At 48.0% G+C, this 576,716-nt stretch overlaps 1 protein-coding gene across 1 annotated transcript; it reads left to right on the top strand.

Annotated features, from left to right (window-relative positions):
• Positions 1–175,548: 175,548 nt before the first annotated feature.
• LOC144820048 (long-chain-fatty-acid--CoA ligase ACSBG2-like) lies at positions 175,549–566,921 on the top strand. The gene is made up of 13 exons (XM_078677703.1): positions 175,549–175,603; positions 175,709–175,995; positions 190,523–190,611; positions 211,023–211,143; positions 283,524–283,604; positions 287,552–287,701; positions 352,969–353,133; positions 372,550–372,731; positions 504,019–504,252; positions 513,456–513,673; positions 534,351–534,490; positions 551,791–552,037; positions 565,670–566,921. The coding sequence occupies exons 1-13, from the start codon at positions 175,549–175,551 to the stop codon at positions 565,744–565,746; spliced, it is 2,046 nt and encodes a 681-aa protein (XP_078533829.1). The 3' UTR covers positions 565,747–566,921.
• Positions 566,922–576,716: the final 9,795 nt, after the last annotated feature.

Raw genomic sequence — 576,716 nt, 5'->3', positions numbered from 1 at the left:
CGCCGGACACACACTCAACGCCGTCTTCTCATCCAGCAAAGACATCACCTTCAGCCACACCACCGGACTCCACTGGACGGACCACAGCTGCGTCCACTTCACCTTCAGAAGAACGACGATCCACCACCACCAGCAACAGGTTGCTCGAAGAAGCTGGAACAAGATCACAGCCGACCAGCTCGCCGCTTCCCTGAGCCAGCACCCTCTCGCCAGCTCAGCGAACCCCAGCCAGGCCGCCGACAACCTCACGAAGTGGATCAGCAACTGCGCGGACGAACTCGCCCCACTGAGGACCCCGCCCAACAGACCCGGCAGCAAGAAGGCCCCATGGTTCACCGACGAACTCATGAGTTCCAAGAAGAACTGCCGAACCCTCAAGAAAGACTGGAGAAGGGATCCAACTCCGGACAACATGACCACCCTCAAGCTTGCCACCCGGAAGCACCACCAACTGATCCGCGCCACCAAGAAAACTGCATTCAAGGACCGGCTGGACAGCAACGCACACAACTGCAAGGAACTCTTCAACATCGTGAAAGAGCTCTCCAACCCCAACGCCGGAAACAACGACATCACCCCTTCGCAAGACCTCTGCAATTCCCTCGCCTCTTACTTCCACAACAAGATCGCGGACATACACAACAGCTTCAGCACTCAACCGACGCACGCCACGACCGAGCCACCGCCCCCCACCACCACCCTCCGCGCCTGGACCCCGATCAGCACCGAAGACACCGTCCGCATGATGAACTCCATCCACTCCGGATCTCCAACCGACCCCTGCCCTTACCACGTCTTCAACAAGGCCGACGCTGTCATCGCACCCCACCTGCGGGACATCATCAACACCTCCTTCGACACCGCCACCTTCCCGGAGAGCTGGAAGCACGCCGAACTCAGCGCCCTACTCAAGAAACCTACAGCGGACCCCACCGAACTCAAGAATTACCGCCCCATCTCGCTCCTCCCGTTTCCAGCCAAAGTCATCGAGAAGATCGTCAACAAACAGCTGGCCACCTTCCTCGAGACGAATGGATCCCTCGACCCCTCACAGTCTGGCTTCCGAGCCAACCACAGCACCGAGACCGCCCTCATCGCTGCCACTGATGACATCCGAGCCCTGATGGACAACGGAGAAACAGCGGCCCTCATCCTCCTAGACCTCTCCGCGGCTTTCGACACTGTCTGCCACCGCACCCTAGTGCAGCGCCTCAGCAACGTCGGAATCCATGAGAAGGCACTGGAATGGATCATCTCCTTCCTCGACGGAAGAACACAGAGAGTCCGTCTACCACCGTACAAGTCAGAGGCCACCGGAGTCATCTGCGGCGTCCCTCAAGGATCCTCGCTGAGCCCCACCCTCTTCAACGTCTACATGAGCCCCCTCGCGGCCATCGCACGCCAACACAACCTCAACATCATCTCCTACGCCGACGACACCCAGCTGATTCTCTCCCTCACCAACGACCCCGCCACCGCCAGAGCCAACCTTCACGAAGGGATGAAAGACGTAGCCGAGTGGATGACAACCAGCTGCCTGAAACTGAACTCAGACAAGACGGAAGTCCTCATCCTGGGCTCCTCGCCCTCCGCCTGGGACGACTCCTGGTGGCCCCCCGCCCTGGGCACCGCACCCAAACCGACAGACCACGCACGCAACCTGGGCTTCATCCTGGACTCCTCCCTCTCCATGACCAGACAAGTCAACGCCGTCTCCTCGTCCTGTTTCAACATCCTGCGCATGCTACGTAAGATCTTCCGGTGGATCCCCACCGAGACCAGGAAGACGGTCACCCAGGCCCTCGTCACCAGCCGTCTGGACTACGGCAACGCCCTCTACGCCGGAACCACCGCCAAGCTCCAGAAGAGACTCCAGCGTATCCAGAAGGCCTCGGCGAGACTCATCCTCGACGTCCCCAGAAGAAGCCACATCTCCAGACACCTGAGAGACCTGCACTGGCTCCCGATCAACAAAAGAATCACCTTCCGGCTCCTCACCCACGCACACAAAGCCCTACACAACCAAGGCCCAGGATACCTCAACAGCCGCCTCAACTTCTACGCTCCCAAACGCCACCTCCGATCGACCAACCACGCCCTCGCCGCCGTCCCCCGCATCCGAAGAGCGACAACAGGAGGAAGGTCCTTCTCCTACCTGGCCGCCAAGACCTGGAACTCCCTTCCGACCCACCTCCGCCTGACCCAGGACCACCTCTCCTTCAGGAAGAAGCTCAAGACCTGGCTGTTCGAGCAGTAGCAGCACCCCCCCCCCCCCTAGCGCCTTGAGACCCTCCGGGTGAGTAGTGCGCTCTATAAATGTCTTTGATTGATTGATTGACTAGCAAGACCCCCCCTTCACTGTAGTAATCATTGGACTGAATTGCAAGGATTTCTGTTATGTGTCTAAGACCACAGTGTGAGTCAGTATTCATTTTAGAAGATTCTGGCAGAATAATTTACTTTTCTCTTTCTGCCTGTAGCTTTTCACCCTCTTTCTGTACCATTTTCTCTCTGTATATATTATCTCCCTCTCTGTGTGTTTCATCTCCCCTCTGCATGTAACATTTCTTTCTCTGTTTGCCGCATTTCTTTCTTGCTGTACCATGTTATTCCTTTGTGTGCATTATCTCTGTCTCTGTGTGCACCATGTGGCTCTCTGTGTGAACCATATTACCCTGTCTCTGTTTTATCTGCCCTCTGTCTGCAGCAACTCTCCTCTGCCTGCAGCCCTGCATCATGAATTGTTTTTGGTTGTAATGTATGGTTTTACATTTTTGCTCCAGTATCACACTAGTGTCTGTCTATATGAAAGAATTACATTTTGATCTTTTTCTACAATTTCACCCTGTCTGTCCTCACAGTCTGCCTCTCTCTGCTTATACTGTCCTTTGTTTTCTGAGATTTCCACTCTTTCCTTATTTTTTCTTGTCTTTCTTGAGAGTGCTATTTTTTTAACTGTTTCTTGTGTTCTCTCTGTTGTGGTTGTCTTTACTGTGCCCTAATGTTTCCCTTTCTTTTTGTACTCCCTCCTCTGCTTTCTTCATAATACTCTCTGTTTTATTAGACCTCCTCTTAGCAATGACCCACTTAATATAGATAGAGTGCTGTATACACTCTTGGGCAGATTAACAAGCATATTGGGCCTCTTTCTTCTTGCATTGTGTCTCATGTTTGGATTTAATGCTGGCAAAAAACTAATGGTGCATATTGGAAATGTATTTTGGAAATGAGTCACGTTACTGCACTGTAATGTAGTGCTCATTTACATGGGCTGTGTTCTGTCTCTTAAACGATTTACTGTGGTATATGTGTTTTGGTAAAATGTATGGTTTTAACATTCTTGACTAGGATCACACTGAATGTCTTTGTAAATTAAAGAATTATATTTGCACCTTTTTCTATAATGTCACCTGTGTCTCCTCACAGTTTGCATCTCTCTGCTTATAGGGTACTCTTTATTTTGATATTGTGTCTCATGTTTTGATTAAATGCTGGAATAGAGATAGTGATGTAAATTATAAATGTATTTTCTGTCTGCACTATCCCTCCCTCTGCCTGCACCCTCTGCCTGCACCCTCTGATGTGCATCTGCAGAGGCCTATTATGATATGGCTGCTGGTGTGTATTAGACAGCGCTACCATGTTAAATCTTTTCCTTCTCTGCCTGTAGTCTCGCACCCTCTGCGTGTACGATTTTATCTCTGTCTTCACTATCTCCCCCTCTGTGTGCTCCAATTAGCCTCTGCATGTAACATTTCTCTCACTGTTTTCAGCATTTCTTCTTTGTTGTACCATTTTATCCTCTGTGTGTACCATGTCTGTGTCTGCTTGCACTATCTGTGTCTCTGCTTGCACCATCTCACCCTCTCTCTGCACCATCTTTTCTCTGACTGCACCATCTGTCCCTCTGCCTGCAACCCTGCACCCTCTATCCTCTGCCTGTACCAGTTTAGTCTCTGCCTGCATTATCTCATTTTCTGTCTGCACCAACCCTCTCCCTCTGCCTGCACCCTCTGCCTGCACTCTCTCATGTGCATCTGCAGAGGCCTATTATGATATGGCTGCTGGTGTGTATTAGACAGCGGTACCATGTTAAATCTTTTCTTTCTCTGACTTTAGTTTCGCACCCTCTGCTTGTACCATTTTATCTCTGTCTTCACTATCTCCCCTTCTGTGTGCTCCAATTTGCCTCTGCATGTAGCATTTGTCTCACTGTTTCCAGCATTTCTTCTCTGTTGTACCATTTTATCCTCTGTGTGTACCATCTCTGTGTCTGCTTGCACTATCTGTGTCTCTGCTTGAACCATCTCACCCTCTCTCTGCATCCTCTTTTCTATGACTGCACCATCTGCTTTCTACCTGCAGCCCTGCACATCTATCCTCTGCCTGTACCAGTTTAGTATCTGCCTGCATTTTCTTATTTTCTGTCTGCACCAACCCTCTCCCTCTGCCTGCACCCTCTTTCTGCACTCTCTCATGTACATCTGCAGAGGCCTATTATGATATGGCTGCTGGTGTGTATTAGACAGCACTACCATGTTAAATCTTTTCCTTCTCCGACTGTAGTCTCGCACCCTCTGCGTGTATCATTTTATCTCTGTTTTCACTCTCTCCCCCTCTGTGTGCTCCAATTTGCCTCTGCATGTAGCATTTGTCTCACTGTTTCCAGCATTTCTTCTCTGTTGTACCATTTTATCCTCTGTGTGTACCATGTCTGTGTCTGCTTGCACTATCTGTGTCTCTGCTTGAACCATCTCACTCTCTGTGTGCACCATCTTTTCTCTGACTGCATCATCTGTCCCTCTGCCTGCAACCCTGCACCATCTATCCTCTGCCTGTACCAGTTTAGTATCTGCCTGCATTTTCTTATTTTCTGTCTGCCCCAACCCTCTCCCTCTGGCTGCACCCTCTGTCTGCACTCTCTCATGTACATCTGCAGAGGCCTATTATGATATGGCTGCTGGTGTGTATTAGACAGCACTACCATGTTAAATCTTTTCCTTCTCCGACTGTAGTCTCGCACCCTCTGCGTGTATCATTTTATCTCTGTTTTCACTATCTCCCCCTCTGTGTGCTCCAATTTGCCTCTGCATGTAGCATTTGTCTCACTGTTTCCAGCATTTCTTCTCTGTTGTACCATTTTATCCTCTGTGTGTACCATGTCTGTGTCTGCTTGCACTATCTGTGTCCCTGCTTGAACCATCTCACTCTCTGTGTGCACCATCTTTTCTCTGACTGCACCATCTGTCCCTCTGCCTGCAGCCCTGCACCATCTATCCTCTGTCTGTACCAGTTTAGTCTTTGCCTGCATTATCTCATTTTCTGTCTGCCCCAACCCTCTCCCTCTGGCTGCACCCTCTGTCTGCACTCTCTCATGTGCATCTGCAGAGGCCTATTATGATATGGCTGCTGGTGTGTATTAGACAGCGGTACCATGTTAAATCTTTTCTTTCTCTGACTGTAGTTTCGCACCCTCTGCTTGTACCATTTTATCTCTGTCTTCACTATCTCCCCTTCTGTGTGCTCCAATTTGCCTCTGCATGTAGCATTTGTCTCACTGTTTCCAGCATTTCTTCTCTGTTGTACCATTTTATCCTCTGTGTGTACCATGTCTGTGTCTGCTTGCACTATTTGTGTCTCAGCTTGAACCATGTCACCCTCTCTCTGCATCATCTTTTCTCTGACTGCACCATCTGTACCTCTGTCTGCAGCCCTGCACCATCTATCCTCTGCCTGTACCAGTTTAGTCTCAGCCTGCATTATCTTATTTTGTGTCTGCACCAACCCTCTCCCTCTGCCTGCACCCACTGCCTGCACTCTCTCATGTGCATCTACAGAGACCTATTATGATATGGCTGCTGGTGTGTATTACACAGCCGACCATGTTAAATCTTTTCCTTCTCTGGCTGTAGTCTTGCACCCTCTGCGTGTACCATGTTATCTGTCTTCACTATGTCCCCCTCTGTGTGCTCCAATTTGCCTCTGCATGTAGCATTCGTCTCACTGTTTCCAGCATTTCTTCTCTGTTGTACCATTGTATCCTCTAAGTGCACCATGTCTGTGTCTGCTTGCAGTATCTGTGTCTCTGCTTGAAACACCTCACTCTCTGTGTGCACCATCTTTTCTCTGACTGCACCATCTGTCCCTCTACCTGCAGCCCTGTGCCATCTATCCTCTGCCTGTACCAGTTTAGTCTCTACTTGCATTTTCCCATTTTCTGTCAGCATCAACCCTCTCCCTTTGCCTGCACCCTCTGCCTGCACTCTCTCATGTACATCTGCAGAGGCCTATTATGATATGGCTGCAGGTTTCTATTAGACTGCGCTACCATGTTAAATCTTTTCTTTGTCTGACTGTAGTTTTGCACCCTCTGCTTGTACCATTTTATCTCTGTCTTCACTATCTCTCCCTCTGTGTGCTCCAATTTGCCTCTGCATGTAGCATTTGTCTCACTGTTTCCAGCATTTCTTCTCTGTTGTACCATTTTATCCTCTGTGTGTACCATCTCTGTATCTGCTTGCACTATCTGTGTCTCTGCTTGAACCATCTCACTCTCTGTGTGCACCATCTTTTCTCTGACTGCATCATCTGTCCCTCTGCCTGCAGCCCTGAACCATCTATCCTCTGCCTGTACCAGTTTAGTGTCTGCCTGCATTATCTCATTTTCTGTGTGCACCAACCCTCTCCCTCGGCCTGTACCCTCTCATATGCATCTGCAGAGGCCTATTATGATATGGCTGCTGGTGTGTATTAGACAGCGGTACTATGTTAAATCTTTTCCTTCTCTGCTTGTAGTCTCGCACCCTCTGCGTTTACCATTTTATCGCTGTCTTCACTATATACCCCTCTGTGTGCTCCAATTTGCCTCTGCATGTAGCATTTGTCTCACTGTTTCCAGCATTTCTTCTCTGTTGTACCATTTTATCCTCTGAGTGTACCATGTCTGTGTCTGCTTGCACTATCTGTGTCTCTGCTTGAACCATCTCACTCTCTGTGTGCACCATCTTTTCTCTGACTGCATCATCTGTCCCTCTGCCTGCAGCCCTGCACCATCTATCCCCTGCCTCTACCAGTTTAGTCTATGCCTGCATTATCTCATTTTCTGTCTGTACCATCCCTCTCCCTCTACCTTCTGCCTGCACCCTGTCATGTACATCTGCAGAGGCCTATTATGATATGGCTGGTGGTGTGTATTAGACAGCGCTATCATGTTAAATCTTTCCTCTCTCTGCCTGTAGTGTTGCACCCTCTGCCTGTATCATTTTGTCTCTGTTACTACTTTCTCTCTCTCTCTGTGCTAAATCACCTAAATCATGAAGTGAGTCATGAATTAGGAGATGTAGTTGTAGAAAGTCCTATGCAGTATGTGTCTCAGGCCTCTTAATTCCCAAATTGTGTTTATGCTGTGCAATTTAGATACTGGGTGTGCTGTTGAAATGCAAAAGGAACTGTCTCTGTAGCATGTAGTAATCATTTCAGTGAATTTTCATTAGTACATTCTCAGTCCCACCTTGACTCTCTACACTGCTTGAACACCACTTCCTTGTCCTAAACCCTGAAACTCCATCCCTAGAAAAATATTCTAAACTCTTTCAACACTACTGCAGTGCTGTAAACTCTGAAAGTATACTCCCAGCAAGACCCCCTTTTACTGTAGTAATCATTTTACCGAATTTGAGGGGATAGTGTTATGTGTCTAACATCACAGTGTGAGTCAGTTTTCATTTCAGAAGAATGTGGCAGAATAATTTGCTTAGTTGATGTGTTTAAAAATATAGGAATACATGTACTTATGAAGTTGATAAAGCTAGTTTTGTATTATCTATTAGTGAAAATGATATAATTTAGTGTTTATATTTTTTGCAAGGTCCAGCAACATTGTATTAAATATAATGGATCAAAATCAGGACAACATTCAAGTCAATTTTGAAATTTCCATCGGTGTCATAGAAGACTTAAATGTACCTTTTGAGGATAACATTGATAAACAAGATAATGGAGAAGGAGATTTAAGCAGTTTTTTTTAATCAAAGTTTGGACATTGACTTGATGGATGCAGTAGAAGAGATTGAGTTTCAAGTTGCGAATTTTGAAGTTGAGGACAATGCAAACGAAATTCCAGATGAAATCATGCTGGATGTTTTGTTACAGTATGAAATGTTTGAAGAATAATTTATGATTTTGATATAAAAATGATTCGAGAGAGTCTGTTTGTACAATTGTAATAATTTGCTTAGTTGATGTGTTTAAAAATATGGGAATACATATTCTGATGAAGTGAGTCAGGCTTTAGGATATGTAGTGCTAGAAAATGATATGCAGTACGTCTGTCAGGCTTCTTAATTTGCAAATAGTCTCCATGCTGTGTACTGAAGATCCTGGCGGTGCTTAGAAATGCCATACTAACTCTCTCTGTAACATGTAGTAATCATTTCAGTGAATTGCAAGGCATATTTCTGTCTGTTTTCATTCACAATGCGAGTCAGTGTCTTTTTTTAAATATTGTGACAGAATCACTTGCTCTGTGTATCTGTTTTAAGACATGGGAATACATGTACTCATGGAGTGAGTTAGGCTTTAGGACATCCAGTGCTTTTTACTCGTAGCCCTTGCATGATACCATACACTGCCTACACACAACTGTATTGCTCTAAACTCAGAAATATCAATCTCACCATGACCCCCTACACTGCCTGAACACCACTGCACTGTTCTGAACCCTGAAACACCATTCTCAGCAAATTTCCCTATAATGTTGAAACACCACTGCACTGCCATAAACTCAGAAACAGCACTCACTGCATGATTTCCTACTCTGCTCAGACACAGTTGCTGTGCCTTAAACTTACTTATGAAGTAAGCCAGTGCTTATATTATTTAGTGGTTCTAATTGCTATGTAGTATGTTAGTCGTGGTCTATAACATGTTCTTTTTTCTGCACAACAGATTGTAATTATCTACAGAAAGAAAAACCAACATGCCTACTAAGAATGCGAAAAGAAAAAATATAAACAGGCTTACTTTTCCAAGAAAACACAATTACAAGATTTATCTAAACAACAATGTACGGAGAAAAAGAAGAATGCTCCTGGTAAGACAACAAAGGATTTTATAAGGAAATTAACGGAATGTAAAAAAAGTGTGGCTAATGTGCAAAAGATTTTCTTTTATCTGTAACTACAAAGAAAAAGCAGAACCCCCCAAAAAAATGTTGGAAAAGTATGTGGCGATCAAATTGTCTATAGTAATAGACGAAAAAACCAGTTTGTTCAAATTCGCAAGAGAATGTTTTATAACAGAGTAGTTTTAAATTTATTGAAAAATGTAAAGAATGGTAAAAGGAAAACAGCTTTTTATAATAAAAATAAAAATATTGAGAGTATAGTTGATCAGGCTTTTAAAATGAAAAAGAAGTTGTATATTTTAGTAATCAATAGAATTCGTACACTAGACAAGGCAATCAATCTTTTGAAAGCAAAAAGTAAGTGGAAAAGACTAATTAATAGAACTAATTTTTGTAAAGTTTTTTCTGGAGAATGGAAGCAGAGTTCAAGTTGTGAGCCATTTTTTAATGAAGAGACTTACTTTCAGACTAATGATTAGTTGCATGCAGTTGACACCAGTGGTCGAGCATATGAGGTGAAAGACGGTTGTCCGATTGAAAAAGAGAAAATTGTGCCTAGAAATGCAGAAGAGGTGTTAGCTGATGAAGTTTTAAGGCTCCAGTGTACACTTGGAATTGTAGTAGTATTTGTAGTATACAACAGGATTCAATTGATTTGTTTTGCAATTTCTTATGTAAGTATACTATGAAAAGTCTTAAACAAAAGATTAAGATATTGCAAGAATTAGATCCTTGCATACTGAGAGAAAAAACGGGTTTGCAAGGGCATTCTCTGGCTTGTCTTTCTAGAAAAGTATGCCAGAGTGTTTTTCACCATTTTAGGATGTTAGCAGTGCATCATACTGAAGTGAGGAAATTAGTGAGAAGGTTGTATTATGCAAAAAGTCCAGCACTTAAGCTAAAACAGTTAAATAGTGCTCTTTTGCATGGATCTGTATTAGATGTAAAGAACATTTGTGAAGAAATTGAGGTTAGTTACTTTGGTGAAAAAGAGGATAGTGCAGAAACTGATACAGTAATAGAAAGAAATGTGGTAGAAAATGTACAGAATTTTAGTACAGAAAATTTTGACCAAGAAATTACAAGGTTTAAGGTCATTTCAGGTGAAAGGCCAAACTTTTCTTGTGTTTGTTGTCAACGAACTCATTATAAGAATCAGACTAGGTTAGTTGATTTATATGTAAAAAGTGAAAAGGAAAATAATAATGAGTTGAAGGATTTTGCAATTTATTTGTTGGTAGAGAATTGTTTTGATTTGGGTTCTGATCAACGTATTTGTAAATATTGTTATAATAAATTAAATGATAACAAAATACCTGCTAGAGCTGTACATAAAAATCTTGAGTTGGTAAATTTTCCTTCTGAACTGATGGATTTAAATACCTATGAGTCTATTCTGATTCAATGTGGGCATCCATTTCAGGCTATTGTTCACATAATAATCTTGAGTTGGTAAATATTCCTTCAGAACTGAAGGATTTAAATACCTATGAGTCTATTCTGATTCAATGTGTGCATCCATTTCAGGCTATTGTTCCAAAGGAGTTTCAAGCAAGAGGTGCTCCTCACATACATATGCTGCTATGGATCAAAGATGCCCCCAAATTCGGAACAGATTCGGATGACACAGTGATGAGTTTTATTGAACAGTATTCTACATGTGCTGTTCCTAAAAGTTCAGAACAAAAGAATTGAAAACATCAAGTCTTATGGTTTCAAACCCATCGTTGTGGAAAATACTGTCGTCAATAGTACAAATCAAAGGACAAGTTCTGCACAAAATGTCGTTTTGGATTTCCACGACCAATAATATCAAAAGGAAGAGTGAACAATTTTATGTCATCTTTGCGACATACTGTCACAAGAAAATCACTGAAAAATACCTACAACTTAAGAAGAAATGAAGAGTCAAAATACATAAATGACTATAACCCAGTCATTTTGTCCATGTGGAATACAAACATGGATATTCAATATGTTGCAGTCAACTCCTTTGCTGTGGCTCGATATGTAACATCTTACATTACGAAATCTGAAAAGACAGAACTAAAGGAAATGTGGGAGGAAATTTCTTATGAAAAGAGCCCAAGTAAGAAATTGTACAGCTACAGTTTGAAGATGTTGTCTCATCGAGAAATTGGAGCATATGAACACAGGGAAATTGCCTCCTTCAGATTTACAGAGAGGATTAAAGGGAAGAGTTGTCTATTTGCCTCTAGATTTAAAGAAAAATATTGAAACAATTGGTGTAGAAAAAGTGGAAGAGGAACCTCTAGTTATTCTAGTTAATGGCGTTCCTACAAAGAGTAAGAAAATCTGGAAAGAATTAGTGGATGTTAGGAAAGTAAAAAAGGCAACGTTGTATTTGGTAAAAAACAATCAATACTACAAAATTGTATATGTAGGAGAAGAGGAAAAAACTGTAGAAGAGGACAGTGATTTGTCAGCTCGGCAAATTGAAAAAGTGGATGTGTCCAGGAGTGAACAAATTTATGAACATTATAGTGTTCATCCTCTGCATTCCAAAGTAGTAATGGGGAATGCTATTGAGTTATTCCAAATGAAAGAAGCAAAAGGAAGTCCCATTAGTGTATGGGAAGAAAGCTTGGAAGCTCGTTGTTTTCCTCAGTTATTTCCAACAGGTCAAGGTGGACGATATGATGGCCGACCTGTGCAGATTCCTGCATCTGAATACCGGATATCAAGATTATATGCAGAAGATCCAAGGTTTCGCCAATGTATTCCATATTTGTTTCATCTTCTGTTTGAGAGTGACTTGTCTGGACTTTCTTATGCAGTGAACCATATACTAAAAAGTGAAGTACATCTGCAAAATGTTTCGGCAAGGGACTTTATGGATAAAGTCCAACAGAAAGACACTGTTTTGGAATCTCAGCTAATTAATCTCATGGCATGTCAGCGTGGTACTAAAGAGTATTGGTACCGTCGTCATGGGGAATTGAAAGGTATGCTAAGAAACTTAGGAACTCCTACATGGTTCCTTACTCCTAGCTGTGCTGAGTATGCTTGGGAAGACTTACTTCAATTTCTTCGAGAGTCAAATGCAAACATAAAAAATATAGAATATAAGACACCTGGAGAACTGTGCTCTTTGGATCCCGTTAATGTATGCAGGTATTTCAATCATAGATTTGAAGCTATGATGTCTTTTATCACAAACAAACGAGATTTTTGCTGTATAACAAATTATATTATATTTTAAGTGAGACCTTATAGTGTCTCCATATACAGCTACCTGACATTATCAACAGGAGCCCCTCAAATAAGAATTTGATCTAACGACAATTATACCAAGGTAAAATCTTTGGAATTTAGCTCTTACCTTTATGCTTCATCTAGGGTGAATTGTGTACTGATACTACCATAAATTATTTGTAGGTATTAATCTGCCATGATGCATACATGAGGTATTGTGCCCTCTCAACATAAGTGAGGAGAGAATCCTATATTAAGGTAAACAATTTCTTCTTTAACACTGATAATGGTTAGAGAATTGCCAACTATCAGACCTAGACAAATTCTAGGTATCATTTGTTTTACAGGAGACTTGATGGGAAGTTATAACTATGGACCACCTCCTATTTCTCTCTCATTTTTGAAGGGTAAGAAACGAGACCCTACCCATTTATGGGTTATGGTTTTAATTAATCTCATTCACCACGGTTAGTAATCTCCAACTCTATTTTTCATAGGGTTATTATTATCCCTTGGTTGCCCCATCTGTTTTTCCAGTCCTGATGAAGACTCGCAATCCCCAGGTCCAAATCACCGGTTGGGCATAAGACGAGTCGAAACGTCGACGCTACCTTTATATAACCTTGGACCAACTATTTAAAAACTTTGTATATAGTGCAAAAACCCTAGGACTTATATGTCTGGATGTAATAATGTTTTGATTGCAAAAAGTTAAAAAGGTTTGGCCAGGTACTCAATACGGCAAATCATATGTCCGGTATTGCTTGTCAAATAATGTGAATATTTTCTGACCACTATTGTGAATTTTCCTTTCTGCTTCATCTGTTTCACACTCCTGATCACGCTTTCCTTGCACGCTCTTGTTGGGCAACCACTCTGTTTTTATCTATTCTGAAATGATATATTGTGTATAAAATGAACTGCCAAAAAAATGAAAAACAAAAATTTTAAGTATTTTCTTTAACCGTGGTGTAGGTTTATCTCGTGGTACTAAGCAACTTGAGTACAATAGAGCAGACTGGTTGTGGTTGCTCTACATATAAAAAAAACTGTGGGCATTATAATTGATTAAGTCAATCATCATAATCAATAGGTTTAGGACCATTGTTTTTTCTATACCAACTGGGTTGGCAGCACATAACATTAAAGGGATTACTTTACATCGTTTATTGATGCTGCCAGTAGAGCACGAAAATAAATTAGAATACCACAATCTATCTGGAGAAGCTTGTTGTGAAGTTTCCAGAGTCCTGAAAAAAATTAAACTTCTCATTATTGATGAGGTAAGCATGGTATCAAATTTAATGCTTGCCTTTGTGCATTTAAGAATGCAACAAATCCTTAAAACAGAGTATGGTGTGTTATTTGGAGGCGAACATGTCATCGTTTTTGGAGATCTACTACAGCTAACTCCTGTGAAAGGACAACCAGTGTTTAAAAACGTTACACATGAAGATACCAGAAAGTGCCTGGGAAGCATTGGAAATGTTAATATTTGGTCATATTTCGAATATTCTGAACTCATTCAAAATATGCGGCAGGCAAAGGATGCTGATTATAAAAGTATTCTTCAAGATATAAGAATTGGAAAAGTGAGTGAACATGGCAAAGAAGCTTTACAGGCACGATTACTTTCAAATTTGTTTCCAAATGCAAATGTTGGTGCAGAGAATATATATAGAAAAATTGCAGAAAATAAATCAGTGATATGCTTGATGCCAACTCTGCAAGAATGTTCAATCTTCAATGAAAAAATGTTAAAGTTAGAAAATCAAGAAATTATAAAACTGGAAGCTATTGATAGAATAGAGCATGAAGGAGCTACTATTATTTTGTCAAAAAAGTTTAAGTCAAAATTAGATTCTTTAGACAAATCGATATCTAAAACGGCTGTTTAGAAAAGAATCTATATGCATGTTTAAATTGTCGGATAATTTTACGACGTAATTTACATGTGGAAAGAGGTTTAGTAAATGGAGCAATGGGTCATGTTGTTGATTTTGTGAATTACCCAAATAGAGATGACATTGAATTTTTGAAAATCAAATTTGATGAAATAGAAGAAGTACAACAATTGAGTCGTTGTTCGACTCGATTTTTGCTTGTAAAAGATTTATATGTCCACCGAAAACCGTTTCCTGTTTGTTTGGCATATGCGGTGACTATTCATAAATCTCAAGGTTTAAGTGTAGATAGTGCTTTGGTGAATATTGGAAGTACTGTGTTCAAGGAGGGTATGGCATATTTATAAGCATTACACCTGAGCACACATAATCATTATTTCTATAATCCAATGTGTTTGTATTGCTCTTCAAACAATATCGCAGTGTCTCTCCACCCTATAATCCAAAGTCCATATTTTTCCGAGAGAGATGCAATAGTCTTCTGTTGAATATATGTATTTAATTTTCAGTTTGACAGTACGTAGCACCGCCGCAGCCGACGCGTGTTTCGCCCACAGGGCTTTTTCAATGCTGCAACAAGATTTTTATGATTGTCTGTTAGACAATGTGCTTACATAAATCCCATTCACAGAATTGTAAATACAATTTCTACAGAAGGTTAACCTAATCATTTAAAAAACAACCTTGTTCAATTCACATATACATATTTGCATATCGCCCGTTGGCCTATATGCATTGAAATAGACAGTGCCTCCTAGAGACATTCTATTTATGTTGGTGGAAATAGAACAGTTATGTGATTTCAAGCCACCCTAGGTACCTAAAATATCCGTGCGCAGAGTGAATAGTATGTAGTCTCTCCCATACTATGATGTGACTGTGCGTGTCACCTAATGTGCACAACCACTATCATTCTGGAGTGGAGAAGTGTGGCTCAATGGTTGGAGCGGCAGACCCTGATGCAGAGGTCTGGCCCGGGACCAGGGTTCAATTCCCGCCTCGGCGGCTCTTGGACTCAATTTCCCCGGACCTGATAATTCTCGCCTCGGTGCTAAGTCTAATCATGGGTCCCACTCTGTGATTCTGGGCAATAGCTTGCTTAATCTCCACAACGGCCCCAGCAGTGCTTGGATGCCTGGCTTCACCTTGGGGGTGCCCAGGAGTGGACATTTCACAGGAAAGCCAGGATGGGTTCCACAGCGGTATGAATACAGCGCTAAGAGGCCTCCGGGTAGAAGTGCGCTGTATAAATACAATACATTTACATTCTCATCACCGGTGCGTAAATCATGCACACATTTGTGCACTCGTCTCACCTTAGTTTCTGATCCCGAAACGCAAATTTGATACATCTCAGGGAGACGTCTTTCTTTAAGCTTGTTATTGACCCGGACGTCTACGAATATGCTCTCAGTACAGTAGAAACTGGTTTCACTTTGTAACAATCTGATAGAAAAATAATGTCATGTATATTAACATTCGCCACTTTTTATTATTCTACAGTCATTTAGTTTTTTAGGTCCCAATTTCCTGTACTCATCTGAGCGAAACATTTCTGCACTACAGTAGTCCATATTCTGACATTATTTTAACAATGGGTCACAGCATAAGTTTATTACGACATGTATGGAGGGAGACCTCAGCACACGATTATCCAGGATTTTTATACATTTGAACACGATATAATATATCATTAAAACAACTAAATAAAAACACCGGACACGCCTCGAGTGTTTGAGGCAGTCGATCATCTCCAATATTATCAATAAAACGTTAATATTCGTCCAATATGTGGACCTTACCCTCAATATGTACTTGGGTCCCCCAGTATTGCGATCCTTGTCGTCTTTGTCTCGTTTCCCTCCAGGCAATAGCAACCATAAGCTTCGTCCTTTGTTTATTCAAGCCGTCTTAAGGTCGGATCTTGATAAATCCAATAAGCCTTGAGACTGTCACTGGATATATAAACGACGTGATTCGTCACCGGCGAAAAGGAAAAATACAAATCGCCGTGTCAAAACAAACTGGTGCAGACACAATTCTTGTCCCACCCACTCATATCGCACGCTGTCTCTCATGTTAGCTGCTCTAATGTAAACCAAAATTCATCGTATAAGCCGAGGGAGGTCAAGTAACATTACTAAACCCACCCACTTTTAACGAGTCTGTATTTAATATAAGCTGCTCTATTGTTCACATTATTACGCATTCTCGTTCTTACCTCAAGGCTAAAAACTGCAGCTCCTCATTTTCAGGCTTCTATATCGTGTTCCTTGTGGACACTAAGCCGCATTTGCCGTTCGCCTTTAAACAGGTCAGATTGACTACTTCCTGATTAGACAGGGAAAGCGGACTTATTCGCCAGAACGTTGCTTTGTTATGGTGACACATGGTCGCCATTTCTTAAAGGGGTAAACAAATCCCCAGTCATTGTCCAAATTTATGGAAGAAAAAAAAAGGGGTTTTCATTTTTGTGCAATGCGATACGCTCTACCAAGGGTTATATTTCCTATAATAACCTTAGCGTTAAGATTTCACATTAACTAGAACCTATCGCGTTTCTGCGCATTTAAGCATGAGTGGGTCGAATTGCGGGCACTTATTGTTACATCATAAGGGTATTGACCGTCACTTTACTAAACGGAAAAGCACATTTTACTCGTATTAAAAAGTATACTTGACCATGCAGAGCCTATCCAGGCCTGCATGCTAACTCGCGTCTCTAATTTACCAACATAAAAGACGGACTCTAGTATTCTGTCCACAGATTCCAGATAAGTAGAAAAGCATTTCTACCGAAAAGGAGAGGGAACCCATCATTTGGCATTATTGTTTACACTTTCATGGTCGACTACATCCACCACATTTCATATCAATTTCTACAACCTAAGGTTACAAAAATCATTTCCCACTTTGTACTCTATTCGTATCAATCCCCAATTTCATAATCCTTTGTCCCACATAGGTCTATAGCATATCCAGTTCTTATTTCGGTGCATTTGCTATCTTCACTATTTAAGGTAACATCATAGACACATATTACCAAAAACCAGAAAATCCAATCAGTCTCGAAACATTCTCTTGTTGATCAATGTATCATACTCATAAAAATTCATGCAGATCCTTTTCAATATTAATTCCACATTCCACAGCACGTACTTTGATAATCCATATGCTTTCTGTTTTGCGTAGGCATTAAAGTCTATCTATGTAGATCATTCGGATTGTGTGTATTATTAAAATGTACTGCTAATGGATACTGTGCATTGTTGTTTTTGATGGCACGATGTGACTGTGCGTGTCACCTAATGTGCACAACCACTATCATTCCCATCACCCGGTGCGTAAATCATGCACACGTGTCTGCACTCGTCTCACTTTAGTTTCTGATCTCGAAACGCAAATTTGATACATCTCAGGGAGACGTCTTTCTTTAAGCTTGTTATTGACCCGGACGTCTACGAATATGCTCTCAGTACAGTAGAAACTGGGCAGGTATATTGATGATGTCCTGCTCTTTTGGGCAGGACCAAAAGAGGAACTAGAGGAATTCTGTGCATTTGTTAATAACAATGATTACAACTTATCCTTCACCAAAGAATACAGTACTAAACAAGTAAATTTCTTGGATTTAACAATCATAACGGACAATGGTAGATTGAAAACATTACCATATAGAAAAAAGACGGCGTGCAATTCCACACTGCACGCAACGAGTGCACATCCATCTTCACAAATTAATGCTATCCCTTTTGGAGAGATGCTACGCATCAAACGAAACTGCAGCGATGACACTGTGTTAAATCAAGAACTTGACACTGTAGAACATAGATTTGTGCAGAGACGGTACTCTCAAAAAATCATCAAACAGGCTAGGAGTAAAGTGAACAAAATCAAGAGACTGGATCTATTGAGAAATAAGAAGAACAGAAAGGGTGTGAAATTCAAAAAGTTTAATTTCATTACTCCTTACTCTAGTGCTAGTGCTGATGTTTTTAAAATACTCAGGAAACATTGGCACCTTTTAACTCATGACACAGATCTACAAGCCGTAGTAGGCAAGAATCCCATTGTCACACATGCCAGAGGCAAAACACTTAGACAACATTTGTGTCCAAGTTTTATACCACCACTGAAAAACACAACCTGGTTACCAAATGCCCCCAAAGGATACTATCGATGTGGTAGCTGTAATATATGTTGTTTTGATCTACACAAAATAGTGAAGTTTAAATACAACACAGAAAAGACCTATTTCATTAACAGCTTCATTAACTGCAACACCAAATTTGGGGTATATTGTATCATATGTATTTGTGGCAAAATATACATAGGGAGCACCATTAGGGCATTGAAGGACAGAATTCAAGAGCACATTCGTGCCATTAAAAACAACAATGCACAGTATCCATTAGCAGTACATTTTAATAATACACACAATCCGAATGATCTACATAGATTAGGCTTTCATGGCATTGAGAGTGTGGAGATGGGGCCAAGAGGTGGCAATAGACTTTCATTCCTACGCAAAACAGAAAGCATATGGATTATCAAACTAAGTGCTGTGGAATGTGGAATTAATATTGAAAAGGATCTGCATGAGTTTTTATGAGTATGATACATTGATCAACAAGAAAATGTTTCGAGACTGATCGGATTTTCTGGTTTTTGGTAATATGTGTCTATGATGTTACCTTAAATAGTGAAGATAGCAAATGCACCGAAATAAGAACTGGATATGCTATAGACCTATGTGGGACAAAGGATTATGAAATTGGGGATTGATACGAATAGAGTACAAAGTGGGAAATGATTTTTGTGACCTTAGGTTGTAGAAATTAATATGACATGTGGTGGATGTAGTCGACCATGAAAGTGTAAACGATAATGAGAAATGCTGGTTTCTCTCTCCTTTTCACTAGAAATGCTTTTCTACTTATCTGGAATCTGTGGACAGAATACTAGAGTCCGTCTTTTATGTTCGTGGATTAGAGACGCGAGTTAGCATGCAGGCCTGGATAGGCTCTGCATGGTCAAGTATACTTTTTAATACGAGTAAAATGCGTTTTTCCGTTTAGTAAAGTGACGGTAAATACCCTTATGATGTAACAATAAGTGCCCGCAATACGACCCACTCATGCTTAAATGCTCAGAAACGCGATAGGTTCTAGTTAATGTGAAATCTTAACGCTAAGGTTATTATGGGAAATATAACCCTTGTTAGAGCATATCGCATTGCACAAAAATGAAAACCCCTTTTTTTCCCATAAATTTGGACAATGACTGGGGATTTGTTTACCCCTTTAAGAAATGGCGACCATGTGTCACCGTAACAAAGCAACGTTCTGGCGAATAAGTCCGCCTTCCCTGTCTAATCAGGAAGTAGTCAATCTGACCGGTTTAAAGGCGAGCGGCAAACGCGGCTTAGTGTCCACAAGGAATACGATATAGAAGCCAGAAAATGAGGAGCTGCAGTTTTTAGCCTTGAGGTAAGAACGAGAATGCGTAATAATGTGAACAATAGAGTGGCTTATATTAAATACAGACTCGTTAAAAGTGGGTGGGTTTAGTAATGTTACTTGACCTCCCTCGGCTTATACGATGAATTTTGGTTTACATTAGAGCAGCTAACATGAGAGACAGCGTGCGATATGAGTGGGTGGGACAAGAATTGTGTCTGCACCAGTTTGTTTTGACACGGCGATTTGTATTTTTCCTTTTCGCCGGTGACGAATCACGTCGTTTATATATCCAGTGACAGTCTCAAGGCTTATTGGATTTATCAAGATCCGACCTTAAGACGGCTTGAATAAACAAAGGACGAAGCTTATGGTTGCTATTGCCTGGAGGGAAACGAGACAAAGACGACAAGGATCGCAATACTGGAGGACCCAAGTACATATTGAGGGTAAGGTCCACATATTGGACGAATATTAACGTTTTATTGATAATATTGGAGATGATCGACTGCCTCAAACACTCGAGGCGTGTCCGGTGTTTTTATATAGTTGTTTTAATGATATATTATATCGGGTTCAAATGTATAAAGAATCCTGGGTAATCGTGTGCTGAGGTCTTCCTCCATACATGTCGTAATAAACTTATGCTATGACCCATTGTTAAAATAATGTCAGAATATGGACTATTGTAGTGCAGAAATGTTTCGCTCAGATGAGTACAGGAAATAGGGACCTAAAAAACGAAATGACGGTAGAATAATAAAAAGTGGCGAATGTTAATATACATGACATTATTTTTCTATCAGATTGTTACAAAGTGAAACCAGTTTCTACTGTACTGAGAGCATATTCGTAGACGTCCGGGTCAATAACAAGCTTAAAGAAAGACGTCTCCCTGAGATGTATCAAATTTGCGTTTCGAGATCAGAAACTAAGGTGAGATGAGTGCACAAATGTGTGCATGATTTACGCACGGGGGATGGGAATGATAGTGGTTGTGCACATTAGGTGACACGCACAGTCACATCATAGTATGGGAGAGACTACATACAATTCACTCTGCGTACGGATATTTTAGGTACCTAGGGTGGCTTGAAATCACATAACTGTTCTATTTCCACCAACATAAATAGAATGTCTCTAGGAGGCACTGTCTATTGCAATGCATATAGGTCAACGGGCAATATGCAAATATGTATATGTGAATTGAACAGGGTTGTTTTTTAAATGATTAGGTTAACCTTCTGTAGAAATTGTATTTACAATTCTGTGAATGGAATTTATGTAAGCACATTGTCTAACAGACAATCATAAAAATCTTGTTGCAGCCTTGAAAAAGCCCTGTGGGCAAAACGCTCGTCGGGTGCTGCGGTGCTACGTACTGTCAAACTGAAAATTAAAATATGTGAAAACAAACAAGGACCCCCTGATTTGGATCAATTTCCTGGGTCAGGGCAAGACAATTTATGTGAGTAAAATACCCAGGCAAATCCTCAGTAGAACACTAGCACATGAACAGTGACATTAGCCCAAACTTGGTTTGGAAAAAATAATCAAAAAAAGTTTTTGCAAATTTGGTGTATTTTAATTTCTGTTGTGAAACATGATTAAATGATAAAAAAGTTTTAAGTACATTTGTATCGATACATGATAAAATATTCCAGCATTATAGCATATGCATGGATCTAAGCATACAACAGGTACATATATATTACAATAAAAAGATGGTTTCCTGTCTACGCGTTTCGACACAACTGTGTCTTCCTCAGGACTGTACCATCATATTTCTGTAAAAAAATATATATAAAAGATATTTTACAAGTCTGTATTTACAGTGCAAAGAACGTTTATAGTGTAAATTTTGACATTTCATAAACAGGGATAGTGTTCTAAATATCATAAATCTGATAATACCGCTAGGCATTCATACAACGAGAGGCATAATTTATATACATATATACAAATCTATATACATATCTATAGAAACCTATTTACATCACTGCTACAAAAATTTACCATACATCCACATCTATGGTAGAGAATAGAAGACCATATGTGTGATTCCACAAGAAAGATAAAAGTAGTAGAAAACTTGTAAGAGTCTACGTATTTAAGTTATCCTCAAGGCTTTATTGGTCCTGGAATACCCCTATTGATATTGCATGGTAATTGCTTATAGGCTAATACCATAATGCTTACAGCATCTTACAAGTGACCCTATATGGCCACGTTGACTGGCTATACATTTTCTTATATCATATTGTCTGCTTACCTATAGATACCAACACGTGGTACCGGAATTAGAGCCAGTATGGGGGCAGATACACACAGTAGAAGGTCCCAGGGTAATGTGAGAAATGATAGGTTCTGCAGAAAAAAGGGGGGTTGGGATCAGAGTACATATCTACGAACCAAACGCACAATTAGCATTTCTAAGTTAATTCTAGACTGTCCTGCATAACTTTTATATTGTGGGTGTCTGCAGATATGACTGACAAATAACCTAATATGACGTACTCTTATTGCGCTAATAGTTTGCTAATCTCATATACTACAGCACATGGTAAGTGTAATCTTATTTAATATCGCTAGTGGGAAATGATGAGAACAGGCGATATGGTTTTCATGCTTAGTTAACCGATTAGTGACATGTCTGATTCAAAGTTTAAACCTTAAAAAAGAAGACTTTTTTGTTTTTGAGGATTTCGCCATTTAAAAAATGGGCTATAGACTAGCCTTGCCGATAGTATCAGGTCATGATTATTAGTTTTTACCTCCAAAGTTGGTGTTCTGGGAACATCAGCTTTATAACGTTTAACAGCAAGTTTTCCCTCCTGCATGAAAAGAGAGTGTGGAGCAGAAACAAGAATACCGTCATGGTGAGGACGGATCTACCATACTACTAGTTCACCTCTTCATATACAGCAACAATGTTTACCTGTTTTGATGGCAATTATTGTGAACCGGCTGCGTGTGGTTCCCGGCGTCTTTATTTCTATGGGGGAAGCATGGACACGGCTACTGTTATTTTAACTACGGGATAGAAATAAATACCCGCAAGCTACCGCATTACCAATGTTTTACAAAAAACGCTTTAGCGGAGGCCGGCAGAAACGAGAATAACGTCAAGGTGAGGACGGATATGCCACACTCCTCAATCACCTCTTCATATACAACAACAATGTTTACCTGTTTTGATGACAGTTTATGTGAACCGGCTGCGTATGGTTCCCGGCGTCTTTATTTCTATGGGGGAAGCATGGACACGGCTACTGTTATTTTAACTACAGGATAGAATTGAATACCAGCAAAATACCGCATTACCAATGTTTTACAGACAACGCTATAGCGGAGGTCGGCAAAGGCAAGACTCGTGTTATTTTAACTAAAGAGTGAAGATAGCTACTAGCAGGCTACCGCATACACAGTTGATTCAAAAACGCTATAACGGAGGGCGGCTTACCGTGATCTGCACCCTCTCACTCAGTCGACTAGTGTGGGCCGGCTTTAGGAGTTAATTGACGTAGCCTGGCTGCACGCGATTCCCAGCGTCTCTGATACTACAAATGGAACACGCACAGTTTTAATAGTTTGCTAACTGATATTTAAAACTTCCAGCTAATAGCTATTAGCGCATTTCCCTGCAGCTTACCGTGAGTTAAAGAGCTGAACGCGGACCGGTAGCAAATGGATCCCGGCGGTTTCTGGTATTTCGGCAAGAATCTAAATTGGGCATATGCATTGGCTATATATACCGGCTACGTTTATTGGTTAGATTACAGTCATGTGTTTCTTAAAGGGAAAGACTAGCATTTTTCGCACTTTATTTTTAAGATCTAACTAAACAGTATTATGAGACCCTTTACAAGGAAATTATTCATGAAACCTATATTTGCATGCATAGGGGATAAAGTGATTAGTAGTTTTCATATGAAACCATTTGCAGAATAACACTTATATCCCATTTGATTTTTATATTATTGCATTAATCCATGGTAAATCATTATTTAACCCATGGGAGAAGGTATTCAAAGAAAAAATCCAGTATACCTCTCTCTTCTTTCTAATTTTGTCTCCACCATTGCTATTGGGTGTATGGATCTTTTCTAAAATCCTCCATCGGATCTGTGAAGGTGCATGGTGAAACTCAGAGAAATGTAGGGCCAAAGGAGCTGCCATTTTGCGTGTTTTTATGGCAGATCTATGTTCAGTGAGACGAAGTTTCATGGTTCTTGACGTCTCACCGACATAGCCTAAATTACACGGGCACAGTAAAAGATAAACGACATTGCTGGTATTGCATGTCCATAATTCCTGGGCTTGAATTTTAATCTGATTGAATGTGAAGATCTCACCAGAAATGATACCCTCACATGACTGGCATGAACCACATCGCGAAGTACCCTTGATAGCGTTTCCGCCTTCAAAGGATTTCTGGATGTATGGGGTCTTCATACCTGAGCCCTCGAAACGTGATCTTACCACTAGATCTTTCAAGTTTTTGTTTCGACGGTGCGCAAACAAGGGCTTTGGTAATTTAGGTTGAGTTGATTCTACATTTAGCAGATGCCAATTCGAATTTATAATTTGTTTGACTGTGGCATTAAGTGGGGAGTGTTTAGTAATACACACTAACTTCTGTTCTTTTTGTTGTCTGTTGGAATTAAGTAACACATCTCGATCAAAGTAACGTGCTCGCTTATATGCCTCACGTACTAATCTGTGAGGGTAGCCATGTGCAATAAATTTCTTTTTCATCTGTTCTGACTGGACGTCATAGTCCCTAATGTTAGTACAGTTTCTATGCACCCTAAGGAATTGGGAGAAGGGTATCCCATCCTTTTGGTTCCTTGGGTGGTAGCTACTGAAGTGAAGCACCGTGTTTCTTGCCGTTGGCTTCACATGTAGGTCAACTTCCAGTTGGTTTGACACATTTTTGATGTGAATATCAAGGAACTCCACTTTAGTTGAATTAACATGTGCAGTGAAATGGAGATTTCCATCTGCTAGGTTCAGCCACTCCAGGAACTCTAGAAGAGTCTGTTCCCCATTGGTCCAAATGAAAAAAATATCATCTATAAATCGGTACCAATGGGAAACAGACTCGTAAAACGGTGCCATCTCATTATATATATTTTGAGATTCAAATTTCGCCATATATATATTGGCTATCGATGGAGCCATTGCTGCCCCCATACTGACGCCTTTCGTCTGTTGGTACATGTGTTCGCCAAATTGAAACACATTCTCTTTGAGTACCACTGATAAACATTGTAGAATAAATGGCTTATTGCATGGTATCTGGTGTAAATCGATAAACCAACTGGTGGCCTCCATAGCTTGATTCTGAGGGATGTTGCTATAGAGAGCTTCAACATCCAATGTTACTAAAAGATCTTTGTTCTCATTGAAAGGTAAATGTTCCAACATGTACCAACAGACGAAAGGCGTCAGTATGGGGGCAGCAATGGCTCCATCGATAGCCAATATATATATGGCGAAATTTGAATCTCAAAATATATATAATGAGATGGCACCGTTTCACGAGACTGTTTCCCATTGGTACCGATTTATAGATGATATTTTTTTCATTTGGACAAATGGGGAACAGACTCTTCTAGAGTTCCTGGAGTGGCTGAACCTAGCAGATGGAAATCTCCATTTCACTGCACATGTTAATTCAACTAAAGTGGATTTCCTTGATATTCACATCAAAAATGTGTCAAACCAACTGGAAGTTGACCTACATGTGAAGCCAACGGCAAGAAACACGTTGCTTCACTTCAGTAGCTACCACCCAAGGAACCAAAAGGATGGGATACCCTTCTCCCAATTCCTTAGGGTGCTTAGAAACTGTACTAACATTAGGGACTATGACGTCCAGTCAGAACAGATGAAAAAGAAATTTATTGCACGTGGCTACCCTCACAGATTAGTACGTGAGGCATATAAGCGAGCACGTTACTTTGATCGAGATGTGTTACTTAATTCCAACAGACAACAAAAAGAACAGAAGTTAGTGTGTATTACTAAACACTCCCCACTTAATGCCACAGTCAAACAAATTATAAATTCGAATTGGCATCTGCGAAATGTAGAATCAACTCAACCTAAATTACCAAAGCCCTTGTTTGCGCACCGTCGAAACAAAAACTTGAAAGATCTAGTGGTAAGATCACGTTTCGAGGGCTCAGGTATGAAGACCCCATACATCCAGAAATCCTTTGAAGGCGGAAACGCTATCAAGGGTACTTCGCGATGTGGTTCATGCCAGTCATGTGAGGGTATCATTTCTGGTGAGATCTTCACATTCAATCAGATTAAAATTCAAGCCCAGGAATTATGGACATGCAATACCAGCAATGTCGTTTATCTTTTACTGTGCCCGTGTAATTTAGGCTATGTCGGTGAGACGTCAAGAACCATGAAACTTCGTCTCACTGAACATAGATCTGCCATAAAAACACGCAAAATGGCAGCTCCTTTGGCCCTACATTTCTCTGAGTTTCACCATTCACCTTCACAGATCCGATGGAGGATTTTAGAAAAGATCCATACACCCAATAGCAATGGTGGAGACAAAATTAGAAAGAAGAGAGAGGTATACTGGATTTTTTCTTTGAATACCTTCTCCCATGGGTTAAATAATGATTCACCATGGATTAATGCAATAATATAAAAATCAAATGGGATATAAGTGTTATTCTGCAAATGGTTTCATATGAAAACTACTAATCACTTTATCCCCTATGCATGCAAATATAGGTTTCATGAATAATTTCCTTGTAAAGGGTCTCATAATACTGTTTAGTTAGATCTTAAAAATAAAGTGCGAAAAATGCTAGTCTTTCCCTTTAAGAAACACATGACTGTAATCTAACCAATAAACGTAGCCGGTATATATAGCCAATGCATATGCCCAATTTAGATTCTTGCCGAAATACCAGAAACCGCCGGGATCCATTTGCTACCGGTCCGCGTTCAGCTCTTTAACTCACGGTAAGCTGCAGGGAAATGCGCTAATAGCTATTAGCTGGAAGTTTTAAATATCAGTTAGCAAACTATTAAAACTGTGCGTGTTCCATTTGTAGTATCAGAGACGCTGGGAATCGCGTGCAGCCAGGCTACGTCAATTAACTCCTAAAGCCGGCCCACACTAGTCGACTGAGTGAGAGGGTGCAGATCACGGTAAGCCGCCCTCCGTTATAGCGTTTTTGAATCAACTGTGTATGCGGTAGCCTGCTAGTAGCTATCTTCACTCTTTAGTTAAAATAACACGAGTCTTGCCTTTGCCGACCTCCGCTATAGCGTTGTATGTAAAACATTGGTAATGCGGTAATTTGCTGGTATTCAATTCTATCCTGTAGTTAAAATAACAGTAGCCGTGTCCATGCTTCCCCCATAGAAATAAAGACGCCGGGAACCATACGCAGCCGGTTCACATAAACTGTCATCAAAACAGGTAAACATTGTTGTTGTATATGAAGAGGTGATTGAGGAGTGTGGCATATCCGTCCTCACCTTGACGTTATTCTCGTTTCTGCCGGCCTCCGCTAAAGCGTTTTTTGTAAAACATTGGTAATGCGGTAGCTTGCGGGTATTTATTTCTATCCCGTAGTTAAAATAACAGTAGCCGTGTCCATGCTTCCCCCATAGAAATAAAGACGCCGGGAACCACATGCAGCCGGTTCACAATAATTGCCATCAAAACAGGTAAACATTGTTGCTGTATATGAAGAGGTGAACTAGTAGTATGGTAGATCCGTCCTCACCATGACGGTATTCTCGTTTCTGCTCCACACTCTCTTTTCATGCAGGAGGGAAAACTTGCTGTTAAACGTTATAAAGCTGATGTTCCCAGAACACCAACTTTGGAGGTAAAAACTAATAATCATGACCTGATACTATCGGCAAGGCTAGTCTATAGCCCATTTTTTAAATGGCGAAATCCTCAAAAACAAAAAAGTCTTCTTTTTTAAGGTTTAAACTTTGAATCAGACATGTCACTAATCGGTTAACTAAGCATGAAAACCATATCGCCTGTTCTCATCATTTCCCACTAGCGATATTAAATAAGATTACACTTACCATGTGCTGTAGTATATGAGATTAGCAAACTATTAGCGCAATAAGAGTACGTCATATTAGGTTATTTGTCAGTCATATCTGCAGACACCCACAATATAAAAGTTATGCAGGACAGTCTAGAATTAACTTAGAAATGCTAATTGTGCGTTTGGTTCGTAGATATGTACTCTGATCCCAACCCCCCTTTTTTCTGCAGAACCTATCATTTCTCACTTTACCCTGGGACCTTCTACTGTGTGTATCTGCCCCCATACTGGCTCTAATTCCGGTACCACGTGTTGGTATCTATAGGTAAGCAGACAATATGATATAAGAAAATGTATAGCCAGTCAACGTGGCCAACGGGGTCACTTGTAAGATGCTGTAAGCATTATGGTATTAGCCTATAAGCAATTACCATGCAATATCAATAGGGGTATTCCAGGACCAATAAAGCCTTGAGGATAACTTAAATACGTAGACTTCTTACAAGTTTTCTACTACTTTTATCTTTCTTGTGGAATCACACATATGGTCTTCTATTCTCTACCATAGATGTGGATGTATGGTAAATTTTTGTAGCAGTGATGTAAATAGGTTTCTATAGATATGTATATAGATTTGTATATATGTATATAAATGATGCCTCTCGTTGTATGAATGCCTAGCGGTATTATCAGATTTATGATATTTAGAACACTAGCCCTGTTTATGAAATGTCAAAATTTACACTATAAACGTTTTTTGCACTGTAAATACAGACTTGTAAAATATCTTTTATATATATTTTTTTACAGAAATATGATGGTACAGTCCTGAGGAAGACACAGTTGTGTCGAAACGCGTAGACAGGAAACCATCTTTTTATTGTAATATATATGTACCTGATGTATGCTTAGATCCATGCATATGCTATAATGCTGGAATATTTTATCATGTATCGATACAAATGTACTTAAAACTTTTTTATCATTTAATCATGCTTCACAACAGAAATTAAAATACACCAAATGTGCAAAAACGTTTTTTGATTATTTTTTCCAAACCAAGTTTGGGCTAATGTCACTGTTCATGTGCTAGTGTTCTACTGAGGATTTGCCTGGGTATTTTACTCACATAAACTGAAAATTAAATACATATATTCAACAGAAGACTATTGCATCTCTCTCGGAAAAATATGGACTTTGGATTATAGGGTGGAGAGACACTGCAATATTGTTTGAAGAGCAGTACAAACACATTGGATTATAGAAATAATCATTATGTGTGCTCAGGTGTAATGCTTATAATTTTGTGACCAGGGTTCTTTTGAATCCGTGGACAGACTGATACCTTGGTGGGTAGGTGTCACACACCTTAATAGAGCACCTCGACCTGAGTTGTGTTCAATATTGATTGGTTCTTTTTTTAATTAAGGACAGTAATCGGATGTCCGGATCGAAATAGGCAAACCCATAACCTTGTGTTGATAAAGGGTATGGCATATGTTGCTTTATCTTGAGTGAGAACTTTATATGGATTATACTTGATTGATTTTGATGAGACAAAGATTAGTGCAGATCTAAATTGTGTGAAAGAGTATAATAGGTTAGAATATGCTCCAAATTTACCTCAATATCCTTTATTTGAAAAGCGTGTGGTAGGTCGAAAAAGAAGATATGAGAAAAATTGTAGCGAGGTTGTAGAGAAAAGAAAAGAACTAGATGAACCAGTAATTGTAAGCAAAAAGAAAAAGGATAGTATTGAAGAGGTTGTTGGATTTCAGTTTGAAAACAGTTCTGGTGTCAACTGCTATGCTAATGTAGTGGTTAATGTTGTTTTTTTCCTTCAAACTTTACAACAACAGATTGTTGAACATCGGGATCAAAGATTTTGTTGTTTATTGAATTCTGTCTTTGAGAAATGTAGCAGTGATAAAACATAAATAGAAAGTGTTTCTGATATTCGAAATGTTTTAGACATATGTTCTGGTCTAAATCAATTTTCCCAGAATATTCAGCAAGATTGTCAGGAATTTCTAATGTATATGCTTGTTGTATTGCAAGATGAAGGTATAGATATTGAAAATCTTTTGGGCCTTTCTTATATATGGCAACATGACTGTTACAATTGTTCGTTTTCTAGTAGTACTGAAATAGACAGTGAAAGATTTATATATTTGAAGTTACCAGACTGCAAATCAGTGTCTTTTAATAATCTAGTTAGAGAAGCAAATCAAAACATGGTCTGTACCCAATGTAACTCTCAAATGTTATCAACATTATTTATACAAAGATATGGACAGTATGTAATTTTAATGCTCCAACGATGTAGACCTGATGGAACAAAATTGACAACTTTAATTAAAAATTGTGTTGCTTCTCAATTATCAATTTCAGGAAGAACTTTTGTAACTGTAGCAATTATTTTCCATGATGGTCCTTCTACAACATCAGGACATTACACAGCTTATTTAAAATGTCCAAAAGGCTGGACTCATTTTAATGATACTCAATTGACTTTTAAACAACGTTTGCCTTTTGACTTACCAAATTCTTACCTAGTGTTTTTACAACCCAAATTTTAGGAAAAATAATTGGCCTAGGAAGATTAGTGCTGTTAAAAAAGGTTAGTCTGCTGTTGAGAATTACTTAGTGAGTGAAGGTGATCAAGATAAAAAAAAACTTGTACTTGTCATAGAGGTAGTGTAAGTGTATCACATAGTGAGCGATATGAGTATTACAGGAAATGTTGATCATGAGTGAGGCAGAGGTGTTTTAGACTAGTTATAGTTGTTGTAGATGTTGTTGACATTTTTGATTCTCTTAAATAAGTTTCTTTTAATGATATACAGCTCCTTGCTAGGATAAAGGATAAGCAGAGTGTCATCAGCATACCACATGACTTCCAAACAAAGGACTTTCCATATACTATTTGGCCATGTCGAAAAGTATATCAATCAAAAATAAGTATTTCGGGTAAATGTGGTGTATATATGTTTGTACATAAGTTTACTTAGAGAGTATAAAAAGAAGTAATAATGTTTTATTACTTTGTGATTGTTGATATTTACGTAAGAAATTGGTGTTTGGAAGAAAACATTTAATATATTTTTTTTTACTTTTTACATTATTTATTGAAACGTTGTATGGGTTTTTTAAACACAATCTTTTTTATTGTGTTTTTTGTCTGCCCGCTGTCATATGATGAGTAGTATTGAACTCACTGTTTTTAGTGAAATTCAATATATTCTGAGAACAGCAAAATAAAACATATAACATATTGTACAAATTATTTTGTATTTTGTATTGTAAAATATATATTATAACTCAATTGTTTATTCTCCTCCACAGATATTATATTTATAAGGTAAGTACAGCAAAAAAAAAATACTTTTTCATCACTTTCTTACTTCTCTTTCTCTCTATCCTTTCTTCACTCTCTCTCTTACTTCTTTACCTTTCCTCATCTTACTCTTCTTCCCTCATTCTACTTACTCCCCTGCATTCACCTTTACACTCCTTCTCTCACCATCAGTACTCTTCCTTCACCCTCACTCATCTTGTCCAACTCCCTCTTTCCCTTGTCTGTCCCTCACTTGTCTTTCTTATCTTCCTCCATCACTATCCTTGTCTTGCTGTATCGATCAGTCTCTTCTCACTGCCCCTTACTCTCTTTCCTTCACATCATCCCTCAGTGACCTTCACTCACTACACTTCTTTCACTTCCTCAGTCCCTTTCGCTCACTACCCTTTCCTCCATCCGTCTCTAAGTCTGTTCCTCTGTGTCAGTCACTATAACTGATTTACTCCCTCACAGTCTGTCACTCTCCCTCTGTTTCTCTCTTTTACTGTCTCCCTCTCTCTCCACCAGTCTTCCTTTTCTTTTCTCTCTCTTTCCTTAAATCCTTCTCTCTCACTTACTTCTTTTTCCTTTCTCTTAATATCTCTCTCTCTTTCTCTCTCACTCTCTCCCTCTGTGTTTCTCCCTCACCCTTTCTTTCTTTCCTTTCTGTTTTTTCAATTCTACTTTCTTTTGTATTATGAAATACATATTATAACTCAATTTTTTCTTGTCTTCCACAGATACTATATCTATATAAAAATATTCTATTAAGTTGTTATTATTTAAAAGGTAAGTATGACAAACAGAAAATACTTTTACTTCTCTCTCTTACTTCTCTTTCTCTCTTTCCCATTCTTTAATCTCTCTCTTACTCCCCTTCCTCTACTCATCTTAGTCTCCTTTTCTCATTCGCATTACTGTCCTTCATTCACTTTTACAGTCTTTCTGTCACTATCAGTACTCTCTCTTCACCCTCACTCACCTTGTCCAACTCCCTCTTTCCCCTGTATGTCTCTCACTTCTCTTTCCTATCTTCCTCCATCACTACGCTTGTGTCGCTTAGTCTCTTCTCACTCCCCCCTTACTCTCTTTCCATAACTTCATCTCTCATTCACCTTCACTCACTCTACTTCTCTCACTCCCTCACTCTGTTTCGCTCCGTTCCCTTCCTTTATTCCCTCCCTCACTCTCCTTTCCTCCATCTGTCTCTAAATATCTTCCTCTGTCTCAGTCACTATAACTGATTTATTCCTTCACACTCCCTCACTCTCCTTTTGTTTGTCTCTTTCACTGTCTCCCTCTCTCTTCACTACTCTTCCTTTTATTTTCTCTCTCTTTCTATAAAGATGCTTCTTTTTCAATCACTCCCTTTCCCTAAATCTTATATCCCTTCCCTCACTGTCACTGCCCTTCATTCAAGTCCTCTTCCCCCACTTCATGTTCTCCTCACTGTGCATCAGTCCTATTCCCTTTCTCTTGCTTGTATTCCCTCACTCACTTTCACTTACTCCATCCGACAATACCCTTCCCTTATTCCCCTTTCCTCATTCCCTTTTGCTAACTCTCATTCCTTTAGTCTCTCACTCCCCTTCACTCCTTTTCTCTCTCCCTCTGTCTCACTCAGTCTAACCACTTCACTCTCTGTCACTCACTTGCTCTCCCTCTCTTTCTGTCTCACTCTTTCCCTTTCTCTCTCTCCCTCACCCTTCCTTTCTTTCCCTTTCTGTTTCTTTCACTTCTACTTTCTTTTGTATTGTGAATTATATATTATAACTCAATTTTTTTCTTCTTTTCCACAGATACTATATTTATAATAAAAAGTACTAATAACTTGTCATTATTTATAAGGTAAGTATGACAAACAAAAAATACCTTTTCATCACTCTGTTATTTCTCTATCTCTCATTCCCTTTCTTCACTCTCTCTTTTACTCACCTTCCTTTTCTTCATCTTACTCTCCTTTCCTCATTATCCTTACTCCTCTTCATGCACCTTTACACTCCTTTTCTCACTATCAGTACTCTTCCTTCATCCTCACTCACCATGTCCAACTTTGTCTTTTCCCTCTCTGTCCCTCACTTCTCTTTCCTATCTTCCGATCATCACTACCCTTGTCTTGCTGTATTGCTCAGTCTCTTCTCACTTTCCCCTTACTCTTTTTAGGTCGAGCCTGTCAATGCGCTTGCGCATTGAGCTTGCGAGAATATAGGGGCTTAATGAGATCTTAACCATCGGGCGATTTCATGCTGTGCCCGTGAAAAGCAAGCTCAATGCGCAAGCGCATTGACCTAAAAAGCGCGTGCACATCCAAGCCACCAGCCTCCCTCCCACAGGCATCCCCCAGCGTGCGCTCTGCCTCTCTTGCGTTTCTCCTCCCCCCTCCCAGTGTACTTTTATTTTTTTTAACCGGCCGGCCGTACTTTCACTTTGACGGCCGCCAGGCCGTCTCTCGCGTTTCTCCTCCCCCCCTCCCAGTGTACTTTTTTTTTTAACTTGTCATTGCTCGGCGTGGTTGTGATGCGGTTTAATGATTGCTGCTCTCGCCCTGTGTTCAGCTGCCTTTCTGCGTGCTTGTTTTGTTAAGTCTCTGGTCAATTTTTGTCAAGGACTCTCCTGCCAGTCTTTCGTAGGTGTCTAAACCTAGCCACAAGCGTCTTGGGTCCCACCTTGATGCAACATTGCCAACGCATCCCGCTGTCCGAACGCGGACCAAAAACTCCTATTAAAATTACTGCATGAAATCAGGTTGATTACACATTACAGTGCCCGGTTACCCAACTTATCTAAGTAAGATCCTGAATGAGAAATCTTACGCCACAATTCTCAGTGAGACTTCCGGAACTCTCTCCCTATCGGTGCTTTGTCAAGGACTTTTGATAAAAATATTACTACTTTTCCAAAAGTCTTTCTCCATGAGATTAATAGAGCAGCTGCCTGGCAGGATGCCCGGGCAGCAATCTGGTGTCAGCACGTGGCCTATCATGCATCAAAGGCGGGAGTCTGCCAAGTGCACGAGCCAGTAGCAGACAGGAACAGCCGGGACATCCCCCGCGTCACACAGCGCCCACACGAGGAACAGGCACACCTGCTGCCAAAAACCTCAGACCAACCATATGCATGCACGTGTTAATTAAAATGTTGTTTTATTTGTTACGTTTCAGACCTCTTCGGCTCTCCCGATGGGCAGGAAACAAGGTGCATCCGTGTAAAACGGATGCCTACATCCCATGCACTGCTGACTAAGCAACTGCACGTTCCAGGATAGTCTAGAATCCGGATTCATGATGAGGAGCTGATGCAGAAAAACGTGTGCTTTGGAGACAATTTGTAGAGTGTTGGGATTAGAGTAACTCCCGTTTTGTCGTGATGGAGTGAAATTTAGTATTCACAAGTATGGCATTGGGTATGGGCAAGTGTGAAAGTGTAAAAGGGATAATATTTTTCAGCGTAGGGGCTGGAATAGATTGCACAGTCGGGGGATTTTTGCACAGCTGCAAAAAACGGTTTGGACCCTGCAAAAACCAGGTTCCACCCATGACAGATGAGCTGCATTCTTCAGCGGTCTGAAATGGAGGCAAAAGGTTCTGGCCTCACAAAAAAGGGAAAAGCTGTGACAGCAAGCACTCCTCATAAATACATTAGAGGTCGAGTTGCAGTAACATCCACTATTATTGAGATAAGTAATAGTACCACAAAGTGACAGTGGGGAAAGGAAGCACTCGGGCCTGTATAGAACGCAACCCAGGTGGGCAGCTGTCCCTGTATTACACTACCATCTGTTTAAATTCAGATGAGGTCTTCTACTACCTGAAAGCCAGTAACTGGCAGCAAACCTCGACATGTCCACGCCCGACATTCTAGCGGCCCTTACAGGCACTTACTACTTGATGCAGGCCAATAGACCCCCGGGGAAAAGAGGAGGAGGGGTGGCCGCTGTCATTAAACAAGCATTTGCAATGCAATAGGTCTCTCAGTAACGCAAGTTTAAGCTATTGGCATTGTAAATGACAATGCCTTTTATTTATGTTTTTAAAACGAAAACAAAAATAAAAGGCATTGTTATTTGCAAAGTCAATAGCTGACACTTGCGTAACTGCGAGACCTATTGCATTGCAAATGCTTGTTCCTTCATATCATCCTTCACTCTCTTTCACTCACTCTACTTCTCTCACTCCCTCTCACTTTCTTTCCCTCACTCCATCCGTCAGTCCCTTTCCCTTACTCCTCTTTCCTCATTCACTTTTGCTAACTCCCATTCCTTTAGTCCCACACTCCCCTTCACTCCATTTCTCTCTCCCTCTCTCCCTCTATCTCACTCAGTCTAACCGCCTTACTCTCTGTCACTTGCTCTCCCTCTCTTTCTCACTCTCTTTCTCTCCCTCACCTTTCCTGTCTTTCTCTTTCTGTTTCCTTCACTCCTACTTTATCCATCAGTCCCCTTTCCTTTCTCTTAATCTCCTTCCTTCTCTCTCATTCCCTTCCCTCACCCTCATACACCTTCCCTAAGTGTCACTGCCCTTCACTCACCGTCACTACCCTTCCCCACTCCACTTTCTCCTGTCTGTATTCTTCACCCTTTCACTTTCCCGTTCCCTTTTCCTCACTCCCCCTCACTCTCCTTCTCTCACTCCATTCTTTACTCCCCTTCTCTTACTCCCCTTTTCTAAGTTCCTCCATCCCCTCACTCCATTTCTCTCTCCCTCACTTCCCATCTCTCACTTTCCATTACCCCCCTTCCCTCACCCTCATACCCCTCCCCTCATCATCAGTCCACTTCTCTTACCTTCACTCCCTTCACTCTACTCTACTTCTCCCTTTTCATCTCTTACTCCCCTTCTCTGTCTCTGTTCCATGCTCCCCATTTCTCACTCCTTCTCTCTCACTTTTCTTTTCTTACTGCCCTTCCCTTACTCTTTCTCTCCACTTACCTCACTCCCCTACCCTTAGTCCCCTTGTTTCAGTCACTCTTTGACTCCCCTTTCCTCACTCACCATACTACCCTTTCCTCACTCATTCCATCAATCCTTTCCTCCTTTTCACTCAGTCATTTCAGTCATTCATTTATACACCACACATTCATTCCAAAAAAGTATGACACAGTATATAAAAGATATAGCTCTTCTTTGAAAAGTGAGGTTAGTTCTGACAAGACCTTTTTGTTTGTTTTTTTAGTTTTTAAACAATTTTATATATTGTTTTGGTTTAAACAAAAAAAAGTAAACAGGTAACAAAAAATTGTTCAACTGGAACAAAAATAATAAATGAAAAAAAATTAACTGCGGCGGCATACGTACTGTGAGATCCTAATATCTATAAAATCTACACTCTGCTCCCCGTAACATAAAATTTCTTTGCAAACATTGCAAGAAATATGAACCTTTGAAAAATTAGGACGGATATCCAGCACTCTTGAAGTTGGTGATTGTGCTGCCGAAGAGGTGGAGGGCACAGCAGGTGGAAGATCCCTGGCCAGGGCTCTAGTGCTCGCACGTGCATAATTATGTGGATGCACGTTCTTCACGTGCCGTATCATTGTATAAATACTGAAGGAGTACTTCTTGTTGGGGTCTCTCCTTGACAATACACTCCCACAGATGGTACACATTACCTTTGGAGCATTTACTTTCTTTTCACCCTCCAGAAAAGTAAAAAACTGCCAAATGAAGGAGTCCTTCTGCTTCCTGGAACGTTGGTCCTCTTCCACCACGACAGTGTCTGAGTCAGATGAGCTCTCAGGGTGCTGTGCTGCCATTTTTAAGTAGCTGTTCCAAAGCAAAGATCCTTCTCTCTGGAAACCAAAAGAGATAGTGAGGGAAGTGGGTGGAGTTTTTGAAGATTCTGGAACAGAAACTACTATAAACCAATCAAAAGTGTTGTTTTCATGTCACATGACTTTACGTGCGCGCAACTTGCGCGCACGCATGTGCGCACGTTGCGCGACCGACGCAAATATGACATTTTACCAGATTTTCGACAGGGAAGAGACTCCCTAACCCCATTTTTAAAAAAAAATTTTAAATCGCGAGGTGCGCGCACGTTGCGCGCACCCTCGAGGCAGAAGTCACTCAAAAACAATAGCAGAGAACGTGAAAAGGAGGCAGAGTAGAGACTCTCTGACCCCCAAGGCCTACTCATGGTGCCCCTGAAGGACCCCAAAGGCCAAAAAAAGCCATTTAAAAAAAGAAAATAAATTGCGAGGTGCGCGCACATTGCGCGCACCCTCGAGGCTGAAGTGAGTCAAAAATAAAAGTGGAGAACGTGAAAAGGGGGCAGGGTAGAGACTCCCTGACCCCCTATGCCTTCTCAGTGGGTCCCTGAAGGACCCCGAGGGGCAAAAAAACCATTTTGTTGTAAAAAAGAAAATCGCGAGGTGCGCGCACGTTGCGCGCACCCTCGAGGCAGAGGTCACTCAAAAACAATAGTGGAGAACGTGAAAAGGAGGCAGGATAGAGACACCCTGACCCCCTAGGCCTTCTCATGGGGTCCCTGAAAGACCACAAAGGCCCAAAAAACATTAAAAAAAAACAATTGTGAGGTGCGCGCACGTTAAAAAAAAAAAGGAAAATAACAAATTTGAGAGTTTACTGTTGATTAAAGATTTAGACTATACTGTTCAACTTTAACCAAATCTTAAAAATTAGCTGTGCCATTGCATATTACTGGATACAGTCAATCTATTATAATATACAAAGGCAGTTTGTGAAAAATAAATATATAAAAAATATATAAAATGATACAGAAATTAGCGTGTTAAAAACTTTGCAAATTCACTGAAAAAACCATATGTTTCAGACCTGATATAGTTAGAAATTAGTATTTAAAAAACCTTGCAAATTCACTGAAAAAACAATAGATTTGACACATGTTTTAGTTAGAAATTAGCATTTAAAAAACCTTAGAAATTCACTGAAAAAAACAAGTTTGACACACGTTAAAGTTAGGAATTAGCATTTAAAAAACCTTAGAAATTCACTGAAAAACCATAGGTTTTACACCAGTTATAGTTAGCTGGTCATTTTACTCATTAAAAAACATTGAAATTCCCCCGTTATAGTTAGTTGTACTCACTATAACTCGCGCGCCCGCAATCCACTGCTGATGATGTCACATATTACATCATTCATGACATGGTCAGTGACATCACTGATGACATCTCAAATGACATCACTGATGACATCACTGATGACATCATCCATGTGACAATGAAATACACCTCATCACACACTAGTATAATATTTCATCACTCTCTGTAAAATAGAAAGTGCCATATTTCAAACCATAGCCATACCAATAGTAATTTCTAAACACCCACTCAGTGATTCATAGATCTATACACACATCTAATCACTTACCTATAGATTCAGAGTTATATGCAGTGAATATTTAACGGAAGAATATCAAATATACTTATACACCTATTTCAACATTACACACCAGCACACATTGTATTCACTTACAAAGACATCCTTCTGACTTATGCAAACAATTGATTATACTTACACTTCATCTATTTATATAGATAGTAACTCACACTTAGTGTGTTATAAAATAACTATTACAAGTATACAGTTATCCATATAGTGACTCATACAATCACTAAGTCGTAGGCATACTTAGTTAGATATAACTGTCACATACACTGCCATTTTTATTCAAGTTTAATGGAGATGTACCATTGAGAGAAATATTTCATCACCACCACACCCATAAACATATACACTCACTGAAACAACTGTTATAACATGTAGTCTTAACCTCATATACCTACTGAATGAATATTCACACATTTGTTGGCAATCACACCCCCACCCACCAAACCACATAGACATTCATTTACCCATACAAATACTCAGTTAAGAAACCAATAACAAATATAGTCTTTAACATAGCAATTAGGACAAAGCAATAAAGACTTTCACACAGTTTAGTAACTACACATTATATATAGTGAGACTTTACAAATTCGTCAAGGAAACAATCAATGACACTGTTACTAAATCCACCATCCACACATTTATATTTATATATCCACTCATTCTTCAATGCAAAGTAGTGTATTTATAATACATATTAAGATATCAAAGCAAACCACATTCACTGGATGATGTCATCAGTGATGTCATCAGTGATGTCATGTGAGATGTCATCAGTGATGTCATCATTGATGTCACTGACCATGTCATGAATGATGTAATATGTGACATCATCAGCAGTGGATTGTAGGGGCGCGAGTTATAGTGAGTACAACTGACTATAACGGGGGAATTTCAATGGTTTTGTATGAGTAAAATGACCAGCTAACTATAACTGGTGTAAAACCTATGTTTTTTTTCAGGGAATTTCTAAGGTTTTTTAAATGCTAATTCCTAACTATAACGTGTGTGAAACCTATTGTTTTTTCAGTGAATATATATATATATATATATATATATATATATATATATATATATATATATATATATATATATTCACTGAAAAAACCATAGGTTATAGATCATATATAGTTAGGAGTTAGCATTTACAAAACCTTGAAAATTCACTGAAAAAACCATAGGTTATAGACCATATATAGTTAGGAATTAGCATTTAAAAAACCTTATTTTACTCACACAAAACCATTGAAATTCCATATATAGTTAGTTGCACTAACTATATATCGCGCACCCGCAATCCACTGCTGATGATGTCACATATTACATCATTCATGACATGGTCAGTGACATCACTGATGACATCACTGATGACATCTCAAATGACATCACTGATGACATCACTGATAACAACATCCAGTGATTTTATGTTTCTGTAAAGTTTAAATATGTCTTACATATTGAAGAATGAGTGGATGTATAAGTGTCTGGACGAAGGATTTAGTAGGTGCATGACTGACTGTATGAGTGAGTGATTAAATGTGTCTCACTGAGTGCATGGGTTAGTGACTAAACTGTCTTAATTTGTGCATCATTATGTCTGTTGTTCTGTAAACTGTTGCATGTGTTGATCAATAGCTATATGAGTAACTATATGGGTTATTGATTGATTGTCCAAGTATTTGTATGGGAAACTGAGTGTGTGTGTGGCTGGCTGGGAGGTGTGTGACTCTGTGCAGATCAATGTGTACTTATATCAATGATTGTATAACAAGGTAAGTATGTGTTAGTATATGTTTGAAAATATAAGGTGCTCTATGTTTAACTGTATAGACAAGAAAATGGAAGTGTGATTGATTCTTTACAGGACTGACTAGGTGTGTGAGTAACTCCATGGATGAGTGGCAGAGTGTGAGTGTCTGTATAGGTGTATGAGTGCATATGATAGTGTTGTAAAGATGAGTGATTGTATGTATGAATGATTGTATGGGTGAATGAGTGAATGTGTGTGTAGACGTAGGAATCAGTGAGTACATATGTAGTAACTAGTATTGGTGTGTCAATGGTTTCAAAAATTATACTCTGTATTTAACACTGGGTGAAACAGAGGTTATATTAAAATATGAGGAGATGCATTGTATTGTCACATGAATGATATCATCAGTGATGTGGTCATTGATGTCAAATGAGATGTCATCAGTGATGTCATCAGTGATGTCATTTGAGATGTCATCAGTGATGTCATCAGTGATGTCACTGACCATGTCATGAATGATGTAATATGTGACATCATCAGCAGTGGATTGCGGGTGCGCGATATATAGTCAAGTCAAGTCAAAAAATTTGTATAGCGCACTACATACCCAGAGGGTTTCAAGGCGCTTAGGAAGGGGAGGAGGATTATTTGTCAAATATCCACGTTTTAAGCTGCTTTCTGAACGCTAGGTGGTTCTGGGTGAGGCGAAGGTAAGCGGGAAGTGAGTTCCATGTTTTAGCAGCCAGGTATGAAAAGGATCTGCCTCCCATGGTGGTCTTGTTGATGCGAGGTACAGTGGCGAGGGCTTGGCTGGAAGAACGTAGATGGCGGGAGGGGGTGTAGAAGGACAGTCGAGAGTTGAGGCAATCTGGTCCGATGTCGTAGAGTGATTTGTGTGCGTGGGTAAGCAGTCGGAAAGTGATTCTCTTATTGACGGGTAGCCAGTGGAGGTCTTTAAGGTGACCAGAGATGTGTTCGTTGCGTGGGATGTCTAATATGAGCCTGGCTGAGGCGTTTTGGATTCGTTGGAGTTTCTTTTGGAGTTTAGCGGTGGTACCTGCGTAGAGGGTGTTTCCGTAGTCCAGTCGGCTCGTGACCAGAGCGTGGGTGACTGTTTTCCTTGTTTCGGTGGGGATCCAGCGAAATGTTTTTCTGAGCATGCGAAGAATGTTGAAGCAGGAAGAGGATACGGCGCTGACTTGTCTGTTCATTGAGAGTGAAGAATCCAGGATGACGCCAAGGTTCCGTGCGTGGTCTGTCGGGATGGGTGCTTTTCCGAGGGCTTCCGGCCACCAGGAGTCGTCCCAAGCAGAGGGGGATGTACCTAAGATGAGGACTTCTGTTTTGTCTGAGTTCAGTTTCAGACGGCTTTGTTTCATCCATTCGGCAACTTCTTTCATTCCTTCGTGTAGGTTAGTTTTGGCGGTGCTGGGGTCATTGGTGAGAGAAAGGATCAGTTGAGTGTCGTCCGCGTAAGAGATGATGTTGAGGTTGTGTTGGCGTGCGATGGCCGCGAGGGGGCTCATGTATACGTTGAATAGGGTGGGACTGAGTGAGGATCCTTGAGGTACGCCGCAGATGACTTCAGAGGCCTCGGACTTGAATGGAGGAAGGCGGACTCTCTGGGTTCTTCCGGTGAGGAACGAGGTGATCCATTCAAGTGCTTTTCCTTGAATTCCGATGTTATTGAGGCGTTGTAGAAGGGTGCTGTGGCAGACTGTATCGAATGCTGCAGAGAGGTCGAGGAGGATGAGGGCGACTGTGTCTCCATTGTCCAGTAGAGTTCGAATGTCGTCTGTTGCTGCGATGAGGGCGGTCTCAGTGCTGTGTTTTGCTCGGAAGCCAGATTGTGAGGGGTCGAGGGATTTGTTGGCTTCGAGGAAGGCGGCGAGCTGGTTGTTGACGGCTTTCTCGATGACTTTGGCCGGGAATGGAAGAAGCGAGATGGGGCGGTAATTTTTGAGTTCGGTGGGGTCCGCTGTTGGTTTTTTCAGAAGGGCGGTGAGTTCAGCGTGTTTCCAGTCTTCTGGGAAGGTGGCGGAGTTGAAGGAGCAGTTGATGACGTCTCGGAGGTGCGGTGCTATGACGGAGTCTGCTTTGTTGAAGATGTGGTGAGGACATGGGTCTGTGGGGGATCCTGAGTGGATGGAATTCATCAGGCGGATGGTGTCCTCAGTGGAGATAGGGTTCCAGGCGTTAAGGGTGTTCACGGGGGGAAGATGGTCAGCAGATGGTAGGGTGGGTTGGTATCCGGGTTGGTTGTCAAAGCTGTTGTGGATGTCTGCAATCTTGTTGTGGAAAAAAGAGGCTAGGGAGTCGCAGAGGGTTTGAGAGGGGGTGATGTCGTTGGAGTTGGCCGAGGGATTGGAAAATTCCTTGACGATGTTGAAAAGTTCCTTGCTGTTGTGGGCGTTGTTGTCAAGTCGATCCTTGAATGCTGTTTTCTTGGCTTTTCGGATCAGTTGGTGGTGAGTGCGGGTGGCGCTTTTGAAGGCGTCCTTGGTGCTGGTGGTTGGGTCTTTTTTCCAGACCTTTTCAAGGGAACGGCAGAGTTTCTTGGACTTCTTGAGATCATCGTTGAACCATGAGGCCTTCTTGCTGCCAGGTTTACTTTGACGTTTTTTCAGTGGAGCTAAGGTGTCGGCGGTGTTGGATAACCATAGGGTGAGGTTGGCGGCGGCTTCGTTAGCGTTAGAAGAGAGGGCTGGGGAGTTTCGAAGGAGCGATGCGGAGATTTGGTCCGTGGTGATTTTGTTCCAGTTTCTTTGCAGGGTAGGTTGGAGGTGGATGTTGGGTTTTGGTTTGTTGTAGGTGAAGTGAACGCAGCTGTGGTCAGTCCAGAGGAGATCCGTAGTGTGGCTGAAAGAGACATGATTGCTGGAGGTGAAGATGGGGTCGAGTGTGTGACCTGCGATGTGGGTGGGGGAAGTGACTAGTTGTTTAAGTCCGAGGTAGGCGAGGTTGTCCAAGAGGGTGCTGGTGTTGCGGTCGTTGATCTTTTCAAGGTGAAAGTTGAGGTCTCCCAGAAGGATGTAGTCTTTGGAGGGGAGCGCGTGTGGGGTGATGAAGTCCGTGATGTCTTCACTGAATTTTGCGCGGGGTCCTGGTGGTCTGTAGAGGAGGGTGCCTCTGAGTGTGGTTTTGGGGTCGATGTGGATCTGGAAGTGGAGGTGTTCGGAGTTTGCGAGGTTGGCGTCAGAGCTGGTTGAGATGCGGATTGATTTCTTGTGGACGATAGCGATTCCTCCTCCTGTGTGGCTGGTACGGTCTTTGCGAGTGATCTTATAGTCTTCAGGGATGGCAATGGTGATGTCAGGTGCGGAGGAAGCATTCATCCATGTTTCCGTCAGGAAGGCGATGTCCGGAGAAATGGTGTCTAGTAGATTCCAAAGGTCAATGGCATGTCTGTGGACGGATCGGGTGTTGAGAAGGATGCATTGAAGGTGATTGGGGTCGGGGATCTGTGCTGTGGGCGTAGCGGAGATGTTGACAGTGCCGATGAATTTGCAGGAGTAGCAAGAGAAAGGTCCATGGGTGTGACCAGGAGCGGCTTGGACGCAGTTGGGGGCGCGACCGGGGTTAAGGGCTAGGAGAGTGGCGGCATCGTAAGTAATGCGGGAGGGGTGGGCAATGCGAGGACCAGGGGGTATGGCGCTGGGCGCGGTCCAGGCGCGGACGGGTGTAGACGGGCTTACCTTTGGCGCACCTTCGGCGAGGCCGTAGCGCATGGACGCTGCGCGTGGGGGCATCAGGCATAAATGAAGTGTGGAGGGGCGGAGCGTGGGAGGGGCAGCAGGGAGGCGGTAGTGTGGCTGAGGGGCGGGTCAAGGGTCCAGGGGAGAACAACAACAACAAAATGGAGGGTCCGAGGGAGGGCAGGCAGGGGCAACACAGACAATGAAAATGCAGCGAGTTAACAGCAAGCGCTATCAGAGCACAAGCGCTGGTGAAACAAACCCAAACACTGATGGTAAATGGAGCAGTAGTCAGGATAAAGCATGCACAGACAAGCCAACAGTGAAACCAAAAGCCTGAGCGAGGTCGCGCTGCGAGAGGCAGGTAATTAATTAATTAAAGCGCTATGCGAGTGAGGCGCTAGAATAATAGGCAGCGGCAGAACGATACCAGGGAGGCACAGAAAACGATATCAGCTGAGGCACAGGAGGAGCTTGGTGGAGCGACCGTCCGGAAGCAGGTCCAGGTGGTAGTTAGTGCAACTAACTATATATGGAATTTCAATGGTTTTGTGTGAGTAAAATAAGGTTTTTTAAATGCTAATTCCTAACTCTATATGGTCTATAACCTATGGTTTTTTCAGTGAATTTTCAAGGTTTTGTAAATGCTAATTCCTAACTATATATGATCTATAACCTATGGTTTTTTCAGTGAATTTCAATGTTTTTTTAATAGCAAATATCATAAGCTGTCGAATGTCAAGTACGTGGTAAGTGAAAACATTTTCGTGTTTATGCACACTGATCTGCTTTGAATGGTGCCCCCCCCCTCATTTCTATTAGGAGTACTCTCTCTTTGCACATAGTTAAGGGTAGTTAACGCAAGCCTTTGCCCCCGTTGTAATACGTCGTGCCAGCTTCTCTCTCCATTTGATTGATTGTTATCCAAGTATTTACTGTTTTAGAATTGGTTCTCTTTGGTTCATTCTCTATTTACAAACAAACACAGAGTCGCAATACTCTGTTTAGTCTTTGCAGATAACGAAAAATCGTGTAAAAAAAAAAGAAAAGGAATCGAGCAAAATCAGTAGGCCACTAACGGGATCTCTTTTTGACCTCGCTAAAATAGAAACATTAGGAACAACCCCTCATGACAAATACAAAACTAGTGAAATGAACTGAACTCCACACAATGATGGCTGCAAAACAGCTCGGCTCTGCCACCCACCCCGCCCAAAATAACGATAAAGAGCGGCTGCCATGATTGGTTGCGGAATGGCCACGACGGAGCTACGAAATGGTACTGCTCTCATGCTAACCCCAGCTTCAGTCTGAAACATCCAGAAGCACTGTAGACTACCAATTCGATCAGTTCCGGTAGCGCCCCAATGTAACCCGGTAGAGAAGAACTAGCCCTCCCCTCTTTGACTGATGGTTCTTGTTGCCTGTCCCTTCTGTTGTCATTTAACAGAACTATTTAGCCTGCTGAAAGGGGTTGTGTTCCGACCGCTGGTTGGTGGAGACATTTTGACTATATTCTGGACATGCGTTGTCGCGTAATGCGTCATATGACGCGCTGCGTTAGCGCATCCGGAAGTCATCCGGGGCGCGCAGCGCGTAACGTAAGCATAACAAGTCATGTGACTTGTTAATAAAACTTTTCATTGGTTCATTTTACTTTTCTTATTCTAATGATGAAAGGCTTGGTCATATGACCTAAAAATTACGCTTTTTATTACTTCCGAACATTATTTTTTCTTAAATATATGTTATAATGTTCCAGGCTAATGTACTTTCCCGGAAAATTTACAACTGTCCTGCAAGTAAAATATATTCTTTTTTCGAGAAAAAGAGCGTTTCTTCGTCCCATGACGGAGCCGTTGAGCAAAAGAGGGTCGACCTGCTGTCTTAGTCGCCGATACGCCTGAATATGAGATTCTTATCGATCACTTTATGTTGCAGGAATAGAAAACACAACAGCCCTTGACCATTTATCTTTACTGCGTTCCTTCGTATTATACCTTTTACCCTTCATGTAATTGGTCTGCTTTATTTCACTTGCCTTTTAATGATTCTAAAACAGTGACTATTATTAAAAACTTTACCAATGTATATACTACTACCATGTTTTCTTTTAAAAACCTTTATTGTGAAAATTTCATTATACAAATACGAGCCTATAACCACGTGGGCCGGCCACGGAGCAAACTGTAATCGTATATGATGAGTAGACATTTACACTGTAGAGGAACGTAACGGGCGGGCCATTAGGTTGCAAGAACTAAGGTGTCTAACAGTTACGGAATCGGTGGACGTACATTTTATAATTAAAATACGACAGGGCCAGTTACAATAAAATTATCTAGATATACATTTGCGGGCAAGTACCATGGGTGACGTTAATTCGAACTTTCAATAGTACAGTAATCAATAACACATCAGAACTTAATATCAATAGGGATGTCGAAATATTCAATCAATTCTCGTCCCCGCCCGCCATGTGCTTCAAAACTGCATACGTATCTCGTGATTTCAAGGTTCTGCAACCAGTACACAACAAGGAGTTACGAGTCCCATTTATTCCGGCGCCATTTTGGGCGAGGACGGGCAGGTCCAGGATATAGTCAAAATGTCTCTACCAACCATCGACTATGATGATGTTCATATGCTGTATTTATTAGAGTAACACTCATCTGTCCACATGAAATTAATTTGCCACAATCTAAACATGTCATTTTAATCTTTCCAAAGTTCTTCTAAATATTTGGGACCGTTTCCCTTGCCTCTGATGCTGTCAGTGCCACTTCTTTGATGAATGTACTAGCAGGTCAGGGGTTCTCCTCCAAATCTCTCTTTTATGCAGCACTATAATTAATTGGTGCCACCTCTCCATATGACGATGCATGGTATAGTTACCATAACTATATTTTTTTTCGGTTCCTCTGGAGAGTTCATCGTGGCAGATGAAGCGTGTAACGTACCGGGCATTTACCTTTTTTTGCATGTACAGGAAAGGAAAAAAAATCGAGCGTCCGAGTTCTAAGGTGTCCCAGGGCCATTTTAGTGGACCAGGCCCAAATCCAAAGAACAGGCCGCCATTTTGAGAGTCCTGTTGCAGCCGCCTGTCGCTGTAGCATCAAGAGCAGCCGAAACTCAGCTGAATGGCAACTGAAACGGTAAAGGGGCGCCCCACTACAGCAGACGAGCCTCCACCTAGGAAGGCCCGTTCACGCCGCCTCCCCCCCCCCCCTTCGGGCGCCCCACGCCGTTATTCGGAGCAGTATTGTAGGATGGCCACACCAGTGCGGCAACTTGCTAGACATCACCTCGGTGGTAACCGAATCTCAACGCCTTGTGGTGTCTTCTATTCAGAAAACATTGTTATGCTGCCTTCGACCTATTCGCCGCAAGTGCGCACACAACTCAACTGCATAGCTTGCTAGACACCACCTCGGTGCCATCCGGATCTTGGAATCTCAGCGCCTTTTGGTGTCTTCTCTTCAGAAAATATTGTTGCGCTGCCTTTGGCCCCATTCGCACATCGGTCCGCTACTGACGCCATCTCACAGGCTAATGGGGCGCCCCACGCCGACTTTCAGCATTGTAGGATGACCACACCAGTACAGCAACTTGCTAGACATCACCTCGGTGCCATCCGGATCTCGGCACCCCACTGCAGATGAAGTGCCACTCAACTATGAAACCACCACGGTGACATCCGGATCTTGGCGCGTTGTGCTGCCTTCGGCCTATTCGCACATCGGTCCGCTACTGACGCCATCTCACAGGCTAATGGGGCGCCCCACGCCGACTTTCAGCATTGTAGGATGACCACACCAGTACAGCAACTTGCTAGACATCACCTCGGTGCCATCCGGATCTTGGCATCTCAACGCCTAGTGGTATCTTCCATACAGAAAATATTGTTGCGCTGCCTTTGACCCCATTCGCACATCGGTCCGCAACTTAGACATCACCTCGGTGCCATCCGGATCTTGGCATCTCAGCGCCTTGTGGTGTCAGTCAGAAAATATTGTTGCGCTGCCTTTGGCCCCATTCGCACATCAGTCCGCTACTGACACCATCTCACAGGCCAACAGGGCGCCCCACGCCGACTTTTACCATTGTAGGATGGCCACACCAGTGCCACAACTTGCTAGACACCACCTCGGTGCCATCCGGATCTTGGCATCTCAGCGCCTTGTGGTGTCTTCTATTCCGAAAATATTGTTGCGCTGCCTTTGGCCCCATTCGCACATCGGTCCGCTACTGCCGCCATCTCACAGGCCAACGGGGCGCCCCACGCCGACTTTCAACATTGTAGGATGGCCACACCAGTGCGGCAACTTACTAGACACCACCTCGGTGCCATCCGGATCTTGGCGCGTTGTGCTGCCTTCGGCCTATTCGCACATCGGTCCGCTACTGATGCAAACTCACAGGCCAACGGGGCGCCCCACGCCGACTTTCAGCATTGTAGGATGGCCACACCAGTGCTGCAACTTGCTGGACACCACCTCGGTGCCATCCGGATCTTGGCGCGTTGTGCTGCCTTCGGCCTATTCGCACATCGGTCCGCTACTGACACAAACTCACAGGCCAACGGGGCGCCCCACGCCGACTTTCAGCATTGTAGGATGGCCACACCAGTGCTGCAACTTGCTGGACACCACCTCGGTGCCATCCGGATCTTGGCGCGTTGTATTGCCTTCGGCCTATTCGCACATCGGTCCGCTACTGACGCCGCCTCACGTGCCAACGTATTTTCTCCGCATTTTATACCCTATGCCGCATAACAGGTCATGTGACTTGTTTATAAAACTTTTCATTGGTTCATTTTACTTTTGGTTTCCTAATGATGGAAGGCTTGATCATATGACCTAAAAACAACACTTTTCATTGGATGAAAACTTTTTTTTTTCCCAAACGATGAAAGCCCCACCTTGTTTCTGGATGTTTCAGACTGAAGCTGGCTTCAGCATGAGAGCACCACCATCTCGTAGCTCCGTCGTGGTCATTCCGCGAGCAATCATGGCAACCGCTCCCCACCAGAAGCCTACAGGAGTCGGGGGCCCCCAAAACTTTTGATAAATTCTCAAGGCGGAGGGGACGCTTTCGAGAATGGGGTCCAAGACCTAGCAGACAAGCGTCCGATTTCCAAGGTGTCCCAGGGCCATTTCAGTGGACCAGGCACAAAAAGGAAAGAGCCTGCCGCCATTTTGAGAGTCCTGTGACAGCCGCCTATCGCTGCACCGCAAGAGTGGGCGCAACTCAGCTGAATTGCGGCTTTTGACACAGTGGACCAAAAACGGACGGAATGGCAACTGAAACGGTAAAGGGGCGCCCCACTACAACAGATGACACTCCACCTGGAGCGGCCCGTTCACGCCGCCTCCCCCGGGGCGCCCCACGCCGTTATTCGGAGCAGCATTGTAGGATACCAAAACCAGTGCGGCAACTTACTGGACATCACCTTGGTGCCATCGTTCTGCTGCCTTGGAACTATTCGCACAACAGTTTGCTACTGATGACCCACGCCCCACGCCAGAAATCTGGACGTTGTGCTGCGTTGGGACTATTCGCACAGCCGACCGCTACTTCGTTGTTTTTCCCTAAAAATGTTTATATGTTATTACTGTTTTTGTTTTCTTGTATATATTTATAAGTTATTAAAGTTTTATAATCTTACTACTTTGTTGGAGTGCTATATATTTTTAATGTGACACATAATTGTAAAAACTTTGATGTACAAAGAGTCATCCCTGGAATCTTCCGCTTCAGGCTCGGTCCCCTCCCCAATCACAATACAGGATGGTTTTCAGATAATAGGAACGCGTCTGCTGTGACGGATCTCATCGAGTGTGGGCCTTGATCTACTATAACTCCTTTGAAGAGGGGTGATTCTTTACAGCTGGGGCCATAAACTACATCTGCAGGGCTAGCTGATACCCTAGGACCGGCCTGGACAATCGGACACAGAGGAAAAGGAGTGTCAGAGGGTGCGGTAGTGAATAGGGCGAAAGGGAGGTGTCGGGCGGGCACAGGGTGTGATTCTCAGGGAAGAGCAGCGCAGATGGGGGGTGGTTTATTACCCATGCATAAGACAGAGAGCGGGGGTGACCACTGCCTGGGGGAGATGCTTGCGAGGGTGGGGAGTCATGCTAAGGATCGACAGCGTGCACAGAGTGGGTCTGGTCAAGGCATCTAAAATGACTGCCGTGCACGACAAAAGTGTGGCATTTGAAAAAAGGCAAGATGGCGCAGACAATGTTTTTCAACACTTCCTGATTTCCTTCGAATCGAACGTTAACAGACGTTGGGGCATATTACCAAAGTTAAGCGATATTTATCCCTAACGATGCTTAGCAACGATTTTTTTACCGCTAAGCATCGTCAGAAATTATCGCAGATAAACCTTGCTATTATCAAGGTTTATCGCAAATACGATAAAAAACGACCGCAATGCATTAATATCGCTGAAAACTCAGCGATATTCATGCATTACCGAGCTAATGCTCTTAGCCATGTTATCCACCTCCCATTGGATAACATGCCTTAGAACTGCTCAGGGCAGGTGCTAGCTTTTGGAGATATTCGCGCTTATCGCGAATATTTCCAAAAGTTGATAATAGGAGATAGCGATGTTAGCGACTGTTTCCAGTCGCTAACATCTTGGCATGCCCACTTTGCATGTCATTAGTGATAAATATCACTCACATGCAAAGTGGGGCCCAAGATGGTCGCTATCTCCTACTAGCCGTCGCTAACTGGTGTTAGCAACAGCTAGGTAATACAGATATAATTTTATCTCCGCGAAGCGGAGCGCTGTTACAGATATATATCTTTTTTTGAACGTTAATTTCTCAAAATCCACTGGAGCACATATATTGAGACCTAGCAAAGGCACATCGGACTACCAGTCCCTACAATTTTGCCAAGTTTCGTGCAAATCCATTCAGCCGTTCGATTATTATTATTATTTTTTTTTTTGCCTCGCGGGGCCCTTTTAAAACCTCCACATCAAACCTAAGAGGTCAAGGAGGATCTACTATGCCCCCTTATGGTCATTTGCCCCTTCGCTTTGGCCTCCTCTTGTCTCTCGATCCTACCGAGAGACAAGATGGCGGCCGCTACGGACTGTTTGCAATGTTTACAGACGCCGGAGAACCAATCAGCTTCGCAAACCTCCGTTACGCGAAGCGGAGCGCTGTTACAGATATATATCTTTTTTTGAACGTTAATTTCTCAAAATCCACTGGAGCACATATATTGAGACCTAGCAAAGGCACATCGGGCTGCCAGTCCCTAATATTTTACCAAGTTTCGTGCAAATCCATTCAGCCGTTCGATTATTAATATAATTATTTTTTTTTGCCCCGCGGGGCCCTTTTAAAACCTCCACATCAAACCTAGGGGGTCAGCGAGGATCTACTATGCCCCCTTATGGTCATTTGCCCCTTCGCTTTGGCCTCCTCTTGTCTCTCGATCCTACCGAGAGACAAGATGGCGGCCGCTACGGACTGTTTGGAATGTTTACAGACGCCGGAGAACCAATCAGCTTCGCTTCACAAAGCTCCGTTGCGCGAAAAGTACGCGAACTGGAGCGCTGCCCGGTCCGCTGTTACAGATATATATCTTTTTTTGAACGTTAATTTCTCAAAATCCACTGAAGCACATATATTGAGACCTACAAAAGGCACATCGGGCTACCAGTCCCTACAATTTTGCCAAGTTTCGTGCAAATCCATTCAGCCGTTCGGGCTAAAAGTGAGGCCAACCGCCCTATGGAAAACTCAATGTTAAAAACACGTTTTGGGACCCCCCTTTTTTCTCGGCCCCCCCTTGACGAACCCCCCCAAATTTTCAAGGGCTGCTCAGAAACAAAATGTGCCATTTTCCTGAAAATTTCAGCCAATTCCGTCCACAAACGCCAAAGTTATTAGACATAGAATTTTCAAAAATCCCATAGAGAAAAAATCCTAACTATATATACCTACTGGCGACCGCCAGTAGGTAATATATATATATATATATATATATATATATATATATACACACATTGCAGCCTTCCATAATAATGCTGAGCAATGAAGCAGGGAGAAAGAAAGCCTTTGACAACTGTTTTATTATACAGCAGAAATCACAATCCTGTAAGGAAGAATGCAAAAAACATTGTCAGCAAACATCAGTGTAGAAAGCTGATAGCTAACCCACAGAAACACTCAGAAGAAACTGGCACCGTCCCCTAAAGGCAGCCATGACCCCTAGCCTCCCATCATGGATCAGGAGAGACTGTTAGGTCAGTTGTTCTTTGCGGAGAACAGCAGACCATTTTAAAAAAAGATGATATGTAACATGTTCACTTGCCCGGGGAGGCGGGTGGGTTGCTTATGACATTGGTGAGGATACCCCTGGAAGAGAACTAAGATTACAGGTAAGTAACTTATCCTTCTCTTCCTGGGGATCCTCATCATTAGTCATAAGCACATGAATAGAATAGCAAGCACATCCCCTCATCCTGCGGGCAAGTAAACAGAGCACAATCAAGATACATAACAGCCATAAGGCATATACCGACTCCAAGAGGTTAGCATTGGAACAGATTCCTCAAGGAGGCCTGGCCCACTTGGGTCCCCCGTCCTGGAGTCTAAATCCAGACAGTAATGCCTTGCAAATCTCGGCCATTGGTACATTGTGTAAGAATGCAACCGTAGCAGCCTTGCCCCTAGTAGAGTAAGCTTTAGGGGAGGCAAACAGAGGCTTGTTCTCTATTTGGTAGGCCTACTTTATACAAGACACTATCCATCGTGAAATGGATCTTTTAGAAGCTGGGAAGCCAGTTCTAACCGAGCTGTATCTTACAAACAATTGATCAGCCTTTATAATGGACTTTGTTACCTCCAAATAGAATTTGCGAACCCTCTTGAGGTCTAGCGAATGAAGAGACCTTTCCGCTAGAGTAGCAGGATTGGGAAAGAAAGAGGGTAGAGAAATTGACTGATTTACATGGAAATCAGACACAACCTTGGGCAGGAAGGAAGGGTGAGTTCGCATAACCACCCTATTGTGGTGGAAAACCCTACACGGTTCCTTAGAACAGAGTGCTTGTTTTTCACTCACCCTGCGTGCTGATGTAATCGCCACTAGAAAAGCTACTTTCCTAGTATGGTGTTGTAATGTGGCCTTATGAATGGGTTCAAAAGGGGGACCCATCAATTTGGACAAGACTAGGTTCAACTACCAAGGAGGAGAAGGAGGTCGAACAGGTGGATAAACCTTCTTCAACCGGTCGAACAGGAGGATAAACCTTCTTCAACCCCTGTAGGAAGTCCTTGGCCACCTGCTTGCAGGTCAGGCTACTCCCTAAGCCGCACAGCACCACCGATGTGCTCCTGCCTTTACCCCCTGCTGACTGAGTTCGCTGCCGCTGTAAGTCAGCTGCCCCCTTCCAGCGCTTTTGTGCTCTGTGCCCCTTGTATTTGTATTTTGCCCTTTGTGATTTTACTGTTTCCGTCTGTATTTTGTCCTGTATTTTCCCTTGTATTTGTATTTAGCCCTTTTTTTATTTAAATGTTTACAGCTGTATCTTGTCCTGCTTGTCCTGTACTGCTCGTTTTACTGTCCCCTAGCCTGTGTTACTGCCCGCTAAAGCTCCGGCTCGTCTCCTGCCGCTGCCTCCCCTGTGGCCCCGCCACCCTTGCGCACCCATTCGCCACCCCTCTCCCGTCGCCCAGCGCTAGAACCCTTGTCCCCCCGCAACTGCCGCGATACCTGACACTGCTACCACGCCGGCACCCTCCACGCACTCAACGCCAGACAATCACGGACCTGCTGCCTGGCCGCCCCGAAGCGCACCCAAGGACCCTTCTCCTGCCGGAACTGCAGCTTCATCTGCACCCGGCCCGCCAACCCACCGACCAAAGAACCCAACTACCTCAGATGCATCCTTCTCAACACCCACTCCGCCCGCAAACACGCCGTCGAACTTTGGGACCTACTCGACTCAATTTCCCCAGGCGTCGCCTTCCTGACGGAGACCTGGCTGAACTCTTCCTTGGCACCCGACATCTCCATAGCCATACCAGAAGGCTACAAGATCACCCGCAAGGACCGCACCAACGGAGTAGGAGGAAGTATCGCTATCGTCCACAGGAACACTCTCAAAGTCTCGACAAACACCGACGACACCCTCAGCACCACCGAACACCTGTACTTCCAGATCCACACTGACCCCAATACCACCCTGCAGAGGAACCCTCGTCTACAGACCCCCGGACCCTGACCACAGTTTAGCGACTCCATCGCCGAGTTCGTCAGCACACACGCCCTCGCCTCCACGGACTACATCCTCCTAGGGGACCTGAACTTCCACCTCGAGAACAACAACAACTCCAACTCTTCCACTCTGATCTACAACCTTACCAACCTCGGACTCAAACAACTCATCACAATACCCACCCACTCTACCGTCCACATGCTCAAGCCCCCATATCTCCTTCAACCACACTACTGAACTCCACTTGACCGACCACCGTTGCATCCGCTTCACCTTTCAGAAACCCACCACGCACCACCGTACCCAACAGATGCCCCGCCGCTGCTGGAGCAAAGTCACCGAAGACCAACTATCCACCACCCTCGCCAGGAGCCCACCTGTAGACCCGACCGACCCCGCCGCCCAAAACCTCAGACAGTGGATAGACCCTTGCCTGCTCAAGAAACACCCCAACAGCCACACCAGCAAGAAAGCCAGCTGGTTCACTAAAGATCTCCAGGCCTCCAAGCTAACCTGCCGAAAGCTGAAGAACTGGCTCCGTGAATTAACACAGGAAAGCTAAGCAGCCCACAAGAGTTCCACCCGCGGACACAACAACCCATCAGATCCGCCAAAAGGGCCTCCTAGACAACAACGCACACAATAGTAAGAAGCTCTTCAACATAGTGAAGGAGCTCTCCAACCCCAGCTCCAACACCGACATCCCACCTTCGCAAGACCTGTGCGACATCCACAACAGCTTCAACGCCACGACCACCCCAGCAACCACGGAAACGTTCGCCCCCAAGACCACCATCCGCACCAACCGCCTGCTCTCCTGGACCAACATAAACAATGAAGACACCATCAAAATCATGAACACCATCCACTCCAGAACCCTGTCAGACCCATGCCCACACCACATCTTCAACATAGTCAGCACCACCATCGCATCCCATCTCCGGAAAACCATCAACGCCTCCTTCGGGACACCAACCTTCCCAGAGAGCTGGAAGCACACCAAGATCAACGCCTTACTCAAGAAACTCACAGCAGACCCCAAGGTCCTCAAGAACTTCCGACCCATCTCCCTGCTCCCGTTCCCAGCAAAGGTCATCGAGAAGGCAGTCAACAAACAACTGACCAGCTACCTTGAGGAGAACAGCATCCTGGACCCTTCCCAGTCTGGGTTCTGCAGCAACCACAGCACCGAAACTGCCGTTATCGCCGCCACCGACGACATCAGGACCCTGCTAGACAACGGAGAAACAGCGACCCTCATCCTCCTGGACCTGTCAGCCACCTTCGACACGGTCTGCCACAGCACACTATGAACACGCCTCCACGACGCCGGGATCCAAGAGAAGGTCCTGGATTGGACCACCTCTTTTCTCTCCGACACAACACAGAGCGTCTGCCTCCCCCCCTTCCGTTCCAAAGCTACCAAATTCATCTGCGGCGTACCTAAGGGCTCATCCCTCAGCCCAACGCTGTTCAACATCTACATTGCACCGCTTGCCCACGTCGTCCAGCTGCATGACCTCAACATCATCTCATAAGCCGATGACACCCAACTGATCCTCTCCCTCACCAAGGACCCCCACACCGCCAAAACCAACCTCCACGAAGGAATGAAGGCAGTCGCCGAATGGATGAGAAACAGCCGACTGAGGCTGAACTCGGACAATACGGAGGTCCTCATCCTCGGATGCACCCTCTCGGCCTGGGACGACTCCTGGCGGCCGACCGCGCTAGGAACAGCTCCAATACCCACCGACCACGCACGCAACTTAGGGGTCATCCTCGACTCCACCCTCTCCATGACGAAGCAGGTCAAGGCCGTCTCTTCCTCCTGCTTCAACACCCTTCGCATGCTCCGCAGGATCTACAAGTGGATTCCCACCGAAACAAGAAGGGGGGTCACCCAGGCCCTCGTCAGCAGCAGACTGGACTACTGAAACACCCTCTACGCAGGAGCCTCAGCCAAACTCCTGAAACAGCTCCAACGCATCCAGAAAGGCCTCCGCACACCTGATCCTCGACATCCCCCGCCGCAGCCACATCACACCCTACCTGAGAGACCTGCAGTGGCTCCCCATTAACAATAGGATAACCTTCAAGCTTTGGTCTTGTCCAGATAAAACTTCAACACCCTCTGAAGGTCTAACGAGTGTAGGGCCCTTTCAGGAGGGGTAGAGGGATTAGCGAAGAAAGGAGGTAAGGTGATCCCCTGATTAATGTTGAAATCTGAGACCACTATCGGTAGAAAACTAGGATGAGTTCTGAGAACTACCCTACTTGAATGAAAAACAGTGTAGGGTTCCTTACAACACAATGCTTGTAACTCGCTGACTCTATGAGCTGACGTAATAGCCACCAAAAAAACAACTTTTCAGGACAAGTGCTGCAGGGAGGACTTATATATAGGTTCAAAAGGTGCGCCCATCAGTTTGGTAAGGACCACGTTGAGCTCCCACGGAGGAGAAGGGGCTCGTACTGGTGGATACACCTTTTTTTAAACCTTCAAGAAAATCTTTTACCACTGCCATCTGGAAAAAAGAACCCTGCGTAGGTGACGTCCTATATGCCGTAATTGCTGCTAAGTGTACCTTAATAGATGTAAACTGCAGGCCCGTCTTAGCCAGGTGTAAGAGATACTGCAAAATGACCTGTTCTTGCCCCCTAACCGGGTCATGACCATTATTCAAGCACCATATGTAAAATGCTTCCAATTGAAAGCGTAGGAAGCCCTGGTAGAACGTCTCTTTGCTTCCTTAAAGATGTTCATACAGTCCGCTGGCAAGTCTAAGTGTCCATACTGTAAGACTCTAGAAGCCATGGTGTCAGCCTGAGTGAGGAGAGGTTGGGGTGAAAGACTCTCCTCTGGCTCTTGGACAGCAGGTCAGAACGACAAGGCAACCCCCGGTGTGGGACCTCGGAGAGTTGTAGAAGGTTCGGATACCACCACTGGCACGGCCACTCCGGAGCGATCAGAATCATCCTGGAGTTGGTCAATAAGAACTTGGTGATCACAGCCGGAATGAGATGCAGCGGAGGAAAAGCGTAGAGTAAGCTCTGAGACCATCTTATCAACAGAGCATTCCCGTTTGAACCTGGTTGGTGAAACCTGGACACGTAGATGGGGCATTTGGCATTTGTTGCGTCTGCAAACAAGCCTATGTCTGATACGCCCCATCTTCGAAAGATATCCTGAGCGACTTCGTTGTTTAGCACCCAGTCATGCGCTTCTACGAATTCTCTGCTTAGGAAGTCTGCTTGGACATTTAGAACGCCTGGTACATGGACCGCCGTGATGGTGAGGCATCTTGCCAGTAACCATTTCCAAATGGCTTGTGCCTCCTGGGACAGAATTCTGGACCTGGTGCCTCCCTGCTTGTTCAGATAAAACATCATCGTGGTGTTGTCGGTCTGAATCAAGAGAGAGCTCGACGGAAGAGACGGGAAGAAAGACTGGAGGGCTATCTGGACGGCCCTCAACTCAGCAAGTTGATGTGATATCCCCTCTCTGTGTCCGATCATAGTCCTTGTACCCAAAGGTGATCCATATGAGCACCCCAACCTTGTAGAGAGGCGTCTGTAACTATGGTCTGAGTCTGGGTCTCTTGATAGAAGGGAACACCTTTCATTAGATGTGACCGCTTTGTCCACCACATGATGGAGTCCCTGGAAGATTGGGGAAGAGTAATCCGATCCTCCCAACTGCCTGACGCTTGCACCCACTGGTCTTCCAGAGCCCGCTGCAGGGGACGCATGTGCAATCTGGCATTGGGGATGATGAAGATGGAGTACTGCAGGAGATCTCGGCATTTCATCCTGATCGATGAAAATCTCTCCGCTGAAGGACACACGCTTGCCTCCACGGTGTCCAGCGACGACCCTAGGTAGTGAATTTTCTGGTTCGGATTGAGAATCGATTTTTTGAAATTTACTCGCAGACCCAACTTGTTCAGTAATTGGAGACTCTAGGAGAGATGCGACTGAAGTAGGGATGGAGTGGAACTCTTCAGGAGCCAGTTGTCTAGGTACGGATAAATTAATATTTTTTGTCTGCGGAGAAAAGCCGCCACCACTGCCATGCACTTTGATAATGTCCGTCGGGCTGACTTGAGACCAAATGGTAGGACTCTGAACTGAAAATGGCGTAGAGCAATTTGAAAACGGAGAATTTTTCGATGTTTCCTGGACACCAGGAATGTGGAAATAGGTGTCATGCAGATCTATGGAGCACATCCAGTCTCCTTGATGTAAATGGGGGAAGATCTGGTGCAGGGTAAGCATCTGAAACGTTTCTTTGCGGATATATTTGTTCACGATGCACAGGTCCAGAATTGTCTGTACTCCACTGACGGACCTCTTTTTTCGACCAGGAAATATTGAGAGTATATCCCCTGGTGCCTCTGATAAACAGGAACATATTTTATGGCTTTTTTCTGCATAAGACTGTCTACTTCCTCGTGTAAAATGTGATGACACAAGCGGAATCCTCCGCTCGGAGGAATCGATGGTGGTGGGGCCTTGAACCGTAGAAAATATCTATTCTCGACAATATTCAGAACCTATTTGTCGTTGGGGATATTTCCCCACTCCTCCAGATGATATGTGATACGTCCTCCTACCGGAGTGGCCAACGTGTTCGGAAGACGTACTCTCTCATTGCTTCTGTGGCTGCTTTGAGGTAGAGGTCTGCTGCTTATTGTTCCCTCTTCCTCTTCCTGGTCTCCGTTGATGAAAGTGAGACCTCTGCAACGACCACTGAGGGGTTTGACCCCTCTGCTGGAATGAACGTTTATCGTAGGAGCGAAAGCGCATGCAAAATTCCTTCCGTTTCTCAAGCCCCACAGTTTTCACCGTGTCCAATTCTGCTTTCATCTTCGCTATTTCTTCGTCTGCATGCGGACCGAAGCGAGAAAACCCATTGAAAGGTAGATTGGTGGTCTTCCGTTGTACCTCGGGTTTAAGGCTAGTCAAACGTAACCAAGCAGAACGCCTCGAACAGATACCATGGGAGTACCCGTGGGCAGCCAGATCAGCCGAATCAGCGGAAGCACTAATAACCTGATTCGCCACTAGACCTCCCTCTTGCAGTATGTCTCGAAAATCCTGCTGATCCCCTTTTGGGAGTTTATAAGCAAAACGTGCCAGAGAATCCCACAAGGGTCCATCATATCTCCCCAGCAGAGCAGAGGCACTGGCGACCTTCATGAAAGATGCTGAAGAAGCCATCAATTTGCTATCTTTATCCGGAGGTGCTGAGGAGGAAGACATAGATGAGTGCATCTTCCTAGCCGCGGCCACAATGATGGAATCCGGGGGAGGATCAGATCGAAGAAATAACGTATCCTGGTCAGGAGCCTTGTATTTCTTCGCTATCCGGGAGGGCACAGAACCCACCATTGCTGGTGTCAAAAAGTCTGTGTAGCAAGTTCAATAATGCCAGGGATAAGAGGAAGCAAAGGTCGGACTGAAGAGCGGTGATAGAGAGTCTCGAAAATTACTGAGGAGGAAACGGTCGGGACCGACATAGACTATGATGTTCAACTTATTTGCTCCTCTACAGAGAACCTCATTGAAAGTGCTAAGGTCTTCAATTGGCGACACTCCGGATGGAGGTGTAGTCGTAAACATTGGAGAATAATCTCTGATTGAGGACCTGGTGAAAGAAGACCAGGTGGGAGACCTCTGTTGCCTTCTCTTTGGAGAAGAATGATAGGAGTGAGATCTGTCCCTTGATCGAACATGGCGGGTATGTTGTGAGTGTGATCTGCGTGGACACCTCCTTCTGGAAGAAACCACAAATGGTGATCTTGATCTTCGTGGTGTTCTTCTTGGAGTCTCATTATGTGATGGAGAATCTCTTGACAGCCGTGAAGGAGAATAGGTACGGGAAAAATCTGACCCCGGGCTACTGAGGGCCTTAGACTTCCTACGCCTCGTCTCCTCACCAACCACCGGAGAGCCCTCCGGGGAGACCTGGACAATATGTAGTCCTGGAAATGATCCAGACCTTGAGGGCAAATGAGATGCTGCTCTAACCTCCTCTGAGGCAATAGCAGGCTCTTTATTTCTCGACGTTGAGGGCCTTTCTCTCGACGTAGACCTGTGCTTCTCCCTTGACAAGGGATGATGCATGGAAGGAGTCAGGGACCTTGCTGGGAGTGTTGAATGAATCACAGACTGAAAGGACTATGAGCGATAATGATAATTTGGCCATATACGTTGGATAAACAGATATGTGTTTAGCAGTTAGTAAACGGTACTGTGATTTGTGTACTCTACGTAGCCGGGGTCATATGGTCTTAACAGGGAGATGGTGTTTTTTAGCCAAATACTTGTTGGTTTGGATGTTTAACTGATAGTTCTGTGAAGTGTAATTTGCTGAGTACCTGGACTGAGGTCGTGTGTTGTACTCTCGGCCACCCTACCAAAAGAGTGGGGGAGGTTTGCCAGCAACCTCACACTACCCCAATGGGATGTTTCCCTTAAGTTCAATATTGTGGATTGAATGTTTTTGTTTATGGTTGCAAGGGAGGGGTATTCACAACCTAATCTGGGGGTTGGTGTGGGTGGAGGGAGGGAGTTCTGTTCTCTTTAACTAACCTGCCATGTCCTATATCGGAACCAAAGAGTCGGTTTTGCCTGGATCGTATTAATATAAGTCAGTTGCTTGACGTGGCCTCACCGCACCGCCAGCAGTCGTTAGAACACAGCCTGATGCATTCACACTGGACACAAGGGAGCGACAGAGCGTTTATTTATTTAACACTCAATTGCAGCAACTATGACGGCCATCACATGTCTCTCCTCGAATGTTAGGGGCTTAAATGACCGTAGGAAGGTTAGTGATTCACTCTTACTTAATTCGGCATGAGGTAGATATATGTTTACTACAAGAGACACATTTAAGATCCGCAACCACGAGCACGCTCAGACATAACAGATGGGGGGAGGTGGTGGAAGCTAATTACTCGAATTATTCAAGGGGTGTCGCCATATTAATACGCAGAGGTCTACAATGGAAGACACATGCCTCATTAATAGATAACAAAGGTAGATAAGGTAGATATGTACTACTTCAAGGGACACTTTGCAACACTCAGGTTGTAATAGTAAACACATATGGTCCTAACGTGGATAGTCCAACATTCTTCCAGCACATCTGGCAGAAAATCCAGACACTGGGGAAGGTAGCGATACTGTGTGGGGGATTTTAACGTTGTTATGTAATTCGCGAGCATCACCCTAAGGCAGCGGCAGTGCTGTTAGACATTGTAGAAGACCTACAGTTGGTGGACACATGGAGGACTCTTCACCCGACAGTTAGGGAGGGGACATGCGTGACATTACATAGGAACGCTTGGTCTAGACTGGATTATTGGCTGTTCTCAAGGGACCTACACACTTGGGTAGCGGAGGCTACACACCATCCTCGCACCTTCTCTGACCATGCACCCACTCAGATAAAACTGCGAATTCCACCGCAATATATGCAACCATTTAGCTGGAAATTCCCGTCAAGAGCATTGTTGGACCAAGTTTTTCATGAAGAACTTAGAGAGAAACTAGTCGAATATTTCGAGTTAAATGAGGGATCAGTGAAATCGCCTGGGACACTGTGGGAGGCTTTCAAGGTACTCGCTAGGGGACATTGCATGGCGCTAAAGACAGGAGTACTAAGGGCTATACGTAACACCTTACAAAACCAGGAGCGAGACTGTGGGGTTTTGGGAGGTGATGGGAGGGAAGAAGGGGCCACACGATGGTGCAATGTAGATTACAAGCTTTCTTTTTATTTGATATTGGGGCTCTTTATATCTTTCAACTAAGGAGGTATAACAAAACAAAACAAAAAATGTATATATATATATATATCTCAGCAAAACAAATAAATGTACAGTCCGGGACTTTGTCCAAAGGGAGATGAAGGAAAAATAAAGGTAAGTGAGGTAACTCCTCTTCTTGGATACTGTTCCAGAGTATCAGGAGAAATTCTGTGGTCTTATGGTCTTCTTTTCTTTTGATTCTCTTTCAGCGGATGTGAGGGAAAATAACATAATAGCTGGGTCAAGATTAAGAGACTTGGTATTGTTTAAACATACGTGCCACCATCACCAGGGTTCTTGTAGTGAGGGGGAGAAAAAGGAAGGGTGTGAAGGACTCTGGATTCAAACCAGTGTGCTTTATTACCCCACACCACCCCACCACCCCCACCAGAAGACTCCTTTTAAAAGTACTCGCCTTGAACTGCGGTCCGTCTCCTGGACCGCGGCGTTAGGACCCGGGGCATCTTCTCTCTCTCGCAGTCAACCGGGATTGATCGCAGTTACCGCTAGACTCTGTAGGGCTTGCTTCTCCTCCTCACCTTCCTGCCGCGTCCCGTTCTCCTTGTTCCTTCCTGCAGTTCGTGCCTTCTCCTCTTTGTTCTCTCCGTTCAGTCGCCGTCACGCTCCTTCTCTTCCTAGGTCCGCTTTATTCCCCTCCCTTTCCATTGACGTCAGACCTGCCGCGGCACCCGCTCCTTGAAAGACTAGACCACCGCCCTCTTCCGGTTTCACGAGGGAGTCCATCTCGTCTCCTCCCGTCTTGTAACAATGCCGTTACCGTCCTCCTCACAGGGACATTACAGATTTAGAAAGGGAAAACCGAGTGCATCCATCTACTGCCGTTCAGGCTCATTTTAGGTCAAAATTGACTGAATTTTAGGAGGAAGGAGAGAGGGAAACGGCATACTTGCACAAATACGCTCAGCCCAGGCGATATGGCGAAGGAGACCGAGCTGGGAAAACGCTAGCTAACCTCCTCCGTGCTCTGAGGGGATCTGAGTATATAACCGGGCTGCATGCGGGCACTGAGGAGGTGGTCAGGACTCCGTAGAGCATTCTCCAGACTATGGGCCATATCTATCAAATAGTCATTTTGCGATTATCAAATAGCGATTTTTTGGGAACCGCTATTTGAGAATCGCAAACTGCTATGCATGTAGGATTTGCAATAAATTTTGCGAATCCTACATATTCCTTAATTGCGAATCGCAAATTGCGATTCGCAATTAAGGAATACCTCCCCATTCATTCCATTGGGCCTAGAGACACAGAGGAATGAATGGGGAGATATTCTCTATTTGCGATTAGCAATTTGCGAATCGCAAATTGAGAATGCTATTTCAATGGTGCAGGGATTTCCTGCACCCCTGAAATAAGCATGGGGGGAAATGTGGCGCACATACATGCCCTAAGGGCGGGGGGCGCTTGGTGGCGCTAGACCTTGATGGCCACTCTAGCGTAGAGCTCTCGCCCTGCTGGGAGTAAATAACAGCATAATCCTCATCCTGCCTTTCAGTAAATGCTAAAAAACACCACCGATGCAAAGAATAAGCTGCGCTGCTGACTCGGTGCAACTCTCGGCTCAGTAGCTGTCCTAACGAGCCCGATATCGGCAGAAGGAGTTCCCGCGGAACGGAGATGGAGCGGGAGCTGGTCCGCTGAACGGCCTGGTGACTCACACGAGAACGGGGTGGCGCAGGCCGGCTGGTCGCCACACGGTGTGGGCCCGGCGCTGATCATCAAAAAACAGCTGTGTATGCACCATTCCTGTGCGAGGTACGGTGGCCCCCTAAATTTCTGATGCGGTGTGCGCCCGGAGGTGAGACGTGACTGCCCCACCCCCTTCCCCCCCGCCGATAGCCGTTGCCCTCATCGGACGTTGCGGAGGCGACTGGAGGGCTGAGACGGGTTCCAGAAGGACACCTGGACACGGCGGGGGGCTCGTGAGGCTGGTGACATCGCCGAGGGCGGGGGTGCATAGAGGAACCGGCTGTGGGCAATAGCGAGCGGCGCTACGGCGGAGGCTGGTGGGACCGCCATTTTGTCAACTCCGGTCCGCCCAGACCCCCGGGACATCTTGCACGGCGCCTGCTTTAGGCCGCCCTGGGCCCCTTCATCCTAGCCGGAACATCGGCGTGGAAATCTGCCGGTGGTGGCGGAACAAGCATGTGGAATGGGAGAGAATTGAACTGCTGAGGGTTATACCATTACTCGCCGCCATCTTGCAGCGGGCCGCGTTGCTACCACTGAATCTTTGACCCTACAGCCCGTCACACAGCCCGGGTGGAGGCCCCTGGACCCCTGAGAGGAGTTGGCTCCATGTGGTGGAGGAGCTGGCATCGACCCTTGCCGTGGCATACATTCTGGACTGGTTGCGCGTTGCTGGACCTCGTGCCCTCATACTCTCCCTACAGAGCGTAAGCCTCGCACAGACACTGACGCTTTCGGATGCTGTGGTGACGAGTGAGTTACCAGCGGCGCTTGGGGCGCCCCCGCTGGCTGGGTTTGAGCGAACTGGCTTGTAAGACACGTCTTCCCCCCTCACCCCCACAGAGACTGGGAGGTGGTGGGGCCACGTGTGCCCAAGTGACTTGGCTTGGAGAATCACCTCTCCAGTGCTTTCCTAAACTGGACCTGCGAAAACAGCTAGGCGGTCGCGGCGGGGCCTCCCGCCTCTCTCCTTCGCCGCAGTCAAATACCACGCGGCCCGCCACGATGGGTAAAATGGAACCACGACAGTCAAAATTGTTATTTGACGCGCGCAAGACATCAGGTGCAAACTCTAAGAACCAGGGTGAGGACGACCCGCAGGAGACGCGAGATGAGGGCTGGAAGGCCCTCCTGGTAAGCATGCAACAAACCCTCACCTCTATAGATTCCAAAATTGACTCCATGAATCACAGGCTGGATAGTGTAGTGGCGAAACCAGATGGGCACGAAGAACGCCCTAAGGAAGCTGAACAAAGGGTGTCCGATCTAGAGGACGGGGCTACCACTAGTCGGCAGCAAGTGGCGCAAATGGACAAACTATTAAAAGTAATAGCAGACAAAAATGAGGAGTTGGAAGCTCGCTCTCGGAGGAACAATGTCCGCATGCTTGGCCTGGCGGAAACAACCAACACGGGCCGATTGGAAGATTACATGGAACGTTTGCTGAGTGATCTTTTTGGACGTGACTCTTTTTCAGCGCAGTTGGTCATCGAACGGGCACACCGCTCCCTGGCACCCAGGCCCCCTCCGGGAGCGACGCGGCGCCCTATCATCATGAAGTTCCTCAATTATCGTGACAGGGACACATTACTGCGACTGGCGAGGGAGAAGGGGGAAGTGAAGTTGGCGAATACCACCTTGTCCTTCTATCCTGATTTCACCCAGGCAGTACAGGAGGCCCGATGAAAGTTCCTAGCGGTGAAGAAACAACTTCAATCCCGCAGTACCCAGTATGCGATGCTCTACCCAGCGAGACTGCAGATTCACCATCGAGGCCGACAGCACATTTTCCTGACACCACCCCAGCAGGCTGAAGATTAGGAGATCGTCCTCTCGAGAAGCAGCTGCACGGCGCCGTTCGCGCTCTCACTCTCCCCTGTCGGAGCCTTCCTGAGGCGTAGACTCTGCATGGCATCAAACGAGAGCTGGAGGTCTCCCTGGTGGCGTGTTGATGATCAGCTGATTGGTGATGTATAACACTCCTATTGACTTGAAGGCATTTATTGATTCCTGGCCGCTCCCCTCCGTCCCGTCAGATCGACCCCTGTGACCCAGGTGGTTGTAGATGGGTGAAATAGGGAGGTGGAGTGGAACGGGCATGAGCCCCTAGTGGCCCCAATTGAGGGCATTACCCATTGTTACCTAATGGTTGTTAAAGTTTGGGACTTTTTAGTCTGGGCGCAACGACTCAGTGAACTGTTTAGGGGGGAGGGCAATCCTTTCCTGGCAAGTTGGGGCAGCCGGTATGGGTGAGGGGGGGTTAATTGTAATGTTCACTCCGAAGTACCATTGATATTTGCATTGTACCTGAAAGGTGGAAAAGGTGGAGCTATTTCCTCAACGCTTTCCTTAATCAAATCTCCGACATGTGCCTGTCCACCGCTTTATGTCATATACACCGATGTTCTCTATGAACAGTACTAAGGCAAGCCAAATTATCAGATTAACTTCCTGGAATGTTCAAGTCCTCAATGACCCCAGAAAGCGTAGACAGATTTTGGTATATTTAGACAGGCACGGGATAAATGTAGCTCTCCTACAGGAGACGCACCTTGCTCCGGGACACACTACGCAATTCTCTGCCAGATGGGCCAGAAATCGCACCATCTCGTCCTACTCTAATTATGCTAGAGGCATTACAATTCTGATAAAAAGAGGGGTGGCCTTTACACCCACAGGGTTTGACAATGATAGAGAGGGCAGATTTTGTCTGGTGTGGGGACGCTTGTACACACATGATGTTTTATTTGCTAATTTTTACGGCCCCAATGTAGACAATCCTTCCAGTTTGCTTACATTACGGAGTAGGATCCAAACACTGGGTATCACGCACGTAGTTTGGGGTGGGGACTTTAACACGGCGCTGCGACCAAGCTTGGATAGATCACGACCACTCCCTTCACACTACACTAACACGCAACGCACGCTCTGCGACATAATTGAGGGTAATCACTTGACAGATGCTTGGCGATACGTACATCCCGTACTACGGAAAGGCACACACTATTCTACCTTACACTACACCTGGGCGCGTTTGGACTATGTCTTCATCTCTGCGGGGGTGGCTCCCTGGCTACGGCACGCATCCCACCTGGCCCGCACATTCTCCGATCATTCCCCAGTCCTCTTGGAATTACAGATTCCTCTAGATAGTTCCCCATACCTGTCCTGGCGTCTCAACCCGGCACACCTCTGAGGCGCGGTCTTCAAGGTCGAATTGGAACAAGATATTCGGAAATTTTTCGAACGCAACATTTCCTCTGTGGATAGCATTGTCACCGTCTGGGAAGCCTTTAAGGTAACCGTTAGGGGCTGGTGTATTGCCAAAAGGGGCGGTATTTTAAAATCCCTACGCACTGATCTGCATAATTTAGAAACCGAACTGAGAGATTTGGAGCGCTCCATTGATCGCTGGCCTCGAGATTCATGCATGTATGCGTGATAAACTTTCCGAGTACACACAGGTAGCTGACAAGGAGAGTAAATTCCTGGGACGTCCACACATGGCCCGTGTGTACGGGGAGGGTGACAGACCCGGGAAAGCATTAGCAAATGCGGTTAAGCCCCCTAGATTTGCTAATTATGTCACTGAAATGCATGATGAGGCTGGCAATATCCATAGGAACCTCCCTGACCTGATTCGCGTATTCCGGGACCACTACCAGGCGCTATACTCCTCGCACAGAATAGAGCCTCTCGACCTCCCCACATACTTTGAGGATGTTGCACTAGCATGGTTGGGGGATGCTCAGCAGAAGTTTCTTCATATAGAAATAGAATTGGATGAAATTAATGAAGCCATTATGGGCATGCGGTCAGGCAAGGCTCCAGGATCGGATGGACTCCCTATTGATTTTTATAAACTCTTTGCCCCCATTTTGGCCCCTATTCTGAAACAGGTGTATTATACCACACTGGAGGAAGGCAGTCTGCCCCGTACTATGTGCGAAGCTCTTATCACCTCAATGCTCAAGCCTGGTAAGCCCCCTTCCCACTGTGACTCCTATCGCCCGCTATCCCTTTTAAACTGCGACACCAAGATCCTCGCCAAGGTGTTGGCTACACGACTCAACCTCCTCATGGAGCGCTTGGTACTGCCGGACCAGGCCGGGTTTGTGCCCAATCGTTCTACCTCCCATAATCTTCGCATCCTCCATGCCATACTTCAGGACCTCAACCCTAAATGCGATGCCGTGGCAGTGTTCCTAGACGCCACCAAGGCCTTTGACTCACTAGAATGGGACTACCTGCTTGGCACATTACAATATATGGGGATGCCCTTCAGCTTCCTGGATTGAGTGAAGCTGCTATATCACCAGCCCACAGCTACTGTGTTGCTCAATGGTTCTAGGTCCACCCTGTTTATTGTTCAAAGGGGCACCCGCCAAGGTTGCCCTCTATCCCCCATCCTCTTTGCTATTGCAATCGAACCCTTAGCCGCAACACTTCGTCAAAAATATAACCATCGCTCCCTCATTTATCGTACCCGGCCACTCCTCGTCTCGCTTTACGCGGACGATATGACGCTCTATATAGAAAAGCCCTGTGATCATTTAAATTCGGTCCTACGCAAAATTACAAAATTTGGAGGTATTGCCGGGTGCAAATTAACTGGGCCAAATCTGCAATTTTCCCGCTTACAGATAATACACACTCCTTCCAACTTGACTACCCACTAGTGTGGGAGCAGGATGACTTGAAATACTTGGGCATCCGCATCAACAGGGACAGGGAGGCATTGATGCGAGCCAACTATGGCACTGCACTGGATAAAATCACGGACAATGTTACTAAGTGGCTGCACCTCCCACTTTCTATGGCGGGCCGCATTGCACTAATTAAGATGACAGTGCTGCCAAAATGATTATACCTTTTTGTAAACATCCTGTATAATCCCGGCAGTTTTTTTGTTCGCTCCCTCAGGTCCCAGATCACGAGATTGATTTGAGGTGGAAAACAAGCACGCCTTAGTCTCGACACCCTTATGCTTCCTTTCCACCAAGGTGGGTTTGAAGTACCCAACTTTGAAAGGTACTATGATTGTGCCCAGGCGCCCTTCGCCGTATACTGGTTTCATCCACCACCATACATGGCGCACCTGGCCGTTGAAGATGGTTATATGGCTCCCATAGTCCCAACTGGCTACATTCACACCTCGGTGAGCCAAAGAAGCCGGGATCCCTCCACGGTAGATTGTACGGTGCAGGCCTGGAATCGGCTGGTGCGAGCCCTGGATAGTCCATTTGTCTATTCACCCAACCTACCCTTGATAAATGATCCGATACTACAAGTCACCTGCGAAGTAATATGTCATAAACTGCTTCGGACACTGGGAATTTGCTGCTGGGGGGACTTATACGTCCAGGGTACTTTCCGAACAACGAAGCAATTTTTTGGGGAGTTGCCCCCGTCTGGCATGGATACCTTTCTATTTACTAGACTAAGGCAAAATGTCCAAGCCATTACCCCGTCATTCCCCACTGAGCCAGACACGTTTGCTCCACTTCACGCCATAGTACAACCCGAAATCCCACGACATGTAGTATCCATGCTCTACAAACATGCACAGACCATACCTGGTGTCACTTCCATTACGGCCAGAGCGGAGTGGGATGGGGACCTCGATGTGCCACTGACAGATGAACAATGGGAAACCAGTTGCACTCAAACACGTGCGATTACAGGCAATAATAGACTGCGGCTATTACATTATAAATTCCTTCATCTGATATATCATATACCTGCCAGACTGAAAAGGCTTTGTTTGCGCGAATCAGATTGCTGCCTACGCTGTGGCGCGGCTGGTGCAGATTTTATACACCCGGCATGGTCCTGCCCCCAGATTGCCAGCTTTTGGGAACAAGTTTTCGCTGGTCTTGCGAGCATGCTTGGCGTAGAACTGACCCCATGCCCACTCCAGGCGCTATTGGGTTTGACGCAGTCCGTTGTCACTATACACAAAAGATTCCTGGCCCTCAGTCTCTTACTGGCCAAGCGCTTAATTGCCTGCCGCTGGGGCAGAGGCCGAGCCCCTAAGTTTAAGTGTTGGATTCGTTCTCTGTCCACCTTGCAGGAGAGTTTACATGATTACGCAGAACTCCAGCCCCCGAGGTCACAACCTAAAGACATATGGGCACCTTTCAAGGCGTATCTCCTTAAGCAACGGGCAGAAGAGGGAGATGAACGGGTGGGGGCGGATATAACCACTGAAAGCGTATCACAATCACCGATTATGTAATACTTGACTCTACATGTACTTCTCAACTGCTCATTGTCTAGCCACAGGATATTTGTATGGTCCTTGGAACACCTGACTACATAATCAAGGCCCTCTAGTGAACCCCTACCTGTATCATTATTTGATTGTTGTGCCTACTTGACTGTCTTGCTGAATTGCTCTATTTGGGTCGTGAGGGTTTTTCCCTCCAAGTTGAGGCTTCAGGACTTGCCTATGCTTTTATCTTTTTACTTCGAACACTTGACCACTGTTTTATGATAGGGTATTCGGGGTGGAGGGGAGTTGGGGGACATTTATTGAACACTCTTTCATGTATCCGATTATTGCTCAACACTGCCACTATTTTGCTCAGCTATACTTTGTATACCTGCTTGACTTTGTTGCATTGATGTACCGTGCTTTCAAGACACAATAAAGGTTTTTGAAACTTAAAAAAAAAAAAAATACATGCCCTAAGGGCTTGTATGTGCTTCACATAGCACTTTGAAAAATGCAAAAAAGTGAATTTTTCAAAGAAATCGCAAATTACCACCAACTTGAAGTTGGTGGTAATTTGCGTTTACTTAAGGCCAATTTGCACTTTTTTGAAGTTTCTTACATTCCATTTAAGGAATCGTAAAATTTGCGGTTCCTTAAATGCAATCGCAAAATAAGGAATTGCAAATTTTGCGATTCCTTATTTTACACGCAGATTTGTTTAATACATACGATTTTGCAAAATTGCATTCACAAACGCCGAAATTCTGGGATTGATACATATGGACCTTAGTCCCAATTTTATCAGTCATTTTATACCTCTCACACCAACCCATCACAATCAGACATCACTGACTATTTGGATACCATAGCCTTCGTGTGGTTCAATAATGGCGCTAGAGAATACCTGGAACTTCCTATCACAGTAGATGATGTCAGCCAGGTAATATCTGGAATGCCAGCTGACAAAGCCCCGGGGGCAGACGGACTTACAGCGGCCTTTTATAAGGAATATGTAGATATTGTTGCCCCCCGTTTACTTCAGGTATATTTGGAAGCGATGGAAACAGGCACGCTCCCCCCTAACCTTAGGGAGGCCACAATAATAACCCTTTTGAAACCTGATAAAGACCACACTAAACCAGACTCCTATCGACCATTATCATTGATTAATTTGGACGCCAAAATATATGCTAAACTCCTAGCTAATAGACCACAATGGTTCCACAGATGGCACTGCCAGATCAATCCGGGTTTATACCGGGTAGATCAACATCACACAATCTTAAAGTAATATTCGGGCTGCTGTATTACTTAGCCCCGCATGTTCAGGCGGCAGCAGCTTTGTTGGACGCTACAAAAGCGTTTGACTCTCTTGAGTGGAAATTTCTATTTGCCCTACTGACCAGGATGGGATTTAGGGCAAGATGTAGGTAGCTAAATACTGGTCGGTAATACCGAAAATTGTTAGATTTTAGCGTTACCGACCGGTGTTTAGCAATCTCCAATGTAGGAAAGGAATCAGTAGTAAGGAATCGGTAAATACAGATTCCTTATTACCGATTCCTAATTTACCGATTCGGATTTACCAAACACTAAAATACCAAATTGGTAAATAAAAAACAGTAAAAACGAGAAAAGAGAGGTCGAAAAATTCGGTAATACCGAATTTCCACAAATTCGGTATTTAAGAGTAGGTAATTACCACTGACTCAAAGCAGGTGGTAATCAGGTGCACTGTATTTAAACAGCCCTAAAATGCAACAGTGTGATCACTATGGCGGCCCTCTACGTTATTGCAAGGCGGCTACAGGCAGCAGGAGTGAGGATCTGGAGACGGGAGGAGCGCATTTACAGACAGTGCATCACACTCTTTAAACTGACTGGGACAGAGATCCAGGAAAGGTACAGGCTATACCCCCCAAAGCATCCTGGATCTGATAAGGGACCTGCTCCCACTCCTAGAGCATCCAACACCAAGGGCGCACGATATACCACCACATGTGCTGGTGCTCTGTAGCCTACACATACTTGCATCTGGCAGTTACCGGGGGGTAATAGCTTCGGTAGGTGGTGGTGTCACAGAGTTGCCTGTCCCGTTTCTTTAACAAGTTCCTGGATGCCATGGTGCAGAGAATGCATCAGTACATAAGCTTCCCAACCACACAGGCGGAACTACAGAAAACCAAGACAGACTTTTACGAAAAAAGGCACAGTTCCCGCATGTTATAGGGTGCATTGATGGGACACACATTCCAATCTGCCCACCTGCAGCCACTGAGTACATCTACCGAAACAGAAAATCAACCCACTCCATTAATGTGCAGGTTTTCTGCGATGCAGGCAACTTAATCACTGACATTGTGGTCTAATTTCCAGGGAGCACCCACAACTCATACCTTTTCCAGAACAGTGGGAGCTACACACACCTGGCTGCGGGAGAATTTGGAGAAGGATACCTGCTAGGTAAATGCCTGTGACACACCCTGATGTATAGTGCAGATGAATGTGTTGGTGACTGTTATTAATGGCACTGTTTTCCCCAACTAGGTGATAGCGCTTATGCTGTGCGCTCATTCATCCTCACTCCTTACCTAAACCCATCATCACCTAGTGAGAGACGATACAATGTGGCGCACAAATCAATACGCAACGTTGTGGAGCGCACTTTGGACTATTGAAAAGCATGATCCGCTTCCGCCACAAAAGCGGAGGCGCACGTCAGTACACACCCATCAAGATCATCGCAACTTGTGCTATGCTGCATAACCTTGCCACTAAGAAAGGTACAGCAGTTGAATTAACTGACTCTGAGGACGATGATGATGAATTTGCACAGCCAGAGCCCAAAGCAGCAGGAGTGGCGCCAGCACCAGATGGGAGACAAAGACGGGCTGAGATCACACGCAACTACTTTTGAGTAAGTAAGGAGACACAGCCAGTTGTTGTATTTAAATAACGTAGTTTAATATATTGGCACTACGCCACCACATGAAGGGCTCAACATGGCAGTCCTATTTGTAAACATCCTACAAAGCTGTCATGGGTTAAGTCACCCAGTCAGCTAGACTATGTGTGGCTTGCATTACCGCTTGCGGCCACGTGGAACATTGCTGCATTCTCTTTGCAGACTGTCATCACTGGCAATCGATCCAGTGCCAGCAGCTTGACGTCTGCTGCTCCTCCTGGACTCAGTTGCAGGGGGCGTTATGCTGCTGCAACTTGTTGTCTCCTCACTATCCCTCACATCACCTACACCAGTATTGGCAGCCTGAGTATTTAGGAGCACTTCAAGTGCAGTGGCACTTTCACAAGCCCCCTTGACACATCACGGCTGTATTGTGCCATCCCTTCCTGCATAGCCACGGAGCGCCTGCAGAGCAGAGAAGTGGCACTGGAGAGGCAGTTCACCGCCTTGGTATGATTCTCCATTTTCTGCCTCTCCCTGCGCCCTGCCATCCTGTCTTAATCAAGCTTGCTGCACAGCAGCCTCACTGACTGGGACATGTCCCTCATGCCCTTAGCCATGTCCCTCATGCCCTCGGCCAGTGTTGTGTTTATTGAGCAGATGCCCTTCTCTATAGTCTGCATGTTTGCTGGCACATGTCTCACCGGCCGCTATACTGATTGGATGGCTTTCCCTTGCAGGCGCTAGACCTTTAACATGTTTGCCTCCAGACCTGCAAACACACCATGCAAAGGTGGACTGGGTTCCCTAGCCCTGCGGCGTATGGCACCTGTGTGTGATCGCTCTGTGGGGGACTGTGATCCTGCATTATTGCCATCCACTGGCACCGTTGACTGTTCTCCACCCCGCAGTCTTCCACGGAGAACTCCATCTCTTGGAATATGGCAACTGCTTGCCTCCTGGGTCTTGATGATGCCGGTGGTGATGCTGCTGGTGATGCAGGTGGTGGTGTTGACGCCTGTAGTGTTGTTGTTGCAGGTGGTGGTGGTGATGCCGGTGGTGGTGGCGATGCCGGTGGTGGTGGTGATGCCGGTGGTGGTGGTGTGGTGTGACCTGCAGTTGTAATTGCCTCCTCCGTTCTCTCCCTCTGGGGTGCCTTTCCTTCCTTGACATGTGCAAACCTGGCAATGTCTCGCCTGTGGACACAAATTGTATATTAGCAAACTTGTCTGGCAGCATTTCGAAACAAATAAATGTTCATGTCTGCCAATCTATCTGACTGTCCTCTGCTTGCTTATCACTGATGTGTGGCACATGCCTTTGTGTTCAGTGGGATGACTGTTATGATAGGTGTTACACCGACTACATCTCCCATTATGCATTTCTGGATTTTACCAAAACGTACTGGAGTGGGATTCACAGTGCCTCATTGGGGAATGGGGTCAGGGAGTGGGGGTGCAGCTTGGTGTGCATGCATCTTACCTTGTTTCTTGCCAGTTATGGCTGAGTTGTCTGTATCGCCGATCCCGCTGACGCTCTCAGGCTCAATGGTAGACTCCACCAGCAATTCCAATGTAGTCAGTGCAAGGGCTCTTTCTTCCTCCACCTGTCAGGCTGGCTTGTTTTTTCCTTTCGGCCATCTTCTTCTTTGTCAGGCTCCTGATGTTGTACAACCTTTTCTTCAGTACGTCAATTTCACAGTGGGTCACTCCAATGGCATTTATATGTTCCTGTATTCCAGTCCATATTTTTCTTTTCTGGGATTCTGGCACTTGCAGTGACTGTTTCTCAAACAGCTTTGTGTGCTCTTTTGCCACCTCTTCAATCAGGACCTTCAGCTCACTTTCACTAAATTTTAGTTTTCTTTTCTTTTAAAAATGTTAACAACACAGGATTGAAAAATATGTTGACCAATACAAAACAAATTTATTCTGCAACCTTTTATGCTCAATTGTCTACACTAGGTTTCGACTTTTGGAAAGACAAAATTGACACGAAAACTGTCTGAGGCACAAAAGATTGGCAGGTACTGGGGATAGAAGCTATGTTTAGAGCCTGTCTCATCCCTGAGCAAATTATGTTTTTGAACGACACTGTCCAACAGACATCTTGTCTTGGGTTAGCCAAGATAAAGGACCTGAACAATCCGTCCATACCTACACATGCTAGTGATGACACTTCAGAGGGGGAGGTCAACGTACATACTATTGTGCATCACAACAGAACAGATCCAGATTGGAAAAAATGGTTAATCTGGCCCCCAGCCACAAACATCTGTCAAGATAGATTCTTAAATAAGACACAGGGTTTCACAATCACTAGGCCAGACCCAAGATATGTTCAGAGACAGCATCCTGGAATAGTAACAACATACACTGTAGGGAAACTGTGCCTTGACTGCCTACATAAATGTACACTTAAGGATGTTAAACAACACTTATCTTTACTTAAAGATGGAGCTGATCTGATGGAATTCTGGCTAGGACCAAGAACACTGCATCATAAACATTTTATATATGCCGGTATCTATGCTCCTTATAATGAAGCATGGAAGATTAAACAAGCAGAGACTCTAGAAAGAATACGAGAAATTGATCGTATTAATTTAGAGAAAACTCTTTCTGTGGTTGACAATGGGTTAACGACTCTGTCGTCCAGGATAAATTCTTTGGACTGCATAGTATCCTCTGCAATAGACATCATGGAACAGGACTTGGTCATGTTGCAACATGGTCAGTCGCAATTACGTTCTATCATGCTATTAGGCTGGACGTTACAAAACCTACGTTCAGGCTATGTGCCTTGGCGTTTAATCAATACTACGTCATTGTTTTCAGAGGGCCGACCAAACATTCAGAGCCCTTAGCTGTCTCCTCCCTTGCCCTAGAGCAGAACCCCCTGCCCCAACGAAACACTTCTCCTTTCTCGCAGAGCGAGAAACAGAAACATAAAGTTTTAGTTTTAGCATTTTATGTTTCTGCTTCTCACTCTGCAGAAAGCAGTGTGCGACGCTCCTCTGCCCTAGTGGAGGAGCCATCCTTGGTAACATCACAAGAAGTGAAATCACAGAAAGTGACATCGCAGGACTATTGATCTTATTTTGCATCAATTTTAAAACTGTATTAAATGGATTACATTTGTCTCATTGGATGGAAAAGCTAGGTGCAGGTCTTATTTTTTACTCATGTTAACTGATTGTTTTTAGATGAGTGCATGATAAACATTCCAGTTCTGTCTCATAAAGGGGGGAGATCCTGTTGAGGTAATGAAGGCCGGGATCATTCAAAATATAAAATTACACAAGAGAAAACCCCTCACTTCATGGATATAATCGCAAATTTCAAAAGGCTCCCTTGTCTTTCTGAACTACCAGCCTCATGTCGGCTAGAGATCTTGTCACCCTTCGTGGCCCGATATGCGACTAAACCGCACCTTTGCCTGACATGTGACCAGCCTAATCAGAACTAGCCAGGTGCAGGTACTACCCCTTGTGATGTCATATGACACCATAGCATGCTAATAACTGTGCTGTTCGTCATACTTGTCAGCACTGTATGCGCCTGCCTGAGCTGCAGCTGGGACTCTTGCTGTTCAGCCCACTCAAACTCCTGAGGCAGACCCGTCTCTAAACGTGATACACTTGGCTGAGCAGTGCCCAGACCGCCTTACAAATGTGCAGCTTGTCTCAAATGGCCACCTGCCACTTATGCAAGTGTGCAGCGCTCACCACTCAAAACCATATCTGATGTTGAGCCAAGAGGCGCCGCGAGTTTCACGCGTCCATGTATGCCGGCCAACTCGCTCAGGCAAATGGCTCTCGAATTTAAGTGTCTCACTTTTTACTGCCATAAACACTCCAGGAAACACTGCTAGAGTCCCAGCGCATCCTGGGGGGAAGCTGAGTGCATGCAGCTTGGATTCCTGATGGACCAGAGGCAGAGATACTGTGGTTGACCTTTGGAGTGATGACACATTCCTCAACCTTCATTCATTGATTCCTATAGCTACTGAGAAGTTGAATTAAACCCCTCCAGTCTAACTCCCCAAGGCAGAACAGATTCCCAGAGCTCAAAGGAAGCCACATCAGGGATTTTCAGCGGGTCAGGGTAATCCAGGCAGTGACATTTGCCACCAAGAAATTGAAAATTTAGTACCCTTGATCTCGCGTTTCCTTGCTTCCAGTTAAGAGCGTGCTAACGTTACCCTAACAAACGCCACAAGTCAACTTTGACTGTGATCCATGATCAGCAATCAAAGGCTGCCTCCAATCTTGCACACAACGCCCTTGCCAAGCCCTAAAGTGTTTGAGGTGCAACTCTCAGTAGATATCATGTAATCTTCTCTATACCAGGGGTCTGTAGCCTTTTTAAGTCTCGCCTAAGCCATCCCGTTAGGGATGCTTGGCGAGATTAAAGTAAGGGCTCTGATAAAAAATGCACTCAAAGGCGGATTGCCTACAGTGCATGTGAGCCGTGCGCATGCACATCGCACACCATTTGGCAGCCTGTGAGCCTTGGCATCAGACTTGAAAAGAATCCGCTCCCCCGCCACACAATGCAGAGATATTGTTCCGTTTTACTCTCTGCTACTCGTACTACCCTGCTTTCCCTGCTTCTATTCCCTCTGTATCTCTGCTCTCTGACTTTCTTCCCATTGCGTCTCTCTCTCTTCTCCTCTACCATCCTCTCCCTTCTTTCGATTTCTGTCCCTCTCGTAACCCCTTCTCTCTCTACCCCCACCTTTTCTTCTGTTTTCAACATGCGTCCGTTCCCGTTTTCTCTACTTCTGTATCTCCTCCCGCCCCTCGCTCTTTATTGCGCTGTATTTTTTTTTTTTTTTTTAAACAAATATTATACGTCTGCACATGCAAGGAATGCATAGCTCCGAAAACCCTGGAGTCTGGTGCACACAGTATTCAAACAATATAGGCATCGTCAGACGTTTTTCTTAATATACGAACAACCCCCCCACCCAACCCCCCCCAAAGTGCGCTGCTGCCGTCTACTAAAGAACAAAGAAAGTCAGTATATGCTATGATCACAAGCCAATCCCATCCGAGCGCCACCCGAGCCCACTCAACAACACCCATCTGCTAAATTGTCGGGAGGGCATCGCACTTAGGTGAAGGATCCAAGTCCAGACCCCCGTAATCTGCCCACCTCTTCCAGATCCTAAAGTGCTTGCGGGGACACCCTCTGGCCAGAAATATGGGCTGCTCCAGCCCCATGCAAGAGTCCATACCGTTCTTCCAGGCAGCCAGGGGTGTGGCCCGGGGTGCCTTCCAGGCCTTAGCAATGTCCCTTTTGGTCAATGTCAGTCCCAGCAACAATAGATGACGTTTGTACCGATTACCCCCAACCCCCTCCATAACATATAACAAGGCCAATTTCGGGTCCCTAGGAAGCTCCCAGGCCAGTACCTCCGATAAGCACCTGAAAACTCCGGTCCAGAACCAATGCAGAGTCGTGCACCCCCAGGTAGTATGAAACAGTGTGCCCACCTCTGACTCACATCGTAAACAGTTGGGGGAATCGATCATGCCCGCCCTCCACAAGCGCTCCCTGGTGAAGTAGGTGCGGTGCGGTGCAAGTATTTGAATTGTATTAGTCTCAGTCGTGTGGAGATTGCCGACCCCTAGGACTCGCCAGGGCCTCTACCCAATCTTCCTCCTCCAGCTCCCCCACGTCTTGGACCCATGCAGTCCGGAATCTCTGTAAGTCAGGGGAACAGTGTCGGACCAGAGTCTGGTAAATACGGGATAATTTTTTGTCTGGCAATTCCCCCATAAACAGCTTGGCCTCAAGCGGGCTAAATTCAGGGAGCTGGTCCATGTCGGTCAGATGCGGCGTCAATGCGTGCCGGAACTGAAGGTAGCGAAAAAACTGAGAACGTGGCATCTCGAATTCGTCTTGTAGGTTTTGAAAGGACTTCAGGGTGCAGCCCGACAACACGTCTCCCAGCGAGGAGATGCCTATTGCATCCCACCCACCAAAGCCCCGAAGGGCCACTAAGTGGGGCAGGCGGCCATTGCGCCAGAGGGGGGTCTCCCGAGTAAGTACGTTCCACCAGCCCATTCTGCGCAGTACCTGCCGCCAGACTGAAAAGACTACTTGTGTGGCCAATAGAAGATCCCGCCGAAGCGGCGCCGAATACAGAAGCATATGGACGGACTGCGAGCCCATAAACTGGCGCTCCACCGCATAGGCTGGATCGCCCCGGTCCCCATACCACCAATCATTCAGGACCAAGAGGTGCGAGAGAGTACATCGGACGTGGCGAGGCCACCGGTGTATGTCCAAAGGAAGCACGTCCGCAATGCCACCCGGACAGCACCCCCCCTCCCAGAGGAACCCGCCCAATGCGGGGTTAACCTGCTGGAACCAGCGGGGCGGAATCGGGTATGGATGATTCTGCAAGTGGTATACGAGCCGTGGGAGCGCCACCATTTTGAATATAGCTGACCTCCTGTATATGGTCAGTGGCATGCGAGACCAAGCCTTCATGTCCTCGCGTGTGCGATCCCAAACCGGGGTGAGGTTACGATCCAGGGAGATGCCAGCATCTTCCGACAAGTATACCCCTAGGTATTTCAACCCCTCAGTCGCCAGCTGCAAGTCCGCCGCCCAATCTCAGGCCGGCCGCCGTCCACCCAGAACCCACAAGGTGGATTTACCTGGATTCACATAAAGGTCAGAGGATTCACCAAAAATCTGTAAGATGCGCAACAGCCGCGGCCTGGAGCGCTCCAGGTCTGTAAGAAAGAACAACACATCGTCGGCGTAGAGTGCGATTTTATCGGTGAAGCCCGGGGCCCACCGAAAGCTCTTGAGCGTGGCATCCATGCACACCGATGCAGCCAAGGGCTCCATAACCAGCGCAAACAGGTACGGGGAGAAAGGACACCCCTGCCGCGTACCCCGACGGACCAAAAAAGACTGTGAAATCGCACCCCCCACACGCACAGACACTGTGAGGTCAGTGTAGAGCAGCTGAATGTATGCTAGAAAACGTGGGCCCAGGTTAAGGCGCCGCAGCAGGGCGAACAAGTAAGTCCAGCTCAAGGAGTCGAAGGCACGATCCATATCTGCCAGAAATAGTGCGGCCGGCTCTCCCAGCCTCTTCCAGGGAGAGATCGCCACCTGGGCGCGCCGGATATTATGCCGGGTTGCCCTCTGTGGCATAAAGCCTGCCTGGTCGGGATGAACCAGGTCTGCGATGTATGGCTTAAGTCTGTTGGCGAGAGCCTTAGCCAGAACCTTGGCCTCAGTGTTGAGTAGCGAGATCGGGTGGTATGACGCATGGTACTCCGGGGGTCTACCCGGCTTCAGACAGACTACCACCTCGGCGTGTCTCCAGTCAGGAGGGAGCACTCCACCTTCCTGTGACTCCTCAATCACCGGGCGCATACGGGGACCTAACTGTACATGGAATCTCTTTAAGAACTCACACGGGAACCCATTGGGGCCGGGCTCCTTACGCGGATTCGGCTCACCCAAGGCCGTACCCAACTCCTCCTCCGTGAGAGGCTTGTCTAAAAGGTCCCGCACCTCGTCAGGGACTGACCGTGGGGGGAGATCATCTATGAACCGCTGGACGGTCTCAGCCGTCAAGCATTCCTAGGGCGCATACAGCCCCTCGTAATACGTCGCAAAGCTCTCTGCAATAGCAGGAGGCCCCAAGATAGGCAAATCCGCCGAGTCCAACAACTAGGGCAAGGGCTAGGCATGGAGAGCGCCCTGACACAAGTGGTGCAGCATCTTACTAGGCTTGTCTCCCCAATGGTACACCCGACTACGGGTAGCCAGCCAGGCCTGTCGCGCCTCCTCGAGTAATACCGCGGCATACTGCTGCTGAGCCAGGACTAATTTCCGCCCAATCAATGTACTGCTCTCCTCCCTGCTCCTACGCTCCAAAACTTCCTACTCCGCCTCACGTCGCACCAGATCCCGCCGCCGCTGCGCACGCGCCGCCGCACACCAGGAGATATCTACCCTACGCAGGGTAGGCTTGAGGGCCTCCCAAAGGACCGCCGGGGAGTCAACAGAGTGATCGTTAGTAGCGAAGTAGGAGTCAATCTCCCTAGCCATGCGTTCCCTGTAGTCCGTCTGCAGCAGGTGCCATCCCGACATGCGCCACCGGAACGGCTGTCTGGCCGGGCCCACGCTAAAGGTGAGGGCAACCGGCGAGTGGTCGGACAGAGCCCTTGGCATGATATTGGCGGAGACTATCCTCCGGGCCAGTCCCCTGGGTACAAAAATATAGTCCAGCCCGGAGAATGAGCCGTGCACCGAGGAGAAGTAGGTGTATTCACGGCGTGCGCTGTGCTTGTAGTGCCAAGTGTCTGTCCAGTCAAGTTCCGTGGTGAGGGCATGTAGTTTGGTATTGGGCCCCTCCACACCACCACCCACATTAGTCGCTCCCTTCCGCCACCTATCTACACTTGCATCCATCACATCATTCCAGTCCCACCCAACCACTGCGAGGGTGTCCGGCATTGCACTCCAGAGGGACATCACCTTCTCCACCAGGGGCCACTGCAGCGGTGGTGTGGCGTATACACTCCCGAGGATCACCCTATCCCCCCCAATCCTACCCTGAACAAAAATGTACCTGCCCTGAGGATCAGACCAGCTCTTCTCGTGTATAAAGGGTACCCTACGATGTATAAGAATTGCAACCCCCCTAGAGCCCCTCGTAAACCCAGCATGGTAGGCGTGTGTAAACCCAAAGCGTTGTAGGCATAGCACTTTAGTACCAAGTAAATGAGTCTCTTGTAACAACAGAGCGTCTGCCCCGGCCCTCTTAGCAGATCGAAGGACCGCCCCCCACTTCACTTTATCCAACACCCCCCGCACATTCCAGCTCAGAATACGTAAGGTGCCTGGATCTACCCGCCCTCCCTGTTCAATGGCTGACATGTGAAAGTTGTAGTGTAAGGGCAGCATACAGCTCGATGGCCTGACCAACAGTGATCAAGGAGCAAATATAACAGCATTAAAGGCGCACTCAAAACCCCCAACCCCAAACTGAACCCCCAACCCCCCCCACTTCTCCCCACCCCGCACCTCCCAAACATGGAAGCACCTGTCGCGGACGGATTGCGGACTAGACCCCAACGGGGGACCAAGTACCACTCCCTCCAATGGATCCCTGAGAACACCCCATAACAAGAAATCTTCACCCCTACCCTCCCACTCCTATGGGGCAGGTACCCAGCCCAATACATTGCACCTGAGCATCATGAATAGAAACACACAGTTCAGGGGAAAAGCTCCAGCCTTCATTTCACCACACGTGGCTGTTCCTGCTCCGTGCCAGGCCGCGGAGACGTCGATCCCGCACGGAAGCTGCGCACCGGACCTCGATCGTCTACGGTGCTGCCGCTGACTCCGCAGCCCCTCACGGGCCACTGCACTCGAGGAAGAATCGGATTCGCCACCCGGGGGGCCATTAACTCTGATTTTCACCGTCTTGTCTGTCCATTGGAACACCTCCTCCGGGGAGTCAAAGAACAGCATGAGGGACTTGTATATGACTCGCAGCCGCGCTGGGTTGAGCAAAGCGTATTGAAGCTTGAGGCCTCGGAGATGGGCCTTGGCTGGCAGAAATGATTGTCTCTGCTGTTGAACCATCTTTGTATAATCCGGAAAGATGAGGATGGTGGCGTTGCCGAACATGAGGGGACCCTTCACTCTCGCCTGCCTCAGTATGACGTCCCGGTCCGCGTAATTCAAGAATTTGGCGATGAGCGGCCTCGGGCGCGATCCAACAGGGGGCTTCTGCATAAGGGTCCGGTGGGCCCGCTCCACCACGAAACAGTGGGAAAGGGCGTCCGCGGGGAGCCAGCCCTCCAGCCACTGGGCCAGGAAGCGTTCCACGTTGTCCCCCTCGCATCTCTCCGGAAATCCCACGAAGCGTAGGTTGTTACGCCGTGCCCGTCCTTCAGCATCCTCCACCCGCATGTCAAGGCCCTTCTGAACTTTCTCAATCGCCGCCACCTTCTTCTTCAATACAGACCCGTCATCTTCCACCTCGGAGATGCGGGCCTCCGCACCGGTGATCCTCTCCACAGCGTTCCGCAGGTCCTGGTGGAGCAGCGTGACATCGGCGCCCACCGCCCCGATTTTAGCGTCCAGCATATCCCTAGACTGCGTAATCGCGGCCAGCAAGGCTGCGTTGTCCGGAGCTTGAGGCTGTGGGCTCGTGGCGCTAGCCGCTGGATTTGCTTCGGTGAATTTGTCCAATGTCTCCTGTTTAGAATGGCCACCTCCCGTGCGGTCGCGCGTCATGGCGCCCGGCCCGGCCGGGGTCGCTCCAGAGACTGTTACTGTCCGAGGCTAGCGGATCAGCAGGGCCCCAGGTATGCCAACCGACTCACCTCCACCGCCTATAGGCCAGCCGGACAGGGCTCCGCAGGATGGAGAGGCCGGAGAAGAGACACAGGGTGAGGCACTAGATCGCCGCCGCGCTAGGGCCGCAAGAGGAGCCCTCAGCCATGTCGCCGCGACCCCCAGACCGGGGATCCATGGATATCGACCCCAAGGGATACAGCAGGCGAGCCTCCGCCCAGATCCAGCCCATTGGGCACCGCAGTCTCCCACCGGGGCCCGACTTGACCCCCGAGCCACACCACCAGGGAGCAACACCAGGCCCGAGCAACAAGATGGAGGAGGAGGAGAGGGGGCCCGCGCCCCAATAGCACCCCCCGAGCACTGGGCTCACCTCAGGCAGGGGGTCGCCTCCAGGCCCGCCACCAGCCACCACCAGCACGACCAGACAGCCAAGCCCAAGTCCGGAGGGGGGGCACCGAGGGAAACGTCTCGGGCACGGTCTCCTCACCCGGCCACGACGGGACCAGATCCTCGCCACAAGATGGCGGCCACAGCTCCGGGCCGTCGCAGAAAAGGGCCTCGTCCGCCCTGTCCAGGCACCTCCACTCTCCGTCCGCGACCCCCAGCTCGTCACGCTGCCACTCCAGGAAGGGTCCCGGGCGCGCTCGGCTCCGCAGGCAGGGAGCGAGCAACCGCCCACCAGCGTCTGCCCCATGGCCTCACCACAGCCGCCGGCCGCAGCAGGTCCAGCCGGTCGCAGGAGAAATTTAGGCCCCGGCCTCAGCGGCCCCGCAGGCCCATCCGCCTCTCGGGTTCACGCCACAAGATGGCGGCCACAGCTCCGGGCCGTCGCAGAAAAGGGCCTCGTCCGCCCTGTCCAGGCACCTCCACTCTCCGTCCGCGACCCCCAGCACGTCACGCTGCCACTCCAGGAAGGGTCCCGGGCGCGCTCGGCTCCGCAGGCAGGGAGCGAGCAACCGCCCACCAGCGTCTGCCCCATGGCCTCACCACAGCCGCCGGCTGCAGCAGGTCCAGCCGGTCGCAGGAGAAATTTAGGCCCCGGCCTCAGCGGCCCCGCAGGCCCATCCGCCTCTCGGGTTCACGCCCGCCTCCGGGGGTCCACAGCACCACAGCCACAGGGCCGAAGCACGCCCACACGGTCCGCCACTCTGAACACGGCAGCTGCGCCCACATAAAATGTTCAGGGCCAGGATAGTTTAATAGGATAATCGGTGGCTGGTCGGAGCTCCGGCTCTATACGACCGCCATCTTAGCCAGCTAGACCACGCCCCCTATTGCGATGTTTTTTATTCCATCCCCTGTTTATCTTTCCATGTTCGTTTGTTTTTTCTCTTCTGTCCTTCGTCCCCAACGCACCCCCTTTTATCTTCTCTTTTGCGCCATTTCTTCTTTTTTCACGTCACTTACCACTTTTCCTCCCTGTTTCTTTCTTTCTTTTGCCCACCCCTGATCGTTCTTTCTTCCCACTCTATCACTTTCTGCCCGTGTCTCCGGACCTTGTGTGCCCTTGTCTCGACTCATTAAGGCGCTGGAATGCGCCGGTCACCGAACGGAACATTAAGAGGCTCTTAAAATGTAATGAACTATTAACTTCTAATACACTCCATTTAAAGGGCAGAACAGTGCCCCGTGACCCGCGAGCAGGCGGTGTGTGCCCAGTCACTCTGGCACGGGCTCTGTGGCACTCCTAGGGCTGGTCTCTGAGGATCTCGCTTCTCAAAGTAGGGGAAGATTTGCAATCCGAGTCTAGTTCACCTCGGTTTGTTCCTGTGATCTTCGTGGTGCACAGTGCACACCTGTGTGCCCGGAAGCCGGCTCCTTGCAGCTTTCTTCCAGTGTTGGGGCCTAGCTTCCATTTGGCTCAGCAAGTGCACTGGCGACTTGACCCGAGGGCCCACTGAACCCTAATTATTGCCCCAGTTCACTAATTTCCTTCCTTGCGCACAGATCACCTCGGCTGTGTGCCCGCTGCCCGGAAATTGAAGCTGTGAGTAAGGGCACACCGTCACCACCATGTCCACAACCACCATGTCCACTACGTCCACCACCGTGAGTAAGCGCACACCATCACCACCATGTCCACAACCACCACATCCACAACCACCACGTCCACCACCACATGGTCCACCACCACATCCACCACCACCACATCCACCACGTCCACCACCACCACGTTCACCACCACTAGGTCCACCACCACCATGTCCACCACCACCACATCCACCACCACCACACCCACCTCCACCACACCCACCTCCACCACCTCCACCACCTCCACCACCACTACCACCACCACCACATCCACCACCACCACCACGTCCACCACCACCACCACGTCCACAACCACCACGTCCAACACCACCACCACGTCCAACACCACCACCACGTCCAACACCACCACCACGTCCAACACCAACACCACGTCCACCACCACTACCACGTCCACCACTACTACCACCACCATGTCCACCGCATCCACCACCACCACATCCACCACCACCATTTCCACCACCAACAACACCACATCCACCACTACCTCATCCACCATCACCACAATGTCCACCACCAATGCGTCCACCACCACCACCATGACCACCACCACCACCACATCCACCACCACCGCATCCACCACCACCACACCCACCACCACCATGTCCACCACCACATCCACCACCACATTCACCACCACCACATCCACCACCACCATATCCACCACCACCACATCCACCACCACATCCACCACCACCACATCCACCACCACATCCACCACCACCACGTCCACCACCATCACACCCACCTCCACCACCACGTCCACCACCATCACCACGTCTACCACCACCACGTCCATCACCACCATGTCCACCACGTCCATCACCACCATGTCCACCACCACCATGTCCACCATCACGGCCACCACCACAACCACCACGAGGCCACTAGCACGTCCACCACCACCAACACGTCTACCTCCACCCCCACCACATCCACTACCACCACCAAGTCCACCACCACCAAGTCCACCACCACCACGTCCACAACCACCACATCCACCACCATGTTCACCACCAACACAACCACATCCACCACAACACCCTCCACCACCACGTCCACAACTACCACATCCACCACCACTAGGTCCACCACCACCATGTCCACCACCACCGCGTCCACCACCAACACAACCACATCCACCACCAGACCCTCCACCACCACGTCCACAACCACCACCTCCACCACCACGTCCACCACCACCACATCCACCACCACTACGTCCACCCCCACCACCACTACGTCCACCCCCACCACCACCATGTCCACCACCACCACGTCCACCACCACGTCCACCACGAGGCCACGACAATCTATCTATCGCCCTCACTCTATCTATCGCCCTCACTCTATCTATCGCCCTCACTCTATCTATCGCCCTCACTTTATCTATCGCCCTCACCCTATCTATCGCCCTCACTCTATCTATCGCCCTCACTCTATCTATCACCCTCACTCTATCTATCACCCTCACTCTATCTATCTGTTGCCCTCACTCTATCTATCGCCCTCACCCTATCTATCGCCCTCACTCTATCTATATGTCTATCTAGCGCCCTCTCTATCTATCTGTCACACTCACTCTATCTATCGCCATCACTCTATCTATCGATCGCCCTCACTCTATCTGTCTATCTATATATCGCCCTCACTTTATCACCCTCACTCTATCGCCCTCCCTCTATCTATCTATCGCCCTCCCTCTACCTATCTATCTCCCTCCTTCTATCTATCGCCCTCACTCTATCTATCGCATCACCACAGCATCACTCAGCACCACCACAGCATCACTCAGGGGCACCACAACATCACTATGCGCTACCACAGCATCACTGAACGCTACAGCATCACTCGTCGCCACCACAACATCACTCGGCGCCACCACAACATCACTCAGCGCCACCACAGCATCAATCTGTGCAACCATTCAACAACAACTGGTTCAAATATGTTCTCTGAATGTTTCAAGCTTTATTACAAATGTCACAAAAAGATGTTCATATTTCACTTCTGTTCTTGGATTTTCACCGCAATAAAATACACTGAACATAATCTTCACAAAAGTTATTTACAAAAGTTTAAGCTATTGCCATTATAAATTACAATAGCTTTTATTTAAGTATTAATTATTTAATATCAACAGCTAAGTCACGTAAATACAACACATATTACATTACAAATGCTATAGGTGTCACATTTGTGAAAGTTAAAACTATTGGCATTGTAAATGACAAAGCTATTAATTTCGCTATTTTCAAAACCAACACATAAATAAAAAATGTGTCTTTTACAATACCAGTAGCTCAAACTTTCCTAATGCAAGACCTTTTGCATTGCAAATGCTTGTATTTAATAAGATCTCCCAGGAAATTATCCTCAGCCACTATAATTCTTTTTTAGGTCGAGCGTCCGCGCGCATGTGCTGTCTGCAAGACCTTTGTATGCAATACAGGACTGTAATCCCGCCTGCTGATACCATAGGTTGATTGCAGCATCACTCTTCTTTACAGTGTGCTAATTGGTTCCTAACCCGAAACATCACTTTTGTTTTCTTGGGCAGGAGCACCACTCAACTACATTCATTTCCATTTATTAGTGGGCGTTTACTTTTATAAGGTACTATTTCTTCACCTCTCCCATTCCCCCTCCCTTCATTCTCATTATTTGATTTTGTTTCATTATCGAGGCACACACTTCAGGCTTGGCACACCGTTTTGGGGCCACTTTCATGTTTACAACTCTGGCACCACGCTTTATTTGAGTGCGACACCCACTTTAATGTTTTTTTTATATACCATGGCGGCCGCTTCACTGGCCGCCATGCACATAATTTTTATGTGCATGGTATATGGACGGGGCTGTGCTTTGTGTGCAAAAAGAAAAATTATGGACAGAATGCAGAACAACGTCATACATTTACCCCAGTACACAGATCTGGGCCTAAATCCATCGTTTTTTTGCTCACCATGCCATTCCAGTTTGAACCTAGCCATATGCAAATCAGTCTTGACCCTGGGCCCCATTGGAACATTCCAGCCCGAACTGACAAGCCAGGTCCTCCCTGGACTGGAAACAAGCATCCTAGGACAGGTTTCGGACTTTCCTCATCAGCCAGGATAGCTTGATTCCAGTGGCATGGAGAGCACGGGACTTCTGAGCATACCCGTCCCACTCGGGTTGACAAATGCAAAAACAACAGTTGATGGACAGAATGCAGAACAATGTCATACATTCACCCCAGTACAGAGATCTGGGCCTAAATCCATTGTTTTTTGCTCACCATGCCATTCCAGTTTGAACCCAGCCATATGCAAATCAGTCTTGACCCTGTGCCCCCTGGGAGGAGTCCAACCCGAACTGACAAGCCAGGTCCTCCCTGGACTGGAAAAAGGAATCCTAGGCCCGGTTCAGACTTTCAGCCCTCATCAGCCTGGATAGCTTGATTCCAGTGGCATGGAGAGCACGGGACACACGTCTGAGCATACCCGTCCCACTTGGGGTGACAAATGCAAAAAGAACAATTGATGGACAGAATGCAGAATAATGTCATACATTCACCCCTGTACGGAGATCTCGGCCTAAATCTTAGAGCTCTATGCACCCATCTATTCCCAAGCATTTCATTTCACAGAGCACTCTTTTCCGCCTTTGTCCTTCTGCCCTCCTTCCACGCCTAGCCCAGAGCTCGTATTTAGTACCCTCTCGGAGCAGGTGGCAAATGTGCGCATAGATCCTGCCAAAACAAGCAATACTGTGCAGAATTCCGCTAGGTAAAACTAGGTCTGCACACTTATGCCCCAATGTATGCGAATTAAGTCATAACGTTCATTTTGATTTCTGAGTTTGCACCCTGAAACTGTGCAACTTGATTAAAGGCTAAACGATGGAAGCAAATAGTTTTTAAACTCGAAAATCTAACTTTTTTGTTTATATAAAGGAAGGAAAGTTGTTAATCTGACATACAGACAGCAGAGTTCCTGGTATTCACTGCTTGCCATGGACATTGGAAAGCCTCGGGAGAGCAGGAGGTGTCTAGGACACAGCGGTTGAATCTTGAGCAGATGCGAAGGAGACACCGGTAGACTCGTTCCAATGCCCTTCCGTGGGAACAGAACTGTATCGTGGAGCTACAATATTGGATGTATGACGTTACAACGCAGGCGATTACAACGCCTGACTTTACAACGCGGTTTTTACATCGCAAACCTTTACAACGCATAGCGCTTAGAGGTGCTGGATAGTGGTAAGTTTAATTTTCTATTCCAACTCCAGTCCCCGTGGACACTAGGGAAGGTGTTGGATAGAAAATTTAACTTATTCCCTATCCTAGAGCGCCCCGCAGCGCAATGCGTTGTAATGGTTTGCGTTGTAGTGACCGCGTTGTAATGGTAGTGCGTTGTAAAAGTTTCGTTGTAAAGGTTGTTCACCTACAATATTGCATGGATAGGGAACGGAAGCATTTGAATACAATGTAAATCAGGGTAAAGATGTGATCCATTCTGTGCAGCGAGGGCTTTGCCAGTGTGGCGTTGCAGGGGTGGCTGGGCTGCCTTAACTGCTGACGCTGCCCTGTAAACAGCTTCTAGCTGATTCAAGAGCGTGCACAACAGGCACTGTAGTATCCAGGGAGGCTGGATTGATGCGATTCTGGGGCCGCAGCATGGTTCGCATATTAATGGATTTACTGCATTTACCACATAATCCATCATCTGCTGCATAATTTGCTTCACAGCCTTTCCAGTTTTAAAATCATCCATCAATTGCACAACAACAAATACCCGATTGATGATCCAAGTTGTAGACATGCACACCACCCTTCGAGTGCTGGATGTAATTTTAATTTCAGATCCTTGCCGCCTTGGCCATAGGTCTCAACCACATGAACAGCTCAGGAGCGAGCCTTCGGTGCAGTACCTTTGGAGGCGGGAGTTCTCTATTTACCCTGAAATGTGTTTCCATGCAGCTGGTCCGATGCCTTGAACTATGTGTGTTTATGCTCCTGTTAGAGCGCAGTCAGCTGGAGCTCTTAGGTCACATCAGCCCAACGAGTCTTTACCAACTTTGCAAAACCAAAGGTGCTTTGTCAACAACTGTATCACCCTCCCCCCTCCCCCCCCAGCGCCTCGAGACCCTCACGGATATGTAGTGCGCTTTAGAAATGCAATGATTGATTGATTGATTGATTTCACTTTATGCAAATTTGACTTTTTAGACAAGCCACAATTTATGTTATTCACTGACCTGCTTGGAGTGGAAACACTTTACAAAAGGACACGATTTCATATGTTGGCAGATATGCCTCAAAATGTGAACTCCCTCCCAGCAGTGCTGGTATTTTGTAGTTGGTAGTAATCCTTTACTTTTTATGTTTGTAATCTATGATTATGCTGGTAGCATATTGTAATCACTTTTTTCACAACATTTTTAACTACAAAAAGTCATTATGTAAGTTTTTAATTATCCATAAAGACAGCCCTTAGCAAGGCCCGAGTTTTTTCTGCTATGTTTGCCAGAAGTGGATTGTTTAGTGGTTCAGAACTCCAATCTCATCTTTTGTTTTTGTAGTGTTATCTGACGATATTGCTATGGAACCAATGGAAATATACCCGCCTGTTGCCAATCCTAAAATGGCAGGCTTACAGATAATACAATTGGTGGCTTTAACTGGTGTTGAAAATGGGTCTGTGATTCAAGGACGCCCTCTACGATGCATTTTTTAGGTCGAGCTTAGGCAGCACTTGCGCTGTTAGGCGACCTGTTGTAGGTACTTTGTGTGGCTCTGACTCCTCTCTGGCATTGTATTGGTGTTTGCGTGTGTCTTTTAAGAACCCTAGCCTCCTAATGGTGGTAGCATGTCACACCTCTTCTGAAAAGGTCACTCCCATGGAGTGTTGCCGCGGGAGCGAGCAGCGGCGCGCACCCTGACCCTACGTGCCCTGCTTACCTGGGAGTACAGCTGAGCGATGAGCGCTTGTTGTTACTGCATTTCGTTGCTGCATCAAATTGTTACCTCTTGATTAGTTCAGCACACCCACTTTATCTTTAGCATTAAGTATGGCAGCCAAGGCTCTGCGTTTTGTTAGGCAGGGCACGGCCCTGCTGCCTCTTCTGAAGGAGGGAGTGAGGTCGGGGAAGGAGGCAGTCAGTGTGGTAAGATCCCTCCATGCAACTCCCAAGCTAGAACAAAGGCCAGTTATCGAAACTGCCACCATCGCGCTCGATTTGCAGCACAGAGAAGGGATAGAAATTCTTTGACTAATTTTTGTTTTTATTATGCCTCGTGTTCCTTGTTTTAGTGATTCTGTTTTTGACTTCTAATTCTGAAACGTATTACGTAAAATATCCTTTTCTAGCATCAACTCAGTGTTGATTGATTTGCTTAGCACACGCCTGCAATCTAGTGGTTTTATCCAATATAGTTTCAAATTTTTTTAATTACACAAAACACCCTCGGTATATTGACGGAGGATTGTTAGACTTGCCAGGAATTCACCATTAGCTCTCATTGGACTCATTTTCTGAGGATCAGTGGCAATTATCAGTGTTCATCAAGGCGGCCTACCTCCCGCGTGTCTCCATGTCCTGAAACGAACACTACTCCTACAGTGATCGACTCTTTGTCCCGGGAAGTAAGTTCTGCAACACCCATCTTGCTCCATCCCTAAACCGTCTACAATAACCTAGAATAACTGTCCTGCCGAATCCTAGTAGAACAAATCCAATCGGTTCACACTGTCCGAGTTCAGATCTGAGCCTACTATGTGTGCAGGAAGTTAGTTCTGACTGTTGCAGGGGTAGTGGCTCGACAACTTCTGCTTTGCCCAGAGCCATCATGAGAATTAACAAATGCCTCACAGGCTCCAGTCTGAACGAACAAGAGCGTAGCATGGCCCGAGAGTCCGGTTAGGGGAGAGTCCGGAACCGGCCCATCATTCAAAGGAATGGGGCCCTGACACATCCATTTGTACCACAGATGCACCAAGACACCTCATTGGTGATAATCCATTCACTAATAAAAAACAAAACCCGACCATATCACCTACATGACTCAGTCTACCCACACTTTACCTAATTTACAATTGACACAAAAGTAACTCACAGCCTCACGTACCGATGGGACTCGCCTTTCAAGTCACGCCTAGAAATAATCACAAACCATATCCAAATAGAATTGTCGCTTACTATCAAATAAAGATGTACTCACCCTACCCCTACCCCATTTGGTCAGAATTGGTCATGGGCAGCACACATGTGTAATGATTGTTGCGTAAGCTTTCAACACATTTGAGTAGAGATTTCCTGGCATTTAGGAAGGGAGACCGTTTTCAAATGTGAATTTGTCACAATATAACAGCTACCAAACAGGAATGGGCTCAATGGATGGCAAAGTGCACGTTTCCTTGTTTACAGCTAGCTAACTGGGGAATTGTATTTCTAAAAAAAGAATGAAATAAATATGAAAACTATTGCGGGCAGGAAGCGTTCCATGTTTAACATTTAAATTACGGTGTTGGCTTTTTAACCAGCACTTTTATCAGAAGATTACACTGCCAAATAGCTTACACAGACTTGTCTGAGATCATGTCTGTTAATTTCATCGAGGATAAATCAGTTAAGGGTTTATAAAGCGCCCTACTCACCCGTGAGGGTCTCAAGGCGCGGGGGGGGGCAGCTCCGGCTCAGTCGAAGAACCAGGTCTTGAGGTCGTTCCTGAATGTGTGCAGGGTCAGCGAGCTTTTGATGTTCACAGGCAGCTTGTTCCAGGTCTTGGCTACGATATGGGAGAAGGCTCTCCTGCCGGTTCTGTTTCTGCGGATGCAGGGGACCTCTGCCAGGGCGAGGTCAGAGGAGCGGAGGTCCTTCTTGGGTATGTGCAAGTATACTCTCTTGTTGAGGTATTTGTATCCGATGTTGAGGGATTTGTAGGTGTCGGTGAAGAGTTTGAAGGTGACCCTCTTCTCGACTGGGAGCCAGTGAAGGCCTCGTCGGTGTTGGGTCATGTGCTAGTAGTGCAGTGTCCCGAGGACAAGTCTGGCTGTGGCATTCTGGATGGTTTGGAGTTTATGTAGAACCGTTGTGTTGATTCCATCGTAGAGGGCATTGCCATAGTCCAGTCTGCTGGTTAGGAGTGCATGGGTGACTGTCCTTCTGCAGTTGGGGGGATCCATTTGACGGTCTTACAGAGGATGCGGAGGCAGTTGAAACTAGTGGAGGCGACGATGTTGATCTGGCGTTTCATGGAGAGGGAGGAGTTAAGGATGATGCTGAGGTTTCGAACGTGGTCTGTGGGTTGGGTGTGCTACCGAGGGCAGACCCAGGCGCGGAGGTGCATGGTCCGAGTATGAGCACCTCAGTCTTCTCTAAGTTTAGTTTCAGGCAGCTGTTCTTCATCCCAGCTGGCACATTCTTCATTCCTTCCTGGAAGCAGAGTCTGGAGTCTTCGGGCTTCTTTGTGAGAGAGAGGATGAGCTGGGTGTCGTCAGCGTAGGATACAATGCTGAGACCATGCTGTCTTAACGATGGCGGCGAGGGGGGCCATGTAGATGTTGAAGAGCTTGGGTCTCAGTGATGATCCCTGGGGTACTCTGCAGTTGATTTCCGTGGGTTTGGAGAGGAAGGGAGGGAGTCTAATCCTCTGGGTTCTTCCGGAGAGGAAGGATTGGATCTAGGAGAGGGTAGCTCCTTGTATTCCTGCATTGTGAAGTCTGGCTGCGAACGTGCGATGTGAAACGGTGTTGAATGCTGTGGAGAGGTCTAGCAGGATGAGCGCCACAGTGTGTCCCTGATACAGTAGTATCCGGACGTCGTCCATGGCGGCGAGGAGGGTGGTGGTCCCACTGCTGTGGTTGCTGAGGAATCCAGACTGGGAGGCGTCCGGGATGTTAATGTTAATGTTAATGTTAAATGTATTTGTAAAGCGCAAACTGATACCCAAAGGTGTCCTGGCGCTAAGAGAAGACCTGTAAAGAGCTGGGCGTAGGGATAACCAGTTAGATTGCGAAAAGCCATGTTTTCAGTGCCTTTCTGAATGGCAGAAGGTTGGGGATGTTTCTAATGCTCAGTGGTAGTGTGCTCCACGATTTAGCCGCATTGATCGTGAAGCTCCTTCCACCCCAGTTAGCTTTTTTTACTCGAGGGATGCAGATGATTTTTTGGTCCACTGACCGAAAGGCTCTATTGGGCTTATACCAAGTAAAGCGTTGCTGAAGAAAGTTCGGTCCTATGCCATGCAGAGCTTTAAACTCAAGGCAGAGTGACTTGAATTTTGTGCGTTTACTGACAGTGAGCCAGTGAAGTTGTCTTATTTTTGTTGCGATGGATTTGTATTTTGGGGTAGCTGTTAATAGCCTGGAGGCTGCATTTTGTAGCATCTGCAGTTTGTTCATTAAACCTTTATGAACCGAAAGGTAGAGACTGTTGCAATAGTCTAGTCTAAACAGAATTTTATACAGAACCGTCGCACTCGTGGTTCATACAAAGTGGAAAAGATAGTTAGTGTATGTTGGTGCTATTTGAGATCTTCCTTCTGGGTCTTGGAAGAGATGAAACAATGGATTGTAGCGTTATTCCAGCAGGGAATGACGTCCTCAAAAGCACTCAGAAAAAACAATTTCCTTTAAAGTTTGTGCATCTTTCAAAATAAAGTTTTTTTCAAAAATTTCAATTCTTTGAATTATTCATTTCTTTCACAGTCAATGTTTGTTGTTCATCATTAGGAATTATAATACATTGCCCAATGCATTTCGGCTGATTTGCCCTTCTTCAGGGGCATAGTTATTCTGTAGAAGGAAAATATACACAACTATAATGGCTTGTGAAACAGTATTTCCATCATCAAAGAAACGTTGTTTTAAGGTTCAAATTACATCATTAACATCCTTATATCCCCATTTTTTTTAAAGTATCTGCTGAGAGCATCAGAAGATCAAAATTGCCCAAGTGAAAATGATATTAAAAAGTGGTTCCGTCAAACAAACAATGACATACATGCATGATTAAATGTAAAGAACACAGTGATCTCTCCTAAAAAATCACAAAAAACAGTGTCGGGTAATAGAAGCAAATTTCACTATTAGGAAACAGTTAATGTTGGCAATGTAATCCCGACTGATGGCCTGTAAAGAACGGTGTAACAATTATAACTAACTATTAAACGGTCTGATAGGTGAAGGTTGCTGATGAGTAAATAAACGTACCTAAGGTTCCGGCAGCATCGGCTTGCTCAACTGTCAATGGTACTAGCGAATAAAGTCGCGGGCTGAGTTCTAAAAATGAAAGAACCCGACCGTTAAACTAATCAAGTGGTATTTTAGAGAGAGGTCAGAAATCATCAGACAAACCAGGAGGGGCAAAAGGCGTAACAACAGAGGACTCAATAGCGATGAACACCAGGAGTCAAAAAACGTAGTCATCAATCTTTCAAATTATCAAATCTCACGTTCTGAAATAAACGTTCTACAGAACGGAACCACTTTTGTGTTGACATTTCATTCCAAATTATTAGATACACAAATATGTATTTACAAATTTATGAGAGTGCTGAGACTACGACACTTTTTCACCAATGTTATCCCAGTCGCCGAAGAACCTCCAAAAGATACCCTTATGGGACTTAGAAACAAGAGTAAATACATACCACCAGTGAGCCACAAGGTTCTTGATGCTTTTGAGAAAGTGATCCATAAAGAGGTAGAAAAAATTTACAAACAACCAAAGTCTAAAATTACTAACATTTCCAATAAAGAACAAAACATTCTAAAAAATTTGGCCAACAAACCTGAAATTAGCATCCGTCAGGCCAACAAGGGAGGAGCCTTGGTCATTTTGGACGCTGACTTTTACAACAATCGAGTCAATGAACACGTCAATGATACTAACACTTACTATAAAGTGGAGCAGAACCCTACCAAACAATTCATGGATATTTTATCAACTTTGATAAATAAAACAATGGACTCTGGAGTAATAGGAGAAAAGGAAAAACAATATCTCATAAAAACCAATCCAGCAGTACCCTATATTTACATGCTACCAAAAGTTCATAAACATCCTACTCATCCGCCTTGCAGACCCATCGTATCAACAGTTAATTCCATTCACGAACCAATTAGGAGGTATATTGATAAACATTTGCAACCACTAGTACAGTCTATGACAAAATATATTAAGGATACAACTCATTTTCTAACGATTTTGGAAGACCACAAGGTACAATTCACCACTGATATGCTCCTTTGCACCATTGACGTTCAATCGTTATACACCTCAATCCCACACAACTTGGGATTAGATGCGACCTCACCTTTTTTGATGCTGTCTGACATGGACGAAGGTTTGAAAGTATTTATCATGGAGTTGCTGAATTTCACATTGTATCACAGTTTTGTGTGGCAAGATCAATATTTTATTCAAAGCTCTGGAACATCTATGGGCAATTGCGCCGCACCGGCATATGCAAATTTATTCATGTACAGGTTTGAACTGGATAATATTTTGTGCAAGGACTACTGGGTGAAGAACCTACTATTATACAAGAGATATATCGACGATATATTTATCTTATGGAAAGGAACACAAGCTGAACTTTTGCAAGCAATAGAGGTCTTAAATAATGTAAATGATGGGATAAAGTTCACCCATAACATACAGATACACCAAATATCCTTTTTGGACGTGTTAATACAGAGTAATGAAGGAAGACTGGAAACCGGTCTCTTTACCAAAATCACAGACCGTAACAAGTTGCTACATTTTCAGAGCTTTCACCAACCCTCATTGAAAAGACATTTACCTTATTCTCAATTGTTAAGAATTAAAAGAATTTCTTCAACAGAAGAATCTCTAAAAGTGAGCGTTCAAACATGCATTAATAAATTCAAGAGCGAGGATATCCCATGAGGATTCTGGAAAAAGCACAGTCAAAAATGATGGAAACTGATCGACGAACCCTACTACGGGCTCATCCGAAACTATCCAGCCAAGAACGAATGGTATTTGTTTCGAAATATTCAACGGAAAGCTCGAAGATCAAACGAATAATACTAAGAAATTGGCCACTATTGGCAATGGAAGATGATTTTAACAACATATTCCAGCACACCCCAAAGTTTGCATTCCAAAGGTCCCGAAATATCAAAGAAATTCTCAATAAAAAAGTGCAAGAACGACCAGAACCATACAAAGGCACAGTACCCTGCCATAACTGTGGGAATTGCAATGCTCTAATCAAGGGAAAAGAGATTAAACATCTGAGTAAAGGTACCACCATTGCACTACGTGTCACTGCGACTTGTGACAGCCGTAATGTCATTTACCTCATCAAATGCCCGTTTGGCTTGGCTTTTGTTAGAAAGACAGAGCATAAAATCAAGACACGTATAATTGAACATAAGAGTAATGTGCAGACAAAAAATTCCAAATCACCCTTGGCATGCCATTTCAACAATTACAACCATACTCCAAGCCAGAGTAGATTTCTGATTTTGGAAATGATACCAGTATTACCTGGCAGAGACAACACACAATACTTACTGCGCAGAGAAGTCTTTTGGATGACCTTTCTAAACACATGCCAACCCAAGGGTCTCAATGATCGTATGGATTTGAACTGTTTTCTATGAGCTATGGACAACTGTTTATATTTTGAAATGTGTTCAGCTTAATTGCATTTTCATTCGTATTTTGACGCTAAATTGTACTTTGATGCTAATATGTATGGATCATTGTTTATCACTGCAGGATTATATAGGATAATATATGATAACCTGTTAGCACAGGCTTCGACTATTGACTTTGGCACTAGAGTTAGTGTAGACACATTCACACAGTTTAGTACCCCAACCCATTTTGCCCTTTATGGTTTTGAAGTCCGTTAAGCTTTTATTGACACTCCTGTATATAATATGTCACTTTTGTTATACCAATTTACTTTTTTTCAATTCACACCATCTTTCGGGTGAGTGTGTTTTGGACGGTAAAATAGCCCGTTTTCTATTTTCACTATCTTCACTGTTCCCTCCACCGGAACAGTATCATACACTTCCGGGTTAAAAGTGTCAGTATCCGTGTTACAAACAAACTCGCTACATTCGTACGGACGCGCTTGACAACAGAACTCTTTACCGGGAGCCACATTGACTTTACAACGGGTGAGTGGCACTCATTTCGTTCGCGTACCTTTTTAGAAGTAATCTCCGCGCACCAAGGTTTGATTAGTTTAACGGTCGGGTTCTTTCATTTTTAGAACTCAGCCCGCGACTTTATTCGCCAGTACCATTGACAGTTGAGCAAGCCGAAGCTGCCGGAACCTTAGGTACGTTTATTTACCCGAACAATCTCAAGGGGTGGAGGGGGGGGGATAGGTAAGGCAGACCCCCACTCACACAGTATTCAAACAGTTAGAGCCTCACCTAAATGCAACTGCATCCGTATAAAAGACCAACAAGATAGGGAATACTTGTCATTAATACTCCCCGGAATATGTCCAATAACATAAGTCCTTAGGTCAGGATGCGTACTTCGCCAATATAAAATCACACAAGACCACATACAGTTCACCCAGGGAAAGGTGTGAAAGATAGAGAGAGTACCTCACGGTAGAGCAACCTGAGGGGGTTCCCGGTTAACACGTTTTAGCGATTTCATCAGGGCGTCGGAAGCGCCGGAGGGACTCGGCAACAGTGGCTGCGACTATTTCTGGTCACATTTTGGACACGTGAATATTTGGCACGGTGTCCTAATGAGTGGTGCTGGTACGTGCTGACATAGCGCCCTCAAGGTCCACACTTTTCTGAAAAGACTGAGAATAGACAACCCCTCTTATGCCCTGATGAAATCGCTAAAACGTGGAGCGATGAAACATGTCGGCTTGAGGACATAAATTACCATGGTATACAAGTAACCATTTTTAAACAAGTGGGGTTTGCTGCGTCAGAATAAAACGGTAAAGCAAGCAAAGCCCTGCTACACAATTATCTTTTTGTGGTTGGTTAGGGGTCTATTTATATGTTTCTGCACACTACAAGTGGGTGTCAGTGTTGATACGTTTGTCACTATTTGTGTTTTCTACTACTATTCTCACATCTGCACTACTATTTTTTCTAGTGCACGTTTGTCTTTTCACATAGAGAGAGTGGCCAATGATGAGAAGTGGGTATACCGGCAATTGTTAACCGGGAACCCCCTCGGGTTGCTCTACCGTGAGGTACTCTCTCTATCTTTCACACCTTTCCCTGGGTGAACTGTATGTGGTCCTGTCTGATTTTATATTGGCGGAGTACGCATCCTGACCTAAGGACTTACGTTTATTTTCCCATCTGCAACCTTCACCTATCAGACCGTTTAATAGTTAGTTATAATTGTTACACTGTTCTTTACAGGCCATCAGTCGGGATTACATTGCCAACATTAACTGTTTCCTAATAGTAAAGGTACGAATTTGCTTCTATTACCCAACACTGTTTTTTGTGATTTTTTTAGGAGAGATCACTAATCATGCATGTATGTCATTGTTTGTTTGACGGAACCACTTTTTAATATCATTTTCCCTTGGGCAATTTTGATCTTCTGATGCTCTCAGCAGAAACTTTTTAAAAAATGGGGATATAAGGCTGTTAATGATGTAATATGAACCTTAAAACAACGTTTCTTTGATGATGGAAATACTGTTTTACAAGCCATTATAGTTGTGTATATTTTCCTTCTAAAGAATAGCTATGCCCCTGAAGAAGGGCAAATCGTCCGAAATGCATTGGGCAATCTATATCTATACTACTATTATAAAGCGAGAACTGGGAACCTTTGAGGCGGTTAAACTCGAAAAGTACACCACCAATCACAACACCCAATACAGCATTCGAAAGGGGAGGTCCAGGAGATGGACATAGGATATACAGCATCACACCATATACATTTAGGGGGGGGGGGGGGAAGAACATTAGGGGAAAAGTAGTCCGGGCGTATGCATACAGTGATATGCACGCGGCGTTCCAGAGGCGCAATGGCGTGTGGGCGTGGCGTTACGTAAACGCGGCGTTAGGTGTCCGGACAGAGCGTTGGAAGGAGCACGGGACCGACAAGTGCCCAGCTGATGGAGTGCCCAGCGCGAGGAGGAGCGGCGACGAGTTGGGACAAACAGCACACAGCACTGGCAGTAAGGGGAACTGGAAACAAAATAAACAGCAGCAGGCACAATAATAAACAAATTAAGTTACAGGTCACAGTGCGCAAGAAAAGAAAGGAATCAGGATGGACTCAAACCCAGCAACGGAGGGGCTGGCTTCCCTGTGGCGACGCAGATCACAGCAGAGCTGCCTGGGAGTGTGTGCTCCTAGGACCGAGGCTGGGAAATCTCCCCCTCCATGATTATACCTGTAAGTGGAAGCCCCCGTACCAAACTTCATCTGACTGCCCAATTTGTGTAGGTGTCACTGAAAATATCTCCCATGTCTTCTTTGTATGCCCAGCCTATGCAAAACCCAGACAGAAATGGCTTAAACCCGCGTGTTTATTGCTTGGAACTAGGGATCATTCCCCAGCAATTAGAATACTCAAGACTGACACTAGTACAACCTTAGTGTGTGGGGTTGCCAAATTTCTGAGCTGGGCTTGGCTGATTAGATCAAAGGCTACTAGATGACCTTAATTTTAGCTGAATCTTTTTTATTCTCACAAAGCTGCTAATGTTTAATATGCCTTTTAAACTATTTATGGTAATATGAATGGTTTTATTGTAACCTACCTTTTAAAATGTAATGTCTATGAATTGTGGTTTTTATATCTTTTGTATGTGCTTTTATGATATCCTGTATATCGAAATAAAGCTTTGAAATGTAGGAATTGAAAGATTAATTTTAAAGATTTTTGCATGAGTGTTATTAAAGCTGAAATCTTAATACAACCCGATGACTGATTCTGTTCCCCTTCTGCATCCAGTTGCCTCAGGTTTAGTACTGTTGCTTCTGTTCAGGATGAGGCTCTGTGTGTATTTGTTTGTTTAGCAAGAACATGGCCAAAGGCAGTGGTGCAATACACTTGGCCGGTGTCCCAGATTACAGTCCTAGGTCATTTGAATCAAGGAGGAGAGTTGTTGTATTCGAGGAGGGAAAAGGTGCTTTTAAGGTTTTGAAAGATAGTTTTTTCTTGGACTTCATCTCTTGTCTGGCAATGCCCTGGTTGTGAGTTGAGACCTGCCAGATATGGTTTGTTTTGTTAGCCAAATATTCATGAGTACAGTACATAATGGTCTTTCGGAGGATGGGGCTGGTTTTGAAGATCTTCCTTACTGGGGAACCAGTGTAGGTTCCATCAGGGCAGACGTCAATTGGATACATTTCTTTAAGCCCTTGATGAGGTTATAGTATAGACTTATCAATTTGCGGTCTGTTTTAAGAAAGAAATGGCAAGAAGTTGATTTTTGCAATCGCCTAGAATATTAGGAGATGTGCCCGATACTAAACGCCTTCCTCTCACTTCTCTAGTAGCAGTGGACACATACAGGGCTTTAAGTGGGATGAAAAAAACTGGGGGTTGGGGTCTTTCAGATGGGTGTGGCCGATGTAATTAGGGTGTGGCTGAAAACACGTAGTCTAAAAATCTGGGCTTAGAGTGCCATCTGGCTAGTATTTTGCTGCTTCTGTCATTGCATCTTGATATATAATACAAGTAACATTACACCTACACCAAGCCAGAAGTACTGGCTTTGCCAATGGTTGTTAGTTGCATAAGATAAATAAGCAACTTCTATGGCTTTGTTGTATAGAATATTGAAAATGCTACAATTCTGAAATGACATCAGATCCCAGGCCACAATCGCCTCTTATTACTCGAGTTTTCACCTCTCAAGTCTCTTGTGCCTTTATTACCCACTCACCATTTCCTATTCTGACCGACCAACCTACACTTCACTACTGTGACATCATAGCTCACTTCCCAGACATCTTTTCTCTCGCCACTACCCTCACCTCACCTGAACTCCCTGAGCATTCTATAGCCATCTCTTGTGAACTTTGCGCCCCTTCAACAATTCTCTCATCACTTTCTGCTCATCGCTTGCAGCATCTGTGCTCACTCCCAACTGGTCATATCATGCTAGTGTCCACTCTGGGTTCACAATTCCTCTTCTCACATTGGTGCACACGTATCCCGTGCAACAGAGTACTCATTTGTTCCTCATCACATCAATGCCCTTTCCACGCGTCTTGTGAACGATCACTCATGCCTTCCCACTCATATCCTGTGATTACAGCTCTCTCATATCATGACCTGCTTGCCTATCATGAGCCAGTGCATACTCATCCCTTGGCTAGAAGAGTGCACTTTGTAGTGAACTGAAGCAAACTCATTTATATTTCACTGGTGAGCTCACTCTGGTGAATGGAGGTATAAATGTGAAGGGTAAATATGAGCATGTGTTTGGAGCGGGACCAGTAGTGCCTTTTGAATTACATGTGATACTGTAGGCGGAGTGCAGGAAGCATTGGATTGATAAAAAGCTGTGGGAATCGTGAAAGGCGTGCAGGTGCGTGCTTGGGGCATCAATCGAGACATAAGGCCCTATTACGATGCCATCGTAAACCGCTCCAACAGTCGGAGCCTTTCTGACTGTATCCTAATATGCTGGTCATGGTAAACAACCTTTACAACGAAACTATTACAACGCACTACCATTACAACGCGGTCATTACAACGCAAACCATTACAACGCATTGCGCTGGGGGGCGCTCTAGGATAGGGAATACGTTTAATTTTCTATCCAACACCTTCCCTAGTGTCCACGGGGACTGGAGTTGGAATAGAAAAGTATACTTACCACTATCCAGCACCTCTAAGCGCTATGCGTTGTAAAGGTTTGCGATGTAAAAACCGTGTTGTAAAGGCAGGCGTTGTAATAGCCTGCGTTGTAACGTCATACATCCGCTGGTCATATTCCTTTTCGACCGCCTCATTGCGATGGAGGGAGTTGGAAAGGAATCTGAATGGTCATTCCAACTGGCTTCCTACGGGGTCGAAGAGCCTGACCGCCAGTCGGAATGCGGCCAATAATCCCAAGGATGGCTCTGTCCACCATTGGGATTATGTCTGGTTTCGGCAGCCTTTCCATGCCAGCCTTTGCAACACATAAAGGCTGCCGCAACTCTACTTTGTGGGGTCCCCAGCAGGGCTCCCTTGGATGCACAGCCTCCAATTGGAGGCCGAGGGGGCACCTATGATGCCTCTCTGTTAATCTCTGCACTCTGGTGCCTGCCACGGGGTGCAGGGATGAACTGCACTTCCTATTTTACAATGGGAGCATGCATTCCTCCCGGAATACATGCTCCCATTGTAAAGCATGGGAGTACGATCAAACAATATTCGGTCGCATCCCAATTAGTAAGTCAGGACCGCCGACTGGGTGTTTATCGATCTCATGATCAAGACGAAGTCGGGCATGGAAACTCTGCCCGACATCGTAATAAAGTCCATAGTTGTGTTCCAGTCGTCACACACCATTTGCAATGGTATTCTCAAAAACTTCTTTTTTCCACATCCAATCGGAGGTTCGAACCGCAAGGTAAAATGTAGCAAAAAGAGAACCCTTTCAGTTTGCCGCAGCCAGGGCGACTGACGCTGGAATCTGGGGATCAGGGTTCGATCCCCGGCTCCGGCGGCAGGTTAGCCCAGCACCATGCGACTCTGGGCAATAGCTTGCTTAATCTTCCCGACGGCCCCCAGCGCCTAGAGACCCTAACGGGTGATTGTGCGCTATACAAATGTGGATTATTATTATTATTAATCGATACCAGCGCCCCCTGGTTTAAACTGTATGATCTGTTCATGTTCTGACAACCCATATATGCATGAACTCGGGGGCTGAAAGCGTTAACACTTACACAACTAAACCATTGGAAGTAGGTGAATAAAGTGTGACTTGTAAATTCTTCACGTGATGATTTGCCAGAAAAAAACTTTCTTTTGTGCAGAAGTAAAAGGAGTTGCATTGTCCGTCACTAATTCTCTTGGTGTGCCTTGAAAATCAAAAACGTTTTGCAAAAACTTGACCCTAGCTGTAGCAGGCACTTAAAACAAAAATCAAAGTAGACCCACTTAGAGAAATAGTCAACAAGAACAATAAGATATATCTGATTGGAATGCAGTATGTCAAAGGGACCAGAAAAATCCATAGCAACTGGAGACCAAACATCTTCTGGGAGTGGCACTGAATGTAAAGGTGTAAGGCGAGTTGTCCAATGTTTGCCAGTCATAAGACAAGTGGTACACTTTGAAACCCAGTTTGCAACTTGTGTGTCCGAAGATGGCCAACCAAAAAAACGGATTCACATTTTACATGTACCACCTACTCCCAAATGGCCAGCATAATGTGGAAAAGTAAATTTTGCCATGTTCTGTGTCCCTACGTGTTCCCCATCTTATGTTATATGTGCATGATTAATATGCAATATGTATTCCCCATGACCGATTAAAGACGCAATTTTAGTTGTGTCCATCTCTAGTATGCCAGTTTTCAGTTCTCGTTAAAGCTACGAGTATTAGGCCTATGTAAAGTTATGTTGCCACGTTTTACAGTGTGCACGTTAATTCATTGAAAAGTCTCCGTTTCTAGGCCTCAAAAGGGCCCGAACACCAGATTCAGCTCCTGTCTCCTGAACCCTCGCTGAGGAGCGATACAGCCCCCACCTGTATCCCTGACCCTTCACTTACTTCCTGCCTCACAGTGCCCGGCTCGGCCTGGCTCTGCCTGCCAGTCTGCCAAGAGTATGTTATGATTCTAGTTATCAGTCCAGCCCTCCTTCTCTGCATTCCTAAAGCTACTGAATCGCATCAATAGTTTCAGTCATCGTCTAGCCTTTACGTCTCCATGTAAGAGAAATACTGTATTAATGGTCATTTAATACTCCTCAACACGCACTACATATAGAATGATGCATGCACCAGTCTTAGAGTCTGTTAGCCTTTACCCTGATAACTTTTGGATTCTATCAAGATGTTCTCTAAACATCAGATACTAGATAGTGTTTAGGTACATGTCGCTCTGACACTCCAGACTTTCGTCTCCTCTTCTAGCGCAGAAGTCATAGCCCCCAGTTCCTCCTAGTAACACGTCATTGCCAGCTTGCGCGCACCGCTAGGTCAGAGGTCCCGGCTCCTTAGGTAGCCCCCTCCATGTTTCCGCCCCGTTTATGACATATTCTGTTACGTTTACATCACATGTCTATGTATACGCCTCTTGTTCCACCCACTTTATGCCTTATCTTTCGCGACTGCTATGAACTCCACCCACTGCTACGCCTACTATACTGAATGTAATGCAATTGTTTAACTATAAATATTGTGCACTGTTATTAAAAGTTAGCTGTTGTCCCGATCCTGCTCCCCGGCAGCTGCCATCCTATTCCCGTGCAGGTTGTCCTGTTCCTGTCCTTTATGCCTGATTAAAACCTGCAAACTCCAGCTACCTCGAATCTTGACTCTTATTTATTGAGCTATCTGTTATTATATATCTAGTCAAAAATAGTACCGGTATTTAATTATTTATTTACCACATAATGGCGCCCGAACAGGGACTTGCCCTTTCCCCACGCGCCGGAGAAGCCACGCCAGCCCCCTGACCCTCTGCAGCCGTGACGGAACCATACCGTGCACGTGCAGATATTTCTGCTTCAAGTATCCCTCAGGCCCACGGAGGAGACGGAGGTTGCGGTCCAGCATCCAGACGAGGCGGTGGAGGAACGCGGCGAGTCCCGACCAGAGCCCAAGCCGAGAGTCCAAGGTCCGAGGTATCCGGAGGCCCACCCGTAACTGAAGTCCGAAGTTCGTAGTCCGTCGTCGTAGCAGTCCAGTCCAGTCCGAGGCCTTCCGTTCTTGCTGCCCGGTGAGTACCGTTGCTGGGGTAGTATCTAGACAGGGTCAATTAATTTGTCTCTGGTCCGTGGGTTTGGGTACGCAAATCCAACACGAAGTGTCCACCTAGGTGGATGCGGGTCCTGACGTGTCTCTTTATGAGACCGGTATGTTTCGTACTGTTTGAGCAGTGCATCTAGTAACTCTAGTAAGTTCTAGTCTCGAGAAATTCATGTGTTTCTGTTCTCAAGTATTCCAGGTAATGTTTCTGTTCGAACTGTTATTTTAAATGTCATTTCAATGTGTTTTTAATGTCGTGGTATGAGTGATCAGTCTCAAGTCATTATTGTGTTCATTGTGTATTGTATTGTGTCCAGATCCCAGTTCACGTCATGCCTCTGTTCTCAAAATTACGTCAGTTAAGAACTAGAAAAGGTCTGCTCAAGGAAGCAGTTCCTGTCCCACCTAGGGACAGTCCAGGTCATTTTATGTATCATAAGCATGGCATAAGTGCCATATTATATCTAGACTTATGGGTCGAGTACACTAAGGAATTAGAAGAGAAATATAGATGGCCTGTATCAGGCACATGGGATGCCGAGTGCATCATGCGAGTAGAAGAAGTATTATGGAAAAAGAAAGCCAGACAGTCACAGAAAGATGCCATCGAGTTATGGCGCAAAGAATCTCATAAAAGAACCGAAAAAGAAATCAGAAAGTCAGAATTAAGTAGAGAATCCTCAGAAAGAGCCCAAGAAAGGGAATTAATCGAAATAGGTGAACGAGTTAAAACCGAACAGTCAGACAGACAGAGGAATGCCCTTATTAAGGGTATGTACCCTCTTCTTGCCGAGGGCTTGCCAAAAGCAACCCCGGAGGCATCCAGTAATTTTCCGCCACCCTTAGTTCCGACCAAGCTACGTCACAAACCGACCGCAGCTGATATTTTTCTCTCGTCCTATTTGGACGACACAGTCCCAGAATATGCAAATCCTGTTCCGCCAGCTCCTGTAAATAATGTAAATCCTGCTCCTCCAGTCACCGGGGCACCTGTTACGGTACCCCCGGTCCAGCCTACATTACAAGTACCCGCTACACTGGTCACTCTGCCAGCACGAAGAGTATCAGTCGACGATTCCAGTTTAGGGGCCGCGGGAGGAGGTCCTCCGGGAACCCCGCCGCCACACAAACGTGTAACGTCAGTCGAGTTACATGAACGTGCGTTACAGCGCACGCCCAAACATCAGTCTGTTGCAGATATCAGACGAGCTCTTACCGAATGCCGTTATGATCCGGTCCCAGGTGATGATAGTATGGTTATATATTCATTACGTGTAAGACGGGTGACCGAGTATTTGGACACCCTACCAAATATGAAAGAAGATCTAGACAGAATATATCGTTTCATTCGTACAGGAACAGACCCAGAAAGTATTGGCAAAGTCATGTTTCTAAGAAAAGCTGAGATTCAGCTCATGCTATTAAAGTTTCTAATTAATTGTTTAATAAGGGAACAAGATTATCCGACTAAAGATCCGACCGAAATGAAAGTCCTGACAAGGTGGAGTGATAATATAGCCGAAGGAAGACACAGGACGCTCAGTTGTATAGAGAGTATGTACAAGAAAATTCGTAAGGAAATAATAAGGTTACACGAGAAACGCAAAGCAGCACAAGTAAGCGAGAAGGAAAACGACTCTTCTACTGAAGAGGTAGACGATGAGAATACCGCCAGAATAGCGTATGTAGGTAAAGCTAGACTTCCCGACCGACATTCACGTCTAGAACACAAGAAAACTGTTCCTCTTCCAGCCCCAGAACAAGGTTCTCTAGAGCAAGTATTTCAAGCTACCGATCACATTCTGAAATCACGAATCGGTTATAGTGAACTTAGTACCATGCATGAACAAGAACTAGCCCGATCAGCAGTCCGATGGGCTACTGATACTACCACTTTTTCAGACGAAATAGTGGCACAAATGTTTCTGAAACTGCCCCCAGCCGAGCAGCGACTGGTGGGTATGTATATGATCCAGCACCTCATTACATTGTATGAGGGTCAGCATTCTGATCCAGGTCCGTTACATGATGTTCTGAACGAGTTACTCCAGTATAAATGGAGAGGTCTAGGTACCGACTTAATTAGTATCATTCTAGAACAGCGCCACAAACATAGAACGTTTCTGAACCCGCATTTTGTTCACGTCTCAACCCCAGAAAGTAAACCCTTTTACATAGACAGACAGCATCCGTTACGAGAAGTACACCCAGTTAGGACAGCGGGTGGTGAAATGCAACGAGTATTTGTTTACACCCCGATTACAAAGATGGAACTCTTAGAGATGAAAAAGTTAATTCCCTGTCACGATAAAGATCCAGCAGGGTTCCACCGTGAATTAAAAGACATGCTCCGTATGGGAGAATACACGTATCCAGATATAATTAAAATGTTAAAGGTCCTGCTGCCCGCGGGCATATATGAAAAACTCAAGGAGAAAGAATGGGAGGTGGGAGAGAAAAAGATAGATTGGGCAGTTCTAGAAGCTGAAGAAAATACACGTGTACCAGGTACCGGTCTTGGGGACAAATGTAAAGAATTACCAGAGTTATTGATTCAGGTTTTGCCTAGGTTACTAGCCACTAAAAAGGAAGACTGGGATGCAATCTCAGCATGTAAACAGAAACAAGACGAAGATACTAGTGATTTTTATTCTAGATTTGAGAAATGTTTTAGCATCAACAGTGGTTTGAAGACGAGTAGTGAGTCATACCCTCATCTTTTTGTTACTAAATTAGTCGAGAATTCAAGTCCACAAGTTAAAAATAGAGTTTTGAAAGTCGAGAGTACCTGGCAAGCTAATACTCCGTCCCAAATGCTCCAGATGCTCCAGTATCACCAGAATAGAATCAGGGAAGAGCAAGAACACGAAAGGAAACGTATGAAAGACACGAAAATGAAAGTATTAGTTGCACAATCTGTTCCACAGGACAGTCAGAAGAGGGGTCCGAATCAAGCCAGTCATCCTGCAGCTCCCGTTAAAGGGACCTGCAATTATTGTAAACAGCCAGGTCATTTTATAAACGAGTGTGCAGTTCTGAAACACAACATAGCCACTGGTAAGACTAAAGAAAGACCACGTCCGCCTAGACAAGAACAAGTTTCACAGACTTCCCAGTCACCCCAGAATGCACAACAGACAGTTCCAGCACCGCAGCCTATAGCTGCAACACAGCATGTTACACAGCAGATGTACCAGTATGCTCAGACAGAGTATCCAGAGTATCAAGCGTATTCATGAAACAGCCTAGAGAGGGAGGTAGGCTTGCCTCTCATCGAGATTCCTGTAGATCAAGAGGGTCCCTATGTTCACAGTCAAGTATTAGGGAAAGACAGAAAGTTTCTGATTGATACAGGGGCAAGTAGGACTACTATCAGTCATGACGAGGTTCCAGGGGCTCCGCTCTCAGGCTCTAGAAATGTTTCCCTTGGATTTTCAGGAAAGCCAATTGTTAACGAGATTTCCAAACCAGTTACTCTAGAAGTAGGTCCATTGTCCCGAACTACTGACCTGCTACTCACGAAATCATGTCCAGAAAATTTGTTAGGCATTAAGACATTAAAAGAATTAGGTGCAGTTATTTGCTGCTCCCCAGAAGGAATACGTTTGTTTTTACGTGACTTTAAGGGTCACTATGTATTACGTGATTTTGATCCAAGATTATTGAATGTTCCGCAGCATCTATGGGCGCAAGGTCCAACTGATGTTGGTTTTATGCAAATCACACCCCATCGTGTGACTCTCAAACCAGGTATTGTTTTGCCACGAATCAGACAGTACAGATTGCCACCTGAGGCTGTAGCAGCCTTATCCAAAATTATTGACGAGCTCATTGCTCAAGGAGTAGTTGTAGAAACTGACTCCAATGTATGTAATTCTCCTATCATTCCAGTCATGAAACGTACTGATCCAAATGCACCTCCAGTATATCGATTAGTGATTGACCTTCGAGAGCTTAATAAATGTATCATTCCCCAGTACCCAGTTGTTCCAGATATTTCTTCCCTATTGACAGCCATTGATTCTGAGGCTACATTTTTCACAGTCATAGACCTCAAAAACGCATTTTTCAGTGTCCCCATTCATCCAGACAGTCAGTTTCTTTTCGGATTCTGTTTAAATGGAAGGAGCTATAAATTCACACGAGCTCCTCAAGGTTTCACAGAAAGTCCTAGTATTTACAGTCAAGCACTTAAGAGACAACTAGACAATATTCACATGCCAACTGACACTGCCCTGCTCCAGTATGTCGATGATCTACTGATCACAGCCCGTTCTGAACGTGCCTGCGAGCGTGCGTCACTTACCGTTCTGTATTCCCTAGCCGAGATGGGGCACAAGGTGTCCCCTTCGAAGCTTCAATTCTGTGTCCAGCAAGTGATCTACTTAGGCCACTTACTGTCCAAGTGGGGTAGGCAGTTGACACCCGACCGTATCCAGTTAATAGCGAGTCTTCCTCAGCCCAAGACCCAGAAGGAGGTACGAGCTTTTATTGGCCTCACTTCTTATTGCCGACAATGGATTCCTCAGTATGCATTTCTAGCCAAACCACTGATACAGTTAACGACACAGGAGGCAGCCGTATCGACTGTCCTCCCTTGGACATCTGAACATACACTTGCTTTTAATGAGTTAAAGAAAGCTTTATGTCAAGCTCCTGTTCTAGCTACTCCGAACTACAGTAAGCCTTTTACACTTTTTGTCACAGAACGTAATGGTACAGCATTATCTGTTCTCACACAAGATCAAGCAGGACAATACAAGCCCTGTGCTTATTTTTCGAGCACATTAGATCCAGTAGCCCAGGCTCTGCCTGCGTGCCTCAAGTCAGTTGCAGCCACAGCACTAGCTATCAGACAAAGTGATTCCATAGTGTTAGGACATTCCCTGACAGTACAAGTTCCACACTCCGTGGAAGTTCTTTTAAACCGAACCCAGACTCAGCACTTGACCATTGCACGTTTAACAGGTTATGAATTGACACTGTTCCAGCCACACATAGAAATCAGACGCTGCAACGTTCTAAATCCTGCTACACTGTTACCGTCAGTTACTTCAAATCCTGCCACACATGACTGTGTGGAAGTAGTTAACACCATGACAAAGCCAAGACAAGACCTGACAGATATTCCATTACCAGATCCCGACCTGACACTTTATGTGGATGGTTCATGTATGAGAACAAGTACAGGAGAACTAGTAGCCGCGTATGCAGTGACTACTGAGACTGAAGTTATAGAGACACACCGTATTGACACTCTGTCCGCTCAAGCAGCAGAGCTAGTTGCTCTGACCCAAGCCTGCATACGTGCCAAAAACCTGAAAGTTAACATTTACACAGATTCACGTTATGCATTCGGAGTCGTACACGACTTTGGAGTGCTCTGGCAGGAGAGAGGTTTTATGACTTCTCATGGAACCAAGATTCAGCATGGTCTCCTTATTCAAGCTCTGTTAGATGCAATACATTTACCGACAGCTATCGCTATCATGAAGTGCAAAGCACATACGAAAGTCACAGACATTATTTCTCAAGGTAACGATCTAGCAGATCGAACAGCCAAGTTTACAGCCCAGACTCCAGACATTCCAGTTAACGCAACACTGACACACACTCCAGATCCGACTACATGTATGACAGTTAAGGACCCCACTCAAGATGTCATAGATATCCAGTCACATGCTACTCCCGAGGAAATCAAGAAATGGTCCGAACAAGGAGGGGTCCAGACAGATCAGGGATGGTTGACGAAGGGAAAAGCCACATGGTTTCTCCCCGACTCAATGGTTCAAGTCATTATTAATACCGCACATAGTCCTGCACATTTAGGAGAAAAAGCCATGTTAGACAGTATCCAGAACATTTGGTTCAACAAGCATTTACGAGCTGCAGCCAAGCAGAAAGTCCGTACCTGTATGATATGTTGCCAGTTCAATCCAGGTAAAAGTGTTCCGGTGGAACAAGGTGGATTCCAGCCTCCTGACCACCCTTTTGAGGTCCTCCAGATGGATTATATTCAGATGGAGCGATGTCGAGGTTTCAAGTATGTCCTTGTAGTTATATGCGCTTTGTCCAGGTGGACAGAAGCATATCCAGTTCCAGATTACACAGCAGCGACCACTGCCAAGCAGCTGGTTCGTGAATTCTTCCCCCGTTATGGACTCCCTAGGGTCGTGTACTCAGATAACGGCCAGCCATTCTCATCTGAACTCATGAAGCATGTTTCCCTTCTGTTAGGGTACCAGTGGAAGTTTCATTGTGTACGCCATCCTGAAGCAGCAGGTCTCGTAGAGAGACATAACCAGACATTGAAAATCCGTCTTGCCAAAGTCTGTAAAGAGAAAGGTGTAGACTGGCTATTAGCTCTGCCAGTCGCCCTATTTTATATGCGCATGGTCGCACATTCCAGATCAGGTCTGTCCCCTTATGAGGTCGTATTCGGCCGCCCCCCGAACATGTGGGGTACACCTAGACCCCGAAGTATTACAGATGTTTCCAGTAATATGCTGACAGATTACCTAGCTTCCTTGATGTCTGCCCTACACTCTTGTCGTTCACAGGTTGCCGCCGCATTTCCAGACAATACCGAGGTGAAACCGCATGAAATCGTTCCAGGAAGTCTAGTGCTTGTCCGGAATTTTGATCGTTCAAGTCCGCTGGAGCCTCGCTGGAAGGAGCCGAAGTTAGTCCTTCTGACCACCCGCACAGCCGTGAAGTTGGAAGGCAGAAAAGGCTGGGTGCACCTGTCTCACGTCAAGAAATTTCATGGACTAAGAACTAAAACATTTGATGATACTTCTACAGACACTTCCGAGTCTAAAAATTGCCCTATTCTCAAGGACTGTCCCGCTATTGACTTTGATTCAAAGCCCTCCCTGTTAGAGAAAACTCCGCAGCAGGAGTATAAACAGAAGCTCCGGTCTAATAAAATAAGTCAGCCAGTTTAATTGTCTAAGTCCCCCTCGGGTGAAACGGTTAGACAGGTTTCTGACATGTATGAGATAGACCCCCATAGTGAGAGAGTTAGTCAAAACTCCATCAGATGTATTGTTATTTTATGTTTTCTTCTATTTTTGAGTTTGATGGTTACCTGCACAAGTTATGCATTGCATTTATGTTTTCCAGTTTCACATGTACATATGTTTTCTAATTCTACAGTAGAGCACACCTTTAGTGATCTGCCTCCTCACGAGCTATCCTATCGTCTTGCTATGAGAAATAATACGTTTATCCGTATGTTACACTATTCACACCAGACCAGCAATGCCACTAATTGTTGGGTGTGTGGTCGACTCCCCCCTTTCCAGACACCGAAGGGAGTTCTGCCACTGTTTCCTTATCCGTTTTCACATAATGGTTCGTGTGGAGCATGGTCCATGTTAAGGTCATCCTCAACTGATATGTCCCTTCTGAATAGTACATGTTTTCCAGACAAGCAAGGTCTCACCCATAGAACCGGGTTAGACCTAGAAAATGAAGTTTATAATTTAGGTAATTATTCTTCGAATTTTATGGTCCTGAATGTTCAGTCTGATACTACTCCAGATTTACCTACTATTTCAGTACTACCAGTCAAAGGCGAATTATGTGTCAGAAATAATGGTTCCGCACATGTAGGACATAGTGATTGTACTACTATTGTCGAGTATAGTGACAGTGGGAAATCTATTTTCAAAGCCTCACGTCATTCTTATTTTGTTTGTGGTCAGACCGCATATGTTCGTCTGCCCCTCGATTGGGATGGAACATGTTACATTGCCTTCCTACTGCCACCAGTTTTCCTAGCCCCATCCGATTATCATAGAAACACACATCTAGTACACATTAGACATAGAAGGGAGATTGAGTCCCCGATTGTCGATCAAACTGAAACTGCTCTAGAACAGTATACAGACTTCAATAAGGGTTTCTTCTTCTTTATAGGACCTATCCAGAATAGTAAGTTAATACGTAGACTAACCAGAACCCTTGAAGCAGTAGTGAATGAGACTACTTCTGCTCTAGGTAACTTAACCGAAGAGCAATCTGCTATGAGATTTGTCGTGCTCCAAAACCGTCTCGTTCTTGACGTCATACTGGCCGATAGAGGAGGAGCATGTAGAGTCATCGGATCTAGTTGCTGCATTTTCATTCCTAATGTTTATTCAGCTATAACCAGACTTCATAAAATTGCCCATCAGTTACACCAGAATCCAGGCACCTGGACATGGTCCGGTTGGTTTTGGAGTATAATTTCTGCCTGGGGATGGAAAGTATTGTCATTCCTAGGTATAGCAGTAATGATCATTTTCAGTTGCTGCCTCTGTTTACAATGTGGCCATGCGATTTGCGGCATTTGTGCTACATCCTGTATTCCAAGTCCTAGTCCTAAGTCCCGTTCCAAGACAATTCGAGACGAGCAAATGATACTGTATGAAATGATAGATGGTATCATGAATATTGATGTTTCCTGATGGAAACGTAGTGACAAGGAGGGAATGTGGAAAAGTAAATTTTGCCATGTTCTGTGTCCCTACGTGTTCCCCATCTTATGTTATATGTGCATGATTAATATGCAATATGTATTCCCCATGACCGATTAAAGACGCAATTTTAGTTGTGTCCATCTCTAGTATGCCAGTTTTCAGTTCTCGTTAAAGCTACGAGTATTAGGCCTATGTAAAGTTATGTTGCCACGTTTTATAGTGTGCACGTTAATTCATTGAAAAGTCTCCGTTTCTAGGCCTCAAAAGGGCCCGAACACCAGATTCAGCTCCTGTCTCCTGAACCCTCGCTGAGGAGCGATACAGCCCCCACCTGTATCCCTGACCCTTCACTTACTTCCTGCCTCACAGTGCCCGGCTCGGCCTGGCTCTGCCTGCCAGTCTGCCAAGAGTATGTTATGATTCTAGTTATCAGTCCAGCCCTCCTTCTCTGCATTCCTAAAGCTACTGAATCGCATCAATAGTTTCAGTCATCGTCTAGCCTTTACGTCTCCATGTAAGAGAAATACTGTATTAATGGTCATTTAATACTCCTCAACACGCACTACATATAGAATGATGCATGCACCAGTCTTAGAGTCTGTTAGCCTTTACCCTGATAACTTTTGGATTCTATCAAGATGTTCTCTAAACATCAGATACTAGATAGTGTTTAGGTACATGTCGCTCTGACACTCCAGACTTTCGTCTCCTCTTCTAGCGCAGAAGTCATAGCCCCCAGTTCCTCCTAGTAACACGTCATTGCCAGCTTGCGCGCACCACTAGGTCAGAGGTCCTGGCTCCTTAGGTAGCCCCCTCCATGTTTCCGCCCCGTTTATGACATATTCTGTTACGTTTACATCACATGTCTATGTATACGCCTCTTGTTCCACCCACTTTATGCCTTATCTTTCGCGACTGCTATGAACTCCACCCACTGCTACGCCTACTATACTGAATGTAATGCAATTGTTTAACTATAAATATTGTGCACTGTTATTAAAAGTTAGCTGTTGTCCCGATCCTGCTCCCCGGCAGCTGCCATCCTATTCCCGTGCAGGTTGTCCTGTTCCTGTCCTTTATGCCTGATTAAAACCTGCAAACTCCAGCTACCTCGAATCTTGACTCTTATTTATTGAGCTATCTGTTATTATATATCTAGTCAAAAATAGTACCGGTATTTAATTATTTATTTACCACAATGCCCAGCTGCAATGATGCTTTCCCTAATTGAAGAGGGAGGTATACATAAGTCATTCCTCATAAGAACATAGTCAACGATTCTTCTTGAACTTGTGCAAATGGATTCAACGGCGCTGCTAAAGATCTTTTTTGGGCCAACCTATGATTAAAAACTGTAGAACCAATAAATGTTTCTCCTTATCTAAAGCTTCCATCCATTGAAGTTTGTAAACAGTAACCAGTAAAGTGTTAAAAAAAAAAAAACATTGAAGTTTGGAAATAGTACAAGAGGAAGACAGAAGTGCATCATCTAGGCTAGCCACTACACAGTCTACATCATTAACATCATCAAGCTCTACATCTGGAAATGGAAACATCCAAAGGCAATCAGCCTTGCCATTGCTCCCACCTGGTATATGCAAAATCGTGAAATGTTACTCCTGAAGTAAATAAGTCTTATCAACCTTTCAGACTCTTTACCTGAGCCATTTCCGTTGAGCATGTGAATCAATGGTTTATGACCCGTGTACAGTGTAAAATATTTACTCCAAAAAAACTCCTAAATTTGTCTATTGCCCAAGATCATGCCAGTGCCTTTCTTTCAGTTGTACTGTATGCTTTCTCAGATTGCAACAGGAGGCGTGAGGCAAATGCAATAGTGCGTCCATTACCCTGAACAGCGCCTCGACCTATTTTACTAGCATCCACCATCAATGTACACTCACATCTCGACATGTAAGAGAGGAGAGCTGGAGCTTTAACAATGAATTGTTTGATGGATTCAAACGCCTGAGTCCCATGTGAATTCTCCTTTGTTTAACAGATTACAGAGGGGTTGTACCACATCAGCATACCCTTAAATAAAGCGTTACTTGTATTCGCTCATCCCTAGAAATGATTTGAACTCCTCTTTGTCATTTGGTGCTGGTACCTCTGAAATAGCTTTCACCAGGGAAAACGTTGGTTTGATACCAGTAATGGAAACCTGGTTACCTAAATAATCAAGTTCTTGCACATTTATTATGCTTCAGTGTGATTCCAAACCTTTTAAACACATACAACACTAAATACACTTGCATTATGCTTCTCAACCGACTTACCAAAAATCAGCACATCATATTGGTACCCCGAGTACCAGAAATACCCACCAATAGGGTATCCATGAGCTTTTGGAAAATACTCGCTGCAGATGCCAATCCAAAAGGAATTCTTAAATACTTGTAAGCTCCAAATTGGGTCACAAAGGTGGTCAGATCTTGGGAATCTGCAGCACATGGTACCTGATAAGCTGATCATAAATCTAGAATCGAAAAATATCTCACCTCTGTCAAATTGACCAATAAATCTCGAATTTTAGGAAGGTGGGATGGCAATCCACCAGGATAATATTGTTGAGTGTGCGTAATTCGGCACATAGAATATTATTGCCATCTTTTTTCCATACTAGAAAGACTCAAACGTCTGTGGGAGTGATTACAGCTTCTGAAACTAATTTGTTCAATAACTTTTGAAGTTCTGCTCTAACAGGTACTGGTATAGGTCTGGGTTTATGAGAGATCGGTATGGCATGCGGCTTAAATTTTATTTTGTGCTCAAAATCAGAAATAGTTCCTATTTTGGACTGGAACCCATCTGGATAGGCTTTTGTAATACCTTTTAACCCTTACATCTCTTCCGAAGATTCAAAAACAGTCGCCACACAAGCTGGATTGACTACACGAGGGATATCAGAACTTGGAATCAACATGAGTCCTAGTTATGCTAGATCTTGCCAGCCAATAACAAGTTTACCTGTAAGAGCTACGTACATTTTTGTTATTACTTTCCTTCCCAACATGGTGATGTCTTGGTCCCTGTAGGCTTTGGGAATGACGTCTGTCGGTGACAAAATCTTAGAATCGGACTAATTTTAGGCTTGCAAGGTGTAGCGCACCATAGTCTATAAAATTCTTTCTGCTGGACATTGAAGAGTTTAGTTAACAGCTATGTCTACTCCCCTTAATCTAGTCCTGCAATAAAGGTTCCATTTGATTGAAATTAAAGTTTTCCACAGGACCAGTACTAATAACACGTCACTGTTAGAAGGGATGTATGTTTTCTCCTGCTACCCTGGATGAGGTTAATCCATTTAGTGCACATATGATAGCTATCTGGGTGAAATATGAAGAGCCCGAATTTTTCAATCCTGATGATTTTCCTTTCACTCTTCCGTAGTTGTTGGAATGAGGACCACGGAGTTGCTTGATAGTAACTCATTTAGTCATATAATGTTTGTGTTTTGTATAGGACCAACAGCATTCACATATGTGGTAATGGGTAATGGTTTAAGACTGCTGGCCTAAATATTTTGCGCATACCTAATTTCCCTGTTAGGTTAGCTGCCTCAAACTTATCTTTAACACACAACTTTATTTTAGGTTGGTTACATTTTCTACACTGCTCTCTTTACCTGTTTTTGTGTGGAGTGTTCCAGGTCCGCAGGATCTGTGGCTATACTTTACTGGAGTTGTTTACTTTCCACGTATGCAGAGGCCTTCGACAAACTGAAGTCACATTTAGCTGTTTACTTTGAAAGATACGGAGCCGTTAAGTAATTTTCCTTCCCCTTGTATTGAGTCAGTGTATTTAACGTGAAAATCAAAAAAGGTGACGAGTGGAATGCTGAAATTAATGTCAGTCACTGATAATAATTCAGGAACACAATCCAGTAATTCACGTTTTTTCCCCACTGTTCCACTCTAGAAATTAGATTAGCCGTATGCAAATTAAACTTGGCGCTGTTAGGAGCAGACTGCATCACAAGCAACCCCAGACTGGTTTGAACCTATTTTGGCCTGATCAGCGAGGTGCAGCTTCAGTCCAGTGGTACAGTGAGCACGAGATACTGTTTAGGCACAGTCCCACTTAGGGTGCCACATTAAAAAACAAGCATTTGCAATACAATAGGTCTTGCATTTACGCGAGTTTGAGCTATTGACATTGCAAATAACAATGCCTTTTACTTTTTGCTTTAACAACATAAATAAAGGGCATTCATTTACAATGACAATAGCTTAAACTCGAGTAAATGCGATACCTATTGCATTGCAAATGCTTGTTTGTTGCTTTTCTCTCTGAACGATAATGCATTAACATTGTCAGAATCTCAGATCACATTTTACAGAATGAGCATTTATATCACTTCCCATTAATTTAATAGATATAATTGATCCTTCAATCGCCCTAGCCAAATCTATAACCTCTGTCGGAGTAGGATCTTTACAACTTAATAGACGTTCTTGTATTTTCCTAGATTTGCAGCCAAATACAAATTGATCTCTTATATTAGTCTCTAATGTTATGTTATGTTATATGGGATTTTATAGCGTGCTCAATTACTCCTAGAGTATCCTGGCGCGAAGGGAGCAATGCTAGAGGCAGAAGTTAAAGGAGGAGACTGGAAACATTAATACGCCAGTTTAAACAGATGGGTCTTAAGTGCTTTTTTAAAAAGCACAAAATTCGGATTGGATCGGAGGACCAAAGGAAGGGAATTCCAAGTAATTGCTGCTTTAACCGCAATGGATTGACCTCCGAAACGGGAACGCTTGAAGCGGGGAACCACCAACCGATGTTGAGTGGCGGAGCGCAGGGAACGATTGGGGAGATAAAAAGAGAACCGTTTCCTCAAATAAAAAGGGCCCTGATCGTAGATGGCCCTCTGGGCAAAAGTAAGGGCCTTAAAGATAATTAGTTGTGCGACCAGAAGCCAGTGCAGACTGCGCAGATGTGTCGGACGCTAGTCCGCCCTGAGATGTTAAATAGGAGTTTGGCAGTCGCATTTTGAATTATCTGAAGACGATTAGTCAGGTATGCCGGAGAGCCACTGAACAGAGCATTAGCATATTCGAGGCACGAGAGAATAAGTGCTCTAGCCACTGTTTCTCTCGCCGTTCTGGGAAGAAAGGGAAAGAATTTTCGGAAAGCCTTAAGAGTGCCAAAGCAGCCACAGGCGAGTTTCTTAATGTGAGCCTCAAATTTTATTTCTTCCCCAAACCACCCCCCCAGATTTTTAGCCGGGATGTTCACAGAGCTCGGGGATGGAAAGCCAGCAGGCCATAAAATTCTGTAAAATATGGTGAAACTGCCCATAAAGAAGAATTTCAGTTTTATCTTCATTACATTTTAGCTGGGCAGAAGCCAACCAATTAACAAATGAGGAGAGACAGGTCTGGATGGCAACAGTGTCCAAGTCCATAGCAGGCCAGGTGAACAACAGCTGTGTGTCGTCGACATAAGCTAATATTTTGGCACCCAGTTGTTCGGCCAAAGCAATGGGAGGGGTCATGTATATATTAAATAGCAACGGGCTCAAAGTTGACCCTTGAAGCACCCCAGTAGAAAGAAGCTTAGTTGATGATGAAAAAGGGGGTAGCTAGACCTGCTGAGTCCGGAGAGAAAGAAAAGAAGTCAGCCACTCTAGAGCCAAACCAGTGACCCCAATGGCTGATAACCGGGACAGAAGGAGTTGGTGAGGAACCGTATCGAACGCGGCAGAGAGGTTCAACAATATTAGAGCCGCTCTGCCGCCTGCGTCCAAACAGTCCCTAATAGCCGAAATTTCCAACAATGCTGATTCCGTGCTGTGAGCAGCGCGGAATCCCGACTGGGCAGGGTGGAGAGCATGAGATGTTTCCCCAAATGTGTTTAATTGACGGAAGGCAATTTTTTCACAGACCTGAGCCATCCCTGGCATTAAAGAGATTGGCCGGTAGTTAGCTGGGATTGCCGGGTCCAAACCCACCTTTTTCAGCAGTGGCAAGAGTTTGGCCTGCTTCCAGTCATCCGGAACAGTCGCCGACCTGAAGGAGAGGCTAACGATCTCGGTAACCTCCTACCTCACCACCTCTGCCACCCCCCCAAGAACACGCGCTGGACATGGGTCAATAGGTGATCCTGATTTCAGAGATTTTAGGACTGCTAATATATCATCTCCCGAAGGAGGAAAGAATTCCTCAAAGGTAAAAGCCCAGGATGATGGTGGAGAAGAGGGCACAGGAGCCGAGAAGCCCTGACTAAGACAGGTAGTCTGTAGGCTAGCCTGGATCGCTGCTATCTTTTTTTCAAAAAATGAGGACAAATCCTCACACCAGCGCGCAGAAGATGGCACTATTGGTTGCTCGGCGCAAGGGGAAAGAAAGCTACTGACAATGGAAAACATTTCCCTGCTGTTGCTGTTGGCCTTAGCAATCCTGCCCGCAAAGTATTCGCTCTTGGCCATGCTAATACTAGCATAATACTCCCTCTGAGCTATATGTAGGACCTCTTTGGTAGTAGGGCAATAAGAGAGCCGCCAGCGTTTTTCCAGTCTTTTACAGCCAAGCTTAAGTTCTCTCAAGGCCGGCGAAAACCAGGGTTTGGAGGGAGTGGAGCGGGTTTTAGGTCTAGCACTCCCTTTAGAGGAGGACTCCACCCCGAGCAGATCCAGGTATTAAAAGTCTGCACCTCTGCGGTCAACTCCGAGCCCAGCGCTGGACGACTCCTACGAAGGGCATTGGACAGGGAAGACAAATTGATCTTCTAAGGGCAAGTAATAAATTTGCAAATGGAGGGGATTTTTTCATTAGACCAGGAAAACCTGATCAGCCTATGATCTGACCACATAAGGATTTCAGGGTCAGATACAGAAAGGGGAAAATTAGAGCAAACCACATCCAGGGTATGGCCCACGGAATGTGTAGGCAGCGTGATCCATTGAGTTAGTTGGGCTAAGCTAAGTGACTCCAACAAATTTTTGGAGTCTGGTAGCTCGGCAGCTTCAGTGTGAATGTTGAAATCGCCCAAGAGGAGAAATCTACAAAACCTCAAGGCACAGGGCACAATAATATCTGCCAACGCCTTAAGGAATGGTCCGGTGGGACCTGGAGGACGGTAGACCAATGTGCCTCCCAGCGTAAAATGGAGTGAAAGGGTAAGAGAGAAATTTTAAACTTCACCATCCCCTAGCTCATCGGAGGGGTCACTGCGAAAAGACCATGTATCTTTAAATGCAATTACCACCCCCCCTCTCCCCAATGCTCGATCCATCCAAATTATTTTAAAGCCTCTGGGAATGGCGAGCTTAATCACGGGGGCACTGGAGATATTAAGCCATGTTTCTGTTATAAACAGGAGGTCAAGATGGCCATCAGACAAGAGTTCAAATATGTCGGCGGCGTGTTTGCTCATGGACCGAGCGTTTGAGAGCCACCGCAATTTGTGAGTGATTGGAGGCGTGGGTAGATTTGACCAAGGATTGTGCAAGGCTAAAATCACAAATGGGACAAGGGCTAGAGATGCCGTCGGTCAAAGCCCACGGTACAAAGCCCGGGCACTCGGCGGTTTTTAGTGATAATAATTCCTCACGTGAATAATTTATTGGGGCATCAATCAAAGTGGTAGGGTTTCGGGCAGCATGACCAGCGCTAGACGCGCCCGAGGCGTGGTCGGGCGCAGACGAGCAGACCTTTGGCTTACCTTCCGCGCACCAGCGGCGCGCCCGCTGCGGGTTCGAAAGAGCATGTTCAATTTATGGCTGCACCTCCCTCCCCCAGCTAGAACGCTGCCACTGGTCCAGCCGGGGTCCAGGACTACATGCAAGATGGCCGCCCGCTCTCCCCTCAATCGGCACAACAGCCGTGGTGGAACGGGGCAGGGAAGGCACACCTCAGCACACCATATAGCAACACAGGTAAGTGTATCACCCGCAAAATGGAATTAACTGAGCGATGTAATGAAAATAGGCAAAGGTGCCTCAGCGCGGTATTCGTGCACAGAAATATTAAAAAAGGTTAAAATCAGAAAGGTATGGCCTCAGAACATTAAACGGGTCTGTATGGGAGCTGCCACCCCCCACACTAGCCGCCAAGATCTCTAAATGAAGCTCAATTTATAGCTGCACCTCCCTCCCCCAGCTAGAACGCTGCCACTGGTCCAGCCGGGGTCCAGGACTACACGCAAGATGGCCGCCCGCCCTCCACTCAATCGGCACAACAGCCGCGGTGGAACGGGGCAGGGAAGGCACACCTCAGCACACCAACTAGCAACACAGGTAAGTGTATCACCCGCAAAATGGAATTAACTGAGCGATGCTATGAAAATAGGCAAAGGCGCCTCAGCGCGGTATTTGTGCACAGAAATATTTAAAAAGGTTAAAATCATAAAGGTATGGCCTCAGAACATTAAACGGGTCCGTATGGGAGCTGCCACCCCCCACACTGTGATACCAAAACTACAATTAGCTGCAGAATGACGAATAGCAGATACCTAGTCTGACGCCGTTTTTTCTTCATTCGGATTTCTTTAGAGGAAATTGAAACTAAACTCTAAAAGTACACTGGGCTATTAAGTAAACTTCTTTTCATACCTTGCAATATTCTCACCATATTCATTCCAGTCTTCGGTTTCGTAGACTGTTATTTTGGATACGTTGCCAAAAACTTGTTGGCCTTCAGTGCCCAGGTTATTGAAGAGAATGGCAGCTTTCTTTTTTTGGTGAATATAACGCAACCAAATAACTTTCAAAAACTTTGAACCACTGTTTCCAGGCTAAAGGGGCTTTTCCAGGCAATTGAAGAAAAGGCTGTAAATGATGTAGTTGTGCATGATTTATTAAACAGAAAAGCACACCAAGTCCAAAAATAAATCCAAGCTCCTTTCTGTTGATTCCTCGAGCAGCCAACAAAATTCAGCAGTCTAGCAGTTAAAAGATAAAATCCACAAAATACCTCTTGGTGTGTGAAGAAGCAGGGCGAGATGGCCCCCCTAATGGTTGCTAACTCTGGTAACAATGCGAGCGGACAGCAATGTGACGCTCTTGTTGACTTGCGTTTTTATGGCAACTGAATCTTGAGCGTGACGGCCTGTTGACAAAGCAATGCCTAAACGGGCGTGCAGAGAGTGTCAACCAGGCTTATAGAAAAACTAACCCGATGACATAGGCACATACCGTGAAGTTTGACCCACAAGTAATATTGCGATCTGCAGAGGTAAAGAGAGCAGAACTCGTAGGTCCCTTGGAATGAAGGTAGATTCCTGGTTGAAGGGATCTTGAGCGAAGGTTTCAGAAATGACAATGGGCTCCTGGAATGGACTTGTCGCCAAATGAAGAGGCGGGTGTGACAGAAGAAATACAATTGAAGACAATTTGCTTAACAAATCGTAAAGTCTTTAATGTAAGTAAAGGAGCCCATGTCCTGTAGATCCTCTCCATCAGTCCCCAACTCTAACTGAAGAAAGTCAGATTTGGCAACCATGGTGAAGGAGCTCAGAACATGGAGCCCAACCAAGAATAAACAGTGCAGGTGATGTTACATCAGTTAGCAGGCATGCTAAACAATGAAGAATGATGACAGACTATTAATACATTTGTCCCTGCCTATATTCTACGATTACTTTGTTAATAGACCAAGGGGAACTGTCTCTGCCCCCGATGGGCTGTGCTCTTCCTCCTGTGGACATATGCAGCATTTTGTGCGGTGCTGGCGACCACGATCAACCTTCACCAGAAGGCTAACATGAACGCCAAGGTCCACATGCCCAACGCAGTGAGGTCACCAATCCAAGCAGAATAGTCACCAATCCGGCCACAATTTATTGTTCAGTTTTCTAGGACCAATGGTGTTGGCACATGTACTCTTAGAACCACCCTTTTAACAAAACAGATAACAATTATGAATTTTACAGCAAACTGCCATGGAAAACTTAGGGCCAGATGTAGGTAATTTAAAATTACCGATTCTAAAATACCGAATTTTACCGATTCGGTATTTTAGAATCAGAAAATGGGATGTAGGTAAAAATTCGGTAAATATTACCGATTCAGTAAAATTCAGTATCATCCATTCGGTATTTACTGATTCGGAATTTACAGAATCGGTATTTACCGAATCGGTAATTCCCATTCGGCCCATAGGAATGAATAGGATTTACCGATTCGGTAAATACCGGCTATTCAAAAAACAAAAAAAAACAGGAGTCAGCCAATCAGGTGCAACCCCCCCCCTCCCAATCAGGAAGTGGCTACACTCAGGCATGTGCAAGCAATCAGAAGCTTCTGGAGAGGCTGTGAGAGCAGAGCAGAGTCCCTTAGCCACAGGAAAACTTTACTGCTTTTGAAATTGAAAAAATGGCAGATAACTCTGAGAAGGAAGGTGCAGAGAGGAAGAGGAAAATCAAATTCAGCACCATGGAGCTGCAGGTCCTCGTGGAGGAGGTGGTAAAGGAACACCAAAAATGGTTTGGGAAGCTGTCCCTGATGGTGGCAGAATCTGCCAAAAGGAAGATTTGGCTTGAAATACAGTCAAAGGTAAATGCTGTTGGAGTGACCCCCAGGGAGATAGACGACCTGAAGAAGAGGTGGTAGGACCTCAGGAGCTTAACAAAGCAAAAGATTGCAGACCTCCACAAACAGGCAAACCTTACTGGAGGAGGGAGGAACAGGGCACCGGCCCTGACTGAGCTGGAGGAGCTGGTGGAGTCCACCATTGAACCAGAGAGTGTCTGTGGACTGGGAGATGCAGACAGCTCAGCCAGAGCTGCCACCAGAAAAGGTAAGAAGCTTGCACAGCAATCACCCCCACCCCATCCCCTTCCCTTTCCCTTTCCCCTATGTGGCAGTGTTAACCCCACTCCAGTAGAGGTAGCAATATACACCAGCAATGCATTATGGGAGATGTAGTCATTGAAACACCTACCATGTCATACAGCATAACAAGCAACAAGGCATGCGACACACATCAGTGATAAGCAAGCTGAGGCAATAGCTACAGTGTTTCTGTGATTAAAATGTAATTGTATAAGCAGTGCTGCAGGAACACAGAGCTAATGTACGCTTTTATGTCCACAGGCGAGACATCTCGCAGGCGTACCAGGGAGAAGGAAGCCAGTGCACCACAGAGGGACGACACACAGGAGGCAAGCACAAGTGCAGGGAATACCACACTGCTGCACCAACAGCACAGCCAGCCTCCCAAGACCTGCAAATGTCACCACAGCTGCAGGCCTCCCCAGAGCGTTTTGGGTCCCCTCTACTACTGTCCTAACCTGAACTGCCTGCGTCACCGCCTAACACAACACCTGCAGTTCAAAAGAGCAAGAGGCATGTAGTTGCCACACTAGTTCAAATGGAGCAATCAGCAGGTGACACTGTGGGGGATGAAACACCAACCATGGCTGGTGAAGAAAGCACCGCCATACAGCTGTCCAGCGCCGAGGGTGCCCCCACAGGTACCAGACGCCGCAAGCCCATAGACGGAATGAACAACAACAATTGCCAATACTGCTGCTTTTTTTACCTAATGAAACCACCCCTTCTTAACCAATCTTTCAGTTTGCATTAATCAATTTATTTTTCTCTATAGAATTTAAACACCTTTTAGAAAATTCAATATTCACAAACCAAAGTATTTGTACAAATCCCCCCAAAAAAGGGAAAGACTCTCACACTTTGTTCAACATCATTCTTATCACTATCGCTACACACTTTTCACAACATTTACTCCTTCAGACTCTCACGTGGTGAAACATTCATACTAGTTGTCCGCTCATTCGCCCATTCATACAAACAGTTTATTTACATTCAATAAAACCCCACCTAGGCTGCCTGTGGCCGCCTTTTTCAAAACTCAAAACTCTCAGAACTTAAATAGTACACACAATATATGCCATATTTGGGAATTTTTTACAATAGGCCATCCAAAAATACAAAGTACAGATAATTCTTGGGATAATAACTTGACTTGATTGGCCTAAAAAGAACGTGGTTGACGCGTTTCGAATTCCAAAAAAAAAAGGAATTCTCCTCAAGACCTGTTCATTCAGCTCATTCTCACGAGGTTATTCATACTTTATTCTTTGTAGTCTGTGTGGCGCAGAGCGCCTCGATTAAGGTGGTGTCTTCTTTTTAAATGGCAGAATGGAGATATCCTGTGAAGCTTCAATGTAGCTTAAACTTCTTGGTTTGTTGGGGCTGTCCGGTTTCTCAATTGCAGAAGCTGCTGTTTCTGTCTTAGACTCGTGAGATTCTGTTCATTTCCGGAAGCGCGTAGTCTCGCGGTATTTGGTGGCAGGCAGCAGTGCTTCACAACATGTGGGGGCTCCCAGTGTCTTCCGTGGACTGGAGGGTAGCATGGTGAAAAGACAAATACAATCCATGTCTCTTTAATCCTCTTTTCCACTTCGCCTCTCTCTCTTTACCAGCAGCCTTATCCTACTGCGTATATCTCTCTCTAAATAGAGTTGGTTGATCCATTGCTGAGGAGGGCTGGTGGATGGGCAGAGACTAACAATGTGGCAATAAAGCGCCCAGTATATTGCTGCTTGGGCTTGCGAGGGTCCATTTGCAGAAGCTTGTAGGGTGTGAGTAGTTTGGGTCCTAGGGCTCTCTACCCTTTTAGCTGGGCTTGCTGGACTTTGCTTGGAGGCACCACTGACTTTGCTTCCCTACATCGGGAACATAGATTTCAAGCTTTTATATGAATCAGACAGTTTTTTAAAAAGTTTCTAACGACTAGTGCCTCTTACATTAAATCTACATACTGTGCTGGCCGAATACAAGGGCCTTAAATGTAATTGTGCTGACATGGAAGGGTCTTTACTGTGTTGTGTGCCCGGCCTCACAACTGGCGGGAACTTTTTCCCTGGGCACATATGAACTAATGGGAGAACAGAACACTAGTAGAAAGCAAATAAAAACAGATACACAATAGTGGGAGAACATTACACTGTCATGCTGGATTTTTCAAACACCAGCAGTTGATGGGGATGAGCCAGTTGGTGCAGTCCTCTTTTCAGCAGGACCCAGAGGGGAGACCAGAAACTAATTCTGGTGTATTTACGCTCATTCTACCTACTCTATGCACAAACTCGCCATTCTTCCCTCTACCTCACACCCACCAGGCCTCTGGCAACTTTATCCTTTCCCCACTGTGCCCATTAGTAAAGTCCAAGCCTCATAGAATGAGCAAGTAAGGATGAGAATGCAGGCTGCCCGGGGTCCACGAAGGAGACCCGCTAAAGGGCGGCGTATTTAGTGCCGCAAGAGGCACAGAAGGCAGCCTCCCAGTGTTTGGGACCCTCAGGGGTCCAGGTGTGCCGCGTCACTTCTGGGGAGAGGGGGGCGGGGAGTTAGGTACCCCTCCCACATATTCTATCACCGGCGGTATAGGGATGTGCGGGGGACAGTTGGGTGGCTTGGTGGGTGACCCGAGTCCCCGTGAGCAGTAGGGGTCGGGTTTCACAGTGTGTGCTTCTCTGGGCCCATGCGGGTTCCTTGGCTGCGAGCACGGACCCTGATTTCCGGCTACTTCACCAGGATAGTTGCGGCCATGTTGGGGGCTGACTCCGGCCTGGGTTTCTGTTGACGCCAGGGCGTGGAGGAGGGGCTCGGGCATTCCGGCTGCGAGGCATTGAGGAGATACAGTTATGCCGGTTTGCTCATCTTCCCCCTTCCTATTTAAGCTCTACATTAAGCACTTCTTGGGGGTGTGCTTGCACGCGGGTTAGTCCTGTTGTGGAAATGAGCATCGCGGGGCTCCACCCCAGTCACTGATGCCTTCCGTTATCAATAGGGGGGGCACGGGGCCAGTGGCCACATTGGGGAGGGCAGTAGGCAAGGCTCCAGGAGTGGTCACCCCCGTGGGGCATGGGGCGCGGTGCCAGGCTGGGCTGCCTGTGTTCCGGCGCAGGGTAAGCTCTTCGGGTGTTCTGGGGTACCACGATGGACACGCTGTGCCCGCCTGGTCAGGTAACTCACGTGTGTTGGATTGCCCTGGGTGCGCGGCGGGGCGTGGTTAGCTATTACCTTCGTTAGCATACTCCTTTCATGTGCGGCCAGCTGTGGCACAGCAGTGCCGACGGTTTCCCACGCCCGGGGACACGCCAGTCAGGCCATACATGGGCGGGTTGGGCGTTTGTTTGGGTGAGTAGGACAGGTAGTCAGTCCCCTGATTGTAATGCTAATTCTTCCCTTCGGGGAGGCAATTGGCTGTACGGCAACGTCTCTCCCCTGTCTGGGGGAGGAATGGATGGGGCAAATTAGCAATACAGAAGAACTTCCCCTACAGCAGCACGAGACTGCTTCGGAAAGAAGGCCAGGTCTTCCAGTGGTTCACCCGTGTAAAGGCTGCAGTAAGAGACACATCAGGCTATTATAAACCTTCGTTGAAGTTCGCAGAATAAGCAGAAACGTGTTGCTGTTTGAAAGATGACCTTTCCTACTGTATGAAGAAGACCGCAATGCGGGGCTTCTATCGTCAGTGTGGCTGGGCCCCACTAGAAATCTGATAGCTTGTTTACATATGGGGCCTACACACAGGGTTTCATCGAAACCCGGACCAAGAGTGAGTCATGTTATATTAATTACACGTGATGTTAACATCGCAACTGCGGCTGACCAAGGTTTCGCACTTAAGTTTCAATAACGGATAGTCAGTTTGACATTTGTGCACAACAACATCAGGAGCTTGTCACAAAAAGCTCCACTGTCAAGACAGATACCAAATTCTATAGGAAATGGATGGTGCACCAAAATTAGTAGTCCAGATAGGTTGTCGTATTTCGAAAAGTCTTTTATTATTTTCAATCTTTTTAAAAAACAATCCTCAGCCAACGCGTTTCGTTCCCATATGAACTTCTTCAGGGCTGAAAAAGCACAAATAAAAATACTGAGTGTTTTTATTTGTGCTTTTTCAGCCCTGAAGAAGTTCATATGGGAACGAAACGCGTTGGCTGAGGCTTGTTTTTTAAAAAGATTGAAAATAATAAAAGACTTTTCTAAATACGACAACCTATCTACACTACTAATTTTGGTGCACCATCCATTTCCTATTAATTACACGTGACTCATGCACTGGCCTGCCGAGTTCAAAGGAAATTGGCGTTCTGAACTCCTCAACTAGGTGGAACTTGGAGGAGAAGTGAGGAGTCGAGCTCTGCGGTGGCACCAGCAGCAGCGCCCTTCGCCCAGTGAGGAGTCGAGCTCTGCAGCGCTAGGACCGGTATGCCGGCAGCAGCGCCCCTCTCCCACTTGTGGTGGGCCAGGACTAGGCCCGACTAGGCCCGGAGAGAGGTCCGCTGGGGAACACACGCACACAGGACACAGATATTAGTGGGCGGGAAGACCACGAGCGATCTCCTGCCGGTTTTATTTAATCCCTCGGAGCGAGCCCGCCCCGAGGGGTATGTGAATGCGCGAGTGTGTTACATTGTCTAGGAGAGCCCGAGTGGCTCTCTACATCCTTCCTTTGTTTTAGTCCGATGTCAACACCTTCTCTATGCTCACGGGGATGCACAGGCAAAGCCACGAAACCGCTGGCTGGGGCCAGGGTTAGGCCGTAGACTGTAGCGTTGGCTTTGCCCACAGGTAGGTGTCGCAACCCCAGCCGAGGTTCCGTCTGCCCTCTCACGGTCCTGGGTCGGACTTGTCAACCAAGGACTGTCCCCTGCCCTTGATCCAGTGACTGGTGCTCTTCCACGGCCGGACTCCACCTAGGTGATGACCCCGAGGGGGGCGTGCTTGTTGCTGCGTCCTGAGCTGCTTGGGTTCCAGGGTCAGCTTCCTTTTCCGTGGTCTTCTTGAAGCTGGATACATTGCGGGTGACTAGCTGGTGTCCCTTCCGGGCCGTTACCATCGTCCCTTGGACCCTTTCCACTACCCAAACATCAGGTTCATACGGCGTTCGAAACTTCCACCCGGGGTGTCGGTCTTTGATCACCACCGAGTCTCCTGCCACAATTGTTGGTTCCTGCGCTCGACGAGCCTTACTTCTCATCTGTTTCTGTTCCTTCTTTTATGACCTGTTTACGATATGGGTTGTGGTCTTTTATTATGGGTTTGGCCGGCTAGTGTGAGAAGAAATGTTAGGCATTTTTGCATGCTTGCAAAAGCTAGGACTGCCCCTTACTTGTATGCTGAAGTTTGTAACCCTAAACATATAAAAGGCGTCTACTTTCTGTACTCTGCAGACTACCTCATTCAGTTGCTACGGCTTCTGTGTGACGTGGCCTCACTTAATTAAGTTTAATAAAGATGTCTTTTCATATTTCAGCTTCTGTGCCAAGTTCTTTGTTATATTAGTAAGTATTCCCTGAGAATGAAGATTACAGTTCTTCAACCTTTATTCTCCTAAAGGGGGCTGTACTGTGACTAGGTCCCTCCCATGGGTGGGACCAGGAAGAGGGGTGGTTACAGGCCTCCCTCGCTGGAAGGACTCCCAGCAGCAGGAGGTCAGACTTGTGTCTGTGGTGGCAGCATCCATTTTGTGATGCTGAGGCTTCGTTCACAGTTACATACATGTCGTGTCTCTCTAAGAGGGTGGAATGCTACCCCCGTAGCCAGAATTGGCGAGGGGGTAGTATTCCAATTCGTATGACACCTTACTCGACATGTTTTGATAATCCTATACCAAAGTTAGCATTCAACCGCGAGGATTATAATGCACTTAAGAGTATATGGTATAGCGTTATCATGGAACAGCTACTAGGACTGCGTTCCGCAAGCTGCAGACAGGCTCAGCTCATGCCAGAGCACCATCTCACATAATTCCAAGCACTCTGCCTTCAGGATTGATAAGGCCTGCCATAGGAGTGACTGATAGAAATGTATGTGTCCATTTTAGGGTTAGATATAGGTATACTATATCTATAGCAAAGGGTGATTACACCACCTTGCCCCAGCTGTCTTACCAGCCAGTTGTGTCTGTTTAGATGGCCAGCCAGGGGTGGCATAATACATGCTTCAGCCCCTGGTAGGCCCTGGGTACACCTATGCCCTGGGTACCTAAGGTACACTGTACAGGGACTGATAAGGTGGCCCAGTACCAATTGGTAAATGCACCTAAAGTACATGGATGTCAATTTAGAGAGAGAACAGCTAGGCTGTGGGTCTGATTAGCATGCCCACAGCCAGGGAAAGTCGTAAACCAGTGAAGCAAAAAGCAAAAATCTGGGGTGACCATAGGATTGCAGACCCCACTCTCCTACAAGGGGTTCCTGGGAGTTGTAGTCTCCCCCTTCGGCGGCCGCGAGGTCAGGGCATGTAGCGGTGGCAGAAGAGACCAACAGTAAATGCCCCCACGCTATGTCAGCAGCTCAGGTAATGGCCGCGGGGGTCAGGGCAGGCAGCAGCGGCAAGAGAACCCGGCTGCACCGGTCTTCACAGTGCTAGATCTAGTGTACCAGCAGCAGCATCCCTCGCCCAGTGAGGAGTTGAGCTCTGCAGCGCTAGGACCGGTGTGCCAGCAGCAGCACCCCTCACCCAGTGAGGAGTCGAGCTCTGCGGCTGCACCGGGCTTCACAGCGCTAGAACCGGTGTGCCGGCACCAGCGCTCCTCGCCCAGTGAGGAGTCGAGCTCTGCTGCTGCACCGGGCTTCACAGCGCTAGAACCGGTGTGCTGGCAGCAGCGCTCCTCACCCAGTGAGGAGTCGAGGTCTGTGGCCGCACCGGGCTTCATAGCGCTAGAGCCAGTGTGCCGGCGGCAGTGCCCCATACCCAGTGACGAGTCGAGCTCTGCGGCTGCACCGGGCTTCACAGCGCTAGAACCGGTGTGCCGGCACCAGCGCTCCTCGCCCAGTGAGGAGTCGAGCTCTGCTGCTGCACCGGGCTTCACAGCGCTAGAACCGGTGTGCTGGCAGCAGCGCTCCTCACCCAGTGAGGAGTCGAGGTCTGTGGCCGCACCGGGCTTCATAGCGCTAGAGCCAGTGTGCCGGCGGCAGTGCCCCATACCCAGTGACGAGTCGAGCTCTGCGGCTGCACCGGGCTTCACAGCCCTAGGACCGGTGTGCCAGCAGCAGCGCCCCTCGCCCAGTGAGGAGTCGAGCTCTGCTGCTGCACCGGGCTTCACAGAGCTAGAGCCGGTGTGCCGGCAGCAGCGCTCCTCACCCAGTGAGGAGTCGAGCTCTGCTGCTGTGCAGGATGAGTGCACCGGGCTTCACAGCGCTAGAACTGGTGTGCCGGCAGCAGCGCTCCTCACCCAGTGAGGAGTTGAGCTCTGCTGCTGCACCAAGCTTCACAGCGCTAGAACCGGTGTACCGGCAGCAGCGCTCCTCACCCAGTGAGGAGTCGAGCTCTGCTGCTGTGCAGGATGAGTGCACCGGGCTTCACAGCGCTAGAACGGGTGTGCCGGCAGCAGCGCTCCTCACCCAGTGAGGAGTCAAGCTCTGCTACTGTGCAGGATGAGTGCACCGGGCTTCACAGTGCTAGAACCGGTGTGCCGGCAGCAGCGCTCCTCACCCAGTGAGGAGTCGAGCTCTGCGTCTGCACCGGGCTTCACAGCGCTAGAACCGGTGTGCCGGCAGCAGCGCTCCTCATCCAGTGAGGAGTCGAGCTCTGCGGCTGCACTGGGCTTCACAGCGCTAGAACCGGTGTGCCGGCAGCAGTGCCCCATACCCAGTGACGAGTCGAGCTCTGCGGCTGCACTGGGCTTCACAGCGCTAGAACCGGTGTGCTGGCAGCAGCGCTCCTCACCCAGTGAGGAGTCTAGCTCTGCTACTGTGCAGGATGAGTGCACCGGGCTTCACAGCGCTAGAACCGGTGTGCCGGCAGCAGTGTCCCATACCCAGTGACGAGTCGAGCTCTGCGGCTGCACTGGGCTTCACAGCACTAGGACCAGTGTGCCGGCAGCAGCGCTCCTCACCCAGTGAGGAGTCGAGCTCTGTGGCTGCACTGGGCTTCACAGCACTAGGACCAGTGTGCCGGCAGCAGCGCCCCTCCCCCAGTCAGGAGTCGAGCTCTGCGGCTGCACCGGGCTTCACAGCGCTAGAACCGGTGTGCCGGCAGCAGCGCTCCTCACCAAGTGAGGAGTCAAGCTCTGCGGCTGCACTGGGCTTCACAGCACTAGGACCAGTGTGCCGGCAGCAGCGCCCCTCCCCCAGTGAGGAGTCGAGCTCTGCGGCTGCACCGGGCTTCACAGCGCTAGAACCGGTGTGCCGGCAGCAGCGCTCCTCACCCAGTGAGGAGTTGAGCTCTGCGGCTGCACTGGGCTTCACAGCACTAGGACCAGTGTGACAGCAGCAGCGCCCCTCCCCCAGTGAGGAGTCGAGCACTGCGGCTGCACCGGGCTTCACAGCGCTAGATCCGGTGTGCCGGCAGCAGCGCTCCTCACCCAGTGAGGAGTCGAGCTCTGCGGCTGCACTGGGCTTCACAGCACTAGGACCAGTGTGCCAGCAGCAGCGCCCCTCCCCCAGTGAGGAGTCGAGCTCTGCTGCTGTGCAGGATGATTGCACTGGGCTTCACAGCGCTAGAACGGGTGTGCCGGCAGCAGCGCTCCTCACCCAGTGAGGAGTCGAGCTCTGCTACTGTGCAGGATGAGTGCACCGGGCTTCACAGCGCTAGAACCGGTGTGCCGGCAGCAGCGCTCCTCACCCAGTGAGGAGTCGAGCTCTGCGGCTGCACCGGGCTTCACAGCGCTAGAACCGCTGTGCCGGCAGCAGCGCTCCTCATCCAGTGAGGAGTCGAGCTCTGCGGCTGCACTGGGCTTCACAGCGCTAGAACCGGTGTGCCGGCAGTAGTGCCCCATACCCAGTGACGAGTCGAGCTCTGCGGCTGCACTGGGCTTCACAGCGCTAGAACTGGTGTGCCGGCAGCAGCGCTCCTCACCCAGTGAGGAGTCGAGCTCTGCTACTGTGCAGGATGAGTGGACCTGTGGTTCTGAAGATTCTGGATTCATGTAATCGTTCTGGACTCGAGAATTAAAACCTCGTCGAAACATGACGAATTTGGTATCAAAAGACCGAGAATGACGAGCATACCATGTACAAATATTTTCAGCATATTCGGGTGACGATTTCACCTCGAGATCGTCATTCACGTCCTGGACCCTTGGCCTCCATTTTTCGTGTTGCCCTTTACATAGGCCTTAATCCAGCTGAATTCAATTCCACAAGGACACGTACTCCTTAATCGACTTTCCTATGACATGTGCAAGTTGGAACCATTGCCCCAGGCCGAGCTCGTTAGGTCAGTTCCCCTCCCAGTGGCCGAACAAGATAGCATCAGGGCTCAAGAGGCCATAAAACCATTTCAGCGCGCACACCTGCCGTATCTTGCTCCCATCTGTCTCTACTCTTTTTGCTTCACTTACTTTATGGTGGGGAGGTGCCTGTTTTATTGGGGGCCCACCGATATCTGATGAAATGTTGGGCCTTGCCGGGTGATTTGTTATGGGCAGCACGACGTGAAATATGTACATGTCATCATGACTCTGCTTTTCCTTTTGTAACCAAAACCTGTAAATGATATATTGCAAATTCGAAGAATGTCTGCCTGAAGCCGAATATTCTGTATAAAGAGAGAAGCCTGACTTTGTAAATGCGAGCAGTCTCCTGAGAATATACTTCCCCGTGTGTTGTACTTCTAGGACACTTGTTACCTTGGTTGCAGCCAATAAATCGATCTTTGACTTCACCTAGAAGACTCTGAGTTTCTGTGGTCTGGATCAGGAAGAACCCGAGGTCTCTGGGTGTACCCTGACACCGCTGGGTTACCGGTTCTGTGCCGGTTCTTAAAAACCCAGTACCTCAGCTGGCGCCCAACGTTTGGGGCGATTCCAGTGGTACCAGTCAGCCAGAGGTTCGTGAGGAGCTTCGTGTGAAAATTCCGGAGGACGGCCAACCACCTCATCGACCCCTGCATGTCGACGTGGTCCGAAGGTCTTTGCTGCGAGGTTCCCCGCTTCCCGACGGCTACAAGGACTGCTGCCCTGGCTATCGCCCTGATTTGGACCCTTGAAGTTTGGTAGAGCGAAACACTAAGACGAGTCTTCTGGTGACGTCATCGATATTTCAGTTAAGTATAAGTGGAGCGTCTCCCAGTCCTTAGTTGGTCTTAAAATCTTGGGTATCCTTTGGGATAATTTGTTGGTACTTGCAAGCACCAAAACCGAAGGACTCGTGTTTTCACGAGAAATATCGTAATCGATAATCCTTTGACGTTTGGAACTAGACAAGAGAGCGAAGATGCCTAGTCTTAGACTTGGAAATTTGTTTTGTCTTGGTGGTAATAATAGGGACTCCCGATTGGAGGACTCATGTCCGGTTCCTCCGGTTGGAACTCCGACTTACGAGTTATATGTGAAACATGGGGTAGGCCCCATCACATACAACGAAGTATGGATCAAATACACCAGGAAAGATGGTGTTTTAAAATGGCCCCAATATGGTAGTTTTGCTACCGAAATTTTAGATAACCTTGAAGTTAAACTTTTCAAAAAGAAAGCGTGGCCGGCGATGTTTGACTCTTTCCGCCTATGGCGTAAGGAGGCCAAACAAAAGGAAATCAAATTAGCTAAGAAAAATAAGAGAGAAGCGGGACTTTCAGTAATGCAAGCTGCCGTGCAGTTTAAAGACAATGAAGAAGAGCAGATGAGTGAGCAGTTGCACAGGCAACGTAAAATGGCAATAGATAGGTGCTATCCAGTTTTGCCGCCTCCTAAACAAGATGCAGCTAAAGAGTGCGAGAAAGATCCACTAATGTCACTTTTACTAAGTTTGCCACCCCCCTATGCACAAAATGCCACCGTACCCCCGCAGCCTTTAGTTGTGCAACCTACGCCTTCTGCTCCTCCGCAGCATCCACCAGCTGTTCTTCAGCTGACTCCTACCTCTTCGATGCAGCCTCCTCCAGGCTCACCGACCACATTTTCTCCACCTGCTTCTATGATTTTGCCTAATGTACTTTCTACTTCTCCTAATGCTCCCTCTACGATTTTGCCCAGTGCTCCTTCTATGTCTCCTGATGCCTCCTCTGCTGGTATCTCTGCCTCTGCCTTATCTCACCCCGCTCTTCCTTCAGTTTCACCTTCCATTCGGCAGAAAATGGCCAGCACTGTTACTAACCTTTTCTCACCTCTTTTCGGGTCGCCTACTACGACCCCTAAAATGGAACGAAGACAGTTGCGAAGTCGACTGCCTGACTATCAAGAGAGAGACTCACTAAATCGTTTAGCACGAAAATGGGTTATGGACACCGTAAAGTATGATGTAGAGTCGGTCATGGAAGTCTTCCATCAATGGGAAGCGCCGACGCAGAGATATGTTTTTGAACAGATGTGTGTTTTCCTTTGTGAGGATTTGGAAGATAATGATTTAGAATGCATCCCGCAGGAATTGTGTCGTGTACGGTTTAAGTTTGGAAAGGGCATGATTGTAGGTCCCGATGTCGAGAAAGCGGTTGAAATATTGTTATCGTATCGGAGTAAGGGAAGCAGTTCTGGGTCACAATCTGAGCCTGGTGCATCTAGTAGGAAAAAGGCTCGACAATACCCGATGAGAGAAGTTCCCCCACAATGGAGGGAGGGTGACACAACTGTTAACCCACCTATTCTGCCACACTTTCAGTGTGTATGGGTACATGTCCCATGGAAGCGAGCTGAAGTTTTAGCGCTCAAACAGACATTACCTGATCTGCGTAAAAATCCTGCAGGGTATTACAAAGAGTTGTCGCAAACCGCTGGATCATGTATAATGAATTTAGCCGATATCGATATGTTATTTGGGAATGTTGTTCCACAGCCTTTATGGGGTAAAATTCGTCATACAGATCATGATCAGGAGTTAGGTGACTCATGGGCTAATATTGCCGCTGCAGATGCCCGACAAGTTGGTGGTGCTAAGCCTGAGCCTTTGATAGCAGAGCTCCCTGGTAAAATAGTAGATTACATGAAAACGATAATGCCTGCAATACGTGTAAATTGGGATAAGTTGTCTGCATGCAAGCAGAAGAAAGAAGAAACTGTTTCAGATTTCTTCACCAGGTTCGAAGAAACATTTGTCGACCACAGCGGTCAAGATATGACCACAGAAGGTGGTCAGAGATTGTTCGTTGATAAATTCGTGCACAATCTGCTTCCAGAATTGTGTAAAAAGTTAAAGGATTCAGAAAGCTCTTGGGCAGTCTCATCTTCAGCGCAGATATTGGCTACTGCACAATATTACGAAAATAGAGACAAAGACGAGAAAGATAGAGTAGAAAAGAAAACCAAGGAATTAAAAACGAAGGTTTTGCTGCAGCAAGCATATCCGCCACGTGGTGGTGGTAATCAAAATAATAATGGTCAGAGTAATTATCAGAATAATTTTCAGCAGCCTCAACAGTATCAGAGAAACTCGCAAAGAGTCGAGTACGCTGAACCCCGTGTACCTGTAGGCCCCAAACAGTGTTCATATTGCAAAGAAGAGGGTCATTTTAAGTATAGTTGCCCTATTTTGTTACAGCGTGCAAATGGTGCTTCTGGTGTAAGAGGTCGTGGTGTTCAGCAAGCGCCTAGAGGTAGGGGACGTGGAAATGTCCCCCAGAAAACACGTCCCCTTCCACCACAAAATTCTATGAATAGGTTCGTTCAGAACAATGCATCTGACAGGACAGCCCAATACTATGTTGATGATTACTACACAGAAAGTGAATATTTGGAGGGTAATGATTGCTAGGACAGCCAAAGACAAAGAGAGGGAGTTGTTTCAGTTCCAGTAGATCAGAGTGGACCCTACGTTGAGGTGATTACATCAGGTGTGTCAGAACCGTTTCTGTTGGATACTGGTGCTACAAAGAATTCTATTATGCACTCCAAACTCCCTGGCGCACCTTTGTCTGGCGAAATGAACGTTTCTGTACGTTTTTCTGGCGCCCCAGTTAGAAATCCGATTTCTGAACCTTTGTCTCTTTCTGTTGGTCTTTGCGAATTCGAAGCACCCCTCATTCTGACAACAGGTTGTGGTGAAAACTTGCTAGGATTGGATTTGTTAAAAAGATTGTATGCGACTTTGTACTGTTCTCCTTCAGGGGTACAACTTACTTTAGGTAAGACAGTGATTTCTCCCATGTATTTGTCGAGGGATACACTTCCAGCAGAATTGTCGTTTCTTCCAGACATTCTTTGGGCCGCTGGTCCTAATGATGTAGGTCTTTTAGAAATTCCACCATATGTTGTAACATTGAAAGCCAACGTTAAAATGCCACGAATTCCCCAATACAAAATCTCGAGTGAAGGTGAAAAAGCTTTACTAGCGATCGTTTACGAATTGATTGAAAAGGATGTGATTGAAGAAACAAGAGGCAACGTTTGTAATAGTCCTGTTCTGCCTGTTTTAAAACGAACTGACCCTTCTCAGCCACCTGTGTACAGATTCTTGATTGATCTTAGAGAGGTGAATAAAATAGTTGTGCCACAATTCCCAGTTGTCCCCGACATTACTACATTATTGACTACGATTCCAGCTTCTGCCTCTTGGTTTTCGGTGATTGACCTGAAGAATGCCTTCAGCATCCCGATTGCTGAGGAGAGCAGGGATATTTTTTCCTTCAGTTTAGGAGGTTGCAGCTTCCGCTTTAAACGCGCTCCTCAGGGCTACTGTGAAAGTCCATCGATATACAGTCAAGCTCTAAAAACACAGCTTGATACGATTGTTTTACCTAAAGGTGCTACTCTTGTACAGTATGTGGATGATTTGCTCATTGCTGCAGACACTGAGAAAATTTGTAAAAAGGCTACGCTGTCATTGTTGCGTCATCTGTGTGATCTTCATCAGAAGGTGTCACTTTCCAAACTGCAATATTGCCGACAAGAAGTGACCTACTTAGGTCACCTCTTATCGAAGGAGGGAAGGAAACTGACCCCAGAAAGAATTCAGGCAATAGCGAAATTGAATGTGCCACGAACACAGAGAGAAGTGCGTGCTTTCTTGGGCATTACATCGTACTGTAGACAGTGGATTCCAAATTTTTCGTTATTAGCCAAACCTTTGGTGGCATTAACGTGTAAAAACACACCCAATCCCATCCCATTGTCTGAAGAGTGTCAGACAAGTTTTCGCGAATTACGCACACCATTATGTTCGGCTCCTGTGTTAGGTACCCCCGACTACAGTAAGCCTTTCACATTATATGTCCAAGAGAAAGAGGGCTGCGCATTGTCTGTGTTGACTCAGTTGTTTGGAGGTAGACAGCGTCCATGTGCCTATTTTTCGTCGACTTTGGATCTGGTAGCTAAAGCATTGCCAAGTTGTTTAAGAGCCACAGCAGCAGCAGCTGTTTCTATTCGACAGTCTGCTGGTCTAGTAATGAATAATACACTAGTCGTGATGGTCCCACATGCAGTAGACACGTTGTTAAATAGAACCAAGACACAGTACTTAAGTAGTGCTCGACTGTCCAGTTACGAATTAACATTACTAGCAAGTCATGTGCACATAAAGAGATGCAGTACCTTAAACTTAGCTACGTTGTTGCCAATTGCAGAGGAATCAGATGTTTCAGAACAGCACGATTGTTTTCTCAGAACAGAGGAAGAGACGAAAGGGAGAGTAGACCTAGTCGATACTCCTCTTGCTGAATGTGATGGTACATTATGGGTGGATGGTTCATGCTTCAAGCTCCCGAGTGGTGACACGACTGCAGCATATGCCGTTATGACTTTGCACACAATTGTTGAAACTGCACGTGTGCCACATAATTCAGCTCAAGCAGCAGAATTAATTGCACTCACGAGAGCATGTGTGTTGTCTAGAGGAATGAAAGTGACTATCTACACTGATAGTCAGTATGCATTTGGAGTGGCTCACAGTTTTGGACGATTGTGGAGAAAACGTGGATTCCTGACTTCGCATGGAGCTAAGATTCAGCATGGTCAGTTGGTGAATGAGCTTCTTGAATCACTGACCTTGCCTCTGCAAATGGCAATTGTGAAATGCAGTGCTCACAAGAAGGTGACTGATGATGCAGGTCGTGGAAATGCATTTGCTGATGAGATCGCGAAGGAAACGGCAAAGAATGTAATGAGCCGAATGTATGTTGCAGGACCTGCAAGATGGACTGGCGATGTTGGAATATGTGAAGACACGATAGAGAGTGTGAAGTCTATTCAAGCTGAGGCCACAGAGAAAGAGTTGAGCACGTGGAGAGAAAGTACGGGTAAAGTGGATGCAAATGGTTGCTGGATTGAATTATCAGAGCATCAGAGATGGTTGTTACCCGATGCATATGTGCTTGCAGTGGTTACAATGGCTCATGGAATGGCTCATATCAGCGTGAAAGGGATTTGCGAGTTGTTGGCCCCAGTATGGAAGAATTCAGGGATTCCCAAGTGTGCAGAGAATGTGGTCAAGAATTGCATGGTATGTTTGAAACACAATCCTGGTAGGGGAACCCCAACTCCAGCTGGTCACTTTGCACCTCCTACGTATCCGTTCGAGGTTTTGCAGCTAGATTTCATCCACATGGAGAGGTGCAACAACTTAAAATACGTACTCGTTGTTGTTTGTGCCTTCTCAAGATGGGTAGAAGCCTATCCCCTAAAAGACAATACTGCCTTGTCCACAGCAAAAGCCCTTGTGAAAGAGTACTTCCCCAGGTTTGGAATGCCTAGAATGGTCTGGTCTGATAATGGAAGTGAATTTGTGGGTCGGGTGATGAAGAGAGTGTGTGAAGGGCTAGGTATCCGGCAGAAGTTCCACGCTGCAAATCACCCCCAATCAGCTGGATTAGTAGAATGTTACAACGGCACGTTAAAACTTAAACTGGCCAAAATCCAAGCGAGCACAGGTCTTAAATGGCCTGACGCTGTACCCTTAGCACTCCTGTCCACTAGAATGACTGTGCATTCATGAGTGAAACTTAGTCCATACGAGATAGTTTTTGGCCGGCCAGCCAACATATGGGGAGTGCCTAGACCCACTAAGTTCAGCGAGCTTGAACACCCTATTTTGCTTAATTATCTGTATGAATTGACGGCTAAATTGCGTGTTTTGCATCAACAGGTCCACAACACCCTGCCTCCGGTCTCTGAGACTCCGGGTCACGCCATTGACCCCGGTTCCTGGATTCTTGTCAGGAACTTCCAAAGGACGAAGAACGACCAGCCCAGGTGGACCGGGCCTCATCTCGTCCTTCTTTCTACAAGATCAGCCGTTCGGGTGGAGGGGAAGGCCAACTGGGTCCACGGGATCCATTGTAAGAAAATCCCTTTCCCTCTGCCCTATGACCAGTGGGTCCAGAAGGGTGTCGCTGACCCAGAACCTGATACCGTGCCACATGCCGTCCCTTTTAATGATTTGCACGTAAAAAGAACTGACTCTGAACCAGAAAATGAGAACATTTCGCACAAGGCTGTGCCACCATCCAAGCTATTGAACACTACAGAGCCTGACCTTTTGTTCCAGGATCAGACAATACCTGGGAAACAACGATATAATTTGAGACCGAGAAAAACGAACTAATAAAACAATTTCTTTTGCAATTTGAGACCAAGATCCATGAACTAATAAACGGATATTTCTCTTTCCCCCCCAAGTACTATTTTTTAAAGTGCAGCTCTCCCATCTAGGAAACTTGCTTATTTTTGTTTTTCGAACCGCCATCCGGGTTCCGCTGCTAGGGCCGCGGTTGATTAAAGTCTTTGGGGTGCAGCTGACGACGTTAGGTCAGTAGTTCTGGTTGGTCCAAGGGAGTTGCCCTAGACTGACAGAAGCATCCCTTAGCAGAGGCAACCTCCCACCGCGGGCAGCACTTTAGAGAGGATGGAGTTTCCCGATGCAGAGAGACCTGCCAAACAAACGACCTTAAAGCGCAGACTATGTAACGTGATGACAGAGAAAAGTTTTATAATATTGTGTATTTTTATGCTATTCAGTGTAATGGTATTTTTAATAAGTTATGTTCAATTCTCTTTCCGTGTAACATTTGCACCCACTGCATCACCCATACCTCCTCCCACTGTTTCCTCTCATTCTTTCCACCCTCTGCCTGACCACGAATCCAATAGGAGATTGGAGTTCATTAATAATTCTTTTGTTCAGTTGTTACACCAACACCAACTTGTAATGAACACAACTAACTGTTGGGTGTGCGGTCTTATGCCTCATACAACGGATAAGGGTATCCCTTATCTGGTCCTGCCATTTAGTCATAATGGTTCTGTATGGGCATATAGGACAATGTTCATATATGCACACGAAATCTACCCCCTACGTTCTGTAACAGACAATCCCAGGAAAAGTGCTCTAGTCAAGGGTATAGTAGACATGATCAAGGAAGGTATTTCTTATGAGACTATCCCTAGAGATGAGACACGAGTCTACATAGGATGGAACATGACTGGATATGGAGCTACCCCGAGTGAGAAACAGCAAGCTAAGAGATCGTCCCCGATCTGGATTGTACCCCATCAGGGTCATCTGTGTCTGCAAGGTAATGGCACGAATCCCAGGGCTCAGTTAGGGAAGAGTGTCTGTACTAAAACGTATGTTTTTGGATCTCAGACTTCCCCAGCGTTTTTAGCAGCTAAGGGTACCTATTTCATCTGCCACGATAGAGCCTATACATGGTTGCCCCCTGACTTTTCGGGCTCATGTTTTGTTTCATTCCTGTTGCCTCCCACCTATACAGCAGCAGCAGACTACCACCGGACAAGGATAGTTAGAGGTGTTTTGAGTGAAGAAGACACTGCAGGTCAAGAATTTGGGGACTTTGCAAAAGGTTTTCTGCCGTTCTGGGGATCCATGGCTAACAGCAGGAACATAAGGCCATTGACAAGGGTAGTTGAGTCCACCGTGATTGAAACTGCAGGTGCCCTTAGTAACTTGACTGCTGAGCTCCAGTCGGATCGACTTATGACCCTTCAGAACAGGGTCGCTTTAGATGTCATACTTGCAGACCGAGGTGGGGTATGCAGATTGATCCAATCAAGTTGCTGCGTTTTCATCCCAGATAACGCTCCAACAGTGTACCAGGCCATCTCCAAACTACATAAGATTTCCGAATCTATTCATGTGGATAAAGGAGATTGGTCGTTAATGGGATGGTTCTGGGAACTGATATCCGCCTGGGGATGGAAAATTCTAATGGTCATTGGGATGGTCTTAGCCATTCTTTTCCTGTTCTGTCTGTGCATACAGTGTGCTCCTGCAATATGTGGCCTCTGCGTCACATCATGTGTAAGGAAACCTGTATCAAGAGACGAACTAAGTACTAGAATGATGTTACAGCAACATCTCAATGACTTTAGGAATATAGATCTGGACTCAGATTAACATGAGGATAGATTAATTGCCTATGTAAGGGCAAAAGGAGGGTTTGTGGTTCTGAAGATTCTGGATTCATGTAATCGTTCTGGACTCGAGAATTAAAACCTCGTCGAAACATGACGAATTTGGTATCAAAAGACCGAGAATGACGAGCATACCATGTACAAATATTTTCAGCATATTCGGGTGACGATTTCACCTCGAGATCGTCATTCACGTCCTGGACCCTTGGCCTCCATTTTTCGTGTTGCCCTTTACATAGGCCTTAATCCAGCTGAATTCAATTCCACAAGGACACGTACTCCTTAATCGACTTTCCTATGACCTGTGCAAGTTGGAACCATTGCCCCAGGCCGAACTCGTTAGGTCAGTTCCCCTCCCAGTGGCCGAACAAGATAGCATCAGGGCTCAACAGGCCATAAAACCATTTCAGCGCGCACACCTGCCATATCTTGCTCCCATCTGTCTCTACTCTTTTTGTTTCACTTACTTTTTGGTGGGGAGGTGCCTGTTTTATTGGGGGCCCACCGATATCTGATGAAATGTTGGGCCTTGCCGGGTGATTTGTTATGGGCAGCACGACGTGAAATATGTACATGTCATCATGACTCTGCTTTTCCTTTTGTAACCAAAACCTGTAAATGATATATTGCAAATTCGAAGAATGTCTGCCTGAAGCCGAATATTCTGTATAAAGAGAGAAGCCTGACTTTGTAAATGCCAGCAGTCTCCTGAGAATATACTTCCCCGTGTGTTGTACTTCTAGGAGATTTGTTACCTTGGTTGCAGCCAATAAATCGATCTTTGACTTCACCTGGAAGACTCTGAGTTTCTGTGTTCTGGATCAGGAAGAACCCGAGGTCTCTGGGTGTACCCTGACACCGCTGGGTTACCGGTTCTGTGCCGGTTCTAAAAAAAACCAGTACCTCACACCGGGCTTCACAGCGCTAGAACCGGTGTGCCGGCAGCAGCGTTCCTCACCCAGTGAGGAGTCGAGCTCTGCGGCTGCACCGGGCTTCACAGCGCTAGAACCAGTGTGCCGGCAGCAGCGCTCCTCATCCAGTGAGGAGTCGAGCTCTGCGGCTGCACTGGGCTTCACAGCGCTAGAACCGGTGTGCCGGCAGCAGTGCCCCATACCCAGTGACGAGTCGAGCTCTGCGGCTGCACTGGGCTTCACAGCACTAGGACCAGTGTGCCGGCAGCAGCGCTCCTCACCCAGTGAGGAGTCGAGCTCTGCGGCTGCACTGGGCTTCACAGCACTAGGACCAGTGTGCCGGCAGCAGCGCCCCTCCCCCAGTGAGGAGTCGAGCTCTGCGGCTGCACCGGGCTTCACAGCACTAGGACCAGTGTGCCGGCAGCAGCGCCCATCCCCCAGTGAGGAGTCGAGTTCTGCTGCTGTGCAGGATGAGTGCACCGGGCTTCACAGCGCTAGAACCGGTGTGCCGGCACTAGCGCCCCTCACCCAGTGAGGAGTCGAGCTCTGCGGCTGCACCGGGCTTCACAGCGCTAGAAACGGAATGCCGGCAGCAGCGCCCCTCACCCACTGGGCTTCACAGCGCTAGAACCGGTGTTCCGGCGGCAGCGCCCCTTGCCCAGTGAGGAGTCGAGCTCTGCTGCTGTGCAGGATGAGTGCACTGGGCTTCACAGCGCTATGCGGCACTGGGAACGAGGGTTGCCGACGCACGTGGAGACGTCAGGAGACGTTCAAGGGGCAGCAAGAGGACAGACCCTTGGGCCATGTTTTCAGAATCGTATTCTAAACCCTCTGCTGTGATCGATGCCACTTTAAGATACACCTCGTCGTAGAGAGGTCACCCCGTGTGAAAGCTGCCCATCCCCCGCTCCAGTCACTTTATCACCGTTCCTGCTCGCTTACAAAACTAGTTCAGCAAATTAACTCCGGCGCCCAAATAGAATCAAATCGTTTTAAACGTTGACACCTGACCTGTGATGAATAAATAAATACTTATGCGTATCTAGCGCTCCTACGGCCCAGCAGACGGAGGGCCCTGGAGCTGGGGCACTTGACCTCTGACCCCGCTGTACCAGTTCCCCTGATACCCGTGCCTCTGGGAGGGCGGCCCCCGGGGGCCGCGGGCCTCTGTCCGATCACAGGGACTGATGCAGATGTGGAACTGAGGCCAGCGCGTCCTCCCGAGGGGCAACCTGTGTGCTCCTGGGCGCACTCTTTGAACTTCTGCCCCTGCAGCCTCGTCGGTGAAATTGGGAGAATTAAAAGCTGTTATGGCTGCTACTACATGTTTGATTAAAAATAGACCAGAATACTTTGGGAAAGGAGAATTGCCCAGCCTGATCCTTTTCCCACAATGCAGCATTGCGATCAACTTGTAGTCGTTGCAGCAAGTAGCAGTGCGACGACATCTCAGATCTGCTATAGCACGCTGTTTGATCCTGGACACACCCTAACCCCCGGTGCTACTGATCTGGCATGGCAGCCTTTACGCATGGTTAATGGAGCTATCCACCCCCAGGACAGGCCCCCCGGACAGGCCCCCAGGACAGGCCCCCAAAACTGGACCCCAGGACAGGGCCCGCAAGACAGGCCCCCCAGGACAGGCCCCCAAGACAGGCCCCCAGGACAGGCCCCCCGGACAGGCCTCCCGGGACAGGCCCCCTGGACAGGGCCCCGGGACAGGCCTCCAGGACAGGCCCCCGGACAGGCCCCCAGGACAGGCCCCCCAAGACAGGCCCCCCAAGACAGGCCCCCCAAGACAGGCCCCCGGGACAGGCCCCCAAGACAGGCCCCCAAGACAGGCCCCCAAGACAGGCCTCCCGGGACAGGCCCCCGGGACAGGCCCCCTGGACAGGCCCCCAAGACAGGCCCCCAGCACAGGCCCCCAAGACAGGCCCCCAGGATAGGCCCCCAGGACAGGCCCACTGGACAGGCCCCCGGATAGGCCCCCAGGACAGGCCCACGGGACAGACCCCCAGGACAGACCCCCAGGACAGGCCCCCAAGACAGGCCCCCAGGACAGGCCCCCCGGACAGGCCCCCAAAGACAGGCCTCCAAAGACAGGCCCCCAGGACAGGCCCCCCGGACAGGCCCCCAAAGACAGGCCTCCAAAGACAGGCCCCCAGGACAGGCCCCCAGGACAGGCCCCCAAGACAGGCCCCCAGGACAGGCCCCCAAGACAGGCCCCCAGGATAGGCCCCCAGGACAGGCCCACTGGACAGGCCCCCGGATAGGCCCCCAGGACAGGCCCACGGGACAGACCCCCAGGACAGACCCCCAGGACAGACCCCCAGGACAGGCCCCCAAGACAGGCCCCCAAGACAGGCCCCCAGGACAGGCCCCCCGGACAGGCCCCCAAAGACAGGCCTCCAAAGACAGGCCCCCCGGACAGGCCCCCAAAGACAGGCCTCCAAAGACAGGCCCCCAGGACAGGCCCCCAGGACAGGCCCCCAAGACAGGCCCACCGGGACAGGGCCCACTGGGACAGGCCCCCGGGACAGGCCCTCAGGACATGCCCCCAAACAGGCCCCCAAGACAGGCCCCCAGGACTGGCCCCCAGATGGTCTTGTATTCCCTCGTCCTGGCTGTCCAAGAGCGGGGGCTGTGCTGTGCTTCGACCCCACCCCCTCACAGCCACAGGCGCCTCTGTCCCAGGTCCTGTAGGGCTGGGGGAGTGAAGGTTACTTCTCTGCGAGGGTCAGTCATTGAGGCCACAGTCGCCCCGCAGTGCCCCTGTGAGGGCAGCGGGGCAGGAGCCAGGGACGGGGGACACTCTGGGCAGTGGGGAGCAAGGCCTGGAAGCATTGGGCCATCAGCTATTTATGCCTTGGAGCACAGAAGGCGGGCAGCGGCCCCCAGAGCTGGCCCCATGCGAGAGACGACGCGTATTCATGCGGTCTGTCCATCCATCCTCTCAGGTAGCGCCCCTTTGTGCCTGTGCCCCCGCCCCGGTGCCGCCCTCACCTATGGGCGGCGCTAGGGCCGCGGCAGAGGGCGTGTCCCAGCTCCAGCACACCGAGGCATCTCCAGTGAGGCTGGCACTGCACCCGGCTCACCATGGGGAGTGGCAGCAGCAGGCACGACGCGGGCACAGGTGAGGCCTCGAGGGCTCGGACCGGTGGGTGGGGTGGAGACTGTCACTCACCTGTAGAGGTGGAGGGGAGAGGCTGCAGACTGGCTGTCACTCACCTGTACAGGTGGAGGGGAGAGGCTGGCTGTCACTCACCTGTACAGGTGGAGGGGAGAGGCTGCAGACTGGCTGTCACTCACCTGTACAGGTGGAGGGGGGAGGCTGGCTGTCACTCACCTGTACAGGTGGAGGGGAGAGGCTGGCTGTCACTCACCTGTACAGGTGGAGGGGAGAGGCTGGCTGTCACTCACCTGTACAGGTGGAGGGGAGAGGCTGGCTGTCACTGAGCTGTACAGGTGGAGGGGAGAGGCTGCAGACTGGCTGTCACTGAGCTTTGCAGGTGGAGGGGAGAGGCTGCAGATTGGCTGTCACTGAGCTGTACAGGTGGAGGGGAGAGGCTGGCTGTCACTGAGCTGTAGAGAAGGAGTGGTGTGAGGCTGCAGACTGGCTGTCACTGAGCTGTACAGGTGGAGGGGAGAGGCCGCAGACTGGCTGTCACTGAGCTGTACAGGTGGCGATGAGGCTGGAGACTGACTGTCACTGAGCTGCACTGGTGGTGCTGTGTGCATATGGCTGAGCGGTCAGACTGGTGATCACTGAGCTGCACTGGTGGTGCTGTGTACATATGGGTGCAAAAAACACAGTTGATGGACAGAATGTAGAACAATGTCATACATTCACCCCAGTACAAGGATCTGGGCCCAAATCCATCATTTATTTGCACTCCACACCACCCTGGGTTAGACACTGGCTATATGCTAATCAGTTCTGACCCTGTGCCTCATGGGAACAGTCCAGTCCGAACTACCAAAGCCATGTCTTTCCCAGACCGGAATCAAGCATCCAAGGACCGGTTTCTGGCTATCAGCCTTCATCAGCCAGGGTAGCTTGACTCCAGTGGTGTGGAGAGCCTGGGACTCACGTCTGAGCATACCCGTCCCACTCGGGGTGAAAATTGCAAAAAACAAAGTTGATGGACAGAATGTAGAACAATGTCATACATTCACCCCAGTACAAGGATCTGGGTCTAAATCCATCGTTTTTTTGCACTCCACACCACCCTGGGTTAGACACTGGCTATATGCAAATCAGCTCTGACCCTGTGCCTCATATGGGTGAGCGGTCAGACTGGCGATCACTGAGCTGCACTGGTGGTGCTGTGTGCATATGGGTGAGCGGCCAGACTGGCGATCAATGAGCTGCACTGGTGGTGCTGTGTGCATGTGGGTGAGTGGTCAGACTGGCGCTCCCTGGGCAGTACTGGTGGTGCTGTGTACATGTTATGTTATGTTATAATTTTGTTAAGCGCACAGCTGCCCTATCGAAGAGGCGTCCCGGCGCTATTAAACTAATTGTACAGATTAAACAGAAGCTGGCCAAAGAAATCACAAACCCTAAGACAATTGAAAGAGGAAGGTCTTAATGGCTTTCCAGAAGGTTAATGTGTCCTCTATGCCACGAATAGAGACTGGCAGGGAGTTCCACAACTTAGCTGCCAGGAGCCGCAATGAACGGCCCCCGGCACGGCACAGTTTAATCCTATATATGATTACCAGATGTTGTCTCAATGAGCGCAAGCTACGTTGGGGAATGTACGAGGTTAGAAGAGGCCGCAACAACTCAGGACTTTTACATTTCAAGATTTTAAACGCCATACAGAGTGCTTTAAACTGGATCCGTCCGCCAATCGGAAGCCGGTGTAAGCCTCTGATTGTGGCTCTGGCAGAGCATCTATGGGGAAGTCCGACCAGTGCTCTAGCTGCCGAGTTTTGGACTCGTTGGAGTCGTAGGATCTCGGCTTTGTTTGCGCCCAGGAGCAGCACGCTCGCATAGTCCAGGCGCGATAAAATCGTAGCCTGGACAATAAGCTGCCGAACTGGCGCATTGAAGAACTTCAGGATGGGGTGGAGACCTCTCAACAGGCCCACACAGGTCGCAGCCACTTTTTTCGTGTGGGTCTGAAAATTGAGAGCCGCATCCATCCACACTCCCAAGTTCTAGACCACTGGTTTTGGTGTAGGCATGGTACCCAGCAAAGCCGGCCACCAGTGCTCATTCCAGAGGGAGGTGTTTTTCCCTACCAGCATCACTTCCGTTTTGCTAGCATTCAGCTGCAAACAATTGTCAGCCATCCACTGAGCAACTGCTGCCATCCCATCTCTAAACCTAGTGGCTGATATAGAAGGCCCTTCAGCTAAGGTGATGACCAGCTGAGTATCATCAGCATACGATACCAGCGTTAGGCCCCAAACTTTTGCCAATTACCGCAAGAGGTTGCACGTAAAGATTGAACAAAGACGGGCTCAACGCAGAGCCCTGCAGAACCCCCTGGCCGATGGAATGGGCTTGAGATAGGAACGGCGGTGCCGACACCCGGAAGGATCTGTCCATAAGGAATGCTCGAAACCATTCCAAGGCCCGGCCCGTGATCCCTATTGCCTCCAAGCGATACAGCAGGATGCCATGGGACACCGTATCAAAGGCAGCGCTAAGATCTAATAGAATAAGCGCTGCACTCTGACCAGCGTCAAAAATCGTTCGTAAATGCTCAGTGGTGGCTAGTAGGGCGGACTCGGTCGCCCCGGTCTAAAACCGTTTAGCGACGGATCCAGGGTATCATTCAGGCTCATGTACTGAGATAGCACCTTGTTCACATGTGCCTCTGCGAGCTTAGCTGCCCACGGAAGCAAAGAGATCGGCCTGAAACTGTCTGGTATAGATGGATCCAGTGTGGGCTTCTTAATGATAGGGGAAACCCAGACCTGTTTCCAGGCCATAGGGACTCTGGCCGTGGCAAAGGATAGGTTGAGTACATGGCCTAATGGCTGCTAAAAAAACGCCAGTGACTCCATGAATTGCGCCGGCCTCATAGGGTCTGACGGCGATCCCGATTTGACCTTCCTACAGAGTTTAGCAAGTTCTTCACAGGAGATCTCTGGTATAACTGTCAAAGTAGAGACCCCATGTCTAACACTGACAGGACTCGGAACTGAGGAGTGTTGCGAACATGTTTTGTAGATTTTTTGCACTTTATTCACAAAAAAAGAAGCGAGTTCTTCGCATTGCTGTGCCGATTTTATATAAGATCCAGAGGCTCTGTTGCTCTTCAGCTCCTGGACAATCTTAAACATACATTTCGTAGGGTTGGGGCTAGCCTTAATTTATTCGGCATAAAACTAAGCACGTGTAGAACAGATCATTTTATGATAGTGTTTTAGTTTAGCCAAATAAGTAACTTTATCGCCATCCTTATAATTTCTTCTCCATGTCCGTTCGGCTCTTTTGAAGTCCTTTCTCAGGGCTCTCAGAGCCTCACTGTACCATGGACTGGAGACCGACCCACGCCCCCTAACCCATTTAGCTGGGATAAAGGCATCAAGTCCCCCCCAATCCAGTCACAGAAGGAGGTGTATGCCACCTCAGGATCAACCAAGTCCCCCAAGGGAAACTCTCCCAGGAAGGCATGAAAATCCTTTAGTTTAAGTTTGTGCCAAGGCCTCTAGAGAACCAAGCTGGTCCCGTCAGTCCTAAAAGGTTCAGCTATCTTCAGGCTGGCTTTAATCAGGTAATGATCTGTCCATCCCATCGGCACAGGCTCGGCTATATGTACTACTGGGATGTTAGAAAAAATAGGGTCCAATATATGTCCTGCTGAGTGGGTGGCATCATGTACTAATAGATCAAGCTGAAAGGCTGCTAAATCTGCCAGCAAATTACAAATAGCCGGATCCAGTGTCTGATCAAAATGGAGATTCAAGTCTCCCAAGATAGAAAAGTTAGCGGATCTCACCACTGACGAGCTAACCAACTCTAACAAAGCTTCACTAAACTTGGACGCAGGACCCGGAGGTCGGTAGATATAGAGCCCAGAAAATGTAAAATGCGGGCTTATTTCAAGCCTGAAACGGGCACATTCACTACCACATAAGTTCTCTGCCACAAAGGAGCAAGGATACAGCGCTTTATGTATAACTGCTAAACCACCTCCCCTAGAGTCCCTGTTAAGAGTCTTAATCAAATTCCCTTCCGGAAGAGACAGACCCAGTATCCCTAGCACATCGTCTCGCAACCAGGTTTCACAGATGAAAAAGACATCTGGAGACTCATCACTGATTAGCGTATGAACTTCCATATGATGTTTAGCAAGCGATCGCACGTTTAGTTGGAAGACTGTACACGGCGTCTGTTTCCCCGAGACTATAGTCTGGCGCACCCGAGACGGTGCACATGTCGAGAAAGCACAAGACTGGCAATTCAGTCTTGTCCCGCCTAGCTGGAACGGCAGCTCCCTGCAGACCACGTCAGTCAGGTTTAATTTCATAAGTTCCTCTCTGCCGTACTTACAGGAGGCAGGCCGACCCCGACCAGGGGTACAGGCGAGAGGCGATGGACTGGCGAGGACGGGCGCAGACGGGCTTGCCTTTGGCGCGCCTTCGGTGCGCAGCCGGCGTGCCCGCTGCGCCGCCGGGGCCAAATACACATTTTATAGTGTGAAAGGGGAGTAGGGTCGACGAACAACTATAGCGCTGCCCTGGTATCCACCCAAGATGGCGGTACCGTTTCTGGGAGCGCGTCAGTGGAGATTCCTCTTAGTGGGGATCAGGGCTTGAGGTGCAAGTAGAGCGGTGAGATTAAAATGTGGGTTCAACAGCTAAAATACAAAAATTATCACATACAAATTAAATCAGAGTACAATTTTTTAAATTTCTAAATGGCAGCCTGGAACCCCCGGCTCACGCCTCAGGGGAACAAAGTACAACATGAGTGAAGCATGAGACTGGGCATTCACCTAGCTGTGCAGGGGGTGCTGTGTACGAGTTGAGTTAGAGAAATGAGACTGTCACTGAGGTGTTCAGATGGTGCGGTGCACAGGTTGTGAGTGAGAGTTAGGAGACTGACCGTCAGTTGTGCAGGTAATGCTTATACAATCTACATTGAGAGCACAGCACACATGTGGATGCGAGGCGGAGAGACTGAGACGCCGGCCATCTCTGAGCTGCATTGGGATTGTCACTAGGCTGCCCCGAGAGCCTGGCTGTCACGGACCAGCTCTGGGAGACTTCTTGTCACTAGGAGACTGCCTTAATACCTGCACAGGGAGACTGCTTGTGTTAGATCCAACAGCCTTTGGCGTGGTCTTCTCCGAAACGTTGCCTTCTCCCCCTCCTGTTTTCTGAAATTAGTTTTTGTTGGCTTTAGGACTCTGTGCACCTTTCACTGCTAACCAGTGCTAAATTGTGTGGGCTCACTCCTTTGAGCCTGCTAAAAAAACTGGCTTACAGCCAATTGGCACATTTAATTCACTTAAGTCCCTAGTAAAGTGGTAGTATATGTTCTTAGGGCCTGTAAAGTAAATAGTACTGATGGGCCTGCAGCACTTATTGGGCCACCCACTGAAGTAGCTTTTTAAAATAAGTTCCAGACTTGCCATTACATCCTGTGTACAGTTTTAACCCCTTCACTACTAGGCCTGCCTCCACCCCGTGCTAATCCATTTTTTGGCTATTTGGGGTAGTTCGCGCTTAGGCCCCTGTATATTTTTGACCACATCAGGTATCCACAGCAAATTTGCTTCCTTTTCTTCCAACACAATTGGGATTTTAAAGGTACCCAGGTGTTTTTGATTCCCCTGGAAAGGACCCAGAAATTAGCAAAAATACAGCTAAATGTTTTTTTTGATTTGGAAAAATGGGGAAAAAATGGCTGGAGATTAATAATGTTTTTTCCCTGCAAATAGTATCCACAAAGGGTTTCTGATGCTGAAATCACCAGCTTTCAGGGACTGAAAGACTTTTGTCAGAAAACCAAAATGTTTTACACAGTTTTGCCATTTTACTGGGGCATAGCCTATTTTTGCTATTGTTTGTGCTTTCAACCTGGAAAGCTATAGGTTTCTGAAAAGAAGATAACATTCTGAATTCAGCAAGGGGTCCTTTGTGTAGATCCTTTAAGGTTTTCTTACAGATACTAACAGTTGAAAATAGGAAACATTAAAAATGCCGGGGGGCAGATCAGGGACTACTGTCTGGCAACATTTTATGTGGGGAGCAAAGGCCCTTGCCCAAGGGGCCGCTCTCCCCTCCCTGGTGACTAGTGGGTGGATCCCTGAGGAGGGCAATCCCCAAGCAGTCATCCTCTAGGTAAGGGTACCATTGGAAAGTGGAGATTCTCACCTTTCTAACAATACCTCTCCCATGTTTTTGGGTGCTTGGGCTGAGCTAGACTCACAAGCACCGAAACTGTGATTCGTTTTCATTATAATGACATTGCTCCATGCGTGCGATCGTCATTACAATAAAACCCCAGGGAGGTTGGGGAAGCTCTTCCTCAAGTCCCAAAGTAAAATAAAAATATAAATAAATAAATAAATACCCTTTACCCTGGTGGGGGTGACAAGTCATCCCTCATTGCGTTGTAGAGGAGAGAGACGAGTCGGCACCCATCACCACTTGTGAGCATTATATCTTCTATTATGTGTAGTCTGTGGGATGGTGGGATACATGGGCCACGTTGCTTTAAACCGGTCTGATAGTCCAGCATAATGAAGATAGTGTCCTCGTCCCAGTCCAAAGTCCTCAGAGGCCTGTTCATAGGAGATGAACATCTCGCCTGGTTTTAAGTCAGCCATTACGTCACTACCTCCCTCCCTCCCTTCATGCCTGGAAGTACATATTGCTCATCATTTTTCACACCAGAGCAAGCATCCATACTGAAAGCTCCAGAAGAGAGGGATCAAACTGAAACTTCACATACACTGCACTCAAAAAATATGCCCACTGTACCCATCTCCGGTGTAGGGCACGAGCATTAGGTATGCTTGCCTTTTGTGGCTGCCTCTAGTGCTGGTATGGCAGATATATTTTCCCTCCGCCAAAGGGCGCTAATCCTTCAAGACAGCTGGTTGCACATCTGTTAGAATGTTTTAGATGTAAGCAAAACGTGCTTCAGCCATGGAATACAATTGATACTTTTAAGCAATAGGGGCAGCCTGTCCTTCATTGCAGGCCACTTGGGTGTAATTTGTATTTGTATTTGTAGGGGTATTTGTAAAGCGCGGCGGTCGCTCCGGAAGGAGCATCATGGCGCTAAGAATCCTTGATTACCGGTCTGAGGGCGGAGAGGAAATTAGATGGCTGCTTTAGCGAGATCATCGGGGAGGCTGAAGATCCACGTCTTAAGAACCTTTCTGAATGGTTTTTCTTGCGTTAATTGCCTTAGGTGTTTGGGCAGATTGTTCCATGCTTTGGTGGCCAAGTAGCTTAAGGTTTTGGCTCCCTTCCTCTTCAGATTATACTTAGCAGGCAGGATGAGGTTGTCCTGGGACGAACGGAGAGATCGCCTGGGGGTATAGTGGGGAAAACGTTTGTGGAGATATTTTGGACCGGATTTATTAAAAGCTCTGAAGGCGATGATTAGAATTTTGAATAAAATTCTCTTGTGAAGAGGTAGCCAGTGTAGGGATCGAAGGGCTGCGGAGATGGAGGCTCTACGGGGCAGTTTGAGTACGAGTCGAGCAGCTGTGTTAAGCACGCTCTGGAGTTTCGCTAGAGTGCTCTTTTTTGCTCCTGCCAGTAAGCCGTTGCAGTAGTCTAGTCGTGAAATTATGAGGGCTACTGCTACACTCTTTCTGGCGTCGAGAGGGAGGAAGTTGAAGAACTTTTTTAAGGATCTTATTGTCCCGAAACATTTGCCGGCTACCGTCTTAGCATGTTGGTCAAAGGAGAGATCTGAGTCGAAAATGACGCCTAGATTCCTGGCCGTAGTTACAGTTTGGGGGGGGGCGATTGAGTCGTCTGGCCACCAGAGGGCTGGGCTGAAGGAGGTGTTCTTTCCAATTGGGATAATCTCCGTTTTATTAGAATTACATTTTAAATGATTTATGTTCATCCAATGGAAGACCTCCGTTAGGCAGTTCTTGAGGTTGAGTTCGGCGCTGGTGGAGCTACCATCTAGGGGCACGATGAGCTGGGTGTCATCGGCGTAGGAGGTAACAGGTATTCCAAAGGATTCGATCAGGGATAGGAGAGGAATGAGATAGATGTTGAAAAGGAGGGGACTTAGGATAGAACCCTGTGGGACGCCTGAGGAAATCGTTTTTTCTTTTGAATGGAAAGGGCCCAGAGCGACAGTCTGTGATCGGTCTGTAAGGAATGATTTTAACCAGGATAGAGCGTAGTCTGAAATCCCTATGTTCATCAGTCTACTGATGAGGATGGAATGGGAAATGGTGTCAAACGCCGCGGTCAGGTCAAGAAGGATGAGAATTGAATTTTTACGCTGATCTTGAAGCAGTTTGATCGTGTCTGATAGTTCTATCAGCGCTGTTTCCGTCGAATGTTTGGGACGGAAACCCGACTGCTGCGGGTGGAGTATGTTATTTGTTTCCAAGTGTTGTCTAAGTTCTTTATAGACCAATTGTTCGGTTATTTTGCCGAGGGCAGGGAGTAGTGAGATCGGGCGCAGATTGGTCAAGTCAGATGGTGATTTATTGGCCTTTTTCATGAGAGGCTTGACAATTCCTTTCTTCCACCGGGGGGGGACTATTCCTGTAACCATAGTGACTGTGTATAACTCTGGTAACTAGGTGGAATTCGTTTTCCCAAAGTAGTAAATATTTAGTCTCCAGGACGTCTGCTTGTAGAGCACGCAAGATATCAGTATGAACTTTCAGCTATTGTGTGGATAAGAACATGGGAGAAATCATGTCATACTAGGGCTTCACTGTTTCAGCATAGTGAGGCAAGAACGTGCATCCAAAGTTAAGGAATCCAAGCAGGGATTGCAACTTTTTCAGTGTGCCAGGAGACTGCAAGGTAGCACACTTCTGAGGAAAGGCTGGAGCTAAACCCTTGCCTTCTCCAGAAACTTTGTATCCTAAGAAGGTCACTGTCAGACTGCCAATCTTTTTACAACAAATTTTATTGATTTTCATTTTGACCTTACATTTTTGCCAACATGGCCCAGCCAAATTTGCAGTGCAGTAACAACCTGCCGCCCACCCCTGATGACGGAGATTACATAAACTATTCTACCATCTCACCCACGCAAAGCTTGTTAAATTTTCCTTTATGGAAGATACAAGTCCACTATTGGAAGCAAAGAGCCTCACAATCCACTACCATATTGTCGTATTTCATTGTCCATGAAGGAGTCCACCGTGGGGACCAGGGCCAAGACTATGGCTCTGTGGTTCTCCCACCACTGCCATATTTTTACATGTTTCTGGGGGCACCCTGAGCTCGATAAACTGCTATTTCCGTACTCATACAGTGTACCATTCCTTGCATCCAGGTGCCCACTGTGGGCAGCAACACATCTTTCCACTACCTTGTGTTATCACGTTTGCCAATGTTGGGGAACATCCTTTACGACGCGGATGTTACCCCGCAGTACCGTTACAACGCGTATTTTAGAACGCAAGTTGTAACCACGACTTGCGCTGGAGGGCGCTAAAGGATAAGGAATAGTAGATTTACTATTCCAAAACCTTCCCTACTGTACGTAGGCTGGTGTTGGAATAGTAAATTAAACTATTCCTAAGTCCGCACCCCTACAGCGCAAGTCGTGGTAACGACTTGAGTTGTAAAATACGCGTTGTAACGGTACGCGTGGTAATACCACGCGGCGTAACAACGTACATCCGCCAATGTTAGGCTCAGGAATCGTAGGTGTCTTTTATATCTATTGCCAACAATTCCTTTGGTGCTGTGAAGTAAGATCTGTTTTGGCTGAAATGGGATCTCCCATGATAAGACACATTCCAGACACCACACCCAGCAAAAAACACAAGAGCGCCATGCACTTCCATACCATGTGTAGAAATATATCCTCATTCATCCCACATCTAAGACACCAAAGAAGTTATGGCACACATGTACCACAGGCAATACCTGTTGAAATAGGCTCTGTGCAGGAATTTAAATTGAAAAAGGCAAAGCCTGGACAATATTGCCTCCTCACGTGGTGCCATCAGATTGAAGAACCGGATTAACCCACTTACTGGGTCCTGGTGGCGGGGGAACCGCCCAAATCTTCCATACCCTTCATACGTAGTAAAAGGAGACAAGGAGCCTTCAGTTGCAGGAGGAACCAAGATTTATTCAATAGCCCGGGCTATGGAACAGAGTCCAAGCTAGTCAGAGACAAGACAGTGGAGGCTGCTACTTCACTCTGTAGCTTACAAGCCTTTATACTTTGTCATCCCAGTTTGTTGGTTATTAGTTCATTGTTTAATCAGGGCAGTGTTTGCAGTTGATAACCAGATCCAGACGTTTGTAGATGGTGACCTGGTCAAGGCTTGGTACACAAATCATTGTTCACTCGGCTTTGATCAAGGGTTAGTCTTTTCAGGCCATTGTTCAATTGCCTTGATCAAAGCCTGGTCTTTCAAGTCAGTGTTCAATCACCCTGATGAAGGTCCAGCAGTCAGACCATTGTCCAGATAACCTGATCACGGTGTCAAGGATCTTTACCAGGCTGGGAGCAGGAGATGGAGAATAAATCATTTACTCAGGGTGAGTGTCTCGTGGCTTTCTGGTGAACTGCAGAGAACAGGGGGGTTGGGCGTGTGACAGTTCCAGGGCAGAAATGCTGGCTGCAAGATGGTTTTTGTCATGTCAGTTAGAATTTTCCACAGGCATCAGCAAAAACGACCAGGTGGGTTGTGTGGAAGTGTTTGACACGAGATGGCAATGAAAAAGCAATGGAGTCCCGGTACAAATGATGCCGATCAGAAGAACACTTTTCCTCAGACCTCCTTTTGCCATTGAGTGGCAAATACTTTAAGAAATGTCAATGTTCATAAGGCCATCAGTTTCTTGTTGGAGCATCATCATCATATTGGTGTTGTAAATGTTAGAGGGTGGAGGCTTGATGGTCTGGACACACATTGCACAGAGCACTGGCAGACACTGGTTGGGGATGCCACCAGCTCCGGAGGAGATGTAGAGTTTAAAGTTTTTGTATCACACGTACTGGTACCAACTTTCTTAGTCCTTAGGCCATGAATGCAGACACGGCCTTGCACATTTATGACATTCACAGTGTCTCGTTCATCAGGCAGTATCCTTCTTGTGCGAAATCTGGAAAATGTTAGTTGATTAGTTGAGTCTGAATACTACCATCTCAGTGAGTTCATCTGGTGGTAGTAGCGTTGTGGATGAGCTGGTCGGGCAAAAAGAAGCATTGGCACAGCCGGATCTGTTCTGCCAGAAGTCAACCCGAGATGTTCCAAGGCCAGAATTGGCAGTACCATTGACAGTGTAGGCCTCCATGCAAGACAAGACCCAGAGATGGAAAAGGAGTAGGGAAAGAATGGGACCGGGTGTATCATGGAATGCGGCATCAGTCCACACACCCAGCAGTTGGAAGTGTTCATGATCAGCTGGTGATGATGCAACATTTGGATGAAGGTGTCGTTGAAGAATTCTGCACGACGGGGTAATTCGTGGGCTGATAACGTGTAATACTGGTGTTCTGCAGGAGTCGGGGTAGGTGTTGGTAAGGTAACAGGATGATAGATTAGTAACAGCCAACCAAGGGTAGACATGATGAGGGAGACAAACAGCGTCACCACGGGGACCATGAAGCATTTACTATGTCGAAGGCTGACATCTTGTTTCTGGATTCTGGTGTTTTGGACGGCGGCCATTGTGCTAAGCCAGGGACCTCTAGTGGTAGTCTGTGATTGGTGGTTGCTTCACTGGGCGCATGTGCCAAGGGCCCTTATGGCTTACCTCAGTCTGACACACCAGCACTATTCTCAGCCCGGGAAGATCACAGCCTTACAGCCTGTAGGTACTTGGTGAAGTCAAGGGCAAGCCTTCCCTCGGTGGCGCAAAATAATTGTTCTTCGTGTTGAGCAGAGTTAAGGGAGGGTTCCACCCTTCCTTTCAGTATGCTGTCACTCTCTGCTTCCGTAGATGTAGAATGCAGTCTGGCATCGCTGAATGGGACAAACGTCAGGACTGTTTCTGTAAAGAGTACGAAAGGTATTAGTTAGACTGTACAGATAATCAGTTTTTATACCCAATGCTGTACAGACTTCGTAGTATGGGACTGAATACCAATCACACTCTGTACTGTGTTTTCAACCATGCCCTCGTCTGCAACCCACCTAGCGGGACCTCCTACATACATTCCTTCCCTTTTTCTAAGAGCTGTTTGTCTGGCCGTCTGGTCAGCCATGGCATTGCCTTTCCCAACATCATCTGTCACTTTCTTATGGGCTTTACATTTTATAATGGCCACCTTTCTGGGGAGTGTCAGGGAGTCTAACAGTCGGTGAATCGGGGCCATGTTGAATTTTGGTCCCATGGGAAGTAAGGAAATTCCTTTCTTTCCACAACCTCCCGAAGTTGTGGGCCACCCCGATGGAATATTGGCTGTCAGTATAAAGAGGGTTTCTACTGAATGGGGGACCATCAGAGTCAGGGGGGAGTTCATGACGATCCCCGTACTCTGACGGACCATGAGGGCGGCCGCAGCGGTCTCCCGTAGGCATCCTGGTAGAGCCCTTGCAACAGGATCTAAGGTGGCTAAAAAATAGGCACATGGCCGATGGTGACCTCCGAACATCTGGGTCAAGACAGCGCATGCACAGCCGTCTGTCTCATGTATAAAAAGAAAAAATTGTTTGTTATAGTCTGGGGTGCCTAACACTGGAGCTGTACACAAGGCATTTGTGAGTGTCTGAAAGGCAGCCACATGCTCAGTTGTCCATGGAAAACCTATCTCTGGCATGTCGTTAGTATTGAGAGCTAAAAGAGGTTTGACAATGGCCGAGAAGTTAGGGATCCACTGTCTGCAATAGGAAGTGAGGCCTATAAAGGCACACACTTGTTTCTGTGTCAAAGGGGGAGGCATGGAGGTAATAAGGGCCACTCTGTCAGCGGTGAGTTGTCTTCAGGAGGTAGCCGAAGTAGGTCACTTTCTCTCGACTAAATTACAATTTGTTCAAGGAAACCTTTTGATTGTGGGAGGCAAGGTGGTGAAGGAGTCCAACTGAACACCGAGAGCCTAACGGAGGGCTCTTCCAGTGCTTGGAATCATACTTCCACACCGTTTACGTTTACACAAATCTGGTTTCTACATTTGTTTCAAGCACCCCTTTGCACAAATCTTACTTGCACAACATGTTTGCAGTTTGTGCAAGGGTTTCGTGAATGCTTTCTGTAAGAGATATAGGCAATGAACCCACTAAAATGGCATATAGAACACAAGGCATAATAGTGAATTCATATGTATTGTGTAGCATGCCATATCGCCTCACATCCCTGACAATGCCTCAAAGCATTTTTGAGAGAGTTTTGAAGTCATGCATATGGTTTGGAGGGTTCTCCAAAAGGGTTGCAGCAGATTTGTCGCCCCACTTATGCATCAGCGAAAAGATGTAAGAGAGATACAGTGGCATTTTGCTTGTGCAGCTTTAACATTTAGGTATGAGCAGGTATCCTGGTATACTTTCCATTTTATGTCAGGTATGGTAGCACAGCTGCCTGCTAGACCTACTGTTACCAAAGCTTTAAGGTATTCATAGAATAGGCTTAGGCCCCACCTAGAGAACTACAGGTATCTCAACTTATGCTATTGGCTGTTTGGTGTATCATTCCTCCTTCTATGCAGTGCTTAAATTGCAATGCCTGAGATACTATTGTACAACCTGAAAAGTACCTTAAACCACCAAACATTAAATTCAAGTTTCAATGTATTTTATACAGAAATCACTTTTTTTGTTTTGTTTCTACGCTACAGCAGGGTGTTTTTTAAAAGAAAAAAATATACATATATCTTACTCAGAAATCAAAATGCTAGCCACACCTATTGCCCTTAGCAGTGTTTGAGGGCTATGATTTTAAAACGTATATTAAGTTGGCTGGTCAAGTGAGTGTTTGTGAAGGGTAGATAGTGGCCTGTTAGGTAAGCCGTTCTGGGTTGTGCGTGGGGCCCAGAGCGCTGCTTCACACGTGACAAGCCCAGTCATTTCACTGAGCTCTGACACCACGAGAAATGTGTGCGATAGTATTTCTGGGTGGTGTGACCTCTGAGTTCAGACTGCAAAGCTCGCCGTTCTCGGCTTTTGTCAGGGGTAAACAGGCCATTGTCAGGCCAATAAAGGGATTTTCACACCTAGTAAAGGGGCGGTAAAGCAGATTCCTATCTTGCAGATTTTTATTGCTGGCAGGGGGCGGCCGGGGACAGACTGCTGGTCTGTGTGAATTGGGGAGCGGGTGGATCATTGTGTACAAAGCGTGGGAGCAGGTGAGTGTCTGACAAGCCCAGGCTTGCGGTGGTGTCCCTTCTGGAGGAAGCGGACAGGTCGCCTCCAGCTGGGAGTCCTGTGTACACATACAACAACATAATTTCTTGAACTTACTGCTGACTGGCATGCTTAAAAAACCCAGATAGGGGGCGTGGCCAAGATGGCGGCGGAGTAGGACGTGTTTCTGAGTCCCTCCGGCGCCAAGCTATCTAAAAGCCTTGTTTAGCACCCTCTTGGACTGCCAGATGCCCGAGACCCTCTGCCGCTCGCTCCCCCGGGCCCCGGTGACAAGATTGGGGAGTCCCGGAGTGTCCGCGGCTGTTGGGTTGTCGGCGGCGGAGAGAGACCGGGGACCGGCGCGGGCCTCGCCAGGGAGTGAGAAGCTGGATCGCCCCTTGCTGGGGCCATCGGAGCCTGCGCCCTGCTTCCTCGCCTCCGCCCGGTTCAGGACGGACCCCGGGCAACATCGAGGCAGTGACCCCCCGGCGACAGTGAAGCAGCGCCCCTGGGCCCCGTGAGTGTTCTGGGTCACGGGAGCCGGAGCGGCCGCGAGGACACCGACGGCGGGAAAATCACGGTCGGTGCCTGATGGCCAGCGGTTGTCCCCGGGCCCTCCCCGTGCTACTGCTTGTACTTCCGACGTATTTGAGGAGCGGAGCCCTGGCTTCTGGAGCAGGGCTCGCAGTGTGGAGCCTGCAGCCCACTGAGAAGGCTGGTGTGGTTGGCCACGGGCGCCATGATCGCGGGCCCACAGTGGAGTAATCGGTGGCCTGCTGGGGCCTGGTGTTTAGCCTGGCCCGAGAGGAGATTGGGTCAGATCGCGAACATCTGCCCACAGAGGTGAGCTTCAGCGGGAGCAGGGGGGTCCCCGCAACTTGCAGAGGGGGAACGACTAGACACGGCCTTCGGCCCCCCTAGAGACTCGCCTAGATTGCCGATCCGGCTGTGGGCCTCCCGTTTTTCCACCACGACTTTGCAGAATGGGAACTATGGAGCAAGACGAGTGCCGGTGAGGCCCGTTTCGTGATTGCCTGCTCCCCCCTCCTGCCTCATTCGATCGATTGGAGGTGTGTGGGTGCCCCGGTATGTGGAGAGTGACCAGTGCTGGAAGTGACACTCGCGGGGTGGACCCCCTGCCGTTTTCCCCTACTGCCTGAACGTTTGGCATGGGAGTGTGAACCCTGCCTCATCCGCCTGCGACGAGGTGGGCTCCTGCGGCCTCTTGCTGGCCCTCGGTGCGGACGACGCTGATCGGAGCCCCGCCACTGGGTCTCGTGGGACGGACATATTGCTGTGGGGTTCTGTGTCTAGCTACCGGACGGCTGTGCCGTTAACTGACCAACGTTGGGACACCTGTGCTCACCCCCTACCCCTGGGTACAGGAGCTTACAATCTGAGAGGGCCTAGGGGCGTGTCTCAGCAACCATGGCGTCCAACAGGATGAAAAAAGACAAGCCGGGGAAGGAGGGGATCCCAAAGGGAAGGGCGCCTTCCACCTCGCCTATCCTGGACAAAACCCCAAAAAAGAATGAAACCGACGAGCCCGCCACCAAGGCCTTCATGAGAGAACTCTTTGCGGCCATTAAAGAGGACATATCAGAGCTGCGCTCACAATTGGCCTCAGACTTACGCAACGTGAGGAGAGATGTGGACGAAGTGGGGGAGCGGGTTGCGACATTGGAGGAACATGATGTGGGTACAGCTGAGGACATCCACCAGCTCCAGCAGGACGTGATCCGCTTGACGGAGCAAAACCTGGACCTACAGGCTCACGCAGAGGACCTAGAAAACAGGTCCCGTCGCAACAATATCCGCATCCGTTCGGTTCCCTGGAAGGGCGAGGGGGCAGACCTGAGGGAGTACGTTGGGACGCTATTCAAAAACATTCTGGCAGAGGAGGATATCCAGACCATTCGCATGGACCGAGTGCACAGGGTGGGGCTGCCACGTGGAGCTCATGCGCCACCCGCTGACATCCTAGTGTGCGTCCATGACTTTCAACTGAAGGAGCGGATCCTTCGGAAAGCGCGAGATTTGGCTCCCCTCCAGTTCCGAGACCATCGCCCCCAGCTATACCAGGATCTGGCGGCTTCCACCCTGCAGAAGCGCAGGGACTTTAGACCTGTGACCACCTTTCTCCAGGAGCAGAAAGTGCCCTATTCCTGGGGGCACCCCTTCCGTCTCATCTTCCGCTGGCAGAATAAGTTGATCCAAGTGCGTTCTCTGGAGGCGGCAATGGATCTTCTAGGCCTGGACCGCTCGGAGCCGGCGTCTGGGAACGGTGGCTCGACTGGCAGACGGCGACGGCGCTCAGCGGAGAGGCTGAGAGTGGGCAAGCCTTCGCGGAAAGGGCCTGTCCGCAAGGCTGCATGAACGGGACGCAGCGGTCGCCTCGGTGGCCCAAGTCACTGATGGTGAAGCAGATCAAGACGCAGCGGCTTCATGAATCCAAGAGGGCCATCAGCAGGCGCCGGAGGGGGCCTCCACCCTGAGGTAACACTTGTGTTTTCTCTCCATGATCGAGAGGGAGTCCGACGACACGATCTGGAGGGACAGTAACTGGCGCCATGTCCCTCTGTCCTTCAGACTCTTTTTATCTTGTTCAGTGTATTGTGTTCTTTATTTGGGGATGTTGGGGGGGGTGGGTCAGTGGTGGTAGCGGGGGTAGGTTCGTAGCGCGTATTTTGTGGACTATGCTGGTGGGGCGGGTTGGCCAGGGAGGGGGGGTAGCTGGGGTTGGGCGAATCCTGTGGGGCGGGTTGCCATTGCCGTGGGTGGGGGAGTGTATGCTGCACTGAGGCTCCGGGGCCGGGCTGGGAGGGAGGTGTCCATTCATCTGGCTCCACACCATGGTAGGCGGGGGCTACAGACCTTTGTAGGGCTGTCTCGTAGGACCTTCCAATGTCACCCTTAGCCTTAGGAACATGGAATGTGAAGGGGCTTAACTCCCCCCAAAAACGCCAGAAGGTCTGGAAGTATATCATTGATCATCATCTCGATATAGTGGGCCTTCAAGAGACTCGCCTGCCCAAAAAGGAGGATTCCCGCCTTAAGCACAAGATGTTCCATTTAATCTACAGATCCTCTGCCGCCACGAAGCACAGGGGGGTGGCCCTAATGTTTTGTTCGACCCTACACTTCCAACCTATGGGGGTACAGAGTGACAGAGAAGGTCGCTGGGTCATGGTTAAAGGCCTCTTGAGGGGTAGGCTCTGCACATTCTTAGTTTTGTATGCACCTAACACAGGGCAAAATGCCTTTCTACATACGCTGCTGAAGGCCGTTGTTGATTTCGTAGAGGGGCCGTTGATTGCTATGGGGGACTTTAACATGGTATGGCTCCCAGATTTAGATAGCACACACTCCCAAAGATCAGCCACAGGCGTGTTTTCCCCCGACACGCAGCAACGACTTTCTGACTTGGGCCTTATTGACGCCTGGCGCTTCCTATACCCCCAGTCCAGAGAATTCACCTTCTTCTCCCACGTCCACCGCACCTACTCCCGGATTGATCACTTCTTCGTGAGCCAGTCGCTGAGGGGGGATCTGAGGGAGGCCAAGATTTACCCGCTCTCTGTTTCTGACCACAGCTTACTTGCGATAGGACTCGAGTGGGGTGTGCGGACTGACGGCAGCTCCAAGTGATACTTCCCAGCCTCCCTGGTTCGGGACAAACCCTCATGTACCTCCTTACGGGAACTCATTAATGAGTTCTTCGCATTCAATGCCTCGGGGGACACGTCAGTATACACCACGTAGGATGCCTTCAAGGCGTACCTTCGTGGACATTGCATTGCACTGAATGCCACTCTTAATCGGCAGCGCGGTCGGGAGCGGGAACAACTAGAGGCAGAGCTCTCGTCCTTAGAACAGGCACATAAGGAGAATCCCTCCAGGATAGGGCTCAGGCGACTGACGGCCGTCAGGGGTAAACTCCGGGTCCACTATGACAACAGTGCTGAATATACCCTGCTGAAACTGCGGCGGCTCTCTTACTCCCAGGGCAATAAGGTGGGGCGACACCTTGCCAGACAGCTGGGGGATAAGAGGGAACATGAGTACATTGTAGGTATCCAGGGTGCACGGGGTGAGGTGACACATCAGGATGAAGCGAAGGCGGAGCTCTTTGGGGCCTTCTACAAATCCCTTTATACAGGGGAACGCCTGGGGGCTACTGCCCAAGCCAAATATTTACAAGGGCTGACGTTGCCTCAGGTGTCAGCGGAATGGAATGAGGCATTATCCGCCCCCTTCTCCAGAGACGACGTGCTGTCAGCCATTAAGGCCTTGAAACCTCACAAGGCCCCGGGGGCGGACGGGTATACGGCCATCTTCTATAAAACTTTTGCTTCTGAATTATGCGCGCACCTGGTACAACTATTTAACCACATGGATGAAGAGGGCGGAACCTCCCGCACCATGGCGGAAGCACTTATTTCCGTCATCCCTAAGCCCGGTAAGAATCCTAGTCACTGCGCGTCCTACAGGCCGATTGCCCTTCTAAATCTGGACGCAAAGCTCTATTCCTCCATCATCGCCCACCGGCTCAACGACCTTATGCCTGCCCTTATAGACCCGGATCAGTCGGGGTTTATCAAAGGGCGTCAAACCCATGATAATACCCGGAGGGTGATTTATCTTATTGAGAAAGCTACCAAATTTAACATCCCCGCGATCCTGGTAGGCCTAGACGCCGAGAAGGCGTTCGACAGGGTAGACTGGGGGTTACTATGCAGCACCCTGGCGGCATTCGGCTTCTCCTCCAAATTCATAACAATGATACGAGCGAACTATCTTTCCCCCCGCTCTCGGGTGGCGGTGAACGGTCGGCTCTCTCCTTTCTTTGACCATTCCAGGGGAACTAGACAGGGTTGCCCTCTGTCGCCGCTGCTCTTCGCCCTTAGCATTGAACCCCTGGCAGTTGCGATAAGAGCTAACCCTGACATCCGCGGAATACCCTTCACTGGGGAATCCCACAAGATCACACTCTTTGCGGATGATGTTCTTCTATCCCTTTCTGACCCGGCTCATTCTCTCCCTCAAGTACAGGCGGCATTGCAGCGCTTTGAAGCAGTAGCAGGTTTCAAGGTCAACTATGACAAGTCTTATGTCCTCAACCTTACGATCCCCCAATCGGACATCCCCCACCTTAAGTCGCTCACCCCCTTGCCATGGACGAACTCCTCCATTCAATACTTGGGCGTCCACTTGACCCCCACGTTGGGGAAACTATACGCTGCTAACTACCCCCCGCTACTTGCTAAGATCCAGTCAGATCTGGCCAGATGGAAACCCATGTTCATCTCCTGGCTTGGGAGGATTCATGCGATCAAAATGACCCTCCTCCCCAAGCTCTTATACCTATTTCAGGCCTATTGATCTTGACGCAGAATTCTTTCGGCGGGTGCGGTCAATGTTGCTGCGCTTTATTTGGCAAGGGGGTCACGCGCGCCTCTCTTTCACCATCCTACGCAGACCGAGGAAGGAAGGGGGTGTGGGACTACCAGATATGCATCTGTATTATAAAGCGGCACAACTCCGCATACTAGTCGAGTGGTCACAACAAGAATCGGAAAAACACTGGCTGCATATGGATAGAAGCGTGGCGGGGAGGGCGATTTGGGATTTGGTATGGCGGCCCAAATGTGACCGACCAAAGAATGTTTACCTCAGCACCCCTACTAGCACTGTCCTGAAGGTCTGGGACTCTGTTTCTACTGATGATAGATGGACCACCTTTCCCTCCCCCTTCACACCCATTCATTTCAACCCTGCCTTCTCCCCGTCATCCCTTGAGGGGCCTTTCAAGGCTTGGCAGGACGGAGGATGTCTGGCTCTTACTCACCTGTTCCACAATTATGACCCGCTCACCTTTGAGAACTGCAAGCGGGACTATGGGGTACTGGAGACTGAGCGATATCATCATGCTCAACTACTTCACTGGGCGCTCTTGCCCCAGATGCGGGAGGCGGCCACCCGACCCCTCACGCCATTCGAGTACTTTCTGACTAAGACTGCATCCATTAGAGGGGTAATCACTTTCATCTATGGGCACCGCACCTTCTCACCACTACCACTTCCCCTAGGCCTAGGTACATGCATATGTGGGAAGGGCTCCTCCAACACGACATCTCTGACGCCGAGTGGTCTCACCTATGGTCCGATATTGCTAAATTTAATCACTCGGTGGAGCTTAGGGAGGTGCATATGAAAACCATGATGGATTGGTACCTACACCTCGCCAAACTGAAGCTGATCTTTCGGGGTACTTCCGATAGGTGTTGGAGGGGGTGTGGGTTCCTGGGGGACTTCCAACACATCAGGTGGGACTGCCCCATTATCCGCCCATTCTGGGAGGAGATCCTGGCCCAAATGAAAGATATCCAGTGATATCCTATGCCTACCTCAATGGCTGCCACCCTGTTGGGCCTTCGTGATCCAGACCTCGAACACCAGACCAGGGCAGATAAGAGGATTTTGTGGCTCTGCATTGGTGCAGCTAAAATTACTTTGGCGGCAGCAAGGAAGAAGAGGGAGGCTCCGGCCATCTCTCTCTGGCACTCGAGGTTGTGGAGGCTGCTTAGTATGGAAAGGATGGCTGATATTTTTTAAATTTCGCTGGGGCCCGTTAGTGACATTTCTCTCCAGGGACCTGCCATCCGCAGTCTGCCCGTAGGCTCCACCTGTTCCAGGTCTGAATCCCTGTCGCTATTCATCTGGTTCATTGTCTGCGCTATTTGCTACCACCACTGGGGGAGGGTGGAGGGAGGGAGAGGGAGGGAGGGGGGGTGATTAATTGTGTTTTCTTTGTTGATTATGGCATCCCACTTAGTGCTCTAACACATTAAGGCCACAGAGCCCTATACCCTCGGCAGGGTCTCCTAGCACTATCACGTGCCAATTGTGCCAATCTAATGGGGGGTTAACTGAGGTTTCACGTTGATGGACTCCAGCGCACCTGTGACCTTTCAGCGCCCTCCACCCTAGAGGACTATTGGCTACTGTCCCTTATGCTGGCAGAATGGCACCGCTCTGGGCGTCAGGCCGGTTACACTGACTTGAGCGCAACAGCCCAGCCTGACTCTGTTTGGACGCCCCTGGGCACATGTTTGGCTATCCCCTGCATGGGCTGAAATGCGGGATTATTGCATGTTTCTTTCCTCTGATTTTTCTTCTCTTCTGCTAAATGATCAATAAAAATACTTTTGACAAACAAAAACAGATAACGGACACCAGCGGGTTTTTAAAACTCACTTCGCTTGCTTGGCTTTTGCAAAAGTAAATAACAGCAGAATCATACAATACAGACACCAGCGGGTTTTTAAAAATTCACCTCGCTTGCTTGGCTTTGGCAAAAGTCAATAACAGCTTGGCTTTTGCGAAAGTCAATAATAGAATCATACAGATCAGTCCACCCTTACCTTACAGGGGTAGTTCTCTTCTGCAGTCGTAGGGCTGTGTCCTGCTCCAGAAAATATTTGCTAGGGGACTCCGGTGAGAACGCGGTCAAGCGGCCCAGACCGGGTGGGGAGGAACAGCGGGCGAGTCGTTCGGCTTACCGGATTGCAAGAAACCCTCGGGTAGGGTACCTCGGTCTGAGTCTCTCTGTGCATCCCTTCACATCCACCGGGCCTGACCTTCGTGCTCGTGTCCACGACAGGCACTGTCTGGCTCCTGGGCTCCACGGGTCTGCGCGTGTCGCTTTTACACGCATTTATCTCCCAATAAAGCACTGTGCATGGAACTATGCCTGCCCTGCAAGCGTGCCCCGCCTTTTTAGGAGACGACTACCAGAAAGGCACACTGTCTCTCTGTAAAGTGCCGCACATTAACCGACATCGCAACGTAAAACTCAACTCGATCTCCGTGTGTCTGGACCAAAGGGTGACAAATTAGTATCACGAAGTGCGATACTCAACCAAGGCAGATACAAGGACGAATGGTCAACAAACAGGCCGTGCTGCAAGGGTGCTATGCCATCTGTGAATGAGAGGTTCGCCATCTGTATACACCTGCGTTTTTAAAGTACTTTTGGGAGACGATTTGTACACATCTGTGGGGTTTCCCACCCCTCCTGAGATATGCAAGCTTGAAACTACCGCAACGAGGCACAACTTTTTTTTTTTAAGTTTCAAAAACCTTTATTGCATATAGGTAGATGACATACAATCTCAAGTAGGACTATTTGTCCTTGTAATGCAATACTTCTTACAAATTCGCCCCCCTTATCTTGACCCCTCCCTCTCCCCAACTCTACTCCCCCGAACTCAACTCAGCCCCCCCTCCACCCAGCACACTTGGGATAGCAAAGCCCGTCAAATCAGCCGTGTATTGAGTCCATACTTAACAGTCCCTTCGCCAAGCGAGAAAATGTCTCTGGTTCCTATTCTGATAATCCATGATGCTCCGTTCCCCCCTTAACAGTCCCTTCGCCAAGCAAGAAAATGTCTCTGGTTCCTATTCTGATAATCCATGATGCTCCGTTCCCCCGCCCTCCGCGCCTCCTTCTTCCGTTACCCTTCCTCATTTACCCCTTTATTAACAGTATACCATTCCCCTGGTCATTTCCATTCATTCTTCTTACATGCTTTCTTCAGTTCCCTCCTATCCACTGTTCTGCTTCAATAGGTAGGCTATCAAGGGCCCCCATATATCCTGAGGCCGCGACCTCAACAGTAGTAGCTCCGCATACCCCTGTAGGTATTCCTGCCAAATGGACATGTCGTGGAGCCAGTCCTTAAACTTAGGGGCTCTGCCTCTACCCCATCTGCAAGCTATCTGACGTCACGCTAGAGGATACTTATTGCCAGGAACTGTTTGTGCGGTGTTTGTATGTCACCCAGCAATCCCAACAGAGCTTTGAGGGGAGTCGGGGATAGCGATATATCTATCATGCTAGTTAACCCCTGCGAATTCTTCCTCCCAGAACTCAGCTACGCAAGGGCAACTCCAGGTCAAATGCATAAAATCCACCCCCCCGACCACATCTTAAACATCTGTCGTCTTCTCTAAGGTGTATCCTATGCAGTCTCACTGGGGTACAGTATATTCGGTGAAGGAACTTGTAGTGTACCAACCTAAGCCTGCAGTTACTAGATATAGCTTCCGTTTGGAGACTGGCCGCCTCCCACTGCTCATCAGTCAAAGGATTGTCCAGGTCCACATCCCACTCTCGGCGAGCACGAACAGGGTGAGCAAGAGTGGTGCTCCTCACCCGTTTATACAGCAAGGAAACAACATGTGTAGGGGCCTCAGGTTGCATCATTAAGTGCAGTGACGTAAATGTCTCCGGTTCCTGCGCGAAATCCGGAGTAAGGGCTCTGACACTGCCTAATGCGCGTGTACAGAAACATCTCTAAGAAGTACGCCTGACCCCCAAAAAACTGCTCTTTGGTGCAGAATTTTCCTTCAAGGTATAGGTCTCCCCATGTCCCAAACTGCAGCCTGTTGAGCATCCGTTGGCAAAGTTTTTCACCCGTGGCGGGTACCAGTTGGCAGTGGCACAGGGGCACTCTGGGGGAGTACATCAGTTGTACACCCTCCGCTTTCGCTAACCAATTCCACGCTCGGACTGAGCAGTCCACTGTAGATGGATCTGCGTTCCGCACCCTAGAAGGAGTGTACACATACTCAGATGTCGGGACAGGGGCCATGTATCCATCCTCTACTGCAATGTGAGGCATCTACGGGGGAGGATGAAACCAGTAAACCACGAAGTGTGCCTGCGCACTATAATAATACTGCTCTTGGGAAATTAAGGGCTTTTAGATTTCAGAGAAGTGTAGTGTTAAGGTGTAGTAAGAGATTGGTAATGTATTGGATTGGTTGTATTATCGACTCGTTGGGCGTTTTGGTGCGGGGAAGGGTAGCATTTAGGTTTCTTTTTACGGATCAGGGAACGGTGCGAAAGGTGTCTTAATGAGGTTTTTAGGGGTTCAAGGAAGAATAGTTTGTGGTAGTAAGAGATCAGTAGTGTTCAGTCATTAGTAGGCCTGAGCAAAGAACTACCCTACGCTCGCGTAGTTTGCGCTACTTCGCACTACGCAAATTGCAAGTAGCACAGTGCAAACAGTAGTGCAGCAGTCATTTTTTGCTTGCTCGCGGTCATCAACGTCAAGTTGGCAACCGCGAGCAAGCAAAATGACATCCTGGCTAGACTTTTTCCTCGTTCGCGATCAGCAACATCAAGTTGCCGATCGCAAGCGTGGAAAATAAACCTCCTGGCGAGCTTCTCAACGCGGGGAGTTCCGGTTTCTCATTGCGAGTGGTCGCGTATGCTCGTGACCGCTCGCGATGAGAAACTACTAGTCCGCGTTCAGAAAGCTTCCACTCGAGTAGAAATCTACTTGAGCGGCAGAAAACAACTACTTGCACTCTGCAAGATGCAGTTTGCACTGATTGCACAGTGCGGACAAGCATCCGGCACTGTGCAATCAGTGCGAACAGCATCTTGCACAGTGCACTACGCAGTTTGCGAAGCTACGCGTAGCTCGCGTAGTGCGAAGTGCACTTCGCGAAGCTACACGTAGTGCTACTTCGCGAACTACGTCCATGGTTAGTCATTAATTGGGTTGAGGGGTAGTAAGGGTTTTTTGTGTTCAGGGAATGGCAGTGTTAGGGGTAGTTCAGGGTATTTATTGTTCTGCCGGTGGGAAGCATTAAGGGGTGAATAGGACACAGTAAGGTACTTTAAACAATGTTTGTAATACAAACGCCTTTTATAATACAACATTTTGGAATTGATAATTGATTGATTGGAATTGATAATTTGCAATTGTCATAATAAAGGGCGTGACATTATTACCTGCACAGTTTCAACTCGAAATGTAGGCGACTTTTTAAAAGTCGCTTTAATTTCGCACCGCATTCCTACCCAAGGACACGCCCTAGTTATAGGGCTCACGACGGATGTAGGGACAAGTGTTTGAACCTGAGCGCTCTTCCCTTAACCCCTCTCTATAGCAGTCCGAATGCTGGTAATTAATATGCGTGGGAATAAACTCCAAGTAAACGGCTTGAGTACACTTCATAGTTTCCCTGTTGTGCTTGGGTTCTAAGAACATTCTTGGAAAGTTCACTTCCTGGTTCTTTTTCTCGAGTTCATGATGTATCCATAGGGAAGTGGGCGTTGTGTGGGCACACAGAACAGCATTGTGTAGGTGGCTATGTGTATCCATTGGGGAGTGGGTGATCCACAGAGCGGCATTGAGTAGGTGGCCAGATGTATCCAGAGGAGAGAGTGTGCAGGTGTATCCAGAGGGGAGTGGGTGTTCTGTGGGGACACAGAGCGGCCTTGTGTAGGTGGCTATGTGTATCCAGTGGGGAGTGGCTGATCCATGAGACATATCGGCATTGAGTAGGTGGCCAGATGTATCCAGAGGAGAGAGTGTGCAGGTGTATCCAGAGGGGAGCGGGTGTTCTGTGGGGACACAGCGCGGCCTTGTGTAGGTGGCCAGGCGTGTCCATAGAGGAGAGGGTGTTCTGCGGGGACACACAGCAGCATTGTGTAGGTGGCCGGGTGTATCCAGAGGCGAGTGGGTGTTCTATGGGGACACACAGCAGCATTGTGTGGTCGGCCGGATGTATCCAGAGTGGAGTGGGTGTTCTATGGGGACACACAATGGCATGGTGTAGGTGGGCAGTTGTATCCAGAGGCGAGTGGGTGTTCTGTGGGGATGCACAGCAGCATTGTTTAGGTGGCCAGATGTTTCCAAATATTGCTCCTGCATCATTGGCTAAGTATCTTGGGCTTGCTCGGGGTCGCTGTCAGCTGCTGCTAAAACTGGCTCAAACAGTGCTGGCCTTCGCCGTGGGATGAGCTGGTTGACATATGTAGGGTGTCCATGGAAGCCACTGATTGGGGAGTCACTCGTCTTTTTCTACCCATCACACTGAAGTACCAGGAGTTGTGGATAAAACGAAGCTTTAGCGACTGAAATGTCACTAACAGTACTGAGGAAATGCTCCTGACACTCAATGACACATGTGTTGGATGGCTTTCCATGCTATGGGAGTCACTTAACATTGGCCATGAGAAAAGATGCCATCTGGAGGACCACCAGCATGATTTGTGAGTTCATCTGAAATGGCTGCAGCAAGTCCATATCTGCAGCTAACAAATACCAAATGAAACATTCCATAGAAGTATAGAACACGGATAAAATATAAGGGCTTCGTTCTCACTTAGTCTCAATCTCAAGCCCTGTGGTAGGCACTTGTTTCCACCGTAGTCGCACCTCCATCTGTCTCACCTCGTGAAAGCCAACAAAAGGTTTTGCCACAGATGTTGCTGTGATAAAATTGTACAGTTTTGCTACATTTTCTGGAATACTCAAGATGAATATCCACCCCACACATTACATTACAAGTCTGTCATGGGCAAGGGTTAGGAATTTTATGAAAATACTTTCTAAACCAAAGGAGAGGATGCTTGAAAAATGTATTTGTCCTGTAAGAATACAAAAGTTGTTTTGTGCCATGCAGTGGGGTCTGAACTTATGGTAGCACTCTCGTATCGGAGCTTTCGTAGCTTATCTGCTTTACCAGTGCTTTAATGCTAATAAGGCTATGAAGTTTTCATCTTTCTGTAAATCTAGATATAGTGCCTGGAAGACGAGGGGAAGCATTGGTTCCAGTGTTGGAAGAATATTCACGAGCACCTCTACTCCTCTAGAAAAGGTTGAAATGTATTCCAGACAAAGGCCTTTTGATGGGTCTTTGCTTTTTTTTGTTTTTTTTACATCTTTTTAATAATAACAGTGAAGCGACAGTCATGTTTGCGATCAAATGGGATAAATTCTGGTTTAGCGTAAACATATATACATTTCTCGGTTGTACAATGCGATACTTAGTAATCTTGTGTCACATTATTTACGGTGTGTTTGGAACAGAGAGGGAACAATTGGTGGGGTACAGATCTTATCACGATATTCATTCCATTTGCTCCATATTTGTAACCATTTTTTGGGGCTGCCTCTTGCAACATATACAGTTTTCTCCCTTATGCACCAGTCCATGTCTGCCTTCCACACCTCCAATGTAGGAGACGTACTTGCACCCTACATTTCAGCAGTGTTTCTTTTAGCTACCATCAAACCCAGTGTGACTCACATTTTGTCTTTGCTATTTAGATCTGTAGGTTCCCAAACCTTTTGATGGGTCTTTGTTGGTTCAGATCTGCACATCAGGCGAGTGTCCTTTACTGGGCTCAAGCAGCTGTGGTGCAGGAGTCGTTGATAGCCCTCTCCCCATCCATCGCAGTTTTCATCTAGTCTCCTTGGACCTCCAGAGTGGACCGTGCCCATCTTGATAGCTCTTCCGTGGTCATGACGTCCTTTTCTGCTTGCGTTGTATAAAGCCAGCTCTGTATCACATGGTCATGCCGCCCTAGTATGCACAATGGCAAGAGCGTATTTTGTGCCAGAGCTTTACTGAGTGGGCCTAGTGGTGGGATAAAGTGCATCATATAGTCTGTGCTAAGAGTTCATCCCATAGGTGTTCTCTAGATCGGCTAAGCCCACACTTCCCTAACATGCCCTTTGCTTTTTTCAGATGAATTGACCAGCGTCACTTTGGATCACGGAGGCCTCCTAGAGCCCAGGCTTGAACCCGCCAGCAGCTTCTGGACAACTGACAGGGATGGGGCGGTCAGGCTGCGCATGGACGCCACGGGGCCTGCGGCGGATCCACCCATCACGGTGCACCAGATGTTTCAGAGAAACATTAAGCGCTTTGGTGGTCGTCCAGCCTTGGCCCAGAAGAAAGATGGAGTTTGGGAAACCATCACACACCTGGAGTATCACCAGCAGTGTCGGGCTGCAGCCAAGAGTTTCTTGAAGGTGAGTCAATTCTACCAGAATCCTTTCCTTCCACCGCCTCAACTGGGTGATGAAGCAAAGCCTGTACTCCGAGGTCCTGCAGGTGCGCTGGGTGCAGGATCCCGGTATGTTTCCGTAACTGCGACTGTGAGTTAGGAATGGCAGTATCAGTGGTAATCCTACTCACCACACTGCACCTCAATCCCCCACTGCTACTGGTGTTTTTTTCTTAAATGCATGTAATGGCCCTATTCCCATTACCCTGGGTCAACCATTGTGCCTCCACACCTCCCCATTTGGGACACCTTCCACTTTTATTACTTTTAAAGTTTGGAGCATCTGCCATGTCCTCTGGTGTCATAAAATGTTTTCCCCAAATTGAAAATGTCCGCCCTCATGCTGGTGCACCTGTGAATGGGTCTGGCTTTATTTCTGTTTTTACAAATCCATTCAAAGATGATCTCAAGATGCACGCTCATTCATGGCAGCGTGCTTTGAATGAACAGCGCTATGGAATTGTAGATATAAGGTTTCTGATTTTCAGTTAAAACAAATTTTAACTGATCAACACTGACACTGCTTTTCAGTAGGAACTTGATCACTTTGAGTAAATCTTTGGCAAATCGCTTCTCATCACTGTGACCCAGCTCCTTTATTTGCCATCAGTGAAAGTGTACAACAAGTGCTAAATCAGTTCAGTTCAGTAAACTTTAGTTCGATGATTAAAAACCATCATAAAAATTAATTATACAAAATCATCAATTACATTTCTGAACCATGAAATATTAAAAACAACATTTATACAGTTAAAACATATGATATTTTATACATCCTAGTTCAACCTCTCGTGTTTCTTAAGTTTACTGCAACTTTAAAAAAACTCATAATAGAGCATAGGGTGCGCATATCAGATGCTCTTTGCAGAAAAAGTAATGCAGTTTTGGCATGGCGAAATTTTAACTCTTTTAAAATATCTACAAGAAATCTACGACGAGGGATTCGATAAAAGGAACATAAAAGTACAAAATGAAGGGTGTCCTGCGGAGACCTATTGTCGTAGCCGCAGGCACCCTTCTGCTCAATTGTTGAAGTAAAACCAGGCGGATAAGCTAAGATATTAGGTAACAAATTGAGCCTAAAACGACACATTAAAAATCTGTCTTGCTGATTATACATTAAAAATAAATAGGGTTCCATACCCTCCCCGTTACTTGCTAAGCGATGTGCAGCTACAGATGTTTTTAGTAAATCAAGATTTTGTCTGCCCAGTTCATATTTTGCTAATAACAATTTTTTGATCCGATATTTACAAAAGGTGTCAATCGAGGTCGGATCCCTGAACAGAATCTGGTGATCTATACTCCCTAGTGTGTCCTTGACATAATTTAGCCATGGGATTTGTAGGCACTTATCTTTTTGTAAACAGTCTTTGACTATTATCCTGCTCAGCTCCGCCTCCGGATTTACCCAGATTCGGAGCCAAGTCAGGATAGGTGTCACCTTTATCTGGTCGGTGATATATGGGATCCCAAGCTCAGTGTGTGCAATTGCTGCTGGGATACTCTGCGGTGTCTTCAAAATCCTACGTAGGAATTAATCTTCCTCTACTTGTAAGTGTCTTACATCCCTAAAAACCCAGACCTCTGCCCCGTACATGGCCTTGGCGGTACTTACCGCTCTGTATAAAGTCATTACTTGCTCCGGTGACCAGCGACCCAGCCTACGGGCAAAGTTTAATATAGCACCGTTTGCTGAAACCAATTTTCTACACCTTTCCTCAATTAAGGAATCAAACTTAATCTCCCCATCGAATAGCAGACCCAAATATGAGAAGGTGGTAACGGTTTCTAAAACATGAGCCCCTATTTTGAATACATATTTCTTCGTGGGGTTTTTTCTCGCCACCATTACAAAGGATTTGCTCAGGTTCACGGAAAGATCTAAGTTGTTCATGAACTTCACAAATCCATCCACAAGATGTTGCATACTCAGTGCTGTTCGTGCAAGCAGGACCACGTCATCCACATACAGCAAGTGCTAAATCAATAAGGGCCATATGTAGGTGGCCGATTACCGGTCGGTAACACCGAAAAAGGCCAGTTTTCGTTGTTACCAACCGGTAATTAGCCATGTGAGATATACGTAATACCGAATTGATTCGTTAATAACGAATCGGTAATAAATTACCGATTCGTTATTTTCCGATTCAAAATTACCGAAACAAATATTACCTAATCGGAAATAACGAATCGGAACAATCCCCAAAAATGCTATGTAGCAAACCTCGGTATTACCGAAATTGACCGGATTCGGTAATAACGAATCGGTATTTACCACTTTTCAGGAGCATGTGGTAATCAGGTGGAGTGCATAAAAACAGGCCCAAAATGCATCAGTGGGAACACAATGGCGGGACTCTACCTCATTGCAAGGCGGCTACGCTTGAGAGCAGCAGGAGTAAGGATCTGGAGACGGGAGGAGCAGGTGTACAGATTGCGCATCACATTGTTCCACTTGACAGAAGCAGAAATTCATGAAAGATACAGACTGCACCCTGATACCATCCTGGAGCTAATACGGGACCTAAAACCCTATCTGGAGCATCAGACACCAAGGGCCCACGCTGTCCCCACCCATGTCCAGGTACTCTGCTGCCTGCACCTCCTTGCATCAGGAAGTTTCCAGGGTGTGATTGCTGCAGTGGGTGGAGTGTCACAGAGCTGTTTGTCCCGTTTTTTCAACACTTTCCTAGATGCCATGATGGACAGAATGGAACACTACATTTCCTTCCCCAGTACACAGGCGGAGCTACAGAGGACCAAGCTGGAGTTCTACCAAATGGCACACTTTCCACACGTCATCGGCTGCATAGATGGGACCCATATACCCATCTGCCCACCTGCAGCTAGTGAATACATTTACAGGAACCGCAAATTCACCCACTCCATCAATGTACAGGTGATATGTGATGGCAAGTTCTTAATTACTGACATCGTGGCCAAATTCCCCGGGAGTAGCCACGACGCGTACATCTTCCGGAACAGTGGCATCCATACCCGTCTGCTTGCAGGTGAATTTGGAGACGGATACATACTAGGTAAGTAAATGTGACACACTCTGATGTACACCCTGGCTAAAGCTATTGATCACACAACATAATGCCACTTACATCTGTACATAGGTGACAGCGCATATGCCCTCCGGCCGTATCTACTCACACCTTATCTCAACCCAACCACCCCGAGGGAGAGGAGATACAATGTGGCACATAGGAGCACACGCAACGTGGTGGAGCGCACGTTTGGATTGCTCAAAAGCAAATTCCGTTGCCTCCACAAAACTGGAGGTGCACGTCTCTACAGCCCCATCAAATGTTGCAAGATTATTGCTACATGTGCAATGCTACACAATCTGGCCATCAAAAAAGGAACAGCAGTGGAACTGACTGACTCAGATGACGAGGACGAGGACAACCCTCAGCCAGAGCCCAGCGCAGCAGGTGTTGCTATAGAACATGATGGGAGACAGAGACGGGCAGAGATAACGGCAAACTACTTCTGAGTGAGTAACGACACAGAGCCAGTTCCAGTTACATTTCAAGGTGTTTATTAGGCACACCCCCAGTAATGTGAGCAATGTCCAATTGGACATGGGTTACATCACCCATCTCATGCTTGGCAACAGCCATAGGTCCTTACTTCTTGCGGCCACGTGCTGGCCGTGACCGTTCTCTATCTACACTGTCCGGTGTGTCGGACTGTTCATGTGAAGGCACGTTACATTCACTACGCCTTCTGAACTCGGTGGGTGAGGGCGTGATGCTACCACGGCTGGTGGCCTCCTCACTGTCCCCCCCCCTTCCATTGTGGCGGCCTTAGCATTCTGCATTTGCTCTAGCATGAGGTCAAGGACACCATCCCCCTGGCCACATCCCTGCTGCAATGCGCCATCCCCTCCTGCATGGCGATGGACCTGCGACACATCAGTGATGTTGAAGTGGCGAGCCGGTTCACCGACTTGGTATAGGCCTGGAGCCTCTGTCTCTCCCTGCGCCTGGCTAGACGGTCCTGCTCAAGCTGGCTGCAGAGGTTGTCCACCGAAGTAGCCACTCTTTCCATTCCTGCACTCATGTTCTCCCCCATAGCACTGATGCCCTTCTCCATCCTGTGCATATGCTTGTTCATGTGTGCCACCTCCCTGTGTATTGACTTCAGTTCTTTCCATTGCAGGCGCTGGACCTTCAGCATGTTGCCTTCCAGTCCTGCGAACACACTGTCACCCAGCTCGGCTGCCTCTGGACTGTCCGGCCTTGCCCTGCGGCGTCTGGATGAGATGTGGGCACCCTCGGATGCAGAACTACACCTCTCCCTGTTGGATCTTTCCCCTATGGGACTTTGTTCGCCCCCTCTGCCCTCCTCATCTGACTCCTCCATCTGCTGGAGGGTGGCCACGGCATGCCTCCTGCCTGACTGTGGGGGTGTGGGTGTTGGTGATCTTCGCAGTGGGGACTGTGTGAGAGGGGATTGTGGACTTCCCTGGCGCTGTGGTGATGGCTGTGGTGGTGGAATAGATGGCCGTGATGACGCAGAGCTTGTGGTCCCTGCAGGCCTGCTGGCGTCTTCATTTTGCCTCCCCTCCGGCCTGGCTGACTTAGCTCGGCTGCTCTCTGCTGCACTGCGAGATGACTCGCCTATAATGACACAAATGTAGATATACTCACTGCTCTGTCTGCCATGTGATTTCATTAAACAACATGCCTACAGAGCACAGTGGTTGTCCTGACATTGCCTATTACTTTACCATGCTATTGTGTTTGCTAGCCTGACTGCCTTATTCATGTGTTCCCTCTGACTACATCACCCATAATGCATTGCAGGTATCCAGTAAGACATGGGGTGGAGTGGGAGCCCCTTTGCCACTATGGGGATTGGGGTTGGGGAGGGGGTAGCACAGCATGCTGGGCATGCTTCTTACCTTGTTTTCTAGCTGCTCTGGCTGAGCTGTCGGCGTCTCCCACGCCAATTACACTCTCCTGCTGGATGGTGGATTCAACCATCTGTTCAAGTGGTGTTGGAACTGGGGCTCTGTTTTTCCCTCCTCCTGTTTTTCCAGCCTGCCTCAGTCTCTCTGCCATCCTCAGTTTGGCTGTCTTCCTGAGGTCGTACCACCTCTTCCTGATGTCCTCTATGGTGCGCTGGGTCACCCCTATGGCATTGATTTTGTCCCTGATGCCACTCCAGATTTGCCTCTTCTGTGACTCTGGCACTTGGTGGGACTGGGCTCCAAAGAGCTTGTGGTGCTCTTGACTGACATCCTGGATCAGGACCTCCAGCTCCTTGTCACTAAACTTGAGTTTTCTCTTTCTGTCACCTCCCTCCTTCTCTCTGTCCTGGCTTGCCATTTCAATGCTTGTTGTTGTTTTGCAGTCCTGCTTGTGGCTGTGTGGCTGTGTCGCTGCTGGCTCCTCAGCTCACCAGGCTGTCTGCCTGCCTGCCTCACTGTGAGCTCCAGGTCCTGTGCACCTGGCTGGGTGTGGCCACTTCCTGTTTGGGAGGTAATTGGGTGTCTCTGGATTGGCTGATTCAACAAATTACGATTTTTTGAATTACCGAATCGGTATTTCCGATTTGGTAATGGATTCTGTAAAACCGAATCGGTATTTCATTCTCATTTTTTACCGATTTGTCCGAAATCGGTATTTAATACCGATTCATAACGAATCGGTAAAATTTAACGAAATTTTATCTACATCGCGTATACCGAATCCTTAATACCGAATCGGTAAAATTCGGTATTAAGGATTCGGTATTCTCAATTTACCTACATATGGCCCTAAATGTTTTCATGTTAGATGAACTCTGCAAGATCCAGACGGGCCCAAAATAAAAAAGGTGTTTATGCAAATGTTAGCTTGGCTTAGATGTGCAAACAGTGGATTTACTCTGAAGAAAGGATTTGCATGTATGAAGATTGTTGTCAGCACAAATCTACTCAAAAGCTTAAAATGGATGGGAAGAGGTAATTCCATGGTTGGATTGCCCTGAGAATTTGTACAGACTTACATAATACATTTTTACCGACATACACCAGTTCTTCGCTAAACCATTTACCCTTGAAAACCTACTTGAATATATATTTTTTAATACTGGCGTTAATAAGACGTTTGATTGAATAATGCCTTAGATAAAAGGTATTTAAAGTTGGCTTTAAAATGGATGTTTTACATTTAAATTCGGTAGAAAAACTATTACTTTTTTAATTTGATACAACCTGTAAAAAAACACACACATTTAGTTACTTTTTATTTTTTAAACCATCCAGAATCTTGCATCCATTCTTTTGCATTTTTTTGCATGTAATTGAGGAGTAATTTGAGTGCATTACATATAATCACTCATTGTTAAATGTTGTGAACTTCTATACATGTGATTATATTGGAATCACTATCAGGAATGTAAGATCTTGCAGCTCAATGCATTTTCCTAAAGCCCTCGCGTAACAAGGGGTTGCATTATGAAATATATATTCACATTCACTGAAAAAAAAACAAAGGTTACAGGGACGTTATAGCTACTGACATTTCATTTGTACAAATCCAGAAAAGTTCAACAGGTCTAGTTAACTGAGCGAACTATAACTTACACCCCTCCCATGCACTGCTTATGAACTCACATATTACATCACTCATAGTATGGTAAGTGACATCACTGATGACATCGTCCAAGGATTGTGTTTTATAAAACTTACTGAGTGTGAAACATGTATACTAAGATAAGTGGCTGGCTGTGGGAGCTTTTATATGGGTGAGTGAGTCAGTGTATGTGTATGTGGTGTATATAAGAGTGAGTGGGTATGTGAGAGATTGGGTGTGTCAGTCATTAAGTGAGTGGCTGTGCGAGTATCTGTTTGGGTGAGTGAGTTGGTGTTTAAGTGGGTGTAATGGTGAATGAGGGGGTGAATAGGTGGCTGTATGGGTGAGGGTGCAGGTTTCAAGTGGCTGTAAATGGTGAATGAGAGTGCATGAATGTGTGAATGGGTGACTGAGCAGGTATATAAATGTCTATGGGTACATAAGTAACTATGGATACATAAGTGACTATGGGTGCACGAATGGGTGTGTAAGTGGGTTTGTGGGTGAGTAAGTGGGTGTGCGAGTAGTTGTATCGGTGAGTGAATGGGTGTCTGAATGGCTGTATCGGTGAGTGAGTTTGAGGTTGTATGGGATAGTATTTGTAGTTGTCTCAGTGACTATAGATGAGTGAGCAGATGGCTTAGTATATGTCAGTGAGTGGATGGGAGAGTGAGTGGATGTGTGAGTGACTACGGGTAAGTGTGTAGGTATGTGAGTATGTGAATGGCTGTATCGGTGGGTGTGTAAGTGTCTGTATATCTGTAAGACTGGATGTGTGAGTCGCTGTATTGAGTCAGTAAATAGGTGCATAAGTGGCTGTATATGTGAGTTAGTGGTTGCGTTGGTGAGTGTATTGGTGATTTGATGTGCGAGTGGCTCTGAATCAGTGAGTAGGTGTGAGTCCGGATAATGTCATCAGTGATGTAATTTGAGATGTAATCAGTGATGTCATGAGAGATGCAACTGACCATGTCATTAGCAGGCCTCGAAAAATGTATAAACATTTTACTAGGGCTACAGGTCTAGTGACTTAAATAATCTACCCAACCTATTTATAATGCCCTTGACCCATTAACTGGTTTCAGATGATGTGATCGTGGGCAAATATTTTAATTAATTGAGCCACCATTTTATAATTATCACATAGGAGAGCGCCTTCAAATGTGTGAGTTTAGCATGTCTGCTGCACAAAAAACTTTTGTTTGTTTTAATAGAATAAACTTTTTTTCCATATATAATTAAACTCTGGCCACATATAAGATGCACATGACCCCTATCTTGCTTCTTAGTTTATTAAAAACATTGTCATTAGGACGGGGCAGTAATATTTCTTAAATCATATTTACAAACTATCACTTTTAATAAATTCATAACTAAAGCATGAAGTGGTAGCACACTGTCATTTGTAATCAGCAGATTGTACATTGAAATGGCCACAGACTCTCCCACTGACATGCAGCTTTACTAATAAAACTATATATGTGTACAACCAATGTTTTGAAATAGGCTCTGCGCATGTCATTTGCACATCACCAAGTAAAGGGTTCTGGTTTGTTTTGCTCCTATTTAAGTTTTTGTTTGCATCACACTTCTGAATTACAAAAAAATTACCTCTGTAATTCCGGATATTGTTTGACATGTGTAATAATTTACAGGCTATTTATATAAATGTTATGTGTTGGAGAAAAATAACTGATATCGTCACACAGCTCACTTGACAAAAACCTCTAACTCAAGTAAAAGAGAAAAATAACTCATTTTAGTTATAAGACAAACTGACATTTGACCTCTTTCCTTGAACAGACAGCAAATGTGTCAAGATAAAAACAATGTTTAATGGCATCTTTTTCCTCATTCACTTTCTGAATGAACAGAACACCTGTTCCTTTCCAGCCTAAGTTAACTGGCCAGATGAGACTAGTAGGTACTAAAAATAGCTCAACTTGATAACATTTTACTCTACTGTGAGTGGGCAAGTAGACTTTTCGGGGCCTGATTAGTGATGTGAGTTCATAAGCAGTGCATTGCGGGGGCGTAAGTTATAGTTAGCTCAGCTAATTCGAACTGCTGAATTTCTATGGTGTTGTATGAGTGAAATGTCAGTCTAACTATAATGACCCTGTAACCTTTGTTTGTTTCCCGTGAACTTCTATTGATTTTTAAACAATAGTTGTGTTTGCAGAGTGGTGGAGAAAAGAGGCTGGTCCTCCAACCAGCTCCCAGGAATCCCACTGTCTAGGACTTACAGGTAGTACCAGGAGGGCTTCTTGGGCCCCAGGGTCACTCAGGAGTAAAATGAACTTCATCCCTCAACCTCAAGTGCACCATGAGGAGTGGTAGAGAAAGGGGGCGTGGCTTCCAAAGTCCTCATTGGAATTTATTAGAGGTAACAGGAAGGATAGTTGTCTGGGCATAACCTTCCCACTTAAGGACAAAAGCAAATGGAACAAATGGTGGACTGAATGCTGAACAATGCAAACATTCACCACGGTCACAAAGATCTAGGTTTAATACATCGTTCTTTTGTCCACCACGCCACCCCAGTTTAGATCCAGCATATTACCAAATTACTCTACAGGCACAGTTCAAGCACCATATACATTTGAACATTTTAAGATTTTAGATTAACCTTCGCTGCTGCTTGCTTCCAGGGGGGGTGAAAACTGTGCTTTAAGGTATGCTACAGGTCTTGTTTTTTTTTTATTACATCCTTGAGTCTGGGAAATACAGGAAAATCTTTAAGATTGTGAAGTTCTGGAGAAATGCAAAGTTCTGCTCGAACTCTTAAGAAGCATGAATGTAAGTTTAGAGTGACCACTGACTTATTTTAGCGACACCATATCAATTGAAGGAATAAGTCCTGAACTAAATTGCCTGACAGCACTATAGATGCACCTAGACCAGAAGAACATGATCAGAATGTTTGTTTCCGAGTCCTGCACTGCTGTAGCTCGGAGGGGGGGGAAAGAGCGATCTAGGTGCACGTCCAGTACCATATTGAAGTCCCCGCCGAGCAGCCAGGGGAGGCCAGCATATGGGTGAAGGACCTGGTTCAATTGCGTTAAAAAGGAGGGTTGGTCTGCATTTGGGGCATAAAGGGATCCCAAGAGGACTTCCTGCCCATTCAGCCGCCCCCGAACCAGTACCTGCCCTCCTGATCCACCTTTGTTTCCTGGCAAATGAAGGGGACGCCCGTTCTTACCCATACCAAAGTGCCACGTGCATGCCCCCTCTAACGCCTACGGAGTTTATCAAGTTCTGTTTGGGTCATGTGGGTCTCCTGTAGGAGGGCAATCCCAACCGCATGCCGCTGCAGATAGGAGAAGACAGAGTAGTGTCGCGACGGGGTGTGCATACCACGGATATTCCAAGTTATTATGTTAGTGTGTGTCATGTGTCCGGACACATGCCGGGGCAACTTCTCAAGGGGGGCATAAAGGTACCATTAATTAATTAATTAATCCACATTTGTAAAGCGCACAATCACCCGTCATCCGGGGGGGGGGGGGATGTTTATCAGTGTGCCGCAACTGGAACATAAGAACAACTAACAAAAACAGTGCAACTGGTGGGGCGAGTCCCCAAAGGGGCATACGTCCAAACCTCAAGGTGAACCACCAACAATGAAGTGTTAGTCCAGCGCAATAGCTGTCGGGGTGCGTGTAATGTCAGCAACCAATCCACACTATGCCCCTATCGCGGACCTCTCGAGCTCTCAAGAGGTGTATGGTGAAATACAGACTGGTCAATCGCGCAGGTCCGGTGCAGGTCACTGCCGAGTGGTACATCATCTACGCAACACTTCCTAACCTCTGGCCAGCAAGCCCAGCCTCAAGCGTTTAACTGCATTTCAACAAATGACAGGGCAGACACACTTGGCATATAACACATTGCAACAGTGCGCACATAGACATGTTTAGAAAGATACAGAATGTGTAGTATTCAGGGGCCTGGGCCCTGTGGGGCTGCCGTACTCCACCGTTTGATCACATGAGCTGATCAGCCGTCTGGGGTGTCACTACTGGCATGTTCAAGTCTTCGGAGAACACAGTGGATGGGAACGACCAGCCACTCGTTCCCAGGTCGCTGCGTGCCTGGAAATCCAGGCGGACAGCACTGTTCTCTGCTCCAAGGATCGCCACTGCCTCAAGCGCTTCCTGCCTTTCTAGTCTCATCTTCTCCAGACTGGGCGCAACTGGGCCAAGGCCCGTGTCCCGACAAGCCCCCCACCTTCTGCGCCGCCTCGGTTTCTGCTCCTGCCACCCACCCTCCTCCGGGCCTGCAGGTCTTGTTCCTTTCCATTGCCCCGTCTCCTCTAGCCAGTCCCAAACATCTGATGGGGCATCAAAAAAGCGGGTACCCTCTTTCGAGACCACACAGAGGCGAGAGGGGAACAACAAGTAGGAGGGCACCTCTAGTTCTCGCAGTTGTCGTTTCACCGCCATGTATGTAGTCCTCCGCCTCTGTACTGCTGCCGTATAGTCTGGAAAAAACATCACCCGGCTGTTCCCCACCATGAGACCACCCAGGTTCCTGGTTTCACGGAGCACAACGTTTCGGTCTCGATAGTTAAGGAGTTTGAAAAGGAAAGGGCGAGGCCGAGCCCCCGGTCGAGGCTTCTGTGCGGGTACTCTGTGCGCCCTTTCTACCACAAAGTGCGGGGACAGCACCCCCCGGGGCAGGAGTTCTCGCGGCCAGTTCTAACGTACTGCTCCGGGTTCTTCCCCTCCTCTCCTTACGGAAGGCCAACCACCCGGACATTGTTGCACCGAGAGCGCCCTTCCACGTCCTCTATGCGGTCTTCAAGCACATGCGCCCTGTCAATTATGTCTTGGAGCGCAGATGTGTGGTTTTGCACCACAGGATGTATTTCTTGAAGCGATTGATTCTGCGTGGCGACCGACTCCGCCAACTTGCGATTGTCGGCATGGAGAAGAGTCAAGTCGGATGCGACTTTATCGATCCGGGCCTCCAGCGACACTTTAGTTTGCTCCAGCGTAGTGCCGATGCGTTCCACCGCCGCCAGCACGGAGTCCATCTTAGCTGCGAGGGTCACCGCCGGAGGCTCCATGTTACCGTTCTGGTGTCCGTGAGAAGCGCCAAGACCATCGACTTTCTGCTGTCTCTTTTGCGACTTGTCCCTAAGCCGGCCCATCACCAGCTGTTGCGCTGTAGGCATCCGCAGTTATTTGCCAAGTCGGTCGTGCGCAGCCGACCACAGATTTTCCGCTCCCAGGCCTCCACTCAAGTGTCCGAGCCGCAGCAGCCCTTTGGCGACTGTGACATAAGATAGGAGGCACACTCCCAAGAGCGAGCGCCGTCACTGCCAGGGGCTGTGCCACAGGCTGGTGGGGTTAGTTCTGAGGATGGTGCAATTGATGGCCCCGCTTCCCCTTACTGTACCAGGATTGTCTGCCTTCGCCGCTGTCTCCGGGTGCCACCTCTCCTGCGCCCCCCAGTTACCCACCTAGGTCCCCAGATAGTGCACTCTTCAACCCGCAGAGGAGAGTCCAGCACACTCAGGCCTTCCGTTGACCATTCAGGGTACAGCACGCCCCATCCGCCACTGACCTCACAAGGCCTCCTCTCCACACAGTGTATCTCCCACACCGGCGATGTGCCGCCGCTGTTGCAGTTGCGCCCAATATGTCGCTGCCTCCAAGATGGCACCTAGGGCGTAAGATGGCGGGCCACTGCCACCCATGCCGCACCAGTCGAGGCTGTCACGGCGCCTCCAGTCGCTGCCGACGCACCAGCAGCGATGTTTCCCTGCGCCCACAGACTGCTTCTCAACTATCACAGCAGGCACGGTATGGCGCCACAGTCACTGTCCCTCCGAAGGGGGGGTTCTCCCCACACTCAGCGCACCCCGCAGAATGACTATTACGGCCATCACAGTCTTCAGTCAGGGCCTCACCGGGCCTTGGCCACACCCTCCACCTTTCGCTACGGTCTTCACTCTGCCTCTAACTGCAGGGAGATCGTATGCTCGCACCGCCTCCCCGGGGTCACATCACCACAGTGGGCCAGATCAGGAGCCAGGCCCAGGCCGCCTCCAAGTTTGCTGATGTGAGGGCCACAGACCACCAGTGCTGCGGTCACCCCCGGGCCTCCAGGCACGGCTCCTCACAACTCCGCTCCCGCAGGCCGATGACGGCCGGCCCTCCGGGGTCTGAAATGGCCGCCGCAGGTCTCGGGCACTTTGCCAGTTGTATTTGACCTCCGCAGGGTGGGGGCACCGCCAGATCCTCCCGGGCCCTCTTTCCACCCCAGTTCCACACTCCTCACCTGGGGCGCCAGTCAGATCAGCAGCCAGGCCGGCCCGCAGCTCCCCGTAGGCTTCAACGGCGAGTGACGCGAGGCCCAGTCCACATCTCCCTCCCCTTGGGACTCGGAGTTTTCAGTGGGTCCCCAGCCGGTCTCCACACCAGCGCCGACTTCCGCAGCAGTTCCCTGCCTCAGCGCTCTGTCCGGGCCTCCACAGCAGGCCGCAGCATTCTCGGGCCTAGGATTCCCCACTACAGTCTCAGCCCTTTCGCGTGCCTGCTGCTCACTCCAGGCCGCGCTCTGCCATCAGCCCAGGACGGTGGGCCCAGCCGGTCCAATCTGCCGCTCCGACCGACCACACACTCAGGGGGCACCAGACTCTGTCGGGTTGGCTCTAGGGCAGCTCTGGGCATCCCCTGCAACATCACATCGCCGCCGCAGGGCACGCCAGCAACCATTGGGTCTTTTCGCGCCCACGGCCCCAGGGGCCGTTCCGCAGCAGTCGGGCCGCAATTACCTCCTCTGCGCTCACCGCCCGGGAGCCTCCGGGATCCACAGGCTCCCCTCTATGCCCTCACACCGTTCCCCACGCGTGAGGATCACCAAAACACCTCCTAAGGATGTTTTACAGGAGAATTAGGGGATCAGTGCCGGAGCTCTAGCAAGGTATGTCCGCCATATTGGCTGGCTAGCCACGCCCCCCTGATGTCAGTCTTTGTTGGTTGTGTGTTACTCTGTTTCACGTCTCTGGCACGTCTTCTACATGCTGTCCTGAATTTGATTGTCGATCATTTTGTTTGCATTGAGGCTTCCATTTAGTCAAGATAAGTGAGTGATGGCTCTTAATTTTTATCCACAGGTACAGTGTCAACCAAAGGGGAGTAAAGAATGGTTGGTACTGGAGAAATTTTGATCGCCCTCAAGAAAGAGGAGGTTGACCAGGATACAGTTGTCGTTATGGACATGACCTGAGCTGTGATTGAATTAACTTTTGTTTTGTTGTCCTTTCCCGGTGTTTGATAGTAAAGGTCGTTTTTTTTAAGTTGAACTCTGCTGGAAGGAATAAAGAAAGAAAGTTGATCATAATTCCCTTCTCCGTGTCCCTAATAGAATTGAAACTTTCTGTTACGATGGCTAGGAAAGTTTTAATTTCTTTGCCAGCATGTTGTACAAATGTTGCCATTTTTCTTTAGATTACTAGAGTTTCAAACTACAATGGTGTTGGGTTGACACGGGGTAACATAGGCTACCCTGGTTACTTTTAGACACATTAGCTGGGCCGGAGAGGTTTGAGGTTAACATGAATATACACAAACATTATTAGCGTGGCTTTATGTAAATGTGCTTTTTAATTATTTATTACAGCTTCATGGCTTTAGATTACTATGCCTGTGACTATTTGTTGTTCATTTTATAAGTGTTTTTAAACAGTCTTCAATGTGCAGGTTAGCTTGTATGTGAACATTATTGTTCGGCCAAATGTTTTTGTACTGAAATAGTACTGAAATGTAAATCTGCAGCTAAACTGTGTCTCTACCAGATATATCGTTACCAAAGGTAAGTAACTCTTCCAATGAAATCACGTTTGCTGATGAGTATCTCTGGATCGTTTCAAATGGCATCACATATTTACTGCCCCTCTCCTTTCAGCTGGGCTTGGAGCGCTACCACGGGGTCGGGATCCTCGGCTTCAACTCTCCGGAGTGGTTCATTGCAGATGTAGGAGCCATCATGGCCGGGTAAGATGACCGCCTCTCTCCTCCGTCTCCTTTCATTCACTGTCTTGCTCACCATCTTAACTTGTGACTCTCCCTGATTGGATCTGTCTAAACGCCTGCCCTCTCTGTTGTATTGTATTGCGTTGCAAAATGTAAATAGCTCTTACCAGTGTGGGGCGCTGAAGCGCTTCTCTGTCGCTGGGCTGACTGTTTCTCTTCCTGTGTCGGCACCTGAATGTATGTAGCACTACTGAAGGAGTGGGTGAGGGTGATTAGAGGTCATTTACACAGTGAAACTGGAGACCTGTTCAAAGAGTGGGGTGAAGTTATCCTTGGAGCCAATACAAGAAAATAGAGATACATTAATAAATATGCTTTATTGGATTTGACAATGTTTATTGGCTACTGACAGATTTTTGGAATCGGGAACGAGTGAGAACCAAAAAGTAGCTTCTATAGGTTTCAATCCCAAGCACCTTAGAACCAGTTTTGACAGTTATTTCAAGCAACAGCCCTATTTACCACTTGCCTGACTGATTCCTTCTCAAATGATGAGCTCCTGAAATATTTTCAGGTTCATTTCAGAAAGACGCTTGTGTCTGGACTGTTGATTAAAGGTACATTCTTGGATTCTTGGTCTGCTCACTGGGACAGTGCAACATGTTTGCTTGAGGCCACACACATGTACAGGTTCCAGAACATTGAGTTTGGTGGGTTAACTTGATGTGTGACTGGCAAGTCTCTGGGTTGATTCCTAATGCTTCTTCTGTTCCACCTAACATGAGTGTGTTCCAATCAGTTGGCAGTATTGCCACCTTTTAATTACTCTGCCAAGAGTTTTCAGTGTGCATTCTAAATCAAATGAGAGCATTGGAATGTTGATTGCTCCATTGAAGACCAGAAATGCTTGGCTCAGGGCTTGGAATGGCCGGTAGAAGCCTGCAGCTCCAACATTCCAATGCTTGTCTTCATGTTTCTCCATTTTTCATTTAGAACATCGTACCCTTAGTGGATGGAACGTTCTAATAGCCCTTCTGCTTCAGGCAATACCCGTTAAAGGCCCTCACCCTAGTTACAGGCCCTCATCTGCAGCGCAGGCTTTTAACAACCGGTACAGTCCTCGGCCGCAGGCTATAATAGCTCTCACCACATCGAGCGGTTCTCATACAAGATCACTGAGCTACATCTATGGGGGAAGCAATCAGGCCTAAAGAACTGACAAAAGAGGCAGTTACCTTGAAATAGCTTTGCAAGAAATGTTGTTCTACCATACAAAAGGCACCACCATTTTCTTTAGCTACAGAACACAGCTCATGCAGTTATTTATCTCCCATTGTATGCCCATGCGGAGTAAACAGTTCCGCATGCATACTCAGTGGTTTTCAGTTGTAGTTAAAGAACCTACCATTCGTAATAAAGATTATAGTTTTCTTGCATTGGCATGTTGTGTTCTCCGCAACACGCACTGTGCTCATGTCGTGTTTTTTGTACTTGGCACACGGAAGAAGGAAGCATAGCCTCGCTTCAGATCGCACCACTTGTTTGCCTAGTGAGGACCTATTGTACTGGCAAAACGCTACCAAGGGCTGCCCTTAAAAAAAAGCATTGGCAAAGCCTACCTGAGAGCAGTTGGCTTTGACAGTGTTTTATAGCCGTGTAGAGGGGGGTAGGGTGCAGGTGACGTAGAGTAGGGCAGAGTGCATGTGGTGTAGAGTGCAGCACCACAGAATTCAGTGGAGTAGCGCGGAGCTGATAGAGCGGAGTAGATAGAGTGGACCAGTGCAGGGTAGATTGCTTCAGGGTAGAACATGGTGGCATAGAGTGGAGCGATGCAGGTAAGAGCGTTGTGGTGTAGAGTGGAGATACCTCATTGTATTATTAACCTCGTTGTAATGTGGGCTACAAACCCCTCTCTGAGAGGGAGAAGCTGAGGGATGTTTTTTATGAGAAGAGAGGTATGCTAAAACGTAAAGAGGTGCAGGGTGTGGTTTAGGGAGAAAGAGAAAGGAGTGTGTTTGAACCAAAACTAACGCAAAGGAATGCCAAAATAAACTTTAATTGGGCGTCCAGCGGTTAGGATTAAAATAAAACACGGTGACAGGGGTTAATTAAACCTGTAGCAGAACAGTGGAGGTCGACATGTTTCAGCCTCATTCCCTCTGTAGAGGTGTAGCGGCTTTCTCCAGGATCGACCAAAGCAAGGAAACAGGATAGAGTAGGTTCTCCCCACATGCAAACAGATAGTGAGAATACTAAACCAGTGGATGGAATGGTTCATCACTTTGAAATGTGGGATCCACCCTGTTGTGAAGGAGATCTAGTATTCAATAGTGGCTGGTGACCTTTAAAAGTGGTGCAGCGTAATACTTGGTTCAAAACCCAATGAGCTTCTTGAAAGGTTCTCATACTTTCTTGCACTAAGGGCCTAATTTATAAATATTGAGCATAGGGTAGCACCGCAAGTCTTTTTGCTGGTCTGCCCTACAGCAAATCAAAAGGGCAAGAAAGCACTGTATATGCTACGAGATACTGTGTTTTCCTGTCCTTTCAGCTAGCATTGGCACAGAATGTGGTGCTTAGCACCAACACAATTCAAAAAGGGGGTGGTGATGATCAGAGTATCTGAGTTAATCAGAACACTCCTACCCAGTCAACAGATCAGGGCTTGATCCATCACCGTTTTTTAGCTCACTGCACCATCCCAGTTCCGAACCTGGCTACATGCAAATTAGTCTGTCCCTGGCCCAGTGCATCATGGGAACAGGGCAGACTAAACTACCAAGCCAATTCTTTACTGGAAAGGAAACAAGCTTCCGGGGACCGGTTTCTGGCATTACAGCCATCTTCGGCCCGGCTTGCTTGAATCCTGATGGTGCAGTGAGCAAGGGACTCATGTCTGAGCATACCCTTCCACACTTGTGGTGGCCAAAACGATTCAAAAAGGGGGTGGTGATGGACAGAGTATCTGAGTTAATCAGAACACTCCTACCCAGTCAACAGATCAGGGCTTGATCCATCACCGTTTTTTAGCTCACTGCACCATCCCAGTTCCGAACCTGGCTACATGCAAATTAGTCTGTCCCTGGCCCAGTGCATCATGGGAACAGGGCAGACCAAACTACCAAGCCAATTCTTTACTGGAAAGGAAACAAGCTTCCGGGGACCGGTTTCTGGCATTACAGCCGTCTTCGGCCCGGCTTGCTTGAATCCTGATGGTGCAGTGAGCAAGGGACTCATGTCTGAGCATACCCTTCCACACTTGTGGTGGCCAAAACGATTCAAAAAGGGGGTGGTGATGGACAGAGTATCTGAGTTAATCAGAACACTCCTACCCAGTCAACAGATCAGGGCTTGATCCATCACGTTTTTTAGCTCACTGCACCATCCCAGTTCCTAACCTGGCTACATGCAAATTAGTCTGTCCCTGGCCCAGTGCATCATGGGAACAGGGCAGACCAAACTACCAAGCCAATTCTTTACTGGAAAGGAAACAAGCTTCCGGGGACCGGTTTCTGGCATTACAGCCGTCTTCGGCCCGGCTTGCTTGAATCCTGATGGTGCAGTGAGCAAGGGACTCATGTCTGAGCATACCCTTCCACACTTGTGGTGGCCAAAACGATTCAAAAAGGGGGTGGTGATGGACAGAGTATCTGAGTTAATCAGAACACTCCTACCCAGTCAACAGATCAGGGCTTGATCCATCACCGTTTTTTAGCTCACTGCACCATCCCAGTTCCGAACCTGGCTACATGCAAATTAGTCTGTCCCTGGCCCAGTGCATCATGGGAACAGGGCAGACTAAACTACCAAGCCAATTCTTTACTGGAAAGGAAACAAGCTTCCGGGGACCGGTTTCTGGCATTACAGCCATCTTCGGCCCGGCTTGCTTGAATCCTGATGGTGCAGTGAGCAAGGGACTCATGTCTGAGCATACCCTTCCACACTTGTGGTGGCCAAAACGATTCAAAAAGGGGGTGGTGATGGACAGAGTATCTGAGTTAATCAGAACACTCCTACCCAGTCAACAGATCAGGGCTTGATCCATCACCGTTTTTTAGCTCACTGCACCATCCCAGTTCCGAACCTGGCTACATGCAAATTAGTCTGTCCCTGGCCCAGTGCATCATGGGAACAGGGCAGACCAAACTACCAAGCCAATTCTTTACTGGAAAGGAAACAAGCTTCCGGGGACCGGTTTCTGGCATTACAGCCGTCTTCGGCCCGGCTTGCTTGAATCCTGATGGTGCAGTGAGCAAGGGACTCATGTCTGAGCATACCCTTCCACACTTGTGGTGGCCAAAACGGTTCAAAAAGGGGGTGGTGATGGACAGAGTATCTGAGTTAATCAGAACACTCCTACCCAGTCAACAGATCAGGGCTTGATCCATCACCGTTTTTTAGCTCACTGCACCATCCCAGTTCCGAACCTGGCTACATGCAAATTAGTCTGTCCCTGGCCCAGTGCATCATGGGAACAGGGCAGACCAAACTACCAAGCCAATTCTTTACTGGAAAGGAAACAAGCTTCCGGGGACCGGTTTCTGGCATGACAGCCGTCTTCGGCCCGGCTTGCTTGAATCCTGATGGTGCAGAGAGCAAGGGACTCATGTCTGAGCATACCCTTCCACACTTGTGGTGGCCAAAACGATTCAAAAAGGGGGTGGTGATGGACAGAGTATCTGAGTTAATCGGAACACTCCTACCCAGTCAACAGATCAGGGCTTGATCCATCACGGTTTTTTAGCTCACTGCACCATCCCAGTTCCGAACCTGGCTACATGCAAATTAGTCTGTCCCTGGCCCAGTGCATCATGGGAACAGGGCAGACCAAACTACCAAGCCAATTCTTTACTGGAAAGGAAACAAGCTTCCGGGGACTGGTTTCTGGCATTACAGCCGTCTTCGGCCCGGCTTGCTTGAATCCTGATGGTGCAGTGAGCAAGGGACTCATGTCTGAGCATACCCTTCCACACTTGTGGTGGCCAAAACGATTCAAAAAGGGGGTGGGGATGGACAGAGTATCTGAGTTAATCAGAACACTCCTACCCAGTCAACAGATCAGGGCATGATCCATCACCGTTTTTTAGCTCACTGCACCATCCCAGTTCCGAACCTGGCCATCACCACCCCCTTTTTTGAAAATATTTTGGCCACCACAAGTGTGGAAGGGTATGCTCAGATGTGAGTCCCTTGCTCACTGCACCATCAGGATTCAAGCAAGCCGGGCCGAAGACGGCTGTAATGCCAGAAACCGGTCCCCGGAAGCTTGTTTCCTTCCCAGTAAAGAATTGGCTTGGTAGTTTGGTCTGCCCTGTTCCCATGATGCACTGGGCCAGGGACAGACTAATTTGCATGTAGCCAGGTTCTGAACTGGGATGGTGCAGTGAGCTAAAAAACGGTGATGGATCAAGCCCTGATCTGTTGACTGGGTAGGAGTGTTCTGATTAACTCAGATACTCTGTCCATCACCACCCCCTTTTTTGAAATTATTTTGGCCACCACAAGTGTGGAAGGGTATGCTCAGATGTGAGTCCCTTGCTCACTGCACCATCAGGATTCAAGCAAGCCGGGCCGAAGACGGCTGTAATGCCAGAAACCGGTCCCCGGAAGCTTGTTTCCTTTCCAGTAAAGAATTGGCTTGGTAGTTTGGTCTGCCCTGTTCCCATGATGCCCTGGGCCAGGGACAGACTAATTTGCATGTAGCCAGGTTCTGAACTGGGATGGTGCAGTGAGCTAAAAAACGGTGATGGATCAAGCCCTGATCTGTTGACTGGGTAGGAGTGTTCTGATTAACTCAGATACTCTGTCCATCACCACCCCCTTTTTTGAAATTATTTTGGCCACCACAAGTGTGGAAGGGTATGCTCAGATGTGAGTCCCTTGCTCACTGCACCATCAGGATTCAAGCAAGCCGGGCCGAAGACGGCTGTAATGCCAGAAACCGGTCCCCGTAAGCTTGTTTCCTTTCCAGTAAAGAATTGGCTTGGTAGTTTGGTCTGCCCTATTCCCATGATGCCCAGGGCCAGGGACAGACTAATTTGCATGTAGCCAGGTTCTGAACTGGGATGGTGCAGTGAGCTAAAAACGGTGATGGATCAAGCCCTGATCTGTTGACTGGGTAGGAGTGTTCTGATTAACTCAGATACTCTGTCCATCACCACCCCCTTTTTTGAAATTATTTTAGCACCAACACAGGCACCCTTGTTCTTTTTTTGCTGGCAGAAGTGTTTTTGTGCAGGAAGGGATACCTTCCTTTACAATAACAATCCATGGAGGCATTGTCCTCGTTCTGTGTGCTGCAGATTGCAACACACATGAAAAATGGAGAAATGAAAACATTTCTCCTCCTTACACCTGCTCTGGGGAGGCATAAGGTTTTGGTGATGCCCCAGGTTTACATGACTTTGTAAATCTGGAGCAGCATCAAAATCCGTGGGTGTTGCCTGGGAATACTCACCGCAATGCCCATGGAATGCCTCCTGGACACAGAGTAAGGCATGTAGTGGTTTGCGCTGCCTTGTCTTACTCCTTATCTGAGGCCATGCAAAGCCACGCAGGTAGGTTTTTCCTCGCCTGAGAGGCCTGTACTACCGGAGTATCTAGAAATGATGCTCCTGCGGCGCAGGTCTATTGTGAAAAACCCCTAAGTTTACTGTCTCACTTTGACTCGTTCTCTAATTCATGCAGTCTTACTCTGACCCACTCTCTTACTCAGTTCCACACATTCTCACTGATTCTGAATTACTCAGTCTTACTGTACCTCACACACATTAACAGTCAGTCATTCTCCCTCATGCACTCACATTCAATCTCACACATACTCGTCCTTTTTGTCAATAATTCCCATTCACTCTGACTTTCTCCTTCACTGACTCTCATTTTAACTCGCCCACATAGTCACACCGACCTGTTCACAGTGCTGGAATAATGTAGGCACCTTCATGCACCTGTCAGCAATCCAACAATGTCACTAGCTGCCTCAGTTTGTTGCTGGACCAGAAGCAGATCTGTATTTTACAAAACAAGGAGGGTGTAGTGTAGCTGTGTAGCCCATAAATGAGAGCTGCCACCGGTCCAGGGGCACCCATTCATCAAACCAATCCATTCACTCAATCATCCATCCTTTCTCTTATCCACCTCCCTTTATTCATTGACCCTTTCAATCATCCATCCAACCGTCCATCCTTTCACTTATCCATCCACCCTTTAACTCCATCCATCAACCTCCCTTTGGCTTATTCATCAGTCCACCCTTTCACTCAGCCATCCATCCTTAAACCCATCCATCCACCCTGTCCCAGTCATAAATCCATCCACTCCTAAATCTGCCCACTCATGCTTACCTCCATTTACCCTTCCACTCAGCCATCCATCCTTTCACACACCGATCTATTCATCCATCCATCAATTCACCCTTTTAGTCATCCATCCTTTCATCTACCCTGCCTTTCACTCATCCAGCCTTTGTTTTACTCATCCATCTTTACAGACATCCTGACCCTCATACATCGATATTTTTAGTCCACCCATTCATCCATCCTTTTAAACTTCCACACATTCTTTTACTCGTTCTTCCATCCATCCTCCATTTCACTCATACACCCTCTCTCCCTTTCACTCTTCCATTCTTACAGCCATCCTTTCACTCATCCTTCCACCTTATTACTCACTCATCCTCCCTAGTTCATTGTGAGCCTTTGTCTGCCAAGCTGCAGACAGAAAAGGCCCATCAAGAACCCCATTCAATCTGTAGCTGCTAAAGCAGGGAGGGGTGGTGACGATTCCCTGATGCAGAGGCGCAACTGCACACTTCCCTCTTAATTCACTAGTGCAACTGTTGTCCACAGCTGGTTCCTTCCATCTCTTGGACCTCCACGGTAGAGATAAGGAGCACTCTGTGTGCTCAGCTCCTTCATATTTTTTAAAAAGTGAAACCAACTTCAGTACTAAGCACATGTCACTGCCAGGACAGCAGGCACTGCACCCCTCCTACAGCCTGCCCGCTGTGATAATCAACGCATTGTTTCCTCCCCCTCTTACCCCCCCCCCTCCCTCCTTGCCCCAACCCAGCCATTGAAGTGCATGGAGTTTTGAAACTCCTCCCAGGGCCACTGTTCATGCGCCCCAAAAGCTGCCATATCCTTGGCATTCAAAATCAGCACTCCCTCCTGTGATGCCACTACTGTAGCGTGTGCCTGCAGAGGCCTGGTTGGGCCTTGCACAGTAGCACATCTGCAAAGTGCACTAGAGTTAGCCCAGGAGATTAAGCACACCGCCTCAGAGCAGGGATTTCTTTTCAGCTGCTCTGTTTATTTTCCCTGTTCTTGCCCCTTCCCCGAGGGTGGCACGGCAACGCCCCTTGTGCCCATGAACACCAGTCACCTCTGGTGGTGGTAGAATATTGTGCAGAATGGAAGGCCCTGGGCAGGGGCAGCAGCTGGACACTACTTCCTTGAAAGCGGGTCAGGGACCAGAAGGGATTACAGACTAGTTCTTCCTGGTATAGGTCACGTGTATGTACGGCAGGGATGCAAAGTATAAAAGAATACCGGTGAGCAGCATCAGACTCCAGACACATCTGGCAGTGAAGAAAAACGAATTCTGGCAGGATCCAGCAGTGAGTTGTGATCAAGCTAATCCCAGCAGGACAGTGCCCCAAGAACCTCTTGCACCTAACTCCCCAGTGCTCTAGTACTAACCACAAGCAGGAATGGTATCTCAGAAGCCCTCGCAGCCGGCCGTCTGCTAACACGACTTCTAGCGACACACAAAAGCACCCCAAAGACTCTTGTGACCACTGAACGAGTGACCAACTTCTTATCAAGACCTGCACGCACAAAAACAATTAAAGGAAAAGTGTGCACTGTGGAGAGCCATGCAGTAATACAATATATTGCCCAACCTCCACGAAGGAATGAACAGCCGTCTGAAGCTAAACTCTGACAAGACAGAGGTCCTCATCCTCGGCTTCACCCCCTCGGCCTGGGTCGACTCCTGGTGGCCTACCGCAGTGGGACAGCACCAACACCCACTGACCAAGAACGGAACCTGGGGTTTATCATAGACTCTACCCTCTCCATGACAAAGCAGGTCAACGCCATCTCGGCCTCCTGCTTCAACACCCTCAGCATGCTCTGCAAGATCTACAGGTGGATCCCGACCGAAACAAGAACGGTCACCCAGGCCCTCGTCAGCAGCAGGTTGGACTACGGAAACACCCTCCACGCAGGAGCCTCAGCCAAACTTTTGAAATGGCTGCAATGCATTTAGAACGCCTCTGCACGCCTGATCCTCGACATCCCTTGCCGCAGCCACATCACACCCTACCTGAGAGACCTGCACTGGCTTCCCGTCAACAGGAGGATCACCTTCAAACTCCTCACCCACGCACACAAAGCACTCTACAACACCGGACCAACATACCTCAACAGACGACTCACCTTCTACATCCCGAACCGCCAGCTCTGCTCTGCAGACTTAGCCCTCATCACCATCCTCCTTATCCCAAGAACGACCTCCGGCGGCAGACCGTTCTTCCACCTCACCGCCAATACCTGGAACACCTTCCTCATTCTCCTACGGCAGACCCAGGACCTGCTAACCTTCAGAAGACTACTCAAGACATGGCTAGTCGAGCAGTAGCAGCACGCCCCCACCCCAACCCTCACCCCCCGCACCTTGAGACCCTCATGAGTGAGTAGCGCGCTTTACAAATGCTCTGATTGATTGATTGATTGTCATTAGAACAAGGCACCATCCGGGAATCAGGCAGGCTCCATGGGCCTCAAAAGCAGCCTGGTAAACACTAAAACTGGCCAAATAAGTACCTGAACTGTAGCAAACAACCACAGCTGTTTTTCACCCTAATCGACCATCCAGAAAGTTATCCAGCAGCTACAAAAAAAGCAAAACACCAGTCAAGTCATGGCTAACATGCCTGGGTATGCAAAGGAGAGGGAGCTAACATCCCTGGGTATAAAAAGGAGAGGGAGCTAACATCCCTGGGTATGCAAAGGAGAGAGAGCTAACATCACTGGGTATGCAAGGCAGAGGGAGCTAACATCCCTGGGTGTGCAAAGGAGAGGGAGCTAACATCCCTGGGTATGCAAAGGAGAGGGAGCTACATTTGTTGCTGCTCGCTTCCATTTTATCTCGTGGACTCTCAGGCCAAGGGAACGAGGTGGGAGACAAGGATCTGACGTTTTGAACATTATCTGCGAGCCATGTCCAAAAACCAGGCTATAAGCCATAGGAGTGACAATTCCTCAAGCTGGTGAGGAATGAAGGTGAAATCTAATGTAACATTCCCACTGGAGTCAGTTGCCACCTATAAAGACCCAATCAAGTGCTCGAAGGAAAGGTTTGACCCGTAGTGTAATGTCGACTATGAAAGATACACAACATGGCATATCAAAGGGCTGAGGAGTCACTAGATATTACTGCTGCACGACTGTGAAAGTTGGTAACATATAGTGAATTTGATAAATTCAACAATGAAGAGTCAAAATAGCTGCAGATTTTTGAAGGCGCTACTGAGCAGTTTTCTGTACAGAGATCTAACAGAAAACACACCCTTGAGAGAACACTGCCCATGGTAAGGACGGGTGCCAGAGCTGCAGCAAATGCAATAAATATTGGACAAGGCCAAACGATGACACTAGATCAAGTGCACTGCCTGGGGGAGGCAAATCACCTGTGTGTCTGCAACATCAAACAAGCGCAGCAGCGCCTGCTGTCGCTGTGGATTGCCCCATCGCTGGGCATGTGCCCAGGGGAGGTTTGATAAAGGTGTTGGAAATGCAGCAAGTACTACTAGTTAGCAAGTGTAAGTAAAGCAAGGAATCCGAAGCCTAAAAGTGCTGTCACAGGCAGAAGATAAAACAAACTTGCCATGTCAGACACATGGATGCACCCAACCAAGGCTGGCTCCTGTGTCCGTTATTCCCAGGAAGGTCAGGGGGTGAGTATCTGTGCCTCATGCCTGAGGCATCTGAGCGGCAGTCGGAACTCATTCAAAAGATGAAGCAAACACCGCAGGGTACCTCAGAGTGGGGACTCAGTGATGCTTGCACTGGACAGCGGTGCAGCCTGCATCATGATGGGGAGAACTAGCCACTACAGTGCCTGTCCAGTGAGGCTTTCCAACGGGGGCCAAGGCACCCAGTTACAAACGCAGGGAAGTTCGAGACACTAACGGGAGGCGTCAAATCCCTGCAAGAAGTACTTGTCGCAAAGAGTGCGGTTCTGGCGCAGTCTCTTGTCAATAATGTCACTGCACGGCTTGTGGTACTCACTGTGACGAGGCTCGTGTCCTCCAGACACTGCTTTATGTAGAGGCCACCCACTGCGGTTTCAAGGCTGAGGACACTGGGGTACAAGTGTCTCCACATCACTTGGGCTTTCAGTGTATCCCATGAAGGACGGGTGCTGATGCAACTTTAGCCTCAGGAAGGAATATAAAGCTGCCTGGAACAGGACACGATTGAGCCGGCCAATGGTGTGACCCCATGGTCGGCTACACATGAGCGGACACAAGTAAAAAACACGTGTGTGCAGACATGTGTCCCCTAGCAGCCAGCGAGAGGGCGTGGCCCCCAGTCACACATCTCACCGGCATTAGCGGGCCTGCATACTGTGCACACTAGGTGTCTCCAAGAATGATAAAGTGATCGCCCTTAAAATGGTGAGAAGTCAATTGGCCCATAGCCTCCTTCTGAACCCATGGGTCTTATTGTAGGTTTGGGTATTTGTCAGTGGAGAGGGGCGCGACGGGACTAAGAGCGGCACTGACTTCTGCCCCCTGAACCCCGCAGTGGTTGTAGTGGTGCCTCCTGTGGAGAGGACGAGTGCACATTGTTGTGTCGTCATGCCTGGTGTACCTTCGCCCCAAGGTTAGGCCGGGTAGAGGAAGGGGAGAATCCGCGGGTGGAAGCTGCAGTTAGTTCGGGTTTGTAAAGGGAAGAATAAAGACATGCCCTCCCAGACCGCCCGTGTCTGTCTTTCTTGGGCGCGGGACATGAAACTGGAGGGTGGGATGAGTCACCCCTCTCTCTAGTCCTGCAAGCTACGAGGGAGCGTGCGCTGCCACAAACACGAGCGGAGCGCCCAAACAGACGAAAGGGACATTGTGTGTATGTGGCCCGAAATCGAGGAGATGTACCTAATGGCTAAACACTAAAGGCAGAACCACGACCCCACGAAGAGACGACACGCGAGCAGGGATAAGCTCTTTGACAATTTTCGGCGGGCATTTTGAAGTCAGGCACGTTCCATTGGCCAAGCTTGGTCCTGATGCGGTGGCCATTTTGAAGTCAGGCAACACAGTAAAAAGATCCCTGAGGCCTGCAAAAGTGACACTAAGCGGCTGCGGGCGCCACTGAAACTGCATTTGCGCCCCACCATGTCGGACCCTGACTCTTCCCAGCATGCTGCGCCTGGCCCGACACACAATGCCCCGCCGTCTGGACTGATGCTCATGGAAGTTTCATACCTGCGCCCCCCTGAGCCACTACCATTGACGTCTGGCAACAGCATGGGCCCCGCGTGGAAGAGCTTGCTCGAGGACTTTAAGGATTGCATGAAGGGGTCACAAGTCCGTAACTCTGAACAACATCTCATAGCCCTATGCAATCTTGTAGGTAAAGACATTGGACAAATCATTAAAGACCTGCCACCAGCCAGCACTGCGTCATGTGAGAGTGAGAAAGAAGCGTTGAATAAGACGTTCCTTCCCAAACGAAATTTAGATTATGAGCGCTACACCTTCAACCTCGCGTCTCAGGAGCGAGACAAACCCATGGGCGATTTCATCTCCCGCCTCAAGCGTCTAGCCCGCCATTGTGAGTTCAACAACTTCAACACAGACAACGCGCTACGTCTACGCATCATTGACGGATGTCAATCTGACTCACTACGCCGTCGACTTCTGAAGAAGCACTACACAGATGAAATAGAAGAACTCACCCGCATTAATGACCAAGTCGAAGAGCACGCAAAGAAAATGGAGGCCAGTAAATCCCAAAAAAAGTAACAAGCCCTCCACGTGCATTCTCATGCAGAACCAAGGCGTCGTTCAGACCGACACACATCGGGAAGATTCGTAGGACAGCCTCATATGAAGTTGCCCCGCCGGGGGACACAGAACAGTCACTCCCGTAGACAACCTTCACAATGCTTCCGGTGTGGCCAAGACTACCCTCATACGGGTCAATGTCCAGCCATTGGGCAACAATGCCATCGATGTGGAAAAGACAACCACTTCAAAGCCGCCTGTTAAGCTCGTCGCACGAAACCGAGACAGACCACAGGATCACGTCACCATGCAAGGGCTGTACAAGGCCGGAGAGACCACTCAACAAGCTCGTCCAGGTCCAGTACCCAGTCACACAGCTCTTACCGATCTCAACGCTCAACATCCAGAGAATCGTCCTCCCTCACTTCCATATCACAAGACAGCGATGAATATGTATGTATGGTGGCAGACCCAGATAGACTGAAGAAGTACCCGCTACTCCACATCTGAATAGGAAGTCAGTCAGTCAGTCAAAAAAACTTTTATTCGATTAATTAAAATCATAAAAAGTACATACAAACAAAACAACACAAAACTAATAACATTTAGTATGTACATATGGATATTACACAATAAAATACCTCAGGATAAAGTCAATAATCCATGTAAAATAGATATGAACAATTTCAATAAAAATATCTAAAAATCAACAATTCATTTGACATCAAGTGTAAAAGATCTTTTCTTCTTAAGGCACACAGCAGCAGCAAGAAAACTACCAACACCATACATAATCCACGGTTCATCTAATAGTTGAAGATACAGTAGTGCCGGTCTTGCCTGCAAGAACCCTTTTCCCTTCAGGAGCGAAACTATGAACTTCCTCCGGGTATCAGTAAAAAGGTCACAAAAGAGCATAAAGTGCAAGGTGTCCTGTGATGAAAAAGGATCACACTTACATAGGCTGGCGTCTTCTGTTTTACACCACCCTATGCTATCCCCCAGAATAAGTGAATCATGTTCAGTCGAAACCTAGTCAGGAGCCACCGATGGAAGTGATTGGTCACGATCTTTAAATAGAGCTCAATCAATGGAGAGGTATTTATCAAATAATGAGCCCTAAACAAAGGATTTTGAAGCTCCTGTTCCTCCCGTTCCATCATCTTTGAGTTAAAAAAATTGGGTCTTAACCCACTTCACATTTTCAACTTTTCTAATCCCCTCCGGGTTATGATAAAGGTCTGGGCGTCCCAACTTAGTAAACATAGAATTTACATATGACAGCCATTGAATACTTGTAGCCTTGTCCAATGAAACACAGTCCCGTAGGATTAAATGTTTCAATGTTATGTCAGGGTTAAGCCAAGTCTTAAGCCAACAGACCAAGGGTGCTACTTTCAGTAAGTTAATCACATAGAAGAGGTGTGGCGCCGCGGCCAGGGCGACTGACGCTGGAATCTGGGGACCACGGTTCGATCCCCGGCTCCGGCGGCAGGTCAGCCCAGCACCATGTGACTCTGGGCAATAGCTCGCTTAATCTTCCCGACGGCCCTCCAGCGCCTAGAGACCCTTACGGGTGATTGTGCGCTTTACAAATGTGGACTTTACTTTACTTTACTTTAGCCCAGACCCAATTCATGATGAATAGCAAATGTTGGCGTTGATTGGGGAACAGACTAGAAGGGTGCGTAAAAAACTATTTTCGGCCAACTGCACCCCTTCCACTTGTTTATAGCCCCAAATTGCAGCGCCATACGTAGCAATGGCCAGGCATTTAGCTCTATAGATGGAAATAATGGCTTCAAAGGGCCTAGCTCCCAGACGCTGTGCAGATCTAACTACAGAATTGTTTTTTTAATTTATATTGGGGAACCCATGAGCCTCTCTCGTCAAAGAGTACACCCAAATAAGTAAAAGAGGGTACTCTAGACACCACAGCTCCATTACAGGTAAAATATTTAATCTTTCTAGTTCTATGCCCCGCAATCATAACATGAGACTTAGCAATATTCACTATTAGATTCAGAGAACACATAAAACCCCCAAAGGCATCCAAAAGCCTCTGGAGACCCACGGCAGTTCGGCATAATAAAACAGCTTCATCCGCGTATAGGAGAACTGGGATGGAAAGTGTCCCTACACGCGGAGTATCCAAACTTGCCTGGGCCAGTGTTTTATCTAAATCATTTATATATGATAGGGTAAAAAGCAGAGGGGCCAGGATACAACCCTGTCGCACACCTCTGCAAGATTTAAAAGGTCTTGTACAATTGCCATCCTGAGTGACCCTGACTGCAGCCGATAAATCCTGGAGTAAGTCTGCCAAAAAATATACGAGACTTGGATCAATGCCCAATTCAAGTAAAATGGACCATAGCTTCGATCTGTTAACCAGATCGAATGCTGATGTGAGCTCCATAAATCCCATATACAGGGACCCCTCCTTGGCTACCGTGTATTTGCTTATTAATAGATGTAAATTAAGTCATTGGTCCATAGTACTTCTCCCTTTTCTAAAGCCATATTGCAAATTAGATAAAACCACGTTTTCATTAACCCAATCAGTGACCTTGGCCAAAATCACTTTCCCTAAAATCTTAACTACAGAATAAATCAGTGATATTAGTCTGAATTAACGTGGGTCACCTCTATGGCCTTTTTTAAATATCGGGATGATTATTGACCTAGACCAAGACCCAGGAGCACCATGATCGACTACAGCATTAAACTGAATAGGAAGTCACTCAGCCAAGTTTGTTTTAGACACAGGCGCGCATCACTCAACTACATCTTCCCCACTGAATACCAGAGCATGAATACCAAGCCGAAACTGGAGCCAGCCTCAGTGCGGGTCTACACGTGGATATCCAGAGAACCATTGCCGTGTCTAGGGCAATTTCGTACCACAACGACCTACAAGGATAGGAAAATCCAAGCGTACATTCACGTGATTGAAGGTCCTGAAGCAGCAGACGGCCTCCTCAGTTTACCAACGGCGGAATGCCTGCATCTAGTCGAGATCTTATACAAAGTAGACGATTCGCCAGACATTGTCAACAAAGTTCCCGAAACTGTTCAAAGGTCTAGGGAAGTTCGCCCATTTCAAAGTCAAGCTACACATCAATGAGCAAGTGACACCAGTGGCACAGCATCACCGGAAAGTGCCTTTTCACTTACAAGTGGTAGATGATGTACTCCAAGACCTACTAAAAGCAGACATCATAGAGAGATCATCAGGACCCACTCCGTGGGTGTCTCCTGTAGTGGTCGTACCCAAGAAGGGCCAAGACATCAAAGTACGTTTGTGTGTTGGCATGCGAGCCCCAAATAGAGTCATCGAATGGGAGCGACACTCAGGACCCCACATTAGTGACATGATCACACGCCTGAATGGAGCGACAGTCTTTTCGAAATTAGACCTCAACAGGTGATACCATCAACTGGAGTTACATGAACAGACACGTTACATCACAACATTCACCACACACCAAGGAATCTTCCGGTATAAACGCCTCAATTTTGGAATCTCCTCTGCTGCGGAGATCTTCCAGGAGGCTGTCAAACGAGTGATACAAGACATTCCAAATGCTTTTAATTACAGCGACGACGTTCTGGTTTTCGGTGAGACCCAGAAAGACCACAACAAAGCACTGGAAATCAGAAGGATCACAACAAAGCACTGGACCGGGTCTGCCACGCCCTACTCACCACCAACCTCACACTCAATCTGGAAAAATTTAAATTCCACAAGTCGACCCACATTTTCTCAAAGGAGGGCATGAAACCGGACCCTGACAAGGTATCAGCGCTCTCGGACACTCCACAACCACAGGATGTCAGTGATGTTCGCTCGTTCCTAGGGATGGCCAGCTACTGTGCCCGGTACATCAAGGATTATGCCACAATCAGTTACCCTCCCAGAGAACTCCCTCTACAAGGACAAAGCTTTCAGTGGTCAGCTGCGTGTGACCGAGCTTCCCACAAAATCAAGGCAGTAGTAATTTCAGCCACTCTCCTTGCCTACTTCAACCCCAAACGAAAGACTGAAAGCACTGTAGATGCCAGCCCTGTCCGGCTAGGGGCGATTCTAGCGCAATATGATGATGAAGCAGACCAACATCACATCGTCGCGTATGCCAGCCGCAGCCTCACTGACACCGAAAAAGCCTATTCCCAACCAGAAAAAGAAAGTCTGGCAGTCGTGTTGGCGTGTGAGCATTTTCACCTCTTTGTATATGGCAAACACTTCACACTCATCACTGACCACCAAGCGCTGATCACCATCTTTGGGAACCCCAAGGGGAAAATGCCTCCGCGAATCAAACAGTAGGGCCTCCGCCTGCAAGACTATACATACACCATCATTCACAAACCAGGGAAGGCGGAGAATCCGGCAGACTACATTTCACGGCACCCCCAGGCTCTGTTGCAGGCGCGTCACTCTGTAACTCAAGAATATCTTCACTTCGTCATTGACCGAGCCTGCCCACAGACTGTTCCACTTGAAGCCATCATCGAGGCATCGGCAAATAACGCCACAATACAAAATGCCATACATCGTGTTCACACCGACTCGTGGCGACATCTAGAAGACCTGAAGATAAGTGACACCATCAACATGCAGGAACTTGCGGCATTCAAGCACGTCAAAGATGTACTTTCCATCAGGGACAAAGGCCTACTTTTACGAGGTCAGAGAATTGTCATCCCTACCCAGCTGCGACAGGGAACCGTAAATCTGGCACACGAAGGACATCGAGAGGTAGTAGCCATGAAGAAAGCGCTGCGAGAGCGTGTCTAGTTCCCCTCCCTTGACCAGATGGTAGAGTCCACACTCCGAGACTGCCCACACTGTCAACAAGTAGGGCGAGATGAACCACATGCCCCCCTGCAGATGTCAGACCTCTCAGATAGTGCCTGGCAACATGTAGCCGTTGATTTCTTTGACCCGCTGAAGTCAGAAAAATACATCATCGTTATCATGGATGAATATTCCCGCTTCCACATCGCTCCCCAGATTGCCTCCACTAAAGTGACCACCGTCATACCTGCAATTGATGAAGCTTTTACCGCATGGGGCATCCCCATAGTGGTGAAGACTGACAATGGTCCACCATTCAATGGACAAGAATGCGCAGATTTTGCGAGACATCTTAATTTCAAACATTGGAAAATCACTCCCCTGTGACCCCAAGCAAACGGAATGGTGGAACGATTCATGGCCACTATTAAAAAGACAATGCAACAAGCTGAGCTAACCCACCGTGATATTCAGCCAGCAGTAAACTAAGTACTAGGAGCATACAGGACCCCTCCTCACAGCACCACAAACCAATGCCCAGCCACCCTGATGCTTGGGCGGGCCCCTCGCACCAGGATACCAACCACAAATGCAGTTACACAGTTCAGAATCACAATTTCAGAGCACGACACCCTGGTAGAATTGGATCGAAACAAGAAGGCAAAAATGAAGGAATACACCGATCACCGCAGACACGCCAAGACATCCGACATCCAAGAAGGAGACTGGGTGCTGGTAAGACAAGAAAGGAAATCCAAAGCAGACAGCCATTACCACAATCACCCACTACAAGTAACGAGAAGGAAAGGTACTATGATCACAGCTGAGTCAGGAAGCAAAAGAGTGACCGGAAATATGTCACATTTCAAAAGGTGCAACCCAACAGCCTACATCTGGGCTTGGAGACCTGACTGTGACACAGACTTGTCAAGACAAGAAGAAAGCAGCCATGAAGAGCCCATACGGACCTCAGAGACACATGATCAGAGAAGTGAACACCCCCACGGTCAATCACAACCCAGCCGACCACGACGGGACATTTGGAAACCTATCCGATTCATTGAAGAACTATGGGAGAGACGCTGAACATCTAAAGTACAAAGGAGGGAGATGTTGTGTTGTCATGCCTGGTGTAGCTTCGCCCCAAGGTCAGGCCTGGTTGTGGGATGAAGGGGAGGAGCCGCGGGTGGAAACAGCAGTTAGTTCCAGTTTGTAAAGGGAAGAATAAAGATGTGTTCCCCCAGACCGCCCGTGTCAGTCTTTCTTGGGCGCGGGACATGAAACACATGATGAGGGTCGCTCTTCCCTGCAGTCCCACCAGGTAGGTTTGTTGGGGGCGTCACTTGGTTCTTGCATCCGTGTATGCCCTCGCAGCCTGAGGCCTCGGTTTCCCTTTGCACCGCTCTATATTTGCGCACTTTTGCCTGTTTTGATTCCCTTTACCTTAACCAGATTCCAGAAGATGCCAAATTCCGACTTATATATGGGCTGTTATAAAGACATGGACTTTCCAAATCTCTATTTTAAATGAATTTTTAAATAATTGTTGGACAGAAGTAGTTTGTAGAATAACTGTGTAACAATTCCACCAATGATTTTATCTGATAATACAAGTATGTAGTAGTACTATTTAAAAATGTCACTTGGTGTAATGGTTTTTGTTTTTAAAGACCGATCACTTAAATTAAAATTTAACTAGATTCCCTGCTAGAACTGGCTCAAATAAGACATTATGACCAGGAAACAATAACAAACGTACTTCGCTTATTATACATTTGTTGTTGTGTGCCTAACTTACACCCACACCCCTCGTGCAGCTCTTCAGACACACTTCCCTGCTAGTTCACAAACGCCTCTGCCAGATTGGCATTGGGCCGTTCGGGTGAGGACGCCGGTACTTTATGCAAAAAGAACAATTGATGGACCGAATGCAGAACAATGTCATACATTCACCCCAGTACAGAGATCTGGGCCTAAATCCATCGCCTTTTTGCTCGCCATTCCAGTTTGGTCCCAGCCATATGCAAATCAGTCTTGACCCTGCGCCCAATTGGAACAGTCCAGCCCGAACTGCCAGGCCAGGTCCTCCCTGAACTGGAAACAAGCATCTTGGGACCGGTTTCGGGCTATCAGCCCTCATCAGCCAGGATAGCTTTACAATTGTGTGTCTTTTTGCTGACGTTAATTTATGTGCAAGACACCGGTGACAGCTTGTGTCCTTTGTATGCGCGGGCTCATGACACTGCGACCTCTGAGGGGCACCATCGACCCCCCTGCATCTTGCACTCGTTATTGTTCGAACTCTGGGCGTTAAAAATGACAATGTTTTTTTACTTTTGCTTTATTTTTTTTCTTTAATACCAATGGCAATAGCACTATAAAAATATAATGACTCCACTGCAAATAATAAAGTATGTAAAAACATTGCCATTTTCAACGCCAACAGCTCTAACTTTAACAAATGCACAAACTATTGTATTGCAAAGGCTTGTTAGGTGGAGGCCCCTTCTCTCTAGCTGGCCGTTTATTCTCATCTGTAGGTTTTGCATGCACACTGGTACTGATTGCAAAAGCTGGCACTGTCCATATCTCAGGTGAACCCTTCTTTTCTCTTCGCAGCGGTTTTGCTGTTGGAATTTACACCACAAATTCGCCGGAGGCGTGCCAGTACGTGGCAGGAGACAGCAATGCCAACATCCTCGTTGTGGAGAACCCGAGGCAGCTGGACAAGATCCTGCAGGTGAGTGGGTGGCACCTGAGGGGTGCTGTGTGTGAGGGCACGGGGTGGAATCCCGTGCTGGTGGATAAGGAGAACGGGTAAACACAGTCCCTCCTGCCTGTCGTGGGCGCACTGCTGACAGGGGCGGACAGCGGATAAACACTGTCCCTCCCATCAGGGGCACACTGTTGACAGGGGTGGACAGCGGATAAACACAGTAACTCCTGCCCGTCGTGGGCGCACTGCTGACTGGGGCGGGCAGCTGATAAACACAGTCCCTCCTGCCCGTCGTGGGCGCACTGCTGACAGGGGCGGACAGCGGATAAACACAGTCCCTCCTGCCTGTCGTTGGCGCACTGCTGACGGGGGCGGACAGTGGATAAACAGTCCCTCCTGCCCGTCGTGGGTGCACTGCTGACAGGTAGGACAGCGGATAAATACAGTCCCTCCTGCCAGTCGTGGGCGCACTGCTGACAGGGGAGGACAACGGATAAACACAGTCCCTCCTGCCCGTTGTGAGCGCACTGCGGACAGGGCGGACAGCGGATAAACACAGTCCCACCTGCCCCTCGTGGGCGCACTGCTGACAGGGGCAGCAGCAGTGACTGCTGAAAGCTGCTGTGACCTCCGGTGCATCAGTCTCCACCCTGAGGCACCACAGGGTTTCAACGGGCAGAGTATGACAGGCCTCATTGTCATCATGAATCTTTATTTGGATTGCTCCAGTATTGGAACTTTCATAGATTTTCATGCTTTTGTATCATTCCCCGTCGTCGGAATGGGAGTCTCGGTAACAAGATAACATAGCAGTAGGTACAAAAGAGAAAGAAAAAGGCCTAGGTCTCATTCCCTTTTGTAGCATATCCGCCTCTTTTTGTAAAAGAGACCAAACTAAGCATCAGCCAATCAGAAGAGCCTCACCCCATAGAACCCTCCTAAAGGAACCTCAGAGCCTCAAGTTTTCTACCGCACTTTGTGCTTAGGGAGTCTCCTTTGAGCTCTGCTTAATCTCTGCTCTTTTCAGAAGTTTTCTTCAGGATTTCTCTTCAGAATTGTTGGCTGTCCCTTCCAGGATGTCTGATAAGGAGAAGAAGAAGGCCCTTTTCAAGCCACGTTCCACCTGTGGCAAGAAAAGATTCTTTATTGAGGATAAGCATAAAGATTGTATTTAATGCCTCTATCCTGATCATAAGGCAGCGGACTGCAAGATCTGCCACACCTTTTCTACCAAGACTCTCCGGGATCGTGAGAGTAGGCTTCTTACCTGGCTCCAGAAGTTGAAGTCCAGAAAAGACACAGTCTCCAGTGACAGTGAAGACTCTTCTTCAGCCTCATCTACAAGGAGGTCAGTCAAAAGGGGTAGGGTTTCCCCTTCTCCTTCTATGGAGCATTCATCTAAAGCCTCAAACCAGACCCCCAGAGAGTCTGAGAGCCAGGGTCCGGTCGAATCTCCTCATACTTTTCAAGTGCACATCCAAGTCATTGTCTGTTAGATAGATGTCATCGACATAAGATAATGCCTCCTCATCATATGTTTGTAGTAACTCTGTTACTCTGGCTGAAAATAACCCTGGACTATTCTTGAATCCTTGGGGGAGACGGCAAAAATGATGCTGTGTCCCCATGATTGAGAAAGCGGTCAAGTACCTGCTTTCTGGTGCGATGTTTTGACAGAAGAAACCGTTAGAAATATCTAATGTGGTTTTATATTTTGCGCACACTATGCTATTCATCAGTGCTGCACTGTGTGCATTTTGTACTGCAAAAATTTTGTAACAAGAGTTTAAGTGTCTGTATTCCAAAACTAGACGATACGTATTGTCTGGTTTGGAGACAGGAAACAAAGGATTGTTCATGGACAAGGTGCATGTTTCAATCACCCCTTGGTATTCAAGTTGATCTAAGATCTCCCTGACCTGTTTTTTAGCTTCTTGCTGAACTGGATACTGCCTCTTAGCAGTAGGTTGATTTTTTAACTGGATCTTATGGTGAGGAGAGTCCTCATCCCATCCACCATGATTTTTATATAATGCTGGAGCCTGGGCCACAGCCCATTTTCTGGCATAGGTGTATTTTTTATGAATAGGAATATGATTTGAGAAGGCTGGAATAATGATTTCTTCGCCGTGTGGGCACTCCCTAACAAATTGAGGTGGCCAGTCCTTTTCAGCTAGAAGAAAGTCATAACCCCTAGAGAGCTTCTCCCAAAAGAGTGATTTTATTTTCCTAGTTATGTCCCCCTCCATCCGGAGTGGTACTTCATATAACTTATGGGGTACACTAACCCTGGTGTCGGCAGTTTCAACTTGAATGCATTCATTCAAGTCCACTGTCTCCAGATGATCCTTCAGGATCCTGCGAGCTATGGTGACCTCTGCTGCGCTGTCCAGCATTGTCTGGGCCCACTCCTCGTTCTTGAGTTGTGTCCTCAAGATCTTCAACATGTCTGATTTTTAGACCTGCTACCTTCTTTTTGGCGAATTGGGTTTTCTTATTTTTTAGAATGTGATGATCGTCTTTGGACACCAAAAGTTGGTTTCTGAGACCTAGCTCGTGGCAAGGTAAATGACCGGATTGGTCAGTGGTACCTTACAAGAAAGAAAAATTTCTTTCTAGTGTCCCCTCACTCACCAGGGTTGCCCCACGGTGACATGCTTCATCATTGGGGTCCTCCCAGTTCTCTACGAAAAGGGGCGTGCTGCGACTCACGGACTACGCAGGAGCACTTTAAAGTGAAAGACTATGTGTTGTGCAAAACAAGTGGTGGAGTGGGTGTGGGTGAGCCAGCCAATCTCCCATTTGGACAGTTCCTAAGGCTGAGGAGGAACTGTACTGAAAAACAGGACTACCTCATACAAGCTGAAGATTTGAGCGCGAAATTAAAAGAAAGGAACTATCCGACTAAACTGATAAGGAATGCTAAAAAGAGGGCTGGCAATAACCATTGTGATGCACTTCTGGAACCCAATGTAAAAAAAGACACGGAGAACAAAAGACCCATCTGTATTACAACTTACAACAAAGTATCAGATCAGGTAACAAAAATAGTAAAGAAACATTGGCCGATCGTCAACAGTGGAGACCTGAATATACCTCTACCTATGTTCAGCCATCGCAGAGGGAAGAATCTGAGAGACCACTTGGTCCTCACTCGACCACAGTCTGCAAACACCACTATCAGACACCAATCTCTACCAACGGGCCACTACCTCTGTAACAACTGTAGCGTATGTCACTTAACATCCACCACCAAGACAGTTACCTTTAACAACAACACCACATGGCAGCTGAATCAGATGTCCAATTGCAATACTAGTGGAGTTGTATACCTGATTACGTGCATCTGCAACTTACACTATATCGGAATGACGACACGCAAGATCAGTACCCGAATAGTTGAGCACAGGAGCAACATCCGGTGCAAACGGGCAACCACGCGCATGACAAATCATTTCATTGAGAAAAATCACACACCCAATGATCTGAGATGGGTTGTTCTTGAAGTTGTGAAAACAAAGGATAATCAAGAAATAATACTCCATGAGCGAGAACAACGGTGGGTGTTCAAACTACGTACGGACACACAGGGTCTCAATGATGACATTCCGTGGGGTGCCTTTACAAACTAACCTGTTTATTCCTTCCTACTTCTCTGTAGGAATAGTTGAAAAAGGTGGACCCCCGTGGGTTCAGACACCTATGTCAGTGCTATTGAACCTAAGTAAATTTTCATCTGGTTAATTACCTCTGTTATAACCATTTGATGATTGTAGCATTATTCTGACTATGTTGATGTAGACATTACAAGGGCATCCCAACTAACTTGTGAGATACTATGTACCTAGGTTTTTACCAAAAAAACATCCCCTTAGGAGTCCTACACCCAATAAATAAACCCCATCTTCCAGTGAATACTATACCAACACTGAATAACCTCCAGTGATCTGAAGTTCCTACATCCTAAATACTAATTGTAGGTGATAATTCACCGACAGCGTTGTGTTCCACGTTTTTGGATTAATTAAATTTATGAAAATCCCCATCGTTCGAGTTGCGTATTACCAAGACCAGTTGCACCTTACTTTGGACCATAATCAACCAACTCGCTTCCAGAGGTTATCTCACACCTCTCGCTTCAATAAGCATGTCAGTAACTATGATTACATCCCAAAACGTCCTATGACTCTTCTGGTAATTTTACATTGCACAGAACGAGTGTAAAAGCATTAAAAATGTAAAAAGGCATTATAATTAGTATATATTTTTTTCCTTGCTTTAGTTATCCCTTCGCGCTATAACGATCAAGGTTTTGTCAATATGCTTTATTATACCATCAAATGGCATACTCCCAAGATGGCCGCCGCGACCGCCGGTCTAACGGTTCTAGGAGTCACCCGGAAGCCTCATTTTACTTAACCGGACCGGAGAGGCAATCAAGCAATATGCGGTCCCGGGGAGGCTGACTATAGGTAATCCCGAGCGCTTTCACCAACCAGGAAGTAAGTAACTTGACTTTACGAAACTTGCCAAGACGGATGAATATCATTCCGTTTTTGTGCACATACCGACATTTTGTTCCACGCAATGCGGTTTTCACTGATCTCTCCCCAATCTTTTTTACCTTCTTACGGACCTATAGCAGTGTGTCCAGGAGGTGGAATCGATCCCCAGTGAGACCATGAAGTGCCAGTGAGCACAGCATAAAGTAAATATTGAGAGTCTTATTATTTTGTATGTTTTTAGTTTAGTGTCACGTGTGTCTAGCGTTTTGGTCACTTTTAGTTTTTGTCTTGTTCTATGTGTGTGAATTCACAATCACTCCATGTGGCAATTGATTCAGACTTGGCATGGATGTATTCTAAAACGAACGCATGCTATAATCTTAAAGCATTTACTTTTATTACTATCTATTTTCCGCAACTAGGGACATAGGAGTGGCAAATGCAGGGCTGGTCCCGGCATGGTCCTGATGAAATGCTAGGGGTAGCATGAAACATGTTGACCTTTCACTGAATCAATCCTCATTACAGGTTGAATAACAGTGATTCTAACCCCATTTTTAATATACCTGCCTAGGAGCATAATAAATGTGTTGAGGCCCACTAAGCATGGTATTTTTAACTCACCCACACCCACTCCACCACTTGTTTTGCACAACACATAGTCTTTCACTTCAAAGTGCTCCTGCGTAGTCCGTGAGTCGCAGCACGCCCCTTTTCGTAGAGAACTGGGAGGACCCCAATGATGAAGCATGTCACCGTGGGGCAACCCTGGTGAGTGAGGGGACACTAGAAATACATTTTTCTTTCTTGTAAGGTACCACTGACCAATCTGGTCATTTACCTTGACACGAGCTAGGTCTCGGAAACCAACTTTTGGATTCCTTTTTTGTGCGCTAAGTATTTGGAGGGCGACCTAGTCTCCTATTCCTCCTTCTCCCCCGGTCTTATATCCGATCGTCTTTGGACTTCACGCGTTCTTCTTTGTGTTCTGATCGTCCTCTTCTTTCAAATTTCTGCAAAGAAGTCTGAAAGGTACGAGAGGAACATGTATCAGTATCTTGATATCTATAAGGTTTTCTCAAACTATCCCTATTTCTGAGGTTATATCTCTTTTCAGAGGGCTCCCTTTGAGGAGACCTACCTCTTGATTGGGAACGCTTCTCTTTAGGAAAGGACTGTCTAGTATTTTCCCACTTCTTTTTAGGAGTAGTTAGATTGTTTTTGATAAAAACTTTTTTAGGATTTTAAATCAGCTCAGGTTTTACTTGTTTCCCACCCAAACTATCTCTTCCTAGTTCTTCATAGGATTTTTCAATAATCCTGGCAAGTTCATATGGTTTTTCAGTAATATCAAGTTCTTTTAATTTTTGGCGGATTGCCACGGATGCTGCTTCACCTTTAATGTTAGCTAATAATATAGCCGAGACTTGTTTGTAATCTTTTAGTAATTTCATACCAAGATTCAAGGCAGGTCTGGTCCGTATTCATTTTGAATCTGTTTCAGGACGTCTGTTATTACCGCCATAGATGGAACACCATGTGTTTTTGTGTAGATTGAAGCAAAGACTGTACCCCTAGTGTCACAGTCCTCCACGTGTGGTGCTATCCCCATTGGTAAACAGATTGTTAGAACCCTGTGTTTCTCATGAGGTGTACTATTGGGAAATACTGCCTCTATTTGAGTAATTTTTTGAGCTAACCAGAAGGGATGTGTTCCCGTTTTGCAGGTAATTTACCAATGACTGATTGTATAGTCTGTGGGTAAATTTTGTTTGTGTTCCCCTGATGAGGGGTGTGCTGTGGAATCCTTATAGCAGGTTGGACTGTTAGAGTCCGCATGACATATTGTACCAATTGTCTAGGTATTTTTATTAATTGTTTTAGCTGAGCTAACAGATCTGGACCTGTCATTCTTTCAATGTCAGGATGTGGTGAATAGCTGGCTAGTACCGGCCATGTTGCTCCCGGTCTACCTAGTGGACCGTGCCTGGTAATGTGATTTTGATGTTGTAGGGCGCCTTTAAACCAGAGCGGATGCTCTTAGTAAGTTAGTGGAATTTCTGTCGTGCCTGCGTGCGAGGACGTGGTTGGCAATCCTCAACTCCAAGTGGTTGGCAGAATCAATGCGCATGCGCGAAGGGCCGAGCATGCGCAGATACGTCATTCCCGACATTTAACCACCCCCTTCCCTGCATTGAATGCTTCGCGTTCCGTTCCGGTTCAGAGGACGTTTATAGTTCGTGTCCGTGTCACGGTGGTGGCGAGCAGCGGGATTCCGTCGGGACTTCGGCGGGCGTCGGGTCGTCTCCTGACAAGTAAGGTCTATTGCACCGAGATCGTTGTAGTGCGCACCTCTTTCATAGAGTGAGAGGTGCGTTAGTCTATTATCTCTCACAAGTACTTACACATTGTATATTAAGCCTCGGCAGCAGTTCCTTGAGCTACTAAGGGATTGGTTAATATAGTTTTTGCAGTTTGGTTTGAGTATTTTGTTTTCACGCGTAGCGTGTTAGATTTAAGGTGATTTTGGAAGACGGTGTTCTTCCCTGTATACTGACCGGGTCTAGTGGAGCATTGATACTAGTCCCTGCATTTGAGTCATAGTTCACCTGGAACTAGAGGAGTATTGATTCTAGTTCCAGTCTTTGAGGCTTTCTTTAATCCCATACACAGGTAGGCAGAAAGTTGTATTCTCCTCATTTACCTGTGTCTCACAGAGATAGGACATTCACTGTACCGTATATTACAGGATACAGAGACTACCATTCCTGGCTACCGGATCTTCCAACCCTAAGTACATGTTGCCAGCTCTCTTATCTCACCCCCGTAGGTAACTGTCTCGCAATCCTTAACTTTCCTACTACACTTAGTAAACACTACACTAACCATTGTTCTTTGTATTTACATAGGATTCCAGTATTCAGAGATTTGGTGGCTCCCAAGGAATAACAGCTTCTCCTCCCGTGTATGAAGAAACCTGTGTTTTCTTTTTCCCCCCACTTTCCTTGTTTTGTCTCCCTGTGTTCCCTTGACGGGCATCACTATCCTTGCTCAGTGATATTATTCTGGCAGGTGGTGAACCAATCAGGGGAGGCAGTGGAAAGAGCATCACCTTCCTGGTACTTCTGAGGCAACATTCGTGTCAAGCATTACAATTTCAACGACCTCGAAAGGAACGTATTCCGCTGGATGTTCCTCTATCTTATAGAAGTGGAACACGTGTTGTTGGATTTGCTTGTGGAAAGATAATCCATGAATAGAATACCTCTTTCTGCCGATATCCATGTGCCTCTATGACAAATATAACTCTACCACCTCTGGGTGATAGGCCATTTTCTATAAGCTTTATAGCTATAGTTTTTCTTAAGTTTTCCGGGATGATTATAGCATCATCGTCATCTTCATTAAACCCTGTATCATCTAAACTCGGTTGGTTTGCATTCACTGCAGCTCCACCGGTTCGGTTGTTGTCGCCGTTAACCGACATTGTTTAATGAGAATTTGCAGAGCAAGTTTCAAGGAAAAAAAGATAAGGTGCACAATATTTTGGAACACTGTATCCTTCAACGTTGAACAAAACCAAAAACGAATACATAGGATTTTCGTCCTACTCAGTTATGGCGGATTTTTTATCCTTCTATCCCACTCCGGACGTCTATTGAGTATTTTATGGGAAAAAGAGGTCTGTGTGAAAAGCACGACTGAGTTACTCTAGTATCTAGCATTAAATTAGTGCCTCACCAAACGTTGGGCGCCATGTAGTGTAGTTTCTATATTCCCAATAGGCTCTGCGCATTGGAATAATATATCCTATAGGTGTGACGTAGGACTTATGTCGACTAGGTCTCTATCGAATATATTAGACTTAATTGTGAGTGCCAACTAGCTCAGAGGTCACTAGAAACTTTCTCGAATGAACAAGAAGGGATTCGTTTCTGACAACCGCATAAACATGACAACTTTGTTTCCCCAAGATAAAACTGATCTTCAGAGTCGTGGAAACAATAGATAGATATTTCACCTAGTCAATTGTGCATGCTTCGTTTCACCAGAGGTGCAGAGGAATAGAGAGACTGGCGTTTTCAATAAAAAGTATTTATTGAACAGTCTTCTTTTTCTTGCAAGTAAAGTGAACTGCTACAATCGTAATACTGGCTGTAAAGTATAATGGGTACAGCAAGAAGAGTATTATAAAATAATACTGTAAAAGCATGGTATGGTTTCTAAGCCATAAAATACGTACATTAATAAATAAAGACTAAAAGTACTCAACTAGTGCTTCTAAAATACGCCTACCCCGATGTACCTAACCTGAGTATAGTACGAGGGAAGAAATAAATGTGGTGTAGCATAAGTTTAGTTTCTTTTTGCCAAGACTCTATCCAAGATTTCTCTTAGGGTCTAATCAGCTCCGTACCTTGGTTTAGAATGAAGGAGGTCTGGTATCTCTCTGTCTCAGGACTCGATTTCCCAACAACCTGCAAGGGTAGCTTGGAAACACTGGAGCTGGATTTCTCGGCAAGAGAAAAGACAGCGTCTCTCTCAGTGCGTCTGCTGGAGCGTCGGCTTCCTTCGGCACTTGTTGGGCTGATATGGCATCCACCCAGGATGATATTAAAGAGCTCCTGGTTCTTTGAAATCAGACCTTGGTTTGTGCCAGCTGGAAGTGAAAGGACGGAAGCCCCCTGGCTGGCAGACAACGTGTGTGTGCTGCTGAATTATGTTCCAGGGTCGGAAATTGCACCAGGGAAAATACATTGTTGTTCCGGCCTAGAGATAGTTGCCGGGACCTCGTGCAATCCCCCACTTTCCTGCACAGGTCACAAGAGAATAACAAGGAGAGCTGAGCCAGGGCCGCATCAAGGGGGTCTGGAGTCTCCGAGCCATGCACGACCTGAGCCATGAACTTCTTTGACACAAGAATTGTGCAACAACCGTGAAAATAGGATGAAGTCTCTTCAAAATTCAAGAAAGTCTTTCTTTAACATCCAGCGTTTCACCTTAATACTACATATATCCCTGCACTGAGGTCTATATTTAGTGATGATTTCTAAACATGGACTTAAAAATACTCAAGCTGCACCCACCCCCCCTGACAACCAGGCCATTTGTGAACCATTGATACAGCTACATTGTAGGCCAAGTCAAACACAAGCAGTCTTTGCACAGCACACATCCTGAACTGAAGTATTTGAAGCTGCTCTTGTGAAAATGAAGAAAAAGTAGTGACTTTAAAATAAAATATCCGCCAAGGATCACACAGTTTGGAAAAGATGGAAAGGTGCATTGAACGCAGGTTTTCTGGTTTCGATTGTGCAGCTCAAGCACTGGAGTACCACCTCTGCCGATAGGAGGGCAGACAGAAGCCGCATGAAAGGGCGGCTCGTTTAGGGCTTGGGCCAAGGAGCATCTCGAGCTGAACAAGAGCCAGGAATCTGGATCAAACTCTTCATTCAACTGAATATTTTTGTACTGAACTCTGGTTCCTGCACACAGCGCTGCTTTTCATCAGCAGTCTCTCCTTGGCCCTCTGCTTCTCTACCACCCCCTACTGGCTCCTCGTAACTTTCTACATCTTGCGCTCAGTGGACAGACCCCGATCTCTCCACGCACAATAAGACCTAACAAAAAAGAATGTGTCCTCAGTAATGCAACTGGTGCTCCTGTAAAGCGCTCCGATACCTTCGGGTTGAGTTTGTGCTGAATAAAACTGCAGAAGAGAGCAAGTAACACGGGTTACGCCTCCTGTGCCTGCTGTCTGCTGTCCAGGCAGACGCAACCGGATCAAATAAAATGTGTTGCAAAATATAGCGCGGACGTGTCAAGGCTGTATTCACAGCACGGGCTAATTCACTGGGGAAAAAAGAGTGCGCAAGCAAATGATAAATCAATAAAATAGTAGTTCGACATGTAACGGGGGCAGTAACCACAAAGCGAAAGAACACACCCAAAGGCAGGACCAAGGCCAATGTTTTACCAATAAAAATAAAAGACTACAGAAAGGCACTCAAAGCAGCAAACGGAAAGTGGTGTTATATTCCATATAGGTACTCTATATAGGCACAGGTAACATTATAGCCTTTCACCTATATCCTTTCCTACATGACATACATAACGGTTCTTAGGCACTGACCTTGTACCTAGATACAACACTGCATTCAGAACGCGGGTTTTTCCTTAGTGCGATACTCATACATTATGCATGAGGCGTCTTGGAAGCACAGCAGGACTCCCAACAGGATGAACATCTCCTGTATAGTATCTAAGTTAAAGTTCAGACCCAACGTCATTATTTTGGCCCACACAGTACCACAGCAAGGTAGGACCCCTGGGGAGACCTATGGGTATATAATACATAACATCTTGCTTTAGAAAGACAGTGGAAAATGTGACATCCTGGCCAACACACTGACCAGAGACGCCGAGGTTCCTGCATGCAGACGCTCCAGCTCGCAGTGGTCTAACATCCCTCGCAGGGTTTCCAACTCGAGACCAGGACGGGGTCCCATATTCTCTCATCCTCAGGTAATGGGGTTAACTATATCCTAGAGGGACTCTTGGCATAACACCTACACAGATGCTAGGTACGTTTAGGTACATCTAGTTAGGGAAGCATCGTAGGAGTACACACTTTTTATCATGTGTTTTTTATATACTTGTATGTATTCGTGATAATTGCAAGATGGTAGAGCTAAGCCATCCATTTACTTTATTAGCACTTCTGATCATACATCTCTTCTACTGTCTAATTGTTGTTGCAGCTCATCTATTCTACACTAGAATACCAACTGTTCAATAAATCCTTATTGACAAACGCCCTATATGTTTATTCTGTGTATCTAAGAGAAACTAAGTGAGCACGAGTGACTGAGCGAAAAATAGTATATTGTTTTCATGATTCTGAGGGATCAGGGTTGTCATGTTCTGAGGTTGCCAGAATCTATTCTCTCCCTGATAAGAGGAGATTCTAGTGGCACTGTGAGCTAGCTGATACAGACAGGCTAACGTATCCGGTGGGGGTGCATGGAATCAGTCTGCCACCAATCCCACAGTCTGTTATCAAAAACGCGCAGATCCTGTATAAGTTATATAGGAACTACACGACAGTGGTGGGCGTAGTCTTAAAAACCAAGTTGATTCAGCATGCCTTGCGAAGCAGCACACGGGCGCTCTGCTAGGCTCGACCTAAAAATGATAAAATTACACATAACAAAATGTGCCATATTACTCCACATCATATCTTTTATTGCTGCATAATTTAGTCGGGCCGGCTGCATAATCTGGTCCTCCCTACTGCATAATTCCAGTGGCCCTGCCTATAGCCAAAAATGCCTCGTGTTGTCGGTTGTGCCACGTATGGTGTTGCGCAGTTGATGCCCATGCTGTAGCTGCTCCTCTCCCGCAGTAAACTGATGCCCAGTAATGTAGACTCTCTGGGCTAGTGGAAGTTAATCTGCAAACCTGATTGTTTACAGGTTTCGTGTGAAAACTCCCAAATTTCTTGTCTGATTTTAATGCTCTCATTTCTGGGAAAAGATATGAAAGTTTTTATAGTTAATCCAACTATAATGGTTACATAGTTAATCTGAGCCTGTTCTGTCTAAGAGGTGTGATTTATGTGGAAAGCCACTCGTGATTTACCTTTCTTACTCCTTATCAGAGGTGTCCTGTGAACATACAAATTAATAGGAAGAGATTTCCTGTTGACAAGGTCTGAGCCAAAACTAACACTGGACTTTCTTTGTTATCCATTGGGCGCTGTGTGCACAGCACAGTCGCATGCTTCACCGGAGTCATTGCGGCTTATTCGTCATAGATGGGTGGAATCCCTTTGACATGCATGGAGTTGGACTGCTGTCCAGGAGAGTTCTTGCGATTGTGATTTAGACAACTATTCCCCAGCTTGTGGGGTTCATCTACATCTCTTGAACTGGCCTGTGGTTGACAGGTAGTGTCGGATTAGGAAGGTGGGCAGCTGGGCATTTGCCGATGGGCCGGCACCTAAGAGTCACTTGCGGGCCGTTTTTTAAGCCCTGTTTTACCTGGCCCACAGAGCTTTGCAATCTTTGGCAGCCCCCCAGCCAGGCCGCTGTATTGTAAGGCAGGCTGACTATCGGGACAGGGATTTGGGACACCAGGCTTACCGTTGCAGACTACAGCTTAGCACCTGGGGGTCTGCACACACACCCAAAAGCAGTGATCCTTCTTCCTTGCTGGGCTGTCAAATAAAGGTGGGGTGGGAAGAGTAAAGCAGCCTTGCAGGGGGTACACTTACAGGTGATAACGACTGATGCTCCATCTTTGTTTTTTGCTTCCTTCCACCTCCGCCAGGCCATAGCCCTGAGGCTATAGTTAGCTGGGTGAGGTGAATGGGAAGCAGTCAGCAGGCTCCCTGGGGTCCAGTGGTTCCTCTGGCTGTGGGGTCATTTTCATATCACCCCCTTGGGTTCAACCCAGCCCAAAATCACTGTCTTTCCCTTGGCCGCTCCCCTACTGGGCCATCACATCACATTGAGGCCTTGGTGGACGGGAAGGGAGATAGTATTCAGGAGCTTTGCTGGGGGCCAGGTGTTGTCATCTCAGCCCCAGTGCCTTTCTGTGTGGAGTGTAAGGTGGTGTGTGGTGCGGGGCATAGGCCTAGCTGTGAGGCTACCTTGGCTAGAGCTGCCAACTTTGGAACTATGTTGTAATCCTGGCTTTAGCTCAACATCCTGTGATTCTGGTTAAACCACTTCTTGTCCTGAGACTTAAACATAAAAATAAATGTGATCTTCTCTATTGCAGCTGGTGCTCATTGAACTAGGTCCAGTGCCCTTGGGGCCAGTTCACACTATATAAAACTACAAAAACATATTTTAAAAATAACCGGCCATTATTCACTTTTCAAATGTCGCCAGAGCATGATAGTTAAAGACCAATCTTTAAATGGAATAAAAACCTTATTGTTTTTTAACATGCGTTTTCTGCCTTGGTTAATTTGACAATCATTCACAGGTCATTAAGGCAGCTTTAGAAATCAATATAAAGTGCATTTACCTTACGTTTACTGTTTAAAATACATACTGATTAGTGGGAATAATCCCAAATTCTTTTTATCTGTGTAATTTTTGTACAGGCTGGGATATTGAAATACCCATCAGAGCAGGTGTTGTTGCCCGTGGACCATTACCTTTCACCTTGCCCGCCTGGCCAAAATCCAGTGCTCCTAGTTTTTACCCAGGCTACTGGCTCTATAAGCATTAAAAATTATAAATGACCAATCAGTTCTATAAACATGTACCTAATGAGTCTAACCGATTGGTGTTTAATGAAAAGGCCCGACCCGGGAATGTGGGCCACTCTTTGTTTTTTAGGAGTGCTCGGGCCTAATTGTGATGCCAGTCCGACCGGACAGGACCAGTCCTTAAGAGTCATATGGGAATAGTCTTTGTGGCATTCACCTTTTTGAAGTTGGGCTGCACCTCTAATGCCGGGATTGGAGTGTAACCTTGTGAAGACTTTGTCTGGAAGACCTGGGAGCACAGGAGGACTCAGTAAACGTGATCTCACCTGAGTACCTTGTCATTTTTTCTGTTGCCACTGAATATAGCCCGCATTTCCCTCAATACCAGCAGTCTTGTAACAGTATGCAGCAAAAGTTAATTGGCTGTGCCTGATCGGCCCATCCAGGTTCCTCTTAAAAGGAGAAATAACCGGGGTAGAGTTGAACCGCTGCCGTCTTGTGATGACCCTCCGCTTTTGAAAGGCACCTTTACCTGGCTGCTTCTTCTCTTGACTGCGCCTGCCAAGGAGACCTATTCTACAAGATAGATTTATTCTCGCTGTATCAGACTTGCCCTCCCTCTTTGACTGGCTTGGCAGATTCTGCCCCAGAGAACTGTCTAGAGGTGCACCAGGCAGTGTTGCCAGAATTTTGATACCCGTCCCAAGCCCAATGCTGTCCAAGATTAAGCCCAAACTCAGCCCAACACAGACCAGTTTCAACCCAAAAACCAGCCCCAAGTTACCACCCTCAATTTAAGTGAATTCAGCCTTCAGGAAACATTTTACCCATAATCCGAATTTCTATTCAATATGCTTACAGTGGGAGGAGGTTCAATGGCACCTATGCCCTCTCCTGACAAGAAAAGGGACCTAAGGGATGTTTAAGGAGGTCCAGCATACATGCCCTGTCAAACACTAGTAACAATAGGTATGCAATCCCACAAGGGAGTGTAGGTAAAAGAGGTAAGGGTATTATCCTTTGTTTGTGCGGATCAGTCAAGAGGGTGGGGTGGAGAGGCAGGAGGACGGGGATCCTCCCTGTCGGAACTAGAGTCCTCACACACCCAGCAAGCTAGGTGTCATGCTTCATCATATGGACCTGCTCCTCGTCGCATCGGCACTGGAATACCCAACGGGCACCCGTAGAGGGGCTCTTTAGAGGAGATCTTTTGTTCCTTACTGTTTGGTGCTGTGGGTGTGAGGGGTCTAGGTGGTGTAGATGTGGTGAAAAGAGTGGTTACAAAAGGTTGGATAGTCCAAATAAGACTTTTATGCAGGCTGGCTATCCACCTTGTTAAAAACAGTAAGAGTGGCAGCTCTTTGACTTTATGGTCCAGTGGAGCTAGGCTCTACTCTCATGGTCGACATGCTTCATGCACAGTGGTAATCATGTTTCAATTTGATTTGTAACTACTGATTTTGAAGATTGGTCCCATTAGGACCTTTGTTCACCACAAATCCAAATCTGAACCTGGCATTGATGAACAAACTTTACAAGAGCAGACTGTAACCCAGTTATATGAAGTCTAAATGCTGAAAAGTTGAAACTCTGTCATGTAGCTCCTCAAACAGGGCATTTAATGTATTTCATGGATCTCACAGGATTAACACCACACAGTGATGCACATAATTATAAAAGTATCCACCTTGGCATTAAAGCAATTTCAGCACAACTTGTTTGCCAAGCTGTGATTCGAGACCCACTCCCTCCAGTTAAAATGTACAAAGCCAAATAGGAGAGTCACTTACTCTGATTACTGCTTGCCCTACACTTCAAAGTCTTTCACCATGACTGTTAGACCTGGCATCATTGGCGTGGGTCTCCCTTCCACTCTACTCTTCCTGTCTCTTATGTTGGCTGGATTTAGATGTTCTGGGCGCCGTGCCACTGCTAATCAGTGCCACTGCGCGAATGCTCCCTGTATATAAATGACTGCGAATGCTCCCTGTATATAAATGACTGTATGAACTTTACTGCGGGCTGGTGCGAGTGTGTGTATTGGCCGTCTGGATTTAGAGCAGCAGAGCCAGCTGGGTCAGACCTGGCTGGGGAGAGAGATCGGTATTCATTGTGTGGCCTCTGGATCGCAAGACAGCCATGGGCAACAGGTTCACCCTGATCTTGGTGGACGATGCCACCTGGTATCCTGAGACCATCCCGCTGAAGACAGTGACGGCCCCATGGTGGGACGGGCACTGATGGGGATTTTCTCCCGCGTGGGATTCCCCAGAGAGGTGGCGTCTAATAGGGGAACTAATTTTATCTCCAAGTACATTAAGTCTTACCACCCCCAGGGTTATGGGCTGGTTGAGAGATTCAACCGGACCCTTAAGGGCATGATTATGGGCCTAGGTGAGCCCATGAGGCGTAAGTGGGATGTCCTCTTGCCATGCCTACTGTGAGGTGCCACAGAAGTCCTTAGGGTTCAGTCCCTTTGAACTGCTCTATGGTCACCTGGTAATACGGCCTCTGAGTCTGGTTAAGGAAGGCTGGGAGCAATCTCCCAGGAAACCTCCCCAGGATGTGTTTAGTTACATGCTGGCCTTCAGAAACCAGACTCGGCGTTTCAGGAAACTTGCTGAGGCAAACCTGGAAGCCAGCCGGGAAGAGATGAAATGCTGGCACGATCAGAATGCCACTCTGATCGAGTTTCAGCCTGGACAAAAGGTTTGGGCCATGACCCCAGTGGAGCCCTGTGCGCTCCAGGATAGGTGGACTGACCCCTTTGAGGTGGTGGAGCGCAAAAGTCCTGTCACCTGTATGGTGGACTTCCAGTCTCCCAGGAATCCCTTGCGGATCCTTCATGTTAACCGCCTGAAGCCCCAGTTTGAGAGGTCTGAGGTGGGCATGCTTCTCGCCACAGATGCTGGGGTGGAGGAGGAGAGTGAGCCCCTTCTTGACCTCCTGTGTGCCGGGGAGCAAGATGGGTCCTCTCCCCCACACTGACTCCCGAGCAGCAGGGTGATTGTTGCCAAGTATTGGGACAATTCAGTGATCTGTTCTCCCTAGGGCCTAGTGTCACTGATTGGTGTGTCCATGATGTGGACACTGGGGACAGTCCTCCCAGTAAGCATAAGGCTTACAGAGTGACTGACCGGGTAAGGGCCTACATTAAGGAGGAGGTCACCAAAACGTTTGCCCTTAGGGTGATGGAGTCCTCTAGCAGCCCGTGGTCCAGCCCAGTGGTCCTGGTCCCGAAAGTTGCAGCGCCTGGTGCCACACCAGAACTCCGGTTCTGTGTGGACAGTCGGGCCTCAATTCAGTCACAAAGTCTGACGCGCACCCCATCCCCAGAGCTGATGAGCTCGTAGATCGGTTGGGGGCTGCCAAATACCTCAGCACATTTGATTTGACGTCTGGGTATTGGCAGATCACCTTGACCTAGGAAGCAAAGGAGAGGTCAGCATTCTCCACCCCGATGGGCATTACCAGTTCCAGGTGATGCCCTTTGGAATGAAGAATGCCCCTGCCACCTTTCAGAGGTTGGTCAACAGAATGTTAGTTGGGCTGGAAGACATCAGTGCCGCCTACCTGGATGACATTGCGGTGTTTAGCTTCTCTTGGGAGGACCACCTGCGCCAACTCTGGGAAGTATTGATGGCACTGCGGAAGGCAGGCCTCACACTCTAAGCCAGTAAGTGAGAGATTGGGCAGGGTTCTGTAGTATATTTGGGGCACCAGGTGGAGAGTGGCCAAGTGGTACCCCTTCAGCCCACAATTGAAACTATCCTGGCGTGGGAATACCCCAAGACTCAGACACAGGTGAGGGCCTTCTTAGGACTCACAGGGTACTACAGGAGGTTTGTCAAGGGATATGGCCACATTGTTGCACCCTTGACTGAGCTGACTTCTAAGAAGCAGCCAAAGAAGGTTAATTGGACTCACACCTGTCAGAAAGCTTTTGACGCCCTGAAGACTGCCATGTGCACCGCACCCGTGCTTCAGGCGCCCGACTTTTCAAAGACATTTGTTGTCCAGACAGATGCCTCAGAGCATGGTATAGGGGCTGTTCTGTCACAAATCAATGAGAAGGGACTAGACCAACCGGTAGCCTTCCTAAGCAGGAGGTTACTTCCCCGGGAACAGAAGTGGAGAGCGATTGAGCGCGAGGCATTTGCTGTGGTCTGGGTGCTGAAGAAGTTGAGACCATACCTGTTTGGGACTCACTTCCGGGTTCAGACAGACCACAGGCCCCTTAGATGGTTGATGCAGATGAGGGGTGAGAATCCCAAGTTGTTGAGGTGGTACATTTCCCTACAGGGGATGGATTTCACAGTGGAGCACCGCCATGGTACAGAACACTCCAATCCTGACGTCTGTCCAGATTTGTATTTGTTTATTTACAGGATTTATGGCGCGCACAGCTACTCAGTTGAGTGATGAGAACCCCCAAGGGGATGTGTAATTCTCCCCACATTTCAGCTAGAGGGGATGCGTGTTAGACCTGGCATCATAGGCGTGGATCTTCCTTCCCCTCTACTCTTCCTGTCTCTTATGTTGGCTGGATTTAGATGTTCTGGGTGTCGTGCCACTGCTAATCAGTGCCACAGAGCGAATGCTCCCTGTATATAAATGACTGTATGAATAAGGATAACCCTAATGCCTACATCTATGTAGCCTGTTTGTTAAGGATTACTTTCTATTACCCTATCTGGCCCTAGGAACGCGATAGGAACTTTGAGTTTGATATGTGTATGCTCAGGACAGTGAGGGACACCTTTTAGTAAGGATTGTTTATATATCACATGTGTTGAAATGCCTTTCCTGAAAACACAGTAGTTTCTTGCCTCAAACTTTACTGCGGGCTGTTGCGAGTATGTGTATTGGCCGTCTGGTTTTAGAGCAGCAGGGCCAGCTGGGTCAGACCTGGCCGGGGAGAGAGATCGGTATTCAGAGCGTGGGGAGGGGTGACTCTTTGATCCAAGCAGGGCCGTGCCTGGCAAGGTGAATGATGGCTCCACCTCCCACTGGGTGTCTGATAGCAGACCCCCTAATTCTGAAAGGGCAGGATGTCGTCTTGTAAACCAAGTGCTTCCCGACCCCACCGAACTGGTTATGACTGGAGTCAGTGATTTGCGACCTTAGAGAACAAAGACTTTTTAGGTATAAAATGCTGCGCTGGACCTTTGGCCAAGTGTGTTCCTTCTGGATGTCAAGACGAAACTCTGTCAGAGCGGACAGAGGAAAGAACTTTGAAACTTTCACCAAGCTTGCGGAAGAAACTACCCGAGGGCCTAAATCGAGAGCGCCTCCTGCAGAAGTCTCAGGGACATTAGATTTCACCCTGTCAGCCATCAGAATTTCGGTGCGAGGAATTCTACTTGCAGTTGAGGCCTCCATGGAGTAATACGGAGCCTCTAGTTCTACTGTGAGGACCGCAGACTGGGCACTTTCAAATCTTTTGCTAAACCTGAACGGGCCACTGCAGCTAAGAGAGACCTGCCTCCGCTGAGAGCCCGCCTAGATTTGAACCTTTTGCTAAACCTGTGGGGGGGCCACTGCAGTTAAGAGAGAGCTGCCGTCGTTGAGAGCCCGCCTAAGTCTGCACCTTCAACTCTTCGCTGGATCCGTGGGGGCCGCTGCCACTGAGATGAGCTGCCGCCACTGAGAGCCAGCCAGAATCTGCTCCTTCAGGCCCTTCGCTGAAACCTGTGTGGACCGCTGCAACTAAGAGAGAGCTGCAGCCGCTGCGCATCCATTGTTGTGCCAGCTGGGCCGAGACCATCCTCTGTCCCGTGGGCCGCTGCAGCCAGGAGAGAGCTGTAGCTGCTAAGTGCCCGCACCCTTTGCTACTTTGCATCATCGTGATTTGTCCCGTGGGCCGCCGCAGCTAAGAGAGAGCTGTGGCCGCTGAGAACCCGCACCTTTGGCAACTTTCCATCCTTGGGATTTGTCCTGTGGGCCCCCGCAGCTGAGAGAGAGCTGTTGCCACTGTGCCCGCACCTTGTCCACCCTTGTTGAGGACTGTCGCTATCATCTCGTGGGGTGCCGCAGCTAAGAGAGAGCTGCTGCCGCTGTGTGCCCGCACCTTGCCCACCCAGGTTGAGGACTGTCGCAATTGTCTAGTGGGCCGCCGCAGCTAAGAGGGAGCTGCTGCCACTGTAGCCCCACCATGGACCTGCACGACGTGAGTCAGCGCCACCACCAGCCCGGGCCGCCGCAGCCGCGTGCTGCTTCCGCTGAGCGCCCGCCTGTCCCCGAGTTCCCGAATCATTGTGGGTGCACGCAGCGGGACGCGGCCTCCAAGACTTGTGGTCTCTGGGATTCTGCCTGTCACCGTCTCCGCTTCTTCGAGAAGCTACGTGCTGTGTCCCCTTTCAACTACGGGTATCTAGTGCACAACGGGTCGAGTGGGCCCCGGCCCTGAACTCAGTCAGTGTCACGCTTTGGTGAATACGTTGTTATCCTCTTGAGTCCCTACGGGTTGACGTGAATTGTAGTTGTTGAAACGCTTTGAGAGTTTTGAGTTAAACTGTTAGATAAAGATATAATTTTTCTACACCTACCTGAGTTGTGTCCTTTTATGGTGTCATTGCTACCTTATTGTACGTGGTCATAAACTCTTTACACACTGCCTCTGAGATAGGCCTAACTGCTCGTGATACGTTACCACAGGGTTGAGCAGGGTTGTCAAAGGGGGTAGCCCTCTTGCCCTGACTTAGGAAGAAGGGTCCCTATTTGGACAGTGGCGCCAGCCATTGCCAACTAGAGACCCCCATTTCAAACAATGACCATCTACTGTGACACTAAAAGTTAAAACAGAACCTATGTCATTGCGTTCATGTTTCTGCAAAGGCTTGACTAAAGGCCCCAGTCTTAGCAAGATGCAGATGGGATTGTGTGGGTTCCAAGTGAAATCAATTGGAGTGCACAGGAAAGACTTATTTCCCGAAACCTTAGGTAATCCCCCAACTTCTCATCACTAACACTCCCTCAAGTCGGATGACACTGTCATCACTCCACATGTCCCATTGAGATCCATTCCCCTTCATCATCCACACGGTCGGGCTCTTATATCACCATTGATTAGTCAAGTCTCATTATGCAGTGCAACTTCTTCAAACCTATCAGCGACTCGTGGCTTTTAGCAGAGAAGCTCCTAGAACTGACTTTGCAATGGATCACTAAAGGGTTCTATATTCAGGCCCTTAAATTTCAAGGCAAAAGCATGGATCAATCTCTCAATAATGCTTGTGCTTGCAGCAGGCATATTACTATCCTGCCGAGAACCACTCATCAGGGGTTGGACTAAAGCTTTTTTGTACTGATGTCCGCATCACCACACTAAAATGATGTAGTCATTGATACTATATTTCCTGGGAGAATCACAACACGGTGCTTCATAATATAACAAAAGCAGCCATTGCCAGCACCTGCTGCGCTACTGGTTGTCCAGCCCAGCAATTAAGAGCGTATAACTGACTCTGCTCTGGCTGTTAGGGAGCAGCATCGTGACCTATAGTGTCAGAACTTCTCTGAAAACACACATAGGACTTCCGCCCTGCAGCTAAAATAAATTTGCACCAGGCCCGGCACTCCACCTGGTCATCTGATGTCAATGCAGAACGTAAACAACAGCCAGGATCTGGGACTTCTGTACCATCACCAGAAAGCCTGCAATGATTATCCCAGCCAGTTACTGAATTTTTATTTGTTTTCCTGTTACCATGCTTGCCACACAAACAGCATTGTGTGACTCTTACAGTGTGCTTTGATCAGGCAGCTGGCACAGCATAGGAATATTTTTCTGCTGTGCACAGCCAAGATTCTGCCCATGGACAGTTCTGCATGAAAATAGCAAGCAACTTAGCCCTCACCTGCACCTGGCCTTCGATGGGAGGGATCCCTGTAGACCGTCTAGTGGGCGTGGGCGGGCGCAGTTTAAAGGTGCACTGCTAACCAGCACTTAAGAGGCACCTTGTTTAACAGCAAGAGACAGTGACTAAGGAGGTCAAAGAGCAGCCTTGTCTGGCAGGCCTTGGGCCTGTAGGTGACCTCAGCAATGTGCGCAGATCGGTCCACCACACTGGGTTGGACCACGTACTCTGCAGACTTCTCCTGGGAGCATCTTCAGGATACCACAGGTAAGTCCAATGCACCAGATCACTCGACAAACATTAGTGCTGCAGTGAAGGCAGTACCAGCCCGGACGAGGGGTAAGAGAGTTGGGAGGAGCAGGAAGTTAAGACATAGCTGAAAGGACAAAATATGTTTATTCAGTCAGTTTTGATTGTCTCCACCTTCAGGTAACAGCATGTAAAATAAAGGTGCACCATATGTTTAAAATATAAGATAAATCCAAGTTAAAGTAATCAGTAGGAAATGCATTTGTTTGCATTATGAAACCTTATTGATTAATTCAGTCACTGCAGATGTCCAACAGTGTAACCAGACCGTAAAGGAATAGATTCCTGCTTGGCAAAGGGGTAAGGAGTGGTGGTTAACGACTTCTGTATTTATAGTGCTACGAGGTCCCAGCCTATGACTTAAAGCACAATGAATATGCAACTCATTATTTTAACATAGTCTATAATGTTTTTCGACGTGTCATATTTTGCTGTGGAATGTCACTCATAAGTCACTGCAAAAATGGAAGTGTCACACATTAACAATCTGAATACTTGGCAGCTATGTCATTAACCCTCTGGGGTACCTTACACAAGTGAAAATTACCACTAGACAAAACTCCCATTCCTCTCCAGCAGGTGCATTAATTACCAGAGTCGACTTCACACTTTATTTGCTGCCCGAAAACTGCTCAATATAAAAGGAACTTTGTAGTGCTTTTAAAAACAGCTGTACTGCTACAAAACTGTGAACTAAAAGTTCCAGTACTGAAGAGAAGAATACTTAGAAGTGCAGGCCCATTTGAAACACTGCCCCGGTTACTGTTCCGGTTTGCCACCATGTCCAGTGCTTTAAATGGTAAACAATAAGTGCAGGTACTCGCTAACTTTAATGACAGGGGTGCGGCTATGGGCGTGGTTAGGAGGCAAACCTTTAATTTGAGATACTCTCGGTGTGCAACTGTGCACAATAATACAACACTTCTGCCATCTGCAGATCATTCTTTTTGTCTATGCTTGTACAAAAGGGTCATTTTAAAAGTAACTTTTACATTCATTGAGGGCAATATAATATGCCTCGGCAGATATGGCACATGAAAGCTATTTCTATGTTCACATTATGCACAATTATTGATACTGTCAGCAATTTGTGAAAGAAACAAGCATACTGTTAAGCAATGATCCCTTTTTTAGTTAGGAGACTGAAAAATCATGAGGGCAATAGAAAGGTTGCCTCACTGCAGGTTAGTATAAGGAGTGATACTGAGTGAAGGGACAGGCCAATGAGCCATTGAAAGGAGCAAAGTACAGGGCCAGCTGTGTTGAAGGTTGAAGCTGCGGAACAGTTATTGCTGAGAAAACAACTCTCTGAAAAAAAAGTGTTTTCCATTATGAACAAATTTTATACTTGCAGTTATATCCTTTATATTTGTTTATAGATCAGCATTCAAATAATAGTAGCAAAGCGTAGGATGCTCCTATATTAGAATGGATTGCTTGCACCCCAACAAATTTATTGCAGGAATCATATTTAAAGGCTTCACCATTTAAATGTTATGTAATTGTAGCCAGATGACCAAGTTAAACAAAATAAATAGAGCCTTTCCTTGAGTCTGCATTCCTGATGCATTGCTACACTGTCTCCATAACACATTTTCCCCACGCTTTCTTCCTGCTCCCGTACCACCACCTGCTGTCTCCCCTCTTCCTACCCACGGAACTTCTCTTTTCAATGGTCATTCAATCAGGGGCGTAGCTAGAGCTTCTGGCGCCTGGGGCTATCCCTCAGATTGCCGCCCATGGCCAATAGCGGGAGACGATGGGGTTGCTGTGGAAAAAAGGACATATTTGCTCGGGAGCCCCCAAAGAAGTCAACTGTGTAGCTTGGCTTTATCGGGCCAAAAACCTCCCGCTTGTTATTGATATATCGAAGTTAATTTCACACAAGGCCTAGTGACTTAAGAGAAATCGCACACTGCTTTTGTGTTCTGACAGTCTTGATTTCGAGACACTGAGCAGTAATAATCCTAAAGCTAAATGTAGGATCCATCTCCAGCCAGACTCCCTCTTTGCATCTGGCTGTATCCCTAGGTGGGAATAATCCAATCATGTTCTACGCTGCCTCCAACTCCTGACTGTGCACCAATGAATGCAGCTTGTACCTGTGCAGGGAGCCCAACCACTGCTGTCCTCAATGTTCGGCCTCATGGGAGCCCTTATGAATGAACCGCTTGCTGCAGCAGTACTAGAATAGAAACGTTGTGCACTCTCCGAAAATTAAATTCATTTGACTGTGATATTGTGACTGGCAACTATGTTATCACTGGTCCCTCATTTATGGAATTATTGCTGTTGTATAAGACATGTTTGAGATGATGGCTACACTGTTTGAATCTGTTTATGGGTCAGTGTTTTTATGGTACTGAATGATCAAATCAAATTTAAAAATTCTTAAAGCGTTGAGACCCTCACGGATGAGTAGACACGCTATACAAACCCCCTGATGGATTGATTGATTAAAAACAAATGTTAATCCAGGGACATAAAAATCTAATTTATATTTCAATGCTACTGGCAGAGCACTTTCATTACAAAGGTGCAAGTCAGAATCAGTTCCCTCCACATAGGGTGGAGGGAAAATGAAGAAAGTAAAACAAAAGTAATGTTTAATCAAATATGAGTCCAATTTATGGTTGGTTAGCTGCACAGGAAGGAAGGGTGGTGAGGAAGGAGCCCCATGTACAGAGGAGAGTTGGTCCAGATTAACACAAAGGGGAAGGGACTTTAGAGAAGGTTCCATTGCGACGAAAATGCATCTGTCTTTATGGGAGATATTGGCATTTTAGTTTTTCAGCAGTATTGTGTTGCTTAGGCTAGTAATATAATATTCAAATATGGATTCTTATGAATTATCAAAATGAGGGGACTGTGCTGTGCATAGTGAAATATCTTACTGGCACTTTCTATTGGTGGTAATTATATTGAACCAAAACTGATTTTTTTGTGAAGAATAATGTGATATATCAATGAAGAATTTGTGACTTATACTGTTTGTAGTTTTGTATTTCTATGGCCTGCTGAGAAAATTTACCCCGATTAAAAATATAAATGAAGACAAATAAATCGATATGCTGCTCAGGGCAGCCCCACTCGGATGCTGTATGTGCTCCTAGGACGGCTACGAGTGACTGATGCTTCCTCACGAGGGCGCTCATTATTGTAGGCTTTGAGCTCCTGTTTGGGACTCATTCATCTGCGGCTGTCATCTGGAAGTTGGGAACTTCCTCTTACAGCCGAACCATAGACTAATTCTCCCTCATCTAGTTCTTGCAATGCATTGCACCCACTACTACACCCACAGGTAACATGAGTAGAAGCTGTCGGAGGCTACCACAGGTTGACTTCAGGAACTTTACTAAAACCCAAAATAAAATAAAATAATATAAAACGGAAGTGCGTAAAATCCCCAGGGGCTTTTAAACATTGTGTTAACATATATTGCTATAATACACCATTATTTAGTTTAATATTATATTTGTATTGGGACTCTAAAGAAAACAATTCAGCGGGATCCTATGTGAAGGGGCATTGGGGGGTGAACACATCTGAATGACGTGCCATGCTCGGGGCCCCTGGAGGTTGGCACGGGGGTGAGACATCTCTTGCCTCCCCTGCTGGACACTGCCTGGACTGGGGGCCGGTGGTAAGGCAGGTCTCCCACTGAACTAACTGGACCCCCCACCTATTTATTTATTTATATAAAGTTTTAGATAGTGCAGACATGACCCAAGTGGGTATCACAGCGCTTTACATATGTACATACATACATTTATAGGTTTATTTACATATATGTAGTGTCCTGCCAGGACACAGTCTAGTTGTTGCAGTGTAACCCTACACTAAACACCCACCCACCACAGACGTCACTGGGTCAGGTGACGCTGTTAATAAAAGACCCTGAGCGCACGTGCTCGAGGCCAGATCTGCTATCCCCTAACTGGTGTCCGTGTGTCATGATTCCTTATACCATGTGGGCCTAGGGCCCAACACTACACTGGCGACGAGGTCGGAGCCGCGCCCTAGCGTGCAACGGCCGAAAATCAGGGGGAAAAGAAGGAGAATGCTGCCGAGTGAGGAGCAACCCCCCTGCAGCAAGAGATGAGTAGCAGAGGCCCGCGGGGCGTGCACTGAGCCCCGGGCCGAGGTGATGAAGCCGGAGGTGACCGGGAGCCTACCCCAGCACCTCCTGTGCCCAGCGTGTGTGCCCCCCTGCCTGGGGCGAACAGAGAGCCGTGCGGAGCCCACCCGCATCGGCTGCCACCGAGCCGGACTGCCAACTCGTCAGCTACCGCCGGCAGTGAAGCATCGCCGACCGGAGCCCACCCGGGTCGGCTGCAAGTGACCCCACCGAGGAAGGCCCGTCGGCCAGAGGTGAGCCCGGGCGATATCAACTGCCTGGGGGGCCGCGCTAGCCTGAAGCGACCCCCCCCCTTGTGACTGTATCGTAAGCGGTGCCCACCCGCATGGCGAGAACGTGAAGGAAAAGTCAAGCGGAGCCCACGGAGCCACCCGCATGACCAGGGCGCAATGCAGCCGAAAATGACCTTCATATAAGGCAGGACCGGCGGAGCCTACCCGCGGCCTGCCCGGAGCGCTCCCTGTCCCCGCCGCGTGTGTGAATGGTGGCGGCGGGAGAACAATTGAAAGCGGTGCCCACCCGCATGGCCTGCGTGCAACGCGGCCGACAACAAAGTACGGCGAGGGTGAATGAACATTTGAAGCAAGACTCGCGGAGCCCACCCGCGGCCTGCCGTCAGCGCCTCCTGTCACCCACACACGCAGCACTACAAGGCCGACGCTCCTCCCCCACCGGGCCACGTATGAAATGCGAGGCTGCTGGGGGGAGGAAGGAGAAACTCACCGCACAGGAGACAGTGTGGCCTGCGGCACCAGAACCACCCCTGCGCAGTCCGTGATGATTGAGGCCAGCTGCGAGGGGCACCAAAGAAACAGGCTTTTCCCCTCCCCTCCTTTCACGAAACCCATGCAATAAGCGGAGCCTACCCGCATCAAGAGGACACTTTGCCTGCCGGTAGGAGTAAGTGACTTACCGGTCTTTCCAAATAGGAGCATTCCCTGGAACCGGGGTGGCAGCGAAGCCACGAGAAGCCCAGAAGCTGCAGAGGCCGGGAGGAAGGCGTACAACACTGCCACCCAGTGGTGAAGTTGCGGTAACACACCCGCTAAACAAAGAAAGGGCAGCGGGACAGAGAGACTGATGAGCACGGAGGGTGCTCGGGGACATTACAGGCAGTAGTGGACATGCACAGAAGTCAGAGCACAAAGAGCTGTCCAATCAGCACCTAAGGCACTGTATGCTACCGTGTCCCCAGCAAAGGTCATCAGAGAAGAGCCACCCTGCTTGCAGGAGGCTACGTCCCAGGACTTCAGAGCGCAGAGAGTGGCACTGTGCCACGCCGTGCCAGCACTCCGGGACACACACCGCAACGCCATACCAGCGCAGGAACGCGCCGGTAACTCCAGAGACAGTCCCAGGTTACTGTGACACACTACAAAAAAAAACAAGCATTGCACAAACCCACGATGGGTCAACAGTAGCAAGGGGCAACAGACTGAGTAACGCCCCAAGGAAAGCATCCAATCTCAAGGAGCAAGTAAATGCTCAACGCAACGTAACACAACGCAACCACAACTAGAATCTACTACCACGCAGCAAGTAAGTGCGCAACCACGCAAAAGACACCCACACACACCAGCAAGGAGTCTGCAGATGCCACTTCCAGCGCGACGTGGGAAAGAGGCACGAACGCCTCACTAAGCTTCCAAGCACTGACAACGTCTGGAGGAAACGACTGCCAAGCACTGGGAGAACATCCAGGGAAAACGAGTGCCGAGATCAAACGACGGAGAGAGCAGCGACGCCTTGTGGTCACAGGTGTTCACCGCAGCATCAACCACTCCCGCCAACGGTCCAAAGCAGCAAGTCCCTGACAACAGCCAAAGCAGCAAGTACCCAACGACTCGCAACAGGCGTCCAAGAATTCCACACCCGCACGACAGGACTGCGCAGCACTGCGCCGGAACGTGCCAGGAATCAGGAGCGCCAGAGTGACGCTACACAGCGACACACCAACGCCACGGGACAGCACACAAAAGTCCCCAACAGAGACAGTGATGTCTCGCAGCAACCGGAGCGCCATCGTCAGCACGCATGGCGGCATGCACCAGGAGCGGTGACGCAACCCTCCTCCGCGCAGACAAAGCGCGCCAACGCCGAAACACCGTGACGGTGAATAGCGACCACAAAGAAAATAGCACAGCATGACAACTCATGCCCAAGATGAAAACCGACCACCCAATCTGGTCACCAAGGAAAAAAAAGCAACAACAGAGAAGATACGACGACAGGTCTAGTCACCAAGCCAAGTGAAGACAGTGTCCTACCACATGGACAAGACCACGGGGACGACATGTAGAGGGCCCGCTACATGGAGAATCCTGGTTAGCATGAGAAAGCAAGAAAGAAGACCGGACAGCGTCGAGGAAGTGAACGAAGAGGAAGAATGGAGTAACACAACATCGCTCCACAAAGGAGGAGAGAGAACCACAGCACACAGGAACATCGGTGCTGTCCAAGGAGCATCGCAACATCCGTGTGGATCCCAGTAATCCCTACAACCGGCATTCGAGGAGACCAACCACTGAAGAACTGCATGGGTGCCCCGTGAACCTGAAGCTTGCCGAAGCAGAGCATACCCGAGCACTAGACAATCCACCCTTGTGGACTACACAAGACTCGACTGTGGCCATGTTCGAAGTTCGGCAGCGACCCGCACAGCCCACGCGATCATGTGGCAGTCCAGGGGACAAGGGCCTCGGCCGCATGTCCTGTGACATAGGAATCCGGATGGGAGAGGTGCAGCAGTGGCAGCTCCACGACAGGCAACAGGAAGCATGAAGGCCCCAGGTAAACACCTAGCACCGAGAAACGGTCTGATGAAGACACTGAACCCATGTCCTAACGGCAAGACCATCCTGGCGGATGACATCAACACCCCCGAGGACATCATGAGAGACTTGGCGGTGAGTCCGTTGGCAGTTCGGCAGCGACGCCTTTGCGCGGCTCATACGAAGCCCGCACGGCCCACCCGGTCCCATCGTGTCCGGCAAGAGGGTCCTCCCAGCGTCTCTAGTGAGAGAAGAGTCCAAGCAGGAGAGGCCAGTCTTCGAGGCTCCAGTGAGAGAGGAGTCTGGCAAGGAAGGCAAGTCGCAAGTTACTTGGCCGGACGGAGATGTGAAGGCATCAAGATCAGCAAATCCAAATAAAGACCCCTCGTGACATAGTCGTCTCCTACAACCAACAAGCGTTGTCATCCACTGGACTAGGAACACCTGCGAGACCCCTCTAGGGTCACATCCACCCTGCTCCCAATGCTCCAAGTGATGAACACGGTATATAAGCGTCAACACAGCAAGACAAGGATGATCTGAAGTACACCGCCGAGGTGAAGCTCATCTGACTGACTTTGTAATCCTGAAACTTTCAACATTCTCCCAGCGATCGCCTGAAGAAGATCTGTTGGGGCTATCAAATGTTATTGTTCTGTTTTTCTTGCAGGTTGGACATTTGTTTTTCCTTTCATTAAAGTTGCGGAGGAATGTAGTGTCCTGCCAGGACACAGTCTAGTTGTTGCAGTGTAACCCTACACTAAACACCCACCCACCACAGACGTCACTGGGTCAGGTGACGCTGTTAATAAAAGACCCTGAGCGCACGTGCTCGAGGCCAGATCTGCTATCCCCTAACTGGTGTCCGTGTGTCATGATTCCTTATACCATGTGGGCCTAGGGCCCAACACTACAATATATTCTATTGTCTCGAAGTTGCCTTGCCAGTACGTGGCGACATGTTAAACACAAATAAACACAGACACATATACATTGAATAATGGACATTGGGAACGCTTTTATAGGGCCCAGAAATACTGGATGAAACCTGGTTCTCAAGACCCACAACTGATCGGGGCCCTCGGAAACACAATATTCGGATTCTGACACAATTATTCAAGAATTTCAGCCCACTGCCCAGCAAAGTCGCAGCATAGGGCACGTCTTGTAAAATCCTCATGGTGAAACTGCAAGGCAAGCATTTTGGGCCTAATTTGTGAACCGGAAAGTAAAAGAAACTTTATCCCATTTGAGGCACGACAGAAAAGCATTCTAAAACTACAAAAGTGTAACCTACGGCTGGACATTATTCCTGAGCTCTCAGCTCCTCACAGAGCTGTACCGCCACTCTCACTCATGGGGGAGACAGGGCAGGGACCTTAGCTGCAGAGCTGCAGCCCCCACGGTGAATTGCACACACAATGAACAACACGCACACACGGTGAATTACACACACGGTGCCACCCGCCCACCCACTGCAGGTCCGATTAGCATTAGAACAGGTCGGATCGTCTAGTGGCAGTGGCTGGTGAACTAACTTACTGTGTTCGTTCGTTTTTTTTCCCCGGGCTGGTGTTCGCAGGGAAATAGTAGGGCAAGCTGGCTCTGCTGCAAGTCTCCCCCCTGCGCTCTCCAGATTCACGAGCGCGTGCTTGTGGGCGGCGCACGTCTCTGCTGCGTGTTCAGCGCAGGGGCTGGCCAAAAATGATTCCCAGAGCCATCATTGGTAGCGCTTTCGCGCGCTACAAGATTGATGGCTCTGGGACCCATATACACGGCGGCTGCGCAGAACTGATGCCCATGACGGCGGCCTTTATAATTTATTTGGGGACACTATGTCAGTGTCTGCAAATAAATTATAAAGGCCGCCACCATGGGCATTAGTGCCCTGTGGCCGCCGCCCTGAAAATGGTGCCGCCTGGGGCGGACCGCCCCCCTCACCTCCCCTAGCTACACCGGTGCATTCAATCTCTCCTCTTCCCTTTTGTCTGTCTCACTTACCTAAACCTTTCCCATGCCAATTTCTTTTTCCTGAACCTCACGTAATGCACCTGTTTTCTCTGCCATATATTTTCTTTATCCAGTCCCCCTTTTTCTCCTCTGTCTTTTCTCTTATTCTCCCACGTCCTGTCTCTTCCTTGTCGGTTTCTCTCCTCTTTCGCTCAGTTCCCTTTCTTCATTCTCTTCCTCAAGTTTCTTTTGTCTGTTCTTTTCCCATTGTTTTACCTCTGATTCCGCCCTGTTTCTGCATCACTCTATCCGTCTACCTCTCTTCCTTTTTCTCTCTTTATTCCGAACTGTTGTTGAGAGGAGCAGGCCTACCCCTTTCCTCTCTGGCCAACATGACAGGCAAGACAAACCTCAATGAAGATTAGCGTTGGTGAGATCCGTAGCCAGAATACCTGTGACTAATAAAGTGCGCCCTATGGCGGGGCACACAGTTGGCCTGCTTCAAGGGGGTTAGAATGCATAGAACCGACTCACTTAGAGTGACAAGTAAAACAAGTCACTCACTCCTGGCCCAAAACTGGGAATCAGTTCTGTTCCTGTTAATCCCTGGAGGCATACACACACCGCCGTGTGCGTGGTGCGCACTAAGGGGCCCATTAGAATGTCGGACGGATCTCCACCACCCACATGGCTGTGGTGATCCGCCCGACATTCTTTCCCGTCCGCATACCATTCCCTCCTGCCATATTACTATGGCGGGGGGGACCCTGGTGGACAGAAAGACTGTCCGTCGGTTTTCCGCCCAGTCGACTCATCGACCAGGCTGAAAAGGTTTTAATATGGTGGCGGTGTCTGTTAGACACCGCCATCCATATCACGATGCATGCGGGGATTTGCCTTTCTGTGGCGGCCACGGAAAGGCATGCGGTCTTTACTATTGGGGGCCCGTAGCGGGCCCCCAGAAAGTTGTGGGGTGGGTGGTGCCCATGTTGGGTACCTCTGGTACCTCCCTGCAGTTTCATGCACAACATGGAAGGCACCGCGTGGTGCTTGCCACGGTGTGCATGAAAATGCACGACATGCCTTTTTGGCATTGCGGCAGATGGCGCTTTCAGCACCGCCCGCTGCAATGTCAAGAATACCACACTGGCATGCCCATCCTACTCACCTTCACGGGACCACCGCACTTATGATGGGATACCCTTCCTACGTCAGGAGGTCCGCCCTCCTTCCTAATGATGCCTAAAATGTCAGCACAGTTCACTGTCCCGGGTGGGCTGGGCTCTAGAGATGAATATTTGCAGGGTAGTCATCGCTTTCGTGTGCTACCAGATTGACGGCCCAGGGACCCAAAGAAGCTTGTTACATATATTGCATCCTCGGATGGTGTGTTCAGTGCGGTTGCACTTACACACACTGGCCTACACACACTGGCCAATCAGTCCCAGTCATGCTGCGCGCTTCGCTTCGTTTTCCACTTACGGCTGGCTGCTAATGATGATAGTATCATGGTGATGCTCATTGTTGGACCTGGGATCTCCAAGTCACATAGGGTAGCTTGGCACTAAATGGAAAAGGCTTCCTTCAAAGGCACATGCGTTAAGTTTGCGTCACACCCTTCAGTAACATAACGTCCATCCACTCAAAAATAAGGACACTACACCAGTCTTGGAAAAATACGGATGTTTTATAAAAGAATCACCTTGATGTATTTCTTTCTGTTACTTAGCAGTCTCTTGTTTCAGTCTAACACAGTCTATAAAATTTGCTCTATCTTGGGCTGTTACCATTTACATATTTACAGTTTACATTTTCCTTATACAGTTCTCACACCAATAGAAGAAGCCCCGCAATGTTTCCCGTATTTGACAGTGTAGAATATTTCACTAAAATTGGAGAACTCCGCAATATACAAAGCCCCTTTTTAAAAAGGCCAGGCTATACATTACCCTTGGGGTCATAAAGTTTCCCTTGGCATGCAGTCACAGGTTCCAACAACAAGTTAATTATTAACCCATTAGTTCCATTGTTCAAGCAGTTGTTTTCCTAAATAAAGACAGGCAGGTTATTTCTGTTGTTTTGCTTACACTACATAGACTGCTCCAGTTTCATATGTTTAAGTCAGTTTTCCACCAACTGCGCTGTCCCTAGTTACCTCTAATCACCAGAGGGGAGTATCTCAAGCCTAGCGCCACGCGCTGTTATCGCGCAGTTCCAGGCGCAGCCTTCTCAGAGGAACGATCTCCTAAAACCTGCAGGTACTTCTCAGTCCCCTCACGGGAAGCAATCAGTCAATTATACTCTGGCTGTACCTCCGGGGAAGTATTCACAACTCTCTCCCCCCTCAGGATTCACTCTAAAGAACAGTCACGAGGCCCACTTAGCCCCTGGGACCCCGCGCCTCCCACCACGTCCTTACCGGATGGCACCAGAAGTCAGTCCCGGCCGGCTCACCACCTCCGATCTTGGTGCCTCAGATGGAGATAGGGTGGGGGGGGAGGGGAGGAACGCCGCGATTCCGGCCCCAACGCGGCAACCTTGAGGCAAATGAATGGGCTGGACCTGAACGAAGGTTCCCGGGCGACTCCAACACGCAGGCGCCGGGGGTTAGTGGCTCCTCTTCTGACCCTGCTTGAACGCAGCAGGCCTCGAATTACCGCTCCGCCCCTTCACTAGGGGTAGCTTCTGCCTTCTGGGCCTGCGCAGTACCGCGGCTGCCCAATTCTCCCTCAAGGATCAGCGTCTGCCTCGCAGGCCTGCGCAGGGTCGCATCTACCCCGGACTGGGGAATCCACGCCTCCACCTCTCCACAGCGCCGCCGCGCCTCCTGGGATCACTGAGACAATCTCCTTCACCCAGTCTAGACTGTGAGGAGGCCCTCCTGCATTGGCGCTACTGACCCCCAGGTGAGCAGAGGGGAGGGGGGGGTGTGGTTTCAGAACAGCTTTTCTAACCACTCTCCACCTGTGGCCGTACCCTCATAGTAGCTGGTAAGAGCTTTCCCTCTGGACAACTGGAGCAGAACTACTACCCAGATTGATCTCCTGAACTGGGTGGTTCACTTGTCCAGGGTCAACAGGAACACCACTTGGCAGGGTAAGGTCTGCAGAAGGGGGGGGAGAGGTGGTGAAGCAGTAAGGAAGCAAACACTTGGAAGGAAGTCAACCCTCTGATTATCCTACCAACCCCCGCCTCGCACCACAGCCTGAACTCCAGCTGACTCTGTCACTGAATGACAAAATGGCTGCCCCACAGTTGGCCTTTTATACCTTTAGCCTCAAGTGTCCAGAATAGGCCAGAAGGTTCTGGAAGGTCCCTATTCTAACCTATGGGCCCCTTACCTGAGGTGACCGTTATGGCAGTTATAAGCCACCATTTTGGGTGTTTTGTGAATTCCTGTCAGAAAGGCCCCTAAGCCTCAGGAAAAACTATGAGGGCAAAGAGCACCTAACCCCTGGGTCAACACCTCAAAAATCCAGTGAACATAAAAAATAAAAAGATTGAGGGGCAAAAAGGGGACAAAATAAATAAATAATTAGGAGGGACTACCAAAAGGCTGACAGGTCTAACACTCATACTTCTGAGACGCCGGCCCAGCTTGTTAAAATGCGCACAACGGGCCAAAAAACTCCCAAAAAGTAGCCGCCCGCAATTCGTTTTTTTTGTCGCACAAATGGGAAAAATGTCGCCCAGTTGGGCGAAAAATAGCCCTATCTGGCAACACTGGCACCAGGCCCGCTGTATCAGACGCTCCCCCCCCCCCCACCCCCTCTTTGACTGGCTTGTCAGATTCTGCCTCCATGAACTGTCTGCAGATTAGATTCAGGCACACTGTATCAGAAGCTTCACCTCCTTCCCTCTTGACTGGCTTGGCAGATTCTGCCTCCATGAACTGTCTCTAGGTGGACCAGGCTCGCTGTATCAGACAGCCCCCCCCACCCCCTTTGACTGGCTTGGCAGATTATGCCCCCGGGAACAGTCTGGGGGTGCACCGGGCTCGCTGTATCAGACGCCCCCCCTCTTTGACTGGCAGATTCTGCCACCATGTACTGTCTGCAGCTGCACCACTCCTTGACTTTCTTTTTTATTTTTTTTATTTTTTTTATAAACCTTTATTTGTACAGAAAGGATACACAAAGCTGGGCCTACAACCGATCTGGCCGGCCACGATACGATAAAGCAGTCAAAAAGTCCAAATTAAAAGTCACAGAGTCAGATGGAAAGGAGCACGTTCAATACAATCGTTAAAGGGGGGGGGAGGTAAGAGGATCTAGACGGCCAGCAATCAGGAGCAAAATAAGGTTAGTTTTATATTATAGCGATAAGGCGTATGACAGGCTCAGCGACAACAAAGAAGTATCCGGATTCCCAAAACAAATCATTAGCAACAAAAAGGATAAAGGGCAGCAATGCAGAAGTGTCAGCACTGCATACATCGGTATAAAAACAGCTGTAATGAACACAAATCAATATGCAATTAGCAACAAATTTGCCTACCCACCACCCAGTAGCACATTGGATACAGAACAGGGGGGCCGGAATAGCGACATCATCAAAACTAGCCCGTCATACCAACCTTGGGAGAGAAGGAAGAGGGGGGGGGGGGGAGAGGGGAGAGGAAAGAAGAGAGGGAAGAAAAACACAGACTAAAAGAGAAGAATGCCGCGCCAAAACAAGCGCCCCGTAGCGAGGAACATCTAAAAGGACAGGAATAGTAGCAGCGAGGAGGGCAAGGGAGTCGCAATGGAAAACAGCAGAACTATAAGAAGAAGAACAGCAACGTTACAGACCCCACCCTAATCATACCACGGAAGGCAAGGACAAACGCGGCACTCCCATAAAGATACACAAAAGGGCCATAGAACTGAGGAAAATAAAACATCAAAGAAGACCCAACCCACCCATCCCACCCAGCACCCCTGCAGAAGGCTACGGCCTACCCTCCAAACAGCGCGCCTGTCGCCCTAAACCAGAACCCGAAATGTAGTAGAGACAAGAGAGAAAAGGAAAAAAAAGGCAAAAGAAGATATGAAAACAAGGTAGTAAATAGGAGGGAGGAGCATGAGGGCAGAAATAAATACGGTCGGCTACAGCCCTCCGCCCAACCATACAATCATGGTACGTGTGCACCAGAACGACACGAACTCGAGCATCATAGAACTTACAGGGGGGTCTTTCATAGCACTATGAATATGAGCAATTTCGCCACGAATCCGTACACCAATAATCCCACGGGAGCCGTGCATCTTACCCCAATCCTTTCTTCACCGCAATTACCACCCACCAAATAACAGTGTGAAGTGAGCAACACGATGTGAGGCAAGCACACAAATGAAAAGAATTACAATAAAGACGCAGGCCAGAGAGGTCAATCAATAGTCAAGTGAACAAAAGTTCAAATAGGCAATTCAAATGTCTCAGCAACAGCAACAGGGCCAGTAAAAGACAGGAGTTCAGTCTCGCCGTTCGAAAAGGCGGGGGTGTGTTGGCAAAATAGAAACAAGACCTCATCAAGGCAGAAACAAGCATCAGTCCGCCATCTTTCTCAGGCACCCGGGGACGATCGGGCCCCCGCACGACCTCCAAGTCTCCAATTTCCAGACATCGATGAGTAGGAGGTTCCAAAGCCGCCGGCTCGCAAACCCGTCGATGGACAGTAGCAGCATCCTTCGGAGCTACCGAGGGGGGCGAAGCAATGGCGTTACCGAGGCAAGAGGGGACCGTGAAGAAGCGTCCACCCAAGATGGCGGCGGATCCCAACGAGTCTCCAGGAGCACCGGGGGCCAAGGTCGCGTGCAAAGATCGCAAAGCATCAAGAACGTCGCCAATCGTAGGCTCACGCCCACATGACCATGCTCCCGTGCAATCCAGCAACCGGAGACCGCCATCAAGAGGAATTCCACATCTCAGGTCGTCGGCAGCCATTTTGTAGAGTCAGCCCCCTCACCTCTCTCCGCTACTCCCAGAGCAGTCCACAGATGTGGGCCTTTACAGATGTCCGGGGGGTCCCAGCAACGGCCGCCTCGGTGCAGAAAGGAGAGCCGCCCGAGGCGGAGGGTCGCCTATATTAGAGCTGGCGCTCCTCAAAGGTGGAGCCCGAGCGCGAGGGTCCAGGGTCGATGGACGGAGCAGCGGCGGGGGAACCCCTTCACACGGTCATTCCACGGAGCACCGCGCCCTGCACCTGCCTCACGGCCGCCAAAGCAGGCCCGGTTCAGGATCACCGAGAAAATCTCACAGTGGCTCTCTCCAGTGGTGCAGTCTCTCGGCCGGGGCCGACGGTCACCACAGCGCCAGGCCGGATCCAATAGGCGAGGCCCCGGTCTCAGCTCCACGAAGGCCCCGGTTCTCTCGGGGGGGGTACAGCTCCGGAACCACCGCAAGCCGGAGCCTCCAGGTCAAACGGTGAGTGAGAGCGAAATGTTGCGTTTCTAGTTCTTCGAAAATATGTCGTCTCTGGGCAGGATATGCAGCAGGATATGCGAGTCAGGCCAGAGGGCTGATGGAGCCAAGCTACAAGGCGACCATTTAGCTCGCGAGCTTGGCTCCTCCCCCTCCTTGACTTTCTTAAGCACCAACATATGTGCCTCCGAGTGTCCTGCAGAAGAGTTTTACCTTTTCCCGTTGAGTAACATCAAGTGGTTGCGTCCAGTAGTGGGAACATTTTTGAGCTTTAAAATCTCCTAGACAACGGAACTGATTTTCTTCTTTGTGCACTTGTCTTCGAATTTTTGTTTTGTTCTAATTTTTTTATACTTTTTATGCACTGTAGGTCTTAAGTTACAATTTAGTTTGGTAACTGTTATTGTTTGGTTGTTAGCTTTTTGCAATATCAAACTCTAATTTCTCAGAAGGTTTGCATTGATGCTCAGTTTATGCTAACACAGAGGTTTCAAGGACAAGTTTTTTTTTTTTTTTTGGGGGGGGGGGGGTTATACAGCGCAAACTCTACCCAAAGGTATCAGAGCACTTTACATGAGCACCAGTTGCATTACAGATGGATTAATTCATTTTTAGGCACAGGGAGATGCAGTGATTTGCCCATAATCACAGGATGTTGAGCGTTATGCCAAGACTCAAACCCAGTACCCTAGCTTCAAAGTCCAACGCTCTGGCCGTTATGCCACATCTTCTCCCCCTCCCCTTCAGGCCACAGCAGAGCTCTGTCACAACAAGATTTCCACCATCCCAGGAATCATCCCCTAGCCTGCCAGCTCAGTTCCGTACTGGGAGGATTGCATCAGCCGTGCCAACACGTCCCATGATCACTGTACGTCTAGTCGGGCAGAGCAATGAACATGGACTTTCCAAAGTGCCATAGTTGTACTTCATGGGAGTCCCACCCACTCTCTCCAGCGACCTCACCCTCAAAGATTGAAGGGAACTGGGAGGTTTGCAGAAAGAGCAAGATGGTCACCACCAGAACCTCAAGCGGTGACGTAAGAAAACGATGAATGCGACTCATTGCAGAATTCCTGCAACCAGGGCTCACTCAAAAGGACATTTCGCCTTCACAGAGACTCAGACAAGTCCAGAAGTAATGGGAATCAAACCCAAAGAGCCAATATAGTGCAGAATGGTAATGCTGAACTTAGTTAAAAAACGAAGAGATCTGCAAAAAAATGTAGCCCAGTCCCACCACCCCGAGATGCCCAAAACTAAATGTCCCCCCCCACCCACAAGTCCAAACCCTCTAATTTAATGTTACAAAATGTCCTAAAGCGAAAGGAAAAAAAGTAATTCCTTTATAGTTTACTGAAAAACTCTTATGCAAAAGAGGAGGACACCCACACCTACACGAGTCTGCAAGCAAAGCTTTGGGCCCTGAACCAGCAGGAACAGGACCCACAGCTCAGAGCAAATGTAAAGCACAGGTGCCAAAGCGACATGTTTACATCGAGGCTCCCAAGATGGCGGTCCTGCATGCACCGCCTCGTGCTGACTGGGGTCCGGGAGATTGGCTGAATGGTTCTCTGGTATTATGTCTCATAGGTGTGGGCAGGGCATTTATCCGGACGTTCACCATTCCTGTAGAAACGTGACCCGCTGTCACTAGTGGTTTCTCGCCCAAACGGTACTGCTAAGGAGAATGCCTTCTATCAAGCCGTGTTGGCAGTTAGAGTGCTTCGATCTGCCCACATACATCTTCCAGCAACGTGAGCTGGCGCACGGTTAATGGGTATATGTGCCTGCAGGCGCTGCCACGTCCTGCTTCAGCAGTATTTCACCCTTGACTGGGCGCCATCGAGTCCCAACTCTGAAGGTTTATCTTCCCACCAGTGTGAGTGCCAACAGCAGTCGTGAATAGGAACTTGCACCCAAAACCTAACACGACGGAAAAAAATAATCATACACATGGAGCAGAATAGAAATACTCTCTGGTATTTTACATTTAATTTTGCTCGACCTGCCATACCAAACCAGACTGAGATTTAAGTCATATTATGACATTTGAGTTTAAGGAATTGCTTCCATATTTTTTATTGCATTTGCTTTCCAGGAGGTTCTCCTAAGTTGAAATAGAGCTTATCATATTGTGTTTGCTATACCGACATTAGAGGTACAGATTTTCAATTGACAAAGAAAGCAAACGTTTTATCATTTTAGGCAGTGAATTCCGTTTGTATAACCCACCACCGTTGCGGTTTACACAAAGCGATTGGCAAGTTTGGCGTAAAGATCCCCCGCCAATGACAGGCACACAGCAAACTTTCAGACATTTTTCCTTTCCAAAAAGAGACTCAAAGAAGGTGTCTGTTGTTGGAAAAGAATGAACTAATAGCCCCAACACAATGGGAGTTTCCTCCCATGATCTGGGGGTAATTTGAAACCATGTTTTACTGTCAGTCTCTGCCAGGATATTCCTGCCTACGACACAGTAAAAAACAAAAATAAATCTGACTCCGACTTAACCCCTCCCACGCTCATGACGAGCTCAGCTCGTCATGAGCCACGGTTCTCGTGTGCTCATGACGAGCTTAGCTCGTCATGACCGTTAGAACGCTCAGACGCGGGGTTAATTCCCCTGCTGTGCTGGGCGTTCTAAGGAACGGGCGTGGTCATGACGAGCTCAGCTCATCATGAGCACACGAGAAATGTGGCTCATGACGAGCTGAGCTCGTCATGAGCACCGGGGCGCTGTGCGCGCCCCCCAGCACAGCGGGGGAATCGGCCCCGCAGCCAAGGGGTTAAAGGCTTACTTCCGACAACCGATTCTCGTTACGGCTGTCAAAGTTGGAGGAAGCTGTCGGTGTAAACCTCCCGATCCAGTGTACTCTAAATTGGGTGGGCGGGCCAATCGTTTGGCAGACAGGAGAGGACTCTCCGCTGCTGCGAACGAGTACCCTGCAAGCCATACTCTTCAACTTGCCCAGGGGCCTGATTTGGAGTTTGGTGGATGGAATATTCCATCAAAACGCGAAGGATATCTTGTCAACCAAATTAAAAGTGTCACTGGCTCTATATAATGCTTGTGTAGTATAGTGGATGGACAATGCTCCACCTTTGTGATGGTTTATCCTGCCTGACGAACTCTAAATAGGGCCCTAAAACATGGTCTGTTGGAAATCTGCTACCAGCAACTGCTACTGTGAACGGAGCGATAAAACCATCAACGCACATATATGCTGTGTGAGGACTAAGTTTGAAAATTTCACTTTCACAATTGATTAGAGTTTCGAGGATCGTGTTTAATTTGAATCCAAGGTTATCAGCAACCTATGAATATGTAAAATATAGAGAGTAACGCTTAATCCTTTAACGTATATTTTTCTTTTTTTTTTTTAGCAATGACGGCAGATGATTGGTGCCCCTGGCAAAAGTGGAACGTTCTAGAAGGACAAAGATTTTTATTTCTAATAACATACTCAATATATTTCACTTGTAAGGCCTAAGCCAATGCAACATGTGATTCTTCGAAATCTAATATTTTCTTAAATGTATTTGGAAGCCACCCGACAATCAATCAGGGTTTTGTAAAGCGCACTTCTCAGTCTCAAGGCGTTGGGGGTGGGTGTGAGCAGCTCTGAGGGGATCATTCGAAGAGCCATGTCTTGAGGTCCTTCCTGAATTGGTGCAGGGTCGGGCTCCGTCGGAGGTGAAGGGGGAGTTCATTCGAGGTCTTGGCTGCGAGGTAGGAGAAGGATCTTCCACCTGCTCTGGTCCTGTAAAAACGTGGGATTGTGGCTAGGGAAAGGTCGGCTGAGTGGAAGTTCCTCTTGGTTGTGTAAGTTATTCCTCTTTTGATGGGGAGCCAGTGGAGATTGCAGAGGTGTTGGGTGTTGTGGTTGTGCCATGGTACATCGAGGATAAGTCTGGCTGCGGCGTTCTGGACTGTCTAGAGTTTACGTTGGAATCAACAAAAAACTCCTGAGCAAAGGACGGTTTTCCTTGAGTCGAAGGGGATCCACTTGAACGTCTTGCGAAGTATGCGGAGGGTGTTGAAGCATAGGGAGTATACGGCATTGATCTGGCAATTTATGGAGAGTGATGAGTCGAGTATGATGCAGAGGTTGCATGCATGTTCTGTTGGGATGGGTGTGTTTCCAAGGGCGAGTGGCCTTTAGGTGTTGTTCCATGCAGAGGGGATAGAGCTGAGGAGGAGGATTTCTGTTTTCTCCAAGTTGAGCTTAAGGCAGCTGTTTCTCATCCAGGTCACAATGGCTTTTATCCCTTCTTGGAAGTTGTGCCTGGGGGAGGGAGAGGATGAGCTTGGTGTCATCGGCATAGGAAACTGTTTTGAGCCTGTGTTTTTGACAATGGTTGCGAGGGGGCCATGTAGAAATTGAAGAGTGTAGGGCTGAGGGAGGATCCTTGGGGTACTCAGCATCTGACCTCTGTCTGTTCAGAGAGGAAGGACAGGAGTCTTATTATGTCTTCTGCCTGAGAGGAATGATCGTATCCAGTGTAAGGTCTTTCCTTGGATGCCAGTGTTGTGGAGTCTGGTGACTAGTGTGCGGTTGGAGACGGTGTTGAAGGCTGCTGATAGATCCAGGAGGTTGAGGGCTACTGTACGGCCTTGGTTGAGAATGGTGCAAATATGGTCAGTGGGAGCGAGGATGGCAGTCTTAGTGCTGTGGTTGCTGCGAAATCCGGATTGAGAGGTGTCTAGAATGGTGTTGGTTTCATGTGCTAGATAGGTGTTAATGGCCTTTTCAGTGACTTTGGCTGCAAAAGGAAGCAGTGGGATGGGCCCAAAATCCTTGAGGTCCGTCAGATCTGGGGAGGGATTCATGAGGAGGGGGGTTGACTTTGTTAGGGAATGTGGTGTGGTTTATGGGCCTCTTTCTGTGTGCATGTTAAGTTAGCATGGCTTATTAGGAGTCTAAACGCCATTTTTCCTTTTGCTGCTTTTTTGCACACAACACTGCTTAGTTGTTTTTGCAGAGTTAGCTTTCACCAAAGTCTGTACATGAGAAAAGGTTTGTTATCCAGTATTGAGGTATCTTTCATAGATTCATATGCCTGAATCATTCCCCGTCGCGGGAGTCCCACGGTATATAAAAAAGCAGTGCCAAAAGTAAACTAAAGTAGTAGGCCCAAGAGAAAGGCCTGAGGCCTAAATTGCAGTAGCCTATCTATAGGCTTTCCTGTTTTCAGTTTCTATTTATGGTAAATTCTATTTATAGAACATTCTGGTGGGGTTTTTTTCAGTTTTTTCGATACCTTAAAAAAACAGTGGTAATCAGTGGTTACACATTTTCACGGCATTAAAAACAACAGAAGAGGTGTTTTTCCGGTGTTTATGGAATTTTAATTTAATTTTAATTATTGCTTGCTTTTTGCACTGATAGTGCATGTGTATAGGTACCGTGTGCACAGGGTATATTAGGACCAAATACATTTTTATTGCACTAGAATGGACTAAAAAGTCAATAGCATTCTTCATTAACTCTGAAAATTGTAAAGATGCTGTCAGCATACTATCTAGCAAGTGACCAGGATCTCTTACAGGGAAGCACTTCTTAATTTAATTTCAGCTCAGGTATCGATTTTGACAGGCCATCATACAACTTTTTCATATACGTAACTGCTTTACTGCAAATACAAACAATATCACTCCAATCTATATTGAACTTGGTAGGAACTTTTTTCAGCAGCATTCTAAGTGACAATGCTTTCCATGTTTACCAAACGCCTGGTGTCATGTTTTCACCACTATCTCAATGCTAGGTGACAACATTCTTTTTCCATAAATTGATACTTGTATAGCGCACTACTCACCCGCAAGGGTCTCAAGGCGCTTGTATGAATACCGCTGTGGAACCTATCCTGGCTTTCCCTGTGAGGTGTCCACTCCTGGGCACCCCCAAGGTGGAGGCCAGGCATCCTTAGCGTTGTGGGGGCCGTTGTGGAGATTAAGCAAGCTATTGCCCAGAGTTGCAGAGTGGGACCCCATGATTGGAGTAGGCACCGAGGCGAGAATTATCAGGTCCATGGAATTTTGAGCCCAAGACCCGCCGAGGCGGGGAATTGAAACCTGGTCCCGGGCTAGACCTCTGCATCAGGGTCTGCCGCTCTAACCATTGAGCCACACTTCTCCACTAATATACCTGTCACTATATCTTGCATTGCATGTTTAAAGACTGGGGTGCTTGGCAATTCACTTACAATTAATACTGACTCACTAGAAAAGGGGGCTGATGTATCAAAGGATTTCACCTATTACCTGTCTGTGGGTAAATATGATGCTACATATTAGGAAAGATTCTTATGAAACAAGCCATTTTACCTATCAGTGAAATCAAATGCAGCCAAAATTTCAAATATGATTTTAATATTTCCAGATTCTCTACAGTGTATAAAATAACTAAATAAGACCAAAGACCACAAAACTGAAAAAGCAGAAGGAAGAAGAGACAATGTTTTAGTGATATACCTAAACAACAAACCTCAAGCAGAATAATGTTAGGCCAGTTTTTCTTGATGCCACCTTGTATTACAAAGTTACATTGTATTGGCCCCTTCAGAAAAAAATAAAAATAACTTTCGCTCATCTTTTCCTTTCTTTGAATGGCACTTAGTTTGTGGTTGCAAAGGTTCTTTTTCAGTGTTTAAATGTTTACACCGGTGATGGCTATTTTCCTTTCGGTGGGGTTTTATCAGTTATTATAGGTTTAAACCTAAAAACAGATAGCCTACCTATCTACCTCCTTATGCCAAAAGGACCAAGAACTTTGGCTCAGCCAATCAGCTTACAGCACCCTCTAGAACCCTCTCTGCAGAGCCAGTTCTCCTCAGATTTTCACCACACGTCGTGTGGAAGGGAATCTCCCTGAGTCTCTACTAATTTTTTTCTCTACTTCAGGATGTCTGAGAAGAAGGCCTTGTTTAGACCTTGCAGGACCTGTGAAAAGAAAAGAGTCCATGTTGATGACCAACATAAGGACTGTATTTATTGCCTTTATCCGAAGCATGAGGCAAAAAAATTTAAAATTTGCCGCACCTTCCCTTCTAAGACCTTAAGGGATAGGGAGGCAAGAGTCCTTTTATGGCTCAAATCTTCCTCTATTGATGATGAGGACAGAGCTTCGACCTCCAGTAAAAGAGCGAGATCGCAAGATGATTCACCAAGTGAGGGGAGAAAACATGTTAAAACCTCCCACTCTACTTCAGGCTCTTTGCAGAGATCTCCATTTTCTTTCTCAGAAGCCTCAGCTCTTAAAGACTCAAAGAAACATAAAACTGTGAGTAAAAGCTGCTCTGTCTTCTCAACTTCTACCATCTCTGTTACTTCTTCTGCTCCTTCGTCGACGGCGACAATATCTACCACTGCTATCACCTCTCCTATCCTGTCAACTAGGATTTCCATTGTGACTAAAAGAACCGTCGTCGACAACTCGTTGACGACAGCCTTGTCGTCGAAGAAGCACTCGTCGATGAAGGTACCGTCGTGGAAGCCTCTGTCGTCGACGAAAACATCTACTCCATCGACGACTGTCTCGTTGATGAAGAAGAGTCCGTCGATGATGATCCCATCGAGGAGGTCGACGTCATTTTCTATGCCTATTTCTTCGAAAACTTTCCAGTTAACATCGTACCAGAGGCAAGAATGTTCTTATATCTCGCCACTTTCGCCAGCTTATCTCCTAGAGACTTATGCTCATGAGGAGGAGGATGATTATGAGGATGATGACAACGAGGGAGCGTTTGGGATATCTCACCATCCTTCGGAGCTGAAAATCAAATGTCAGGAGGATGACGAGGACGATGACTATGCTGAACATTATTACCAAGAGGACATTGTAGTTCCTCATCGTGTAACAAACCGGAGGCAGTCTAGGACTTCAGAGCCTCATCCAGGACTTACAGGCCATGTTGGCAGACTATAGACAGCGCTTCCCGCCACAGCAGGTTGTTTCTCCACCCCAACCTGCAGCAGTTCCGGAATCGATCCCTCAACCTGAGATTCCAACACCTAGATCTCCGGTCGCAGAACCTCCGCAACCTAATTTACCTACCCAGACTCTGGATACCTCTTCAGATGAACAGTTAGAAGAAGGAGAGTTACCGGATAATCCTCCTTTAGACCCGTGGGATGATTGTTATCCCCATGCCGTCTCCGCCAACTCCACAACCTTCAGACTCACCACCTGAAGACATAGGTGGGTTTCATAATCTTATGCAGCGAGCTGCGACTAGATTTCAACATATATAATCTATAATAGGAATGGCTCTGGACACCTTCCTAATTTCTTCTTTAAAAATCATGAAGAAAACATTCTGACTGCTCCACTGTTATAGATTATATATGGAAGAAGGGCATTAAAGTAATGACAAATCCTGCTTCTGTACCTGCCGTGCTTCCACGGATTGACAAAAAATATCGTGCTCCTCTCGGAAGCCCTTTATGCCTTACTGGACACCCACGGCCAGATTAGGTCATTTCGCAGGCCGCACAACACAGATCTAAGAACCTGGCCACTCCCATTACTACAGCACCAGATAAAAAGGGATGCCGTTTGAACCTTATTGGTAAAAAAATTCCATCATGGCTGCTGCCTCGATAAGGGCTGCAAATTCTTTGGCGATCATAGGATGTTATGATCGCCAAATGTGGTCAGACATGGTTGGTCTGATTGACCTAATCCCAGAAGATAAAAGACAAGAGGCTCGTAAAATCTTGATGAAAGGGGAGCGAGCGACTGCAGAGACCATCGACTGCACCTTGGACATCGCAAATACCAATTTTAGACAAATGGCAGGGGCGGCAGTTCTCAGGCATCTGGGCTGGCTAAAAGCTAACACCTTTCGGCCTTAAGTCCAACTTCTGGATATGACCTGTGATGGCGAGTCTCTGTTTGGGAAGCACATAGACAAAGCTCTCCAGGCAATAAAAACAGACACTGATACCGCAAGATCCCTGGGATCCCTGCAGTACAAACGAGGATCTTTTAGAGGAGCTAGAAGACGTGGATATTCCTCTAGAGGGAACTATTACCAACAAAACAGACAAATCAGCCCCAATATCGGCAGAATTATCAGTCTTCTTACTACCAGTCTGGTTCGGCTAGTTTCTCTCGCCAAGGAGGCCCAAAACGCTCAAACAATCAAGGGCGAGATACCCACAGAAAACAGTAAGATCTGCCGGGCGCCAACCGTATTTCCTTCCCTCCCCGTGGGCGAAAATATCTGGCTTTCTACTCCAGTGGCAACAGATTACATCCGATCAATGGGTACTAGACCTCGTTCAACATGGACACACCCAAGAGTTTGTCACCAAACCACCAACTACTCTGCCCTGGGGAACCCCCTCCCCCTCGTCTTCACTTATTGTTCAAGGAAGCTAAATCAATGCTCCTCAAGAACACCATAGAAAAGGTTCCAGTTCATCAGAGGCGGACAGGCTTCTATTCCCATTTTTTCCTCATAAAGAAGAAATCAGGGGAATGGCGACCGATTTTGGACCTGCGCAATCTCAACAAATATCTCAAGCAGGGTTTTCGCATGGTTACTCTTTCAGAAATTCCAAGCTGCCTGAACGAAGGAGATTTTATGGCTTCTTTGGACATGGAAGACGCATACTTTCACATCCCAATTCACCCAAAACATCGAAATTATCTCCATTTCATTGTGGCTGACGCCCATTATCAGTTCAAAGTGCTCCCATTTGGTCTCAAATCGGCTCCAAGGATTTTTACAAAGTGCCTGGCTCCGGTAGCAGCAGCATTGCGCTCTTAAGGGATCCAGGTGTTCCGTACTTGGACGATTGGCTAATCAAAGGTCCATCAAAGTGCAAAGTACAGAAAGACATAGCAACGTGCCGCAATCTCTTTGCATCCCTAGGTCTCACTGTGAACGAAGGCAAATCCCAATTGTTTCCAAGAAGAATATTGCCTTTCTTGGGAGCACATCTGGATACAATACAATGAAAAGCATACTTATCTCAAGAAAGGCAACTCCGTCTACACAAATTGGCCATGCAAGTGTCAAAAAGAAAGTCACTTTCGGTTCGCCTGTTCGCTTCACTTCTGGGAATGTGCTCTTCAGCCGTAAATCTCATTCCACTAGCGCGTCTGAAGATGCGGCCTTTGCAGGAGGAGCTACATCTTCAGTGGGAACAAGCGTCAGGTTCCTTCGACGACATCGTCAAGGTAACCCCACGCATGGTAGATACTCTTCAATGGTGGTTGCAGCTACGCAATCTGAAGCAGGGACTCACATTCTTACAAACTCCTCCGGATTTCGTTCTGACAACAGATGCGTCCATGGAGGGCTGGGGAGGTCATCTCCAAGACTTACAAGTGCAGGGCAAATCGCAGAAGTACAAACAATGCCACATCAGCAGCCTGGAGTTGAGAGCCATTTTTCTTTCCCTACAAGCGTTCCTTCCCAGAGTCGCAGGGTCTTCAGTCTTGGTCCGCACGGACAATGCCACCAGCATGTTTTATGTAAACAAGCAGGGAGGAACAAGATCAGCTACGCTTTCAAAGATAGCTCAGCAGTTATGGCAATGGCTGACACTTCACAACATAACTCTCAAAGCGGAGCATGTCAGAGGCCTCCACAATACCCTAGCGGACAAGCTCAGCAGATCATTGGCAGATTGCCATGAGTGGGAGCTGGACAGCACTCAATTGGCCAGGGTTTTCCAGACATGGAGAGAACCGATGTTGGACTTATTTGCGACTCAACAGTACAAGAAATGCTGGTATTACGCCAGCAGATATCCTCAACAGGGATCAAGAGGGAATGCCCTGTCCATGCAATGGTCAGGGAATTACGCTTACGCTTTTCCTCCGATCCCGTTGATTCCGAGAGTGTTTGCTCAAAATGAAGCTGGAGAGCTGCCGTCTCATCCTAATTGCTCCCAGGTGGCCTCGTCAGTATTGGTTTCAAGAGCTCATGTTGCTATCACAGGAGCCTCCAATCAAACTGCTTCCGGCTCCAACACTGTTATCGCGCAACGAGAGTCAGATTCTTCACCCAGACCCTCAATCTCTGAAATTACACGCATGGCTCCTAACTTCTTAGAGTTTAAGCACCTCCAAATTCCACAGGATTTCCGGGACATCTTGAAGAGGGCACGAGCACAGAGCACATTGAAGACTTATCGTCTTAAATGGTAGCGATTCTGTTTCTGGTTTGTCTCAAATGTAAATGTAAATGTAAATGTAAATGTAAATGTAAATGTATGTGTCTTGTAAAGCGCACTGCTGCCCTGAGGCGTCGTGGCATCAAACACTTTACACCCGATTGAAGCTCTGGCAGAAACAATTCTTCCTTACCTTTTACAGTTGGCTCGCTCTGGTCTTTCCTTTTCTTCAATAAAGGTGCATCTAGCGGCTCTATCCAGGTTCAGAAAGGTAGCTGACATTCCCACACTATGTTTGTCATCATTGATAAAACAGTTCATGAGAGGTCTTTTCCGGACTTATCCTCCGGTTAAACCTTCCCCACCGGAATGGGAGCTCAACACGGTCCTCTCACAGCTGATGAAGCACCCGTTCGAACCGATTCACAAAGCCGACCTCAAGTACCTGACACGGAAGGTCGCCTTACTTCTAGCTCTGACATCTGCCAGAAGGGTAGGAGAAATTCAGGCTTTCACTATAAAAGAATCCTTCTTGCATTTCTTTCAGGATTATGTCACTCTTCGAACGAATCCAACCTTTATACCCACGGTGCCTTCTCAGTTCCATCTAAACGTACCAGTAAAACACCGAGTTTTCTTTCCATATCCTACAACTCCAGCTGAAAGAACATTGCTTTCTTTGGACATCAAACGATGTTTGAAGTTTTACCTTCAAAGAACAAAAAACTTCAGAAAATCAGATCAATTATTCGTGGCTCATGGCCAAGCTACGCTTGGGAAAGCGGTCACTAAGGCCACGATTTCTCGATTGATAGCCTCTGCGATCCAATTTTGTCATATCAAATCCAACAGACCATTGCAAAGGACTGTCCGGTCTCACTCTACAAGGACTGTGGCGGCATCCACAGCATTGTTTGCAGGAGTGACGCTAGAAAATATTTGCCGTGCTACGACACGGAAGAATGTCCACACGTTTACAAGACATTACTGCCTGCAGTCAGCAAGTCGAGACAATGCGGCTGTTGGTCTGGCGGTCTTATGTCATCTGTTTCCATAAGAAGAACTTCATGTAACCAAGGTTTCATTCATCTTATAATTACTCCATGCTTTCCATTATAGCTGTATATGTAAAGATGTACAATGTGTTACAGAGTACCTTTTGGTTTTGTATGATATTAATTTTCTTCATTAATGTTATATGACTACTCTTTAGGATATAGTCATGTTTATCAATAGTAATGTGCTTGCTTCACTGTTGTTGGTTGTGGCATATTATGTTTATGGGAGTGTATCACTATGTCTCCCACCATCCGCTACCCACTTTTGCTTGGCATACTGCTTGCTACTCTGATTCAGGCATGTGAATCTATGAAAGATACCCCAATACTGGATAAGAAAACAAGTTACTTACCTGTAACTTCAGTTATCCCGTATTGGTATCTTTCATAGATTCACATGCACCCACCCTCCTCCCCGGAGAGTCAGTTCTCTAATTTTCGGATACTCATTTCCCACTTGTGCTAACGAAAATCTGAGGAGAACTGGCTCTGCAGAGAGGGTTCTAGATGGTGCTGTAGGCTGATTGGCTGAGCCAAAGTTCTTGGTCCTTTTGGCATAAGGAGGTAGATAGGCTACTGCAATTTAGGCCTCAGGCCTTTCTCTTGGGCCTACTACTATGGTTTACTTTTGGCACTGCTTTTTTATATACCGTGGGACTCCCGCCTCGGCGACGGGTAATGATTCAGGCATGTGAATCTATGAAAGATACCAATACTGGATAACTGAAGTTACAGGTAAGTAACTTGTTTTCTTTTTCGAAATCTCTAGACATACATCGTGTCCCCAGTCTGTACAGTGAGTGCTGAGCCACCAAGGTTATCATAATGTGCAAGCCTGTTTATCGGCGTGTCCGTGTAACACATTCTAGGCACAACGATTTGGCAGCAGCAAGCCGAGTAGGATTCTGGCGCCTTTATCATAGCACACTTGCCAGAATTGAACACACTTGGAAGATTCCAGGCATGCAGAGAGAATAACCGATCCTGATGTAATTTACACTTACTGAGCGGACATGTAAATGGAGTCCCCCTAAAGAATACTGCAGAGATCTTCTATAGTTTTATAATACATAGTTCCTAGATAGGGAGGGTGCTTTAAATAGACACTTTTATCACCTGTTTGCACTATCATTGTAATATGATTCCTCCTTTTGCATTTTATGGAATTGTAACCATGCTGACCGTATTATTCTTAATCATATGTATGCTTAAGTTGATTCAAATACTGCGCTTGAGATCACGTCGTTAAAATAATTTTTTTAACCTTATCGTGTCTCTATTTTACTCCTGTTTTGAACTGGTATGAACGTATAACAAAAGAGTGTTCTCACTTTCCACCATTCCTTAGATGGTCCTAAGTTGCATGTTCTAGGTTGTCTAATCATTGGTTTCTTTGCTATAGGACGATGAGCTAGTGTGACACTGATTGCAAGTCTGGTAGGGGATTTTGGGTACTAAGGTGAGGTTTCTCCTACCCTAATACACTGAGGTCCTAAGTCTCTGTGCACAGTTCTGTGTTTGCAAAGAATCCCTGTAACAATGGCTGTCTCGTGGGAGCAGTTGATAGTGTGTCATAGCTAGGGTGCAATGGCGGCCCTGTGGAAGATGTGCAGTGGGCAGGTGTCAGAAGGTACGCCAAAGGGGATGCTCTTCATAGTCATTCAGGTGCCTTCTGTGGTGAGAGGGGTCCAGGTGAAAAGGAACTGCTGGGTGGTGTCGGGGTGGGGGGAATGAGGCAATGCAGTGGTCTTTTGTGGCGATTAAGAAGGAGGGACACTGAGACCAGATCGTGGTAAAGCAGGTTTTATTCTAATAAATGTCTTTTTCTTTCGTTGTGCGAGTCTTTCCCTGGCTAGAGCAGCGGAATCCAAGGTGTCAGCTAGGTGGTGGGACCTTCGCGGACTTGTCCGTCTTCTCTCTCTCTCAGCGGTGGCCTGGTCGTCTTCTCTTGCAGTGTTCCAACGCCACATGAGGAGTAAGAGAAAGACCCTTAGTGATGAGTCCTTACTGAAATTCTTCCCCCGGGGAAAACCAAGAGACGTGAGGACACTGGTGTATTTTGTACAAGTGGCTATGTACAGACTATTTACAAATGGACTGTGCAGGACACATGAGGGATGAAGGTGAGGAAAGGGGGGGTGTTAGGGAGGAGGTCTCAGGAGAAAGGGTCGGTAAGGCAAGAAGACGCTATCTACAACTTTTACACGGAAGCGCCCCGCCTCCCCAGCCACCCTGACACACGGTGACGCACCTGGGTGAGCCACGCTCCTCCGGGAGAGTGGCTGGGCGCTGAGTGGTATCTTTGGCCTCCTGGCTCTGCCTCTCGTTCCGTCTGCTCCTCCGCGTCTCCTCAACTCCTACTCGCTCCTGCTCGCTCTCCACTCTTCTCCTCCTAGGTGCCGCGACCCGCTGCTCCCTCTTCTTCCTGCTTTTTCGCTGATTCCATTGGTGTCACGTCATCAGGGGGCGTGACTGCTTCCTGGCAGCTGACCGGCCAGCATAGCAGTGACGTCACTGGGGGTGGACCCTATTCCTCGAAGTCGGCCCTGTATAAGGAAACTGCCTCTCCTTTCGCCGCGGGTTGACTCCACCAGCTGTCGGACTCCGTCTCCCATGGGTCCTAACATGGCGAAAGAGAGGTGGGAGGTGTGTCAGTTATCCACCACTCCTTCAGCATGGCGGTATTCGGCTCCGTGCCCGCCCCCCTGCTACACTCCTCCCCCTTAGGTTTCTCCCAATCGGGGAGTTGAGTGGTCCTCGAAAGGTAATCTACATTACCATGGTCTTTCCCCTTCTTGTGTTGAACCGTGAAGGAGTATGGTTGTAGGAAGAAGAACCACCTTAACACCCTTTGGATCTGGGATTTCTGACGATACATCCACTGTAGTGGAGCGTGATCGGTATAGAGAGTGAACGTTTTTCCTTCTAGGTAGTATTTCAGTTTTTCCACTGCCCACCTTATGGCCAGGCACTCTCTTTCTATTGTTGGATACTTCTTTTCTCTGTCATGTAGTTTCCTGCTAATAAACAGGATGGGATGCTTTAGTCCATCATTTCCTATTTGCGAAAGGACCGCTATCGGAAGTATCAGTGGTTACTAGGAAGGTTTTATTGAGGTCTGGAGCTATCAAGACCGGGCTTCTGGTCATAGCCACTTTTAGTTTCTCAAATGCCCTTTTCGCATCCTCTGGGGGATTCAGTGTCTGTTTTGGGCTTACTCCTTTCTGTAGTAAATTGGTCAGGGGAGTAGCTACCTCTGCGAAGTTGGACAGGAACCTTCTATAGTAGCCTATAAGTCCTAAAAAGGCTCTCAGTTCTTTTTTTGAAGTGGGTAAGGGCGTGTGTCTTATTGCCTTAACATTCTCTTCTTGTGGGGCTATAGCCCCTTCACCCAGCATGGACCCTAGGTACTTGACCTTGCCGAAGGCTGCTCTCGACTTTTTGGCGTTTATATGCAAGCCTGCCTCCCTTAGTGCTGACAGTATGGTTTGTAGGTGGGTGAGGTGCTCCTACCATGTTCTGCTAAATATGACAATGTCATCTAGGTATACCGAGCAAAAGCCTCGGAAGGGGAGGAGCACCCTGTGCATCAGCCTTTGAAAGGTGGCAGGGGCCCCATGCAGCCCGAATGGTAACGCATTGAACTCAGAGGCCCTCGTCTGTTGAAAATGCTGTTTTGTGTCTATCTTCTTTTCGTAGGGGCACTTGCCAGTACCCCTTAGTGAGGTCTAGCGTAGTTATGTACCGTGCTTCCCCTATCCGATCGATCAGCTAGTCAACCCTAGGGATAGGGTAGGCATCAAAGGTCGAAATGGAATTAAGAGCTTTAAAGTCCATACAGAATCTGGTGGACCCGTTGGGTTTAGGGACCATTACAATTTGGGATGACCAGCTGCTGCGAGAAGGCCTGATTACCCCCAACTGCAACATCTCCTGTACTTCCCTCCTTACTGCTTCTCGTCTGGCTGCGGGAATCCTATATGGTCTTAATTTTACTTTCTTTCCGGGTTCGGTCTCTATCCTGTGCTCGATTAGGGAGGTACAACCAGGCTGGTCAGAAAACAGATCTGAAAAAGGATTCAGGGTGGCTTCTAGCTCCTCCTTCATGAGGGGGCTGATTTTGTCATTAATGGGTAGGTACTTGAGAGTGGTGGAATCTGAAGAGGCAGGCAGCCCGAATTGGGCAGTTTTGGGTATGGGTCCCAACCATTTCTTCAGCAAGTTGATGTGGAAACATTGTTTCCGAGCTGGGGATATCTGGAGACTATATGTGGTGTTCCCAAGGACCTCGACGACAGGATAGGGGCCCTTCCATTCTCTCTGGAACTTATGCGCAGTAGAAGGGAGAAGAACCAAAGCCCAATCCCCCAACTTTAGGGTCCTCAAGCTTTTACCTTTATCATAGGTTTTCTTCTGTCGTTGCTGGCTACGCTCAATGTTGGAGTACGCGAGGTCCCTTAGTTTTCCAATTTTGCTACGCAATAGCTGGGTGTATTCAAGAAGGGACCTGGATTCCTCCTGTTCCTCTTTTTCCCACGCATCCCTAGTGATTTCTAACAAAGACCTGGGTTGTCGGCCATAGAGCAACTCAAAGTCCGAGTACCCCGTGGAGCTCTGGACTTGGGCTCGTAGAACATATAGGGCAAAGGGGAGTAGCCGGTCCTAGTCCTTGTTCTCTAATGACAACATTTTCCTCAGAGTAGTCTTAAGGGAGCGGTTGTAGCGTTCCACTAACCCATCCGTTTGTGGATGGTACGCAGACCTGTGTATCTGTTGGATCTTTAGCATCTGTGTGACTTCCTTCATTAGTTTTGAAACAAAGGGGTCCCTTGGTCCGTTACGACCTCTTTAGGGAACCCCACTCGGGAGAAAAATTCTAGGAATCTTTCTGCTATATTCCTGGCGGTAGGGGCTCTAAGTGCAAAGGCCTCAGGAAAGCGGGTAGCATAGTCTATCAACACTAAAGCATAAGTGTTCCCTCTGGACGACCGTGGGAGGGGACCAATGATATCCATGCCTACCCTTTCAAAGGGCTGGCCTATAATGGGCATAGGTTGTAAAGGCACGGCCGGGGGTCTCTGTAAGTTTTTTTTTCTGACAGATTTCACAAGTTCTACAGTACTCTGTCGCTTCTTTGTACACTCCTGGCCCAAAAAAACATTTGAGGATATTTTGTAGGGTTTTTTCTGCACTTATGTGTCCAGCCGTTAGATGGGAGTGAGCATAATACAGGATTTGTTCACGAAAATCCTTAGGGACTAACCACTGTTTGGGATCCCCCTCTTTTCCCTCCCTGTACAATGGATCGTTTACCATACTGAACCGAGGGTACGGGGTGTTATGTTCTCCCTGGCCTGCATGGGCTGACTTCCAAGCATTAAAGAGCGTGGCATCATTTGCCTGGGAAAAAATTGAAGTTTCGGTCTAGAGCCCATGGTTCTGCTGCTATCAGGGTGGGATGTGCGTTAGAGGTCATTCCACCTTGCCCCTGGGCCATATTCTTGAAAAGGGTCAGAAAATCCAGATTGTCTACTCCCAGAATCAAGTCTTCAGGTAGTGCGTCCACTGCACTTACATGTACCAAACAGGGGTTGCGGCCTTGTGGTTGTATCATGAGCTTGGCTACAGCATACGGCTTCACATCCCCATGGACGCATCTTATGAAAACCTGAGAACCGGGAATGAGTTGTTATGGGACTGTTAAACATTTTTGTATGACGGATTGCCGGCAGCCTGAGTCTAACAAGGCCCTAACCCACCTCTGATTGACCCTCACGTTTACGTAGAATGAAGGGCCCATTTCAGCTGTGTACATGACTGCTTTAGGGGCATAGCCCACTTCCATCGGTTCTTCTCCTTGTTTTCTCTTCGGACACATCCTTGCAATATGGCCCCACTCCTTACAATCGAAACACTGAGGACCTCTCATCAGCGGATACTCGATTTTGGAGGGTCTTGGTTTGAGGAGGTCTGGGGTGGTTTTTCCTTTTCTCTCTTGTTTCAACACAGCTTGCGGTCTTGGCTTGTCTGTGTCCCAAGGATGTGTTTTTGGCTGGGCTCTTGAGTAAGTAGAGGCCATCTCTATCGCCTGAGCTCAGGTAAGTCCTGCGTGTTGCCGTAACCACCTCTGAGTCCCATAATGAAGGGCCTCCATAAATTGTTCGAGGTAGATACAATCCATGATCTCCTCCTTGGTTTTACCCTCTGGTTGGATCAACTTGTCTGCCGCGTTCTTTAAACGAAAGAACAACGTTTTCGGGTTTTCGCCAGGCACACCCTTCTCTTTACGGAACCGGACTCGGTATGATTCAGAGTCCATCCCAAGATGATCAAGTATGATGATTTTTATCTGGTGATACGGGGTGGTCCCCGTAGGATTTGCGACCTGGTATGCGGCCTGGGCCTCACCTGACAGGAGTGGAGCAAGAAAAAACGGCCACTTGTCCTCTGGCCAACCGCATGCTCTAGCCTCCCTCTCAAAGTTAGTTAGGAAGGCGTCTGGGTCGTCTCCAGGATTATACTTCTGAAGGGACACGCCGGATGGATGGGGGACTGATGCCCTCTTCTCTACGTGCTGGCTGGCCCCAGACTCCTGCATCGCCTTCTGCAGGCCCTCCATCTGAGCAGTCATGGCTGCTTTGAACGCCTCCCTGTCAGCCTGGGCTGACGACATCTGGCGTTCCACCGCCCATTCGAGTTTCTCCGGACCTTTATTGGTCCATCTCTATATCCGAGATGGGAGGGTCAGATCCCACTTCTGACACCAAGTGTGGCGGTTCAGAAGGAGGGACACTGAGACCAGATCGTGGTAAAGCAGGTTTTATTCTAATGTCTTTTTCTTTCATTGTGTGAGTCTTTCCCTGGCTAGAGCAGCGGGATCCAAGGTGTCAGCTAGGTGGTGGGACCTTCGCGGACTTGTCCGTCTTCTCTCTCTCTCAGCGGTGGCCCGGTCGTCTTCTCTTGCAGTGTTCCAACGCCACATGAGAAAGAGAAAGACCCTTAGTGATGAGTCCTTACTGAAATTCTTCCCCTGGGGAAAACCAAGGGACGTGAGGACACCGGTGTATTCTGTACAAGTGGCTATGTACAGACTATTTACAAACGGACTGTGCAGGACACGTGAGGGATGAAGGTGAGGAAAGGGGGGGTTAGGGAGGAGGTCTCAGGAGAAAGGGTCGGTAAGGCAAGAAGACGCTATCTACAACTTTTACACGGAAGCGCCCCGCCTCCCCAGCCACCCTGACACACGGTGACGCACCTGGGTGAGCCACGCTCCTCCGGGAGAGTGGCTGGGCGCTGAGTGGTATCGTTGGGCTCCTGGCTCTGCCTCTCGTTCCGTCTGATCCTCCGCGTCTCCCGAGCACCTACTCGCTCCTGCTTGCTCTCCACTCTTCTCCGAGGTGCCGCGACCCGCTGCTCCTTCTTCTTCCTGCTTTTTCGCTGATTCCATTGGTGTCACGTAATCAGGGGGCGTGACTGCTTCCTGGCAGCTGACCGGCCGGCATAGCAGTGACGTCACTGGGGGAGGACCCTCTTCCTCGAAGTCGGCCCCGTACAAGGAGACTGCCTCTCCTTTCGCCGCGGGTTGACTCCACCAGCTGTCGGACTCCGTCTCACATGGGTCCTGACATGGCGAAAGAGAGGTGGGAGGCGTGTCAGTTATCCACCACTCCTTCAGCGTGGCGGTATTCGGCTCTGTGCCCGCCCCCTGCTACATCTTTGTAGTCGAAGTTTTCATAGAGCTTCTCGATCTTGAGGTGCAAGGAGGAGCTGAGTCTGTTGCAGATGTCTTGGTGTAGTGTAGTTCCGATATCCCCGATAGGCTCTGCACATTGGAATAATATACACTATATATTTGACATAGGACTACGGTCAGTATGTCTCTATCGAGTACATTAAACTTAATTACTTGTGTGTGCCAGCTAACTCAGAGGTCACCAGAAACTTCTCGAATAAACAAGAAGGGATTAGTCTCTGACAACTGCATAAACATGACAACTTTGTTTCCCTTAGAATCGGAACACGTCTCAGAATCGTGAAAACAATAGTCACTCAGTCAATTGTGCGTGCTTCGTTTCTACAGAGTTGCATAGAAATAGAGAGACAGGTGTTTTAATAAACGGGTTTATTGAGCAGTCTTATTTCTCATGCAAGAGATATGAACTGCTACAATCGTAAGACAGAACGCGAAGTATAATACGTACAGCGTGAGCAGTAAGATAAAATGATACTGCAATAGCATTGTCTGTAGCTATGACATATATTAATAAAAACACATACATAAATAACACAGGCTAAAATACTCATCTGGTGCTTCTAAAATAATCCTACCCCAGTGTACCTAACCTATGTGTAGTACGAGGTAAGAAGTAGGTGTTGTTTAGTTATAGTCTACTTTAGCCAAAGTTTACTTTTGTCAAGAGTTGCCAAAAGTTTCTCTAGGTTCTAGTCTGCTCCATACCTCAGAATGGGAGAGGTTGGAATCTCTTTCCGAGTCTCAATCTCTAACACCCCGCAAGGGGAGTCAGAAACACTGGAGCTGGATTCTCTGCGAGGAGGATGGCAGCGTCTGTTCAGTGCGTCAGTTGGGGACTGACTCCCTTCCAAACTTGCCGTGGCGAACTGCGTCGTTCAAGTAGGCAGCCACCGTGGTTTGCCTTGGTACGCGAAGGTATATTTATACCTTGAAGGTGTTTAGGAATGCCAGTATTGACGTACACGTCGGGCATAAGAATGTCATGAATAAACCCCTAAGGTATAGATGTTCATGCATATTAAATGAGTTCTTGGAGAAATCAATATCCAAGCAAGGGGAAGTCCTAAAGGCTTAAGAGTCTGGTTTTCCAAGAACTCGTTGTGACGTAGATGAACGGATGTAGTTGACCATGCCTGTATTTGGTTAGCATGAGCAATGCCTAAATAAGGGCTGGATTTCTATGCCTAAATAAGGGCAATGGGAATTGTACCTATATAAGGGCATAAATTGGGAAATCTGTATACGGTATCTAAATCGACACACAACACCAACTCCACTTTCGTATGAAGGACATTACTAAATCCTAAACATGCTAAACATATCTAAAATATAGCTACACACAAAGTGCTAAAAACATGTCTAAATTACATTGTAAAAATGCATTAAAACTGTTGCTATGCATAAAATGTAATGGTCTTGTACCTATTAAAGCAATGCTTAATTCTAAGCACATGTTGAAATTCGAATGCTACATAATGAATCATAAATATATATATATATATATATATATATATATATATATATATATATATACACACACACATGATGAAATGGCTCGTAAATACAGAAGAAAAAAGGCTGATACCATTTTATGTCAGATTACATAAATCAATTGTTGTGGACAAGGTTACATATTGTCTCTGAGAGTATTCAAAGAATTCTGTTCTCTATGAAGAGTTCTACTATAAGCAGATTACCATGCCAAAAATGAAAAAATACAAATTTGGAGGAAAAAAAATTAATCATAGGAAAAAAGTTCCAAAGTTAGTCCCTTTTTTCGAAAGAATGAAGGCCAAATTCAGAGTTTCTCAATACACAGTGTGCTAGTTCAAAAGTCAGTGTTCGGCTTGGAGAAAACATGAAATCTTCTATTTCTGTAGACAAAAAGTCGTCTACTGAGGGCGTGGCCAAGATGGCGAGGTGAGCGGACGCACTCTCCACGAGCTCCTCCGACCCTGGTGCCCTAGACCGTAGTATTCTGCAGATCTCCCCCCGATCTATAACGGGGCTGTGGCGGAATTAGGAGGGCAGCTGCTGATCTAGTGTTGGACCCCCGCCCTGCACCGAATTCGCAGTCGGAGGCCTCTTAGGAGTGGCGGAGGCGGGAGGCGGCTGTGACGGAGCTTTGCTCGGAGGCCGGCCAGTGTGAGGCGGAGCACCGGGGCCGGTGAAGAGTTGTGGCGAGGGTCCTGTACCGCTCAACGCAAGAGCCAGACACCAGCGGAGTCCCGGGTCGGGCCCGGGTGCGGAGAGACGCCCGCCGGTGCCCGGCAGCGGCGCCGGTGCTCTCTGCCGGACAGCAGCGCTCACGCAAGGCCGAGGACGCGGACTGCTGTCGGGGTGCCCCAGGCCACCGCTACGGACCAGACTGCCGTGCTGCGACCGGCGCTGCCGAGGGTCGGGCTCCGGCGGCATCCAGGAACCAGAACAGGCACTGGGCGAGGCCCGGAAGCGGCCGGCGGAGGTGCCGATACTCGGGGTCAGCAGGGAGCCATCACGCAAGTCCGGGGACGCGGCCTGCTGACAGAGCGTCCCGGACCTCGGCTTCGGACAGGGCTGCTGGGGAGTGGCCGGCGCCAACAAGAACCGAACGGACACCGGTGGCGCCCCGTGTCGGACCAGAGCACAGAGTGAAGCCCTGCGGCGGTGCCGATTTCGCTCCAGTCGTGGCCTGTAGACCGGGCGCCCTGGGCCCTTGGCGCGAACCGGACTGCCGGAGCACAGCCGACGGAGGGACGATTGTGCATGCAGGGAGCGGGGTGAGGCTGACCCCCCCCTGTTGCTGACCCCAGCGCCGAGTTGAGGGATACGAGCACTCCGGGTCCAGAGACGGAGACTGGGACTGTGAGCATCGGCACAGGCCGCTATGCGAGGCCGGGGACGCGGCCTGGCGGCGGACCCCCCCCTACGCTTTTCCGGCCAGCCCTTTTTCAGGACTACGTGCCCACCCCCTCTGGGAACCCAGGATCAGTGGCAGCTGAGCCCCGAGTGGGCAGCAGTGGGTAGGGTCGGTATTGCAGAGGTGCCGTGTCTAGGACAGGACCTCCAATTGCGTGGTGGACCCGGTAGGGGAGTCAGACTCTGCCGCGACGCTGGGGGGCACGGGTGAGCGACCGTCAGAGGGGGAGAGACTGCTTCCCAGCGCAGGCCCTCGCCCAGGTGAGACTCACGGAGCGGGGTACGGAGCGGCCCAGGCCACAGACCTGGCATAGCCGGCAAGGGGGCCCGCAGAGGACAGCTTGCCTTGGGTGCCATCCCAGTGCACCATGGAACTATCGCGGCAGGCCCAGACTGCCTGCCTGTTAGGAATGACTGTTTACCTGAGCAACGCGCCACTCGGTGTGCAACTCCGCTGGGGATATGGCTGGCAACAGAGGGAGCAAGAAGGGAGACCGGACACTACCTGAAATGTTGAATAGAGGCCTGGCGAGGCAAGATAGGGGGCAGCAATCATCGAGCCCCGCGAGCGGTTCTCAGGGGGCTGTGGGGGGGAGCCTCCGGTGACTAGATCCTTCCTAGAGACTCTCTTCAGCTCGCTCAGGGAGGATTTCCACGCCCTGAAGCAGGAGGTGGCTGGAGAGGTATGAGAGGTGTGGAGGGAGAGAGAGTGACCACGGTTGAGGAGGCGAGCCACACCCGAGACGAGGAGATCGCGCAGCTGCAACAGGAGGTGCTGCGCTTGAGAGACCAACAACTTGACCTCCAGGCGCACAACAAAGATCTCGAGAACCGGTCCCGTCGCAACAATATTAGGGTCTGGGGAATTCCATCCGGAGAAGAGGGTGAGGACGTGGCTGGGTATCTTCGAGACCTCTTCCGAGAAATCCTGGGGGAGCCGGATGATCTCCCTATTAGAATAGACGGAGCACACAGGGTGGGCCCAACACGCCGTGCCTCAGCACCTCCCCTGATATTTTGGCCTTCCTGCCAGACTACCCTCTGAAGGAACGAATCCTCCGTGCAGCGCGACGGCAGCAGTCCTTGTGTTTCCGGGGGCATCAGGTCGCCCTCTTTCAGGATCTGTCGATAATCACACTCCAGAAGCGCAAAACGTTCAAAATAGCAACGGACTTCCTGAGAGAACACAACACGCAATACTCCTGGGGCCATCCTTTCCGCCTTATTTTTAGGTGGAACGGGACTCTGCACCAGCTTCGCTCTCTCCAGGACACCTGTGGGGTACTTGGAATCACTGCGGCTGAGGACGCTGCACCCGCCCCTCGCCGACGACGCACTACCAGAGACGGTTGGCAAATGATCCCAGCGCGGCGATCCTCTGTGTCCTCGGCACGACCGGACTCGCCCACTATCCGGGCGGAAATGGCCAACGCGATCCAAGAAGCAGCCAGAGACGCGGCGTCTATTGTTGTTGCTCTGACGACTTGATTGAACTCCGGGGGGAGATCGACACAGCTTTACTGGCAATGCAGGTTTGGGGGAGGGGGGGCGGCGGGTGGGGTGGGTAGTGGCTGGACGTCCACTTGAGTAACTTTCCACAGACTTGTCCATTGCGGACCGGACTGGGACAATGTGATTTTGGGAACAGTTGGCGGGGGGGGGAGGGGAAGGGAGTTGGTGGGGTAGTTTTGAGTGTGGATGGGAGTTGGCGGGGGAGAGGAGAGGGAGAGAGGTTGGTTCTAAGCATGCAAGGACTGCTGGGGGGGAGGGGGAGGAGGGGAAGGGGGTGGGGAGGACGGGGCAGTTTGAGGGATGTTCATAGGGACCTGGGGGGCCAGGGGAGGGGATCGTACAGTACTTTTGACGCACTTGCTTTGCTCTTACACTACTCCTACACACTAACTGCACCGAGGCCGCCCCTCCGGTGCCGTGACCCACTGGTAGGGCTACACTTTTATCCACATCAATGACAGCCCTTAAGGTCGTTACTCTTAATGTGAAAGGGCTGAATAACCCTGTGAAGAGGAGGGCAGTGATGTCCTTGCTTGAAAACACGCAGGCTGATATTTGTCTTTTGCAAGAGACCCACCTCCTGGCCCGAGATTGTCAGAGGATGCGGTCTCAAAAGTTCCCTACGCAGATTTTCTCCTCCAACACTACCAAAACGGCAGGGGAAGCAATCCTAGTGTCCAGGACGTTTAAGGGAGAGGTCCTACATAAACTGACAGAACAGAAAGGGAGGCTCCTCGCCTATAGAGTAAAGTCGGGAGGTCTGGTGTTTACCATTGGGTCGATATACAGCCCCAACGAACACCAGGAACGATTCCTTCGCTCGGCCTTGGTGGACATCGCGGCACATAGGCACATAATCATAGGGGGAGACCTGAACATGATCAGGCGGTCGCAGGCCGGACTCTGCAGGAGGTGCCCTTCCTACGTAGAGCTCACCGTCCCCCCAACCTGTATGCGTCCTTTGTCACGCGAGTCCCGATGAGAGTGTGGGACACTACTAACGTTGCACATGATCTTACTACTTTCCCCTCGCTGTTCACGCCGTTGGTTGGGAACCCAGATTTTCATCCCGGGTTGGTGGTCGGGGCTTTCGCGCACTGGCGGAACGCAGGATGCAGTACACTGTTTCACATGTATACCCCTGACGGCGTCATCCAGTTTCAGGATTTCAGGCGGGAATACCAACTGCCTGAGACGGAAAGGATGCGGTATATGCAGGTGCGCCACTGGGCGCTCCAGCCGCAAGTGTGCGAATCGGCGGACAGGAGGCTTCGGCCTTATGAGAAGTGGCTTGTGACGCGCACCTCGGATACAAAACTTATTTCAGATCTATATAAGTTCTTGCAGCCTTCCTCCTCTCATATTTATAACCCGGGTAGGGAACGCTGGGAACGGGAATTGGGGAGGACCCTGAGTCACACAGAGTGGGACCACATTTCTTACCGGGCACGACACTCCACGTACCACACGAGACTCACAGAAACGTTCACTAAGGTATCCACATATTGGTATTACACGCCAGAGAGACTGCATGAAATGAACCATAATGTTGAGAACACTTGTTGGCGGGCTTGTGGGCAGATAGGCACACTTACACATGTTTTATGGGATTGCCCCCAGTTGTGCCCCTATTGGAAAGAAGTCTTAGATGAGATTGATTCCCGTTTTGACATTGAGCTGCCTCGCTTCCCGGCGTATGTCCTGTTGGGCTTGCCCAACGGATTGATGTACCCTCTGAAGTCTCGTAGAGGTAGGCAGATTGCAATCGCACTGGGTTCTGCTGTTCAAAACATACTCATTCACTGGCGTACCACCACACTCCCCTCCACTACGGGCTGGCTGCATAGATTGTGGCATGTCCTGGGGATGGAGAAGTTGTCGCTCATGGTGGCGGGTGAGGTGGAGCAATTTCACTCACTACTTGTGACGGAATTCAAAGAACTCACATGCCCCCGATATCTCCGATTATTGAGATTAACGTCACCAACGGATCCAGCTAACCAATGAGTCTAGAGTTACGGTCGGCTGGGAAGGGAGGGTGGCCTGAGGGAGGTGACACGGGAGGGTGAATTTCGTACTGTACGGGGGGTGCGGGAGGGGGTTCGAGGGGATTGGATGGGAGGGGGGAGTTCTGGAAGGGGTTGTTTATTTTGGATGTAGTTGTTGCTGTATGCGCCCCGAACACCACGCTCAGATGGACATTACGATTGCAGAACTTCTGCGCGCTGGTTGCGCTCCTGTATGGTTGTATCATTGCACTGATTCTCAGCGACGACTGTCTTTCCTTTCTTTTGTAAAAGTGTTAATAAAATGCTTTAAACCTAAAAATCGTCTACTGTTGTAGGTGAAGGTTGTAATACCTCGTTTAGAAGACTAACTGCACATAGATGTGGACTATCGCCTTCAGCATTGGTCGCATCATCAATGTTCGTATCGGATGTTACCTGCCTGCCTGTTGTTTCCTCTCGTCCCTCAGCAGTTGCAATTTGCGTCTGTGAGATCTCAATGAATGCCGTCATCGGGATTGGTAGCAGATGGGGACAACACAGAGCATGGGCCGTTACAGGGTCCAGCAGAGTATCGACATCCATAGGCATGACTGATGGGAGTGTTGGACAGAAGTCTAGCATGCATTCTGCACCGCAAAGCAGGCAACGTCGAACAGGTAAGATGCAATCTTGCCAGATTGGTCTGAATGACAGAAACCATGTGGTATTTAGTTCTCGTAGACGAGGTAAACCCATAATTTGGACGATGCGCTCACGACACTTCATCTCCAGCAGAGCACTCTCCACAGTGAATTGGGTGTCGTTGGCGATTTGGCTTGCCATATCGTAGCAGTGGAAGCAAAAACAGGATCCCTGCAACAAGTGCTAAAAGGAGCGGCAGTCCGCCAAACACACAGTGCATGAAGTTTGGAATTATTCCGAGGACTGCTTGAAAAGGTGCTAATAGTACTTCACACACGTTCTTAAATAGATGTACAATACCGCTCGTATCAGACATGTTTAAGATACAACCTAACATTTCTGAGAAATGTATTGGGCAGTTTGTATTCAAAAGGGCATGTATCTCGGCAGAAGTCATTGCGACTTGTAGATCATAGGTTTCTTTGGCCAAGGTCAGTGGCACAGTTTTTTGTAAAAGAATGGCTTTCATTCTGCTTAAGTTCAGTGAAGGCCATAAAGGCAACTCTCTAGCTGTCTTGGTTTGTGGAAACAATACTTGCATAAAGCAAGTGAGCCTGAATGTGACAGCCACTAGATATGGGATACCAGGCAACATGCCACAGCAGCTGGTATCATTCAACATTAGGTAACTTCCATTTGAAAGTTGACAAAAAATTGGATTAATCACTACAACTGGTGAGCCTTGCAGGTGACAGGATAAATTTGTAGTGGAACCATCACAGGCCCCGAGTAAGTTAATACCCTGACAAAGGAGAGAACCACTTAGTGCGTTTTCATAGTTAGTACCGCTAAGAAACACTTCACGCCCCCCACTCCAACGTCTGTGTGTGTAAGGTAATTCCCAGGGTGTCTTAATGTATTCTTTACCCAACCTTTTATATGTGCCTGCTGGTATATGTTTTAAGCAATACTGAAAATTGAGAATTGTAACAGGCAGAGTGATTTTACCATGTATGATCCACTCAGTAGCTGGTTTCTCTGCTACGGTGAATGGTCATTTTTCCAGTTTTTCAATGCTCAGCACCGTATAGTCTGCTCCCCTTTGTGCCAGTTTGATCACTGAGATTGAATTAGGAAAACAGTGAAGTAGTGTTGATTAAACACCAAGGCACATAGCCTGCACGCAAGTTTTGTAGCGTCCAGCCTAATAGCATGATAGAGCCCTTCGCCCGGATGTGGGACTTTGCCATGAAGGACCTAGTGATAGTGTTTCATTTGTTCCTTTGGATGCTTGAATTAGAAGGATCCTCAGCATCGATTCATCCACATGGACACAGCTTGTAGACCATCCTCTGCTAGGAAGAAGTGTCCTAGGTTCTTCTGTAGATCTCCTTACTAGAGAGCCCTTCGCCCAGATGTGGGTCTCTGCCATGAAGGGCCTGGTGAGAGTGTTTCATTTTTAGGTCTCGCTATTATATCCCGCAGGGATTAATAGCGAGTATATAGTAGGCGAAACAAACTCTTGACCAAGCGCGGATTACGTGCAGTTCATGTTATCCAGTCGTGTGAGACGAGCATGCACGTCAAACCCATCAGTCTCGCACCAGACTTCAATGGAATGCCTCCCAAGCTGCTCCCCCGCCCCCCGCCTTCAGCCTTCAAAGCAATGCGCTCCCGCCCCAACACCCCACAGCAATGCCAAGAGCTTGTTTACTCTCCCAAGCGCGCGCTTCAACCCTCCTCCCCCTCCCACACCACAGAGCGCATGCCGCTCCTCCCGCTGGCTGCTGCAGCTCCTGGCGCCATCTGGTTATAGCGATCACTTTCACGGCCGCACGGTATGTGTGTAACAAGCATAGATGCGATTTTCAAATTTTCAATCTTCCACTTTGTGGCATTAACCATACTACATGTGCTGCTAATTTAGTGTTTAATGTTGGTATGGGTTTCTGTAAAATCATGCTGTCCTGTTCCGTTGAAGATTACTGGCCGATAATAAGGAAGCATGTTCCTGTTCCAGAGCTCGGGTTTCAGGTCCATATTACTTACATCTAGTACTTTTGTAAGAAATAAACATCTTTCTGTGTAGTCGCTTTTACCTTTCTGTCAAGAATCCAACAGACCTTTGGTAGTTTCTCATACAGAGGAAGTAGGTTAATATCCGGTGTGAAATAGTTTTAATTGATTTGGCAAGCTAGTCCCGACGTCCTCGGAGTCCTTCAAGAATAATTTGACTTTTCATGCTTCTGTGACCTTGGTTTGGTATCCCGCATCACTCCATCTACTCAGAACAGAGTGCAAGCCTTTGAGTGGATATCACACCTATGTAACACTTCAATCTCATTGATGCCAAGAACTCTGGAGCCCGTTGTGTTCTAGAAATGCGATTAAAGTTGTTTGGGTCTTTCCGCAACAGCAGGACTTCTGGAATGTCCTTGTTCTTGTAGGATGGAAACCGCAGTACCCTGGTATGTTGTTGATTTGTGATTTAAGCAGCAGTTAAGGTCCGGATTGTGTTAGAACATTTGTATATACAGTGATTTCCCAATTCTAATTGGTACACTGAAATATGCTGCAGGACCATTTAATGGGAGGCAAACCGGGATCACCAATATTTTTTTCTACATCCTGCTGCTTTTTAAAAAGGTTTTTAATGCTACTTAAATGCCTATGTGACATGGCATTATGATTTGCTAATCAAGGTCTCCGCATGGGCAATGAAGAAAGGCTAATTGTGACTAATGGTATATAAAAGTCAGTGGTTAACGGTGCTGAAAAATGAGCTGGCCTCGGGAAATGCAGACAGCCAACGTTCCACCATGCCTGCTTCCCTCTGTGTGTTTAAGATGTAGACATATTGGTGACAGAAGCAGGGACTGTGTTACCGCCTCTGCGAACACCAACATAGTCAATTCTCTTTTACTAAAATTTCGTTTCCTTCCCATTGAAACTGAAAAGACAGGAGTAGGAGGCATTTGTAAATGCTGCCTGCCATTTTACAGACCACACTGAGGACATCTGGGAGTAACACTTGATGTTTCACATTTTTGTTAAGTGTGGTCATCACTGGTTATGAATCTTGGTAGCAATAGTCTTGTGTTCTCTTTCTCCCGAATCCCTTTTTACAGGCGTTTCCCTCCCCTCCTCCATCTCTCCTTTACTCATCCCGGACCCCAACTTACTTCTACGATCTCCCAAATTAACATTTCTGGGTTTCTTCCCCTTTCTATCCCTTCTCTGAATAGCATTTGTTTTTAATATGTTGCTGACGTGTTGTACTTCTTCCAAGAAAGTTATATTGTCATATTTCGACTTCTGTGGAGTAAGCTCAGGGAGAAGCAAGCTTGGCATATATCCTAACCACATTCTGGAAGGATTGTGTCCCACTACGTATAGCATTTTGTACCTACCCTGTAACTCTGTAGTTTGCAGATATTCTTTTGCACTATTTTTCATTGGTTTTTTAATCTTCTTATACAGCTGGATGCGCTATGTGCAATGCCTCAGGGCTCACTGTCCACTGTGTCACTTTTTCATTGATGTCTGCTTGTTCTTAATTGTTGCGCCGGACACCCTGAGCTGTGTTCTTTAAATATGGTGGCCACTTTTTCACACTGCCACTGATAGCGAGTGGAATGCCCTTAATTGGGACGCCAGCAGTGTCCTGCCTGTGTCCGCTGCAAATGCCTCCCGGGTCATTATGAGAGGGGTAACAAGTTGCGTTCAAAGCACCATTTCGCTATTTGTCATCAAACTCAACTTATTTAGCAAACAGCGCAGTCCACCGTTACTGCTAATCCTATTGTGCATCTCCCTGACACGCACTTTATCTTTACCTTTATATATTGCACGGTGGCCACAGCTGCCCCTCACCCCTCTCTGATCCTTCCTCTTATTCCCTCTCTTAAAGTCCCCTTCTCACTTACTGAAAACAAACACTTTAGCTTCTCCTGCTCTGTCGCTATCAGCGCTCCCTCCCCCCCGCTCCTTGATACTCTTATTCCCTCTCCTGTCTCTGTCTCGGTCCTCCTCCGTGGTCGCAAAGTACGCAGAATGGTTCAAGATCAGGTAATAAACTGCACCGTTCCTGGAGGTACTATAATATAAGTGGTGCAGCCTCGGAACAGACACAAAAAAGGGTGAAAATACCAAAAGCTGCCATATTAATTGTATTCACAACCACATTCATTCGTGCCGCTTGACAGGTTTTTCCTGTGGAGCACTACTTTCGTTTTATCGTGTTTGTTTAAACAACAATGTTCACTTCCACTTTCCGCTAGCAGCTACCCCCTCACCCTCTCTCTTTCTTCCAGGTATTCCTCTCCTATTTTGGTGACTCACAACCACACACATTAGCGCCACTTTACAGAGGTTGCCAGTAAAGCGCTACTTTAGTTTTTTCCTCTTTCTTAAAACAACATTGCTTTCCATGGACGAAGAAGTGCAACATTTTTAGAGGTACTGCAATACCTGGTGCAGCTTGGGCAGAGAGAAAAAAAAGTTCATAAGACAGACAGCAGCCGGGATCCTTCTCAGCTTTATTTGGCATACATATTGACACTAATGGCAGATTTGTCAAATACTGCTAATTAAGCTAGGCTAATAGGATTCTCTCCAAGCCCCCTTTCTCTTCAGTCTATCTCTCGCCCATCCAGACACAATTCTTGTTTTATAGCCCAATCTCTGTCCAAACACTACCTCTTTAATCCCCATCTGCATCCACCACTCTCCCCCTCCCTTACAAGTATTTCCTTGCTGTTACCATATTCCTCCTTCACATTGCACACCATTTGGCTTTGAGGCTGCTCTCATGTCTAATTTACCACCCTGTGTTTTTATTACCTTTCTTTGTAATGCGATCCAAACACATTATGCATCGTTTCATTTGCAACATGCACTGGCTAACCATGGGCATGCTGCAGCTCACGATTTATGTAACTGCTGCTTTCAAGCTTGTGAACAGAAGCTGCTCAGTTGCAAGTTAAATGATAATTCAACCTCCTACATACACAAACCCACACACAACCCCCCCACACACTCACACAACCCACACACACAACCCCACTCACTCAACTCCACACACAAACACAACCTCACATACATTCCCAAACACACACAACCCCCCACACAGACACACCCCACCCCCACACCCCACACACAACCCCACACACAACCCACACACACAACCCCCATACACAACCCCACCCCCACACACCGCACACACAGCCCCACACACCCCACACACACACTCAACCCCACACACACACCTCTCACACACTCAACCCCTCATACAACCACCCCACACACCCCACCCCATACACACCCCCCCACCCTACCCCACACACATACAACTACACCCATCTCTCTCTAGGACCTCCTTAACTCTCTCTACACCCCTCTCTCCACCCCCTTTCTCTCTACACCCTCCTCTCTACACCCCTCTCTCTCTACACCACTCCCTCTCTACACCCATCTCTCTCTACACCCCTCTCTCTAGGACCTCCTTAACTCTCTCTACACCCCTCTCTATCTACACCCCTCTCTCTCTACACACCTCTCTCTCTACACCCCTCTCTCTACAACCCCTCTCTCTAGGACCTCCTTAACTCTCTCTACACCCCCCCTCTCTACACTCCCCTATCTACACCCCCCTCTCTACACACCTCTTACTCTACACCCCTCTCTCTCTATAACCCCCTCTCTTTACACCCCCCTCTTTACACCCCCCTCTCTACACCCCTCTCTCTACACCCCTCTCCCTGCACCCCTCTCTCTCTACACCCCTCTCTACACCCCCTCTCTACACCCCCTCTCTACACCCCATCTCTACACCCCTTCTCTACACCCCTCTCTCTACACCCCCCTCTCTCTCTACACACACCTCTCTCTCTACACCCCTCTCTCCCTCTACACCCCTCTCTACACCCCCTTCTCTACCCCCATCTCTACACCCCCCTCTCTACACCTCCCTCTCTACACCCCTCTCTCTACACCCCTCTCTCTACACCACTCTCTCTCTACACCCCTCTCTCTCTCTACTCCCCTCTCTCTACACCCCCGCCCTCTCTCTTCACCCCTCCCTCTCCAACCCTCCCTCTACAACCCTCTCTCTACACCGCTCTCTCTACACCCTTCTCTCTCTCTACCCCCCTCTCTCTACCCCCCTCTCTACACCCCCTCTCTACACCCACTCTCTACACCCGTCTCTCACACCCCTCTCTCTCTGCACCCCTCTCTCTCCACCCCTCTCTCTCCACCCCTCTCTCTCCACCCCTCACTCTCTACAAACGTCTCTCTACACCCGTCTCTCTACTCCCCTCTCTACACCCCCCTCTCTACACCCCTCTCTACACCCCCTCTCTACACCCCCCTCTCTACACCCCCCTCTCTACACCCCCCTCTCTACACCCCTCTCTCTACACCCCTCTCTCTACACCCCTCTCTCTACACCCCTCTCTCTACACCCCTCTCTCTACTCCTCTCTCTACACCCCTCTCTCTACTCCTCTCTCTCTACACTCCTCCCTCTCTCTACACCCCTCCCTCTCCACCACTCTCTACACCCCTCTCTCTACACCCCTCTCTCTCTACACCCGTCTCTCTACACCCCTCTCTTTCTACACCCCATCTCTACACCCTCGCTCTACACCCCCTCTCTACACCCCTCTCTTTACACCCCTCTCTCTACACCCCTCTCTCTCTCTCTACACCCCCTCTCTCTCTCTACACCCCTCTCTCTCTCTACACCCCTCTCTCTAGACCCATCCTTCTCTCTACACCCTTTTCTCTACACCCCTCTCGCCCTCACTCTATCTAGCGCCCTCACTCTAGCGCCCTCACTGTATCTATCTATCGCCCTCACTGTATCTATCTATCGCCCTCACTCTATCTATCGATCGCCCTCACTCTATCTATCGCCCTCAGTTTAAGCGAATGCCATTATAAATTACAATAACTTGTATTCAAGTATTAATTATATTTTTAAAAAAGCCATTGTTATTTGTAATATCAATACATCTAAGTCACGTAAATACAACACATATTGCATTACAAATGCTATAGGTGTCACATTTGCTAAGTTAAAACTATTGCAAAGCTATTAATTTAGCTATTTTCAAAACCAACACATAAATACAAAATGTGTCATTCACAATACCAATAGCTCAAACTTTCCTAATGCGAGACCTATTGCATTGCAAATGCTTGTTCCTTTGTATGCTTGAATTAGAAGGATCCTCGGCATCGGTCCATCCACATGGATACAGCTTGTAGACCATCCTCTGCAAGGAAGAAGTGTCCTAGGGTCTTCTGTAGATCTACTTACTAGAGAGCCCTTCGCCCGAATGTGGGACTGTTCCTTGGAGGGCCTTAGTGAGATTGTTTCATTTGTTTCTTTGGAGTCCTGGGCTCTATCAAACTCTTATATTGGAGTTTTACTAAGTATTCCTCTGCAGACCCCTAGGTGTGCAGCTGCCCTCCGTTCTGCAGCCTTAAAGTCCTGGAGCCTGAAAATCCTCAACCCTTCAATGTGCTGTTACCGCACTTCAGATGGCCAACTGTTTCTCATTTTCCTTTTTCCTTAAGACCTTGGTGTTTTATCAGATGGAGTTTCTTTTGCTTGTGAGTTCCTATTACAGTTTGTCAAATCATAATTGCAATCCAAATTATCACCCATATTGTGATCTGAGACTTTAGGGGAAGGTTAGAGGTAATACTAGCAAGTTCTACAATACCGCATCGAACTAAAACAAACTAAACAGGCAGTAAAAAAAATCTGAATGGTTTGGGATAGAACGAAATGGGTTTTTTCGAGACCGCACTATTATGAATGTTACAGGGTTGGGATGACTCAAAGAATCCACTGCCCTTTAGTTGTGTTATTTTGTGTCCTCAAACGTCATTGCACGACCATCACTGATTCCTAGGTACAAAGGAAATCACAAGCTTACATTATAAGGCAGTCTTTCAGATTTTCATGAGAGCCTTCTGAAATGTCAGACACCAAGGAAGCCCAAATCCTCACATGTCAACATGGACATCTCTTGTGCATCACACATAGTATTATCCAAGGAACTCTCTTGAGGGGCGGCCACTTACAGGGCATGTGTACACCCCATGAAAAAGACTGCTTTGTAATCACTGGAGAATCCAAGGCCCTACAGCAGATACTTGTACTGAACTGTGCAATCCATTTGAGGTACACCCACTCTAGAGTTTTTCATTTAATCGGTTTTTGTCTGAACTTCTTTCTTGCTTTATTCAGATACAACACCAGCTCCCTCATCTTAAGGCCATTGTCCAGTACCACGACGAGCTCAAGGAGAAAAGGCCAAACCTGTACACGGTAAGAGATGTGCAAGCGCCCCATGGTCTGAACCTTTCTGCTGTAGATGTAGACATGTGTTCTGTTCACTAATTGATGCCGCAAGAGAGAGACTCCTGTCCCACAACATAGAAGCAAAGCTGCTCCTCAGCATCGTCCACGTCCTAACTAAGCTAGGAGTTCTACTGGTTAAGACTATGTTATGAGGTGTGCTTCAAAGTAGGTACCTCTGTCCGTCCTCCACTCGCGGTTGTAATTTTCAATTCAATTCAATTCAATAGAGACTTTATTTCGGTTTTGATTCAAACCATAAAAGCACATGTGCAACAGATCAGTTTGAAAATTCAATAAATATATGAATATACAGTAAAGTGCAGAAAATTCAAAGGTCAGTTATTTACATACAAAAAGTAAATTCAAGAGAGAAGTAAATCAACAAAAGGACCATCACTGATCCAAACAATTTCTCAACCTTATACATAGCTTTAAAAATTCAGTAACTTGAAGAATGCTGTCCTTATGCAGAAGTTGTAGGTACATAAGGGCTCGTCTGATCTGATTAAAATTGAGTTTTTTAAAAAGAACAACCAGATAGCCTTTGCGTGGGTAATCATAAAATCTACATAAAAATATAAAATGCAGCATATCCTGTGGAGACTTTCCGTCGCAGCCACAGGGTGCAGCAAATTTATTAAAAATTTCACTTTTTGGTCTAATCAGCAGATGGTGGTACAGATTTAACCTAAACATTGTTAGCAAGAACTTCTCATGTAAAGTCAATGAGCCAGTCAAATATGGCTCCATTGATTCACATGATTTTAGCATGACAGATTTTCTTACAGTTGGTTTTTGAAGCTCCACACCTTCCCTTTGCATACTCCTATCCATAAAGAAAGCCCGTTTAATTACCTCCACATCCCCTTTTACAATCCTGCTCGGATGTTCAAACAGATCCAAACGACCGAGCCTAAAACTAGTTTTCAAATAATTTAGCCATGGGGTACCCATTGCCTTGTCCTGGGACAGAAAGTCTTTCATGATCAAGTGAGTCAATGGAATGTCCACATTTAGCCACAGTTTTAGCCAACATGTCAGCGGGCGTAAAGATAAAATGTCGCTTATGTATTGTGCCCCCAACTCTTCATGTACTGCAAAGTTAGAAGTTCCAGCTGGGATACACAAGAGGCGTTTCATGAAAGAATTTTCAGCAGTCTGTAACTGCTCCCTCATGACATCACCCCACAGTTCACTTCCATAAACAGCAGTAGCCACTGATTTCGCATTGTAAAGTTTCATCATGGCACTGGTTGGTTTTTTCCCTAGTTTTGCCGCAAAATTGAAAATAGAGGCGTTCACCCTGGCCAATTCACCTTTCTTCTTAGCAAGATGTGGACCCCAAATAAGTTTATTATCGAAAGTAACCCCAAGATACGAGAATGATTTCGATACAGGGATCACTACATCATCTAGCTTAAACAAAAAGTTTCTAATTGGCTTTTGTCCAAATTGCATTATAAATGATTTGGAGTTATTGACCAGTAAGTCTCTGTCTGACATAAACAGTTTAAAAGCATTAAGTAGAGCTTGGAGTCCCCTCTCAGTTCTAGAGATTAAAACCGCATCATCTGCATATAAAAGGAATACCCCGCCTACCGACTCTAGGACAGTCGGCATGGATATTCTGCAGGTCGCTATCTAGATCATTGATATAGAAATTAAAAAGAAAGGGGGCTAGGATACAACCTTGGTGCACACCCTGTCTGATATCAAAATTGCTAGTTACGCCCAGATCCTTAGAGTACCTTACATTGGCACTAGTATTACTGTGTAGGTCAACAAGGAAATTAACAATCCCATTGTCAACACCCTTTTCCCTCATGGACTGCCAAAGCCTTCCCCTGTTGACACAGTCGAAAGCAGATGACAGGTCCATGAAGGCAAGGTGGATTGTACCCTTCTTTGCTACAGTATACTTGTTTAGAAGTAAGAAGAGATTAAGGCACTGTGTTATAGTCGAACGTCCACCGCAGAAGCCATACTGCGCGATGGACATGATGTTATTTGCCAACGCCCAGTCCGACAATCTCTGCAGTAGCATTCTCCCTACTATTTTGACCATTGAATCAATTAGTGAAATTGGCCTATAACAGAGTGGGCTACCCCGTCCCCCTTTTTGAAGACCGGAACAATCGTGGAGACCCCCCATGATTGTGGACAACCAACTGTTGCAGCCGCTTTGAAGACCGCCTCCAGTATGGGTGCCCAAAAGCTAGGGTCAGACCTGTACAGGTCTGGGGGATCCCATCAGGGCCCGGAGCTTTCCCAGCGGTCAGTCCCACTATGCCCTCCATAATCTCACCTCTTTCAAACCTGATAATGCTATCACTATCACAAGGGGGAAAATTGTGGATTTCCATCGACGTGCAACAGTATCGTTTTTTAAAGTGATTTACCCACTCATCCTTAGTTATGCAACATTCCAGACCATCACCCGAATCCTGCACCAGGAAAGGTTTCTTTACCACTGCCCAAAATCTAGAGCTGCACTTCAAGGTATCTGGGTCAAGAATCTCATTCCATGCCTCCTCTCTTAGAAAGTCCTTGTGTGTGGCAGTAGCTAATTTATATTCTATCCTGCACGCTTGAACAGTCAATTTTACTCTGGGTTTAGCTGCCAGAGCCAACCTTAAATTGCGTGCTGCTTTGGAGCAATCCTGGTTAAACCATCTTGGTCCCCTGGCTTCTATGTTTTTTGCAGGGGTCAGCATCAGCTGAGACACTTTATCCGACAAATTTTGAAAAGCACCCAGGACCCTAATTGGTTCATTCCCAGCTGAGGTACAGGTCAAAATTTCATCTGTACAAGTGTCTCTTATGTTTTTGTACAGCATATCAGCAGCAATCATAGACCATCTAAGGTTGTAGGAAGATGCCCAGTAGCACCGCACTGTGAAACAGTAAAGGTATCAGATCCTACATCTGACCAACCCGGATCTCAACAATAGGAAAAACAGAACAAGGTGGCTGGACAGGATTATTCGTGAAACAATTCCCCAGACACACAGTCAATCTGTACCATGTGACCACTGGATTTAATTTCCAAACAAGTTTATTTTTCTTTTTTACTTTTATCAGCAATTTTTTGAAACACAAGCACAAACAAAACCACTGTCAATTCAAAAGGTTCATATATACAGTATCTACAAATGCACACATTTACAAATTTACAACAAATAATCAAACAAAAAATTGGTTAGACACACCAAAAGACAATAACTTATGTATAATAATTCAAATAAATTGCAATTATATACAGTGCAGAGATTAGTCCATAAGCAAACAAACGGGCACCAGTCCTAGAGATTGAAAAAACCAAGTGACAGGCGGGGTTGAGATCGAAAACAAGCCTGACTGTCAACGAAAGCCTGTGGTGTAATGTTAAATAGGGTTGCGAGGCTAGGATGCAGAGTGGTGGTATGATTTACATCCTAGCGGCACCCTTTGTTGTAGCCACAGGGTGGTATTGTAGCACCGCACAGCGCCCATGTGCTGAGGAGCTTTGGGAGGTGCTGGAGCTCTTCCTGCTTCCCTATGAATGTTGATAGTTCATTTCCCTTAACTGATTTATTATCCCAATGGCTTGTCAAATACTAGACAACAAATTTTGTTACACACTTTGTGAGATGAAGTGCTTTTCAAAGTCTGTGTTCTGTGGCTGGTCCTCAGTGAGGTGACGTTGTGCCTCTGTTGGGGCATCATTATGTGATAGTAAGGGATGGCATCCTCCTAGTAATGTGCCACAGAGCTGTGCACATGCAGTGCTTTCTCCAAACTGTAGTTTGCAACCCCTTGTTAACTCTGCTTGTTAAGTCTATTAATTAGTATGTTTGTTGACTAATAGAGGGCAGTCGCACCCCAAACACCCCCCCACCGTGGTCTTTTTTTGATTTGAGTCTCTCTGTCTCCAGTGGAAAGAGTTCATCCAGTTGGGGAAGGATGTTCCCGATTCTCAACTAGATGACATCATCGCCTCTCAGAAAGCCAATCAGTGTTGTACCCTGATCTACACGTCTGGGACCACTGGACAGCCCAAGGGGGTGATGCTGAGCCACGACAATGTGAGTAACTGCAAAGCAAATGTTAGACTTCCCAATTGAACTGAAGCCCATTGATGGTCATCTAGTACTTGATGCCACATAGGTATTTGTAGGATGGTCTCCTTGCTTTGATGACCTGTTTGTAGCCTGGTTCTGTTACTAAACGTTTCCTTCCTTCAGTAGCTCTGGTGATATAAACTGCCAAAAGCCCTCACAGGCGGTAGACAACATTGGCTGGTCTGTCTCCAGCAGGAAGGTGTACCTTCTTTGAAAAAGGGTAATTGTGTTGATGTTCCTCCTACCACACTTCAAGGTCCTAGTGATTATAATTTGGACGCTCAGCATGTTAAGGTTTTCCTCAGTCTTTCCCTTGAAGTATCTTCTGCGGGTTTAGAGCACTAGTTGGGGTAAAAAATGGTGCTTGCTTTTGGGGAACTGGAACCCAAGCAGATCTTGTGGGAGCAGTCTGCAGTCACACAGCATGCAATCATTGGTAATATCCTGGTTCTGTATGGTCACTCAGGATAGTGGGAGCTGATGAAGCTATTCTTGGGTTAGTCACCTCATTGAACACCCAACATGCTGCTGGTCCCTGTGGCATCCAAAATTTGGAACACCTCTGGAACCTTGGTCAGGCATATTTAGCAAGAGAGGCATACAAATTCTGTGATTGTGTAGTGTAGTTCCTATATTCCCAATAGGCTCTGCGCATTGGAATAATATATCCTGCAGCTTAGACGTAGGACTTAAATCGACTAGGTCTCTACCGAATATATTAGACTTAATTGTGAGTGCCAGCTAGCTCAGAGGTCACTAGAAACTTTCTCGAAAGTACAAGAAGGAATTAGTCTCTGACAACCATATAACATGACAACTTTGTTTCCCCAGAATGAAACGTATCTCTAGAGTCGCGGAAACAATAGACGGCTATTTCACTCAGTCAGATGTGCATGCTTCGTTTCACCAGAGTTGCTTAGAAATAGAGAGACGGGCGTTTTCAATAAAAGTATTTCTTATTTCTTAAGCATAAGAAATGCACTGATACAATTGAAATGCTAGTTAAGAAGTACAATGCATATAATACGAATAGTATTATAAAATAGTACTGTAAGAGCATGATATGGTTTCTAAGCCATAAACATAGAATACATAAAATGCATAAAATACATACAGTGATAAAATAGTGGCTAAAAGTACTCAACTGGTGATTCTAAAATACGCCTACCCCGGTGTACCTAACCTAAGCCTAGTACGAGGGAGGAGTAAGTGTTGGGTAGCTTAAGTCTAGTAATTTTCTGCCAAGAATCTGTTCCAAGAATTCTCTAAGGGTCTAATCAGCTCCGTACCTTGGTTTCAGAATGATAGAGGTCTTGTATCTCTCTCTCAGGACTCGATCTCCCAGCAACCCGCAAGGGTATCCTGGAAACACCGGAGCTGGATTTCTCTGCAAGAGAAAAGACAGCGTCTTCTCAGTGCGTCCGTTGGAGGGTCGGCTTCCTTCGTCACTTGCAGCAGCAGGGCGTCGGGCAAGTAGTTAGTCGATCTGCTCCTAAACCACCGTGTATTTGACGGGGCAAATGTAGGCATATTAATACTTTCAAGGTGCCGAGTTTGACGTAAGATTGGACATAATATCGTCACTAGTGCCTCAGTTCCTTGAAAACTCCAGGTGTTCTTGGATAAATTAGTATTCAAGCAGGGGGAAGTCCCTGACTGCTGAAGGCTGGTTTTTCCAAGAAATCGTTGTGGATTCTCAGAGTTTAGTGGAAGTAGAAGAAGAAGAAACTTTATTGTATAGTTAATTAAAACCATTACAAAAATACAGATATGATAATATACTAAAAACACACTGATGTGAGAATAATACAATTTAAAATTGGTAGTAAAAACAAATGTCTTTCTGGGGTAAAGAATAACAATTTCCATGGTCAAGATTTTGCCAATGATCTTTGCTTTTTCTCAAAATGTTCGATAAATTTGATTGATCTGCAAATGAATTGGGGGTCTGTGGTACATAATGTTTGTATAATCGCAGACCTACAGGTACGTGTTCCAAACTGCTTGAACTTGGCTTTCAACCAATTCCGACGTTCCTGTATGAGAGCCGGGCAGATGCAAATCAGGTGGGTAAAGTCTTGCCTTGCTGCACCGCATAGCCCGCACCCTTCACTTTCTTGGGACTTTCACTTAGGACGCTCAGCGTTGGTTGGAAAACTACCCAGCCTTATATTAAGATATTTATGTTTGATATAAGGCGAAAAGGTCAGGTCCAGGTAGTGCGCCGGCACTAGTTTTTTGTATGATTGGATAGTCATCCAGGCATGTGACCTGAGACTGAAAGCTATTTTGTCATCCAACAATGAGTGTTTGATGGCTGCCTTCCTGACCACCTGTTTGAATAAAGGTACTTGGAGCTTGGTTTCCCAGAGTTCAACCAGATTTGTTGATTCCAATGAGATTTTGAGGTACTTGGCATAGTTTGAATTTGGACATTTGATGATGGTTTCCCACATAGCATGATAGACCATGATCTCTTGGTGCATCCAGACATTATACCATAATTTTATGGTCTCATAGTTCCTCAGTAGCACTTGAGATTTCAGGCCCAGTTCCAGTCTTACCTGGGCCGGGGATGCTTTACTTGGTAGCGCAAAGATGCGCTTGTAAATTCTCATTTGCACCTTATCCAAAAGTTGTGCACTCTTGCCATGGTGCAATATGCTCCCGTAAGCTATCGTTGGAATAAGTTTAGCTTTCATTATTGTTAGCAGTGGCGAGACCAAAGGACCTTTGAGTTCGGTAGCTAAGCTCGTGAAGGCGTGCATTAGGGCCATGCCCTTCTTTTCCATGCTGTTGAATTGTGCCTGGAAGTTAAGACGCTTATCCAGCAGCATCCCGAGATACTTGTAACTTCCCACCGCTTCAAGTTTGACATTGTCTATGGTAAATGTTTGTGGCGGTTTATGGCGTCGGGTTATGACCATGGTTTTTGTTTTCGTGCAATTTATTTCTATCATATTCTGTTTTGTGTAGCGGGTCAGCTCCTGTAGTAGCCGATGCAGGCCTATTCGAGTCTGGCTTAACAGGACCACATCATCAGCGTAAGATAGGTGAGTTACACAAAGCGTCCCCAGCCGAGGCGGGTGGGCATTGACCAAATCGAGTCTTGGTGTTAAATCGGCCATAAATAAATTGAAGAGGTGGGGAGCCAGCACACAACCTTGCTTCAACCCATCAAAGGTGTGTATCTTCCTGGTTAGCCTTTGCCCATTGTGGATTTTTACCTGCATCCAGGTGTTGCTATACAGGTCGATGATCGGCGTTAGGATTGACTCCGGCAGGCCCTGCTTTTTCAGTTTGGCCCATAGCAAATTCCTATTGACACGGTCGAATGCCGCTTTGAAGTCGACAAAACAGGTATATAATTCCCGATGGTTAAGGAGACTGCTTTCGCCAATCATGCACAGCGCCATTGCATTAGCCATTGTGCCAGTTCCGCGACGAAACCCTGTCTGGTTTAACGGGACCTTGCTATTCATATCAGACCACTGTACCAGATCGGCTAGCACCAGAGATGCATAGTATTTTGCCTCTGCATCAATCAGGGCAATTAAGCGGTAATTTGATGGATTTTTGCGATCTCCGCCTTTATAGATGGGGTTGATGATGGCACCCCTCCAACTTTCAGGCACCCGACCAGAGTTGCTAAAGGACTGGAATAGAAGATTAAATTTGCGTGCCCAGAATTCAGGATCCTCTTTATAGATCGCCTGCGGGATGCCATTTGGCCCCGGTGCACTCTCTTGCTTGCCTTTCTTTATTATAGAACATATTTGTTGATCGTCAATTGACCAGATTGATTGGTCCAAGCCCTCCTCGCCATTAGATGTGGCTCTGGGACTGGAAGAGGATTTGCTTTCCTTGACCCTAGTTCTTGTAGTTGCAGGTGTTATTGTAGTCATCATGGCCTGGAGCTCCAATGGTTTTACCGCGAATGTATCCACTATGTGTTGGACCCAAAGGTTTCCCGGGACGCATGTCATGCTTGTGGGTTGTACTGCTCTGTTGATTGCATTGATTTGCATCCAGAACGCTCTGGACTCTGCTTTTTTAATGTTATGCATCAATTTGGCCCAAAAGTCATTGTGTTTGTTCCTTTTTTCCATCCATACTAACTTTTTGTATTCTTTCCTAATCAACCGAACTTCTTGCCAGGTGCTTTGCTTTGTCCTTGATCCTTGTACCCGTCTTGTGAGCTTTTGAAGATGGGTCTTCATAACTAGAGTGGTTGTTGAAAATTTGGTTTTGGTCGTGGGACTGCTATGCCTTCTGGCCTTACTGCTTGATTTTGGCAATCTTTCTAGGAAGTTAGCCCAGGTTTCTGAACAAAGATCATTCTCTGCCATGACCATTTGTAATAGGTTCTTGGCATCCAACTCTATTTAAAATAGTGTTTTGCTTGTCCACTTAAGCCGCTTCAGGTTGAAGGTTGATAATTGACCTGGTATTTTTGGAGCCATTGTATACCTAGGGGAGCTTAGTTTCATTTCAATGTGTTGCATGGAATGATCACTGTCTAAAGTGCCAATTATTTGAAATTTTTTGACCAGGCTCAATAGGGGCAATGTTATTAATGTGTAGTCCAGAGTTGAGTTTGTATTATGGCCTATGTATGTAGCAGCTGGCGGTTTGTCGTGCTTCGATCTTCCATTTAATACCCGTAGATCGAGTCGTTCCAGGTCCCAAACCAGTTGCTTACCCAGTTGGTCTGATCTCACGGGCGATATAATCTCCTGAGATTCGACAGTCAACATTTCATTTGCCACTGAAATATTGTCCTCTTCCTCCGATTGATGCAAAAGATTGGAGTTAAAGTCGCCCGTAGCAATAATCTCCGAACTTGGGTGATCTAAACGGATGGAAGTTACAACATTAACTACACGTTGGAACAGTTATTTTTTTTGCTGTTTTTTCGGGTGGGCGTATATATTGATTAGGACAATTGTCCTTGGCACGTGTTTGATTGCGCTCTCCAGCTTGATGATTTGCATACCCATTGCTGAAGCAGGAATTTGCAAGACATTGATATTTAATGAGGTGGAAACATAAATAGATAGACCTCCCCTTGCACGGCCGTATCGCTGACAGCGTGTCGCGTTTTCATGGAAACATAATCTTCCAGGTACATCAATTGGCTCAGTTGACCAAGTTTCCTGCAGCGCTATGATATCGCATTGATCCCAGGTAGCTGTTTTCCTGCTTTGATTTAGGATATTTTTTGCTCCTGCGATGTTCCATGAGAGCAGTTTTATAAAATTTTCTTCAGTTTTACCGGCCTCGTAATTGGTTCAATTATCATTAATGGCTTGCATTTGTCTCTGGTGAGTATTTATTGATGTTTCGGCCCCCCTGGCACCGTGTAGAATTGAATGAGTGGTCGGGATTGTGTAGTCTTCTCTTTTCCTACATCTTTTTAGCAATGGTGACGGGTAGCCCTTTTTTGATTGTTCTTTCAGAGATATTCCCCACTCTTCAAATTTATTTACTTCTGCAGGGATGCTTTTTGTCACTTCTAAGCTCCTCCAGGTGGTAAGCGTGCCTTCCCTAGAGGCATTCTCTCCTATCGTGATGAATTCGATTGATGATAGGTCAGCCGACGTTAGATGGGTTAGGCTGGGAATGGAGGATGTGAGGTGGAGAATATTCCCTCGGTTTAGGTAGTCTTGGGTGCCTTGGGGCTCGTAGCTGGGGATGAACAATATCTTCCCCGCTGTAGCTGGTTGTTTCTCGGAGGGTGCTTTGCTACTGATCTGGGCTGTTTCATTAGTGGCAGATTTCTGATCATTGTAGGCCTCTGCATTAAGGTGAAGGTATTGCCCTATTTGATTGTACGTTTCATTCTGAGTTGGTACTAGTGGCGTGTTTGTCGTGGTTTGTGCCTCGTGAGCTAATCTGTTGGGTCCCGCCTGTTCTCAGTGGTGCCCACTAGATGTAATCACTGGTCCAGGACATTGACCTATTCTTTCCGCATTTGCAGTCTCATAAAATGCTTGAGTACCGTTAGTGCCAATGTGTATTGTAAGTTTTGGTTGGTCATCCATATGACTATCAGCCTTTATTCTTGTTTGCCTAAGACTCTTTTGGTCACTTTTCCCCGGAGTTTGTTGGTCAGGCGGAATGATGATACTTTTCCCTGTGTTTGCGTTAATGCTTGGAAATGTGACACGAATAGATGTAAAAGGGGCAAGCAGATGCGATCGATAGCCCTTTTGTTCTAAGAATGCCCGGCGTAGCCGCCTCTAACTCAACTCAAGGTTATCAAACAAAGAGGCAGGCGCTGGCGACTGGAAGGCTAGAAACAGGAGTTTATTCCGACGGAGCAGAACACGTCAAATCAGACAACAGGGTATCTTCTCGAGGTGCTCTAACCGCATCTCTGAGGCCTGGCCTCTTATACACAGGTTTATGGCTTTATTACATACATTGCATCCGTAATGTTTCTTTGAAGGACAGAAAAGACATCCTCGGAATCCCCGGCCCAGGCCCGTTCCCACACACATCTACAGTAGAGTTCCCACCCCGATCTCAGTATGTGGTGGTTATCGCGCAGCTGGACATTCCGCTGGGAACGGGGATGTGTGTGATCAGTCGGATCTTCGGGGTGCGAAAGCGTTGATTAATCCCCGCTCCTTTGATGGGGTGAGTTCCTACTGTAGGGGGCAATAAACTACATCTGCGGGGCCTGGCGGTGGCCTGGGAACTGCTTGGACAATCGGGCAGGGAGGAAGAGGATATCAAAGGCTTGTTCCCGTGAAGGGATGAAAGGGTTATATGGTTTCGGCTCGGGATATTGCGCTGAGGCAGGATCGCGCTTATGGTTCGTTTATGGTTCAAGGAGGAGAGATCGGGGGTTGCCGGAGAGCGGGGGGGGGGATGCTTGGGGAAACAAGAGAGTGAGGGTGGGGGGGGAGAGACGCGCTGGCTATCGGGAGTGGGCAGAGAGGCCATGGCAATCAAAATGGCTGCTGCTTACGCGCACGTATGGATCTGAAAAGGACAAGATGGCGCCGATAATGTTTACGCCACAATCCATATGTTAACAGTCCTCCCTTTTCAACATATCTAGCCAGCTTGTCAATTTATGTCTATCCCCATTATATTGCGTATTTCGAAATAATACAAAGCTTTCATACGTTCAGCTTCGAAGTTCGGAGTCTTAGGGCAAATACAGTTAGCAAACAGTGAGCACAGGGGCGGCAAGCATTGAATACCCAGGCAGAGTCCACATATTACGACGATTGGTATCAGTACGATCATGAACAACCTCCATCCCCAGTCCTTTACAGCACTCCAGAACCAACTCCCAAGTGACCATCCGTCTTGTTCCTGATGAACTTCTGAGGAGAGTCTGTGGAGGTGTTCAATGGCTTTGTAGACTGAGGGCGAATTGTCTGGTATGTAGGTACAACAGCTGGACCCGATGATACGGCATGCTCCTCCATGGTCCGCCAGAACCACATCTAGAACAAGGCGGTTTTGAAGAGCCACCAGACGGACCGCCTGAAGCTCGGCTGTATTGTTTGTGAGGATACCAGCTGTAATGTTCATCGTTGTTTCGACTGCCTGGGACAAATGCCGAATGGCACGACTGTTCGCCATCGGACCCCAAAGTGGAACAAGTCCCTTTATTGCATCCAAAAATTGTGCTCCAGTGGAGTCGGCCTGCTCAATGTCCTTTGCTCGTTTTTGTCGGTGATGGTTTGCCGGAGCCACATAGGTCGGAGGAAGGATGAAGGCAATGTAGCAGGTACCTCCCCAGCCCTTTGGGAGCCAGGTGTAGGCTTTTGTACCACAGACGAAGTACATGTTTGGAGAGGTGACAAAAGAGGGGGGTCGGTTGAGTCCAAAGTTCTGGTGATGCGGCAAGCGCTGTGGCCCACCAGTTGTGTCCCATGGCCTGTGATGCATACAAGGCCCAAGACATTGACGACAGATAGGGCCACAGTCAGGGTGGCAGCCGTTCGTTTCCGGAGGTAGGAGAAGGTGGGTCTGGCTGGATTGTTGAATACTTGCATCTCCACCCTTTCTTTGGCGGGGATGTCCATGTGAACAGAAGCATTGGAGGATAGAGGGCAGAAGGGAGCAGCAGTTCTTCCGGTTTTGTTCAGCCAGACCCCATGATAAAAGTGCGACATAGTTCCGCCGGAAGTGGCATTGTCTCTGTAGCTCTCTTGCAAGAGGATCAGCCAAGCATGGCAGGAACCATGAACAGAGAAAGGTGAAGGGGTGAAGGGGATGGAATGTCCGGTGGCATGCGGTATCAACCCACAGATCCAGCAATTCGTGGCATTGGCAGCAAGGTTGTGTTGGTGCAGCAACTGTACGAAGTAGTTGTTCCAGAACTCCTTACGCCTTTCTTGGATTTGAGGTGAAAGAGAGACCAGGTAGTGTTCTTTCATGGTGGTAGGCTGTGCAGTCGTTAGAAATGTCTTATGAGCCGGTGCGTTCTCTTCCACGATCCAGAAGGTGGTCATGAGGAGGAGGCAAAAGAGAAGAGCGATAAGAAGAGCAATAGTCTTTGAGCTGTGCAACCTGTCAGTTTTCGGGTTTCTGTAGTGGGTCTTCGGATGTCCGGTTGCTTCCATCATCTTCGTATCGGGCGCTTCCATCATCTTCAAGGTGCTCGGTAGTGGGCAGAACCACAAACTTCGTTGGGCTTCTCTCCTGGCAGCCTTAGTAGTGTTAGGCCACCAGTCTGAGAATTGTAACTTAGTCAGTGGTCTGCTTAGCCGAAGCTCCCTTCTTTCGTCGCAGGTTATACCCTTCTCTGGATGGCACAGTGGGATCAGGGAATTTCGCCAATTCGAGTGTCTCTGTCTCAGGGTAGCAGCTCAGGGATGGTCGGTCTTTGTTCAGGAGCTCTTCTTGGGTGGTCACGTCTTCGGTCGACTTCAGGGTCGGAGAGATTTTCTTGCAATGATGTGCATGCAGCCAATTTTGCTTCCCCTCCACTCGAAGAGCTGTTCGGGTGGTGATCAAGACTTGCCAGGGGCCCGTCCAGCGGGGTTCCAGACTCTTCTCCCGCTGGAAGTTCCGAATTAGGACGAAATCTCCAGGCTGGATGGTATGTCGGGGCCCCTGGAAGCATCGGGGATGGCCTGCAGCACCTGATAATGAATAACAGACAGTGTTTTAGTTAGGTTATACAGATAGTCAGACATTAAGATGTCCGGGACATCGTGAATAGATGTCGGTTTGGGTGCAGACCAGATACTCATGGGCCGGCCGAAAACGACCTCGTAAGGGGTCAAGTGGTGTTTGGTGGGGGTGGAACGCATTGACAGCAATGCCAGGGGAAGAGCGTCTGGCCATTTTAGTCCTGTGGTAGCCACTATTTTCGCCAGTTTTAGTTTTAATGTGGCATTGTGCCGCTCGACCAGTCCAGCAGATTGGGGGTGAAAAACTGCGTGGAATTTCTGTCGTACCCCCAATCCTTTCAGGATAAGCTGGATAACCTCGGCTATGAAATGGGGGCCATTGTCACTCCATAAAATATGGCAAAGGCCGTAGCGAGGGAAGAACTCTTTCAGTAGTACTTTTGCAGTGGCAATGGCAGTGTTGTCACGCGTCGGGTAGGCTTCCACACATTTGCTAAAAGCGCATACAACAACAAGTACATACTTCAGTCCTTGACATCTCTCTAACTGAATATAGTCCATCTGTAGGACTTCAAATGGGTGGTTGGGGACCCCAAACCCTCCTCGGGGTACGACAGTTCCTTTCCCAGGGTTGTGTTGCAGGCAGACTAGACATTGCTGGACTAATCGTTTGGCTGAGTCTGCAATTCTATCGTTATGCCAAACTCGGGAGACAAGTTCGGTCATAGGGGCAGATCCTATGTGTGCAGGGGAATGGGCCATCGTCAGTGTGGGGATCAGGTACGAGTTGGGTAGCAACCATTTGTACGTATCTTTTGTCCGCCAGCAGCCTTCATCGTCCTTCAGTCCCACCCGTGCGCATTCAGTCAATTCGTGTGGTGCACTGGCTATCTGGATGTCCCTGATGGTCTCCCTAGCGTCCTTCCATTTTTATGTTTGTGACCTGGTCACGTATATGCGTGTTGTCGTCCTATTCTCTGCTGTCGTCCGGGCGGTGATGTCCGCCAGTGCATTCCCCTGTCCGACGATATCTGTCACCCTTTTGTGTGCCTGACATTTGATCACAGCAAGTCGTTTGGGAAGGAGAACTGCTTCAGTCAGAGCGGAGACTAGATCTCCATGACGGATGGGGGTGCCGTGTGAGGTCAGGAATCCCCTCTCCTTCCACAGGAGCCCAAAATGATGAACCACCCCGAAGGCATACTGGCTGTCCGTGTAAATGTTTGCTGTCGTCCCTGCTGCTAGGATACACGCTCGTGTGAGGGCAATCAGTTCTGCTGCCTGTGCATATTTCTGTGTGATGCGGGCGGTCTCAACTACAGTTCGGGCTGTGGTGACTGCATACGCAGCTGAGGTGGTGCCATCGGTGAGTTTGATGCAAGAGCCATCCACCCATAGCTCTCCGTCCGGATCTGGGAAAGCTGTGTCTCGAAGGTCAACTCTACTCCTAGTCTGTTCGTCCGTGAGGGTCACACAGTCATGTATAGGGGGCACATCAGGGTCATTCTCAGGCAGAGGCAACAAGTTGGCTGGGTTCAGTGTGGTGCATCGTTTCAACGTGATGTGAGGTGCGAGCAGTGTCAGTTCGTACCCAGTCAGTCGTGCGCTTGTCAGGTGTTGTGTCTTGGTCTGGTTTAGGAGGGTGTCAACAGCATGGGGCACTAGTACCGTGAGGGAATTCGAGAGTACGATCCCCTCACTTTGTCGGATAGAGACAGCAGCAGCAGCTACCGCTCGAAGGCAGGCAGGCAAGGCTCTCGCTACAGGGTCAAGAGTGGCAGAGAAATAGGTACATGGTCGTTGCTTGGGGCCGATGGTTTGAGTCAGGACAGACAAAGCGCATCCCTCCCTTTCGTGGGTGTAGAGAGAGAAGGGTTTTGTATAATCAGGGGTTCCTAGGACTGGTGCTGAACAAAGGGCGTCTCGTAGTTCCTTGAAGGAGGATTGGCATTCAGGGGTCCAAGGGAGCGGGAAGGGGACATCTTTGGCCAGTAGGGAAAGTAGTGGTTTCACAATGAGGCTGAAATTTGGCAACCATTGACGACAGAAGGAGGTGAGGCCTACCAAAGAGCGGACTTGCTTCTGGGTTTTAGGGATAGGGGTCTCTAGAATGGCCAGAATTCGATCGGGTGTGAGTTTTCTCCCATCTTTGGACAAGAGGTGGCCTAGGCAGTTGACTTGAGGTTGGCAGAATTGCAACTTCTTCTTGGAGACCTTGTGGCCATTTTCCGCGAGGAAGTGCAGGAGTTGGATGGTGGCTGTGACTGCGAGTGGAGTGGTGTCGGCCACCAAAAGAATATCACCGACGTACTGTATCAACACCACTCCATCCGGTAACTGGACTGCATCCAGCTGTCTCTTGAGGGCCTGGCTGTAGATGCTTGGACTTTCAGTGTAGCCCTGGGGTGCTCTACAAAATCTATATGAGCGGGATTTTAAAGTGAAGCCGAAAAGGTAGCGGCTGTCTGAGTGGATGGGGATGGAGAAGAATGCGTTCTTGAGATCGATTACCGTGAAGGTGGTGGCAGTGGAAGGAATCAGGGTCAGAATGGTGGTGATGTCTGAGACTACAGGGTACTGAGGTACGACTACTTTGTTGACTTCTCGTAGGTCGATGATGAAGCGGTATGCTTTTTCATCTCCCTCACCCTGCTTCTTCACAATGGGTAGGATAGGGCTGTTGCAAACATTGCTAACTACTTCTTCTACCACTCCTGCGTCTACCAGGGACTGTATGATTTTTACCAATGCCTTCTCGCCTTCGGGCGATATCCGATACTGTGGGAGTTTTAGGAGCACTGCGTCCTGTCGAACAGTTATGTGTACAGGGTCTATCATCATGCGTCCTACGTCCGAGTCGGTCTTTGCCCACAGGTACAGAGGTAGGGTGTCGAGTAGGGACAAGTCAGCGTCAGTGATGGAAAACATGCGTTGTGTGTGACAAGATCTGAGCAGCGTTGGGTTGTCGTACAGAATGACTCGAACTCCGTCTTGTGAACACCTAATAGTAGCTCGAAAATGTTTCAACAAGTCAAGTCCCATAATGGCGTTGGGGGTGTTGGAGGAGAGCAAAAACGTCGTGTCAGTGGTGTTATTGTCCAAGTTAAAAGAGATCGGTGTGGACAAGGGATTAGTGGAGGGCGCTCCATCAAAACCTATTGATGTCACATGTGAGCCAGACAAGGGTGCCCTGGGAATCAGTCGTTTAGACAACGCACTACGTGTTGCACCAGTATCTACCAGAAATGGAGACTTCGTACCTAGGACCTTAGCGGTGACATAAGGACCTTGCTGGTCAACATAGAGCTCGACTGGATCCCTTCCTTGCCCTTGGCAGTCCTATGCAAAGTCGTGGGCATTGTCGCAGTCAGACTGTTGGCACTGATTCTGTCGGGGACCGTCAAACGTGTTCGGTCTGCCAGGTCTGTCATTGTTGGTGTCGTTTGTGTGCCCTCGTCCCTGTCCTCTATTTCTCGGCCCGCCCGCTACGTCTCTCGTGTCTTTATTTCTGAGTGCTTCTTGCAGAGCTGGACATTGAGACTTCCAATGGCCAAATCCTTTGCAAAACGCACACTGGTTCTCATCGAGGTCTGTTCGTGGAGCGCCGGGTGCGGGTGTGCGGTCTCTAGGGGGTGGATTTCTAGGAGCATTCGACTGGTAGTTCCCTCTATACTGTTCCCTTCCTATAGTCACCCCTTGCAACTGAGCAATCATCACCCTCTCTTTCAAGTCCTTTTTCTTTTTCTCAGTCGCTCGATTGTTCTCGTTCTTTTGTCGCTCATAGTATTGAGCCATCTGAAGGATAGCTGCGGGCTTGGAGGCCGCCCAACTACTCTCGCTAGTCTGTAGTTTCTGCGAGACTTCTGGTGTCAGGCCTTTCACATAGTTCTGGACAAACAAGTGATGTCCGGTTGCAGTGGTCATGTCCTGGCCGCTGTAATCGGAGAACACTGTTTCAAACCGGGAGAAGTATTCTGATAAGTCTTCCTGGGGTTTCTGGCGACAGGCCGTTACTATTGTAGTGTAGTTCCTATTATCCCAATAGGCTCTGCGCATTGGAATAATACCTCCAATAGTATAGACCTAGACCAGACGTTAACTAGGTCTTCTACTGTCGATATTAGACTTAAAGTTTTGGGTTTGCCCGCTAGCTCAGAGTTCACTAGAAACTTTCTCGAATAGGCAAGGAGGAGTTGAACCTCCCTGGATAGACAAGAAGGGATTTAGTTTCTGACAACCATAGAACATGACAACTTTGCTCTCCCCTAATCAAGAGTGTATCTCTAGAGTCGTGTGAAAACAAAAGACAACTTATTTTACTCAGTCAGTACGTGCATTCTTAGTTTCACCAGTTTGTAGAGAAAAGGAAGAGACGGGCGTGTTCAATAAAAGATGTTGTTTATTGATCAGTCTCTTTTCTCGTACAAGAGAAATGGATCGATATCGCAATACTTATGGTTAAGTAAAGTGCATACAATAAAAGCAGAATTATGAAATAATACTGTAAAAGCATTGATATGGTTTCTAAGCCATATGCTATTTAAAATGGATAAAATATATACATACACATATACATTTGACTAATCGTACTCAACTGGTGCTTCTAACCACGCCTACCCCGGTGTACCTGACCTAAGCCTAATACGTGGGCTGGAGTAGAAAGTAGCAGTTTGAGTTAAGTTTGTTTTGCCAAGTGACTGACTCAAGAATTCTCTGCAAGGGGTTATTCAGTTCTGTACCTGAGAAGGCAGCGTCTCGTTCTCAGCGCGTCAGGAAGGCGGGGCAGCGCCAGTGGGCTTCGCTCTCTGCTGGGCTTCGGCAAGTCCCGCTGCTCCGATCTCGTCACCACCGCGTGTGTTTGCTTAAGGCAATGTCGGTAATATTTATACCTGTAAGGTGCCGAGATTGACGTAAGGATGGACATAGATACGTCAATAAGGATGTCATACGAGCTGGTCGTTAGCACATTCTTTTACTGAAGTTCTTTGAGAAATCAAAACAATGGCCGCAGGGATTTTCCCAGGTTGTCATAGGTTTGATTGGTTTTGAGAACTCCGTATGCCTTATCAGGGGCTGGAGGAATATTGCTTGCCTAATTAGATGGCAAGCGTTATGACCTAATCAGATAACGCGCTCCTGTGCCGTGGTCTGGCTTAATCAGATAACGGTTTCTGCATCATGGGATGGCTGCTAGTTAATTTGTTAACCAGAATAGGGTCAGGAATAGGGGGATCTATACAGAACCTATAGGAATACATCACACCCACTCCACGCTAACTATGGCCATATTTACGAATCTAGGCATAGTAAAACATACTGTAGAGTACCGTGTATACCTTACCACCCCAAAATACACATAATGCATTTTGAAATTATGTAATATACGGGAAAAAAATAGTCACATGTACTATATGCACTCAAGCAGTAGAATAATGCTAAATTAATCACGCATATGTATACATTATTAGTAATTGAATATGAGAATTACACATGAAATGGCTCTTAATACAGAAGAAAAGTTTGAGACCACTTCATCACAGTTCAAAAATATTTATGAACATACCAGCGGGCAGCTAATGTCTATGAAGTTTTTTTTTTTTTTAAATAGAAATTAGTTCTCTAAGAATAGTTCTTACTTGAAGCAGAAGATAAGTGTCCCGAAAAAATTATAAAAATATTTTGGGGCTGCTAAAAAAATTGCTGTCCGTGAACTGGAGGAAAAAATTGTTCTTGCTACTTTATTATTAAAGTTGAAGGCCAAATTCAAGGTGTCGGGAACGCCGTGTGCTAGCTTGCTCAAGAGTCGTTATTTCTGCTCTGGTGAGAACATCATATCATTGAGACTGCTGAAAAAGCTGTCAACAGCTTCCTGTGAGAGTTCCACTAACTCGGAATAAGATGTAACCATGCATTCATGTGCATGATTGTCTCCATTGACGTTTTGAGTAGTATTGCTGACAGAAGGTCGTACCTGATCGATGCTGCTTTCATCTTGATCTTCACTACCCCTCAATCGTAGTGGTGAAGTTTCCACGAATGCCGTCATCAGGATTGGCAGCCATTGAGGGCAGCACAATGCATGAGCCGTTACCGGACCCAACAATGTTTCTGCATCCATTGGCGCATCCGATTGTAGCGTCAGACAGGTGTCCAACACGCATTCTTCTCCGCACAGCATGCACCTTAATACAGGTAAAACACATCTTTGCCATATCGGCCGAAATGAAAGAAACCAAGTCATGTTCAGGTCTCTAAGCCGGGTTAGTCCCAGGATTTTTGATATCCGGTCCCGGTATCCAATGGCTCGGATTGTTTCTTCCCTTGTCGCAGGTATTTTGTCTGTGACATGGTTTGCCATAACGAAATATAAGGACCAAGAATAGGATTCCTGCAATTAGTCCCAAAATGAGGGGAACTCCTCCAAAAATCGAATGGACGAGGTCTGGAAAAATACCCAGTATGGCTTTGAATGGTGTTAATGCCCCTGAAAACAATGTCTTAAATACATTTGAGACTCCACTGGTATCAGAAATATTTAAGATTTCATTCAGGATTTCTGCGAAATGTATGGGGGAATTAGTTGATAACAATGAGTGAATCTCTGCAGTCGTCCTTGCGACTAGGAGATCATACGTTTCTTTTGATGACGTGAGCCTGGTCGGCGTCTGAAGAAGCACTGTTTTCATTCTGCTTAAAGTATCAATTCGAATAGAAGTAATTTTCAAGTTAGGCCATGTCCTTGCCTCCCTGTCTGGAAAGGAGCTGGGGAACAATAAGCGTCCACAGCACATGACCTTCGCAGTCGTACTTATGAGATAAGGAACCCCGGGCAGTAGACTACAACATCTGCGATCCACAATTAGGATGTAACTCCCGTTATAGAGTCTTTTAAAGAATGGTTCTATCTGTGTTGCAGGTGTGCCTAGCTGGTGACATGAAAGGTTATTTGAATTCCCTTCACAGGCTCCATGCAAACTAATTCCATTACACAGAAGTGTACCGCTTAGTGACATTGCATAATTATTGCCACTAAGGAACACTTTCTGTCCTTTATTACTGACACATGCATGTGAATAGGGCAAGTTCCATGTTGACTTAATGTACCCTTTTCCCAATTTTTCGTACATGCCAGCCTGTATATATTTTTGGCAGTATTGAAACCTGAAAGTAGATATCGGAATATTAATTATCCCATGTATTATCCATTCAATGACAGGTCGTTCTGACATTGTCAATGGTAATCTCTCGAGTTTCTACAGAAAGCGATTTTTCCAAATTAATACGGTCAATTTCCCGTATACTTTCTGCTGTCTCAATTTGAGTTATCTTCCAGGCCTCGTTGTAAGCTGCATATATAGAGGCTGCTATGAAACGTTTTTGACGCTGTTTGCGCGGTCCCATAATGAAATCACGCAAGTCAGCACCATCAGTAAGTAAAGTTAGGTGTTGCTTAATTTCTGTCAGTGTGGAAGTTTGTAGCCATTGAAGGCAGAGTTTGCCCACACTGTAGGTGGTGATTATCCCTGGGTGTTGTCTTTGGGAATATCTAGGGTCTGGCCTGGTCAATGTGAACCCCTGTGTTTTGTTCAGGAATCTGTCTTGACAGTTATTAGTATCTGTGGGCCAGATTAACCATTGTTTCCAATCAGGATTTGTTCTGTTTTGGTTTAATACATAGTTTACGTCTATCTCTTCATCTGCAGAGCTATTGCTATTCATTGTTGGTTTTGGAATAGACGGTTTATTTAAGTCTTTGATTTTGGCTAATCCAAGACAGGTAGTTTGTTGAATAGTGTCATTCAAGAATATAATTTGTTCTGGGATCAGGCAGGCTCTAAACAATGATTCTACACCCTGAACTTGCCATTCTCTTGTACCCCAAACACTTTTCACTTCCACATTTTTGTCCCAATAATCAAAACCAAATGTATTCATTTGTTCAAAAAATGAGTCAGAATATATCAATTTTGTGTTTGTAAGCATGGTTTTTGTTCCTGTCTTATTTGACAATTTAAAATAAAATTTTCAGCTTTACTTGTATTGAACCCTGAAAAATATGAATATTTTTCATAAAAGGTTCTTGAGCTTCCTTTTGGTGGGGTTGCACAATGTTCCCATTGATTATAATTTAAAACATTTCTAGGTTGTGCAGATTTATGTAGAAAATGGTTACCATAGTGGTTGTAGCAGTACATACTATCATAATTAGACGAACCCTGCAAATAATCATGTTTGGTAAATTTAGCAGACATCACTAGGTCAGACATCATGTCATTAATACTTTCAAAGTCCCAATCATCAGCAAATGAGTTTGGTTTTACAAAGTCACTCAACGAGATCTTGATTTGGTGTGGCTATTTGAGGATTTCAACCGGACCATAAATTTCATAGTCAGTATTGTCCCATGCTACCCCACCCGGTATTGGATTGGCTGTGAAGTTGACTGAAGAAAGTTCTCTTTTCTCGACGTGTGAAGACGTGTGTGGCTTGAGGATCAAGTTGATTTTCTGGCTTGCTGTGTCCATTTTTGCATATTTTCCCTCAATGAAGCGTCCCAAGCATAGTACCATGATGAGCCAAAGTATGAGGATAAATACACCAAAGGACACCCAAAATTCAATCCATGGAGAAATCAGATAGGTTTCTTTCAGTTGTTTCAAAAGTTCCTTAGCTTTGTCTTTAAGGGTTTTTGTTGATGGCTGTGTCTTTGATTCACTGAGGTCTTCAGAGGAATCATTGAAGTTTATGAAGTAGCCGGATGCTGTTCTATCAATTGTTCCAATTGCTTCAGGATTTCTGTTTCTTGCATATTCACTTGTTACTTCATTGTAGGTTGGTGTGTCTCTACTAAACGTTTTTATTTGGGTTTTCAGAGGTGTGAGTTCCATTGCATTGTTGCATAGTCCTTGTTGTTGTTCTGTAGGCGTTTCGAATGTGATTAGCCTTTTAGTTAGCACCTCTGTACTTGTAGCAAACCTCGGTGTTCTACTACTTATCGGGAGTCCACTTGGCCTACTGTTTGTTATCGGCCACATGATTGTGGTTTTACCAGGTCGATGGATACAACTCGGTTCTCCTTTTTACCAGCAAGCGGCGGTAGTACAACTGATCTTGTCCCGTTGATGGACAAGACAGGAACTGCTTTTCTGTAAGAAGGCCCAAATTCCTTCTTTACCGCGATCTTTTCTCTGACTAGATCCCCGATTTTTGGAATCCAGACAGGTCTTGCTGGGACAGGCGGTGTTTCTTCAGTGGTTGTTGGCTGTTGTTTCAACTTTATGTTGCTCAGGTCTTTTCTTGTTTCGTTTAAGTCCTGCAAAATAGCCAAACGATCTTTGATATCAAAGCTTTTTTCTTTCACCACTGAAGTCTGACTGTCAAGATCTAAGACTAACATCCTAGTCCCAAACAATAATTCGTATGGACTGAATCCCTTCAGAGAATTTCTTGGCAGGTTGTTTAGACTACGTTGGACACTTATTAGATGTTTCACCCACCCAGCTCCCGAACCTAATACCCTTGCTGTTATAGATCGCTCTCTGCCTTTGGTTTTTTCTTTACACCATCCCGTATCCCTCAGGAAGGAGGTGAGAAGATTCCCGCAAATGCAATGCTCATTCTGGCCAAGCACTCCCCACAAACCCGAGAGGCAATGGAAAGATATTGGTCAGTACGTAGCATGCTTCTAGCGTATATGCCATTATAGACTTGCAAATCTTGATATAACAGTTCTGGCGTCAGCCGAAAGTTGGGGTCTACATTATAAGTGAAAACTAGTCTCTGTATGTTAATACGACGCATTTTTCATATTGGGTTTATTTTTTATTGTTGATCCTTTCTGGTGTGAAACGCCAAGGTAATATACCGTTTCTTTCACCACTGCGATTTCTGTTACAGTTTGGGCAGTTTTTTACAAAAATGGTATGATGCAGGCCCATGCCTGGCCACCAGTACACTGATTGTAATTCTTCCAGAGAATCTGTTAATGTGAGGTGTCTGAGACACTCGCCCATATGTGCGTCTGCTATTAACAAGCCTCTCCTGTCCATGTTTGGAATCACTCTATCCCCCACTCCAGGGATTCGAGCAAAAGGAACGGAGTTTGCATCGATTATGTATGTATATTTGAGTGGGTAACTGATCGGTAACGCTGAGCAGTCGCCTTTTGATGACGTTTTCACCACCAGCATTGTTTCACCGTCAATGTATTTTACTGCACGCTTTTTTCTAGCTATGGAAGCCGATTCAGTTGCTACCGCTGTGGCTTTCTCAGCCAATGAATTCCCTGCAACGTGAACGCCATCACGCTGATGACTCAGTGAGTGTATCACGTGAGTCTTTGGTAGTTCTTTTTTTAACAGAACTATTTGTTCCCAAAGCAGTTTTTGCTTTATTGTTGCACCTGTGTCATCTTTGTAACCGTTTTGAATCCATTTCTGCAAATCGCTGTTATATGATTTGACGCAGTAATATGAATCGGACACTATGAGTTTCGGGAATTCGCGATCTGCATTATCTAGCACCATTTTCAATGCTATTATTTCAGTCTGTTGTTCTGAATTAGTTTCTACTGAGTGTGTTTTTGTTAATAGAGGTCTTAGTTTACCTCCGCGCCACACTTCTTTTGTAATCTCACATGTGGGGTTGTATGCTTGTTCTCCCCAAACGGGGGGTTGAGCATGTCCGTCTGTATAGATTACACAAGCGTACTGTCGTAATGGCAGAATGTCGATTGGCAGAGGGAATGTTCTTTCATATTCTAGATATTTTAGTTCCTTTAGTTCCGGATCAAAGTAGTATTTTACTTTGTCCATTGTACTGGAATTCACCCATTGTATCCATTCCGGATTCAATGCTGTTGTTGGTAAATTACACGGGGTTGTTAATGCCTCAAAGGCTGATTCTGCTGTTCTGACTGTGATGTGTCTACCGTCAGCTTTATCTTTTTCTCTAGCTATTGCGGTTTGAACTGCATGAACAATGTTTTCTTTAATGCTGAATTTCTTTTCAGCTTCTGTGTACAAGTGTGATTTGAATGCAATTGGTACCTTTTCTCCCTCGTTAGAGGTCAGGTATGTGAATCCGCATCTTCCTGGGATGACTCGAATCACAAGGTTGCGTGTGTTATCACGTGTTTCTAATTTTGTTTTAAGTAACATATCTGTTTGTAAGGATCTCAGAATTTCTGTGTGTATTTGAGTCCAATTGTTTTTTTTAAAATCTGGTTTTATTAGATCATAAAGGGGTTTGACCCTTTCTGCGTCATTTGCAATGTATGTTCTTCCGAAATTTAGGAAGCCTAGAATTGACTGTAGGTTTTTTAGTGTTCTAGGTGCTTGGAGTACGGCACATTTCTCTAGGAAATGGTCAGCCAGGCTTTTGCCTTCACTTGATAATTCATATCCTAAGAACAGGACTGTTAGATGGGCAATTCTAGATTTTTTAAAGTTGAATTTGTAACCCTCTGCTGCGAACCCAAGTATTATGGTGTTCACTCTCTTCAAGTGAGTATCCAAGTCATCATCTGTTAGGTATATGTCATCAACATAAGATAATGCTTCATCATCATATGTTTGTAGTAACTCTGTTACTCTCCCTGAGAATAATCCTGGGCTGTTCTTGTACCCCTGGGGTAACCGACAGAATTCTTTTTGAGCGCCATTTATTGAGAACGCTGACAAGTATCTGCTCTCTGGTGCTATATTTTGACAAAAGAATCCATTAGAGATGTCTAATGTTGTTTTATATTTTTTGCGCACTATGTTATTCATTAGTGCAGCACTATGCGAGTTTTGTACTGCAAACGTTTTGCAACATGAGTTAAGGTGTCTGTAATCCAGAACTAGACGATATGAATTGTCTGGTTTGGAGACAGGAAACAAAGGGTTGTTCATTTGTGAGGTGCAAGTTTCAATCACCCCCTGGTATTCTAGTTGATCTAGAATTTCTTTTACCTGTTTTTTAGCTTCTTGCTTGATTGGATACTGCCTTTGTGCAGTAGTTTGTGATTTTAACTGGATTTTGTGTGGAGGAGATTCCTCATCCCATCCCACATGATTTTTATATAAAGCAGGAGCTTGAGCTACTGCCCACTTTCTTGCAAGTGTATATTTTTTATGAATTGGAATATGATTTGAGAAGGCAGGCATAATTATTTCTTCGCCATGTGGGCACTCCCTGACAAACTCTGGTGGCCAGTCTTTTTCAGCTAGAAGGATGTCATAGCCCTTGGAGAGATTATCCCAAAAAAGGCCCCTTATTTTTCTAGTCTTATCCCCTTCTATACGTAAAGTTATTTCATATATTTTGTGAGGTTTGCTAACTCTGGTGTCTGCAGTTTCCACTTGAATGTATTCATTCGTGTCCACTGTCTCCAGATGATTCATAAGGACTTTGCGTGCTATGCTCACTTCTGCTGAGCTGTCTAGCATTGTCTGAGCCCACTCTCCGTTTTTCAGCTGTGTCCTCAGTATTCTCGGCATTGTTGAATACTTTAATACTGGCTACCTTCTTTGGAAACTGTAATTTTTTATTTGGATGAGCAGGTTCCTTGTCTTTGGACTTGACGTGCCCTTCCCTGGGTTCCGTTCGTCCTCTTCTTTCCGATTTCTGCGAGGAAGTCTGAAAAGATTGAGAGGGACGTGTATCAAAATCTTGATATCTATCAGGTTTCTTTATGTTATCCCTATTTCTAAGGTTGTATCTTTTCACAGAGGGCTCCCTTTGGGGAGACTTGGGTCCTTGGTCCGGAGATCTTTCTCTCCGCCGAGGAGACCTTCCTCTGGACTGGAATCTTTTTTCTTTTGGATTGGATTGTTTGTTTCCATCCCAGTTCTTCTTTTGACTGTTTAGATTATTTTTAATAAATACTTTTTCAGGACTTTCAATTAGTTGGGGCTTCACTGGTATTCCACTCAAACTATCTCTACCTAGTTCTTCATAGGATTTTTCTATAATTCTGGCAATTTCAGCTGGTTGGTCTGCTATATCTGTCTCTTTTAACCTCTGGCGGATCGCCACATTCGCTGCTTCTCCTTTTATGTTGGCTAGTAATATTGCCGAGACCTGCTTGAAGTCTTTTAGTAATTTCATACCGAGAGTTAAAGCGGGTTCTGGACCGTATTCGTCTTGAATTTGTTTTAGCACATCTGGTATTACTGACATGGATGGAACTCCATGTGTTTTTGTGTAAATGGAAGCAAAGACTGTACCCCAAGTGTCACAGTCCTCCACGTGTGGTGCGATTCCCATTGGAAGACAGATAGTCAGAATCCTGTGTTTTTCTACCGGGGTGGTATCTGGAAATACCGCCTCTATTTGGGTGATTTTTTGTGCTAACCAGAATGGTATTTGTTCCCGTTTAGCTGGTACTTTACCTAGGCAGGACTGTATGTTCTGTGGTGTAATTTTATTTGTGTTCCCCTGATGAGGGGTCAGCTGTGGAATTTTAATTACTGGTTGGACAGTTGAAGTCCGCATTACATATTGGACTAATTGTCTATATATTTTAATTAATTGTTTTAGTTGTACTAAAAGATCTGCTGCAGACATTCTTTTGATGTCTGGATGTGGTGTGTATCCGGCTAGGACCGGCCACGTTGCTCCTGGTCTACCTAGTGGACCGAGCCTGGTGATGTGATTATTATGTTTTAGGGCGCCATTAAACAAGAGCAGGTGCTCTTGGAATTTGAGTGGTACTTCCACTTCCTCGAAAGGAGTGTACTCATTAGGAGGTTCCTCTATTTTATAATAGTGGAAGTCCTTTGTTACAGCATTTGCTGCTGGAAAGTTTATCCATGAATAGAATACCTCTGTCTGCCGATATTCGTGTGCCTCAATTACGAATATGACTGTACCACCTCTTGGTGTCAGTCCATTTTCTATAAGTTTTAACGTTATAGATCTTCTTATGTTGACCGGGATGAGTTTTATATCCGGGTCTGCTTCTTGCATAGTATTATCAGCTTCTATTAGTTCAGCTGCTAATCTAACTCTCTCTCTTTCATCATCACTTTCTGACATTTTACTGTCAGGAAGGTTATTCTGTTTGTTTGCAGATCAGGTTCCTTATGGAAACAAAGATTAGATGCACAATATTTTGGAACAGTGTATCCTTCAACGTTGATTGAACCAAGAACCATACATAGGAGTTCCCTCCTGCGAGGTTTGGCGGATTTTACCTCTCACCCACTCCAGACGTCTTTGGAGTATTATGGGAAAAAAGGGTCTGAGTGAAAGAGCACGTCTGAGTTACTCTAAAGTCTTGCGTTAGTTTTATCGCCTTTCCAAACGTTGGGCGCCATGTAGTGTAGTTCCTATTATCCCAATAGGCTCTGCGCATTGGAATAATACCTCCAATAGTATAGACCTAGACCAGACGTTAACTAGGTCTTCTACTGTCGATATTAGACTTAAAGTTTTGGGTTTGCCAGCTAGCTCAGAGTTCACTAGAAACTTTCTCGAATAGGCAAGGAGGAGTTGAACCTCCCTGGATAGACAAGAAGGGATTTAGTTTCTGACAACCATAGAACATGACAACTTTGCTCTCCCCTAATCAAGAGTGTATCTCTAGAGTCGTGTGAAAACAAAAGACAACTTATTTTACTCAGTCAGTACGTGCATTCTTAGTTTCACCAGTTTGTAGAGAAAAGGAAGAGACGGGCGTGTTCAATAAAAGATGTTGTTTATTGATCAGTCTCTTTACTCGTACAAGAGAAATGGATCGATATGATCGCAATACTTATGGTTAAGTAAAGTGCATACAATAAAAGCAGAATTATGAAATAATACTGTAAAAGCATTGATATGGTTTCTAAGCCATATGCTATTTAAAATGGATAAAATATATACATACACATATACATTTGACTAATCGTACTCAACTGGTGCTTCTAACCACGCCTACCCCGGTGTACCTGACCTAAGCCTAATACGTGGGCTGGAGTAGAAAGTAGCAGTTTGAGTTAAGTTTGTTTTGCCAAGTGACTGACTCAAGAATTCTCTGCAAGGGGTTATTCAGTTCTGTACCTGAGATCTAGGATGGTTGAGGGATGGTATCTCTCGTCTGTGGTCTCGATATTCCAAGCTGCCTGCAAGGGCTGCTCGGAAGCGCCGGAGCTGGATTTCTCGGCAGGAGAAAGGCAGCGTCTCGTTCTCAGCGCGTCAGGAAGGCGGGGCAGCGCCAGTGGGCTTCGCTCTCTGCTGGGCTTCGGCAAGTCTCGCTGTTCCGATCTCGTCACCACCGCGTGTGTTTGCTTAAGGCAATGTCGGTAATATTTATACCTGTAAGGTGCCGAGATTGACGTAAGGATGGACATAGATACGTCAATAAGGATGTCATACGAGCTGGTCGTTAGCACATTCTTTTACTGAAGTTCTTTGAGAAATCAAAACAATGGCCGCAGGGATTTTCCCAGGTTGTCATAGGTTTGATTTGTTTTGAGAACTCCGTATGCCTTATCAGGGGCTAGAGGAATATTGCTTGCCTAATTAGATGGCAAGCGTTATGACCTAATCAGATAACGCGCTCCTGTGCCGTGGTCTGGCTTAATCAGATAACGGTTTCTGCCTCATGGGATGGCTGCTAGTTAATTTGTTAACCAGAATAGGGGCAGGAATAGGGGGATCTATACAGAACCTATAGGAATACATCACACTATCGGCCAGTCCACCTTCCTTTCTGGGACTAGGGTTTTTAATTTCTGCATGATCTTATCTGGTAGGTCTAGAATGGCTTTCAAAGGTTTCTGTCCCGGCTCTCGATGTTTGTCTACATCACCGAGTTGTATCCAGGTATGTCCGAACAGCTCACGGTGGTCGATTTTCCGGATTTGCTTCCACACATCAGCTGGCAGACATAACTCGAAAAACAAAATCGATATCCGCTAGGGTCATAATCGTCGAAACCCAAAGCGGTGGCTAATTCTGTATAGAAGGCTGTGGGGTTCTTTCGCAGATCAGGCAAGGACTTTCGGAAAGTCAGGATGTCTTGCCGATCCCATGGTTGGTAGACCCAGTTGTAAACTACCCTCCCTCTCGCATCTTGGTGGTTAATATCGTCGTGTGTTCCCTGTCCTCGTAGGGGGACCCAATAGGGAGCGGCCTCCTTTATGGGCATCATTGTGTCAATTTTTTCTACTCTAGCTTCAGTCGCTACAGGAGTCGTGGTGTTAGTCTCTGGTTTCTGTTCAGTGAGGTGGTGAAAAACTTCAAGCGTACGCGTGAAGAGGTTCGTCACATCACACTCGTCTCCATCTCCGACATCAACTTTCCTATACAGAGTCGTTAGGTTTTCAGGGCCTTTTCCTTGGTATCGGTCCTCATAGGCATTAAGGGTGTGGTAACAAAGGCGTACGACAAAGTGTCGTCTGTGGCTATTGGCATATGTATTGTACATATCCGTTACATAATCCTCACTTTCCTTTCGCACCACCAGTGTCTTTACAATCTTCTCGATCCCAGCTCGTTCATCCTTACTTAATCTATTCGATCTCGCAGGGTCTTTCCTCCCAACTTCGGGATCATCTGAAGTTGCTGCTCGTGCTGCGCTGAGTGCGAGGGGTTCGGTCGGCACAGAGGCCATGAGGACCGAGGCCCCGGCACTACTCTCGCCTGTCGTTGGGGGTTGCGGGTGCTGCGCTAAGGGTTGGGAAGGGGCATATGGAGGGGGCATGTAGATGATCGGGGGACCTAGTAGTAAATCATCGTTCGTTCGCTGTTTCGAAGGTAGCTCGGGGTAAAGTGTAGAGGGTGTCCTGACGGGACACTGGCCCGATGATTCGGAATCTTGTTTTAGCTTGGTTTCCTCTCTTTCTTTTATTTCTTCCTTCAATTTGTTAGCGGCTAGGTGAGCTGCTTTGCGTAATTCCTTTTTTAACCTGACCTCATTTCTCTTTTTCCGCTGTTCTGTTTCTTTGCGCCACATGCCGAAGCTATCGAGCATAGTGGGTGTTGTCTTATTGTTATAAAGGGCTGTTCCCAGCGCGTTTATTTTATCGTTATCAAAGGATCCTATCAGTGGCCACTGATTTTCCCGATCCTTTCTCGTGTATTTATGCCACAGGTTACTATAAGCCACGGTGACTAGTCCATATTTAGTAAACGTGCCCTCCAGTGGAGCCGGATGGTTCACCTCTAATAAGCGGTCCGGGCTGAACCAACCACCAACAAACGGGGCGAAGATAGGCATGACGGGTTACAAAGGGGACAAAAGTCTGCACTACCTATCCTTCACTATCCGCAAAGACTAAACAGAGTATTGCGACTCTGTGCTTATTTGTGAATAGAGAATAACCCAAAGAGAACCAATTCCGAACGATCAATGTTCGGATAAACAATCAATCAAATGAGGGATAAAAATAGGCACGACGGATTACAACGGGGGCAAAAGCCTGCGTTACCTATCCTTCACTATCTGCAAAGACTAAACAGAGTATTGCGACTCTGTGCTTGTTTGCAAATAGAGAATGATCCAAAGAGAACCAATTCCAAAACAGTAAATGCTTGGATAACAATCAATCAAATGGAGAGGGAAGCAGGCACGACGGATTAAAACGGGGGCAAAGGCCTGCGTTACCTACCCTTCACTATCTGCAAAGAGAGAATACTCCTATTCTTCCCTGTTTGCAGACAGAGAATCTCTCAGAAACAATCAAATGAGTAATACTAGTATTTTCAAACAATCAATTCGCAATTCGTCGTGTTACACGACCTTACCCGGACCGCATGGACAGTTTCTCGTCTTCCGCTTCCAGCGCCTGATCGTCCTCTATTCTCCGTAATTGCTGTGGCACTCCTGATGGTTCCCAGTCAGGACCGTAGATCACTCGAGAGAGGTCTGCTCGGAACCGGTGAAGTTCGGATAATCGGCTGCCAGACGAGGGTCTATCGGGCAGGAGCTCTTCCCGATCGTTGCAGTTGTTCACACTGTCGTTGGGACCTCCCCCACTGGATCCACGTGTCGCTGATGGGCCCCACGTTTGGGACGCCAATTGTAAAAGGGGCAAGCAGATGCGATCGATAGCCCTTTTGTTCTAAGAATGCCCGGCGTAGCCGCCTCTAACTCAACTCAAGGTTATCAAACAAAGAGGCAGGCGCTGGAGACTGGAAGGCTAGAAACAGGAGTTTATTCCGACGGAGCAGAACACGTCAAATCAGACAACAGGGTATCTTCTCGAGGTGCTCCAACCGCATCTCTGAGGCCTGGCCTCTTATACACAGGTTTATGGCTTTATTACATACATTGCATCCGTAATGTTTCTTTGAAGGACAGAAAAGACATCCTCGGAATCCCCGGCCCAGGCCCGTTCCCACACACATCTACAGTAGAGTTCCCACCCCGATCTCAGCATGTGGTGGTTATCGCGCAGCTGGACATTCCGCTGGGAACGGGGATGTGTGTGATCAGTCGGATCTTCGGGGTGCGAAAGCGTTGATTAATCCCCGCTCCTTTGATGGGGTGAGTTCCTACTGTAGGGGGCAATAAACTACATCTGCGGGGCCTGGCGGTGGCCTGGGAACAGCTTGGACAATCGGGCAGGGAGGAAGAGGATATCAAAGGCTTGTTCCCGTGAAGGAATGAAAGGGTTATATGGTTTCGGCTCGGGATATTGCTCTGAGGCAGGATCGCGCTTATGGTTCGTTTATGGTTCAAGGAGGAGAGATCGGGGGTTGCCGGAGAGCGGGGGGGGATGCTTGGGGAAACAAGAGAGTGAGGGTGGGGGGGGGGGAGAGACGCGCTGGCTATCGGGAGTGGGCAGAGAGGCCATGGCAATCAAAATGGCTGCTGCTTACGCGCACGTATGGATCTGAAAAGGACAAGATGACGCCGATAATGTTTACGCCAAAATCCATATTTTAACATGGAGCAGACATTTTTTTGATTTTTGTTCGTGTCATTAAGTACAGCCCAGTGAGGTTTCTTGTTAAGTAGATCATATCTATTCATTTGCTCCGCCTTGTTTGAGGGATTCCTTTTATCATCCGAAGTGGTGCACCATGTTTGCTTGAGAACGAACTCAGTTTTTCGGGATTCGTCCTGAAGATTATCTTGGGTTTTGTTTAAAAGGGTAGCTGCTCCGGACCCTCGATCCATGCTATTATCAGTGATATTTGCAATGGATGTTGCACTCCAAAGTTCCGCATTACTAGCATTCCCTGCTTCTAAGTTTTTAACCGGTCCCACTCCGTCGATTTGTGAAGACTTTTTTTTGTTATAGCTTGAGATGTGGCCTTGGGGTTTGTCCACGGTCGTATTTGACTATCCTCGTTGTCTTTGTAGTTTTTATGTTCCGTCTGTGTCTTAAGTGATGGATTATGTTTCCCCACTGTGGCGCCCGGTTCTAGCTTTGGTTTGGGTTTAGCCTGATTAAAGATAGGGAATGTTTTCAATGTCTGTTTATTGGCTGGTGGGCAGTTTGCCAGCTGATTTCTGATCTTCCTTGCCCGTTTTTTTTGCCTCTTGGTTAGGCATTTCTGATCATTTTGATTCGACCCATCTCGATTTAGTGGTTGTGGTCCTAGTTGTTTGTGATCATTGTTTTGTGCGATGAGGGATGTTGCGCCGATTGCTTCTGGTTCCTCTGTTATATCGACAGGTTTCAATTGCAGCTTATGCAGTGCGCTTTTTCCCATTGGTATTAGCTTTACTGAATCTTTTGATTGGTCCGCATGCTCATTTTGTTGAGTCTTGGAATTTTCAAAGGAGATAAGGTCACATTCAATTGGTGTGTTATTGTCACCGTGATTTGCGTGTTTGTATTCCTGAAGTATATCTGTGAGTATCGAAGGCAAATTCTTTAATTTTTCCAATATTGGATGGCAAGTGCAGGTTTGAGATTGTACCCATGGTCGGGTCTGATCCTTAATGATCGCAAAACATTGGCCATGTCATCTAGCTTTTTATTTATGTTAGCTATGTATTTCGCCATTGTGCTCATTAGGTGTATTTGAATGTCCAGTTTATCAGATTGCATACTGAGGGTTTTGATTGAAGTTTCCATTATACACCCTAGTGCACTATGTAATGTGATTATGGATTCCAAGTTTTCACCAATGTCATAACCTCTTTTTTGCTGGGGTTGTTCTTCAACGTTGCAGCCAGGTGAAAGTCCATGTGAAGCTTGCTTTGAAGATGTCAAATCATTTAACTGCTCTTTAGTTATTTGCCTTGTTTCACGGCGTATTTCAGGAGATTTTGTTGTTGCTGCGTTGAGGGCAGCTGAAACACTTGAGATTTCTATGATTGAGGGGTCTGCGTGTGCATCACTGTGAGTCACGTGCGATGAGTCTGTTAGTAGAATGATATCCACCTCTTGGTTCATTCCATTGGTTATGTCTACTATGATTTTACTTGGCGGCTCCAGTGATGAAAGGTTTTTAGTACCCCAACCGGTTACTGTTGCTCCTTGGTTCGTCCTTCCGGTATGGGTTCCTTTGCTGGGGTTTTTTTGACCCTCAAGTTTGCTTCCAATTGTTTCTTGTGTCTCAGTTCCAAGGGTGAATAATTTACTGCAGATTTTCAGCCCTTCTTGGGAACTTTCAGTTGTTAGGCTGCCGGGGCAGGTTTCATGTGTCTTAGTACTTCCTTTGTTATGGATCGGTGGTTGAGTTGGCCAGCAGAGGTTTAAGTCCTTTATCTTTATCATCTTTATGGATTTAGTCAATACTGGGCTCATACCTTGGTCCGGTCTAGGGGTTGAGTGACTATGTGGGGACACCTTTTGTGCCAATTCATACATGCTTGTGTCTGAATTGTGGCAGGCTTCATTGTTAAATTGGTCCGGTGGCATTCCGTTATTGATTGCTCATGGGATATAGCATAGGTTGATGTTAATGGTGTTGATGGCATTAATGGGGTTAATAAAGCTTGGTCATATTTATTCTCATTTTTTTTTTCTGCGGAGAGCTTGTTTTGTTTCCATCTTGCTGGCCACCTAAGATGTTAGGTGATCCTGTGTGGGTTGTTGGTGACTTGTCCTGTGCTTGCCCTTGGGTTGTATTATACGTTTTATTGACCTTTTTATTCTCCTTTTGTATCTGGGCTTGAAATTGAAAGATGTTTTTCACAAGGCTGGCATTCATACGCTTATGCGTCTCTTCTATTACGTTGGCCTTATCAGTATTCATGATTTGGGCATTCTGAGGAGTCCTTGGTGCTGCTTGTATTGTTGGTCCAGCTGGCCTTATTTCAGTTGGTGACATTGGTTTTTGCAAGCCTGTTGGGGTATTTGGTAGTGCGTAAAGTGCTGTTGCAGGATCTTTCAGAAAGGCAAATCTGCCGGTGTGGTTCATAATCATATTGCTGAAGATTGGATATACAGGCGGAATTAGCTGTGCTAATGTGTTTCCATCCGCTGTGCCGGCGGTAGATTTGGTTTTGGCCTTGGCTTTTCTCCTTGGATTCTTGGCAGGGTTTGTGCGTGTTTTCCCCGACCTCATTCCCTTTTGTTTGTTTTGTTTTATGTGTCCCCTGCCGTGTCCACTCCGCTTCCTGTACCACCTCCCAAGCCTGTCTGAATCCTTGGTTGGAACAGCTGCCGTCTGGGGGTTGGCGCAGTAAGTGCTATTGCGGTGTACGTGAAAGACACGCAACAGGTTGAACGGGTTGAACAGCTGCCGTCAGGGGCAGCACTGCAGTGGGACAGATTGAACTATATACGAACCCACAGATCTGGGGGGGGGTGTTGACCAGTGTCCCAATCCCAATTTAATCCAAGTCGATTCCAAGTCTATTACTGATCTAATCGTTGACTCTCCTAAACTCTCCTGATGGCTAGGGGCTATGGGCAATGGGTTATGGGTATGGTAGTTTTCCGCCTTATTCCACCGACCCACCGACCCAAAGCTCAGAAACCAATAAGTATGTGTGAGCAAACGAGCCCCCTACCTCTTCAGATGTGGTTTGGTTGCGCAGTTAGCCGTCCACCGTTCACAGTCCACAGTCCACCGTCTGTTCTTAGGGGTGGCCAAGAGGCTAGAATGAGGCTAAAATGACAAGCCCCCCTACCCTGATTGGCGGTGTTGTTTTCACAGCGCTTAGACAGCGCTCACACCGACCAGCCGCCGGCGGTACTCTACAGCACTCTGCAGCAACTTTGCAGCAGCTTTGGCTCCTTGGACCTCGGACCTCGGGTTCTTGTTCCTCTCTTGTCGTATGGCTTGCAGCTTGCAGAGCTTAGAGTGGAGCAGGCTCGCAGTGGCGTACTGTTATCTCAGCGCTCACCCCTCGGCCTCGGCCCTGGTCAGACAGCGCTCGCACCTATCCACACTGCACGCCGCAGCCGCTCCTCCAACACGTCGGACCCGGCGTGGTCAGGCTGTCAATCAGTGAGCGGAGCCGCTGGCAGGTCTGGAAAAGTAAGCGCGGTAAGCGCGGTATCCCCGGTTTGCTCTGTGTACCTAAATCGGGTGATAATTTTTTCTCCGTATCTCTCCGCTGCAACCCCCTTGGCCCCCCCGGCGATGATGGGAGCAGGAGCGGGGCGGGAGCGCCCGTGTCTCGCTTAGGAGAATGGCGTTCTGACGATCGTTCTGCTAGCTGCAGCCACAGCTCGTGAGCACCCTCCAGTGGAAAAAAACAATGCCAATCTAGTGGAAGTAGCCATGCTGTATTTGGGCTGCACAGGCTAAGACTAAATAAGGTAATGATTCCTATGCCTACATAAGGATTGGGTGAATTATACCTATATATGGGCATGAATCGGGAAAATTACACCAGGGTCCTAGATTCCCACATAACAGCCACTCTACGATTATTAAGTTCAATAATACCTAAGCACTGAACATATCTAAAGCAAAGTGTTCACAATCCCACCCCAAAATACAAAAAATGCATTTGAATAGGCTTGTTCACATGAAATGAGTATATACTGTATGCAAAAGTTATAGGCGTCATCTGAAATCAAGCATAAATCATGAGCATATATTCTCTCATTAAATAAAACGAAAGTACATTCATCAATTGATACCTGAAATCTGTCCCATAGCATAAGTTTTTAAATGTGTTTGTTTTCGAGGTTGAAGCCAAATATTGTCATTTTAGGAAGTTCAAACACGAAATCTTGTTCTCTAAGAATAGTTATACTTTAAGCAGATTACTCTGTGCCAAAAGTTCTATTTTGGAAAAATTTCAAATTAGTGGATTGTTTTGAAAAAATGAAGGCCGAATTGCAGAGTTCAGGGAACGCTGTGTGAAATAATCAAAAATTATTCTCAGGAGTGTCAGGAGAAAACCATCAGATCATCTAGGCTGGCAAAGAAACCGTCTACCGTGGTAGGTGAAAGTGGAACCACTTCAGTTAGCAGATCAAAAGTGCAGAAGTGTGGATCATCGCCGTCAGCGTTTGATGCATTAGCAATGTCCGTAGTAGATGGTACCTGTATACCTGTAGTTTCTCGTATCTCACCCTCAGTTAGACTTGCCGGTGAGACCTCAATTAATGCCGTCATCAGAATAGGCAGACGTTGGGGGCAACACGATGCATGAGCCGTTACTGGACCTAGCAAAGCATCAACATCCGATGGCAGTACTGATGGAAGTGTAAGACAAATGTCCAACACGCATTCCTGTCCGCAAAGCAGGCATCGAAGAACAGGTAAGATACAATCTTGCCAGATTGGTCTGAACGATAGAAACCAGTTTGTGTTCAGATCTCTTAAACTAGCCAAGCCAAGAATCTGTGAAATCCTCTCACGATACCTCATGACAAGGAGGCATTGTTCCATGGTAGTCTGGGTGTTGCTGGTGGCCGGACATGCCATATCGGAGCAGAAGGAATAAAAATAGAATTCCTGATACTAGTCCCCAAGATGAGAGGCAGGCAGCCGAACACAGAGTGCACGGAATTTGGAAAAATGCAGAGGACTGCTTCAAATGGTGTTAACAGTCCCGAAAAAATCGTCTTAAATACATGTGCGATGCGGCTGGGATCAGACATGTTTAAGATTTGACTTAACATTTTTTGCGAAATGTACTGGGCAGTTTGTTGATAATAATGCATGTATCTCTGCAGAAGACCTTGCTATTTGCAGATCATACGTTTCTCTAAACGAGATCAGTAGCACATTTTTTTGTAAAAGAATGGCTTTCATTCTGCTTAAAGTATCAATTTGTATAGAAGAGATATTCAGTGAAGGACATAAAGCCGTCTCCCTTCCTGTCTCACTTTTTGGATACAATACTTGCATACAACAAGTGACCGTGGATGACACAGTTATGAGAGAACTTTTTCCTGGCAACATGCCACAACAGCTGTGATCATTGAGCATAACGTAGCTGCCATTGGATAGCTGCCTGAAAATCGGTACTATCGCTGTGGAGGGGGAACCGTGCAGGTGGCACGAGAGGTTATTTGTAGAACCGTGGCAGGCTCCGTGCAAATTAATACTCTGGCACAAAAGTGTACCACTCAGTGAATTTTTACAATTCTTACCACTAAGGAATACTTCATGTCCCCCATTCCAACATTTGTGTGTGTATGGTAAAACTCAGGTCGACTTAATGTATTCTTTACCCAACCTTTCATACGGGCCCGCTGGTATATGCTCCAAACAATACTGAAACAGGAAAGACGTCACTGGTATCGTAATGGTGCCATTCAATGACAGGTTTCTCAGAAACTGTTAATTGTAATCTTTCGAGTTTTTCAATGCTCAGCACCGTATAGTCTGCTCCTCTTTGTGCCAAAGAGATTTGTTTATCTGTAAGGTTAAATACAGCAAACAATGACGTGGTATTGATTAGATGCCATGGCACATAGCCTGAACGCAGATTTACAACGTCCAGCCTAGCAGCATGATAGAACGTAATTGAGACTGGCCATGTTGTAACATTAACAAGTCTTGTTCTATGATGTCAATGGCAGATGACACGATGCTGTCCAAAGAATAAATTCTGGAGGACAGAGTCGTTAACCCATTGTCCACTACAGAGAGGCTTTTTTCTAAATTTATATGATCAATTTCTCGTATTCTTTCTGCAGTTTCCATTTGCGTCACTTTCCATATTTCGTTGTATGCCGCATATATTCCGGCGTATATGAAACATTTTTTCCGTGGTTTCCGAGGCCCCATTAAGAAATCTCGCAAATCATTGCTTTCTTTAAGTAAAGATAAGTGTTGTTCAATTTCTGGAAGTGTAGATTTCTGAAGCCACTCCAGGCATAGCTTCCCTACACTGTAAGTGGTTACTATCCCTGGATGTTCTCTCTGGGAATATCTTGAATCTGGCCTATTCACCGTGAACTCTTGTGTCTTGTTCAGGAATCTATCTTGACAGTTATTTGTGTCTGTGGGCCAGATTAACCATTTGTTCCAGTCAGGATTAGTTCTGTTTTGTTTATTGATATATGGTACGTCTACCTCCTCATCTGAAGTGCTATTAATGTCACTTGTGGGTTTAGGTATAGACGGTTTGTTTAACTCTTTAATCTTAGCCAGGCCAAGACAAGACGTCCGTTGAACAGTGTCATTTAAAAACCTAATTTGTTCTGGGATGATGCAGGCTCTAAATAAAGCTTCTATACCTTGTACCTGCCAATCTTTAGTGCCCCAGACGGTTTTCATCTCAATGTTGTCTTTCCAAAAGTTAAAACCTAATGCAGACAATTGAGCATAAAAGTTTGCAGAATAAATTTGTTTAGTATTGGTCAACATTGTTTTCATTCCTGTCTTATTTAATTTTTTTAAATAAAACGTTTCTGGATTGGTAACATTAAACCCAGAGAAGTACAAAAACTTCTCTTGAAATGTTTTATAGCTGCCTTTCGGTGGAGTAGGACAAAGTTACCATTTATTGTAGTGAAACACATTTCTAGGGCTAGCAGATTTATGCAAATAATGGTGACCATAATGATTAAAACAATACATTTGTTCATAATCTGATGACCCTTCTAAGTAGTCATGTTCTGTAAATTTAGCTGACATTTCTAAATCTTTCGTCATGTTGTTAACAATCATCAGAAAATGTACTGGGCGCGACAAAGTCACTCAAGAAACCTTAAACTGATGTGAAATCTTCAATAATTCCACCGGACCATAGATGTCATAATCAGTTCTGTCCCATGCTATACCCCCAGGTATAGGAACGGCTGTGATGTTCACTGCTGAAAGGCCTCTTCTTTCACGATGAGATGATCTGTAAGGTTTCAGGACCAAGTTGATTTTCTTACTTGCAATGTCCATAGTACTATATTTTCCATCAATCATCCATCCCATGCTTAACACTAGTACGAGCCAGAGCAGGAGGAACAATATGCCTAATCCAATCCAAAATTCAACCCATGGTGAAACCAGATATGTTTTTTTCAGTAGATGAAGGAGTTCTGTTACTTTTTCCTTGAAGTTTTTCTTTGCTGGCTTATCCTCAGGTTCACTGGGATCCTCAGAAAAGTTATCAAAGTTGATAAAGTAGCCAGAAGCAGTTCTGTCAATTGTTGGGATTGCATCAGGATTACTTGAAATCACTGGAGCTGTTTCTTGTTTTGCCATGTTTGTATAGTCAGATGTCACATCATTGTAGACAGGCGTGTCTTGACGAACTGTTATTTGGGTTTCCGGAGGTACAAGTTCCATGGCTTTGTTGCATAGTCCTTCTTTTCTTACTGCAGTACCACTGATCTTGTTCCTTGGATTGCCAAGACAGGTACTGCTTTTCTGTAAGAAGGCCCAAATTCCTTCTTCACCGCGATTTTCTCTCTGACTAGATCCCCAATCATTGGAATCATCCAGACAGGCCTTGCTGGGACAGGTGGTTTTTCTTCAGTGGGCGTTTGCTTCTGTATTGTATTACTCAGACTTCTTCTTGTTTCATTTAAGTCCTGTAAAACAGTCAAATGATCTTTGACATCAAAGGGCTTTTGTTCCACCACTGAAGTCTGACAATCGAGGTCTTCGATTATCATTCTAGCACAAAACATTAGTTCATACGGAGTGATTCCACCCAGAGAATTTCTTGGCAGATTGTTAAGACTACATTGGACACTTATTAGATGTTTGGCCGACCCATCACCCGAACCTAATACCGTAGCTGTTATGGATTGCTTTATGTCACGTTTTTTTCTTTCCACTACCGCATTACCCTCAGGATGGAAGGGACTAGAATACCGTAATGCAACGCCCAAGCTAGCCATGGCCTCCTTGTAAGCTCGAGAGCTAAACGCAGGACCCTGGTCAGAATGTAGGGTACCAATTGCGTATGTGCCGATAAAGACTTGCAAATCCTAATAAATCATGTTCAGGAATCCACTGTGACCATGATATATTTATAGTTACCATCCCTTTGTAAGGGACCACAGTGGTCCAGATAAACACACGCTAGCGGTTTATCTGAAATCAGGAGGGGCGTCTGTGCAGGACATTTCACTGTTGACACTTTTATTTTCTGGCAGATTTCACATTCTAGAACATAGTTTCTAGTTTGTTTTCTCATGCGCGGCCACCAATATCTCTGTTTTAATAATGATACTGTGGCAGAAATTCCAGCGTGTGCAGATGCCAGTCCTTCATGTGCTGCTAAGATCAGTCCTAACCTATGTTCTATGTTTGGAATTGCCCTATCCCCTACTCCAGGGATTAGAGCAAAAGGAACATTATTCGCATCAGTTATATATGAGTACTTTATTGGAAAGCCTTTCGGGGGTGTCTTACCACTGTCTTTAACTGAAGCAGTGACAGCTTGCATTATGTTGCTGTCTATTTTCGTTTTTGACCGAGTAATCGCAGCTACGGAAGTCGTTTGCACAGCTGCCTTCGCGGCTTCAACAGCCAATGAATTCCCTGCAACGTGACCGCCATCACGCTGATGACTCAGTGTATGAATCACGTGAGTCTTTTGTAGTTCTTTCTGTAAAAGAACTACTTGTTCCCTAAGCATTTTATGCTTAATTGTGCCACCTTTTGCATCTTTGAAACCATTTTGAACCCAGTTCTGTAGACACTCATTGTAAGATTGTACGCAGTAATACGAATCACACACTATTAGTGTGGGGAATTCGCGATCGGTATTTTCAAGCGCCTCTTGAAAGCTTGTAGTTCAGCTCGCTGAGCTGTACAGTCTCCGAGTGATTGAGTTTTAGTGACCATAGGTCTGAATTTACCTTCGCGCCAACGACCTTTAACGATCGCGCATGCAGCACTATAAGCTTGTTTACCCCCAATTGCGGGCTCTGCTGATCCGTCTGTATATATTATACAGCCGTAATGTTCTAGAGGCAGAATTTCGGTCGGCAGAGGACATGCATATTCATATTGTAGGAATTCTTGTGTCTTCAAGTCGGGGTCAAAAACGTATTCAACGTCTGTTGCAGCAAGAGAGTTAACCCATTGTATCCATCTCGGATGTGAAGCTTTAGCATTTGGAACGCTCGCTTTCTTCACTGCCTCTAAGGCAGGTACAGGTGTAACGATCATTATGCGTTTACCCTGCGCGAGAGCTCTCTCCTTTGCTACTGCAGTTTGAACCGCTGTCAGAAATTTTTCTGTTGAAGTGAATTTCATTTCAGCTTGTGTGTACAAGTGTGATTTGTATGCAATTGGTACTTTTTCACCTTCATTAAAGGTCAGGTATGTGAACCCGCATTTTCCTGGGATGACACGATCACGAGATTGCGCGCATTGTTGCATGTATCTAATTGTGTTTTTGCTAACATGTCTGTTTGTACAGAACGCAAAATTCCTGTATGTTTCTGAGTCCAATTTGTTGGTTTGAAATCAGGTTTGATTAGTTCGTAGAGAGGTTTAACCCTTTCTGCGTAATTTAGAACATAAGTTCTTCCAAAATTTAGGAAACCTAGAATTGACTGTAAGTTTTTCAGCGCCTTTGGAAGTTGGAGCAGCGCACATTTCTCAAGAAAGTGTGCTGCCAGGCTGGGGGGCGCTAGAGGGCACGCAAGCGGAATGGCTGCCTAACTGAGTAGCTCCCGCTCCTTGGCCTGTTATCCTGCAAATATCCTCGGCCACAGGCGAGAAAATCGTTAATGCCACCTACCATCTGATGCAGTAGTTCGCCTTCCAGACTCGGTCCGAAGCTTGGGTCTCTGGCGACATCCAAACCGGCGGAAACAGCGTTGAAAAATTAGCCGGCGGCGCCCCCGGAGACTGTGCGTTGGGGAGGCCGGCCACGGGAGACTACGTGAGACCAGTGCTTGCCACGAGGCGACAGGCCCAATCCGCGCCCGCGGTCTCGGCGCCCGCTGCGTGCCTGGCTCTTATCCACTTCGCCGGCACGGGCTGCGAATATTGCCGAGAATTGCCTGCTCCCTGCGGGGGCTTGTCCCGTGTGCCCGGCCCTCTCTCGGCGAACCTAGCGCTGCCTCTATCCCTGCACAGACCGGCGGGCGGGGCGGCCCTCGGAGACAACGCCGCGACTGCCGCCACGACTCTCGTTGGCACCGGGGGTGTAGGACACCGGCGGCACCCGCCGCTACGCCGCGGAAGGTGAGGAGTGCCTGGTACTGATAGCGGCCACCCTCTCCCCGATGACTAGCAGGCGGTGGGGGTTGAGTTGAGACGCAGTTCCCTGGGACTCTTGCTGCCAGTGACTTCGGCACGATACCGAACTGCATGCTATCCGACTCATGGTGTACATAGCGGCTCTTGGACACTTAATGCTCCGCCGGTCACCCTAAACTGCGCTCGCTGCCGAGGCCCCCTGCTGCGGCCTACTGGGGTTAGAGCTGGTTTATATGCGGACTACAATTTCTTTTTTTCTCGTGTTGACTACTTTGCAGCACCTACCACTGACCTGTATCATTGCCATGAACTCGTAGCTTATATCGCCGGGATAGGAGCCACCTGCACGCGACGTGCCTATAGATAAAAACCACTGTTAACTACTGCCTGTGCTCACCCTCTTCATTTTTTTTTAAACGCAAGCGGAGGCTGGTGATTCATGTCCCCCATGGTGCGGCTCTCGATTGCCGTGGGGATCGCTACCACCATCAAACAAAGTTAAGTGCAGAGGTGGAGGGTATACTGCCTTGTGAGGTGCCGGCTGTTACCGCTTTACCACCCCACATGTGGAGCCTAGCGAGGCCACTGTGGTGGACCAAGGAGTGGCGGAACGAAAACGATCAGAGGCAACGATGGTGCGCCCCGAAAACCGCCAGACAAAAATAAGCTTCGACAGTGCTAAAAAAGGTACGAAATCGGTGCCTGCTGAACCAGGGCCCAGTGATACTAATTCGACGGCCATTGCTTCTCCCCCCAAGGAACTTGACTTGCACCACCTGTTCCAAGAAATGAGGCAGGGGTTCGCCACTGTAGTGGAAAAAGTGGACGGGATGACATCTAGGCTTGACGCTCTGGTTCACAAGGTTGATCGTCACGAAGAAAGGATAACGTCCACTGAGCAGCGAATCTCAGATAATGACGATATCACCTCATCCCACACCACACAATTGGCCCGCATGGACAACCTGCTCCGAATCATAGCAGCTAAGAATGAGGACTTGGAGGCCCGTAGCCGACGCAACAACATATGCGTTACGGGCATTCCGGAATCCACAGACACGGGCAAAATGGAACTCTATGTCGAGAAGCTCCTCAAAGGATCGATAGGGGAGGATGCTTTTTCGCCACAATTCATTATTGAGAGGGCGCACCGATCATTGGCTCCTGTCCCCAAGCCCGGATTACCGCCTAGGCCGATCATTGCTAAATTACTGAATTACCGCGACCGAGATGTCGCGCTACGAGCAGCCCGGACTCAACAAACCCTGCAATACAATTGTCTTACTTTCTCCATATATCCTGACTTTACCCCTCTCGTGCAAGAAGAGAGACGCAAGTTCATTCCTGTGAAGAAGAAACTGCGGAAAGCCCAGCTGGAATATGCCCTACTCTATCCTGAGATGCTACGAGTCACACATCAGGGGAAGCATCGTTTTTTCACAAATCCCCAAAAAGCTGAAGATTTTTTGAAGACAATTCGCAAAGCTCAGAGAGGTGGCCGCAATGCTGAGGCGGACCCGGAAGATGAAGACCCATCCTCGGCAGCGGATGAGCATTGATCACATGAACTTGGCATGATCAGACTTTTTCTAGTCGCTTTGAACTCTTATTTCTGGCCCTTGCTTCGGGAATGGGGGGGACGTGGACATCACGCTGCAGAACAGAATCGCCTGCTCTCTCCAGTGGTAACGTACTCCAAGGACCACAATCCCTGCCCTGGCCTCCTCCGAGGGCGGCATAGTATGGGAGGCCATCGGAGGGAGTAGTGGCTGTGCGCCCTTGATGTTGTTTCCCTCACGGGTGCTCCCCATGCTAAATGCTCATATGTTAAAGTTGAGGGGAGGGGAGAGGGGGAAGGGGGGAGGGAAAAGCGGCTGCTGGCATGATTGGGATGCTGTAGTGGGAGGGGGGATGGGCCGGTTTGGGGAGGGAGGATTTACACACGGAGTGGATGGTCGAGTCACAAAATGCTATGTTGAACTGCATCGTCTGGGTGGGGCAATAACCGCAGCATTACTAATAGCAGGATGGGTTAAATCTATGCTTCGCAACTTATGGCGGTCTTAGGAACTGATGCACAACTGAATTGCATGTCATGGAATGTTAGAGGGCTTAACAATGCAAAGAAATGCCGAAATGTGATTGCTTATCTCAAAAGACACCAGGTCCATGTTGCTATGCTACAGGAAACTCATTTGTCACCGCAAGTGCGGGCCACCTTTGCAAGTAAATGGGCTGGTGTCCGCATATTCTCCTCTTATTCCACATACGCGAGGGGAGTTGCCATCCTCTTTAAACGTACAGTACCATTCCACAAGTACTGAGACGCGATAGACAGTGAAGGACGTTACGCCCTGCTGTGGGGGCAACTGGGCCGCGACACATTTACCTTCATTAACTGCTATGCTCCTAACCTAGACATGCCTGCTTTCTTTACTACACTATGGGGAAAAATCGTGGACGTAGGATTCCGCCATATTATCTGGGGGGGGGACTTTAATTTGACATCGATACCTCACTTAGATAGAGCTGACGGAGCGAGCCACTACAAACCCAGGGTCAGAGAGGCATTGGAGGGCGTCATCACTGAGGGCGGACTGGTGGACATATGGCGCCGTCTGCACCCTAACGGGAGGGAGGGTACACATTTCACCCGCAGACGGGCACATGGGCGCGATTAGAATACTTCCTCGTCACCGCAGAGGTCACTCCCGGAGTCCTGGGAGTTACACACTTGCCAAGAACATACTCTGACCACAGCCCTGTCCTGCTGCATACACGCATCCCTGGATGGGATAACCCTAGGCCACAATCGAGATTACAACCAGCGGCACTATTAGATAACCTTTTTCCGAGTCGAGCTGGGAGAGGAAATTGCCGCTATTTTTCCCAGGAACAAAGGGTCAGTAGACTCGGTCGAACATATCTGGGAGGCCTTCAAAGTTACCATAAGAGGGTACTGCATATCTAAAAGTTTTGGGGTTCTACGGGACATACAGAACACTATTCATACTTTGCACAGGGAACTGAGAGCTCTGGAACTTCAAATGGTGGAAGACGACAGTCCTGATACACATGCAGAGTTCAGAGACAAATTGTCCAAATATGAGGAGGAGGCTAATAGGGAAGCAAAATTCCGGGGTAAACATTGGCAAGCCAGAAAGTATTGCGAGGGAGACAGACCAGGGAGGGCACTTGCGATGATAATGCGCGCCTCACGCGACCACAACACCATCCTGGAACTTACTGACGGTCAGGGGCACACAATCAGGGACTCAGATGCACTGCTTGATGCCTTTACCTCTCACTACCATACACTCTACACCACTGATTCTACAGCCGATACACCTTACGCAGACTTTCTGGGTGATGTAGCGCTTTGCTGGCTCAGCGATGGCGACAGAGCCTTCCTAGCGGCCCCCTTCGAGCTGGATGAGGTCCGTGGGGCCATCATGTCGCTGAAGAACGGCAAGGCGCCTGGACTGGATGGCATCCCCGCCGAGTTCTATAAAGCTTATATAGACATCATGGCCCCTGTCCTCCGAGAGGTATATGAAGAGTCGCTTGGCGATGGCATCCTCCCTAGCTCTATGCGGGAGGTAGTCATTACCTCGCTCTTGAAACCTGGCAAGGACCCCAGTTCTTGTAACTCTTACCGCCCACTTTCCCTCTTAAATTGCGACATCAAGATCCTTGCGAAGGTCCTGGCCACTATGCTTTCCCTTCTCATGACCAGGATTGTATTGCCTGATCAATCTGGCTTTGTTTCGGGTTGGTCTACCTCTCATAACCTACGCACCCTGTTCTCTTTACTTCGCACGGTTCACCCCGACTTACCAGTAGCGGCTGTCTTCCTAGACGCTACCAAGGCATTTGACTCTGTAGAATGGCCTTACTTATTTTCAGTTCTGTCAAACATGGGATTCCCAAAACTCTTCATCTCCTGGGTCCGGTTACTCTACACACGACCGACAGCAAAGGTCCTCATCAACGGTCGCCTTTCACACTCCATTGACATCACCAGAGGTACGCGTCAGGGGTGTCCTTTAGCCCCCCTACTGTTCGCGATTGCGGTTGAGCCCCTAGCCTGCCGGCTTCGTCAGTTGCACCGAGATGGTGCGATACAATGCCTTCAGCGCCAAATTGATGTGTCTTTATACGCTGATGACATCACGCTCTATGTCAAATACCCTGACCTGCACCTCAATCCCCTATTAAGAGAATTTGTAGTATTTGGCAGGATGTCGGGGGTGCACATAAATTGGTCCAAGTCGCAATTCTTCCCCCTTACTGATGCGGTCACTGACTTCCCCCTTGACTATCCACTTGAATGGTATCGGACGGACCTCCGCTACCTCGGTATACAGATCTCGCGCAATAAAGATGAGACACTCCGCTCCAATTATGGAGTAGCAATCACGAAACTCACGGCTGCAGTGGATCGCTGGATCACCCTGCCACTCTCCATGGCGGGTAGAGCGTCCCTTATCAAAATGGTGGTTTTACCCCGTTTCCTATACCTCTTCCTCAATATCCCATACTATCCGGGTACTTTTTTCTTCAAAACCTTAAAATCAGAACTCTGTCGTTTATTCTGGGGGGGGGGGGGGGGGGCAAAAGCCCACGGTTGAAGTGGTCCACGTTGATCCAGCCTTATGATAAAGGTGGCTTCGATGTCCCTGACCTCGAGGCTTATTACCAATGCGCTCAGGCGCATTATGCATATCACTGGCTGGTTCCCACGCCCTTCATGCCTCAGCTTGCGGTAGAAGACTGGATCGTGCATTTCATTCCGCTTAATGGCCTGCTCCATTGCCCGGAATCATTAATTCAGACGCCGAATACTTCCATCTCCTGCACACTGGATGCATGGCGCCGCACAGCCAGGAGGATGTCCTGCTGTCTGCCGTACTCTCCTAAACTGCCACTGGCGTTTCACCCTAACCTTGCCCTATTACAAGAACGAGGCTTTCGTATGCTTTGTGAATGACTGCATATAGCTCGCTGGGGCGACCTATTTGCGAACGGGAAATTTAAATTCGCAGAGTTGTTCTTTACTTCCCATGATCGTACCCCACTCGATGTCTTTTACTACTTACGCCTACGCCAAGGGATGAAGGACATCCTGCCTGAGTTCCCTGATGAACCTGAAATCCTTCTCCCGCTCCACTTTCTGTTGTGCTCGCAAGAAGGGGCACACTTGGTCTCTGGTCTTTATCGCCAGCTTAGGTCGGCCGCTATGATGCCTGAGGCGGGAGCTCGAGCGCATTGGAGCGCTGACCTGGCCATTGAACTCACTGACGAACAATGGCAATACTGCTGGGCCCTTACGGCTCGTATATCAGCCAGTAGTAGACTTAAGATAATACATTACAAATTCTTGCAGCAGTTATATTATACCCCGGTAAAAAAACACAGGTTTCGTTTGGCTGACAACGACAGATGCGAGCGCTGCCATGCCGAGCACGCGGGCTTCCTGCACCTAGCTTGGGAATGCCCTCTGGTTCATTTATACTGGCAGGAGGTATCCGACGCTCCCTCTGCGATGACAAAGGAACCTATATCTGTTGAGCCGCTGCTCACGCTACTTGGGCACATGCCGCACAACCCAAAATCCTGCAGAAAATTTGTGGATACCGCATTGCTTTTGGCGAGGCGACAAGTTGCGTGTCGTTGGGACCGAGGCAGAGCACCTAAATTCAAAGAGTGGTTGGCTGACATGTCGCACTGCCAGGAACAACACATCACCTTTACTGAATTGTTACCGATCTCTACCCGACCTAGGGATATTTGGGGCCCGCTGGTCGGCTATCTGCTTGCCCAGGCAGATGATAGCGTTGGTCCGGAGGAAGGACATGTTAGCAATTAGCTAAACTGATAACACTTAAAAACGTGCAATAATGCCAGCTGACGCATACACAACTCACTTCTAACTGTCCCGGTATGCTACCCCTCAGGTTACATTATGGGTCACTAGTTTGCACAGTTCACCCCCACCTGCTGTCAATAGACACCGTATACGCAGCCATTACCGCAAAGCCCTTACTCACTATGCAGGTCTAGTCGCCTTGCCGATCCCATGCACCTTCATCACAATACTTGACGTTTCCCGCAGTGATGCGCATAGCCCTTATCCACCAGACGAACACATACCACCGTGACTACTACTATACCAATGTATAACAATGAATGTCCATCGATACATAAGACACTCTGTTGACCCGGAATTCCACTCCCAAGTGTGTCTGAGTAACCTCACAGTTTTCTTTAATGTTTGAAACTGATTAAAATGATAAACTTGTTCTACTGCAGTGTATTCTCCGGCATGTATGTTTGCACTAGATACAGGACACTTACCGACCGATGCTATAGTGCGCCACCGGGCCTCCGGGATGCCGGTTAAAAGGCTGTGTTATACCGATTACAACTTCCTTATTGATTTGCACGCAACGCTGCCGGCCTCAGGGTTGTAGGCGCATGAAGCAGTGTACTGTATAAACCATGCAATAAAGCAGTTTGAACAGCCTTCACTTGACAACTCGTATCCTAAGAATAGGACGTTGAGGTGGGCAATTCGTGATTTCTTAAAATTGAATTTGTACCCTTCAGAAGCGAACCCAAGTATTATGGTGTTCACTCTTTTCAAGTGCACGTCCAAATCATCGTCTGTAAGATATATGTCACCGACATAAGATAATGCCTCATCATCGTACATTTGTAGTTTTTCTGTTACTCTGGCTGAAAATAACCCTGGACTATTTTTGAATCCCTGGGGGAGACGGCAAAATTGTCGCTGTATCCCCAAAATTGTCGCTGTATCCCCAAGATTGAGAAATCGGTCAAGTGCCTACTTTCCGGTGCAATGTTTTGACAGAAAAACCCATTTAAAATGTCTAATGTGGTTTTATATTTTTTGCGCACGATGTTATTCATCAGTGCTGCACTATGTGAATTGTGTACTGCAAAAGTTTTGCAACAAGAGTTTAGGTGTCTGTAATCCAAAACTAGACAATATGAATTGTCTGGCTTGGAGACAGGAAACAAAAGGATTGTTCATAGGTGCATGTTTCAATCACCCCTTGATATTCAAGTTGATCTAAGATCTCCCTGACTTGTTTTTTAGCTTCTTGCTTGATTGGGTACTGCCTCTGAGCGGTAGGTTGATTTTTTAACTGGATTTTGTGGTGAGGAGAATCCTCATCCCATCCTACGTGATTTTTATATAATGCTGGAGCCTGAGCTACTGCCCATTTCCTGGCATATGTATATTTTTTATGAATTGGAATGTGATTTGAGAAGGCTGGCATAATTATCTCTTCGCCGTGTGGGCACTCCCTAACAACTGGAGGTGGCCAGTCTCTTTCAGCCAGTAGTATGTCATATCCCTTGAAAAGCTTGTCCCAACAGAGAGCTTTTATTTTTCTAGTTATGTCTCCCTCCATCTGGAGTGTTACTTCATATAACTTGTGGGGTACACTAACTCTGGTGTCGGCAGTTTCAACTTGAATGCATTCATTCAAGTCCACTGTCTCCAGATGATCCTTCAGGATCTTGCGAACTATGGTTACTTCTGCTGCTCTGTCTAGCATTGTCTGAGCCCATTCCCCGTTCTTGAGTTGTGTCCTCAGAATCCTCGGCATGTCTGATCTTTACACTTGCTACCTTCTTCTTGGTGAATTGAGTTTTCTTATTTTTTTGAATGCGCTGTTCGCCTTTGGACTTCACGCGTTCTTCTTTCTGTTCTGACCGTCCTCTTCTTTCTGATTTCTGCGGTGAAGTCTGAAAGGTACGAGAGGAACGTGTATCATTATCTTGATATCTATCAGGTTTCCTTAAAATATCCCTATTTCTGAGGTTGTACCTCTTTTCAGAGGTGCTCCCGTTGGGGAGACCTACCTCCTCGTTGGGGAGAACTTCCTCTGGACTGGGAATGCTTCTCTCTAGGAAGCGTTTGTTTAGTGTTCTCCCACTTCTTTTTAGGAGTAGTGAGATTATTTTTAATAAAAGTTTTTTCAGGATTCTCTGTTTGTTGTGGTTATAGTGGTTCCCACCCAAATTATCTCTATCTAGTTCTTCATAGGATTTTTCAATAATTCTGGCAAGCTCATATGGTTGCTCAGTAATAGGTAGCTAGGGACGGGTTTTAGTGTTCAGGAAGAATTGCGCACAAGCAGTATTAACGTAATGTATAAGTAGTAAGGCTTAATAAGATGGTGCAGCAGGAAGGGGACACCCTCACAAACCCCTTAATCTGTATAGAAAAACTACACAATTTGTAATAAGAATTGAACCTGCGCACACATATATAGTAATTGATTCAATTATCACAATTCTCCTAGAGAACATATAAATACAGTCCAGGCGGTGAAGTAGTTATACTTGATCTTGTCTGTTTATTAATCAGGCAGATGGTATACTTTGTACAGACAGCCAACCGACACGTGTTTCGTTGTGGAAAACAATGTTCAACAACTCTTCAGGGCTCTATGGCTGGATTTTAAAACCTTGTTTGGGCCTTCCTCCGGTGATACTTCCAACCCGGCGGGGTAACCAAAAGGATTTCAAGCGTAGGAAATGTTGCAGGTAAGTATACCAGCTAAATTGCGCAGCCTATATGGTGTCAGTTTAAATAAAGGGCGCCGAGTATTCCAAACACATAGTATACAAAGTATACCATCTGCCTGATTAATAAACAGACAAGATCAAGTACAACTACTTCACTGCCTGAACTGTATTTTATGTTCTCTAGGAGAATTGTGATCATTGAATCAATTACTATATATGTGTGCGCAGGTTCCATTCTTATTGGTTGCTCAGTAATATCTGTTTCTTTTACTTTCTGGCAGATTGCCACTGATGCTGCTTCACCTTTAACCCCTTCGACGCTCATGACGAGCTCAGCTCGTCATGAGTTACACCTGTCGTACACTCATGACGAGTTGAGCTCCTCATGAACCGCGGCTTTTCGCAAAAGTCAGCGCACAGCGGGAAAACCCGCAGCGCGCATGGGGTTAATGTTGGTTAATAGTATAGCCGAGACCTGTTTGAAATCTTTCAGTAATTTCATACCTAGATTTAAAGCCGGTTCTGGACCGTATTCATTTTGAATCTGTCTTAGAACGTCTGGAATTACCGCCTTGGACGGAACACCATGTGTTTTAGTGTAGATTGAAGCAAAGACTGTGCTCCAACTGTCACAATCCTCTACGTGTGGTGCAATCCACATAGGTAAACAGATTGTCAGAATCCTGTGTTTCTCACGAGGCATACTATCAGGAAATACTTACTCTATTTGAGTAATTTTCTGTGCTAACCAGAACGGAATTTGTTCTCGTTTTGCTGGTAGTTTACCAATGACTGACTGTATAGTCTGTGGTGTGATTTTGTTTGTATTCTCCTGGTGAGGGGTGTGCTGTGGAATTCTTACAGCTGGTTGGACTGTTAATGTCCGCATGACATATTGAACCAATTGTCTATGTAGTTTAATTAACCGTTTTAGCTGAGCTAACAATTCTGCATCTGACATTCATTCAATGTCTGGATGTGGTGTATAGCTGGCTAGTACCGGCCATGTTGCTCCTTGTCTACTTAGTGGACCGAGCCTGGTAATGTGATTTTGATGTTGTAGGGCGCCTTTAAACCAGAGCTGATGCTCTTGGTAAGTTAATGGAATTTCATATCCTCGAAATGAACGTATTCCGCTGGAGGTTCCTCTACTTTGTAGTAGTGGAACTCACGTATCCCCGCATTAGCCGCTGGAAACTGAATCCATGAATAGAATACCTCTGCCTGCCGATATTCATATGCCTCTATGACAAAGATTACTCTGCCACCACTTGCTGATACTCCATTGTTAATTAGTTTGTAAGTTATACTTTTCCTTACATTTACCGGGAGTAGCATAGCATCCGTATCATTTTCTATGATATTAGCGTCATCTAAGACCGCTTGAGCTGCTGCTGCAGCTCTCTCCAATTCGGTATCACTAAACGCCATTTTAGTCGGCTGAGAGTTTGCAGAACAAGTTTCAAGGAAACAAAGATTAGATGCACAATATTTTGGAACACTGTATCCTTCAACGTTGAACAAACCAAAAACTAATACATAGGATTTTTCGTCCTACTCAGTCTTGGCGGATATTATCCTTTCACCCACTCCAGACGTCTTTTTGAGTTTTTACGGGAGAAAAGGGGTCTGTGTGAAAAGCACGACTGAGTTACTTTAGTATCTAGCGTTAAATTATCGCCTTACCAAACGTTGGGCGCCATGTATTGTAGTTCTTATATTCCCAATAGGCTCTGCACATTGGAATAATATATCCTGCAGCTTAGACATAGGACTTAAGTCGACTAGGTCTCTGCCGAATATATTAGACTTAATTGTGAGTGCCAGCTAGCTCAGAGGTCACTAGAAACTTTCTCGAAAGTACAAGAAGGAATTAGTCTCTGACAACCATATAACATGACAACTTTGTTTCCCCAGAATGAAACGTATCTCTAGAGTTGCGGAAACAATAGACGGCTATTTCACTCAGTCAGATGTGCATGCTTCGTTTCACCAGAGTTGCTTAGAAATAGAGAGACAGGCGTTTTCAATAAAAGTATTTTTTGAACAGTCCTATTTCTTAAGCATAAGAAATACACTGCTACAATTGAAATGCTAGTTAAGAAGTACAAGGCAGATAATACGAATAGTATTATAAAATAGTACTGTAATAGCATCATATTGTTTCTAAGCCATAAACATAGAATACATAAAATGCATAAAATACATACAGTGATAAAATAGTGGCTAAAAGTACTCAACTGGTGCTTCTAAAATACGCCTACCCCGGTGTACCTAACCTACGTCTAGTACGAGAGAGGAGTAAGTGTGGTGTAGCTTAAGTCTAGTAATTTTCTGCCAAGAATCTGTTCCAAGAATTCTCTAAGGGTCTAATCAGCTCCGTACCTTGGTTTCAGAATGATAGAGGTCTTGTATCTCTCTCTTAGGACTCGAACTCCCAACAACCCGCAAGGGTAGCCTGGAAACACCGAAGCTGGATTTCTCTGCAAGAGAAAAGACAGCGTCTTCTCAGTGCGTCAGTTGGAGGGTCGGGTTCCTTCGGCACTTGCAGCAGCAGGGCGTCAGGCAAGTAGTTAGTCGATCTGCTCCTAAACAACCGTGTATTTGACTGGGCAAATGTAGGCATATTTATACTTTGAAGGTGCCGAGTCTGACGTAAGATTGGACATAATATCGTCACTAGTGCCTCAGTTCCTTGAAAACTCCAGGAGTTCTTGGATAAGTATGTATTCAAGCAGGGGCAAGTCCCTGACTGCTGAAGGCTGGTTTTTCCAAGAAATCGTTGTGGATTCTCGGAGTTTAGTGGAAGTAGCCATGCCGTATTTGGGCTGCACAGGCTAAGACTAAATAAGGTAATGATTCCTATGCCTATATAAGGATTGGGTGAATTATACCTATATATGGGCATGAATCTGGAATCAATCAATCATTACATTTATAAGCGCGCTACATACCTGTGAGGGTCTCAAGGCGCTGGGGGGTGGAGGGGGTGGAGCTACTGGTCGAAGAGCCAGGTCTTGAGGAGTCTTCTGAAGGCCAGTAGGTCCTGAGTCTGTCGTAGGTTGGTTGGGAGAGTGTTCCAGGTCTTGGCGGCGAGGTAGGAGAAGGATCTTCCGCCGGCTGTGGTTTTCCGGATCCGAGGGACTGTGGCGTGGGCGAGGTTGGCTGAGTGGAGGCTTCCAGTGGGGGTGTGGAAGCTTGTTGAGGTAGGTGGGTCCGGTGTTGTGTAGTGCTTTGTGTGCGTGGATGAGGAGTTTGAAGGTGATCCTCTTGTTGACGGGGAGCCAGTGCAGGCCTCTCAGGAGGGGTATGATGTGGCTGCGGCGGGGGACGTCGAGGATCATTCCAACCGAGGTGTTTTGGATTCGTTGTAGTCGTCTTAGGATCTTGTTTGTAGTTCCTGAGTAGAGGGCGTTCCCGTAGTCTAGTCTGCTGGTAATGAGGGCCTGAGTGACGGTTTTTGTAGTGTCGGTGGGGATCCATTTGAACATTCTGCGGAGCATTCGGAGGGTGTTGAAGCAGGACGCAGAGACGGCGGTGACTTGACTGGTCATGGAGAGGGTGGAGTCGAGGATGACCCCCAGGTTGCGTGCGTGGTCTGTGGGTTCCGGGGCTGTGCCCAGCGATGTGGGCCACCAGGAGTCGTCCCAGGCTGATGGGGTGGGTCCGAGGATGAGGACCTCCGTTTTGTCTGAGTTCAGCTTCAGTCTGCTGTCCTTCATCCAGTCGGCTACGGCCTTCATTCCTCTGTGGAGGTTGGCTTTGGCGATGTGGGGGTCTTTGGTGTGGGATGTGATCAGCTGGGTGACGTCGCGTAGGAGATGATGTTGAGGTTGTGTTGTCGTTCGACGTGGGCGAGTGGTGCCATGTAGATATTGAACAGCGTCGGGCTGAGGGAGGATCCCTGTGGGACGCCGCAGATGATCTCGGTGGATTTTGAGCGGAAGGGTGTGAGGCGGATGCTCTGAGTTTTGCCGGAGAGGAAGGCACGGGGCTGATGCTGTTATTATTCACACAGCTCTGATGATGCACCTCAGGCACGGGGCTCACAGCTGTTATTATTCACACAGCTCTGATGATGCACCTCAGGCACAGGCTCACAGCTGTTATTATTCACACAGCTCCGATGATGCACCTCAGGCATGGGCTCACAGCTGTTATTATTCACACAGCTCTGATGATGCACCTCACGCACGGGGCTGACACAGTTATTATTCACATAGCTCTGATGATGCACCTCATGCACGGGACTGACGGAGATATTATTCACATAGCTCTGATGATGCACCTCAGGCACGGGGCTGACGCTGGTATTATTCACACAGCTCTGATAATGCACCTCAGGCTCGGGCTCACAGCTGTTATTATTCACACAGCTCTCATGATGGACCTCAGCACAGGGCTGGGGGGGTGTCTCTGTATGTGTGCGTGCATGTATGTATTTTTATGAATTTAGTGATGTTAAAATTTTTTATTCTTTTGCTGTGTCTTTTATTAAAGCATGATATGTGGTTTTTAAATTTAAAGATGTATATTTTTAACATTGTATAATGTGTGTATTTCTTCATGTACCGTGCATTTTTTGATATTGATTTATCGAATAAAGATTTTTGACTGACTGACTGGCTGTTATTATTCACACAGCTCTGATGATGCACCTCAGGCAAGGGCTCACAGCTGTTATTATTCACACAGCTCTGATGATGCACCTCAGGCACGGGCTGACGCAGTTATTATTCACACAGCTCTGATGATGCACCTCAGGCACGGGGCTCACAGCTGTTATTATTCACACAGCTCTGATGATGCACCTCAGGCACGGGGCTGACGCTGGTATTATTCACACAGCTCTGATAATGCACCTCAGGCTCGGGCTCACAGCTGTTATTATTCACACAGCTCTGATGATGGACCTCAGCACAGGGCTGGGGGGGTGTCTCTGTATGTGTGCGTGCGTGTATGTGCGCTTGTGTGTGTGTGTGTCTCTGTGTGCAACCCACGACAACAAGACTGAGCCACTCAAATCTTCAAAGGTGCACTGTAAAAACACAAAAAAGCAAAAGTCATTAAAACAAATAGAGTATATTTTGGCACAAAGGCAGGGAAATCAGTGCTAGAATGGCTGGGGTATTGCAGCTATGAAATAAAGTACACTGACAAAGCATGCGTGTCTGCCCCCCTGCCCAGTGCGGACACAGGAGTGAGCTCTGCAGGGCAGGATTACGGTGCGGCGCATTGGCAGACCTGTGATCCCACCGGTAATCACTGTAATGACACGTTTTTGTAGGGTTAGTCAATTACTCTGACCTACTAACAGTAGCGCGGCCTATTTACAGGGCAAGAGCTTTTTCGAAGCTCCCGGCCTGGAGCCTCAAGGACCTTGGTGCTGGGCTTTCCCGAAACAAAAGCATCTGCTTTACAAGCAGGTGACATTCCAGCACGGAGTGTGATAATCCTGCATCGCCTGAACCATCCCCCAGCATCCATGATGCTGCGGATGGCCTAATCATTCCTTTCTTGACAGAGATCAACACAGGGAACTTATTTCCCCTCTACCTTTGGTCGTTTGGCTTTATCCAGATGGCAGAACCCCTATTACACACCTATTAACCATCTAGTTACCCCCAAAAAGCTCCAGAGATATTCTCCTTTAAAGATGCAACTTGTCACTGAACCTAAATCCCAGTTCCTCAAATGCTAGTGCAATCAGTAGGTTCAGTGAGCGGCTCCTACCACCTGAAAGCGGACCATGAGACTCTTTTGCAGCAGTAGCTGGTCTGCTCCTGAACTGTTCCGTAACACCGTCACCAACCACAGAGTCCTGGTGTGGACTTGGGCCTTTTAAATCCACTCCTGTGATACTCGGACATTATTTTGAGGTTGGAGGGAGTCCTTGAACAGAAGAAACACGGATATCCCAGGGTTTATTGCTTTGGGGTCACTTGCCTGGACTTCCAACCTACAATCCTCAATATGCCCAGAGATCGGATTCATCCGGGGACAGCTAGCCAAATAGGTGCTAAAAGAGAAATAACGTAAATCATATCAGGGAGAGTGTCCGCATTACTTTATAAACAAAATTATTTTTTTTTACAATTTTTAGGCCGATTATAGAATGCAAACGCAGCAAGCTTGCCTTACCCAGCGGCCCTGGTACAGAGAACATGGACTACGGAAGCCGAAGAGACAGCAGCAAGTGAACGCCTTATTTTTTAGTAAACTCAAAGTACAAGAATGTATCCAAGATGCAACAGTGTCACAGAGATAACTGAATGAGTGCTGTAATTCAACTGGCCTTAATGGCCAGGGCTCTCTTAGACGCAGTCCTCGTGGCAGCCCCACATTATACAAGGAGGTCACTCCTACTCGCCAACACTCACTGACCAAAAAGACGTAGGGTTTTCAAGTTTTAGCACCATTAACTAGCATAATGGCGGCAGCACTGGAAACCGCATCACTCGACCTCTGACACAATGATAAGATCACAGGGAATCAAACTGCTGTGGTTGTGGGACCTGAATCAGAGGAAAGGACTATGTGGCCTCTGACTCAGAAGGCAACGTGAGAAATCCATGCGGTAACATTAATGAATGACCTTTGTGCGCTCTGGGCAGTTAACCCTCGCTAACGCATATCGTCAGAAGTAATAATACCCAGGCGGCGCAGAGGCGGTAGGTAGTAATGTCACCGCTTTCAGAGGCCTGTTGATAATTGCTATCCTGCTCAGGAAGCCGGGTCTCACCTCTTAATTAGTGAAATCATCAGCTTTCCTACAATCAGCAGAGGAATGACCGAGGAATCTCCAGGCTGTGCTTTCTAACAAAAACAAGACGAAAAAAAACGAAGACGTGCGCGTGACGAAAACTACTGTGGGCGGAACTTCCGTTTCGTGCTGGAAGCTCGCGCCCACGGAGTGGCTTGCCAGGAGAGGAGCAGTGGTGACGCGGGGCTCCCATGCCCGAGGGAGAGCCGCGCGGTGGCGGCTGAAGTCCGGAGTGGCGGTAAGTGGGCCTTAGTTGTAGGAGGGGGTCTCGGTGCACTCGTGTGTGTGTGTGTATGTGTGTGTGTATGTGTGTGTGCGTGTGTGTGTGTGTGTGTGTGTGCTTGTGTGTGTGTGTGTGTGTGTGTGTGTGTGTGAGGGTGCTCGCGCGTGTGTGTGTATATGTACGTGTGCGACGGCGGGGGTCTCGGTGCACGTGTGTGTGTGTGTGCGCGCGTGTGTGTATGTGTGCATGGGGGTGTGTGTCTCTGTATGTATGTGTGCGTGCATGGGCGCTCGCGTGTGTGTCTCTGTGTGTGCGCATGCGTGTGTGTTGGAGCTTCCCAGGAGACAGGAGATGGCCACAGCGAGCGCGTTCGCGCGCGCATGGCCCGCTCCGATCGCCATGCGCGTGGCCAGGTCCTGTCTCCTGGAAAGCTGCGTCGCTAACAATAGGTCTCTGGCAAGACCACGCTTTGGCGCGGTTAACGCCACAATACCTAAAAACAGTCCTCATTAAAAAGAATACCTAGATATCGAGCGCACTCTTATAACATAGTGAATGATATGAGCAAAATGTTATGTATCCTGCTATAATTGTAGATCAGGGGGCATAGGTTTTGGTTGATAGGTTACAGGGCAGAGGCCTGAATGGAAATGGCACTTGGTTTGGTTGTGCTTTCAGGGTTAATTCTCTGTTCAACTAAATGTAACAAACTGAGTGAATTAATGCGTGAAATATTATCATCCAGTGGCAATTGCTCGCATTTCAATCCATTGTTTTTGCCCTCTGTTCCTCCTGATAGATGCCAGCCTTTGTCATGTAAATCTTGGCCCTGCTCTAATAGGAATATTCCATCCCAAACTGCCAGGCCAGCTCTCCCTTAGACAGGAACATAAACAACCCAGACTGGTTTTGGCCTACTTAGGCGTAGTCAGTGAAGTATAGCTCCATTCCTGTGGCACAGTGAGCACAGACCCACCTTTGGGCATGCCAGTCTGCCACAACAAACAAAGTGCAATAAGGATTGCTTGAATTAATCTCCTTGCTTAACGTACAGGAGAGTATGCCAGCAACTACGAAGCCTTGTTGGAGCCAGAGCCCCAGGACCCAGGTGACGGGGCAAGCCAGTCTTAGGTGTCTGACCAGCAGAAGAGAAGCTGCGGCTCGGGGGTATCATGATGATGGGGAGACCTTCCAAAAGACACAGGGTACAGAGGAGCTTATAAAATATGCTGAATTTGAGGTCATTATTTTCCAGTGTTAAGTAAAGGGGCAGTGCATTCCGGAGACAGACGCCCTGGAAGTTATAGGACCGACTACCAGTCCATCGGGAATTGAACCATCGGGTCACCAGTTGGGGCCTCTTTCAAGATCTGAGGCTTTTGGATGGTTACTGGGGAAGGAACATTTTCAAAGGTGGTTTGGTGCACAGCCAAGAAGTCGAATTTTAAAGGATTCCCTCTCTTAAAAAGTGGACGTTCTAGGGGAAAGGTGGAATGTGGTCCTGATGTTTGAGGCAAAGCCGAGAGAGGCTGTATAATTTGAGTTTTCATAGAAAAGTGAGGAGAAAGTCAGCATTGGGTATTTCAGTAGTCACCACAGTAGGTGACGATGCTCCAGTAGCAGTGAAGCAGTGGCAAGACCCTCTCCAGCAACCATACATGGTGGAAGGTAGCCTACAGCCTGCTGCATTGCCCTACTGGAAATCTTCAATTTCTAAAAAAGTTATTAAGTCTTAATTTAAGACTTTCCACATGACCATTCCACATGACTTTCCACATGACCTTACTGCCGGTACGCTTTTAGAGCTACGGTAGTACTACTGCTCGCCTGCATTTCGCTTTACCGGGATTTTAAAACTTTTTAAGCATTTGAATAGTTGGGGTTTTATTTTAGGGTTTTAATTCTGCATTTGCATTTTAAACTCTGTGGCATTCGAAATTGAGCATTTGTATTTAATTTACTTGCCTCTGTTTTAGCTGCATTGTGCTCTGGTCATCCCCGGTTCGCCGCGGCGTCAGCCGATTATTGCGGAGGGAAGACCACAAGCTTGACTCACTTCCGGATGCGTTAAATTCTGCCCGGTTAGCGTTCCAGCCTCCAGAAGCACCTATTTAGGTGCATACTGGAGCGCACGCGTGCAGCGGGTGCGCCGAAGGCGTGCCTAAGCAAGCCCTTCTGCACCCGTCCACGCCTGGACCGGGCCCATGGCCCTGACACAGTCCCTACGCCCAGAATAGTCTACTCCAGGGAAACCATCCTCTCTCTTGGCCAATCTAGGGGTGAGAAGTGCCATCGCTTAACCTGAGAAGAGCTCCTTAATACTGAAAACCCTCGTTGCGCACACTGCTCCTCGATAATCTCTAGGAAATTTGGACAAGTCCGGAAAGTGATAATCGTCAATTTACAGAACTACAGCTTGCTCTTGTCAATGCTGGGTCACTCATAAAACATAAATATGAGAATGCTGATCTTATCACTGACAATAAACTGGATATTCTGTTTATCACGGAAACCTGGTTCAAGGAAACATCTGAGCCAGATTTCATTACCGCAGTTCCTTGCGGGTACAAAGTATTTAGGCACGATAGATTAGCAACAAAAAGGGGGGGGAGGGGGGAGCTGGCAATAATTCATAGGAGTGAGCTGGTAAGCCTCTGCTCCGTCCTTAACTCTTCTGACTGTGTGGCCCTTCTATTTAAGATCAACGTTTCAGATCATGAAACATTTAAAGGGTTATTAACCAACCACCCACCTGGGTCAAAAGCTAGCTTCCTGAATAATCTGCCCTCCTTGCTAGAGTTTGGCATACAATCTAAAGGTTTTACGATGCTGGGCAACTTGAATTTCCATTTGGAAAATTCAGTTGATAAAGAGACCCGGGAGCTTCTTGATATGTCAGCAGATTTAGGACTTGGACAAATTACTCCTATCCCTACACATCTAGCCGGACACACTTTAGAAGGGGTGTTTACGAATAAACCAGCCATTTCTTTTACAGCTGCTTTGCCTTTGACATGGACCGATCACTATGCGGTTTTCTTCCGCTTTGATACATTAAATATCAAGGCCATCACCTCGGCAAATATCAAGCACATAAAGAGAGCCTGGCATACTATAGATTCAGCAACATTTTGCTCCAAACTGGCTGCACAGCTGTATAGTGCCACTCTGGCAAACAGTTCATTTCCTTCACATTTCAACCACTATTTGTCAACGTAAACCATTCTCTGTGTATCATTCTGAATATTCAACATTTTCTTCAATCCACACGCGGGGTATATTGCCATGGCATGGCAATATACCCCGCGTGTGGATTGAAGAAAATGTTAAATATTCAGAATGATACATAGAGAATGGTTTACGTTGACAAACAGTGGTTGAAATGAGAAGGAAATTAACTGTTTGCCAGAGTGGCACTATACAGCTGTGTGGCCGGTTTGGAGCAAAATGTTGCCCCTTCTATTGACACTGTTACTAATATGGGTGCCATTTGGGTATGGCACAGCACCGACGAGCACGCAAACCAGGAGTATGATGGATAAAGAATTAAATTTCAAAATACATGGGAAGAAACAGGTGTGCACCCCACAACCACTATTTGAACATACTATAGATTCGGCCATAATGGAAAATCAACAAGCTCAAAGCCTGCCAGATCTGGGGATGGGTGCTGAAGGATCTGCCGGAGACTATATCTCCTGGCTAGAATCCAATTTCTCTACACTTGCTCCGGTTACAGTAGGCAATAAAAATAGAAAGACTCCCTCGGCTCCATGGTTCTCCGAGGCTCTTAGATTGGGCAAACAAGCATGTAGGAGACCAGAAAGAGCTTGGTGCAAAACCTATAATTTGGCCGAGAAAGAGCAATGTAAATTAATGCTTGCTGATTATAAGAAGAAAATGATTACAGAAAAAAGTCAATTTATTACATCAAAAATAGAGACTGCAGGTAACTCAAGTAAAGAACTTTTCAGTGTTATAAACAACTTGACAACTGCTAAAAAGGACGATATGGCTTACTTCACCCAAGATTTCTGTAATACCTTAGCACAGGTGTTTAAGGCAAAGGTTGATCAAATAAACGATCAGTTCTCCTTACATCTGCCAAATCCCAATTTAACAAAAGAGGAAGCTAAAAATATAACACCACTTTTTCATTTTACCCCGACATCTCCGGGGCAAATTGCTACCCTTCCTATAAAAACAAAATCTGGTTCAACGGAAGACCGTTGCCCGCCTAGAATCCTCCCTCACATTATCCATCTTGTCAGTCCAAGACTTTCAGATATATTTAATCAGATGCTCTCACAAGGAGTTTTTCCCACCAGGTGGAAACAAGCGTGCATTCTACAGTTAAAAAAGAAATCTAATTTAGAACTAACGGATCCGGCCAACTACCAACCGATTGCGAGACTTCCCCTTCCGGACAAAATTTTGGAGAAGATTGTAAATACAGAACTCTCTAAGCATATAATGGAAAATAATGTTTTAGATCATAGTCAGTTTGGTTTTAGATCAAACCACAGCACTGAGACAGCTTTAATAAAGACAACTGAGGAAATCCGAGCTGCCATGAATGGGCGAGGCTCTGCAGCTCTTATCCTCCTGGACCTGTCCACGGCATTTGACACCATAGACCATACTTTGCTGCTTAAACGCCTAAAGTATATAGGTATGGGAGGTAATGCTCTCATACTTTTACAATCTTTTTTAACAGATAGAACTCAGACAGTGCAGCGAGGCAATTTTAAATCAGCACCTTTTATTCTGCCATGTGGGGTGCCCCAGGGTTCCTCCTTAAGCCCCACTTTTTTTTTATTAAATCACACGAAAACAAAATTAACCAAAGATACAAACAATAAAATCACTGGGTTGCGTCCAAGCATACAATAAATGATTTCACATCCTCCTGATTACAAAATATATCACAAAAAAGAAAAAAATTCCTACGGGTTCAGGGATCCTCCAACACAACTTGATCATCCAGTGTGATGGGGGGAGCACAAATATCACCTCTATACACATTCCAGGCTCCCCAGATTTTCCCCCACTTCTTGGGTCTCCCCCTGGCCACGTACACAGCTCGCTCTCTAAACATGCACCAATCCAGGTCTTCCATCCATTTCCCGATATGAGGCGGCTGATTCGCCCCCATAATTGAGCGATATTACGCTTTGCAATAGCACAATCCAGCGTGACCCACACCTTTCCGTGAGACGTAAGATCAGTTGGTTCCCAAACATTCAAGAGACAATGGTGTACCTCCAACTCAAAGCTCACTCCCCACACCTCACATATCTTACGATGAACTGCGGATAAAAAACCCCGGATGAGGGTACAGTCCCATAACATATGCAGAAACGTTCCATCCTCACCACAACCCCGTCTGCACTCCCCACTTGCAGACAAACCCATGCGCACCAATCGAGGGCCGGTGACATAACAACGGTGGAGGACCTTCAATTGCACCAATCGGAGTCTCATCTGGATAGCAATGACCCTTGGCGAAGCTACCGCCTTTCTCCAGTCCTCATCGTCAAGGATCAGCCCATATGCAGTCCATTGGTCTCTAAGAGCCACAAGGGTATCATCCGTGTGGTTAACAAGCTTTCTATAGATCAAGGAGATCGTTTTCGTCGGAAGATGACCGTCCAACACCCGATCCTCCAAAGGGGAAGCCTCTGGGGGTGTAACTCCCCGGGGAATAACAGCTAGCAGCGCATGTCTAATCTGCAAATACCGAAATCGCTCACTCTCCTGCAATTGATAGGTTCCTGCAGATGCTCAAACGTGAGGATCCCATCTTTGCCCCACATATCTCCTACCTGAGAGATCCCAATGAGGTCCCATTTATCAAAACCTTTAGTCTTCCATAGACTACCCAGGCATTCAGCATTCCATAGTGGCATGGCCAAAGTTATCTTCCCCTCCCATTTAAGGGAACGAGTAGCCTCATGCCAGACCTGGACAGCCACCGCCGTAGGTCCGACCAGGGGAAAGCGCCCCCGTCTGGCATACAATGCCCTAGTGTACTCCCCCCGGGAATCTGGCCGCGATCCATAGCATAGCCAGGATCCAACAGCGATCCATAAATGGCGTGATTAACTGCCGCCAGCTGAGCTGCCCAATAATACTTCCGGATACTTGGCAAGCCGATCCCCCCGTCATACCAAGGCAATGTCAGTTTAGTAAACGCAATTCGCGGTCTACCATCCCAAATGAGTTGTCTCTGGAGAGACTCAATCTCCTTGAAGTAGGATGGGGGAACCGGGTCCATAGAGTTTTGGAGTGCGTACAAGAAATGGGGAAGGGAAATCCTCTTGAACAGGACGGCGCGTCCCAACACGGAGAGCGGTTGCGACTTCCATCACACCACGTCTCTCCGGAGTCTGGCCAGTGGAGGCAACAAATTATTATTATACCTACTCTGGGGATCCATTGAGACAAAAATGCCAAGGTACCTAAACACCTCAGGCTCCAGTCTAACCGGACAGCCCGCAGGGACATCAGGGGGATCACCACTTAAAACAAAGAGGACCGACTTTGCCCAATTAATGACGAAACAGGAATATCTCCCAAACACCGCCAAAATATCCAAAAACGCGATCAGCGAAGTCCGGGGGTATGTCAAATATAATAATATAACAACAAAGGAGGAAGGTACCCCTGTATTTAATGTCAGGGAGGGGGTCTATCAAACAGAAAAGTTAAAACCCTGTTCTGAGGTGACCTTAGATGCACCTATTTTTTATTTGGAGTGCTATCACTCCCTATGTCTGCTATTGATGTATTTAACAATGTTAGTGATCTCACAGTGCACTACAAGTCAAGTCTAGAGTCAATTAAAAAATGCATTTATTGAAAAAAAACTCCCAATGGGTTACAATCTAAAACATTTGTATTTCTATTACCATGTAATGAAATATTGAATATTAAAAACAGTCTCAGAAAAACAGTCGACGCGGCGTTTCGGTGTACAGTTTATCTTTTCACCTTCATCAGGACGAGAACATGTTAAAATCTGGTTGGTTTATTACGAATTTCTGATTCTTCAATTTCAGAATTTCTTCGGAGTCTTTTAGCTTTATGTTTCTTCCGATTATTTTAATCGTGCCATAAGATAGTTGTCTTTAAGGTATAGGTAGTTACCGCTGTGTGTTTGTCGCATACTCGTATATCTTGAGTTATCCTTAAGGGCGAGTTTCTCAAATCGTGGTGGATATTCCCAAAATATTAATCTTGCCCATACACTGTCGTTTCTTCTTCTTTATTTGTGTGTTGTTATAGGGAAGTCCTTCTTCATTAAGGTATTCAATATTTCATTACATGGTAATAGAAATACATTGGGAGGTTTTTTTCAATAAATGCATTTTTTAACTTGACTCTAGACTTGACTTGTAGTGCACTGTGAGATCACTAACATTGTTAAATATATCACTAGCAGACATAGGGAGTAATAGCACTCCAAATAAAAAATAGGTGCATCTAAGGTCACCTCAGAACAAAATATAATAAAATGTCATCAGCATAAAGTGAGATCTTATCCTCCCACTCGGACGTCCACCTAAGCCCCCGAATCGATCTGTCCCAACGAACCCATGCCGCGAGCGGCTCTAGCGCCAAGGCGAATAAAAGCGAGGAGAGAGGACATCCCTGCCTGGTGCCCCTCCCCAAGGCAAAGTCAGCAGACCTATGAATATTCACTACGACCCGAGCTAGGGGATCGGAGTACAAAAGACGGACCCGGGAAGCAAACTCCGGACCAATGCCCAATTTGTTCAAGACGGCAAAGAGATAAGGCCACTCGACTCTATCAAAAGCCATGGTGGCGTCCAAAGACAACAGGACCGTCGGCTCGTGTATTTTAGATGCACCACCCAGGACCCTGTGTAATCTGCGCAGGTTAAGGGCCGTATTGCGGCGGGGCATAAACCCTGACTGATCTGGATGGATCAATGTCGTAATGACCTTAACCAGCCGAGTCGCGAGCAACTTTGCCAAGACCTTCGGTTCGGCATTCAGCAGGGAGATCGGCCGGTATGAAGAACGCTCCGTCTTCGGTTTACCCTCCTTGAAGCCCCACTTTTTTTAATATATATGTATCCGAATTAGCTCTGCTGATCAGAAGCTTTGATTTACTCCCGACCTCATATGCTGAGGACACCCAGTTGGTGATCTCCACCATTGAGAAAGATGTCAACTATTCTACCAAACTCCACAACTGTATGGTCTCCTTGAGTGAGTGGATGAGAAGGCACTGCCTGAAACTAAATTATAGTAAAACCGAGGTGATGCTTTTCAGTAGGCTTTCTCCTAGTTGGTCTCCTGTTTGGTGGCCTGAGTCTTTAGGCCCCCCTCCGACAGCAGTGACGAAAGCGAAAAACTTGGGTATCATAATAGATGAAAAACTTCAATTCAGATCTCAAAAGTGGTGTCCTCTGCATTTAGCACTATTAGAACAGTGCACAAAATCCTTCCTTACATTCCTAGAAAGGTTAGGAAAACTGTTCTAACCTCATTAGTCCTAAGTTGGACTATTGCAATGCCTTGTACATCAATGTGCAGTCCAAGCAACTTAGAAGACTGCAATCAGCTCAGAATGCCGCCACTAGATTGGTTTTGGATGTGCCTAAATACCAATCCATTAGAGCGGGAATTCAAGATCTGCATTGGCTTCCGGTTGGCCAACGGGTGAAGTTCAAAGCACTCTGTATTACTCACAAAGTGCTTCATGGTGAGGGCCCTCAGTTTCTTCATCATGCTTTTAAGTGGTATACGCCCAGCAGGTCTCTATGTTCAGCCATGGCCTTCCTAATGCTTACCCCCGGAGTTAAAACCATGAACGAGGGGGGAAGGAACTTTAGGCACAGCACCATCAGGCTATGGAATACTCTTCCACTTAGGAAGATCACATCTTTGCTGGAATTCAGGAAACATCTTAAAACCTGGCTCTTTAAAAACGAATCTTTTTAAAAAAATATTCTTCTCAGCAGTATGTGCTCCGGAATGCGCCTAGACACCTATGGGTAGTAGTGCGCGTTATAAATTGGTATAACATAACATAACATAACCTAACCTGGTCCCTATATCCGACCCTTGTTCTATCGCGATCAGGCCACATTTTTTTACTTTGACCCTTTTTTGCATAGCCAGATACCTGCGGTTGTCGCTTTGCACCTTTTGGTGCTAGAAAAACCTATAACTTTTAAAAATCATATCTTTGGTTCCCTACATCTGATTTTTGTAGTTCTTGGTGTATATTTTCTCATTACAATTGTCTGTTTTTATGAACTAGATGGGATTTTTGTATCCTTTTTACCTATTCTGGTACTATTAAATACAAATTTCTCCTTCTTTAAACATGTCTGCTCTGTGCTTCAGCTTCCTAGGGTTGCGCTCCGGTTTAAATTGAGACCTAATCGGACCTAGTCTGTAATGGTGACTTTATTACTTGGAGGGCTACCATCCACTTCAATGAATTATCCACTTCCTCATGGGGCGCCAAGGCGGTGGGGTAGCGAAGTCAATGAGGGCCCTAATAGAATCCACTTTGTTGACCGTAAACTGTCAGAGTACCGTTGAGGAAGGAGACCGTAGATGAAGTAGGAAAAAGTGGCACTCTAGATGTGGAACAGTTCCTTGGTGGAACTGGATGATTCAGTAATGTGGATCTAGAGGTATTCCTTCTCTGCCCCTGAAGTGGACCTGGCAAACCATGTGCTCTCATGGTAGTTTGTTTTTATTCCAGTGGACAGACAATCTGTGAACCATTTGTTCGATTTTGAGGGAGAGCTTTAACTCTAGGGCACTAAGGGCCATATGTATCAACATTCCGTTTTGCGATTCCTAAATAGCGATTTTTAAGGAATCGCTATTTAGAAATCGCAAAATGGTATGTATGTAGGAATTGGCTATTGTTTAGCGATTCCTTAAAATTCCTTAATTGCGATTAGCAAATTGCTAATCGCAATTAATAAATAATTTCCTATTCATTTCTATGGGCCAGGAGGCCCATAGGAATGAATGTGAAATTATTCTCAATTTGCGATTGAGAAAAATTTTAAGGGTGCAGGGGTGTCTCAAGAACACCCTGCTGCACCCCTGAAAATGACATGTGTGCGCATATGCCGCACATACATGCCCTAAGGACATGTAGGAGCGTCACATGGCACCTTTGGTGTTTTAAAAAAATGCTTTTTTAAAAGAATTCGCAACTTACCACCAACTAGAAGTTGGTGGTAATTTGCGATTCCTTAGGGCATTTTGGAATTTCTTTTTTCCTTGACACATTGCTTTTAAGGAATCGCAAAATTTGCAATTCCTTAAATGCAATCGCAAAATAAGGAATGGCAAATTTTGCGATTCCTTATTTTGCACCCAAATTGTTTAATACATACCATTTTTGCGAAAATGAGTTCGCAAATGCCGAAATTCTGCGAATTTCGGCGTTTGCGAACCCATTTGGCCTTCATACATATGGTCCTAAGATATTAAGAGTCTCGGCTAGCTTTAATTCCAGGTGAGCTGAGATATCTGGAGTCTCTAGGGGAGGGCCTCTGATTCCCAACAGGAGTTGGAACAGGACTTCCCGTTGTATTGTAAGGCTTCACCGGAAGGTGGGTTGAACGATCTTAAAAGCTTGATCTACAAAGTTTGTTTTTAATATGAAATTGACTATGAAGTTAATAGAGCAAGGGGATTTCTATGATCTGTAGCTCAGATATTAAGAACAATAAACAGACCATAACCATGCTCTTGGCTTGGCTTCCTAAAGAACTGAATATGATCCAGGCACTCCAAGTCATGCAACACCTTTAGCACCCTGCATTTTTGTGCTTGTGGATTGGTCTCTTTCAAAATAATGACTAAAACTGAAAATGCAGAATATTATGAGCTTAAAAGTGAGTGACCGGTGCCCCACATGACATGCCTCTTGATAGCTAGGGGTGCGTGTGTGTGCGCGAGTGTGTTGGTCTGTGTCTGAGGGTTAAGATATAATAAACCAATGCAAAGTCCCTCTCTACTTTTCTTAATTTTCTCGGCTTTCCAAGCTCCTGATTTCCTTGGTGGGTTTCTCGGAGAGTTCTACTCTAACTTATGGTATCTAACTAAGCTCCCTTTTGTTTTGCAGGTGACGTGGTTAGTGAAACAAGGTTGTAAAGCGTTGGATGTTGTGGACCAGGAAGTGCTCATCAGTTACCTGCCTTTGAGCCATGTTGCAGCTCAATTCACGGACCTCTGGCTACCCATATTTAATGGAGGAACTACATATTTTGCAGACCCGGACGCCCTTAAGGTAAATACAGAGGAGCTAAACCTCTGTGTAGGAAGAATACTGACATGAAGATGACCTCTCATGGGCAACCTGCCCTCTCTTGTGAAGGGTTTACCAGGTATCAACAAACTGGTCTTGCTCTTCACCTTGAACAAACATAGGTGGGAAACAATTTGGCATTTTGGGGAAGCAAGTCAAGGGTAAAACTGGCGCTCTTGCATCCTCTGGGCAGTGTGTGCTGGAAGGGAGCGTGATTAGCTTACATAATGATGTGTGTTTATACCCCTATTTGCTATTCGCTGCAAAATCTTAGATTGGAGGTTCTTCTAGCCATAGTTAAGGCCAACCCTAGTCCTTTAAACCTTGTGCTGTAGATTGGCCAACTTGCTTCCACACCACTGCCTGTGTTGGAAATTCCAAATTTTCTGGCCTGTCAAACACAGTTGAATTGATATCTTTGTTAGCCAGTGGAAGCCTTCAGGTCTCTTTCTGCATAGTGGCACATCTTGATGCATATCACTTTTTAGGTCTTGCCTAGCAACGCGCATGCACTGCTTAGGAAAAGACCTTTAGCCATCGCTTCAGCTTTGCTGCCAAAAACGTGCACGCATTCCATTGCTTTGAATGGGAACACGTGCACGTTTGGCGATTTCCTTTCGGGAGTGAGCTTTGAAAACATCTGTTAGTAAGTAAGTTTTGGCTCGCGCACGTAAGGAAAACAGGAACAGGCCCCCTCCTCTCTCTCCTCCCCCTGCTGCCAGCTCGAGGCGTGCGGAGCAGACTGAGATCTGCATAAGATCACACTGTTGCTTGTTGTCAGCACCCGGGAGGCGTGAAAGGGAGGGCCCTGTCATGTATTTGTTGCCGTTATCCGTCAGTTCTTTGCACGCCAGAGTGCCCGGGCCCTGTTCAGGGGAAGACATAAGTAACATTACATTGCACCAAAAACAGCCGTCAGGGTTAATGGGGCCGCAGGATTTATGGGGTCTTTAAAAACATCAGTCCTAGTTTCGTTTCGTGTCCGAAGGCTTCTTGAAAGATGGGGATGTTGAGGCGCAGGGAGAGCAGACCGAGATCTGCATAAGATCACACTGTTGCTTGTTTAACATGGCCGCCTTGCAGCTGTGCGAGCTGACCTCTCCCACTCCAGCGCGCTGTTGATTCATGGCTAACAGGATCCAAGGCCTCTTTATAAAGAGATAAAGTGTGAGGCGTGCTTGAACATCAGAGAGCTATGGGCGGCTGCCGCTTGCCCTCTAAAAGCATTCCGGCAAAACACCGCATGAAGCGGGGCGAGGACGGAGAGTTCATTTATGAAGGCAAATCCATTTCAAAGAGCACGTGTAATGGAACGAGATGTCTGCTCGGCTCGCGCACCTTCTCTCCAAACTCGGCCGGTCCATTTCGATTAATGCTAATGGGCTTCGGTTACTGTTACGCATAATGGACCCCGCTCTCTACTGGACCTGTTGTATGGAGACTCATGGCTTTAAAGCCGTGGAGTGCAGCGCCCTGTGCCCCAGTGTTGTATATTAGTTAGGAGTGGGCACACTGGTGGTGTAGTCAACACTGTTTTCCTTGTTTTTAGCACTGCAATGGATTCGCACTGCTTCAGGGAGCATCAGTAGCCCGGGGTGGTGATATGCGGCCAGATCAATGAGTGCGCCTCTAGCCCCTGATTCCCTTCTGCAGCCCAGGGAGCAGTGACTGTAGCTCATCCCACCCCTCATAGGGGGGCTGTTGCCAAGGGACGGTGCTGCGCCAGGTTTAGGTTAGTGCAGTGGCAGGTACTGCACATGAACCGAAGTTGGCGGGTACATGCTGTGCTCAGCTTCATGCATTAGGAATTTAGGGGTCTTTTATCCAGCTGTGCTGGCCAGCTGCAGATCTCTCTATGCTCGGAAAATTACCCTGCCTGCAAGCATAACTCTCTCGTGTGCCACTCTCCGGTCCCGCGAGCAGTGAGTCAGCAGGGGAGTACCGATGCTTTGATGGGGACAGGTGCTAATCACAGCGGTTCACTTGCTCTAAGGAAGGGCTTTGAACTGACCGCTGATCACCTCTGCTATTTAGCCGCTGGCCAGATACCATATATGACGCATTGTTCAGATGAAAAATGACCCATTTTCTACAGTGCATAGTGCCCCAAAAAGGCCCAGCAACTGGTGCATAATTTCATTTGTTGAGCATATTAGCTTTCATGAAGCTGGCTTTACATAACAGCAACCTTGCAGTGGCAATTTAATTAGAGGTGGGTGAGCCATTGAGAGCACGAGCCAGGCTCGAGTCTGAGGCCTGGCTCGAGCGCAAAGGTAGAACCACCAGCCTCTAACGAGCCAAGTATTCATGTAGATTCTGCCTGCTCCCATCACTGCACCCAGGATATGGCGTTATGGCCACAGCTGCCGACTTGGAAACTGGTGAACCAGATTTGAGAATCAGCGTTTGCCTAACATCCTGTGATTCTGGGGAAATGGCACAATCTACCCATCCAACACCTTCTGGTAGAGCTTGCACTGTATAACAACTGCAGAAAAATGTAAAGAGGTGAAAACAAAAGATTTATATTATAAAAGAGGAGAGACAAATAAATACCAGTTCACTGGCTGATTGAACCTGGAGGAACCGCAGCTTCCCCGCTTAAACAGTATGATCTTAGGCAAATATATTATTTTACCCAAACTCCTTTTTAGGTCGAGCGTAGCGAACCGACCTCGTGTATACTTTTAGTATACTTTTAGTATTTGTAAAGGGGGGGGTGCACGCGCTGGGACTGGGAGGTGCCCGCGCTTCCAGTCTCGGATGTCGGATTTGACCTCGTGAGCGCGCATGTGTGCGAGCGCGACTCTGCCATGCACTTAGGAAAACGAAACCTAAGAGCCGCGCGACGTGAGCTGTCTACGGTAGAAGCTCACGCGCGCGGCTCTTAGGTTTCGTTTTCACTGGTTTGTTTTCCTGCATAGAGAGCGCAGCCCCGCCGATAAGAGAACATTGCTGGCGCCTCTGTCACCTTCTCCAGCTCCCCCGGGTACTTACAGAAGGCATGAGGGAAGCGAGGGGTGACAGAGCGAGAGACAGAGGGGAAAGGAGCGGACTGACACGTTTCCCAGGGCTGTCTTGGGTTCCCAGTCCTGCCCTCGTCGTCTCCATGTTCGCCGTCTCGCCATCAGCCCTCTCCCTCCCAGACACTCGAACCCGCGCCGCCCCGGCTGACCGCTTCCGACAGCCTCTTGTTCAGCCCTCTCTGAAGGCCCGGTTCCCACGACTGCCGGGTCCCTAAAAAGGAACCGCAACCAAGTCACGAGACGATGCGCCCTGGACTTAGCGTAAAGGGAACAGGAAGTGAGGAGCGAGCCACAGTCTGCCTCTACTCCGCATAGCGCCATGAGGCAACTCTAAGCACCCGTCTTATAGCCGAAGCGGGAAACAGACTACGGAAGCTGCACAGGTAATTCGTTAAAAAAATAGTTTTAAGAAGCCGGCTGTTTATATTATAACAGTGTATACCACACAGATGAGCCCCAAACACGGCGAAAGGTGCCCGTGACTCTAAGTGACATTTATTCGGAGTGTTTGGTACGAATAGTGGATATTTAAAAGTAGGCGCTTCTAGTGAGCCCGTTCATGCACCAGCCTTGGTTCTGTGGCAACATTCCTTCCTAGGATGCTGTAGATGAGGTGTGTGTGGATAATCACAGCTGACTCGTTTGTCTAGCGCTCAAACTTGTTACAAGCAGCCAGGCGCTAACGATGCATGCACTTACGACCTCCGAGTGCACAAACTAGTTTGTCGCGGCTGCCGCCTAGAATGTAAACTGATGTTCACTTTCGGAAGTTGTGGCTCCTCGTGTTTGGTGTAATTACAGCGGCTTGAAGCCTTAGTCCTGATTCCCTCTCATGCCTTTCTGTCTCCCTTGTCGGTTCATTTTTTTTTATTCCCTCTTTTTTCCCGTCACTGTTTTCCTATATTTTTCTTCTTCCCCCTACTTTCTCGCTCTTCTGTCTTCTCTCTTTTGCTCTGCTGTCAAACTCCCGAATGTGAAAAATTACTCTTGCCTACGAAAACGAGAACCGGCAACCATGGGATAAGTTGAGCCCTGGGGCTGGGGCTTTCCTTCCCTGGAGTCAGAGGAGTTTTTGAGGAACTGGAGAGTCTCTCGAGGTGACAATACCTTTAATAAATCAATCTTGCAGATAGAAAGGTTATTTGGGGTTATGTTATTGGCATTTGTGTAGCGCCCAGTCTGCTATTGTTATGGCTTCGAAGCGCTTACCATTGTCCGAGGATCACTCTGAACGGTTTTCCATAACACCGCATGGAAGATGCATGCTCAGTGGTGCCACCAGGTGAATGTATCAACTACATAAGATGTGTTCAGTGTGCCTGGTGTGTGATGGGCGAGGCCAGAGGGCTGTACCCTGTCTCTTACACGTCTTCCAGGATGGCCCACACGCCCGCTGCCCTACAGGGGTGCAGGGCTGTCAGGAATGTGGCTTTAGCGACTGCTGATGGGCGCTGTTATAAATAAATAGAGGCAGACTGAAGCACCTCGATGTGTGTTGGGAGTTCTGTCTTTGTGTTCTGTTGAATGATAGATCGTTGCCTGTCTCGATGAAGAGAGCGGCTGAGAGTGCAGCGATACATACACGCAGGCCACTGGAATTATGCGGCAGTCGAGGAGCAAATGATGTGGCAGGTTTGACTATTGCGGCAAGAAACGACATTTCATGTGATGTAATGCCGCACATTTTGGACTAGTATTATTATATTATTTTGGGAATTTTTACACACGGTAACAGTACCTGGGCAAAGGATTCACCTCATTAGTACCACTTCAGCAGAACAACAATAACGTCTGTCTTATAAATGTCACAAAAAAAAGTTAATATTTCCCTTCTGTTCTTGGATTTTCGTGAAAATACAACACATATTGCATTGCAAATGCTATAGGTGTCACATTTGTGAAAGTTAAAACTATTGGCATTGTAAATGACAAAGCTATTACTTTAGCTATTACTATAGCTATGTTCACAACCAACACATAAATAAAAAAAATGTAATTCGCAATACCAATGGCTCAAACTTTCCTAATGCGAGACCTATTGCATTGCAAATGCTTGTTTGATAATCGTATGAAAGCAGTTTCAAGTATGTGCGTTCTCAAGTTCATAATACCAGTTGTACGGAAACCTATTGTTCTTGATTTAATACAGTAGAATGTTGCGCTGTAATAACCTGGGCCACAGACAAGGTTCACATGATAGCTGTTTTACCTGTTGCTTCACTGAAGGCACTGTTGCCGTTGTGGGGACGGGGGCAGGAATGATTTGAATTTCGTGTGTAATAACAGTTCATGTGTAAATCCTATCACTTTTAAAAGATACTTGTCAGTGCAGCGCTAAAATGTGCAGTATTAATGTCGATGCTTCCACATGTTAAAGGAATGCACTTTTTCAATTTCTGAAGAGACTATGCTATTTTACGTGGCCTGTAGTATGATTTACTTAACAAACATTTTCAGGTCTCGTCTCATACATGGGCTCCAAAGGCCCAGCCAGGCCATTTGCTCGGCTCTTCCGCAGCCCTCCTTGTCAGTTTACTGCCTCGCCTACGTCTACGGTTCATAATCCCAACTATAGACAGATGCAGGGCATCTGACAGCAGTGTTGCATGTGTGCTTCTAGTGAAACTCTTAAGTTACCAAAGCTGCTCTCTTGATAACAAGGAATTGGCGAGTGTAGTGATACACCAAGAGTGGTAACGCTACGCTCTGACTATTTCAAAACGCAGGGATTCACCATATTCACAAAACTGTGGCGCAGCCATGCATTATTTACAAGGCATCGTTAAGCACGTTAAGTGGTTTAGGTCCGCCTTGTAAATAAGGCAAAGGAGTTAACGTCACCAGAAGGTTGGAAAAAGTGAGTTCTGGTGGTGTTAACTGCTTGTAAATATGCCCCCTACTAGCAAGGGACAACTGTGGCTGTAGCAGAGCTTCAGACTTTCACAGATTGACACAACCCGCAGTTCAGTACTATAAACTGATCATTTCGCCACGGGACAGTGTATGTCAGGCCAGGGTTCAGTGATATTTTCCTGCGTGGCGCACGAGCCATACAATATTCAAATAGGGCAGCTAGTCTAGTCTCTCTTTCCCCACGAGTCGAGGAACCACGGAAGCCTCGGGCTGGACTGGATCTGCGTTTCGTTGCTGCTTGCATGTGCTACAAACCATTAAACTAACTCGTGTCTCCCGGTCACAAAGTGTCAAATCAGAAAACATAACAATTCCATATGGTTTGGGGCACAAAAGAGTACACACGTGGCATCACAGACTTGCTGCACTCTAAATGTGCTGAAAGAAGCAAAAAAGGAAACACACTAGAACAGACTTTCAAATACCAAAACAGCAAAACAAAACGCAAACATTGCATCAGTCCAAACATTGCTAATACCAAAGGCAGAGGATGTCCAGAATATGAGAAGAGTGAATAGAGTGGATTTATAATTGCAATGCATTCTTGATATTAGTGCACGTGAAGTTCACTGCACACGTGATACAAAATGATCTGCATGAAGTGGTATACATAAATTAAAAAACACAATCTATTACATTTTAGTCCATGAACTGACATCTCGCAGCTTGGTGAGCAATGTTTACTCTTGCGGAAATAAAAGTGAAAATAGAATTAATTTGAATGTGATGTTTTGCTTTAGAAGTGAATGCTCTATGGAAAGCCACAGCTGCGCACATTTAAAACCGGGGAAGTTTGTGATTGAATGGATGACTGTTGATCAATTATTTAGTTAGAAACGCATATAACACACAAGACCGGCACAATCGATTCTAGGTGGTACCAATGAATGGGGTGAAACCTGCAGACTACGACTAGGGTGACCAACTGGCATTGGTGCAAATTCAGGACGGTGAGTGTAAAAATTCAGGACAAAGGGTCAAAATTCAGGACACAAATTCAGGACAGGAGGTCAAAATTCAGGACAAAACTTCAGGACAATAGGTAAATTTTACAGACACATCAGAGGTCGCGCAATAGTATATAAGAAAGCCCAGCCATTTCCAAACATATTCAACCATTTGCAAACCTATCCATCATGTATCCTTCCATCTATCATTTCACTCATCCATCCCTTCATCCATCCCTTCATCCATCCTTTCACTCATCCATCCATTATGCATCCATCCACCCTTTCACCCTATCCATCTGTACACTTATCCATCCTTTCACTTACTAATCCTTCCACCCATCCACTCTTTTAGTCATCCATCCATCCTCCCTTTCTCTCTCCATCGACCCTTTCACTTAGCCATCCTTCCTTCCTTTCATCCATCCACCCACCCACCCACCCATCCATCCATCCATCTACTCATCCACTCATGAATCCATCCATTGACCCTATCACTCATCCATCTATCATTTCACTCCTTCACACATCTATTCATCCTTTTGTCCATCTACCCTCCCTTTCACTCACTCATCCATCCTTACATCCACCCCTTCACTCATACGTACATTCATTCACCCTTGCACTTATCAATCTATCAATACATCCATCATTTCACTCATCCACCCATCCACCCATCATCCACCCAACAATTTATTTATTTATTTATTTATTTATTTTTGACACTTGTAAAGCGCTACTTATACCCGTGGGCGTCAAGGCGCTGAAACAATCCACCCACCCACTCATCCATCCTTTCACCCACCCACCTACCATCCAATCCACTCATCCATCCTTTCACCCACCCACCCATCCATTCTTTCACCCACCCACTCATCATCCATCCATCCTTTCACCCACTCTCCATCCATCCATACTCTCACCCACCCACTCATCATCCATCCATCCATCCTTCACCTCATCATCCATCCTTCCCCTCATTATCCATTCATCCATCCTTTCACCCACCCCCTCATCATCCATCCATCCCCTCATCATCCATCCATCCTTCCCCTCATCATCCATCCTTTCACCCACCCCCTCATCATCCATCCATCCACCCTTCTCCTCATCATCCATCCTTTCACCCACCCCCTCATCATCCATCCATCCATCCTTCCCCTCATCATCCATCCATCCTCCCCCTCATCATCCATCCATTCATCCTTTCACCCACCCCCTCATCATCCATCCTTCCCCTCATCATCCATCCTTTCACCCACCCCCTCATCATCCATGCATCCCCTCATCATCCATCCATCCTTCCCGTCATCATCCATCCTTTCACCCACCCCCTCATCATTCATGCATCCCCTCATCATCCATCCATCATTCCCCTCATCCATCCTTCCCCTCGTCCATCCATCCTTCCCCTCCATCCATCCTTGCCCTCATCCATCCATCCTTCCCCTCATCTATCCTTCCTTTCATCCATCCATCCATCCATCCATCCTTCCCCTCATCCATCCATCCATCCCCTCCATCCATCCATCCTTCCTTCCCCTCATCCATCCTACCCCTCGTCCATCCATCCTTCCTTCCCCTCATCCATCCATCCTTCCCCTCCATCCATCCATCCTTCCCCTCATCCATCCATCCTTCCCCTCATCTATCCTTCCTTTCATCCATCCATCCTTCCTCTCCACCCATCCATCCTTCCTTCCCCTCATCTATCCTTCCTTTAATCCATCCATCCATCCATCCTTCCCCTCATCCATCCATCCTTCCCCTCATCCATCCATCCTTCCACTCATCCATCCATCCTTCCACTCATCCATCCATCCTCATCCCCTCCATCCATCCTTCCCCTCCATCCATCCTTCCCCTCATCCATCATCCAGCTATTTACATTTTCTCTCCTCTATCCTTCCCCTCACTCATCAATCCATCAATCCTCTCATTATCCATTTATTCAATCTTTCATTCATCCATTCACCCTTTCACTAATTAATCCAGCCATTCACCCATCCCTTCACTTACTTACTCGCCCACCTTTCAATATTAATTTGAGCTGAGCCCTTTTGAGAAGAGGCCCATCAGGAACTTCACCTCGCTGCAGGAGCCGTTCCAGGACTGGGACAGAAGCCACCCAGGGCGGAGACAGGATCCACCACAGGGGGGGGACAGGAGCCAACACAGGCGGGGGGGGTGTAGGGGGGACAGGAGCCATAACAGGGGGGACAGGAGCCATCACAGGCGGGGGGATGGGGGACAGGTACCACCACAGGAGGGGGAACAGGATCCATCACAGGCAGGGGCGGGGGAGGGGGACAGGATCCACCACAGTGGGGGGACAGAATTATTCAGAGGGGGGGGGACAGGAGCCATTACAGGCGGAGGGGAGGGGGGACAGGAGACATCACAGGAGGGGGAACAGGATCCACCAGGGTGGACACAGGGGTGGGCATGCAGTATTCTAGTATCATCTTGGGCTCCTCGCCCCCTCCTGCACAAGACAAGGAAGTCAGGCGCTCTGTCCAAAATGCCATCCCCCACTGTGATGTACAGTACAGGATGTACAGGAGATACTCTAAGAGAACTGGTTTAACTGATTGTCCTCCATACTTTGTTAATCAGTGTGGGTGCAATTATGCCATTTCTTAATTGTATTATATTATAGACTGCATGTTTGAAGAACCGAGATTTGCTTACAATTTAGTGACAGTAATTAAGCTCTGTGATGAGAGAGAACCACGTGCTGCCTCTGTGTAATCTGGCAGAGTCTAGGATGTTTGGGGCCATGGGTAGACATGGTATGTGTGAGGCCCCTCTAAATTGCAGAGACATGACGCATTCAGGGCTGTTTGCATCTGAATAGATGCCCCTGCTCTTGAAGCTGCAGCCCCCCTCTGTCCCCTGCCTCTGTCACCTTCAAGCACCTCTTAACAGCTCATCAAGGGCTGAAGTCAAGGGCTGGAGGTGTGAGGGTTGCCATCCTGCTGTGCCGTTCCAATGCTGCTGGGTATCTTAGCTTTGGAACAGCATAGGAGTCACAAAGGGAGGTGGGTGGAAGCGGTGCCCGGTTAAAATTACGGACAAATGGCGTCCGTTTAAGAATCCTTCACGGACAACGGACAGACGGCCGAAATTACGGACTGTCCGTGAAATTTACGGACGGTTGGTCACCCTAACTACGACAATCATACATCAATGGGATTAAATGAAAAGTGGAATGGCTACGGAGTGCCACGCCTCCGTGTAGCCACAGGTGCCCTACGACCCCGCCTTCCTCAGTAATGACGGCAGCTACCTGGCGCTGAATCCAGCCGAGCGTATCTCTGGATGCCGAGAGACTGGTGCGGTGCGTTCTCGGCTGTGATCAACACGATGTAGCGGGCGGTGGTCTCTAGAGCAGGGTTGCTGGCTCCGGCGGTTCCGATGGCAGCTCTGACGTCTGTTGGAGGTGACGCCGGTTTCGGCGGGGGAGCCGGAGGAGACGAGGAGATCAGCCGAGGAGTCCGCGGGCAGGCAGGATAATTGGATCCCTGCCTAGCGTTCACCTGCTTCCTTGGCTGAACAATGAAATGCAGGCGAAGCCTTGAAATGGAAGTACATTGCACGGTAAAGTGAAGGAGGAGTTGAACGGATCCCTGAATTAGAAGTAAGAGTTCTAGGTGGCAAAGGAGGTGAGGTGAGGAGGAAAGGAGGAAAGGTGGACTGAGGATTGAAGATTCATTTTGGGGAAAAAAGTAAAAAAACACATTCTGGAGGGATATGCTGCCCAAAAAGAATTTATAAGCATTTTGCTGCATAAGAAAGAGTGAAGTGTGGTGGTAGAAGGAGAAAGGCGAAAGGAAGCAAAATGGGTAAGCCGCAGAAGGACGGTAATGCTGTCAGTAAGCCCAATAAAGTAGAGATTGCAGCCCGCCTTAAAAACAAAACTCGCCAGGCTTTGGCAAAGAAAGCTGCACTTTGGACTGCTAAGGAAAAGGGGGGAGCAATTCGGCCTTTCCTGTTCTTGATACCACCATGTAGAGCTCAGAAGAAGAGCTTCCCCCCGCCTGTGTCCCTTCAGTACCCTTGCAATGCGGGGGTCTTGTTTTAGCAGAGTCAGAGATTGTCCAGGGTCAGGCTAAGGCAATATCAAAGCCACCAGAAGTGGCAGTGGCCGCTGTATCAACCAGCCCAGCGCAAGATGGTTTAAGAAAAGGTGTAAAAGAATTTATAGAATTCCCACTGTTCATAAAGAGAACTACCCCGAAATCTTCACATCTTCAACTCTCCTCTCTAACCTCAGACTCTGTCTCCAAGCCACCCAATGCTCCATCAATGGATGTAGAAGAAGGAGAAGAAGTGGCTCCAACTGGAAGTCGAGAGCCTATTGACTCGGGGGCAACACAACAAACTTCCGAAATGAGCTGTTCGGGGATTTTGCAACAGCAATTGGACCAAATTCCATTACAAGTGCAAGCTCAAATAGAAGTTCAAGCTTTGTCAGCATCCCGTGCACTTCCAACTTTCTTGAGCACAGTAGGGAATGAAGAATTAAGGATAGATCCCTCTTCTTTTCAGGATGTACTCAATAAAAGCTGTGAGATCGCAATCGAAACTTCGGAAAATTCAGTGTGAATACTGCCTCATCTATCATTCACTGCTACAGCTACAACTTCAAGTATAAGCATAAGAGAAGGAGTATCTGAGATTCCATCGGTACTCTCGACTCCTTTTGTTCAGATAGATCCTATGGAGGGAGGCTTGAGTATGGACACTGGTATTTTGTCTACTAATTTTAGTCAAAGTTCAGAGACCAATGTGACGTATCAGCTAGACATTAGAGACATGCTGAACCTAATCTTAGAGGAAATATGAGAAATAAAAAATGCACAACAAGTAGAGACTGCTGCCCTGCATCTGAGATTGGGGAAAATTTAAGAAACAATGGCTGGGTTCCCAAATAGACTACAGGAGGCTGCAGTAAGAATCTTGGTACTGGAGGATCAAATGACTGTGGTTGTGGAAGAAGCTAAGGAGACGGCAAAAAAGAGGAATTTTCTTGAGGCCAAATTGGAGGAACTCGAGAATCACACTCGCAGGTCAAACCTCAGGATCGTAGGAGTTCCCGAAGGAATAGAAGGTACCCAACCTATCCAGTGGGTGAACTCCTTCATCAAGCAGAATGTACTTCCGTAATTCGAGGGCGACATTACAATTACAAGAGCTCATCGAGTGCCTGCTCAACGCTTCCCCAACTCTACCTTTCCTAGAACCATCTTGCTGAACTTTGCAGATTTTAGGATCAAGGAAAGAATTCTTTCAAAGGCCTTTCAGCAGAGAAAATTCCCGGTGATGGAGACTAGTAAATGCTGTATTTTCTCGGATATGACTGCCGCTGCTGCCCGGAGGAGAAAGGAGTTTTTCAAGATGCTGCATCTATTTAAGGCTCACGGTGCACAAGCATCATTTGCACAGCAGTCAAAGCTCAGAATACTAGTGAAAGGAATTATTTTTATGTTTTCAGCACTAGAAGAAGCACAGGGCCTTCTGAAAGAAATCTCAACAGGGGCTAGTAGTTGAATAATCATATGGGGGCAGATAGAGATGTTTTAAATGGCAATATTTTTTTCTCCACCCATGCAGATTTGATGGAACAGATGTCCTTTAGATAGATAGGGAAGCACAGCCTGGCGGGAATGTTAATTTGGATTATTTTTTGTTTAAGTAGATCTAATTTTGTGATGAGGAATCAACTGTTAGATTTACATTTGCTAAATCTGCTAGATTATCATTGGGTAAAATATGTGCTTTCTCTATTCTTAAATATAGGCTGAATGGATCAGGTAGCTAACTTGATCAACGGTGAAAAGATTATTGGGGGGCTCCGGGATCAGTGGGGACACTTAGGGTGTAATTTCATGACACCCAGTAGGCTAGTTGGGAGGGATGGGATGTGGATAGCGTGGTCGCTAGGTGTTTTTACACATTCCGAGAGGGCTGGGCTGTAGTTTTTTCTTTTAGGGGTGGGAAGGGGGGGTTTCACAGCAGAAAAAAGAGCAGGGGCAGAAAGTTCATGAAGGTTGGGAAAATATACTAAGAATAGTTAATTACGGAAGATAGTAAATGTAAGATCCTAGCAGCTAAAGTAAATGGCATATTGAACAAAAAGAAGTATGGCGCTCTTATAAGATGGCTGTTCTCTTTAAATCCCCAAGTCTTGTTTTTACAAGAGACATGTCTGAAATCTCAGAAACTTTTTCTATCCAAAATATTTTCTAAAGTATTTTTTGCATCTTCAGGTCTGGCTGTAAGAGGGGTAGCAATTTACTTCTCAAACAAACTTCCCTGAGAATTCTTAGAGCTTCATAGGGATTTACATGGGAGGTGGATATGGGTAGTAGATAAGCTGCAGGGAAAAATATTACATTTTATAAATTACTATGGACCAATTTCAGATGATATAGGACCCTTAAAGGAGATTTATGATTTATTGGTGGGAGTTTCTGGGCAGGTGATATTAGGCGGGGATTTTAACTTTATTCAGGATATTAATAAGGATACCTCAAACAGAAATAGAAAACAATTAAAACCAAATACAAAAAGAATATTGGAAGCTAATATACAAGAGTATCAATTAGTAGATTCATGGAGAGAATTGAATGAAGATAAGGAATTTGATACTTGTTACTCGTGTCGGTTTCGGGCGGCTTCTCGAATAGATTTTTTTCTCAATTCCAGATCCCTTCAGATTCGAGATGTCGGTATAGGTTGCAATCCCTTTTCAGATCATGCATACGTTAGGTTGGAAATTATACTTGGGGGAGAAAGTAGGGAATGCCCTAGGTGGCAGCTAGATCGGCTTCTTCTGCAAAATGAGGAGTGGGTAGAGGGATTCAGAGAATGGATTCGGGAATACTTTCAGATTAATGAAAACACTGCCACTCCATTCTCTGTGTGGGGAGGGTTTAAGGCAGCAGCCCGAGGGCGGATAATAGCATATACGGCGGGTCAGTCCCGCGCCCAAAAGGTTAAGATAGCCCAATTGCAATTAGAAGTGGATCAGGATTATGCTCTTAAGCTCCAGTTCCTCCCAAATAAATATGAACAGACAAGAGCCGCATTGAAGGATTTTTTTATCTTAGAAGAAGTTTGTAACTCGCAATTATTTCAGCAGAGGGTCTTTGAGGAGAGCCAGCTAATTGGTAAACTCTTGGCGAATTCTACCAGAAAGAAGCAAGAGTCAGATATAATATTGAAAACCTTGGATCCTCTATCCGGTTTAGAAGTAGTTGACAATAGCAAAATCTCTCAAACCTTCATGGACCATTTTCGCCGGTTGTATTCTACCGAATATTTAGTAAGAGGATGAGTTAATTAAGGAATATTTTATAAATATGAGTATCCCAAAACTTTCAGAGAATCGGATTGGCGAATTGGAAAAGGAAGTGGAGACTTGTGAAATTTAACAGCTATTAAAACAACAGCCGGGGCAAAAGCCTGCGGACAGGATTGTTTTCCCATTGAGTTTTTAAAAGTTTTTGCAAAAGAACTTTTAACTCCTTTGCGAAATTTATTAATTTTTTTTAGAGAGGGGGGGTACGGTTCCGGTGGCTTTTAAAGAAGCAATAATTGTTTCTTTTGTTAAGAAGGATAAAAATCCGGAGGACGTGAACTCATATAGGCCCATTAGTCTTTTGAATTCTGATGATAAACTTCTGATGAAAGTATGGGCAGAACGTTTTTTAACGGCCGCCCAGGAAGTCATACATAAAGATCAAACTGGCTTCATAGCTTTCGATCTAGTGAATTGGAGAACCTTGTTTGCCACCCTTGGACGGTTTGGGTTTCCTGCACAAGTAGTGGATATGCTGCGGAATATCTATCTGGGTGCTACAGCAAAGATTATTATTAATGCGAACTGTGCGGGAACCATTAAAATAAACAGTGGCACCAGACATGGCTGCCCACTTTTGCCCCAACTTTTTACTTTTTTTGTTGAAACTTTGGTTTTAAAGATACAAAATAATGCTGTTTTCCAATCCCCAATTCCCGACGTGGCCAAACTTAAAATATTTGCGGATGACATCATTTTGTACCTGACTCCGGAAAGGTCGAATTTTGAAACAGTCCTGAGGGAATTTTCTGAGTTTGAAAAAATAGGCGGGTACAAAATTAATGCACAAAAAACTGAGGTTCTAGCCCTTAATGCCGATCTGAAATCTTTTCCACCTTGGTTGATATTTCAAGCGACCAAAACTGACCAGATAAGATATCTCGGGATATATGTATCCTCACAGTTTAATCAACTATTTGAGTTAAACTATTTGAGGATGAAGAGTAAGATTAAGAAGTTGTTGGAAGAATGGACCTTACTCCCTTTATCGATAGTGGGTCGAATATCACTAACTAAAATGTCCATATTACCGCTGCTAGTCTTCCTATTCTCTAATACCCCGATAAAAATAAACCAGTCATATTTTAGTGAAATAGATACCTTATTTAGACAATTCATTTGGGGTAAGAAAGCTCCAAGGGTCAAACTAAATGTCTTGCAATTGCCTATAGAGCAAGAGGGTTTGGCACTGCCACATTTCTAGAACATATTATAAAGCCTCCTTTTTAGAGCTGGTGTCTGGTTCGATAGGATCAAATTTTGCTAGAGACAGCTTTTTTATAGATAAAATGACACATGAAATTGGATCACTAACCCCAGTATTTTTAAAAACTTCAAAAGTTCCCCAAAAAACACGTTACAAAACATTAAAAGATTATCTTTTTAGACTTCAGTCCTTTAATAAAAAGACGAGCTTGTCGGGTCTCCAGTACTTGAAAATTTGAGCATGCCCTAGTCTTGGTCTCCAGCTACAATTGAGTCACATAACTATTTGGGAAGGTTGTGGATTGTCTGAGCTAAGGCATTTAATAATATGAAACAGACCGATCTCCTGGCAAGAGGTATTGGCAAGGGCAGAGAACCATCAGAAGCCAACCTTTCTTGACTATCTACCAATTGTTTCCTTGAGGAAAAATACTAGTGGTATGCTGAATTCCCCCGACCCCTTGGTGGCTGCTATTTATGTGGCTAAAATAAAAGCGGTAGGAAATTGGTATAGGCTGTTGCACAAACCAGGAAAGGCCCCTGTGCTTAAATAATCATTTGGAGAAAATAAATCGGGAAACCGGATTTGAGCTGTCTGGGAAGGAGTGGGAGTCTGTTTGCCTCCTGGGAAGTAAATCATTACGTGCTGCAAATTATAAAAGGATTGCCTTTTTATCCCAATGGCTCCAGAGACCGTTTTTTTAGATATCGAGCAAGCAATCGGGAAAAGAATTCCAATCGAGGTTGAAACTGCCCTGTTCGGAATTTATAAAGGGGAAATAAGGCAATCTGATTCTGAAACAGCTTTTATATTCATTTCAAGCTCCGTAGCCTGTTCCCTGATTTTACAAAATTGGAGATCTAGGGAAGCTCCTTCCCATCTGAAATGGTTCAATAAAATGAAAAGGATTCGAAAATTTGAAGAAGCCTTCACAAGGAGGGTAGGAGCTACTAAGAGATTTGAAAATAATTGGGAGTTTTTTAATGAGTTGGAAAAGATCAAAGAGAGATCATAATACTGGAAGAATTTAACAATTATAGCAGGTCTTTTCTTTTTTCAGGAGACATTTGCATTTTCAGGTGATTGTTTTAAAGGTGTATTAGCAGGAATTTATTGTTAAGAACACACTAGCACTTTATTGATATTGCACTTTAGGCCTACCAGGGTTTCTTGATATTATTGTTATGTAATTTGGATAAACTGTATTTTGCACTTTGACTTATGAATAGTCATAGGATTAGCTGCTTTAACTCTTTATAAATTGGCACTTCGCACTTTCTAGGCCGAATGATCATAGGTTTTGCTCGGTGAATAACTATAGGATTATTGGCTATAGCTTTTTACAGATCTGCACTTGGCACTTTATAGGACGAATGATTGTAATTGGTCTTTGCACTTTAGGCTCGATTTGGAAATTTTTCTCTTGTATTGCTGCTATGTTAAAAGCGTAACATCTTCACTTTGCAGGTTGCCTTCTAAATGATTGAGATTAACTTCTGGTGTCAAAAGCTGTCTTATTGTTGTTGTTATTGTTTTTAAGTATATAACCTATCATAAACCATATGCTCTGCTCAAATAAAAATAATTAAAAAAAAGACAATCATACATCGATCTATTGGAAGAGTGTGTTAACACCCCCAAACTGCGAGCGTCAGCTTACACTCGCCGTGATGTCATACACCCCTGTCTTCCTAAATCTTGTTCTCAGTCTGAGAATCTGACACCTGCAGTGGGTGTCTGGGGCCCCAGTGCAAGCGTGGGCCCCCATGGTGCTGCTTGGGAAGCAAAAGTAGCAGTAAACAGGGTTCAGGTAGCCGATCGGACTTACGGGCGCCGGTGCCACTGCACCTGCTGCATCGCTGTTAGCCCCTGGCTAACTTGTTGATGGAAGAACTTTGTTTTTATTTGGGTGAAGTGGGAGAAAAATAGGGCACAATATGTCGTACAGATTTTAACTTAGCACCGACAAGGTAGTTTATGTAATTTGGGCAATCACAGGTTTCCATTGGCAATGATAGAAGCAAAAACCTCTCTTACAATTTTATACATTTCTGCCACGTCCCAAACTAATTAAAAAAAATAATAATCAAAAAGTGGCTAAATAGCCCCTAAGATATGTGCTCTTTTAATACATGTATTTTGTTTCTTGGAAGCACAGTTGTGCAGCTCTTACATTCTGTTTATTGTTCAAGGCCCAGATTACAACAACTCCCACAAATGGAAAGGATTAATCAGATCCTATGACTAATGATGCCCTTGCATCTTGGCCTTTCTTTTATCAGAACTATGCAGAGGATCCTTTATTTTAAACTTTCAAATGAGGTGTGTCGACCAAGTAACATCCCTTATATTCTTCACTCGCAGGATGTATCAAATTTCTATTGAATCTTGACCTGAAATTGAACTACAGCCCTAAAGTCCTTCTCCTGTGTCCCTCTGCCCAGTGGGGGCCTACAGCTGGACAAGTCAAGATGTCACGAGAGATGCAACAAGCATTTGCAATGCAATAGGTCTCGCATGTACGCGAGTTTAAGCTATTGGCATTGTACATGACAATGCCTTTTATTTATGTTTTAAAAACAAAAACAAAAATAAAAGGCATACTCATTTACAATTTCAATATCTCAAACTCACGTAAATGCGAGACCTACTGCATTGCAAATGCTTGTGTTCTCTGTTTGTGAAACCATGATCTGCAGCATTTATGGTATGGCTGCAGTGCATCGGAAACTTAAGTGTATCAACTGCATTTAATTTGTTGTTCGATCACTAGACCATTGGTTAAAAAACAAAGAAAGAAAATATTTGCTTTCTCAACAGGCGTGGCAACATGTTATAGTATAAGTGTGAAACCTGCATAGTATCTGTTGTGAAGGAGGCAGGTTTGCTTCATATTTCTAAGGAGTTTATGAGGTAGGGGATTCGCTCACGCTCTGAGGTGGAGGACTAGTGTCTATATTACTAGGTTAATGGGAGTATGGTGGATGGCTCAAGGTGGTAGGACACGTGGTTTGTCTCCAATACATCCCGCCCCTTGCATGTATGCGGTGACGTGGAGGGGACAACCCATGTCTGCTGGCCCAAGGAGGTGGGGGTCTGGAGGAGGACACAGGCCCTCACGGAAACTTGTTGTCTGTGTGTGCTGTGTAGTTTTCGAGGTATGTATCCCAGGCATCCCGGACAGTGTTGTTTCTGACCCCGTGACGGTGGCAGCAGTACCAGGTTGAGATTTCCACTTTTGCCCACTTAAGTAGAAGGGACTGGGAATTTTAAAGCCATTGCTATACAAGATTTTTACGAACATACGCCAGGTTTCTGAATTTAATGACACATTTGTTCTTATATGTGCACGGCAGGATCCCCAAGAGACATTGCAGAGGATCAGTGGGTACAACCCAACCTGTGGCGTCCAGCTAAAACTGCCTGATCTCTGGGCAGGCCCCATCATATGGCAAGACTGTTCCCGGGAAAATACTGTGGATACATGAGGGAGTGAGATAGGTTTGATGTGGATGGGTAAATTGAGTGAACTTCAGGGGGGGTTCCTGGACACTGTACAAACATATTCCAGGGCAACAGACCGTTAGATCATGGTCCTTGGTCGGGGCCAATTTGTATTTGAGGGTAGAGAAACGTGTGATACAATCATCCAGCAATGCTTTATATGTCACTGTAATTGCTTGTCTATCATTAAATTGAACAAGCGTTGGCATAGCCAATAGGTCTCGCCTTTGGGACATTCTAGGTGTTTAGCCATGCAACACTTGATGTTGTTGCACCAAGGATATTGTGCTGCATAACTAAATACTTATGAGGTCCCAAAGGCGAGACCTATTGGCTATGCCATTGCTTGTTCTGGTTTCTCCTTAATACATTGTTGAACACAGGTAGATGAATTAAGACCAAAACCATTCCCTGCTTTTTCCTTTTTGTTCATAGGGCTCCTTGATCACCACACTGCGAGAGGTGCGCCCCACTGCCTTTATTGGGGTGCCAAGAGTGTGGGAGAAGATCCAAGAACAGATGGAGGCCCTATGTGCCAAATCCTCTCTCATCCAAAGGAAAGTAGCTGCCTGGGCCAAGAGTGTTGGGCTGCAGGCCAGCTACAATCGCATGAACGGGTAGGGTACGATTGCCTCTTGACCGGATGATTCTTGCATTTTTAAATGCCTTTTTCTTAAACACTTGTCATACATCCATTAGACATGTGAAGGATATGTGTCCAGAAAGCATGCTTTTTAATCCAATTTTTAATATGGGTTGTCCATGTTAATGCACCTACTTTGATTAACTTCATATTAATAAGATGCACTCTTTATCAGGACCTGGCTTTTCTTGTGGCATAATACTAAAACTAAAATGCTGTCATATACAGAAGAATATTTCTCCATAAGCAGGATCCTTGTGACCTATTTCTGTAAAGATGTATGCTTCTGTGTATAGTGTATTGTTCTATTTATTGCGATTGAGCGTAGGTGTAGGCCATGATTTACAAGAGGCAAACCCTTGTGTGGGTCATGATGTCCCTCCCCTCCCCTCCCTCAATAATGGTAACAGATAACACATTTCTCGATGTGGATGTGTGGTTTATGCTATACATTAATATTGTGCTTGTTCAGTACTTTCAAAAAAGGTGAACCAGATGGATCGGGCCAGGGACCCCATCTCCAAAGACACTGCTGTAAAGTTTATATTCCCTGCCCGCATTCTCCCAGGCACGGAACACAACTTTGTTCTCACCCAGGTTGTAGCACAAAAATACGCAACTCCCACCCAGGCTTGTGCTAAGGATGATTTCGCCAGCTCCTGCTGGCACCCAGGACGGGTGTTGCCTAGTGGGCCAATCGGAGCCTCAGAACTCTGAGCCCCCCAGCGGCCTGCAATGATTTTGGCTGTTGTGGGTACCCTGAGTAGGCACCCACTATGTGTGCTGGCTGTGCAGCCAGCAGGCCCTTGGCGCTCCCACTGCATTCCCCAACTTAAAGAAAAAGCATGTGGGTACCACGGAATCCACAATTAAAACAAACAATGGCCAACTCCCGCCACAGTGCTGTCTGGTGAGCTTGTAGGACCTGGGAAGTCTGGGATCACCTTGCTTTTGGTGACAGATGGAGGAGAGCGAACCTCTCCCTGACCTCTTGTACTCCAAGGAGAAAGATGGATCTGTGGAAAGAGTAAACTATTCACCCAGCTTAACTCCTGAACAGCAGACAGACTGCCACCAAGTGTTAGGACAGTACTCCTCTCTTTTCTCCCTTACTTCTGGGACTATGCACCTGTATACCCATGTTGTGGACAAAGGGGACAGCTTCCCTGTTAAGAATAAATCTTACAGGTTGTCGGATAACGTGAGGGCAAGCATTAAGAGTGAAGTTTATAAAATGCTGTAGTTGGTGGTGATGGAACTCTCTGGTAGCTCCTGTTCCAATCTTGTGGTTCTGGTACCAAAAGCACCACTCCTGAACTGAGGTTCTGTTTGGATTACAGAGGGCTAAACTCAGTGACAAAGACTGCTATTCATCCCATCCCCCAGGCTGATGAGCTTTTTGACTGGTTAAGGGATGCCCAGTACTTGCGTACCTTTGAACTTACATCAGGGTACTTACTGGCAGATCCCCCTGATCAGAAGGTGCCAATGAGAGGCAAGCCTTCTCCTCTCCAGAGGGCCACTAACAATTTTGTGTGATGACCTTTGGACTCCAGATTTTCCCTGCCACCTTCTAGAATGTTGGTCAACCAGGTCCTACCTGGATGACATAGCTTTCTTCACTAGCAATTGGAAGAACCACCCTTTTCACCTTTAGGAAGTGCTTCAGGCTCTGCAACAGGCAGGCCTCACTATTAAGGCCAGTAAGTGCCAGATAGGACGGGGTATGTGGTGTACTTAGGACACCTGGTGGACAGGGGTAAGGTGCAGCCCCTCCAGGCCAAGATAGAGACTATCATTGCCTGGGAGGCCCCCAAAACATGACTGAGGCCAGAGCATTCCTAGGCCTCACTGGGTACTTCAGGAGGTTTATCAGGGGATATGGCACCATTGCTGCCCCCTAATCAGACTGAACACAGGCCCCTCAGGTGGCTGATGCAAATGAGGGGCGAAAATCCAAAATTGTTGAGGTGGCCCATTTTCCTACAGGGTGGGACACAGACCACAGACCACAGACCACAGACCAATGCAATGCTGACGGTCTATCCAGGTTTTTCACCTTAGTGATGAGAACTCTCTAGAGGTTGGGTAGATCTCCACACTTTCAGCTGGAGGACACGTGTTAGACCAGTCATCCTTAGGGTGGTCTTGCCCTAACCTTTTGGCTGCTTACTTCCCCTTTTTCTGTATCTTTTTGTTGGCCTTAGGATTCTGAGCTCTTTACCTCTGTTGACCAGTGCTGAAGTGCATGTGCTTCTCCCCTAAACAGTGATAACATTGGTGTACACACATTTGGCTTATTTATTTTACTTGTAAGTCCCTTGTAAAGTGGTATATCATTTATCCAGGGCATGTAAATTAAATGCTAGTAGTGGGCCTGCAGCAGTGATTGTGCCACCCACACAAGTAGTCATTCAACCTACTTCAGGCCTAATACTGCAGGGTCTATGGGTAGAGTTAACTGCCACTTTAACTTGATTTAAAACCCTTTTTCCAAGCCTTAAACTCCCCTTTAATTACACATAAGTCACCCGTAAACCTTTATCTGGGGACCACGGTTAAAGGTCTGAATCGCCTGCAGGTGCTACAGAATGCAGCAGGGATTTCCTTGTCTTTTGCTGTTGCCTCCACGCTGGGTTTGCTGTGGCTCTGAAGCTTGCCTTGCCTCCCTGGATACCGCTCGCGGAACCCGCTGCGCGGGTCCCGCTTCGCCTTAGGCTACCACCCATCAGTGCTACTGTTGGAACTTTGTCTCTGGGTGCTGGGACCTGCAGGGCTGCGAGCGTGTTGTGGGCGCAGGACTACGAGTCCCAGGAGCGCCCACAACTCCCAATCGTTACCAGCTGGGACGCTCTCCCTGCAGGCTCCTCCCTGGTTTCTAACTGCGGTAATAAGCCGCCTCCTCACTTGCACCGGCGGATTTCCTTGTCTTTTGCTGTTGCCTCCACGCTGGGTTTGCTGTGGCTCTGAAGCTTGCCTTGCCTCCCTGGATACCGCTCGCGGAACCCGCTGCGCGGGTCCCGCTTCGCCTGAGGCTACCACCCATCAGCGCTACTGTTGGAACTTTGTCTCTGGGTGCTGGGACCTGCAGGGCTGCGAGCGTGTTGTGGGCGCAGGACTACGAGTCCCAGGAGCGCCCACAACTCCCAATCGTTACCAGCTGGGACGCTCTCCCTGCAGGCTCCTCCCTGGTTTCTAACTGCGGTAATAAGCCGCCTCCTCACTTGCACCGGCGGATTTCCTTGTCTTTTGCTGTTGCCTCCACGCTGGGTTTGCTGTGGCTCTGAAGCTTGCCTTGCCTCCCTGGATACCGCTCGCGGAACCCGCTGCGCGGGTCCCGCTTCGCCTGAGGCTACCACCCATCAGCGCTACTGTTGGAACTTTGTCTCTGGGTGCTGGGACCTGCAGGGCTGCGAGCGTGTTGTGGGCGCAGGACTACGAGTCCCAGGAGCGCCCACAACTCCCAATCGTTACCAGCTGGGACGCTCTCCCTGCAGGCTCCTCCCTGGTTTCTAACTGCGGTAATAAGCCGCCTCCTCACTTGCACCGGCGGATTTCCTTGTCTTTTGCTGTTGCCTCCACGCTGGGTTTGCTGTGGCTCTGAAGCTTGCCTTGCCTCCCAGGATACCGCTCGCGGAACCCGCTGCGCGGGTCCCGCTTCGCCTGAGGCTACCACCCATCAGCGCTACTGTTGGAACTTTGTCTCTGGGTGCTGGGACCTGCAGGGCTGCGAGCGTGTTGTGGGCGCAGGACTACGAGTCCCAGGAGCGCCCACAACTCCCAATCGTTACCAGCTGGGACGCTCTCCCTGCAGGCTCCTCCCTGGTTTCTAACTGCGGTAATAAGCCGCCTCCTCACTTGCACCGGCGGATTTCCTTGTCTTTTGCTGTTGCCTCCACGCTGGGTTTGCTGTGGCTCTGAAGCTTGCCTTGCCTCCCTGGATACCGCTCGCGGAACCCGCTGCGCGGGTCCCGCTTCGCCTGAGGCTACCACCCATCAGCGCTACTGTTGGAACTTTGTCTCTGGGTGCTGGGACCTGCAGGGCTGCGAGCGTGTTGTGGGCGCAGGACTACGAGTCCCAGGAGCGCCCACAACTCCCAATCGTTAACAGCTGGGACGCTCTCCCTGCAGGCTCCTCCCCTTCCTCTCTAGATAGTATTTTATTAACTGAAGAGTCCCGCGACGCGGGAGCGCGCGGGAGGGCGCCGGGAGAAGCCCGGGACAAGGGCGGGACCATCTATGGCCGTCCGGGGCCGAAGGAGGCCGGGCTGGGCCACCCCTCTGACACTGACGGTATTTATATCCCTTAGTACTTTGCTGTGCCACACAAGTGCTTATTAGCAAGTGCTGTAAAAGGGCTGGTAACTATAAAGAATGCCCGAACTCCGAAGCAGCACCGTCTTGATGACTCTACCGGGCGATGATGTTCCAGCAGTTATTGGTCCTCTAGATACATTTTTCAACCGCCCGAATCAGTCTATTGACAAAGAAATATCGCTTGCAGAGAGGCGTGCTGAGCGGAGATTATCCATTGAACTACTTAAAAATCCAGTTGATAAACGCTCTGCACAAATCTATCCTGCATTGGTAACACCCTTGTCATCATTAAACCTGCCTGCAGTAACTGAAGTAGTTTACGATGTAACTAGTATTAAGGAGATTCAGGGTACTGCGGGCGAATTGATTTCATCTGGTGTGAGTCATATAGACCCTATAAATTGTACAGCTGAATCATGTGCCCAGGTTTCACTGACCCGCTCTAAATCAGGTGCTAAAAGGAAAAGGTATACTGCATCTAGAAAATGTTTCCCAGCTAAGCCCCCACACAAACTTAGAAAAGTAAATAAAAGTATGTGTCATAGTAAGGCAGTTACTGAAGTTAGCCAATGTAGGGAAACTATACACGATGGGGCTATTGTGACACTAGATAGCCCAGACCCTAGTGCTACTAATCTTCCAGTTATTGGGTTGGCAACTGCTGATAATCCGCCACCCCTAAGCAGCCTGTTCCCTGACTTAGAAAGGTTGTTACGGTCAATACTGTTACCGCTAGAGGATCGTATCACTAAGCTTTCTGATCGCTTGGACCATTTCGAGCAGGTAACCTTAGATAATTTCTTTTCCACTAAGGCTTTGATAAAAGCCCAGGCTAGGCCGGACGAAAGTAGTAAGTGCCAGAACACTAGCCAGGTTGCACCACAAGTTAAGGGTCATAGGCATCAACCTAACTCTCCATTACCAGCTAAGAAAGTTAATGTGGTTGTGAAGAAGTCTACTAATCCTCCCAATTTAACACCAGTGGGACCTGTCCTAAATCCCCCTATCATTGTAGCCCCAGCCCAGACTGTGGCGCAACAATCGCCGCCTAGTTTAAACCCCTCGGCTACTGTAGAAACAGGGGGTGAGGCGTGTACCAGAATGGGTGCTGCTTTACCATCTGCCCCACCGACTAATAATCAACCACTAGCGAATAAATCTGTACCCCGCCCCGTCTCTACTGTCATCAGACCGTCCACACCACCCCTGAATAAGCCACCTCATAAGAAACCCCCCATGAACCTCACCCCTGATTCCTTCCCCTATGTAGTAATCCTTGTAAATGTTCCACCACTTTTACCAGGACAGAGAGAATCCTTCCAGATGCTTAAAAATAAAGCTATGCACTGGTTAAGGGTGAATCGGCCTCTACCAGGGGGAGTTGATGGTCTTATATTGGGGGTGAGGAGAATAGATTGGATAGGCTCTACCATCAAAAGCCTGGGGGGGGACTGTATTGTGGTAAATTTTCAAGATCCAAGGGTGGCAGGATGGCTAACAAGACAGGGTTGGGGCGCAAGCAATGGAGGTATTGGTATTGTTGACCTTACTTTTTTCTACCCACGTCCCACCAGTGTCCTGACCTGTTTGTTTAAAGATCAAAACTGTCCCTCTAGTTGTCCGTGGCCAGAGATTGTCACACCAGCTCTACTGCCACAGTATCATAACCACACCACTGGCCCGATCTGTAATTTTTCTGGCGTTTGGCAAGATCTAGGGAGGGGATGGTGACAGACTCTTGGTGACTCAAAATCTAGTAAGGGTAGAACTAATAGCGTGGATAGAACATCTAACACTAGAAGCCCCAGTCTTTCAGCACGAAATGACCTACTGTCTTCTTTTGGGGAGCATGTCGCATCTGGCGATGTCTGGGAAACAGGGGTGGCTATGGCCCAAACTGAGCTTGATACTGTCTGTCCTCCTCCGGAGGACATAGAAATGGAGGGCCCTGTCGAGCCCGGCGGCATTTCGGCTGTGGCGGACCCAATTGTTAGGGTTCTCAGCTGGAATGTTGCCGGCCTGGACAGGAAACTGGCCTTGCCCGACTGGAACACTCTTGTGGAGGAGTACTCCATATGCTTGTTCCAGGAAACTTGGAGTGTGGAGCCGTCTCATAGGGTTGGTTACTCTTCCTATTGTGTGCCGGCTGTACACTCAGGGACTGGTAGGGGTCGCCCCTCGGGAGGCCTCCTTGTTTGGGTAGCTTCCTCTCTTAATTGTAGGGTGGAGGAGCATGACACTAAGTGTCCGGATCTTCTCAACATCATCCTCAAATCCTCCAAGGGCCGTGATGTGCTAAACATTTATAACATCTATGCACGAAGCACCAAGGGGGGTAGAGTATCCCCTACCATAACTTGCCTTGAGGGTTTGCTTCGTTCCTCTCCCTATAAGTCTTGCACCTTGGTAGCGGGCGATTTCAACTGCACATTTGAGCCCCTCGGCTCAGATGTTACACATGAACAAGAAGATGTAGATTATGGGAGGGGAATACCGGCTTTAGAAATCAGCCCTATTAGAAGATGGACGGAAGTGGTGCTCCAGGTAAACTCCCTATTAATGGAATTTGACCTGAGGGCCCTTAATGGCAGGACAAACTCGGACAAAAAGGGAGCACACACATACAACAGGCCCAGTCATACGTCAAGAATCGATTATATTCTGCTTGACGTCAACCTATGGAGTTCGGTCAAAGACATGGAGATCATACCCTCCGTCGAGAGCGATCATAATATGCTCTCTCTCGACATGACTCCGTGGTGGTCAGAAGGTATAAGGAATGGAACCCGACGCGTCACTGTCTCTGACATGTCAATTGTCTCTAACTGTGGACGACGGCTAAAGTGGGCAAGGCTGTCGCTCTCAGACGAGATATTACTTACTATAACGCAGCTTCTAGAGGTAGCCCTAGATAACTCTGGCTCTCTCGAGGGAGGGGTGGTGGGGGTTATAAATAGGTTTTGTAACTTAACTCAGGCGCTATCCAACCTGTTTATTGTCCCAGTCAGACCCAACGGGAAGAAATCACGGCCTCGGGCCAGACAGGGTTGGTTCAATCATAAATGTAGGGAAGCAAAGATATTGCTTGTAAATGCGGTTAAATCAAAATCACAAGCTAGAACTAGTGAGGCAAGAAGATTTTATTCATACTGTTTAAAAAATGCCAAAAAGGAATGGGAGGACACCTTTTGGCAGGACCTCCTGGTTGCCAGTCGAGGGAGAGATGCCAAAGGGTTCTGGGACTTGGTGGGTAGAAGAAACCGCCCAGATGATACTTTGAGGACCTGCACTATTACTGCGCAGGCGTGGTTTAACCACTTTAAGGCACTTTACTCTGCCGTAGAAGGAACACTCAACGACCCTTTTTCTCCCCCCCTTCTCCTGTGGATAGAGCCACTGACCTCTTCTCTGTACGGGAGGTCATGAATCTGATTAAAACTCTAGCTCCACTAAAAGCAGCTGGTCCAGATGGGCTGCCAGGGGACCTTCTCCGAGCCTACCCAAGGGAATGGGGGGTGTTGATTTCTGGCCTCCTTAAAGCAATTCTCGAGGGAGGTTCTGTGCCTGAGTCTTGGAAAGGGGCAGAGGTGGTGCCAATTTTTAAAAAGGGCTGCCGGGATACACCGGGAAATTATAGGCCTATAAGCCTCATTGATTCAACCCAGAAGTTGGCAGGTAAGGCCATTCTGGGGAGGATTCTCCATTGGGTGGATGACAACCATATACTGTCCGATATGCAAGCTGGTTTCCGTTCAGGTACAGGAACTATCGAGCAAGTCTTTAGACTCCTGCTACTTTATTGGAAGGTGGTGGAGCTGGGCAAAGGCAGTCTTTATCTGGCCTTTATAGACCTGAAGACTGCCTTTGACCTGGTTCCTAGGGAGGAACTTTGGAGGGTGTTGTATGGTATGGGGATACCCCCATACATTTTAATGCTCCTCATCAAACTGCATACAGATAACTATGCTCAGGTGCGATGGGGACTGAATGGGGAAAAGACCGACCGGATACCGGTCATTAGGGGCGTCCGGCAGGGCTGCGTATTAGCTCCCACCTTATTTTCCCTGTATGTGAACGGGGTGGTAGAGCACCTGCTTGGCGAACCAGCAGATGCACCCTCCCTGGGGGGCACTAGGATCCCAACTTGCACAAAAAGAGGACTTGTCATCAATGTGGACAAGACCAAATACCTAATTATACACCCGCCCCGTAAGTTCGGCCGTCCTCCCATTCTGAACTCCATCCCCCTCGAAAGAGTGTCAGAATTTGATTATCTGGGAATCAGAATGAGTGATGTTATGAGCTGGACACCCCATATAAACAAAATGACCATTAGTCACAAAAGGGTGGGGGGAGCTTTGTTGAAGGAGTACAAGAATTCATCCAAGCAATGTGTAACTCCAATAATAGATATCTACAAAGCCCGAGCCGTAACTGCATCACTTTATGGGGCTGAGCTATGGGGATTAGGTAATGTGGAGGCTCTGACTAAAGCTGAAAATAAATTCTTAAAGGACCTTTTGGCCGTCCCGATGAGCACCCCGACAGTCCCTGTACTCTTGGATACTGGCTGTAAAGCAATTAAAGATCAGGCTTGCTTACGGCCCCTCCTTCTCTGGGCCCGGCTGTGGAGGGTTCCAGAGCTAAAATCTTATGCTGACGGACTGTCAGAGGTGATGGGCTTGGACGGCTGGAGTAAGATCAAATGGCTTAAGGATATGAAAAATCTCTTAGGGGAACTAGGCTTGGGGTTGTGTTGGTCCTCCCACTGTGCACCTCCAAAGGCGACCTTAAAAAAACTCTATTGGGAATGGGTCTCTGCCAAGCTCATTAGCAATCAGCGTCACTGCAATTCTACCGCAGCTTTTTTGCAAATAAAAGACGTTGTTGCCCTTGAGCCATATTTGGACATAATAACGATACCCATGGATCGGGGACTCTATATCAAATTTAGATTAGGTACACTACCTCTAAATGACCTTATCTCTAGATGGAACAAGCCCGCGCAGGTATCACGTTACTGTGCCCTATGCATTAATAGGCCCGAAACTGTCATCCACCTCCTTTTTGAATGCCCAGATTATGCCCGCCCAAGATCCCACTGGTTGAAACCGCTTTGCAGACAATTGGGTACTCGCCAGCATTTGGTGGCTTTACGGATTTTATTATCTGATACATCTTCCCGTGTTGTCTGCGCTGTATCGAAATTTTTAAAATGTGTATGGTTGATTCGCTCTAAAAGACTGTCTTTATCTATGTAATACACTTTTAATTAACATTGTTGATTTTACTGCTATTTTCTAATTGTTTTGTTCTTAAATGTACAGTCTCTTGACGATGTGCTGTTTTTATAAATTTTGTAATGCTTTTATGATACCTGCATATCGAAATAAAGCTATCAACCAACCAACCAAGAATGTCGCAGCACGGCTGGTACTGAGGCTCCCTAAAAGAGCAGCCTCCAAAGCCGCCTTGAGGGCTCTGCACGGGCTTCCTGTCAGGGAGAGGATTGCTTTTAAGGCGCTATGCATATGTCACTGCATTATTGGGGGCAAGGCACCCACTCCCTTGCTGAGCCTCATCACACCGTACAGACCTAGTCGGGTACTTAGATCCACTGGTGTTGGCTTAGTAGCTGTTCCCAAAATCAAGAAAGTGCGAATGGGAGGCAGATCTTTTAGACATCTTGCAGCTAAGAGCTGGAACAGGCTCCCTATGGAACTGTGTCTTGAATCTTCGGAGGCTAAGTTCCGGAGAGCTCTTAAAACCCATTTATTTTGTTCTACACTTGACTAATGGCTCACTGTCCTGTTCACTGTCTCTCACCACAGCGCGGGGACACGCCGGTGAGCGTAACCAGGCGCTTTAGAAATCCCCATAATAATAATAATAATTAAGGCCGGACCTAGCTAGTCCTAAGAACAGGGTGCTGTATAACTAAAAGGTAGGTACTTTTAAGTTTTACATGCCCTGTTATTGAAAACAACTACGTTTGTTTTTCACTACTGTGAGGCCCACTGCTCTCAATAGGCTATCATTTGCAATTCCTTAAAACACTTTTAAGATGTAATTCCTTATTAGAAAGGACTAGCTGCATCATGTTTCATATCTTTGAAATAGTAATGCTAAATCCACTTTACTGATAAAGTTGGATTTAGCATTCCTGTTTTAGAAATGCCACTTTTACTGCTGTGTGTGCCTTGCAGCCAGTCTCCAATACACATCTGGGATGGGTGACAGGTACCTTTGTGCATTCGCACTAGGCAGCCACAAACACAGGAAGGGTTGGTGTGACAGAGAACTCTTCATTTATCTACATTATGATTCCTCTTCCTGGGTAGGGAGGGGGAGCTGACACCTGAATAAGAAGCATCCTGTGTCCCACACAAACAGTGTGATTACCCCTAACAGATAGTCTGGCTAACAGAGGACCATTGCATTTCAAGGGTCTGCTTTGAAGTCACCCCCACTTCAAAGGCACATTTGGGTATAAGTACTAGGCACGACCCTACCAAAATAGTACACAACTGGACCCGTGAAGAACTCTGCCAGGAGTAAAGATTGCTGTGCTACAGGGATTGCCACTTTGCCTGACCTCTGCCCTGAAGGGACTTATTTCTTCTTTGCTGAGCTGCCCTGCTGCCTGCTGATATCTACCCTGCTTAGGACGAGAACTAGACCCATTTCACTTGAACCCATTGTGACTCTAAGGACTTGCTGGATTGCGCTCTGTTCATGAAGTCTCAAGGCCATCGAAGACTTCCTTCAACCCTGCTGATGGACAGTCCTGGACCTTAAAAATGGGTTCTGCAGCTGTTTTGCTTCAAAACCAAAATCAACACAGTGACAACTTTGCTCCGATCAGAACTGACACAGTGCCCTTCCACAACGACGCAATGCCGATCTGAAGACAACTCTGCATGGCCCGAAGATGCAGGACCCAAATGCGAGGTTATACGTCTCACCGCATCATAAAGGGGATAGACACCAAAGCTCTCTCCGACTGCATTGATCAGAACCAACGCATTGTTTACATCCACAAGAGTGACACAGCGCCTCCCCTGCGCATTGCAGCGAGTCTTCGACGTGAACGCTTGCTCCATCTAAGCCACATTGTTAGTGGGCCCTGCGGGAGTCCTGTAGCAGGCCTGCTCTTCATCGTGGTCGGCCTGAACTTTAGATTTGTCCTGGTCTAGTGCCACCTCAAATAACCCCTTAACACTAGTGACTTTTAAGCAGTATTTTTGCTTTATTTTTTAAAAATTCATAACTCCGGTTCTACGTATTGGATTTTGGGCATTTTGGTCTTGAATGTCTCATAAACATATTGACTATTTTTCTAAACCTGTATGGAGTGTTTTTTTGTGGTGTTTTAATTGTGTTACTGTGTGATTGTGTTGCACAACTACATACACATTGCGTCTTAAGATGAGCCTGCCTGCTGTGTTCCAAGCTACGCGAGGGTGAGCACAGGTTATCTACCAACTCGAAACCCCTGTTCTAACATGGTATTTATGTACATAGTGAACCACAATTTCAGAGGCTATATCAATGGAGGCCGGAAGCTAAATAACACTTGAAAAGGATTATAGGTAAGTTAAATTATCAGGGTATCTTCGTTCCGATCCAAACTACCTTGAACTTTTTATTTGCCCAGCATTGAAACCAGATTTGAGCTATATCTTAGATCTGATAGAGACTACTAGCCGCAGATTCTTTCAAGTAGAATTATCCCCAGGCGTGAGACTGGATCCGGAAACTTTTTTGCGACAGCATCCCTGCGCGCCGGGGGCGGGGCGACATCACGCGACTCCGCCCAGGCGTCCGTGTACGTGACGTCAGCAAGGTCACTTAAGACCCGCACTGGTGCGCCTCTGCACTGCTGGGGGCTGTCATGTATTCCTATAGGTCCTGAATCGATCCCCCTATTCCTGACCCTATTCTAGTTAAACAAACCAACAAGTTAACTAGCAGTCAGCCCATGAGGCAGAAAACCCCCATGATGCAGATACCGTTATCTGACGCAGTCACACTACGGCACAGGAACGTGTTATCTGATTAGGTCATAACACTTGCGATCTAATTAGACAAGCGATATTCCTCCAGCCCCTGATAAGGCATACGGAGTTCTCATAACAAATCAAACCTATGACAACCTGGGCAAAACCCTGCGGCCATTGTTTTGATTTCACCGAGAACTTTAGTGAAAGAATGTGCTAACGAGCAAGTCGTATGACATCTTTATTGACGTATCTATGTCCATCCTTACGTCAATCTCGGCACCTTAAAGGTATAAATATTACCGATCTTGCCATATGCAAACACACGCGTGGTGACGAGACGGAGCAGCCATACTTGCCGAAGCGAAGAGCAGAGCAGACCCCGCTGGCGCAGCCCCGCCTTTCTGACGCGCTGAGAGACGCGCTGCTTTCTCCTGCCGAGAATCCAGCACCGGCGTTTCCGGGTAGCCCTCGCAGGCAGCCTGGAATATCGAGACCAGAGAGAGAGATACCATTCCTCATTCATCCTAAATTCCAGGTACAGAACTGAATAACCCCTCACAGAGAATTCTTTAGTTATTCACTTGGCAACAACAAACTTAACTTAAACTGTAACTATCTATTCCCGCCCACGTATTAGACTTAGGTCAGGTACACGGGGTAGGCGTATCTAGAAACACCAGTTGAGTACGTTTAGTCAAATGTATATGTGTATATAATATATTTTATTCATTTTAAAACATCTTATGGCTTAGAAACCATATCAATGTTTTTACAGTATTATTTTATACTATTGCTTTTAATGTATGCACTTTACTTAGCTATAAGTATTGCAATAATATCGATCCATTTCTCTTGTATAGGAAAAGAGACTGATCAATAAATAACACCTTTTTATTGAACACGCCCGTCTCTTCCTTTTCTCTACATTCTGATGAGACTAAGAATGCACGTACTGACTGAGTAAAATAATTTGCCTTTTGTTCACACGACTCTCGAGATTGACTCTTGATTAGGGGAGAGCAAAGTTGTCATGTTCTATGGTTGTCAGAAACTAAATCCCTTCTTGTCTAATCAGGGAAGTTAATTCCTCCTTGAACATTCGAGAAAGTTTCTAGTGAACTCTGAGCTACGCTGGCAAACCCAAAACTTTAAGTCTAGTATCGACAGTAGTAGACCTAGTTAACGTCTGGCCTAGGCCTTTACTGCTGTAGGTATTATTCCAATGCGCAGAGCCTATTGGGAAGATAGGAACTACACTACATGGCGCCCAACGCGTTTGGAAAGGGCGATAAAACTAACGTAAGACATTTAGAGTAACGTCTGGAGTGGGTGAAAGGTTATATCCGCCAGACCTCGCAGGAGGGAACTCCTATGTATGGTTCTTGGTATAGTCAACGTTGAAGGATAAACAGTTCCAAAATATTGTGCATCTAATCTTTGTTTCCATAAGAAACCTGATCTGCAAACAAACAAAATAACCTTCAGGACAGTAAAATGTCAGAAAATGAAGAAGAAAGAGAGGCAGTTAGATTAGCAGCTGACATAGCAGAAGCTGATACTGCACTACAAAATGCAGACCCGGATATAATACTCATCCCGGTCATCAAAAGGAAATCTATAACCTTGAAACTTATAGAAAATGGACTGACACCTAGAGGTGGCACAGTCATATTCGTAATTGAGGCACACGAATATCGGCAGACAGAGGTATATTATTCATGGATACATTTTCCAGCAGCAAATGCTGTAACAAAGTACTTCCACTATTACAAAATAGAGGAACCTCCTAATGAGTACACTCCTTTCGAGGAGGTGGAAGTACCACTCAAATTTCAAGAGCATTTGCTCTTATTTGATGGCGCCCTAAAACATAATAATCACATCACCAGGCTCGGTCCTTTAGGTAGACCAGGAGCAACGTGGCCGGTCCAAGCCGGATACACACCACATCCAGACATCAATGGGATGTCTGCAGCAGAGCTGTTAACACAGCTAAAACAATTAATAAAAATTCATAGACAATTAGTTCAGTATGTGATGCGGACTTCAACAATTCAGCCAGCGATTAAACTTCCACAGCTGACCCCTCACCAGGGGAACACAAATAAAATTACACCACAGAACATCCTATCCTGCCTAGGTAAAGTACCGGCTAAACGGGAACAAATACCATTCTGGTTGGCACAGAAAATTACCCAAATAGAGGCGGTGTTTCCTGACACCACCCCGCTAGAAAAACACAGGATTCTGACTATCTGTCTCCCAATGGGAATCGCACCACACATAGAGGACTGTGACACTTGGGGTACAGTCTTTGCTTCCATCTACACAAAAACGCACGGTGTTCCATCCATTTCGGTGATACCAGATGTGCTAAAACAAATTCAAGACGAATACGGTCCAGAACCTGCTTTAACTCTTGGTATGAAATTACTGAAAGACTTCAAGCAGGTCTCGGCTATATTATTAGCCAACATAAAAGGTGAAGCAGCCAACGTGGCGATCCGCCAGAGGTTAAAAGAGACAGATATAGCAGACCAACCGGCTGAAATTGCCAGAATCATAGAAAAATCCTATGAGGAACTAGGTAGGGACAGTTTAGGTGGAATACCAGTAAAACCACAACTGACTGAAAGTCTAGAAAAAATATTTTTTTATAATAATTCACCAAAAAAGAACTGGGATGGAAACAAACAATCCAATCCTAAAGAAAAGAAATTCCAGTCCAGAGGAAGGTCTCCTAGGCGAAGGGAGAAATCTCCGAACCAAAGACACAGGTCACCCCAGAGTGACCCCTCTGGGAAAAGATATAACCTTAGAAATAGGGATAATATAAAAAAACCTGATAGATATCAAGACATTGATACGCGTCCCTCTCAATCTTTTCAGACTTCCTCGCTGAAATCGGAAAGAAGAGGACGATCAGAACAAAGAGAAGAGCACGCCAAGTCCAAAGACAAGGAACCTGCTCAGCTAAAAAAGAAATTACAATTTCCAAAAAAGAAGGTAGCCAGTATCAAGGTAGTTAACAATGCCGAGAATACTGAGGACACAACTGAAAAACGGAGAGTGGGCTCAGACAATGCTAGACAGCGCAGCAGAAGTGAGCATAGCTCGCAAAGTCCTTATGAATCATCTGGAGACAGTGGACACGAATGAATATCTTCAAGTGGAAACTGCAGACACCAGGGTTAGCAAACCTCACAAGATATACGAGATAACATTACGTATAGAGGGAGATAAGACTAGGAAAATAAGGGGACTATTTTGGGATAACCTCTCCAAGGGCTATGACATCCTTATAGCTGAAAAAGACTGGCCACCAGAGTTTGTCAGGGAGTGCCCTCATGGCGAAGAAGTAATTATGCCTGCCTTCTCAAATCAAATTCCAATTCATAAAAAATACACACTTGCCAGAAAGTGGGCAGTGGCTCTAGCACCTGCTTTATATAAAAATCATGTAGGATGGGATGAGGATTCTCCTCCTCACAAAATCCAGTTAAAATCACAACCTACTGCACAAAGGCAGTACCCAATTAAGCAAGAAGCTAAAAAACAGGTAAATGAAATACTAGATCAGCTAGAATACCAGGGGGTGATTGAAACTTGCACCTCACAAATGAACAATCCTTTGTTTCCGGTCTCCAAACCAGACAATTCATATCGTCTAGTTTTGGATTACCGACACCTTAACACATGTTGCAAAACTTTTGCAGTGCAAAACTCACACAGTGCTGCACTAATGAATAACATAGTGCGCAAAAAATATAAAACAACCTTAGACATCTCTAATGGATTCTTTTGTCAAAACATAGCACCAGAGAGCAGATATTTAACTGCATTTTCAGTAAATGGCACTCAAAAACAATTCTGTCGGTTAGCCCAGGGGTACAAGAACAGCCCGGGGGTATTCTCATCGAGAGTAACAGAATTACTTCAACTATATGATGATGAAGCATTATCTTATGTCGATGACATTTACTTAACAGATGATGACTTGGAGACTCACTTGAAAAGAGTGAACACCATAATACTTGGGTTCGCTGCAGAGGGTTACAAATTCAACTTTAAAAAATCAAGAATTGCCCATCTGACAGTCCTGTTCTTAGGATATGAATTATCAAGCGAAGGCAAAAGCCTGGCTGACAATTTCCTAGAGAAATGTGCCGTACTCCAAGCACCTAGAACACTAAAAAACTTACAGTCGATTCTAGGCTTCCTAAATTTCGGAAGAACATACATTGCAAATTACGCAGAAAGGGTCAAACCTCTTTATGATCTAATTAAACCAGATTTTAAAAGATCCAATTGGACTCAAATACACACAGAAATTTTGAGATCCTTACAAACAGACATGCTAATTAAAACAAAATTAGAAACACGTGATAACACACGCAATCTTGTGATTCGAGTCATCCCAGGGAGATGCGGATTCACATACCTGACCTCTAATGAGGGGGAAAAGGTACCAATTGCATTCAAATCACACTTGTACACAGAAGCTGAACAGAAATTCAGCAACAAAGAAAAAATTGTTCATGCAGTTCAAACCGCAATAGCTAGAGAGAAAGATCAAGCGGACGGTAGACATATCACAGTCAGAACAGCAAAATCAGCCTTTGAGGCACTAACAACACCGTGGAATTTACCAACAACAGCATTGAATCCGGAATGGATACAATGGGTGAATTCTATCACAACGGACAAAGTATACTACTACTTTGATCCAGAACTAGAGGAATTAAAAAATCTAGAATATGAAGAAACATATCCTCTGCCAATCGACATTCTGCCTTTACGACATTACGCCTGTGTAATCTATACAGACGGACATGCTCAACCCTCCGTTTGGGGAGAACAAGCATACAACCCCACATGTGAGATTACAAAAGAAGTGTGGCGCGGAGGTAAACTAAAACCTCTATTAACAAAGACACACTCAGTAGAAAGTAATTCAGAACAACAAACTGAAATATTAGCTTTAAAAATGGCGCTAGATAATGCGGATCGCGAATTCCCGACACTTATAGTGTCAGATTCATATTACTGCGTCAAATCATATAACAGCGATTTGCAGACATGGATTCAAAACGGTTACAAAGATGACACAGATGCACCAATAAAGCAGAAACTGCTCTGGGAACAAATAGCTCTTTTACAAAAAGAACTACCAAAGTCTCACGTGACTCACTCACTGAGTCATCAGCGTGATGGCGTTCACGTTGTAGGGAATTCATTGGCTGAAACAGCCGCAGCGGCAGCCACTAAATCGGCTCCCGTAGTTCGAAAAAAGCGTACATTAAAATACATTGACGGTGAAACAGTGCTGGCGGTGAAAACGTCATCAAAAGGCGACTGCTCAGCGTTACCGATCAACTATCCACTCAATTATACATACATAATCGATGCAAACTCCGTCCCTTTTGCTTGAATCCCTGGAGTGGGGGATAGGGTGATTCCAAACATGGACAGGAGAAACTTGTTAATCGCAGACGCACATATGGGCGAGGGTCTCAGACACCTTAAACTAAAAGATTCTCTGGAAGAATTACAATCAAGGTACTGGTGGCCAGGCATGAGCCTGCGTCATACCATGTTTGTAAAAAACTGCCCAAACTGCAACAGAGATCGCAGTGGGGAGAGAAACAGTTTAATACCTTGTCGTTCTACTCCAGGAAAAATCAGGAGTAAAAAGGAAGGGTTGCGATTAACATATACAGGCTAGTTCCACTTATAATGTAGATCACCAGCACTCGGCTGACGTCCGGACTGTTATACAAAGATTTGCGGGTCTAAATGGCATATACGCTAAGCGCATGCTACGTTTGACTATTGTTTTCACTCAAGCCCTCCAGCCTGGGGGGAAACATGGCCAAATGAGCATAGTCCAGCGGGAATCTTCTCACTTCCTTCCTGAGGGTACGGGACGGTGTAAAGAAAAAACCAAGGCATAAAGCAATCTATAGCGGAAAGGATATTAGGTTCGGGAGCTGGGTGGGTCAAACATCTAATAAGTGTCCAACGTAGTCTCAATAACTTGCCAAGAAATTCTCTGAAGGGATTCAGTGCGTACGAATTATTATTTGGAACTAGGATGATGATCTCTGACATTGATAGTCAGACTTCAGTGGTGAAAGAAAAAACCTTTGATATCAAAGACCGTTTGGCTATTTTGCAGGACTTAAACAAAACAAGAAAAGACCTGAGCAACATAAAGTTGAAACAACAGCCAACAACCACTGAAGAACCACCACCTGTCCCAGCAAGACCTGTCTGGATTCCAAAAGTCGGGGATCTAGTCAGGGAAAAGATCGCGGTAAAGAAGGAATTTGGGCCTTCTTACAGAAAAGCAGTTCCTGTCTTGTCTGTCAACGGGACAAGATCAGTTGTACTACCGCCACTTGCTGGTAAAAAGGAGAACCGAGTTGTATCCATCGACCTGGTAAAACCACAACATGTGGCCGATAACAAACAGTAGGCCAAGTGGACTCCCAATAAGTAGCAGAACACCAAGGTTTGCTACCAGTACAGAGGTCCTAACGAAAAGGCTCATCACATTCGAAACGCCTACAGAAGAACAACAAGGACTATGCAACAATGCAATAGAACTAAGACCTCTGAATACCCAAATAAAAACATTTAGCAGAAACACACCAATCTATAATGAAGTACCAAGTGAAAATGCAAGAAACAGAAATCCTGAACCAATTGGAACAATTGACAGAACTGCATCCGGCTACTTCATTAACTTCGATGATTCCTCTGAGGGCTTCAGCGAATCAAAGACACAGCCATCATCAAAAACCTTTAAAGACAAAGCTAAGGAACTTTTGAGACAACTGAAAGAAACATATCTGATTTCTCCATGGATTGAATTTTGGGTGGGTTTTGGTGCATTTATCCTCATACTTTGGCTCATCATGGTACTTACTTTGGGACGCTTCATTGAGGGAAAATATGCTAAAATGGACACAGCAAGTCAGAAAATCAACTTGATCCTCAAACCACACACATCTTCACACGTCGAGAAAAGAGAACTTTCTTCAGCCAACTTCACAGCCAATCCGATACCTGGTGGGGTAGCTTGGGACAACACTGACTATGAAATTTATGGTCCGGTCGAGATCCTGAAATATCCACACCAAATTAAGATCTCATTGAGTGACTTTGCAAAACCAAACTCATTTGCTGATGATTGGGACTTCGAAAGCATTAATAATATGATGTCTGACTTAGTAATGTCTGCTAAATTTACCAAACATGATTATTTGCAGGGTTCTACAAATTATGACAGTATGTATTGCTATAACCACTATGGTAACCACTTTTTACATAGATCTGCACAACCTAGAAATGTTTTAAATTATAATCAATGGGAACATTGTGCAACATCTCCAAAAGGGAGCTCAAGAACCGTTTACGACAAATATTCATATTTTTCAGGTTTTAACATAAGTAATGCTGAAACATTTTATTTTAAAATGTCAAACAAGACAGGAACCAAAACCATGATAACCAACACAAAATTGTTATATTCAGACTCATTTTTTGAACAAATGAATACTTTTGGATTTGATTATTGGGACAAAAATGTTGAATTGAAAAGTGTTTGGGGTACAAAAGAATGGCAAGTACAGGGTATAGAAGCTTTGTTTAGAGCCTGCATGATCCCAGAACAAATGATATTTTTAAATGACACTGTTCAACAGACCACCTGTCTTGGCTTAGCCAAAATCAAAGATTTAAATAAACCGTCTATTCCAAAGCCAATAATGTTTAGCAACAACACTTCTACAGATGAAGAGATAGACGTAAACCATATATTAAACCAAAACAGAACACATCCTGATTGGAAACAGTGGTTGATCTGGCCCACAGATACTAATAACTGTCAAGACAGATTCCTGAACAAAACACAGGGGTTCAAAATGACCAGGCCAGACCCTAGATATCCTCAAAGACATCACCCAGGGATAATAACCACCTACAGTATGGGCAAATTATGCCTTCAATGGCTACAAACATCCATACTGGCAGAAATTAAGCAACACCTAACTTTACTTACTGATGGTGCTGACTTGCGTGATTTCACTTTGGGACCACGCAAACAGCGTCAAAAGCGTTTCATAGCAGCCTCTGTATATGCAGCATACAATGAGGCCTGGAAGGTTACTCAAATTGAAACAGCAGAGAGAATACGGGAAATTGACCGTATTAATTTGGAAAAATCACTTTCTGTAGTGGACAATGGGTTAATGACTCTGTCCTCCAGAATTTTTTCTTTGGACAGCATTGTGTCGTCAGCAATCGATATATTATCGCAAGACTTACTGCTATTACAACACGGTCAGTCACAATTGCGTTCTATTGTACAGCTTGGCTGGACGTTACAAAATCTGCGTTCAGGCTATGTGCCTTGGCGTTTAATCAACACAACGTCACTATTCCAAATCTTTAACCTTACTGATAGACAAATCAGTATGGCGCAAAAGGGTGCTGATTATACAATCTTGAGCATTGAAAAACTAGAAAGATTACCAATGACAATGTCAGAACGACCTGTCAATGAATGGATAATACATGGGATAATAAATATTCCAATCTCAACCTTCAGGTTTCAATACTGCAAAAAATATATACAGGCTGGCATGTACGAGAAATTGGGAAAGGGGTACCTTAAAACAACATGGAACCTGCCCTATTCACATGCATGTGTCAGTAATAAAGGACAGAAAGTGTTTCTTAGTGGCAACAATTGTGCGATGTCACTGAGTGGCACACTTCTGTGTAACGGAATTAGTTTGCATGGAGCCTGTGAAGGGAATTCATACAACCTTTCATGTCACCAGCAAGGCGCACCTGCAACAGAAATAGAACCATTCTTTCAAAGACTCTATAATGGGAGTTACATTCTTATTGTAGACCGCAGATGTTGTAGTCTTATGCCCGGGACTCCTTATCTAGTAACTACTACTGCGAAGGTCAAGTGCTGTGGACGCACATTGTTCCCCAGCTCCTTCCCAGACAGGGAGGCAAGGGCATGGCCCGATTTGAAAATTACTTCTATTCGAATAGATACTTTAAGCAGAATGAAAACAGTCCTTCTTCAGACGCCTACCAGGCTCTCGTCATCAAAAGAAACGTATGATCTACAAGTCGCAAGGACGACTGCAGAGATACATACATTATTATCAACTAATTCCCCCGTACATTTCGCGGAAATCCTGAATGAAATCTTAAATATTTCTGATACCAATGGGGTCTCAAAGGTATTTAAGACAGTATTTTCGATGGCATTAACACCATTCAAAGCCATACTGGGTATTTTTCCAGATTTCGTCCATTCGATTTTTGGCGGACTTCCCCTGATCCTGGGACTAATTGCAGGAATCCTATTCTTAGTCCTTATTTTTCGTTATGGCAACCCATGTCACAGACAAAACTCTTGCGACAAGGGAAGAAACAATCCTAGCCATTGGATACCGGGACCGGATATCAAAAATCCTGGGACTCTCCCGGCTTAGAGACCTGAACATGACTTGGTTTCTATCATTTCGACCAATGTGGCAAAGATGTGTTTTACCTGTATTGAGGTGTCTGCTATGCGGAGAAGAATGCGTGTTAGACACCTGTCTGACGCTACAATCGGATGCGCCGATGGATGCAGAAACATTGTTGAGCCCGATCAAGGTTCATGCTTTGTGCTGCCCTCAAAGGCTACCAATCCTGATGACGGCATTCGTGGAAGCTTCACCACTACGATTGATGGGTAGTGAAGTTCAAGATGAAAGCAGCATCGAACAGGTACGACCTTCTGTCAGTAATGCAAATCAGAATGTCAATGGAGACAATCATGCGCAAGAATGCATGATTACACCTATTTCCGAGTTAGTGGAACTTTCCCAGGAAGCTGTTGACAGTTTTTTCGAAAGCCTAAATGATATGATGTTCTCACCCGAACAGAAATAGAGACTTTTGAGCAAGCTCGCACACGGCGTTCCCTGAATTCGGCCTTCAACTTTAAAAATAAAGTCACATGAACATTTTCGCTCCAGTTCACGGACAGCAGTTTTTCCAGCAGCCCCAAATATTTTTGCATATTTTTCGGGACACTATCTTCTGCTTAAAGTAAGAACTATTCTTAGAGAACTAAGGTTTCTAAATTTTAGATAGCTTATAGACATTAGCTGCCCGCTGGCTTGTTCATAAAGATATTTTATTCTGTGATGGAATGGTCTCGAAACTTTTTTCTGTAAGAAACCATTTCATGTGTAATTCTCATATACCAAATAAGCAATAATGTATACAAATGCGATTACTTTGGCATTTTTCTACAGCTTGAGTGCATACCATATATATATGTCTGCAATTTTTTTTTCAGTATATTTGAAAATTTCAAAATGCATTTATGTATTTTGGGGTGGTAAGGTATACACACTACTCTATAGTATGTTGTACTATGTTATACTATGCCTAGATTAGTAAATATGTCCATAGTTAGCGTGGAGTGGGTGTCATGTATTCCTATAGGTCCTGAATCGATCCCCCTATTCCTGACCCTATTCTAGTTAAACAAACCAACAAGTTAACTAGCAGTCAGCCCATGAGGCAGAAAACCCCCATGATGCAGATACCGTTATCTGACGCAGTCACACTACGGCACAGGAACGTGTTATCTGATTAGGTCATAACACTTGCGATCTAATTAGACAAGCGATATTCCTCCAGCCCCTGATAAGGCATACGGAGTTCTCATAACAAATCAAACCTATGACAACCTGGGCAAAACCCTGCGGTCATTGTTTTGATTTCACCGAGAACTTTAGTGAAAGAATGTGCTAACGAGCAAGTCGTATGACATCTTTATTGACGTATCTATGTCCATCCTTACGTCAATCTCGGCACCTTAAAGGTATAAATATTACCGATCTTGCCATATGCAAACACACGCGTGGTGACGAGACGGAGCAGCCATACTTGCCGAAGCGAAGAGCAGAGCAGACCCCGCTGGCGCAGCCCCGCCTTTCTGACGCGCTGAGAGACGCGCTGCTTTCTCATGCCGAGAATCCAGCACCGGCGTTTCCGGGTAGCCCTCGCAGGCAGCCTGGAATATCGAGACCAGAGAGAGAGATACCATTCCTCATTCATCCTAAATTCCAGGTACAGAACTGAATAACCCCTCACAGAGAATTCTTTAGTTATTCACTTGGCAACAACAAACTTAACTTAAACTGCAACTATCTATTCCCGCCCACGTATTAGACTTAGGTCAGGTACACGGGGTAGGCGTATCTAGAAACACCAGTTGAGTACGTTTAGTCAAATGTATATGTGTATATAATATATTTTATTCATTTTAAAACATCTTATGGCTTAGAAACCATATCAATGTTTTTACAGTATTATTTTATACTATTGCTTTTAATGTATGCACTTTACTTAGCTATAAGTATTGCAATAATATCGATCCATTTCTCTTGTATGAGAAAAGAGACTGATCAATAAATAACACCTTTTTATTGAACACGCCCGTCTCTTCCTTTTCTCTACATTCTGATGAGACTAAGAATGCACGTACTGACTGAGTAAAATAATTTGCCTTTTGTTCACACGACTCTCGAGATTGACTCTTGATTAGGGGAGAGCAAAGTTGTCATGTTCTATGGTTGTCAGAAACTAAATCCCTTCTTGTCTAATCAGGGAAGTTAATTCCTCCTTGAACATTCGAGAAAGTTTCTAGTGAACTCTGAGCTACGCTGGCAAACCCAAAACTTTAAGTCTAGTATCGACAGTAGTAGACCTAGTTAACGTCTGGCCTAGGCCTTTACTGCTGTAGGTATTATTCCAATGCGCAGAGCCTATTGGGAAGATAGGAACTACACTACAGGGCGTGGACTCTCCGCGGGTGATGCGGCCTGCCTGTCGTCCTATCCACCGTTTCTCGGTGTTGGGGCGTCAAGAGTCCAAATGGAGACATATGCGGCGGCTTTGCAGGCCTTGCTTGCGTGTCCTCCTCCTTCCCCTCCTGGGGCGTCGGCGGATCCCTTGACCTGCGCAGGACCCTCAGCGGCGCTGCGGGTGGCTCCGGCCCCGGCGCCGACTTGTTCGCAACCCCAAGCCCCTCTCGGTCCTTTAACAAGGTGGTCCTGTCTAAGGCCGAGGTGACACCGCTACGGCGCTGGCAGCAGCTGGACCGTGCGGAGCCACAGGGGTCAGTGGACCCTCCTCGTCCTGCTCCAGGTCAAGGCCGGGTGAGGACCCCCGTCCCTCTCCGGGCCCCTCTCGTCCCTCCCCTCAGGTGGCTGCCTCGTAGGAGGGTGAGTCGGAGGTTGAATCGTCGCTTGCACCGCCACATGTTTTGCCGGGCGATCTCTGCCTCATTCTGGGCTGCGGCTGGCAGAGGGCTTCGTGTCACTCCTCAGGCCTGTCACGTTCCCCCACACAGGTGGCTGCCTCGGCGGGGGTCGGGTCCGTGTCGTTCTGACGGCGCCCCGGGGCCGGTTCAGCTCCAGCTCCACTCCGGTCTCTGCTCCGGTCTCCGGTGCAGGGTGACTTGGAGGAGCCTTGTCCGGTGACACCGGATGGTGCTGATGTCCTGCCTCAGGCAGCGGACTCTACGGCTCTGCGCAGGGGTCTTACCTCAGATTTGTCTTCGGACACTCCTTCTTCTCCAGAGGCAGGCTGTATATTGGTGTTGTCCTCCCTGGAGACTGGTCGCCGTGTGGTGTCTTTTTCACGGGGTCGAAGGGCGGCTCCCCGCCCTTCCTGAGGCAGAGGTGTTCGTCGGAAGAGCGGCCGGTCCCTCATTCTTCAGCTCCTTCGGACTTCCTGATCTGGCCCTTGCCCATCCCGCTTGGCCTCGGGGACGGCCGCCTTAGTTTCCAGCCGTCGCCACGGAGGAGCTGCTTTCTCCACCACGGGGCCCTACGGAGGCGGGTGCGGCCTTCGCTCTCGCGGTGTCCACGGCTGTAGGCATCCTGCGCATGGGTGACCCAGTGGCTCACTTTCCTGCGGACCATCTATTGGGGGTCCTCCACCAGGGCTCTGCTGGGAGAGAAATCTTACATCCCTTTGAAAGTTTGCTCCTTTCTTCCTTGACGGGGGGCTTGAAGGCATCCTGCCTCAGGGGACCCGGTGCCTCAGCATCTTCTGCACCGGCACTCCTCGGCCGCCAGCCCGCTTTTGTGGACTGCTTTTCCCTCCCTGCTGCCACTGTTTTTTTTTTTTCCAAGACCTTTATTGCATAGTTCAAAGTGACACAGCATAGAGCCTACAACCCCGAGGGCCGGCTGCGGTACATACAGGCACTTAGTAAGATTCCCTGAGCAACGCAGCCATTCAGCCGACATCCCGGAGGTTCGGCGGCGTGGTAGCTAGGTGTGCACAGAATAGTCAAAACCGTGTACCGGTATTTTCATTGTAAACAAACATAACAAATCGAAACAGAGGAAACATGTATATGAGCCATTGCAGTCAGCATTCATCGCCACAGAGCACGCACGGCACGGTAGCAAACATTTCCACACTCACCGAGGGATGACCTGCCTGGTCATAGCCATATCTGTCGTCGGGGAGGTACATAAGGCGCCCCTATAGGTATTCCATTGCCCCCACTTCTTATCCCAGACTCCGGGACAACCCCTAGTTTTGTAAACTGATTTTTCTGCCAACATGCAAACATCCATTGCAGCCACCTACCGAATCAGGAGTGGCTTGCGTGGTGAACCCCACTGCATGGCTATCTCACGCTTTATGAGAAGGAAGCTGAGGTTCACCCAGCGCTGTTCTATCGCTGTTAGGTCTGTGGGGTCCCATATAGTAAGAAGCGCGCATTTGGGAGACAGAGGGACCGGTTTCCCGAGGGCATCAGTCATTTTCAGGACAGCGCGGTTCCAAAGGTCTTGGACTGCCGGGCATTCCCACATGATATGATAGAAAGTGCCCGTAGAGCCACATTGACGGAGGCAAAGGTCAGATGGACGTCGGCCTATTTTGGCTAAGAGGGGACCCGACATGTAAGTCCTGTGCAGTATTTTCAATTGTATCAAGCGGAATCTATGATTAATGGCTGACTCTCGCGGGGACATCAATGCTGACTGCCATTCCGCATCCTCCATATTGCCAATGTCAGTCTGCCACTTAGCCCGTGAGGTTCCTAGATTCTAAATCCGTTCCATGAAGGTTGTCATATCGTGGCGATTTTGATGTCAGCAGACCGAAAATAGCGAGTATATTATGTACGAGTGTTTTCGTCATGTTCGCGTGATGAATTCACTACGAAATATGGGATTCCGTTCTGAACCCTCGGGTTCCATTTTGTGTACGGCAGCCATTTTGTGGTTGCCCTCACATAGGCCGATGACAGTGGCCGAACGAGTCTTCAAGCACACGTACACTTTAGCTGACTTTTGAATGACCTGAGCGAGTGACCCTCTTGCCCGAAGCCAAAACTTTTAGGCCAGTTCCTTTCCCAGTAGCTGATCAAGATTACGAAGTAAGGCACAGGACATCATATACCTTTTTATTGCACACAACTATGTCTTATCTTGCTCACACCTGTCTCTGCTCCTTTCTTTATGGTCCGTTTACGAGGGGGATGTGCCCGTTTTTATTATGGGTTCGATCGACCTGTCTGATGAAGAATGTTAGGTTTGACCAATAATTGATTATGGGCTGGACAAACTGAGAAATGGGCTTGTCATCATGCTCCTGCTATTAATTTGTCGTGAAAACATATGAGTGGTCAACTGCAAATAAGGAATGTTTGCCTGAAGCATAATATTTGGTATAAAAAGGGATGACTGGCTTTGTAAAGGTGAGTAGTCTCCTGAGAACATACACCGTGTTGTACTTCTACGATCTCTGTTACAGGCTGCAGCTAATAAAATTGATCTTTGACGTCACCAAGAAGTACCCCGTGTCTCTTTACTCTAAGACAGGTGGACCCGGAGACTAGGGCATTTCCCCTGGCGCCGCTGGGTTCTAAAATCCCGGTTCTTCATTCGGAGGAGGTAAAAAGAATTTGGCATGTTGTTGCACAATTTACGGTACCCTGCTGCCACTGTTGACTCCGCCGTCCCGGGAGGCCCGCTGGCTCGACTCGTGGGGGCGCAACATGTTCGTCTCTACCAGCGCTGCCCTGCGGGCCCTTAACACCTTGTGTGTTCTGGCTAGGGCCTCCACCTGTTTGTGGGACTTGGCTGAGTCTCTGGGATCTGCAGCGTCCCAGGAAACAGGTCTGGTGGACTTACGGCATCATGCGTTGGATGGCCGGGAGCTTGCGTCGTTTATTCTCCGATCTTGACATCTCAGAGGTGCTGGGCCGAGCCATGGCTTCCTCAGTCGCTCTCCGTCACCATGCTTGGTTTTGGGACGGAGTATTCCCTGAGAATATTCGGGAGCGACTCATCGACCTTCCATTTGATGGCAGCCTGTTGTTCTATGCCCCGGCCGATTCCGCCATCCAAAGGCTCTTGGCAGTGCTCCTCCTCCTCCTCCTCCTCCTCCTCCGTCCCCTACTCAGTGACTCCTGAGTTGGGCTAATTCTGGGCCTTCTTAAGGCGGTTGTTCGGGCTGTGGAGTGTGTTTTCTGGCCATTTGCGTCCTTCCTTGGGACTTTGGCATTGTTGGCTGCTGGAGGGCCCTTTTGTTGATTATGTGTGTGTGTTCTGCCGGAGTTTTTGCACAGACTTAGCCCTGAGATTAGGCCTTTTCTTGGGCTGCTTGTCAAACCTTCCGCGGGGGTGTTTTTTCCCCCATGGCTCTTTTGATTTTCCTCTGCTGCGGAAGTTCTTCCAAAGAGGGTTCCCATATCTTGGGACCTAACGTACCCTATGTGGGATAGTGGTAGCTGTCATATGGCTTGCGCTCTGCTGGGGGGTTCTGGTCACCTTCGGGTGCCTGTTCTCCATGGCGTTTATGTAGGTTGCTGTCGTGTGCGCGGCCACTTGTGGTGGTGTGCCCGGGCATCTCCTCTTCTCCCTGCTCCTTTCCTGAGGTCTGGGATGATCCTGTGTTCTCCCTTGCCAGGCGCCGCCTACTCGGCCTTCCTGGGGCACCGGTCTGTTCTTCTTGCTTCTGGCGGCTTTTGACTGCCAACGCTGTTCTGGCTGGCAGGTTGCTCTCCACCTGGAGTGGGTTCGCCTTCTTTTACCTCATTTCCTTTAGGCTTCTTCTTCCTCTCTTCCTGTCTTGGCATTGAGCGGAAGCAATGCTGCCTTGTGGGGGAGTGGGGTTCTTAGGCCTCTCCCACCTTGCCCTGGTTCCTCTGCTGTGAGGGTACGGGCCTCTTCAGCCTTCTTCTCCCTCCTATATTCTCTTGGGGTTGGTGGGGTTCCGCTTGAGGGTGTTCCCATTGCTTGGCTGGGACGAGGTTCTACCTGGTCTGCAGATCTGGTACCCTGTGGGGCCCTTTGTTCTGTATTGGCAGGTGGGGTCCGTTCGCAGACCCTCCTTCCCAGGGGGTATTGCTAGGGTATCTATTCTATGTGAAGGAATCTGCGGCTAGTAGTCTCTATAAGATGTACAAGTTATCTGGTAGAGACGATTCTAGCCGCAGATTCCTTCATAGCCCGCCCATCCTTCCCTATTCTGCGAGGGCCCTTGGGTTGGTGTTTGGTACTCGCCTCCCGGTGGGGGGCTCTGTTTCCTGTGAGTGCCTTCTTTGTTCTTGATGGGTGGTTCTGTCTGGGGGCGGTTCATTCCTCCTTTGGTTCTTTGGAGGATGGGGTTCCGGTGCTCCGGTGCCCTGCTGCTCTGGCTACTCCAGGTTTGGAGGAGATTGCTTTCTATCCCTGTCCTTCCCTTCCCTCCATTGCTATCCTCTGATTGAGGGTCATCTGGCCATGTCTTGCCCTTGTCCTTGTGGGTGGTTGCCCTCTATGTTGGGATGGCGTGGAGGTTTGTTGTCCCTGTCTGCCTTGGGACTGACCTCACATATGCGGACGACACCTTGGGGGAGCCGCGTGATGTCGCCCCGCCCCTGGCACGCAGGGATGCTGTGGCAAAAAAGTTTCCGGATCCAGTCTCACGCCTGGGGATAATTCTACATGAAGCAATCTACCAGATACATCGTTACCGAAGGTAAGAAACTCGTACTTCTAGACTATCCTAGTTTGAACTAGCATTTTGTGAGAGACATGCTGCAGAAAATGTCAGTAGCGCTTTAGTGACTCAATTAGCCCGGAAATAGTATAAACGCACTACTGATGGGAGTAATCGGGTTTTCAGTAGTAGGATAGCTTCTGAATCATAGTATCTTACAGCTTTCACAATAGGAGGAATTCAGTATGGTTTTTCCAGATTATCACAAGGTTATAAGAGTAGTTCTGAAATATTGTCTGCAAGAATAATTTAACTCTTACAAGATGATTCAGATATATTATCATATGTTGATGATATCGACGTTTGAGGTCTTATCTGACCATTTAAAGCATGGTTAAATTCATTACTGTTCTTGCAATAGCAGATAACGAGATTCATTTCAGCAAAAGTTAGTCCTGCAAATGTGATTTGTCTTGACTATGAGCTGTTGAGCGAGGGGAAAATGCATAGTTCCTTGAAATAAGTGGTACATTAGGGGCTCCCAATACATTCCGAAAACTTCAAACCTTTGCAAATTTCCTCAACTTGGAAGAACATGCCGCCTGCCAGAGAGGGAGCTGTAGAGATGTATATCAACAAACTAATATTTTCAGAAGGTAATGGTATTTGAAATTATAATTCATTTTTAGATTTAATTTTGGGTAAAATTAAGCTACTTGCAAATTAGTTTTAATTATATTAAACACGAAAAAGGAATAGTCCTGTTTAGGGATGGGTAGGGAAACCAGATTGCAGGGTGTTTTAAGGATCATTGATGGATAGTGTATAGGGGCAGTATGGAATTTTTAGGCTTCCGGGTTGAGTAGGATATGGGGTAGTAAGTGGATTTTAAGGCTCGGGATCGCTAGTGTATAGGGGTAGTAGGAGTTTTAGGGTTTAGAGTCTGGTAGTGTATAATGGTACTAAGAGTTTTAGCTTCAGTGAGGTGTAAATTACAAATAAATCACCGAGGTTGAGGATGCCCTCATGAAAGGGATAAACTTAAAAGCCCAAGGGCCGGATGGCGTACCACTTGATTTATTTAAAAGTCATCTCCAACTTCTGGCACCCCTCCTTACAAATGTCTTTAGAGCAGTAGCAATAATTGGCCCTATCCCAGCATCATGGAAATAGGCCATAGTGGTACCTGTGTACAAAAAGGGAAACAAGGAAGACCTGGTCTGCTATAGGCCCATTTCCTTAGTTGACGCTACGGTTAAGGTGCTGGGGAGGGTCATTTTAGCACGTCTTGAGACTTGGGCAGACTCCAATGGGCTAATGTCCCAAACACAATATGGTTTTAGCAGAGGTTGCCTTGATCATGGGCAAGTACATGAAGGCAAGGAAGGGGTCAATCCAACTTGCCTTCATGGACTTGTCCAGTGCTTTCGATACTGTCAATAGGGGCAAACTGTGGTCCATGATGGGAGAAATGGATTTCGAGGAACCTCTCATCACCCTCCTGCGTAGGCTGCACGCGTCCACTACGGTAGCCATACGATTTGGCCCTGGGGGAGAGAGGACTGGACCTATTACTTCCACAGAGGGAGTCCGTCAGAGATGCATACTGGCCCCCTTCCTGTTCCTCGTGTACACAAACGGCTGAGAATCAGCCCTATCAGATCAGGAATTAGACTTCCCCAAAATTAGAGGCAAACCGGTGCCTTTGTTATATGTGGACAACACTGTTTTAATGGCCTTAACTGCAAATAGCTTACAGAAGTCCCTGAATGTTTTTACTGATTTTATGTTCGCTTTGGACCTAAAAGTTAAGTTTACTAAATCCTATATTATGGTCAGTGGTCCTAGTCATACTAAATCTAGAAAATGTATTGTAAAGGTCAAGACAATCGATAAGTACTCCAATTTTACTTCCAAGGGTAATGTTTTTACAATAAATTAAACTGGGACCACCTTTTTACATCTAGGGTGCTGAACACTAGCCGTGCTGTGGAAGGTCTTTCACTTTGCATGTAAGCTTGGTCACAAGCCAGTAGCGGAATTGATTACCCTATGAAATCAAAATGCTTGTCTATTGCTACTTACGGGCAGGAATATGGGGAAATTACAATAGCACACAACTACAAATACTGGAAAAAAAGTTTTTTTTAAAATTGTTGATGATCCCAAAAAGCGCCCCCACAGCATTCTGTCACTCTGAGGTAGGGGTGGATTTTATTGAGGACCGGATTAAAATTGCCCCACTTATCCTCTGGGCTAAAGTCTGGCTGTAGGAAGACTTAAAGCGCACAAGGGAAATCATCAAGGATTGTATGACGCTGGATAATGCCGAGGCTATCCCATTGCTCGCTATGTCAAAGGAAAATTTCATGAAATAGGCCTAAGGCATTATTATGATAATCCAGCCAGCATCGATACAAATATGAAACTGACCATAAAAGATGCATACTCTGAGCTTGATAATCGCAGCCAGCGAGCAGGGCTGCAACTTTACCGAGAACGGCCCCTTTTACAGCAACAATTTTATTTGTCCTTTACCATGAACGTGCAGTTTAGATTTCTTTTGACTAGGCTTCGGCTTTGCACATTGCACTTTCTAGTGGCCTTTCACAAACAGGCGGGATGGTGCAATAACCTTACTCCTTGCCCTTGCAATAATTCAGTACAACAAAGCACCTTGCACTTTATTCTATTTTGCGTAAGGCTTCCACAAAAGAAAGCACGCAAATGGCCAAAGGCTCGGGTATGTCCCACCTTATCTTTAAATGTTCCCTCCCATAGCCTATGTGTCTCGGGAGCAAGCAGTGGCGCCATCCGTTTCCAATGATCACGCCCACATCTCGCGTTTGATGGCGATCGCGCTGGCCCTGGTGCACTTTTGTTCCAAACGCGGAGCTTTCAGTTTTGCCGCCAACCTGGCACGTGGGCCGTGTTTGTTTTAAGTGGCAAACAGTCTAAAGTGTGTCTAGGTGGTGCTTTCACTTTTGCCGCTGACCTGGCACGCGCGGCCGCGCTTGTGTAAACAAGTGAGCAATCAGCTGCTGGGGGAAGTGAGTGCTAGTCTGTAGCTTGTAGAAGCCTAATACACCGAGCACCCCAAAAACTGTCAGATTTCCAGGAGACAAAACGAGGTGCGCTCCCAAGCCAGGACATTTTGCGGGAGCTCGTCAGCAATGCAACTGGAGCACTCAGTCGGCAGGGAGTCTTGTTCGGGGCAAAGGAGCAACACCCCCAAAACAGTGTGGAATTGAGGGGAGCCCTGTGCAAGTGAGTACCTCCGCCCCTTCCAAATCACACGCCTCTGTCGTGGGCAACACCCGTTCTCTGCTCCATTGCGTGCCTTGTACCAGTATATTTTCTCTCTGTTGTGACGTTGCACCCGCGAGCTTGTGACTGCACCCCAACATTTGCTGTCCATCATGAAAATCCCTGTCTGCAGGAAAGGGGCCGTTCAAGCAAACGCCAGACAGCTGAGAACCCCAGCTCCACCCCCCACTCCTTGGGTGAGGGAGGCCCAACTTTGCAAATGTGGGGGCTCAAACCTTTCAGAGTTTTTAGAGGGGTCTAAACGTTACAATGATACTTGGAGCGTCGGGGGTCTAGCTTCGTTTCAGCTACAGGGTAGATCATAGAAGCGAGGCTCAGCAACAACTCGAAACACTAAACTCCACCTGCCTTTGTTCTGATTCCATTTTTTCTTGCTCCGGCACTCCTCGCTGCTCCTCATTACATACCCCCACTTCCTATTGTTCCGTTCCTTCACCCATGAGGACTCCACCATCTCATGACTCCCCTTCTCTGAACCCGCAATTCATTGTATACCTGCAGTGCTCCGATGCCGCCCCCCACCAAAAGAACCCACGTTCTGAGGCTACCACAAATGCCTCCCCTTTGTTCTGTTCGATTTCTCCTCGCTTCCTGGTGCTCCTCTGTGCCCTCCCCCTCACTGCTGGGCCTGGGCTCTAGGTTTTGGTTTCTTTATTTACCAGTCAGGCGCTGGTTGGTTTGTAGGAGTTCAGACCTGCTCTGGAGCGTCTAAGAAGTTTGACAGCAGTTTATTATTTGAGTAAACACCCTCCTCCCGATCACCCCTACCCCCCTGGCTACAGCCATGGAGGTGCTTGCCCATAGCCTGGGTCTTCAGCTAGACTGCCAACAGCCATAAAACAAGCCCCAAAGTACAGATGAATGTGCAGCTCCGTATTTTACAAAGGTGCAAGTGTTAACACAGTAAGCCACCCATGTTTATTTTTTTATTAGAGGGGGTGGTCACATAGCCTTTTGAAGCCCGTAGTCTCTTTGAGTAAAGGCTAAAATAAACGAACTCAGAATTCCACTGGTTTTTGTCTACAGAACCAAACCTTACGAAACATGTCACACATATAACGTGGGCATTTGGCAGCTGTCGTTGAGGCGACCCCCAATACTATTTAAAAGGGTTCTTCCGTGGGCTGGGTGGAAGGGGTAAGAATAAAAAACGATTTCCTTTCGATGCAGTCGACTGAAATGCTCAAGTATCTTAGATCCCCTTGCGGCAGTCTATCAACACCAGCTTTTCTTTCAATTCTAGTAGTTGTACTAACGGAGCCACCCGGCCCGTTCATACCCGCAGTCACGCACACACGTATACACGCACGCACGCATCCCTACACCCCGATGGCGGGCTAGCCCTGGGGTATAAATAAAAGAGCGCGAGACCGCCCGGGGTCTTCGGCCCATAGCCATAGTCAGTGTCTGGCGTGTACTTTCATAACTGTGTAGATAAGGCCCCACTTTGCGGCCTAGGCGCTTCCCACAGCCCCAGAGTCCCGACACTACATTGGCGACGAGGCGGGTCTGCCCACGCCTCGCCGCGATCGCCACTACCGCTCACCTCTTGCGGTGGTCGCGCCTCGGCGTTTGAGCCTGGTGGTCGCGGCACCCCACGGACCTGCCTGGCTGCCGTTGCACCCGCGGGTCACGGTGAGAACTGTGCCGCCCTGCTGCCTGTTGGCGCATCCCGTGCGGCGCCCAGATAAGCCCTCCCCCGCCGGGAGGCTTGGATATCTGTTTTGCGGCGTGCGCCGCCATCGCGCATCGGAGCCCCTGCCGGCCCTGCGCACGGTCTCCCGCGGCGCTCCTGTGAGAGCTGCCCGCGCATCGACTTCACCGCACGTCGGTGCCTGGAGCAAGTCCCGCGTCCCGGGCGACATTGCAGAGGGGGGACACACATCGCTCAGCCCCCGCCGACACCGTTACTGCGGACGCCCTTAGGGTGTAGGGGCACTGCTTGGTGTCAGTGAGGCCTACCACGTGGCACAAGTTCCTGGAGCGTGCACCCCCAGCAGTGCAGTCTTTCAACTACGTCACCCCTCCCATTGAAACCTCAGAGGGCCTCACGCACAGGCAATACCTGCAGGTGGCTGACACGCGCATACCAGTCATGAGCCAAACAGCCCCTGTTGATGGCGCCGGGGCCCCCGCCGCCCAAGCCCCACAGGTCATGGTGCCCCAGAACGCAGCCATGCTCCCGGTCAACGTTGGCGGCCCTGGGCCTCCCGCAGCTGCGCCACCTGCACACATCGGCCATGGAGTAGCCGCCCCCCTGCCGCCCTTCAGCGAACTCTCTGACCCTTTCACGGCGGCGGCGCGATGGCGGCTATGGATTGGTCGACTGGACCACTACTTTGTCGGCGTAAGAGAGACGAACGGCAGAGTCAAGAGGTCCCTACTCATGTGTTATGGCGGTGACGAGCTCTACAAACTGTTGAGACTCTGCGGGACAGGGGTGACGCTCATGATTACGACGACGCCGTAACAGCACTGAATCGCTACTTCGACCTGCGTGTCAACCCAGACTATGAGTGGTTCAAACTGTGCCAGGCGCGCCAGGGCGAGACTGAGTCGATTGATTCCTACTACGCACGCCTCCGAAAACTTGCTACAGCCTACAAACTACCGGACCAGAGGGCGGAACTCCGGGCGCAGCTGATTCAAGGGTGCAGGTCCGTTCAGCTACGACGCCTCATCCTTCGGCAACCGCGAATCTCACTGGATGAGATACTGATATTGGCCCGCTCCCACGAACTTTCCAACGCACGTGCTGATGAGATGGAAGCGGCGCTGCACCGGCCTGGGATGGCGCCCCGGATGCCAGCGATCAAGGAGGAGCACCTCGACATGATTCACAAACGCCCACAATCGGGTAGAGGGAACACCAGGTCTACGCCGCAGCCATCTTGCGGAAACTGCGGAATGGAGCACCACGCCAGCGGGAAATGTTTCGCCAAAGACAAGACATGCTCGAATTGTGGAAAACAGAACCACTTCGCGAAGGTGTGCCGGAGTGGTACCAGCCGCCGCTCGAACAACTACGGCGCCAGGGGAGCAGCTAGCGGAGTTCACCAACTATCGCTTGAAGACCCTGGACCGTGCAGCGACCCTTCGCGTGCAGCATTCAGCCTAGAGGATGACGACAAGGTGTACTTCGTCTCTTTCGTTGGCAGACATGGCGCCAGACGACGGCCGCCACCGATGTGCGGCGTGCAGATCGCAGGATCCCCAGTGCAAGCCCTGATAGACACGGGGCGTCGGTTAATGTCATGGACAGCATTCAATATGACCACCTGTCCCCTCTGCCACCCCTTTCATCATCCAACGCCAGGATATACACATACGACAGCGATGATCCACTACCCCTACGCGGAGTCATCGATGTGTTTGTCGCCAGCAACGGCCATCAAGTGAAAACTAAATTCCACGTCACCGGGGGAAAACGTGGCACGCTACTCATCTGCCACACAGCCGAAGACCTTCAACTGGTGTTTTTCGCCAATCAAGTGCACGAGCTGCACGCGGATTTGATGCTCAAAGACTTTCCCGCTCTCTTTCGCGGGCTGGGCTGCCTCAAAGACAAGACATTCAAGTTGCACATTGACAAGACCATTAGACCAACGGTGCTGAGACACCGGCGGGTGCCATTTCACCTGCGACCGCAGGTGGAAGAGGAGCTGCGGAAGCTCGAGGAGCTCGGCGTGATTGAAAAGGTATCGGGCCCAACGCCCTGGGTCTCACCCCTGGTGGTCGCACCGAAACCCAAACAACCCGGCGCCATTCGCTTGTGTGTGGACATGCGCCTCCCGAACAAGGCCGTCAAACGGGAAAGACATCTCACTCCCACGATGGATGACATCGTCGCGGACCTGAATGGGGCAAGGTGGTTTTCAAAATTAGATCTCAACGCAGGATACCACCAGCTGGAACTCCACCCGGACAGCCGCAACATAACAACCTTCTCCACACACGTCGGACTACGGCGTTACAAACGGCTCAGTTTTGGCGTCTCGTCGGCAGCTGAGGTTTTTCAAAATGTGATCAAAGAGACACTCTCCGGCTTGACGGGGGTCATCAACCTTAGCGATGACATCCTTGTATTTTCTAAGACCCTGGAGGAGCACCATGCCCACCTCAGGGCCACCCTGCAGCCTCTGACAGACCATGGCCTCACCCTACACCGTGCCAAGTGCTCCTTCTACCAGGAATCAGTTGAATTCTTTGGGTACATCTTCTCGCGTGACGGACTGCGCGTTGACCCGAAGAAAGCGGAAGCCATTCGTGCTGCACCGAGACCCACATCGGCCACAGAAGTCAGGAGCTTTTTGGGAATGGCGACGTACTGTGGACGCTTTATTCCCAACTTCGCCTCCCTTGCCGAGCCCCTGCGTTCACTGACTAAAACCGGCCATCCCTGGTAATGGTCTGCGAAGGAAGACGGTGCGTTCTCTGCAGTCAAGGATGCCCTGATTGACGACAAAGTCATGGCGTACTTCCGCCTGCACCGGCGCACGGAAGTCGTGGTCGACGCCAGCCCTGTCGGATTGGGGGCGGTGCTCATGCAGGAGACCGAAGCGCACGAATGGGTTCCCACCGCGTATGCCAGCCGTGCCCTCACGGCCACGGAAATGCGCAATGCACAGATTGAACGCGAGGCCCTGGCAATCAAATGGGCCTGTCACCATTTCCATTTATACCTGTACGGCCACGAATTCAAAGTCGTCACAGACCACAAGCCATTGGTGCCTCTATTCGCAGGGACGAACCGGCTCGCGCCCCGAGGATAGAACGATGGGCGGTCCAGCTGCAAACATATCGGTTTGAGGTCATCTTCCAGCCGGGGGCCGACAACCCTGCGGACTTCCTGTCCCGGCACCCGAAAGACGCCACCCCCGTGGCGGATCAAGAAGACACCGAAGAAGTGAAAGAGTTCGTGCGCATGCTGTCACAGGATGCCTGTCCAGAAGCCCTCACGCTAGAAGACATCGGGAAGGCAACGGAGGAGGACGAATGCCTACGCCGAGTGAAAGCAACACTAGCGGATCGCAGCTGGAAGCACTTCCTGGATGGAGCTAGCGCCCTCACACCAGCTGAGAAAACATTTCGTCAGCAGATTTGGAATGCGCAGAGTGAACTCAGCGAGGGCCCCCACGGGATAATACTGAGAGGCACTGTCATTGTGATCCCCTCTAGTCTGCAGAGTGAACTAGTGCGACTCGCACATCAAGGCCACCGAGGGGTATCCAAGACGAAAGCTCGCCTGCGTAACAAAGTGTGGTTCCCCGGCATGGACCTGGCCGTCGAGGAAGAGGTGCGCAACTGTCACTCCTGCAACATCACAGGCCAGGACCCGGCCCCTCACCCGGTCATCACCGAGGAACCCTGCACCGAACCATGGACCAAACTGAGTATCGACTTCGGGTTGTTTCCAGATGGAAGACATACCCTGGTACTGATTGACTCTCACTCCCGCTTTCCGGTGGTCGAGATAGTACCGTCAACGGCATTCTCACATGTCAGAACAGCCCTGGACCGAACATTCGCCCTGATAGGCCTGCCCTCCGAGATAAGGTCAGACAACGGACCGCCGTTTCAGGGCAAAGAATTCCAGACCTACTTAGAAACAAGAGGCATTCACCACAGAAAGATCACGCCTCAGTGGCCGCAGGCGAATGGAGAGGTCGAGAGATTCATGCGCACGCTAAACCGGGCCCTTCAAATCGGAGTGGAAAGAGGAGAACCAGCAGAGGAATGTCTGTCGCGATTTCTGAGTGCGTACCGCCAAACGCCGCACTGCACCACGAAATGTGCACCAGCGCACCTGATGTTTAAGAAGGTCTCGAGAGACTGTGTGCCGACAGTTCCCTCCTGGCGCCCGCCAAACTTGGACCACAACGCAACACAACTGCGGAGACAACAGACAAACGAACGAGCCAGCCGGTCGAGGAGAGCTGCCTCGAGGACCCTGGCGGTCGGAGATCACGTAATCCTGAAGCACCGACACCACAATTGGAAGTACCTCACTGCGTACGAACCGGAAGTGTGGGAAGTGGTCAACGTGAGGGGCACCATGATATCCGCAGCCAGAGGTAACAGAGCGGTGACGCGAAACATATCCTGGTTCAAGCGTGCCACAGGGAGCAAAGAATATGAGGAGTCAGCATCGATGGAGGGAGATAGCATGGCAGGAGGTCAGGCCCCCTGCGAAGCACCGCCGAGGGAGGATAGCCCTTGTGCAAGACCGGAGCAGGAAGCAACCGAGAGTGGCAAAAGAATAGCAAGCCCACACCAGGATCCAACACCAGAGGCGAGGGAGAGTGGAGAGAGTCAGCGGAGTCTGAGATACAACCTCAGGCCAAACCCCACCCCAAGCCAACGGCTAAAGGACTATGCCTGGACAGTGGGCCCGCGATATTCGTCCCCATGAAATGAACTATGCATCTGTGAGTTTGGAGGGATGTACTAACGGAGCCACCCGGCCCGTTCATACCCGCAGTCACGCACACACGTATACACGCACGCACGCACGCATCCCTACACCCCGAGAGCGGGCTAGCCCCGGGGTATAAATAAAAGGGCGCGAGACCGCTCGAGGTCTTCGGCCCATAGTCATAGTCAGTGTCTGGCTTGTACTTTCATAACTGTGTAGATAAGGCCCCACTTTGCGGCCTAGGCGCTTCCCACAGCCCCAGAGTCCCGACACTACAGTAGTTGTAGTCCTGAATTTAGATGAACAGGGCTGCGATCCCAAATTGCAATTGTAAACCTCAACTGGATGATCTAAATCTACTCAAACATCTACCTAAATGTAAGAATTCTGACCTCACCCCTAATCTGGACCAATGTTACCATCCCACCAATGCACTTTACCGGACAACTAAACACTGCTCTGCACTCCCTCTCCACTGCAAAGCACCGCCCAGCGGCACTTTACTCCAACATGGTTCTGCCGTGTAGCACAATGCTCTTTTCTGCGGTACCTACAATAATGCAATGTAAGGCGCATTTTGTTGGTTACAAAACACAGGGTGTTCACTACTTTCACGTGCCGTCACCTCCTAGGCAGTCTGCTGCCCTGGCACCTTTAGGCTACACCACTGTATGGGCGCCCGGTTTCTGCCCCCCATACCATAGCTACCCTGCCCCTTTGACCTCTGTCCCTCAGAAGTCTGTAGCCCCCTTTAACCACGTTCCATTCTTACCAAAACAAACCGCCCATGTCCCTGAACCCTGTGTACTTCTTTTCTACCCCCAGCTACCGGTGGCCCCTCTGCTTTCACAACTGGATCCTGCAGCGCGAGCATCTGTGCTCTCTTCCTCTTGTGGGTTTTTGCCTCGCTCTCAAGTCCTAGCACAACCACCGTCCGAACAAGCATTGGCATAGCCAATAGGTCTCGCCTTTGGGACCTCATAAGTGTTTAGCCATGCAACAGTTGATGTTGTTGCACCAAGGATATTGTTTTGCATAACTAAATTCTTATAAGGTCTCAAAGGCGAGACCTATTGGCTATGCCAATGCTTATAAGTATTTAATTATGCAGCACAATATCCTTGGTGCAACAACATCAACTGTTGTATGGCTAAACCCTTTAAAAGGTCCCAAAGGCGAGACCTATTGGCTATGGCAATGCTTGTTTTGTTGCTAGCTGTGCTATCTGTGGTTCTGTTCACACCCAATCAAGAAAGCTATTCTTCTGTGTTAATCTAACAACACAGTCCTGGTGCTTACCATTGTAAACTGCTAAGGTTATGAAATAAACTTTCCTATGGGGAGTCACCATGCAGTCGCTGCCTTCCCTGAAGCAGTTCTGTTGCTGAACGGGTAGGAGGAATGTGAGATGATATGAACAGGGAAAACGTCACACCGAATAATTTTTGCAGTAAGCCGCAGTACGGTATCAGAAAATGGATGCTACCTACCTGGAGAATGAAAGATCGGTCAAAACAGAATCCAAAAGTGGGCGGGCTGTTTAGTTCAAATTCAACAAAGTTTTATGTATTTTTTCTTATATATAATTTTAGCAGGCGTGGCCTACTTGTTTGAGTTCAGAGAGGGAGACTGCAGTGTAGAGAGGGGGAGAGGAGAAACAGCATGGGGAAGGAACTGCAAGGGATGTGTGAGATTGTGGAAGAGAGAAGAAAGGTCGGAGAGACAGTGTGAGAGGGAGATAGGAATTAGTCTGGGAACAGAGCCATGATAAAAACGGTGAGACAATGGAAGAGGGAGAAGAGAAACTGTGTGAGAAAATAACTGCATGGGATGTGTGAGACAGTGGAAGATTGAGAAAAGGTTGGCTAGACAATAATAGAAAGAAAAGAGAAACTATGTGGGATAGGAACTGCGAAGTGTGTGTGAGACTTTTGGAAGATAGAGGAAAAGGGGGAAACGATATGAAACAAAGAAGCGGCACAGTGTGGGAAAAGAACTGCAAGGGATGTGTGAGACCGTGGATGATAGAGGAAAGGTAGAGAGGGGGATAAGAGAATCAGTGTGGGGAAGGGACTGTGAAGAGTGTGTGAGACTTTGGTACATGAAAGGTAGGAGAAAAAAAGAGAATAAGAGATAAAATTATGGGCGAGTGGACCAACAGAGAGTGAAAATAAAACTATGCCAATTAATGTGTGGAAGGGGGAGAAGGAGGAAATCAGAGCAAGGGCGAAGAGAAATAGGGCGAGGAAAGAGCTCTGCCAATGGTTTGTGAGACCAGAAGAGAAGTGCAGAGAGACACAACGAGAAGGAGAGGGGAAGAAAGTGTTTATAAATGGAACTCTGAAACAGGCGCGTGAGACCCTAGAAGGAAAAGAATGGTTTTGAGAGACAAGTAGAGAAGGGGAAACGAAGGGCGGAAAAAGATCTCTGCGAGTGATGTGTGAGGCAGCGGAAGAGAAGGGATAGAAAGGCGAGAAAGCTGAGAATGGGAGGGGCCTTAACAGAGGGCGGGGAAAAAAATCTGTGAGCCGTGTGAGACCGTGGCAGAGAAGGAAAGGGAGGTGAACCGTGTGCGAAACAATGGAAGAGAGAGGAAAGAAAATGGAAAAGTGAGAATAAAATGATTGGGGCATAATATAGGGTGGGAAAAACTCTGTGAGCTGTGTGTGAGACTGTAGAATAGAAGGAAAGAGAGGTGCGTCACGTGTGAGACAATGGAAGAGAGAAAATATGAAATAGTGGAAACAGAATGACAGTGATATAATAAGGGTGGGAAAAAAAGAACACTGTAAGTGTGGGTGTGTGAGACCATGGAACAAAGAGAAAAGGGAGGTGAGCAATGTGGGGAAGCTAAGGAAAGAAATGTGAGCCATGTGTGGGACAGTGGGAGAGAAGGGAAGGGAGATTAACCGTGTGTGAGTGGAAAAGACAGAAGGGGAGAGTGTGAAGGGAATGGAGAGGGCGGAACAGAATTCTGCGAGCCGTCTGGACCTTATAAGTAATTAGTTATGCAGCATGTCCCAAAGGCGAGACCTATTGGCTATGCCATTGCTTATTGTTATTTCTGGGCATGTTGAGAGGCTAGGTGTGAGAAGTTGGCCTGATATATGATGCTCACTAGTTCTAGTGATCACCTTGTATCAGTCCAAGCAACCCTTATGGTGATTGGTTGTAAGTCAACCTTATAGACCAGCTATCCTAATGGTAGCATGGACAAAGCAGTCTTAGGCTAAACTCTTTTGGCATGTGAAGCCAGCTGTTTTACCACAATATAACCCCTTGAATACCAGATGAAAGGACACCACACAGGTTGTTATGAAAATAAGCAGTATATTTATTAATAACAACACCTGTGAACTCTTTATGAGGTCAGAGGGCTAAGCACATGACAATCACTTAGGAAAAATACGATAAGTTGCACGAAATCACAATGGTGCCCTAGGGGCACGACAAACCATATACTAAGTAAGTGGAATGTGAAAGTCAATAGAAGGAATGGAGCTGTCCAGAGGCTGTAGGATCGATGGGACCACGCTACCCTAACACTAGGTAAGTACTAGGAGGCCCACGGAACGCGTGTGCAGAGTGTGAACTCACACGTGAGATGCGTAACAACGTCTATGGACAATACAGTTCAAGAAAAAGGTGAGTACGGACAATCCTGACTAGGTAGGACTACAACGACTGTGCAACTGGACACTAGGACAGTTAAACTACCCTTGAGCACCGAAATGCTCTTGTTACCTCACCCACGGGCCGCGGGTGCATAGGGTTCAAAGTGCGTCGGGTTCTCGCGTTGAAGTCAATGGAGCCTGAAAGAAAAGATGCTGCAGGCGACCAGGCGGAAAATGTCCGGTGCAATCCAAGGGTGGATTGGTGAAGAAGGAGACCTGAAAGCAGAGGGGACAATGTTCACAGTCACTAGCCAGTGACTGGAGTGGAACCAGGAAGGAACCAGATGTCGTCGTCGTGTTCAGGTGAAGAGTGGACGCTTGACTCTGCAGCCACGTGGACCAGGAGGTGTCTTCGACGACCAGGATGGAGGCATGAGCTGTCCCACGCAGGCCCTCGCTGTCGGCGGTGTTGGATCCGGAATCGGCGTCAACAGGCCTTGGCAAAGGCAACCCACGCGGTGAGTGAAGAAAGCGTCTGGTACGGACTAGGAGAGTCCGGGGTGCCCCTCTTTTGGAAGGGAGCAAGGGCCAGTCTGGAGCAACCAGACCAGCAGTAAAGATTCAAAGGTTCGTCGTCTGGGAGGCCACTAGCCAGCCGGCAAGTGACCAGACAAAGCGTCGAGCAGCAACAAAGCAGAAGGGCCCCACGCAGATCTCGTGGATGCTGGAGGGCTGAACTTCGGTGCAGGGGCTGCTCTGGGATGGGGCTACTCAGTCCCCAAAGCACTTGGTCGAGTTTACCTCGGGAGTTGTGCTGGAAGCGAAGTGCAGTTTCTTCCAAGATGGCCGGTCCCACGTGTCTCGTCGCACCCACGGGTCTTAGCTTTGCTGCAGATGTGGGTTGAGGTCGGAGAGGTCTGGGAATCCGGGTCTCGTCGGGCTCTGAAGTCTGGATCCTGGAAGGAAGACGACATAGGGAAGCCGCTGGACGCTTGATGGTGCCTGCTTGTGCAGGGTGGACACTCCTTGTACACAAGGGAGATTCTTCAGTCTTCTGTGGAGCAGAACGTCGAAGGGCCAGAGTTTCTTCTTGTTGAATAGTTCAGGATAATCTGATTTGGAATGGGACCAGCTCCTACCTTTATCCTGCTAAAGGGGGCTGCACTACTGACTAGGTCCCTCCCCTGGGTGGGACCAGGAAGGGGGGTGGCTACACCCCCAATTCTTTGTCCGGCTTCCCGCCAGAGCTGGGGCAGGGATGCCCCAGCAACTGGTTGGAACCGGTGTATGCACAGGACACCTTGTGTGCCCCGGGCATGTCTCATTCCTATCAAGCCTACCCTACCCAATACACAAAATCCTGTCTGGGGTGGTGCTAGCACCTCCCAAGGCAGGAAACCCTCTGTCCAAGCCTCCCTCGCTGGAAGGACTCCCAGCAGCAGGAGGTCAGACTTGTGTCTGTGGTGGCAGCATCCATTTTGTGATGCCAAGGCTCGAGTTAACTTTAACCGGGGTTCTCAGTTACATACATGTCGTGTCCCTCTAGAAGGGTGGAATGCTACCCCCGTCGCCAGAATTGGCGAGGGGGTAGTATTCCAATTCGTATGACACCTTACTCGACATGTTTTGATAATGTTATACCAGAGTTAGCATTTAACCGCGAGGATTATAATGCACTTAAGAGTATATGGTATAGCGTTATCATGGAACAGCTATAAGGACTTGGTTCCGCAAGCTGCAAACGGGCTCAGCTCATGCCAGAGCACCATCTCACATAATTCCAAGCACTCTGCCTTCAGGATTGATAAGGCCTTCCATAGGAGCGACTGACAGGAATATATGTGTCCATTTTAGGTTTAGATATAGGTATACTATATCTATAGCAAAGGGTGATTACATCATCTTGCCCCAGCTGTCTTGCAGCCAGTTTGTCAGTTTTGGATGGCCAGCCAGGGGTGGCATAATACATGCTTCAGCCCCTGGTAGGCCCTGGGTACACCTATGCCCTGGATACCTAAGGTACTCTGTACAGGGACTGATAAGGTGACTCAGTATCCAATTAGATATGTACCTAGGGTACATGGAGTCCATTTTAACAGAGAGAGCAGGAAGCCTGGGGTCCTGAATAGCAGGATCCCAGGCCAACTAAGTCAAAAACCAGAAAAACACTAGGCAAAAAGTTGGGGGTAACCATAGTCAGATATCCACCTTCCTACACTAGGGGACTGGGTCTCGATGCCGGGTTGGGAGCACAGCAATGACCTACTCAATTTGAATGCATAGGTAATACAACCGGAGGCGTGAAATGAAAGGTTCACTACCAGGAATAACAGGAAGGTAGAAAGTTAGGCTGGTTAGAAACGTAAGGAGGGGTAGAGGCAGGTATGGTGGTGAGGGGAGAAACAGATGCATACTAGGAGAGCGCTGTGAGGGAGATAGGCACTGAAAGGTGGGTCGGTTAAAGACCGTAGTGAGGCTAATAGAAGCGTAGCGAAGGGTAGACAAAGAAGTGAGGTGTAGAAGAAAAAGATTCAGGTGCAGTGGCAGGTAAATCAAAGATGGAGTGGGGAGAATAATGTAGTCGTAGAACGAGAGATGGCCAGGTAGAGAGAGGGAGAGGTGTGTCAGAGACAGATAGGGACAGCTGAGGAAGAGGGAATTATAAAGACTGAGGTAGACAGGTGAGGTAGAGAGGGGTGCGTTGATATAAAGGAAGTACAGAGATGTGTCAGAGAGATGTTACTGAAGAGGAAAAGAAGTAGAGGTATTGAGAAAGTAGTAAGGTACTAAAAGAAGTAAGGGAGTGAACAGAGGTAGAACGAGTGTAAGGGTAGAGAACACATAGAAGGTGAATGGCAGGGTAGAGTGAGTGATCAGGCAGTGAGTGTGAGGAGCGAGATACAGAGGGATATGTGGCAGTGAGCGCAAGGTGTGGAGTACAGAGTGAAATGTGGCAGTGAGCGCGAGGTGTGGGGTACGTGGGGATATGTTGTGTCCGTGAGCGCGAGGTGTGGTGTACAGAGGGTTATAAGGCAGTGAGCGCAAGGTGTGGAGTACAGAGGGATATAAGGCATTGAGCGCGGGGATTGGAGTACAGAGGGATATGAGGCAGTGTCAAAGCCAGATCCCCACTGTGATAAAAGGTTCCCTGTGTTATACAGCAGTCCCAAACCTGACATGTCCGACGCCTTCAATGACACAACCACCTACACATAACTGCTCTGTAATTGCCACCCAGCCAGAATTCTAGGTGAGAGAAAAAGTTATCCCTCTCTCAACAAGGTAGCACCCCCAATAAAGAAACTACTGCTGCCAAGATTCATGCCAGCAAATGGCTCCAAGATAATCCTTTGGAACACAAAACAACGGGACACTATTAGAACCTGCAGTGGTGTAACAAACATAATACATAGACCTTTTGAAAACAAGACACTTCATATTACGCATCCACCAGGCATAAACATAGATTGTAATGATGATTCAGTAACCTCAGTTTTCTGCAGGATGCTGTACACAATACACACTCACTTCTCCACAGTGATGCATGTAATACCACCGATGTTGACATCTTGTCTCTTCTGAGACCATAATCTTCGCTAGGTAGCATTCTTTCAGACTTTCAAATCCCACTATTGCTTTATAAGTTTCCACCTTTTAAGGGAAAAGATTGTTTTGTAAAAATGACACATTTAGAAATACCTTCTGTCATCTCACTTTAAAGGCAGATCCCTGCCAGGTGAAATAACCCACTGAGCTATCTGCGTCGACAGCTGGATACTTTACAATGCAGAGCGGCAGACGCTGATGCAGAGGTCTAGCCCGGGACCAGGGTTCAATTCCCCGCCTCGGCGGGTCTTGGGCTCAAAAATTCCACGGACCTGATAATTCTCGCCTCGGTGCCTATTCCAATCATGGAGTCCCACTCTGCAACTCTGGGCAATAGCTTGCTTAATCTCCACAACAGCCCCCACAACGCTAAGGATGCCTGGCCTCCACCTTGGGGGTGCCCAGGAGTGGACACCTCACAGGGAAAGCCAGGATGGGTTCCACAGCGGTATTCGTACAAGCGCCCTGAGACCCTTGTGGCGGAGTAGTGCGCTATACAAGTATCAATTTACATTTACATTTACATTTACACCGCTGCTCGCTCCCGCAGGGTGGATGCCACCACAAGCACGAGGGCAGTGCTTGAAAATAAGCAGAGAGACGGCTAAAGGCCCTCCTATGCAAAGCCTGCGCACTGCGTAGGCGAGACCTAAAAACCGACTTCTGGTTCCTCCCACTTAATCCCCACGTAACCCCTTGTGGTAGTGGCTGGTAATATTTACGGCGCCTCAGATCCAGGATCCAATGTCTGGCATGGTATTCTCATGCAAGACCAAGCGCCTGGTAGTCCTCGTAGGCTTTGTCACCTCAATATTTTATCACAGATCTCCCGATGTTAGCATATATCGCAACAAAATGTATGCGCTGAACCTCCACATTTCAGTTGTGACTATGCAGTGTTTTTGTGCCCATACATTTTCATGTTGCTTCTGGTGATATCACAGCCCCCCTTTTTATTATCACAGGAATCCTCGGTCTTACTATTCAAAAGCGCAGCGATACCAGACCAGTGGTAAATTGTGCTTATATCCAAAACACTAATAAGGGCGTCTGCGTATTTTGTCTGAAGTCCAGACTGTCAATCAATAAGAACATATATTGGTCACTATGTAGCTGTACACACTTTATGCGGTTGGCTTGGCTATAATTTAATGGCTCACACAGTTGCAAAAATGCATCCGCTTGCAATGGGAGAAGTTGGAAATCCTCACACCGCAGTGTCTGTCAATTCACATTCGTGGGTGGCCTTATCTGAACTGGGAACTCAGCTAATTGAACCTGATTTTATTACTCATCTACAGTATTTTCATTCATTCTTTTCTGGGAATAATGGCGTGATTGAAAGGAGTAACGGTACTGTTAAGCAAATCTTGGTTTTAAGTTTCTGAAGCAGGAATTGAGAAACCTATATAGCACCAGCAATCAATCAATCAATCAATCAATAATTTGTAAAGTGCACTACATACCCGCAAGGGTCTCAAGTCGCTGGGGGCGCTACTGATCGAACAGCCAGGTCTTGACTATCCTCCTGAAGGTCAGCAGGTCTTGGGTCTGTCGTAGGTTCAGTGGGATGATGTTCCATGTCTTGGCGGCGAGGTGGGAGAAGGATCTCCGGTGGTTGTTCTTCGGATGCGCGGGCGGTGGCGAGTGAGAGGTCAGGGAGCGTAGCTGGCGGTTGGGTATGTAGAAGGAGAGCAGTCTATTGAGGTAGGCTGGGCCGGTCTTGTGGAGTACCTTGTGTGCATGGGTGAGGAGCTTGAAGGATATCCTCTTGTTGACGGGGAGTCAGTGCAGGTTTCTCAGGTGGGGGTGATGTGGCCGTGGCGTGGTATGTTGAGGATCAGTCGTGCCGAGGAGTTTTGGATGCGTTGTAGTCGTTTGATGAGCTTAGTCGGGACTCCCGCGTAGAGGGCGTTTCTGTAGTCGAGTCTGCTGCTGACGAGGGCCTGGGTGACTGTCTTTCTTGTATCTGTTAGGATCCATCTGTAGATCTTGCGAAGCATGCAGAGGGTGTTGAAGCAGGAGGAGGAGACGGTATTGGTTGCTTGGTCATTGAGAGCATTGAGTCGAGGATGATTCCCAGGTTGCGTGCGTGGTCAGTGGGTGACGGGGCTGCCCCAATGCCGTCGGCCACCAGGAGTCGTCCCAGGCTGAAGGGTTGGAGCCGAGGATGAGGACCTCCGTCTTGTCAGAGTTCAGCTTCAGACGGCTGGTCTTCATCCAGTCGGCGACTGCCTTCATTCCTTCCTGGAGGTTGGCTTTGGCGGTGATGGGATCCTTGGTGAGGGAGAGGTTCAGCTGACGTAAGATATTTTGTTGAGGTCGTGCTGTCGGGCTACGTGTGCGAGTGGGGCCATGTACATTTTGAACAGCGTTGGGCTGAGGGAGGATCCCTGGGGTACGCGGCAGATGATCTCGGAGGCTTTGGAACGGAATGGGGGGAGGCGGACGCTCTGGGTTATGCCGGAGAGGAAGGAAGTGGTCCAATTCAGAGCCTTGTCTCGGATCTCTGCGGCGTGGAGGCGTGCGCGTAGTGTGCGTTGACAGACGGTGTTGAAGGCAGCAGAGAGGTCTAGGAGGATGAGTGCTGCGGTCTCGCCGTTGTCCAGCAGGGTCCTGTAGTCATTGAGCAGTCTCGGTGCTGTGGTTGCTGCGTATCCCTGACTGGGGAGGCAAGTAATTAACAATCTCCGAGGTGAGTATAGGGTGAGATTGCACACAGTTTTAAATGTAATTTTAATACTAAGGTTTATTCCAGATCTTCCATGTTGCAAAAATCTCTGTACACCATCGTACTTTGCTTGTCTGCTTGATTTGCAAGAAAGAAGTAAAAAGAATACAGCAGACTCTACATTGTCAGTCAAGCAAGGTTGCTGGGTGGCTTCCAAAGTCTGATGACCGCCATGCGGGAGGGGTAGGACCACGCCACGAGGCCGGGTCCAACACTGATGTCCAAGAGCTTGATTTAGATCTTGGCAGGACTACCGTCGTACCACCATGGCAGCACTTCCAAGCATTCTGTCTAGCTGATGGTGTTCTGTCTGCCGTATTTACGGGTGGCATCAACAGACTGTTTCTCTCGCTGTGTAGGCAGTCTTCTCTGCTGGCTAACATTACTCCGTCACCTTTAGGCCGGCGGGTTTGCAACAAGTATATTTTGCTGTCCCAGTTGTGCTGGCGGCGGATTTATGATGGAGTGAGTCCCTGGCTGGTTGTAATGCTCTTGTGTTGACATAGTATACCAACAACATACACACACTATTGAATGTACACACAGAGACATCACAAGCACAACACCCAAAACTACCACCAAATAAATATATGTTTCAATACAGTGTGTACATATTACCACTATAAGTTGTAAGATAAACACTTATGCATGACAAAAAAATTGCATATAAGAGCAGTGTACAAATACACGAGGCTAAAGTAAATGCTAACATACAATTCATAGTAAGACACTAGTAATAAATGACCCTTAGATCCTGGTAACACCAGAGTGGATTGCCATTGTGGTCAAGTTGTAGCAGCGAAGGAGAGAGCTGGACAATGGGTATCAAGATGGAAACGGAAGTCATAAACATGGAGAAAGGGTAGTTTTTACTTAATTTCCTTCAAAACTGCCAACTCAAAGTAGGAGGTTTCACCGACGGCAAGGCACATCATGATTAGCTCAGCAGGAATCCTGGCTGGACTCCTGCCGACAGCTTCTTCTGCCTCCGTTGAGACAGCAAGGAAATCCTGGGTGAGTCACCCGGATGTTAGCGGTATTTTGTCTATGGACGCCCCAATATCTAAATGCACCGGGCGGACTGCCAAGTAGGCTAGTGGTGAAACCGTTGGAAAGCTGACGAGGGACCATTACCGCCAAGATCTAAATCAGGCCCCAAGTCTGCGAAAAGAATGCAACTAAATATTTGATTCATCATACAGAGCCCCAGTGTCCATCACCACAAAGGGGCAAGTAACTGTATTTCTACCCCCTCCACCTGGTACAAACAAAGAGGGTACAGTTGGTTGACCAAGGAAAGCCTTACCTTGTGGCCAGCGTTACCAATACTGCATAGCTACTTCTTGATGGGACAGCTCCCACCTCCAGGTGATTGAGAGAGGTTTAACGATATCCTGAGCTGAACTAAATGTGAATCCTTATCATTGCAGACAATTTGTGCTGCAACAGGTACTGCAAAATATATTTGCATTGGACAATGAACTGTTCCTAAACTTGTTCAGTGTGAGTATTGTGCTCTACTGGAACTGGGAAGTGCATATTGGAACTGGGAAGTGCAATTAGTTTGAAGTTAGATTCCATAATTCAGGTATATAAACTGTTCTCTTCATGAAATTTACCATTATATGTATGGTGACAGATTAGCAAATGTCAATTGCTGGCTAAAGTCTTTGTTCTTAATTGAATACGTAAATTCTCATTTTGAAATATGGAATAATACAATGCTACACAAGTATTCTTAGATGCCAGTGGTGGCAGGGTATAATGATTCTTACTTCTTTCCAAGAGATTTTGTTTCTGAATATCTCTGTACAAAAATAGCAGATTGGCAATGGGTGAATAATTGTCTGCAGTTGAAATTGTAATGTTATAGATTAGAACAATGGTGCCTTTAAAAGTGCATTAAAGGGGTGTTTACACTTCTAGAGGTGTCTTTAGATAAAAGTCCTCTAGTGATCCGGGTCGTTCATGTATTGCAGAACGCCTTGTTCGGTCTGCAGGGAGGGAAAGGGACACTAAGTGTACTGAACAAGTTGCCACATTTGGGGTTTGTAAATGTCAGCAGTGATTTAGAAATCACTCATTTAATTCAATCAATGAGCATATTGATGTACTAATTGAAAGTGTAAATGTTATTTGGAAGTAGCTGAAGAAATCTGAGAAGTCTAAATGTAAAATGTATTTGATAGCCTTGTTTCTTATGATCAACGAGCTTGTTAAGAGGCTGTGTAGAATGCTTAGGAATTCAGCAGCAAATGTTAGGAAAAGCTTTTCTGTTGATGATAACTCGGAAGTACTGAATGAGCGCATTTACTAGCCATCTGCTTGCAATATATTTGTGTTGACTTCTCACTCTATTAAGTGGACTCCATTAAAGCATTTCTTCAGTTGCATACTGCACTTGAAATACTCACACTTCTACTTCTGCCTTGGTGCACTTTAATGAGACAAAGGTGTCTACTGATAATTAGGGCTGGGCGTAGTTTGCGTAGCGCCACTACGCAGAATTTTGGGAAAAAAATTGTGGAAAACGGGGGCGCGTCCTGAGGGTCCGTGTGCCCGGGACTGGGGTCCCTCGTGCCTGGGTAGACTACCTGAACTCCCCGGCCTGGTTGGAGCCCTAGAGCCCTGCAGCCCTGGAGCCCTGCAGCCCCGGAGCCCTGCAGCCCGGGAGCCCTGGAGCCCCGGAGCCCTGCAGCCCCCGGAGCTCTGTGGCCCCCGAGCTTGCAGCCCCCGGAGCCCTGCAGCCCCCGAGCCCTGGAGTCCCGGAGCCCTGCAGCCTCGGAGCCCTGCAGCCCCACAACCCCCGAGCCCTGGAACCCCGGAGCACTGCAGCCCCTGAGCCCTGGAGCCCCGGAACCCTGCAGCCCGGAGCCCTGCAGCCCAGGAGCCCTACAGCCCCCGAGCCCTGCAGCCCCGGTTCCCTGGAGCCTCGGAGCCCTGGAGCCCTGGAGCCCTGCGGCCTCGAGCCCTGCAGCCCCGGAGCCCTGGAAGGGCAGGCGGGAGCCCTCCCGCGGAGGCTCGGGGCAGGCAGATTGGCATCATGTTGGTCCCGGCCATCTGGTCGCACCTTTCCACTCGGCCATCTGGTCGCACCCAATGCTTTCCAATGGGGCGACCAGATGGCCAGGCTTCCCTGGAAGTCCCGATGAGGTGCCATTTGCCTCCCGGATCCCAGCCAGGGATCCAGGAGGTCGGGCACGTTGGCGCCCTGGGTCCCCTCCGTCACTTGGCACGCATGGGTTCCCAGAAAGAGGGGTAGCCTTCCTCCGGATTACTATGGGCAAGGGTATGCCCGGACACCCTTCCGGGGCTGGCGGTTCTCTGCCGGGGACCAGATGGGCGATGCCCGGGCAACACCTCCCAGGTGTCCGGGGCTGCCTCATTCGGCCCACGGCATGGCAAAGTACCCGGGACAGGCTCTATGGGTCCCGGGCAGTCCTCCCCCGGGCCCGAGAGCTCAGGTGGTCCTCCCCTTGCCTGAGGCCCAGTGTGGGGTTTCAGAGCCCCCCCCCCCGTGAGCCCTGCAGCCCCGGAGCCCTGCGGCCCAGGAGCCCTGCAGCCCGGGAGCCCTGGAACCCCGGAGCCCTGCAGCCCCTGAGCCCTGCAGCCCCAGAGACCTGCAGCCCCGGAGCCCTGCAGCCCTGCAACCCTGGAGCCCGGGAGCCCTGCAGCCCCCGGAGCCCTGCATCCCCGGAGCCCTGCAGCCCCGCAGCCCCCAAGCCCTGGAGCCCTGCAGCCCCGGAGCCTCAGGGCCATGCAGCCCCAAAGCCCTGCAGCCCTGGAGCCCTGCAGTCCCCGAGCCCTGCAGCCCCGGATCCCTGGCGCCTCAGAGCACTGGAGCCTTGGAGCCCTGCGGCTCGTGAGCCCTGCAGCCCCGGAGCCCTGTGGCCCCCGAGCCCTGGAAGGGCAGGCGGGAGCCCTCCCGTGGAGGCTCGGGGCAGGCAGATTGGTGTCATGTCGGTCCCGGCCATCTGGTCGCACCTTTCCACTCGGCCATCTAGTCGCACCCAATGCTTTCCAATGGGGCGACCAGATGGCCGGGCTTCCCTGGAAGTCCCAATGAGGTGCCATTCGACTCCCGGATCCCAGCCAGGGCTCCAGGAGGTCGGTCACGTTGGCGCCCTGGGCCCCCTCCATCACTCGGCATGCATGGGGTCCCAGAAAGAGGGGTAGCCTTCCTCCGGATTACTAGGGGCAAGGGTATGCCCGGACACCCTTCCGGGGCTGGTGGTTCCCTGCCAGGGATCAGATGGGTGATGCCGGGGCAACACCTCCCAGGCGTCTGGGGCTCCCTCCTCGGGCCCGCGGCGTGGCAAAGTACCATGGACGGGCTCCATGGGTCTCAGGCAGTTCTCCCCCGGGCCCGAGAGCTCAGGTGGTCCTCCCCGTGCCTGAGGACCAGCGTGGTGTTTCAGAGCCCCCCCTGAGCCCTGCAGCCCCAGAGCCCTGCGACCCCAGAGCCCTGCGGCCCAGGAGCCCTGCAGCCCGGGAGCCCCAGAGCCCTGCATCCCCCGAGCCCTGCAGCCCCCGAGCCCTGCAGCCCCCGAGCCCTGCAGCCCCCGAGCCCTGCAGCCCCCGAGCCCTGCAGCCCCCAGAGCCCTACAGCCCCCGAGCCCTGCAGCCCCGGAGCCCTGCAGCCCTGCAGCCCTGGAGCCCTGCAGCCCCTGATGCCTGCAGCCCTGGAGCCCCGCAAGGGCAGGCAGATTGGCGTAATTTCGGTCCCGGCCATCTGGTCGCAACTTTCCCCTCAGCCATCTGGTCGCGCGCAATGCTCTCCAATGGGGCGACCTGATGGCCGAGCTTCCCTGGACTTCCCCATGAGGGGCCCTTCGCCTCCTGGAACCCAGCCAGGGCTCCAGGAGGTTGGGCGCCTCCGCGCCCTGGGTCCCCTCTGTCACTCGGTGCGCGCGGGTTCTCAGAAAGAGAGGTGGCCTTCCTCCGGATTACTAGGGGCAGGGTATGCCGGGAAACACCCCTCATGCGGGCGGTTCACTGCTGGGGACAAGATGGGCTTTGCCCGGGCAACACCTCCCAGGCGTCCGGGGCTCGCTCCTCCGGCCTGCGGCGTGGCAAAGTGCCCGGGACGGGCTCCATGGGTCCTGGGCAGTCCTCCCCCGGGTGTCCGGGCCCCGAGAGCTCCGGCAGCCCCACCTGTGCCTGAGGCCCAGCAGCCGGGGTCTCCGAGCCCCCGAGCCCTCTGTGGGCAGGCGGGAGCCCTACCGCAAAGGCCGCGGGTGGGCAGACGGGAGTCCTTTCAGTCCCGGCCATCTGGTCGCACCTCTCCCTTCGGCCATCTGGTCGCACCCAATGCTTTCCAATGGGGCAACCAGATGGCCGGGCGTCCCTGGAAGTCCCGATGAGGTGCCATTCGCCTCCCGGATAACAGCCAGGGCTCCAGGAGGTCGGGCGCCTCTGCGCCCTGGGTCCCCTCCGTCACTCGGTGCGCACGGTTTCCCAGAAGGAGAGGTAGCCTTCCTCCGGATTACTAGGGGCAGGGTATGCCGGAACACCCCACCTGGGCTGGCGGTTCCCTGCCGGGGGCCAGATGGGCTGTGCACGGGCAACACCTCCCAGGCGTCCGGGGCTCCCTCCTCCGGCCTGCGGCGTGGCAAAGTGCCCGGGATGGGCTCCATGGGTCCCGGGCAGTCTTCCCCTTGGTGACCGGGTCCGAGAGCTCCGGCAACCCCACCTGTGCCTGACGCCCAGCAGCCAGGGTCTCTGAGCCCCGAGCCCTGCGTGGGCAGGCGGGAGCCCTACCGCAAAGGCCTCGGGGAGGGCAGACGGGAGTCCTTTCGGTCCCGACCATCTGGTGGCACCTCTCCCCTCCGCCATCTGGTCGCGCCCAATGCTTTCCAATGGGGCAACTAGATGGCCGGGTTTCCCCGAAAGTCCGATGATGTGCCTTTCGTCTCCTGGATCACAGCCAGGGCTCCAGGAGGTCAGGCACGTTCGCGCCTAGGGTCCCCTGAGCCGCGCGGTGCGCACTTGTTCCCAGAAAGAGGGGTAGCCTTCCTCCGGATTACTAGGGACAAGGTACTCTGGGACCCCTCTCGGCCTAGCGGTCCTCAGCCGGCAGCTGGACGGGCCAGGATGCCGCCCCAGCCCCGGGTCTGTCACGGGCCTGCCGTGTGGCAGGATGCCCTGGATGGGGTCCGGGAGGGCCCGGGGAGGTGTCCCCTGCGCCTCCGGGCCTGAGGGCCCCCTCACTGGCTCCAGGGGCGCAACCGGGCCCGGGGCCGGGTGCTCCTGCCCTGGGCCCCGTCCCCTGGCCTGCCGGCACTGCCAAAGGCCCGGAACGTGGTTCCGTTGTGCCCGGGGAGCCTCCCCTTGCTTGGCTGGGCTCAGGAGCTCCGGCTGGGGCCCCCTGGACGGCCCCTGGGAGGGCGGCCTCCCCACCCAGGGCTCCGTCCTGGGTCCTGCCACGTGGCAGGCTACCCGGGACTGGGTCCGGAGGGCCTGGGGAGGCTCCCCCTGCGCCTCCGGGCTCGGGCCCCCCGGGTCAGGTGCTCCGGCTCTGGGCCCTGTTCCCTGGCCTGCCGCACTGCCAAACGCCCGGGACGGGGTTCCGTTGTGCCCGGGGAGCCTCCCCTTGCTTGGCTGGGTTCAGGAGCTACATCCGGGGCCCCTGAGGGTCCCGGGGAGGGCGGCCTAGTCACCCCGGGCTCCGTCCTGGGTCCTGCCTCACTGAGTGAACCAACCTCCATGTAGCATACCTCTTTGACACCAACAGACAAAGCAGATCTAATTTTATGCAGCAAGCCACATAGCCGCAATTTTGCATGAACTGCTGTCTGGACTCCGGCATAACAACACTACACTGGCTCGACCACTCCATACCACGACATGACAGACATGTAGTTCTGCTGCGGTTGTTGTTGACTTGTTTACCTGTTTGCCACTCACAAAATGGCCATAGTTCTTCCGTAAACCGACGATGATGATCCATCCATCCCAGTGAGTGACTGTAACGATATTAACTTTGATCATCAAGACTCATCATCATCATGGTATTGGCAAAGTCAATTCTGTTCATGCAGTTACAGTCTACACACAGTGAGTCCAAGGACATTTTCCATATTAACAAATGCAACGTAGTGGCCCCTGCAGTAGAAGTACAATTTGAATTAAAAAGGTAAAAACAGAGTAGACTTGAGTTACATTTAGTGTGTAAAAGATTAAATAATAACAGAACACATATGATTCATTTCATGCACAACAAACAAACAGCAATTGCTTTCATCAGAGCCAGACAGCCAGTGTTGTCCACTGCATGCCATCTCATTATTCATCACCTGTTCCACTTTATGTCCACATTTTATTCTTCAAGTGAAGGCCCACAGGGCAGCCTCTCGTGTCAATTTTAGAAGTAACAGTCAGCATATAGTCAGTAATTCCAGTCCCACTTCTTTTGAGGGGACTCGTCTACGAAGCGACAGTTTCTTGATTCTGCGTAATCCAGCCATCTGCCTTGAGGGAAATGGATAGGGGGAGTCTGGAGGAGCATGACTGAGTTGTAAACTTGTGAACTTCTGGAATGCAGACAGCGGCACCTTCAATAAGGAAATAGGACGAAGACAGTGCTGCTTATGGATTTGTTGTGATTAGAGTTTTGTTGTTGTTGGACCCGGCCTCGTGGTGCGGTCCCGCTCCTCCCCGCATGGCGGGCCCGGGACAGCCATGACCCCTGTCCTCTCCAACGAAACTACCGTTCACGAGAGCCACCACGCCTGGCGACCCCCGGCTCCCCTCCTCCGGAACACGGCGACCCCTGTTCACCCCACTCTACTGGTCCAGACCCTACCCGGGCCACCCTCGCAGGCCCCGACTCCATCTTGGACCCTCCACGTCCTGACCACGTGGCCTCGGCCCGTCCCCGGCCGCAACACCAGCGAAGCACCGACATCGAGGCACCAAGATCCGACCAGGTGGTAAAGCGGCCACTTGACGGATCAAGGAGGAGGGGAGTTTCGATGGCCCTCCAGCCATCCCCGGACGCCTGGTTTTGATCCCTGGGCACTGGCTCCACCCCCCTGCTGGGTGTCTGGACGCTCTCATCCCGGCCCCTCTGACCCCCAGGCGCGAGGGTCCGGACATCAAAGGACTCCAGACCTATATCTGGGGCAGCTCTGGAATGGGTCGGTAGTTGTATCCTGGAGTCGAGAGCCCTGCTGACGCTGTCGCGGCTGACCCCGAGAAGAACTCGCTGCTTTGAACCCTGAAACCATCTTGGAGTCCTGCTGGCGCTGCCGCGGCCCAATCTCTCTGAAACCCTCTTGGAAGCCTGCTGGCGCTGCCGCGGCCCAACCTCGCTGAAACCATCTTTGGAGTCTGCTGGCGCTGCCGTGGCCCAACCTCGCTGAAACCCTCCTCGGAGCCTGCTGGCGCTGCCGCGGCCCAACCTCGCTGAAACCATCTTCAGAGCCTGCTGGCGCTGCCGCGGCCCAACCTCGCTGAAACCATCTTTGGAGCCTGCTGGCGCTGTCGCGGCCGACCTTGCTGGTCCTAAGACTGTCCCACTACCCCTTTTTCCTCAGTTACTGAGACTTTAAGGATCCCTCAATCCGTTTGTATATACTACCGAGAGAACCAATTGCCATTACTGATAAAGATTCTAAGAAGTTATCCTCTTGTGTGGTGTCCCTTTGTAGTGGTGTGATTACTCTGCTGTACGGTCCTAGGAGAGGAGCCTCACCCAGGAGGCCTCTCGACGGCGCTCGGCCAACTCCATACGGAGAGGTGGGTCTCGGGGTGGTCAGTCAGACACCTTCTGCCCTCCCGGGGACCGCCTTTCTAACAGTTGTGCTAAAAGTTGCAAAAGAAAGAAAGACACACAGGAATAAAAGTGAATAAGGACGAGGAAAAAAACCCAGTATTTCAGGCCTAGGTGTCAGGGAAGTAGAGCCGTCCTCAAACTCTGTGAATTGAAATGGGAGTAGGTCAGCTAACAGAGAAGAACTTCCGTCACCTAAGTCGGTGTCCCCTTCTTCCTGCGTGGATTAACGTATTTTGTAATCTGGTGGTATGAAGTGCTGATTCATCTTGATCATTGTTAACCTCTCCACATTTTTGGGCGAGAGGCGGATCCTTTTTGAAGTGACAATGGCACCAGCAGCACTGAAAACACGTTCAGAAGACACGCTTGCAAGTGGGCAAGCCAAATAATTTATAGCCAGCCTGGTGATCAGTGGCCATTGATGCCTTTTCCCATACCAATACACCAATCGGTTATGATCAATGAAAACCTCTGTTGTGTCATCCAGATAGGCCTGCACCATCCGTTCAAGGTCCTCCAGGGGTGCTCCACTTTCCGTACCATCTGTTGCCTTTGCATCAACACTGAAGCTAGCAAACTCTTGATGAGTTATCCAATCCGCTTCCGACAATATTATGGCTGGGCCTGGTGCAGGTGATGATCCGGTTCTGGTGTCTTTAACGACTCTGAGGAAAAGTGACTGCCTTCGGCCACAGAGGTGGACCTTGACGCCGGATGGCCTGCTGCTTCAGTAGTACTTGTGGTGGTTCCTTTAATTTCCTGCTGCTCTTTTTCTAACCGAGTGGCTGACAGAGCTAGCCAATGTTTGTACTACGAAACACCTTCTTCAGAAAAAGGAATGAATGCATTGCTGGCCAGAGCCTTTTTGTGCCGTGGATCCAGAATAGTGGCACAAATGTAATGTTGTTCTGAATGTATGCCTTTAAGCCTTTCATTGTCAACTAGGCGGCTTATTAAGCTCTCTGCCACCAGATATGTGCCTTGTCTTTTAGCATCAACTCGGAACGTTGAAGACACCGCCTTCAGTTGGTGCTCTAGCATGCGCAACAATGGGATAGCTTTGCCCAAACTACAGTCCTCCCTGCTGACTTCACGGGTGAAGACCTCAAAGGGATGAAGCATGTCTGTCAGGCTTTTAACTATGTCCCATTCCTCCACCTCTAGCCTCATGTCTTTCATAGCAGCAGCCCGTGCGTTAGACATACTCATTGATTACCAAGTACTGCTCAAACAGACGCTCAAGCATGTAGAAGGTTGAGTTCCAACATGTTGCCACCTCCTGGATGAGTCCTCTGACTGGCACTCTACGGTTACGTTGAATGATCCTCAGCTGCTTCCGTGCCTTAAAAGAATGGCTGAAATGTGTACAGATTCTTCGGCAGGTGGTCAGTAACTTGCTGACTGTGTTTTCTATTTTCAAGAAATCTTGAACAACAATGTTAAGGCTGAGCGGCAAACATGGCACTCTGAAATAGCCACCATGATTCATGGCCTTAACTATATTACTGCCATTATCCGTGTAAACATAACCAATCATGCGCCTTCTTGGCAGCATGATTTCAAAGACCTTACTGTTAAACTCCTCCAAAATGTTTACTGCAGTATTAGATTTCTCCATGGCAAACATGGCTACTGTTGCACGTTTCCGAGTAGCTTGAAGAATTGTGACACTGTCAACACCTGCAGCTATCTTATCTCTAACCCCGCAAAAGAGACCCAGTGTGCAGTGATGCACATGTAATCAACGGCTTGGCAACTGGTCCACATGTCTGTTGTCAGATGGATAGTGTGAACAGCACTCTTCTGCAAAGCTGCCCCGATCACTTCCAGCACATCTTCATGTGATGCTGGAACCGCAACGCTGGCAAAATAGGACCGGCTAGGAACCTTCCATTTAGAGCAGACTGTTGCCACAAATTCTAGAAAACCCACCCCTTCCACGAAAGAAAAAGGGAGAAGGTCGAGCGCTAGCATTTTAGCCAGCATTGCATTATACAGACGTGCCGTTGTGTAGTTGCGCTCAAATGGCGCCTCCGACCAGAACATGCTTTTAATGATGGTCTGGACCGTTTTCATATGTGATGATGATGATCCAGACTTCTTCAACCTAGTTAGGCTCATTGATCTACTTTTTCGCATTGGTGTCTCTACCAGACTCTTACTGTGCCTCATAGATGTTGCTGGGGTAGAGGGTGTGGGCGCTACCACTGCAGTGCTGCTGCCAGGGGTACTGTGTGTACCAGAAAAAATGTCTGTCGCTTCTTAACCTCCCCCCTGCACGATCAGCCCCTCGTCATCATCAGATGCAATATCAATGGATACATTTGGATTTGTTGTACTTTTGGCTTCCTGGATCTTACTTAGGTGCGCCTCCCACTGGATAATGTGGTGTTTTTTTAGATGACCTCTCTGGCGTCCGGTACCATAGTTGGTACCAAGCTTACCCCGACTAACGACTTGTTTACAAATCAAACAAATAACTAGGTTTTCCGCCTTTTGGCTAATACTAAAGAAGTCCCAAACTGGGGAGTTGAGATTTCTGGTGGTGGTGGTGGTGGAGGAGCTACTTTCAATGCCAGATGAAGTGGAGGATGGGTGTGGCCGAATTTGAGTCTGTTGTGCACTTACAGCACCACTACTTGAGGTAACGGAGGTCGAGCTGGATGGAGGTCCCTGCCGGCCCTTCTGAAGAGAAAATATGGCAGCTGTAGGTCGGTTGGTGTAGTACTTAGATGTGTTGGTGGTGGTACCAGTGCCACGCCGCCCGCATCCCGCACAGCAGCTTTTCGGGATAGGGTAAAAATGTCTGTCTGCTGCATGCCCGCTGGGGCTGGAGTGACGACTGTGATGACTGGGTCGTCATCGTAAGACTCTTCATCAGCAGCCGAATACACCACTTCTACTGCTTCTTCGTCATCACCCATAAGTGGAAGCCTTGCGGGAACCTTCCTTTTACCTAGCTTTGTCGGTCATGGCGTGCCACCCTCTCAGACTGAATTGGTGGCTGCCATTCAAGATCTATATCATCAGAAAGAAGGGGGCTTGAAGAAGAACTTGTACTAGCCCTCATTTTCCTTGCTGGGGATCTGGAAGACAATGGATCATTAGGACTCAGAGTGGCTTGCTCGGCTGATACCTCCGCATGAATCTCGATTTCATCATGTGCCGCTACTTCTGGAGGAACAAGCATTGTGGGCAGTTGTGCCTCTCCATGCGCCTCTTCTTGCACCTCTACTTGCGCCTCTACCTGCGTCTCTCCATGCGCCTCTCCATGCGCCTCTCCTTGTTGCACCTGTGGTTGTCGTTGCACCTGTGGTTGAACACTTGTTAGATGAGTTACACCCTGTGTTGGTTGGATGCTACTTTGCGATGAGTCAACGCCAACATCACTGGTCGATGGTGAAAGAGCAATTAAAGTGGCTGCCTCTGCGGCACTCCTGGGCTTGGGCCTAACTTGGCATGGTGGCACTGAGACCAATGAAGCGGAGGTGCTGCTCCCAGCTTGGTCCCCGGCAGACACCGCTGCTGCAAGCGTAGTTTTTTTTCCCCAAAAAAGTGTCGGTCGGCACACCAGTCTCCTTGGTAAGTGGCGCCACTCGCTTCTTCTGCTCCTTCTTACTGGCAGTGTGTGAGAAGTTGGCCTGATATGCAGTGCTCACTATTCTAGTGATCACTATGTATCAGTCCAAACAACCCTTATTGATGATTGGTTGTAAGTCAACCTTATAGAGCAGCTATCCTAGTAGCATGGATACGAGCAGTCTAAGGCTAAGACTCTAGAGGGCGTGCTAAGCCAGCTGTTTTACCATCACATTACCCCTTGAACACCAAGTGAAAGGACACCACACAAGTTGTTATGAAAATAAACAGATATTTATTTATAACAAGACTACCCTGAACTCTTTATGAGTCAGGGAGCTAAGCACATAACAAAACTCTTAAGAAAATACTTTAAGTCGCACAATTTACACAGATGCCCTAGGGGCACGAAAAACCATATACACAGTAAGTGGAATGCGAACTTGCTAGCAGGTAAGTAATACTTTTCTAGACTCAGGAATCGCTAGGCCTACAATTCTAAACACTGGGATTAGATGCAGGAGGCCTGTGGACGTCGTGTGCAGAGTGGGAACTCTCACGCGTAAGGCGGGAAAAAGTCTATGGAGGCTAGCAGTTGCAAAGTTACTGTTCTCGGGCGAACCCGACTAGGTGGGTCGAAAACAAGAGTGGATCCGAACACTAGGAGTGTTGGACTATGCTGGAGCACCGGAGTACTCGGTTTACCTAGCCCAGGGGCTGCGGCTGCATAGGGTTGAAGTTGCGTCGGAAACCCACGTTGACGAACCAGGAGCCTGAAGAAGAAGTTGCTGGCAGGCGGCCAGTGAAGAAAAGTTAGTGGTGATCCAAGCCTGGATCAGGGAAGAAGAAGACCTGAAAGCAGAGGGGACCAAGTTCTGAATCAATAGCCAGTGATTAGATGGGCACCAGGGTGGCACCGGACGAAGTCACCTCGTCCAGGTGAGTGGGCGCTGCTGGGCTCTGCAGTCTCTCGGACCAGGAGGCGTTGTCGGCGACCAGGATGGAGGTGCGAGCTGTCCCACGAAGGTTTCTGCTGTCGACGTCGCTGGACCCAGGATTGGGGCAACAAGTCTTGGCAAATGCAAGGCCCACGCGGTGGACCAAAAATGGCGTCTTGAGTGGACCAGGAGGGTCCAGGGTGCTCCTCTGTTGGAGGGGAGCAAGGGCTAGTCTGGAGCAACCAGACCAGCAGTAGTTGTCGTCGTGGAGCGTCGTGAAGGGGCCACTAGCCAACGGGCAAGCGACCTGGACAACGCGGTGAGCAGCAAAGAGCAGAAGGGCCCCACGCAGATCTCGTGGATGCAGGGGGGCTGAACTTCGGTGCTGGAGCTGCTCAGGGTCGGGGCTTCTCTTACCCCAAAGCACTCAGTCGAGGGTCACTCGGGAGTCGTGCTGGACAAGCGTCGTGCAGTTCTGAAGATGGCCGGTCCCTCGAAGTCTCGTCGCACCCACGGATCACAGCTGGGCTGATGATGTAGGTTGAGGTCAGAGGTGCCAGGGAAGCCGGTTCTCGTCGTGCTGGAGCAGTCTTGATCCGAAGGAGAGACTGGCAACAAACCGCGATGCTTGGTTGGTGCCTGCTGCTGCAGGGTGACTACTCCTTAGTCACAAGGGAGAATCTTGGGAAGAAGTCTTGAGTTCCTTTCGTGGAAAGTAGTTTCAGGATTCAAAGATGATCTGATTTGGAAGGGGGCCAGTTCCTACCTTTATCCTGCAAAAAGGGGGCTGGCACGCGACTAGGTCCTGCCCTATGGGTGGGACCAGGAGGGGGGTGGTTACACCCCTCTCCTTTGGCGGGCTTTCCCCAGATCAGGGGCTGGAGTGCCCCTGAAACTGGTTCCAGCCGGCCTATGCACAGTGAGCACCGGGGTGCCACGTGCAGTCACCTTCCTCTAAAGCCCTGCCTACCTAGGATACACAAAATCCTGTCTGGGACGGTGCTGGCACCGCCCCTGGCAGGAAACCCTTTGTCCTTGCCTCCTGGGCTGGGAGGACTCCCAGCAGCAGGAGGGCAGACTTGTGTCTCGGTGGCAGCATCCATTTTGTGGAGCTAAGGCTCTGTCTGACTTTAACCGGGGTTACAGGTTACATACATGTCGTGTCCCTCTAGAAGGGTGGAATGCTAACCCCGTCGCCAGGATTGGCGAGGGGTTAGTATTCCAATTCGTATGACACCTTACTCGACATGTTTTGATAAAGCGATACCAGAGTTGGCATATAACCGCGAGGATTATAATGCACTTAAGAGTATATGGTATGCGATATCATGGAAACGGCTAAGGGATTGATCCCGAAAGCCGCAGACAGGCTCAGCTCATGCCAGAGCACTATCTCACACGATTCCAGGCACTCTGCCTTCAGGATTGTCAAGGCCTGCCATAGGAGTGACTGATAGGAGATCTGTGTGTCCATTTTTAGGGTTAGATATAGGTATACTATATCTAAAGCAAAGGGTGATTACACCACCTTGCCCCAGCTGTCGTGCCAGCCAGTTGTGTCAGATTTGGATGGCCAGCCAGGGGTGGCATAATACATGCTGCAGCCCCTGGTAGGCCCTGGGTACACCTCTGCCCTGGGTACCTAAGGTACACTTTACAGGGACTGATAAGGTGACTCAGTATCCAATTAGATATGTACCTAAGGAACATGGAATCCATTTTATAGAGAGAGCAGTAGGCCTGGGGCCCTGAATAGCAGGGTCCCAGGTCAACTAAGTCAGAAAACCAGCAAAACACCAGGCAAAAAGTTGGGGGCAACCATAGTCAGGGATCTACCTTCCTACATAACCCCCCCCCAAACGAAAGGAGATAAGGCTATCCTTGCCAGGTAAGCCTATATTGCCTGAGTGGCCATATAAGGAAGTACCAGCACTGGCATGGTTACCCCCTATCTCATGGTCCACTAAGCAATCCCTCACCCTAAGGGTATCTGAGGGTCTCCACCATAGGGAATCTCTACCTGTGGTGTGTTTTGGCAAAGGAAAAGGCTGGTGCTGAAATGGAGTACTGAAGTGAGGCTCCACTAATTTTGGGCTCAGCTTCCTCCAATCATTTTCTACCATAGAGGCCTTTCTTTCCAAGACTGAGTTGTTTTGGGCTCTCAGGGTCAACCTCTGGCTACCTACAGCTGGAGGTTGGGTCCCTCTGTTTGGCTTACTGGAGGGACAGGTCAGGTTTGGGGCCCTTAGGTCCCAGGTCTGGCTGTGCCCAACAGTGTCCATCTGGGGGAGGTCCCTAACTAAATTTAAGGGGGGATCCCTCAGGAGTTTGTTTTATTTTCACTTGGCTAGGACTGCTAGCTTCAGTGCCCTTAATCTGCTGATTGGGGGATTCTTTTGGACAGGGGGGCCTTTGGGGTCCAACACTGGCCTCCCTGACCTCTACAGCCCTGGGCTGACTGAGGCAGGGTAGAGAGGGGCAGGTTACCTGCTCCAGACTGGGTCCCACCTTGGAAGGGTCCACTGACATCAGGGGCTCTGCCAGGCTAGGCCTGACTACCTCTGGGGCAGTTCCTTCACAAGGGGTCAGATCAGTTCCCTGAGGAGGCTGATCCTTTCCTAGAGTCTGGTGGGAGGGAGATTTCTCTTCCTCCTCAATGCTCTCTGTCTGAGTGGAGTGATCCATAGTTTCAGGCTTCACAACACTATCATCTGTCTGAGTTTGAGCTGTGGCCATCACAACTCTCCCAACCTTTTCAGGAGGGGGCTCAGTTTGGGTGTGGGCTGTGACCATCACAGCCTTTACAACCTGTTCTGGGAAGGAAGTTGTCTGAGATTGGGCTGTGACTGGCACAGCCCTCCTGACCTGTTCAGGGAGGACATCTTGGACTTGGGCTGTGGCTATCACTGCCCCACTAACCTTACCATGGATGTTTACCATTTTAAAATGGGTTTCTTGCTCTACCTCAGCCCAGGCTGAGAGCTCTAAATCATTCCCCAGTAGGCAATCTACAGGCAAGTTTGGTGACACTGCCACTCTCTTGTGGCCAGTGACACCTCCCCAGCTGAGATTGACCACTGCCATGGGATGATCTCTCTGTACTCCATCAATATTGGTCACCTGGTATGTGGCACCAGGTAAAAGTTGCCTTGAGGGGACTAGACTCTCAGTCACCATAGTGATGCTAGCCCCTGTGTATCTATAGGCCTCAACTTTTATACCATTGATGAGGGGCTCCTGTCTGTACTTGCCCAAAGTGTTGGGACAAGTTGTGAAGTTGGCAAACCCCATGCCAGTCTCACAGACAAGAGTATCTAAGTTTGGGGACCTGGTTAGGCCAGAGTCCCCAGGAACTCCCAAAGTAAATGCACCCAAATTCTTGGGGGCACTCCCACCACCTGGGGGATTACTACTAATAGTAACAGGAGGTTTGGGAATGTTACTTGGGGGTATGTTCTCCTTATTGTTATTCTTTGGGCAACTGCTGTCAGTTTTCAAATGACCCACCTGTTTACAGGGATAACAATAAGGTTTCTTCTGGTTATTAGAAGGATTCTGGGACCCACCCCCCTCAGAGGATTTTTGGGGCCCTGATGTGGTTTGATCTGGAGATTTATTCCCACCCTTCTCTTGAGGCTTGGTTGATTCCTTTTTCTGGTCACCACCTTGGTTCTTGGGCCTAATCCTGGTTCTGACCCATTTGTCTTCCCTCTTACCCAATTCTTGTGGAGAGGTCAGATCAGAGTCTACCAGGTGCTGGTGTAATAACTGGTTCTGACAATTATTTAAGACTTGCTCTCTCATAATAAGATTATACAATCCTGTGAAGTCAGTAACCTTGCTACCCAGTAGCCAGCCTTCCAAAGCCTTAGTGGCACAATCAACAAAGTCAGACCAGTCCTGAGACTGAGTTTTCTGGGTGTCTCTGAACAGCAACCTGTACTGCTCAGTGGTTAAGCCAAACCCATCAACCAGTGCATTTTTCAGGACCTGGTAATTGTTAGCATCCTCAACTCTAGTAGTGAGGAGCTTATCTCTACCTTTGCCATCAAAGGAGAGCCACAGTATAGCTGCCCACTGACTCTGGGGAATGCACTGCACAGTGCAGGCCCTCTCCAGAGCAGCCATCCATTTCTGGATGTCATCCCCTTGCTTAAAGGGGGGCACTATCTTAGTCAGGTGTTTAGTATCTAAACCCTTCTCTTTTTCTCTTGGGAGATTGCTGCCACCAGTGGGAGCTAACCCACTCATCTGCTGCTCTCTAGCAAAGGCAAGCTTCTCTTTGGCCAGGGCAAGTTCTTCCCTTTCAATCCTCAGTTTAGCTTGTCTCATCCTTGCTTCATGCTCTCTTCTCTGAGGGGAAGTCAATCTCCTTTGTGGAGAGTTCCCCCTCCTCTGAGAAGAGGCATTAGAGTGCAGAGATCTAATGGAGTCCCTAGAAAGAGATCTATCTCTCCTAACTCCAAGGTTAGGCCTCATCAGGGTCAGTACTGGGGGTCCCCCAGATCCTTCCCCAAGTAGGTCTAAGTTGGCCCTAGTTAGCCTTCTGACTACCTCAAGACCTTTGTCTACCTCATCCCCAGAGAGTTCCTCAGGCTCCTCCTCCTCAACTGCATTGACAGTGTTGTGGAGGTCTGGATCCCCAGTGGTACCCTCTAAGGCTGGCATATTCCCATCTAGCTGAGAAATCTTTCTCGCATCATATGTCTCTAAGAGACCTATCAGAAAGGGAATGGTGGGGTTAGACCCCTGTTTCAGTTTCCTGGAGGTACACACTTGTCTCATCTCCTGGAAACTGAGAGCTGCATATCTTGAAGTGACCTGTGGAGGGTCAATAACCACAAGGGGAGTCTCTGAAGACTCTCCATGGGTAGACATGCTTTTCTAGTGAGGTGTAAGGGGTGCACTTACCTACACTATATGTTTGCCTACTGATCCCTTGCTAGAGTTGTAGTTTAGGGTGTGCTAGGCCCTAGGAGCTACAACAGCTGGTTCAGTAGAACTCAGAGTATTCTAAGCTAAGTTATATGTACCTTAGTACTTATGTGATCTTTCACAAGATATTCTTAGGATATGTGTGGTAAAACAAACAGCAAGCTCAAATCCCAACCGCTGCTCACCAATGTGAGAAGTTGGCCTGATATGCAGTGCTCACTATTCTAGTGATCACTATGTATCAGTCCAAACAACCCTTATTGATGATTGGTTGTAAGTCAACCTTATAGACCAGCTATCCTAGTAGCATGGATACGAGCAGTCTAAGGCTAAGACTCTAGAGGGCGTGTTAAGCCAGCTGTTTTACCATCACATTACCCCTTAAACACCAAGTGAAAGGACACCACACAAGTTGTTATGAAAATAAACAGATATTTATTTATAACAAGACTACCCTGAACTCTTTATGAGTCAGGGAGCTAAGCACATAACAAAACTCTTAAGAAAATACTTTAAGTCGCACAATTTACACAGATGCCCTAGGGGCACGAAAAACCATATACACAGTAAGTGGAATGCGAACTTGCTAGCAGGTAAGTAATACTTTTCTAGACTCAGGAATTGCTAGGCCTACAATTCTAAACACTGGGATTAGATGCAGGAGGCCTGTGGACGTCGTGTGCAGAGTGGGAACTCTCACGCGTAAGGCGGGAAAAAGTCTATGGAGGCTAGCAGTTGCAAAGTTACTGTTCTCGGGCGAACCCGACTAGGTGGGTCGAAAACAAGAGTGGATCCGAACACTAGGAGTGTTGGACTATGCTGGAGCACCGGAGTACTCGGTTTACCTAGCCCAGGGGCTGCGGCTGCATAGGGTTGAAGTTGCGTCGGAAACCCACGTTGACGAACCAGGAGCCTGAAGAAGAAGTTGCTGGCAGGCGGCCAGTGAAGAAAAGTTAGTGGTGATCCAAGCCTGGATCAGGGAAGAAGAAGACCTGAAAGCAGAGGGGACCAAGTTCTGAATCACTAGCCAGTGATTAGATGGGCACCAGGGTGGCACCGGACGAAGTCACCTCGACCAGGTGAGTGGGCGCTGCTGGGCTCTGCAGTCTCTTGGACCAGGAGGCGTTGTCGGCGACCAGGATGGAGGTGCAAGCTGTCCCACGAAGGTTTCTGCTGTCGACGTCGCTGGACCCAGGATTGGGGCAACAAGTCTTGGCAAATGCAAGGCCCACGCGGTGGACCAAAAATGGCGTCTTGAGTGGACCAGGAGGGTCCAGGGTGCTCCTCTGTTGGAGGGGAGCAAGGGCTAATCTGGAGCAACCAGACCAGCAGTAGTTGTCGTCGTGGAGCGTCGTGAAGGGGCCACTAGCCAACGGGCAAGCGACCTGGACAACGCGGTGAGCAGCAAAGAGCAGAAGGCCCCCACGCAGATCTCGTGGATGCAGGGGGGCTGAACTTCGGTGCTGGAGCTGCTCAGGGTCGGGGCTTCTCTTACCCCAAAGCACTCAGTCGAGGGTCACTCGGGAGTCGTGCTGGACAAGCGTCGTGCAGTTCTGAAGATGGCCGGTCCCTCAAGGTCTCGTCGCACCCACGGATCACAGCTGGGCTGATGATGTAGGTTGAGGTCAGAGGTGCCAGGGAAGCCGGTTCTCGTCGTGCTGGAGCAGTCTTGATCTGAAGGAGAGACTGGCAACAAACCGCGATGCTTGGTTGGTGCCTGCTGCTGCAGGGTGACTACTCCTTAGTCACAAGGGAGAATCTTGGGAAGAAGTCTTGAGTTCCTTTCGTGGAAAGTAGTTTCAGGATTCAAAGATGATCTGATTTGGAAGGGGCCCAGTTCCTACCTTTATCCTGCAAAAAGGGGGCTGGCACGCGACTAGGTCCTGCCCTATGGGTGGGACCAGGAGGGGGGTGGTTACACCCCTCTCCTTTGGCGGGCTTTCCCCAGATCAGGGGCTGGAGTGCCCCTGGAACTGGTTCCAGCCGGCCTATGCACAGTGAGCACCGGGGTGCCACTTGCAGTCACCTTCCTCTAAAGCCCTGCCTACCTAGGATACACAAAATCCTGTCTGGGACGGTGCTGGCACCGCCCCTGGCAGGAAACCCTTTGTCCTTGCCTCCTGGGCTGGGAGGACTCCCAGCAGCAGGAGGGCAGACTTGTGTCTCGGTGGCAGCATCCATTTTGTGGAGCTAAGGCTCTGTCTGACTTTAACCGGGGTTACAGGTTACATACATGTCGTGTCCCTCTAGAAGGGTGGAATGCTAACCCCGTCGCCAGAATTGGCGAGGGGTTAGTATTCCAATTCGTATGACACCTTACTCGACATGTTTTGATAAAGCGATACCAGAGTTGGCATATAACCGCGAGGATTATAATGCACTTAAGAGTATATGGTATGCGATATCATGGAAACGGCTAAGGGATTGATCCCGAAAGCCGCAGACAGGCTCAGCTCATGCCAGAGCACTATCTCACACGATTCCAAGCACTCTGCCTTCAGGATTGTCAAGGCCTGCCATAGGAGTGACTGATAGGAGATCTGTGTGTCCATTTTTAGGGTTAGATATAGGTATACTATATCTAAAGCAAAGGGTGATTACACCACCTTGCCCCAGCTGTCGTGCAGCCAGTTGTGTCAGATTTGGATGGCCAGCCAGGGGTGGCATAATACATGCTGCAGCCCCTGGTAGGCCCTGGGTACACCTCTGCCCTGGGTACCTAAGGTACACTTCACAGGGACTGATAAGGTGACTCAGTATCCAATTAGATATGTACCTAAGGTACATGGAATCCATTTTATAGAGAGAGCAGTAGGCCTGGGGCCCTGAATAGCAGGGTCCCAGGTCAACTAAATCAGAAAACCAGCAAAACACCAGGCAAAAAGTTGGGGGCAACCATAGTCAGGGATCTACCTTCCTACACAGTGGCACTGGCAACTTTCTTGGTAGAGGACCTGTGGCCACCTTTCTTTGGGCCCATCTCCTTCAGATGTCAGAGCAGCAAGACGTAGTTGCACAAGTTGCAGAGTTGTCTGTGGCAACCTGTGACGTTGTGCACACACCGCAGTAGGACTTCTTCCTGGCACTACAACAAGTGATGAGGATGAGGATGATTCCTGGTTCTTCTCAGTCTTTGTGCACCTAAAAGCAAAAGAAGCAAGAGGAACACCAGTTAAATAAATTTTGCATATGCCGTGCTTCAATTAATATTTGCAACCAGGCATTTATTTTTATTAACACAAAACACCCAAAAATGGAAAGACCCAAAATAAAAATTGCAATTCTAATCCAAAATGGATGTTTAAATTAATAGAAGAGAGACCCCACAGAAAGACATGGCCCATGCACCACTGAGTACCCCTGGGCATAATGGATGAAAGCAAGGCAGACTGGGTGCAGGCCTATGGCACAAAGCACACTGCCTGGCTTCCAAATGGCCCCTAGACCCCCGACCACATGCCCAGGCCCTGGACCAGGCCCCAACAACAACCACAAAATCGAAATACACACAAAAATGACCCCAATTCAATGGCATCCATGCCCTAAATGATGTTTAAATTCAAGAGACCCCACAGAAAGACATGGACCATGCACCACTGAGTACCCCTGGGCATAATGGATGAAAGCAAGGCAGACTGGGTGCAGGCCTATGGCACAAAGCACACTGCCTGGCTTCAAAATGGCCCATAGACCCCCACCCACATGGCCAGGCCCTGGACCAGGCCTCAAAATGGCCCGACCCACATGGCCAGGCCCTGGACCAGGCCCCAACACCCAAAAAATCGAAATACACACAAAAATCACCCCAATCCAATGCCATCCATGCCCTAAATGATGTTTAAATTCAAGAGACCCCACATAAAGACATGGCCCATGCACCACTGTGTACCCCTGGGCATAATGGATGAAAGCAAGGCAGACTGGGTGCAGGCCTGTGGCACAAAGCACACTGCCTGGCTTCAAAATGGCCCCTTGACTCCCACCCACATGGCCAGGCCCTGGACCAGGCCTCAAAATGGCCCCCACCCACATGGCCAGGCCGTGGACCAGGCCGCAACAACACCCACAAAATCGAAATACACACAAAAATCACCCCAATCCAATGCCATCCATGCCCTAAATGATGTTTAAATTCAAGGGACCCCACAGAAAGACATGGGCCATGCACCACTGAGTACCTCTGGGCATAATGGATACAAGCAAGGCAGACTGGGTGCAGGCCTATGGCACAAAGCACACTGCCTGGCTTCAAAGTGGCCCCTAGACCCCCACCCAGATGGCCAGGCCTCAAAATGGCCCCCACCCACATGGCCAGGCCCTGGACCAGGCCCCAACACCCAAAAAAATCGAAATACACACAAAAATCACCCCAATCCAATGCCATCCATGCCCTAAATGATGTTTAAATTCAAGGGACCCCACAGAAAGACATGTGCCATGCACCATTGAGTACCCCTGGGCATAATGGATGAAAGCAAGGCAGACTGGGTGCAGGCCTGTGAGAAGTTGGCCTGATATGCAGTGCTCACTATTCTAGTGATCACTATGTATCAGTCCAAACAACCCTTATTGATGATTGGTTGTAAGTCAACCTTATAGACCAGCTATCCTAGTAGCATGGATACGAGCAGTCTAAGGCTAAGACTCTAGAGGGCGTGTTAAGCCAGCTGTTTTACCATCACATTACCCCTTGAACACCAAGTGAAAGGACACCACACAAGTTGTTATCAAAAATAAAGTGTATTTATTTATAACAAGACTACCCTGGCTCTTTATGAGACAGGGAGCTAAGCACACAACATAACTCTTAAAGAATTACTGAAAGTCGCACAATTTACACAAATGCCCGAGGGGCACGAAAAACCATATACACAAGAAGTGGAATGCGAAGTTGCTAGCAGGTAAGTAATACTTTTCTAGACTGTAGAAACGCTAGGCCTACAATGCTGAACCCTTAGATTAGAAGCAGGAGGCCTAGGGACGCCGTGTGCAGAGTGGGAACTCTCACGCGTAATGCGGGAACAAGTCTATGGATACTAGCACTTTGCAAAGTTACTGTTCTCGGGCGAACCCGACTAGGTGGGTCGAAAACAAGGGTGGATCCGAACACTTAGGGTGTTGGACTATGCTGGAGCACCGGAGTACTCAGTTTACCTAGCCCAGGGGCTGCGGCTGCATAGGGTTCAAGTTGCGTCGGAAACCCTCGTTGAAGATCCAGGAGCCTGAAGAAAGAAGTTGCTGGCAGGCCGCCAGTGAAGGAGTTCGTGGTGATCCAAGCCTGGATCAGGGAAGAAGAAACCTGTAAGCAGAGGGGACCAAGTTCTGAATCACTAGCCAGTGATTTAGGTGGGCACCAGGATGGCACCGGACGAAGTCACCTCAGCCAGGTGAGTGGGCGCTGCTGGGCTCTGCAGTCTCTCAGACCAGGAGGCGTTGTCGGCGACCAGGATGGAGGTGCGAGCTGTCCCACGAAGGTACTTGCTGTCGACGTCGCTGGACCCAGGATTGGGGCAACAAGTCTTGGCAAATGCAAGGCCCACGCGGTGGACCTAAAATGGCGTCTTGAGTGGACCAGGAGGGTCCAGGGTGCTTCTCTGAAGAAGGGAAGCAAGGGCCAGTCTGGAGCAACCAGACCAGCGGTGTTTGTCGTTAGAGTTCGTCGTCAGAGGGTCACTAGCCAACGGGCAAGTGACCTTGACGACGCGGTGAGCAGCAAAAAGCAGAAGGGCCCCACGCAGATCTCGTGGATGCAGGGGGGCTGAACTTCGGTGCTGGAGCTGCTCAGGGTCGGGGCTTCTCTTACCCCAAAGCACTCAGTCGAGGGTCACTCGGTGGTCGTGCTGGACAAGCGTCGTGCAGTTCTGAAGATGGCCGGTCCCTCAAGGTCTCGTCGCACCCACCGATCACAGCTGGGCTGATGATGTAGGTTGAGGTCAGAGGTGCCAGGGAAGCCGGTTCTCGTCGTGCTGGAGCAGTCTTGATCCGGAGGAGAGACTGGCAACAAACCGCGATACTTGGTTGGTGCCTGCTGCTGCAGGGTGACTACTCCTTAGTCACAAGGGAGAAATCTTGGGAAGAGTCTTGAGTTCTTCGTGTAGAAGGTCGATTCAGGATTCAAAGATTGATCTAATTTGGAAGGGGGCCAGTTCCTACCTTTATCCTGCAAAAAGGGGCTGGCACGCGACTAAGTCCTGCCCTATGGGTGGGACTAGGAGGGGGGTGGTTACACCCCTCTCCTTTGGCGGGCTTTCCCCAGATCAGGGGCTGGAGTGCCCCTGGAACTGGTTCAAGCCGGCCTATGCACAGTGAGCACCGGGGTGCCACTTGCAGTCACCTTCCTCTAAAGCCCTGCCTACCTAGGATACACAAAATCCTGTCTGGGACGGTGCTGGCACCGCCCCTGGCAGGAAACCCTTTGTCCTTGCCTCCTGGGCTGGGAGGACTCCCAGCAGCAGGAGGGCAGACTTGTGTCTCGGTGGCAGCATTCATTTTGTGGAGCTAAGGCTCTGTCTAACTTTAACCGGGGTTACAGGTTACATGCATGTCGTGTCCCGCTAGAAGGGTGGAATGCTAACCCCGTCGCCAGAATTGGCGAGGGGTTAGTATTCCAATTCGTATGACACCTTACTCGACATGTTTTGATAAAGCGATACCAGAGTTGGCACATAACCGCGAGGATTATAATGCACTTAAGAGTATATGGTATGCGATATCATGGAAACGGCTAAGGGATGGATCCCGAAAGCCGCAGACAGGCTTAGCTCATGCCAGAGCACTATCTCACACGATTCCAAGCACTCTGCCTTCAGGATTGTTAAGGCCTGCCATAGGAGTGACTGATAGGAGATCTGTGTGCCCATTTAGGTTTAGATATAGGAATACTATATCCAAAGCAAAGGGTGATTACACCACTTTGCCCCAGCTGTCAAGCAGCCAGTTGTGTCTGATTTAGTTAGTCAGCCCAGGGGTGGCATAATACATGCTGCAGCCCCTGGGAGACTTCTGGGTGCACCTCAGCCCTGGGTACAGGGACTTGGAGAGGGCCCAGTGCCAATTCAGTACCTGGGTACAATTTGGAGTAGAGAGAACAGCTAGGCTGTGGGTCTGATTAGCAGGCCCACAGCCAGGGAAAGTCGTAAACCAGTGAAGCAAAAAGCAAAAATCTGGGTGATCATAGGATTGCAGACCCTACTCTCCTACAAGGCCTATGGCACAAAGCACACTGCCTGGCTTCAAAGTAGCCCCTAGACCCCCACCCAGATGGCCAGGCCCTGGACCAGGCCTCAAAATGGCCCCCACCCACATGGCCAGGCCCTGGACCAGGCCCCAACAACACCCAAACAATCGAAATACACAAAAAATCACCCCAATCCAATGGCATCCATGCCCTAAATGATGTTTAAATTCAAGAGACACCACATAAAGACATGGCCCATGCACCACTGAGTACCCCTGGGCATAATGGATGAAAGCAAGGCAGACTGGGTGAAGGCCTATGGCACAAAGTAGACTGCCTGGCTTCAAAGTGGCCCCTAGACCCCCACCCACATGGCCAAGCCCTGGACCAGGCCTCAAAATGGCCCCCACCCACATGGCCAGGTCCTGAACCAGGCCCCAACAACATCCAAAAAATCGAAATACACACAAAAATCACCCCAATCCAATGCCATCCATGCCCTAAATGATGTTTAAATTCAAGAGACCCCACTGAAAGACTTGGCCCATGCACCACTGACTACCCCTGGGCCTACTGGCTAGTGTGGCTTTAACACACACCCCAAAATAAAAAAAACTTTCACATATAACAGTGAGCTACTCAATAACATGCCATAAATGATATTTAAGTTCTCACAGAAACAGTTTATCATGCACCCATGACTAACCCTGGGCCTACTGGATACTGTGGGTACCCACAATATATGTTTTTTAAAGTTGTGAAAAAGTTTATAAATTGTAGTTGCAGCAACTGCAATGCCCCAAACTAACAACACCAAGTTACTTGTAAAATCTCAAATCCAAAAGTGATCCCCCCAATAAGTCCTCAAATACAAATATCCAGCAGCAGCTACGAAGAGTAATCCTTCCAGCTCCAGATCCAAATGAAAAGTGACCAGGACATGGACAAAGCACTGGGAGGAGCCTGCTGGACAGGATCAGGAAGTTGGAGACTGTAGGGCACTTTCTCCCTCCCACCCACCCCCCAAAAATGCAGCCAAATGTCAATCTGAGGAGTTATTCTGATCCAAATCATCATTTTCAGGAGGATTATGCTGCCAGCGATAGATTTCGTGTGCAGAATTGCAATTTGTGCAGTTTCGGGAAAGAGAGCTGGTCAAATCTCCCGCCGGATGTCAGCTGCGCGTCGCATCTACGTCTTTGCAATTGTTTTCTCCCACGGTGCGTGATCGCGGGCCATTATGACGTATTCGCGCTCAACAAGTCTCGCAGTGCAAGATGGCGGGACGCTATGACGTAGTCGCAGTCGAAAGGTCTCGCGCGATCACACAGCAAGATCGAAAATGGCGCAGCACAAGCAAACCGGGAGGAAAACAACTCGACGAACTCAGAATCACGGTAAGTCAACGCCGCGCGCGCAAGATTGTATTTTTGAAGCGCGACCATGCAAAAAAAACCCGCCGAATTGCCAATTCTTTGACAATTTCGCGCGATTCGCAGACTGTGAAATTGTCAAAAATTCGCAAATTCCACGAGCGGAACGGATTTTCAGACCATACTTACTTCCAGTAGATCGCTGATCTGTCCTCGCCCAGGCTATTCAGGACTGTCATGATGCCGCCATGTTCACATTGTTGTGGTTTGGATTCCATCGGCACCAGTGTCTCAATTAGTTGCCACACTAGGCTGCAGTCCACAAGTTTTTCAGGTGACGTCCAGTCGTCGTTCATGGACATGCCATTCAATTGGGCTCGCCTGTTTGACAAGCCATATTCCGCTCTCCAGCACGTCAAGGAGAGCACACTTCCTGGGTTTATCTGCCCCACATTGCCAGCCACATCATTCCTGACTACCTTTTTGCAGCTTCAGCTGAGATGCACAATACTACCAGCCAATCCAACTTGCACAAGGTGCCCAGCAGTTTTGCGGTCAAAGCCATGGTGCTCACTGCCCCAGTTGTCCTGGTCAATAGGCTGCCCAATGCACTACCACCCCTGCACATGTACCTGCCAACCCCCTTTAGGATGTGCTTAGTGGAGCACTGCAACCCAGCTATATTTATTTTTTGTCAGGTAGGCAGACCATAAAATCAGACAGGTGAGTCCTGCAAATTGTTCGGTGGGGATATGCCCTACATTTCATTCCCTTGCTGCCGCACCTCTTACAAGCAGCTTCAGATGAATACCTTCAACCTACCCCAGAGAAGATTGATGCCATCTAGGGAGCCAGGCGTTCCTTGACAAAACCTGCATATATATGTTTTTGGGACAAATTTGTGGTTTGGTACGGTACTCAGCGGCTAGATCCCTTCCCAGGCAAAGTTATCTGGCATTTTATTTGTTTTGTCTGTAGCCCGTCAAGGCTTTTTTCTGGACTCCGTTATAGGGGACCCTGAGGCTCGTAATTTTGCCAGGTAGATCTGCCACTAGAGCCTCAGGTTTAGCACCACCAACCTGTCTAGCATCTGCAGCAGCGATATTCACCCATGAATCACCTAACTCAATTGCATGATCCTCATGACGAATGTTTGCCCACAGAGGTTGAGGTACCACGTTACCCAACAGCATATCTATATCGGCTAAATTCATGATGCATGCGTCAACTGTCTGAGACAACTCCTTGTAATAACCAGCCAGATTTTTACGGGGGTCAGGTAAAGACTGCTTAAGAGCCAAGACCTCTGCTCTCTTCCATGGCACATGTACCCATACTCGCTGAAAATGAGGCAGAACAGCTGGATTAGCGTTTGGGTCCCCTTCTCTCCAAACTGGGGGAACTTCTCTCATGGGATATTGTCTCGCTTTCCTTCTAACAGAGGAATCAGGTTCATACAATGTCTGAGGCGGAAGGCTAGATCTAAAGGCTAGTATCGTCTCTACGGCATCTGTAAAATAAGATTTCACTATCATCCCTTTAGCAAAATCCGACTGAACATCAAGTAGTTCCTGCGGGATCAAACCCAAATCATTATCTTCCCATTCCTGACGCAAAAACATACATATCATATTAAAAACATACCTCTGCTTAGGCGGTTCCCACTGAAAGAAAACATCCATAACCGCTGGCAAATTATACCTTGAGGCATTTATAATCCATTTACGGGATAACAAATCCAACACAGCCCGTTCCTCGGAACCAGGAAGCTGACTACGACTCTGCTTACGTTCCGAAACAGGGGTCATATTCAATCACCCAAACAATGGCGACAGTAGACTAGAAACAGTCTCTGTCATTCGTTTTCGAATAGAAGGAGAAGAAGCGGTCATAAGAACAGGAGAATAAGTGTTTTGAGGCAAAGTAGGTGTAGCAATAAGAACAGTAGGTTCAGATGCCGAAGCGGAAGGCAAAGGAGTTCGAGGCAAAGCTGGTAGCAAAGCTGGCGACCCTAGAGCGGTTTGCGCAGGAGGAGGTAAAACCACTTGTGGAGTACCGGGTGGCTGAGCAACAGCAAGAAGTTGAACAACAAAGGGTGGAACAACCGGTGGTAATGGAGGCGCAGTAGCACCCTGCACATAAGGAGGTGGTAATCTCAGTAAATGAGACATCAAAGGATCTTTCTCAAGATCTTCAATCGATTTCGGAGGAGAAGACGGCAAGGCCGGATAACATTTATCTATAGCCATGCAACGTTGCCTATCTAACAACTCAATTGCTTTATCTTCATTTTCCTGAAACTGCCTAGCAGCTTGCATTATCGACAACCCCTTTTCTCTTTTATCTCTTTTAGCTTCTTTTATTTCTCTCTGTTTGGCCTCTTTACGCCAAAGGCGAAAGGAGTCAAACATTGCCGGCCGGGATTTCTTTTTGAATAATTTAGTCTCTAAATTGTCTAAAATCTCAGTATCAAAACTACCATGTTGGGGCCATTGTAAAACACCATCTTTCCTGGTGTAGCGGACCCATACTTCATTAAACGTAATGGGGCCCACGCCGTGTTTAGAATAGAGCTCATAAGTCGGAGTTCCAACCGGAGGTATCAAACACGAATCCTCCAATCGGGAATCCCTGTTGCAACCACAACCAAACCAAGTACCAAATTTGCTACGATTAGGTATCTTCGCTCACTAATCGAGCTTCAAACGTCAAGGGATTATCTCTACCGATACACTCGTAAATATACAAGACCCTCGGCTTTGGAAATTGCAATTTTCAAATCAAAACTAAGGACAAATCAAAACTAAGGACCAAACAAACTAAGAACCTAAGGACCAAAACTAAGGACTGGGAGCGACCCACTTATACTTAACTGAAGTATCAGTCACGCCACCAGAAGATCCGTCTATCGTCTCGCCGTACAAAGCATCACAAATGGGTCCAAGACAGGGCGACAGTCAGGGCAGCAGTCCTTCGTAGCCTTCAGGAAAGCGGGAAGCCTCGCAGAAAAGACCTTCAGTCCACATTCGACATGCCGGGGTCGATGAAGTGGTGGCCGTCCTCCAGAATTTCCTCACGAAGCTCCTCACAATCTTCAGGCTTGGACCGGTACCGCTGAAGTCGCACCAGGTTGGGCACCAATTGAAGAACCAGGTTTTAGAACCCAGCGGCGCCAGGGGCACGCCCAAAGTCTTCGGGTATCACCTGTCTTAGAACACAGAGACACGGAATTCTTCTTGGTGGCGTCAAAGATCAAATTTATTAGCTGCAGGCAGTAACAGAGATCCTAGAAGTACAAAACGGTTTATGTTCTCAGGAGACTGCTCAACTTTACAAAGCAAGCCATTCCTTTTTATACAAAAAATTGTGCTTCATGCAAACATTCCTTATTTACAGTTTGACCACTCACATGTTTCCACGACAAAAAGCAGGAGCATGATGACAAGCCCATTTTTCAGTTTGTCCAGCCCATAATCAATCATTGGTTAAACCTAACATTTTTCATTAGACAGGTCGATCGGACCCATAATAAAAACGGGCACCTCCCCATCGTAAATAGGCCATAAAGAAGGAACAGAAACCGCCCACCAAGCCCGACTTCTTTTTCCCGCCGCTGCCAGCCCGCGGCCCCGCCCCCCCGCCAGCCGATTGGTCGACACGCTCCCGCCTCCCCGCAGACCCTCCCTACCGGCTCCCTTCTTATGACGCCCCCGGAGCGACCGCGCAGCGGACGCGCGCAGCGGGAGCACCGATTGAGCGCCGATGGTGCGCCAAAGGTAAGCCCGTCTGCGCCCGTCCGCGCCTGGACCGCGCCCAGTGCCAGGACCCCTGGGTCCCGCAGACACCAGCCCACCCGCCGGACCTACGACGCCGCCACCCTCAACGCACTCAACACCGACCGAATCCCGGGATGCTACCGAGCCACCCCGAGACGAACCCACGGACCCTTCAGCTGCCACGCCTGCAAGTTCACCTGCATCCGGACCTGGCCTGCACCAACACCCACCAAGCCGAACACCAGCAGCAACCACCTGAAGTGCATCCTCCTCAACACCCGCTCCGTCCACAGACACGCCATCGAACTCTGGAACCTCCTCAACGCCACAGCCCCTGACGTCGCCTTCCTCACGGAAACCTGGATGAACGACTCCTCAGCGCCCGACATCGCCATCGCCATCCCAGAGGGTTACAAGATCACCCGAAGAGACCGCGACAACCAGACTGGAGGAGGCCTCGCCATCATCTACAGGGACACCATCCGCATCAAGACCAACACCGACGACACCCTGAAAACCGCCGAACACCTGCACTTCCAGATCCACACGGACCCCAAAACCACCCTCAGAGGCACCCTGATCTACTGACCCCCGGGACCACGCACACAATTCAGCGAGGACATCGCCGACTTCATCAGCCCGCATGCCCTCCCCTCCACCGACTACATCCTCATGGGGGACATCAACTTCCACCTGGAGAACAACAACGACCGCAACACCATCACCCTGCTCGACAACCTCGCCATCCTCGGTCTCAAGCAGCTGGTGTCCACCCCCACCCACCTCGCCGGACACACACTCGACGCCGTCTTCTCATCCAGCAAAGACATCACCTTCAGCCACACTACCGGACTCCACTGGACGGACCACAGCTGCGTCCACTTCACCTTCAAAAGAACGACGATCCACCACCACCAGCAACAGGTTGCTCGAAGAAGCTGGAACAAGATCACAGCCGACCAGCTCGCCGCTTCCCTGAGCCAGCACCCTCCCGCCAGCTCAGCGAACCCCAGCCAGGCCGCCGACAACCTCACGAAGTGGATCAGCAACTGCGCGGACGAACTCGCCCCACTGAGGACCCCGCCCAACAGACCCGGCAGCAAGAAGGCCCCATGGTTCACCGACTAACTCATGAGCTCCAAGAAGAACTGCCGAGCCCTAGCGAAAGCTTGGAGAAGGGAACCAACTCCGGACAACATGACCACCCTCAAGCTTGCCACCCGGAAGCACCACCAACTGATCCGCGCCACCAAGAAAACTGCATTCAAGGACCGGCTGGACAACAACGCACACAACTGCAAGGAACTCTTCAACATCGTGAAAGAGCTCTCCAACCCCAACGCCGGAAACAACGACATCACCCCTTCGCAAGACCTCTGCAACTCCCTCGCCTCCTACTTCCACAACAAGATCGCGGACATACACAACAGCTTCAGCACTCAACCGACGCACGCCACGACCGAACCACCGCCCCCCACCACCACCCTCCGCGCCTGGAACCCGATCAGCACCGAAGACACCATCCGCACGATGAACTCCATCCACTCCGGATCTCCGACAGACCCCTGCCCTCACCACGTCTTCAACAAGGCCGACACTGTCATCGCACCCCACCTGCGGGACATCATCAACACCTCCTTCGACACCGCCACCTTCCCGGAGAGCTGGAAGCACGCCGAACTCAGCGCCCTACTCAAGAAACCTACAGCGGACCCCACCGAACTCAAGAATTACCGCCCCATCTCGCTCCTCCCGTTTCCAGCCAAAGTCATCGAGAAGAACGTCAACAAACAGCTGGCCGCCTTCCTCGAGACGAATGGATCCCTCGACCCCTCACAGTCTGGCTTCCGAGCCAACCACAGCACCGAGACCGCCCTCATCGCTGCCACCGATGACATCCGACCCCTGATGGACAACGGAGAAACAGCGGCCCTCATCCTCCTAGACCTCTCCGCGGCATTCGACACTGTCTGCCACCGCACCCTAGTGCAGCGCCTCAGCAACGTCGGAATCCATGAGAAGGCACTGGAATGGATCATCTCCTTCCTCGACGGAAGAACACAGAGAGTCCGACTACCACCGTACAAGTCAGAGGCCACCGGAGTCATCTGCGGCGTCCCTCAAGGATCCTCGCTGAGCCCCACCCTCTTCAACGTCTACATGAGCCCCCTCGCGGCCATCGCACGCCAACACAACCTCAACATCATCTCCTACGCTGACGACACCCAGCTGATTCTCTCCCTCACCAACTACCCCACCACCGCCAGAGCCAACCTTCACGAAGGGATGAAAGATGTAGCCGAGTGGATGACAACCAGCCGCCTGAAACTGAACTCAGACAAGACGGAAGTCCTCATCCTGGGCTCCTCGCCCTCCGCCTGGGACGACTCCTGGTGGCCCCCCGCCCTGGGCACCGCACCCAAACCGACGGACCACGCACGCATCCTGGGCTTCATCCTGGACTCCTCCCTCTCCATGACCAGACAAGTCAACGCCGTCTCCGCATCCTGTTTTCACATCCTGCGCATGCTACGGAAGATCTTCCGGTGGATCCCCACTGAGACCAGGAAGACGGTCACCCAGGCCCTCGTTACCAGCCGACTGGACTACGGCAACGCCCTCTACGCCGGAACCACCACCAAGCTCCAGAAGAGACTCCAGCGGATCCAGAACGCCTCAGCCAGACTCATCCTCGACATCCCCCGTCGCAGCCACATCTCCGGACATCTAAGAGACCTGCACTGGCTCCCCGTCAACAAGAGAATCACCTTCCGTCTCCTCACCCACGCACACAAAGCCCTACACGACCAAGGCCCGAGCAACCTCAACAACCGCCTCAACTTCTACGCTCCCAAACGCCATCTCCGATCGACCAACCACGCCCTCGCCGCCGTCCGCCGCATCCGAAGAGCGACAACAGGAGGAAGGTCCTTCTCCTACCTGGCCGCCAAGACCTGGAACTCCCTCCCGTCCGACCTGCGCCTGACCCAAGACCACCTCTCCTTCAGGAAGAAGCTCAAGACCTGGCTGTTCGAGCAGTAGCAGCACCCCCCCCAAGCGCCTTGAGACCCTCCGGGTAAGTAGTGCGCTCTATAAATGTCTTTGATTGATTGATTGATTGATTTCAGGTCAAACAGGAGTCAGCACAAACTCAAACTAAGGTGCACGTGTCCAAGAAACGTGTTCCGCCACAGTCATGGGCCTATGTGAGGGCAACCACAAGATGGCTGCCATGCACAAAATGGAACCCTAGGGTTTCAGAACGAAATCGTTAAATACACAGTGAATCCATCAGTGTAACATGACGGAAACACTCATGCTTGCTGAGCTCACGGTTTACGGTTCGCTGTTACCAAAATCGTCACGATACGACGACCTATATGAAACGTGTTCAGAATCACAGAACCTCAGAAGAGGTTTTGCTGAGAGCAGCGTGGGGAGCGCAGAGGGAGTGGTGAAGGAGGGGCAGGCAGAGACTCCCCTCGCGAGCTTCACGCCGTATGTGTTCCCCTTAACTCCGCTCTCCCACACACCCGTCCAGCACCCCTCCAATAACGACCGGGCGCTGGGTGGAAGATCTCTCATGTGTCTGATGAAGTGCATGCGCATTCAGGCAAACAACAACAGGGGTTGTCGAGAGCAGTGAGCCTTCCCAGAAGGCAAAGACAGGGAATGGCCCTAGCTTGTCACTATAATTTGGAGGGCATCTCATTCCCTCCCCCTACACACTTCCTCATCCCATTAGACACTGAGGCTGGAGATCAGCAGTGCCTGGAGATCCGAAGAGGGTTATCTCTCTTATTAAAAATGTGGACCGCTTGCATCGATGGATGAATGGATGGATCTGCGAATGAAAGAAATGCTGAATGCCTGGGCAAATGTAAAACAGCTATATGGATTAATTATTGAACTGACGTATGGACTTACATGTCAATGACAATGGGTGGGCAATTAGTGAATGGGTACATGAATGAATGAACAGAAATGGGTTAATGCCTGATTTGACGGCTTGATATAGAAATGAATGCCAAGCGATGGACCATGTTAGCACTGTAGTTCTTCCTTACATCACATTTCACGTTTACTTAATCATGCCTTTTCCCCAAACTGTTCTTTTCTGAGATGATGGTTTTCTGTAGTTTGTTTCACGAGCAGCATGTGCTATTGTATAGTGCCTACTGAGTTGACGTTGTCCCTTAGTTCCAGTTGTAAGAGCCATGACTGAAAGCAGTGCTTTAAATGGGCCGGTACTGTCTGGTACTGAATACCCGCACTGTTTTATTTTGAGAGAGAGAGGACCGGCACTTCTCAAGAGTGATGTGATACTTTTAATTGGAGAGTACTGGCACTTCTCAGAAAGTTACTAAGGTATTGGCATTGTAAATGACAAAGCCTTTTATTTACTTTTTAAAAAACAAAAACAAAAAAAGGCATTGTCATTTACAATGTCAATAGCTCAAACTAATGTAAATGCAAGACCTATTGCATTGCAAATGCTTGTTTTTTTAAGCCTCTGTTCTCCATTTTGCCAATGTTTCTCTTTGTCCTTCTTTGCTCTCTTTTGTCTTTCTCTTGGTCAAAATACGATGGTAAAATTAATTCTTGTGGTTTCTGGCCAAAACCTCCTTCTACTGTCCTCTCCATGCCCTTTCTGTTGTTCTGAAACCAGTATTTATGAAAGAGAATGACACAAAGCCACTGACAAATATGGGCGGAGAGGGGAAGGGGCTTATAGTGCATACCCTAATACAGCATGCCTCGCAGAGCGAGCACCACATGCGCGCTGCTGCTAGGCTTGACCTAAAAATAGTAGGATCCATTGCTTTGGAACTGCTGGGTATTCCTGAAGTTACGTAGATGTTCTATTTCAAAACTTCATTCTTCAGATTTGGAGTTGTTGATTGTTGGGCTTGGCCCTTCTGGCAGGTTCACCCCTAAACTTTTTGCTTATGAATGTGATTTGGTGGTAGTGATTTTTTGGTTTCTGCGCACTTTTTCCCTGTGTCCCAGGGTAAAGTGCGTGCGTGTAGTGAGCCTGGCCTACCCTCCCATAGGAATGCATGGGGAATGTGTGTGACATGTTAGTTCCTGATGCATGTGGAGTGCAGGTGCGAGTTTGGTATGTGCGGACTCGTGTGATTAAATGCTGCGCAATAATGTATGCGGCTTGATTGTATCTAGTGTGGAAGTGCCACTTCTAGAAGTTGGCATGTTTGTGTAATTTGTGTCTGGCTTGTGATTGGCTGGAGCTGGCTGGTGAGCCTGGCTCCATGAGTCATGATGGGTCTGCCCCGGTGGTGAGTGTTGAGATTAGCATGCTGATGTGAGGGAGTGGTGCACCTGGGACCTAAATAGGGCTGGGCTTTCCCCACACAATGCTGGCTCCGCCCCCTGTGGAGCGACTGACGACCCTAGCCTGGCCAGTGAATAGGAAGGGTGGCTGGGCACATCACAGTGCTCAAAAACCAGCTGCGACTGGTTTGCCCCCACCCTGCACCCTGAGACAAAGGGAAAAGGTGTAGAAAAGAGGGGCTGTGACCCCATGAAAAGGTTCTCTGTTCCTGACCTGAAGAGGGGGGCCTGCTGCTGCTGGGCACCAGGAGGATACAGCCACTAGGGAATGCCTCCCTACCTGGAGGGCCCAGTGAGCTGGATCCTGGGCCCAGCATTTGCCCCCCTGCCCACCTCCTGAAGGACTTATTGCTGTGCTTGTCCCTGGACTTTGGGTTCATTAGCGTTTGGGAGCGCTCGGCTGGTCTGTCTTTATTCCCCTAGTGCTGGGAGCGCGTTTACCTTCCTTACAGCGCCTGGGGGTGCTTGAGTGGCTTCAGGGAGCAATCTGTAGCATTGTGCTACTGAAGCGAGAGAGGATCCCCTTTTGGTGCCTTATTTTCGTAGCAGGTGCCCACCCTGCATTTCGCTGCTTTTTCGCGGCTGCCCACGCCGCATTTACCCCGCCAGGGACTCCTGCATCCTAGCCGGTGCCCACCCGGCATTTTCCCTGCTTTATTATTTATTTGGGGGGAGCCTACTCCTCCAATTCCCCGCCAGGGACCTTGTGGCCGCGAGTTGCTTTTTTTTTCCCCGCCGGGCCGCCGCGCTGCCTGCTACGACCCGGAAGTGCCCCCTCCCGAGACCCGGAAGCACTAGTAAGAAAACAGGAAGCGGACGGGAGCCCACCCCTCGCTCCTGTATCCTGGAGACAGCTCGCCTGGCCAGAGGAGTAAAGCCAGCACCATGGACCAGGGAGACGCCCCCTGGTGCAGCCCAACGGCGGAGGGGGACGAGGCACACTGCCGGTGCATGCCTCCACCACGGGAAAAGTGAAGTAGAATCCAGCCGCTGCGTCAGCCCGAGGAGCAGCGCCGGTCCCGGAGCAGCCGCACCAGAAGCAGAGCCAGAGGAGAGTCCCCGCCGTCCTGGTGAGTGGGGCCCGTGTTTAGTTTTAAAGAGGGGGGCGTCGGGGCGCATTGCCGGCGCACGCCCACCCCCCCCCCAGTGGTGGTACCTCTCCCTTCTGGGCCGTATTTATCTCAAAAGGCCCCGTGGGGGCCCGGGCATTTTTCCACTGAGTCCCCCGAGCGGGACGTCTACGACCTCAGGGGGCATTTCGTTTATCTACAGCCCGAGAGGCTCCGAGGCCTTCTGGGCCCCATTGCCAGCAGAGGGGGCATCGGGGCGCATTGCCGGTGCCCGCCCCTCCTGCAGCTGCTCAGTGTGTTTGTGGGGCTCCGTTTATGTAGTGCTGGGGGCCTTTGCTGAATTTAGAGCCCTGAGAGGCTCCAGAATCACGGGGTCATTTTGTGTTAGAGCCCCGAGGCTCCACCGACGGGGCAAGTTGTTTATGAGCCCTGAGAGGCTCCAGGGCACCACATTTGTTTCTAAGCCCACGAGGGTTTCTGGGGGCCCAGTTGGTTGTTTTAGAGCCTGCGAGGCTCCCACATCGTTTTTCTGGCGCTACTGTTTATGTTAGGAGCCCAGAGGAGTTCTACAGCTGCCCAGCACTTAGTGGGCAGCTGCTACGTTTAGGTTTTGCGCATCTTCTTTGGCTGCCTGCAGCCTGCCCTGATAGTTGGGACACAGGGCGTTTCAGCCCCAGAGAGGCCAGTTGGCTTGGGGACAGTCACAGGTTGTGGCCTATGTGATTTCTGCGCAATTGTTCTTGGCTGCACCTCTGAATGTGTTTTTATGCGTCATGTGCTTTTTCCTACACCTCTGAATGTTGTGAAGCATCATGTGTAATGTGTTCATGCTTATACCCCTACATGTATTGTGATGCTTAGGTGGTTCTTCTAGTATGGTGTACTATTGAGGTCCTGGTTCCCTGCGTAATATTCTTCTAAGGTGGGTAGGGTTGTGTAGATGGTACTAAATATTACCAGTGGTTACTGGTTGTGTGCTTTATTTTCTATTTGGTTCTACAATTGTTCTATGTGCTAAGGGTTATCCCTCCAAAGTGCTAACTTGCTAAGGGCTAGTTCTAAAAGTGTTTATTCTTGACAGTGGCGCCCGTGGCCCTGTCCCATGTACCTTATCCCCTGTAAATTCTGCCCGTGCCTATGGCACATTGTAAAGTGTGTATTTATTATCTAATGTGTTTTGTACAATACAAAGGCTATTTTTACATATAACCTTGTGTGGAGTTTCCTTTGTGGTGGGCCTGGGGTGTTGTTGCTGGGGGTGTGTGCGCAAACACTTAACTCACATAGTCACAAGTTTAGCCTTACTGCTCGTGTTACGTTACCAAGGGGGTGAGCAGGGGTTATCTTGGTGTGTAACTCCCTTGCCCTGACGTAGGAGTGGTGGTCTCTGACAGGTTTTGGCACAAGCCCTAGTCAGCGGGAAATCCCATTTCTAACATTGATCTAACGCATATATATGGTGCTGCATATGCTTCTATCTCAATTTGTCTGGTATTAGTCAACTGTGTGTGTGCGCGCATATATATATATATCTGGCACCTTTGCAGCAAAATATCTAAAACTGGAAAGACTACATGAGAGAGAAGTCCGAAAGTGGTGGGAGGCGACCTCTCTCCAAAATTACATTCAAGTGGAGAGGGTCCCTCGTGGGCTGCGGGTGTACACCATTCCCGCCTATGAGAACCCAGACCCACAGCTTTTGGAGGAGTGGAAAATACATACGGCCTCCTTTTGCAAAGGGAGTCTACAGCTTCTGATAAGGTTTGCCTGGAATGACAGAGCCAAAGCACTCGAAGAGATCAGAACTTTGGAAGAAGAGTTGGAGAAAAACCCGGATAAAAAGGAACACGAGGATATCAAGGAAGAAATGAAAATAAGACTACAGAAATACGAATTAAAAATTCAACAAAGGGAGGAGCTACGCTAGCAACCAAGATGGCCGCATAGGCTCCCGGCTCCGTCGACCTCCGTCGCTGGCGGACCTATCCTGAACTTCATCCTGACCTCCCGCCCGACTCCCTTGTGTTTGAATCGCTGCTGAGCCCAGGGGGGCAATCCCGGAGTTTTTATCGCTTTTATTGACGAAGTTACACCGTCTTTCATTTTCGGGCCTACTCCAGTGTGTGAGCCGGGGCCTCGAGTACTGACCCAGCCGGGTTTCAGTTGAACAAAATCGGCCGCGGGTACCCGGCGGAGTCCGGTCTCATCGGAGTGAAACATATTCTCGATTCTGGTGGTGGTCTTTGGTCCCGGCGAATACTAGACGAACGGCGACGAGACGTGGTTGCTGCGGTGGGTGGGGGGCCAGGTCCCGGGACCCTGCTGCAGCTCTCGGGGTCCGCGGGTGGGGCCCCCGCTCTCGGCAGCGGTGTAAAGAGCGCCAAGCCTGTAAGTCGCCAGTCGCCTCCGTCCACCCCGCGCCTGTTGGTTTCCCCGGAGTAGCCGGCCTCCGGGGTTGAGGATCTGCTTTGTTATCGGTCAAGCGGAGATGGATCGGACGATGTGTGGATCGACCCTGGGGACCGTACTGGCCGCCATTGGGGCTCTTCGCCTGCAAATGGAGGCTGCGCTCCACAATTTGACTGTAAACATTGAGACTGTTTGTTTGAGACCGGACTCCAGCCTTGTGTCAGACCTGCAACATACGGTGACCCCCGCAAAGCTTGCTCTAACTCGAGAGGAGAACCCCGAACATAATCAAAACCTGGTGCCAATTGTATCCGCACAACTACAGCGGTACGTTACTGGAGCCCCTGAACAACTAGCAAGATCGGCAAAGTTATCGCCCGCACAGGACTCATTTCTTCCTTTGCTTCTGGAGACCTCCACTAATACTTTTTGGACTGACCTTCGTGTATCTGGTAGACTTCGAGACTTAATCTTTTTGACCCTTTCAGGCTATATTGACTTCCTTTTTCAACAATGCTTTGACTCTTTTGCTACTCTATTGGTCATACTGGATGGGGTTTGTGCGATGGATCGTAAGGGCCAGGGCTGAATTTGACTGTTTGAATTCGGTACAGTGACTTTCTTTTGGCTCTGCTGGGTTGTATCTGTGGGAGTAAGGGCCACATGGAATTCTGATTGTCTGGGTTTGGTACGGTGGCTATGTTCGAAAAGGGATTTGCTGCCTCTGTGGTGCCGGGGGTTGGGCGGGAAGGTCTTTTTTTCTTTTGGTGGCTCCCCTATCGGTTTGCTTATTAGTCTGCTTTAACTCGCTTAGTACTACGGTGGGGGATGTCTGCTTTTGGCGGGGGGGAGGGGAGTCCGGGAGCCCGAATCGTATCGTAATACATTTCCTCCTCCGTCTTTTCCCTTCCTTGGGGTGTAGTTTAGGGGGCGACAGGCACGCTGCTAATGGGGTTAGGTCATAGCCATCTGCAGGGGTGCAGGGTGGGGGGTTGATTTTTTTTTTATTTTTCCTTTATTTTGTTCTATGACCTTTCTATTCCCTTTTCCCTTCTTCACAAGAGATGTGGCATATTCTCCTGAGCCTTTCGTTCCTCATATCCGGGTGTCGAGTGTCCAATCTTCATATCCTGTATCCTTGGTGGGCGGGTTCCGATAATGTTTGCTTATGGTTATCTGTATTGTATTGTTTTGCTCCAGCTCTAAGCTGGTATTGATATTTTCCAGATGCCTATAATTGTAGTGTATTTCCTCAACTCATTTGCCCGTTCACCACTGCAATATGTTCCACCAAATGATACCCGATATGTACATTTCTACTCTTGAGTTATAATCAATAAAAATATATATATAAAAAAAAAATTCCACAAAGGAAGGAAGGAAAATTTGACAGAGACAAAAGAGATTATTCCATGGGCCGTATTTTGACTTTCGCAAAAAAAATTGACGGGCCCCGGAAAGAAATGATGCGCAAGAAACAGAAACCACCTAAGCCCTCTGCCAGAGTTGAAACATCAGAATCGGAGTTAACAGCATCAGAACATTCAGGGGATGACACGGCTGGACCATCAAGGCCCCCCAAGAAAACCCTTTTTCACGAGGAATTCAATCTGATCAGAGCAACATGGCTACGGGGGGCAAAACCAAACCCCCGGAACAAAATACAGGAGAACTAGGAGGGGAGGTAGGAAGAGGAAGGGGCAGAGGCCAAAACCAATCGGCCACAACAAAGAAGAAGAGAGGGGGAAGGTGGTGAATAAAACAGACAATCTGACAATAATAAATCTAACTGATAGAACATTAACACCTGATGAGGAGTCCGTATTAAAACTTGGATTCTCATTCTGTCCACCAACCAACCTAGAATACACTCAAACAAGAATAGATCTCTTCAAATTTGTCAGAAAACTAAAACTGCACAAGTACTATAAATTGAAACCGACGCTCAAGGAGACCAGACTCCTACAAGACACTATAAGGGACACTGACATCCTACAATTGGATGATCTGACCACACTGGAAGCCCTAGAGGAGATCAGGACCGAGACCCGTTTGGAGGAACAAGACTGCGAGACCTGGACACAGAGAAGCAGAAATCTGGGAATAGAACAAGAAGCCCCAAGAACTAACTTCAAACCTATTTCCCAATTCCTTACCCAGACCCCACAAGACACTATTGATAGCTTCAGTGATGCTGTGTTGAAAGAGCTGGATGACTTTAGGTGCAAAGACACACACAAATGGACGAAACGCACACTCACTAAAGGACAATCGCTGGCCTTAAAAAGACTACAGGAGGATTCGAATATAATCTTCAAACCCTCCGATAAAGGCGGCAATGTTGTGTTGTTAACCAGGGAGCAATATGTGGGTGAGGCGATGAAACAACTTACCAACAGAAACCATTACGAACGTACAACTCAGAAAAAGTATCAAGAAAGTGTCGAGGAATATGGCAAACTGATCCGCAAATGGCATAATAAAAAGATGTTGGACACTGATGAGTTTTTATTTTTAAGATCTAATCATCCCATTATACCAACGTTCTATCAACTACCTAAAATTCACAAGGATGCCAAGGCACCACCTGGACGACCCATAGTATCGTCTATGGGCAGTCTTACAGAGAACCTATCAATTTTCATTGATCATTTTCTATTTGAAGCTGTAGCTACTCTAAAATCCTACATCAGGGATACTAAGGATTTTATTATGAAGTTGGAGAAATTGAAATGGAACGACTCATACATCCTAATTGTGATGGACATCACAAGTCTATACACTTGTATTGAACACACTCAGGGTTTAAGGGCAGTTGAATACTATATGGAAAAAAGACCATTGAAATTTGTCGGGCATAGTACCATGCTCCTTGAAATGACAGAGTTCTGTCTATTAAATAACATCTTCCTATTTGAAGGCAATTTGTATAGACAGGTCTCCGGGACCGCGATGGGCACCTGCTTAGCCCCCAGCTACGCGAATTTATTCGTGGGCTGGTGGGAGGAGCAGGTGGCCTGGTCCGACGGTAATCAAGTATGGTCCAACCACATAGTCTCCTGGCACAGGTATATAGATGACCTTTTCATGGTCTGGGAGGGTTCATCGGAAAGTGCCAGGGACTATATTAAACACCTGAACAACAACAATTTAAATCTCCACTTCACGGCCGAGGTAAGCTCAGTGGCAGTGAGCTACCTCGACCTGAAAATTGTGATTAAGGGGAATGCTATAACTACATCATTATACAGAAAACCTACCGCCGGCAACAGCACATTACACGCTGACAGTGGACACCAAGTTTCCCTAAAGAAAAGTATCCCTTATGGGGAGCTGCTGCGCCTCAAACGCAACTGTTCCCAAAATGAAGATTTTATGAGATGTGCCGCAGAAAGCATTGAGAGATTCAAATCGAGGGGGTACGATAGTGCCCTTCTAACTGAGACTCTCAATAAAGTGTCTAAAATTCCTAGTCACCAACTATTGACTAATGCCAGACATGCAGCAAAACAAAGCAAGGACGAAGGAAAGTTCCGTTTAATCACATCATTTTCCGAGGATGCAATTTTAAAAAAAAACATTCTTAAAAAAAACTGGCATGTCTTGAAAACTGATCCTATCATAGGACGAGACATTCCCCCAGGCCCGCTAGTTACGTTTAAAAAGACTAGATCTATCAAAGATCTATTGGTACACAGCCATCTTGACATCCCTAAAAAGAAAGATCAAACTCTAAAAGACATGAAAGGATTCTTCCCGTGTGGGAAGTGCAAAGCTTGTGCTTTTAGTAAGAGGGTGTTGTGCTACGAGGTGCCAGGATTGCAAGAGCGCAAAAAAATATCCAAATTCATCACTTGTCAGACTCCATATGTCGTCTATTGCTTGATTTGTCCGTGCAATCTTAAATACATCGGGAGCACTGTAAATGGTGTCAAGCCAGACAAAGACCCCCAAAGGCTTTAATAGTGGTGAGGAGCTTGCTGTGCATCTAGGAAAATGAACCTTGCAATTCTGATTCTCTTCTTTTGGAATAGACTATTTAACATTTCTGCACCCTCTAGCTTCCTACTACATTTAGAACTAGGGAAGTGCCAATAGATGGCGAAATTATGAGGTACCACTAGCGGCTCATGTTGGAGCCGCCTATGCCGATCCACGGCAAGATTTACTGTTACACAGGTTGTGCAATGACTAATCAAATGTCGAATTATGAATATTCTCATTATTAATTTAATGTGATTTATTGACTCTAAGCAACTATGTATTTAAGATATATGCATCTTTTTAATTGTAAATACATTGGAATTTGCACTGTATAAAATGGCACTCACCGTTGTGTGTAGGTGAGCAGTCCTACCTCACTATCCCTGATTCATTTACGTGTTGGGTCCCTTTAAAAATAAGCTTCTGTGTTTCACGGCTGTGAACACATTGAGAAAGGGGTTTCCCGAAACGCGTTTGTGTTAATTTGTGAAATAAATGGAGTCTTATGAAAGTAAACAGCCCCATGAGTGCCGCTTCCTTCCTTCCCGGCTGGGACAGGGGGGATTTTGGAGCCACGAGATATATATATATATATATATATATATATATATGTGTGCGTGTGTATATCTGTGTATATCTATGTATTAATCATTAGATGTGACTGCAAGTTTCCCCATTCACAACAAGCACATCCACATTAGGGGGTGGGCGAAAACTTCTGTTCCGTCTGCTGAGCTTGCAGAGTTTTGCCCGCTCCGCTTTGAGCTGGGAGTTCTGGCAAAACTCGACCAAGCTAAAGAAAGGAAGAGGGCCCATAGAGGAAAAAATGGAGGGAGGCAGAGGCAGGGGAAAGAGCTACATACTGAAGAACAAAACCGCCAAACCTACATATTTACATTTGTTTTCATCCAATAGTATTGATTATTCACGGCATTCACATTGAGCCAAAATGTGATAACCAACAGTTGTTTATATATATTCTCACAATACTTTATATTAGTTAGTTTGTCTTTTCCATAACGCTTTTCTAATATTGTCCACAAATTAGCTACTCGTTTGTGAAAAAAGAGTGAAATAAAACAGATGCTTATAAATTACAATATAATTATATACAACAAGGTAAAACCAACCTTTCTCCACAAAGCATTTAATGGTTTAAATATCTTTATTGATGATCAAACATACAAAATATAACAGTGCAGGGTCAGCTATTGTGCCAGCGGCTTTACGCAACATATGACCCAACTGGCCCAACAAGGGCAGTGAAAACATAACGCCAGGCTTGTGACAAGCAGAAAACGCTCAACGAAGAAGAATAAGAAAAAGGGAGGAGAGAACTCAAACACCCCCCACCCCTACACCCTCTTCCCAACCCCCCACCCTCTTCCTACCCCCACTTCTGTGTCCACTAACTAAACTGTCTAAGCCTGTACTTGCCCCCCATCACTTCTGTCTGCTGGGTATCGGAGAGGCGCAATAAACGGAGGCACCTGGGGCAAGTGACCTCCCGGAATTCGGAGGCCAAGAGAGACCAGAAGGGTTTCCATAGTTCCCCATTTACGGTCAAGGTCAGCTTCTCCATTCCGAGGACATGCCACAGGCGATGGAGCCAGCCAGTGAAGGTTGGTATACGGGGCGTGCGCCAGTGTGTGAGTATATTTTGGATTGCAGAGCCTAACGCAGTTGCTATCAGTCGACCTCTGCGGGATTGCAATGGGTAGGTCAAGGGATTTGGGAGACCCAGGAGGACATATGTTGGGAAACTTGTGATTTCTGTGTCAAAATGAGCATCCACCTCATCCAAGACTTGCTTCCAATAGGGTTAGATATACTCACATTCACATAAGAGGTGCACCAGGGTACCTACGCCATCACAACCCTGCTAACATGTCACTCCTTGAATGGGATCTAGGGAACACATATGATCCGGGGTGTAATACCAGTAAGTCGCCACTTTTTTAAGGGTCTCTGTTAGCCCCATATGGTATGCGGAATGGCGAGCCCTGTTACATACTTCTTCCCACTCCTTGTGACCAAGTGTCCTGCCTAATTCCCTTTCCCAGCGCGCCCGGCCGGAGTTGTATGTGTGAGCATTCCTAGCCTGTAACTTTTTGTATAAATCTGAAATTAACTTTTTATCCTACGCGCGTGTGATTAGCCAGCGCTCGTACACGGACAGGTGTCGGCCTCGGGCTGGACCTGAGCGTGAAGTGCCCAATGCCATGCCTGGAGGTAGCGGAGTCTTTCGGAATCAGGCAACCCGTATTCCTGCTTAAATTGGTGAAACGGGATAACCCCATCCGCATCAAACATGTGGTATAAGAACCGGCATCCAGAGGGTCTCCATCTTGCGAAGGCAACTGTATCTGAACCCGGACGGAAATCAGGGTTGTCTTAAGAGCGGAATGAGTGGAGATGGGAACATGGTGAGATCGTGCCTGATGTTAGTGTGATCCCATTTGTCTAGGGTGACTCATGTGATATGTGAGGCATATAAGTTAGGGTGTCGATGGCACTTACGAAGAAATGGGACTTCCTGCAAGGGTCTAGCGGCAACTACTTGATCCTGAAACAACCAGTGTTTCTCCAACTCCCATATGCTCCAGTCAACCAGGTAACACAATTGGGCCGCCTGGAAGTAGAGTCAGAGGTCAGGGATGCCGAGTCTGCCCTTATCCTGTGGAAGCATCACGAGCAACTGTTTTATGCACGGTTCCTGCCGTTCCAGATGAATCGTCCAATCTCCAAATGGGTTTGCTGTATCCAACCTGGGGGCGGTTGAAGAGGGAGAGTGCGGAACAGATAGAGGATCTGGGGCAGGATGGTCATCTTGACCGCAGCTATTTTGCCCAGCCACGAGAGAGGATAATGTTTCCATTGGCCGAGTTCTCCGTGAATCTTCTGACACTAGGGAGCGTAATTGATGGTGATAGTGCTCGGTAGAGAGGATGCCAACTGAATCCCCAGATATGGGATTGAGCCTGCCGTCCATTGAATGGGGCGGAGGCTCTGAAGATGTTCACGAGTGAGGCGTGACAGAGAGTGATACAGAGCTATCGACTTAGTCATATTCACCTGGAACCTCGACGCCCGTGCAAAAAATTCTAAATCGGTCAGGCAAGCTGGCAGCGCAAGACAGTGGTTGGACGGTGAGATCAAAACATCATCAGCATAAACACTGATCGTATGCGTGTAGCTGCCAAATTTAATCCCGTGATCAATGGATTATGGTGGAGCCTCTGGGCCAAAGGCTCCATGTAAAATGCAAAAAGGAGGGGCGACAAGGGGCACCCCTGCCTGGTGCCTCTCTCTATGAGAAACCAGGAGGACGTGTGTCTATTCACCGGGACTGTGGCTGTAGGGAACTTGTAGCAGTTCAAGACATAGGTGCGGAACTTCTCCCCGATCCCCGCTCGCGCCAGAACCTGCTCCAAATAGGGCCAATGGACCCTATCAAAGGCCTTCTCGGCATCCATAGCGAGCATCATGTATTCTCCCTGTACTCTTAGGGGATTGGGAGCGCACCAGACACGCCCCAACGTAATTACCTCTTGCATGATGGTTCACGTAGTTCATAATTTCTCCTTGTGTTCGCGAGGCCTTCTCAATGAGATGGAGGGCTCGTTTCGTGTTATCAGCTGTTAGACCTGGCACCATTGGCGTGGGTCTCCCTTCCATTGTTTGCTGTTGCCTCATGTGTTTTTGCTGTGTTAGATGCTATGGGCACTGTGCCACTGCTATCCAGTGCCACAGTGCAAGTGCTCCCTATTGTAAATTGATTTGTTAATCAGTAGTTCCATGTTTGGCTATTTAGGTTTACTTGTCAGACCCTAGTCTAGTGCACTGAGTGTGCCCAAGGCGTGTACATCCAAATGCTGCTAGTGGGCCTGCAGCACTGGTTGTGCCACTCACAAAAGCAACCTTGTAAAATGTGTCTAAGGTCTGCCATTGCAGAGCCTGCGTGCAGTCTGGTACTGTCATGCTGACTGGGCTAGTGCACCCACTTGCCAGTCCCTAAACCTTCCCTTTTCTTCATATTAGTCATCCCTATGGTAGGCCCAAGGGCAGGGTGCATTGTAAGTATAAGGTAGGACAAACCCTGATGTGTGTGGCATGTCCTAATAGTGAATTACAGCCATTTTCGTTTTTCACTATTGCAAGGCTACCTTTTCTTCACAGGCTAGAATGGGCTGTTAGAGTTGTTACACTTTATAATCCTAACAGGCTAAGAGAACATGGTAGAAATTCGAGTTTAGTATTCCTGAACTCAGAATAATAAAATACATCTTTTAGTGAAGTTTATTTTAATATTCTGTGTTTAAAAATACCACTTTTAGAAAGTAGGTATTTGCTTGTCTAACCATTCAAACCTGCCTCTGCTAGTTTGTGTATTCCTATGTCTGGTTTCTGTGAGCGACAGGGCTGCAAAATTCCCGGAGACAGGCTGAGTCACCCAGTGGTGAATATAGAGATCTGCATCTTGATGGGAGGGAGGAGTGCACCTGAACTCTGAATAGGGCTGTGCCTGCCTTCCACAATGCTGGCTCCAACCCCTGGGGAGTGGCTGATGTCTCTGCCCTGCACCCTGAGAGAAGAGAAGGAGTCCTGCAAACAGAGTGCTCCAGGACTGTACTTGCCTTTCACAATCCTGGCTCCACCTCCTGTGGGGCGTCTGATGTGCATGCCCTGCACTGTGAAAGGAAAGGAGAAGTCTGGTAAACAGAGTGCTTCAGAACTGGTTTGGACTGGGCAAAGGCCCCTCTCCCCTCAGAGAACAAAGGATTTCTGGGTATAAATATTGGGACCCTGCTCCCTTGAAATTAGATCACTTTGGACTACAAGAAGAAACCTTTACTGAGGAAAGGAACCTGAAGAAACTGAGGAGAGACTATTCCCAAGCTGAAGTGCTGCTTGGGGGATTGGCCTGCAGTGGTTGCCTACTGCCAAAGGAAGGAGAAAGGAACTTTGTGCACTTTGCTTTCAACTTGTGATGGATCTCCAAGGGCTTGGAAAAGAGCTTGCCTCCTGCTGAAGTCTCACGGACAACAGACTTCACCCCCAGCTCCCCAGAGTTCTTGTGGAAGTGCCTGCTGCTGCCTTGGGCCTTCTGAGGAACTGCGTGTCGCAAGGAGCTGGAAGCGCGACTCAACCAGAAGAAGGGTGTCACGTCGCTGTGCCTGCCGTCGCAACTCCGGAGAAAGGAGGGTGTTGCCGCTGGAACTGCCGCACTGCACCGCATGGGAGAAATGAAATGAAATGAAATGAAAATGAGTTTTATAGAGCGCAAATAGCTGCCCAGAGGCGTCCAAGCGCTGAAAGAAGAGAAGAGAGAGAGAAGCATGCCGCAACGAAGAGGAAGTGTGTCGCCGTCGCTGCTGCTGCCGTCGCAACTCCAAAGAAGGAGGGTGTCGCCGCTGTAGTTGTTGCACTGCACCGCATCAGGAGAAGAATCTCACAATGAGGTCGGAGCATGTCGCCGTCGCTGTGCCTGCCGTCGCAACTCCGGAGAAAGGAGGGTGTCGCCGCTGGAACTGTCGCACTGCACCGCATTGATCAAGAGCACCTCGCATCCCCGAGAAGCGTGCCGCCATCAGAGCTGCTGCCGTCGCATCTTGGATGTCGCCACTGTAGTTGTCGCATCGAGCGGAAGCTTCACGAATCGTGGGAGAAGAGCATCGCCGCTGGAGCTGTTGCCGTCGCATCGTAAGGGTGTCGCTGCTGCAGTCCACGCATCGGACTGAGAGCTTCTCGCATCCCCGAGAAGCATGCCACATCTGGAAGATCTTCACGTCTTTATTTCTTTGCACCTGAACTTTGTCGCATTTCCCATCGCTGTGACATTGCTTGTCGTGGAAGCGCAGGCAACTTAAGGTACATTGACGCAGCGTGTCGCATCTAAGAACTGAACTGAACTAAGCTTAATCTACCATCTTAAAGTAATCATACTGTGTATTTTTGTCGTTTATGGTCTTGTGGTAACTCTATATAAAGTCTACTTATTTTTTATATAAAACCTGTGTGGTGTCCATTAGTAGTGTTGTTACTGGGTTACTGTATGTGGTCACAAATGCTTAACTTACAACGCCTCTGAAGTAAAGCCTTGCAGCTTGCGCCATGCAACCTAGAGGGAGAGCAGGGGTTATTTTAGGTGTGCAATCCCCCTTACCCTGACTAGAGGAGAGGGTCCCTACTTGTCACAAGAACCTACCTGTGTCAACTAGAGACCCCTAAATCTAACATCAGCGGTTTGGCGCTCTGGGATCAAGCCTGCTTGACCCGGGTCTATAAGGCCCGGCATAAGGGGAGAGAGACGGGCGGCTAAGATCCTTGTGTACAAATTGAGATCTATATTAAGAAGGGAGATAGGGTGGTAAGCCCAGCACGTGGTCCTGTCTTTCCCTGGTTTGGGTATCACTTCTGTGGCGGCCTCTAGGAGGTCCCTAGGGATGGCACCGGTGTCAGGGAAGCAATTAAACAGCCGAGTGAGACTAGCAAAGCACAAAAGGTCTTATAGAAAATAGCAGAGAAGCTGTCCGGCCCGGTGGCTTTCGCGAGTTTGAGGTGAGCTATAGCGGCAATGACCTCCTCGATTCAGATGTCTCTATTCAGGTGATCAGCTTGAGCCTTAGTCAGTGCTGGCAGGTCGACCGAGTCGAGGAAGGCAGTCCTGTCTGTGCTATCTAGTGGGGAGCTGGCATAAAGACCAGCATAGAAGTTGCGGAACGCCTCGGCAATTACCTACCCCATCCTCCAAGACGCGTCCTCCATCCTCCGCGGATCTCCTGGACCCCCTGCGTTTACCGAGTCTCGCGCAACTTGCGAGCGAGAAGGTGCCGGCACCTGTCCCCTCCCGTGTAGTAAGCATGTCACAGTCGCAAAGCAGCGAACTCAGCCATATCTTGGTCCTGCGCCGCAAGTTGCTGGCGCATGATTTTTAGCTGGCGCCACTCCCGGGGGCTCCCGTTCTCTGGTGCATTTGCTCCAATTCTTTAGTTTTTTGGGTGAGGTCATTGCGTTTACGCCTGCTCTCTGCATTTTTGGCTTCTGCAGTGGCAATCAATTCCCCCTGTACCACCGCTTTCAGTGCTGCCCACTGTGTTGCTAGAGAAGTGTCCGCGTTACCGTTGTGGGAAAAGTAATCGTGATGGAGCACCGAATCTGCTCTACCACTGCCGGGCAGTGCAGAAGAGTGTCCCGGAGTCGCCACAGCCTAGGGGGTTGTATAAGTGTGGGTGGAAGGGTGAGAGTAACAGTGACCGGAGCATGGTCCGACAAGGAAGCAACGCCGATCTCGACCTCATCGTAAGCGCCTGCACAGGTGTGGATGCTAAGAGGTAATCTAACCTAGAGTAGTTTTTTTGTGCGTTGGAGTAATAAGAATACTCACGGTTGTTGGGGTGAAAGCAGCGCCATAAATCCCGGAGGCTTATGTCGTGCATACGTGCACACATTCATACGTATCACATCAGAAACATTCCTCATACATACCACAATTGTATCTAACCTATCAAAATATGTTAAAAACATCAATTGGGGTATCACAAGAAGAGCATAAACACATCACTGTACTTAGATTATAAACAATTGGTGATATCAATAAAAAATATGCCCATTTTCATTATTATAGACAAGATTATGTACTGTCCTTTGATGCAAAGTAAATATATTCTGATTTATGGTTTACAGAATTAAAGCCTTTCCATAGAAGTGAAAACTCTTTGAATGAAAGAATCTTCTTGGTGCTCCTGGGTTTTTCTTTCAATGTCCCAAACCTCCTTTCCAGAGCTCTGTTCCGCTGCTGCTGAGCCTTTTCAACTAACTACTTGTAATTTCTTGATCAAGTTGCCCAGGTTGGTCTGATGATTGTGTCCAGCTTGAGATCTATCCAGGATGTCCATTTCTTCAGTATTTTCGTGTTTTACCTTCATAAACTCACATAGTGGGGCAGTGCCGAGGAGATTCATGATTGTACACACACAATTGCTTTAAATGGTAAATAATTTCCTAATTACACATGTGATTCCTGTGAGGGAGAAGACTGGGGAATACTGAAGTAATGGAGACAATCTTGCTATCATAAAGTGTCGTCTGTATTTGGGATATCAGCTTGGCACAGCAGAAGAGCTTTGGTTGCCGACCATCTAGGGTAAGGTGAAAAGCTTCCACAAAATGGAACCGGTTGTGGCCATCCTGTGGATTGAAGAGCCACCACTCCTGCTATTGTGAGGCCTGAAAGCCTGTGTTCTCCAGTATTGGGGTATCTTTCATAGATTCACATGCCTGAATCATTCCCCGTCATCGGAGTCCCACGGTACATAAAAAAGCAATAATTATGCACATAATAACCATAGGATAGGTAACATAGAACAAGGAAATAAAGTAGCCAGAAAGTAAAAGGAAAAAAAAGTCCACATTTATGACTTGTCCAAGTCATTACATACAGTCCAAACTGCAGCCAATCAGGCGACAGCACCCTCCAGAATGTTCTCCTCAGAGGCTTAGGCTCTCAGATTTTCTACCGCACATCGTGTGAAGGGAGTCTCCCTGAGCTCTGCTCAGCACATTTCTATGTTCTTCAGGAATTCTTCATTTCATGATGGCTTCATCTAAGAAACATCTCTTTTTACCTTGTGAGTCTTGTGGGAAGCTCCAGCTGTTTTCTGAGAACCCCCACAAGAAGTGCATTTATTGTGTGTATCCTGATCACCAGGTGAGAGACTGCAAGATCTGTAGGACCTTCCCTCAAAAAAACCCTCAGAGAAGGATGTCTACTTCTGTGGGTACATAAGATTAAAGATCAAGACAACCCCTTATCTGATGTGGGGAGTGTTGCCTCTGGCACAACTATGTCCTCTAGGAAGAAGATTGCTGAGGAGGATTTCTCTTCTCCTGGGGCTAAGGTGTCGGAGAAACAGCACACCTCTAAGGGTGCTGATATGCCTTCCAACTTAAAAAAAGGCTCCTCCACCTTCTAAAAGTAAGCCTCTGCCTTTTACACCCCGAGAAAAACTGCGAAGTCTCTGGCTTCAAAACAAGTTTCTGAGACGGATTTACCTCAGAAAGGGGTTCCGTCGTCGACACCATCGACTACGACATCTTCTTCGACGCAGCTTACCGTCGACGCTACAACGACTTCGACTGCCACCTTCTCATCGCCAAGACCACAGATGATCATGTCGTCGGCATCATCGCCGTCGACGATTGTATCCGTCTCAGTGAAGCTAATCTCGTCGATGAAGAAAATTAAATCTACCGTCGACGTCCCTTCGACGACGAAGATTAGAAGGGTCTTGTCGACGATTACCTCGTCGACGGCCGCCTCATCGTCGAAGACTATCTTGTCGTCGGAGACTGCCTCGTCGTCGACGACCGCTTCGTCGATGATTACTTCATTGACATCAGTTTCGTTGACGAGGACTCCGTCCACGGCTCCCTCGTTGACACTACAATTATCTTCATGCACAGCGTTACAGGTTTGGTCAGCGTCTACGGCCACGGCATCCTCTGCACCGTCTACGACGCCTGCGCACTTGCTTCCAATGACAACAGCATCTTCCGTGCTGCACAGGCGTGGATTTTCATTGGAGGCCCTCTCACCACTACATATTTTCCCTACTAAGGTACATCTAGAGTTAGCTGAACAGTTGCTGGATTATGGGGAGGATGATGAGGAATCCGAAGAGGATGACAGATTTCGCACTGCCAGGAGCCCTTCAGAATTATTCATCAAATATCACGAGAAGGATCAGGATGATAATCCTTCCCCAGAGACTGTTGGTCCAGCTCCAGATGCAATCCCTACGGCACACATGCCTTTGGCTCTGTTAAATAATCTACAATTCATGTTCAATGATTATTATCGCTGTTTCCCTCCATCTAAATTGACTTTGTCTATTCCACCGACACCTGTTCCTCAAACTTCCTCTTCTGCATTGAGGTCACCCAGACCACCTTCTCCAGTGCCTTCTCATCATTCCCATGATACTCACACCTCGGACGATGATAGGGAGGAAGGAGAATTGGACAACAGATTGCGTCTTACGGAGTGGGACGATTACCAGATACAAACTCCGTCTCCTACAACTCCGGCTCCCATCGAATCTCCTCCAGTTGACATTAGAGGTTTTCATCTTCTTATGGAAAGGGCAACACAAAGGTTCCTCCTGCCTATGGGAACAAAGAAGGATGAGTGTTTCCTATACGACTTTAAAGATCAGCCGAGGAAGCAGGTACGGACTATTCCAATCATTGACTTCATTTGGCAAGAGGTATTGAAGGTCATGAAAGCTCCTGCTTCTGTTCCTGCGGTCCTGCCTCGCCTCGACAAAAAATATAAGGCACCAGATAATTTGCCTGAATGCCTCATAGGTCAACCAAAAGCTGACTCTGTTATTGTCCAAGCAGCACAACAACGAGCGAGAAACCCCTCCTCTCCGGTTACAGCTCTTCCGGATCTCGATGGCAGACGATTGAACGCTATTGGAAGAAAGGTTTCCACCATTATTATTATTATTATTTAAGAAGCTTATAAAGCGCGCAGCTACCCCCGTCGGGGGTGTCCCGGCGCTGAAAGATCAAGAATATCACCAGAGGAGGTAACCTGGGTCCTCCCTCCAGCCCAGTGTAGCAGAGGCCCTCCTACTCAAGGTTGGGTGAACAGCCAAGTTTTTAATTTGCGTCTGAAGATCTGCTCAGACTCGATGAACCTAAGGTCCATAGGGAGGTCGTTCCAGAATTTAGCCGCCGTCACACCAAACGTTCTGCCACCGCTCCGGGCTAGCCTAAATCTGGGAACAACCAATAGACGTAGATTATTGGACCTTAGGTTTCTTACAGACTTAGAAAGTTTGAGTCTCTGGCTCAGGTAGGATGGGCCAATTCCGTGAATGGCTCGAAAGGCAAGGGTAAGGATTTTAAACTGAACTCTACGAGCGATAGGGAGCCAGTGTAAATCTTTCCGATATGCTTTGACTGAATTGCGGGCAGGGATGTTTCCAATAAGCCTAGCAGCCGCATTTTGAACGATTTGTAATCGGTCAATGAGATAAAGGGGGGCTCCAGCATATAGACTGTTGACGTAGTCCAAATGTGCCGTAATGAGAGCATGGACAATTGTTTTGCGGGAAGTCTGGGGAAGGTAAGGGAAGATCTTCCTGATCATGCGCAGTTTGCCAAAGCAGGCTGCGGTGACTTTGTTAACCTGGGCTTTGCAGGACAAGGTGTTATCGAAAAGGAAGCCGAGATTACGGGCTGACTCTACTGGATTGGGAGGGGGGTTCAGCACAGTAGGCCACCACAGGTTGGCTGGAGGGGCTGGTTTCTGACTAAAGAAAAGCACCTCGGTTTTGTCTGTATTAAGGGCCAGATGATTGGAAGCCATCCAGGTGCAGATGTTGCCAAGGCAGTTGCGAAAGTTGGAAAAATGCGAGTCAGAATGGTCTCTAAAAGAAAAAATGAGCTGGGTATCATCAGCATAAGAGACCACCCTGACTCCCCACGATTCGACTACCCTGGCAAGAGGGCCCACATACGCGTTAAACAAAAGAGGGCTCAAGGCAGAGCCCTGAGGCACCCCGCAAAGAAGGGGTTTGTCTTCTGACTCAAAAGGACGGAGAAGTACCCTTTGAGATCTCCCTGAGATAAATGATTTAATCCAGGCCAGGGCTATGCCTCCAATCCCCAGCTGCTGCAACCTAGCCACCAGGATAGCATGAGACACAGTATCGAATGCGGCGGACAGGTCCAGGAGGACCAGCATGGCCTCCTCGCCCCTGTCCACCGATTCCCTAATCGTCTCCGATACCTCTAGCAAAGCAGTCTCGGTACTGTATCCCGTTCTAAAACCGGACTGTGAATCATGCAGCAGCTGGTTAGTTTCTAGATAAAGGGCCAGTTGTTTCTGGACCACTTTCTCCAGAATTTTGGCAGGTTTAGGCAAAAGGGAGATGGGGCGGTAATTGCTAAATTGGGAAGGATCTGCATCTGGTTTCTTTAAAATAGGAAGCAGCCTGGCTTGTTTCCAAACTGAGGGGAAATGGCCATGATTCAGAGAAGAGTTCCATATAGCGAGGAGGGGGTTGATTAAAACAGGGGCTAGATTGACCATCAATTTCGCCGGAACTGGGTCCAAAGGAGATCCAGACTTCACCTGGTTTAAAAGTGACAGGGCTGAATCTGAGGTCAGCTCAGCAAAGGAATTAAAAGAGCAGAGCTGGGTGTCTGATGGACCTGGCGATGGGCTGGAAGGTACGGACTCAAAGGAAGACGATAGTTTAATGATTTTTTCCTGGAAAAAATCGGATAGTCCGTTACAGAGACCCTGAGTGGGAGTAGATTGAGCTTTCAATGCAGGCGGATTCACAAAATCCTTAACGATTGTGAAGAGAGTTTTTGAGGAATTCTCCGCCTGTTGGATAAGTTTAGAGAAGTAAGCTCTCATTGTGGACCTCTTAAGTTTTTGAAATTTATTTAATGCCGTTTTATAGGCTGATTTGCTGATAGGGTCGTAGGACTTGCGCCATTTTCGTTCCAACTGTTTGCATCTGCTCTTTTCCTCTCTCAGTGTGGAAGAGAACCAAGGAGCAGATGGGCGCGATCTGAAGGAAGTCAAAGGGGCCAGGGGGGAAATACTATCTAATGCAGAAAAGAGGGCAGAGTTAAATCTCGCTGTTTCCTTGTCCAGGTTTTCCAATGGATTGAAATGATAGTTCAAACAGGTCTTAATAGCCTCACTGTTAACTTTGGACCATTTGCGTCCTAATTCTCTGTTCATGGAGGAGGGGAGGGGCAGGGAGGGGAAGTTGAATTCAAAAGGGAGGAGGAAGTGGTCTGACCACGTGAGGGGTAGGGAGGGGAGAGAGGAGATGCCAGGGTGGTTTGAAAAAATAAGATCAAGCGTATGACCTGCTTTATGGGTCGGACCCTTAATAAGCTGAGACAGGGTCAAGCCCTGTAAAGTTTCGAGTAGAGATGAGGCTTGGGTGCAGGCGGGATTGTCAACGTGGAGATTGAAATCTCCCAACACTGTAAAGTACGAGTGTTTAAGGGAAAAATCTGCAATTGAGTGTAGCAGGGCGGTAAGGGATGCGGAAGAAGCGGAGGGAGGGTTGTAAACCAGGATGCCAGCAAAGATTGTGGAGGCGGAGTCCATTATTGTGAGATACATAGCTTCAATGAGCCCCAGATTAGGTATTTTATTTATGTTAATAATAAAGTGGGACTTAGCTATAACAGCAAGGCCTCCTCCAGATTTGGAGTTGGCACGATTAACTGCCAGCAGGCGATAGCCAGCGGGAATGGCCAAGTATATGTCTGGTTTAGAGGAATCTTTAAGCCACGTTTCTGTAAGGAAAAGTACGTCCCATTTATGAGTATCCAGCAAGAGCCAAATGTCTGCTGAGTGCGCGGGCAAGGAGCGGCAGTTTACTAGAGCTGCCTTTAGACTAGGTGAAGGCATCGGTTTAGCAGGTAACCGAGCTTGAGGGGCCCGTTTCCGCATCATGGGAATGGAGTGGTTGCATTGAGCGCAGTTAAAGGAGGACTTTTCCAAGTCCGACGTGCAGCAGCAGACCATGGGTGAGCAGGTGCCTAGTCTAAAAGTAAGAAGTTGGTTCCTGGTCCAGGTGATGATTTGAGAGCGAGGGGCAGGGGGACTGGCGCTGGGCGCGGTCTGGTTGCGGACGGGCGCAGACGGGCTTGCCTTAGGCGCGCCTTCGGCGCGCAAACGGCGCTCCCGCTGCGCTCGTCCGCTGCGCTTCCGGCAAATGCACATTTTATTGAGGAGGGTAGGGGGCGTGGCCTCGAAGGGGCGTGGCCAGGGTGCACGCCTGCGATGGCGGCAGCTCGGGTTAGTTTTCCTTCAGATTAGCAACAGCGCTAAATCGGCTGTGCGTCTCAGTGGAGATCGGGCATCTGCCCCAAAAGTGCTTCAGGAGGTGTGAGCAATTTTAAAACACAGATAAACAGGTGACAGTTCAATTTTAAAAGCTCGGGTTTGTTTTCCTTCGGATTGGCAACAGCGCTTAAATCGGCTGTGCGTCTCAGTGGAGATCGGGCATCCGCCCCAAAAGTGCTTCAGGAGATGTGAGCAATTTAAAACACAGATAAACAAGTGACACTTCAATTTTAAAAGGTGCAGCGTGATAGCGTGATAGCTCCTTCTCCCGGCTTCCGCCTCAGGAGAGATTCTTTACCTGATTAGGCGCTCGTGATCAGCAGCCTTTTAACAGGCGGGAGGGGGCGTGGCCTCGAAGGGGCGTGGCCAGGGTGCACGCCTGCGATGGCGGCAGCTCGGGTTAGTTTTCCTTCAGATTAGCAACAGCGCTAAATCGGCTGTGCGTCTCAGTGGAGATCGGGCATCTGCCCCAAAAGTGCTTCAGGAGGTGTGAGCAATTTTAAAACACAGATAAACAGGTGACAGTTCAATTTTAAAAGCTCGGGTTTGTTTTCCTTCGGATTGGCAACAGCGCTTAAATCGGCTGTGCGTCTCAGTGGAGATCGGGCATCCGCCCCAAAAGTGCTTCAGGAGATGTGAGCAATTTAAAACACAGATAAACAAGTGACACTTCAATTTTAAAAGGTGCAGCGTGATAGCTCCTTCTCCCGGCTTCCGCCTCAGGAGAGATTCTTTACCTGATTAGGCGCTCGTGATCAGCAGCCTTTTAACAGGCGGGAGGGGGCGTGGCCTCGAAGGGGCGTGGCCAGGGTGCACGCCTGCGATGGCGGCAGCTCGGGTTAGTTTTCCTTCAGATTAGCAACAGCGCTAAATCGGCTGTGCGTCTCAGTGGAGATCGGGCATCTGCCCCAAAAGTGCTTCAGGAGGTGTGAGCAATTTTAAAACACAGATAAACAGGTGACAGTTCAATTTTAAAAGCTCGGGTTTGTTTTCCTTCGGATTGGCAACAGCGCTTAAATCGGCTGTGCGTCTCAGTGGAGATCGGGCATCCGCCCCAAAAGTGCTTCAGGAGATGTGAGCAATTTAAAACACAGATAAACAAGTGACACTTCAATTTTAAAAGGTGCAGCGTGATAGCGTGATAGCTCCTTCTCCCGGCTTCCGCCTCAGGAGAGATTCTTTACGACGACCGTCCGTGCTGCTAATTCACTGGCCATTTTAGGCCAATACGACAGACAGATGGGGTCGAACATCTCTCCCTACATCGACATGTTTCCTGAGCCATCTAAATCGGAAGCATTAAAGATCCTGCAAGAAGGAGAAAGTATCTCTGCTGAAATCATAGATTCTGCAGTGGTTGTTGCATCTATAGGCTTTAAACAACTAGCCTGTAGTGCCGCAGTACTATGGCGGCAAGGCTGGCTAAAATCTACATCTTTTCGCGAGGAGGTTCAGGCAAAGATAATTGATATGGCGTTTGATGGCGAATCACTGTTTGGACAACATGTGGCTGAGGCCCTTCAGGCCATCAAGAAGGATACCGGGACAGCAAGATCTCTCTGTACTCTCCAGTTTCGGAAGCCGCCCTTTTGTGGCGCTAAGGGCTGTGGATCCTTTTCTGGTCGAGGAGGTTATAACCAACAAAGGTCATACCAATCCTTTCAAAGTAACCAACGATACAAGTCTCAACGCCAACAGTCAAAATACCTCCTATTCACAGAATAAGAGAAAGCCCTCCTATCGCGGACGGGATAAGTCTAAAAAACATTGACAATGCCACCTGCCACCTAATCTACCGCCTACCTCTTTAAAAGTTGGAGGGAGAATCTCCCTATTTTACTCTAATTGGTCCGCTATAACATCAGACAAGTGGGTCCTGGACATTGTGGCCAGAGTTCATAAAGATTCCTCCAAACTCCCCTCCCAAAGGCCCACCTCCAGCTCATCTCAAGGAGCTTTTTTCCCAAATAAATTTGATGCTACGAAAAGGAGCGATCGAAACGGTCCCTCAATTGCAAAAAGGAATCGGGTTTTATTCAAGATTTTTCCTGGTAAAGAAAAAATCGGGAGAATGGCGCTCCATTCTAGATCTTAACTCCCTCAACAAATCCTTAAAAATGTTATCCTTCCGGATGTTGATGCTTTAAGAAATCCTTCAACTCCTCTCTGCATGCGTATTTCCATGTACCAATTCTGCCCAGACACAGAAAATTCCTGCAGTTCAGAGTGGCTGGCAGGGACTTCCAGTTCAAAGTCCTTCCTTTCGGACTCCATTCTGCACCCCATTTTTTTCCCAGGTTCTAGCACCGGTGGCCGCACACCTTCGTCTAGAGGGGATCCAAATGTTTCCATATCTAGACGACTGCCATATCAAGGCGATTTCCTTCACAGTTGCGAACGCCCACATTCAGAGATGTTTGTCACTCTTCCAATCTCTGGGCCTCTCCATCAATTTCGACAAGTCTCATCTTGTCCCATCGCAAAGAAAGAAGTTCTTGGGAACCACGTTAGACACGTCAACAAGAGGATCACGTTCAGACTCCTCACCCACGCACACAAGGCTCTCCACGACATGGGCCCCAAGTACCTCAACAGCCGCCTTGCATTCTACACACCCACTCACCAGCTCCGTTCCGCCAGCCTCGCCCTCACCACCGTCCCACGTGTTCGCAGATGAACCGCCGGAGGAAGATCCTTCTCCTACCTGTCTGCCAAGACATGGAACTCCCTCCCCACCCACCTTCGGCTGACCCAGGATCATCTCTCCTTCAGGAAACAACTCAAGACCTGGCTGTTCGAGCAGTAGCGACTCCCCCCCCCATCCCCCCAGCGCCTTGAGACCCTAGCGGGTGAGTAGCGCGCTCTACAAATTTCATGATTGATTGATTGACTCAACTGACACAAGCATATGTCTGAAACGAAAGGCAACAAAAAACTTGCAGACTTGCCCACCTATTGCGATCAAAAAGGTGAGTTTCAGTCTGGCAGTTCAAGTCATTTCTGGGGTTGCTTTCTTCCTGCATGCCTTATGTCCCCAACTGCAGTCTCCGAATGAGACCCCTGCAAGAAGAGCTCTACGACCAATGGTTACAGGTTTCGGGGTCCTTCGATGATCTCATTCACATCACTCCCCGGATGTGAGAAGCCTTACTCTGGTGGATTTGCAAATGGAACGTGGCAACAGGCTGCACATTTCTAGTGGACGCATCCCTCGAGGGGTGGGGAGCACACCTTCAAGGGCTGATAGTCAGCGGCAAGTGGAATGTCCAGCAGCGGACGTGGCATATCAATCTTCTAGAATTTCTAGCCATCTTCCTGGCCCTAAAGTCTTTTCGCACCATCATTCTGGGGGCATCAGTATTAATCCGGACGGATAACACAAGTGTGCACAACTTGAACAAACAAGTAGGAACAAGGATGAGTGTTTCCTGTACGACTTTAAAGATCTCAGCTCCACCACTCCGGGGGCCCTCCCCTCATGGAGGGTCACACATACAGAAATAACACCAGTGGGGAGTGCCAAGAAGGGGGGGGCCTACGAGGAGGGAGGAGGCAGACACTGACCAGCACCGGCGTCCGCCGCAGGTACAGGGCCGGCGGGGAGCGCGGGAGAGCACGCACCACAGGGGTGGGAATGGGAATGGAGATAGGAAACCAGAGGGCCCCAAATGTCAACAGGTCAGGACTTGGCGGGCAGCAAATCCCAGAACTCCGTTAACAGAGTCTGACACAGAGAGGCGTCATCCAAACAGCTCTCAGCTCTAGGAGCGGGTGTGGGACCCCAACACATGGCCACCCTGCGCCTAACCAGGACCAGAAGCATCGCAATCAGGCGACGGGAAGTGTCAGGACAGAATGTTACAAAACCAAGGAGACACAGGGGAGGATCAGGATGCACTGAGGCACTAGTAATATCAGAAATAGTGGAACATACCAACCGCCAGAATTCAGAGACTTTGGAACATAACCACGCCAAGTGAGAAAGTCCACGGCAGGGGCAGCACAACGCATGAAAGTGTCATTTGGAATGAGCCCAAGCTTACGGAGCTGAACAGGAGTGCGGTACAGTCTGTGCAAATACTTTAAATGTATTAGACGGAGTCGGTATTTTGGTGACAGCTTTTTCGCCTGGTTACAGAAGTATAACCAGTCAGCCTGCGCAATGTCCATACCAAGATCCGCTCCCCATGCCTCCCGTGCCCGGTCCGAGGAAATAGAGGTGGACGACAGAGTAAGCGTGTATAATTTAGTGACTAATTTGTGCGGGGATGAGGTAGTATATATGAAGTCCAAAGCCGGCATAGTTGGTGGGGACTGAGGGAATGTGGAGTGTAAATTTTGGCAAATAGCACGCAGCTGGTGGAATAAAAGTGTGTCTAGCAGGCCCGAGGTGTCAGGGAGAGAGTAGAAAGTGCCCCCTGGATAAAGGTCCGCAAACCCAAAGGTGGAGCATGCCTAGCCATGCCAGAAGGCTGGAGCGGAGGGAAATCTGTGTGGTTCACCACTGGCACAACCTTAGTGTAAAGAAGGGGAAGATTGGAGAGCCGGCCAAGGCCAGACCAGGCCCAGCACAATGTCTCGACAGTGTCAACCTCCGCCTGCGGGCGCACTGCCAGCGCGAACAAAGCTGTGGACAGAGGCCACAGGGATGCTCTATCCGTCTCGACGGTAACGTGAGGTTGGTAAGGGGTAGGATGGATCCAAACGTGCAGAAAGCTGGCCTGGGCATTCTGGGCATAGATCCTGAAGTCAGGCGCGCCCATACCCCCGGCAGACATGGGGAGAGTGAGGATGTCATAAGCGACTCTTGGCCGTTTACCCGCCCAGACAAGCGAAATTATAAGAGAGCGCATTTGCGAAAGAAATGAGAAGTGAGAGGGATAGGAATGTTCAAAAATAAGTAGAGCAATTTAGGCAGAACCACCATCTTTGCAATTGCGATCCGGCCCGCCAGGGATAGCGGCAACCGGCTCCAAGAAGGAATCTTATATTCCAGCCAGTCAACCGCACAACCAAAGTTAGATCTCCACAGTTCATCCAGATCCCTGCTCAACCAAATGCCCAAATAGCACGTGGGGCCCAAAGCCCACACGAACAGGAAATCCGGTGTGAACGGCATGGTGGCATCAGTCAAGGGGAACAAAACTGACTTGCTCCAATTCACTTAAATGCCGGAAAGTTAGCCAACGCGTATGATTTCCCAGACAAGGGGGCTGAGGTTCTCCTGAGGATGACGGACTTATAAGGTTACATCGTCCGCATACATGGAGACAAGAAGGTAGCGGGCCGAAAAACCTATTACTCTGTGGGTGTGGTGTTGCCGAAGCTTGGCAGCCAGGGGCTCCATCGAAATGGCAAAAAGCATGGGTAATAAAGGGCACCCCAGCCAAGTGCCACGAGCAATACTAATAGAGTCGGAGACCTGACCATTGATACGGAGATGTGCCGAGGGATTAGTGTAGAGGAGTTTAATGTTGCGCATAAAATGTTCACTGAAGCCCATGCGTGGCAAGAGGTAAAATAAGAAGGGCCACTCCAGCATATTGAACGCCTTTGTGGCGTCCAGCAGGGCAGCCACGGCCCGAATGTTAGGGTTTATTTGATTTAACACTGATAAAATTGTGCGGAGGTTGTGCGATATTGCCCTGCCAGGAATAAAACCTGACTGGTCCGGAAGGATAATGAGGGGCATGAGTAATGGAAGACGGGAGGCGATCAGTTTGGAGAAGATTATAATCGATGTTGATTAGGGAGAGGGGTGGTAGGAATCGCGACGGTCAGCGGGTTTGTCGGGTTTGAGGAGCAACGTTATCAGTGCCTCACGGAGCGACAGTGGAAAAAGGCCAGTGTCAAATGATTCGTTATACATAGCCGCTAAGTGGGGTTCTAAGAGATCAGCATACATGTTGTAGAATGAGGCCGGCAGGCCATCCAGGCCCGGGGCCCTGTCCCCTGGTAAGCTGCTAATGGCTGCAAGTATTTCCTCCCTAGAGAATGGTTCATCTAGAAATTTCCAGTGGTAATCCTCTAACCAGACTAACGCTATAGGCTTAAAATATTAATCAAAGGCCTCCCGTGGCAGAGGAGTAGCGGCGGAATAAAGCTGAGAATAGAAGTCCAAAAAACAGGACTGAATTTCCTCCTGGGAGGTGGTCCTACACGTGCCACCATCACTGAGGGCCGTTATATACTAAGCAGCACGGGGTGGGTGAAGGAGGTTAGCATGGGTACGTCCTGGGTGGTCTCCTTCACCGAAACGACAAGCACGACCCTCCCTACCCAAGAAGGATAGTTTGTGGTCAGCTTCCTCTGTAAATTCAGTGTGTTTTTGACGTATTAACATCAGCGTCTCAGGACTGGGGTGTGCAGCTTGGGCAGTATCCAGATCTTTGATTTCCGCCTCAAGCCTATTCAAAGTGGTACGGATAGAGCGGAGGACACCGGCCTGTTTAGAAATATATTCGCCCCGGATGACAGTCTTAAACCCTTCCCATATGACAGAAGCAGAGTCCACTGATCCCGTGTTTAAGTCAAAATAGTTAGTTATAGCTGTGTGAATGTCCGCACAAAAGACAGTATCCCGGAGGGCGTTTGGGGGGAGACACCAGGTGAATGCACCTTGTGGGGAGTGGGGAGGGCGGAGGCAGATCTGGACCGGCGCATGGTCAGAAAAGGTGCTTTTTTACAACAGTATTAAGCGATATGCACTCCTCTTTTTATCAGTATTAACTTCAATGTCAACAAATTATATCTGGTGCTGACCCATATCTTGACTAGCTCCTAGTCAAGTTGGTAAAAATGAAAAAAATCCACAGAAACCTGTGTTATGGGGAGCACTATTCACTCGTTCAGAGTACGTGATTTGTTTTTTCTTATTATTCATCCATGTATTCAATCCAACATAAACATCATAAATTAAACAGCCTTATGTTTCATCAAAAGTTCAGAACTTAATGTATCCACAGTCTTATTGATCAAACTGAAAGCCTTAACAAACACCAAAGTAAATGCTCATGAAACAGTGGTCGTATTTCCTTTCTTCAAAGATGATTTTATTCTTCTTTTTCATCAATGAATACGACAATCTGAGTTCTTCAAACAACTCTCCATGATTCAACAAATGATGACATATCCCAATGCATTTCGGTATGCAACTTCGTCAGGGGAATGCACTATAAATAACAAAAAATTCTATCATGTATATATCCAGTACATACACAGAAAAGGTGCTTGCCATGTGTGCTGCATGGATGAGCCAGGTCAGGGCATCTGGGGAAGTCAGACAAAAATCTAAGTGCCTGATTGGTGTGCCAAGGGAGGCTCCGGCGCAGCAGAATTGAAACCCCACCTAGCATATGAAGAGTAGGTAGAGGACTGGTTTTCCCCCAGTAGTGAGTGTATATGTCTGGCCTTACAATTGGTCATTCTGACCACGGACATTCCAGGTCCAGCAGACAATATCAGTCATGAGAAGGGTGTAGCGTTACGCAACGCAGGCAGGGAGCACCACAGGCAGTCACAGCAGTCATGAGTGGCTCTGAGGTATAGTGCGCGCCGTAAAGCAGGGGCGGCACCCCCCGTGCCCCAGCCTGGGGAGGACACCCAGCAGGCAGGGAGAAGGATCAAAGAAGCAGCGGAAACATAGCATGAGGATAACAGTGGACTCGAATCGAAACAAGGAGTGGTGCACAGTGCAGTGTCAAGAGCATGACTTGTGAGAACAAACCACAACAAACATAGAGTGGCAAAATGAAGCCACCGTCCCATTAAAGGAACCCCCCACCCCGACCCATCCCAACCAATCCAAACACAAAAAAAAACAACCTCGCACCCACTCCAACCTCCCAAATATGCTGAGCAACCCACCCGACTCACCCCAGGAACCCACAACTGGGAGAGGGAGAAACATCAGGAGAAAAGGGAATCATCCTGTGGAGGCATGGCAGGGCTAGGCTAACACCCCTGCTACGAAGCAGGGTGGCCTAGCTAGAATCAAATCAGGAATCACTCAGGAAAAGATAGGTTACTGAAACAATAAAGTCTACACAGTCAATCGTTGTCACTGAGGCGGCCAGTATCATCAAGCTGAGATTTAGGAGGGGAGGAGCGGGCCTCCTTGTCAAGTTTCTTGGTGAAAGCCAGGGCAGCTCCCGGATCAGGAAAGACAAGCGTCTTGGCGCCCTGGCTGACTCTCAGCTTTGCAGGATAGGCCAGGGAGTAGGAAACTTCATGCTTCTGCAGGATGTGCTTGGCAGGGAGAAATTCTCTTCGGGCAGCCTGAACAGTGAGGGTGTAATCCGGATAAAAGGACAGCGTGTTGCCCTGGTGGTTTATGGTGCCCTTGTCCCGTGCAGCATGGAGGATGGCGTCCCAGTAATTCAGAATTTTGGCAATGATGGGGCGAGGAGGGATCCCGGGACCAGGATGCTGGACCCAGAGACCTGTGTGCCCGCTCAACAATGAACACCGGGCAAAGGACGTCGCCGAAGAGCTCCCTGGCAAGCTGCTCCACATAGTCCTCCATCCTCGAAATGTTGGTGGACTCCGTGTGAGAAGTTGGCCTGATATATGATGCTCACTAGTTCTAGTGATCACCTTGTATCAGTCCTAACAACCCTTATGGTGATTGGTTGTAAGTCAACCTTATAGACCAGCTACCCTAATGTTAGCATGGACAAAGCAGTCTTAGGCTAAACTCTTTTGGCATGTGAAGCCAGCTGTTTTACCACATATAACCCCTTGAGTACCAGATGAAAGGACACCACAGAGGTTGTTATGAAAATAAACAATATATTTATTAATAACAAACACCTCTGAACTCTTTATGAGATCAGAGGGCTAAGCACATGACAATCTTTTAGGAAAAATACGATAAGTTGCACATAATTACAATGGTGCCCTAGGGGGCACGACAAACCATATACTAAGTAAATGGTATAAGGAAATCGATAGAAGGAATGGAGCTGTCCAGAGGCTGTAGGATCGCTGGGACTACGCTATCCTAACCTTAGGTCATTTCATTTCATAAGGCTTTATTCTGAACAAAAAAACATGTCCATAAAAGCGCACATATAATAAATGCAAAACATACAACATTTACAATACAATTACTTTTTCAGTTCAACGCTCAAGATTTAAAAAAAAAACATATTATACAGGCAGGGACTGAATAAATAGTTAAAAACTCATGTTTTTCCTAACACTAATTGCTTTAAGGAGGAAGGTAGCAGTATAAAAACATACATCGGGGTGGTGCAAATTAAAAAGCAATTTCATAGAATCATGAACTGTTCTAACACCAAACTTGATAAAAATAGGCTTTAAAAAAGTTTTACGAAAATTCCCATACAATTGACACAGCAGGAGAAAGTGCGTGGTGCTTTGTGCAGAAGTATTGTCACATGGACAAGGGCCAACAGGATGCTCGTTCAGCGAAGGGAAGGCAACTACATTATGCACAGTCCCCATCCTCAACCTTGTTAAGACAAACTGATGGGAAACTCTTGTCACTAGAGTCAAATACGATTGGAAGCCCGCTATTTCATTCAGACTGTTATAAAACACACAGGTGGATAACTTTCCATCATTTCTTACCCGCCTCTCTAATTTGTGATTAAAAAAGATTTTCTTCATTTCAGACTTAGAAAAGTCTGAAGCCCCATATCGATCCCCAATAATATTAAGGCCATAGATCTCCTGGAAACTGTTGATGATATATTTAATCCACGGGAACTTTAGATGGTAATCAACAGTGAGACAATCATTGATGATAGCTCTGGTTAAGGATGTCTCTTCATTCAGCCAAATTGACCGCCACAACATTAAAGGTCGCAGAAGAATCAAATCAGTTAAATGTTGAATTCCCAGTTCTCTATGGACTAAGTCGTTGGAGGTAGATTTTGGCAAGGACAAAAGTCTTTTAAGGAAAGCATTTTCCTCCACCTGAAGGCTTCCAACTGGGGCCAGACCCCAGACCCCTGCCCCATACAGGGCTACGGAAAGTCATCTAGACTGGAAGATCTGGAGCATGTCTTTTATCCGTTTATTCCCTAGTTTGGTAGCAAAAGTAAACACCCCATTTGCACTTCTCATCATCTTAGTCCTGACATTCTTATGCTCATTAGCCCAGCAACAATTCTTGGAGAAGGTGATCCCTAGGTAGCAGAAATTATCGACTTTTTGGACCCTTTTGCCTTCAATGTAATAAAATTGGGGCTTACTCGCCCGTGGTCCACACTCCATAACATAGGTTTTAGTTTTATTGATCACAAGTTTTCTACTCCTGATAAATTGTGAAAACCCATCCATCAGGCGTTGTAGTCCTATCGGGGTCCTGGACAGCAGCACGGCATCGTCCGCGTAGAGCAGTACGGGGACATTGAAATCACTTACTTTCGGGGCGTCTGCCACTACTGTCTGTAATATCGAGTCCACCTCATTGATAAAGAGAGTAAAAAGCAGGGGGGCTAAAACACACCCCTGCCTTATACCCCTACCGATCTTAAATTTGGTGGTGCACTCCCCACTAGAACCGTATCGAACACTAGTACGCAGTTTAACATAGAGTCGGGCCAGAAAGAAGACAATACCCTCGGGTGCCCCCATTTCAATCAGTTTGGCCCAGAGGATTGCGTGGTCCACCATATCGAAGGCGCTGCTCAAATCTGCAAAGCAGAGGTAAATTGGGCCCTTCTTGGCCTGAGTGTATTTCCCAATCAAAAGTTCGAGATTTAAGCATTGCTCAACTGTCCCACGCCCTTTTCTAAATCCAAACTGGCAGTTGGCCAGGATCCCGTTAGTTTCTGCCCATTCTTCCAGTCTAACCATAAGTACCCGGCTCATAATTTTCACCGAGGAATCCAATAAAGATATTGGACGATAATTTTTCACATCCCCGCGGTCGCCTTTTTTAAAGATGGGAATAATAATTGATTCTTCCCAGGTTGGGGGTATCCCATGGCAAACTGCAGCGTTAAAAACTTTAACCAGCAGTGGGCCCCAGACCTCAGGGGCTGTCTTATACATATCGATGGGCACCCCATCCGGTCCTTGAGCTTTTCCTCCCTTACTTGCGCTAATACTATTCATAACCTCAGTAATAGTAATGTTCAGAGGGATGGTGGGCCAACCATACATATTGTTGCCCAAGGCTTTGTCAGAGTCAAAAATATTAGAAAAGTGGGAGATCCATGTTTCCATATTGACCATGGAGGTTAGTTCCGGTACCTTCTCATCTTTGAGGAACGGGCAATTGACAGTAGCCCAAAATAGGGTACAGTTTTTTGATTCTGCAGCCAGAGTCAATTTATCCCAAGCCTCAAGCCGTAATTCGGCCTTCCTTCGCTTTAGTATTATCTTATAATCTGATCTAAGCTGGGACACCTGACTACCAACTCTAGGTTTAGCTGCCAGAGCCTCTTTGAGCTCTTTGAGTGCAGTGGTACATGCACGATCAAACCATCCCCTGTGTTGGGTGGGCTTAGATCCTGCTGTTTTAGTAAACTTATTGTCAATAATGGTGTTGATTCTAGTAAAATATCCGATAAAATCAACAGTGACGTCAGCGTGCTCAAGAATCGCAGTGATTTCTAATAAGCAGCTGCTAATAATTAGATCAGATGTCAGTTCTGCTTTATCCCCTTTCCATCTTAACCTTGTACCGTTCGGTCTATGGGGTTCAATGTTAGCGATAATACCCGAATCCGGTACAGGTTTTCCTTTCCAGAGTGTGACTTCAAGGGTGATACAGTTATGATCGCTGAGCATAATATCCACAACCCTTGGGACCAAACTCCAGGGGATAAGGTTAGAAGACATACATATAAAATCTATAACGGTATTTGCCCCTCTACCTGAAAAAGTCAGGATACTCTCCCCTAAATCGTTCTTCTCATTCTCCAATATTTCCATATCATGTGCTGCTAACAGATTATTCAGGGATTCCCCATACATGTTATGTGGAAAATGGAGATCAACATCTCCTACGTGATTGGTAACCCCACACGTACATTGATGAGAGAGGGGGCAAACAACAGTGTTAAAATCTCCTGCCAAAATAAATTAAAAAATAACATTCGAACCATCTATAATATCAGCCAGTGCACTCTCTAAGGCATTAACCACCAAGTGACTGGTACTGTCGAATATATTATTATAAAAATTGATTAGGAGAATATTTCTTCCTTCATCTTGCGTCAACCATAAAATTTGAGAGTGAACCCCCATTAAGACATGTTTTTTAACAATTATTGGAGTTTTCACAGAAATCAAGACCAAGAGCCCACCCGTAGATCTACCAGAGGTTGATGCTACAGCGGGCAATTGGTAGGAAACAAACCCGTTGTAGCCAGTAAAATTTTTGCACCAAGTTTCCTGGAGACATATAATGTCGAATAAACCAACAAATTCTTTCCACCCCAAACAGTCCTCTTTAGACAATAGTCCCGCAATGTTCCAACTGGCAATAAAACATCTTGGGTGTCCGTCGGTAACATCAGTAGTGATAGTGGGGCTAATACATTGAGTGTCCGGGATATCGTTAGAATTAGGATGAGTTATAATTAACCTATCAGCTACAAAGCGACCCTCGGTACACTCAATAGATTCACCCGCCGCATCACATATCGTACGGCAATCATAATTCTCACTTATAATGTCAGGGAGACCTGTGGCATTTCCATCTCCATCACAGAGAGCCTTTTTTATTTCATACATCGGGGAAACCTGATCAAAGTTCAGTCAATCATTAGAATCTAAGCCACTCAGGGGTTGGTATCGATTGGATGTCGCCAGCTCAAAACCACTAGACATACCAGCAACACAGCCTCTTCTCCCCCAAGGTCAAGTTTGGGCTGGGCAAAAAGGTGTCTATAAAAATACCCTAGAGGTCGGAGTGAGATTCCCTGATCGTTCAGTGGACGGGAAGTAGCTCTAATCAAAGAGGTAGTGGCAAGATGTGGATTTTTAAAATTAACTATTACACAGTCGCCACTAATATCTTTACGTGATTTCCCTATCCATTTAGTTCTGGTGGTGGTTAGAATCTGATCAGACATGGCTACTGGGAAACCACACTCTCTATTCAGCCAACCCACTGTTTTATTCTTCAGTGACTCATGTGATTCTGAGTCACCATATAGTCCTGTCTCCCTGACTGGTGGGACGTTAGTCAGAACTGCCACATAAGGAGCGCAGTCTGGGGGAAGATCAGGTTGCGAGTAACCGTATCGCCTTGTCTTTTCTTTGGGAGGACCTGGATTATCCATAGGAGCTAAGGTGATGGAAGTCTTTGAGCACACAGGTGCTATGCTGGATACAGCTTCCATGACTAGGCACGATCCATCCTCCAGTGTCCTTACACTCTCCTTTATAGGACCCTTAGCCATTGAACTAACTTCAGGGCTTACATTAGACCCAGTTTGTAAACTCAAAAGGCCACCCAGCCTTAATACTTCCCCCGAGATGGTATTAAGTTTCTCAATTAGGGGTTTAATAATTTTATCAAGCTTTGCATCAATGATGCTAATCAAAAGCTCTAGCTGTTCAGGATCTAATTGTACATTAGAATTATTAACTACAGCTACAGGATCACTCATAACTCTGTCCGGTGGAGGTTCCGATCTTTTTTTATTGTGTTTCCCCCCCCCGTTTAGGGATATTTGCCCTGCCGATATTCTTCCCAGATCTCAGTACCCTATGGGCTCTAGGAGCCGGGGAGTCAGATTCTATACCATCTGGTGGGGGCTCAGGCAAAACCAAATTTGGCTCTAATACAATCGGGATAGCCATGATTGGGGGTACAGGAGGATCGGGGTCACAGCTAATATCAACTAAAGAAGTCGACAGGGATATAGGTGATTTGGGTGGACTCACTAGAGGCACAAAAGGGGTTCCACGACCCAATGAAAGCCTTCGTTCCTTATTAATTTTATCTACTACCTTGACAAGATAATTATCAAGAGTAGCGAGGGCTGGGCGAGTATTTGCATTGGTGCTTTTAGACATGATAAAATCCCAGTTACTCTCAGTTACACAACAAAAAAAGAAAAAAGAAATACCGAAAGCCTTAATGAACGTTCTACTATTAAAAAATTTAAACAAGGTATACAAAGTACAACTGGGCAAGTGCATGAACAGTCTCAATAACCAAAGGCACAGCTGTCTACCTTCAAAGTCCAGAGCTTGTCCCAAAACCAAGATCCGGGGCCCTGCCCTGTCTCAGCCTGCCTCTGACGACCTCAGACGGCCCGCCCTCTGCCCGGGCTCAGCCCGCGCGTCCCGCGGGGCGGGAGGCGTACGATGTACTTATGGCGCCTCCGGGCGCGTGGTCAAGCAACACGCCCTCACTAGGGCTGCTGGTAGTGGTGGTCCACTGTCCGGGACCGCTACGGGCGCTGGACGGTGAGCAGGTGGGCAGAAGCAGTCGCCTGGAGCCGTTTCCCTCACGGCGGCGTCGGGCTCACACAAATGACCCCCAGGAGCGCTCGGCGCTCGATGTACTTATGGCGCCTCCGGCGCGTGGTCAAGCGACACGCCCTCACTAGGGCTGCTGGTAGTGGTGGTCCGCTGTCCGGGACCGCTACGGGCGCTGGACGGTGAGCAGGTGGGCAGAAGCAGTCGCCTGGAGCCGTTTCCCTCACGGCGGCATCAGACTCACACAAATGACCCCCAGGAGCGCTCGGCGCTCGATGTACTTATGGCGCCTCCGGGCGCGTGGTCAAGCGACACGCCCTCACTAGGGCTGCTGGTAGTGGTGGTCCGCTGTCCGGGACCGCTACGGGCGCTGGGCGGTGAGCAGGTGGGCAGAAGCAGTCGCCTGGAGCCGTTTCCCTCACGGCGGCGTCAGGCTCACACAAATGACCCCCAGGAGCGCTCGGCGCTCGATGTACTTATGGCGTCTCCGGGCACGTGGTCAAGCGACACGCCCTCACTAGGGCTGCTGCTAGTGGTGGTCCGCTGTCCGGGACCGCTACGGGTGCTGGACGGTGAGCAGGTGGGCAGAAGCAGTCGCCTGGAGCCGTTTCCCTCACGGCGGCGTCAGGCTCACACAAATGACCTTAGATAAGTACCAGGAGGCCCACGGGACGCGTGTGCAGAGTGTGAACTCACACGCGAGATGCGGAACAAGGTCACTGGACAGTACAGTTTACGAAAAAGGTGAGTACAGACAGTCTTTACTATCTAGGACTGAAACGACTGGAAATCTGGACACTAGGAGAGTTAATCTACCCTTGAGCACCAAAATGCTCTTGTTACCTCACCCACGGGCTGCGGGTGCATAGGTGTCAAAGTGTGTCGGGTTTCCGCGTCGAAGTCTATGGAGCCTTGAAGAAAGATGCTGCAGGCGACCAGGAGGAATATGTCCGGTGCGATCCAAGGGTGGATCGAGGAAGAAGAGGACCCGAAAGCAGAGGGGACAGTGTTCAAAGTCACTAGCCAGTGACCGGTGTGGAATCAGGAAGGAACCAGATGCTGTCGTCTCTGCAGCCACGTGGACCAGGAGGTGTCTTCGACGACCAGGATGGAGGCATGAGCTGTCCCACGCAGGCTCTCGCTGTCGGCGGTGTCGGATCCGGATTTGGAGTCAACAGGCCTTGGCAAAGACAACCCACGAGGTGAGAGGAAACGGCGTCTGGTGCGGACCAGGAGGGTCCGGGGTGCTCCTCTTTTGGAAGGGAGCAAGGGCCAGTCTGGAGCAACCAGACCAGCAGTGTGGATTTCAAGGATCGTCGTCTAGGAGGCCACTAGCCAGCCGGCAAGTGACCAGACAACGCGTCGAGCAGCAACCAAGCAAAAGGGGCCCCATGCAGATCTCGTGGATGCTGGAGGGCTGGTCTTCGGTGCAGGAGCTGCTCGGGGCTGGGGCTTCTCAGTCCCCAAAGCACTTACTTGAGGATGCCTCTGAAGTCGTGCTGGAAGCGAAGTGCAGTTTCTTCAAGATGGCCGGTCCCACGCGTCTCGTCGCACCCACGGATCTCAGCTGTGCTGCAGATGTAGGTTGAGGTTGGAGAGATCTGGAAGTCCGGATCTCGTCGGGCTCTGAAGTCTGGTTCCGGCAGGAAGGACAACAAAGTGAACCACTAGGACGCTTGATGGTGCATGCAGTTGCAGGGTGGACACTCCTTGCCCACAAGGGAGATTCTTCAGTCTTCTGGGGAGCAGAACGTCGAAGTCCAGAGTTTCTTCTTTGTAGAGTTGTTCAGGATAATCTAATTTGGAATGGGCCCAGCTCCTACCTTTATCCTGCTAAAGGGGGCTGTACTGCTGACTGGGTCCCTCCCATGGGTGGGACCAGGAAGGGGGGTGGTTACACCCCCTATCCTTTGTCCGGTTTCGCGCCAGAGCTGGGGCTGGAGTGCCCCAGTAACTGGTTTGAACCGGTGTATGCACAGGGCACCTTGTGTGCCCCAGGCATGTCTCATTCCTTTCAGGCCTGTCCTACCTAATACACAAAATCCTGTCTGGGGTGGTGCTAGCACCTCCCAAGGCAGGAAACCCTTTGTCCAGGCCTCCCTCGCTGGAAGGACTCCCAGCAGCAGGAGGTCAGACTTGTGTCTGTGGTGGCAGCATCCATTTTGTGATGCTGAGGCTTCGTTTAACTTTAACCGGGGTTCACAGTTACATACATGTCGTGTCCCTCTAAAAGGGTGGAATGCTACCCCCGTCGCCAGAATTGGCGAGGGGGTAGTATTCCAATTCGTATGACACCTTACTCGACATGTTTTGATAATGCTATACCAAAGTTAGCATTCAACCGCGAGGATTATAATGCACTTAAGAGTATATGGTATAGCGTTATCATGAAACAGCTATTAGGACTTGGTTCCACAAGCTGCAGACAGGCTCAGCTCATGCTAGAGCACCATCTCACATAATTCCAAGCGCTCTGCCTTCAGGATTGATAAGGCCTGCCATAGGAGTGACTGATAGGAATATATGTGTCCATTTTAGGGTTAGATATAGGTATACTATATCACACCATCTTGCCCCAGCTGTCTTACCAGCCAGTTGTGTCTGTTTAGATGGCCAGCCAGGGGTGGCATAATACATGCTTCAGCCCCTGGTAGGCCCTGGGTACACCTATGCCCTGGGTACCTAAGGTACACTGTACAGGGACTGATAAGGTGGCCCAGTACCAATTGGTAAATGCACCTAAAGTACATGGATGTCAATTTAGAGAGAGAACAGCTAGGCTGTGGGTCTGATTAGCAGGCCCACAGCCAGGGAAAGTCGTAAACCAGTGAAGCAAAAAGCAAAAATCTGGGGTGACCATAGGATTGCAGACCCTACTCTCCTACACTCCGGAAGTCCCGTGATGCGGAGGTTACTCCGGGGGGAGCGGGCCTCCAAGTCTTCATTCTTTACCCAGATGACCGCTAGGATCTTGTCCATCTTAGGTAGTTTTTGACGGTCCTGGGTGGCAGCAACTGATTGTCGTCGGAGTCCACGTGAGCCTTGACCGGGTCGAGGTGGGTGGGGAGTTGGTCCAGCTGAGTCGCGATACCGGTCACTGTAGACTTAACATCCAGCATGATTGCCTTGAGGTCATCCTCTCGACCTGGGGGGGGGGGGAGCGTGGGGGGGTCGTCCATGGTGGCAACAGAGCCGGCACCCTCCGTTCCCATACTGTCCTGCCTAGCAGACCGACAGAGGTCGAATGCAATCTTGGGCTGCTTAGGATCTGTTTTCCCCATGATGAGGGGCCCAGCCGGGGGGTGAGAGGCCCACGCGGGGCAGGAAGCTGTTGACCCAGAACAGAAGTCTCCAGCCGCCGACCACTGACAATATGAGGCAATGAGGGTTCAGCCGAGATCACCACACCCTAGGTCACCAGAGCCCGCGAAGAGACCCACCCGGGCAGTGGAGGAGGCAGTGGACCCCTGAGGAGAAGAAGGCGGAGGGACTAACAGAGTCACAGCAGTGATGAGCACGTGATGCAAACAAGCGGGAACCCCAGCAGGTATTTGTCGGGCAGTCCACAGGTTGAGACCCGGGCCAGGGAGGTCGCAGGAGCAGAGGCTGGAGAAGATGCGACCAGGTGGGCAATCCACACAACTGAGGGTAGGGTCCAGGGAGCAATCCCCCCTTCCCCCCGCTCGCCCCAGGACATCACCTCAGGACACAGCGTCCAGTGAGCAGGATTTGCACCGGGCATGCCACAATCCATGAGGAGCCAGTCCAGGCCGTAAAGGAACAGTGACAGGGAGTCAAAGCAGAGGGGCCCGGGGGCTGAAGGCACCCCCGAGGAGCAGGAAGGCCAGAGCGCCCAGCAGCGTCAAGGGAGGAGCGCCATGATGAGCAGCACATCCATGAGGCCAAAGTGGCAGCGTCTGTGTAGGAGCGGTCCGCCCGACCCCACAGCGTCCCCCATATCGTGAAGGGGCCACAACACCCCGCAGCAGTGAGGCCGGGGCGCCACAAGGAACGCTGCACTCGTGCGGCCCCGGCAGCGGCAGTACTCAGATGGTGCGGGGGTAGGCACTCCAGGCCCCCGCCGCTCCCCCCCTGGCAGGAACGGGCTGGCGGGAGTCAGCAGCTGAGCCCGGTCACAGCCACATAGTCAACCGGGACCCAGCAATAAATCAGGGTCCAGTGGCAGCATTGTAGTCCGCAGGCAGCGCCCGCACAAGGCGAATCAGCAGCCGGTGGGGATGGGAGTGCGACTGCCAAACAGAGGCAAAGCCGGTGGGGAACCGCGGGGGGGGGGGCGCCGTTCACCTCGCCAGGCGCAAGCGCTCACGCCAGCAGCAGGCAGCCAGCGAACCAGGAGACACCACAACGTTAGCGCCAACAACGCGGCACCCCGGGCGGGCTGAACAGCCCGCGGGCCCCCTATCCTGCCAGCAAACACCAGAGGGGCAGCGCACTCACCCGGAGTCTGAAGTCTTCGCCACCGGGCCAGGCCACGGCCGTGGGCAGCAGCAGACAGCCTCCGCAGTCAGCGGAAAGGAGGGCTGAGCCACGAGGCCCGGGTACGCAGGCCCGGAGTCCGCACTGGGTGGCTGCTCTCCGCCACGTAGTCGAGCTGGTGGGTAATGAAGCTATCGATCTGTGCCACGCGTCGTGGGGGTCTCAGGAGCAACGTAGAGGAGCAAGTCAGGTAGGGATTCCTGCAGGATTGTGCCGGATTATCAAGCTTGGCCGGCAGAGCCCACTCAAAGTGCAGCCATCTTGCAGCTGGCCAAGCCACGCCCCCGTCAAGCACTTTGCATACCCTTGACATTGAGATGGCTAAATTGTATTTGCAACAGACTTCTTCAATCCGTAAATCTGACCAGCTATTTGTGGCCTATGGAAGGATATGCCAGGGACACCCAATATCCAAACAGACCATAGCTCATTGGATTTATGCTGCAATTTGTTTCTGTCATCAGCAAGCAGGAAGACCATTACAAACAACTCCAAGAGCACACTCTACTAGAGCAATCTCCTCCTCTACTGCTCTTTTTGCTGGTGTACCTCTTCATCAAATCTGCAGCGCTGCAACGTGGTCCAGCAGGCACACTTTTACCAGGCACTACTGTTTGGAAGCTGCCAGCAATTCAGATACGTCTGTGGGACAAGCGGTTCTCCGTAATCTTTTTAAATAAGGTGAGCCTCTGTTCTTCCCTCCTCCTCTTTACCGTTTTCTCAGACACATATCAGCTATGCCTATTTATTTATATAAACATTGATATATACATATATATGTAGCGAGAAAGACCACTTAATTAAAAGTAGACCAAGGATACAGCCGGGATTTCTTCAGGAACCCTTCATTCACTTTCATGGCGCAGCGTGATGCATTTCAGATTTCTTAGCCTTCCTCAGATGCCGTTCACCATCAGATTGCACCTTCTCCCTCCTCAGTTAGTTCTTCGGCCCTTCCTTTAATGGGGGAACAGCTGTTAACTCAAAGCAGCTGTGGTCAAATGTGAGACCACAACTACCAGCAGGCAGCAGGATGGTGAATACCGTAGCAGGGTAAATTATGCTTCCAAATGAGCGCTGGAATTGCCTTGTGAGGGGGGGCCATGTAGTGGGAGGTGCCATCCGTACTTGCGTGTTCAAGGTTCCCTCGGGTCCCCAACGCCCAAGCCACAATCACAGTTCAGGCCGGGCCATAGAGAGAGGCTACAGTGACTTCAACAAAAAATAGCAAGGGGTCAGCTAGAATGCAACCTAAGTTAAATTACTATGTGGTGATCAGAGGAAAATGAAGTGGAACTAATGATGTGTTATGGAAATCACACATAGGGTCTCTCTTCTATGTGAAAAGATTCCCATCAGTCACCACTCGGATCCGCCCTTCATCATCTGGGATCCTTCACCATTGAAGGTAGATTGTGAGACCCACTGTGGACTGGCAGATGTTTAAAGCCTAATCCTACATGTGGTGCCCAGTGTGAGGAGATCAAGTGATGTATTGTGGGGTGACTGAAAGCAGTGCTAAAAGTGAAGTGCAAAGTGAAGTTTTGAAAAACAATAAAATTAGGTAGAGAAGAGAAAAGGATTTTAATAAGATTCTCTTCTGTCCCAAAATAAAAAGAGTGCGTAGTGGTCTAAACAAATAACCACTATTCAAGATGAAAGGTCGACATGTTTCTGCAGACTAATTAGATCCATGTGGTATCTAGCTGCTTCCTCAGGACCATTACCGATACTGCTTATAGGAAATTTGTGAAAAAGATAAAATATCACCTGAGATATAGTGATAACATTCTTCTCCTGACTACATAGTTCAAACGGGATGTAGATCCATTACCGACAAAACACACACATAGGAAAGAAACAAAGTGCATAAAAATTAAATGTAGAACACTGTATTGAAACAAATCTTTCTAACACAAAGTGATCTGATTGGTGACAGATGTGTAGTATCTTTAATACAAATGTCATTCACATCCGTCAACAGCACAAATATTGTAGCTGCTCACTTACCAATTTGGCAGGAGAGAAAAGTCCCACCTCACCTGGCTGCAGCGCAGGTAAAACGAGGCACCGCTCTAAATAGCGAAAGCAGATAAAAAGAAAATTAGGACACATAAAGGTGTCACTTCATTCAAACCACAGCTATCAAGTCCAAAAACAATTTCAAGAAGTGCCCTGTATGATATTTATAAAGTGCTGCCACTTCACTTCAAATCCTATCATGATTGTTTGACACCATCACTCCAATGGCAGTAGAAATCAGACCGTTATATGGATCTTATGTGGGGGCACTAACGTGCATTGATTCACGTGCCTCTGCTTTGTGAAACCCTTCGTAATGCCAGACATGAACTATTTTTACAAAGCGACCCCAAAGATTGCATTTTTAGGTCCGTTGGTAGCGTATATATATCTCTCATGGCCACACAACAGCCTTCTGCCTTCAACTCTACACTGAGGGCGTCAAAGACGCATTACACAGCACAGAAGCCGACAGACAGACCAGTGGCCATTAGTTATGAAAGCCGGTATTTTTTCACACGCATATCTGGCAGACTATTGGATCACACGTGGACAAAAGGGCTCATGAGCCCAAATATTTCACAGATCGTGCTCGCGCTTACCTGTCCGTCGGTACCCCGGGCGTCCCTCTGGGCTGTCGTGGGAGGTACCGACGCGGCGCGCAATGGCTCCTTATCTTTCCGTTTCGTCGACGCTCAAAGGCGTCCGAATGACGTCAGTACCCACGCGACGCGCGTAGGATCGTGGGAGAAGTAGTTCAATAGAAAAACTACACATTTGTATCACTATACGGCCATATGTCAGGCGCGCTCAGTGTATCAGTTGTTTAGGGTATTTCGAATAATTCACCATATCCCATACATTTAAAAGTCAATTATTGCCTACATTTAGAAGTTGATTATTGCATACTGCCGCCCTTCAATATGCTAGTTCAACTCAACTGTCATCTGCAGGAAACAAAATACCAGACAGCAGATTGCAATATGCATATGTATATAGCTTAATTAAATTTAGGAATTAATTATACAGTTAATTTGCTGTAGTAAAATCTCCAGCGCAGGAAATGTGAATATTGTATTCAGTTACTCAATTGCACGGGAGATAGGCAGGGCGGACAACACACTACCATATCAAGGTCTCTCTAAAATGTATGTCTAGTAATGCACTGTCCTGCCAATCCAAAGCACATATATATTCATTTATAGATCATCTCATTGTTCAAAAATAAAAGGGGGGAAATACCCTATAGAATAGAAAATATTCAGAATCAATATGTTATTATCCTTTCATTCATCTGCATCCGAGTAGCTCTTATAACAGTTGTGGCACCAGGCATTTCCAGTCATTATTCATTAGAGTGACATCCATGGGATGTCCTCATTGAGACCCCCCTTATCGGATTTGAGTTTATAGACCCATCTTTGTTCTTTTTTAAATAAAAAACTGCTGATGTCAGTTACATGGGGTGGGATCAAAGGTTGTTCGATAACCGTCCATTTTAGGTCTGTGGGTAGATGACCAACCTCAATGAAATGCGTAGTGAGTCTCGTTGCCTGTTTGCAACATCTGATAGAACTCTTATGCTCTGAAATCCTTGTTTTAACTTTGCGCGTAGTCATCCCTACATACTGTTCATTGCAGGGACATGTGATGAGATAGATTACATTTTGGCTGTTACAATTTGTGAAGCGTCGTTGCTCCCAGGGACGGCAGGTGCCAATATCAATCTGTGTAGATTTGGATGTTAATGGACAGGCTACACAATTGCCACAGGGATGGTGGCCAGTGACTGTGTTTTTAGGTCTAGTGTGGACCAACTGGTCCTTCACATTTCGTCCGCGCTTGAAGGCGAACAACGGGGGTGGTAGATTGACAGTGTCATTCCCGGTGTTCAGTATCGCCCAGTGCTTCTTCACAATTTTTTGGATTTGATTAGACTTTGTACTAAAAGTGTTGACACATGTAATCCTTTTTTGTGCCGGCTTGGGAGGCAGTAGTTCTAATAAGCCCTCCCTGTTGTTATTGGAGGCTCGTTTTTTTGAGGACCTGATCAATCTTTTGGGATACTTCTTCTCAATCAGATGTTACAGAGGCTACAGTGAGCTCCCCCTCCTACCCCCCTCCCCCCACCCCCATGAAGTCACAGGCTGCCTCCTGGCAGCAGCCGCTTGCATGGCCTGTTCTCGTGGCGGTCACAGGATAATCAATCACTTGATTCACACAAAGTTCGTTGCCAGCTAAAACCCAGGACTCTTCACTGGACGGGTCCTTGTAACGTGCTCCCGGCAGACACGGTAATGTAGCGAGAAAGCTCCCCCCCCCCCCCCCCGTGAAGTCACAGGCCGCCTCCTGGCAGCAGCCGCTTGCATGGCCTGTTCTCGTGGCGGTCACGGGATAACCAATCACTTGATTCACACAAAGTTTGTTGCCAGCTAAAACCCAGGACTCTTCACTGGACGGGTACTTGTAACGTGCTCCTGGCAGACACGGTAATGTAGCGAGAAAGACCACTTAATTAAACGTAGACCAAGGACACAGCAGGGATTTTTTCAGGAACCCTTTATTCACTTTCATGGCGCAACGTGGTCCAGCAGGCACACTTTTACCAGGCACTACTGTTTGGAAGCTGCCAGCAATGCAGATACGTCTGTGGGACAAGCGGTTGTCCGTAATCTTTTTAAATAAGGTGAGCATCTGTTCTTCCCTCCTCCTCTTTACTGTTTTCTATGACACATATCAGCTATGCCTATTTATTGATATAAACATTGCTATATATATATATATATATATACATATATATATATACATATTCATATTATAGATCTTCTATGTGTGTTATTGCATAATGTCTCTTGTACATATGCTTATGTTACAAGTAGGATCTTACGAGCATTATTATGGATGTACTACTTCCTACTCTGATTCAGGCATGTGAATCTATGAAAGATACCCAAATACTGAAGAAGAACTTACCTGTAATCTGTGGTTCTCCCGTATTGGTATCTTTCATAGATACATAGATCACATGCAACCCACCCACCTCCCTTCAGAGGCTCGTTTATGCTCTTTTCACTTTGTATCACTCTTGTGCGAGAAAATCTGAGAGCCTGAGCCTCCGAGGAGAACATTCTGGTGGGTGCTGTCGCCTGATTGTCTGCAGTTTGGACTGTATATAATGACTTGGACAAGTCATAAATGTGGACGTTTTTTCCTTTTACTTTCGGGCTACTTTACTTCCTGGCTCTATGTTACCTATGCTATGGTTATTATGTGGTTAATTATTGCTTTTTTATGTACTGTGGGACTCCCACTCCGACGAAGGGGAATGATTCAGGTATGTGAATCTATGAAAGATACCAATACTGAAGAACCACAGATTACAGGTAAGTAACTTTTGTTCTTCTCCAAGCCAGTAAGAGCCATTTCTCCCTCCAGAACCTCGATGCTTAAGCACCTGCAGCTCAGCTGGCCACCATGGTGATTTGTCATTAGTTCACATGAAGGCCACCTGCCTAAGGCACAGGAAGCCCAGTTGGTGTTGGGGACCGCAATAGTCCTGTGGAAGATGCCAGCATCCAGGGGAAGTGTTTCAATTTATAAGAGGGTGAGTTGAGGCCATCCCAGTGCAGTGGTGAGTCCCAACCCCCCTAATCTGCCTCAAAACTAGATAAAGCTCTCCACACCTCCAGTGGTAACATTTAAAACCACTGTTAACTGAAAGCCATTGTTTCAGTATGGTTGGTGAGTGCACATCTGGCTTTAGGTCATGGTGGCACTATTTCTGTTACCTTAGCGGACAGTGATTAGTCTGAGAGCTTGTGCAGTTACCAATGCGTAGCAACTATTGTCTACTTCACCTGTGTAGCCGTGAATGCTAAGCAGTTGTTGCTCTTGGGAAGTGTTACTTGATGTGCACAAGTGATGGTTGTGGCGTGCTTGTCGAACTTGTGAGAGGCCCTTGCTTTAATCTTTCTTGTATGTCACCCATACATTCACTATCTCCTCACGCAGGATCAGCTCCATGCCCTGGGGTTACACGCTTGCAGATATTCTGGTCTTCAGGAGGGTCCACGCGGCCCTGGGCCTCGACCGATATACCCGGTGTTACTCAGGAGCTGCCCCCATCACGCGTGACACTCTGGAGTTCTTCATGAGCCTGAATCTGCCGGTGATGGAGCTGTACGGCATGAGTGAGAGCGCTGGTCCACATACTGTAGCTGTACCAAGTGCCTTTCGGATCATGAGGTAGGTGATGCATCTCCCCTCTCACTTCCACTATCTGGTTAACAGGTACTCCTCCACTGACCATGAGTTACATCCAACCCTTAAGCGTCTACTGGGCCTCCTAAACTCTCAGGACTTCTAGCTGATGATTGTGAGAAGTTGGCCTGATGTGCAGTGCTCACTATTCTAGTGATCACTATATATCAGTCCAAACAACCCTTATTGATGATTGGTTGTAAGTCAACCTTATAGACCAGCTATCCTAGTAGCATGGATACGAGCAGTCTAAGGCTAAGACTCTAGAGGGCGTGTTAAGCCAGCTGTTTTACCATCACATTACCCCTTGAACACCCAGTGAAAGGACACCACACAAGTTGTTATGAAAATAAACAGTGTATTTATTTATAACAAGACTACCCTGGCTCTTTATGAGACAGGGAGCTAAGCACACAACAAAACTCTTACGAAAATACTTAAGTTAGCACGTTATACACAAATGCCCGAGGGGCACGAAAAACCATATACTTTAAAAGTGGAATGCGAATTACTAGCAGGTAAGTAACAGTTCTAATAGGCTTTGGAATCGCTAGGACTGGACTAGGGAATCGTTAGATTACTACTAGGAGGCCCAGGGGACTCGGTGCAGAGTGTGCACTCTCACGCGGGATGCGGGACAAAGTCTATGGAAGCTAGAATTCACAAAGTTAGTGTTCACGGGCGAACCCGACCTGGTAGGGAGAAAACGACAGTGGATCCTGACCCTAGGATAGTGAGGCTATGCTGGGACACCGGAGTGCCGAAGTTACCTAGCCCAGGGGCTGCAGCTGCATAGGTCTGAAAAGACGTCGGGGATCTCGTTGCCGGACCAGGAGCCTGGAAGGAAGAAGTTGCTGGCAGGCGACCAGTGAAGAAAAGTTCGATGGATCCAAGCCTGGATCAAGGAAGAAGAAAACCTGAAAGCAGAGGGGACCAAGTCCTTGAATCACTAGCCAGTGATTAAGTGGGCACCAGGATGGCACCGGGCGAAGTCACCGCAGTCAGGTGAGTGGGCGCTGCTGGGCTCTGCAGTCTCTCGGACCAGGAGGCGTTGTCGGCGACCCGGATGGAGGTGCGAGCTGTCCCACGAAGGTTCTTGCTGTCGACGTCGCTGGACCCAGGATTGGGCAACAAGTCTTGGCAAATGCAAGGCCCACGCGGTGGACCTAAAATGGCGTCTTGGGCGGACCAGGAGGGTCCAGGGTACTTCTCCGATGGAGGGAAGCAAGGGCCAGTCTGGAGCAACCAGACCAGCAGCAGAAATGTCGTCGGGCGTCGTCAGGAAGGCCACAAGCCAGCGGGCTAGTAGCCAAACAACGCGGTGAGCAGTAAAAAGCAGAAGGGCCCCACGCAGATCGTGGAGATGCTGGGGGGCTGCTCTTCGGTGCTGGAGCTGCTCAGGGTGGGGGCTTCTCGGACCCCAAAGCACTCACCAGGAATTCACTCGGCGGGCTTGTTGTTCAGAAGTCGTGCAGTCTTGAAGATGGCCGGTCCCTCGAGGTCTCGTCACACCCACGAATCTCAGCGTGACTGATGATGTAGGTAGAGGTCAGAGGTGCCAGGGAAGCCGGTTATCGTCGAGCTGGGCAGTCGGATTCCGGAGGAAGGACTTGCAGCAGACCGCAGTGTTCTGTAGATGGTGCCTGCGGATGCAGGGTGACTACTCCTTAGTCACAAGGGAGAAATCTTAGGAAGAAGTCTTGAGTTCCTTTCGTGGAAAGTAGTTTCAGGATTCAAAGATGATCTGATTTGGAAGGGGGCCAGTCTCTACCTTTATCCTGTAAAAAGGGGCTGGCACGCGACTAAGTCCTGCCCTATGGGTGGGACTAGGAGGGGGGTGGTTACACCCACTTCCTTGGCGGGCTTTTCCCCAGCACAGGGTCTGGAGTGACCCTGGAACTGGTTCCAGCCAGCCTATGCACAGTGAGCACCGGGGTGCCACATGCAGTCACCTTCCTCTAAAGCCCTGCCTACCTACAATACACAAAACCCTGTCTGGGACGGTGCTGGCACCGCCCCTGGCAGGAAACCCTTTGTCCTTATCTCCTGCTCTGGGAGGACTCCCAGCAGCAGGAGGGCAGACTTGTGTCTCGGTGGCAGCATCCATTTTGTGGGTGCTAAGGCTCTGTCTGACTTTAACCGGGGTTAGGGGTTACATACATGTCGTGTCCCTCTAGAAGGGTGGAATGCTAACCCCGTCGCCAGAATTGGCGAGGGGTTAGTATTCCAATTCGTATGACACCTTACTCGACATGTTTTGATAAAGCGATACCAGAGTTGGCATTTAACCGCGAGGATTATAATGCACTTAAGAGTATATGGTATGCGATATCATGGAAACGGCTAAGGGATGGGTCCCGAAAGCCGCAGACAGGCTCAGCTCATGCCAGAGCACCATCTCACACGATTCCAAGCACTCTGCCTTCAGGATTGTTAAGGCCTGCCATAGGAGTGACTGATAGGAGATCTGTGTGTCCATTTTAGGGTTAGATATAGGTATACTATATCTAAAGCAAAGGGTGAGTACACCACCTTGCCCCAGCTGTCGTGCAGCCAGTTGTGTCAGATTTGGATGGCCAGCCAGGGGTGGCATAATACATGCTGCAGCCCCTGGTAGGCCCTGGGTACACCTATGCCCTGGGTACCTAAGGTACACTGTACAGGGACTGATAAGGTGGCTCAGTATCCAATTTAGATATGTACCTAAGGTACATGGAATCCATTTTATAGAGAGAGCAGTGGGCCTGAGGTCCTGAACAGCAGGGCCTCAGGTCAACTAAGTCAGAAAACCAGCAAAACACCAGGCAAAAAGTTGGGGGCAACCATAGTCAGGGATCAACCTTCCTACATAACCCCCCCCCAAACGAAAGGAGATAAGGCTATCCTTGTCCAGGTAAGCCTATATTGCCTAAGTGGGCATTTAAGGAAGTACCAGCACTGGCATGGTTACCCCCTATGTCATGGTCCACTAAGCAATCCCTCACCCTAAGGGTGTCTGAGGGTCTCCACCATAGGGACTCTCTACCTGTGGTGTGTTTTGTCAAAGAAAAAGGCTGGTGCTGAAATGGAGTACTGAAGTGAGGCTCCACTAACTTTGGGCTCAGCTTCCTCCAATCATCATCCACCATAGAGGCCTTTCTTTCCAAGACTGAGTTGTTTTGGGCTCTCAGGGTCAACCTCTGGCTACCTACAGCTGGAGGTTGGGTCCCTCTGTTTGGCTTACTGGAGGGACAGGTCAGGTCTGGGGCCCTCAGGTCCCAAGTTTGGCTGTGCCCAACAGTGTCCATCTGTGGGAGGTCCCTAACTAATTTTAAGGGGGATCCCTCAGGAGTGTGTCTTATTTTCACTTGGCTAGGTCTACTAGCTTCAGTGCCCTTAATCTGCTGATTGGGGAATTCTTTTGGACAGGGGGCCCTTTGGGGTCCAACACTGGCCTCCCTGACCTCTACAGCCCTGGGCTGACTGAGGCAGGGTAGAGAGGGGCAGGTTACCTGCTCCAGACTGGGTCCCACCTTGGAAGGGTCCACTGACATCAGGGGTTCTGCCAGGCTAGGCCTGACTACCTCTGTGGCAGTTTCTTCACAAGGGGTCAGATCAGTTCCCTGAGGAGGCTGACCCTTTCCTAAAGTCTGGTGGGAGGGAGATTTCTCTTCCTCCTCAATACTCTCTGTCTGAGTGGAGTGATCCATAGTTTCAGGCTTCACAACACTATCATCTGTCTGAGTTTGAGCTGTGGCCATCACAACTCTCCCAACCTTTTCAGGAGGGGGCTCAGTTTGGGTGTGGGCTGTTACCATTACAGCCTTGACAACCTGGTCTGGGAAGGAAGTTGTCTGAGATGGGGTTGTGACTGGCACAACCCTCCTGACCTGTTCAGGGAGGACATCTTGGACTGGGGTTGTGGCTACCACTGCCCCACTAACCTTACCATGGATGTTTACCATTTTAGAATGGGTTTCTTGCTCTACTTCAGCCCAGGCTGAGAGCTCTAAATCATTCCCCAGTAGGCAATCAACAGGCAAGTTTGGTGACACTGCCACTCTCTTGTGGCCAGTGACACCTCCCCAGCTGAGATTGACTACTGCCATGGGATGATCTCTCTGTACTCCATCAATATTGGTCACCTGGTATGTGGCACCAGGTAAAAGTTGCCTTGAGGGGACTAGACTCTCAGTCACCATAGTGATGCTAGCCCCTGTATCTCTATAGGCCTCAACTTTTATACCATTGATGAGGGGCTCCTGTCTGTACTTGCCCAAAGTGTTGGGACAAGTTGTGAAGTTGGCAAACCCCATGCCAGTCTCACAGACAAGAGTATCTAAGTTTGGGGACCTGGTTAGGCCAGAGTCCCCAGGAACTCCCAAAGTAAATGCACCCAAATTCTTGGGGGCACTCCCACCACCTGGGTGATTACTACTAGTAGTAACAGGAGGTTTGGGAATGTTACTTGGGGGTATGTTTTCCTTATTGTTATTCTTTGGGCAACTGCTGTCAGTTTTTAAATGACCCACCTGTTTACAGGGATAACAATAAGGTTTCTTTTGGTTATTGGAAGGATTCTGGGACCCACCCCCCTCAGAGGATTTTTGGGGCCCTGATGTGGTTTGATCTGTAGATTTATTCCCACCCTTCTCTTGAGGCTTGGTTGATTCCTTTTTCTGGTCACCACCTTGGTTCTTGGGCCTAATCCTGGTTCTGACCCATTTGTCTGCCCTCTTACCCAATTCTTGTGGAGAGGTCAGATCAGAGTCTACCAGGTGCTGGTGTAATAACTGGTTCTGACAATTATTTAAGACTTGCTCTCTCATAATTAGATTATACAATCCCTTGAAATCAGTAACCTTACTACCCAGTAGCCAGCCTTCCAAAGCCTTAGTGGCACAATCAACAAAGTCTGACCAGTCCTGAGACTGAGTTTTCTGGGTGTCTCTGAACAGCAACCTGTACTGCTCAGTGGTTAAACCAAACCCATCAACCAGTGCATTTTTCAGGACCTGGTAATTGTTAGCATCCTCCACTCTTGTAGTGAGGAGCTTATCTCTACCTTTACCATCAAAGGAGAGCCACAGTATAGCTGCCCACTGACTCTGGGGAATGCACTGCACAGTGCAGGCCCTCTCCAGAGCAGCCATCCATTTCTGGATGTCATCCCCTTGCTTAAAGGGGGGCACTATCTTTGTCAGGTGTTTAGTATCTAAACCCTTCTCTCTATCTCTTGGGAGATTGCTGCCACCAGTGGGAGCTAACCCACACATCTGCTGCTCTCTAGCAAAGGCAAGCTTCTCTTTGGCCAGGGCAAGTTCTTCCCTTTCAATCCTCAGTTTAGCTTGTCTCATCCTTGCTTCATGCTCTCTTCTCTGAGGGGAAGTCAATCTCCTCTGGGGAGAGTTCCTTCTCCCCTGAGAAGAGGCATTAGAGTGCAGAGATCTAATGGAGTCCCTAGAAAGAGATCTATCTCTCCTAACTCCAAGGTTAGGCCCACTTCGGGTTAGTACTGGGGGTCCCCCAGATCCTAGCCCAAGTAAGTCTAAGTTGGCCCTGGTTAGCCTTCTGACTACCTCAAGACCTTTGTCTACCTCATCCCCAGAGAGTTCCTCTTGATCCTCCTCCTCAACTGCAGTAGCAATGTTGGGGAGATCTGGATCCCCAGAGGTTCCCTCTAAGGCTGGCATGTTCTCATGTAACTGAGAAAGCTTTCTGGCATCATATGTCTCTAAGAGACCTATCAGAAAGGGAATGGTGGGGTTAGACCCCTGCTTCAGTTTTCTGGAGACACAGATCTGTCTCATCTCCTGGAAACTGAGAGCTGCATATCTTGAAGTGACCTGTGGAGGGTCAACACTGACCAGGGGAGTCTCAGTAGATTCTCCCTGGGTAGACATGCTTTTCTAGTGAGGTGTAAGTGGTGCACTTACCTACACTATATGTTTGCCTACTGATCCCTTGCTAGAGTTGCAGTTTTAGGGTGTGCTAGGCCCTAGGAGCTACAACAGCTGGTTCAGTAGAACTCAGAGTATTCTAAGCTAAGTTATATGTACCTTTAGTACTTATGTGATCTTTCACAAGATATTCTTAGGATATGTGTGGTAAAACAACAGCAAGCTCAAATCCCAACCGCTGCTCACCAATGTGAGAAGTTGGCCTGATGTGCAGTGCTCACTATTCTAGTGATCACTATATATCAGTCCAAACAACCCTTATTGATGATTGGTTGTAAGTCAACCTTATAGACCAGCTATCCTAGTAGCATGGATACGAGCAGTCTAAGGCTAAGACTCTAGAGGGCGTGTTAAGCCAGCTGTTTTACCATCACATTACCCCTTGAACACCCAGTGAAAGGACACCACACAAGTTGTTATGAAAATAAACAGTGTATTTATTTATAACAAGACTACCCTGGCTCTTTATGAGACAGGGAGCTAAGCACACAACTAAACTCTTACGAAAATACTTAAGTTAGCACGTTATACACAAATGCCCGAGGGGCACGAAAAACCATATACTTTAAAAGTGGAATGCGAATTACTAGCAGGTAAGTAACAGTTCTAATAGGCTTTGGAATCGCTAGGACTGGACTAGGGAATCGTTAGATTACTACTAGGAGGCCCAGGGGACTCGGGTGCAGAGTGTGCACTCTCACGCGGGATGCGGGACAAAGTCTATGGAAGCTAGAATTCACAAAGTTAGTGTTCACGGGCGAACCCGACCTGGTAGGGAGAAAACGACAGTAGATCCTGACCCTAGGATAGTGAGGCTATGCTGGGACACCGGAGTGCCGAAGTTACCTAGCCCAGGGGCTGCAGCTGCATAGGTCTGAAAAGACGTCGGGGATCTCGTTGCCGGACCAGGAGCCTGGAAGGAAGAAGTTGCTGGCAGGCGACCAGTGAAGAAAAGTTCGATGGATCCAAGCCTGGATCAAGGAAGAAGAAAACCTGAAAGCAGAGGGGACCAAGTCCTTGAATCACTAGCCAGTGATTAAGTGGGCACCAGGATGGCACCGGGCGAAGTCACCGCAGTCAGGTGAGTGGGCGCTGCTGGGCTCTGCAGTCTCTCGGACCAGGAGGCGTTGTCGGCGACCCGGATGGAGGTGCGAGCTGTCCCACGAAGGTTCTTGCTGTCGACGTCGCTGGACCCAGGATTGGGCAACAAGTCTTGGCAAATGCAAGGCCCACGCGGTGGACCTAAAATGGCGTCTTGGGCGGACCAGGAGGGTCCAGGGTACTTCTCCGATGGAGGGAAGCAAGGGCCAGTCTGGAGCAACCAGACCAGCAGCAGAAATGTCGTCGGGCGTCGTCAGGAAGGCCACAAGCCAGCGGGCTAGTAGCCAAACAACGCGGTGAGCAGTAAAAAGCAGAAGGGCCCCACGCAGATCGTGGAGATGCTGGGGGGCTGCTCTTCGGTGCTGGAGCTGCTCAGGGTGGGGGCTTCTCGGACCCCAAAGCACTCACCAGGAATTCACTCGGCGGGCTTGTTGTTCAGAAGTCGTGCAGTCTTGAAGATGGCCGGTCCCTCGAGGTCTCGTCACACCCACGAATCTCAGCGTGACTGATGATGTAGGTAGAGGTCAGAGGTGCCAGGGAAGCCGGTTCTCGTCGAGCTGGGCAGTCGGATTCCGGAGGAAGGACTTGCAGCAGACCGCAGTGTTCTGTAGATGGTGCCTGCGGATGCAGGGTGACTACTCCTTAGTCACAAGGGAGAAATCTTAGGAAGAAGTCTTGAGTTCCTTTCGTGGAAAGTAGTTTCAGGATTCAAAGATGATCTGATTTGGAAGGGGGCCAGTCTCTACCTTTATCCTGTAAAAAGGGGCTGGCACGCGACTAAGTCCTGCCCAATGGGTGGGACTAGGAGGGGGGTGGTTACACCCACTTCCTTGGCGGGCTTTTCCCCAGCACAGGGTCTGGAGTGACCCTGGAACTGGTTCCAGCCAGCCTATGCACAGTGAGCACCGGGGTGCCACGTGCAGTCACCTTCCTCTAAAGCCCTGCCTACCTACAATACACAAAACCCTGTCTGGGACGGTGCTGGCACCGCCCCTGGCAGGAAACCCTTTGTCCTTATCTCCTGCTCTGGGAGGACTCCCAGCAGCAGGAGGGCAGACTTGTGTCTCGGTGGCAGCATCCATTTTGTGGGTGCTAAGGCTCTGTCTGACTTTAACCGGGGTTAGGGGTTACATACATGTCGTGTCCCTCTAGAAGGGTGGAATGCTAACCCCGTCGCCAGAATTGGCGAGGGGTTAGTATTCCAATTCGTATGACACCTTACTCGACATGTTTTGATAAAGCGATACCAGAGTTGGCATTTAACCGCGAGGATTATAATGCACTTAAGAGTATATGGTATGCGATATCATGGAAACGGCTAAGGGATGGGTCCCGAAAGCCGCAGACAGGCTCAGCTCATGCCAGAGCACCATCTCACACGATTCCAAGCACTCTGCCTTCAGGATTGTTAAGGCCTGCCATAGGAGTGACTGATAGGAGATCTGTGTGTCCATTTTAGGGTTAGATATAGGTATACTATATCTAAAGCAAAGGGTGAGTACACCACCTTGCCCCAGCTGTCGTGCAGCCAGTTGTGTCAGATTTGGATGGCCAGCCAGGGGTGGCATAATACATGCTGCAGCCCCTGGTAGGCCCTGGGTACACCTATGCCCTGGGTACCTAAGGTACACTGTACAGGGACTGATAAGGTGGCTCAGTATCCAATTTAGATATGTACCTAAGGTACATGGAATCCATTTTATAGAGAGAGCAGTGGGCCTGAGGTCCTGAACAGCAGGGCCTCAGGTCAACTAAGTCAGAAAACCAGCAAAACACCAGGCAAAAAGTTGGGCGCAACCATAGTCAGGGATCAACCTTCCTACAATGATGTGACCACATCAGCACTTGTCTTCCCATTGGAGGAGCATCATGATGGTCATGGCATCTCTCGCTCATCATACAATACCTCTGCCCATCATTGCCTTGCATGAGGTTAGAGCACTATGATGCCCATGGTATCGCTCACCCACCACACAATACCACTCCTCTTCATTGCCTTGCATGGGCTTAGAAAACTGTGATGATCATAGTACCGCTGCCCACCATAACTCTGACCTGCATTGCCTTGAGTGGGATTCCTATTGGCACGTTTCAGTTGTCTGCTTTGTTTGCTCATGCACGAGTGACTTAACCTCCTCTCTTCTCTAGCACTGGTAAGGAGATACCTGGGTGCAGAACACAGATCTGCAGACCAGAGGAAGACGGCACCGGGGAGGTCTGCTTCTGGGGTAGACATGTTTTCATGGGCTACTTGAACATGGAGGAGAAGACTAAAGAGGCCTTGGATGAGGAGGGCTGGCTGCACACAGGGGACCTTGGCAAGCTTGACCAAGATGGCTACCTGTTCATCACTGGGAGAATCAAAGGTAAACAACGTGTGCTACTCTTGTCACTCAATACTGATCATGCCACATAATTTAATGTAGATTTAACTTCAAGCTTTAGCTCGTTTAATACACAAGCTACCTCTACTTTACTAAGTTTGTCTTTGGAATAGAAGTTACGTGATAAATACTAAATACACCCGGGGAGCCAAGAGTAACCCTAGTGAGAGCGAAGAAGGAACAGAGGGCAGAATGGAAGTGTAGTCTAGTGGTGTGCAAAGAACTGCCTCACCAGTGCACTTCAGAAGAGGATACTTAAAAGGAGAGGATGTAGCCTAACGGCTACAGCAGTCAACCTCAAAGCTGGGGAACCGGGTTCGAGTCTTGGCAGGAATGCTCAGCATCATGTGATTATGGGCAAATCACTTAATTGTCCTGTGCCTAACAAAATTTATGTGACCGTCTTTAAAACTTGTTGAATGGCTGCCAGTTACGTTCAGGAATTATGGGGGGTGGGTGACTAAAGTGGTCGGTCGGTCAGGAACTATGGGGAGTTTAGGTGTACGTTGGTAGAGGCATAGGTATTGGTATCTAGTGTTGGGAGATGTTAGGGCAGGGGCCCATTAAGGTGGGAAGAGAGGCTTATGGGGCAGAGAAAAAGATGGGGAGGCAGCCAGAGAGGGAGGTAATTGTTTGTGGGAGGTTGGAGAGGAACGGTGTGGAGATGTTCTGTGGGGGGCTTTGCAAGGTCTGGTGTTTGTCGGTAAGCAATGGGTTGTGGGGGGCATGTAGGATTGTAGGAGAGTCTGGGATGAGAGGGGTTGTATGGGTGGACCAGAAGGAAAGGAGAATGGGTGAAAGGTGTTTGGGATGAATGGAGGGGGGAGCGTGAAGTATCGTCTCGGGGCTTGAGGGTGAGATAAATTAAGCTGATTGTGGGCAGGATTGTGTCACTGACTTGGAACATGCTTTTCCCATTCTTGTAGATGGACATAAAAGGATTGCCCGAGAGGCCAAAGGGGGAAAAGCATTTGAGTTTCCGGGGTGGATACGGGGGCCAACGGGCGGCGCCATCATGTTGGAAGCTGATATTGGTCAGGAAGTTATAAGTATGAACAAGACAACCATTCCTAGGGTAGAGATGGGCATCGCCTGGTCATCTGCAGCCTTTGCGAAGCTCACTGCATTCTATGGGGTAGAAGGAGACCTCATTTAATATGGTAGAGCGATAGATGGGGCTAGGATTAGGATCCCCATGTCATTGATATGTTGAGCTGGTGGGATTGGGAAGTTTTCTAAAGTTGATTAGGCTTGCTTTGGTAAGTCAGCGGGCTGGACAATAAAGGCCAAGCATATCGGAATGGCCTACACAATTTGTAATTCTCAAGAGGATAACCATTTCAGATGGTCGCCATTTTGGGGAGGAATGAAATCCTGTTAACATTGCAGTGATTTTCAGAGGGGAGTTACTGGTTTGAAATGGACATTGCTAGAGGATGACTTTGTCTCATGAAAGATGGCTGCTGTTTTGAAGGCGATCGTATTCATTTTTCTATATTGAATAGAGAAATAGAAAGGCTATAATTCCAGTATTGAGATTGGATCCAGCAGTTGCTGCAAATTTAAGGTCAGGCACACATGGAGGAGCAGATTGCATTTGTGATCAGTGAATTCAGTTTTAAAGCGGGTGTACCTTGTGTCTTGCAAGTGTTAGAGAGGATGGAAGCAGGAGCATTTTCGGGCTGAGTAAAAGTGAACCCTCTTAGTCAAAATGTCCATGCTCTGGGAGCACAGTCTTCTTACTGCCTTCTCTGCTGGGCTCAACAGTGGCTGACTCCGGTGCTCTATAGCCTGAGACAGAGGTATTGAATTGCCTTGGCGGCTACCCCCCACACTGTCTCAAGGCAGCGTACGCTTCTCCTGTGTAGCCCTTTTGGGCAGCCCTGTCCGTACAGCGATTGCATACACTTATCACGGGAAGCCGAACTTTTCCATTCTGCACTTCTACACATTTATCATGGGATGCCGCCCTTCTCCATACTGCTGTTGGACACACTTATCATGAGAAGCTTCATCTTTCAGTACTGCGCTTTGACACTTATCACGGGAAGCTGCACCCTTCTGTACTGCGCTTGGACACTTATCATGGAAAGCTGTACCTTCCCGTACTGCGCTAGGACACACTTTTCACAGGAAGCTGCACCATTCCATACTGCGCATGGAGATACTTATCACAGGAAGCTGTATTACATTTCTATAGACTTCACCAGAAGCTGTACGTTTCCGTACTGCGCTTGGACACACTTATCACAGGAAGCTGTACCTTTCTATACTGCGCTTGCACACACTTATCTCTGGAAGCTGTACCTTTCCATACTGCGCTTGGACACACTTATCACAGGAAGCTGCACCTTTCCATACTGTGCTTGGACACTGTTAGACCTGGCACCATTGGCGTGGGTCTCCCTTCCATTTTTTGCTGTTGCCTCGTGTGTTTTTGCTGTTATTAGATGCTTTGGCCACTGTGCCACTGCTATCCAGTGCCACAGTGCAAGTGCTCCCTATTGTAAATTAATGTATGGATTAGTGATTCCATGTTTGGCTATGTTGGTTTACTTGTCAGACCCTAGTCTAGTACACTGGGTGTGTCAGGGCGTGTAATCCAAATGCTGCTGGTGGGCCTGCAGCACTGGTTGTGCCACCCACAGAAACAGCGTTGTAAAATGTGTCAAAGGTCTGCCATTGCAGAGCATGCGTGCAGTCTGGTACTGTCATGCTGACTGGGCAAGTGCACCCACTTCCCAGTACCTAAACCTTCCCTTTTCTTCATATCAGTCACCCCTATGGTAGGCCCAAGGGCAGTGTGCATTGTAAGTATAAGGTAGGACAAGCCCTGATGTGTGTGGCATGTCCTAATAGTGAATTACAGCCATTTTCGTTTTTCACTATTGCAAGGCTACCTGTTCTCCATAGGCCAGAATAGGCTGTTAGAATTGTTACGTTTTATAATCCTAACAGGCTCAGGGAACATGGTAGAAATTCGAGTTTAGTATGCCTGAACTCAGAATAATAAAATACATCTTTTAGTGAAGTTTATTTTAATATTCTGTGTTTGCAAATACCACTTTTAGAAAGTAGGTCTTTGCTTGTCTAACCATTCAAACCTGCCTCTGCTAGTTTGTGTATTCCTATGTCTGGTTTCTGTGAGTGACAGGGCTGGGGAATTCCAGGAGACAGGCTGAGTCACCCAGTGGTGAATAGAGAGATCTGTATCTAGATGGGAGGGATGAGTGCACCTGAACCTTGAATAGGGCAGTGCCTGCCTTCCACAATGCTGGCTCCATTCCCTGGGGAGCGGCTGATGTCTCTGCCCTGCACACTGAAAGAAGAGAAGGAGTCCTGTCAACAAAGTGCTCCAGGATTGTACTTCCCTTCCACAATGCTGGCTCCACCTCCTGTGGGGTGTCTGATGTTTCTGCCCTGCACTGTGAAAGGAAAGGAGAAGTCTGGTAAGCCAAGTGCTCAGGAACTGGTTTGGACTAGGCACAGGCCCCTCTCCCCTTAGAGAACAAAGGATTTTGGGGTATAAATATTGGGACCCTGCTTCCATGAAGTTAGATCACTTTTGGACTACAAGAAGAAACCTTTACTGAGGAGAGGAACCTGAAGAAACTGAGAGGATACTATTCCCAAGCTGAAGTGCTGCTTGGGGGATTGGCCTGCAGTGGTTGCCTTACTGCCAAAGGAAGGAGAAAGGATCTTTGTCACTTTGCTTTCAACTTGTTAAGGATCTCCAAGGGCTTGGAAAAGAGCTTGCCTCCTGCTAAAGTCTCAGGGACAACAGACTTCACCCCCCAGCTCCCCAGAGTTATTTTGGAAGTGCCTGCTGCTGTTTTGGGCCTTCTGAGGAACTGCATGGCGCAAGGAGCTGGAAGCGCGACCCAACGAGAAGAAGCGTGTCGCCGTCGCTGTGCCTGCCGCCGCAACTCCGGAAAAAGGAGGGGGTCGCCGCTGGAACTGTGGCACTGCACCGCATCGGAGAGAAGCGTGCTACAATGAAGAGGAAGCGTGTCGCCGTTGCAACTCCGAAGAAGGAGGATGTCGCCGCTGTGGTTGTCGCACTGCACCGCATCAGGAGAAGAATCTCCCAACGAGGTCAGAGCGTGTCGCGGTCCTTGTGCCTACCGTCGCAACTCCGGAGAAGGAGGGTGTCGCTGCTGGAACTGTCACATTGCACTGCATCGACCAAGAGCACCTCGCATCCCTGAGAAGCGCGCCGCCGTCAGAGCTGCTGCCGTCGCATCTTAGATGTCGCCGCTGTAGTTGTCGCATCAAGCGGAAGCTTCACGCATAATGGAGAAGAGCGTCGCCGCTGGAGCTGTTAGCGTCGCATCGTAAGGGTGTCGCAGCTACAGTCCACGCATCAAACCGAGAGTTTCTTGCATCCCCGAGAAGCGTGCCGCATCTGGAAGATCTTCACGTCTTTATTTCTTTGTATCTGAACTTTGCCGCATTTCCCATCGCTGCGACATTGCTTGTCGTGGAAGCACAACGCAACTTAAGGTACATTGACGCAGAGTGTCGCATCTAAAAACTGAACTAAGCTTAAATCTACCATCTTAAAGTAATCATAGTGTGTATTTTTGTTGTTTATCGTCTTGTGGTAACTCTATATAAACTCTACTTATTTTTTATATAAAACCTGTGTGGTGTCCATTTGTAGTGTTGTCACTGGGTTACTGTATGTGGTCACAACTGCTTAACTTACAACGCCTCTGAAATAAGCCTTGACTGCTCGCGCCACGCAACCTAGAGGGTGAGAAGGGGTTATTTTAGGTGTGCTGTACCTTTTTGTACTGCGCTTGGACACACTTATCACAGGAAGCTGTCCCTTCCCGTACTGCGCTTGGAAACACTATCACAGGAAGTTGCCCCTTTCCATACTGCGCTTGGACACACATCACGGGAAGTTTCATCATTCCGTACTGCGCTTGGACACACTTATCACCGGAAGCTGTACCTTTCCATTCTGCGCTTGGACACACTTCTCACGTAAAGCCAAACCCTTCCATACTGCACGTAGACACACGTATCACAGGAAGCTGTACTACACTTCTACACCCCTTATCATGGGAAGCTGTACCTTTCCGTACTGCGCTTGGACACACTTCTCATGGGAAGCTGTACCTTTCTATTCTGCGCTTGGATACACTTATCACAGGAAGCTGCACCTTTCCATACTGCGCTTGGACACACTTATCAAAGGAAGCTTCATGTTTCCATTCTGCGCTTGGACACACTTTTGAAGGGAAGCTGTACCTTTCCAAACAGCGCTTGGACACACTTTTCACAGGAATCTGTACCTTTCCATACTGCGCTTGGACACACTTATCATGGGAAGCTGTACCTTTCCGTACTGCGCTTGGACACACTCATCATGGGAAGCTGTACTTTTCCATACTCCGCTTGGACACACTTTTCTCAGGAAGCTGTACCTTTCCGTACTGCGCTTGGACACACTTATCACAGGAAGCTGTACCTTCCCAGACTGCGCTTGGACACACTTATGACAGGAGCGGCACATTTCCGTTCTGCGTATGGACACACTTGTCACATGAAGCTGCACCTTTCCGTACTGCACCTTTCCGTACTGCACCTTTTCTGTACTGCACCTTTCCTTACTGCACAGGAAGACAAAGCGTTCCGTACTGTATTTGGACACACTTATCACAGGAAGCTGTACTACATTTCTACAGACTTTTCATCGGAAGCTGTATCTTTCCGTGCTGGGCTTGAACATACTTATCACAGGAAGCTATACCTTTCCAGAATGCGCTTGGACACACTTATCACTGGAAGCTGCACCCTTCCCTACTGCGCTTGGACACACTTATCATGGGAAGCTGTACCTTTCCATACTGTGTTTGGACACACTTTTGAAGGGAAGCTGTACCTTTCCATACAGCTCTTGGACACACTTATCACAGGAATCTGCACCTTTCCATACTGCGCTTGGACACACTTATCACGGGAAGCTGTACCTTTCCATAATGCGTTTGGACACACTTATCACAGGAATCTGTACCTTTCCATGCTGCGCTTTGACACACTTACCACGGGAAGCTGCACCTTTCCATACTGCGCTTGGACACACTTATCATGGGAAGCTGCACCCTTCCGTACTGCGCTTGGACACACTTTTCATGGGAAGCTGAAGCTTTCCATACTGCATTTGGCCACACTTTTGAAGAGAAGCTGTACCTTTCCATTCAGAGCTTGGACACATTTATCACAGGAATCTGCACCTTTCCATACTGCGCTTGGACACACTTATCACAGGAATCTGTACCTTCCCAATGCTCCGCTTGGACACACTTATCACGGGAAGCTGCACCTTTCCATACTGCGCTTGGACACACTTATCTCGGGAAGCTGCACCCTTCCGTACTGCGCTTGGACACACTTATCATGGGAAGCTGTACCTTTCCCTACTGCGCTTGGACACACTTATCACGGGAAGCTGCACCTTTCCATTCTGTGCTTGGACAAACTTATCACGGGAAGCTGTACCCTTCCATACTGCGCTTGGACACACTTATCATGGGAAGCTGTACCTTCTCATACTGCACTTGGACACACTTATCACGGGAAGCTGTACCCTTCCATACTGCGCTTGGACACGCATATACCATTAGCTTGGAAGCACGCCAAAGTGATACCCCTCTTAAAGAAAGCATAGTTAGACCCATCTGAACCAGGTAACTATCGCCCAAGCTCCCTTTTCTAGCCAAGGTGGCTGAATCCCATGTCAATACTATTCTGAAAAAGTTCAATGGTGAAAATGCCATCTTGGACTCCTCGCAAAGTGGCTTCAGAGCCCGTCACAGTACTGAGTTGGATCTGTTGGCAGTGCCTGAGTAGATTTGTAGTAGCTTAGACGACGGAAATTCTGCTGCCTTAATTCTTTTGGATTTAAGTGCCACGTTTGACACTGTCTCGCATGAAATATTACTGTGCAGGCTACAGGAGATAGGGATTGCAGGCTCGGCCTTGGCCTGGTTTCGCTCTTTCTTAGAGGGCAGAACTTTCCAGGTCACAGTGCCACCCTACCACTCCCAAGAGTTGGCGATTAGACATGGGGTTCCACAAGGAGCGATACTGAGCCCCGTGCTCTTTAATATCTATGTACAACCCTTGGCATATGTGGCAAAAAGGAGAGGGTTGTTGTTGGTTTCCTATGCCGACGACACCCAATTAGTCATCGCCTTTTCTAAGAAATATAAAAATAACCTCATCAAATTTAAGGAGGATATGCTGGTAATCGCCAATTGGCTGACTATAAACTGCTTGCAGCTAAATGCCAGTAAGTCGGAAATTCTGCTATTCGGGAGAGACAGCGATTTGTGGTCAGAGCAATGGTGGCGAGACAAATTAAAACCAGCACCTCTGCCAAAGGAGTCGTTCAAGAACCTGGGCTTTTGGATCGATAGAGGTCTCTCTTCTGACGCTCTAGCCAAATTAGTCGCAGGAACCTGCTTCGGGCTCCTGAGAGGACAAAAACCTCTTCTTGGCTTTTTTGAGCCCAAAGTCCGGCAGACTATTTTACAGGCTACAATTTTATCCAGACTGGATTATGGCAATTCCCTATATTTAGGTGGTCAGTGTTTAAGATTTTACCTAAACTACACTGGCTGCCGATAGTGAAAAGAATCCAGTTTAAGACACTATGAGTTGCTCATAAAATATTGGCTCAACAAGCTCCCCCCGGTACTAGCAGACTTGTTAACACCGTACGTCCCGTGTCATCTCAAGAGGTCAGCTGACCAAGGGTTGGCACGCAACCCCAGAGTTTTAAGAGCCAGAGCTGGTGGTCGTTCTTTTAAAGTTTTGGCGGCCAAACTCTGGAACTCCCTTCCGACTGCTATTAGAGGGCTCCAAGATCACTCAGCTTTTTGGAAAGCCATGAAGACCTGGCTTTTCCCGGCGTAATATGCCTCTCCTTTCCCCGGGCTGTCTTTACTTACGGGCACTCTTGGTAGCGCTGGGACGCCCCGTTGCTGGGGTAGCTATGAGCTGGATAAATCTGTTAATAATAATATTAATTATCATGGGAAGATGTACCTTCCCGTACTGCACTTGTAAACACTATCACAGGAAGTTGCACCTTTCCGCTCTGCGCATGGACACACTTATCACGGGAAGCTTCATCTTTCCGCACTGTGCCCGACACACTTATCACGGGAAGGTTCAGCTTTCCATACTGCGCTTTGACACACTTATCACAGGAAGCTTTACCTTCTCGTATTGCGCTTGGACACACATGATGGGAAGCCAAACCATTCTGTACTGCACTTGGACACACTTGGTACTTGAATCCGTACTTTCCATACTGCGCTTCCATACACTCATGAGAAGTTTTTGTAAACATGAACGATCCTCCTAACCTGGGCATTGTACCATCAGTATTCGCTTGTTTATACTTATTTTAATTAACATCCAGAAGGCATATTTCAAGCAGGGGATCAGGTTGTGTGTTTTTAGTTACCCATCAGGAGTACACTTCCACATATAGGTTCAATTGTGTAGTATACAGTTCTTGTTGCCATTCATTTATTCCACCCACAGCCAAGAGTTTTGTGACCCTTTCCTGCTTGTTTCAAATTAATTGCGCCTTAAAGTTGTGGGAGCAAAGATTACTGTAACTGAGGCATTGGTGCTACTAGAGTGTACTGGAAGGTTTATTGCTTCAACTATCTGGTTGCAAATTTAGTAGTTAATATTAAAGTCAATATAAACAATGTTGTATCCTTTACATCCATTTGGTCCTCTGGTCTCCAATCCCATGCTGATAGGCATATGCTTCTTTTGTGCAATTGAAACATCTTTAGCTGCACCTTGGGTTCCATCACAACTGCGGTGGCCTCATTTCAGCTTGGGGTAAAGAGCGGAGTAGAAGTGTGGAAGAAGCCACAGCTGACTGAGGACGAAGTAGACAGGGAACACTTCAGCAGTGAGCTAAGCAGGGTGGTTGTTTAAGAATAGTGATCCCACGTAGTGTAATGAGCAGGGCAGGTTGGTCACAGATCAGCATAGGTTAGGTAGTGAGGTGTGGTGGAGGCATCGGTGAGGTTTGTGCAAATTGCTTGGTTAAGCTTGAAAGGAAAGGTCTGTTCGAGGCATGTGAGCTGTAGATCACATGCTTTGCATAGCCTGCCATCTAGTAGTAGGTCTGGTTGTTTGCACTTTGTTTATCTTCGAAGAAGTATTTTGCAGTTACGAGGGAGGTGACTCCTCCTTTCGGTGATAGTGCACATGGGCATCCACTCCTTTGTTAGATTTTTTTTCCCGCCATCTGATTCGGATGTGAATTGCAGCGCTGTGATTTGCCGCTGTTTCTCAGGTTCCCCTCTTCGCACAATCCACTACCCACGACGGTATTGTTTCTCAATCATGTTTCCCATTCTTTGCATAATGTTTTGAGTCAAAGTCTTCGATCAGAAGATTTGTGGAGGACCGTTGGTCCAACCCGCGTTGGGCTGGCTAGCAGTAGATGGAACGTACTCCATATAAATTCTGTCCTGGGTGTCACGCTAAGTTTCCGTGCACCAACTTGCATGAAGTGTGCAAAGTCGGTCTATTCCTGGAACACAACGAATAAGACTGTGACGCGTGCCGATCATTTAGATCCAAGAAGATGCTCCGTGACCATCGGGCTCGATGTCACGAAATGCATCAATAAAGCGTCTCCTCACTGGACATCTTCGGTGAAGAAGAACTGGAACACATCTCCGTGTCTGAAGCCGACTCAGACATGGAAGAAAAGGAGCAAGTGACACTGGGTCAGCGTATGTTGAGTACAGACCCCACTACCCCAAAACTTGTCGAAGAAAAAGGCTCCGGTCCTTCCTCTGCCCTCGGGCCAAGGTCGACACTGAGAGAAAGTATTGGATGCTCCGGCCCGGCACCAAAACACAAATTAAAACCTTCCGGCTCGGGATTGAGTCGGCCCCATGCCGATGCTAAACCAAAACCTTTGGCATCGAAATCAAAGCACGTCATTGTGGCCATTCCCACACTACCGAAGAGTAAATCTTCGGTGCCGAAGGCTTCAGAGACAAAACTTTTGATTCCGAAAAGTACGGCGTTCTAAGGGAAAATGACTGTTCCATCCAAAGAGCCTCGTTTAGACGTTCCACCTGCAAATACGGATCCCAAACAAAAAGAACTAGTTTCCCATCTAGATATTGGACATATTCATGTGAAACTGCCAGAGAAAAGAAAAATGGGCTTGCAAGAGGACTACCACATTCTTTTGAAACACAAGAATGTGGGTACTAACCCTTCTCCTCCTCCCACTACACCTGCTTCACCCATTGACCCAAATTCGCTCATCACACCCAAAAATTCCCCACAACCTCAATCACCTAATCCACAAGACGAAGGGGATGGGGATGAAGATAGGCAAAAGGACATTAATAACCCCTGGGAGGACTATAATATAGATCAGATCACAGACAATGATCCGGATCTATACCCTTCCAAACCCCCGCCACCTGATGACAACAAAGGGTATATAAAGCTCATTAATAGGGCTGCTCAATACCACGGGGTGGAATTACAAGAGGATTTTCTATTTGAGACCTTAAGTTCCTCTCAGAGATCAACACACACTACCTATGCTTAAGGGAATGCTTAAACATACTGACGACATTTTTAAAGACCCTATGCGGACAAGAATTATTACGCCATAAAAGTATAAGTCAGAACTTACTGACCCCACTTACATGAAGGGTCAACTTCCATTAGACTCCCTTGTAGTCTCTAACGCCCACAAAAGACCAAACTCACAAACTACAGAATATGCTCCTCGTCAGGATAAGGAGTCAAAATTAATTGATGCCTCAGGCAAAAGAATAGCATCCCAAGCAGCCAATCGCTGGCAAATTGCATAAGAACAAGCTCTCTTAGCTCGCTACGATAGAGCTCATTATGATGAGCTAGAAAAATGAATGCAGTTTTTACCCGACAAGCACAAAACCAAACCAATGATCTAATTTAATGGTTTAATTGCCAATACTTCTATCTGGAAGAAACAGGTTAGTGTTAGATTTCTTACCTTAGAATATCCCCAGGCGTCAGGCTGGATCCAGAAGATTTTTGTCAGCAGTACCCTTGTGCGTCAATAGGTGTCGTCTGCGGCTCTGCATCCGTCGTTGTGATCGCCGGGATGACGTCGTCGGAGCACTTAGACACCGCCCTCGTGCACTGACGTCAGTTCTCTTCTTTTTTCCACGCCAGCTAGCGCAGATCCAGGAAGGGCAGTACTCTTAGTAATTTTTTGACTAACTTTTTGGTCTATTTTGGATCTCTTTTTCGAGTCGACTTCGACTCCTGGTGCCGTAGGGATGCCTGGCTTCAAGCCGTGCGACGCCTGTCACTGCCTGATGTCGGTGACCGACCCCCACCATCGGTGTCTCTACTGCTTCGGGGCCGATCACGATGACTGCCCGGCCTTGACCTCGAAAGCTAGGCAGGAGCGGTCCCGCAAGCTACTCGAGATCCAGCTGCCGGTCGCAGAGCCGCAGTCGTCGCTCGTCGAGTCATCGCCAGCACTCGTCGGGCTCCAAGTCCACCGGTAAGCCGAGGCACTCCAAGAAGAAGTCAAAGAGGCGACATCGCTCTTCAGACTCCCTTCGCTGCTAGCACGACGCGGCTGAGGGTTCGGGCGACAACGCCCGCGCGGCTCCGTCGGAGCAGCAGGGGCCGCCTCCAAGCCCATACCCTCCGGTACCTGGGCTGCGAGAGACGCCAGAGGAGATTTGTGATTTCCTCATCGCCATGAGGACTCACTTCCCTCGGTTGAGGCCTTCCGGCGAGCCTTCGAGCCCCGCAGACCCGACTGGCGGCCTTGGCGGGCCGGTGGCTCCGGCCCCGGCGCCATCGCGTGCTTCAGCCCCGGCACCATTGTCGACTTCGGTCCAGACGCCGGCGGCCCCCGTAGGATCTGTGCCTGGATCGCGGTCGATGCCAGTTGACCTTACGACTCCTCCTCAGGAGCCGACCCCATTGGTGTCGCCCCTGGCACCGTTCTCGGACGACGACGGCCCCAATTTTAGTCCGGGTCCGGCGTCCGTACAGTGCCGCTCTGTGCCGTCTCCGGCATCGATGGGTGAGGCCTTCACCTACAACCCAGCTCCATCATTCCAGCCTGTTTACCAGGACACGGATGAAGGGGAGGACTGGGAGGGGTCTGAGGACCCTCTGGCACAGCAGTGCCAATTGAGCCAGGACTGGGCAGATGAGCTAGGGGAGTCCAGTGGTTTGGAACATCGTCCGACACTGGATTCATCTCTCCTCCCTCCGTGGCTACGGAGGAAGGTGCTACGTATGGTGTGGTGTTGCGCAGGGCAGCCAAGGCCTTGGCTCTTGAACTCCCTGCTGCAGCCGTGAGGACTAACCTCCTCACTGAGGTGCTTCATCAGCCAGTAAGCTCCTCGGAGCCTTTCCTGATGTTCTATGAGGCGCTCACGGACGTTCTGATGGGCAACTGGTCTAAGCCCTCCATAGTTCCCCCTGTGGATCAGAACGTGGCCCGGCCCCACTGACCGGCTCCGGGCAACCCTAGCTTTCTGTTCATGCACCCCACCCCCGAGATCCTGGTAATCCAGGCTTCTACGTCCCAGACCGCATTCCCGACCGCTCCCCGGATCGGGAATCCAAAAGGTTTGATCAGTTTGGGAAGAAACTGTTCTCCTCATTGAGTTTGGGGTTGCTGTCTATCAACACTGCTTGCCTTTTGGGCCGTTATACCCACTATTTGTGGGACACGGTTGCGGACGTGCTGCCCCAGTGCCCGAAGGAGGCCCAGGCCCGGCTTGCCCAAGCCCTTGCGGAGGGGCCGGATGCGGCACGTTATCCCATCAGGCGTGGACTGGATACCATGGACTCGCTGGGAAGGGCGATTTGCACGACGGTGGCGTTTCGACGCCACGCCTGGCCTCCAATTTCTCGGGCGATGTCCAGGCCACGCTCATGGACATGCCCTTTGATGGCCGTCGCCTCTTTGGCGACAAAGCAGACAGTGCACTTGAGCGTTTCAAGGACTCCAGGGCTACGGCCAAGTCCTTGGACCTGTCTGGCCAGTAAACTTCTGCTTTTCGCCCCTTTCGTGGCCAAGGAAGGGGCAACCCCACACGTCCTGCCAGCCACAGGCCGCAGAACCAGCCTCAACGCGACCGCGGATGTGGTAACCGCCGTGGCGGTGCCTGGGGACATCGGCAAGGTCAGTCCACATCCGCTCCCACAGCATCTGCCTCAAAGCCTTCCTAGTCCGAACTTTCAGACCCATTCGATGCCAGTGGGGGGCAGGGTCCGCCATCACCTCCTCCACTGGCGCTCCATCACGTTGGACAGGTGGGTGCTGCAAATCGTCCGAAGGGGCTACTCCCTCCCTTTCGAGGCAACCCCTCCAGCCATGCCACTGCAGTACCACCGCATGTCGGGGGATCACTTGCAACTTCTGAAGGAGGAAGTTATGGCCCTCTTGGCCAAGGGGGTCATCGAGCGCGTTCCTGGAGGACGTGGTTGCTACTCCCACTACTTTCTGGTACCCAAGAAGGGTGAAGGAGGCCTACGCCCTATCTTGGACCTCCGGAGCATCAACGGCTTTCTCCAGAAGGAGAAGTTCAAAATGCTGACTTTAGCTCAGGTCCTAGCTGCCCTAGACCCTGGAGACTGGATGGTAGCGTTGGACTTGCAAGACACATATTTCCACATCCCCATCCTGCCGGCGCTACCTGCGCTTCACGGTATGCCACGAGCACTTTCAGTTTACCGTGCTCTCCTTTGGCCTTACCAGCGCCCCTCGGGTGTTCCCAAAAGTAATGGCGGTGGTCGCAGCTCATCTGCGCAGATCAGGGGTTCCAGTCTTCCCCTATCTCGACGACTGGTTGTTGAAGGCGGGCTCACCCCAAACAGTTGTCTCCCACCTTCAGACTACGGCCGACCTCCTGCACTCGCTGGGGTTCTCCATCAACGTGCCGAAGTCGCACCTGTGCCCCTCTCAGAAGTTCCTATTCATTGGAGCGGTTCTGGACTCGGCGCAGTGTTGGGTTTATCATCCCTTACAGCCTTTATCCCAAGTTTTGGTCAGGTTGACACTGCGGCTACTGGGGCTGATGGCCTCCTGCATCCTTCGGGTGCATCACACCAGGTGGCGGATGCGGGCTCTGCAGTGGGACCTGAAGTTTCAGTGGGCACAGCATCAGGCAAATTGTCCAACCATGTCCTGATCTTGGAGGGCACTGCGAGTCAGTTGCAGTGGTGGCTCACGAACTGGGATTGGGTCAGCAGCAGACCCCTCTCCCTACCCCAACCGGAGCACGTAGTAGTGACGGATGCGTCCCTCCTGGCATGGGGGACCACATGGGAGAGGCGGAGATCAGAGGTCTCTGGTCTCCGGCGGAGTCCCGGCTCCATATCAACCTTCTGGAGCTGCGGGTGATCCGTCTTGCACTGAAGGCATTCCTTCCCTCTATCCAGGGAAGTGTAGTGCAGGTGTTCACGGACAACACCACCGCCATGTGGTACTGCAACAAACAAGGCGGGGTGGGGTCGTGGACCCTTTGTCTGGAGGCTCTGCGCCTCTGGACAAGGCTGTAACACCAGGGCGTCACTCTGGTGGTTCAACACCTGGCAGGTTCCCTGAACGCCAGGGCGGACGAACTCAGCCGCCGGTACATGATGGATCACGAATGGCGTCTGAATTCGGACGTGGCGCAAGGTCTCTTTCGGCAGTGGGGAGAGCCTTGGTTAGATCTATTCGCCAGTGAAGAGAACGCACAATGTCATCAGTTTTGCGCATTGGAATTTCCGAGGCGGCACTCGCTCGGAGACGCTTTTCGCCGCGAGTGGAGCTGCGTCTGTTGTACGCCTTTCCGCCACTTCTGCCCAGAGTGCTGAAGAAGATCAGGCGAGACCGGGCCCAAGTCATCCTGGTGGCTCCAGACTGGGCACGAAGATACTGGTATCCCGAGCTACTCAGAATGTCAGTCGATACCCGGATTCGTCTGCCTCTTCAGGAGGACCTTCTGACGCAGCAGCAGGGGACAGTCCTCCACCCGAACCTGTCCAGTCTCCACCTACATGCGTGGGGATTGAGCGGCGACAGGTGAGGCCATTTGAATTGCCTCCTGAAGTCTGTGATGTGATTCTGGCAGCCAGGCGTCCCTCCACAAAATTGGTATATGCCTGCAGGTGGAACAAATTTGTGGCATGGTGCACAGCAAAGGCTGTGGATCCACTTTCTGCCCCCCTTTCAGAGGTTCTCCTCTTTCTTCTTTCTCTTGCCCAGCAGGGCTCTGCTCTGGGCACTATCAAAGGCTACCTCTCGACCATTTCAGCCTTCTTAAGGCTTCCTGATCAGACTTCTCTTTTCAAGTCCCCTGTTGTAAATAGATTCTTGAAAGGCATCACTCACATATTTCCTCCTGTTCCTTTCGTGATGCCTCAGTGGGACTTGAACCTTGTACTGACTTATCTGATGTGCGCTCCCTTTGAGCCACTTCATAACTGTCCTTTACGTCTTCTGACTCTTTAAACTGCATTCCTGGTTGTGCTATCACCTCTGCCAGGAGAGTGAGTGAGCTCCAGGCTCTGGCTTCTAAACCTCCTTTCCTCTCTGTCCATCTGGACAAAGTTGTTGACTCGTCCTTCTTTCCTGCCCAAGGTGGTTACAGCCTTTTATATCGGGCAGTCCATCACCTTGCCCACCTTCTTTCCGCCTCTGCATCCCTCGAAAGAGAAAGAGAGATTCCACCGTCTGGATGCAAAACGTGTGCTCTCCTTCCATCCAGACCGCACACGCCAGTTCCAGGTGGACGACCATTCCACTTGGGCCACGGCGGTTACTACTGCCCTGGGACAGGTAGTCCCCTTCCAGGACATCTGTCAGGAAGCTACGTGGACCTCGCTGCTCACGTTTGCTAAGCCCTACTGCCTGGACAGCCAAGTCCGGAGAGATAGCTTTTTTGGCCGTTCCGTTCCCCAGGACTTTCTGGTGTGATCTTGGTTCGCAGACCCACCACCAGGGTTGGTATTCCTGGGGTATCTATTCTAAGATAAGGAATCTAACACTAACCTGTTTCTTTCAGATGCACATTAATGATATATCTGTAAGAAACAGTAGTTAGTGTTAGATTCCTTACTGCTCCACCCATCCTCCTTGTTCTGGGAACCGATATCTAGGGTTAAGGACATCCCTTTCAGGGACCTGGTTTTATGGCACCAGTGTCGGTTTCTATCATGGCTCTGCGTTCCTGGCGCGGAAAGCAATGTACAGAACTGACGTCAGCGTGCTCCGACGACATCCCGGCGATCACGACGCCGACGATGGACGCGGAGAAGCAGACGACGCCTACCGATGTGCAAGGGTACTGCTGTCGAAAAATTTCCGGATCCAGCTTGACGCCTGGGGATATTCTAAGGTAAGGAATCTAACACTAACTACTGTTTCTTACAGGTATATGGTTACCGAAGGTAAGTAACTTGTGCTTTAGGTGCGTCTTGGATGCAGCAGACACAGCAGCCAGCGCAGTTAACACCAGTGTATTGCTACGCAGACATGCTTGGTTCGGAATTTCAGGATTTAAACCCTAGGTCCAAGCCTCTATTTTGAACCAACAGTTGATTAAAAGCACCTCTTTGATCCTACAGTGGACACTTCTCTAGAGAAGATGAAAAAAGGCACAGAGGTCGCAAAATCCTTGGGGGCTCTGAAACTCCCTTCCAATTGGGGATCCTTTCTTCGCTCCATTTACAGGGATGGCTCGAAAGCCACTTCATCAGAGAATTCCTCCTCCCTCATCAAGAGGTTACTTAAGGGGAGGATTTAGAGGGAACAACGGCAAGGGAAGAGGCAGAGGCAACTTAACACGCACTTCCCCTGCAAACACCAAACAGTGACCTCTCTCCTCCACCACCGATCATTCCACTCCTGACGGGGGACATCTCTCTTAATTTCTAACCGTCTAGAATACCATCACCTCAGACAGATGGGTTCTCAAAATTATCCAATATGGTTATTGCCTGAAACTTACAGACACTCCCCCAAACATTCCTCCAAGATCACACACAGTCAAAAGAACATCTCAACCTTCTCCAAAAAGAAGTTCTCTCTCTGTTACAAAAAGGAGCTACAGAACCAGTCCCATTACAATATCAAGGGGCAGGTGTATACTCCCTGTACTTCTTAATTCCCAAAAAAGACTACTCTCTCTGACCTATTCTAGACCTCTGAGACCTCAATCTACACATCCAGTTGGATCACTTTCATATGGTGACACTCCAACAAGTACTCCCGCTCCTTCAGCAAGGCGACTTTCTGTGCACTTTGGATTTAAAGGACGCCTACTTCCACATCAGTTTACACCCCGCTCACCACAGCGGGGCAACATTACCAATTCAAAGTACTCCCATTCTGAGACCCTACTGCTCCCAGTGTTTTCACCAAATACCTGGCAGTAGACGCAGCTCATCTATGAAGACAACACATTCACGTCTTCCCATACTTAGACGACTGGCTCATAAAAGCCAGCTCACAAGAATACTGTCTACAACAGGAACAGTGCAGCTGCTCCATGGTCTTGGACTTACAGTAAATCTGTCCAAATTGCATCTCCAACCTCCAACACGCAAGAGTATTTGGGAGCCACTCTAGATAAACAAAAGGCTGAGGCCTAGCCCAATATGGCCAGAATCCGCAACATTCAAACACTACTTTGCCAGTTCCAACCTCAACACTCCTTGCCAGCTTGAGTGTTCATGAAGTTACTAGGAATGATGGCGTCTTGTATCCTAATAGTCCCCTACGCAAGACTTCAAATGCGTCCCCTTCAGGAAAGCTTAGCATGTCAGTGGAATCAGTCTCACTGTAAGTTATCAGATCTAGTGTTGTTAGACGACCACACATTGCTCTTGGCAGTGGTGGTACCCACAAAACCTTTCCAAAGGGCAACCCTTCATCGACCCGATTCCACATACAGTGCTAACATCAGACACAGCGCTCACTAGTTGGGGAGCTCAGCTCCAAACTCTCACAATTCAGAGCATGTGGAGCCTGCAGCAAAAGCAGCTTAACATAAATCATCAAGAGCTTCTAGCGATATTTCTAGCGCTCAAAACCTTTCAAGTTCACCTGGTAGGCAAAGCTGTCCTGAGAGGCACATGCAAAATGACAGTAATGTATTACTTACAGAAACATGGGGGGACACACTCTCTCCAGCTGTCATAACTAGCCCAGACCATCTGGAATTGGGCCATAAGTCACAAAATTCATCTCCTCGTAGAACACCTTCCAGGAGTAGACAATCAAATCGCTGATCTGCTCAGCAGACAGAGAAAAAAGATCCACAAGTGGGAACTCCACCCTCAGTTCTCCTCCCATTCTTTCAGGTGTGGGGCTTCCCAGACATAGAGCTATTCGCCACACACCAAAACGCAAAATGCCCAAGCTTCACCTCCAGATATCGACACCCATTGTCCAGAGGCAATGCACTATGGATAAACTGGTCAGGGATATTTGCCTACGCTTTTTCACCTCTCCCACTCATTCCACTAGTGGTTTGGAAGCCCAGGCAAGTGTCCCTGACACTAATCCTAGTTGCTCCCACATGGGCCCGTCACCCGTGGTTCACCACCCTGTTGGGAGCTCTCAGTAGTGCCTCACTGAAAACGACATCTTAAACCCAATCTCCTCACGCAGAGCCGTGGAGAGATGAGACCTCCAGATCCCGATCATCTCAACCTTGCGATCTGGCACCTGAGCCGTTGCACAAATGTGAGCTGCAATTTCTCACTTGGAAAGTCTATTTCCTCATAGCTACTACATCACTGAGGAGAATAGGTGGGCTTCAGGCACTAACCATAGAGGAACCATTTTTACAAGTACACCAAAACAAAGTGGTTCTTCGGACTAATCCTAAATTTCTACCCCCCAAGGTGATTTTTGCCTTCCATATCAACCAATCTGTTGAGTTGCCTGTGTTCTTCCCTCAACCAGATTCTGTGGCAGAACGTGCTTTACACAATTTAGGCGTTAAAAGAGCATTACTCTATTACATTGAAATAACAAAACCTTTCCGTAAGACGAAACAACTCTGTGGCTTTTACCCCACCTCATAAAGGCAATCCCATCTCAAAATGAGGTATTGCATGTTGGATAGTCAAATGCATTCAGACATGCTATGCAAAAGCAAAAAGGATTTTAACAATTCCCCCTAGAGCGCACTTCACTCGCAAACTAGGGGCTTCTATGGCTTTCTTAGGAAACATCCCCATAGATGGCATCTGCAAAGCTGCAACATGGTCTACACCTCACACATTCACAAAACACTATTGGGTAGATGTGTTAGCAAGACAGCAAGCTAGTGTGGGCCAGGCAGTTCTACGTACACTCTTTCCAAACTCTGCAACAGCTACAAGTTAGCCAGCGCTTTGGGAGATTACTGCTATATAGTCTATTCAAAGCAAGTGATCTACAGCTCACATGCCTCGAATGGAAAATGCTACTTACCTAATATGCATCTGTTCTTGGCATGTAAGGTTGTAGATTCACATGAGTCCACCCACCTCCTCAGGTACCTATACCTGTTGCAGTGATATCTTACTTAGATCCATACACATTGACATCTCTATTCTTCTACTTTTACTAACTCCATTACCACCCTCTGCGGAAAAAACAATCTAACAATGGAGTTGATGCCCATGTGCACTATCACCGAAAGGAGGAGTCGCCAACCTTGTGACTGGGAAAGACTTCTTCGTAGAAAACCAAAGTGCAAATATCAAGAACCAACACTAGATGGCAGGCTATGCAAAGTATGTGAATCTACAGCTCTACATGCGAAGAACAGATGCATACCGGGTAAGTAGCATTTTCCTTCTTGGGTAAGACTGATTTGCCTCGATGTGCTCCAAACTATCGCAAGTGCAAGGGATCAGTGATTCGTACTGGTAGTAAGTGACGCAAACCTGCACACAACTATGGAACCAGGGACTGATGTTTATCAGACTTGGTCCCAGAGCAAAAGAGAAGTAAGAAAGAGAACAAAGAGGAAGAAAAAAAGAAGAAATTGGAAAAAAAAGAAAAATCTCAGAGAATAGGACATGAACTGTAGATCGGTGCCATGAGGTGGTCTCAAGACTAGACACTCTTGGTATTTGGTTACCCCAGCACTTAGTAGCAGGCTCCTAAGAAAATATGTGGCCCCGCACTTCTTTCTCCTCAAGAATCACTGCCATGTTTGGGCGGTGTTCTCTGGGTGGCATGTGCTACTTGCTGGCAGTGTATCTTTTTCCACCTAAAAGGTGATGCGACCTTAAGGTGTTTAAGCTGGTGTGCAACATTTGCAGTGAACTGTGTGGTGCAGTGGCTGCATGCTCAAGTTTATGCACACTAAGGAGCAACCTGGGTACAACACACTCGAGTAGGCCTAGAGTGCCCTTGTACCCTAAGGAGCAACCTGGGTACAACACACTCGAGTGGGCCTAGAGTGCCCTTGTCTTGAATAAATCCTGTATTGTTAGCTACGCTGATGAGTCGAGGACACAGTTGATTATGCAAAGGCACAACTAAAATGCCCCAAATGGCAACAAATCATACTGAAAACCAAATCCTTGAGTTTTATTGGATTCCCACTTCATGTTATCTGATTGGTTCCAGACCTTATATTCACAGCCGGGGGTGAGAACATTCCTCCAATCCCAATCGAGGACGCAATAAAGGAGGAGCTTCCGATCATAAGCAGCGCAATGCTGATTGGGGACAAGATGAAGTTCCTGTCTATGCTGCTTACGCTGAAGGTAAGTGGAAGTGTTAGCATCCATCTTCTGTTTCTCTTACAGATCATCCAGGCACAGTTCATCGAATGTACGAGTGATATCTTCCAGGAGCACAAGGACTGGGCACAAGCCAAGCCCGCTCTTGGCATTCAAACAATCACATGCATAGTAAAGTCATCACCCTATCTTAGCAGCTGTCCTGATCAGTTGGTATTCATTCTCCGTAGGATCATGATCACGTAACTAGTACTGAAATCTCTACATTTCATGACGTGGCATCTACAGTCATTGCCTTGATCAAATAAATGGTCCCTCTTCAGTTACTTAAATTTTGTAACTTCATTTGGTCATCAACCATATGACAATGCCTCTAGAAAGTGGAATTCATGTCACCTGCCTTTTTTTCAGCTTCTCCTTCTGGTTGAGGCTGTTCTCCAGGTCATCTTATAGATGAGAGTCTATTACTAGTGAGATTGCGTGCTTGGACCGTGAAAAAACAATTTCTGATGTATACTACTAATAGTAGATCGGGAAAATTCTTTCCACAAGCTCCTGCATTCTCGCAGATGTGGCTCCATGGTGACTCTGTCTCACCCCGGAAATCACTGTGCAGAGCTGCATAGAAGTGCCACCCTTTCGCTCAGATGTTCATTCCTTTCTGCGTCCTTCAAAAAAAGTCTGTCAAAGCACAGATTGAGATTGCACTCGGCTTACGGACCCCAGAAAGGCCACTTATCGCTTGATGTCTTCTGATAGGAAAAGTTCAAACCCAATGATAAAATGATGAAGCAGGGCTTATTCGCATCCTGGCTCTCAAAGAGGGTGTCAAGGTAAGTCCCACACATTCACAATCCTTGGAATCTCAGCTGATTCTGCAGCTGGTCCTGCATACCCGCAGGTTCCTGGTCTTCATTGACCCTCGATAGGCCTTCAAAGAAGTAATGTCTCAGATCTTCGGTGCACTTCTGGATCCTTCTGGTGTGCCTTCGTGCCCTAGGGAGCCACAGGGCTGTCTACCACTCGTATGTCTGCTCTAAAGCAGTCTGACCCATATCAGGACCTGAATCAGCCCCGTTGCAGTCTGCACCTAGATCCACGCGCTTTCTTTCCATTCCAACATCAATTAGAAAATCCGGTCCCAGTTCTTTAACCTGAGATAACGTCTGCCTAATCTCAACCGATATCGGTCTAGGATCGCAGTAGCACAACCATTTGTAATACAACCGGACTCATCAGGGTTTCTAGGGAGTATCCATTCCTGTTTGGCTTTGACCCGGTGCAAGAGGTGCCATGGGTTCCACAAAACACTGATGATGGAGCAGGGCATGGGTTCTGAACCACTCACTGCACTGATGAATCAGTATATCTGCACTTAAAATATGCCAGTAGGCTAGATGGATCCCCCACAGCAGGGATAGATTCACCACTTGAACTTTCTATTTAGAAAAGGGCCTTGTTCGCTGTGGTGGTTTGAAAGCAACTGAGGGACTAAAATAAGTTGCCCACCATTAGGACAAAATAAATTTGCAGACTGAAATCCTTCAAACAGAGCCCACTTCATCTGGGCCACTGCTTCTGTTTAACAAAGCCCTTACACATACTCTCACAGCTACATGAGCTAAGCCGTGTTTAATTCTGCAACTCATTCCACCCATGGATGCCTCTGAGCCAGTCTTCCTTACAAAACATCCACAACACCCGAGAGGCAGATCCTCCAAGCCTCAACACATGAGGTCAACCTGAGTTCCTTTCCAGTCAGTGCCCCAGAGAGGGAATCAAAAAGAATTGATGCCTTTTTGAAGAAGCTGTTCTCTTCAGCCAGTTTAGCTCTTCGATCTATTAATGCAGTTTGCTCACTATGTTGGGACAAGTCTTCGTGGGATGTGGCCAGTGATAATTATGCTTGTGGTCCCAGAGCATCTCTAGGCCTTGTTAGACCTACTTATTCATGGCAGCCAGGGTGCTGTGGTTTACATGCTCAGGGCTGGCCTGAACATGACAATGTAGGGACAGGGCTATTCGCACTATCATCGTGTTTAGCCCCTTCACCGCGGGGGTAATTCACCCACGGTGCGGTGGGGGGATGGCGGGGGGGCCGGGGCGTGGCGCCCCGGTGCTCATGACGACCTCAGCTCGTCATGAGTCGCAGTAGAGCTGTGCTCATGACGTCACAACCCCGCTCACTGAATAATTCTCCTGCACAGGCGGGGAATCAATCACGAATGGCCGCGCCGCGGCCGTTACGACGAGCCCAGCTCATCATGAGGACAGCTCCACTGTGACTCATGACGAGCTGGCTCGTCATGAGCATGGAAGGGGTTAAAAGACTGGCCTAGATGTGCTCGCGTGGATTTTTGGGTGACTTGGAGCATTTTCCATGTGCATGCCCTTTGATTCCTCCACGCTATTAGAGAAGGTGGATTCGACCCTGGAATGCTTCAAAGATGGCCACTGTATGATACATTGCCTTATCCATGCCACCGAAACAATTTTCCAACCAATTCAGGAAATTCAGAGGCTAGTCCATGAGCTAGCTTACAAACAAGCCTTTCTCCAACTTTTTAAAGTCTAAGTTTATGGCAATACTCTTTGGTAAATTACCATCAAATGCAGGCCAGCCATGTTGGAAATATCAAGGCCCAAAGTGATGTGGCCTTTGTGGATCGCGAATACAGGATTTTATTCACCTAGTTTGCATCTGCCCGGCGCTACGCGAGGATCGCTGGAATTTGCTAAAGGGACCATTCAATGCAAGGGGCATGTACTCCTGTAGAACTGCAATATTAAAATGTCTCGATCCGGAAGAGCCACTGCTAAACTGCTGTTTGATTACATTTCTAACCAAGTACGAGGATGAAGCGAAACAAGGTTAGTGGCCTTGTAAACCGATCAGTCCTTTAGTCCGCCAAGCTAGGTTTGAGCAAATATAACTAATAATTATTTATAATAGAACGTGCAATCATATACTGTAAAAAGAGCAGCACAATGAAACTTTAGACACTGTTTTAATGAATTAGTTAATTTTTATCAAATGTCTCATTTAATCATAACAGGATGAAGTGCAAACTTTTGTGATAAGAAATTGTGTTATTTTTTTAACAAATCGTAAAAAGTGAAAATATTTTATGGACTTTTAAGGTGTGACGCATCGCGACTCACTGGTACATTGTTATGGTTTTAATTAACTAAACAATAAACGTATTCTGATTCAGATTACAAACGACACCCCTCACAGCCTGTCGTACAGCAGCGGATCCACTCTCTGAAAGAATGTAAGTGTGACACTGGCAGGATCTGTGGTTCTCAGCAGGGAAAGCATTCGTCCAGCTTCGCTCCTGTTGCTGCAGCTCCCAAGCCGCCTCTGTATGACCGCAGTGGCCCATGACAGGCCCATCTCCTCACCGGCTGGAGATTCATCACATCAGATGAATGGGTCTTAAAAATCTTCACAAAAGGCTATGCTGTAGCTTTTACTTTCGCTCTACATAATCTTACCCCACACCAGCGACCCTTGACCCTTAACCCTGTGTTCAAGCAGGTCGCTCCCTCTGCCACCGCGCAGACCCCCTGTGCGCCACTGCTTCTCCTGACCGCCTCACTGCTCCTTGTGTGCCCTTGGTTGTTCACTGTTATTTCGTTTTGTGATCTTTTTTCCCCTTCGTTTTTTCGCTCCTTGTGTGCCCCTGCTGGCCCTTCTCTGCCTGCCTGCACTGTTGTTTCATTTTGTTACTCATTTTTTCCCCCTAGTTTTTCGCTCCTTGTGTGCCCCTGCGTGCCCTTCTCTGCCTGCCAGCACTGTTGTTTCATTTTCTTATTCATTTTTTTTTCTTTCCCCTTCGTTTTTCGCTCCTTGTGTGCCCCTGTGTGCCCCTTCTCGCCTGCCTGCACTGTTGTTTAATTTTGTTATTCATTTTTTTCTTTCCCCTTCGTTTTTCGCTCCTTGTGTACCCCTGTGTGCCCCTTCTCTGCCTGCCTGCACTGCTAGTTCGTTTGTGACTCCGCAGTGACTTCTGCCTTCTCCACTGTGCCCTCTCCCCCCCAGCCCCCTCTCGCCTTCGGTATTGCCTGCTTCCCGCCGCTCGCGCTCCCCCGCCCCCCGCTTCCCATTGGCCGCCCCGCTCCCGCCTCCCAGCTGCTCCTCCCTCCCTCTCTCCCTCTTATGGAGGCCGCGCGGTGGTGAGAGGAGCGACCCTTGACCCTTAACCCTCTGTTCAGGCAGGTCGCTCCCTCTGCCACCGCGCAGACCCCCTGTGCGCCGCTGCTTCTCCTGACTGCCTCGTTGCTTCTTGTGTGCCCTTGGTTGTTCACTGTTATTTCGTTTTGTGATCTTTTTTCCCCTTCGTTTTTTCGCTCCTTGTGTGTCCCTGTGTGCCCTTCTCTGCCTGCCTGCACTGTTCTTTCATTTTGTTACTCATTTTTCCCCCTCGTTTTTCGCTCCTTGTGTGCCCCTGCGTGCCCTTCTCTGCCTGCCTGCACTGTTGTTTCATTTTGTTATTCATTTTTTTTTCTTTCCCCTTCGTTTTTCGCTCCTTGTGTGCCCCTGTGTGCCCCTTCTCTGCCTGCCTGCACTGTTGTTTCTCTTTGTTATTCATTTTTTTTCTTCCCCCTTCGTTTTACGCTCCTTGTGTGCCCCTTCTCTGCCTGCCTGCACTGCTAGCTTGTTTGTGACTCCGCAGTGTGTATTCTGCCTTCTCCACTGTGCCCTCTCCCCCCCAGCCCCCTCTCGCCTTCGGTATCGCCTGCTTCCCGCCGCTCGCGCTCCCCGCGGCCTCGCCCCCCGCTTCCCATTGGCCGCCCGGCTCCCGCCTCCCAGCTGCTCCTCCCTCCCTCTCTCCCTCTTATGGAGGCCGCGCAGCGGCCGCGTGCAGCGGGCGCGCCAAAGGCAAGCCCGTCTGCGCCCGTCCGCGCCTGGACCGCGCCCAGCGCCAGGACCCCTGGCCCCCGACGATGCCAGCCCACACGATGAGCTTACGAGGCTACCACCCTCAACGCACTCAACGCCGGCCGGAACCCCGCCCGCTACCGTGCCAACCCGAAACGCACCCACGGACCTTTCACCTGCCAAACCTGCAAATTCACCTGCCTCCGAACCTGCACCGCACCCGCAGGGCCAAGCACCAGCAACAATCACCTCAAGTGCATCCTGCTCAACACCCGCTCCGTCCACAGACACACCGTCGAACTCTGGAACCTCCTCGACACAACATCACCAGACGTCGCCTTCCTCACAGAAACCTGGATGAACGCCTCCTTAGCCCCCGACATCGCCATAGCCATCCCGGAGGGCTACAAGATCACCCGGAGGGACCGCGTCAACCAAACCGGAGGAGGCATCGCCATTGTCCACAAAAACACCATCTGAATCACGACCAACTCCGACGACACCCTCACCGCCGCCGAGCACCTCCACTTTCAGGTACACACCGACCCCAAGACCACCCTCAGAGGCACTCTCGTCTACAGACCCCCGGGACCACCCACACAATACAGCAAAGCCATCGTAGACTTCATCAGCCCGCACGCCCTCACCTCCTCAGACTACATACTCCTAGGAGACCTCAACTTCCACCTGGAGAACAACAATGACAGCAACACCGTCGCCCTCCTGGACAACCTCGCCAACCTCGGACTCAAGCAACTGGTGAACACCCTCACCCACTACGCCGGTCACACGCTTGACCCCATCTTCTCCTCCAGCAAGCACATCTCCTTCAGCCACTCCACCGGACTACACTGGACAGATCACAGCTGTGTACACTTCAACTTCAGGAGAACCACGACCCACCACCACCACCCGCAACAGGCTCCCCGCAGAAGCTGGAGCAAGATCTTCGCCGACCAACTCACCACCTCCCTCAGCCAGAACCCTCCCACCAACACGAGGGACCCCAACGAAGCAGCCAGCAACCTCACACAGTGGCTCACCAACTGCGCCGATGACCTGGCGCCCCTGAAGAACCCCCCCCCCCCAGCAGACCCGGCAGCAAGAAAACCTCATGGTTCACCAACGACCTCAAAAATTCCAAGAAAACCTACCGCACCCTCGAGAAAGCCTGGCGCCACGACCAGACAACAGAGAACATGACAGCCCTCAAGAACGCCACCCGCATACACCACCAGCTGATCCGCACCACCAAAAGGACAACATTCAAAGAACGTCTGGACAACAACACCCACAACAGCAAGGAACTTTTCAACATCGTCAAAGAGCTCTCCAACCCCAGTGCCTGCAACAACGACATCACACCCTCGCAAGACCTCTGCGACTCACTTGCCTCGTTCTTTCACCGCAAGATCGCCGACATACACAACAGCTTCGGCGCACAGCCCACGCACCCAACCACCGAACCAGCGCCCCCCACCCCCACCCTCTGCAACTGGACCCCGGTCAGCAGCGAAGACACCAAGCGCACGATGAACACCATACACTCCGGCTCCCCCACCGACCCCTGTCCACACCACATCTTCAACAAAGCCGACTCCATCATCGCACCCCAAATCCGGGACATCATTAACAGCTCCTTCGCATCCGCCACCTTCCCGGAGAGCTGGAAACACGCCAAGCTCAGCGCCCTCTTGAAGAAACCCACCGCGGACCCCACGGACCTCAAGAACTTCCGCCCCATCTCACTTCTCCCTTTTCCTGCCAAAGTCATCGAGAAGACCGTCAACAAACAACTCTCCGCCTTCCTCGAGACAAACGGATCCCTCGACCCCTCGCAGTCCAGTTTCCGAGCAAACCACAGCACCGAGACCGCCCTCATCGCAGCTACTGACGACATCAGGTCCCTGCTCGACAACGGGGAAACAGCGGCACTCATCCTCCTGGACCTCTCAGCAGCCTTCGACACGGTTTGTCACCGCACCCTGATACAATGCCTCAGCAACACCGGAATCCAAGGAACGTCCTTGGAGTGGATCATCTCGTTCCTCGCCGGAAGAACCCAGAGAGTCCGCCTCCCCCCGTTCCGCTCCGCGGCCACCGAAGTCATCTGCGGCGTTCCACAAGGATCCTCGCTCAGCCCCACCCTCTTCAACGTCTACATGTGCCCCCTCGCAGCCATCGCACGCCAACACAACCTAAAAATCATCTCCTACGCTGATGACACCCAGCTGATCCTCTCCCTCACCAACGACCCCACCACCGCCAGAGCCAGCCTCCAGAAAGGAATGAAAGACGTCGCAGAATGGATGAAGCTCAGCCGTCTGAAACTGAACTCAAACAAAATGAAAGTCCTTATCCTGGGACCTTCTCCCTCTGCCTGGGATGACTCCTGGTGGCCCCCTGCCCTGGGCACCACCCCCAAGCCAACGGACTATGCTCGCAACCTGGGCTTCATCCTGGACTCCTCCCTCACGATGTCGAAGCAAGTCAACGCCGTCTCGTCGTCCTGCTTTAACACCCTGCGCATGCTCCGAAAGATCTTCCGGTGGATCCCCACCGAAACCAGGATGTTGGACAGGCCACATGAAGGGCTCGCTCCCTCCCCGCAGGACAGGGCCCGGGCCACCGTCAGCACCATTGCCCGGCCCAGCCGCCATCTTGGACACGGCACCACGCGGCCGTGCGGCCTCAGCCCGACCCCAACCCTGGGCCTGGCCAGGCCCCGACATCCCGGCACCACCCTCCACCCAGGAGGTGAACGGCCCACTTGGCAGGTCAATGGGAGTACGAAGTGTCGATGGCTCTCCCCCGCCAGGTGCCGAGCACCCCCAGCCTCCTCGGGCGCTGGCTCCACCCCCCTGCTGGGTGTCTGGACTCCCTCATCCCCGACCTCCCGCCCTCCAAGAGCGAGGGTCCGGACATCAAAGGGCGCCAGACCTATAACTGAGGCAGCCCCAGGACAGGAAGGCAGTTGTATCCTGGAGTCGAGAGACACCGCGACGAACTCATCCTTGACGGACTGTTGGCGCTGCCACAGCCCTGCCTTGTGACTATTGTCCTGCCTGCTGGCGCTGCCGCGGCCCTCTGCAACCTTCATCCTCGTGGGACCTGCTGGCGCTGCCGCGGCCCTCTGCAACCTTCATCCTCGTGGGACCTGCTGGCGCTGCCGCGGCCCTCTGCAACCTGCATTCTCGTGGGACCTGCTGGCGCTGCCGCGGCCCGTTGTAACCTTCATCCTCGTGGGACCTGCTGGCGCTGCCGCGGCCCGTTGCAACCTGCATTCTCGTGGGACCTGCTGGCGCTGCCGCGGCCCGTTGCAACCTGCATTCTCGTGGGACCTGCTGGCGCTGCCGCGGCCCGTTGTAACCTTCATCCTCGTTGGGACCTGCTGGCGCTGCCGCGGCCCGTGCCACCTACGACCTCTTCGGGACCTGCCGGCGCTGCCGCGGTCTGACCCATCCGAACACCGAGCTCGAGGATTGTGAGCTATCACCGTTACACACCCGTACCCGTGGGTACCAAGACTGTCCCGCTACCCCCTTCCCTTACTAGAGACTAGAATTGAGAGGATCATCGTGTCCTGATCGCCCTGTATCGTACCACTCTACTACCCGAAGTACCTATAAAAGGTGTTACCATAAGCTTTGTGTGGTGTCCATCTGTGGGAGGGAAGTTACCTGTCTGTGCGATCACTGTGCTCGGCCGACCCTCCAGGTCCCCGTCTAACATTGGTGGCTAGCGGCGCGATCCGAACCAACGCGTACCGTACAGACAGTAACTCACCCTACGACTAAAACCACAATGACGACCAAAGAGAGCGGATCGGCGGAGAAGTTCCAGATGGAAAAGCTGGAAGAATACAACCACCGAGAGCTCAAACAATTTTGCATGGACTTAGGCATTGCTACCACCGGGCTAAGCACAAAAGAAGACTTCAAAAACGCCCTAGAGGCCTGGACAGAGACAAATACCGCAACCCCCCGGGACCCCGCAGCCCCGGAAGTCAACACCACCCGGACGGAGGAACGGAGAACAGGCCCCTCCCATGAAGAGATCCAAGAGCGGGAAAAAAATAGATTACACGAGTTAGACTTGGCACGACTCAGATTAGACGGAGAATTGAAACTGGCGGAACAAAAAATAAACTTAGAACACTTACGGCTCAGAGAAGAGCGAGAGGAAAAACAGAGACAGAGAGACCTCGAAGAAAAAAGACTGGCATACGAGCACGAGTGCAAACTAGCGGAGATAGAAATGCGCAAACTGAACAAAAACCTAGGGGTGCCCGAGCAACCGCACTCCCCGGGTCCTACCGAGCAGAAGGTCCACATCCCCAAGGATGTGGTCCGAGAATATCACCGGAACGACGACATACAGCAGTGGTTCAAGGCCTATGAGATTGCCATGACCGCCCACCGGGTCGCTCGAAGTGACTGGGGAGCCGGTCTATGGGGGAGATTCGTCAACGAGGGTCGTGATGCCCTGCTGCAGCTTCCGGACCATCAAATGACGTCCTATGACCACATGAAGGCCGCCCTCCTCAGTCGATATGGACTTACACCCGAAATGTACCGCCAGAGGTTCCGCAACTGCACCAGGATCCCAGGTACGACGTGGTTGGAATACGTGAACTATTTCAGCCGAGCCTTCGAGGGGTGGATCAAGGGTAACAACGTAACCACTTACGAACAGCTCTTCAATCTCATTGTGTGGGAGCACCTCTCCAACAACTGCTTTGTCGAGCTCAGGCAGCACCTCCTCGACAGTAAATTGACTGAACCCCGGCAGCTCGCCACCGAGGCTGACCGGTGGGAGAGCACCCGAGTGGCCCGGAGTGGGCCGAACGAGCAGAACAGAACCAACCAAGGTCACCATCGTCCCCGAGGAGGAGGAGGAGGCCCGGGCCGGGGCAGGGACGCCGCCCCGGCCGCACCCACTAACGCCACCCCGGCCCCAGCAGGCCGGGGAAACCCCCCAATGCGCCCGGGGTTCCGAGCTAACGTGACGTGTCATCGATGCCAGCGAGTCGGCCACTATGCCAGTGACCCGACCTGCCCGAAGAACCAGGCCCCCGGGCCCCGCCAGATGGCGGCCGCCGCCCTGGGAGAAGAACAAGTCTCCGAAGACCCGGAGACCTATGAGTCGGAGCAGTTCGAGTGGGAACCCGCCGCCATGACCCTGGCATGCCTAGGAGGAAGAGACATGGTCCCGCGGACTCCCCTGCCCGCCAACACCCGGAAGTACAGCCAATGGGTGAGCATCAATGGGCGCAAGGCCGAGGCCCTGCGTGACACCGGGGCCAGTGTGACGGCCGTCCGCTGTCACCTGGTGACCCCAGAACAAATCCTACCAAACGTACTTTGCCCCGTCCGATCGGCAGATAACTCGGAGAGCCTGTGTCGGATGGCCTGCGTCCCCTTCGAATGGGGAGGAGTGTCCGGCATGCTGAAAGTAACTGTCCGTGACGATGCCCCCGTAGACTGCCTCCTGGGGAACGATCTCGAGAGCTCCCCGTGGGCCGCTGTGGAAAGAAGAGAGCATCTGGGGATGTTGGGTCTCCCGGACTGGGCGTGCGTAACCACCCGGTCCATGGCCACCCGCACCATCCCTAGACCAGAAGAACCAGAATGGGCAGCACCTCCGCCCTCGATCACTCCAGAAGAAGACTTCCTCCAGACCAACCACCCGGACCCCACCCCAGAGGGGTCCACACAGCCCCCCGAGCTTCCTGACCTGGCTCAGTGGCGTCAAGAAGAGGGGCCCACCCAGGAACAATTCCGGCAGGAGCAAAAGACCTGCCCCTCCCTCGAGGGATTGCGACAGCAAGCGCTCGCCCAGAGCCAAGGAGACACCACCGGGGCCCACTGGGTTTATTGGGACAATGATCTCTTGTACAGCGAACAGAAAATCGCAGAACTGGGGGCCGGGCGAGTGCTGGTGGTGCCCCTCCACTTCAGAGACTTCCTGTTGAACCTAGCCCATGATGTCCCCCTGGCCGGGCACCTGGGCCAAGACAAGACCTACCACCGCCTGGTGACTGACTTTTTTTGGCCCAAAATGAGAAATGACGTATCCAACCATTGCCGGTCCTGCCCGACCTGCCAGGCCAGTGGGAAGAGCGGCCGCAAACTCAAGGCACCCCTACAACCATTCCCCGTGGTGACCACCCCGTTCGAAAGGGTGGGAATAGACATTGTGGGGCCCCTGGACCCCCGAACAGCACAGGGACATCGCTTCATCCTGGTCCTGGTGGATCACGCTACCCGCTATCCTGAGGCGGTCCCCCTTCGTACGATAACAGCCCCAGTAGTGGGTCGAGCCTTGATGGGGATCTTCTCTCGAGTGGGCTTCCCCCGGGAAGTCGTCAGCGACAGGGGTACGAACTTTATCTCAAAATACATGAAGTCCCTCTGGCAACAGTGTGGGGTCACCTACCGATTCACGACCCCCTATCACCCTCAAGGGAACGGACTGGTTGAGCGGTTCAACCGCACGCTCAAAGGGATGATTGGGGGGTTGGAAGAGCCCCTCCGTCGCCAGTGGGATGTGCTACTACCGTGCCTTCTCTTTGCCTACCGAGAAGTCCCCCAGAAGTCCCTCGGCTTCAGCCCTTTCGAACTCTTGTATGGACACCCGGTGCGAGGCCCGCTCAGCCTAGTCAAAGAAGGCTGGGAAATGCCCCCTCTAAAGGACACTCCAGATGTTTTCAAGTACCTCCTAACCCTCCGCAACCAGACCAGAAGGTTCAGAGAGATGGCAAAAGCAAACCTGGAGGCCAGTCAGGAGGACATGAAAAGGTGGTACGATCAAAATGCATCCTCCATCGAATTTGAACCCGGCCAACAAGTGTGGGTAATGTCTCCCACCGAACCATGCGCCCTGCAAGACAAATGGACGGGGCCCTTCAAAGTAATCGAGCGCAAGAGCCCTGTCACCTATCTCATCGATATGGAATCTTCCCGAAACCCTCTCCGGGTCCTCCACGCTAATAGACTGAAACCCCACTTTGTACGCTCCAAACTCAGTCTCCTGATGGCAACCGACAATGGAACCGAGGAGGACTCCGAACCCCTTCCTGACCTCCTACGGTCACGGGGGAAGGACGGCTCCGTGGACGGGGTCCGACTCTCGGAGGCCCTCACCCTGGAACAGCGCCAAGACTGCCGAGTCCTCCTGCTCCAGTTCTCCACCCTGTTCTCCCTCACCCCAGGGGTCACCCCCTGGTGCTTACACGACGTGGACACTGGAGACAGTCCCCCTATCCGCCATCGGGCCTACCGCGTACCAGATCGGGTACGGGCCTGCATCCAAGAGGAGGTGGCCAAGATGCTCACACTCGGGATCATCGAGCCCTCAGACAGCCCCTGGGCCAGCCCAGTGGTACTGGTCCCCAAAGCGGCCGCCCCCGGCGCCACGCCGGAGCTCCGGTTCTGCGTCGACTACCGGGGCTTGAATGCGGTCACCAGAACAGACGCACACCCCATCCCCCGAGCAGATGAACTAATCGACCGCATGGGAGCTGCCCGCTACCTCAGCATCTTCGACCTGACAGCGGGCTACTGGCAGATCGGTCTCACACCCCGGGCCCAAGAACGATCGGCATTCTCTACCCCTGATGGCCACTATCACTTCAAGGTCATGCCATTCGGCATGAGGAATGCGCCAGCAACATTTCAGCGGCTAGTAAACCAGGTCCTGGCAGGACTCGAAGGATTCAGCGCCGCCTACCTGGACGATATCGCTGTGTACAGCCACCACTGGTCCGACCACCTCCACCACCTCCGAGAGGTGCTACAGGCCCTCCAACGAGCTGGCCTCACGATCAAGGCCAGCAAATGCCAAATTGGCCAGGGGTCCGTGACCTATCTCGGGCACCAGGTGGGAAGTGGTCTGGTGGCCCCTCTGCAACTCAAGATCGCTGCCATCCAGTCGTGGCAGTCCCCCATCACCCAGACCGAGGTCCGCGCCTTCTTGGGACTCACAGGCTACTACCGACGGTTCGTGAGGGACTATGGCAGCATCGTAGGGCCCCTCACGGAACTCACCTCCAAAAACCAACCAAAGAAGGTCAACTGGACCCCAGACTGTCAAGCGGCCTTCGAGAAGCTGAAGGCCGCCATGTGCTCCGCCCCGGTGCTCCAGGCCCCCGACTACAGCCGGGAATTTATCGTCCAAACAGATGCCTCCGACCATGGCGTTGGGGCAGTCCTTTCCCAGCTGAACACCGAAGGACTTGACCAGCCAGTGGCTTTCATCAGCAGACGGCTCCTGGCCCGAGAACGACGCTGGAGCACCATCGAGAGGGAGGCCTTCGCCGTGGTGTGGGCCCTCAAAAAGCTCCGGCCTTATCTCTTCGGCACCCACTTCCGGGTCCAGACCGATCATCGACCCCTGCAATGGCTCATGCAGATGCGGGGGGAAAACCCGAAACTACTACGTTGGTCCATCTCCCTGCAGGGGATGGACTTCACTGTGGAACATCGACCCGGCCAAGACCACGCCAACGCGGATGGCCTGTCCCGCTTTTTCCGCCTCGACGAGGAAAGTCCCCAAGAAGATGGGTGACTCTCCCCGCCTTCAGCTGGGGGGGACGCATGTTGGACAGGCCACATGAAGGGCTCGCTCCCTCCCCGCAGGACAGGGCCCGGGCCACCGTCAGCACCATTGCCCGGCCCAGCCGCCATCTTGGACACGGCACCACGCGGCCGTGCGGCCTCAGCCCGACCCCAACCCTGGGCCTGGCCAGGCCCCGACATCCCGGCACCACCCTCCACCCAGGAGGTGAACGGCCCACTTGGCAGGTCAATGGGAGTACGAAGTGTCGATGGCTCTCCCCCGCCAGGTGCCGAGCACCCCCAGCCTCCTCGGGCGCTGGCTCCACCCCCCTGCTGGGTGTCTGGACTCCCTCATCCCCGACCTCCCGCCCTCCAAGAGCGAGGGTCCGGACATCAAAGGGCGCCAGACCTATAACTGAGGCAGCCCCAGGACAGGAAGGCAGTTGTATCCTGGAGTCGAGAGACACCGCGACGAACTCATCCTTGACGGACTGTTGGCGCTGCCACAGCCCTGCCTTGTGACTATTGTCCTGCCTGCTGGCGCTGCCGCGGCCCTCTGCAACCTTCATCCTCGTGGGACCTGCTGGCGCTGCCGCGGCCCTCTGCAACCTTCATCCTCGTGGGACCTGCTGGCGCTGCCGCGGCCCTCTGCAACCTGCATTCTCGTGGGTCCTGCTGGCGCTGCCGCGGCCCGTTGTAACCTTCATCCTCGTGGGACCTGCTGGCGCTGCCGCGGCCCGTTGCAACCTGCATTCTCGTGGGACCTGCTGGCGCTGCCGCGGCCCGTTGCACCCTGCATTCTCGTGGGACCTGCTGGCGCTGCCGCGGCCCGTTGTAACCTTCATCCTCGTTGGGACCTGCTGGCGCTGCCGCGGCCCGTGCCACCTACGACCTCTTCGGGACCTGCCGGCGCTGCCGCGGTCTGACCCATCCGAACACCGAGCTCGAGGATTGTGAGCTATCACCGTTACACACCCGTACCCGTGGGTACCAAGACTGTCCCGCTACCCCCTTCCCTTACTAGAGACTAGAATTGAGAGGATCATCGTGTCCTGATCGCCCTGTATCGTACCACTCTACTACCCGAAGTACCTATAAAAGGTGTTACCATAAGCTTTGTGTGGTGTCCATCTGTGGGGGGGAAGTTACCTGTCTGTGCGATCACTGTGCTCGGCCGACCCTCCAGGTCCCCGTCTAACACAGGAAGACGGTCACCCAGGCCCTCATCACCAGCCGACTGGACTACGGGAACACCCTCTACGCCGGTACCACAGCCATACTCCAGAAAAGACTCCAGCGCATACAGAACGCCTCTGCACGACTCATCCTGGACATCCCCCGTCACAGCCACATCTCTGCCCATCTGAAAGACCTGCACTGGCTCCCCGTCAACAAGAGGATCACGTTCAGACTCCTCACCCACGCACACAAGGCTCTCCACGACATGGGCCCCAAGTACCTCAACAGCCGCCTCGCATTCTACACACCCACTCGCCAGCTCCGATCCGCCAGCCTCGCCCTTGCCACTGTCCCACGTATTCGCAGATCCACCGCCGGAGGAAGATCCTTCTCCTACCTGGCGGCCAAGACATGGAACTCCCTCCCCATCCACCTACGGCTGACCCAGGATCATCTCTCCTTCAGGAAACAACTCAAGACCAGGCTGTTTGAGCAGTAGCGACTCCCCCTCCCCCCAGCGCCTTGAGACCCTAGCAGGTGAGTAGCACGCTCTACAAATTTCATGATTGATTGATTGAAAACACGTTTGGGGAGAACAGTTGCACATCCTGATGCAGGAGGCTAATATTTTACTCTCCAGGGGTGCCTTCAAGTTGGTACTGGATTTGGAGAGAGGGTTGGGCTGTTACTCCCACTGCTTCCTCATCCTGAAGAGGGATGGAGGTCTCCAGTTTGAAATTCAGCACACAGTCTCAGACAACTTGAATTGAGGGCGCAGAAGGAGAAAGTTACTAGAAACTGTCAGCCTGCAGGCATGGCACTTATATGCTCCATCACTTCAGGGCAGTACTGTCAGGGGTGAGCCACACGGCACCACCTACTGGCGTGCAGGAGCATTGCTTGCTGATGCCCTGGGACACTCTAACGGTGAGGAATAAGCAGTTCGATGGAATATCCTCTAGAAAGACCTTCACCAGCTGGGCTAATCCCGGATTCATAGTAAATGCATGGAACTATCTCTGGAGTGGTTCTTTGTTTTTTTTATTGTGAAGCTCTGGAGCGTCACTTCTGTGTTAACTTTCTTAGTCCTCCCTTTGGAGACCTTGTCTGGTCTTAGCCTCTCATACGTTAATCCATTAAGGCTGTAGCTTTGCGTCACATAGACTTTGTGTCCTGAAAGACTGAATCTCTCACTTAAAGAGCTTTGTGGTTTTCCATAACAACATAGTTCTTGGGGAGATGTGGTTTGAAAGTCAATTATACCATTACTTTTTTATACTAACTTTCTCAGTTTGAAGTATTAGCCTGTTCTGTGGCCTGTTCTTGACGTATTAAGAACTGTGGGCCAGATGTAGGAGCCTAAATACCGGTCGGTAACGGCCGATTTCGGCCGTTACCGACCGGTATTTAAGAATTAGCATGTAGGGGCAGAATTTTACAGAATCGGTCAATTTACCGATTCGGTAAATTTACCGATTCTGTAAAATACCGAATCTGTAATTTTACCGATTCGGTAAATCCCAAATGTAGGTGGGACTCTTCTGAGTCCCAAAGGCCCTACAAATTCGGTATTTTACCACCCAATCCAATTGGGTGGTAAAATACCGATTCCTGGTATGCATGCACATGTGTGCATGCACACCTAGCCATGTGACAGACAGACATGCCCTTAGGGCATGTCTGTGTGCCACATGGCACACATGCCCGTCTTTGGGGTGCTAGAGGGTGTCAAAGTGACACCCCCTGCACCCTTGCTAAAATCGGTATTTACCGATTCTGTACAGAATCGGTATTGCCCATTGATTCCTATGGGCTTCAAGGCCCATAGGAATCAATGGGCAATACCGATTCGGTATTTACAGATTCGGTAAATACCGAATCTTAACGATTCGGTATTTACAGAATCTGTAATACCTACATCTCCCCCTTCATATTTACCGACTCTTAAATACCGAATCGGTAAAATTCGGTATTTAAGAGTCGGTAAATATGAATTACCTACATCTAGCCCTGTTTCTTTACATAGTAGTACATATTGAACATATGCTGTGTCTAAAATCTAGATGTGAGATCTCATTCTAGAAATGCAATCCTTGGGGTACTGAACATACTGCAGTAATTGTCCGGGTAATCGGATTGCTGGATCTTCATATTGAATAAATGTCATATGTTGATATTGTGCCTTATAGCTCATTTGTAATCATAATTAAAGTTGGTATTACCTCATTAATTCACTGACCTTGAAAAGATGAAAGGGTGAATTTGCTTTGCTATTTTACAAATTGTTGAATTTCAGATTGTTGTATTTTTGAGTGGCTATCGGTTAACTCCTTGAGCTATCTTGATAGACACAGGCAAGTAGGCAGGTGCTTTCAAGAGGCAGCCCATGAACAGCACTACGTTTGCGTGTCTTTCTGTGCAAACACTGGGCTGTGATTAGAGACTAGAGTAATATAGGGCTTGATTTAGATCTTGGCGGACTGGTTACTCTGTCACAAAGATGACGTATATCCCGTCTGCCGAAATAGAATTCCCATTATATCCTACGGGATTTATATTTCGGACAACGGGATATCTGTCACCGTTGTGATGGAGTAACCTGTCCGTCAAGATCAAATTCAGGCCCTTAGTGTCTGTTGTTGCGGTATAGAATAAACCAGGCTAGCATCTTATCTGTCCTTAATGTTGTTCGTCTCTGCCAGTGTAAGGTGGATGCTGACACAGGAGAGCCCAAGGACGAGCTGACCTCCGAGGCTGTCGTGTTCTGCCAGCAGCTAGGAAGCAGTGCTACCCGGGTGTCAGAGGTGGTGAGCTCCAGGGACCCCGCCATCTATACAGCCATACAGGAAGGTGTCGATCGGGTGAACCGGCGGGCGACTTCCAACGCACAGAGGGTGCAGAAATGGAGCATCCTTGGCAAGGACTTCTCATTGTTCGGAGGGGAGTTAGGTGAGTGCCCGGGACTGAATGTGGTGGGAAGGGTGATAGATTCACACTTGTTCCTACAGGCCTGTGGCCTCTCCTGGAAGACTGATATGTTAAAGGTCAGAATGCATAGGATGCCGCCATGGCTACGGTGTGACCTTCAGGTGGCATAAGATGCCGCAGAGGCATCAGGCCCGTAGCCAAAAGTATATTTTTATGGGGGGCATGGCCCTCACCTATGATCATACATTAAAGCAGTGTTCTATAGGTGCATTATTTCACAAATACTGGTTGTCCTACTAAATATAGACCACCACGATCTTACGGTACAAGAATTTCAAGGAAAGAATATTGCAAGGTAAGCGCATATATAGGAAGCATAGATTTACTATTTCTAACTCCACATCTACATACCTTGAAGATATATATTTACACACACAAACACACACACCATGTAAGTACATATATGTGGAGGAAGGTATAGAAAATCTATACTCATTTACTTGTCAATATTGTGGATGCAATATTCTATCCTTAGTATTCTGGTATTGATATTCCGGTGCGCACCATGTGATTCTGTTCGAAAGAATATTTGGATTTTTTAAAGATACATATTAAAGCACATTCAGTCACCTTTCCACAGTTCAACTAATTACTATCAATTAGATGGTATTTAAAGTGGAAGGGTGTAAAGTCTGACTAGCAACTTAGTGTATGTTCTAAACTGTTCAAGCTTTGTCCAATGCAAACCGTATCAAGTTATTATTATTATTTTTTAACCAGCTGACCTCAGATCAGAGCCATCCCTCCCACACCTATTACCTTAGGCCGTGAATATGCAGTCTCCACACTCACATTTGTTTTGCTGGAGGATGTTCTACCTGGGACATTCTGCATCAGGAAATCATCTCACCTGGAAGGCCCGAAAGGTTAAACCTTACCTCATGTAAATTTAGGAAACCTCATCTACTTCATAAAGTGTGGTGTTTCCTAATTCCAATCAACTTCGTAAGTGAATTTTTAATTCAACTCGCCACTAATTTAACATTTTATAGAGAGCTTGGAGCGGATCCATGAAGAACATTTTGGGAAATTAGTGGCAAACTGTTTAAAACATTTTACGGCTGCAGCAGTGTTGAGAACTAGATACCTTAATTATGGTTTCTAAAATGTTTGGTCCTAGGGGATGGGTCCTCAGCGTAATGACACAGGGTTTTGAGTTACTAAACCCTTTTTGAAAGATGAATATTCTGTTAGTGCAGCACTCTGTGACATTGCAGGCTATATTGAATCCTTTCAGACTGACAGCACTGCTGGTTTGGATACATGAAGCCCTCTGTAGCAAGCAGATCAACCTATCAAAATATCTGCCTAGGGCAAACAAAATAAAGATCTCTCTAGCAGCAATCGCACTAGTCTACATTTCACAGCAGGCCAATGTAGGCTGAAACAATGTCAATCAAATGTAAGTTGTACCTGACGTGCTGACTCTGCCCAGTATAATAGGCTGATCAAAGCACTAAGCCATTTTGGAATCTGGGGTTCCGTGATTGGACGCTACTTCTGAATGGCTAAGTGGTGACAGCCTCACATGTATGAATTGGAAAGGTCATGAAAGTTGCTGGCTTAAGAACAGCATGACTCAATGCAGTATACAGATGTGCAATCTTTTCATTCAGCAAATTCCTGTTCTATATGTGCGTGTGTATGTATGTATATATATACATATATATATATTTTTTTTCCACTGAAAAAACCATAGGTTTTAGGGACGTTGTAGTTAGTTGGACATTTCACTCATACAAAATGATAGGAATTCCCCTGTTATAGTTAGTTGAGCTAACTATAACTCGCGCCCCCACAATGCCCTGCTGATGACGTCACATAATACATCATTCATGACATGGTCAGTGACATCACTGATGACATCACTGATGACATCTCAAATGACATCACTGATGATATCATCCAGTGAATGTGTGTTTCTATAAAATGTAAATATGTTTTATATATATATTCCAAGGTGTATTAAAGAATGAATGGGTGTACAAGAGTCAGGATGGATGGTTAAGTAGGGTTCTGACTGACTGTATAACTGAGTGATTAATTGTGTCTTGCTTAATGTATGTGTTAGAGACTGATACAGACATTCACACAGTTTAGGTTGTCAGTTGGTGTGTAAGTGGTTGCATGGTTCGGTTAGCAGCTAAATGAGGATCTATATGAGCTATTGATTGCTTGTCTGAGTATCTGTATGGGTGCCTGATTGTGTGGGTGGCTGGGGGGTGTGAGTCTGTGCATAGATGTGTGAGTGGATAATGCACTGGGTATAAGTGTTCAAGACTGTATCTGTGAAGAGCTGTATGGCTGCGTAAGTGTGTGTATGAGTGTCTTGCTGAGTGATTTGATGCCTCAGTGGTACATGTGAGTAACTGCATATGTGAAAGGCAGTATATATGAGTATTGGACTGTATACATGACTATATGTGAGAGTGAGTGATTGTGAGAGTGCCTGTATGGATCAGTGTGTGCTTATATTAGTTATTAGAGTGTAAGTATGTGTTGGTATATGTTTAAATAAGTGAGGTGATATGTGTATAACTGTTCAGGTGAGTAAATAAAAGTGTGATTCATTATTTACATTACTGACTAGGTGTGTGAATAACTCTATGAATGAAAGGCCGTGTGTGAGTGTCTATATAGATATGTGACTGGATATGATAATGCTGTATTGATGGCTGAGTGTATGTATGAGTGACTGTATGGGTGAATGAATGGATGTGTGTGTAGGCCTAGGAATTAGTGAGTGGATATGTACTAACTGGTATTGGAGTGTTCACGGTTTCGAATATTATAGTCTGTATTTTAGAGTGGGTGTATCAAGTGTTATATTAGGGTCTGATGAGGTGCATCAGATTTTCATGTGAGTGATGTCATCAGTGATGTCAACAGTGATGTCACTGACCATGTCATGAATGATATAATATGTGACATCATGAGCAACGCATTGCGGGGGCGCGAGTTATAGTTAGCTCAACTAACTATAACAGGGGAATTTCCTATGGTTTTTTCAGTGAATTTCAATGGTTTTTTAAATGCTAATTTCTAACTATAACGTGCCTGAAACCTATGGTTTTTTCAGTGAATTTCAAAGTTTTTTAAATGGTAATTTCTAATTGTAATGTTCATTAAACCTTTTTTTTTTTAATTATCATCCCATTCTCAACCTGATGAAAACTGCAAATCTCACCAGTTTTTCATCTATACCTTCCGCCCCAAAAAAATCGCCACAAATGATACCCACAACTAACGATAATGATATGCAAAGTAAGCGTTCCTGTGGAAAATAAAAAATAAAACACCACTTCCCCATATTTTCAACTACCAGCCAAATCTGTAATGCGATCCAAAAACAGGCGATAGGCCGAGTTACCAGTAAAAAATTAATATAAACCTTTAACTGGTGTAAGGAGGTCGACTATCTACTGTGTGAATTGGAGCCAACTCACAGCCACATCTAAAGACCAACACGTGATAGAGCTACTGATCATGCAGCTCCGACACCCAACAAGGCCACAACACCCAGCGCTACCACCACCAGAACCTCCGCCCCGGACCACATCCCCTACTACCACCAAGGCAGCGCAAAAACAGGACAACGGACCTTTCCAAAATGCCATGGCGCCTCAACCGCACAATAGCTGAATGTCATGAGTTGTGGCAACCAAGTATGTGTGAAGGATGCAAGTCGCCCATCAATAATAATGCACACAATGCCAAGTGAACCAGTGATATGCTGCTCAGACCTCACTTTGCAAAGCACAAACCTCTCCATGTGAAGATATAGTATTGATACTCGTAGTGTAGTGTACAGTGGACGCAACCATGTTACCTCACACAATTGGGAAGATCTTGGTCATGTAGCTGTGTTGTCCCCCCTGGAAACGGAAGCAGAGTGGGCTGGTCCAACGTACACCACTCCAGCGTAGGAGGATGAAGAAATACGCCAGTCCCTGGTTCACTTGTGGGAAGTCCAACAAGTCTGCAGAGTGACGACCCTCATCTTGCCACGTGGCTGCTGCCATGACCGCTGGCCTCGTCGACACAGGCCCCCTGGGAACCCAGCGGCACAGTTCCGCAGACTTATGTCAGTCCCGAATACTGCCTTCGATCTACACTGCGGACAGCAGGGCTCATAATTCAGATGCAGTTGCGATTGTAGATGATGCAGTCCAGTATGCAAGACACATTGCTACCAATTCGGCCCGCACTGACCACGCATGATCGCAGACCATGCACACCCTGAGTGCTTCAGGTGCTACTTGCTCACTGCACCACAAGTCATCGCCACGTGGCCTTATCAAGGCAGAATTAATTAGACAAAAGACATTGCTCCCACTGCGGCCCGCCGGTACCACGTATCATCGCAAGGTACACGCACGCTGAGTGCTTCAGGTGCTACTAACTCACTGCACCACAAGTCATTGCCACGTGGCCTTATTAAGGCAGAATTCATTAGACAAAATACATTGCTCCCAGTGCGGCCCGCCGGGACCACGTATCATCGCAGGGTGCACACACGCTGAGTGCTCCAGGTACCACTAACTGCGCAGCTCAACTCAACGCCACGTGGCTGTGCGCCCATCCTGACCGCTGCCTCCGGCCTACACTGTGGTTACCACGGTTCACAATTATAGATTAGTAGCGACGCAAATTGTGTAAGAGACTATAATGGGTTAAGAAGAGCAAATACTCCCAATCTGTGCAGCTCAATTCAACGTCACGTACCTGTGGGCCTTTGCTGACTGCTGCCTACACTGTGGAAGATCGGCGACATATGGTGCCAACTAACCCTGTTCAACACAAGCCGATCCCACATGTGTAACTGGTTCCTGAGTCCTGAATGACAGCGACGCCATCTTTGTAGCATCGACCATAGCACCAGACCCCCTTCGATCAATGAGGAGAATTTCCATATGGAAGGCCGGTGACACGTGGTGCCACTGAACCTGCACTACGCAGGCGGGTGGGGCCACCAACGTATGCACGTGGCTGTGGGCCCTTGCTCACCGCTGCTTCCTGCCTACACAGTGGAAGACCGGCGACAATAAATGTACTTGATTTTCTTAAAGGGTTAAAAAAGGAATTAGATTTTATTCTCTGAGAGATTACTTCTGGGGATTTATGGAGTGACTTCCTTGCTGAAACTTCAACCATGCCTGAAAGTTGTACTTGGGTTTGAGATTGCAGGGTTTAGCTTGTCAACATCTCTTCCACTGGTGTTGAAGATCTCAAGAGTGGTGTTGTTGCAAATAGAAATACTGCTAGTGCCAGGGCTCAGCCCAGGGGCCTGCACAGAAGACTAGCTCTGGCCCAGGCAGAAATCAGCTGCCTTGGCTGTACTTGTTGGGCAGGTGCTAGCCCATTCCTAGGAGTTCAGGGAACCATGGTACAGCTCCTGGCTAGCATGTCTTTCGTAGATGTACGTGGTGGCAGTGATAAGAAATATGGAAAGCTAGCTGCTCCAGTAGGATAAGTGGTCCTTAGATAGTGGTTTAAGTGATGTGTGCAACCCCTCAGTAGCCTCAAAAATAACAAACAAGCAAGCGAGTCATGAATGCGGCGGTGTCGGTGATGGTTAAGTCACTTAACTGTAAATGTTGTCCGTTTAGAAACAGCTGTAGATCCTTCCTTTCTCCCAAAGAGGCGAACCGGGTATCTATACTGCTGATTCTGGTTGGGAAAACAAGTGACAGCTCCGACTGTAAGGCTTGGAAAATTAAGTAATTTTGTTTATTTGTTGCTGAGGATTTCTGGTGTGAGGTTGAAACGTGTGAAAACTGAGATAGGAATTTTGGGAAACTGTGTTTTGGCAGTCGGCTTGCTTTCTGCGAATACTGCGGTGTCATAGATAAATGAGACCCAGATGTTAGATTGGAGTTCATGTGCTGGTGAGCTGGGATCTGACAGAGAGCCCATTTTGGCTCTGTTGCTCACAAATGCAGAGTTGAAAAACGAAACGGTTGGGTAGAAAAGGTTGAAAAAGCTTGAGTGAGCAAGAAAAAAGTCGGTCTTTTAATAGTTAAGAGGACACTCTTAGAACCCTCACCCAACTTTTGCACAAATTCTAAGAAAATCAAGTATATCTGTAAATCTTTCATAAATATACATTAGGCTTGATTCACAAAGATCAACTTAGACCAAAAGTCTAAGGGCCCGATTCACAAAGGTAAACTTACACTTTAGGTCTAAAATTAGACATCAGGGGGGGCGTGGCTTAGCGGGCGAAGATGGCGGTCGCAGCTTCGTAGAGCTCCCGCCGAGCCGGACATAATCCGATCACTTATCCTGGCCCCCGAGCCCACGCCGCAGTAAAACAGCGGGGCAAGTGTGTCTGACGGTGTTGGGAACCCTCCGGTGACACAAGCGGCGCTCCTAGGCTATCCGGTGCGGCTGAGTTGCTGGCGGAGGTGTCCGGCCTGGTCCCTAACAGCGAGGCCGGGGCCTCGATTTTGAAGCAACCGAGGAGGTGGGCTGGCTTGCGGGTCGGCCGCGCGGCTACCTGCCGGACCTTGGGGTGGCGGAGAGTCGGAAACGCCGTGGATGAGCGCCGGGCTGCCTCGCTAGCCACGGGGGAAGTAATCGGAGCGCAGCAGCCCCCTGGGGGACACAGAGACCTACATGGACATCGAGCAGCCGGGGCCTCGAGTTTCGCGATCCTAGAGCCGGCCCTGACTTTGGCTGCGGCGGATCAGTAGTGGAGCCTAGGCGGCTGTGACCCTGGTACATAACAATTGCAGGCTGTGAGTGACACTGCGGTGCTGCCCCTGGGAGCCTCCTTGTGGACCATTGAGGGATTTGGTATGTCGGGCCCTGCCCTGGGGCAATCTGCAGGCTGTCAGTGACTCCCCTGGGATCATCGTTTGGTGTGGTCGACTGTTGGGCTGTGGAGGAAGTTAATAGGAGCAAGTGAACCCGCAGCGCCCGGCAGACTGACGCAGAGTGGTCAGGCGCGGGTGGGCCACGAGACCACGGAGCTACGAGGCGGCCAGCACGGTGAGTGCGGACCAAGGCCTGGCTTGGGACTAATTCGTGTCACTGGGTCTGGATTGGCCAGTAGCCGGCCCAATACCGGTAGCCGAGGTGCCTCGGACACATACACCCAGGGGTAGAAGGTTCGCTGAGCTGACCTGTGTTGGACGTTCTTGGCCGTGCGTGGTGCCTGCGCCTGTGCGAATCCTCAACATATAGTGGCCCCGAGAATGCACGCGGCCATGACCAGGGGAGGTGGCGGTCCGTCCAAACAAGGGCCCATCGACAAATTTACCGGGCCCAGTGGAGGGTCCGGAGCATCAGGTGGTGGCAGTGGAGCGGGGCCGGACAACGCGGCGCTCATGGCGGCGATCACCCGGTCCAGGGACATGCTGGACGCGAAGATTGGGGCAGTAGGCGCGGATGTGACTCTGTTGCGCCAGGACCTACGGAATGCAGTGGAACGGATTACGGAGACAGAATCTAGGATTTCGGTGGTGGAAGACGATGTTGGGACCCTGAAACGTAAAATGGCGGCGATGGAACACACCCAAAAGAACCTTGCGCTCCGGGTGGAGGATGCTGAAGGACGCGCACGCAGAAACAACCTTTGCTTCGTAGGTTTTCCGGAGAGGTGTGAGAAAGACAATATGGCGCTGTTCCTATCCCAATGGCTGGAGAGTTGGCTCCCCTCGGGGGTTCTCTCCAACTGCTTTGTAATTGAACGTGCACATCGGGCCTTAACACAGAGGCCGCCGGAAGGTGAGCGTCCCAGACCTGTGATTGCCAGACTCTTGAATTATCACGACAGGGACGTTATCCTGCGGGAAGCGAGAACCAGGGTTGGTTGCACAAGCTGTGGTTCACGTTGGGCATGGAACGGATCCAGGCCACCCTCACGCATACCACTGACGCATTCCGCACCACTTGGCAACCGCTCCTGGCGTTGCTCTCCAGGGAATTCCACGAAATCACCTGCCCGAAATATCTTCGTATTCTAAGACTCACAGACTGCATTGTGGACCGAACGCAGCCAGAGGCACCCTGATACATTCTGATTCGCTACATCTCACACGATTACTATAGACGACTGGCGTACTGGTGGGGTGGGGGGGGGCGTTGGGGTTGGGTGTTTGGGGGGGAGGCGGGTTCTTAAGGCTGGCTTGTTTCCTTGTCACCCCGATTAGGGGATTCTTTAGACTTCCGGGCACCACATTACGTACGAGAATCGGTAGATCATGATCTTTCCCGACTACACTAAGCTAGTGCAGCAGCAACGCCATTCCTTCATAGCTGCCAAGGCCAAGTTGCGGGGTTTGAAAATTCAATATTCTCTGCTGTACCCGGCCCGCCTGCGGGTGGTTTATCAGTCCCGGACACACTTTTTCGATTCCCCTGAAGACGTCTTCAAATGGACTGACGAATCTGTGCGGATCAGGCCGCATGCTCAGCCAGGACTGAACCCGGGCGGCTCGAGAGGTTCGTCGCAGGAGCAGGAGGGCCAGCCGGCCCGGGGCGGACGACATCGGAGGTCCCGATCGCGGAAGAGATCCGCCTCCGCCAGCGCGGCACAAGATGGTGGAGCTGTAGAGTTTGATCACTCTGAGGACAATTCTTGAGACCCTGGGGAGGACTGCATTTCTCTACGGACGCTGTAGACTCGGACTGCCGGGGGTCCCACGGTCAGGTTTCATAATTTGGAAGCACTAACACTGCTTAAGTTGCTTGTTCTAAGGGGTGCTTTGACCATGTGCAGTATTGCGGATGGAGGTTCGGGAGGCAACTTGATAGGGGTTACCAACCTCCACACACGGTGGGAGTTGACTGGGGGGGGGCTGATTTTACTGTTTCTAAGGGGTGTTGGGATCCATTGGTATGGTTGGTCTTGGGTCCTCTGTTCTGGGCCCGGGGTCGCCCATGCCGCGACGGGTACTTCAGAGTTCTATGAGGTATAGGGGTGGAGGGTGTGGAGGGCAGGGGGTGGTGGGGGGAGAGGGATTGGGGATGGATTGGGCTGGGGGTCGAGCGGGGGTTGATGTTGTTGGGGGGTCCTGGGGTAGGTGGGAGGGACTGCACGTGTTGCTTACAGATGTACTGAGGAAGGTGCGGAGTGTGTGGGATTGTTGCAGAGGGCCTACTTAGTGGGTCCCACTTGACTATGGCTGAAATGTCTCATAGACTCCCCAGGGAGTCCCTATGAGTGATCACCTGGAATGTCAGGGGGATGCTTGACAAGATTAAACGAGGAGCAGTCTTGCGCTGGGGGAAGAGGGAGACCGCAGACGTGCTCTTGCTCCAAGAAACACACATGATGGGATCGAAGGTGCTTAGTCTGCAGAGGTTTGGCTATCAACAGGTCTTTCACGCCGGTTTTGCTAGGGGGTCCAGAGGTGTTGCTATCTTGGTACATCGCAGGGTGGCCTATGTCCACGAGAAGCAGTGGGCAGACCCACAGGGTCGCTATATTTTTGTCAAAGGAATGGTGGGCACTGAGCCGGTGGTTTTTGGAAGTGTCTACGCCCCCACCCTCTGCGGTGGGCCTTGTCCGAGAAGCTGTTTACGGTGTGGGAAGATATCCCGGAATCCTTGGCTGTGGTTGGGGGTGATTGGAATGAGGTGATGGATGTATGTATGGACCGTCAGAGGCGGCGGGAGACGCTTGCGGGGCCCCCTTCCCCCCCCTACCCGGTTACATGCTGTGGTTGAGGGGGTGGATGTGTGGCGACATATGCACCCCACAGTGCGCGAGTACACGTATGTATCTGCGGTACATGGCTCCTTCTCAAGACTAGATTATGTGTTTGTGCCCGGTGTCTGCTTGAGCAGGGTGCGGGAGGCAGAGATCTTACCAAGGGGGCTGTCTGATCATTCCCCAGTGTCAGTCAGAGTAGAACTCCTTAAGAAACGACAACTATTCCGATGGAGGATGTCCTCGTGGCATCTTCAGCAACCCAGCTATGTCCAACACCTGCAGGAGGCGATAGCCCATTACTGGCGGGAAAACCTAGTGGGTGATATTGACACCGTAGTGGTTTGGGAGGCAATGAAGCCCACTATACGGGGGGTGGACATCGCGTGGTGTGCTGCGGCCCGTCGAAGACGTCGGGAGACAATCACTGCAGCGGCCGCGCTGGTGGAAACCTTGGAACAGCGAAGCCGGGGAGGGGAGATGAAGTTGCGATACGGTTGCTTCTCCAGGCACAGCAGTCCTATGCATCTATATTGATAGATGAGGCTAAACAGGCATGGCTGGCCACACGGAGCAGGATATACCAGTGGGGAGATAAGTCCTGTACGATGCTCCATAGGCTATGCCAACGCAGTCTTCAACCGCTCACGCTGCCGGGCCTCACCGCTGAGGACGGAGTGGCAATTACGGACCCGGCCGAGCTGGCGACGAGTTTTGCCACCTATTTCAAGGCACAATATGCTCCGCGAGACTGTCTATCAGTAGACAAAGTAGCTAAATTCATAGACGACTTAACACCTAAGGCGGTCTCAGATGAGACCAGGAAGGCACTCGACGTTCCCCTTACAGCTGATGAACTGGGGGAGGCACTGGGACAACTTAATGCAGGGAAGGCACCCGGGCCGAGCGGCTACCCGTGTGAATTCTTTAAGAAATTCCAACTCCAACTAGGGTCCCATTACCGATGTGCACTTGAAACGGCACGAGCGCGTGGCAGGTTACCTTCTGACTGGCGCCATGCTGAGGTTGTGGTTTTTCAAAAGCCGGGTAGACCCCCTGACAGGCATGACTCATATCGCCCCATCTCTTTGCTCAATATTGAGGCTAAAATACTAGCAAAGGCCCTGGCGAACCGTCTACTCACCTATGTAACGGACCTGGTCCACCCGGATCAGGCCGGCTTTATGCCTCATAGGGCAACACGACACAACATCCGACGTGCACAGGCGGCGGTGGATGCCATGGGGGCCACGGGGGAACAGGCGGCTTTGCTACTGGCAGATATTAATAAAGCCTTTGACTCAGTTAGCTGGACGTACCTCCTTGCGCTCCTGCCTCGTCTCAATCTGGGCCCGGTGTTTCTGTCGTATATCAAACTGCTGTACACGGATATCACGGCTTCGGTGCGGGTCGCCGGGGCGATATCAGAAATGTTTCACATTGGGCGGGGGACCCGGCAGGGGTGCCCATTGTCCCCATACTTATTCGCCCTAGCCATGGAGCCTCTGGCCTCTTGGGTGCGCATAGACGCACAGATGCGGGGCTTCGTGTGGACCGAGAACCTTGTAGATAGAATTGCATTATATGCGGACGACGTCCTCTTCTTCCTTACTGACTTGCGTCGCTCGGGGCCCCGAGTCTTAGAAATTATGCGAATCTTTGGGGAAGTTTCGGGCCTTTATCTAAATCTATGCAAATCCCCCATGTGGGTACTGGGGGGCGGAGCTGTGACAGATCCCTGGGCGTCAGGATTGCAGGTGGCGACCGGAGGATTGAAATATCTGGGGGTGTTCCTGTCGGAATCGGTGACCATTGCCTGGGAACGCAACATAGTGCCTGTGTGGGAGAGGGTTCAGGCGGATGTTAAAACGTGGTCTCGGATGCCACTAACTATCTTCGGTCGATCCGCGATTTTCAAAATGGTGGCGCTTCCGCGCCTCTTATACCAATTGCAGAACTATCCCCACCCCATCACTCCCCAGTGGTTTCGACAGGTCAACTCTGTTTTAGGCCGTTTCCTGTGGGCTGGGGGAGCTGCCAGGGTGGCGCTGCGGACATGGTTCTTATCCACGTATTGTGGTGGCTTGGCCACCTCAGATCTACTGTCCTATTATCAAGCCTCCCAACTACTAATACTTAATGAATGTTGGTATGGCGACAGAGGGGACCCAGCGTATGCCCTGGAGCGCTCACTGATGGGGAACAATACACTGCACACGATTCTTTACTCAGCCCGGCTGCGGCGGACATTGCCATGCGTCACGGAAATTGTCTTTGCTGTGTGGGGACAGGCGTTGCGTCGCATGGGCTGGTGGGGTAGACTAACGGCGGAAACGCCGCTGTGGAACAATGGACGACTCCCCGGGCTGTCCACGCTGCCGGGGTTCGATGGCTGGGATGCAATTGGGATCTCGCTGTTGGGACATGTAATGTCCGGGGTCACTCTCAAATCGTTCCAGGAGCTTAGAACTGAGTTCCACATGCCCCAGACCCAATTCTTTCGCTATTTACAGTTTCGTCATGCACTAACACCCAGTATTGCTAACCTGGAATCGCTCCCTGAATTTAGCCCAGTTGAAGCGAAGGTCTTCATGGGAGACCTTGGAGATAGGAAGGTCTCCCGTCTTTACCAAACGATGGTCACTCATTGCTCCTCCACCCTGCTTCCCCTGAGGGCGGCCTGGGAGGCAGATGTTGGTCCCCTAGACGAAGATGATTGGAGGGAAGCCCTGGAATCCCCACGGGGGACTGCAATTGCAATGCGGCTTAGGTTAATTCAATTCAAGTATCTCCATAGGGCCTATTACACCCGAGAGCGGCTGTGGAAGGCGGGACTGATTGAGTCACCGGAATGTCTGCGATGTGGGGCTGCAACGGGTACACTGCTGCATACGGTATGGTCGTGTCCTAGACTGATTGGTTTCTGGAGGGGTGTATGGAGCTGCCTGTCTGAAGTTCTGGGATGGGACCTTCCACGCACTCATCGATTAGGGTTGCTGCACATACTTGAGGGTGTTGGTGGGAACATATATAAACGCCACTTATTGTTGCTGGGGCTTGTAGTTGCCAAAAGGGACCTGGCCCGAGCATGGAAGGGAGAGCGAGCCCCCCCCCCCCTGTGTGCATGGAAGGCCGGACTGGACTACTCTATGGGGCTAGAACGACCGGTGTTTGAAGCGAGAGGATGCCCCCGTAAGCACTTTAAGATCTGGAAGCGGTGGGCAGACTATAGGGGGTTGACATTGGATCCCCCGGTGGAACAAGAAGATGATATATAGGTGGAGGTTGCCGTACGGGCCTGTGAACTGTGTCATACCTATCACACTACGACCTAGTACCGAATGTTTTCTCTACACACGTGCACGGGGTTAGGGAGGGATAAGGGGTGGGTAGTAAGGTAGTTGGGTAATGGGAGTTGTTGGCGTTAGGGGTGGGGGAGGGGGTTACTCTTCTTGGTTTTTCTCCTATTCTTGATTGGACATTGTTCTTACGATGTAAACTGTACCAAGATGCTTGGTGGTGATCTCCTGACTGCGGGGAGCCACGTCTCTTATCCTGCTTAAATCAATCAATAACATTTGTTGTGAAAAAAAAAATTAGACAGGTCTAAACTTCGACTTTTGGTTTAACTTTAGTTGTAGCAAAGTTAGACTTTTTGATCTAGGTTTAGACTAAAAGTCTAACTAAAACCAAAAGTGTAACTCTCCTAGTTGTAAAGTTAGACGTTTGGTCTAAGTTTAGACCAAACGTCTAATTTTACTACTAGGAGAGTTAGTCGTTTGGTCTAGGTTTACCTTTGTGAATTAGGCCCATTGAGTTTGGGTTAAAAATAATCCTGTGAAAGTGGCTTGGCATTTGGGGAGCGCTTGAGTGAGAAAGATTTGTGGCTGCAATGGGGGAGTTGCTTGCTCATGTTTCTCTGTCTTCTCCCGCAGGGCCCACATTGAAACTGAAGCGACCTTTCGTCTTGAAGATGTACGAAGAGGAGATTGAGAACTTCTACAAAGACTGAAGCAAAGGGCTCTTATTGGACTAGAAATAGATTGACCCTGCGTACACCTACTCCATAAAGCTGAAGAGAACAGAGACAAATTGGAACCTTACTTTCTTTTCCTAAAACACTTCCCCTTTGTGAAGATTCTACTTCCAGGTCTTCCTCTCAGCCGTCCAGGGAGGTGCTTCGGTTCCATTATCTGCTCTTGGATGCCAGGAGGCACTTCATAATGATCTTGTGACTTTGCATTACACCTCACAATTGTTGTGAACAAGGCACTACACTGGGAAGCGATAGAAATGCACACAGTTTGCCTTTTATTTTTTAACTTACTAATAAGCATGACTTAGTAGCGTGGATCTCCCACCTGATCGCTCCTGTTAAAACAATGGTTTTTTCTATACAGGTGTCACAAAAAGCATGGTTTCAGTCTTGAGGAGTCAACACTACTTTTCCTTGGCTAATGAACAAAAATCCAAATGGCTTATCTTTTTGTTGTTGGGTCGCACAAAAGTCTCCTGGCTACTGCAGCTTTAAAACTTAAGGTTGAAGATTAAGTGTGTGTGAAAAAAAAAAAAAGTTCCTGTATGGAAAGGGGGCATGGAACATGTAGAGTGCATGGGTTTACCTGAAGGTCTGTTAGGTTTTCATAGCAGGGAATGGCTTCTCTTCCATCTCATAACCACCTCCAGTCACTATCACCACCCCAGATCCTATACAGTCACGACTGGAGGACGGTGCACTTTGCATCCCGGACTTTGAATTGACCTTTTCATACATTCAATTTCTGGAGCTGGTAAAAAAAAATATGTCCGGGCAGTGGAGCAGTTGGTTTGCAGAGTCACAGTGTGGTGCATTAATATATGTACAAAACATTTGAATAATTAATAATCTACCGGTTAAATGCTTTATATACACCTTTCAAAGACAGTTCACAAGCCTCAAAGTAATCGATCCAATACAGCGGACTGGCATTCACTGCGAGCCGGATTGTAGACCCCTCATTGATCACTGAACATCAGCTGGAGGGGCATTCTTAAGCCAATCCGAGTCCACTTTTCTGTATCAGTCTGCCATTTTCCAGCTGTACGGTGCAACGAGATGGATGGCTTTATGGTGCTCATAATAAATTTAGCACATCTCACGTCTGTGGAGCACTAGCATTGACTCATAAAATTGAAAAACAGGTGGTATGATGGATTTTGTAATAAACCAGTGAGTACCCAAATGTTCCTTTCCTGTGTGGCTTCTTCATTCTGATAAGTTTGCCTATACACTAGTGATACTTCTAAGTCTCTCCTATTTCCAAACTACAGAATCTCTATAAACTTAACACTCTTCAGAGTCCATGACCAGGCTACATTTCAGTGGATTCCTGGAATTCTGATCCATGCTAAACCTAGGCAGATGCCTTGTATTCTGAGGCTTTTAAGCGAAGTGCTGTCACAGTCCTTTTTCTGCTGAGCAGCAGGATCCTGTTTACTGTAAGGTTCTGTAAGGCACGTGCAGTAGTGATGGTTACTCTTGAGTAGGGTGCAGCAATGATGTGAATTATTTGATGCAAAAAGGGATGTTGGGCGTTCCATCTTCGGCTTTACAAAAGTCAGTTAAGATTACATGGTTTGTCCGGGGTAAGTGAAAAGAAATCTGTGGGTCTGTCTTTGTAATGGTGTTATGTAAGGCAGATTTGTACAGCGTACTATCACCTGGGGGGTATCCTGGCATTGAGCAGGTGTGAGTCAAGCCTGGGACTAGTGGGGCTTTTCGAAAGACCAGGGGGCATATTACCAACAAAGTGGCTAAAAGAGTGTTAGCCGCCTTGGCTTATCGCCTCTCTTCGCCACTTCGGAAACGCTAGGCTGCACCATATTACCAAGGATATGGTGCAGCCTAGCGTTTCCCCCTGCGATGGCGATAAATTTAACAACTTAACGCCAGCGCAGGCAGGGAAGGTTTGTTTATGTACAGGAAGGTGTTCCTTCCTGCACATAAACAAAGTTTAAATGCCATTTTGTAACTTCCATGTGTGCTGCTTCATGCAGCCATCATGTAAGTTACAAATTGGAATTTTTAAAAAGAGGTTTGTTTATGTACAGGAAGGGACACCTTCCTGTATATAAACAAACCTTGACATTTTGCTTTTTCCATGTGTGCTGCACAAGACAGCACACATGGAAAAAGCAAAACGAGGAGAAATGAAGCATTTCTCCTCGTTTCACCACCTTAAGAACAGGTCTTTCCTGTTCTTCAATTCGGCACTGCCACCTATTATCGCCTCTTTTGATAATAGGTGGCAGCGTCGAAGTGAATGGGTGTTGTGGTGGAACGCCCACCGCCACACCCACTGCACGCCCTCTTTCACTATGAGTTTATCGTGAAAGGGGCCCTATTACCATAAGTGGCTTGATAATATGCCCCCAGGTCTTTAGCTTATTTCAGAATTCAAGAAGAGAAGAGGAGGTTCTTATTTGTAGTGGCAGGTCGTTCCATGACTTGGGAGCAATGTGAGAAGGCTCAAACGCCAGATCTGGTTTTTCATATGCCTGGGATGTTTTCAAGTAGGTCTCGACAAGCAGGGGTGTTTGGGAGCTTTGTGAAAGCAGTCTTGGTTCAGTAATGCTAGACCAGTGTTATGTAGTGCCTTGAAAGTGTGCATGAGGAATCTGAATTGTGCTCATTTCTATATGGGAAGCCAGTAGAGCTCCTTTTTGTCCAGCTATAGCAACAGCAGCTCCGTTGTGTCTGCTACCAGATTGTCAATAACAAACATGATCATTTCGAGAAAACAGTAGAACAAAGGAAACAAGAAACAGGAAAACAAGCAAATGAGACTCCACTGAGGAGGAAAGAAGTCAAGCCCCAGAAGAGGGTGTAGCGGTATACAAGAGAGGCGTCTGCCATTTGCAAGAGACAGGCAATGTGTGCATACATGTCTTCTAGTGAGTAGGGGGTAGATGAGCCCATCTCCAGCTAGAACGGGGGTAGGTGGGCACAGCATACGCAGAAAGTGGCAGCCATGCGCTCCAATCAGCTCATGGAGAGGCGTAGTAATCGCATGGCCACTTAACCGAGTAGGCCCCATGCGGTGTATTGGTGGAAATCCGTTTCACGTGCATTTACAAGTCTTCCACAAGACGCATCTAGGTGAGATGTGAATTCAAGGTGGGCGTGTGCCATTTTTGATTTACACATTGAGTAATAAAATCTCCCATCACCCTCCTCTGGTGCAAGAGATTCCCTGAATTCAAAGCGCCTGAAGGGTGTGAACCTCCAGACGAGTCCATGTCAGAAGTCCACGGAGCCAACATTAATGGTCTGGTGGCACAGGGGATTTCCAGACCATGGCTGCCTGTTGTTTGAACAAAACAAAGGCAATATCAATGAATATGTGTTAGTGCTGGTCTCCCTTTCTACGAGGGCGCAGCCATAACTGAGACTAGGGTTGTGTTGGGGTGAAGCCAGTTCTGCCATTGTTGCAATTATCATGCTCCATGTTGGTTGCTATACTGGGCAATCCCACGCCGTATAATAAAATCATGCTTCCTTTAGTGCACATCGGGTGCAGGCAGAGCCATGTGTCTGGCACATACGCTTGATGCGGTGAGGAGCTAGGTAGGCTTGATGTATATGTTTAAACTTTGTAAACTTGGGGTTACAGGATACACCCTTAACTATCTGTAGGACCCAGGATCAGGCCCCGTCCATCAGGGTTTGCTGTAACACTGCATCCCAGCGGGCACGCACACCCATTGTGTGGTCCAATGGGGCCACATGAAGTGCAGTGAAGAAATTGGTGATGGCATATTTTGCCACCGGAGGATAAGAGTGCATGTAGTGCTTCTGAGGCGGGAGTATCCTCGTCTGATAGAGCTCCTTAATTTGTGGGGAGATGTGAGTGGGGTGTAAAAGGTTGAGAGTGGTTCTGGCTGCCAAGTTCTGAATGGTCTGCAGCTTTCTGGTGAGTTTTTTGGTGACCCAGGCAAAGAGGCATTTGATGCAGTCATGTTGAGTTTACTGTAGATCCTGAGGATCTAAATGTTATGTTATGTTAAAACCACACTTTTTGAGCGCACGGCTACCCAGGAAGGGTGTCCCGGCGCTTTAGCAAAGAGGCCTGAACAGAACCAAGAAACCCCAAAGGCGGATACACTATGGGCGCACAGGTTGTGCAGAGAAAAGGACGGTCTTCAGCTCCTTCCTGAAGGCCAGAAGATTATTGGCCTTGCGAAGTGAAAGAGGGAGCTCATTCCAAAAACGAGCCGCCATGGACTGAAAAGATCGACCACCCATCCGCACTCGTTTGATCGCTGGCACCACCACCTTAGCCAGATCCACCGATCTCAGCAGCCTCCGGGGAACGTAGAAAGCAATACGCTTCCTGAGGTAGGCAGGGCCCGTCGAATGGAGGGCTTTAAACGCCAACGTAAGGATTTTAAACCTGATTCTACACGGCAGTGGTAGCCAGTGCAGCCTGCCGCGCAACAGAGAGGCGCTAACTCTCCGCGGGAGGCCAAAAATTGCTCTGGCCGCTGAATTTTGGACCATTTGCAATCTGGACACGAGATATTTAGGCAGTCCAGCAAAAAGTGCGTTAGCATAATCTAAACGCGATCCCACAAGCGCTTGAACGATATTCTTGCGGTACTGTAGGGAGAGCAGTGGGAGAAATTTCCTCACCATCCTGAGGATGCCGAAACATTTCCCAGCTAAACTCGTGATGTGCGGACGAAAAGAAAGGTCGTCATCCAACACGACTCCCAAATTTTTTGCTTGGGAAGAAGGTTTCTCAGGGGGAAACATGTCCGGGGGCCACCACGACTTCCAACCAGGATCAGGGGCACAGCCAAAAAAGAGCAGCTCGGACTTGTCCGAGTTGCATTTCAAGCTCTGATGTTGAAACCATGCAAAGACTGCACTCAGACAGTCTTTGATTCTGCCGCCGTCAAAATCCTCTCCCTTACTGCAGGTAAACAGGAGCTGGGTGTCGTCAGCGTATGAAATGACCCGGGCTCCAAATGCTTCCGCGACCTTCGCCAGAGGGGCCATATAAATGTTAAAAATGGTGGGGCTCAAGATAGATCCTTGAGGTACCCCCACCTCTAGCGAAGGCATTTCCGCAGAAAACGGAGGAGCCCAGATCACCTGTGAGGAGTGGTGGGAATGGGTGTTGGTCCTAGCTCTGTTGGCCACCAGGTGGAGTCCCATGATGAAGTGCTATTCCTGAAGATGACAATGTGCGTCTTGGCTGTGCTCAGCTTTAGACAGTTGGTCTTGATCCAGTAGGCAATTTCACTCACTCTGTCATTGAACGTGATGCAGTTACTGGACGTCTTGTCCGTGAGGGAGAGAATAATGTGTTTGTCAGAGTAGGAGAGAACTTTGATGTTAGAGCAGATGATGCTTGCTTAAAGGATAATGTAAGCATTAAGAGGGTCGAGCTTAGGGAGGCGCAGCTGTCAGAGGTGTACAGTATCCAGGCTGTTGTCATTCAGGTCTAAGCAATGCAAATCTGAAATCCTGCAAGAGTTGCTGTGCCATGCACCCAAAGGCGCTGATGGAGCATTCCCCCACAATCCATGCCGCCTGATGTCGGATCCCAGTCACTTGTGGCACTGCACCAAACGGTCATTGTCCCGGTAGAAGTCATCAGGTAAGTCCACAAGAAAAAAGAAATCTAAGTTGAAGAGGACTTTAACTTCTGCACATCTGTCCAAATCCAGCACACTTAATAGACAATTTCTCAGTATTTATTCAGGTCCTCAAATTAGAAGGCTGTTGATGGGGTCCAGGCTTCGCAACACCCATTTCCCGTCTCCTTTGCCGCCCCCGCTTATTGATTTGCGAGCTACTTGTCCCAATTGTGCCTCCCTTTTGAACAAGTATTTGCAATGCATTCGGTCTTGCCTTTGGGACCTTATATGTATTCAGCTATGCATCACATTAGCCTGGGTGCTGAAAAACTGTTTTTATAATGTAGGAAGCTGGCTCTGTATCTACTATACCAAAGTAAGGTATAGTGTGCACAGAGTCCAGTGGATCCCCAGAGGTAAAGCAGAGGCTAAATTAGATAATCACAAACCTCTCTATTTGTGGTAGTGTGGTCGAGCAGTAATTAGATAGGTATAAAAAAGGTATACATATGTTTTATTTCTAGAACCAAGTGGAACTTGTCACAAGTAGGTAAAACATACTTTCAAATTCAAGGATTTACAGAGAAATGCAATTGTGAGTGAGTGAGTGAGTGAAGGTATTTTTAAAGCGCACTAACGCCGAGGCGTCTTGGTGCTGTGCAGGGTAACTGAGTGTGTGCCGGCCAGTGTCCTATCGCGTAAAAAGCCAGGTCTTAACCCCCTTCCTGAACCTCATGTGATTGGAGATTTGTCTCAGGTGCAAGGGCAGTGAATTCCAGAGCCTTGCGGCCAGGAGGGAGAAGCCCTTCCCACCCCAGAGTTGTCTATGGAACTTCGAGACCATCGCCAGCCCCTGAGAGGCAGACCTCAGGGGTCGGATTGGCATGTACCTCGTGAATAGATGTTGCAGATCTAATGCTCCCACCCCAGCTAAAGTCTTGTGGACCAGGCAGAGTGCTTTAAAATCTATCCGCCTCCGAACAGGGAGCCAGTATAACTGCCTGATGACCTCTGAGGTGGGGTGGTATTTGGGCTGATGGAGGAGCATCCTGGCTGCTGCGTTCTGAATTGATTGCATCTTGGCCAGTTGACCGCATCCTGTACCTAGATAAAGGGCGTTTCCATAGTCTAATCTGGAAAAAATAGTGGCAATTATTACCGTTTTCCTGAGATGGTAAGGAATAAATGGCAGGATCTTTCTCAGCCCCTTAAGCATGAAGAAACAGGTCGAAACCAGCTGATTCGCCTGGGGCTTCCAGGACAGATCTTTATCGAAGATAAACCCCAGGTTCCTTGCTTTCACCACTGGGACCGGACAGACTCCAGCCGATGTGGGCCACCATTCAGGATTCCAGATAGACTCTTTCTGTCCAAACTTTAAGACTTCAGTCTTTTCAGTGTTTAATTTTAAGAAGTTAAGATTCATCCATTGCATGACTTCGGACATGCATGCAGCGAAGTCAACAGCTATGGAATCCATAGAGTGGGACACGGAAACAATCAGCTGAGTGTGATCAGCATATGACACCAGCTTAAAACCCTGCTTCTTTATTAATTTGGCCAGAGGGGAGACATAGATATTAAACAGGGTGGGTGATAGCGACGAACCCTGGGGGACTCCTCCTGGAAGGGAAAATTTGTCAGACTGATGTCCATTCCAGTAGATGGTTTGTTCCCTATTGGACAGGAAGGAGGAGAGAAGATCTAACACTAGGTCTTTGACACCAATATCCTTCAGCCGATGGATAAGTACCTCATGGTTTACGGTGTCAAAGGCCGCTGTGAGATCCAGCAGAACCAGTGTGACCCTGCCTCCTTCGTCCATCCCCTTCCGACTTTCCTCAGCTGCCATTAGTAGAGCGGTCTCCGTGGAGTGATTAGCACGGAAACCGTGCTGGGTGGAATCAAGAATCTGCCACGTCTCTAGATATGAGGATAACTGCATGTTCATGGCTTTTTCCACTAACTTAGCTGGCAGCGGCAAACAGGAAATAGGGCGGTAGCTCTTCTCATCGGAGGGGTCTAGCTTGGGCTTCTTGAGGAGAGGCCATATACAGGCCCTTTTCCAGGCCGATGGTAAGATTCCAGAAGTCAAAACCTGGTTTATTTATTATTTATTTATTTATTAATAACATTTGATAAAGCGCGAACAATTGCCCGTAGGCGTCTCGGCGCTGTTACTTCTGCAAAAATTCTCCACTACTGAGTTTCTTAGCATCACTGATTAAACAACCACGTTTTCAGTTTTTTTCGAAATGACAAAAGGGAGGGGCTGGTCCTGATGGACTATGGACTGGGGTAATGTGTTCCACAGTTTTGGAGCCGCAACCAAAAAGCGGCGATCTCCCCAAGAGACAAACTTAGTGCGTGGCACCACTAATTCGTTAAGATTGGATGATCGAAGTGGTCTTGAGGGGCAGTAAGGTGTCAGTTGGTCTCTCAGGAACTAGGGTCCTTGTTTGTGCAATGATTTGTATACTATGCATAGTGTCTTAAACTTAATGCCGTTTCTTATTGGGAGCCAATGATAGCTTCTGATTGTATCAGCTATGGGTTTATGCCTAGGAGTTCCAGAAAGAAGCCTGGCCGCCGCATTCTGTACAGTCTGCATTTTATTAATTACACGGATCTGGGCATTGGCAAATAAGCCATTGCAATAGTCCAATGAGCATAGATCTGAGGAACTTACCAAAGTTTTGCCTACACTCTTCGGTAGAAAAGGAAGAATTTTTTTCACCAATCGTAGTTTATGGAAAGCTGTAGCAGCAGTCTGATTGGCATGGGCAACAAAATTGAGGTCATTATCAAAAACAACTCCCAGGTTCCTAACCTTAGAAACCGGTTTAGATAGAGTTCCAAATGAAGTTGGCCACCAGGCAGTGGACCAGCTTGGAGATAATTGTCCAAACGTTACCACTTCTGTCTTTTCGGAATTAAGTTTTAGACAATTTGCAGACATCCAGTGTCCAATTGCCAACATGCCTGTTTTAAACCCCTCGGCAACTCTTTCTCCATCATTTTTGATGGCCAGGACTAACTGAGTGTCATCTGCGTATGAGGTAAGGTTCATCCCATGTGCTTTGATGGTTTTAGCTAGGTCCGACACATAGATATTAAAAAGTGTCGGACTAAGGGATGAACCTTGTGGTACCCCACACGGCAGAGACAAGTTAGCCGACTGGAACGGTCCCAGGGTCACCGCCTGAGTTCTATCGTTCAGAAAAGAGGCCAATAGGCTCTTGGCTGTCATTTGGATACCCATTTTTTCGACACGGTCGACCAAAATCAGGTGGTCGACCGTGTCGAAAGCTACAGAGAGATCCAGCAGTACTAGTAGTGCTGAGCCTCCTTGATCTCGGATGACTCTAATGTCATCAGCAGCTTTGATCAGGGCGGTCTCTGTGCCATGGAACTTGCGGAACCCAAATTAGGTCCCGTCCAGTTGGTGATGTTCCTCAATGAAAGCTGCTAACTGGGTATTCATTGCCTTTTCTACGACTTTTGCCAAAAATGGGAGATTGGCGATATGTCGATAATTTTTCAACTCCGCTTTGTCTAGGAGTGGTTTCTTTAAGAGGGGCTTCAAGAGGGTTTTTTTTAACATACTTGGATAAATTCCTGATCTGAACATGGAATTACAAATTTGCGTGATAACGGGAATCAGGGAATCCATGATCGGGGAGAGGGTTTTAAAAGGGCATGGATCCAAGGTTGATCCAGATTTAATGGAGCTTATAATATCCCTGGTTTGGGCCTCTGTAATATCACTAAATTGAGTAAGTACATTGTCAGGAGAAGAAGAGTGTCCAATATGTGTAGTATGATTAGTGTTAGAAGAAAATGCTAAATAAATATCATTGACTTTTGTGAAAAAGAATGTTAATGTTAATGTTAATGTTATGGGTGTCTTATATAGCGCTCGGATACTCCAAGGAGTGTCCCGGCGCTTTCTGACCCATAGCTGAAACAGAAAGGGGAAAATGGATAGGAAGCATGCCTTATTGACTATAGAGCCAAGTTTTCAAACCTTTTCTAAAGGACAGCAGGTTCGGAGTACAACGGAGTGCCAGGGGGAGGGTGTTCCACAACTTAGGGGCGAGATGTTGGAAGGAGCGTCCGCCTACCCTAGCTTTCCTGATAATAGGGACCGTTGCCAGACCAAGACATTCTGATCTGAGGGATCTTGTCGGCTTGTAAAAGGTAAGGCGTTTCTGAATGTACTTGGCACCTACAGCATGAAGTGCCTTGTGCGCCAATGTAAGTGTCTTAAAAACAATCCGCTTTCTGACAGGAAGCCAGTGAAGGGAGAGTAACAAATCCGAGGCTCTAGCATGGCGGGGAAGGCCAAAAATGGCCCTTGCTGACGAGTTTTGGACCACCTGTAGTTTTTGCAACAGGTAGTCCGGAAGACCCAAATATAATATATTTGAGTAATCGAGCCTGGAACAAATTAAGGCCTGAACCGTCGTCTTCCTATGGACCAGAGGGAGCAAAGGGAGAAACTTGCGTAACATTTTAAGAAGACCGAAACAGGTACCAGTTAAGCCTATGATCTGGGACTTCAATGATAGCCTATTATCAATTTTGACTCCAAGGTTCTTAGCAACCGAGGAGGAAGATGAGGGAGGGAACATATTCACAGGCCACCAATCCTGCCATGACGGGTCAGCCTGACACCCGAAAAAAAGAACTTCCGATTTGTCAGGGTTGCACTTGAGGCTGTTTCGCTGAAACCAGCGAAAACAGCCCCAAGGCACCCTTGTGCTAATGCATCACAAAAGGATTGGGAAGGGGGAGGATTAAGATCAGGAGAGTTTCCTGCTAACTGCTTAGTGATGTCATAGAGCCTCTTATTGGAATTCTTTGCATTCTCTATTTGCTCGCTAAAATACTTCATTTTAGCACATGTAATCATGGATTTATACTGAGCTAACATCTCCTTACAATGGTTTTTACTTTCTTCATCATAGCTTTTCCGCCAGTGCCTCTCCCTGTTCCTACAGAGTTGTTTCTGCTTCCTTAGTTCTTTAGAAAACCATGGAGCTGAAGGGACATTCCTGTTTCTGGTTACTAATTTGAGAGGAATCAGTGAGTTAGTAGCATGACCTACCCAATCCTGGTATTGCTTAGTAGCAATATCAGGGTCAGTTGAAAAAATAGGTTGGCTACTATCAAGTAAAAGTTTAAGGCTTGGGTTGTTAATATCTCTCCAAGCCTTAAAAGCTTCACAACTGGGGGTAGTTAAACTAGCCGTGGAAGCCTCGTTAGTTATAATGATACCTAAAACTACATGATGGTCAGACCAAGGGAGCGGGAGGATATCAGTTATATGGATATCCTCTAAGTTGGAAAAGATAC

Source organism: Lissotriton helveticus, chromosome 2_1, assembly GCF_964261635.1.
Source record: "Lissotriton helveticus chromosome 2_1, aLisHel1.1, whole genome shotgun sequence".
Taxonomy (NCBI): domain Eukaryota; kingdom Metazoa; phylum Chordata; class Amphibia; order Caudata; family Salamandridae; genus Lissotriton; species Lissotriton helveticus.
The sequence above is the reverse complement of the archived record's forward strand: the minus strand, read 5'-3'. Positions and strand labels throughout refer to the sequence as shown.

Coding starts and splice junctions, on each gene's coding strand:
- LOC144820048 (XM_078677703.1), top strand. CDS start 175,549: ATGCACAATGGCAAGAGCGTATTTTGTGCCAGAGCTTTACTGAGTGGG. Junction 175,996..190,522: donor CAGCCAAGAGTTTCTTGAAG/GTGAGTCAATTC, acceptor CTCTCCTTTCAG/CTGGGCTTGGAGCGCTACCA. Junction 353,134..372,549: donor CAGACCCGGACGCCCTTAAG/GTAAATACAGAG, acceptor TTTTGTTCATAG/GGCTCCTTGATCACCACACT.